Here is a 544,465-nt window from a genome sequence, read left to right as displayed (position 1 = left end):
GTTTCTGCAAAGGACTCTCTTATCTAATATACCCTATATTTTACCTGTCTCTTTGTCTAGCTCTTGTCTTCCTTCACTAGAAGGTAAGGTAACTTTTGTAACTATTGATTTGCTGGATATACCTGCTTAGATATCTATCAACGATCATTTACAAAAACTAACTACCATCTAGGCCTTGAAGCAAAGGTTGACAAATTTCAAACTGTTTTCAAAATATGTTTACTAGATATAACTTAACTAAATTAAAAGTCAACAATAAATGACCAGCAAAAAAAAATTCTTATATATATACTTGGAAAGGAGAAATTAAGATGTGTATTATAAGTATTTATAACTATAAATAATAAAAATATTCCACATCAAAACATAAAAGACCAATAAAAGTATTTTTTAGAGAAAAAAAATATAGCTTTTAAATGTTCACATTAAGAAATAACAAATAAAGCCTAAAAAGTTAGAAGAGGAACAGAAGAAAAACAAATATTTTAAGAAAGAATAAAGTCAGGAAAAGAATTAGTGGTTTAGAAAACAAGATATAATGAATAGGATCTGCGAAGTCAAAAAGTTGGATCGTTGAAAAGACTTAAAATAGACAAACCTCTAGAAAGGTTGATAAAGGAAACTAAAGTTGGCACAAATAAATAATGTCAACAATGGAAAAAGAAGACAACTTCATATCCAAGAAAAATTTTAAAAGATAAGAAAATGATACTTCAGTTGATTTATACTAATAAGTTTGAAAATTTAGAAAAATATGTGAACCTTAAGAAATAGTTCAATAACTATTTTTTTTTTTTTTTTAGATAGTCACAGAGAGAGAGAGAGAGAGAGAGAGAGAGAGAGGCAGAGACACAGGCAGAGGTAGAAGCAGGCTCCATGCACCGGGAGCCCGACGTGGGATTCGATCCAGGGTCTACCAGGATCGCGCCCTGGGCCAAAGGCAGGCGCCAAACCGCTGCGCCACCCAGGGATCCCTTCAATAACTATTAAAAACACTAACAAAGTAATTGTGTGTCTCCCTCAAGAAAACATCAATCTCAGATTATTTTACTGGAATATCATACCAAATTTTCAAGGCAAAGATTATTCTATCTTTTGCAAACTCTTTGAGAAAATAAAAAAAGAAGGAACATTCCATTCCCTACTGTATTGTGAGTTCAATATAACCTTGATAACAACCAGACAAGGATTGTATGAGAAAGGAAAATTACAGGTCAATTTAACTTATGAATGTAGATTTAAGAATTCTATGCAAAATCAGCAAACGAAAACTGGCAATGTACAATGTAAAAAATGATCATGATACATCATGTTCGAGTTAGATTATCTCAAGGATGCAAGGCTGATATAACCTTAGAAAAATTCTAGACTGTAATTCATCAGAAGAATTTATTAAGGTAGGTATATCCTATAAACTCTTTCTTGGAAATTTGAAATAATCCCAAGGAATATTTTGGGGGAAAAATGAATGGTTTGAATTTAAACCCGTGGTTTGCCGGGCTCTGGCTAAATGTTTCTTTATGACCTGGCAAAATGAAGCAGTTAAAAATTAAAGCAAATTAGGTTTTTCATATCCAAATTTTGTCCTTAAAACATCATATTTCTTTTTTTTAAAAGATTTTATTTATTTATTCATGAGAGACACACACACACACACAGAGAGAGAGAGAGAGGCAGAGACATATAGGCAGAGGGAGAAGCAGGCTCCATGCAGGGAGCCCGCCGCGGGACTGGATCCGGGGTCTCCAGGATCAGGTCCTGGGCCAAAGGCAGCGCTAAACCGATGAGCCACCCGGGCTGCCCAAAACATCATATTTTATATCATAAGCCTGCCACTGGATACAGCTTTCTTTTCTTTTATTGTGAACTTTTTTATTCAAATTCATGCAAACTTTACAAGAAAACCTTTTGAGAGGCATTATTTTTTTAAGATTTTTTACATTCATTCATTCATTCATTCATTCACAAGAGACACACAGAGAGAGGCAGAGACATAGGCAGAGGGAGAAGAAGGCTCCTTGCAGAGAGTGTGATGAACGACCAGACCCTGGGATCACGACTTGAGCCAAAGGCAGACGCTCAACCAGCCAGGTGTCCTGAGAGGCATTATTTTATTACTATGTTTGGTAATCAACATCTACTCCATTCTTTTATTTTGCAATTTGTAATTTTAAAGTTTAAAAAGAAATTGTTAATTGTGTAACATGACCTGTGTTTTTAAAAATCACTAGTCTATAATCAAGTTTCTTTTGCTAGCTTAATGTAGGAATTTAGTAAAATATTTATTGAACCTAACATAGGACAGGCATTGGGTAAAGTGCTCTACAAACTGAATTGTACACTCTTAGAAGATTACTCCTGCTTGGAGAATTAAAGAAACTGGCCCACGGTCACTGTTGCCAAAATATCTGACTTTAAAGATTAGCCTTTTTCTGCTAGATCTGGAAAAAGAAGTAGCTCACTGAGACATTTATCTTGATAGTTAAAGAAATTCTCTGCTTCTTTTTGTACACAGAGTTTTGCTTTTCTCAGGTATTTTTGTTTGGGGACCTTAGCCAGACGACTTCTTCAATTTCACTGGACACTCTATTGATATACCAAAGTTTTCATTGAATTTGATGTAAATAAATTCTCATTTTGATAAGCTCACTTAGCATTCTTTACAAATTATAGTAATTTGTGGTAGGCATTTGGTTGGTATCAAGAAGCATTGGTGTTTTTTTTTGTGTGTGTAAGAGGGAATTTATATGACCTCTATGTTTCAACTGCGGAAAGGATGAAAGGGAATAGAATTTGTGTTTGATTTCACAGAAACTTCCAGGTCTTTAAGACTACCCCTATTGTATTCTATTACCTCTTGACCTTTCATACTCAGCCTGGATTTTATTGTTAATTGTGTAAATAGTATTATCCTAATAGCTTATGCAACTCTTCTGCCTCTTTGCCAGGGACCCACCCTACCTGAGAAAGCCCCGACGCTGGAAACCCTAAAAAATACTTTTGCTGCTATTCTATCCAGACAGCTAAATTGTAACGGAAAAAAATTTCCCAATCATACAATTGTCTCCTCTGTAATTTTATTATTTTTTTTAGTTTGCTGGGCCCTCAACACTGTTTACCAAACTATTCCTTATTGGAGCTAAGGTTAGCTATATTTCTCTTAACTTCTTTAGAAACTGTCCAGTAGCTTCATTTTTTTTTTTTTTCTGCTCAAGCCATTAGTTTATGTCTTCTCTACTCACTAACAGAAAAGAATTTCTCTTTCTCCCTTGTGGAAAATATTGAAGCCATGAGACCATCATTAGAGCAGGGCTTTAAAAGATTTACGCTCTGGGTCACCTGGGTGGCTCAGTCAGTTAGCCATCTGCCTTCAGCTCAGGTCATGATCCTGGGGTCCTGGGATCAAGTCCTGTATGGAGCTGGGCTCCCTGCTCTGTGGGGAGTTTGTTCTCCCTCTTCCATTGCCCCCCTATATCTCTTTCAAATCAATAAATCAATCTTTAAGAACATGAAATAAAAGATGTACTTTCTTATGTTGTTCGTTTCCTTTCTCAGTTAGCTGCTTACATTTGTTGTTTTAAATGACATATCCCAAATACTATATCATCCATAGAAGAAAAGCAGTTACCAAAGATGTTTTCTTTCTTTTTTTAGGAAGCTATACTACTGTTTTTAGTCACCTGGATTATCCTCAGTTCCCAGTGAATCTTCAAAACTCATGTTAAATAGATTAGAAAATATGTACACAAGTCTTGTGCGGGGACCTACACTGGTCTTATTTCATGAACACCATTCAGATGGCCTTAGATAATCACAAAAATGGAATTTGGGGAGGGGATCAGAATAATTACACACACACACACATTTCAAATGTAGACTAAACCAGATAGTTTAATGTATAAGCTGGGGCAGAGAATACATCTTGTGCTTTTCTCTGTGCCTCAGAGAGCATAATGCAGACAAATGGATACGGTAGACACACTGTTCTTGGATGAATGACCAAGAGGGATTGTGGGCATCAGTAATGCACCTTGGACTCTGAAACCAGTTGCTTGAGGTGATAGCCTGGCTCCATTACTTCCTAGCTATGTGATTTGAGCAAATGATGCAAACTTCTGAGCCCCAGGTTCTTGGTCATTAACTGTGCATTGAGAGGCATTATATAGAGGCCTATAATAATTATATCCCCCTCATGGGATTTTTATGAGCATTAAATGAATTCATACATAGAAGTATTCAAAATAGTACCTAACACATAATATGCATTCAATTAGTCTTAGCTCTTATCATTCAGAATAGATATGCTAAAGCCAAGCACTTCCTTCTTAATACTTTGCATATACATATTTCCTAAAACTATTATTGCAGAATGATCTGCACAGAATGGCTGGTCAATGAGATCCTGCCTGCTGTGAGGGTTAGATGAATATTATGACTCTAGTTCAGTTCCAGACCCATAGTAGACATCAATAAATACCAGCTTGCTTTCTCTCTTTTCTCCCCTATCTCTTATGTCCTTTGCTTCATGGTTCTTTCTGATAGCTTCTCTTAGTATTATCATATTGTGAATAACTTTTCGGCATTGATAATGTGGCAACTTTGATCTCAGGATGTGTATTATTCTTTGGATCTTTCATCTTTATTTACAAGAAAACCTTGGCTCCGTAATCAGATAAGCATGAATTTAAATCTTGGCTCTGCCACTGAGTCTCAGTCTTTTTTTTTTTGTTGTTCATCTGCAACAAGAGGATAATTTAATCTATTTTACAGGGTTGTTGAGAGGGTTAGGGTGATTACATGTTGTGTTCCTGTTACGAAGCCTGGCACATAGTGGGTGATCAAAATCTAAAATCTAAATCTAAATTCCTTCCCTCCATGAACTGATTTCCCTTATTTTGTATTTTTCTGCATTCATTTATTTCTCTAAAGGAGGAAGATAAAATTCTTAATTGACTTTGACCCATCTTTTTCACAAGCATTTCAAATTTTCATTTTGCAAAAACAACCTTGAGTTTTGGAATAGTTTTGACTCCTCTATCCTCTTTTAAGGAGTGTGCAAGGCCCAAATGAAATACAGAACTTTGTAAAACATCACTTCTTCCTTCAAAATAAACCTGTAATTTATTGGTAGCTGTAATTTTCACTTAAATTATTATTTGGGTGCATTAACCATCAAATTCCTCCTACATATTGAGTACTGAGTGTGAAGTTTTCAGATCACAAATCTGAGAATTTAAGAAAATAATTTTATTTTCCTGTAACAACTTAGTTTCTATTGCAAAAATCCCCTCAGTAGGACCATCTTAGGCTGCAACTGTCTTCCTCCATTTATACAACCGCCCCTGCTAGATAGCCTGCCAAGAATTTGATGTCTTTATTTTCTGGTTGTGCTGCAACTCCTTCCCCTTGCCTTCTTCCTCGCTCTTCTTTTTGGGGGCAGTGGAACACTCCAATCTAGCAGCCTGGATAGAGGAGATGCAGAGTAAAGGTAATATGAGGGAAAACAATTAATACTCCACAATATGATCCCACTGCATAAGGATTTTATCTAAAGTTTTAAATATTTCAGTCTCCATTGGATTTAGGTTTTCTGCAAACCCAAAACATGTCTGAGACTGCAGTTTACATTGTTGTATTAAAAGATCTTCTACAAGGCTTTGTTTTCTGACAATAAACTTACCTACAAAATTTTTGTGTTCAGATAGTGCATACTGGGCAAGTATCCTCAGGGAAGTAACTTAAGCCTCTTCTGTCTTCCACAATCTGATTAAAGTGTAACATCTGATGTTTCTGATTATATGTTGTTTACTCCTAAAGCCTTCTTTAACCCATCAAGAGGGAACGTTGTACTCCCAGAGTTCCAAGTATTACTTCTATGGTGGCATTCTATTTGCCATATCCCTTATTAGAGTATACACTGAAGCCCTGATCAGTGTCTGTTTCACTGTTGCATCCCTAGGGCCTAGCCCAGTGCCTGGCTCATGGGAAGAGTGCAGAAAATGGTTAGATGAATAAATGAACAAATTCACTGGTATTATTTAAACCTTTTCTCACCTACCCTCAATATGCGAGAGGAAGGGAATAAGTATAAAAAGTGTTGTAGAGGTCTTTTAGCCCAATCATCGACTCAAAGTAAAAATCCTATATATAGAATCTCTACAGAGAGTCAGGCTTTTGCTAAAATATTTCCAGAAGAGGGAATATAATTAGCTTTTTCCATTTATGGGTAGTTCACATTTTTAGAAAGTGCTTTTTTTTTTATTGAATCAAAATCTGCCTCTGATTCTATCTGCCCTTTGGAGTTTTGTAGATTTGCAATTCTATAGTTTAATTCTCTAAATTTGTTCAAAAGACACATTATCAAAAAGATTCAAAAGGTGATAAAGACAGCTCATCTTCGATAGAAATCACCATCAGCTGGAAAATCTGCTTTTTTCCTCCGATAGAATATACAGGTCTTGCTTTTGAACTATTTAAAGAAATATCAGAAATGGAAAAGGACAGAAATATTGGTGCACAACTATCGTATTCAGGGAGGGGAAATTACTTTGAATTTTAGCCTTGTCTCACGATGTGAGAGAAGCATTGCTCAGGTGCTTTGTGATAGGTTATATAACGCAAGCTGTGGATTCCTCTCTGGTTGTTGTGTTATCTTAAACTAGAAAATGCTTACAAAAATCTCTCTACATGTCTGTCTTTGATCTGTCTCCAGATTGCTACTGCCTAGCTGTCATTCTCACTGCAAATTCTATGTTAGAAAGCCTAAAATTTCCTTCTCTTTTAACCAGCTACTTCCACCAACTACCACTGGCACCGTCATTTCCCTGGCCTTGTAAGATAGGACTTTAAGTTATCCTGCGTGTCCCCTCATCCTGTCAGCTGCCCAGGGGGCACGTTCCTCCCCTGCAGTGTTTCCCACATCTCCTTCCACCTCTCCAGCGAGACTGACAGGTGGCCCTCATCTTGGGAGTGATTCAACTTCCGCTTCCCTTCCTTACCCCAGCTTCTATCCCATTTTAATCCAAAAACCAGGGCGCAGCCATACTAAATGTTTCTTAAATTCTTTCTTCATCAGTCACCTCATTTAAACTCCACAACGTTTAGAGGTCTACTGCACAGAGGCTAACCTCCTTTGCCTCCATCTCCAAGTTCTCTCCTGTAGCCTTCTAACCCCCGACTCTCCCACCGCACAGCTTTATTTTAGTCACTGCATCTCCCAACCACCCCCGCCCCAGACTCCAGGTCCTCTCTGGTAGGTTCCCTCCCTCTCTGCAACCTACATGCACCCCACCCCCCCATGACCATGCTACACTTGCATTTGTATGATCTGCTCTCTCCTGTGGGCCAGTTCTAAAGCACACCCGAAGGCCTATTCTTCCACAGATTTTTGTCCCAGTGACCCCAGGCTCTATTCATCTCCTTCTCCTTCTCTCCTTTATCATTTTTATTGTGAATTATGAGCAAAAGTAAATAAAACTTATATGTACAGTTTAATAAATGATTGTAAAGAGAACACCCAGGTGACCACCACTGGGATGGGAACTAGACTATTACTGGAGCACTGAGAGCCTGCCCCCTGCTCCCACGTGTCTTTTCTCACCTAAATCGACAGTACTAATAATCTGTACCTCATAATTTAGCACTCATAGTAATTAAGTAGCATCTTGCTTTGCCTTGTGGCTTAAGTGTATTTGTTTAATTCCTCCCACTCAGTTGTAGGCTCTTGATGGGCAGGGCTTATATTGACTATTCTTTAGAATACCCAACCGTGTCTCAAGCAGTGCTAAGCAAATATGAGTATTAAAGAGACACTTGCTCATTGATTATAGATTAAGAAAAAGCAACAGTGAGAACAAACAATATGTATATTTATGTCCAAGAGCTAATATTGTTATATCTTTCAAACTCATGTGAACCTTTAGAAAATGTTCTAAAGTTCTACTTTGCTAGGTTCTTTTCCCTCATGTTATGCTCCCTGGTTTCAATTTGTTTTTTGTTTTTTTCTTGTTTTTTTTTTTTTCTCCTTTAGATAGCATTCAGCTTTCCTGGAGATTCCTCAGGGAATTTCCAGCTTTGTGAAGCCCAGTGTACCAGAATACCTTGCCAATGAATAGAAGTCCATGACAACACTATAAAACACCAGAGATTCTTCTCCTTATTTCAGTAAAAAGCAGAAACAAAAACAAAAATAATCCCTTCTCTAATCACAAAACAGCTTTTCTCCTACACTGCACAATTCTCTCATGAAACAACTTTGCATGGTATCCAAATGTCTTTAAAGTTAAATGCCTTAGCAAATGTTGGTAACATTCCATATGTGGAAGGTTTTATCACACAGGACTTCCAGCAAAGCTTCATGCCAGTAAAAAGAAGAAAAGATAAATGTATAATAAACAAATAAAGAAAATACATATTAACCAAAAAATCTCTGAAGATCTCTCTGTGTAAGCAAAAATGTGACTCTAGGAAATTATGCAGTATAAATTACATAAAAGATGCATAAAGTATGCCAATGATGGCACATCAGAAAATAGTATATATGTATTACAAGACCCTAATAATTCTAAAATTTGGTCACATCTCTGAACCACTGAGCTGTTGGGTTAAATAAGTCTTCTTTCATAAGAGACTCTGAGATTTAGCAGCAGAAGGGAGGAAATCCACATTGTTGTCTTATCCTGGAAACTTCAGTGACTATGGCAAAATTCATTGTACTGAAGAATTATTTCTGGCTTGGGCTAATTATAATGAAACAGCAGAGATAAGCAGGAAGAAAAATCACACTAATAGAAGTAGGTTTATTTACAACAACTTATTTCACACACAGGCCACTGAAACATCTATATTAGGGAGGATAGTAAGCTACTAAAAAAGAGCATCTGACAATCGGCATCCAATCAGTTAAACAACTAAACTTAACTGTCAAACTTCAGATAGGAAGAGAAGAATAGAAATGATTCAGAAGAGTCAGATTTTCCTTTGTTCAGCTAACAAATATTTGTTGAATTCCTACCATTTGCCAGGCCCTGTTGTGTCCACTTGTGATATATCAGTGAACAAAACAGATGAATGTCCTTGTTCTCACAGAGCCTACATTCTAGTGAGGCCATGGTGATAGCAATTAGTACAGTGCGATACGTCACTTTTATGAACTTCAAAAACAAAAAATTTTGTGTGAGTGTGTGTGTGTGAACCAAAGAAAGACTACAAGTAAACCCAAGCCTCAAGACAGTAGCTAACTCTATCTAGACAAGAAAGAGACAAGGCAATAGGATCAGGAAAGAAAAAAAGTATCTTCAATGATATTGGTAATATCAAAATCCTGAGGGTGGATAACAGATTAACAGCTGTTTATTTTACTTTATTATTTTTAAAAAATTTTTATTTATTTATTCACGAGAGACAGAGAGAGAGGCAGAGACACAGACAGAGGGAGAAGCAGGCTCCATGCAGGGATCCCGATGTGGAACTCAATCCCAGGACCACAGGATCACATTCTGAGCCAAAGGCAGATGTTCAACCACTGAGCCACCCAGGCATCCCAATAGTTATTTATATTATTATTTTGCTTTACAATTTAAATACATGTTACGTAGTTTATTTTGTACACGCAAAATATTACATCATAAGTTTTTTTTTAATAAAAGGGTATTTTTTTTTTTTAAAAAGAGCAAGAGGACAGGGTAGGGGACAAGAGGTTAACCCATGTTATTATAAAATGGCTAAGAAAGACTTCTTTGTTACTTTAAATTGATATTTTATGACATATAAGGTATAATTACTTTTTCTACTATTTTTAATAGTTTATTCTACTTAGAAGAGCCAAGATTTATGATATCAAGTGGGTATATCCTAGATAGTGCTGTCTGAAAACAGACCTATATTAGTCATCTCGGGCTGCCATACCGAAATACCATAGACTCGGTGGCCTAAACAACAGAAATTTATTTTCTCACAGTTCTGGAGGCTGGAGATTTGGGATTAGGGTGACAGCACAATTGGGTTCTGGTGAGAGCTTTCTTCCTGGCTTGCAGATGGCTGCCTTCCCACTATGTCTTTTCATAGGGAAAGAGAAGGAAAGAGAGAGAGAGAGAGAGAGCACCCTTTCTGGTGTCTCACCTTATAAGGACACTAATCCCAGCATGAGGATTCCTCCTTCATGACTGCATCTAGATCTAATTACCTCCCAAAGACCCAATCTCCAGATACCATCACATTGGGGTTAAGCCTTCAACATATGAATTTTGGAAAAACACAAACATTCAGTCCATAACAGATGCTTTTTTGGGTTTTGGGAGGGGTGTTCTTAGGAGATATACTTACAAGTCAGAGAAAAAAATCAAGACTCGGCAGAAGGAAAAATTAACTAGGAATGTGGTTGAGCTGAGGCCTCAGTCAATCTTATGAGGAGCTGTGGAGCTGGGTAGCCCTTCAGAGATGGAGTGGATTAAGGCAAGGAGGTAGTCATTGGTCCTTGGCCACTCCCCGAGGGGAAGAACCCTGGGCGAGACAGTACCCAGAGAAAGAGGCAATTATGAGTGATCAGTAGCTGATTGCTCTAGCAGCTGGAGGATGAGTGTGTAAACCCTGAAGAAATGATCTGGAAAATCATCACCATGTCTCCTAAATTTTTAGAAGCTAGAACATCATGATGGTTAAAATAGACTGCAGTTAATATCTGAGGTCTGGGTGGCCTTAAGAAAGTTAGTTGAAATCTATTAAAAAATTTCTCATCTGTAAAAAAGTGGCTGTAATGATACTAAAACAAGATTAATATTTTTTTTGTGGTTTTCTTTTTTTTTTAATTTTTTATTGGTGTTCAATTTACTAACATCCAGAATAACCCCCAGTGCCCGTCACCCATTCACTCCCACCCCCCACCCTCCTCCCCTTCTACCACCCCTAGTTCTAAAACAAGATTATTATAAAGATTATATAAATTTTAAAATATGTAAAGAAACTTATATAGTGCCTGATCCATAATTTTGATAAATGGGAGCTTTTATTACTACTATATTAATATTTTACATTTTTTCAATGAGATTGGGCATATGCAAATAAAAATCAGTTATCTCTGATATCACATAATTTGAGAAGTTTTTAGTACCTATTGACGCCAGTGCCTAAGAAATATTCTGAGTTGTAGTCACAATTATAAGACAAGTGTCTGAGATAGCAAATGGATTTTATTTAAAGATTTTATTTATTTATTTATTTATGAGAGGCACTCAGAGAGACACAAAAACATACCAGAGGGAGAAGCAGGCTCCTTGTGGGGAGCCTGATGCGGGACTCAATCCCAGGACCCCCAGATCACTACCTGAGCCAAAGGCAGATGCTCAACCACTGAGCCACCCAGATGCCCCCAATGGCAAATGGATTTAATTTCAAGTTCCAACTAAGAGACTTGGTAGTGCCTGCTGATGAGTGTGGTGTTAGGAAACTTTCTGAGGAGACATTCACTTGCAGTTAGGATGCAACTGGATGTGAAAGAATAAGTTAATAGAAATGATTTAAACCAAGGAAGACAGACAAAAGGGATTTTAGAAAATGAACAAAATATTAGGAATTGTGGTGTAATAGAGATGGTCTAACATGCATGCAATTGGAGACCCAGAAGGGGAGAAGAAAGAAAAGGGGACGCACACAAACATGTTTGAACCAAAAGTGGTCTAAGGGGGGGCACCTTGGTGGCTCAGTCGGTCAAGTGCCTGCCTTTGGCTCAGGTCATGATCTCCAAGTCCTGGGATGGAACCCCACATCGGGGTTCCTGCTCAGTGGAGAGTCTACTTCTCACTCTCTCTCTCTCTCTCTGCTCTCCACCTCCTACTCATTCTCTATCTCCCAAATAAATAAATAACATCTTTAAAAAAAAAAAAGAGTGGTCTAAGATTTTTCAAAAACAATGAATTAGGGATCCCTGGGTGGCGCAGGGGTTTAGCTCCTGCCTTTGGCCCAGGGCGCGATCCTGGAGACCCGGGATCGAATCCCATATCGGGCTCCTGGTGCATGGAGCCTGCTTCTCCCTCTGCTTATGTCTCCGCCTCTCTCTCTCTCTCTCTCTGTGTGACTATCATAAATAAATAAAAATTTAAAAAAAAAGTTTAAAAAAAAAAACAATGAATTAATGCATGTTTGTTTTTGGTGTTTGTTATATCAATCTATATTTTTGCTTAATTTTTGAACTTTCAATATTGACAAGATGAATGTTTAAGAGAACAGGTTTTGAAAACAGACTACTTGTGTTTGAGTCTCTGTTCCATAATTATTATTATATTATATTATATTATAATTATATTATTATATTATATAATTATTATTATCTCACCTTAAGTAGGTTTCTGCAGCTGTCTAAGCTTTGCCTCCTCATCTGTAAACTGGATATAAATAATCACATAGATGCCTTGTAGAGAACATCACAGAATAATAAATGTCACATTTTTAGCATAGTTTCTGATGCCTAAAAAGAGCACAATGAATATAAAATTTCTCCTCTTTCTCCTCAACTCCCTCCTCATCTTCCTCCTCAACCTCCTCCTTTCTCTTCCTTCTCTTTCACCATCTAGAAAATTCTCAGCAGTGACCATACCTATGCCCAAAAACCAAATTTATATTTGATACAGAAAACTATTCTTGAGCCACCATAAATCAATGAAAATATGCTTCAAATACATTATAAATTAGGTACCATATAGGCACCATCATCAAGAGAGGGTGAGCCAGCATGTACATGGGAGACTGGAATAATCAGATCTGACCACATCTGAGGATATATCCTCTGGTCAAGCATAAGTCTCTGGTTCTACATACCTGCTGAATGTACCACAAGGCACCAGAATAATGCCAAACAGACCACGACTCCATGACTAAGCTTTTGTTCCAAAGAGAAAGCAAAACAATTCAAGTAGCTTACCAACAACATTACGGTTTCCAACTTCCTTCCTAAGTTTAGCATTGGGTTTGCCTTTCTCATAGAACAGTATGCTAGAATAATACATTGTTCACTGAATCTATACCAACTTTTGTTCCCTCTTTAATGGCCAGTGAACCTTTATGTTTGCAATGTTTTTCTCTGTTGTACTATCTGGCATTTGTCCATATGGAAAAATCGTGCTGATTTTCTTGCATATGCAGCATTAAAACTTTCATATTATTCATTTCCATTGGTTTTCAATTTCTGAGGAAGAGTTACATGTCTTCTGAGAATCCAGAAAATTGCTCTCTGTTCTCTGTTTCCAGATTGCTTCTAAAAATGTTAAGGAGGAACAGTTCCAGTTTTCCCTTGGAGAACCTCTGTATATAGTTGACCCTTGAATAACATGGGTTTGAACTTATACATGAATTTTTTTTACAATACAGTTCTATAAATGTATTTTCTCTTCCTTATTATTTTCTTCATAACTATTTTCTCTAGTTTACTTTCTTGTAAGAATACATTATATAATACATAAAACAGAAAATATGTTAATCAGCTGTCTATGTTATCAGGAAGGCTCTGGTCAACAGTTGGCTATTAGTAGTTAAGTTTTGGGACAATCAAAAGTTTTGCATGGATTTTTGACTCGACCAGATCAGCATCCCTAACCCCTGCATTGTTCAGGGGTTGACTATATACCCTTTTTAAATTAGGGCATATTTCTGCCTCAAGTTGTGATCTTCAGACCAGTTTATCAATTCACACATTTTAAAGCATTTAGTTAACAAGTATTTATTTATCAGGCAGCTTTCTCAGTGGTGAAGATGCATTAATGAATATATCAAAAACATGGTGAAGATCTTGCCTTTGTTGAACTTACAGATTAATGAGGAAGAAAGACACAGTAAAATATTACCCCTGATAGGAGAATAACAGCCTTACAGCATCCATATGGTCAATTCCTTGTATAAGGTCAAATCCTTATAACAAATGGAAAAGTCTATAAAACTTCCTGATGGTTCTCCTCTGATTGAACCCTGACTGATAGAAGAATTGAGCAGGTTTCCATAGGTGTTCCTACCTGAAGTTGGCAGAGAAACAAGGCAGGTAGTGAGAGGCACACAGGGAGAAAGTTTGCTCCTGCACCGAACTGGCTGAAGCAGACCTTGGACAGGTGGCCATAGAGGTGGCTGGAATGAGAGGTGAGGCTGGAGGATCTGAAATAGTGCACAAAAGATGTCTGATACAGCATTCCATAAATAAGAGTGTTTATTGGATGCTCAGGAAATGCCAATGCAGTTAGGGGAGGAGAAAACAAGGGGGAAAATTTATGATTCTCTATCCCTACAGAACACTGTCCCCAAATAAATGGCATCACTCTTGCTATGGTAATTGTAACATTCCCTTTTTCTCATTAAAGCTTGTTTCTTACCTTGGTCTAGGATGATTTCAGCTTTCAATTGAATATCCACATTTGGTAAGGAGGCTGATGTTTCTGCTGCTGTAAAAAGTGCAACTTGCAGCCATAAAGTCAGAAAGAATTGTGAATGTTCTTCATTGGGTGGTGTGAAGCACTGAAGCCATAAAGTCAACATCATGTGTCCTTTGGGAGTCTCTAAAAATAGGACAGCATCTTCATGTTTGAACAGCTTCCTAGCACTTCTGTCCTAAATGCAAGTTTTGACATTGTTCTTATCTTACAACTTTTACCTCTTTCCCTTTCGTAACTCATCTTTATCAAGAGGAAGAAATTATTGCCACTGTAACAACAATGTGACAAAAAAAAAAAAAAGGTGGCCTAGGCTTAGTACATATTCACACCATATGTGCAATGTTTGCAAATTTCCTGCTACGTGTTGCCTGAATATAAATGTTTACAACATAAATCTATGCCTATTTTAAACAACTATTTTTTGTACTAATTAATAGAAACTAGGCAATTAGGGTTTTCATCAACTAACTTTGTGTCTTTGGGTAAATAATGTAAACTCTCTGGGCTTCAGCTTCTTTTTTTTTTTTTTTACACATAAGGCATTCTGGTTAAATAAATTTTCTTCTCTTTAAAAAAGTTCATTCTTTAGGCTTTCATTTTGCAATGAAACTTCCAATCAAGAAAGTAGTTCAAAAAGTGTCAGGAAAAGTAACATTATATCACTATTATTATTACTCAGTTTCAAATTCCATTGATATTAACAGTTTAATTGAATGGCAGTTTGTGAATGGAGTTGTTTATTCTCTTAAAACAGGAAAAAGTAACACCCAAATCCTTATTATACTGGAACAAATTGCTTTTAGATTTTTATCACTTAAAAGTGGCAGAAAAAATTCCCTTTTGGATTGTCTAAATGAAATGAAACAATTCACCTTAATAGTAATTAGTCAACGAAGTGAAGCTTCCACACATCAAATTCCTTAAAGGGTATGTTGAAAGAAAGATCAAAATCTTTTTAAAATCCTTGTAGCCTCAAAAGCTCCCATTTTTCTTGGGAAGTTCCCCTGATTCATGGAATTCAAAAAAATCTAAAGATTCAGATCTGATGAAAACTGAAAGAAAACGCCCTGATCTTGTGTTTATCAACATTTTAAAAGAACAAAGTTTAAAATCTTAGTGAGTGAGTTGGTCCGGATATGAGACATTCTGAGACCATCTTCTTTGACCTGATTCTTATCAGATATAAAAATAAATCCAACCTAGCAGCCAGGAAGAGCTACATTTTTCTGCAGAAAAATAAAATGAATCAAACTCCCTGACAATAATGAAACAAAAGAATGAGAAGTAAGGAAGGTAAGGAGGAGGAAAATGAGCTTCTAAATCTTGGAAATAAGAAAAAGAAATTTACTACCCAAGCTATATTACCTGTGACTGTCCGCACCACTGCCACATGGCCATTTCTTGTACGTCAATTCCTGGTGTTCCGATGGCTATTTTACACACATAACACTCTATGTGCGTGAGTGGATAGCTCAGCATGAAACTAAGAGCATCCACTTATGTAGTGCAGCTGTTCTGAATAGATTCAGGCAAATCTATTTTCATGAAGGTGCTGAAGATCCTCCTGGAAAACAACTTATCCTAAGGAAAGACAGAGCCAGATGTTATGTGCCGAACCCAACACCAGGCTTGGTTATCAAAAACAGGAGAGGGGAGAGATTCTGAGTTTACTCACACCTCAAAAGACTCCTGTGTCACTTAGATTTCTGTCTTGCCCGTGGACCCTTTCTGGGTCAGGGGAGAGAGCCAGGTGAGAGTACAGTAGAGTATGCACAGAAAGAGCATTTCCACTAAAGCTCAGCAAAATGTTGGTAGTCCTCTGTACAGGGTAATGTGAATTGGGAAAAGAGGCATGCCCCTACTTAGCATAATCCAACGAATAGTTTTAGCACATCGAGGGAGAAATGCACAGCAAGTGACAATAGCCCTCTGGTGACATGTAGTAGATGCTTTAGAAGTAGCAGAGGGATCTGTTGGATGTCCCATGATAACTGACTGGATATGTTCATTAGCACTCTTAGAAATTCACTATTACTTCCAGAAAGTTTGTAGGCAAAAAGATGAGAGTATTAGGAGAAGTTAGGTGGTCATATCAAACATGTCATTTCTGCTCACAAGCCAATGGTCAGAGGAAGTTTGATATCCTTGCCTAGATGCAAGTGAACCAGGGAAGATAGAGGAGCAGATGGCACCCCTGCCACCATAAAGAACAGAGGCTGTAAAGAGCAAGCAGGTGGGGGCAAGAGCTAGTGAAATACACTCCTAATTTGACCTCATTCATTCCTACATACCAATGAGACCAAAGAAAGTGGTCTATACACATACTTTTACAAAATTCTCATGATAACCAAAGGAAAATTCAGAGAAGGTAAGTAACATACCAGAAATTACACAGCTGTTCAGTTCTCTTCGACTCTAAATATGTTCTTTTATTATTCTCTGTTTGCCACAAAGTGATATGCTTTAAATAACTCTAAACCTTTACTGAGTTCTTATTCCATTTATTATCTCATTCAGTTTTTTTTCTCACAACAAACCAGTGAAGTAAGATTGATGTCATTCTCCACGGGCACAGAAAGTCTAAGCAACTTGATCTAAGTCACAAAGCCTGTACGTAGGAGGAAGAGATATGGCTGAGCTGCAACTCTGCCTTCAACTCTAGAGCTATTTCTAGTCACCATTTCAAACAGTTGTGCCCAGAAAGGTTAAGAATTTGCCCAAGGTCACACTAGGAAGCAGCAGACTGGAATTCCAAATCCAACTGCACAACTCCCAGTCTGGTGCTCTTCGCATTACAATGTTTCTCCTAGGGTGCCTGGGTAGCTCAGAGGGTTAGGCATCTGCCTTCTGCTCAAGCCATGATCTCGGGGTCCTGGGATGGAGTCCACATCAGGCTCTCTGCTCAGCAGGGAGTCTACTTCTCTCTCTCTCTCCCTCTCCCTCTGTGCTCTTCCTCTATCTCAAATACATAGATAAAATCTTTAAAACGAACAAACAAAATAAAACAATGTCTCTCCTAAATTGGTGACACACATACTTCAATTATACCCATTATCAATGTCATCAATTGCAAGCTGTATGCTTGGTTCCCTGCAAACCATTGGTTCATATGGTGACTGCTACTCTGGAGAATAATGGCTTCTCTCTAATTTACAACTTTATTTTTCACTTGAACAACTCTTTGAACATCTCTAAAGCATAGACTCCTTTGACCTTCACAAACTGAACACAAATAAGTTTTCAATGAATTGTTTTAGACATGAAGTATGTAGAACAGATGCTTAACTGTAATCCATAAGATGTTTTTAAGATGGAATCTATAAAGAAAAACACAAAAATGTCAATTGACAGAAGCTGAGAAAGAAGGCAGGTGAAAAACCTATCAGGAAAAAAGAGTTTAGGGAAAGTAAATATTGAATAATGGATAAAGATTGAACACAATAATTTTTTCTAATATAAAGGAAAATGTATGTCATGAAAAATGATAGGAAACAGAGCCTATGGTGAGAATTTATTAGGTATTGATAGAATCAAAGCAGGGAAGAGAAAACTAAGAAAGCCCAGAGTCATTTGAATATCAACTAATGTCCAGGTTACTTTTCATAGGCAAAATCTAGCCCATTTGCATATACGGTTTGAGACTTGTTGCAAAAAGATTAAACTTTGCTTATCTGCAAATAGACCGAGTTTCACAGACAGGCTCTATTTTAAAATAACCTTTATAACAGGACATGCTGGTAAGATGGGCCACAGTCTACATCTTCAAATTATTATGAAGAGAAGGCTGTCAGATTGAATTTTTACCATTTCCCCCAAAGGGCAAATGACTGGCTCCAATCACAGAGACCATCAAAATGACTGCCTTTAAATCCGAAGTCGATGCAGGGAGTCTACAGCATCATCTCAGACTCCTCATTAAACTCTGCCTTATGGGCCCACCCACAGTGATTCCAGCTAATTGGAGTAGAGGGATCCAAGCAATGATATTTTTAAAAATTCTTCCCATGTAATATGACATCTGTGGTATAGCTTTCCACGGTCACTCCTGTTCATGTGTACATTTCTTTGAATAATAGGCCAGCCCACTCAAGCAACCCAACAAACATCCTAACTCTTGGGAGATTAGCCTGTCAGGCTTTGGCCAGATGGAGCTATCAGTGTTATTTTTTTGTTTACTTTAGTTATTTAGTGTATTCTTAGCAAATGTGTATCACGAGTGGCTCTGCATCACATTTTTAATATGAGAAACAACATAAGAAGTTCGTGAAAAGCTTTTGACTTTAATGAACATGGTAAAAGCCTTTCCCACAACTTATTGTTAAATTTAAAACTTTATCCTTAGCAATTCTCTCTGTTCACTTCTGTACCCTTCCTTGCATGTGGTGTGATGCTCAGCGTGTCTTCTGTCTTTGTTCTTATAGTCATCTATTCTTTTGTAATGTGGTAATTAGTTTTAAGTTGGAAGCCAATCCCAACTGTGAGAGCTGAGCTATTATTACTGCTGGCTAATGTACCACTAGAAGATGAGGCACAGTAAGAAAAAAAGTTATTCTTATGTGCTTTCATTGGCTTGTTATTACCAATAATTAGGGAAATATTGTGCAAAATTTATCACTTAAGCATAAATGAGAATAGAGCTGGAAAAAAAGCAAAGATAATTAAAATGAGAAACAGTGAGTTTTCAGGGAGTAATCACTAAACCTAAGTCATTTTATGTCCCAGAAGAGCAGAAGTTCATTATCTAAACCCTGATCCACTGGTAGAAGGAGAGTCTCTGGAATTCTGGTTGTCCTCGAAATGACAAGCAAAATTGTGTGCGTGCATGTGTGTGTGTGTGTGTGTAGTTTTCTGGAGACAGATATATATCACTTTTACCAAAGGTTTATGAATGAGGTATCTACAAATTGGTTTGAAGGAGTATTACCTCCTCAAATCTTCTCTTTCTTAGCAGAACCAATACTGATTCTTCTGACTACAGTTGGCCTTTGAACAATACTGGTTTGAACTGTGCAGATCCCATTAAATGCAGATTTTTCGATCTGTTCCTTATGACTTTCTTTAGTAACAGTTTCTTTCTTCTAGCTTATTTTATTGTAAGAATAATAACATACAAAACATGTGTTAATCAACTATGTTATTGATAAGGCTTCTGGTCAACACAGGCTATTAGTAGTTAAGTTTTTGAGGATTCAAAAGCTATATTGATTGATACACAGAGCTTTGACTATGTGGGAGTCAGTGTTCTTAACTCCTACGTGGTTCAAGGGTCAACTAATAGTCTTCTTTTAGGATCTTTGCTGGTACAGGCCATAAGCACTTGATACATTTCTTCAGTGTATCCTTCCAAGGACTCCTAATTAACAGATGTTGGGATCAGGCTGGCTTCTTATGTACGAAGGCCACGAGGGTCGGGATCTTAATTTCCTAAACAATAATAGCCGCAACTTCTCTTCCTTTTCTGCTGATATTGCCTCTGATAATACCTTTTGCATCTTTTTTTCTCTTACTTTGACTTCCATGGCACCATCATCTTCTGATCTCTTCCTTTTCTTTTTTTTTATAAAGATTTTATTTATTTATTCATGAGAGACAGAGACAGAGAGAGAGAGAGAGAGAGAGAGGCAGAGACACAGGCAGAGGGAGAAGCAGACTCCTTGCAGGGAGCCCGACATGGGACTGGACCCAAGGTCTCCAGGATCAGGCCCTGGGCTGAAGGTGGCACTCAACCACTGAGCCACCTGGGCTGTCCCCTCTTCCTTTTCTGTTTACACATTTTCATCTTTTTTTTTTTTATAACTCCTTATCTTCCAAATATCACTAAAATGTTGATCTTTCCTCCACATTTTATGCTGGGTCTCATCTCTCACTACTCCACAGGTAAGGCACACCACAGGTGAGGTAAGGCACCTTGGCTGCCTTACCTCATGTATCACTCCTCTTCCATTCTCTCTTTCTCTGATTATGATGTCTTCTGAGCTCTAGCATTTTGTGATTTTTTGGCATTTCTATTGTAAGTAGCTCGTAAATGCCTTAGACTTGTATTTCTGGAAACATGTTCTTCCTTTGTTTTCTCCACTTTGGTCAATGATACTCTTCTGCACATTTGTGTCTAACTTAGGTATATGAAATTCATTGCTGATTTCATTTTTCTGGCAGTTTCTATGGACGTTTTGTCTTTTCAAAAACAATCATCTTGTTTCCCCTATTTTCCATTTGTCCCTCTGCAATAATACTGTAACTTCTTGGTTTGGGTCTTTTTTCCTCCTAAGTAGGCTTTTATCTGGTTACTCTGTCTTTGGCTTTCTCTCCAATCCATCCTTTACATTTCCTTCAGAAATATGTATCTGACCTTATTGTTCTACTGCTTAAAATTCTAGTGTTCTCTAAATGTATAGCATTCCCTTGCTGAACAGTTCTTTGAAGATTCTGTAGAAATGCAAGATGCCTTTTCCAATGTCAAAGTCTAAGGAAAAGGCTGGAACTGAGAAATATGGAAACATTCTTGGTTATTTGGCAAATTACTAAAAGATATCTCTTAAGCTTCATTATGTGCCCACCTATATCCATTTTATCTTAGGATCTGATATAAAAATTACCAAATGTCTCCTTACTTTTTTTTAAAAAAAAGTAATCTCTACACCCAGTGTGGGGCTTGAACTTAGGACCCTGAGGTCAAGAATCGCATGCTCACCTGACTGAGCCAGCCAGGTGCCTCTCCTTACTCTTTTATCCATAAACTATGTCTCCCATCTACCACCAGATTGCAAGCTTGATCTGTCATCAGTCATGATGAGCTACCAGGTGCTAACTTTTCCACTACTATTAATATTGTAATAATAACTCACTAATTTGAACATTCAATAATTTTTAAGTTTGCTTCTTTTTTCAGTGTGTGCCAGCCGCTATAGAAGATAGGAGGTAAAGACCTCATAGTTTTTCTTTCGCAAGTGAATGGCAAATTTTTTTGCCCTTGGAATATTTTCCAGAGACACCTGATAACCTAGTAAAATTCATTTCAGGAACTATGCTATTACTGACCAAAATAAAACATTTAGTTACCCAACATGCTTTACAATATCTAGAAAATCCTTATCTCTATTATCACTAATTGATAGAAAAGAGAAAAATGACTTTGAAGTCTAAGTGATATGAAAAGGTCATAAAGTAGTCTCTCAAGAAATCAAGGGGTTTGCCTTTCATATGAGTGACCTCGCTGATACATTAGTGCCCAACACCATTTCTTTGCTTGAAAAAAATCATGTTTTCTTCAAATATACAAATCCTATACATCTTTTTATGCTCTGTCCCATGCATAGGGAAATTAGAACAGAATCTCAGAGTCTTTGTAAAATAAGAAACTTCTTTTTATGTTGTGATTTTTAAGCTTTTCTATGTTCCTACTTTACTAGAAGAATCTTTTTTTTTTTTTTTTTTTTTTTAAGCTTACAATTCCTCTTCTCATTTCATCCTGTTAGAATCTTCCAGGAGCACTTAGGGATATCCTGACTATCCCACACAAACAGGGAGCCATCAGTACTGAATCGCTGGAATTCCATCAAATCGTACAAAACAACTCAGAAATTATCAGCCTAGAATAGAGCAATGGGTGCTCAGCCTTTTAGTGACAGACTGATTACTGCCTTCACATTTCAGGAATAGATTCACAGCCTATATTCCTACAAATACCCAACAATTTAAATAATTAAGCCTATGAGGGGTTTTTTGGTGAAAGTTTGCCCCATAAGGCTTTTTCATAAGCATCAGCAATCTGTTAAAAATCTATGATTTCTGCTCTTTGCTTTGTTGTTATAGCAACCATCAAACTAGACATATACCAAAAGAAAAAAGACCACCACCTAACCAGTAACATCAAATTGAAATGACAATTTCTATGTTAAATATAAAATGACAAATCAATTTCTAACTGCTGAAGCATAAATTCAAGATAAAACCAGACTTTTTAAATTTCTTTTAGCAAATTTGGTAATGCTGGTATTGGTGGTGGTGTTGGTAGGTGAAGAGATTGGAAAGGGGAGATTAGAAGAGAGAAAACAACATTAGACACTTATGAAACTGAGTTTAATTGTGCAAATATTAAAATTCAATGGTAAACCGACACTGTCCAAACATTGAAATATTGTTAATTGTAAAGTGGCTACATGCAAGTATAAAAGATCTTTGTTTTACTCATGAGCAGGGGAAATTGTATACCGTTCAGAAAAGAGCTCCAAGCATGTAACCAGGCATATTGAAGACAGAAGATCTGACCATGAGGTAATAGTAACAATGGGTCAGAGCTGCTCATCATAGGTTGCATTTTGTCAAACACATTAATTCATAAGATCAAGTGGGCCCAGCAACAATGCACTGTACAATAGAATATCTGGAAGCAGCCATGAAAATGGGCCAGAGGGCACAAATAAGTACATGACTAAGTGTCTCACACCCATATGTCACTAAACACTGTTGCATGGGTCTTAACCTTACCTTTTATCCACAGCCACAGTGGATAGAGAGATAAGATGCTGCCTTAATGGATACTTTGTCTCCAAGTGTGGACATGAGCTAAAAAAGGACTGCTCTAGCCCTACAGTCCTGTTGAGAGGGGGTCCCTAACATTTAGCAGCCAGGGGAAACCCTCCCACTGGGCAGACCTTTGTGGAGTGCACACCTTTCTTTGTGTAGAAGTGGCCCCAAATAAGAACACATATAGATGCGTGGATAATAATGACTAGCTTAGCTGAATACCTAAGGGCCTGGAAAAAGAAATACTTGAAAATGAGGAATAAGAAAGTCTAAAGGAGAGGCATGTGGATGACCTAAGGGAGTGAATATGAAATTTGAAGATCTTTTTATTACATATTAACACCTAACAGAGATCACCTGTCATAGAAGAGGCAGTAAACAACCAAAGAGACAGACCCAGCCAGTGGACATCATCTAGCCCCTGTCAACAGCCACTCCTGGGCTAGCACAGTGGAGTAGACATGTTGAAAGGGGAGAAGGCTTATATGTAGGGTTTAGGTGGCTCCCATTCAATAGCTGATCTAGTTAACTGCTGCTGGCAAATATGCAACCTGCCATAGTCAGCCCCGTGCCTTGAAGAGACCAATCAGCCACTTGGAATCAACTTGGAAGCAAAGGCTCAATTGGAAGATCATAAAGTCTCCTTTAGAAACTCATCATAAGATCAAGCTATTACACTGGGTTTATACTTGGAAGTTTTGATTTCCACTTGATAAGCAGATGTTGGAGACATTTATTTTAATCTTCCCTATTAAAAATTAATATTTAGTCTGATAGTCTTCACCAAATAAAATGTTGCTGAGTCCCACTCACTAAAATGGAAACTGTCCAAATTGAAATCAGTCATCAATCAGTCCTCAGCATGACTAACCCATTTTGGTTAGATCTAGGTATTAATGAGACCAAAGTTGGAAGTCATTAACCTTTTTAAAAATTTTATTTTAAGAAGGCATATTTTATTCTTAGAATATCTATGCAGCAGAAGCTATCTGGTACAGGCCATCCATCTGCTGCTTGCCATTCAGTCAAATTGATATAGTAGGTAAAATGCTGTTGTACTTCCCCCTTCTAGTCCTAGGTTTGGTGATCCATATTTCTAATATGACTTCAAACTAGGTCAGTGGCTACTACTCTTAAAAAGGTTAGTTAATGTAATATGACCATGCTATGATAGAGCCATACCTTAGACACATCAAGCATTGAAAAGGTTTTGTTGAATAAATTAATATGAATGAATACTTTTATAAAACATAATTCTTCATTTTATAGGAGCCTCAGAAAATATTTTTATATCATTCATATCCCCTGTCTTCCGCACCCAATCAATTATTCTTTTTTGAGATCCTCTAGTCTCATCCTGTGTCCATCTCTCCAGCAATGGTGTTTCTAGAGTTCTATTATGAACAGTGACCTGGAAAGTGAGGCCAGATGACTTTTCTAGAAGATGAGATAAAGCAGCAGACACATTGCCTTTTCTATCTGTTTAAGGTAGCTTGGGGAGCTAATGGCAACCCTCAGGATGCCATTGTTTTCCAGCTTCACTTCTTCCCATTCCTCCTTGTTCTGAATTCCTTTTTGGCTGGCTTTCGTTAATTCCTTAGAAAGTCTCAAGCCTGTTCCAAATAAAAGGGGCCTTTTTATTTGTTGCTTTTCCTACCTAGAGACATATTGTTCTAAATGCTACTCATCATTTAGTTCTCAGCTTGAATGTCATTTTTTCAGGGAAAACTTCCTTGGACTAGAACAGTTCACTTACCCCCACCATTCCCCATCATAGGCTCTATTCTTCAAACATGGAGTCCAGTTCCTCCCATTAGACCATAAGCTTTGGGGATGCAGGAACAATGTTTGTCTTGTTCACTGAACTATTCCTAGTGCCCAGCTCAGGGCCTGATTCACTCCACCCATGCTTTTTTTTTTTAATATTAAATATCCAATATGTAAACATTATACATTACTGCACAAGCAACAGGACAAATAAACAATCAAAAGGCAAATTAAATATGTCTCAAAACAAGAAAATACAATATTCTAAAATGTAGGGGTTGTAGCAAAAGCAGATGTTAGAGTAAGATATATGCTATAAATGCTTATGTTAAGAAAAAAATTATACCTCCAAGAACTAGAAAAAGGAGAAACTTAGCTGAAATTTAGTAAGAAGGAATTAACAAAGAAAAAAATCAGAAATAAATAAAATCAAGACCGAATAAACAACATAACATTAAAAGTAATGACTAGTTTTTACAAAAAAAAACAAAAACAAAAACAAACCCACAAAAAAAAAACCAAAATTGGCAATGCTTTAACTACATTAACTAAGAAAATAAAAGAGAAGGGGCACCTAGGTGACTCAGTCAGTTAGGCATACAACTCGATTTCAGCTCAGGTCATGACCTTAGGGTCATGAGAGGAAGCCTTGAGTTAGGCTCCATACTTGGTGTGGAGCATGTTTGGGATTCTCTCTCAACCTCTGCCCCTCCCTCCACCACTTGTGCACTCTCTCTCTAAAAAAAAATATATAAGGAAAAAGGAAAAAAAAAAACAAAGATAAAACTCAAAACCAAAATGGGAAATGGAAAACAATACAACAGATAACCATAGAAATACGTACTGTGATAATAGATTACTATAAACAATTGTATGCTAACAAATCAGATAACTTAGAAAAAAAAAAAAAACCAATAATTCCTAAAAAGCACAAGTTACTATGATTGAGTCACGAATCTTGATTCCAAAAAAATGGAAATCTTTTTAGACCAATAGCAAGAATGAAAGGTGAGTTGGGAATCACAAATCTCCCAACACAGAAAAACCCAAGACCACATGGTTTCATTGGTGAATTCTATCAAACATTCAAAAAAAAAAAAAATAATGACAATCTTTTTCAAAATCTTACAATGAAATAGAGGAAACACATTCAAAATCATTCCATGAAGTTAGTACTGCTCTGATACCAAAGCAGGATAAAAACAATACAAAAAAGCCTAGTTTGTCTGACATAAGGATTGGTACTCCAACTTTCTTTTGGCAACCATTTGCATGATAAATGTTTCTCCATCTCCTCACTTTCAATCTGCAGATGTCTTTAGGTCTAAAATGGATCATATAGATGGTCTTGTTCTTTTTATCCATTCTGACACCCTATGTCTTTTGATTAGAGTGTTTAGTCCATTTACATTCAAAGTAATGATTGATTGATATGTATTTATTGCCATTTTATTACTTATTTTGTTGTTTCTGGAGATTTTCTCTGATCCTTTCTTTTTGTCACTTTTGGTCTCCCCTCTGCATTCAAAGAATCCTCTTTAATATTTCCTGCAGGGCTGGTTTTGTGGTCACAAACTCCTCTAGTTTTTGTTTTTCTGGGAAATTCTTTATCTTTTCTTCAATCCTGAATGAGTAAAATATTCTTGGCTGCAGATTTTTCCTATTCAGCACTTTGAATCTATCATGCCACTCTGTTCTGGCTTGCCAAATTTCTGTTGAGAAATCTCCAGCTACCCTTATGGGTTTTCCCTTATAAGCTAAGGATTTTTTTTTCTTGCTCCTTTTAAGATTTTTCCTTTATGACTGTATTTTGCAAATTTAATTACAATATGTCTTAGAATTAGCCTGTTTTTGTTGATCTTGATGACAAGATCTCTATGCCTCTGGATTTGGATGCCTTTCCTTCCTCAGATTAAGGAACTTTTCCACTGTTATTTCTTGAAATACATTCTCAGCCCCCTTTTCTTTCTCTTCTTCTTCAGGGCCTCCTGTAATATGAATGTTATTACTTTGGATGGAGTCACTGAGTTGCCTGAGTCTATTCTCATGTTGCATAATTCTTTATTTCTTTTGTTCAGTTTCAATATTTTCCATTATTTTGTTTTCTGGATCACAAATTCATTCCTTTGCTTCTTCCAGCCTGCTCTTCAATGTATCAAGCCTATTTCTAATCTTGTTTATTGTATTCTTCTTCTCTGATTCTTTTTTTTTTATATTTTATTTACTTATTCATGAGAGACACAGAAAGAGAGGCAGAGACAGAGGCAGAGGGAGAAGCAGGCTCCATGCAGGGAGCCTGATGTGGGGCTCGATCCCAGGACCACGGAATCACACCCTGAGCCACAGGCAGATGCTCAACTGCTGAGCCACCCAGGCGTCCCACTCTGATTCTTTCTTAACTCTTATCTCTGTGGTGAAGGTCTCACTGATATCTTCTATTCTTTCCTCAAGCCCAGTGAATAATCTTATGATTGTTACTTCAAATTCTCCATCAGACGTATTACTTAACTTCTGTTTCACTTAGATCTCTGGCTGCAGGCAGGCGTATCTTGTTCCTACATGTGGGATAAATTCCTGTGTGTCTTGGCATTTTATCTGTCTCTGTGCCTTCTTCTGTGTATTAGAAAAGCCAGCTATGTCTCCTGCTCCTGAAAGTAATGGCCTAATAAAGCAGATGTCCTGTAGTGAACTGTGTTGGTCCCTGGCCAGAATGTGGCAAGTTTTAACTCCACAAATAAAGGAGAAAAGAAGCAACATTGAAGAAGGTAAGAAATATGGTGATATGGCTTGGGGGAGAAACCGATCACAGGTGCTGCAAAAAGGAGGGAGCCCTGGTAATGGAGAAAGGCGAGAGAAAGAAAAGCACACAGGGGAACACACAAGGAGAGTGTTTCCCCAAAACAAGAGGGACTGAGTTTCACGAGTTCTCACAGCTAAGGATGCTTAAAGCCTGGAGTTTCATAGGTCAGCGGGCTTGGTTGGGAAAGAGCCAGAGGGCACTGCACTGCTCCTGGAGAGAAGGCAGCCAACAACCTAGGAGGCAGATGGTATGGAAACAGTCACCTGAAAAATGCCTGGGACACACAGGGCAGAGATTATTTGCTGTCCTAGGAGTGCTTCCCTGAGAGGCAGTGTTCAGGGAGATACCTCTTCCAGAATAAAGGAGCTGGCAGGCACCATTTCCCAGCCACACTTATTGAATGAATGAGTTGCATTGCAGTTGGAAGAGACTTTATCAATCATGAAATTGCATCACAGGATGATTGCTTGTATTGCTCGTGGTCTTGTAACTAATTAACAGCAATATCAGAACTGGAACACTATAAAGAACACTGATTCTGGACCTAGGGCCCTTTCCAACCACTTCTTCATCAATGGGTCAGGCCAAAGTTGTTATTTCAAGGCCTCAAGCAATTTTTGAAGTTTCATCTTTGTTTTCACTTCCTGCCAGTCTTGGGGTTGTTAATTGTTTTTCTGCTGGTCTGAGGATAGTACTGTCTCCCTCCTTTTCAGAATGACTATTCATTTGGATTTTCTGGTTGACTCCAGAATCTGGATGTGCCCCGCACATGTCCTTTAATGTCTTTTATCATACATTCTGACTCTTGAAATAGTCTGCCTCACTCCTCAGCCCATGCCTAGTTCCAGGTCCTTGCACAGATTCTGCTCCATGTCCTATCATGTAGTGATGTCTTAGTCTTGCTCACTGAATCCTGGTTACATGAGTCTACATTTGAACAATTCTATCCTAGTGCACAGACTTACCGTAGTATTAAAATCCCTAACATCCCACATCCCTAAGTTGGGATGTAACAATGAGTATATACAGGGGTCTTGCTTCCTATGTGCTGAGAATTGTTTTATAGATTTACACATATTAATTCATTTAATCCCCCTATAGCTATATGAAATAGGTGCCACTAGGTAACTTGCCTGAAGTCACTCAGTGCTAAGTGTGGAGTCAGGGCTTGAACCCATGAGTTTTGGCTCCGGAGTTCGTACTCTCAACCACTATGCTATACTGCCTTTAAGTGGAAATGAGCATTCAAATACACTAGTAGAAATTGAGAAAACAGACAAAAAGTGGCCTCTTCATAGGCAGAGAGAAAAGAAGTAGATAAAACAAGAAAGGTTAAGGATAGTGGTAAGAATTCAGGTGCAAACGATGCTGAATAGATTTTTTTAAAGCTACATGCATCTCTTGTGAAGTGGCCTGTGTTCAAATGTGTCCTGTTAATTTAGTAAGTACCACCTCTGCCCCACGGGTAAGGATGGGTACATATCGTGGCTGAGGAAGTTGAGGTATAGTGGTATTTCAGACGTGACAAGGACGTGTTTCGTGAGAGCTGCTGACGTTGAATGGTAGAAAACATTTGTGTTTCAGAGGAAAAGGGCAAGAAGGAAAGAGTGAGGAGAATAGGACAAAAGAACAGAAATAAGAAAGTGAGTGCTGAGGAGAGGTGAGGAGAGACAGGAATGAAGAACAGAATGCTGGGATAAGGCAGCTTTTGTGGAATGGGGTTCGATGCTTGCTCAAAGGAACTTGCTCATAGGTTTTATTAATTTACAATGTGGATACTAGGATTAATGGGTTTTGTCTTCATTAATATTTCTATTGCTGTTTCTAAATACACCACTTTCTAAAAACAGTAGTGACATATTTATATCATCATTGTCACTCTGTCTCCTTTAAATATATTGGTGAAAGTATAATATTTATGAAACTTTTTTTAATATTTATGAAAGGATTAGCTCCTTTTCTCTTAAAGACCCTGCAAGCCTCCTTCTGCTCTATGTTTATGTTGCCCCAACCTGAGGCCTCTTGGGTATCTAGGCCTTTGATACTCTGTGATTGCATAAAGGGTAGGGCTGGGATCATCAAATGATCTCATTACCACTTCTAGAAAACCCAATACTTAGCCCATTATAGACTTTATTTTTGCTTACTGAGGCAGCATGTGCTTATAAAAATGAACACTTATTCGTGATTTTGAGTATAAACTATGAAATGATTAGATTTCTCGATAACTCAATTTGAATAGACTCACACCAGAGAGGGGTGAGATTCTGATTCTAATAGAGAGAATGTAATGTGGCATCCACTAAGAAGTGAGAGAAGAAAGTAATGCTCATGATTAGAGAGTTGGTCCTTGTGTCATATGTAAATTGGGAGTTGTGATGTCTTCTCCTAAATCTCTTCTGCTAATATAGATGCCATGTGCAGTACAGCTGGTGTACTTCACAGAAGAATATTGTAATCCTGTAAAAACATGTTGAGACTGTAGGATGTGAGTCATGACAAAAATCTCAAGGATTATTATCTTTTTACTTCTACCCAGGAGGGTTCAGTTTTTGCATCTCTTCTATAGAAATATATTTTATGAAGAAATAATAAGATGACATAAAACTAAATATTGAAATTTAAAATTATGCATAGACCATAAAATGCTAATTTCTTCATTTAAATTATATTGTTCATTTTTAATAGAATGGGTAAAAGATATAAACTCTTGAAATCAACTTGGCAGCCTCAAAATTTGAATACTTTCTTCTTGGATTCTAAATTTCCTTCATAATGAACTGCATATTTGAAATCTATTTGGTCTATTTTGCCAGTTTATTTTGTATTGTCTTGATTTACTTAGTAGATCATTATTTTTTTGTTTATTTAACTAGTTTTCAATGTTACAAGGCAGGATATCCCCCAAAACAGATTTTGCTACAAATATGGCTTTTGCTTCTGTTTTATACAGAGGCCAGGTTTTTACCAAATTTATTCAATCCATTCATTTAAAAAGTTCATCTAATAAATACCAGTTATTGACATTCTAAACTTATTTATATGTGTAAAAATAGCCTACTCCTATTTTTAGTATGTATTAGTAAGCTTCTATGAGTTGTTTTCTTCATGCCAATTATATGTGGCTTCAATCTTACATATAAGGGTCAAAATTTCTTATTTTTCTATTTAGCTTCTTATTTTTTATTTCTTATTTTCTATTTTTCTGTTTTCTATTTTCCATCACGTAACAATGGTAATTCCTTTCTTAGGCATATTTCCTTCCTTCTGTTTCTTTTCCCTCATTTTATCTTCCTGTGTGGTCTATTTTTAATTGTTTTCTCCTGTTCATTTGAACTTTACAGACCTTGAACTTGGTTATATTTACCTCTCATATATATACTTTCAATTTGGAAAAGGAGTCTAGTTTCTAAAGATTGCATATGTTGGCATCTTTGTTTTCAAGCCTGCTATAAGCATGAGATGATTTTAAACACAAATTAGCTGATTATCACAAGTAACATAATTCTCACTAGTAACTACTTGGTCTTTATGATACTCAGGGGCTAATGTGCTTGTTCAGGAAAAAAAATTAAATTAAATCCATAAATAAAAATATGTTTAGATAAAAATACAATCAGACAAAGTAATTCACAAGAAGTGTGTTGTACTAGTTCCTGCATGAGGATCTGTGTCACACAATTATAATGTGAAGGACCAACAAATAGTGAAACTCCATAGCCATTCTGGCTCTGCAGTTTCTTTTGCATCTCCAGCAATTCAGTGGTTATTCAAATCTTCATTAGTTGAAAGGTGGGAGATGGTACAACATCCTTTTCATCTTCAGGAGTTGACCCCAAGATTTGTGCACCTGTCCTGCTATGGCGTCAAGTATGTAAGGATGACCTAGCTTCAAAATCCAGTTCATTTCAGTGCTGTTGATTTGACAACCATATCTTCTAAATTTCAGAACTTCTGCTTCTCTGCCCCATCTGATCATTCTCAATGTGTGTGTGTTAATATTAATTACTTTGTTAGTCCTGACCTTCTTTTTTTTTTAAGATTTTATTTATTCATGACAGACACACACAGAGAAAGAGGCAGAGACACAGGTAGAGGGAGAAGCAGGCAGAGGGAGAAGCAGGCTCCATTCAGGGAGCCTGACATGGGACTTGATCCTGGGTCTCCGGGATCAGGCCCTGGGCTGAAGGCAGTGCTAAACCGCTAAGCCACCCAGGCTGCCCTAGTCCTGACCTTCTTAACAATCATTTCCTTTAGTTCTTCCCTTGGGCAACTCATCATCTGAATATTCTGATAACTGTACATTCTCAACTTGCTTGATTCTTTAGGACCTTAAAAATCTGACTTCTATTTCTGAAAAAGCCATGGCTCCGGTTTGATATATTTTTTTTAAACAAATCATGCAGATAGTGTAAGTCATTTGGGAGGGAGAGGTAAAACTGTGCTTTGCTACACATGCCCTTCTTCTGCATCCATCTACCCCCCACATCCCTACTATGACTGGCTTTGCATTGCATCTCTCCTCTGGTCTCCCAGTTGCCAGAGCTAGTTGACCACTTTGAGGCAAAAGAGCTGAGTTTTCGTATTTCTGCACTGAGCAGTTATTGGCTACGGGCTGCTGGGAACTTTTTGTTTTCAGGGGAGCTGGACAAGGGATCCCAGTAGCCTAAGTGTAGCTCTCTGGAGAAGGGTTCATATGCCAGCTTTTAAGAGTAGAGCATGTGGAAACTGGGGGATGGATACCCAAAATTCATACAAGGGATCTGAAGGCATCTGAGTCAAGTAACAGTCACCATTATGCTGTCACAGTAGTTATGCCTGACTTGTCCCTATGTGTTATCTTTTGCATGAAAGAATCTACTCTCCCCTAGAAAACGAAGAAAAAAGTAACTGGCATTTCCTTATGCATTTGAACTTGTTCATTCTTTTTTTTTTTTTTTTTTTAAGATTTATTTACTTATTTTTACAGAGAGAGAACATGAGCACACAGTGGAGAAGGGCAGAGGGAGAGAGAAGGAGAGACTCTCAAGCAGGCTCCCCATTGAATGAGGAGCCCCACTTAGGGCAGATCTCACAACCCTGAGATGATAACCCAAGCCAAAACCAAGAGTCAGATGCTCAACCACCTGAGCCATCCAGGCACCCTAAATTTGTTCATTCTTTAAAGAGATATTTATGTTGCCTACTATGTGGTATTTATGAAATTTGTTTTCCTTTGAAATTGCCACTCATACATTTGCAGACATGTACTAATTCAGAATATTTAAATTATTTATTCAATAAAATAAGGAAATATTTACTGAAAACAATTACTCTGTATATTGTAGAAAAGCCAAACTAATGTATATGATTGTCGAATGGTATGGTTGTTAATGATTGCCTGGGGCTGTTGGCCAATTTTGCATCAGTTTAACACCTTCATTTCAGCATTGTTGATTGCTTGTGTATGTGTCCACTCTGAATTCTTCAAACCATGTAACATCTCACTGGTTCGCTCACAAATCAATACAGGTGAATAAAATCTCTAATTAATTTTTCTACAACTTCCCTTATTAATAAAGCAAAGTATATAAAAGAATAAGTTTCCCAAATGGCCCAAATGATTAAAAGTACAAATTTATTCTAATTCTAACCTGAAAAAGAAAACAAATGGCAGGTAAATGTTTGGGCCATAGAAACTTTAATCACGCAACAGTAGCAGCTGAACCACATTTGACTAATTCTTTGGTCTCTGTTATTGGAACAAAACATGCTAACTGCAGCTGATTAGGCTTCATCATAATACATAGTTTGAGGTCAGAACACATATTAAAAATAACCGTAAAATAAGAGGAATGTTTTAAAGTTATATAACAGAATCAAGGCAGACTTTTTTAAAAAGTCCTGAATATCTGATACTTAAATAATATATAATATATATAAAATCATTATATATAACTTAGTAGCACATTTTGGTGAATTCTCTCTGTGTATGTGGTGACATACTCTTCACTGCCTCCCAACTCATCTGCTTTGCCCCCACCAAATCATGTGCTGTGTTGGTATAAAAAAATAAACAGTAGGGTCTAAGCACAGACATGGGTTTTTTAAAAAATTCACAAACACCACGATGAAAACATTGAACTTTGTCCCCTTTCAAAGGACAAAGGAGTTGCAAAGCATTCCATTCACAAATATTGCAGTTTGATATCACACACACACACACACACACACACTCAAGAGTCTATACTGGATTAAGTCACTTTCCTAAATCATTAAAATAATAAAAATAATGAAAATATTATCATAATTCTTTTAAAGCAGTAAAGGTCAGAGGCACTCAGAAAAAGATGTTCATGTGCAAGTATAATATGTTAGTGACACCAAATTATCTTACAAGAAAGTCACCAATACTCAGTAACAAGGGACACTCTCCTGACATTGACTTTGGTTTGGTATGTCTTCACTGGCCCACTTACATTTGAACTGAACTACTGACAAGAGCATAGATATGGGGCAGTTCAGTTGGGCCATCCTCCACCTCCATCCTACACTGAGAATGTTCCTAAGGCCACCAACTCTCTCTACAAATGGCTGTTTCAGAAAATTTTGACAAAACTCTCGAGACTACAGCTAATAGGCATCCCAATGGCAAATATTCTGTTTCTAGTCTGCACTAAGAGAAGAATGGGGAAATATAACCCAATTTCATTGTCTTTACAAAGCTGAGCTGCAAGCACAGAGTTCCCAATTTTGGCATTTCTTCACTTTCTAGTACTTTTTCTAAACACAGTCTTCCTCTTCCTAGTGGAATACCAGCTTGCCTCTATGGTGCTGCCCATTCTCTCATATTTCTGGTACCAATGTGTGTTTTGTTTTACTGCTCAGTTGTTTGGTAGTTCTAAGAGGATCTACTTAAAGAATCTTGATGTTCACAGATTAAGTATTTAGGAATATGAAAAGTGGTGGAAACTATTGATAAGTCAGTGTAGGTGGCAATGGAAGTATTTTGAATTATCAAAGAGGTGGGGGTTTTTAATTTTATTTATTTATTTATTTTAGTGCATCATATTCAGTGAATGCACAGCAGACAGTATTTTATTTCCAGGCTTGTTATCTGAAGAATTGTTCCTCAGGGAGCTATTGGCAATTCTCTGAAACATATCACCTTTAATGGAGCATTAGCAGAGCGTGGCCAAATAGTCCCTGCTCTGCTCATCTCAGGTGGCCCTCATTTCCCTCTGACTTACATTCAAAGTCTTTTGGAAATCTGTTCACTTAATCAATGTAAGGAATATATGGAACCATGCAAAGTAGTTTAAGAAACAGATTCTCAGAAGTGGCCAAACTCAGTTGTTCATTATTCCAAGGAAATTGATTCCATTTCAGGTTCAATGATAGTGACAGTCATTAATACTATTTACCAAATATTTCTGCTTTGGCCCCATTCTAAACGCATAGTAAGCTTACACTTCTATATTCTTTTATTAGCAGGTATGAAATCATGTGACCACTTTTACCCAGTGAATTATGACTAAAATGATATGTGTCATTATTAGAACACTTAGTTTCGGGAAGAGGAGGGGCAAGATGGCAGAAGAGTAGGGTCCCCAAATCACCTGTCCCCACCAAATTACCTAGAAAACCTTCCAATCATCCTGAAAATCTATGAATTCGGCCTGAGAATTAAAGAGTGAACACCTGGAATGCTACAGTGAGAAGAGTTCGCGCTTCTACCAAAGTAGGAAGACGGGGAAAAAGAAATAAAGAAACAAAGATCTCCAAGGGGGAGGGGCCCCGCGAGGAGCCGGGCTGAGGCCGGGGCGAGGGTCCCCAGGACAGGAGAGCCCCGTCCCGGAGGAGCAGGAGCTGCACCGACCTTCCCGGCGGAAAGGGGCTCGCGGGGAGGTGGATCAGGACCCAGGAGGGCGGGGATGCCCTCGGGCTCCCCGGGGACAGTAACAGACACCTGCGCCCCGGGAGATGCGCCGAGCTCCCTAAGGGCTGCAGCGCGCACGGCACCGGCGGGACCCGGAGCAGCTCGGGGGGCTCGGGGGCAGCTCCGCGGAGGGGGCTGCGGGGCGGGAGCAGCTCGGAGGGGCTCGGGCAGAGGAAGAGGCTCCGTGAGGAGGGGGCTGCGGGGCGGGAGCAGTTTGGAGGGGCTCGGGCGGCAGCTCCGCCGAGGGGGCTGCGGGGCGGGAGCGCGAATTCAACAGCGCAAGCCCCGGAGCACAGGGCGCCGGGACACAGCCCAGGATCCGGCCTCCCCCGGGACAGGCAGAGGCCGGGAGGGCCCAGGACAGCAAGGACGCTCCTGCCCCAGCTGAGCAGATCAGCGGCCCCGCCCGGAGCCTCCAGGCCCTGCAGACGGAGAGCTCCGGAGTCACTGCGGGGGCTGAATCCAGGGCTCCAGAGCTGGCCCCGCCACTGGGGCTGTTCCTCCTGCGGCCTCACGGGGTAAACAACCCCCACTGAGCCCTGCACCAGGCAGGGGCAGAGCAGCTCCCCCAAGTGCTAACACCTGAAAATCAGCACAGCAGGCCCCTCCCCCAGAACACCAGCTAGACTGACAAGTTCCAGGGGAAGTCAAGGGACTTAAAGTACACAGAATCAGAAGATACTCCCCCGTGATTCTTTTTTTCTTTCTTTTTCTTTTTCTTTTGTTTTTGTTTTGTTTTGTTTTGTTTTGCTTTTTGATTTGTTTCCTTCCCCCACCCCCTTTTTTTCCTTTCTTTTTCTTTCTCTTTTTCTTCTTTTTTTTCGTTTTTTTCTTCCTTTTTTTTCCTCTTTCTCTTTTCTTTCCTTCTTTCTCTCCTCTCTTTTTCTCTTTTTCCCAATACAACTTGCTTTTGGCCACTCTGCACTGAGCAAAATGACTAGAAGGAAAACCTCACCTCAAAAGAAAGAATCAGAAACAGTCCTCTCTCCCACAGAGTTACAAAATCTGGATTACAATTCAATGTCAGAAAGCCAATTCAGAAGCACTATTATACAGCTACTGGTGGCTCTAGAAAAAAGCATAAAGGACTCAAGAGACTTCATGACTGCAGAATTTAGAGCTAATCAGGCAGAAATTAAAAATCAATTGAATGAGATGCAATCCAAACTAGAAGTCCTAACGACGAGGGTTAACGAGGTGGAAGAACGAGTGAGTGACATAGAAGACAAGTTGATAGCAAAGAGGGAAACTGAGGAAAAAAGAGACAAACAATTAAAAGACCATGAAGATAGATTAAGGGAAATAAACGACAGCCTGAGGAAGAAAAACCTACGATTAATTGGTGTTCCCGAGGGCGCCGAAAGGGCCAGAGGGCCAGAATATGTATTTGAACAAATTCTAGCTGAAAACTTTCCTAATCTGGGAAGGGAAACAGGCATTCAGATCCAGGAAATAGAGAGATCCCCCCCTAAAATCAATAAAAACCATTCAACACCTCAACATTTAATAGTTAACCTTGCAAATTCCAAAGATAAAGAGAAGATCCTTAAAGCAGCAAGAGACAAGAAATCCCTGACTTTTATGGGGAGGAGTATTAGGGTAACAGCAGACCTCTCCACAGAGACCTGGCAGGCCAGAAAGGGCTGGCAGGATATACTCAGGGTCCTAAATGAGAAGAACATGCAACCAAGAATACTTTATCCAGCAAGGCTCTCATTCAAAATGGAAGGAGAGATAAAGAGCTTCCAAGACAGGCAGGAACTGAAAGAATATGTGACCTCCAAACCAGCTCTGCAAGAAATTTTAAGGGGTACTCTTAAAATTCCCCTTTAAGAAGAAGTTCAGTGGAACAATCCACAAAAACAAGGACTGAATAGATATCATGATGACACTAAACTCATATCTCTCAATAGTAACTCTGAACATGAACGGGCTTAATGACCCCATCAAAAGGCGCAGGGTTTCAGACTGGATAAAAAAGCAGGACCCATCTATTTGCTGTCTACAAGAGACTCATTTTAGACAGAAGGACACCTACAACCTGAAAATAAAAGGTTGGAGAACCATTTACCATTCAAATGGTCCTCAAAAGAAAGCAGGGTAGCCATCCTTATATCAGATAAACTAAAATTTACCCCGAAGACTATAGTGAGAGATGAAGAGGGACACTATATCATACTTAAGGGATCTATCCAACAAGAGGACTTAACAATCCTCAATATATATGCTTCGAATGTGGGAGCTGCCAAATATATAAATCAATTAATAACCAAAGTGAAGAAATACTTAGATAATAATACACTTATACTTGGTGACTTCAATCTAGCTCTTTCTATACTTGATAGGTCTTCTAAACACAACATCTCCAAAGAAACGAGAGCTTTAAATGATACACTGGACCAGATGGATTTCACAGATATCTACAGAACTTTACATCCAAACTCTACTGAATACACATTCTTCTCAAGTCACATGGAACTTTCTCCAGAATAGACCACATACTGGGTCACAAATCGGGTCTGAACCGATACCAAAAGATTGGGATCGTCCCCTGCATATTCTCAGACCATAATGCCTTGAAATTAGAACTAAATCACAACAAGAAGTTTGGAAGGACCTCAAACACGTGGAGGTTAAGGACCATCCTGCTAAAAGATGAAAGGGTCAACCAGGAAATTAAGGAAGAATTAAAAAGATTCATGGAAACTAATGAGAATGAAGATACAACCATTCAAAATCTTTGGGATGCAGCAAAAGCAGTCCTAAGGGGGAAATACATCGCAATACAAGCATCCATTCAAAAACTGGAAAGAACTCAAATACAAAAGCTAATTTACACATAAAGGAGCTAGAGAAAAAACAGCAAATAGATCCTACACCCAGGAGAAGAAGAGAGTTAATAAAGATTTGAGCAGAACTCAACGAAATCGAGACCAGAAGAACTGTGGAACAGATCAACAGAACCAGGAGTTGGTTCTTTGAAAGAATTAATAAGATACATAAACCATTAGCCAGCCTTATTAAAAAGAAGAGAGAGAAGACTCAAATTAATAAAATCATGAATGAGAAAGGAGAGATCACTACCAACACCAAGGAAATACAAACAATTTTAAAAAAAATATTATGAACAGCCATACACCAATAAATTAGGCAATCTAGAAGAAATGGACGCATTCCTGAAAAGCCACAAAATGCCAAAACTGGAACAGGAAGAAATAGAAAACTTGAACAGGCCAATAACCAGGGAGGAAATTGAAGCAGTCATCAAAAACTTCCCAAGACACAAGAGTCCAGGGCCAGATGGCTTCCCAGGGGAATTCTATCAAAAGTTTAAAGAAGAGACCATACCTATTCTCCTAAAGCTGTTTGGAAAGATAGAAAGAGATGGAGTACTTCCAAATTCGTCCTATGAGGCCAGCATCACCTTAATTCCAAAACCAGACAAAGACCCAACCAAAAAGGAGAATTACAGACCAATATCCCTGATGAACATGGATGCAAAAATTCTCAACAAGGTACTGGCCAATAGGATCCAACAGTACATTAAGAAAATTATTCACCATGACCAAGTAGGATTTATCCCCGGGACACAAGGCTGGTTCAACACCCATAAAACAATCAATGTGATTCATCATATCAGCAAGAGAAAAACCAAGAACCATATGATCCTCTCATTAGATGCAGAGAAAGCATTTGACAAAATACAGCATGCTTTCCTGATCAAAACTCTTCAGAGTGTAGGGATAGAGGGAACATTCCTCAACATCTTAAAAGCCATCTACGAAAAGCCCACAGCAAATATCATTCTCAATGGGGAAGCATTGGGAGCCTTTCCCCTAAGATCAGGAACAAGACAGGGATGTCCACTCTCACCACTGCTATTCAACATAGTACTGGAAGTCCTAGCCTCAGCAATCAGACAACAAAAAGACATTAAAGGCATTCAAATTGGCAAAGAAGAAGTCAAACTCTCCCTCTTCGCCGATGACATGATACTCTACATAGAAAACCCAAAAGTCTCCACCCCAAGATTGCTAGAACTCATACAGCAATTCGGTAGCGTGGCAGGATACAAAATCAATGCCCAGAAATCAGTGGCATTTCTATACACTAACAATGAGACTGAAGAAAGAGAAATTAAGGAGTCAATCCCATTTACAATTGCACCCAAAAGCATAAGATACCTAGGAATAAACCTAACCAAAGATGTAAAGGATCTATACCCTCAAACTATAGAACACTTCTGAAAGAAATTGAGGAAGACACAAAGAGATGGAAAAATATTCCATGCTCATGGATTGGCAGAATTAATATTGTGAAAATGTCAATGTTATCCAGGGCAATATACACATTTAATGCAATCCCTATCAAAATACCATGGACTTTCTTCAGAGACTTAAAACAAATTATTTTAAGATTTGTGTGGAATCAGAAAAGACCCGGAATAGCCAGGGGAATTTTAAAAAAGAAAACCATATCTGGGGGCATCACAATGCCAGATTTCAGGATGTACTACAAAGCTGTGGTCATCAAGACAGTGTGGTACTGGCACAAAAACAGACACATAGATCAGTGGAACAGAATAGAGAATCCAGAAGTGGACCCTGAACTTTATGGTCAACTAATATTTGATAAAGGAGGAAAGACTATCCATTGGAAGAAAGACAGTCTCTTCAATAAATGGTGCTGGGAAAATTGGACATCCACATGCAGAAGAATGAAACTAGACCACTCTCTTTCACCATACACAAAGATAAACTCAAAATGGATGAAAGATCTAAATGTGAGACAAGATTCCATCAAAATCCTAGAGAAGAACACAGGCAACACCCTTTTTGAACTCGGCCACAGTAACTTCTTGCAATATACATCCACGAAGGCAAAAGAAACAAAAGCAAAAATGAACTATTGGGACTTCATCAAGATAAGAAGCTTTTGCACAGCAAAGGATACAGTCAACAAAACTAAAAGAAAACCTACAGAATGGGAGAAGATATTTGCAAATGATGTATCAGATAAAGGGCTAGTTTCCAAGATCTATAAAGAACTTATTAAACTCAACACCAAAGAAACAAACAATCCAATCATGAAATGGGCAAAAGACATGAACAGAAATCTCACAGAGGAAGACATAGACATGGCCAACATGCACATGAGAAAATGCTCTGCATCACTTGCCATCAGGGAAATACAAATCAAAATCACAATGAGATACCACCTCACACCAGTGAGAATGGGGAAAATTAACAAGGCAGGAAACCACAAATGTTGGAGAGGATGCGGAGAAAAGGGAACCCTCTTACACTGTTGGTGGGAATGTGAACTGGTGCAGTCACTCTGGAGAACTGTGTGGAGGTTCCTCAAAGAGTTAAAAATAGACCTGCCCTACGACCCAGCAATTGCACTGTTGGGGATTTACCCCAAAGATACAGATGCAATGAAACGCAGGGACACCTGCACCCCGATGTTTATAGCAGCAATGGCCACGATAGCCAAGCTGTGGAAGGAGGCTCGGTGTCCATCGAAAGATGAATGGATAAAGAAGATGTGGTTTATGTATACAATGGAATATTACTCAGCTATTAGAAATGACAAATACCCACCATTTGCTTCAACGTGGCTGGAACTGGAGGGTATTATGCTGAGTGAAGTAAGTCAGTCGGAGAAGGACAAACATTATATGTTCTCATTCATTTGGGGAATATAAATAATAGTGAAAGGGAATATAAGGGAAGGGAGAAGAAATGTGTGGGAAATAACAGAAAGGGAGACAGAACATAAAGACTGCTAACTCTGGGAAACAAACTAGGGGTGGTAGAAGGGGAGGAGGGTGTGGGGTGGGAGTGAATGGGTGACAGGCACTGGGGGTTATTCTGTATGTTGGTAAATTGAACACCAATAAAAAATAAATTAAAAATAAATAAAAAATAAAATAAATGTAAAATGTTTATGAACCAAAAAAAAAAAAAAAAAAAAGAACACTTAGATTCCATAAGAAGACCCTCAGATCTTTCTTTCCCTGTGCATGACGATGTGTAATTCTAAGATAAAGATAATGGCTGTTCCATCAACCTAAGTCCCCAAATGACTAGGATGAACTGAATCCCGTCACCCTGATCCCACTGTCCCCAGATGGATATGAAACACAAACAAGGAATAAATCTTTGTTATTTTAAGCCACTGAGCTTTTGGGGTTGATTGTTAATCCAAGTCATTCTAATCTACCTTCCCTGATGTCTATACTCACAAAGAAGTAGAGTTATAAATTACTAGTTGGATGTAACAAGAGAAAGAAAACACCTTGGGATGGAGGGCATATCTGACCACAGAGATTGCTGGAGTTCTCTTTCATAATCTTTACTTGGCTTAGACTGGCATTAAGATTCCTTTAATAGTGGCATACCTCAGCACTAAGTGCCACTAATAATGTGCTTTTCAGATAGCTTCCCACTAGGGCTCTATGCAAAAGATAACATAGTAAGGCCCCAAAATAGTGTGGTTAAAATATGTTGATGCCTTGAAGTGAACTCTCTGAAATTCTAAATTTAATTCAGCTCAACACACTCAGCACAGTGGTGGAGAAAAACATCATGTAAGACGTGTCTTTAAATTCAGGAGTTCAAACTTGTAAGTAAAAAACAAAATGCACTTAATTTTTAAGTATACTGTGCTGTAGACTTAAATACCCTTCTCAATGAATCTTTAAAACCTTTTGGGAAAGGCATTGTGATCTTGAACTCATAATGTTGACAATTTACTGTGCTTGTGTGCTTTATATATAATGACTTATTCGTTTACTGCAGCAAGTCCACGAAGAGGAGGCCGAGACTCAGGGGGTTTAAGGAGAATTTCCAAATACACACACTAGTAAGTGGCAGATATGGGATTCATATCTAGGTCTAATTTCAAAGTCTGCAATTGCTCAGCATCGAGGTGGGTGCTATGGAGGGGTTAGCATTAGGAATTTGGCATCTGTGGGGAAGATGACTAACATTTTTTAGTATGAAACTGAGAAAAGCTCCCAGCAAAGCCAAGCACATGTAGCCAGTAAGTTCTTTCTGTGAGAAATTATTCCTCTGAGATTTTCCCCATTGACTTTTTATTCCAACCATAGCATCGGTTCAGTGGTCCCTCATGATTGTTGGGGATCTGTGTGATTTGGAACCTGGCTGGAATGTCTTCTCTTTGACTTTTCTATCTAGAAAACTTGTACTTACACTCCAAACTCAGTTCAAATATCAGCTCTCCGGAAAACCCTTTCCTAGCTACCCCAGGTAAGTTCATCAGTCTCTTCATGGGACCAGCAAAGCACGTTGCTCCGACTGATAGCATCAGCTTCGTTGTGTTATAACTTAGCTGTTCTCAGGTCTCTCTTTTCTACTAAACTGGGAGTGGACGCAAAATGTCTTCAGCCTGGTTCCTGGGACTTGCATAGTGCTTGGCACATGGCAAATGCTCCAAGATGTTTGCTGAGTAAAAGGAGAAAGTTTTGCTCCCTTTCACGCATAGATACTGCCGGTCGAAAACGATAACTCAATCATGAGACCCAGACACAGCAGGCCCATCAGAATGACTTGTGCCTTTGATAACTGAATTTTAGCAAGTGTTCCACAGAAACAAAACAGGCAGTCCTCCAGCAGGATTTTGACACAAATACCTAGGTAAGCAGCGCTTCTATTTTGAGCATCCTGTCATCTCCCACTTGTCTCCAGAGCGATGTAGAATGAGCTCCGTGCTGGCACTGAGGATGATTTAGGAATTTCAGCTCTGGGAGGAACCACTGCTCTTTGCCTCTCTGTCCCTGCGCCCTCAGAGCAGGCCCTCCACACTGTCAGAAGCGTCCTGATTCAGAGCAAATCGAGACAGATGGCAGAGTCCTCATGCCAGATTTTGATAAATAAGCTTCATAGCTCTGGGGTAGCAGGACACTTTTCTCCATTGGTGTATAAATATTCATGAAGAACTCTCTCTCTCTCACGCACACATACACACACACACACACAGAGTCTCTGCTCAGAAAAAGAAATATACAGCAAGAATAAGAAAAACACACACACACATCTACAGTCATTTGCTTTGGACACATTCCTAGAAAATTTTGCTTCCATTTACTACCCTTTTCCCATCCAGAAAGGCCTGATTTATTTATTTGTTTGTTTATTTATTAAGCGTTTATTTATTTATTCATGAGAGACACAGAAAGAGGTGCAGAGACACAGGCAGGGGGAGAACGAGACTCCCTGCGGGGAGCCCCTTGTGGGACTCGATCCCAGGACCCTGGGATCACGCCCTGAGCTGAAGGCAGATGCTCAACCGCTGAGCCACCCAGGTGCCCCCAGAAAGGCCCAATGCAAAATCTGTCTAGTCCAGAGAGCTTCCACTGCTCAACCACAGTTGCAGTATGAGGTAGACTCTGAGTCGCTCTTTCCAGGGGTTCCGTACTTAGCGTTGTCAATATTTTCCCCTGTGATTGCCAATTATGATAACATGACACTGCCAAAACTCATTTATCAGTCATCTGTGAGTTTTCCCCCTTGTAGACAAATCTGTTTATATATGCTCATATTCCAGGAACAGAGAACATATGGATTGTCTCATTCTGCTGTAGCAGTTCAGAATCAACAGTTTGCCTAAACTTAGCTAATTAAACCTTAAAATTAGATAGCTGATTATATTCTCTGAACACATGGCCAGAATATTTGGGAACAAAGTATTATCTCGATCCTAACAGCTATTATGGTTTATTTTTTGTTTATGGTTCTTCATTCCTACACTCGCAGCTTTGGATAGCAAGCATGATTCGGAGGTTATTTACCCAATTCAGCATTAAAAATGTGCCCCCAAACTGTGCTGACTTATCAGCATTTTAATGTTATGACACATATGTACATATTACCACAGCTCAAGTTCCCTCCTAACCCAAATTAGGAGAAGATGATATTTTGCACTTTTGACGAGTTGAGGTTTATATATTTGCAAATATATTTATGTGTTATATTTGTATACATAATGAAAAAGATGAAAGACATGGTTAGTGTCTTGTTGTCTACTAAAAACTCATACTAGATCTTACTATATACTTTGGATTATCAAAGCTGCATTGCTGAAACAACTTTTATATTAAAAATAAGACAGCAGCAGACTAGGTGTGAATATATATTACGGGTCCAGGGGAATTCGACTGTGAGATTTTGGAAACTTTACCTTTCCAGAATTCTGTCTTCATAGCTTTAAGATGAGAGGATCGAACTCAAAATGCTACTTAATAACTTCTCTTTTTCCTTCCTCTGCCCTCTTCTTCATTTTGCAGCTGAACCCTGTGAGAGACAGTAAAACTGTACACATCCACATGTAACTGGAGGAACAGAATTCTTCCCAATTCATTTCTGGGGGCATTGCATGTACAGAGCTCCTAAATGCATATTCCTTCAACTCACAGCATGTGAATATGCCTAGATATGTTATTTGGCCCAAAGTGGTAAAATCTGTTAACTGCAGTTCCTGCCAGGTCCTTGATAGGTGGATGGATTTGAAACAGGAGCTCATTTCTTTTTCAGATTCATCCCTGGACACAGCTTGGAAACCAGATGATGGCTAAAATGATGAGCAAATGGGTGTAGCTAACACCTTTGCTCATATGGTAAGGAGTATCCCATTCGTAGGCAGGGGTCTGCATGGATTCTGTTGCATGTAGGGGAAATATTTCTTTTTTAATGTATGGAACTAGTTTACCCTGTTTCCAAGAATAAATACATGTCTTTGGGAAGTTTTTTTGCCCCCATACATGTATTTGATTCATTGACTTGGACTGGATGACCAGTGTGGCTTGTTCTTTTCTGGATCTCACACTATGGGGAGATTTCAAAGTGGTTCACACTCTTAGAGCCAAAGCCCCTCTACACCATCTTGTTAAAGCTCCAACAATGGGTTGAGCTACACTGAATAAATTAGTGTTCAGAAATGGCATTGCAGGGAATCTTATATCCCACAAATTGTCTCATAGGGAAAGGAGATGATGAGTTCCAGTACGACTAAATTTCTGTCTCCGAATCTCCATATATTTCTAGTGGCAGACAACTTGATTTTAGTTATTTCTGTATGTCTTCCTTTTCAAATCCCATAATCTCAGTTTTGTGCAGTGCTATCATGCCCACAGAGTATATGGGGGGAGGAGCCTCTGTGGTGTCTGCTTCTTTGTCCTCTCAAGTGATCACTGAGAACCCACCATCCTTTACTGTGTGGTCCCCTCAGATCTAACCTGATTCCGTGTCTCGGTTCCAGGAAATAAAATATTTTGATGAACTGCCACCACTTCCATTTCCTTCAGTGGGATTTGCCACCTTCCCACTGCTCTCTTCTCAGTGCTCTGAGAAACCAGGCCTTAGGTCATCCTGCCCCGGGACACCTAAAGTTCCCTCACTTGGGGTTTCTCTTGCTCCCCTTTTCTCTTTTTCTTTTGCTTGCCTCTCTTTCTCTTCTCTTCTCCCCTTTCTCACTCATCCAGGGGAGTCCGCTGGGATTGAACCGACTAGAACACACTTGATAGCTTCACACAGGAATTTAACAGACATCTCAAACTTCAAACATACAAATCAAGGCTTCTGAGTTCAGTTCCTCAAACTGCTACTTCTTCAATGTTCCCCATCTCAGACAATGACACTTGCTCACATTCAGAAGTAAGAAACTTGGAATCCTCCATGATTCCTTGCTTGTCCTAATTCTCCTCACGCCAAGTCTTCACCTGTTTACTCTTAAATCCAATCCTTACCTATCCATTGCTTTGTCTTGTATCATGGATGGACTGACTCCAGAAGGCCGCACTTCCCAGGGTCCCCTAGCAGCCAGCTGTCAGCTGGACTTACCTGAGAGGCATTGTAGTAGATCATAGAACAGGAACAAGGAGAGAAGCCAGGGTCTCTCTCCATTCCCGCTGAGTGCGCTTCAGTAATGGCTGCTCCAGTCTCCCAGTGGAAAGACCCTCTACATTCCAGTCTCTGCTAGATGGCCGTGGCTTCTGGACTATGATAATACTTCATCCTTCCAGCAGAGAGACAATAGTGGCCTTCTGCTATACTAACCTATGGGATGCCTCATCACCCTATATTGGCTTCTTGGCTCTTCCATCCACTTGTGTAAATAACTTTCCTTAAATTTCCTCCCTTGCATCTTACTGGCCAGAGTTTATATCAAACACCCATTGCTTAAACATATTACTGGATAGGGGGATGGAATGGAACAATCTGCTTACATTAGTCCACTTTCATCTTCTGGCACCAGGAAAGCCATGAAACTCTTAGTAATTTCTCAATTTTGCTTATTTATTCCCAGCAGCTCTTTCTACTATTCCTTAATCAAGAGAGGAAAAAGATAAAGATATCCAACTCTATTTATTTCTCTAAATATTTGGAGGTATTAGTAAGTATTCTGAGATTAGAAACAGCTCTGCTTTTGTATTTGCTGAAGAATTTTATCTTCCCTTGGTTGTCATTTCCTGAAATACATTACATTAGGCTATGCCCTTATTTGTTGTGGGTGGAGGAAAAAAGCTATTTTTAAAACTACTTTCCTCATTTTGTTTTTTAAAAAAGATTTTATTTATTTATTTATTTATTTATTTATTTATTTATTTATTTAGAGACAGAGGGAGTAGGGAGAGGGGTAGAGGGGAAGGGAGAGAATTTCAAGCAGACTTCACACTGAGCACACGGAGTCCGATGTGGGGTCAATCTCACTGCCCTGAGATCATGATCTGAGATGAAATCAAGAGTTGGATGCTCAACTGACTGAACCTTCCAGGTACCCTAACTTTTCTCATTTTGTATAGGAAGAAGAAATACCTATGAGGAAATTTCTTTAAAAAAAATTTTTTTAAAAAGATTTTATTTTTTTAAAGTAATCTCTACATACAATGTCAGACTTGAACTCATAACGTGGAGATCAAGAGTTACATGCTCTACCAATTGAGCCAGATCAGCACCCCTCTGTGAAGAAGATTTTATTGACTTAATTCACAAGTGAAGTTATTTTATATAAAATTTAATGAGACACCATTAAACTACATTGCATAGGTAATTGCTTAGAGGTAAAACCATGAGGAAAATCAAGGAGATGGGGGCGCCTGGGTGGTTCAGTAGGTTAAGAATCTGCCTTTGGCTAAGGTCATGATCTCAGGTCTTGAGATCAAGCCCTACATCAGGCTCCCTGCTCAGCGAGGAGTCTGCTTCTCCATTTCCCTCTGCCACTCTCCTTGCTTGTTTTCTCCCTCACTCTCTCTCCCAAATAAATACAGAAACAAAATCAACAATAGCTGCAAACTGTAGAGCCTTGTTACTTAAAAGAAAATCAGATTACACTACTAACATGTTTAATAATCTCCCAATATTTCCAGAAGCAATTAGATTCTGATCCAAATGCCCCACTGTGGATGTCAAGGCTTTACAAAATCTGATGTTCACTCGCCTCTACAACTGCTCCCTTATCGCCCCTTCTTGTCTAAGCCCCACCCACACTAGCCTGAAATTCCTTGAATATGTCAAACGCACACCCACCTTAAGGTTTTTGTACTTGCTGTTTTCTCTGCTTAGACTATTCCTTGCCAAGCTCTTCACAAAGCTGGTGCTACCTGAAAGGTCATATTCAGCTCCCGGTTTATCATCGCTCAGATGCCTTCCCTCAATGCCTGACCTACATTAGTACCCCTGCCCTATCATCCACCCCATCCTCTTCCATCACTGCACTCCTTTCCATCACCTTGCTTTGTTTCTTTCAAATATTTGTCACTACATGAAATTATGAAATATATCATCTCCTATACTTTTACTTCTTGAAATTATTTTGTTAATGAGTCTACTTGTCTCTCACCATCACCTACTAGAATAGAAATTCCATAAAAGCAGGAAACATTTCTATCGTGTTCATTGTTTTTAATCTTCACATGAAAAATTGTTCGGCACATATGTGCTTACTTATTGAATATTTGCTGAATACATGATGTTTCACCATAACCATCTCTACCTCTGAATAAAAATGATCTTTTCTTAAGTTGTCTCTCTTCTAGAGTATCACCTTAAAGGATTTAAACCAGGAGGCAAGCAATGCTGATGGGGGCAAGACATACTGACATAAGAGAGAGAAGGACAGTGGGAAGAGCTCTGCAGAAATGGAAAGTATGGGACTTATGTAAGACTATAGCTCTACGAGGTTCTAAGTGATTGTGGCCACATGAAAATAGTAGCCCAGTGTGGCTAGATCATCCAATTTTCAAGAGAAGTCAGAAATTCATATTTCTATGTGAAATATGTCTAGTTATTGAGGCACCTGGGTGGCTCAATGGTTGAGCATCTGCCTTTGGCTTAGGTCATGATCCCGAGGTCCTGGGTTTGAGTCCAACATGAGGCTCCCGGCGAGGAGCCCATTTCTCCCTCCATCTATGTCTCTGCCTCTCTCTGTGTGTCTCTCATGAATAAATAAATAAGATCTTTAAAAAAAAGAAATATGTCTAGTTATTACATGTTACCCCAGGTTTTAAAAAGTCCTATATGAACTCAATAAAATATATCTGTGAACCAAATTTAATTTTGGGGTTTCTGGTTTGAAATTTGGCTTAGGAAGTAAGAAAGAAATTCCCAGTCAAAAACCTCCTCTGGGGCAAAGAATGGAATCTGTTATCAGATTGAACAAAGGTGAAAAAAAAATGAACAAAGGCAAAGAAAAGGGAAAAATAAAGGTTAAAAAAAGTCAGATTGGTATCTCAGTATTATCCTGCCACAGGGTTTCTCTGAGTGATAGTCTGTGTGAACCCTTGGCTACATCAAGGTGCTAAGATTGGTTTTAAAAGGAGCTACAATAGGGCAGTTTTGCTTAGGTTTAATGGATAAAATTTTTAAAAAAGGCAACTATGTTTTGAGGAAGAGAGGATAAATGGAAATAGAGGGACTCCTTCCTTATAAAACTCATCATGCAAAAGCTTCATATCTTGATGAAGTCCCAATAGTTCATTTTTGCTTTTGTTTCTTTTGCCTTCGTGGATGTATCTTGCAAGAAGTTACTATGGCCGAGTTCAAAAAGGGTGTTGCCTGTGTTCTTCTCTAGGATTTTGATGGAATCTTGTCTCACATTTAGATCTTTCATCCATTTTGAGTTTATCTTTGTGTATGGTGAAAGAGAGTGGTCTAGTTTCATTCTTCTGCATGTGGATGTCCAATTTTCCCAGCACCATTTATTGAAGAGACTGTCTTTCTTCCAATGGATAGTCTTTCCTCCTTTATCGTGCTCATGGATTGGCAGAATTAATATTGTGAAAATGTCAATGTTACCCAGGGCAATTTACACGTTTAATGCAATCCCTATCAAAATACCATGGACTTTCTTCAGAGAGTTAGAACAAATTATTTTAAGATTTGTGTGGAATCAGAAAAGACCCCGAATAGCCAGGGGAATTTTAAAAAAGAAAACCATATCTGGGGGCATCACAATGCCAGATTTCAGGTTGTACTACAAAGCTGTGGTCATCAAGACAGTGTGGTACTGGCACAAAAACAGACACATAGATCAGTGGAACAGAATAGAGAATCCAGAAGTGGACCCTGAACTTTATGGGCAACTAATATTCGATAAAGGAGGAAAGACTAGATAAGAAGCTTTTGCACAGCAAAGGATACAGTCAACAAAACTCAAAGACAACCTACAGAATGGGAGAAGATATTTGCAAATGACATATCAGATAAAGGGCTAGTTTCCAAGATCTATAAAGAACTTATTAAACTCAACACCAAAGAAACAAACAATCCAATCATGAAATGGGCAAAAGACATGAACAGAAATCTCACAGAGGAAGACATAGACATGGCCAACATGCACATGAGAAAATGCTCTGCATCACTTGCCATCAGGGAAATACAAATCAAAACTACAATGAGATACCACCTCACACCAGTGAGAATGGGGAAAATTAACAAGGCAGGAAACCACAAATGTTGGAGAGGATGCGGAGAAAAGGGAACCCTCTTACACTGTTGGTGGGCATGTGAACTGGTGCAGCCACTCTGGAAAACTGTGTGGAGGTTCCTCAAAGAGTTAAAAATAGACCTGCCCTACGACCCAGCAATTGCACTGTTGGGGATTTACCCCAAAGATACAAATGCAATGAAACGCCGGGACACCTGCACCCCGATGTTTATAGCAGCAATGGCCACGATAGCCAAACTGTGGAAGGAGGCTCGGTGTCCAACGAAAGATGAATGGATAAAGAAGATGTGGTTTATGTATACAATGGAATGTTACTCAGCTATTAGAAATGACAAATACCCACCATTTGCTTCAACGTGGATGGAACTGGAGGGTATTATGCTGAGTGAAGTAAGTCAGTCGGAGAAGGACAAACATTATATGTTCTCATTCATTTGGGGAATATAAATAATAGTGAAAGGGAAAATAAGGGAAGGGGGAAGAAATGTGTGGGAAATATCAGAAAGGGAGACAGAACGTAAAGACTGCTAACTCTGGGAAACGAACTAGGGGTGGTAGAAGGGGAGGGGGGCGGGGGGTGGGAGTGAATGGGTGACGGGCACTGGGTTTATTCTGTATGTTAGTAAATTGAACACCAATAAAAAAAAAAAACTCATCATGCTATATTTAAGGTAAAAGGAGCACCATGTGACGAGGAGCAAAAATCCATTAGAGACAATCTATCAAAGCTCTTAAAGCAGATAAGGCAAAGAAGGTAAGAATTGGGTTGACTTGGATGTGTATGCAAACATAGACTAGAGTAGCTATTATGGGAAAATCAGTCAAATAATGAAATCATTAAAGAACAAACTAGTTTTTTCAAACAAATGACTGTTTTGATTACTTAGGGAAGTCATGATGTATACCTTTAGGCACAAACTATGTCTATTTGATAATATCAAATATGATTCTACTTTTGTGTGTCATCAAACAGAACGAAACTAATCATCTGCTGGGGCTGTTGGTTCCCACGGGATGACCAGGCCTACTTCTCAGAACCAGAAGTTTCATAATTCTAAATAATCATCAGATCTTTCAGATGGTGAATGAAGGAAATTCAGCTCTGCCTATGGGACTGGCTCCTCAAATCGCTTTCCAGTTAATAGGAAAATGGTGAAAAATGCCTGCATCACCAAACCTACAATCCAACACAAACCTATGAGATTTGATTTTCGTGAGAGTTCAATCATATAAACACTGACAATAGAATTTGAATATTAGAGGAGGGAATTTATATGAAAAAAAGTGAGGATGATGGTGATGGGGACTTGATGGGTAAGAACCAGAATAAAAACAAGGCATGGAAAGAAAATCAGACAGAGAAGAATGACTTTGGGATAGAGGGCTAGAGAAAGAAGAAAAAGGAAGTTCCAATTTAAAAAACAAAACAAAGAAAAGTAGAGAGGAAGCTGTGGGAAGGGAAGGTAAAAGGCAAGAGAAGCAGGATACGAAGGGTTATAACAGTAACAGGAAAATGTTTGACCTCTGATCTGGGAAGTCTCATAAATTTTGCAATGAGGCATATGGTTGGAGAAACTGGAGGTCACTCTGCAGAATGTATAGTTGGCACAAGATTGTTTTTCTTATGTTCTAATGCTGACTTTCTGAGTTCTGTTTCCTCCTTTACTTTGATTTCTGCACTAGATAATAAACAGGTTGAGTTGGCAGGGGGCTTAGAAGCAATTAGACTTGGGTACCTTAATCCCAATTTCTTAAGTGTAGCTTGGGCAAAGGAGAAGACTTCTGCCAAGGAGGGTCTCCGTCTGTATGGCAAAGGACTCTCTGAGGTGCCTTTGAAACAATTGAAACCTTTCATTTCGGGAACACGGGCTCCCACAGTACTCTGGGGCCCTAAGGTCAACGGGAGCACCACCAACACGCATTAGTTACAATCACAAATGTCCATTTCTTGAAATCTTTTTCATTTTATCCTCTTTCCTAAAGAGCTTTTGAATACATTGCTTGACAGACCCCAGATGGTATTTTACTGCATTTTTTACCTTGCACCGGGCAGAAAGCAGCCCACATAAACGTAGATATACACTAACAATCTGATCAGTGGATAGGGAAAGCTTAAATACAAGGCAAGACATTGCAAAGAAAAATTTAAATACTGCATAAAAATCTTCTGTAAATAAAAAACAAGTTTAAAAAGACGACAAGAAGCTGGGGGAATACATTATTAAATTTACTATATACTTCTGAATTGACAAAGTAATAAATGCGTATTGTTGAAAAACATATTTGTATATATACATATATACAATGTATATATGTGCATATATATATATATATACATATATATATATATATACACACACACACAAGCAATGCAGAGATATCTATGGAAAAGTGAGAGTGACTTTCTCTTTGCCACCATGACCCACTTCTGTTAGTTTGCTAACAGTCCTGTGCACATGTAGAGGCTTTCTCTATCTGTATATGAACACACATGCCCCAAGTATCTCCACCAGCCCGCACTGCTCTCCCATCACTAAAAGTGACTTCTCACCAGCGTATGTAGGGAAAAGGGAGATATTCATCTTTTAAAAGATTTTATTTATTTATTTGTGTGTGAGGAAGAGCATAGAGGCAGAGGGAGGGGGAGAAGCAGACTCCCCACTGAGCAGAGGGCCCAATGCAAAGCTCCGTCCCAGGACTCTGGGATCATGACCTGAGCTGAGGCAGATGCTCAACCGACTGAGCCACCCAGGTGCCCCGAAGAGCTACTCATTAGTAAAGCTTTTTCTAGAGAAATATCTAGACAGCAAAATGTCTTAATGCCTGTGCTTCTCCTTGAGTCACATTCACGTTGCCACAGATCACTCTCTGACGCCCTTAAATAACCTTCAGCAGGATGCTACTTGCTTTTATAGGAGCAACAAAAGGACTAACCTGGAGTCTTGGAATCATGAAGTCAGCTGTATTTCCCTTTGCTGCCGCATCTCTTTGTCCTCCAAGGCACCCCCAGGGGGGGTATAGATTTTACTAAAGTGGTTAAGTTAAAAGGAAAGCCGATGGCTGTGTGCTAAATATAGCTCATCCCAGGTTTAGGGAAAACACACACAAGGAGTTGAAACCTTCAGAGGGACTCTATCCATGGGCAAGACTCAGTGTCCCTTAGCTTCATAGTTTAGATCTCTTGAAAATACCTTCTAACTTCCCAATGGGATTTTTTTTTTGCGGGGGTGGGGGGACATAAACTGATATCCTTATGATTGTTTTATAATTGAGTTCTCCTAGGAGGCCCCAGCAGGACAGTCAGTGATAGGAGTTGACACACAAAGTCCTACACAACAAGCCAGGTAGACACCCTGAATTGAGCCCCTTCAAAATTTTCCCTCCCAATATATTTATTTTCATGAATGTATACTAAATATCTATTTGGGAAAAATAGAAATATAGCCTTAACTGACTCAAAATTTGTGAGGTAGGGACACCTGGGTGGCTCAGTGGTTGAGCATCTGCCTTTGGCTCAGGGCATGATCCTGGAGTCCCAGGATCGAGTCCCGCATTGGGCTCCCTGCATGGGGCTTGCTTCTTCCCCCGTCTGCCTCTCTCTCTCTCTCTCTCATGAATAAGTAAATAAAATCTTTAAAAAAAGTTCAGTATTTAAAAAAAAATTGTGAGGTATGTATTTCTCTTTGAAGTTAGTATTTCACATTATTTTGCAGAATAGAGTTAAATTGCTTCTTTTCATTCTTAAGTCTCCCTCATCCTCAAACTCTTTCAAATTGGGCATCTTTGTATCTGTGTGGGAAAAGAAAGAGTTTCATTGAACAACAATGTCCCTGTTAATGGCTATACCCTTAGCTAACCAATTTAAAAATTAATCTGGCTTCTAATAACTCAGTTAAATTCTTTTCTTTCCTTCCTTCCTTCCTTTTTTTTTTTTTCAGAGAGAGAGAGAATGAGAGCAAGAGGAGAGACAGAGGAAGAGAGAGAATTCCAAGCAGGCTCCAAGCCCAGTGTGGAGCTTGAACCTGAGATCTTGACCTAAGCCAAAATCATGAGTCAGATGCTTAACTGACTGAGCCCTAAGGGACCTCTGTAGTTAAATTCTTTTTTTTTTTTTTAATTTTTATTTATTTGTGATAGTCACAGAGAGAGAGAGAGGCAGAGACATAGGCAGAGGGAGAAGCAGGCTCCATGCACCGGGAGCCCGACGTGGGATTCGATCCCGGCTCTTCAGGATCGCGCTAAAGGGCCAAAGGCAGGCGCTAAACCGCTGCGCCACCCAGGGATCCCTGTAGTTAAATTCTTAACTAAGAATTTTGCATATGGGTTGCTCAGGCAGTTAAGCATCTGCTCTGGCTTAGGTCCATGGTCTTAGTAAGGGAGCCCCACTTCTGGCTCCCTGCTCAGAGGAGAGTCTGCTTCTCCCTCTCCTCTGCTCCTCCCAGCCCCTCCCTCACTTGTGCTCTCTCTCTCTCAAATAAATAAATAAAATCTTTCAAAAAGAAGAATTTTGCATTTGAGAAGTATAAAGACTAACTTTATTTTTCGAATAACAACTATACTGACTAATACATAGCGTTCTATTTTACTAAAGGGAGTGATATTGACACAGCCTAAAATTTATTGGGAAATACTTTGCAGAAAAAAAATGTAAAAGTGTTAATATCCTTAATAAAAAGAATTCTTGGGCAGCCTGGGTGGCTCCACGATTTAGTGCCACATTTGGCCCAGGGCCTGATCCTGGACACCCGGTATCGAGTCCCATGTTGGGCTCCCTGTGTGGAGCCTGCTTCTCCCTCTGCCTGTGTCTCTGCCTCTCTCTCTGTGTGTGTCTCTCATGAATAAATAAATAAAAACTTTAAAAAAGATAAAAATAAAAATAAATAAAAAGAACTCTTATAAAATCCATAAGAAAAAAGTTTGTCATAACTAAACGGGCAAAAAAACAATACCATTTATAAATAATAAGAGTGTTTCTCTCTGTAAATATATAAATCAAAATATAGTTGCAATAAGACATTATTGCTGTCCATAACATTTACCAAAAAAGTATATTGAATGATAGTCCTGATGACAATGTGATGAGATGAGTTCACTCATCTAATCTTTATAAAATTACAATTTAGTAGAGCTTATCTGAAAAACAGTTTGGCAATAAGTATCAAGACATTTTCTCCTAGTACTTCTAATTTATTCATCTCTTTTATTTTTTTTTTTATTTTTTTTAAATTTATGATAGTCACAGAGAGAGAGAGAGGTAGAGACACAGGCAGAGGGAGAAGCAGGCACCATGCATCGGGAGCCCGACGTGGGATTCGATCCCGGGTCTCCAGGATCGCGCCCTGGGCCAAAGGCAGGCGCTCAATCACTGCGCCACCCAGGGATCCCTATTAATCTCTTTTAAATAAGTAGGAACTTTTGATGAAAAATTTTATGCATAAATATTTCTTCTGATGTTAATTAAAGTATTTATAATTTAGAAACAACCTAAGTGTCAAACATTAGGGGACAGTACAAGTATATTATGGTACACATATGCCACAGAATATTATATAACCTTTAAAAATGTTTACACAAAATGGGTGAAGAGGAGTGGGAGATACAGGCTTCCAGTTATGGAATGAATAAATCACAAGAATAAAAGATACGCACAGGAAATATAGTCAATGATCAGTGATATTGTAATAGTGTTGTATGGTGACAGATAGGAGCTCTACTTGGGGTAAATATAGCATCATGTATAAACTTGTCAAATCACTAAGTCATACACCTGAAACCAATGTAACATCGTGTGTCAACTACACTCAAAAAACCCTTTTTTTTATGTGTATAGAACTTGTTTTTACCAGCAGAGGAAAAGACATATGATATAATGTCTAATGAAAACTCAGGTTGTAAAATTATTTTAACATCAATATGATGCTATATGGATTGATGATTGAATAAATAGTGGCTAATTTTAGTTATTTGGGGGTTGACAATTTAATACATTCTTCATCCTTTGTTATTTTTCCCAATATTTTCCATAATGACTCTTATTTAAAAAAATAACACTTGGGATCCCTGGGTGGCGCAGCGGTTTGGCGCCTGCCTTTGGCCCAGGGCGCGATCCTGGAGACCCGGGATCGAATCCCACATCAGGCTCCCGGTGCATGGAGCCTGCTTCTCCCTCTGCCTATGTCTCTGCCTCTCTCTCTCTGTCTCTCTGTGACTATCATAAATAAATAAAAATTAAAAAAAAAAATTAAAAAAAAATAACACTTTGTATCTAAAAATCATGAACAGTTAACATGGTAACTATAGACAACATATCAATGACAGAAAAAAAGGTGGAAGTAGGATCTGACCCAAAGGCTTTCTGACTCAAGCCAGATAGTTTTCAAGACACACTCACATAAGCTTCAAAAGCTGCTGATCCATTGAAATATCCACCCATATTACTTTATAGTTTACTTAGAAAAGAGTATCATTTCCCCCAAATTTATAGTGGATTAGGCACTTATATTTAGAACGATATAACACTCCTACTACAAAAAACAAACAAACAAAAAAAAAAAACAAAAAACTCTAGTGCTTACCTTATAATGTTCATTAATACTGACAAAAAGTAACTCACATCTTAGGAAATGTTTAAATTAAATATAAAACTATGTCAATGAAGTAAAATATATCTTTCTGGAAAGAGCCATATAATTATTTAGATTTAGATAAATTGATTACAGGTTGCTTTGGGAAATTTTCACATGGAGTGAACTAGATAGCCCTATTTGATAAAATCTAGAAGTCTTGTAATAAATCCCCTGCTTAGGCAGTTAATCTACTAATGCTCAGTGAGCAGACTTCTGGATGAATTCAGCATTTCTGAAAACAGGAAGTCCAGTGTGAACTGAGGAAGCAAAAAATCCCTATATCCTTTCATTTGAAGGGCAAAAAGCCAAATAAGAAGTTCATGGAAGTTCTACTTGACATTAGCATTCTCTACAGTAACAAAAAGTTATTCACATAGTCATTCCTCAGCCTAAATGGGTTGCTTCTTCCAGATGTTTCCCAGTACTGTTTAGCAGTTGAAAATGTAAAATGTAACAAAACCCCATTTGGCAAAAGTGAAGAGAATTGAAAGTTCTTTTATTTTCTCATCTTAATTGTTCACTAGATATTTAAACCAAAAATGAAAGAACTATATTTAATATAGTCACATAATCAACAAATCTTTATTGAGCACTTGTTTTAGGGCCTGGAGATACAGCTGTAACACAAGACTGCACTCCTGTCCTCAAGGAGTGGACGATCTAGTGGCGGAACACGTAAGTAAATACACACTGTAATTTCAGGGAGTAGTAAGTGCTGTGAAGAAAAGATAAAACAGGATAAAAGGTAAGAGTCATAGTACATGGTTTTGTGAAGACCCCCTGTGTATAGAGAGCATTGGAAAGGCCTCTTGGAGGGGGTCCAATTTAAGCAGAGTTCAGAAGGAAGTGAGAAAACAAACCACAACATGATCCAAAGGAAGGGTATTCCAGGTAGTGGGAAGAAGTGCAAAGATCCAAGGTGGAAACAAGCCTGACGTACTTTAAGATGAGTAAGAATGGGTGAAATAGAGTGATCAGGGCAGGAAGAGATGGGTAAGCCCATATATCTCCCTGACTTCAAATACCATTTTGTGCAAATGACTTGCAGCTTATATTTTGAGCTCTGGTTTCTTTCCTAATTCTGCTCTATATATTCAATTGGGTATTGGATATCTTTATTTACATAATCCCTGTAATTAAATCCTGTTTAATTCCTATTTTAATGACTTGTCCCAATCTTTCCTTTGTCAAGCCCAAATCTGAGAACCTTGAATTTTCCTTTATTTTAACTTTTCTCTCATTTTTCACATTGAATCTATCACTATCTTCTATCAAATCTTCTTTCTAACGTTTCTTATATCCATCCTTCTGGCCCTGATAGGACACTGTACTAACTTCTGAATTTTATACCAAAATAACTTTTTAACTAGAATATCTGCTTTCAATCTTTTCTAAGATTCATCTTACTGATTCACTTATAATACCCTGAATGTGCCATTGAAATAGACATAAATGGAGATCCCTGCTCACGATTCCTTCAGAGACCAGAGACATTTCTCCCGGGAGTTGTGTATTGAATGAAAAGATTCTGCCTCTCTGTTTTAGGAGAGTAGTAAGGGAGGGCTGAATCTGGATTGATTAGGTTCCTTCCTAGGAATTTTCAAACTAACGGTAAAGGAAGACAGTGGGGGATTACTTGGTGGCTCAGAGGTTGGACATCTGCCTTGGGCACAGGGTGTGATCTTGGAGACCCGGGATCGAGTCCCACGTCGGGCTCCCTGCATGGAGCCTGCTTCTCTCACTGCCTGTGTCTCTGCCTCTCTCTGTGTCTCTCATGAATAAATAAATAAAATCTTAAAAAAAAAAAAAAAAAAGGAAGAGAGTGCCTCTCCTCTCGAATCAGAAGACAATAAGCCACTGAGTCCAGAGCTTCCATCAACCAGGCTTCGTATTTTATGGAGAATCTTATCTGAGAGCAGACATTTGGCCCATAAAGAGAAGCAGAGATGAAAGGTGGGGAAAAGAGTCCTGAGCTGGTGGTTCCAATGATTTAGCCCTAACCTTTCCATCCATTTCTTTTAACTTCAACTCCTTCTTGAAGGGCTCCTCCTAGCCTCTTTCATTTGGTAACATTCAGCCATCTTTTAAGACCCAACCTATATCTCACCATCTCTGGGACACTTTCTCTAGAGTCTCTGGTATGCTTTGAGTGACTTAAGAAAAAAGACTCTTTTATTTCTTAACATCACACACAATATGTTTAATACAAGAGGAAATGAATGAATGAGTCTCACACTGCATTTACTTACTTATTATTCACTTTATACTCATCCAAATACTCTCCAAAATCCTTCTGCTGTTAGGTCCATGGATATCTACTCAGATGTGTATCTTCTTGACCAACTTTCCTTCCCTGTTAAGGGAGTGTCTTTTACAGTGCTTAAAAATATCCTTCCTTTACTTCCTTTATTATATTCTAATCTTGGATTCCATCTGTCTAAATCTCAATAATGATTTTAGGACTTTATTTACCACCGTGGGTTAAAATGTTCACCTTATTTCCCATGATTTTAACATTAACAGATTAATTCATAGGCCCTGTGCCTTGATTTTAAATAATTGGCCATTTTTCAGTCCTTTATATTACCACTCTGTAGCACCTGAAACTGGATCACTCTTGAAAAAATCGCTCTTTCTTTAGCTTCTGTAGGAACTTCTTTTTTTTTTCCCTTACCTCTATTGTGGTTGGAACTTGATTGGCTCAGATTCAAGCAGAATTTTTAATTTAACTTTCTCTTTTATTTATTTTTTAATTTATTTATTTATGATAGAGAGAGAGAGGCAGAGACACAGGCAGAGGGAGAAGCAGGCTCCATGCACCGGGAGCCCAACGTGGGATTCGATCCCGGGTCTCCAGGATCGCGCCCTGGGCCAAAGGCAGGCGCCAAACCGCTGAGCCACCCAGGGATCCCCTAACTTTCTCTTTTAATACATTTGAATGAAGAAAGAAGCCATGGAAAGAACCAAAGCTTGTGTTTCAGGTGCTCGAGATTTCAGTCGTTAAAGAGTCTCCCTTGGCTCAAGATCAGCTGGAGTGAGTAGTATTCTGGGGTTGATTATTCTCAATCTGCTTTGTCATATCCAAAATAAGGGTAACTATGTCATTATATATCTTTTTATTGATCATGTTGACCCCATACACAGCCAGCTCTGTGATTCAATGAGGCAGTGTGCTTTTAGATTTCCATCTTAAGCTGTTTCTTATATACCCTATTTCCAAACCACCACTTTGTAGTTAAGGCCATCATTACTCCTTTTTTTATTTGTTTTGGAAAAGGCTTAACTAATGTCTCTGCCTCCTTTCTTATAAAACCCTTCTACTCTTTGTAATGTTGAGCAAGAAATAGTCCTAAAGCACTTGCCAGTTCAAATAACTTTGTGTTTCTTTTTGCCTGTAGAATAACATGCATATTCCTTAGGGTGACCTTCCATGGTCAGGTCCTAATTTAGCCTGTCTCCATCATTTTGAATATCTGATTCCAACTCAACTGATCAGGACAAAGTGTCATATGATAACATCTCATGTTTGTTGAGTGTTTACTCTGTGCCAAACACAAGTCATCCTTGTCATGGTGATCACAAGATTTGACCTGAGGTCATCATAGTCCTAACCTGACTCTTGCTCTGTCACTCTATCACTCCACCCAACCACCACCTCCATTATTTTACTTTCCTTCTTCTTCAGTCCTTGTGATTATGACATCCTGATTTTTTGGCTTCTCTAGTTGCCACTTGCCACTTTTTTTTTTTCCAGTTTTGTCTTCTCATCATCATCATATTTGCCCAGTCTTCCTGTTTGTTAACTAACCCTTTGGCTTGTCCTCTGGATGCCCTCATTAGAATTACCACTACAGGAAACCCTGCTGGCACTGACCCCAGCAATTTAGGCTCTACTCTATTCTTTGGCTTTGATATCAGAGGGGTGGGCCCAGGGTGTTCCGAACCTAGCCCTCCTAATTTATTATAAAATCTTACCTTAGATTTCCTAGAATCTAGGAGGTTTAAAAGGAATTCTAAAATCTTTAAGAGTATGACCCCTATCTGAGTTAAAAAGCCCTATATTCTTTCTATTATTTTGCCACTCTTTATAATAGGATTTCAAATCATTGATAGCAGATTTCATATCCCTAAATTTTTCTAATCTAAACATCTCAGTTCCTTTAGTCACTGTCTCCAGCCTGATTGATTTCCTTTTAATTAGCTGCATTTAGTTACTGCCTTTTTAAAATAAAGGATGATGGACAAAATTTTAAAACAATGTCCTAATTATGTTCTGACCAATTTGGACTAGAACCATGTTTTATATTATTTACGATCAGCTTTTACCTAGCCTTTTCCATGATGCAGATTGTGAATCAATGTACTAGCTACTTCCTGCTTCAATCACCCTGATCTCAGATCTGAGTCATGAGTGGGATCAGAGTGTTATGCCTCTTACCCTGAGGGCAGCAGCTTTAACTAGTCTCTCTGCCCCAATGTACAGATATACAGCAGATTGTTGGGGGTACATCCAGACATGTTCTTGAGGTTCAAGGGTTCAAGGATTATGCACACTGCTCTCCTGCTAATTTTAATGTTCATTCCTCTCCTGTCTGAGTGCCCACGAATGAGAGAGATTATTCGAGGGGAAACCTCAAATCCATATCAATTTACTTTTCAATCTAGTAGCAAATTCCTTTTCACACATACTGATTAAGATACCCCAGTGTGTCCATCACAGATCAGATTCCCCCAGATATGAAACTTTCTGTAGGTAACTGAACCATTCACCCAGTACATGTTTTCTATAGTCATTCAATCAGTTTTCTCTAACTGTTCCACATCTGCCCCCAAATTTAAAAAAACAAAAACAAAAACAAAAAACTGTCAAACCCTTGCCAAAATTCTGATTTCCTCATATCTATTGCATCCTTATTTAGAAGCATCATGAAAAATGAAAACTAATTTAGTTTGGCATAGCTTTCTTTCCCCTTTCAAATTCTAATTATTATTGGTCCATTTTTATTTTTAAAGCTTTAGGATCTTACCAACGTCCATGTCAAGCTCCCCATTCAATACTGTTTGACAATCTGCCTCCATTCACTAGAATTAGTCAAGAATTAGTGGCAATTAGTGATTTCGTTCTTTCTGTCTTTTTTTAGTAATTGGGATATGATTCTTTGCTCTATTTATCTTTGCTAACATTCCCCATCCCCAGAGCACACCCTGCCTTTTTTGCACAGCTCCCCGCCACTGCCTTTGCTTATGGGATCCTCTGTCTGAAATATTCTGTTTGGTGCTCTTGTGTAACTTATATGTCTATACGCCTTGGCGCTTCAGCTACAACCAGAGTTCTCTGATGGTGGAGGCCCTTTATTAAACTTCGTAGTGTCTAGTGCAGAAAAGAGTATGTAGCAGAACTTCAGTAAAGACACACTTTCTGAATGGATGAATGAGAATGTGCACAGGCATGTATATATATTGCTTTTTCCACCATGAATACAGTTGCAACAAATATCCAAACACATATGCCCTCATGGACCGATGCTTTTATTTTTGTGATAGCCCCAGAATGAAGTTAAATATTCTACTAAACATATCCTCTGTACTTATGAGTTTCTGTATTTGTATCTATTTCAACAAAATTATTTAATTCCTCTATGATTTTGTTCATTTTTTGTCTATTACAGATGACCAGTTCTGAGAGTGGTATATTCATGTCTTCCACTGTAATTGTATTTTTATCATATTCTCTTTGAATTTCTAATTTCTTCTTTTTAATTATTATATCATATCCCCTCTTGATGTTTTATAATTTTTCATCCCCAGTTGATGGTCATTCAGTTTATTTTCAGTGTTTTGTTGCTATGAACACTGCTGCAATAAAAGATCTTTATTCACATGACTATGTATCCAGAGACTTTTATTTCTGTGGAATAGATTCCCAAGAATGGAATTGTTTAATTGAAGAATACATGTTTTTAAAATTTTAATAGATATTTCTAGTTCTCCATCTGAAGAGTTGTATAATATTTTGATCAGCAAAGGAAGAGTGTTTGTGTTGCTCCAACATCCTTTCCAACAATACCTTTATAGCGATTTTCAACCATTACCATCCAGTAGAAATGTTTGCTATCTCACTGTTATTTAATTAGTATTTCTCTGACTACCAGAGTCGGAGCATCTTTTCAAAAATGTTTGTCATCTTGCTTTGCTCTTCTGTAAACTGCCCTTCACATCCCTACCCACTTACCTCTTTGTTTTCTACCTCTTTACATCTCTGTTTTAAATTTGTTTTCTATAAATGGTATATTGCTACATATAGTTCATTTGGCTTAAGCAGTCTGGAACGGTTAGAGTGATGAAAGATATAACTTTAACCCTTCCCTCTTATTTATGTTTATTTATTTTACAGAGCAATTTTTCATTCATTTTTTTTAATTTTTCCCCTTTTAACCTGGAATTCTATTGCATTTCACTCTTTCGTTAATGTTACATTTCTTTCCCTTATTCCCATTATCAGGCATGTGTTAATTCACAATTTATATGAAAAAAAGATTTCAATTTTTCTACCAAACAAGGATCCTTCTACCAGAGCACTATTTTCTATGTTACCACACTTTCTCCTTACCCATTAGGATGTTGGGATGACCAAGAAAGAGGAAAGCATTGCAGGCAGAGGTCAGAGTGTGAGCAGGCATGGAGGCAGAGTTAGTGGTGTCATAATGGGAAAGAGGGAGGGATAGAAGGTCTTGAGATGCCACTGTGAAGAGCTGGGGCCTTTTATCTATAGATAACATGGATCCAACCAAGTTGGGAAAAAGAACTTTATAAATGTTAGTCTGCTGATAGGTGTGGAGCACACTCCAATTACCCTAGAGGCAGTACGGGCAAGAATCAAGAAAACATTATCTGCAGTCCTTTGAGTATGAGGGATGGGGGTCAGCAGGGCTAGATGGTAAGGAGTAGTGCTCAGAAAGTGAGCAAGGGTGAGTGAGCTTTGGTGGTGGACTAGACAGGAGAGGTGATGCAGATGACTAAGGAGTTTGTAATCTTTTTCCCATTTTCCATTTCCTAAGAATTCTTTGAGTCATATACAGTAATTTCCTACTGGTACTGTACCAAATTATTATAAACTACATGGCTGAAAACTACAGACATTTGTTATTTTGTAGATCTGGAGGTGAGGAGTAGAAAACAGGTTTTACAGGCCTAAAATCAAGGCATCTGCTTGCTTCCAGGAGCTCCAGGGGCGGGGGGAAGTCATGTTCTTACCTTTTACAGCTTCTACAAGCCACCTGCATTCCTCAACTTGTGGCTCTTCCCTCCATGGCCCTCCCGTCTCCCTCTTATAAGGATCCTTATGACTGCATTGGATCCACTTCAGTAATCCAAAGTAATCTCCCTATCTCAAGATCCCTAATTTTATCAGAAAAATGCCTTTTACCACGTAAGGTAACATAGTCACAGGTCCCAGGGATTAAGACATGGACATTTTTTGGGAGTGGAGGTGCCATTCTTTAGCCTACCACACAAAAAATTTGAGTCAAGCATCTTCTCCAAAATGATGTCTCAGCTAAACACAGTTTTAACTAAATATTTTTACTATCTGTACCTTACTGCATTTTTTGTCTATTTGGTGCCATATCACCAATTTGGTATCAGGCTGGGTCTCTTTGGGCAGCTTTAATTCTTTCTCTCTTACTCTTACTAGTATAGAACACCATGAAGCTCTCATTTTGCTTTTTTAAAAAACATTATTTTTGCTTTTTCATTTTCTTTCCTGCTACCTTTTTACCTCCTTATTTAAAAGTTTCCAAATTCAAAAAGTACAAATAGACATAAAGATCAAACATGTGCTGTACTTTAGGTCCAAAGCAATTTCCTCAAGAATTTGCTTATGATGGCAGATGGCCGTTTAAACATAGTAACCCATATGTTTCTTTTAAATTCAACAGAAAGAAAGTAACTGTCCAGTGAACAAAGTTGGATATTTAGCATAAGTAATCCAGGATTCTTATGCTCTTCAGACTAACACGCAGTAAAAATTTATCTGGACAATATTATCAGCCCTTCTTCCTTCCCATAACAGAAAAACCAAGGACCTAAGATAAATTTCTCTTTTTGGATTGCTTGCCATGTGTCCTTCAAAGATGTCTAAGCCTCTGGAAGTCTATTTTATGTCCATGAATTAAAGGTAGCACAGCACAGAGAGTAACAGCGCAGGTTCTAGAATCAAACTGCAGTCAACCATAGCTTCATCTATTACTGACCTTGGGAAAATTACTTAAATTTTCTAGTTTGGTTTACCTGTTGGTCAGATAACAGTACTTAGCTGGACTGTTGTATTAAATAAAATAATTCATGGAAAATACTTAATTCAGGACAGGCATGTAGCAAATTCCCAACAAATATTATCCATCAGTTCTTTTTATAAGCTCCCATTAAAAAATGTCCCATAGACATCAACCAGATTTGTTCTCCTGCTTTGTTCAGCCTGAAAAAGCAGATGTGCCCTGGAGCAATGTAGTGGGATCATTGACCAGGGTCCTTATTCCCTAATGCATTTCAGTAATGTTGGCCTCAACTTCATTTATTGACTAAGAAGAAACAAGTTGGTTTATGCTACCATAATCCTTAGATCCTGAGGATATAGTTCTTTAAAAGGAAACAGTGAAAAAAAAACAAACCAAAACAAAAAACAAAAACCTAGTCCTTCAGATTTTCTGTTACTATTATTCATGCTTCTTTTTTTCTCTTCCCAGTAAAGCTATAAAAGCGCTTTTTTTTTTTTTTTTTTTTTTTTTTTTTTAAGACTCCTAAAGTTTCTCTACCTTGTTTGGAAAGCCTGAAAAATTAGAACTACATTTATTCAGATAAATCCTGGGGGAGTTTATGCTCCTTTGCATGCTAGAAAGAAGGGCCAAAAAGCAGACTGTGGTAGCAAGGGTGAACCCAGAAGAGACAAAGGATAATTTTCTTATGTCAGATATATAGATAAAATTCCAGAGCTATTTGGCTGGAAACTTCTAAGCAAATCAACTGAATTAATGACCTAATTGCTCAAACACAGTAATTTAAAATAATGACGTGACAGTTTTCCTCTTTTCTCCGGATTTCTGTAAGTCCTTCTTTTTCTGCTTATGCAAACTATCAGATGTCCACAGTAGTAAACTGGGCAAGACTGGGAAGAGCATGAACCAATGATTCTTGAGACAGAGAGGCAACATTTTCAGGAGGCCCCAGTGCCGGGTTGCAGAGCAAATCGTCCCCATACCTGGAGGTTTAAACCTCAATATTTCACTTCAGTGTGGCATTTTACCACACAGTCAAGGCCCGGTTCTTCCTGACTCCAGCCCCATGATAGTGTGGAGTGATGGTGTACAGGCTCTTCATGTCATTCTCCCTTCACCCAAGGTCTCAGGGCCTTATTTAGAAATTCCAGAGGCGCTTAGTGGTGAAAGGCTGCTCAAGTACTTTCCTCTCCTTTTATTCTCTTCAGAACAAATATTCACATGCTCAGAAGGCCAAAGCAGCTGCCTCACCCCATGTCTGGATTTCAAAGGCCTGAATATTTATAGGTCTTTAGGAATTCCAAGTCTCAAGTTCAGGTAGAAGGCTATTTTTACTTGGTTGCTGTTTGGAGACTTAATTGCTATGGTTAACACACTAGACAATAACTACTCTGACGATTACTGTGATACCTTCTAATTTGGAAAATGGAGAATGGTACAAACAAGAAAATAAGAACAGCCATCATGCCACTATCCATGCTAGAACTTTCATTTCCTTTCCTCTCTATATGCATACGTGCATAGGAACACATAACGTTCAGGTTTTTATGATGCATCTGAATTTTATATACAATTTTTATTCTGATTTTATTAATCGGTCATTTTATTATTTTGTAATGGAACATGATCTTTTATCCTCATGCTGATAAATATTTTTAAAAATAGCAGAAAGGGAGACAGAACGTAAAGTCTGCTAACTCTGGGAATCGAACTAGGGGTGGTAGAAGGGGAGGAGGGCGGGGGGTGGGAGTGAATGGGTGACGGGCACTGGGGGTTATTCTGTATGTTAGTAAATTGAACACCAATAAAAAATAAATTAAAATAAATAAAGAAAAAAGAAAAAAAAAGAAAAAAAATAAAAACAGAAATTATACAGTTAAAAAAAAGAAAATGTCATTTTACTAGCTAAATGATCTTTTTTGAAAATTTTATTTTAATAGCTAAATAATACTGCGTTGCATGCATGCGTGGCATAAGAAAGGGGGCTCTTCTATTTCTCACTAATGCGGCAGGCCTGGAACTAAATCAGAAAGGAAATTACTACTACAGGCAGGAAGTTGGGAAGATAGTCTCCGGGAATAGTCAGGAGATAAAGGCATAGAGAGAAAATACCAGACAAACGTGAGGTGCCAGCTTCCTGATCCCGTTAGTCCCTTTCATCGGCTCCTATCCTTGAACAAAGCTCAAACTCCCAAGTTTAGCATTCAAGGCCTTTCATGATTTATTACACCTCACTTCCCCAACCTTAGTGCTCACTGTGCTCTTTTCCCCTCCTCCATACTTCTGCAAAATGGACCAATTTACTCTTCTCTACATGGAAGTCTCAGGCTTTTGCTTTCTCCATACCTATGCTCATTCTTTCTCCTTGAACATCTGCTTCTCCTCATAGCAACTTGTCTACATCTTGTGCAATGATTCATGGCACGGCTCAAATAGCACCATGGGGCCATGCCTGAATCCTTCAGTTTCTCCTGGCCAGAGCTAGTGTTCTCTTCCTCTCAGTTCTCATCTCTACCTATGCATTAAATTAATTTGAATTATGACTATGTGAATATACATATTATCACTCATCTTAGGTGATGGGTCAAAGTTTTTGGAGATTATTGTGTCACAGAATCCTTTTGAGCATCATAATTTCTCTGGGCACACACTAAGGAATTAATAGTATCCACAGTTATACTATTCACTGTCACATTGCGTGTCCTTGTTAGAATAAAATTTCCCAGACTCATCTCACTCATTTTCCTCATAGAAATGTGGTTTTCTTGCAATAACTAGTCTCCAAAAAGATGGTCCGCAATATTTCCGCTTCACTCTATAGATACATATTCCCACACACATCACAAAATGGATCTCATCTCCAATCTCAGTAGCTGGGCTGGCTGGGCTCGCCCTGTGAATTGGTTTTGACAAATAGAATGCAGTGGAAATAATAGTCTGGGGCTTCCAAGTCCAGGTCATGTTGTGGGAAACCCATACTACAAAGGGAAGACCCAAAGTTCTGTGTTTGATAGTTACAGCTGAGCTTCCAGCTGACAGCGGCACTAACCACCAGCCATGTGGTGAATTAGTTTGAATATTCACATCTAGCTGAGCCCTTAGAAGACTGACCTGCTAGCAGAGGTGTCTCAAGCAGAAAAATCCAAATCCGTGAAACTTACCCAATCAGTCCAAGAATCAGAAGACATAACAAAACCATTATTGTTAAACCATAGAATTTTGCGGTATATTACCTAAAATATACTGAAATATATTCAGGTAATATATTACTTGAAATACTGAAATAAACCTAATAGCAATGTACAAGTTAAACCATATAAATTGCTCATATTGGACAGTTTTTGACTGACAAATTCATATAGTTCAACCTAATACAAATAATGCCTTGATATTACTCTATCCATCTTAGCTCTTACTCTGTGCAAGTTATAAACTTTCCTGTCTCAGGATCCACTCAGCAAAGAATGGTTGGAAGGCATCACCATAATAGTAAGTAATAATAAAAGTAAATAAAAATAAATAAATAAATAGAATATCTATTTATTTGATCAATAAATATTGATCAAAATCTAGTGGTCCAACAGAGAAGTGTGTGTTTTATATATTAGTGTTCCATATATAGTACTAAGGAAAATCATCCCCAAATTCAGTTTTTCCAAGCTAGTTCTTCACATACCATCTGCATGTCTTGTATGAAGATTACATCTTCATATTCAATGTATGATTATCATATTCATTTTAATAAAACATCATATCCCTCTCATAAGTGAAAAGCCACTATGCCTCCCCAAAGTAGAAGGTGAAAATAAGTCATGAACTATTTAAGCTTTTTAGAAATATTTTTTGTGTACCACATCCTGACTACAGACTTTGGAGAACCTAACTCAAGTTTTTAATTTTCTGAGTCCAGATTAGTGTCTGATTCAAGCTTTAATTCCCTATAGCACCTTAAATACAGCAGAATTACATATACAGATTATTAGAACTGATGAGATACTAGCTATTATCAGCAAGAACATATATTCAGGACTCTAACTCAGCACTGTGCACTTTCATCCACTCCACACCTTGTCATTTGCTAGCTATGTGATCTTGAGCAAGTTACTCAACTTATCTGTAAAATGAGAATAATAGTACTTATATAACAGTGTTCTGCTAATTAAATGAAGAAAATGCCTAAAACAGTGCTCAATAAGTGTTAGTTACTATTATTGTAAGGTATTGCTTTATTTTATTCATAGTATTAGCATTGCTAATGAGAAGTATGAGGTCAGTCTACTGTCCATCTGATTTTTCTTCCCTTTTATAGATAACCTATGTTTTATCTATGGCAACTCTGAGGATTTTCCCACTCTTGTAATGTCCTAATATTTTATTATAATCCATATAGATTTTTGGTTTTACACTTTTATCCTTATTGGCCTTGGTGTTTCCTTTCACCTTCTACAGCATAATTATAAGCACCCTAAATTATAGATCTTTCTCATAGATTTTTCTTTCAGAGGCCTCCCAAAATTTCCAATCTGCTAATCATTAACCTTCCTGTTTTTGATTAAGACTATGCATACATCTTCAAAAATATCCAGCTGTATGGGTACGGAAAATGTGGTATACACTGCAATATTACTCATATTAAAAATGAAGGAAATCCTTCAATAGGTGATGACATGGATGAGCCTTGACAACATTATACTAAGTGAAATAAGCCAATCACAGGAAAACATACTACATGGCTCCATTTATATGAGATATCTAAAATAGACTCATAGAAGCAGAGAACAGAACAGTTATTCTCGGGGGCAGGAGCAAGGGAAAAATGCTGAGTTGATAACCCATGGGTATAAAATGTGAATAATGAAAAATAAATAAGTTCTAGAGATCTGCTATACAACACTGTGCCTATAGTTAACAATATTGTATTGCGTACTTTACAGTCTGTTAAGAAGGCAGATTTGATGTTAAGAGTTCTTACTACAATAAAATTAAACTTAAAAAAACAGACAAGACACATCAAAAACAAAAGATAGAATGTTGGATTTAAAAGCATATCACTACACATATCACTAACAATAATACAAAGAGTCTCAACATTCCAATTAGAAGGAGATTGCCATGCTGGCAATAAAAGCAGAGCCAACCATATGCAATAAATGGACTCTAAATATAAATACACAAATAGGTTGACAGTAAATGGATAAAAAAAATTGATAGAAAAAGTATAACATGCTAATTAATACTAGTTAAAACACACATGGAATAGCTAGGTTCATAGAGACAATTAGATTTCAGAGCAAAAAACTATTACAAGGGGAGAGAGCTTATACATAATAATTAAAAGATCAAGTCACCAAAAGGACATACTAATTCTAAACAATTTTACACCTAATGAGAGAGCTTAAAAGTATATGAAGCAAAATGGGTAGAACTGAGAAAATAAATAGACAAATCCAAAATCATAGTTGGAAATTTCAATACCCCTCTCCCAATAATAGAATAGGAAGACAGAAATATAAAGAACTATAAATGAAGGTGCTCCTGAGATATCACTGAAGATGCCCAATGGACCTCAGGAAACCGATTGTCTTGGAATGTATACTTGAAATCATGACCATATAAACCACAAAAAGGTTGAGGTCACTGGGGGAAAGTATCTAAAATGAGAAGGAAGTCACTATGGAATCCCTAGTACAACAACATGCAAAGGCCATGAGAGAGAAGATTGTGCAGGAAAAAATGCAAAGGGAGAGCCAGAGAAATAGGAGGAAAAGCAATATAATGTGCTGTAATGGAATCCAAAAGGGAGAGAGGCTTAAGAATTTAAAAAATGGTTAACTATCAATGCTGAAAAGAGATTGAATTGTTCTTTGCACTTAGTACTATAAAAAAGCTGAGATTTTCATACTATAATTCCTATGTACAAAAAAAGTTAACTTTATTATCTAATATTGATTTACTTTTGCCCTTGAGTCACCATTTCTGCTGATATCAGAAAAAAAATGTTTAATAATTGAAAGCATTCCCATTTCATTTAAATAGTTTCATATTTACTCAGTCTTATATACTGCTCTTTGTTCTCTTCTCAGAAGTCATATGAAGACAGTAGGAGTCTTGTGGTGCCCAAGCTGTTGGCTGTTGGCTGGTTCTTTCTGGCCAGAGGTCTGCTGGATGCCCTTGTCCTGCTCAGTGTAGTTGGTGTAGCTTGTCCTGTCTGTCTTTTTTAGGCATCATGTTATTAACTACTGAGACCTGTAGATCTGCTGTTGTGTCTGGTCCTAATGACCCCACACCTTATGTTTCCCCCATTCCAGTTCTAGGCCACTTCTGGTTCACTGATCTCCTCAGCCCTCTCTTCCAATGCTAGTCCTCTGCTCACATACCTCATGAGAGATTGCTGAACCCAAGTCTTCTCTGAGAAGCTTCAACCTCTAGGAAAGGGAGCTCATAGCCCTTATGCTTTCCTGGTTCCCCCAACTTATTTGAGTGATTCTGCAGTAGTGACCCTCCTATAATATCTGATCCCAAAGCAGAGAATGGCAAGGACATTCGTGTCTAATATCTCACCATTCCTTTATCTTTCTTGGCTTCTCCTCTCAATTCTATGACAGCTTTCTCCACAACTATATGTCTGGGACTTACCTTACATCCTCTGTCTTCTCCACACTATAACCTCTTGCTGTGTTAGGGGAATTTTTGGAATCCAGGGAAGGGCTTTACTTTCTCTACTTAATCTTCCTTCTAAAACCATGGTCTTCCTTTGGCTTCAGATACACCTGGCTTGAAATTTGAAACTGAACCATGATTCTTTCTTTCTCACCTAGGTTCTCTCTGCCTTCACAGATAATGAATGAATGAGTGAGGAAGCCTTGAGACAATTAGGAATTAGAGATCATCAGAAATGAAAACATGCTGGTTTTATTTTTCAAAATTATGCCCATTTATATCAGTTAAGAGACTAGTACTGACTTTGATAGGGGCCTATTCAGAAGCTAGATAGGAGTTTGTTGCACAGGGACTGAGAAGCCATAAGCTCTATGATTATCCCTTCTAGAATTCTGCTGTGAAAGGAAAGATGAAATAAGGCTGTAACTACCAGGAAGTGCAGGAATTAAGAAAAAATTTTTGTTAGTTTTTTGGGTTTTGTTTGTTTGTTTGTTTTTTGTTTTTTGTTTTTTTAAGGTAGAAGAGAGTAGACTCTTATAAGAGCTAGTAAAGATAGGAGGCTGAAGACAGGAAAAGTATTTGAATAATAGAAGTTTCCAGAAAAGGTGAGAAGAGATGGTTTCAGACAACAGAAACCCTTCCAAAATTCAAGGCTCAGTCAATGCTTTCTGAGGATGAAAATCTACTGAATAGCTAAATAGTTTTATTGGGAAAATGTTTCCCAAATGCAGACCTAAGAATCACCACGGATATTTATTGAAATTTTAAATTTTTTCAATGAGAGATTCCTAACTATAGGAAACAAACTGAGGGTGGCCGGAGGAGAGGTGGGTGGAGGGATGGGGTAATTGGATGATGGACATTAAGGAGGGCACTTGATGTAATGAGCACTGGGTGTTGTATGCAATTAATGAATCACTAAATTCTAACTCTGAAACTAATAATACAGTATATATTAACTAAATTGAATTTAAATACATTTTTTTTAAATTGGATTTTTCGAGTCCCACCTCAGAGATTTTAGTTCAGTGGGCCTGGGCTAGAGTCCACAACTTTGTATTTTAAGAGTCCTTATGAAATTCCCATGATGAAGAGAGTTTGAGAAATGTGGCCAGGACACTGCCATGGGAAATCCAAGTGTGTATCATTAAGCGTTGACTCTAAGATAGCTAGACCACTTAAATAAGAGGAACTCAAACCAACAAGGAGAAGCAGGCCTTTATGAGATTGTCACAAGGGAAAATGAACTTGTTGGTTCAGTTTTTTGCCTGGGAAAATAATGTGATTTTCATGGCAATGTAGAAAATGTCCATAAACCTTGGCAAAGCACTGACAAAAGCTCCCATAAAAAGCCACTCCTTGAGTCTGCTGCTTTTTAAGTGGGTTTCATGTGACTATTCCTAAATTTCTAAGTAATAAATGTGAATTCCAGCAAATAATATTCATTTTTATTTCTTTTTTTAAATTTAAATTCAATTTGCCAACATGTAGTATAGCACCCAGTGCTCATCCCATCCAGGGGTTCGTTTTTCTAAGTTCTGTATTTAATACTACTTCTTTTGGGTTTTCAGCCTGATAGTATTCAACATCCTGGTAATTGAATAAATTTTAATTGCATGCAAGTTGTACTAAAGAAAGTAATGACATTCTTTTTTTTTTTTTTTTTTAAGATTTTATTTATTCATGAGAGACACAGAGAAAGACATAGAGACCCAGGCAGAGGGAGAAGCCCTGTGATGAGCCTGATGCGGGACTCGATCCCAGGACCCCGGGATCAAGACCCTAGCGGAAGGTAGATGCTCAACCACTGAGCAACCCAAGCGTCCCAGTAATAACATTCTTAATTGCAAACTGATTTTAAACCTCCTTTTCGCAGACTGAAACTTTCATTTAAGAAAGTTGAAATTCTTCACAACGCAACTCAACGTAGGAGTGATTCACCTCCACCTTTTGCCCCCACAAAGTCAGCGTCTTCTGCTCATTCGTCTTCAGTACTGAACCATTGCTTTTTCAATCGCTGAATCAACTCTTTCTTTTCTTCACAAAACCCCCAAGAGTCCCTGCCAAATGACGAAAGAACCAAAAACAATTAACATACTATCTCCAGATAGCATTGTCCTTCACTAAAAACCCAGGCATTTGATTCCATTCAATTCATTGTACTTTTCTCAAGTGAGTCTTACAGAGCAATCTTTTGAGAGAAACCATATTCCTCAATTGCAACAAAGCTTGAAAAGCCACTGCATACATTTTTTTTCCAGAAGTGAAATTTTCATCACCATTATGGCTAAAATAAAAGACATTTCAAAAGACATTGTAAATGCCCCTTTCCTCTGCAGGGAAGAGTGGCTATTATGAAATCTTTGCAGAAACTGCTCCCTGATGTTGGCATTAATTTAAACGTTTGATTTTTTGGTCTCCTGTTCTGTTAAAGTTGAGTAACCAAAAGATAGAAAATCCCTAGGTCTTTGTTTGGCTTAACACAAAAAGCTTCTCTAAAATAAGTGACAAAATTTTATCTATTGCACATGTGTAAATTTTCAAAGAATATTGTGCTTGAGAGCTAAAAAGGACCTCAGAGTTTACCGGTAGAAACTCTTCATTTGTGTGCAAGGAAACTAAAACTCTTTAGTTGCATAAGGTGATTGACCTAACTATTACCTTCCCCAGAAATTCTCACAGTCCCTTTGTAATTTCCCAATACCATTCACCCGGAGTGGGAAAGATGTTGGTATGGTTATAAGATGTGAGACTGTCCAGACTTTTTTTCAACCTGTCAATTAGTCTTGGTTTGACTATCACGGTATCAGAGAGAGATGGCAAACTTACCAGTCTCAGAAATTCAAAAAATGTTCTGATAGCTGAGAACCAATACTACCAAAGATCTGAACCTATTTCTAAGACAATTAGACTACGAAACATTATGAGGGAAATGAAAGTTCACTAACACCCTGCACGTGCTTATGTACCTCCCCAAATCAACTTTTTGCTTCCTTCCCACTGGAATATTAGGCAAATGAGTAAGTTAATTTCATGTTCAGATTTATAGACAATATGAAGGATATCTACTTGAGCGGGGAAAGCCCTGGTAGGTGCCTTCTATGCTTCACCAGTCAGCCAGAAAAAAAGTTGGCAGTGTAGTGTCTAATACAAATCACACTCACTTCAGAGACTAGGAGTCAGGTAAAAATTTCCCTTCTTCCCAAAGATCTGGCACCTACTGTCAAGGTAGAAGACTCTTTTCTTAACCTGTCTTCAATCTCATTTCTGTTACTTCCCTTTAAAAGTGCTTAAACAACATCAGGAAGACGAGGTGGGGACCTCTCTGCTTTCTAGGGGAGAAAGAATCACTATTTTTCCTCACATCATTATTGAACTGCTGGAGTAAAGAATTCAACGCTTGCTAAAGGAATTTTATAAGTGGCCTGGGCTACTTTGATGAGGCGAGGGCTAAGGCTCAGTGAGGTCACAGGTCATGGACAGGCATCCTTCTGGAAAATGAAAAAGGTTTACGGACAGCTGTCTATTAATTAGAGGGCCCTTTCTTGGCAGTGATGCAAACAGCTGACTTGACTTCTCTGCAAAGGTGATGAGATGAGTTCTGGTGGGAACAATAATGCTCTGTCTCCAAGTCCTACTGGGTATGTACATAGGTGTTTATTTGTTGCCCTCTGACATGTGCACATTCACCTGCATTCACTCTTTTTTGTGTATTCTATTTTTTTAATTTAATCGCAAAAAATTTAATTGCAGATTCCAAGGACACAAAACAAGATATCTAAATTCAATAGATTAGTATGGCCTAAAAAGTCTGAATTTTTATCAAGTTCTCAGGGTGATTCTGATAAAAGTACTCTGAGGATCGCACTTCAGGTATCTACTTGTTATTTCTATGGGTTTGACCTCTTTACTTTTGGAACTTGGAGTTTCAAACGCTGTGATGAAAGGAGGCAGTTTAAAATAAATAAACACACAATTCTTCTAATTCTGGATATTATCACTTTACTATACAAAAAGAACCCCTAAACATTTACAAAAGAAAATCAAAAGCAGTTGCATTTTAGACCACATTGGAAAAGTTACACAAAAGTCTGATAAACAACATCATAAAACATCTTCGTACCATGTAAGTACCATCCAGAGAAATCCAGTCAACCATTATACCATGGGTTGAAGTATTTAGTACCTGAAGGTGAACCTAGTGCCTTGTTGGTTTATCATTTACCCATAAAAAGATAAACCTTGGTATCTTCATAAAACATGAAATTATTGTCAATGAAATAAATTTTACCAAAATAAAATTTTGTTAAAGAAAACAAAATATTAAGAAGATGACATAGGTTAGCTGCCAGTCAATATTCATGTTAAATTTTCTTAAGATGCATTCCGTTACGACCAACCGAGGCAACACTGTTTAAATATTTTGAAGATCTAACTATAGAGTGCTGTTATTCCAAGTGATCCTCCTATGGCATAAATTTATTTTACATATGTACAGATCATGTTATTGTATATACACATCAAGGAGCTACTCCAGTCAATACATTTCAGTGGCAGTGCCTATTTTTCAGGCAGAAAGTTTTCTTTTAGCCTCTTGCTCACAGCATGGGGCACAGGAAGCCATTTCTTTCCAAGAATTCACTACATTCAGGGAAGTCTGGACTCTTAGTTTGTTTCCCTCATGGAATGATGAGCAGTATTAAGAATTTGGACTGATAAATAGTGTCTCTAGTTGACCATTGCAAACATTAGCTACACTTTTGATTTCTGTGCTTCTACAAGACTGTATGACCCCTTCATGTTGGCTCTTCTGGCAAAGTAAATGATCATCCCAATGGCTGGTATTATCAAGGAAGATGCACAATAAAGCACGAGTAGTTCTGGAGAAAAATAGTCCTTGTTATTTTCTCTTCCTGGAAAACAACAAAATGGATGCAGTCAACATCTATTACCAAAAAAATTTTTTGTAGTAATAGTTACATGTTTTATTTTAATAGTACAACTAGAGTTTCTAAGATTGGAATGAATCAAAGCCGTGATAAGGGCCAGCAGGACCTTAAATGTGTATTTCTCTGAATTATCCAAGTAATCAATTGGCAGTTGCTATGGTCATGATGAGTCTAAAGATGACAGCAGTTGACTTACGCAAAGTTGGATCCAAATGGAATTAGGTTCAATTGTAGAATGGAAGCAAGGGCACAACTTTCTAGAGCTCATTTAAAAAGTGAGAATTAAATAAGAGTGTTTGCTTTGGAATATATAAAAATCCACTACAGAACTAGGACTCTGATAACTGTGAATTGAAATGACTAATTTATTTTCCAAGAACATCCTTGTGAAGTATAACCATTATGGTCAAATGCCATATATGATAGATATAGGATAATAAGAAAAAGAATTCTTGCTGACAGCTTTTTCAGAGGTACATCGAAAACTTTACATTTTGTATCTCTGAAGTAGGGTTTCTTCCTATGTTATTCCTCTTCAGCATTTATATCATCTCTTGATAAGCTGAAGTTCTTTGGATAGTATCATATTTTATTTAGAATGTTCCTTACTCAAAGGCATTTTCTGACCCACATTTTCCCCAGCTTAAATTAGGAACCCTCATATATTTTCATAACTCACTATACTTTTTCTCGTAGATTTTTCACCACTTGTAATTAAACATTTGTTTGTATGTTTATCTATTAACCTTGGTCTCCTTTTCCAGACTATAAATTACATTAGGCCACCTATCAATTTTCTTTTTGGTTCACCACTGAATAGCCAGTACTTGACTCATTGCTTAGACTAGTTGACACCCAATAAATTTTTTTTTACTACATTCCCTCTAGAATTTTCTAATCACTGGAGATCAACCAAATAGAAAAGGATCATGATGGTCAGATGATGGGAAGTCAATTTTTTCAAATTATTGAAATCAAAAAGCACTTAACCCTAAACATAATAACTGTCTCATTTTTCTACTTCCCCTTGCTAGAGTAGAACTAGTCAAAGTATAAACATTATATTTTAATGAGATATCCATTGTCATAACTATGGTTAGGCATCAATATTGACAACAAGCTGGACAATGATATTTCTACTCCTATTGTTTTCTTTTCAATTTAATAAATAATAAATCTTTTGCCTTCAGTTTTTCCTTCAGGCATCTGCAGTCAAACACAAATTTGCTGCTGAGTCAGTTACCAGGGCAACCTTCAAATACTATTTTCTATTAGCTGTATAAACAATGAAAATCCAAAAGACTCTCAACCATTCCTATCATTGGAATACATTCAAGCCAAAACAAAGCAAAACAAAATTAGTTTTAAAACTCAGCTAAATAGAAAGGTAAGCTAGTTCAAAATACCAAGGAAAAATGTTAAATTTTTGTCTCCATTCATTCGCAGTTACTTTACACCATAGTTTGGGAGCCTGAATTTCTTAGCTGAGTGTCTAAAATGCTTTGATAGTTCATGTAAGTAATGAGTGAAAAATAGCAAATATGTGTGTTACTTATTTAATAAAGCTATTAGAAGAGACAGTGTGCAAGAGAGAATTTAAAAAGTAAGTAGAGAAGCTTCGATATGTCTTTAAAAGAGAATCATTAACTACAAACTTCTAACTACAGAAATGTTAGAAGTCCAATTTCCTGGGCCTACGCTGAATTAAAAGTGGATTAGAAGCATCAAAGATTAAAAGAAATAGGAATAAATTAATTTCAACCTAGTCATAACTGAGATCTCCATCCAAACAGAATTACCCCCAACTTCATTAGAAGCACTAATTGCACACCCCCTAGTGTCCTTTTGAGTGGCATGATAAAAGGTAAGTGTTCCATTCTTTGGACACAGTAATTTCATTGGCCAGATCAACTCTTTTCAGGAAAATCAGTGCAGGTGAATGACTAAAAGTTTTACATGTAATCATGATACTTTCCCCTTCTTTTATATTTCTAGGTAGATGTATTGATAATGCCATGTTTCAAGAAGATACTGTGAAGACACAACATATGGTAAGGCTTGCAATGTTGAGAAATTTGGCCAGATGAGTAAAACTTTTACTGGTTTTCTGACCTAAGTTCAAATTTTCTTTACCTGACAGGTGGTTGCAAATTCCAGTGGCCAAGGGCCACAGGTTCCAAGAGTTACATTTGTTTGCAGTCCTGTTTACTCCAAGTGTGACTTCCAACACACAGTGAGAGCTCATTAGCACCCAAGACATGGAGACTGGTTAGCAAAGGCTAACATATTCTGCTTACACCAATAAGATCAACAGATCCTACCGTATATTCACAAGAGGGGTCAGGAAGTTAAAGGGCCCCTGAATTTCTTTGCTGAGGCCACTGCTCACCCCACTCCCTACTCAGAATAGAGTAGGATGGACAAGGGGTTTGGATTTTTAAGAAGGCAATTTTGTAGTCTTATAGATCCTTTTATGTTGGTTGGCATCAAGATTGCCACTCCTAATTATTATCCCGAGAGGAATCAATCCAGAAAATAGGCAGTTATTCCATGTTTAGAGAATAGCATTCTCTTGTGATAGAAGGATAGAACCTTTCTTCTTCCATGTACCAATCCTACTTCTTTTTTTTTAATATTTTATTTATTTATTCATGAGAGACACAGAGAGAGACAGAGACACAGGCAGAGGGAGAAGCAGGCTCCACACAGGGAGCCTGATGTGGGACTTGATCCGGGGACTCTAGGATCACACCCTGGGCCAAAGGCAGTGCTAAACCGCTGAGCCATCTGGGCTGCCTGGCCAATCCTACTTCTTTAGTTTCCTTATAACCTCAAGGGAAAGGTTTTGAAAGTATGTTTAAATGCTTAGGAAATGCAAGACTTCAGAGACCAATGATGAATTGTCAATGTTGAAAAAAGCACATGGGAATCCTGAACTCACCAATGATTAATGTCAACTTCCTGGCTAACCTCCATAGGATAGGGCAGCTGTGCACAATTATTTTAGGAAACTTTGAGAAATAACCACAGTCAACGTGGAATTGAGCTCCATGTTGCCAACTTATTCACCTAATTCTAGAAACTCTTTACAATCCACCAAACCTCTGGCTATTGTAAAAATAATCAAAAACAAAACCAGAAAACTAACTAACCTTTAACATCGAGGGTTAAACTTCTTAATTGCAAGCCAGCCTCATTTTTAGATTCACATTCGTACACTCCCGCATCCTCTAACTGGACCTTGTGGATGGTATATGCACCATCTCTGGACTTTAGCACTGTGTCTCCCGTCTCTGCTTTTTTCTTCAGGATTATCCAAGTTTTTGGAACATTTCCACATGTACAGGAGATAATGACAGTGTCTCCTTCCTTGACACTTTCAGAAGGAAAAGCTATAAGCTGTATGTCTTTCGGAGCAACTGTAAAGAGAATTTAAAAGGCACCTCTGATTGGGTGAAATATAAACCAATTCCATATTAATTTAATGACAGCAACAGTCAGCTGTCAGGGAGCTATTTGTGCTTACTGTTTGCATCAAATTTTTACAGGGTTAAATACTGAAATCAAGGTTTGTTGTAAACGATCATGTTTTTAATGAGAGAAGACATGTCTATACTTCTCTCATGTCCCTTAATCTAAGTCTTTATCCAGACTAGCCCCCCAAAATGGTTTTTGACAAACAGCAATAGAATTCAAACATGGAAAAGAAAACATTTCTTTTTGTCGCAATGTTGTGCACAGTGTTTCTTTGAGGTACAAAGTTCTTTGTAGGCTTCTGAGTTTTGAGTTGGATTCCTGGATCAAGTGATGCATAGATGGTTTTCTTACTATTCTTAACAACCACAACTGCCATTGACTAAGTGGCAGGCACTGGGCTAAGTATTTAATGTGCAACATTTCTATTAATGCATAACCCATGAAAAAAAGTATCGTATTGCCATCATTCGTAAGTGAGATTCCCACTAAGTTCATCTATTTTTGTGACTCCATTTGAGATTCTTTCCCCAAACAGAGCTATAGAACCAGGACATCCATCCTAAAGGCTTTCTTTAAAGTCAAGCATTGCCCTTCTGAGGTTGTTTCTATGAAATACAAATTATCACTGAACTGGGGTAACAAGAAAGTCACTAATACCTTAGTGGAAATAATACCAAGGAGGTAAGAGAGGAAATGACAGCTCCAGTGGGAAAAAAAGGAACTTGAACCACCTCCCAAAGGGAAGGAGTGGGGAGAAACCCCAACTGATTACTGCAAGCTTTCGCCCAAAACAGTCTGTGAATTCAACCTGTCAACTAGGAATTGTTTTGTTCTTGGTCTTGGCTCTCCATCCTGGAGAGAGGGGGTCTGGATCTGATAACCAAAGCCATTTAGTGGTTCTATGGCATCAAGTTGATGACCCAGAAGCATGGTCACTTCTACTTTTAGCCTCAAAATTTACAAAAGGTGAAAGTGTCTTCTTAGGCTTCTAAGCAAATGCTAGCATGTGCCTTGTGAGAGTACCCCTCAGAGCCGGTTCAGCTGGATTAGGGGACTTTAATCCTAACTAATTTCCAGGTACATATATTTCACTTCCTATCCTTATTTCAATACCATAATCTTTGCCTCATAAGTACAACTGGAACTCTGGCACCATTCCTGCAGCTAGCATTCCACTCAAGGCTAAAGGAATTTTAGGATAAGAGACATGGAATGGTTTGTGAGGAAGTACCATTCCAGGAGCTTGCCAAGCATAGGAAATATCATGAGCTCTTCAAAACCCTCAATCGATGTTTTTGGCAAAAATTTTGGTTTCAGAGAGGATTTTGTTCAAAACCAGTAGCGACCAAAATAATACTAACAAATTATAACTCATTAATCACATTTTACTTACCTTGGATAATTAATTCTACTTCTTTTCTGCTTATTCCAGCCTGGTTAATCCCTTCACACACATAAATACCAGAATCTTCCATTTTTGCAGAAGTTAAGGTGAGAATTGGATCCTCAGAAAGAGACTGCAGGCGCCCATTACTTAGCCGCCTGCTCCACAGGATGTTCGGAGCTGGAAGGCCATCGCTAGAGCAGGTCATGTTCACAGGACTACCTTCCTCCACGATGGAGGAGGGGCTGACCACGACGGTTGTATCCCTGGGGGCAACTAAATAGGTAAGGACACTTGTTAGCTTGACCCTTTGTACCCTGAGTTCCAAAAAGTTTTAATAATGTTGCAAAATGGAGCTATGGATTCAATGGATCAGAATAGTTTACTAATGTTGATAACTTTACCAAAGGAAGGGCTTTTGTCCCCATTTACTTTAAGAGCAGATACAGAATGATAGAGAGTAGAGTAGGAATGCATCAAGGATGTTTTCTAATAGGAATAAGCTCCTATTAGCGAAGCATGGATGATTGTTGACCATGCCTATCAGCATTTATGGTATATTAGCTAGCACCAAAAAAGATTTGAATCCCCTATGAGAAGGTGGAGTTTATTTTTCTACCCCTCTCATCTTCGCTGGTCTGGTGACTTGCTTTGACCAGTATAACATGAAAGGAGTAATACTGTGGGACTCCCAAGCTTGAGCCTGCTTTCATTACCACCCCTTCGAAATGCCACACTCCAGTGCTCACTTCGGCAGCAAATACTTGAAGAGCTCCACTCTGGTGACTAAACCTATTCCACTTTCCTTCAAATCATAGCATGTGGAGAAAGAGAGCCTCAGACACTCCAGAGCTCCAGAGAAGGCTCTAGACATATGACTGAGCCCATCTGTGACAGCCATCCCCTACCTACCTGCCAATTGACTGAAAATGCATGAGTGAGTTCATTTGATACCACAGGCAGCAGAGAACTGCCCACCTGACCCCTTCTAGACTTGCCAACTCATACGATCATAACCTAATAAGTGATTATTGTTTCCTGTGTTGGGAGTGGGCTGTTATAATAATTACTTTAAAATTTCTTTCCCAGTTACTTTTTTTCCACAGAGGTTTTCTCTATTAACCCTGTGTTAACTATTGCCTGATAAACGTGAGAAGAAATCCATATTAAATTGTGGCTACATCACACGCGTACTTACCATTAACATAAAGTGTCTGTGTACTCTGCCTTTGTTTGGGTTCAAATTCCATTTCATCAATATGTAACTTAGCCAGACAAACAAGAACTTTTCCAGTATCTTCTGTGGTGGGGATGAAGGTCATTTCCAAACTCTTAGTTTCTAGAGATTTCTTGTCCATGTCCTCCAGAAAGCTTTTACTTTCTATGACAGTCTCCCCCTTAAATAATTCAATCTCCAGTCGGTCAGAAGGATACACATTAGGAACCTCGCAGCTCACAGTGACTGGGTTTCCATCCACTAGTAGACCACTCATCTCAACCTCTGGATCTCTAGGGAATGCTGCAAATATTATGTAAAAATGATGTTTATATGTGAACATCCAAAAGAAAAATGGAACTAATCTCTATTAAATACAAGGGTCTCAAAATGACAATTTTAACTCATTTGGGATAGAATCATCACCAACATATAAATCATGACATTAAGTATACATATTTATGATATTAAGTATAAATATGTATAAGTATAAATAATGTTATAAACAAAAAATACTTAATACATGAATCAATTAAGAAATAAATATACTTCCTACTTTTCTCTTCTTAGTGATGCAATCTTTCTGACAGCCATGGACTGGTCTTTTGAAAGGAACATGAGTTTCCACCATCTTATTTAGTAATTATATATTTTAAATGTTTTAAATATTTCCCCTGATGTATTGAATATTAACTGTCTGTTGGTCTCTTAGTATTCATTATCTCAGTCTTCAAAACAGTCTGATAAAATGGGTATCATTTAACCTAATTTACAAGTAGGAAAACTTATAAAGAACTTACAGTTAGGAAAACTTATAAACCTCATAGAAGCTCAGAGACTCTCCTTAGACATTGTATCTATTAAGCCACTGAGTTGAGATCAGAACCCATATTTCTCTGAGCTCAGAACTCAGGTCTGGTTTTACAGAGCTGTGAAGCCTTTAGGTATCAAAGAAGATCCACAGGGCAGTTCTCAATTTAGACATTTTAATTTCCAGGGGCCGGGTTTAGACAGTAAACTTTAAATATTTCTCAAACAATGCTTGTAGTTGACAAAAAAAAACTGTAGGATTTAGATTCTAAATAATTATAGGGTCTTAGGCAAACCAATAAAAATAAGACTAAAATAGATATCAAGAGTAAGAGTAATGCTAAAATTCCTTTTCCTTAGGCAAAATGTTGTTAAAGTGATACATTTTCAAATATTTCCATGTTGCAGTAAGAGTGTACCACTGGTTCTCATTTTTGTTGGGAATGTGCCTCCATCAGCAGATCCTGGACTCTGGGTAATATGATACCACAGTAAAATTTACCCTTATTTTGAGAGATTCAAATCCCTTTACAGACATACTCTAACTCATGCTGAACAAAATCCTGATGGGTAACACAAGTTTGGGCAGGTTTTCTGGTAGAAAATGTTCTATTTTTCTCTTGAGTTCTACTGAACAAAATAAGGCAGAGTAACCCTCTTAAAGGAATCCATTTTCAGGTCACTTTGCATATTTTGTCCTTCATTCATTTTAAACAGGAATTCCACCAATATCAAATTCATAGAGATTCCTAATGATTTTTATTAAGGTGACAGGAACAGCAAGAAAAAAGTGCAGTGGATGTATGCTGTGTATAATCAATTTAAGATCTAGTGCTAATTCCCGGTTCTGCTTTTCACCTGGGCAGCTCCCACTGGCCATCCCCGAGGGCCAATATAACTAGCTGTTTTCAGTTTTGGCTTTCTCCTGCTCCCCACTGCCTCGTTTTTTCCCATTCTGCCAACCAGCTTTCCAAATGTGCCTTCAAAACCATAGGCTCCAGCCTCCCCCGCTGTTCAAATACCTGAGCAGTAGTAACCCCTATCCAGTCACCTGAATGGGCATTGACCCCCACTCCTTTTTCATGACCACTTCTGAGCACCCTCTATGCACAGAGAGGGGATGGGAAGCAGTAAACATGTAATGCGTTCAAGTGCATGATGACAGAAGGATTAATGATCTACAAACCAAGGTCTGTGGACGCTGTGTGCATATGCAATATATACTTCAGACTTGGGCCAATTAAGTTTCATTAAAAATTCTGGTTCAGAGACTTAGGAACAGTTCACAGTGCTAAATTCCCTTTCTAAACACATGGATCTCATTGCATATCAGACCTGCATTCTGTTTCTTTCAATAAAATTGAGGGCACTAAAACAGCAAACAATTCTGAAAACCACTTACAGTAGAGGTCCACCTTAATTCCCTTTTCCAATTTCTTATGTCCACAGGTCACGGTGCACAGATAAGAATGTTCATTCTCCAAATTCACAGGGCTTAGGGTCAGCGTAGACTTGGCCCCTTCAACCTTCACCGTCCCACTCAGAGGACTATCTATCTGGGTTCTCCAAGAGAAAGATGGGGACTCGCAGTCTGTGACACCACATGTTAACACAACTGAATCACCGATCTGAGCGATAATCTGGGGTCCTGGGGAGATCTCAACAGTGAATGGTTTCTCTGGAGGAAAAAGAACAAGACAAAAAGAAGATAAGATTCTTTTCTTCCTTCCACATTCCAAACTGTGGTCTTTTTAGCTAACATTTGTGCCAAGAATAAATAATTCCTTTCCATCTTGGGACTATCCTGAAAGACATTTTTAAAGAATGAACGCACAAGAGTTCATTGTCTCATTCATTTAACAGAATGAACACGGATAAAAACTTGTCATGATAGAAGTTGGCATCTTTTTGTGACAATAAATCAGTCTCTCCTCAGCTGTAGTTTATCAAATCCCTGGTAATAGTGGACAACAGCTCAAATAATGTTAGAGGTTCCAGTGTAGAAGCATTGTGTAAAACACTTTGCATGTATTAATTATCTCATTTAATCCTCATGACTGAATTCTTCTCTTTTACTTTCTCCTGCTTCTTCTCTTTATCTTCCTCTTCCTCTTCCTTCTTCTCCCATCACCCTCCTTGTCCTATTTCTCCTTATGGAAATTTAGGCTCAGGAATACTAAATTAACTTTATCTAGTTTACAAGTAGTAAAATTAGGACTTGAAGCCAGGCAGATCTGATTCGAGATCCCAGCTTTTCAGTTGCTTGAAAAACTAAACCAAGTCATCTTCATGTGGAGATAAAGCAAGATCTAAGAGAGGTTGTGAAAAAAGCTACAAAACTATGTCTTCTGGTTAGATGCAATACCCATAGTGGACCTGCACTTAGAGTTTCTGTGCCAACAATATAAACTTATACCATTGAGAGCACACAGAATCAAATTGAAAGCAAAGTCAAAATCTAAACATGAAAATGATATGCAAGGCACCTTTAAAATTTGTTTGATGTAATACAAACATACTTTCAATTAATTTAAAGGTTGAAAACTGAGATAGGAGGGTAAACTGCTAAGTCTCAATATCCAGAGAAGCTTTTTGGCTGCTAGTGCTATGCCTGCTGGACACACAGGCTGCTTTGGGATGATTCCTGTCTTGAGGAAAAAGGGTATTTCAAATATCCATTCCTCATCCCCTGAAGAAACTGCCAGTGGTTGGGCAGCCCTGAAAGGGACAGATGAGACTCCAGAGAAAATCACTACAACTGTCCCCATAGATAGCATACTGAACAGAGGAAAGAAACCTCAACACCTAAGTAATCCAATTACACCACATTTTGCGGGTTTCTTCTCTGTGCCAGGAGAGGTTATTTTTCTTTTTGGTTTGTCTCGCTGTGACATTGTAGTATCTTCCAGAGAGGGCTTTCCTCAAATTACCTCAATGATCTGATACGCTATTAGACTTTGAAAAAGAGAGAGCATTCAGAACAATAACCAGAGTTTCCCAGTTCCTTATATGCTAGTGTGAGAATGGGGAACTTGAAAACAGACCCACTTCCTGCCTGGGAAGAGCTCTCAGATAATTTTTTCCAGTGGTTGCATATGTTACCAGGCAAATTTTGTGGCCCCTGTGGAGTAATTCTCAGGTAACTGGAGAGTTCTTTCAAGGTTCAATTCTCTCTTTAATACTTAAGGTTGTTAGTGTCCTATGATGCAAAATTCAAAACAGCCCTGCCTAAGCCCAGAGTGCATTTCCTTTTCACACTGAAATAGGATCTAGTCTATTATGGGGTAGACTTATTCCAGGATGGGTGATTAGTTTCCATGATTTTATTAGTCAAATAGTTTCCTGGTCTCTTGAGAATGGTAACCTAACACCCAACAGAGTTAATCTACTAATGCTGAGTTTCAATTTTATTGTTTTAACCAACCAAATTAAAACCGTATGTATTCATATTCTAAAATTTTGCGTTGCTCATGTTTACAATTTATGCAATCAATAATTACTGGGCACCTATTTTGGGGTAGCACCCAAATATTAAAACACACGCACAATTCCTAACTTTAAGGAGCTTGCAGTTTAATGAAAAGACATATTTAAATAGATATATATATATATTTTTTGGCTCTTACTAAAGTATATTTAAATTATTTACTTTCATGCTTGTCTTTTCTCCCTATAGGATAAGTTCTTCAAGGGTGGTTGCTAGCCATAGCTTTTTCGTGTCTGCCCCCTAGCACCAGGCACAATTCCTGGATTCTTGGACAAAAGCTCTTAATTAATATGTGTTGAAATAAACAGAAGTACATAAACTTTGGTAAGAAGTGTTGAGTGTAGACAAAGGGAGGAATGACCAGCTTTGCCTAACAACAAGCTGAAATTGGAAGGCTAATATGAGCTTTGTCTTGAAGGATGGCTAAGACTTTGCCTGGTAAAGGAAGGGCACTCCAGGCAGAAGGAACAACAAGGACAGAGGCACAGGGACACCAATGAAGCTACAAAAGTAGTTTCTGACCAGATTATGAAGAGTTTTATTTTAAGAAATGTGAATTTTAATTTACATGCAGTTAGGGTTTGGTTGAAGTAATATATAATGAGCCCCTTTTTTGTTTTAGGTATATACTCTGTTAGCATTACATAGGATTGACTATCTTGGGGACAGAATGATAGCAGGATGGCCATTTGGAGACAATTAGCTATTTATTTGAAAAGTCAGAGTTTTAGATTAAAATGTGCCTGTGTTAAAGTAATAGTAAGTGCCCTGGTGAGCAATTTGACTCAAAGCAAATTATGAACTGTGCTGAACTTGTGTTCTTATTCACTTCATAAGGTAGTGGTAAAGACTAACAAGACAACATATATAAAGTGGAAAGTAGAATTCCCAGCAAATATTAGGTATATTATCAATAGAAGCATTATTAATTTCCATGAGACAATATGCTGTCTTCTGTAAAATGAGTAAAAAATACTCTTATTAGTTTTTTCTTGAAGATTACAGCTAACATATATAAAGTGCCTGGCATATAGCTGGTGTTCAGTGAATGCTGTTATCTAAAAACATCTTGCAAGAGTGCAAGTCAGAGATGATAAACTAAGGCAATGGCAAGAGAGATGAAAAACTGAGGACAAATTCTGAGGATCATTGTGAGGAAGAAATGACAGGTTTTGGTGATATGGAATGGGAACATGAATTTGAGAGTAAACAGCATATAGTGACCCAAATACTGGGAGTCCAGAGTGAGCAGAGATGAGAACAGATGTGATAACTTGAGAATGTGAATATTCAGGGGGTGGAAGGAAAAGAGAAAGTCGAAGCATGAGGCGGGGAAGAAATGGTAAGAGATGGCGAAGAGCCATGTGAGCTCTGGGAGGAAAGACTGCTGAGAAGTAGGAGTTAGTTGAATACTCAATTTGCTAAAGGACATGACATCAGATGGGTCATCAATAAAACTCAAGGAAGCCATGTTGGCATTGAAGTTGTTGTGCTATTGGGCAAACCCCACTTATAACACCTTTATCATTCCTTTCTCACAGTCTACTTACCTTGAACGATTAATTCCACCTCTTTTCCATCCTTCCCGACTTCATTGACACCTTCACAGACATACGTTCCAGAATCTTCCAGCCTCATAGCAATTAAAGTGAGAGTTGCATTCCCAGAGAGGAGCTGTAGATTCCCATTATCTAATTTTTTGCTCCAGAAAATCTGTGGAGGTGGTAGGCCTTCACTGGCACATGTCATTGTCACAGAACCGCCTTCTTGCAGCCTCATAGAGGGAGTCACAGAGATAAATGTGTTCCTGGGTGAGACTAAAAAGGCAGGAGAGCACAAGATTAGTAACTACTAGGCATCACCTTGATCCAACAAGGATAACGTAGTTCTCTCACAGGCTATATTCGTATGTTTTCACAAATGTGACAAACTTACTCTGTCCAGTTAGGATCAAATCAGCATTGTGGGGTCATAAAACTCAGTCAATCCAATTTCTGACTAATCTGAGTGAGTTACTTTTTTGATGTTTGGTGTTTTCAGATGGCCACAGATACTCCGAAATTAAGAAAGACCCTTAGAATAATGTGGTTCAGTCTCCCAGATAAAGTAGAAGTCTTCTTGGTATCTTTGCCAAGTGCTCATTTAAGTTGGCTTCAACACTTCCGTTGAAGGAATTGCCGCTTTACAAAATAGTCCATTTGATTTGGGGACAGCTCTAATTATTAGAACGATTGAACTGAAACCTTCCTCTTTGTAAATAAATTTCACTCAATGGCCATAGTTCATCCTCTGCTGTTACAGAATAAATCAAATCCCTATTCCACATGGCTGTCTTTCAAATAGTAATGATAGCTCTCTCTTCCAAGTTTTATATTCTCTAGGAAAAATACCCCCTATCTTGACTGTGCTTTTCAAAATATTGATAAAAGCTTTTCCATCTCATTCTCTTTCAGCTAAACACACTATAGTTGGCAATACTCCTTTTAAATGTAGTGTCCAAACCAAAACACAGCGTTTCAGTCTAGAATGGAGTACAGTGAATCTACTCCTACATGATTCTGGGACTACAAGCCTGCCTCAAATCCCTGCCCTTCTCAGGAAATGTGGAGGCAATCAAACATCACCTCCACTTTCCCACCCAATGCACATGTGTACGTGTGAGCACATTCACATGCGTGCACATGCACGCATGCACACACAGAACAAATGCTCACCTTGTAAAATCTCTATAACTTGATATTTCAGGGCACAAGAGTTTGCAAAACACGATTAAAAACATTTTCTAATTTGAGCCTACTTCCTACTACCAAGTCAGTTTGGTATTAGCACTCCCCTCTGATAGGTCGGGAAATAGGGAAATTAAGCGACCAGAGTTCACACGGTTAATGGAACCAGTAGTCCTCTCAATCCGAATCCAGTACTCTTTTCACTGAATAATGCTGTTGACAAATATTATGTTCTTGAATAAAAACGGAGTAAAAACGATAAACAAGTGCCTTCCTGACTTTAGTTGCTAAGTTTACTGCCGTATTCGTCCAAGACTCGATTACCACAAAGACTAGACTACACCACACAGGTACTTACTGTAGACTTGTAGCTCTTTGGTAGTCTCCCTTTCTTTGGGCTCAAAGTCAATTTCATCCATGTGTAATTGTGCTCGGCAAACAAGACCTTTCCCAATATCCTCATTGGTAGGAGTGAAGGTTACCTCCAAACTCTTGGTCTCCAGGGACTTCTTCTCCATAGGCTCTAGAAAGTCCTTACTCTGTAGGAGATCATTGCCATTCAGCAAATTCATCTCCAGCCTGTCAAATGGGTAAACATCACGGACCAAACACGTGACTGTGACTGGCTTCCCAACTTCTAGGGGGCCACTCAGTTGGATCTCTGGGTCCTTAGGGAAAGCTGCAAAGGTCAAGCAAATACATGTGAGTGGGCTTTCTGTTCATGTAATATAATTCAGTGCAATGCAATGTTTCTGTTATTACAGTCGTAATTCATTATTTGAATAGCCTTTTGGGGATGCCTGAGTTGAGTGTCCGCCTTTGGCTCAAGCTGGCTCCCATGTGGAGCCTACTTCTCCCTCTGCCTATGTCTCTGCCTCTCTCTGTGTGTCCCTCATGAATAAATAAATAAAATCTTTTTAAAAATAAAATAAAAAAGATACATAAATAAATAAATAGCCTTTTATGGGTTTGGGTGGGTTCACAAACCGGAATCAATCACCTTTTAGAGAGTTCTTCAGCACTGATCCCAGATGTACTAAGGGTTGCATATTATTCAAGTAAAGGAAAGGAGAAGAAATGAATGTTTATTGAAAACTTACACGTGCCCACTACTGTGCTATTCATTTAACATTAATAATTTTATTTTAATTCTAAGACATAGAAAACACATTTCACAGATATGAAAACATAGCACATTTACATAACTGGCCAAAGCTCACACAACTAGTAAATGGCAAGTCTGGGATTTCACTCAGGATTTCTATTATTCTGTACTGCTATTGAAGATTTACATTACATCACATTCCCTTATCTTAGGACAGAGATATGACCACTTTACAAATAAGGAAACTGAGGCTCGGAATGTCATTGCAAAGAACAGCTACTGTGCACCATATGCTAAGAAATGAAGAGAGCGATATTAAATAATTGGTTCTGGAAAATGATGCCCCTGACAGGAATTCATCCACCAGGAAGGTACGCCTGTGCAATCTTCAAATTCTAGAAGGGAGATTTGCCTCCTGCAATGCCCAACTCAGCATCCTAACCAGCACTCCACTTGAACCTTCCAGTGCCAAGGTGACAGGGAACATGCTATTTCAGTCAGCCATCGCTTCCTTTGCAAGGGCTACCTTTTCATTACAAACTGTCATGAAGGTAACAATTGGCTGGATTCAGGACTCCGTGTAATAAGAACACAAAAGTCCCAGCTCTAAAGAATATTACAATCAAATGTGGAACGGAGACAGGATTGTTAAACATAATGAGAGACAGATATTCTTAAGCAAAAACTTCAGGAAAGACAATTAAAGCCAGAAGTGTCTTTATTCCTCTTTTTTAAATCTTCAACTATTTGATTCTTGAGAGCAAAGGCAAGGGAACTGGAAATGCTTTACTCTGTGAAAAAACAGTATTTTTCATTTTTATAGCAATAATTTCTCTCTCTCATATTCTGTAAGAAATGTGCCCATAGTCCACATAGTTTGCTGTCAAGTAATATAAGAACTTGCTACTTTTCCCTGTATTTACATAAGGGGGCCTTTCAAGGCGCTCAGGAGGCTGCGCAGACAAACTATGCATGTACAACGGGTATAATTGAAAGCAGCCGGCCAGGCACGGTTTCTTGGTACGCATTAGCAACACATGAGGCTTATTGAAGAATCAATTACAGATGCTGGGCAAAGCAGAGCTCCACCATAGCAGAAGGAAACCAAAATAATTATAAGATAATCAAATGAGGTCTTCGTGAAGAGATGGCCATAAAGAATTCCGGGGTTTTTTTTTTTTTTTTCAAATTTTTAAAATTTAATTTTATTTTGTTTTTCTAAAAAGAAGTCATCAGTAAGCAAAGGCAAGATTTTTATTACAGGTTGGTTCTTTATTCCTCTTGCTAACTTTGTAAGCTTGGATCAAGATGGATTGGCATGCATTTTAGTAGAATGGCAAACTAGGGATGTTTATTAACATTCGTGAGGCAAATCTAATTCATTGCACCAATAACCTTGAGGTTGAGCATTAAGGCTTAATGACACCAAAAACAAAAACAACCTTCCTAAATGTATCTGTGCCGAAGTCAAACGAATGAAATGTTTGCAGACACTTTCCTTATGTCTAAGGAAAAACTCTTGTACAGAGCCCTATTACTAAATTATAGATCCCCTACTTAGGCTGATTTTAAGCACAAAATTGCGTAAGAATAAGTAAGTGGAAAATCCCTGAAGAATGGAATTCATAAATCATTTAGGCGTAGATGACCAAGTAAACATGTAAGGATAGAATCAAATAGAAATGTTTGAAAAAGAAGATTTAAAACTTCAGAAATCTTCATTTTACAGCTAAGGAAAGAAAAGCCCAGAGACATTGAGTCTTACCCTTGGTCACTATGTTTATGGCAGAGTCAGAAGTAAAAGCCAAGGTTTAGATTCCTTTTCTAGTGCTAGACTCAGCGGTCTTAACTTTCTGGGGGCAGTATGTCCTCTAACCAAGAATCTGGACATGAATATCCTTTAATTTTTTTTCCTTTAAAAATACGTTTTCTAAAAAAAACTTATTTTAATGCAAAATTGAAAAACAAATCAGGGATCCCTGGGTGGCGCAGCGGTTTGGCGCCTGCCTTTGGCCCAGGGCGTGATCCTGGAGACCTAGGATCGAATCCCACGTCGGGCCCCGGTGCATGGAGCCTGCTTCTCCCTCCGCCTGTGTCTCTGCCTCTCTCTCGATCTCTATGTGTGACTATCATGAATAAAAAAAAAAAAAAAAAAAGGAATCAAAGAGCCTCTGCAGTACTCACAATAAATCTCCACTTGAATGCCTTTTTCCAGTTTCTTCGATCCACAAGTCGCTGTACACAAGTAAGCATGTTCATTGTTGAAGCTAACAGGGTCCATGGTCAACGTGGAATTGCTCCCCTCATTCTTCACTTTCCCATTCAGTGGACTGTCTATCTGGGTTCTCCAAGAGAAAGATGGGGTCTCACAGCCCGTCGTACTGCAAGTCAGAGAAATGACATCACCAATCTGAGCAGCGACTCTGGGTTCAAGGAAGATCTCCATTTTCGAAGCTTGAGCTGGAGAGGCAAAAAGAAGAGAGAACTTTGTTTAGCATTCCACTCCCTCTGCTCTATTCTAGTGTAATGTCCAAAATACAGTCTGGCTGATATTTCTTTCCTAAATTTTGAACTAACTGCAAGGCAGCCAAAAAGCACTGGAGTCACTGCCAGAGGTGTGGAATCATGGAGAACTCTGTCCTGACCCTCACGCCCCTTTATGAAAGTTGTTTCAGTATTTGCTCCATTTAAGCTCATTATCAAGTATAAGAAACTGAGGAGATAGACCTCCCTAGAGATAGAATCCAATTCTCTATTTGACACTGAAAAAAGATACCCAAAAATCATCAATTTGCAGCTCCAACTATGACAGCACAATGGTACATAGCAATACTCAATAGCCCATTACATGTTACTTTAAGTTTTCCCACGGCTTAAAAATCCAAGTGCCTGTCTTCACTACCATAGCACAACTGACTGCAGCCAAAATCAGCTGAAATGGAATGTGAGCATTTGGAACAGATCAAAGAGAACTTACAAACGGCAAACACCATCCAAAGTATATTTGAGGCTCCAAAGATCACGACCATCTTCCTAGGCATTTTTAGTTGCTGCCGTGATGAGAACATAGTGGTCCCCAAAACCCTTGTCCCACCTGAAAGTGCCCTGGAACAGGCTCTCGCCTGTAAAGCCAGTGAGGCTCGATGAGGAGTGAAATGGAAAGTCTGCTCTTTATAAAGGGTCTTGTTGCAGAGGCACAGGGCGGAGGGAAATCCCTTCAAGGGGAAACCCGGAGCAGAGCCAGAAAAAAAGCTTAACTGACACCCAGCCAAGTCCAGGATTAACCCCTTCATTTGCTCTCAGGACTCAAACTACTCTCTCTGCCCTGGAAAATGAAACACTTCTAAGGGATAAAAAGTTTTTCCTGATTTTAACTCCAAAAGGATATCTCTGCAAGAAAAAGTACAAGGTAATTCTCCTTTCAGAATAATGTTTATTTCAGGATAAATGAAAAGCGAGAGAGAGGGGAGAAAGAGACAAAGATAGAAAGGGGAAAGAGAGAGAGTGTGTGTGAGAGAATAATAAATTACACTCTGGATTTTGAAATGGCTAAATAGCCACTATGTAATATGAACTGGTTTTTCTCCATTAAGGCATATTTGTGAATTCTAAAATGGGGTCAAATTATTCACTTACAAAAAAAAAGAAAAGTTTTTATCTCTTGATGAGTTATTTTTTAAAAGGGAGATCATATAACTTCTTAGTTTTATTTTCTCTATTCATAAAGATACTAATAAAAATAACTCTTTTGACAACAAACATCAACTTGCTGAAATGATTTCTGGAGTGGAAAGTAAAAGAGTGTTAGTAAAACAAGAGAAATAATTTTTCCCTTTTGTTTCAGAAAAGTTACCAATCTTTTGGTTCAATTGCTTGGTAACTGAAAGTCTTTCGCAAACTTAAATATAAATGTATGGAATTCATCTGAAATGGTAAATCTCTTGGACTGGACCATAAACACAGCTGAAATATGAAAAATACTTTGGTATTGTTATATGAGAGGTGATGATAACCAATTTGATGCTGTTCCCACCCCACCCTGCCAAGTGAAAGTATTTTTTTAAAGCTGTTTTAAAAATGACTGGTGTAGCCTTGCACACACAGAACTCAAGTCTTTGTAAAATGCTTGCTAATCAGAAAGAAACCAAATAGCCACTTCCTTGTATTATACACGTGCTGGTCTACTTCCTTCATTGGATCATCAGGTTTTTTTTTTTAACAACTGGACCAGTTCTTGTACATCATTGTATCTACCTCTGCCTTCCCAGTACCTAATGTATGGTTTTACACTTGGCAGATACAATAAAGGTACAGTCATAAATCCTGTAAATTAAAATTTAGAAAAGAGACTTTCAAAATGCTAGCAGTCATATGTAAATACTGCATGAGAAAAAGTTGGAGTCTACAAGAAAATACCCAAGCTCACTGACTTGGGGGGATGTGTATAATAATAGCCAGTGCTGTGTAGCAAAGGCAGAACTAAGGTTTAGAAACTGCACCTGTCCTTACATGGCTGGAGAGATTTCTGGACATCCTCCTGGATACTGATGAAGATGGACTCATTAATGAACAAGGAAAGAAAAAGAAGTGCGAGAAGTGGGAGAAGGTATTCTCAGGCTCTGATATTGTGATTTCACCTACCAAATATGTAGAGATCAGAAAAGTGGCTTCAGGCAAAATTAGCTGGTAGGCCAGTAACCTAGTGGTCCTTACAAAGTTGGCATCATAGAAGATGATCTGAACCATTTATGTTGACTACTTAACTTCAGAAGAAATCTAAAGGGGATTAAGGAATTTTAATGCATTTTTCTAAAGTACAAAAACAAGTGACTAATAGGATCTAAAATGGGATCCCAAAGACCAAGTCATGGTAAATAAATTCAGTTCTCAGTTTGGATATGATTCCAAGTTTTGAACATTGAAGAAATACTTCATCTATTGAATTAGTTCATAGTGCTTCCAACAAAATATTCAATAAAGTCCCTCATTATATCGTCGAGTTGCACACCGTTTGAGGTCCCACCCACTTCTTTCAGGTTGAATTGATTGCTCTCTTCTATGGCCTCTCTACACTAATGTACACTGGTAGCAGAGCACTTGTCATGTTACATTTTTCTGTTAACATGCCTATCTTTCCCAACTTACAAACTGAAACAGTTTTTTTTTTTTTGTTTTTCATCTTTAGGCATTCATTAAATTTTGTGGAATGAATGAATAGAGTTGCAAGCGTAAGCATAACAGATTGGGACTAATCTGCCTGGATAGTGTTACTGTGTTTTGTCTTTGAAACTGTTCAGTTCAACATTTTTATCAGTAACACAGAAGACATGATTATCTAATTTATTCATGATAGAAGATTGGAAAAGATATTTAACCTTAGAAAAGACAGAATTAAGATACAAGAAGACCTGAAAGGATGGTGAAACGAACTTTAATAGGAATACATAAAATCTAGTATTTAAATTAAGACATCAAATACTTGAGTACAGGATGGAGGAAAGTTGACTTGACCATAACCTGGAGGAAAAACTGGTGATTTCAATGATCCATAAAGTGAACACAAGCCAACGTTGCGACAAGAAACCAAAATAGATACAATAAGCTCATAGCATTCAACCTTCTTATCACCTGAGGCCATCCAGGACCATACTGAGAGCTGAAGTGTCTGATTCAGGACGCCATTTCTTACACGAGAAACAAAAGTAGAGACTATCCAGAGTAAAGTGATGAGGATGGTAGATAGCTCCAAAATCCTTGATCTGGTAGGAAGCCATTGAAGGAATAGTATGTTTTGTTTGGATAAGAGACACCTATGAAGTTAGGTGATGACTAAATGACTGATATGCGAAGGAACCGAATATACTTGTTACTTTATATCAGGGGCTAAAAGTGGCACACATTGGTATGTGGTTACTAGATTATTAACTGTAGGAAGGCCAGGAATATGTGTGTACTTCCATCACGAGAGCTTCAGCACTTAACAGTGACCAGTAGATAGTAGGGGCTAAGTAAATCAATATTGAATGGATAATTACAATTTGAAAGAGAATTTGACTCACAGCCCAATGGTCCTGAGCTCAAATCCAGCTACTCTGCTCAGGAATTGTTAAACCTTACGCAAGTATAGATAGCCTCTCTGCACTTGTTTACACATGCTCAAATAGGAGTAATGGTACCATCTGAAGTGATTCATATGATATTTATGACTATCAAACCAAAAGGGATCATGTGAAAACTCTTTAAATAAATACATAAAGTACTTTAAATAAATACATATATATATGGCGTGTAATAACATTAAAATACAGCTCCATTGAGCTCACTGGAAAAAAAGGACTTTCCAGTTATCAAATCTTTTCAACAATGAAATGGGTCACCACACGAATTCACCAACTCCTAGTCATTGGAAGTAGTCAAGCAAGGTTGGATGATGTCTCCTAACAATGTGGTAGAGGTCAAGTTTTGCCTTATGTAAGATATTCAATCAGATGGCCACAAAGGTGCCCCCACTGTTAGGATTTTTTAATTGTGGGCAGAGCTATCCATCCTTTCTAGCCTAATTTCATCAATCCCTTCATTGTCCATATGAAAATTGTAAGCATCTTCTGATGCTTCTCTTGTTGGACTCTGTGATGCTTCAGGCATACTTCTTTCAGCCTATTTTAATAATTACTGAGTTTGTAGAAACTCCAACTCTTCACAACTTTCAAATAAGTAATTTATTATGGGCCTCCCTGGAGCAGTTTCTTAACTTCTTTTCTTAGGTGACTTAACACATCTAAGGGAAGTGATGTTCCCAGTAGTAACAGTGGCTCATTGTGACAGCAGTTCTCACCCAGGTGAGAGAAAGAGCAATTCACTTTCAGGAAGGCATATCAAAATGGGATTGGGAAAGTGACAAACCACTTCAGTACATCCTATCATGTCAACTTCTCCCCACATTAAGAATCAAAGTATCTATGTTTAAGATTTCGTTAGGTTCTATGTAACAGAAATCTTTGACAGTGGCAAAACTCATGTGAGGTTCAAGGCAAAGCAGTTCAAGTCCAAATCAGCTACTTGAAAATATCAAAGACCAAGATTGATTCTAGTTGGTTCTGATTATCGGCATGTGGATAATTGTCATGAGCCTAAGATGGCTGCTCCCTCTCCAAACATTACATCTCTATTTCAAGCAGGAAAATAAGAAAAAAATGAAGGCAAGAGGACAAAGTCAGTGGAGTTTATCCCCTTTTAAAGGGCTTTCAGTAAGTTCCAGGCGGTGACCTCTTACAGCTCAATGAAAAGGTGAGAGATTGAATATTTTAACTGAATACATTGTTGCCCCCAAATAAATCAGGATGCTGTTCATAAGAAACAGGGAAGAATGGATGATGAGTAGGTGATTATCAGTGCCTGTCACAATTTCCTACTTCAATTTACAAAAGTTTATTGAGGAACTACTGCACAGACACTGTGCTAACACTGGGAACATATAAATGAAGCCACAGACTCAGTTCCTACATGAAAATGAAGAACTACACAGTATCTGTAAAGAACTTTCACATAGTTCAACTAGTGACACAGAAGAGGGGCCGTTTATTTACCTCTTCTCTGTAATTAGGAAATAAATTGTATTTTAGCAAGCTAATGGAAGTTTGAAATTTTCTGGAAAGCAAAGTATAGGAAGAATCACTGGTTAAAAGCCTACTTCACCACGGATTTATTGTGGCTTTCTGGAATTTTGAGAAAAATACTACTCATCATTAGGAGTAAAAAATGTCTATTTAATAATACATATGTACCTGATAGAGCGACTTAACTGAATGTTCAACCTACCACTGAATTATTACATAAAATAATAGAAAAAAGTCTGCCACTATAGGAATTATTATTCTTCCCCTTTTGTAAATTTATTTAGTAGAATTCAGAATTTTAACCATTTATCTTTGAGTGTCACATGTTTTCAAGTTCAGCACTTCATATGGACAAGGGTACCTTCGTATCTTCCAGTTCTCCTGTTTGGCATGACCTCCCCTACGCTGCTAATCCCCGTTTCTGGCCTTCTTAAACACCTGGCCTTGAAATTGTTCCCTTACTTATGATTTCCAGCATCAGCTTTGTTTTCTAAGCAAATTTTAACACTTTGGATGTCGAAGTCTTGCCTATTTTTACATATTACCTGGTCTGATCCTCTGGCTGCCCCAAGTGCCTATAACGAGATAAGAATAAATAAGCACATGCTTTCTGGGCTGCTGGGTATTATCGTTTCCACAGATAATTAATTACCGAGGCAATAATTCAGGGCATTTCATTCCGATATATAATAGTACTTCCCATTCATGTAACTCTTTCCCTGAATAGTTTCCCTAAGTGTTTTGAGATTATTGTCTGTGAGCCTCCCAGCAACCCTATGAGAGGAGTGAGGTGGCTCTTTTGTCTTCACAGTGTTGATCAGAAAGCTGAGGCTCAGAGTTTAGTGACCAAGATCACATAGACAGTGGGCTGAGTCTTAAACCCGGCTCTCCTCACCCTCAGTGCTCTACTCGCTGCACCACACCAAGGCACCTCAGTCTTGCTGTTGGTTGAAAGACATACCTTCCCCTTGACATTGTCACTTAGAGGACCCAGAAGCTCCTGAGTTTAACTGCAGTTTGACACAATGAATATGACAGGAGATCCAGGAGACTGTGCCCACTTCTTCCCAAGCTGATGAGTATGAGTATAAGCTTCTCAATACTACTTTCAGAGCCATTTTTGAAGTTTAAACACACCTTCTGCTGCAAGTGTACAAGAAGGAGGGGAATGAGTAGACATTCAGGACATACAGGAACACTTTATCCAGATTCTCTCCTAGAGGCCCAAGATCTAATGTTAAAAGAGGAATTCTCTTTGATGCTTGTCAGAACTTAGAAAAAAAATTAGGGGCACCTGGGTAGCTCAGTCGTTTTAGCTTCTGCCTTCAGCTCAGGTCATAATCCCAGGATTCTGGGATGGAACTCTACATTGGTTTCCCTGCTCAATAGGGAGCCTGCTTATCCCTCTCTCTCTGCCCCTCCCCCCACACATGTGCGTGCTCAGTCCCTCAAATCAATAAATAAAACCTTTAAAAAAAATTAATGGAGCCCCTGAGCATCAAAACACAGTTCCCACCCATGTTCATATGACTGCTTCCAGTCAGCCCTAAAGGGGATTTCCTTGGCAGCCAGCCTGTGAGACCAGCCCACCACATCTCCTGGCCCCAAATGAATCCAACTCCATTCTTCACTTGCAACATGGCCAACACTAAGGAATGAGGAGATGAAAATATTCAGGGTTCCTCTCATTCTGGAATGATTGCAAAACATCTGTTTACATTGTGAGAGGAGACTTGGAGAGGACATTTTATGAGATTGTGGTAAATAGGGACAAATAAACACATGGGAAAGATAAAAGAGACAAATATAAGAGAGAAATAACTCTAAAATGTGTTAGATCTATTAACTATTTAATTTGGGGATGATCTCTTAACTTCCAATGATCAGAGTTTTGTATGGAAAACAAATAAAATTTTTTCTGCCATTTAACTAGAACATGAATACCTTTCCCCCAAAGCATAATACCTTTGGAAATCTCCCTTTGAAATATTTTAAATTTCTGTGCTAAATTAAAGTTCCAATATTCATAAATAACACATAAAATTTTCTTTTGGAACCCAGTGCCATTTCAAAAACTGTAGCACAGCACTGCACTGTTGAATTGTTTGAAAGACATTTGGACATTTACAGAGTACTGTGAAGAAAAAAGTAGTCAGGAGGAGAGACAACTGGATTCTTGCTTCTCTTCTGTAAATAAAAAGGTAATCTAGGACCACAGTCTTAACTTTTAAGGTCCAAGTTTTTTCACCTGCAAAGAAGAATGGGGCAGGACAGGTAGTCTCAAAGTCCTTCCCTTTCATCATTATGATTTCTCAGGTAAGAATAACTAACTAAGGAACCACCGATAAATTGGCCAAATATCTGGTGGCCAAATATTGGTCAGGCTCTAGGCAGAATGACTCACAGCAAACCAACACTGGTCATCTTGCAAAGCACATATTCCTTTGCAGAAACTTCATAGAAATGTTACTTCATGGTTTTAGGTCATTGCTATTGCTTTTTTATGCTTTGGATAGACTTTCTGCTTTCGGCTGAGGCTCCAGGCTCTAGGATTTACTCATTTCCCAATGTTTGTATTTGTATCCCTGGACATGGGCATGTCTATTTCCCCTCCACAGCTAAGGTTGGTGACAAAATGAATATTTTTTCTTTTTCTACAAAATGAATATTTATTGAGTGTCTTATGTGCCAAGCACGGTTCTAGGTGCCAGGAATACAGTGGTGATGAAGCCAATGATATCCCTACTTTCATGGAGTTTCCATTCTAGAGTAAGGAGACAAAGAAACGATCAGCAGGGAAGGAAAGCAAACACCAAGTAGAAGTACAAACCATTTGAATAACAGTGAATTTCTTTCAGAAGTTTCTCTTCTTCTTTCCCCTTTCTTCAGTATACATATACACATATTTTTAAATATTGTTAGTAGCCTTAAATGTGGAAAATAGTGTGAAATAAATATCTTAAGAAGTCACACACCTAAATAAATATCTTAAGAAGTCACTGCTTTTGCCCCAGCCAGCTAAGCTAGAGCAGTGCAGGTTCTACAAAAGTATAATGCTGGTTAAACCAGTTGGGAGTTTGCCAGACGAGGACAATGGTGCAAAAGAGGGGCACAGGAGGTGAGGGTGAGTCTGGAACATCCTACGTAGGAACAATAAGACAGAGTCATATTGAGAGTTAAAGAACTGTTAAGCAAGTGGGAAAGGGGAACAGAGGGAGAAGCATACTCTCTGCTGAGCAGGGAGCCTGACATGGGGCTCGATCCTAGGATCCCAAGATCATGACCTGAGCCAAAGGCAGCCACCTAACCGACTGAGCCACACAGGCACCCCCTATAATTTCTAAAATTCAATATACTTTGTCCCATGTGAGCCTCCTGACAATTCTAAACATGCAGGACAACTATTTTTTTTTCTCATTAGACGTAAAAGAAAACTGAGGGTCAGAGAAGTTAGCTGATCTGCTTGAAGGCACACAGCTAGGTAATAGGAAAACCAGGGCTGGCACTTAAGCTTCCTGATTTTATGTTTGGTGTTATTTTTACTCTAGCACAGTGCCTACTTTCAAAAGTTTCAATTCAACTCAACCCCAGCCCTTTTTTGGTCTTCCTGTACCAGTAGCTGTCCAGGGCAGCCTTGTAAATAACTTTGGCATCACCTTTTCCTGAGATTGGTATTGTCAGATGCACACTATTTTTACCACTTTTTCCTCTGATTTCATAAAACTTTCCATTTCCAAATCACACTGAAAATTCACAGCCCTGTTAAACAAATGTATCTGCAAAAAAGTAATGTGAAGTAAATCAGCTGAATTCAAAAATTCCCTGCTTTCAATTTCTCTATTTTTTTTGGCTCAGAACGTAAGCTGTGGAAATTCCAAGACTCCCATATAAAAAAATTAGAAAAGCTTGCTTGTGATTTGCCACATTATAGTTAAAATGGGACTTAAGGAGAATATCCTGTTTTTAAAGACTTTGTGCCAGGATAAATAGGGTAAATACTAAGTGATTAGAATGTTTAAAAGGGAAATTGTAACACAAATATTGCATTGTCCTTATGGAGATTAAAATGTTTTCTAAAAATTCCCTAGGCAGTCTTTAAGGAATCCCAAAGGGAAAATAAATGAATCCCAAAGCGCATAAATAAATAAGTGAGGAGAAACGCTGAATATAAAAGTAAAAGCAGACAGGTTGGACCTAAAAGATTTCCCATTGGGAGATTTGGGCACCTAAGGTCAGTGGGCTCCATTATTTCCTCTATTCCAGGGCTGAGGCCATGCGTCAGATGACAGGAATCTTCAGAAGCCAGCAGGCACCAGTCAACCTGACATTTTCCATGACTTTCAGGATTCTGCAGGAGAAGTGATTCAGGCAACAATTTTATTTTCCTCTCAGGGCTGTCTTTTCAAGGAACTGCTACAACACCTTTTTTTTTCTTTCAGCAAACTGGACACAACTTAGAAGTAATTGTGCCATGTAACTCATCTTCAAAGCAGTGAATCCGGAAAGACCACTGTGAAGGTCTATTGGATAAAAGTTCCAAGACTATAAATGACATGTTTGTTTTGGAAGAGGTCTGAAAATCATCTAATCCCATGGTTCTCAACCAAAGAGATAGTGATCAGGTGTGAATTCTATCACCAATAATTGATCATTAATAATAATGTGTTGCCATGTGGAAATGATTTATTCTTTAAAAAATAGATTAGATTTCAGGTAATACATCATGCTTGCATTCCGACGTGCTTTCCTGATTAGGAGTAAAGAGGTGTGATTACCGTCAGCTTGCCTTAGATTGCTCATAACTTTTGGTCTATCTTATCTATGACAGGGTGAGTAAGATAACCAACATGGGCTAATTATTCTAGTTGTTGCAATTAGAAAACGAGTGTCTGCAACCGCGTTTGGTTTGCATCCTTGTGAAGCATTAACAGGTTTCACTCAAACCTGGGTCTGTGAATGTGAAAATCCACCATCCTACACTATGGTGAGCAAAACTCGAGTCCCTCTGATCAAACCCAACCCCATCAGACGTAAATGCAGGATTCAAAGACTGTCAGAATCACGGTGAGTAGCAGCAGAGCCCGGGCTGGAACTCAAATCCTAAGAGAGTTCTCTTTACGCCAATTGCTGATGGCACCAAAACATCTGCCTTTAAGGTCACACATGAGAAATAAAATAATTTTTGAGTAGTTTCTTTGAATGTCAGCAAGAGAAAGGGAATGCATGACCATTTTTAAAAAGATTTCATTTATTTATTTATTTATTTATTTATTTATTTATTTATTTATGAGAAATCTTGTGTGCGAGTTGGAGGAAGGGCCGAGGGAAAGAATCTCCAAGCCAACTCCTGCTGAGCAGGAACTCTATGCGAGCTCAATCCCACCACCCATGACATAGATCATGACCCAAGCAGAAATCAAGAGTCGGACACCTCACCCATGATGCCACCCAAGTGCCCCAAAATGCATGACCATTTTGAAGGAAAGGGCATAAAACTAATTCTTTAAGGACCAGACATGCCAAAAGAGTAAAACAGATAATAATAAACTTACTCAACATAGCATTTGATTTGTGTGGAAAAAGAAAGTAACATCTAAAATATTTCAAAAGTTAATATTTGGTAACCACATCCTTTCTCTGTTGCACTTAGTAAGTCTATTATGTTATTCATCTCCCCATTACCCCTGGGAGATAGGCCCATTTTACAGGACGTAAACAGCAAAGAATGTGTGTCATGGTTTTCCAGGATTCTACAGTTGGAGGCAGTAGAGTACAGCACACTAATTCCACCGCTTCTTTTTTGAGCAACCTCGGGTGAATCACTTTGCTTCTCCAAATGGTAGCTTCCCCATCTATAAAATGGAGATAAAAATATCACCTACCCAGTGGGATTATCTCAAGGGTTACATGAGCCATTACAGGAGAGTGAATAACAAATTTCATGGTAATCAGAAAATACTGGATAAATATCAGCTACTCCAGAGAGAAAGGGAAATCATATCTGAACTCTGGTGCTCTTTCTCTATTGGATTCTGCTGAAAAGTGATGGTGTATCATTCAAAATATATCAATCTTTTTATTATTTTAGGCCAATTATGGGAACCAGACTGTCTACAGTTTGGGTCATGAAGTGAAGAAGAGAGAAATTGAGTGACCATATGTGTTTGCCCTGTTCTCCATTTTCTGTCTTGCTGGAGTGTGTGTGTGTGTGTCTGTGTGTGTGTGTGTGTGTGTGTGTGTGTGGTGATTATTGTTGGAAAACAGAATCTTCTAGAATCCAAAACAGAAGGTTGAGGCATCATCTCAACCCATAAAGGGTGAGGCTGACATGGAGAGATTCAGATCACTGCCTCAACACTGGGCAAATGATGTTCTATAACAGTGGTTCTTCAAAGGTGGTCCCTGACCAGCAACGTCAGCTTCACCTTGGCGAGCTCTTGTTGGAAATGCATATTTTCAGACTCCATCCCAGATTTACTGAATCAGCAACTCTACAGGATGGAGGGAATAGCAATCTGTATAATTCTGATCTCTAATGCATGAAAACCGTTATTCTCCAAAGAGTCTTTCTCAAGGAGATTCCCTTTTCTGCTTAGGCTATCCAACAACAGGGCCAGAAGTACATATCCGTGCCTAGCCTGCTTCTTAGTGTAGAGCTTCCATATGTGTTAATAGTTTTGTTCTGGAGAAGATTAACCAGAAGAAAAATGTGTTAAGATGAAAGGAAACAGTACTTTCTGTTCTTGATTCAAAAAATTAGAAAATTAAGGCAAAAAGAGTCATAATATTCTAAATTCCCATTGTAGTTTGCTTTTTCTGTAGGTTTAGTAGTTCAATAATTTATGAACTGGACAAGATCTTGCCATTTCTCTAGTCCAACTAAAGCCTCAAAGAGTGATCATATTACTAATAAGACTGTATACACCACAGAGCACAGTTAAAACCCAGGCCTCTGGCCTAAAATTAGTTCAGTTTTTCCAGTGGACTATGCTATGGTCCAATATATTTTGCTACTTTTTGAAAAACAAAAATGTAATGGCAATAGAGGGAACCTCAGAGAATTTTTCTTCAAAAATTCTAATATGGCTTATCACTTAATCCAGTGTCCTAATGCTCGTCTTACAGGCAAAGGGCATTTGCTCAAGTGAACGATAACACTGTTACTGTCTATAAGGGGCTGATTGTCCAAAAAGTCATGGAGGAAATTGCCCTGAATGTTATGGGGTCATGTGGTAATTGTATGGATCAAAAATAGTGGGAGAGGGGATGAGAATCTCCCAGGTAAAGGCTTACAGTGTTCAAATCTTCCCACTTCCCAAACATGCACCTGCCTCCCAGCAGACTGTAAGAGGGATCTCCCTCTCCCTCACCCCAAGTTGAGATTCAATCACTGCTCTTGGTGGAGTAAATTTCCACTGTGAATTATAGAATACATTCTCTCTTCTAAGAGGACACTGATTTAGCATCAAAGTTCAAAGCCCCTGTAAAAGACAGAAATGTCTGTGTAAGAATGTCTGGAATGACTGTATCAGGCTTTCTTGGTGACTGAGAACTTCGCATTGATAGGAGAGGTATTGCAATGTGGTCACTGGGGCTGCCACGTGACAGTAACAGAAGAATTTGTGGGCATTGGGTGAAACAACATTAAAAACAAACAAAATGATATACGTATAATTGAGTGAGTTGCAAAATACCATTGTGTTAACACTCAGATTGTTTATCATTAAGTATTTATAAAATATTCTTGAGAAAGCAATTGCAAGGTAGTTTTGCAATATTTTCTTTTCCCAGCAGACTTAAACCCAGTTTCTCTTTCCACAAACCCATGGTATCAAGCTTTCCATGTTTCACATACAAGGGGCACTAATTCAAAGCTTCTCCATCCTTTCCTTAACAGATCTTCAAAAGTCTGTCATCTTAGAAATTCACCTCTAAGACCTCTGCCAGCAAGTTGCATGCATTTGATTGTCCCTGATTTTAACACAGAGGCACTATTTCTAGTACACCAGAAAACAGTTAAAGAAGATCACTAGCATTGCCATTAGCCAACAGGGAATTTGTTTTTTTGTTTGGTTTTGTTTAAGATTTTTATTTATTTATTCATGAGAAACACAGAGAGGCAGAGACATAGGCAGAGGGAGAAGCAGGCTCCTTGTGGGACTCGATTCCAGATCTGAAATCACATCCTGAGCTGAAGGCAGATGCTCAACCACTGAGTCACCCAGGCATCCCCAACAGGGAACTTGTATATCCCATAGCACCACCCTAGCTCTGTGGCTAGGTTGCCCACAGGAAATCTAACCCACTCTCTAGTGTCAAGATAGGACAACTTTGTGGATGGAATGAGATGTGGTGCAAAGAATAGAGAAAATCCCTGAGATCAGAAGAGAAAGGTTTACTTATTAGTGACCTTGGGCATCTCCTTTAATGTTTGATCACCCCATTTATTCAACCTCACATGCAAGAAAAAGTTGTACCCCCCCCAAAAAAACAGGAGTGTTTCAAATATATTCTAACTTTAACACCAGCAATTCTACTGCTGGAATAGAATTATAGAATCTGAAAAGATTCTCACACAGGTCCTGTAGGGTCGTGACTTCAGTATCTCTGGGGTGACGTAACCAGAGGAAATCTGGTGCACATACCTGGGAGAGTGCATAGGGAAAATTATATATCATGAAGTAAATTTATCATAGGGAAAATGTACACATTGTGTGGTGGTTAGAATCTAGGCACTAATTTTTACAAAATGACATGGGTGAACCTTAAATATACAGCGCTGCATATAAAAAATAGAAATATAAAACATGATGTTATTTATTAACATACATTATTAAATGTACACAAAGCCATATCCATTTTGCAAGAACATATGGGGAAAAATACACATTCAATACACTAGAATGGTTACTGCGGGGAAGTGGAATGGGAATGAGGAATAGAAATAAAATGGAAAATTTTTTAAATAAAAGAGGCTTTTATTGCTTTAGCCAGTGATGATAATATGCTGTGAATTGAGGAAATCATCAACTCAATCTTCTGCATCCGATATCCAGAAAATGAAAAACAATGATTACACAAACAATATTTGTTAAGATAATTGCTGCCCTCCCGCTCCAAACTCATCTCTTTCTTTCAACTCTTCATTGAGGAATTTCCTTTCCTCCGATCCTCATTCATCAACAATAGCAGTTCTGCTCTTAGAAAACTGATATGAATAACTTTCGTACTATTTTTTTGTATTCCATTGTCTTATTCACCTTAGTACAATTATTTATCACTAGATAGAAATAATGCTTGAATAAAAGGCCTGTCCCTTTATGGTGGATTTAAGGACAGGCAAATGGGTGAACTATGTGGGAACATAGAGAATACTCCACTGTTGCCGGGTCACAGACATCAAAGGTCCTCAGAGATCTGTGACTGCAGACTGAAATTTTCAATCAGACCTCATGTGATTAAAAAAAAGAATATCACAAGTGACTGATTATTCTCTTCTCTCTTCAAATGTTAGTTCAGAGTAGTTTTCAGGTCCCCCATCATCCTTCCCCAACACATACATGGATCATTCAGTGAACATGTCTACTTTAATCCACTAATGCCTTTGAGACTTTGTGAGTAGAGCAATAAAGTTATCCCCAGGATTTGGGGATAACAAATAAAATACAGATTGCTGGATGCAAGGCCCAGACAGCTGCCCCCATAAGATCTTTTCCACCAGGTATGTCACGCTGCCTAGGCATCTGGATTCCCCCTACCAAGGAAGTGAAGGGGTTACAGCGAGAGGCTCTCTTTTATGTATTAACAAAAGGGCAGGTGTTTGTAGGTGTACTGCGGAGGAGTCTTCTGACGTTTCTTATTCTGTGGATTATGTTTAACTTGTCATCTTGTCATCTTTCTTTTGTGTTTCTTATATTCCCCCTTTAACATTTTCACCTTGTTTTACTGACTCCTTTGTTCCACAAGATGTTAAGGGTCATCAAGCTTTCATAGCCATTGTCAAGACACTGTCATTTTGTCAGGAAGATCAGTCACTGCATTTGTCCTCTCCTACCTGGCAACTTCTTGGTGAAGTTTAAGGTATTAAGATAGTTTTCTTGTTCTTTTCTCAATCTTGATTATTCAGTCTTCCAGGTGTCATAAGAGAATGAAGGAGCATAGTATCTGGCCTGCCCTCAATAGGTTTATCTTCCAAAAATAGTTCATAATAAGAGCATTTACAAATAAGAGTATTGACATCTCCTCTTCTCTCTCTCCTTTCTCTCTCTCTTTCTCCCCCTCTCGTTTTACTTGATTTAGGAGAATTTCTGTAATAATTATTTGACCAACATGCTCTGTGATTTCTGAGAAAGATCCAGATACTGAGTTGTCAGCTGCTCAAAAATTTAAAAAAAAAATTTAAGACACCATTAATCTTGGTATTCTGTGTTAAATAGTAGAATTTAATTTTGGTCATTTGTGGGAGTTTAAATTCTATTATGTCCAAATAAGAATAAAATTTCATCCATATTGTTTGTCTAAACTTCATGTGGCTTAGTAGTTCAGTGCACTGGAAAATCCATCTCAAAGACACACAGAAATGTGTTGGCCATACCAGATGCTGCCAGTTATTCTAACCAGTCATAAGACCAGATTAGAAACTAAAGATACAGGAAGGATTTATTTTTCTTTTGGCTTCTAAGGAAATACTGCTGCAATTTATGGACCCAAAGGGAACAACTGGATAGATGAATAATATTCCAGAATAATAAGAGCAGATGTTGGCCATGGTATAGCCTTCCCTTATTATCGTGTGGAGCAATTGAGACAAACACCTTTCCTTAAATACATTTCTACTCTGGAACCTGGGCCATAAATACACAGCTCTTTAAAACCCTAATAATTCAAAGCAAGATCTCATTTGCCTCTTTCTCTTCAGAAAGATTTGTCAGAAAAGAATTATGACAAACAAATCTCCAGTAAAACTAAGCAATATGACCAACAAAGTCGATGATTTCTTTTATCATTTCTTTATATTACTTCAATAATTTTTGTAAGGAACTTCAAAATCTACATTTCATATGTAATTCTAGCTGATATAGCAAATACATGGGTTGCTAGCTTTTCCCCCACCAGCCTTGATGTCACCACACATGTGACAATGAGGATGGAGCCAAACACTAGTGTGAGAACTGGGCAAAGGCCCAGCTGGGAGGCAATTGTGTTGCAGGTAACGAAGATGATGAAGGTGGAGAGGGGCATGGAGGGGAGGGTAGAAAAGCATTATTCAAGGCTTGAAGAGAGCTGGAAAACATGGCTAAGAGTAGAGCTGAGGACACAAATTGGAGTTGTCTTCTTTTCTCCCTTCCCTTGTTGCATTAGAAGGGCTACTTCAGTTTGCTGTATTGCCACTGCAGAGCAAAAAAATCAGCCAAATCATTGCATTACTGGCCAGAAACAATAGGGCAGTGCCAGAGCCCAGCTAGAGAAGAAGTGAGTAACAACAGATGCAGACAGAACAGAGACTCCTGAGAGTTCCCTCTACACTTTCCGTTCCTCCCTTTCCATATGCTGAGGTTGTGGTGACTTTGCAATGTGTCAGCTTGGCTAGAATGAACCACATCTCCAAGAACTAATTTTCCCACATTTCCAATTAGACCTCCTGGAATAATGTTCCCACCCAACCCCTATTCCTAAAACTTACCACAAAGATCAAAGTTAACCTAGAATTTAGCCTTTCTATGAAAACTAATTAATACTCCCAGGAGAATATGAGCTCATGGGTACACTTGTAGGACATCTAATACCCACATTAAGAAACAAATTGAGCCCTTTCACGAAGATGGCGCCAAAGGCGAAGAAGGAAGCCCCTGCCCCTCCCAAAGCTGAAGCCAAAGCAAAGGCTCTGAAAGCTAAGAAAGCGGTGCTGAAAGGTGTGCACAGTCACAAAAGAAAGAAGATCCCTACGTCACCTACATTCCCACGACCCCAAGACCATACGTCTCCAAAGGCAGCCCAAATATCCTTGAAAGAATGCCCCCAGGAGAAACGAGCTTGATCACTATGCCATCTTCAAGTTCCCCCTGACTACTGAGTCAGCCATGAAGAAATAGAAGACAACAACACACTCATGTTCATTGTGGATGTCAAGGCCAATAAGCACCAGATCAAACAGGCTGTGAAGAAGCTCTATGACATTGATATGGCCAAGGTCAACACCTTGATCAGGCCTGATGGGGAGAAGAAAGCATATGTTCGACTGGCTCCTGATTATGATGCTTTGGATGTTGCCAACAAAATTGGGATCACCTAAACTGAGTCCAACCCGCTATACATCTAAATATACATTTTTTGACCTTAAAAAAAAAAAGAAACAAATTGGAAGGTCTGTGTTTTGAAAATATAAGACCTGGGGCACCTGGGTGGCTCAGCGGTTTAGCACCACCTTCAGCCCAGGACCTGATCCTGGAGTCCCGGGATCAAGTCCCACATCAGGCTCCCTGCATGGAGCCTGCTTCTCCCCTCTGCCTGTGTCTCTGCCTCTGTGTGTGTGTGTGTGTGTGTGTGTGTGTCTCATGAATAAATAAATAAAATCTTTAAAATAAATAAATAAATAAATAACCTAAATAGAGATAAAAGATTTAAGGTAAGTATTAGAATAATCTTCAAAACGATGAGAGAGATTTAATAACACAAAGAACAAGCAGTTATATGTTATAGCCACATGGAAATAGTGTAGTAGAAACATAAAATTTTAAATACTATAATAGAGATATAAGGTTCGAAATAAAGGCCTCAATACATGGTAAAATAAAGAACAAGTTAGTGAGCTGGAAGATGAGAAGAAATCTATGAGAGCACTGAGAAGAAGTAAAGTTGTGGAAAATAATTTTTAAAAATTTAGTAAGAGACATGATAGAATTAGAAGAATCAACATTTACATGAGAGTCACAGAGTAAGAGAGAAAGACAACAAAAAGTAAAACATTTGAGGGAATAAAGACAAGAATTCCTCAGAATTAGAGAAAGGCCTGAAATCTTGAAATGAAAGGGCTCAAAAAGTATAAAATGATATAAATAAGAAAAAGCCTGTACTTACATCCTATGTGAAAAATGTGAAAAAAAAAAGTGAAAAAATGAAAGAACAAAAAAATTCTCCAATATTGCTGACACAAACTACAGGTCACCCATAAAGAAATAGGTATAAAATTAATGTCAGATTTTACAACAGTAACCTGGGTGCAAGAAAACAATAGATCCTTTTAAGAAGAAAAAGAATTTTAGGTTTATACTTTCACAACCAACCAAGATATTATTTATTTATTTATTTATTTTCTTTCTTTTTTTTTAAAAGATTTATTTATTTATTCATGATAGACACATAGAGAGAGAAGTGGAGACACAGGCAGAGGGAGAAGCAGGCTCCATGCAAGGAGCCCGACGTGGGACTCGATCCCGCGACTCCAGGATCGCGCCCTGGGCGGAAGGCAGGCGCCAAACTTCTGAGCCACCGAGGAATCCCTATTTATTTATTTTCAAAGATTTTATTTATTTACTTGAGAAAGAGAGAGAGGAAGAGCACGAGAAAGAGGAGGAGCAGAGGGAGAAGCAGATTTCCCCCTGAGCAGGAAGCCAGATGTGGTCCTGGGATCATGAGTTGAGCCCAAGGCAGTTGCTTAACCAACTGAGCCACCTAGGCACCCCTCAGGGTGTTATTTAAAAGACAGAAAACCAAATATCCTTTCTGGAATATAAGACCTCAGAAATTTACTACACAAGAACCTCTTTAAACATCTTTCGGAAAAGCACACTATCCAGAAGAGCAAGAAGGATGCTATAAACAGTGATTTAGTTAACCAGCCTTACACAATAAATATCCCAAAATTCAGTGGTTTAAAATAACAACAGCATTTCTTGGTCCACTAATTTGCAAATTAGCCAGGGCTATGGGCACAACTCTACCTGCCTCATTTAGCTGTATGTCTCAAAGGCTGGTATACAGAATGATCTGAAGCCCTAGTTGCTCATGTGACTGGTACCTAGGCTAAGAAGACTCAGTGAGCTGGAGATTGGAACAGCTGGAGCCCCTTCAGGAACTCAAATGTAATGTAGACACTCCAGGTGATCTTTCCAGCTGAGTGGCTTCAAGGTAGCCAAACACAGAACATATTGACTTAGGACTCCCAAGGCATTTGCCTCAAGGGAGAAAGCAAGACAGAAGTTGGATTGCTTTTTAACCTAGCCTGTTCTATCTTATCTGTCAAGAGCTGTGAAGGGTAGGAGACTCTACATTGCTTGCAAGCTAACAAGTTGGCCTGCTACAGTTCCATGGATGCTAACAGAGGCACCAAAATCCTGGGTCAGAGACAAAAGACAGTTCATTACTTGTAGCAACAGCAGTAGACAGAGAAAAAGCATTTTTCTTTCACTGATTCCTTGAATTCCAATTCCCACAGGTGTTGCAAAGAAGGCCAGTGGCAACTTTTTACACACTAGGTTGTATTTCAGAAGAGCACTGAGCTTAGAAAACCCCAAATAGATTTTACTGGACAGGAAGCATGCTCGTCGTTTGTTCTGGAGAGAGACGCTATCGCGCTATCTCTATTTTCCAAGACCTTAAGCATACCTGCCCTTTCCTTCAGAAGGAGATACTCTTCTATCTTCTAAGACAGTTCATTATTCAAATATCCTTCAAAAGTTCATCTGGGGGGTGCCTGAGTGGCACAGTCAGTTCAGCGTCCTTCTTTTGATTTTGGCTCGGGTCCTGATTTCAGGGTCATGGGATTGAGCCTAACATTGGGTTCCATGCTCAGCATGGTGTTGACTTGAGATTCTCTCTCTCTCCTTTTCCCTCTTCCCCTCCCCTCCATAATCTCTCTATCTAAATTTCAAAAAAAAGTTAATCTAGGACAAATGTGGTCAGTGCTTCTGCTTAGAAGAAATAATGAAATGCAAGAGTCCCATGGAAAATTGTCTCTCAGGAAGTTCATTTCTACTGCATTCTATTTGTCTGAAGGATCAATATTTACTATGGAAGATTGAGTCACAGGGACTTGTGGTGCTTCCAACAAAGATGGAGTAACAAGGAACAGATTTACTCTCCTATTTAAAATAAACAAATTGGATAAAATGTAAGAAATAATGGTTTTCAAGACACTGGAATAAGATAGTGAATGATAGTAATCTTTGAGAAATGGCAAACAAAAGAGGACAAAGGAGAATTTTTTTAAAAGGTAGTGTGTGTGAAAATGTATTAAGATGCATGTCTGATTGCATGGGGAGGAAATATAAAGGTCAGTAAATTGATAGGAAAAAATATCTGCTTTGCCAAACTCACCAGGTTGGTAAAATAATAAATAAATAAATAATAAAAAAATAAAATATACAATGGAATATTACTCGGCCATCAAAAATAATGAACTCTTGCCATTTGCAATGATGTGGATGGAACTAGAGGGTCTTATGCTAAGTGAAATAAGTCAGAGAAAAGCAAAAACCATATGATATCACTCATATGTGGAATTTAATAAATAAAACAGCTGAACATAGGGGAAGGGAAAGAAAAATGAAATAAGATAAAAACAGAAAGGGAGGCAAACCATAAGAGACTCTTAACTCTAGGAAACAAACTGAAGGTTGCTGGAGGTGAGGGGGGTGGGATGGTAACTGAGTGATGGACATTAAGGAGGGCACGTGATGTGATGAGCACTGGTATTATATGCAACTGATGAATCACTAAGTTCTACTCCAGAAACTAATAATAACTAAATTGAATTTTTAAAAATTTTCTAAGAAAATAATTTAATTTAATTTAATTTAAAAAGGATGTAAAGTGGCAAAATGTAATGTTGCATACCTTATTATTGTTGTCTTTCTTATCCTTAGGGCAGCCATTTACTCACCATTTAGCTGTAGCATTTTAAAAATTAGAACATTCAGTGAAATAATACTGTCATGTATGTACACTAAGTACGCATAGGTTCCCATTATTTTTCACCACCCAAAGAGTTAGGTATTGATGCTTCCATTGTAGAGACAATGGCACTCTAAGTCAGAGAGGCCATGAACTGGATGAGGGTCGTCCAGTTAAGAAATTACAGAAGCTACAGTTGAACTCGTATCTTCTGGACACCAACGTTAAGAAACAACACTACATTCACCCAACACCACCTAACCTAGAAAACCATTCACTATTCTAACCAAATAATGAATAACTCTGAAGTGAGTTAAAACTAGGAAAGGAAATGGTTCCTTAATCCTTGAAAAGGTGTGGAGGGCATAAGGAAGTAATTAGAGAAGCAGTCAGCTTTCATTGCACCTCAGGGCCTGAGAGAAACTGCAGTGGCCTAAAAGCAATGAGGCGTCCAGCTCCCTGAGTCCTTAGCCAATGGCAGCCAAGAATGGCCCAGAAAGCCGGCATGCTGTCAACCATTCCACACAATGCTCTATTTCAGAAGAAATGTATGGGATATTTTCCTGTCTTGGCTATGGAGTTTCCTCAGAAAGCAGAAAATGAACCTGCTGCTCAAAGGAATGGCCTTTCTGAGCAAAGGGTGGAACCAGCTGAATCACCCAGGCTCTGTTCTTTCCTGGTTTATCAAGAGCCTTCAGGAATCTGCTCCCTTTCTAGGCAGGAAAGAACAATCTGTATGCGATGGGGACAAGAAGATAACAAGAGGCTCAGTGTTGGAGTTGTTTGGAAGATACCCAAGGCATCTCCCTGCCAAGCGTCTTTTCTCGGCGTTAGTGAAAGACAAAACTGAGTGAACATAGTGAGGGAGCCGCAGAAGTTCTACCCCCACCCCGCCCCCCAGCCCCATCCCATCCGTATTCAGAATCTTCTTGCTGGGAAATCCCCATTTCCCCTTCTCCTCACTGGCCCACTTTCTCCTCATTGCTCTGCCTCCTGACTTCTTTTACACCTCAGAGTAAAAACAAAAGCTTTTATTCTGGGATCACTGGCTTCTCAAGCTTCATCTCTGATTATTTTTTTTCTTTTCTTTTTTTTTTTTTTTTATCTCTGATTGTTGACTGAGAAGCTCATCACCCTCATCAAAGCAACTGTAGTCAGATTTGGGCAGGAAGAGTGAAGGGCCCTCCCAGGCCTCTGAAATCTCAGAGCAGAGGCTCGCTGACTTCTACTTCCAGAACTGCAGGGCAAAAGACTGGACAAGTCCCTCTTCACTTGCCAGTTGTGCGCTCCAACTCACAACATTTACCAACTGAGGATTTTGAGGAAGGAAATTTTGTGGCTGCCTGTCAGTGTAAGTGTCAAGGGAAAAAAATCCCATTCGGGGCAGGTGGCCTATTTTACCAGCCACAAAGAGGAAATTTAAATCTTTTCCTACTGAAGCATGCAGCCCTACTATTTTTTTTTTTTTTTAAGACCAGGAGTAATTAAACCAGAATTGGGAGAAAAACAAACACAAATTATGAGACTTTATAATTTAACACATTTCAATCTCAGACCTTTCAGCAGAGAGGGTTAAGACTTGAGAATTTTAAAAAAGGGGTCTTAGCTTTTTTACCTTTCACCATAAAAGTAAAAGTTATCCACATTATATGGATTTCTCAAAAACAGGAAGTATGGGATGCCTGGGTGGCCCAGTGACTGAGCATCTGCCTTTGGCTCAAGTCGTGATCCCGGGGTCCTGGGATCAAGTCCCACATCGGGCTTCCCTCAGGGAGCCTGCTTCTGTCTCTGCCTCTCTTTCTGTATCTCTCATGAATAAACAAATAAAATCTTTAAAAACAACAACAACAACAACAAAATGCAGTACAGGTAGGATGGAGGTAAGGGGCTATTAAATTTATTTTATCCACCACAGTGTAGTGACCTCGAATGAGAAGATTATGTGCTCTTCTCCTTTGTATATTCAGTGACTGGCATGTAGCCAGGAGCATGGATAGCACAAGGGTCTTAATTTGTTTCTTAAAAAATAAACAAGGGTTTTACTAGTTTTACTACTAGTCTACTGGTAGTTCCTGGGCTTTGTGTTGAGGATTCAGGGCTCAGAGAAAAAGAGTGCTATGATCCACTCAGCGATTTTTCAAGGGTATGAGTTAGGGGGAAGAGTCCAGATACCCTGGTGTATTTCCCATTCCCGTGGTAAAAATGGTCAGTATGTTGGTGAATTAACTTGCTGATGGTAGGAAAAGAGGTGAAGGAGATTTTGCAAATATAAGATTTTTCCTGCGAGGTCCCAAGGACTTCTCTGTAGAAATAAAGAACCATTTGGGAGGAGTTCCAGTTTCCAGTTCTGCATATAAGGAGCTTGAAAGTTGCCATTGTAACCTAACGACAAGTTAAAAGCTGAACAGACTGAAAAAAAAAAAATCAACAAGTCTTCTTGGATCCATAAAAGAGGGGAGAACACAGGGCAAGCTATGGCCCTCACATTTGGAAGGACAGACCAGCAAACACAGGGGGTCCTGGCCCTCCAGATCAAACTCACCAGTGCCAGGGTTGGAAAACTGGGCTGGTAAGTGACAAAGTGCTGAAGGCTCAGTGCAGACAGTGCCCGGAGTGATAAATGCCAGAGGGTCCTAATCATGCCCCACCGCCACCACTACTGCCCTGCAATATTGTAAGATTTAGCTCTAGCAGCTCCATCACCTTCCAAGACTAAAGATCCCCTTCTGCTTCAGGCAGGGATGTGAGAAAAGGAACAATTTTGAAATATGCCACAGCACTCGGTTCTTCTTAACAAGGCCTACACCCAGGCGAAACTAATTAACCAGAGCCTAACCTGCTGGGGTATTATCAGAACCTACCTGGCCTGAAGAAAGGGACATATCTAACTCCAGCCGGCTCTAGCCTTCCATGTGGTTGAAGGAAGATACCCAACCCCAGCCCACTCTACCCATCCTGTCCCACCTAAGGGGGGAGAGAAAATACTGAGGATCACTTGTGAAGTTCACAGTCCAGAGGCATAAGGTCACTGAAAAACTGAGGCCTGATCACAGGACGATAGGCTTCCCCTCGTCTTGCACTTCACCACCACATTACTAAAAACCCGTTTATAGCAGCTCCTTTTCCCTGATACATCATGTCTGGCAATCGTGAAAAAACTACAAGGCATACTAAAAGGCAAAACCAAAATTTAAAGAGACAGCTTCTGAGCCAGATTCAGATATGCGGGGAGGCTGGAATTTAAAAACAACTATGAGTATAATACAACTATGAGTATAATATGCTAAGGGTCTCACAGATAAAGTAGACAGAATGCAAAAACAGATGGGTAATGTAAGTAGAGAGATGGAAACCCTAAGAACCTTCCTTCCAATTTTACCGTAAACCGAAAACTGCTATTAAAAGAAGAAAGTTGTTTCTTGTTTTTTGTTTTTTTAAAGAAGAATCATTTGGCCATGCTATCTGTACTGACCACTTCCACCAAAAACCTCCCAAAAAGCAAACAAATCAGAAACCCTCAACTCAAGCAAGAGAGTAAACATCTTTTTTCAGTAGTGGGCCACAGGACCAGATCTGCATGCAAGCTGCACAGTTGTTTGTTTAATAAGAAAGGAGTATGGCTAGAGGGCAAAGGTAGTGGTGGAACCCAAAGTAAGCAGAGACCATGCACAGGCGTTATTCTAGCTATCTTCTTTGGTGAGAAATCCTCAAAAAAGCCACAATTTTAGAAGGACTGTTTAGTGGAATTAAACTCAGGCAACTCAAAATGATGCTAATAGTTGCATTCACCTTCCATCTCCAGAGCTCCTAGATCCAGGCCTGCTGGCCTGACACTTATTAAACATTAGCAAAGGCAGCAGGTGGTGGGGGCACTTCAAGTGTTCTGGCCCAAACTATCTTTTAAGTAACCATTTTGGCTACAAACTTCAGACCAACCACTTTCAGATCAGATAAGTCATTGGGTCACATTTTTAATGGCAAAGAGATTTCCTGTACAAGAATGATCTTCCTCTATTTTGCTCCAATTGCAAGGTAAACTCACTGTAAGACATTTAATTTATTTTTCCTAACCAAAGGATGATTGATGGCACCCCAATGAAGAAGGGGATTCAGGAAGAGGAAAAGATAAATGGGCATTCCTCTGCCCAAAGGAGACATTCAAACTCTTGTGTTTAGCCCACCAGACAGGCCTGTTGCCCATCCTCCACACCCCAGGGTCTCAGGGTCCAGGGGCAGCAATTATGAACAATGTCTCTGCTGCGTAAGGCGTGGAGCACCGTGCAGCTGCCAAGCACCCTCAGTGTCCAGAACATATGGCTTCCTTTAAAATGCCGCTGTTACGGTAACTATTCTCACGCTGTCATGGGACCCTGGTTAAAGAGGGAGAAACTTCTACCTCCCAACTACTGCCTGAATTTGGAGAGGGAGAGAAGACAGGAAGGAACAGATAGTGCGGGGTGAGGGGCTTGTCAGGAAAGATTTCATAGAAAAGATAACCCTCGAGCTGAGACTAGCAAGATGAGTGCATATTCTTCTGGAATTCTGGAAGAAGGGACAGTCTGAGCAAAAAAAGACACAGAGATGAGCTACAGCTAGGCATATCCGATTCAGGTCTTCCACGATAGCCTCGTTCTCTGTTGTGAGCTCATGATTTGGAATGGTGACATCACCGCCTGCAATGAATGGTTAAGTGATTTTTCTCTCCTGCTCTCTTCTTGGTGGCTGGGGGGCCAGCTCCATTGTGAAAACATCTACCCTCGGCAATGAGCAGCCTCAGAGCTTTACAGCAAAGATAACATGACCAGAGTCGTGCTTCAGAAAGATCACTCCAGCAGCAGTGAGGAGGATAAATGGCAGAAGGAACATTTGGAATCAAATGTAATAGTCCAGAAATAGCAAGAAAAGTTGGTGGCCTGAACTCAGAGCCAGACTCAGACATGTGGGAAATCTGAGTAGGATAATTATTTCCCTCTCCTACAAACTGATATTTTCTCATATTTGCTCAACATTTGCTTAGAGAAGAGGCTCAGTGCTAATCGCCACTCGGCAAATGCAAGGCCCTGCATTACCCAGAGCCCACCTGCTTCCTAAGGCAGTTTAGTGACCGTCTGCTGTCAAGGTCTCAGCCCTCATTCCAAAGGCTTTTCAACGTACTCCTTTCAACCCATGCCGAATTCTCCTGAGAATGGACTTTAAGCACTGCTGATAGATTAGCATCCTAGGCTCTCAACTGGCTTAACCTACCCCTCGGTCTGTCTTTGCTCAAACTAAATCATAACAGAGTGTTTAGGAAGGAAAGTGTTGATAGAGACACCGTTCAAGAAGCAGAGTACATGTGACTCAGGAGCTGAAAAGCAGGGGCAAAGGCAGAGGAAATAATCAGCAACGGATAGTGAGAAAGAAGAATTGGAAAGGGGGGAGAATCTTGAGTGAGATGGGACTTAGAATCTCTATTAGATGGGGTGGACAAACAGCCCCTAAATCTCAGTGGATTAAATATAAAACTCTCACTCATGCAAAATCCAGTGTAATTCCTAGTAGGGAGACCCTCCTGAAAGGGGAGACTCTGGGACCCAGGCTATTTCCACTGTGTGGCTCAGCCACCCATACATAGTTTCAAAGTTGCCCTGGTGCCAGGCTGCCAGCAGGTATTTAGAAGATCATGCCCCTCAGTTCAGAAATGATGAGCCACATTTTCTCCTATATTGTTGGCAATACCTAAGTCAGTGAGCCCACCCGGACATAAAGGGGATGGGGAAGTTGTGTTCCTGTCTTGGCGCTGCGGTCCAGCAACTCTGTACCACGGGAAGGGGCCCCCAAACAGTCATGACCGGCCAGGTCTGCCACAGATGCCGAAGGAAGAAAAAGTTCAAACATGAGTAATTGATAAACTTAATTTTTTTATTCAGCAAATGAATGGATAAAATAAAATGCAGCCTACACATGATACGGAATATCATTCAGCCTTTAAAAAGGGAAATTCTGACATATACCAAGAATACCAAGACGCTGATGAACCTTGAAAACATTATGCTAAATGAAACATGCCAGTCCCATAAGGACCAATGCATGATTTCCCTTATACCTAGAGTAGTCAAATCATGAGAAAAAAAAGTAGACTGGGGGTTGCCAGGGCCGTGGAGAGAGAGAATGGGGAGTTGCTTTTTCTTGTACAGAGTTTGGGGGAAGATGAAAAGGTTCTAAAGATGGATAATGTTGATGTTTGTACAACAGTGTAAATATGCTTAATGCTACAGATTGTACACTTAAAATGGTTAATAAATTCTGTTTTATATATATTGTTACATATATAACTTATAAATATATTCATAATAAAAATACTTAAAATATTTCATGAAGATGCTTAATGATATGGATAATAATATTGAGTATCTAATATTTAACAAGCATAAACCTTTCCAAGATAAAGTTGCATATAAATAAAAAACACCAAACTTTTAAGTTTTTTAATATATGTTCTATTTATTTTAATTAAATAACTAGCCAATAGAATAAAATCCCACAGGTTTTTAGGTCTAGATAAACACCAACTGGGTATCTTTAAGGCTTTGTCTTGTTCCCTGCAGGCCTGGAAATGTACCCCAAATTCTTGGCAACTTAATCTAGAACCAAAAAAAAGTGGACCAGATTGTCAGTGGAAGAAAAGCATGATAGCAAACCATATGCACACAATATGACACTTCTTTTTCACATAAATATGACATATATATATGACTTTAAAAATTAACGGTTATCCACTCTAAACAGTGTGATCCTAAGAACAGGTAACTTTCTTCTGGATATTTCTTTTTTTTCCAAGATCTATTTAATAAGCATGAATTACCTTCGAAATCTACTAGTCTAAAGAGGCAGATAATTCTTAGGCTTCAAAACCCGAGACACTCAGTTTCATTGAGAAAAAAACATCCAAAGCGTACGCCTTAGTGGATCTGTGAGATCGATTTCTTCCTTCTCCTTAGTTCAAGAGGAACATTTGACACCTTCTAATCTGAGTAGGCTTAAATGTCAGCTGCAATTTAACACTTTTCAGAGGACCACAATATGAATCTCTTGCCCAAGGAACATGCCACATAAACAGCTTCTTCAGTGATTCTAACCTTCCTCACAAATGCTTCTGTGGCAAAGGGCACAGAGGAAGTGACAGGATGTCCAAGTAAAACATGTAACAATGGCAAGAAATACATTGGTGAAACTGCCCCCAAAGATCTGAAAACATAATATTTGTATTCTTTTTTCCCCTTTTTGCCCTCCATTTTTCATATCCTTTTGTTTTGATTTTCTTATTTGCTTTGTTCTTTGTCAGTAGTCCCTGCAGCTTCCTTTAGGACAGTGACTGGGCAAAAGGGAACAGGAACCCAATGTTCATCTTATAAGAAAAAAGTGTCAACTGGTACAAAGTAAGCAGTTAACCTCTCCTTCTTCTCCTTCTTCTCCTCGCCTTCTCTTTCCCCTTCTTCTTCTTCCTCTTTTTTTTTCATGGAGCCAAGATGGAAGACTGCAAAGGCAACCATTACACTTGCAAAGCAGGGTTTAGGTAGTGCTTCAATATGGTCCTGCTTTCAGTGAGGCTTCATGGGATCAAATTTGTAAACCCTTAGGAAGGAGCCAATAGAGCGATTCATTCTCATTGTCCTGAGAGTAAGAGAAAAAATATTAAGTTCCACAGCACTTTTTGCTTTACACACTTTTACAGACATTAAGGTGCATATAATTTGAATGTAAAACTTCCTGTGCCTCTTCTAAGATTTAGCCACACCTTTTTCTTTAAAATGTTTTTTATATATGAGTATAGCTTATATCCTCCCAAGTGACCCAGGTTCTTCGGATGTCAGAATCATGTTTTATGACTTCTCTTAAAGAGCTAAACACTTTGCCAGACCCGTGGTAGTTGCTTAAGTCAAAGCAATAGAGGTACTTCCCAAACAACAATGATACAAATATTCTAAATGTATGAAATACTTTGACTGAAGCAGCAACAATATAGTTCCCTGTACAAACGCCCTATCTCCCAACCTACCTTGACTTAGGTGACTACTTTGAATTCCTACAGCCATTTCTACTGGTACTTTTTCCATATTATTTTCTGATATGTATAGTAACTTCTTTATTTATCAAGGTTATATCTTCCTTTTTGACATTTTGCATTGAAAGAGGATTTAACACCCTTACACTACCAATGCCCACACACTCAGTTCTCCTCTCTTCTTGCTTCAATAAAGCCACATGACGATTTGTGGTAGAAGAAATAGTTAATGGCCATATTACAATGATGATGTAAATATTATTCACTACTGAGTCAAGGAGTACACAGAATTATATTTTCCTTTATCAACAACTTTCTATTTCACTTTCTTTTTTCATTTGCAAAGTTTTCTATGTGACTAATTGCTCCATCAAATCTGTCAAATGTTTGTCTATTTATTATTCAAGAGCTCTTTTTTTCTGTCTTTCCCCTAGAGCTCTCCCTTCTGGATTTCTGCATCCCTCAGCACAGAGTCATTGAAGGATTTCCTTTCTTGGCAGTTATTCCTTAGCTAGCTGTTTCCAAAGTCTTGTCTTCCTCTTTTTTTGTTTTACTCAACCCCAATAACTTTCTATGACAGGATGCATGGATTACATCTTTTGAGACCTTGTATGTATAAAAAGTGTCTTTCCACACTGATACCTGTGAATGAGCCAATAAAAGGGGACAGAAATAGCATGTGCAAAGGCCCAGAGGCAAGAAAGCATAGCACACTTATGGAGCTATTAAAGAGAAGAGTTCCAGGGTTGCACCAACAAGGTGAACAGTAAGAAGCCGGATTACAGCATTATTTTCCTAAGAAGGTAATTTCACATGAGAGCAAAAGAAATAACTTCAGCTGACTGTGGATTCACTGATTTATGAAAGCCAAGAATCATCCAGAAAAGCAACAGAAGAGCCTTATCTATACAAACAGAATTAGAGATAATACCATCGATGATTTCATATTCTCAACCAAAATTCTAACAGCAGCAAGATGTTATGAGGAAAGATGATTCAAAGAAACATTTGTCTTTTGCCTTTTGACAATATCTCCCACTTCCATGTGAGATCACTACTGCTGTTTATACATAGGGTGGTTCCCACACTTGACCATGTATGAGAATTATCAAGGAGAGCTTTTAAAAAAATCTAGTTCCAGTTCTCTCACTTTAGACCCACTGAATGAGAAACCCACTTGGCTAGAGTTTGAGAATAAGAACATGAGGTAAGGAGAAGAGAAACTGAGATTACTGTGGGATAGACAGTTAATGGAAACCCCCTTCCCTCCCCCCCCCCCCTTCTCTTCTATGCTCACAGAGTGTCCAATTTCCCTTCTACTCAGGGAGCAAAGGCTATGCCTTGTATCTCACTATATCCCAATGTCTAGAACTCTCTCTGGCTAAAGACACACACTCAATAAACTTACATTGGATGATAGTCATCACCTTAAACTATACAGATATATATGGAAAAAAAAAGGCAAAAGGAAAAATAGCTTTCAGGGTTTGTTCAGCAGAAAGTCCTCCTAGAGGCTGCATTCACTCCTGGTAGCAAGAGTGGCGCCATCAAGTTCTCCAGGAACTACACTCAACATCTCAGCATCCAGCCACCAGAGCTTTGAAAGACGTCAGTGAGCATTTGTGCTTTTTCTCAATATTCTTCGTTTGATCATTAACAACATGTGACCTAAAGTATCAGAAAAGCCCAAGAGAGGTTATTTTGGAGTGTGAGAAGGCTCAACATTTTCTCCATAAAGTTAATGGCAATTGCTTCTTCACCTCTTGGCTTCAAAAACATTTGATGGGAACACTACTTTCAGATGGTGAAGGAAATCTTTAAATACTGATAATATATCTACCCCACAAGCCCCACGAAGCCTAACTAGATACTTGAGGGCCTGATATCCATTATATCAGCACATCTAAATAAAATCCCCAAACTGTAAACACATCAAACCATAGATATAACAAGAAGGAAGTTAATAAAATATAGAAGAAATATCATATATAAATTAAGTATCAATTTTAACTGGTTGTTTTCATTCTGATATCAAAGGTATAAGCCAAGCCATGCTATATTTTGTTGCTGATATATAAAGAATATGTAAACAAAATTATAATTTCAAGATTAGAGATGAGGCCATAGTGGCAGGGAGGAAAAGAAAAAGCCAAAGTCCTCTGGGAGATGCAGTTCCATTCTCAGACAGTATTGAATTGGACATAGGAGTACTACTGAAAAGAAATCTTGCGATGTTCTTATTACATAACTTAATTTGCAGGATAGAGTCTCTGTTGGATTTTTGGATAAATAAATATTTACATGATGCTAACTGTATCCGACTATTATTTGGAAGAGATAATAAAAAGCTGACTAACACTGTCTTCAGCGAGGACATTGAAAACTTCCTTATCCAGGAAGACAATGCTTAACAGGGTAAGTTTAACCAATGAGGTGCCAGTGTTTTTCAAAAGGGTCGAATAATAAGAATAACAAACTCCAAAACAGTGTGCCCCAAAATTTAAAATTCAAAGATCAAGACTTTTATGTCATCTAAATCTACCAAATCTTAAAATATTTTATCTTGTGCACCATGCCACACAAATACATAAAAGACCCCCATACATAATTTTTGCTGTGTAAGTCTCCTACAAGGACAAACTTCATGGTAAGCAAATTTCCTTCTCTTCCTTTGGGAAGAAATAGAAATTCTGTCAGAATATCCTGTGGTCATTTTTTTTTTCCTTTTGCTTTTAAATCTTTTTCTGGTTATTAAAATAACACACATTTTCTTTGTAAAGTACATGCAAGTGTAAAGGAACAGGAATAAAATCACCAATTAACATCTTAAGATATTTTATTATAACCATTTTTTCCTGAATTCTGACAATAGTAAGAATTTATAGTCTGTAAATTTAGAATCTTGACTTTTTTCCACTTATTATCCTTCATGAAAACATTTTTACCTCTTTCTGATTACTGTCTTGTAAAACATGCCTAGAAGAATAAATAGGGTATGACCACTTTAAGAATTTTAATATATTCAGCCAAAATGCTTTTCAGAAATTTGTACCAATTTATCCATCAGCATTTGATGTGGGTACCCATTCTATCTCACTCAAAATAGATCTGGATTTTTAAGAATTTATTCTGTGCTAATCTGAAAGACAGAAATGTAGTTTCCATTGGCATTTATTTGAGTTCTGGTAAGGTTGTTTATATGTACTGGTTAGTAACATTTTTCTTAGGTGGATGGAAGATTCATGTCCTTTGCCCATTTATCTCTCAAGATTTTACTGTTTTTGTTATGTTATCATTTTTTATGAGTTCTTAATATGTTAAGATTATAAACCTGTCTGTCATGTTTCTTATAAATACCACATTTCCTTGATTCTAAGTTGCCATTGATGGGAAGACACACCATTATTTTAATAGCAGCTTTTAAGAAAAAAAATAGCTATACTTATCAGATGTTGCTTATAAAGACATCTTGATTTCAGAGATGTTAAAATGTAGGGAATGTTAAAATATTAAGATGTGGAGAATGTTAAAATGTAGAATTAGCTCTGAATCAATACAGTATGAACTTATTGTGGATTGTTAGAAATCGATCATATCAACTGATGAGTAATGCTACTAGATAGAGTGATATGTCCCAATATCTAACAGTGTAATCAGTTTGAAGAAATAGATGTATTTTTTTTGAAAGAGAGAGAGAGAGAGCACAAGTGAGGGGAGGGGCAGAAGAGAGGGAGAGAGAGAATCTTAAGCAAGTTCCACGCTCAGCATGGAACCCAATGAGGGGCTCAATCTCACGACCCCAAGATCATGACTTGAGACAAAACCAAGAGTCAATCCCTTAACTAACTGGGTCACTCAGGTGCTCTGAAGAAATGCGTGGATTTCAATATATGTCATTAAAATATTGAATCAGTGGCAGTTGCCTGAATTTGAGTCATAAATTACTCAAAGCCATTTAGCTGATAAGGGCTTCTTGATGATGTAGAAATTGATGGGCAAGAACTCTGCTGTGAATGCTAATGTCATGTGTTGAGTCATAAGACTCAGGAAACTTATACACATTTATAGTTATACCTTTATTTCTGTATTTACATGCATATCTATCTACTTATCCTGTATATGTATATATGTGTGCTTGTGTGTGCAAAATGATCCACTAATGTTGAGTATTTAATATTTACAAAAGCTGCCCTGGGACCTGTTTCCAGAACTCTTTTCATGTCCATTGTCTATCAAGAATCATAGAAAGTCCTAGAAAATGTGTGGCTTTGAAATATGAGAGTTTATTGAAGTGGAGTTATTATACATGCAAAACTTGTTATAATGGCATAATCTAAACTGGGCTTCTTTTATTGTAGGAGAAGCTTGAATGTGGTACTGTCATTATCCTTCCCTTTGGGGGCAATTTGTAACCCCGCAATAACAATAATTACGGTTGTCATGTATTAAGTGTATGTTCTGTGCTAATCACCGTGATAGAATTTCTTGAAGACAAAGGAGTCCAGGCAGAACCAATAGATTGGCTCTAATGTATTCTTTCCAGCATTTATTGAGCACCTGCTGTGTGCCAGGCACTTTTCTCTGTGTGAAAGTACTGGGACAAACAAGAAAGACAAGGTCCCTGGTCTCCTCGTACAGCTCCTCCTCGACCTATAATGGGGTTATGGCCCAATAAACTCACTGCAAGTTGAGAATATCATAAGGTGCAAATGCATTTCATACTCCTAACCTACTGAGCAGCATAGCTTAGCCTAATGTACCTCAAACAAGCTCAGAACACTTACATTAGCCTCCAGTTGGACAAAATCACCCCACACAGAGCCTATTGTTTAATAAACTGTTGACTGTCTCATGTAATTCGCTAAATACTGTCCTGAAAATGAAAAACAGAACGGTTACATGGGTACAGAACGGTTTTAAGTGTGTTGGCTATTTACCCTCAGGATCAGGGGGCTGACCGGGAGCTGTGGTCGCCCCTACCCGGCATCGTGCGAGAGTATTACACCACATATCACTAGCCAAGGAAAAAATCAACATTTAAAATTCCGAGTATAGTTTCTGCTGAGGGCACACCACTTAAGCACTATTATAACGTCAAAAACTCATTAAGTCCAACCCTAGTAAATCAGGGTCCATCTGTATTCACACGTGCTGGGTCTGCTGTGAGAACAGACGTAAAGGAGTTAACAACTAAGTAAGGAAATGTCAGAGTGTGAGAAGCAACATGAAGAAAATGAAATACAGTCACGTGGCCGTGGCTGGTGAGAGCACCTGTCTGGAGCAGCATACCCTCTCTTGAGGCCCACGCCCGCCGGCATATGCCACTTTACAACCAAGTTCTCTCTAGACCAGCAGACTGTGCTTCAAATGAATGGAAGTCTTTTGGTCCTGCATTAAAAGCCATTTGAGGCAACAGATCTGTAGTTTAAGAGTTTACATTTGGGTATAACTATTACCCGAAATGTAAGCTAATTATAGCAATATAATTTCAAATGGTTACTGAGTGATTTGTACATTGTCAGCCTCGTTGCTTTCCATGAAAAGAGTGACTACCTCACTTAGAGCCCTACACAGAAGGCTCTTTAGGGCTATTTTTTCAGGGCAGCCACCAACGGAGGCCAAGTAGAAGAGCTGTTGCTCCCAGTCTGAAGGGGCAAACCCAATTCCTTAGGATCTCAGGGCTGCAGAAGCTGAGCTCACTGCAGTCTATAACCTTATGTTCTATCTCCATCTCTTGCCTGGACTGATGAGAAAATGCAATGTTGGCCTGACCCCCACCCCCTCACCCCCAGCTAACTGCTCTAGGGACCCTCTTTTTCCTTTACTATGAGTCTAGGCACAATGCATCCTTCTGTTTTGCTCACACCTATGAATCTACATTTTCTGAGTAAAAGTCACTTTACCTTTAGTTGGATTTTCATCTTCAGTTAGCCTGTGTGACTCAGCTCAATCCCCTCACCCTCATCCCAGCTCCGTTGGATTCTGTCTTAACTTAAAATTTTGATACTTTATCATGCATTTTTGCATTATTTTTTTAATATTGCATTAAAATATTATTTACAGTGATTTCTACATTTTTTTGCACACCCTTAAATTTTGCACCTGAGGCAAGTGACCTCTTCACCTCACTCTAGTCCTGATCCTGCCTTGGATGGCTGTGTGGAGCAGAGCCTGCCCACTGACCACACTGCACCGAGAGGAATAAATGTTTGTTGTGCTAAGCCATTGAGATGTGGGAGCATTCGTTGTAACAGCTGAAGTCATCTATCATAACTAATACACTTCTTAATTGCTCCTGAATTAATTGCATCCTGTATCCTAGTAGATGTTTCTTAAGTTGATCCTTTATTTAGCAAAGACTTCTATTTCTCTATTATCCAAAATATCTCTTGTGACTAACTCAAGAGACATGCTGGAGATTAGCTTATTTTATCATTTTGGAATCCATTAAAAAATCTTACATCAGTGATTCTGCTCAAAACTGTCTCCCAGTTCTGATTGCATCCCACCTGGCTCTTAAGTGGGTATAGTATAGCGGTTATGTGCACAGACTATGGAGTCAGATATTCTAGATCTGAGCACCAATTTGGTACAAGGTGTAATCCTAGACTAGATACTAATTTCTCTGGGCCTCAATTTCTTCATTTATAAAATGGGGCATATAACAATATTGTGTGAGGAATTAAGACTTAGCATATGGTGAGCATATAATAACTCTTGGTAGTTATAATTCTACTTTTCTTTTGAGGTCACTTCTTACCTCTCCCATTCTGATATTTGATGTAAATCTAAATTGAGAAGATATTTCTCAACCAGTAGTACCTGATTCCACTTAGCAGAATGATTAATGTTAAACAGAAACTTGAACTGTACTACAAAGAAGTTCTGTGGCCGTCCTATTGCTGGGAAGGCAGTGGTACCTACAATGGTCCTGGTGCAGGCAGGGTCACAGGAGCCTTTGGGGCTGCCACATGCCAGAAGCTCAGGCACCAAGAGTGGCTCTAGAAAGTCTGGTTCCCACCCATAAGGGGAGCTGTCAGCACAAGAGTTATAAATAAGAATGGAATCTCCTCCGCCATTGGATTAAATTCAAAATATGCAATGGCAGTTAGAATCAAGATATCTTTGCCAAAAAGAATCCAGAAAAACAATGGACATTGGAATTTTCTTTTGAAGACAATTTCCCACAATGACTTCCCCCCCCATTCCTGTTACCTGTAAATGTCTCAATTCACAGAAAAGATTAGCCACAGAAAAAAAGAATATTAAAATATTTTCCAGTGTTTCAATGGCTATTTAAGAAGAGAAGATACTGAGTCACCTAAGAGAATTCACTTTCTGTTTCAATTTACTGAAAATATTTGCTTCCTAATTTATAGAATCCTAGAGCTTAAAGCCAAAGAGTGCCCTTGAAAGCACTCACCCAATTTCTTTTCCTACAAATGAAAAAACTAAGGCCTGGAAAGGAAATAGAAGCTAAGTTCTCTGTCTCCTGGTCTACTGCTTATACATTATGATCCTTCACCTGACTTAGGTTAGTGAGCCTTTCTTAAGAGTTCTGCGATCATACAAAAGCCCTGCAATGATTCATACTGTCCAAAGACTTCATAGCAGGACACAGATATCATGACAACATGTGTAAATTCCAAATTCTTCTTTTTTTTCAAATTCTTATATTTAAAATATTTAAAATGGAAAGGGTCAAGCAATGATTTCAAAATTAATATCAATATCTATTTCTAAGGGACCAGCCATACATGTTAGCTACTTAAAGCTGAGACCCCAGACACACATCGGCTCTTGTTATTTAAAGCCTTGGGCCCTCTCAGTTAAGATTTGTGTTTTGGAAGAATACAGAGAGGTTGAGAATCAGCGATAGAGGGGCTGATGGCCACGGAAGTTATCTTTGAAGTCACTTATGACACCCTAAGTGGCATAACACTCAGAGAAATTATGCTGTCATCATTCATTAATCATGCATTAATTCAGTGAATAAATGGGCCACACACTGTGTAGGAACCAGAGAATCAAACGCTCCGCCTACAGGAGGGCAGACAGGGAAGACTCTGTAATGCCATCTGATAAGCACGGTAACCAGCTTGGATCTGAGGGGTCAGGCGGGGCTACGGTGATGGGTACTGGTGACCCGAGTTCTGCAGGATGAGTAAGCATAGGTGGACAAGATAGGAAGGGTGTTCCTGGCAGAGGAAACACTTGATTGCAAGTGTTTTCCTCAGACGTGGTGACTTGTGGTTAAATTTTGAAGGATGATGAGTAAGAAGAGGTAGACGAGACAGGAAAGAGCAATCCTGGCAGAGAGAACAGAATAAATCCTGAAAGTTTACTTCCAGATTTAAGAGGCTTCTGAAGGTCAGAAGCCATGTGCTGCTCCACTTTACAACCCAAACTCTGGCACAGAGCCTGGTGGGATCGAGAATGTAGGATGAATGACGGTTGAGCAGATGAATGGATGCACGCAGAGAGCAGGTTGTCCTCACTGTTAGTCCTCAGAATTCAGCGCTCTATCTGTCCCAAAGGGGGCCTGGGAATCTACGTACTTTCGAAGATCCCCTAAACCTCTGTCATGAGACATGCATCAGACGGCTATGACCATGGGTCACATCTGGCAGCAGCTCTCTGGTAACCCAAGACACACCAATTTGAAGAGGAAGGCCCTGTTTTCTTAGCTTTGGGCTCTGCTGGGAAATGAAGTAAATCTTAATACAGAGATAAAAATCAGCTGCAGGAGAAATCAAGCTGTTCTTTAATACAAACATGGACTGGAGCTACGGGTGGAGGAGAGCAAACATATTAAATTCCCCCTTACAGAGCAGTCTTTGATGTTGCTTTTTAAATTGTGGATTGTCTTATAGCATCCAGATAAAGTTATCCATCCCTCTAGCTACACAGCTGAAAGAATTTAGGAGCAGACTGGCTAATGTTCCTTAGCCCAGGAAGCCTTCTCCTGGTTCTGGACTAAAGTTTGGACTAACAAGCCCGTGGTTGTGAGGGCACTGGGGCAAATCACTTTCATTATGTTAATTTTTTTAATGTAAAAATAATACATGCTAGTGGTAACTTTTTAAAAAATAGAACAAAGGGATAGCATAATCAAGTAACACTGCTAATTGTTGAACCTAGATGATCGGTAGATGGTGGGGGGGGGGATCCACTGTACCATTTTTTACTTGTATATGTTTGAAATTTTCCATAACAAAATATATTTTGTCTTTTTAAAATATTCTCTTTATTTATTCATGAGAGACAGAGAGAGAGAGGCAGAGACACAGGCAGAGGGAGAAGCAGGCTCCCTGCGGGGCCCCCGATGTGGGACTCGATCCCAGGAGCGGGATCACGACCTGAGCCGAAGGCAGAGGCTCAATCACTAAGCCACCGAGGTGCCCCTCTTGTTTCTTTTTAGCACCATCTTAGAGGAAGAACTTCAGGCTTAGGGCACTTCTGTAAACATCACGAGGCTAGAAGGTGCCTTGTACACACATGTATCACGATGCCTGGCACTTAGTGGGTGCTCAACACAAGTAGATACTGAATAAATTCATTCTAAACCACTAAATGGCTTGCCAAATTCTACATTACAACATTCAGAGCATTTTGTCCCAATGTCATGTTAATGTTCATAAACGCTCTGGAAGCTCACAACTACTGCTGACTGAAACATTTACCCACTAATCTTCACAACTAGCTGGTGCAAGGCGCCTTTCTTAGGAAGCAGTGAACAAGAGTGCACTTAAATTGTTGTGACACAGACCTCAGCCCCACATTCCTCCTGGGTCGCCATCCACCCGTCAAGCCTCAGGCTGGGACTTCTCCCCTAAAAGCACTGGCTTCCTGAATTTCCACAAGATGTTTTTTTTTCAGTCTTGTTTTTGAGTTGTGATTTTTCCATGACCACCGCTGAGATTCATTTGACCTTTTGTCATAGTTTCAAAACAGCAGCCAAGAAACTTGGTTTTGAAATTGAATCAGAGACAAGGGTTATGAACCTGAGTACTCTCCCAGCCATTTGGTTGCACTGTGGACTGTTAGAGAACAGCTGTCAATAAAGTTTTATCCAGCAAAACTAGTGCCCCAAAGAAACGATATTCATTTGAGAATGAAATTGTTCCCAACTGATTTTACTTCTTGGATTTTTTCAGCAATCAGACTAATGTCTAGGGCATCTTAGTGGGGCCTGCCTAGCAATGGCTTCCTCGGCGCTTTCTGTTGTTCCACTATGTATTGATTCCTTAAATGAGTTCAAAACTCCTAAATGGAAGAGAGCTTCTCCTCCTAGAAATGGAACCATGTGCTTCCTGTAGACATAAAAACAGTTAATTTGAACATCAGGAAAAATTAACCAAAGTAATGTAAAGGACTTGGAAAAGTCCATTGATTGTAAATTTGTTCTTTTTTTTTTTTAATTATGTCTAATACTAAGTCTTGATTACCCCTGAAGATTAACTAGAATCAGAGGAGCAATTCTAACAGATAGAATGCACCATAAAATTGTGCACCACAAATGTGTTCGCAGAGAATTATTGGATACAGCCATCATTGCATCAACAGTGAGGAGCGAGTGTGTTAAGGATAAGCATAAATTTTGGATCTCTAAATATAAACTTTTGAAAAGGGCCTTTTTTTCTTTATTTTTTAATGTTTTAAATGGGGGTATAATATACATATAGTAAAGTGTTTAAATCTTAAATACAGCTCAATTACTTTTTACATGTGTGTGCATCCCTTGTGCATCCCTGGAAGTACCACACAAACAGGGTGCCTGGGTGGCTCCTGGTTGAGCGTCTGCCTTGGGCCCAGGGCATGATCCTGGAGTCCCGGGATCGAGTCCCATTTTGGGCTCCCTGCATGGAGCCTGCTTCTCCCTCTGCCTGTGTCTCTGCCTCTCTCACTCTAGGTGTTTCTCATGAATAAATAAATAAATGATCAAAAAAAAAAAAAAAAAGAGGAAGTATCACACAAACAAGACATAAAACATTCCTGGCCTTCGAGTCTTTCTGGTGTCCACTCCAAAGATAACCACTATTCTTCTATTCTTCTATTACCATAAGTTAGTTTTATTTGTCCTTGAACTGTATATAAATGGAATCATAATTGTTTTCTTTTGTGCCTAGCTTCTTTCACACAACATTATGTCTGTGAGATTCATCCATGTTGTTGCTTATAATAATAGCTTGTTCTTTTTCATTATTTTATACTATTCTGCTATTGATGGACATTTGGATTTGAGTCTTTGGTTATTATGAATACGGTAACTATGAACATTCTTGTATATCTTTGAGGTAGACATATTTCTCTTGGGTATATACCTAGGTGGAAATTCTAGAATATAGAAGAGACTATGGAAGCTTTGTCTTTAATAATTTTTTTAAAAAGTGGCAGTAAGGGGGGAAATTACCTTCTATTGGTATCTATTGTGTTAGCTGACATTCTTAGAGAATATTTTACAGCTGTAGTTGATCAAATTGAACATATGTACTTCTGGTTAAAACCTCATAGAGTGAGTGGGTAAAGCCAGAAGACACTTGAACTACCCCACTAGTACATTGTAGATGGGCCAATGAGAATTATTTACGCGACTTATTTGATCCTTTGGGAAATGCCAAAGTTTGAAATATTTTGTCATTAAAAATTTTTGGAAGTATGAGAGTGCTCCAATTAGACTCAGCGATAAGATCTTTGATATAACGCAAAGCTGTCTATGGACCCCAAGCAATCACAGAAGGAGATTTATTCACAAAGAAATAAACAATGCTCTCATTTACCTTTTCTATTGGCTACTGTGGGAGTTGGAACTTCCACTTGGAAGTCATCAGTGTGAATAAAAATATTTTCCTTCTTAATTCAACCACAGCACCCAACTTCAAATAAAATGTCTCCACTCTCTTAGGGTTTTTCCTAGGTTTGAGTTAAAGTCTTTGTGTGGGGAATAAATCTGGTGCCAAGTACAAGTTAATAATTAAATTATACTTATCCTCTGGGGAAGCCGAAGTCTGATCAACTTCCTCCACATTGTAGAACTGTTTCTTCTTCCCCTTAAAAGCGTCCCTGCCCTCCCCAGCTCTCCTCGCAACTCTTACACAAATAATTTGTGTTTATCTTTTACATCCTAGTCTGCTTTTGCGAATCACTTTATTTTCTGTAAAACCTCTTTGTTACAGTAGATCTCTTAACTACCTTCCTATACCCCATTGGCATTAGATTAATTGTAGAAAATTTATCTTGGGGTTTTGTCTGGACTTAAAAAAAAAAAAAAAAAAAAAAAAAAAAAAAGGAAAGAAAAAAGGCATCCCGGGAATAGTTCCAGGGTTTTTGATTAACTGGGCAGTTCTGGAAATTAAGTCTGCTTTTGCCATTCTTCATTTGAATTACGGTATTTGTCACTGGCCTTTATATCTGGGTGTGCTGGTAAGAACTTCTGCTAATACAGGATGTAACAGCTTGGATTCTCATGAAAGTGTTCATTCTAAAGTCACTTCACCTCCGTATATAAATCTTTATTTATATTTCTTAATAAAAGAGGGGGTCAATATTAGACCTTTTCTTTAAAAAATGCTACCAAGTCCTTATCATAGAGATTGGTGTGGCCTTCAAATCTTTTCCTTTGGATGGCATTAACATCTGTTGGTCCAATTTAACTTTGTTTCAAAAGAACTTGGATCAGCATGGATTATATTATTCACAATAGGCAACCACTCTTCAAGATTGTCAAATTTGTTCCTCTGTTGGAACCTATATGCACAATTCAGAAAACTATGATGACTATAATTTTATTCCAATTGATCAGTAGCATGTAGCTGCCTGAAAGACACCATTAAACTGAGAATAGTCAACATGTTGATTACAAAGCCAGATCATCTCTGGGGCTCCTGGATGGCTCAGTTGGTTGAGAGTTGGATTCTTGATTCCAGCTCAGGTCCTGATCTCAGGGTTGTGGGACTGAGCCCCAGGTCAGTCTGCTTAAGATTCTCTCTCCTTCTCCCTCTCCTCCACCCCACTAATGTGCTCTCTCTCAAAACAAACAAACAAACAAAAAATAAAGCCAGATTAGTTTCTCTAAAAATGGAGAATTTCTTTTTTTTTTTTTTTTAAGATTTTATTTATTCATGAGAGACACAGAGACAGAGAGAGGCAGAGGGAGAAGCAGGCTCCATGCAGGGAGCCTGACGTAGGACTCGGTCCCGGGTATCCAGGATCCCTCCCCGGGCTGAAGACGGTGCTGAACCGCCGAGCCACCCCGGCTGCCCAAAATGGAGAAGTTCTTAACCATAGATCTTACAGATTTTATGGATTCTTGTCTAATCTGAAAGTTTCTTTGCAGATGAGTGGAAGGAGTTGAGCAGCTGAGCCTAAAGACTTTCCTGTCTTGAAATATTATTGGTTCAACTCATTAATGTATTTTCTCAATTGTACATCTAGCCATACCCTGTCTCTCTTACTAGGTTTTTAAAGCAACTGTTAATAATTTACTTATCTGCTTCTATATTGCTGTTTACCTACTACCCTGGAATGGACTTTCTCCTGGATTGCTGCTCAGTTCTTATGTTGGCTCTTGTCCTGCTTGGGCTGCTTGCTCTTCTCACTTTTCCAGAAACTCCTGGCACTGCTCCTGGTTGGCTCCCGGTGCTATACCTGCCAACTCTTGCTGATTCCTCCCACTTATCATTTCATGTCCCAATCTGTTCTGGACTTGTTCCACCTCAAACTGGTGCCACCTCATTTGTTTTCCTTTTCTCTGTAGCTCGATTCTAGATCTGTTGCATAGGACAGGACTGACCAAGGCACACACAATTTATCTACAATACCTCCTCACTGTTAAATTGAATGGATCACATTGACCAAAAGTTATGACCAGGATGATTCTGGAAATTATTCTTTGCACTGGTCTGTATATCTAGTCTTACAGGTACAATTAAGGAGTACTCAAATGATTGATCTTGAAAACCTAACAGAGTTGCAGGAGATTCCAAATCTACTTATCCATTTTTTAAAGATTTTATGTATTTATTCATGAGAGACCCAGAGAGAGAGAGAGGCAGAGACATAGGCAGAGGGAGAAGCAGGCTCCCCACAAGGAGCCTGATGTGGGACTCAATCCCAGGATCCCGGGATCATGACCTGACCCAAAGCCAGATGCTCAACCACTGAGCCACCCAGGTGTCCCTGCTTGTCTTTTTTTTTTTTGAAGAGTAGCATCTAATGATTTGATAATATCTCTAAAGTCAGGAACTTTATGTGAGAATGATTTTCTGATGTTGGATAAATTTTATAAGATAGAAAATAATTGAAAATCTCTGATTTTCTTTCTTTCTTTCTTTCTTTCTTTCTTTCTTTCTTTCTTTCTTTCTTTCTTTCTCTTAGATTTTATTTATTTATTGAGAGAGAGAGCAGGGGGAGGAGCAGAGAGAGAGAATCCCAAGCAGATTCCATGCCCAGCATGGAGCCCAACGTGAGGCTTCTCCTGACCATGAAAGCATGACTCAAGCTGAAATCAAGAGTCAGGCATTTAACCTACGGAGCTATCCAAGTACCCCTGGAAACCTCTAATTTTCTAACTATAGAATGGACTTAATATAGTACTAGTTACCAGATATTTCGTTTAGATTTATTTCCTGATCTACTTTTTTAAATAGTCTTTTATAAAAGGCTTGATAATTCCTCTGTGAGAGGAGAATGGTTACAAGCTGATTAAATGCTGAATAAATGTAGTTCGGCTCTTAAATTGATGTCATCAGTTCTTTCTCTCCTATGTGAATGCCACATCTCTATCTGAAAATGGAGTCTATTCCTCTGCCACCAGGAATCTGGGCTGACCTCTGAGAGCTTCAACCAATAGAATATGGTGGAAATAGCAAGGTGTCCATTTTGGGCGTGATCTTTGTGAGAGCCAAAAGCTTCTACTTTCTGCCTCTTAGAGCTCCGAGCTTCCATAACAGAAATCCAAGTTACTTTGCTAGAAAGAAAGACTACTCTAAGGATCACAGAAATAAATGCTGTTAATGTAAATAAGAAGCAATCCTGGATACTTCCCCCAGTTGAGCCTTCACATGGCTCCAGTGTCAGCAACTGTATGACTGCAACTGTGTGAGAGATCCCAAGGGAAGTCTGCCCAGATGAACTCATTCAACTAACAAAACTAGAAGAGATAATAATAAGCTGTTGTTTAAGCCACTAAGCTTTGGTGTGGTTGATTATATAGCAGTAGATAACTGAGACAAATGAGTCCCAAGTTTCAGGATAAAGCAAGAATCCAAACCAAGTACTTTCCATCAAAAAATCCTCTCTGGATTTCTCTCTCCACATTCAATCTAGTTGGCTTTTCTCCAGTTGTTTTATCCATAATGTTAGTAATGAATGTGAATGATTACTGTTAAGCCTAAGCCTTCTATGTGTGGGTATGTATATATAAATCTTAAAGTTTGTTTGCAAATTTGTTATATAAATACAATTCACAAAAGCCATTGGCACATCACAAAATCGGGCATGTATAATTAATGGTGGGGAATCCCAATGGAGATCACCAAATTTTACATATCAGTGACTTATTGGGCAACAAGAATATACCATCTGATATGTGCTCTTATTCTTTTTTCCATAAGTGGGTACTAATAGAAGCCATTCTCTGGTCACTAAAAATATTCAACCTGATAATTTTCTCTCTGGCTTCCTGGAGAAAATATCCTGCATGATAATTTGTTATCTGGCTTCCAGAGGAAATTAATCCTCTCCCATTACCAAGAGGCAATTCCAGCCCCTAGAATCTAGAAATATAAAACTTCTAGAGCCACAGCTTGGCTTCTGAATAGCAAATCAGTCTCCTGCTTAAACTCTCTGACTCTATATCCTGATTTCAGCAACTGGACCTTTGATTTGCTCTTTGTGTCCAAAAATAGAGAGGAGATGGTAACTACGAAAAAGAAGAGCCAAAAATATATTTCACATTTACAACATATGAGGCATTTTTCTATGTGCTTCTAGGTTATCTTCTAATCCAGTGATACAGAGACTTCTCCTCTCCCTGGTTCTCTACATTTCAGCAAATGTTCCCCATCCCGTGTATACACAGTCACTTAATCCCCAATCCAAGACATGTCCTTGATGTCTCTCTTCATTTCATACTTTGAATCAACTCCATTATTACACTTTGGATACAAGTAAATGAAATTTTATGGTATGTGAATTAAATTTCAATAAAGCTATAATTGAAAAAATTAAAAATATGTCTAGAATCTTTCCTCTCCTCATCACCACCACTATCATCTTTGTTCAAATCTGCACATTTTCCTGCCTGGTTTTCTGGTCACCTTGCTTCAAATCTTCCCCACTTATGGTCTATTTCCACATTGCACTCAGAATGATCCTCCAAAACCCAAATCCCTGACATGTTACTTTCTTGATCAAACCTCTTCAGTGATTTCCCATCACCCTGAGAATATAAAGGTTCATCAAGGTCCCCCATGATCTGGCCTTTCTTTTAAACATCAACTCTTACTCTCCACTTGCTCCTTTCCTCCACCATACTGGCCTTCTTGCTCTACCTGAAATGTGCTAAGTTCACTCCCGTCTAAGAATGAATAGTCTTAGCATTGGTATTCTCTCCATCTGGGACATGCTTCCTTCAGATCTTACAGATCTCTGTTTAGTTCTTCTTATCAGAGACCTTCCAACGCCCTTCCCTATGATATCCTTTCCAAACCTCCCCATTATTAGCTCCTTAAACTGCTTTACCTTTTCTTTATAGCACTCATCATTATGACATCATATAACATTGCCATTGGTTCATAGCAATGTAGTCTCATGAATAGAGAGGCCTTATCTGTCTCCAGCGCTCAAAATAGTATCTGGCACATAGCAAGTGCTCAGTAAATACTGTGGAATGTTGAATGAATGTGATTGGCGAATTAAGAATGAAGGTATAAATATTACTAAACATCTATCTTTGCCTGGTTTACCACTTTTTCTGTTCAAGGACACTCTCTTCTTATCACAAACAGCAACTTTGCATAACATAATTGTGCTCTGGTTGGGTCTTACTCCCACCCACTCCCCAGAGCTTTGAGGGTTGCAAATATCCTAGCCACTTTGAAGAGATACTGGCAATCTCAAATGGTAGGAAGAAAAGATCTCTAATACACCGCCACAAAAGGCCTCCAGTGCTCTCCTCCCACCAGAAGGACTAGGGACCCATGAGCTCCATCAAAATCAGGAAAACATTTTCCTAAAATTATCAGTACTGAAGCCCAATTATATATTCTCCAATAACTGTTTATTATATGTGAATTTATGATGGGTCCTGCGCTGGACACTGAATATTTGAAACTAAGTACAGTAGAGTCACTTAGAAGATCCCTTCAGTTTCCCTTGACGAAAACACATTGTTTAAAGAAGACACTAACCTAATTTTTCAATAACACATCATTGCTTTTTCAGTTCAAAGCATGAACATATTTCTTATTTTCTATGCTGGTAAGAGCGAGCTTAATATCACTCCTTCCCATGGACAATGTCTCTCTTAGTCCCCTTCCTTCTGCTCTCCTCTCACAGAATATGTCCATCTTCTCTTTAGATGTTAGCCCACTCACCATACTCTTGATTTCACCACTTCCAACTACCCCACCATCGTTCCATCTCTGTAATTTTTATCACCAAATATGTCAAAAGAACATCTTCATCCTATACTGAAGTTGTTTAGTATCACCAACGATCTCCTCTGAGCTCAGTGCACTTTCCACACTCTCTTCCTCCTGCCACTCTCTAAAGTGTTTGACCCTGTTGACCTTTCCCTCCTCCTCAGACTGTCCTCTGCCTCATTTGAGTTGATCCTACACTATTCTGTTCTTCCCTCCTCTCCTTCTATCAGTGATCCTCGGTCTCCCCCACAGGCTTATCTTCTTCCCGTACTCTGCAAATGTAGAGTCCCCAAGGCTCTGTCTTTCAGTCACTCTTCCCCTATGAGATTTGCATCTGCATTCATTACTTCAGCAGTCACCTCTTTAGGGGGCCCCACAGTCTACATCTTCAATTACATCCACAAGCCTAAATTCTATTCCCATGGATCCATATGTTTAATAACATTTCCATCTGAAATTCCTCAAATTCAGCATAACTAAAATAAAACATCATATTCCCATTCTAAAAGTCAATTCTCTTTCTTATTTTTCTAATTTCATTTGAATAATACCAATATCATGGTATGATACCACCACTGTCTAATCATCTTCAGCTTCTTGCTCTGTGTGTCCCCTCTGTTCTCCAAACAGATGAGCTTTCCAGTTTTGTTGATGTCCTTTGTAGATTGCCTATTCATTTTCTGTCATGTTCATCACTGCTCTGGTTCTCCCTTTAGTATCTCCTCCCTGGACTCTTCAAGTAGCCCCATAAATGTCTTTAGCTTCTCTTCAATCCTTTCCTCAATTAGCTTCCAAAACCTCCTATGGCTTATCATTTCCTGCTAAACAGACTCTAAATTCCTTAGTCTGGAATTGAAGACACTATTATTTCTCTGTGTTGCACCTTACCCTTTACCAGAAGTGGACTTTTCACTTTTTTCCTGAGTACATCTTTTTTAATACTCTTATGTGCACCCAGATCACTTTCACCCCATTTCCTTCTCATAAAATCTTACTTTATTTATGCCCATACCAAAGGATACATCCTCTGTTAAGTTTTTTATGACTAAACCCAGTCAAAAGAAATCTCTCTATTTTAAACTTCCTGAGACCCAGCAATTACACTACTAGGTATTTACCCCAAAGATACAGATGTAGTGATCCAAAGGGGCACCTCACCCCAATGTTCATAGCAGCAATGTCCACAATAGCCAAGCTGTGGAAAGAGCCAGATGCCTATTGACAGATAAATGGATAAAGAAGATGTGGTTTATATATACAATGGACTACTACTCAGCCATCAGAAAGGATGAATAACCACCGCTTACATCGACATGGGTAGAACTAGAGGGTATTATGCTGAGCAAAATAAGTCAGTCAGAGAAAGACAATTACCATATGGTTTCACTTATATGTGGAATATAAGAAAGAGTGCAGAGGATCTGAGGGAAGGGAAGGAAAACGGAATAGGAAGTCATCAGAGAGAGAAACACCATAAGACTTAAAAAAAAAAAAAGACTTTACTTATTTATTTGAGAGAGAGAGAGAGAGGAAACACACAAGCAGAGGGAGAACCAGGGGCAGACTCTCCTGCTGATCGAGCCCAACACAAAGCTTGATCCCAGGACCCAGGGATCAAGCCTGAGCAGAAGGCAGACGCTTAACCAACTGAGCTACTCAGGCGCCCAGCCATGAGAGACTCTTTACTATAGGAAACAAACAGAGGGTTGCTGGAAGGGAGATGGCGGGGACGGGAAGATGGGGGTGGGGGAGTGGGGTAAGTGGGCGATGGGCATTAAAGAAGGCATGTGATGTGATGAGCACTGGATGTTATATGCAACTGATAAATTATTGAACTCTATATCTGAAATTAATGATGTACTGTATGTTGGCTAATTGAATTTAAATTTTTTAAAAACAGGAATCTCTCCTCTATCTTTACAACATACTGATTGCACCTCATTTAAAAAAATTATAGATATTTGTGTGTAGCTTCCTTTGGAACTGTATTTTAAACACCTTAAAAATAAGGATTTCTCTGGTAGATTATATTATTATTCCCAAGTATTCATTGCCTTCCTGGGGGAAGAATTATATGTGTCTGCCCTTCGTGGGAGGTTTCCCTGCATGACTAGCTTTGGCCAATTAAATTTGAGCACTTTAAATATGCTAATTCTGGTCCCTGGCATGTTTCTGCCATTTCTCTTGTCCCCCTGCACAAGATAGGCTTATCCCAATTAGTGGCTGCTCCTCCTGCCCGGATCCCAGAATGAAAAAGATGGGAAACTGAGCTATAACTAACTCATGGTGAACTTTAACATAGATGAGAAATAATCTATTGTGTTGTAAATTACTGAATTCTGGGGGTTGTTTTTTAAGGCAGCATAACTTAACCTAAACTGCATCAAACTCCTACCCAATTCAACAAATATTTAGTCATTCATTCCACAACACTGCGAATATATTCTACTCCAAGACTTCTTTAAGTGCCAAGGAACATACAAAAAATTTGTAGAGCATTGTCAGTCTTCCATTGCCTTAGTTCTGAATAGTAAGATAAGACATGTTCTCAAGTTGCTATAATACAATGCAAAATGTCATAAATCTATTTGGAGACTTGCAAACAAAGAGCTACTAGGTTTCGGAAAAGAAGAAAGTAACACTACACTGTAGGAATCAGAAAGAGTTGCATGAAAAAAACATTATTTGTCTCTTGCAGGACACCTGGCACACAGTAGGTTTTAAAGATGTGTTGAATTGAGAAATAAATGGACAGTTGTCATCAATAAAAGATGATATTTCTGTGTTAATGAAACCCCATCGGGGCAAATGAAATGTTCCAGGGTAAAAGATAATGGCACTTAAGAACTTGTGAGTGGGTGAATTTGCTTTAACTAGATCCTCTGATGAAAGAAATCTTACTCATCGACGCTGGCATCTTTTAAGCTCCAATTATTTCTAGTTAGTCATGTGGCTTTTCATATGATCTGCTGCTTTTGGCAGGCTGCTTAAGCAAGATTATCTCACAGTCAGCAACCAAAGGCTTCCTATTTTCAGTTTTATCCTTGATGGGAACCATCAAGCAGACCCTTCGGGGCTGGTACTTCTGAGTTCATCACAGCTGGGAGAATTCAGGGCAGGATCAGCAAGGCATGTACAGTATCCAAGGTAAACAAGGATGCTTACCTTAAATAGTCTAGAGTGGAGCTTCTGGAAGAAATCTTTCCCTCTCTAAGTCTCACACATGTTTCTAAAATGATTCAAATGATAAATGCCCTTTTCCTGGATTAATAAATTAAAAATTCAGGAATTGGCTAAATAGCTTAATCATGCACCCAGTGCCACAGACAAGAAAATGTTGCATGCAGGAGGACAGAGGGCGGGGTAGGGGGTGGGGGGATAAATGAACTCTTGTCCTATCTTTCCCCTTGCCCGACTGAGCTATAGGCAAAATCCCTAAATTCTTTTCAGCTCTGAAATTCTGTGAGTCTATGAGGCTCCATATTTGCCTCTGAGAAGTGGGTAGCCTACTCTCACTGAACATTTTTCCAAATGATATGGGAATGAGGATCCTTACCCCCAACTCCCATGGTTTTCCTAACTGGGCAGATTTTGTGGAATGCCAGCTCCAGCCACATTTACCCCCGGGACGACAATGAAAACTTCACACATCTACACCTGAAGGCAAGTGCCCCATAATATCTTTGGATAATACTAACACCATGTCAGATATATGAAAGTGGACTCTCCCCTTTCCATGTAGAAATCATTCTGGAAAGATAAAATGATATAGCAAGGTGCTCAGTCTATGACAAAGTTTTTGAGAGAAAAATAACTCCATACCCTCCACAGTTGGTTACTCTCTCCGTGCCTCAGTTTTCAGATCTACACAACGGCGACCTTGTATGGCTACAGTGAGGTTATTTTGTAGATATGGAAGTCACCAGGGCCCAGCAGACATTCATATGAATGCAATGAGTATTAATGTTCTTCCTCTCAGGACTACCCCTTAGCCCATTTCAGTTTCCACATTGAATATTTTATTGATTTTCCTTTTCTTTAACTTTTAGTTAAATATTCTTTTCACTTCTGTTTAATGTGTTTTGCAATAAGCTGAGAAACCACATACACACAAAAATGTAGACAATCCAGGATGAAAAAAATGTGGCGAATCATCCAGTGTAGAATCATGACCTACTTTTAGGCTTACCAACAAAATTTAGTTTTAAAGTTCCTAATTCTAAGGGCACCCAGGTGCCTCAGTTGGTTGAGCATCTACTTTGGCTCAGATCATGATCTCAGAGTTCTGGGATTGAGCCTCATGTCTGGCTCCCCGCTTAGCACAGGGCCTGCTTGTTTCTCTCTTTCTCTCTTTCTCTCCATCCCTCTCCCCTCAAAAAATAAGTAAATCTTTTAAAAAATAAAAATAAAATAAAATTTTCTAAAATCTAGAGCAGAGTATCTCTCTGGTCTCATCAATAAACTGTTCTTCCCACTGCTGACTCCTAACTCCCAAGAGTGACACCCACCATCCTTTTTACACCTAAATGGAAAGGAGTTTCATACCCTTCCTTTTTTGGCTTTGTCTCTTTATTTCAGTATTTCCAGGCATCATAATAGCTGTGTACTTTGCAACTTAACCAACCTTCAGTTTACAGAGGAGGAAATTAAGGACAGGAAGATGAATGATTTACTCAATGCCAAGAAGTTACCAGCAAAGGTCAGTGTTAGAACTGAGCTCCCCCCCGCCTTTTCTTGATCTCATCCTTTCAGTGTCCCTGGTGCAGGAAAAGCTCTTCACAGATTATTTTTATTATTGAGTAAGTGCTACATGAATGAATATTCAGCATCCTCCACTGTAGATTGAGAGTGACACTAACTTTTTCCTGAATAGGTACAACCTATTGTTACCTTCAGCATAAAGTGTTAGACTACTTCTTAGGAGTCCAGATGTCTGTGTTGAGTTCTACTGTTTCAGCTTGTTGCCAGTTGATTGTGCACACACGATACATACACACAGTGACAGAACCTCCAGCTATTTCATAAGCAAAGATAGGAAACACACAAAATAGAAAGTTTGTTAGAGCCTCACTTAACAAGAAAACAGAGGAAGGAAAATGATTACATCATGGATCTCTGCAGTAGGATTATAATTTATTATGTGCTTTTATAAAATAGTTCGTTTAAGCCTTACGTCAACCTTATGGGAATGGTAGGGGAGATATCATCTCTGGCCTTTCAAACATTGAAGATTCAAAGAATTTATGGGAATTTTCCCAGGTTACAAACTTAGTAAGAAAACTAATAGCCAAAGCTAGAGTTCAAGTCTTCTTTTTCTGGGTAGAATTAGTTAGTCATTCTTGGGCTATCAGATATTAAACCCTAGATGTCTAGTATAGCTTTTGTTAAATGAGTGTATTCCGTCTTCCTGCTTAACACTCTCAAAGTCAAGGCTAACTCATATTCATATTTGATTCCCTATATCTAAGCGCAGTTTCCTTCACAAAGTAGAACCTCAAAGATATTTAATAACAATATTATTCTGATGGCTGAAAAATAACATTTTTAAGAAACAGGAGCTACTTTTAGCAAGTCTGCTTTTCCAGGATATTGACTGATTCTCTGTTGCATGACCCCAAGCAAAATGAAAAGTTTATTTCTTAATATATGTCCCGTGAACTTGGTCTGAGCAAAAATTTTTATGAAGGACATTTGTTCACTTTGAGAGAAACTGTTGTAAATCTTTCTGAATGTGCCTCCCTCTGGCATCTCTGAAAGATCTGTGATTTGTTTGCCAAATGATGAAGAATGAATTTTCTCCTAAACTCTAAGATTAGAAACATTGTTCTTTCCTCTTGTATGTTTTTTTTTCCTTATGTCCGTTTCCCTGTTATCATTCAAGAATTGGTTTTAACCAAAAAGCTGCTTCTCATGTTTAGAATGCAGGGCATATTTAAATAAGAATCTTCATCATTGATACAGATAATATCTATGGAGTGTTCAATGTGTGCCATGCTTCTTAGGCGTTGTCTCATAAACTCTCAAATGATTTGACTCCTTGAAAATCTCATTAACTCATGGGATTATCCCTCTTATCACATAAGGAATACTATTATCCTGATTATGTAGGTAAGGAGACTGAATCTTAGAGTTCACACAGCTAATAAGCAGCAGAGGTGAGATTTGATCCTAGGTCTCCCTTAATTTGGAATTTAACACTATATTGTACAGTTTCTGCCACTATTGATGGTAGCAGATGGACCTCATATTAGTGGACGACAGTCTCAACTTTTTTAAAGATTCTATTTATTTATTTATTTATTTGAGAAAGAGAGGGAGAGAAAATGAGAACAAGTAGCAGGCGGGGTAGAAGAAGAGGGAAACTCCCCACCTAGCAGGAAGCCCGATAGGTGGAGGGGAGGGGGAGCTCCACACCAGGACCCTGGGATCATGACCTAAGCTGAAGGCAGATACCTAACCAACTGAGCCACCCAGGTGCCCCTCAATTTCTTTTTGAATATCTGATAGACCACGATTTTGACCTTGGTAATAAAAAGGCTAAATCCTCCACACACTTAATATGAGATTATGTAAATAAAGGCATTTCACTTCAATATTCTTTGTAAGAGCACACAAAACTACAATGAGATTCCACCCTCCAGCCATCAGGATGACTATTGTAAAACACAGAACAAAATACAGCTTTAGTGTTGGTGAGGACGCAGAGTAATTGGAAACCTTGTGCCCTATTGGTGGGAATGTAAATGGTACAGACACTGTGGAAAACAGTGTGGTGGTTCCTCAAAAAATTATAAATAGGATTACCGTATGGTCCAGTAATTCTACTTCTGAATTCATACCCAAGAGAATTGAAAGCAGCATCTCAAAGTACTATTTTTACACAATGTTTACAGCAGCATTATTCACAGTAGCTAAAATGTGGAAGCAACCCAAATGTCTATTGACAGATAAACAAAATATACATAAAACTGAATACTATTCAGCCTTAAAAAGGATGGAAATTCTCCACAGTTAAGAATTTCTCTTACTCCTGAAACCAATATTATACTGTATATTAACTAAAATGTAAATAAAATTTTATAAAAAAAAGAGTGTTTCTTGGTTTGTCTGTCTCTCTCTTTTCTTTGTTTTGTTTCTTAAATTCCACATATGGCTGAAATGATATGGTATTTTTCTTTCTCTGGCTTATCTCACTTAGTATAATACTCACTATGTCCATCCACGTTGTTGCAAATGACAAATTTCATTCTTTTTAATGGCTGAATATTATTCCATTGTCCATATATACTGGAATTAAGTTAAAAACTTAATTTAAAAAGGAAAGAAAGAAGAAAGAAAGAAGAAAGAAAGAAAGAAAGAAAGAAAGAAAGAAAGAAAGAAAGAAGAAAGAAAGAAGAAAGAAGAAAGAAAGAAAGAAAGAAAGAAAGAAAGAAAGAAAGAAAGAAAAAGAAAGAAAGAAAGAAAAAATGCTTTTTAGTGCCTAAATGCTAAGGTTAATTTTTTTTGTAGAAATATCATTTTTCTCTTCTATTGATGTACTTGCTATTAAATCTGTGTTCTCACAGCTTGAATAAAAAAGAGGGAAATTCTGACACAGGCTTCAACATAGATGAATCTTGAGGATATTATGCTAAATGAAATAAGCCAGTCACAAAAAGATAGAAACTGTCTGATCCCACTTATATGAAATACTCAGAGTAGTCAAAATCCTAGAGACAGAAAGTAGAATGGTAGTTGCCAGGGACTAGGGGGACAGGAAAACACAGTGATTGTTAATGGGTATACAGTTTCAGTTTTACAAAACAAGAGTGTTCGGAAGACGGTGATGATTGCACAATATTATAAATGCATTTAATACCATTGAACTGTACACTTAAAAACAGTTAAGACGGAAAAAAAAACCAGTTAAGATGGTAACTTTTATATCATGCATCTTTTACTACAATAAAAACATTTGACAAAAATTACACCCAAGTTGAGTAATTGCCAACTTATGGTCAATTTGAACAACCAGTTCAAACGTGTTAGGTTAAAAAGGAGAGTCTTTTTCACACCATAAAAAATAATCGAGAACCACAAGAGAGTCATATTCACAGAGGGGTGGCTTGTTTCTTATTTACCTGCAACAAACAATATGGTTTGTAATTAAAAGGTAATCCAGAAGCATGGGGCCTCTGAGAAAACAATTGCTGTGTGGTGAGGCAGGGGGAGGTCTGAGAGTCCGGATGGCTCATTCATCACCTTACGGAAGGCACCTCTCAGGAACATGTAAACGAGGTGAAGAGCTTTCTGGGAAGGTTACAGCAAACGTGTGCCAACCTTCTGAGTTCTCTGTCTGGGGTCATTTCACTTAAAATGATTCATCTTAATCTTTTAAGATTCAGATTAAGTGTAAGATACAGCAGGCAGTACCACGTCTCTAAGCGGCCAGTCTTTATTACAGAGCAGAAATCCTTTCTGGATGACCACACTCGAAGGTAGAAAACATGCAGTCCAGAGCTCTGCATGGATTGCTTACTCAAAAAATTCCTAATAATTTACAAGTCTTTAATTTATAAATCCACAAGAATTGTATAAATAATAAAATCCCAGAGCAAAAACTGGATTTAGGAAGCTAAATTCAAAACTTATTTTGGTGACCTTCAGAAAGGACATTTCGGCACAAAAATTTATCATAAATATTGCCCTGCTTTGCCCTTTGAAATGAAATTCATTTACTTCAAATTGAACATCGCTGGTTATTTTATCCACTTCTGCTGCATTTCTGGAATATATTCCCTATCCTTTCCACAGATTTTGGTCTTTCTTTCTTTTTTCCAGTGGGAAAGGAATTTGTCGGGTCATATGTTTCTAGAATTCTTTCCGTAGTTTGTTCTAAGTCATTCATATCCTCTCTCCTAGTCTGTCACTCACTTCTGAACCATTTGCCCACCATAATGGATGAACACGGCTAATCGAGATGCAGCTCACTTTAGGGCAGAGAGCTCCAGATGCAAAGCCAGGGATCAAGCCTATGATTTTCCTATCAGTAGCACCAAACCCTTCGGACTGCGACAAGCACTAAGTCTTACAAGTGAGGCATTTAATAAACACTGTATCTATGGAACAACTTTATAAGCCCATAGAAGTGAAAATCCATAAAATACCTAGAAAGTCATTGCACAAAGCAATTGAACAACAGATGATTTTACTCCGATGCTGCTTTTGCCATTCATTTATTCATTCATACATTCATGCATTCAGCAACTGTTTATTGAGGGGCTACTATTTGTAGCCACTAGAAATATGATGGTGAACAAGACAGATATGGTTCCAACAATCACGGAACTTACATTCTAGTGGGAGGAGGTATGGAGTGAAGTTGAGAGGAAACCACAAGTCCTTGTAATAAATGCTACTACGATGGGAGAACTGTAGTGTGCTATTGGGACCACAGAGGAGGGGCAACTAGCACAACTGTGTATGTGTATGTGCATGTGTTTATGTGTATAGAGGCTGATCACCAAGGGCCCCCATGATTAAATCCCAGTTGATATTTAAAATATGAATTTAGGGACTCCTGGGTGGCTCAGCGGTTGAGCATCCGCCTTCGGCTCAGGGTGTGATCCCAGGATCCGGGATCAAGTCCCACTTCGGGCTCCCTGCGTGGAGCCTGCTTCTCCCTCTGCCTGTGTCTCTGCCTGTGTGTGTGTGTGTGTGTGTCATGAATAAATAAATAAAATCTTAAAAAATAAATAAATAAAATATGAGTTTAAGGGGCACCGGGGTGGCTCAGTTAGTGAAGTGTCTGACTTCAGCTCAGGTCATGATCTCCAGGTCCCAGGGTTGAGCCTCAAGCCGGGATCCCGACTGAGCGGGGAATCTTCTCCCTCTCCCTCTCCCTCTGCCCTTCCTCCCACTCATCCTTTCTCTTTCTCTCTCAAATAAAGTCTTTTTTAAATAAATAAAATAAGTTTAAGTTAGATAAACAGAAGAGTGGGGTGGGGAGATAAGGAAGAACCAGTATGTACAAAGGCCCAGAGGCTAAAAAGAAGATACCATTAATGCCATAATGTTTCGACAATCATCCCACATCCTCCTTCTCTTCTCTGTGACAAAAGGCAGTGTCATAGCCAAATACTTGGGCAAGACGGTGTCTGGAGTTGCAAGCTGTTGCCCATAAAAGTTATTTTCTCTGTTTATAATGGTTAAGCTGTTTGAATATGCCATTTATGGCATTCCCACTTAAAATATGACCAGCTTACAGACAGGGAGCGTAGCTCAGTGTATTTCCCAGAACCCAGCGCAGTATTCTGTAGACAACGGAGGCTTAAGAAATGCTAGGGCTAAACAAATAGATAAACAGCAGAGTGAGGTCAGCAACCAAGCTGGAACTTCCAGAATTTTCAAGGGAGCGGCAATGTTTATCCAACCAGATCTTTAAGCCAGCATTACTTGCTTAAGTTCCAACTGCAGGAGCTTAGCCACAAAGATCCCCACTACATAGCATCACGGCAACCCAAATAGTCACTGGCCCTCTGACGGGAGTTGGTCGACTCAGTTGATAACTGGAGGCCAAAATCAGGAGTTGTGAGTCCTAGGAGAGGATAATTAGCTTCAGGGAAGGAAAGAGGACGGGCTCCGGATCCCCACACCTCGCCACACGCTGCTCAGGCCAGGCTGAGGGAAAGAGCGTCTCGTTCAGCCTGCGGCCTGCAGTGAGCCAGGCCCTGTACCAGGTGCTGCAGACATACACGTAGAGAAGTAATTTCTACCAGTGAGGTACACCTGGCACACTCACTAAGCGCTCGAAAAATGTTTGCTGAGAGACAGAGTGAACACAGCCCCACGTATTTCAACAAAACACATCACAAAATATGTTACAGCTTTGTTTTGATAGTGGGACTTTCTCCTAGGCTGTGGAAATTCTTCTATCCCATGGACTCTTTGTAGTCCCTACAAAGGGACCTCCCCTGCGGTTCTGAAGGAACCCCTGCCATTGCTTTTGAAGATGGTAAGAGCTGCAGCTGCTGAGGGGGGCCCTGGTCCCCCCTTCATGGACACTGCAGCATGCCTCTGCTCCGGGGTCACCCTACCCCATGTGCAGCTGTTGGGCCTAAAGAGCTGCTCTGAGAGTCACAGCATGAGCAGAAGCCCTAAGTGCACTGGAGTCATCCTGAGGGAATGTTCTACAAAGAACGCACCGGGGACACCTGGGTGGCTCAGCGGGTGAGCGTCTGCCTTTGGCTCAGGGTGTGATCCCAGGGTCCTGGGATCAAGTCCCACATCAGGCTCCCTGTGAAGAGCCCCTCCCTCTGCCTGTGTCTCTACCTCTGTGTCTCTCATGAATGAATGAATGAATAAATAAATAAATAAATAAATAAATAAATAAATAAATAAAATATTTTATTTTTTTAATAAAATATTTTAAAAAAAGAATGCACCATTTATAAGTAAGCAGCATTCCACTCTGCTCTGGGATCCCCTGACACCAGGGCTCCTGGCCACCAAGACCAGAGGGTCCTGACAGAAGGAATCAGTAACTTTATTTCCTGATGCAGAGGACAAACATACTCCTTTCCTCGAAGAGCTGGAAGATCATATTCATCAGTGTCATATTTATTCATAAACCTCCTCAAAATGAGGATGCTGTCTGCTAAGGTAAGGACAGTCTTAAATCTCGGAGTCAAGTTGTTCCCTTTTCCAGCCCCAGTAATCCTAGGCAGAAGCTCTGGGGTTTGAGTTCCTTGAGCCATATGAACAAGTCACTTCGCTTCCAGGGCACGTTCCTCAGGCTTCTTTGGCACAAATTGCCACCGGTCTTAGCTATTTCCTGGGTGAAGAAAGCTGCATGGTGTCCCATACTTTGGGATTAATGAGGATCATTGGGCATGCTGAGAAAATGAAGCAGGCCCTGTGACCCCTCGGTGAGGGTTGCCCTTTCCAGTGATGGGGCGGGCAGGCAAGATTAGCCAAATGGCCCAGGATGCAATTTTCATTAGTGTCTGTATAACTCGCACTGATTTGGGGAGGAAGGAAAATAATAATGAGCTGCGATATCTCACAATGGAGCCTCACGGACACAAAAACGTTCTTCATCAAACCCCAACCTCTTTCATTTGTTTCTTTCCCTAATTCTCATCTCCCGAAGCTAGCTGGGAATATTCTCTGCCCTGGTTTCTCTCATTGGGTCCTTTGATCATCCATCACTCACTCAGCAAGTCTGCGTTAAGTCCCTGTCGTGTATCAGGCACTGGGAGTAAGTTCCAGAGCTCCTGTCTAGTAATTAAGCATCTGAGGTATAGAGTGGTAAGTATGATAAAAAGGCATCTACAAGGCATGGGGCCTCCTCATAAGAGTTTCTGAGCAGATCGGTGCAGGAGGAGGAGCAGGTGGCCAGAGACAGAATTCCAGGGAAGGAAGGAATACTAGCCCCAGCCAAAGCTTACTGATGTGTGAGTCACTGGTGTGTTTACAGCGTGCCAGGCACTGTTCTATGTTCTTTACAGGCATTAACCTTTTCAATCCTCACAAAACCTGCATGGGATAATCTCCACTAGTAGTGGGCGCCTGGGTGGCTCAGTGGTTGAGCATCTGCCTTTGGCTCAGGTTGTGATCCCAGGGTCCTGGGATCAAGTCCTGCATCGAGCTCCCCACAGGGAGCCTGCTTCTCCCTCTGCCTGTGTCTCTGCCTCTCTCTGTGTGTCTCTCATGAATAGATAAATAAAATCTTGAAGAAAAAAAGAATCTCCACTAGTAGTTCTGCTGTGGCAACTGCTATACAGAAAGACAAGTAAGTTGGCCAAAATCACACAACTAGAGAGTGATGAGTCTACAATAAGAATCAGAGCCTGAGCTCTTCACCAGAAGGATAGTGTACAGAAAGATACATGCACAGTTCCAGAAATTAGAAAACACGGCCAGTCAGGGGAAATGGGAGTCAATGTGAGGGGACTCAGTGGTCACAAGAGAGCATCAGAAGCAAATGAGAGTGAAGAGATAATGGTCAGGTTAGAGAAGGTCTGTGTAGCCTGCTGAAGTTTGTATTTAATCCTCAGAGCAACTGGCACCATGGAAGTTTCTGTGCCCAAGGTCACATCTACGTTTCAGGAAGATGACTGACAACAGAGTAGAGAGTGGATTGCAGAGGATCCCGGGAGCAGGGGCCAGTTGAGACAGTAATGTCACTGTACAGGTGATAACGGGTAAGGGGCCCGGGCAATGGGGAGGGGAAGGGAGAGCCACAGGGGCTATTTCAATGCTAGAGTTTCTAGAAGTAGGAGGCAAGCTGTTTGGAGTGGAAGTTGATCCAGAAGGAAAGGAGAGAAGGATGATTTCTAGGTTCAGGCTTGTGTAGAAGCAATGCCATTAACCAGAACAGGGAATGCAAGAGAAGTACTTGGTTCAAGAGAGAGACACTTTGTTCCGTTTGGGAATACTGCATTTAAGATGCCTGTTCCAGTCATTATTGCTATGTCACCAACCGTCTTAACACTTAATAGTTTAAAATAATAATTTATGATTGTTGCTCATGGTTCTATGAGTCAAGTGGGTTCAGCTGGGTAATTCTTGCTTGGAATCTCTCAGATAATTACTGTCAGATGTTGGCTGGGCTGCAACTTTCTGAAGGCTCAGTTGGGCTGGTTGTCCAAAATGGCTCACTTGCATGGGTGGCAGCTGATGAGGGCTTTTGGATAGGAGTTCAGCTGGGCTTTTCCACCTACACATGGCCTCTCTGTGTGACTTGAGCTTCTCACAGCAGGATCGCTGGGTTACAAGAGATAGAGTCCAAAGAGAAAGCATTTGTAGATGCTTAGGCAGAAGCTGTAAGACTTCTAATAACCTAGCCTTGGAAATCATTTAGTAGTTAGGGGTGGATCACAGGGTCAGACCAGATTCAGAGAGGGAACTTCCTCGGGCTTGAAGACTGAGAAACGTATCTAATTGGGGCCCATCTTTGGAGACTAACACAGTGCCTTTGGGACATGCAATTAGAGAAGTTTAATAGGCAATTAAGTTATGGGTCTCCAGTTCAGAAAGAAATCTGGGCTGGGGAATCTCGCTGAGAAGATAATCAGTATGTAGGCAGTGATGGAAGCCGTGGATGTAGATGAGGTCGCCCAGAAGCATACGCAGAGCACAACAAAAATAACTCCAGAGGAAGAACTTTGAAATGCCAAGATCTAAACAGTAAGCAATGGAACAACGAGCTCTTAACAGAGACCAAGAGCTACAGAAGAGAAAACCATGCAAGAATATGCTTATACAAGCCAAACGTAACATGTCAAGAGTGTCAGATGCTGCAGAGAGGCAAAGTCAGGTGGGACCTGCAAACTATTCTTACCAGCTTTGACAATTAGGTGTTCATGGGTGACTTTAGTAGGAAGAGTTTCGGAATGGGAAAAGCAAAGAGAAAAATAAAACAGACTGAAGTGAAACAGACGATGACTGGTAGCTGAGAGAACAGGCAAGAAGCTATCACAAGACATAATTGAAGGCGGGCTTGTATTTTAAGATGGTTAGCGCAAGGGCTCTGGGGTCGGGTTGCCTATTTGCATAGATTTGCATATTGGCTCTGCAGGCTGTGTGTTATTGATTGCTCTCCTAACTTAACCTTTCCAACCGTCACTTTTCTCCAAGGAAAGTGACATTTAAGCTGGCACTTGAAGGATGAACAAGAATCAGCCAGGCAATGGGTTAGGAGAATAAAGTTTTTGGCTGGGGTAACAGCAAGGATGTGAATTTGGAGCACACTTGGCTTATGCAAGAAAAAGACTGGAGTGGGACAGGCTGGCAGGAGAGACAGGTGGATGATATGGTTCCTGGAGTAGCAGGAGACTGGGGGAGGAAGGAGACAGGAATCTGATCTTTCTGGTTGTTATAGATGGGGGGAGAGGGGCATGGATTTTATTTTATTTTTTTTCTAAGTGCAATGGGAAGTCACTGGGAAATTATAAACAAATAAATGACATTATTTGACACATTTTAAAAAGATCACTCTGAGGCACCTGGGTGGCTCAGTCAGTTAAGCATCTGACTTCAACTCTAGTCATGATCCCAGGGTCCTAGGATCAAGCCCCAAATCGGGCTTCCCGCTTAGCACGAGAGCCTGCTTCTTCCGGCTTGGGCACTCTCTCTTTCACTCTCTTCTCAAATAAATAAATCGCTGTTTTTAAACATATTTTAAAAATAAACATACACCTACCCACCAATTCTACTTCTAGGTATTCACTCAAAACAAAGGAAAACGTGTTCACAAAAAGACTCATGCAAGATTACTCATAGCCATTTCATTCATAGTAGCCAAAAACTGGAAAAAGTCCACATATCCATCAATTTGAAAATTATAAACACACTGCAATATATTCACAAGTGGACTATTACTCAACAATAAAACAATGAATTACTGATACAGCTAATGCATGTTACATGATTCCATTCCCATGACACTACAACAGGCAAAGCCCATCTATCATGGAAAAAACTTAGAACAGTGGTTTCTTCTGGGGTGGGAATGGGAGCAAGGATTGCCTGCGAAAGGTATTAGGGGACTTTCTGAAGGCATAGTTAGTGTTCTGTACTTGGTAAGAGTTAGGTTTAACAGTTGCCCTAACTCAGCAAATGTAATTTAGGAGTTAAATTTTACATTAAAACAAGCACAAAACCATCCAGTTGTTGAACTCTCATTAGTTGTATTTATGCTGAAGGGTTTTTACAGGGAAGGGTACTAATATCCGCCATTTCTTTGAAATATACCCAAATTAAGGTGGATTCATGATGAATAGGGGGATAGATGGATGGACAGAAAGGTAGTAAGTATACGTGTTATGGGCTGAAGTGTGTCATCTCAAAATTCGTATGTTGAAGTACTAAGCCCCAGTACTTGGGATGGAATGCTATTTGGTGATAGGAGCTTTAAGAGGTGATTAAGGGAATATAAGGTCATTTGGGTGGGTCCTAATCCAGTGAGTGGTGTCCTCACAGGAAAAAGAGGTGAGGATACAGATAACACAGACTGAGGAACAACCATGTGAGGACCCACAGAGAAAATGACCACCTGCAAGACAAGGACAGAGGTATCAGAAGAAACCAAACTGGGTGACATCTTGGTCTTCGGTCTCCAAAACTGTGAGAAAATAAATTTTTGTTATTTGAGCCAGCCACTCTGTGGTATTTTGTTATGGCAGCCCTAGCATACTAATACGTATGAGTAAAATGTTGATGGTAGAAATTAGGTAACAGGTATGAATATTCATTCACTACCAGATTATTTCAACTTTGCTGTATATTTCAAAGTTTTCATAGTAAAACACTGGGGAGGGAATCGCCTGATCTCTATGTTTAATGGATTTAAGGAACAACTGTGAAAATTGGGAGGAGGGGATCACAGTGACCAAAGTGAAGAGTGGCGGGAGCTCGTTCTAGGATGGTGAGAGTGGGTTTGGAGAGAAATGGGCAGATTCTACATTTATGTTAGAGATAGAAGTAACAGGACTGCCTGAGAGATTGGATACAGAATACAAGTGAAATGACAAAAATCAAAGATGACTGCTAATGTATTTCCACAACTGGGTGGCCAGTGGTATTTACTAAGATGGAAAATATAAGAGTCACTGGAGCAAATCCTAAGTCTTGTTTGGTCCTGCTAAGTTTGAAATGCCCTCGGGATATCCAACTGGCATCGTCAAGGAGTAAGTTAAATATAAAACGCAGAGCTTAGATGATGCAAAACATTCGAACAGCTTAGCACCATGCCTGATACATAGTAAACATAATAAATATGTAGTATTACTTCTAATTATTTTCATAATTATAGGAGACGTGAACAAAGGTAGATCTATTAACACTGAATATCGGCTTATTGGTAAATCCTGCCTGAGAAAGGAGATAAGATGAAAAATATATAGTTAAATCTGAGAGCCTATTTGAAACGGCTAATAAAAAGCATTCGAACGTGAACCTGCACCGAATGACATCAGGCTGAATGAGCTCAGGCTGGCCTGCTATCCACCCCTCAGGCTCAGGCAACGTCACTTCCAAATCAGAGAAACGAGAATTTATTCTCCATTAAATAACTCATCCTAATGTTTAATAACTACTACAGTCACTTGTGATTTTTTTGCAATTTGAATTTGTCTAAATATAGCGAGAGCTCAAATTATTGGCCCCAGAATGCTGCTTCTTAAAGTCCTAATATATGATATGATTTTGTTTCTGTTTATCTGCTAGGTCAGAGTCCCTGGATGGATTTGCAATGCAATATCCTTGCATGCAAAAATTTAATACGTTTTAGACATCTTTGTTAGAATCTTACATTCTTCATCAGATACGGCGCACAGATAGCACCCCTAGATTAACCATGTAGGCAGGAAAATTGGGGGGGAAATGAAAACCTGTCATCCATGTCATTATTTCGGCATTAAGCCTTTAGGGAGTAGGAGAAGTGTCACTCAGAGCATCTCTGCAATTGCCTGAGCTGCATCAGTGTCACCAGCTGCCTGACACAATCATGTCGAGCTTGCTGAAACTCTCCTGTTTTCTCCCCCACCTATGCATCCCCACCCTCTTCTCAGTGGAAACAGGACCAGTATTTGTTCATACTGAATGGAAAATAGTAGCACACACAGCCTTGATGTGGCTTCTCTTTTTAAAAGAACAGCCACCAGCTCACTTGAGTGCTTGACAACCTGCTAGGCACCGTGCTCATTTCATTCACCCTTCGTAGCAAAGGTCCTACGAGGTGGTGTCTATTGTTACCGCGTTTCACAGATGAGGGAGCTTATGCTCCAGGAGGTTAAGTAATCTCCCCAACTCGCAAGTAAGAGAATCGGAGTTCAAAATGAAGTCAGGCAATCAACAGAGAAAGATCTCCTACCTGCTGTATCCTCAGCATCACTGATGAGCATGACATCAGGAGGCCAGGGGCTTAGGGTTGGTTCATCCCCTGACTCTTCTGCAGCCATGAAGCTGCCAGCTTTCTGCTCTGCCTCTGCGGGAACAGCTGAATGTGCAGCTCCTACTCTGTATGAAGGTGAAGCTTCCCTGGCAGGCCATCCACCACCCCCCCCACCCTACACAGGTCCCCAGGCCCTCTTATCTCCTACCCCATGCCTATAGTGTTTTTTCCAGGGCATAAACCTTCACATTTCCCAATGAAGATGAAGCCAAATGCAAATATCCCTTCGGAAAGTAGAGGTGGCTTAAACTCCCACTACACGAGACGTGACCTGTGTTCAGATCCATCTGGATTGAGGTTTAGCTACTAAAGATTGGGCGGAAAAGGAGAAAGGGCAGCTAGCTATAAAAGGACATAGAAAGACCAGGAAACTATTCAGAAACAAGTAGGTAGGCTCAAACTTCACCTACCAGGCTGCTGATTGCCAATCAGCGCATCCCAAAAAGAATTCAAGGGTAACGTCCACTTGCCCCCATCTACTCTTTCCACTTCGGAGCCCATACAGCCAGTGTACAGGACTTCACAGGGACCACAACCAAGCTCCCACCCTGCCTCTTGTCCCTCTTGCTGCAGTGTGTAGGCATTTATATTTAAAAAGCTGGTTATAAAAATAAATAAATAAATAAATAAATAAATAAATAAATAAATAAAATAAAATAAAAAGCTGGTTATTTGGAGAAATGAGTTCCTTTCTCTACACAAATCTGCAGCTGGTATAAATCAGTGCTTCATAGGGCTTTCGCCCCTGCTGCTCTGCTGTGCCCTAGAGAATGGTGATCACAGGTGGGCTACTCCACGCCACTAGCCTCATCCAGGCTGTGTCTAAGGGGTCTCACCACGGCATAAGCTGTTTATTCCCCCAGAGGCTTCAGGGATGGTCTGGGAGAAAAATGGTAAAGAGATTTGCCCGGAGTGCTGGCGGTAATTCTATTATTTAAGTCACAAAGCCAAGTTAATTCCAATGAAATATTTATGAGGTTTATTTACTATCTATCTTGCACATTAGACTAGGGCTGGATTAAGAAGCAACCCAGCAAAAGGAGAGAAAATGAGTGGGAAATATCAGAGAGGGAGACAGAACATGAGAGACTCCTAACTCTGGGAAACGAGCAAGGGGTGGTGGAAAGGGAGGTGAGCGGGGGGTTGGGGTAACTGGGTGACGGGCACTGAGGGGGGCACTTGATGGGATGAGCACTGGGTGTTATGTTGTATGTTGGCAAATTGAACACCAATAAAAAGAAATTAAAAACAAAACAAAACAAAACCAAAAAAAAAAAAAAAAAAAAAGAAGCAACCCAGCCAGCCAACTGTCCCAAACACCAATCTGAAAGGGGAGCCAAAACCACTTACTGGCCAGGATGTAATAGGGAGGAAGTATGTATTGGCCTCATCAGTCTCAGAGCACTAAATAGGAAGGGAAGAAACACTAAGTGCCTCCCTGCAGAAGGAAAATATCAAAGGGACAAGTTAAACTTCCTTGTAAGGAGCTGGAAGGAATTAGCCTCGGGGCTTTGTCTTTGCTGCATGAGATTTACAAATTTGGGGACAGCTAAATGGCTCAGGACTAGAGAAAAGAGGCAGACCGCTCCCACTAAAAGGCACTCCAGTCCCTCTCCCTCAGTCCAAGGGATGCGAAATGATTCCCCTGCCCAGTCTTTCTCTAGGTGGGGCAGCCACTGTATACAGCCTCCCAGGTGGTGCACAACTGTTTGGGCTGCACCCAGAGAGCCCAAGATGTGTAGGTTGGCCTACTGAATGAGTAAGTAACATGTGTTGGAGAAAGATTTACTTTTTTTCCCCCACATCCGTGTCATTGCCTTTAGTCTCCTGCTGTCCTAAGTTGTCTTGAGCAGGGCAGGAGGGCTCTTTCTGCTTCTAACCTTCCTGTCCTAATTCATTCTCCTTCTTTGGCATGAGTCAGCCTCTAGAACAAGACCAGATCATGCCACTTCCATTCTTAAAAGCCTCCCATGGCCTCGCACTGCCATTATAAAGGACAAACTTCTTAGCGTGGAAATAAGACCCTCCGTGATTAGCCCCAAACTGACTTGTCCAGAATCATCTCTCACTACTCCCCATGTTTTTGCTCTGTGCTCCAGCCCTGCCCAGTGTCAAATTTACCACAGGCTTTCTCACTTGAGGCCACTGCCCATTCTATATCCTCTACCAGGGATAACCTTTTTTCCCTTTTTCAATAGTGTCATGGGTTTTCTACATTGAATATATCTTTAAAAACAAATATTTTGTCAAATCATGTATTTTTTAAAAGATTTTATACATTTATTTGAGAGAGGGAGGGGGACAAACAGGGAGAGAGAGGGAGAGAATCTCAATCAGACTCCACACTGAGCATGGAGCCCCACCAGGGGCTTGATCCCACGACCCTGAGATCATCACCTGAGCTGAAACCAAGAGTTGGAGCTCAACCAAATAAGCCACCCAGGCACCCCTGTCAAATTATATTTTTTAATAATTTTTAAATTTTAGAATAGTTCTAGATTTATAGAAAGGCTGCAAAGATAGTACAGAGAGCTCCCATAGATCACACACCTAGTTTCTCCTATTGTTAACATCTCGAATCGGCAATGATGCATTTGCCATAACTAATCAACCAATATTGATACCTTATTATTAACTGAAGTCCACACTTAACTCAGCGTATGAGCTAGAGTTCATACTTTATTTCCTTAGTTCTTATTTGATTTTTCTGTGGCAGGATCCTATCAGGATATCACTTTACATTTAATTTTGATGTCTCCTGAGGCTTCTCTTGATTATGGCAGTTTCATAAACTTCCCTTGCTTTTTGATGGCTCTGTTTTGAGGTCTACTGGCCAGATATTTTGTAGGATGCCCACCTACTAGAATTCTGGTGGTTTTTTTCATGATTACACTGGGGTTATAGGCTCTGGGGAGGAAGACCACAAAGTGCCATTCTCATCACATGATATCAAGGATAAATGCTATCAACATGTCTTATCGCTATTAATGTCAACACTGCTCACCTGGCTGGGGTAGTGTTTCCCAGGTGCCTTCTTCCAGGTGTGGGTTACTCCCCACACCCTCTTTCTTCAGAAGGAAGTCACTGATGCAGCTCATACTTCAGGACTGGGAAGTCATGCTCCATTTCCCTGAGGAGGGAGCATCTACACAAATTATCAAACCAGATTTCTAAAAACATTTTGTTCTCTTGAATGTCTATTTTTACCCACAAGCTTCTAGTAACCAGTGTGGCTTATTCTGAATGGATTGTTTTGACTTTGGGTAGGCACAGAATTAGGGTAAAAGGTAGATATGTGGCTCAGTTTTCTAATTTCCTTTTAAGGCCTAGCTGCTAAACCAAAATTACTTGTTACATCTTAAATGTATAATTTATAGTCTTTATTTAAACTTTACAAATAATAGAGAATGCCATTTATTCTTTGGGAAGAGGATAAATAGAAGACTTGAAATGTTAATAATTCAGATTAGCAGAAAGTGAAAATTATTAAGCCGCTAGACAGCTATTGTTTTATATATACCTGCCTAGAAAGAAATGGCAGAGGAATTCTGATCTGTAAAGGAAAAAAAAAATCATTTATTCTTAAAGTTGCACAAGTGTTTTCTGACCATCTGAGGACAATTCAGTGACCTTCAAGAGTCTGTCCTTACGCTCTCCCTGGCTCCACACCACTGTGTTAGTACTCGAGTGCCGTGATGCAGAACACAGGGAGGTGACTTTCCTTCATGGTTCCAGCACCATACGTTCTCCGGTTAATATACTTCCCCAAAATAAAGAATCCGCCACTTCCTATTATCCGATTCAGACCGATTGTCTTCTTTTTGAAATGGCAAGTAAACATCTCTTGGTAAAGCATACTGTGTTTGTAAAGCTTTTCTGTTTAAAAGGCAGAAAAACCCACCACCAAAAAAGAAATATCTTATTTTAGCTCTCCATAAAAATCAGCTTGAAAAAAGGCAGCATAGTGCTCCCTGCTAGCAACTAGCTCATCAATACCTGTTTCACTGAATTCCAATTATCTTTTTTCCCAAGCCAATTTATGTGTGGATAAAACCTAGATCTAGATCCTTTAAGATTTACGGTAAAGTTCTTATCCTTAAGTATTCCCAATAAGTAAACAGTTAAGACATGGTCCAAATGGCCTGAATTTGATCCCTGGAATCCCCCTAAAAGTGTTTTCCCTGGGGCAGAATTTCCCTGAGGAAAAAAAAAAAAAAAGAACAAAAGAAATCAGACTTTATTTTGGAATATCTGCTTTGGTAAGGGAAGGGAGCTATTAATCACAGAAATGTGTCTTAAAGTTGAACTTTCTAAAGCAACATTGCATAGTACTTAGTAAAGGTAAAAATTTTAGTAAAGGTAAAATTTATTGAAATTAATAAGAAAGCAAGCAAGCCATGGGCAAAAGAATGAGTGATTCAGGACTTCCACATTAGTCATTTTATCTGAAGTGATCAACTATATGAGGCCTATCATGTCCACCCAATTTTTTCCCTGTATTCTGAATAGGTGACACTGGAGAATGTCTCGGGAGACACAACATGGAAGCCAACATTAGACTTATGCAAGTGACTCTTCCAGCTGGAAAGCTACACACATCTATATATATGTTGCTATGAAGTGAGATCCACTACGTTTACCAACCACTACACTTACCAAAGAGTGTACAAAGTAATGGACACCTGGGTGGCTCAGTGGTTGAGCATCTGCCCTGGGCTCAGGGTGTGATCCCGGGATTGAGTTCCCCATTGGGCTCCCTGTGAGGAGCCTGCTTCTCTCTCTGCCTCTCCCTCTGTGTCTCTCATGAATAAATAAATAAAATCTTTTCTTTAAAAAAAAAGAGTGTACAAAGTAGGATCTAATTTTTGGCAAAATACAGATCTCTAATATGAATGTCCATATATGCAAAAAGGAAGTCTAAAAAGATATATGTACTAAAATGCTAACAGTGCTGAGTCATGAGAATATGAGTGATCTTTATTTTTCTCTTGTACTTCGTTATACTTTCTGATTGTTTCTAATAGTACTTTCTAGAAATTTAAATATATATATACATAAATATACTTTATCTCTTTCCTGCCAGAACTTTCTTTCTTTTCCTCAGTCAGATTTCTCTTAACACTCTGCAAGTGCAAAACTTACACTCATACCCTTCACTATTTGCAACTAACTGGGAGGAATTCAGACTTTCTGAAAAAAAAAAAATGTATTGACAGTATGGTATTTGATGATGACTTGGATCAATTGAAGGCTACATAGAAAAAAACTAAAATTCCATATTTTTTCCTAGAAGAATTTTTAAAGCCTTTTAAAGGCTCATAAACAATCTGACAACATATATCCAATTTTTGTATGTACAGCATCTGTTATCCTTGGTAGTCATAAACATAACTTGACTTTTTTCCAAGAGGAAGAGAAGTATGCAGTTTCTCTGGCTAATTCACATACCTAAAAGCCTCAAAATCTCCCAGAACTGATAAAGTCTTTCAGAGTCCCTTTGGTAGGAATGAGGGTAAGTTTATGCATTAAACAGGACCAAGTTCTCATAGTCAAATGAATTTCCAATAGTTTGTGTGCAGTTTTTTAAAGTGTAAAATAGGAAGGTTTCTGGAAGCAAAACTCACATACATTCGCTTTGATAGTGCATAAGCCTCAAGAAGGATACTGCAGCCACAACAGAGGAATATACTTTTCATGTGTCCTTGACCACTTCTTCTCTAGGCAAGGGCGCTTCTCTGGGGAAGGCGCCCAGCTGCAGGAGGGATGGGCGTACACAGAGCTGTGGGGGAGGAATGAGACAAGCACATAACCAACCAGAGTTAATTGAGCAATGTTCCAGACACTCTGAAACATTCACTGAATGCAGAAAATCATAATATAGGGATTGAAAATTCAGGTCCTAGGATAGTGTTTAAACTTTTAAGGCATACCAGAATCACCTGAAGAGATTGTCAAAATAGGTTCTTGGGCCTCACATCTAAAGGTTCAGGTTCATTCGGTCTGGAGTATGCCCAAAAACTTGCATTTTTGACAAATTCCCAGATATTGTTGATACCACTGGTCTACAGATCACATTTTGAGGATAAATAGACTCTATCTGGCCTTAGATGCTCACCACTCACTGGCTACATGATGTTAAAAAAGTGAATGACCCCATCCCTCCCTAGCTCAGTCAACCCCTCTGTGAAATGAGGTAATAATAGCTCCTGCCTCCTAGTGCTATCGTGAGGATTACATGAAAGGAGCCATTTAAGGCTTTTGGAAAACACTCAATAAATGTCAGCTATTATTATTAATATTAATATCATTTTGATATTGTATTGACTCTTCCTGATTTTGGTAGAGGAAAGTGAAGCCCCAGAGACTGAGTGACTGTCACATGGTCCCAAAGCTAATGAGCATGTGAACCTTGGCCTTCTAGACAGTCTCAAGACACCAGACAGAGAGTGCGCCCTGGGACATCTCGTGGAGACGGAACATTGTCAGCTGGTCTCAAACCCATGGTCTTTATATAGGAGATAAATACTGAAACAAGCCTCCAAAGGATGCAAGCATCTAACAAAGCTGACAGACAACAGCCATGTGCTGCTTCTGCCAAATTGAAAGAGAACATACTATCCTGGGTTAACAATGGGAAACCAAGGTCATGCTGAAGAAGGAAGCTAATAAGTGAGATGTCAATATTCCTCCTCTTTCTGGAGAAAACGAGGCAGCTGGTTGACCTGAAACATATCCCTTGGGGACACCTGGGTGGGTCAGTCATTGAGCATCTACCTTTGGCTCAGATTGTGATCCTGAGGTAGCTGGAATCAGGTCCCGTATCAGGCTCCCCACCGGGACCCTGCTTCTCCCTCTGCCTGTGTCTCTGCCTCTCTTTCTCTCTGTGTCTCTCATGAATAAATAAATAAATAAAATCTTAAAAAAAAAAATACAACCCTTGACCCCAGGAACATCAGGGCAATGATTCACAGTCACAATCTAAACTTCCAACAGGACACTTGGTATAACAGAAAGTTACCCCCTGACAGTTGCTTACCTTTGGCCTGCTGAAAAGGAATTCTTTAACTATGACTTTAATAAAATGCACAATGATGCATTTTTTAGAAGAACAGAACACACATACACACACACACACACACACACACACAAAGAACAGAACAAACATCCTTTCCCAGCCAATACAATGTAATGTGCTTTTCAATAAAGCTGCTGAGAAAAGCAGTAAATCCCAACCTTGCCATATTAATATGTCTGACCTAGAAATCAAGAAATAAGATGCTCTTCTCAAATCTCTGATCAGCTTTCTGCTTTGGGAAATTGGAACAGTAAGGAGAAACAGAGATCCCTGGAACATTATCTTCAAAGAAGAACTGAAAGGAATACTTCAGATTAAGAATAACTTCACAATATTTCAGAAGATTCCAGCAATCCTTACATGATATCTGAAAACGGTTTTGAATTTTCTTTTTAAAGATATTTTATTTATTTATTCATGAGAGACAGAGAGAGAAGCAGAGACACAGGCAGAGGGAGAAGCAGGCTCCATGCAGGGAGCCTGACATGGGACTCGATCCTGGGACTCCAGGATCATGCCCTGGACCAAAAGCAGGCACTAAACCGCTGAGCCACCCAGGGATCCCCCAGCTTTGAGTTCTTTTTTTAAACTTTCATTATTTATTTACGATAGTCACAGAGAGAGAGAGAGAGAGAGAGAGAGAGAGAGAGGCAGAGACATAGGCAGAGGGAGAAGCAGGCTCCATGCACCGGGAGCCCGACGTGGGACTCGATCCCAGGTCTCCAGGATCGCGCCCTGAGCCAAAGGCAGGCGCCAAACCCCTGCGCCACCCAGGGATCCCCCAGCTTTGAATTTTTAATGAATCATCGCTTCTCAGCCTTTTGGCTAAGATCAAGTGTGAATTTTTAATGAATTGATAATTTACTTAACACAACAATGATGATGACTAATTTGATTAATGTATGTAAAGAGCCTAATACGGACCCTAGCACAGAGTAAATGCTCTGCAAGTGTCTGTCTGCTACTACAATGATGAGCTATGATGATGGGGGGCTGAGGTAGAGCCACAGTGTTTACAGGCTGGGTGGGATCTCTGTGACTTTCATGATTACATGAAGTAGATATTTGCTCCCTCAGTAGGATTCAATAGAGTGTAACTGAGGGAAAGAGAAATATTTTAACAATAAAAGCTAGTAAATGAGGAAACAAGTCATTTGGTTGAGAGCTGAATTTGAGTTTGGTTCGTTTTTTAAAAAAGAGCTGAATTTGAGTTTGGTTCGTTTTTTAAAAATCAAATTGGTTTACATACTCTGTGAAGAAATATTTAAGACTTTGCAAAACCACAACTAGTCAATTTTAACCTAAATTAAACAGAGTATGCACACAGACACATGATGGGGAACATGCTATGTCTTTTATTCTGACTTTCCAGTTCATCACAGTCGGGTTCTTAAAAACCTGGTATCTCAATTTTTCTCCTTTCCCCTTTATTCTCTTTCACTATTTTTTATATTCCCCAAATGAATGAGACCATATAATGTTTGTCCTTCTCCGATTGAGTGGGAAATATCAGAAAGGGAGACAGAACATGAGAGACTCCTAACTCTGGAAAATGAACAAGGGATGGTAGAAGGGGAGGTGGGCAGGGGGTGGGGGTGACTGGGTGGCGGGCACTGAGGGGGGCACTTGATGGGATGAGCACTGGGTGTTATTCTATATGTTGGCAAATTGAACACCAATAAAATATAAAAATAAATAAATAAATAAAAAATAAAACTACACCTGGATGAACACATTAAAAAAAAACAAAAAAACCCTGGTGGTATCTCACAGGATATTTGCCTACCATGTTTATTTCACTAACTGTAATTTTTTAATTTAAATTCAATTACCCAACATATAGTACATCAGTAGTTTCAGATGGACTTTTCAATAATTCATCAGTTGTGTGTAACACCCAGTGTTTATCCCATCACATGCCCCCTTAATGCCCGTCACCCAGTTACCCCTCCCCTCACCCACTTCCCCTCCAGCAACCCTCAGTTTGTTTCCCAGAGTTAAGAGTTTCTCATAGTTTGTCTCTCTGATTTTTCCCATTCAGTTTTCCCTCCCTTCCCTAATGGTGCTCCGCACTATTTCTTATATACCACATATGAGTGAAACCATGTAATGATTGTCTTTCTCCAATTGACTTATTACACTAACTGTAATTCCTTTTAAAGATTTTATTTATTTATTCATGAGAGACACAGAGAGAGAGGCAGAGACATAGGCCGAGGGAGAAGCAGACTCCCTGCGGGGAACCAGATGCGGGACTCAAGCTCAGAGCCTGGGGATTATGACCAGAGCCAAAGGCAGACGCTCAACCACTGAACCACCCAAGCGCCCCCTATCTGTAATTTTTTAGTGGTTTCTGACATTCCACTGAGTTCTGAATGGTCATTTTTATCATTATTTTTGAACAGGACAGTCCCACCTACTCCTAGTACTAGGGCCCAAATGCATGTGTTTTAATACAACCTTGGAAATACAACCTATGCAATTATTTATGAGGGTGGTAAAACTATGATTCAGGGCAAGTCAAAAAGTATGCTGATTGCAATCATTTTTTTCACCTCTTTTAAGAAGAGAGTTTAGGTTCATTAACAGGGATTTAATTCCAGCTGTGTAAAAAAATACACCAGTATGTGACCAGCAAGGCAAAGAAAACAGAACACGGTTTTCCCAGTCAATCCTGTACCTTTCAGAGTCTCTACGCCTCACAGGCTCTCCTCTCTTGTCCTGTCTGGTTCCTACCTCAGTCCATGAGCACCCCCAGACTCTGGGCTCTATCTGTTACAAACCTATCCTGCCCTGTGAACTAGGATGGCTTCCCATCTCCTGAGCTCCCCCACTTTCTGCTGCACTTCAAATCTTAGCTGAAAGTTAGTTGAATGCCCAGCCTCTCCACGATGTATGGTCTTGGGGAGTTCCTATCTCACCCCAGCTTGCTCCTACTGACCCCAAACAAACTCCTCTGTGGCCAATTGTCCATGCGGTGCCTTGAGTTTCTGCAAGAGGTGACTCTAAATCGATGCATTCGGAAGGAATATGCTTAAATGTTCTGTTCAAACTTACTAACTTAGGCAACATGCATAATTTCATACAATAATAAGTGGAAGTCAAGTGAAAAATGGGGACGGGGGTCAAAGTCCTTGCAAAGGAAGTTCACTTTAGATAAACTTGCTTTATGTTCTGCACTGTATCCTTTGATAGCACATTTGTGTCCTAGACCAATGTGTTCTATTCGTGGAGGATGTCTAGACACCTTTCTAGTTTCACTCTGCCGCAAAGGCAAGCACCTTATTTTTTGCAGCCGGCTGACTGGCTACATCATCTATAAAGGGTTATTAAATTAATCTAGCTCATAGTGCTCCTTTCTCCAGAAAGGAAAACTTTGAGGAAATTAAAGCAGCAGCAGGTTATGCAGGCAAACACTCATTTAGCTGTCATTAGCCCTCGGTGAGGGATTCTAATTCGGCCATTAATGGCAAAAGAAGGCAGCTTTATTCCTCATCTTCGTCCGTTGAATTCTAAGGAACCAACAGGACATTTGTTTTCTCTTTAAAGCTTAGAAAGAGATAGTGGTATCTAGCTTTGATCACTTCCATGCTTTACTTGCAGGATATAATAAAGAATTTCTCAAATAGCAAAATACAGTGTGAGCTCCATCTGCAAAAAGAATTATGTCCCGCAGAGCAGAATTCAGGCATATCAGCTAGCTAATTCTGAGCCAAATAACAGTGATTCGTTACATAAAAAAAAAAAAATTAACAAAAGAACAATTTTTCTTTCTCTATAAGGCTTCCAGGCCATCTATCTCAAAGCTCCACTAAATAGTTTTGCGTTCATCAGAACTTATTTAAAACTAAGGGTGCCCTCGGCTCTGAGAGATCAGTGGCTGGGCAGTAATCTAGTGCCACCTAGCTTCCCTCCTGGGGGATATTTGTCCATCACTGGACGTTGTCAAATGAAGAAATTAGGCTGGGTTCAACAATGGGCAAAGGCTTGATGAAACAGAAGCAAACAAAGAGAAAATGCCTCCGTTCATTTTCATGCAGACAACTGAACACGAGAGGTGGAATCTGGAGCTCCTGGGCAATCGCGGCCCACCACCCTAGCCAGCCTTTCCCCACCTCATCGCCTGCGACTCTGCAGGAAGAGAACGCGGTTTGTAACACTCGGGTGCTTGTGGTGGGGGCTACCCACATCGTGCATTTCTCCTGATGGCCTCAACACAGCCTCCAGTATTCCCATCTCGGTCACAGATGCTCTTCCCAGCCTAAAGACTCCCCCCACCCCCATGTTCCCCCACTCAGATCCTTCCAAATTCCAGCCCCACTTCCCATGGCAGCCTTCCCTGACCACACCAAACTCCACCAAGGGCCTCATCTCTGAGTTACATTGTGTTCGCAGTTCTTCATGGTGGTTTTCCTTACTCTGCATGTGCCCGCCTGCCTGCTCCATCCAGTCCTGGGCCTGGGGGCTCCTACTGGTCCTTCCATCCTTCCATCCTTCCAGGCTCAGCAGATCCCCACCCACACTCCCTCCTCCTATAAGACAAAAGGATGCATTGCCTCCTAGTGTGGATACCTCTAGGAGACAACTCATTCTTTCTCACCATATTAGACTCTAAGCAGGGGCTGTGTTTTTAGCCTTCCACTTTGCTCATCAGTAAGTTGTTGTTGAGTAAATGGTTGAAAGAATGAAACATAGCCTTTGAATTATTTAACATTTCTTAGTGTTTCTCCAGCTAGTCTGTGTTTCTTGCAAACAGATTGTATCTCTTAATCCTCCCATTGCCGTAATCTTAAACACAGGGACTGATCCCAGCTTAATTCCCTCTGAACTTATTTTAAAAAACAAAAACAAGGACACCTGGGCAGCTCAGTGGTTGAGCATCTGCCTTTGGCTCAGGGCGTGACCCTGGAGTCCTGGGATCGAGTCCCACATTGGGCTCCCTGCAGGGAGCCTGCTTCTCCCTCTGCCTGTGTCTCTGCCTCTCCCTCTCTCTTTCTGTGTCTCTCATGAATAAATAAATAAAATCTTAAAAATAAATAAATAAATAAATAATAAAAGACAAAGCAAATAAAACAAAAGCCCTACATTTCCCTAGAGGATTTACTCTCCACTCTAAAATAAGCAGTCTCATTTCTCCTCCCCTTCACACTCTCACTCTCATTTCCAACTGAAGGCTTTGCTTCTTATTTCACTGAAAAATAGATAGAATCTGGGTCCTGGCTGTTAAGTTGACCAGAAACTGAGATCTTCCTTCCACATCAAGTTGAAAAATGCTTAATAAAATATTTTTTAAAAAATGTTGGCAAATAGTGGGATGAAATGGCAAGAAAATTAGGAAAACGAGATGGCATCCAAAATGAGACCAGGAGACAAGGGAAGCACTGAAGCCTCCCACACACGCTGCTGACACATCCACCTTTGGCTTCATTGTTCAGAAGGGACTGGAGATAAAGCCTATGCTGGGTCCCGGGCCTGGAGCCAGGTAGGGGTCGGCCCACATCCAATACACACACTGTTCTCAACACATCATCCAGAGTGATCATTTTCGAATGTGTCTCAACTGCTCCCAATCGCCCAGTAACTCCTTATTTCCACAAATGAATCTCCCAGGCCTTTCAAGGCTCTCCATGATCGGAGGCTCCTTCCCACCTCCTTGAACTCCTTCTTGCCTCTCTCCCACTCATTCACTCCACTCCCGCCATACTGGCCTCCTCGCTCTTCCTCATGTTGTTGCAATCCCTGATAGAGGCAGCCACACTACTTCCCACATCAGGTCCTTCACTTCCCATTCTCCTTTCTAGAATCCTCAACTTCATGTGGCTTATCCCACATCCCACCCAGCTCAGGACTCAGTATAACATCCTCAAAAGGCCTTCCCTGATTACATCATAAAATGGACCCCTCCCCTTCATTCTTCATTCCATCCCCCAGATTCATCTTGCTTCACAGCACTATCACGGCCTGAAATTACACTTCAAGTTTTTGTTAAATATTTATTATCTGTCTTCCCAACTTGAATGTGAACTTTATGATAGGAGAAATTGTCTCTTTCCTATTTAGATCAATAAACCAAACCTAGCCTGGGCCTGAAGATAGGTGCTTTATTCACACTTAACTTTTTCCAAATGGTAGGGTCTTTGGAGAAAAGGGGGCATAAAAGGAGGTATATTATTTGCTGTGGGATAATGGCAATAACAACCCACAAGCTTTAGGGACTTCACAAAATAAAGGTTTCTTCCTTGCTCAGACTGGAGTCTTCACGGGTTTTCCTAGTCAGATGGTCTGACTGGTGAAAGGCTTGCTCAATCTCGTGGCTCCACTATCCCCAAGGACCTTGGATTCCTCCACTGAATCTTTTGCATCTCTCTGGAGATTAGAGACTCGTGAGACAATAGGGTATTATCCAGGAGATTTTAGGGGTCCAATTTCATCAGAACACAGTCATGATGCCATACCTAACTTTGGGGGAACCTGGGAAAGCATTTTAACCAATTCCAGAGGGAAAAGGAAGTAAGGTGTGGTGAGTCCACAGCATAGTAGGATCTGTCATGAGAGGTAACCAGCAGGCAGCTGGAAAAGTGTTTTAGGGGAAGGGAATAGCATATGCAAAGGCCAAGAAGTATAAAAAATAACAACATTATTTTAGGAACTTCAGGTTACAGATGTGGCTATATCTTTGTGAATGTATAGTGTGAAACAAAAGGCATAAGGTCGGAGAAACAGGCAGATTCCAGATGATGAAGGATGCTGTATGCCATGGCAAAGGGTTCAGACTTATTCTGAAGGTAATGGGGTGCTTTTGAAGGATATTAAGGGCATAGGCTGGAGAATAACATAATCAAATGTGTGTTAGTAAAAGATCACTCCAATGATCTGTATGGAAGACGAATTTGGAATAGAGGGAATGGAGGTAAGATAATTAGATAGGAAGCTATTGAAGAAGTATAACAAAAAATGTTGGGGGGGGGCACCTGGGTGGCTCAGTGGTTGAGCATTTGCCTTTGGCTCAGGTCATGATCCCGGGGTCCTGGGATGGAGTCCAATATCAGGTTCCTTGCATGGAGCCTGCTTCTCCCTTTGCCTGTGTCTCTGCCTCTCTCTGTGTCTCTCATGAATAAATAAATAAAATCTTTTAAAAAAATAAAAAAGAAAAAAACGTTGAAGGATTGAAGTCAAACTAAGACAGTAGTTTATAGTAATTGTTAAATTATTTTTTCTTCTGGAAAGTCTTATGAGCATACTTATTGTCTTTGATGAGCTGAAGAGTCTAATATTATTCCTGAGGTTTAGAAATTCATCTCACAGAGGTTAGTAAAGTCACATTTTAATTAAATATCTAATTAGGTTTTGAATGTCTATCATTTAAAACTAAAGGTCAGTCTAAGTGGATAGTTATTTTTCAGTCAATGCTAAGGAGTTTTGTAGAGAAAAAGGCAAGGCGTAGAGTTATGGATATGAGTAAACTCTCACGTTGATAGTGTATATGGGGGGGAATTGATAAATATCTCCCCCAATATCCATTGTGACAAGGTATTCTAATCAGAAAACAAATAGAAAGGATAGATTGTTCATCATAACACTATTTATCTCCACCAGATAAATTAACATCATACTTCAATTAAGTTAAACTCTTAAGTGTTCCATAACCACCACTACCAACATGCTTACACTTTTCTCCATATAATGACAAACCTTTCCATTCATAACAATTCTCTTTTTTATCATCTTTTTATTTTTAAGTTTTTACAGCTTTACTGAAGTATAATTGACAAATAAAAATTATGTATGTAAGGTGTACTGTGTATTGTGTATTCATTGTAAAATGATTACCACAGTAAATTAACACATTCATAGCTACCATCTTTATTTATTTATTTTGACTTGGTGAAAGCACTTAAGATCTACCCTCAGCAAATTTCAAGTACACATAATAATATTTTTATCTATCTATCTATTTATTTTTGCGGGGGGAGAGAGAGAGAGCACATACATACACAGTGAGGCAGGGAGGAGCAGAGGGAGACCGAGAGAGAGAATCCCAAGCGGGCTCCATGCCCAGCACAGACTGACGGGGGCTCAATCTCACGACACTGAGATCATGACCTGAGCCACAACCAAGAGTTCTATGCTTAACTGACTGTTCCCCTACATTACAATATTTTTAACAAGAGTCACCATGCTGTATTTTAGATCCTCAGAATTTATTCCTCTTATAATTAAAAGTTTGTGCCTTTTTTTTTACATATTTAGGGTAATTTTATTTTTTTAATGTTTCAAGTTTTATTTAAATTCTAGCTAGTTTATATACAGTATGATATTGGTTTCAGGAGTAGAATTTAGTAGAATTTAAATTTAGAATTTAGTTATATATAACACCCAGTGCTCATCACAAGTGCTCTCCTTAATACCCATCACCCAGTTAGTCCATCCCCCCACATACTGCCCCTCCAGGAACCCTCAGTTTGTTCTATATGGTTAACTATCTCTTTTATGGTTTGCCTCCCTCCTTTTTCCCCCACTTCCCCCATGTTCATCTGTTTTGTTTCTTAAATTCCACATATGAGTGAAATCATACGGTATTTGTCTTTCTCTGACTTATTTCACTTAGCATAGTACAATTTAGCTCCAACTACTTCATTGCAAATGGCAAGATTTCATTCCTTTTGATGGCTGAGTAACATCCCATTGCATATATATGTACTACATCTTCTTTATCCATTCATCAGTTGATGGACTTTTGAGCTCTTGCCATAATTTGGCTATTGTTGATAATGCTGCTATAAGCCTTGGGTGTATGTGCCCTTTCAAATCAGTATTTTCATATCCTTTGGTTAAATACCTAGTATTGAAAAATCACTGAGTCACAGGGTAGTTCTACTTTTAACTTTTTGAGGAATCTCTATACAGTTTTCCAGAGTGGATGCACCAGTTTGCATTCCCACCAACAGTGCAAGAGGTTTGCCCTTTCTTCTACATCTTCACTAACATCTGTTGTTTATTGTGTTAATTTTAGCCATCCTGACAGGTGTGAGGTGGTATCTCATTGTAGTTTTGATTTGTATTTCCCTGATGATGAATAATATTGAATATCTTTTCATGGCTGACAGTAGCCATCTGTACATCTTTTTTGGAAAAATGTCTATTCATGTCTTCTCCCCATTTCTTAACTGGATTATTTGGTTTTTGGGTGAAAGTGTGTACCCTTTGACCAATGTGTACCAGTTTCTCCATCTGCTAGCCCCTGGTAACCACTATTCTACTCTCTAGTTCCATGACTTTCACATTTTTACATTCCACAGGTAAGTGAGATCATACAATTTTTTTCTTTCTCTGACTTATTACATTTAACATAATGTCTTTGAGTTTATCCACATTGTCACAAATGATAGGGTTTCCATCTTTTTGTGGTTGAATATTCCATTGAGTAAACATATACTACATTTTCTTCTTTGTTCATGAGCAGACACGTAGGTTGTAGGTTGTTTCCATACCTTGGCCATTGTATATAATACTGAAATGAACATGAAAGTGCAAGTATCTCTTTGAGATATACATGCACTTTCAATTGTTTGGATACATACACAGTAGTGGGATTGCTGGATTGTATAGCAGTTCCACTTTTAATTTTTTTAAGAATCTCCATACTGTTTTCCATAATGGCTGTATCAATTTACATTCCCACCAATAGTGTAGAAGGGTTCCTTTTTCTCCACCTCCTCACCGACATTTGCTATTCTCTTGTCCTTTTGATAATAGTCATCCTAACAGGTGTGAGGTGATATCTCATTGTGGTTTTGACTTCCATTTCTCTGATGATTAGTGATTTCAAACATCTTTTCATATATATGTTTGGAAAAATCTCTATATTCTTTGCCCATCTTTTAATGAAGTTATTTGGTTTTGATTATTGAGAAAGATGCATACACTAAAAACTATAAGACATGAATGAAGAGTGCCTGAATGGCTTAGTCAGTTAAGTGTCTAACTCTTGATTTCAGCTCAAGTCATGATCTTAGGGTCATGGGATCAAGCCCCATATCAGGCTCTGTGTTCAGCAGGAAGTCTGCTTCTATCTCTCTCCCTCTACCCCTACCCCATGCACCCACATGCTCTCTCACTCTCTCTCAAATAAATGAATGAATCTTTAAGAAAAAAGAGACACGAATGAAAGAAATTGAAGTAGACACAAAGAAATGGAATGATACCTCAAACGGGTGAATTGGAAGAATTAATATTGTTAAAATGTCTATACTACTGAAACTGGTCTACAGATTTAATGTGATCCTTATCAAAATTCTGATAGCATTTTTCACAAAAACAGGACAAAAATACTAAAATTTGCATGAAATCACAAAATACCTCCATAGTCAAAGCAATCTGTAGAAAGAAGAAAGCATCACACTTCCTAATTTCAAACTATATTATAAAGTTATAGTAATCAAAACAATGCAGTATTGGCATAAAACTAGACTCATAGATCAGTGGAACAGATTGAGCCCAGAAATAAACCCGCACATATATAGTCAACCAATTCATGACAAGGGAACCAAGAATACATAATGGGTAAAGGATATTCTTTTCTATAAATTTTGTTGGGAAATTGGATATCCACACGCAAAAGAATGCAGTTGCACTTTTATCTTACATCATACACGAAAGAATCAACTTAAAATGGATTAAAGATTTAAACATAAGGCTTGAAACCATAAAATTCCTAGAAAAAGACATAAGGGGAAACCTCCTTGACATTATCTTGGCAATGGCTTTTTGGAGTTGACTCTAAAAGCTCAAGCAACAACAAAAAAAAACAAATGGGACTATTTCAAACTAAAAAGCTTCTGCACAGCAAAGAAAACAATCAACAAATCAAAAGGCAACTTATAGGATGGGAAAAAATATTTGCAAACCATGTATTTGATAAAGGGTTGATATAAAATAATTCTTATTTAGAATGTTTAGATCTACAATCTAGATATTTTTAAGTTATTGCAAGAAGTGGGAAAAAACTGTTTTTTTCAAACTCAGTAGAAGGGTTCTAAAAAAGGGCAAATTAAAGCATCAGCAATACTTTTTAAAGCAACCTTTACAAATCTAAAATCATTTTGTGTGATAATACCTATTATATTGAAATAGTAGAATTATGGGTGAGTGACTTATTTTGCTCTATCAAATTCTCTGTGTAAGTACATTACTTGTATAACAGAAAATGAATAAAGACAGACTCATTTTGACAAGTTAATTTGCTCACAAAATTATCAGGGATTCCTGAGTTCAAATCCCACCACTTATGTGACATTGAGCAAATTGATATTATTATCATTATTATTATTAATAATATTATTATTACTATTAATATTATTAAGTAACATTCAGCATGTATTATGTGCCAGCCTTCTGTTAGGCACTTTATATACATTATCTCATGTTAGGAAATCTTTCAAAATACACTTCCTCAGCTTTTAAAAACATTGATAATAACACCTACTTTGTTATAAAGATTAGATGAGATTATAAATGAAAAGCATGTTGCAAACTGTATAATATGTGTTGATTTCAATCTCTCTAAATTTTAATTATAAAGAATATTCAGGTAACAAATCCAAATTCACAAATACTTTGTTTTTTAAAAAACAATGGTAAAATTGTCCTACTCATGAACTTCAAGGAATTAGCTTCTTTTAACTGGGACTAGTTTCTGAGAAGCAGAGATGATGTTAAGAACTGAAGCAAAAATCCAGTTATGGAATGAATAAGTCATGGGAACAAAAGGCATAGCATAGAGAACATAGTCAGTGATACTGTCATAGTGTTGTATGGTGAGAGATGGGAGCTACACTTGTGAGCACAGCCTGATGTATGGAGATGTTGAATCACTATGTTGTATGTTGCCTGATCACAGGGTCCTGGGCTCGAGTCCCGCGTTGGGCTCCCCCGCAGAGAGGCTGCTTCTCCCTTTGCCTATGTCTCTGCTTCTCTCTGTGTGTCTCTCATGAATAAATAAATAAATAAAATATTTTTTAAAAATTAATGAAGAAGTAAAAAACAAAACAAAAAGATGCAGGAAGCACTTATTTCCAGAAAGTGCTAGGGAGGAGAGTGGGGGAAGGGAGAAAATTCTCAAAGTCCTTGAAATACAGACTAATGGGAATCATGTTTGAACTCTCCCCATTATCAGTCACTGTTGTTTCTGATGCTTCATTTTTATGCTCTTTACAGACTTACTAGAACAACTGTATTCACAGTGAGACAATCTTCTTTCCCTTTTCTTTGCTAGTTTAATCTACAAATATGCAAATTCTTTTTCAGACTGCAATAAACGAAGATTAGAAGAAAAGTTGCCTATGTCCAGCAACGGCTTTACCATGTGGTGCTGGAAGGATTGGCTTAGCAGAATATTAGACTATATTTGTGACTCAAATTTTGAGCTGTGTTCTATGTCGTATTCCATCCAAACAAGAACCTTTTGGTCATCAAATTGCTCAAGTCCAAAACTAAGAACTATGCCTCAGCCTTCCTCTTCTTGATCTTCCATATCGAACCTGCCAGCAAACCCCATGCTTCAAGCCCAAAGGCCTCCTGGGTCCTCCTCAGTACCTCCATTTCCATTGTTGCCTCACTGCTGAAGTCTCATCTTCTCTCACCTGAACTTCTACCATCACCTCTAACTCACCCTATCTCTTCTTCATTCCTAAGAGAATATGTATATCCCTTTTGGAGCATAACTTTTCTCTCATACTTCTTTTACTGTGTTCAGAGATAATGCTTTCAATTCAGCCTCCTGGATCTATTATTGTCCAATATGGTAACCACTAGTCACAAGTGGCTACCAAACACTTGAGATGTGGCTGGTCTGGATTGAGATGTGCTGTAAGTACAAAAGACACACCCGGTATTCAAACAATTAGAGGGAAAATGAAAGTTCTCTTACAGTAATCTGTAATTATTTCATTAATACCTCACAAATAATAAATATGTAAATATCTCATTAATGACTGTTTTCATTGATTACATGTGAATATGGTAATATTTTTAATGTATTGGGCTAAATAAAATATAATGTTATGTAATTATGTAAATTAATTCCCATTTGTTTCATTTTACTTTTGTGGATACCAGAAAATCAAATTATATACATAGCTTGAATGCCATTTCTTATTCTATCTTTTCTTTAAGTAAGCTCTATGATCAACATGGAGCTTGAACTCACAACCCCAAGAGCAAAAGTCACATCCCCTACCAACTGAGCCTGCTGGGCACCCCTTGCATGATATTTCTATTGGATAGACCTGTTTTCCATTGCTAATTCAGTTGTCAGCTGTTCCATTCAATCTTTTTACTGAGGGGAATGCTTTGGAAATCAAGTTTTAAATTTCCTAAAGCTCTTTATTGTTCTCTAATTGCTTCCTTTGCAACTACTCTAACTTTATGAGTTTAAAATCTTCTCAAATCTTTCTGGAGACACATAAATTGAATTTTATTAAATTCCTATTTCCTGTACTAATTTGAATTCCTCAGGATTTAGTTTCTCCATTTTTGTTTCTATTTTGGAGCCTCTCTTTTGTGCTGCTGGTTTCTCCTCCAATGGTTTTGATTCTTGGCTACCCATATCTAAAATGGGTATCTGGGCAGATCTGTTATTGGTGACTAAATTCTGTTTCCTCAGCCCAAGTGAATCCTTTAACAATGAATAAGGATATTAATTGATATAGTCCCAGATGTGAAGAGTGTGCAAAAATATGTGGCCTGGCTGGCTTCTTTATGGCACATGAAGAGCTTGTCTTTTTGGTACAGAGATGCTTGATAATACCTGGGCACTGCTCTAATTATCTCTCTAGGCCCAGTATTTACTTTGGAGCTCCTCAAAATACATCATCTGTCCTATTTAAAATGTTCACCCTCTCACAAGAAATCATTTTAACATAAGAAATGGAAACTTTATAGAACCATGTGGTAGCATAGTCAATAGAAGAAAAGAGAAAAGCGGAAAAGATAAAATATCATTATGGAAATAGCTTTCAGACTACTCAGGTAGTTAGAACCAGTTGCCTTCTTCATACCAACCCAAACCTTGCAAGAAGGCAAGATGAAGTAGAGATAAGGGGCATCAACTATTCAGACATCTGATGACCAACATCTAAATGAGCTTATACAAAATTGAGCTTTCTTGGAGTTCTCACTGGAAAAACTTTGCACTCAGTAAAGAGAAGAAGAAATTAAAGTGTCTAAAAGGTTTAAAACTAATGATCTTTAAGGTTTAGTCTAGGGAATGTATCAAGAAGAAAATTCTGGGATGTATCATAAATAACATTGAACTGTTTTGTCATAAAGTTGCACTGTGAGTAACTGGCTGTATAACTCAGGAAATATTTTGCTGGACAAGAAGAAAAGGGTATAAAGCTTCAGGTTAAAGACATATGTGTACATAAGCGTGTGTGTGCACATATATTCTATAGAAACAACAACAAAAAAAAAAGGACAGGAAAAAAGTTTTGCTTTCTGACAAGGTACAGTGAGCCTGACTCCAGGGAGCATGCGGTAGTCAACAAATAATAGTTGAATGGATGAATTCCCATCTATTTAAAATATTCTCAAAGAGACTCTGTGAAGCACCTGTTGATGATTCTTAGATTCTCCGAAAGCACAAGCATGTGATTTATCTCTTCCACAAAAAAATGAAATGGTATATTGATTTTATCTTCTCTGCATAGAAAATGTGGCAATCAAAACAGAATGTTTGTGCTTGAAGGAAAATAAAGGGTTGTTTATTCCAGTTACTCTCATTCTCCAATAGGATAGTGTGTTTTGAGATGTTCAGAGCCTGTTCAAGGTCACAGAGCTGCCTAGCATCAGATCCTGGACCAAACCAGGGCTTCTAGTTCTGTGCCTAGGACCCTTTCTCCTTCACTAGCTGACAATTCTCCACTGTATTGCTAATTTCACTGAATGACAAAGCTGGTCAAGTTGCTAGTACCTGTTGGCATATTATCCAATCTATCCTGCAGAACTTGAATTCTGGCTTACACTTGAGTTCTACTGAAAGTCAAGGTTGGCTTAACAGTTGTTCATTTCATTTATTCAGTAAACGGGGAACACTTCCTATACGCCAGGTATTATTTTAAGCACTATTAATCCAACAATGAATATAACAGTCATGGTCCTGCCTTCACAGGGTTTCCATTTTGGTAGGGGTGGCAGGAACCAACAACAAATAAAATTACTAAATATTGTGCTAAGTGATACAAAGGAAGCAAACAAGATACCTGTGGCAGAGAATAAAAAGGGACTACTTTAAATAGGGTGGCCAGAAGAGATTGCTCAAAAGCGTGTCATTTAGGCTGAGTCTGAAGTACATAAAGGAGGCAAGCATTGCAAGAGCTTCTAGGCAGAGGGAACAGCAAATGAAAGTTTCTTGAGGCAACAAGGAGCTTGGCACGCCTGAGAACCTGAGAGAAGACCTGTGCGTCTGGATCACAGTGAGGGAAGGAGAGAGTAAACTAAAGTGAGGTCAGAATAGAAGATTGGGCCAGGCTACACTGGACATAGAGGCCCTGGTTTGGAGCTTGGATTTTATGTCAAGTACATAGGAAACCATTGAAGGATTGCAAGCATGGAGTGACATGATTTTATTACATACTAATAAGATCTCTCAAAAAAAAAAAAAAGATCTCTCTATGGTAGACACTGTTTTACTCACTTCAAGAAGAAAAAAAACTCATTTAATTATCATAGCCCTATAAGATAGGTGCTATTACAATTTATAAACTGAAGCAATTGCAACAAGGAAAGCTGAAATAAATTGCCTAAATTCATATTGTGAGTAAGTGGCAGAGTCACAACTCAAATCCAGGTCATATCACTCTAAAGTATGCATTCTTTTTTTTTTTTTTTTTTTTTGAGAAAGAGAGATAGGGGGAGGGAGAGAGCACGAGCTAGGGGGAGAGGCAGGAGGAAAGGGAGAAGCAGACTCCCAACGGAGCAAGGAGCTGACAATGGGGAGGGGGCGCTTCATCCAAGAACCCTGTGATTATGACCTGAGCCAAAGGCAGACACTTAACTGACTGAGCCACCCAGGCGCCCCAGAGTGTGAACTCTTAACCACTACACTTGTGCTTTTAGATTAAGAATTTGGTGAAAGGGGACAAGGGAGGAGACAAAGGTCTGAGTTAGAGAGCTATCGCAGGCCTTAGAGAAGAGAGAATGGTGGCTTAAGTTAGAATGGTGGCCATGAAGATAGATAGGAGCTAGTGGACTTCAGATATATCCAGGTAGTAGAATTGACAGGATTTCATGATGCAATGGTTATGGGAGAAGAGAAAAAGAGAGAAATTACAGATGGCTCTTAGGTTTCAGGCATAAGCAATAAACCAGGCATCTGGTGGTGCCGTTTACTGAGATAAGAAAGACTGGTAGAGAAGCAAAACAAGTTTTAGAGAGAAAAGGCAAGCGTTTTGAGTTAGCTATCGTAAATTGGACATGTTCACTAGATATTTGAATGAATCTAGAACTCAGGGAGCTGGATATTAAAATGTACAGGTCATCCGCACAAAAGCCATGAGAATGGACAAGGTAACTTGGAGGGAGAGTTTAGAGAAAGAATGAAGGTCTGAGACTGACCTCTGCCAGGAGGCTGATTAAAGATGGATCCAGCAAAGGAATCTGAAATGCTTTGGACGGTGAATTGGGGGAGCCATAAAGTATGATAACAGAAAATCCAAGGTGGGAGAGAGTTTTATAAAAAGGGGAGTTGTCAATATGTCAGATGCTGCTGAGAAGTCAAACAACAAGGGTGAGTCAGCTGACCTATGCTACTTGATTTCATGGATTCAAGGAAGCTCTCATCCCTTGTAGACCCTCCCACTCAATTCTCAGATGCATGAAAATCTGCATTTAAGTCTTTATTCTTTTTTTCCTTCTTTTTAGTACATTCCAGTCCCATGAGTGAAAAGTCAAATTGAGTCATTTCTACCCCCTGGAGGGAGTAGGTTTGGGGTCATTTCTGGATATTGGATATTTGACATAAAAGAGGAGAGAAAGAGAGATGAGTACAGGGTGGTGTGGGAAGAGAGGGTAAAGTGGGGGAGAGAGAAAAACAGAAATGATGGAAGACACCAGATAGCACCTTCAGCTACTTCACACTTCTGCCTGGGGCCTGTTCACTGCACTGAGTCACTTCTACTTCAAAATGGCATTCTGGCTGACATTTGATTTGATAAATGAATATAAAATCTCCCTTTCATCCCTCCAGGGTATAAGCAAATGCTCTCTTTATATATGATGCACCATAGATAATGAAGCTCTTCACCTACTCTCTTAAGAGTCTCTTTAACAACACCTTCCCTGAGGATGCATTAGGGACAGAATTAAGGAAAAATCTCTTAACATACAAACAGTACATGATGCTACTCTTCGAATAATGAAGATGTGGAGAATGAGAAAGTCACACCCACATTAGACCCTTGCATCTTCAGACCAACGCACACCCAAACTAGACCCACCCACAACCCTCAGGAGTGTGAATTTGCCAGGAAGAGGGCTCCCTTCTTAATTGGGTGCTGGGTGGACTTGGCACACTTGAGCCTGAAACTGTTAGTTGTCTGCTTTATGCCCTCTTCATTTTTCTTTGATCTTTCACAGATCCTAAGGGAGGAGCAAAACTGGAAAACCGACCAGTTCAGACTTAGTGGTAAATGTTTCCAGTTAAATGGGTCCCAACTACCTTATAAGGGAGGGGGAGCAGAGAGTAAAAATATCATTCATCAAAGTACTTAATTCTTTAAAAACCCTGCTTCCACATGTCTTTAGAGGAACAAAACAAAGGAAGTCAGCATCCTCTCCATGACTTGTGGTTAGAAAAACAATGATGTTATGTAACAGATGTTTCTTAATAATATAAAAATCTACTCGAATGAATGAATGAACGAACAAATGAATGAATGAATGAAAGAAAAAGACACACCATATGCTGATCCTTGATAGATTATTCCAGGCATACTTCCAATGGCTTTGATTACCTTCCAGACACAGAACAGGGCATGAGATTGAGACAGATAGAATAAGAATGCAGGAAAAGCTACCAGGGGTAAAAACAGAAAGACCTTGGCCCCTGTAATGGAGGTGACTGTGTTCTGGACATTTGTCCTCGTGGAGTCTCTTAGGTAATCACAGCCAACTATTCTCAAATCCCTTATCTGAGGATGAAATTTCCCTGACTGAGCAAAAATGAGGCAGCTGATAGCCTCTCAACAGAGGTTTTTCTGAAAAGCAAGCATTTCCCCTCTTCAGAGCAACCCCCTTCGGAGAAGGTTAGCATTCCTGGAGTGACTCCAAACTGTCCAGGGAGACTTTCTGTTCCTGGAGTCTAAATAGGAACAATAAGGAGGAGAAAAGTCAATGAGATTCCTTAAAAAACAAAACATAACAAAACAAACAAACAAAAACTACTTTCATTTGGAGCCTAAAAGATTGCAAAGAAGTGGTGGCTGAGGCAGATGAGAACGAAAGTGGTTTCTGGGGCCATGGAGCCCCGGTAAGTCCATGTCAGAGCCAGATTGTGATTTGGCTCTCAGGTGACTACGGCAAGCAGAAGAGCTCTCATTTCTCTTTGTTGTTGTTGTTGTTGTTGTTGTTGTTTTTTATTAACTAGTGGCATTTCCTATAAAAGCCCTAGGTTGTTTCTAGATTGTCCAAACATCCAGTTTGTTGATGGGGCTGCCTCATGGAGAGGGGAACTTGACAGGATTCCCTGACCAGAAGTGAGAATACATTGTCCTGTCCACAACTTTCTCCTTGCTCTTCTGTCACCTGCAAGAAAGGGAACCCTCTACTTTTCTACCTATGAAACATGGGCACTTTGTCTGGAATTATCATTTGTCCCTAATGCCTTAAAACAGAGTAGGGTATAGAAAAGAGCGAAAGTGCTAGGGTTTTATGCGGTGGGGTTTATACTTTCGGATTTTATTTATTTCTCACACCAAACCTTTTTTAGACCCAATTAACAGAAAGGAAACTGATTCAGAAAGGTAAATAATTGCCCAGAGTTTCACAGATTATAATGGCATTCTAATTACCTAAATGAAACATCACTTCACAGTTAAAAGTGACTGAGAAAGAGATATGAGGTTGGGTTCTCTGCACTATGAGATAGTGTCTCTCTGCAGACACTCTCTGCAGTGACAATAAAAACTGAGAATCTGCAACAAATTGGTCAACTTATAAAAATTATCCATTTCTTTCCTAAAAAAATTTTTTTTAACTGAAAAAGCAACTCCTTGGCACCCACAAGCCTTCCCCATTTGCTAAGTTCAAAATCCCAGGGTTACCTTTTGTCTCATTCCAATATGCAAGGCCCTGCGCCCAGCCCAGAGATCCTTGTCCAGAGAGATGTTATTTTAAAGGCTGAGCTTTGCAGTCTCAGCAGTCTAACCCTAGAATTGGGAACAGTCTGTTCAGCAGAAGTCCCTGGAGCTTCATCATCCAAACAAACACGGGGCTCGGGATCACCTCCCCCATCTCAGAGGAATGGGTCCAGAGAACGACAGAAACACAGCAGTCTTCCTACTGTCTTTCTTTAACACAGGATTTCCTTCCAATGTTTCTGCACTTCACGTCTCTGATTCACTTAAAGGGAAACCTTACTTGGGCCCCATTTGTCTTTAGCATCTTGTCCACCCTGCTGGACAAGGGCGAACCTAGGTTCCATGAGACATGAGGCAGCAGTGGTAGCCAGAGCCCAGGAAGGGGTGGAGGTGAGGATGCAGGGGTGAGCTGAGAAGAGTGAAATATCAGGGAGTGAACATCTGAGATCATTGTGAAACACAGATCTAAAAGCCACAAACTGAGGTTCTCGGGTTACAAAGTCATGCTGTGTAGAAACCTTACACAGAGCTCAAGCCCTGTGCTTGATGGCAGAGCCACCCAGATTTCAGAATATTTACTTTCCATGATCTTCCATTCTCTCCTATGACCTGGACTTGTGGCCTGGTCCCCAGCTCTTCATATCCCTATAATCTTGGCCTATCTTCTGGGGACCCCCAGAACTCTCTCTCCTCTTCTCTTTCCCTTTCCCTTTTGGTGACTTTATTCAACACCATCCTTTTTTGGGAGAGAGAGAGAGAAAGCATGGGAGCAGGGGGTGGGGGATGATAGGTTGAGGCAGGGCAGACGGAGAGACTCTTAAGCAGGACTCAGCACCCAGCACAGAGTTTGACACAAGCCTTGATCTCATGACCCCAAGATCATGACCTGAGCCAAAATCAAGAGTTGGACACTTAACCAATTGAGCCATCCAGGCACCCCTATTCAACACCATCCTTATGTTTCTACCTCATGCCCCCTTTATTTGAGGTCCCTATTATACTATACCACTTGATCCTACCTGTGAGCCACATAAAAGTCACCCTACATCATTATACTCTCACTTTTGTATACATATTTGAATTTCAAACAAATATGTGATTTTACAAACTCAGCATTTCACACCTTGTCATTTCCCAGACCAGGAAAATCTGCCTAAAACATCAACTAAGTTTTTAAGGAGATGGTCCATATTTCTACAGATCACCTCTAAATTTGACCTCTGGGTCAATTAGCTGGTTTTCTAGATTAGAAAGTCTTCCATGAGAAAGTCTAACATGGAAAGATGATCCTAGCTTGGTATACTCAGGGAAGTAAAAGCCTAAGACTAGGGCAGGCCACCACCCTTTCATCTGTATTGTTGAGATGAGTTTTATAATTGTACAATGGAAGCCACGCAGTAATTAGGTTCGGAAAGAGTGCAAATTAATTAACAAATAATAAATCCATAAAAGGGTATTCAGTGAGACTCAGGGACATCCAGAATCATTGTTCAATGGCCAAGGGCAATTTCTGTGAACTGATGCCAAATATCCCTTGATGCTATTAGAAAAGACCTGTTCTTATAAAAGGATAAAAGGCTAAAGGGATAAGTGTGGTATCTCTCATTTCATATGAGATGAGAGGGTCCAAGGAAGGGGCAGATCAACTTGTCCCCACAGGAGTGACCAGGGTCACTAGAAAATGTTAGGGCTTCTTGCAAGAAACAGCAAAGAGGACCCATTTTTAAACACTTTTGTTTTCTCTGTTTGTAAAAGATGAGTGGTATTTTTCACTAATGCTTAGGTCCAGGAATTAAAACCATGGAACAAACTTGAAAGAGAGTTGGGTTGGAGACACAACCTCAACCTTTTAAGGGTGAGATGCCAAGAGCTTCCCGGAGCATAGTTGATTTTCAGAAGAGACAGGGCCTCTTAGGAACGGCCTTGGCTAAAGTCACATAGACACTCTGCTCCTGTCCTGGGAAAATTTGTGCAGGGTTAAAAAACAAACAAACAAACATAAAAAGACAGGAGCCCAGTAGCTTCAAGAAGCCCAAAACAGTGTGATACCGGTGCGGGAAGGATTTTCTCCAGACTTCTGGAGAGAAACTTCCTCACTAGGGATCACTGGTTGATTACGGTGGCCACGAGGGGTTGCAAGAGCAGCTTCCCAGGCCCAGGTGGTAGCACATGGCCAGTCAAGGCCATGAGGTAGGAGGAGCCGCAGTCAGAGCCGGTTAACCTCTAGGTGAAGCAAACTGCGTTAGGTCCAAATCATCTGCTTTTGTCCTCCCACAACCCCTGATTCCAGTTTTTAATAGATGTTATTTTTTAGTGAAGTTTTAGGTTTACAGAAAAATTGATTAGAGTGCACACAGAGTTCTCATATACCACGTCAATGCCCACCTCTAACTACACACTCACACACACACACACACACACACACGAAGTGTTCCCTATTATTAGCCTCTTGCCTGAGTACTGAGTATGGTAAATGTATTCCAACTGAACCAATATTAAGACATTATTATCAACTGAAGTCCATAATTCACAGTAGGGTTGACAGCTCTATAGTGTTTTGACAAGTGCATAATGACACGTGTCCATCATGACTATACCCTGCAAGATAGTTTCAGTGCCCTAAAATGTGCACTACTCCACCCACTCATTCCTTCCTTCCTTCTACAAACCCCTGGCAAACACTGCTCTTTTTATTGCCTCCATAGTTTTGCCTTTTCCGGCCTGCCTTAGAGTTTAAATCACAAGGTATGTAGCCTTTTCAGATGGACCTGTTTCACTTAGCAAAATGTATGTAAGATGCCTCCGGGTCTTTGCAGGGTTCGACAGCTCATTTCTATTTAGTGCTGAATAATGTTCCACTGTATGGACGTACCACCCTTTCTTTCTCCATCGAGGGACATGTTGGTTGCTTCCAGGTTTTGGCAATTATGAACAAGGCTGCTATATATATTCATATGCAAGTTTCTTAATGGATATAATTTTCCATGTTATTTGAGTAAATACCAAGGAGCACAACTGCTGGACCGTCTGGTAAGAATATGTTTAGTTTTGTAAGAAATAGCCCAATTATCTTCCAAAGCGGCTGTACCACTTTGTATTCTCACCAGCAAGAAATCAGAGTTCCATTTGCTCCACATCCTCACCAGCATTTGGTATTATCAGTGTTTCAGATTATGGACATGCAATTAGATATGTAGTGGTATTTCATTATTTTAATTTGTAATTTCTGAATGACATATGCTATTGAGCAGCTTTTCAGATGCTTATTTGTCATCTGCATATCTTCTGGTGAGGCATCTATTTGTATCTGTTTGTTTTTAAACTGGGTTGTTTGTTTTGTTTTCATTGAGTTTTAAGGGTTCTTCATATATTTGGGACGCAAGTTCTTTGTCAGATATCTATTTTGCAAATATTGTCTCCCAGTCTGTGGCTTGTCTTCTCATTTTCTTCACAGTGTCTTTTGCAAAACAGTTTTTTCATTTTAATGAAGTCCCACTCAACAATTTTTTTTTCTTTCATGGCTTGTGATGTTCGTATTTATCTAAAAACTCATTGCCAAACCTAGGGTCACATAGAGTTTCTTCTATGTGATCTTCTGGAAGTTTTATAGTTTTATGCTTTACATTTAGGTGTATGATCCATTTTGAGTTAATTTTTGTGAAAGGAATAAGTCTTCTAATTTTTTTTTGCATATAGATGTCCAGTTATTTCAGCACAATTTGTTGAAAATGCTATCCTATCAAAAAAAAAAAAAAAGAAGAAGAAAAGAAAAGAAAAGAAAATGCTATCCTATCTCCATTGAATTGCCTTTGCTATTTTGTCAAGATCAGTTGACTATATTTGTATGGATCTATTCCTAGACTCTCTTTTCTGTTCTATTGATGTGTTTGTCTATTCTTTCACCAACATGAATTTTATCATAATTCTATAGCTTTATAGAAAGACTTGCATAGCGTCAGTCCTCCAACTTTGTTCTTCAATGCATTAGCTGTTCTTGGTCTTTCACCTTCCCATCTGAACTTCACAACCAGTTTGCCAATGTTCACAAAATAAATTGCTGGGATTTGGGGGTGTAGGGAGGTTGTACTGAATCTATAGAGCAAGCTGGAAAGAACTGACATCTTGACAATGGTGAGTCTTCCTACCCATGTATACGGAATATTTCTTTAGTTATTTAGATCTTTGATTTCCTTCAGTTTTGTTAGATTTATACCTAAGAATCTCATATTTTTAGTGCTAATATATATGGTCCTATGTTTTAATTTCAAATTTCAATGGTTTATTTTTACTTTATAGGAGAGCAGTTGGGTTTTTTTTTTTAAAGCTTTTATTTACTTATTCATTTGAGAGAGACAGAGAGAGAGAGCAGGGGAAGGGACAGTAGAAGTGGGAGAGAAAGAATCTCAAGCAGACCCCACACTCAGCATGGAGCCTAATACAGGGCTCAATCTCACAAGCCTGAGATCATGACCTGAGCCAGAACCAAGAGTTGGATGCTTAACTGACTGAGGCCCTGACATTTTGTATTTTAACCTTGTATCCTGTAACCTTGCTATAACCACTTGCTAGTTCCAGGAGTTTCTGGTTTTTGTTTTGTCAATTCTTTGGAAATTTGTTCAGATTTCTTGATACTTTTTGCTATTAGTTTTATGTAATATTTATTGAGCATCTTGACAAATATTTATTTTGTAAGTCTAAAAGTTATTCTTTGAAAGTTTAAAGAAACTTGACCAGAAGACAATACAAAAATACTGGTGCTTGAATGTCAAATATTACCATATGCATAAAATTACATATTTCAGGGTAGTATGAGTTTTCAATGTTAAGTCATACTAAACTCTTTGGTCAAAATAAGCACACCTGGCATTAGCAGTGTAGCCATAGCTTTCTGATGTCAATAAAAACAAAATTGGCAATTTGGGAGTAAATCATGACAAGGTTTTGATGCCTTCGTTTTAAAATATTAATGAAACACTTCAAAACATTGAAGTGTCCAGATTCTCAGATATTTGATGCATTTGTGCTTCGTGTGAGTTTTGTTTAATTGTGTGTGGGTTTTTTCAATGAATGTTTGGTGGCATATTGCAATCCTCGAACACATGGTCATCTTTATTGTATTGGTGATTTGTACATTTAGCACTAGCATTAGAACAAGTTCTATCAGCAAGCAATATTTTCAATTAGTAAATAAGATTTCAAAAATCATGTAAGAATGGGTTGAAGCTTGCTGAATATAAAAATTGAAATTCAAGTCACTGTAGTTCTTTTTGTGTGAGCCTAGATGCTAGCATTTTATTAAATGATTTTATTAATCAAATAAATGATTTTATTAAAATGTTAAATTGCAAAACAAATCATGTCATCTGCAAATAAAGATAGTTTTTTCTTTCCCAATCTGTATATATTTTATTTCCTTTTCTTGTCTTATTGCATATCATATTCATGCATGTTCATTTCCTTCTGAACATCTTTTTACTAGTCATAATCCTTTTTCTTTTAATGGCCACATCTTTATTATTATTTATTAGTTACTGTGAACAATTTGACTTAATTCACTATAATTTGATTTAATGTGTTTCATTTGTTTTAAGGTGTTTATAAAGCTACACTTACACTTCAATCACTGAGTTCCAGCAATTGTAGCAAACCAGCATCTCTGGGGTGAGTGATCCATCAGGGAAATGACAAACTGAAATGCTCATATTACTGTGGGATCTAATTGGTCTAAACAATGGCTGGGGAGGCACATTTGCAAGAGGGGTCCAGTTCTATAAGAAACATTTCAGGGATCCCTGGGTGGCGCAGCGGTTTAGCACCTGCCTTTGGCCCAGGGCGCGATCCTGGAGACCTGGGATCGAATCCCACGTCAGGGTCCCGGTGCATGGAGCCTGCTTCTCCCTCTGCCTGTGTCTCTGCCTCCCTCTCTCTGTGTGTGTGACTATCGTAGATTAAAAAAAAAAAAAAAAAAAAAGAAACATTTCATATTCTATCAAGATAAATAATTACTTATTTATTCTAAATGGATATCTGATAATATTCACCTCCACTGATCTTGCAGACGAAAATCCCAAAACACAATGTTTCTGCTTTAAGAACAATTGGAAAAAAAACTTTCACTTATATGATAAATTTTGCCTAAATTGTATTCATTTGAATAAAATGTTACATGTCCACAGGAAACAATCAAAAGTCAGTATTTTTATAGTAGAGGAAGTGAGTGTTCTTGAGGTCTAACAAGGTATAGTATAGGCAATTTCTTAATTTGCTTTAACCTAGGACTGCCTCTGTGTGTGGGGGTGTGGGTGTGGGTGTGGGTGTGGCCATTTTATAACCTTCCCTATGAGGCTCTATCTTTACACAGAGAACTTGACTTTCTGCATCCTTCAACACTATAAGTTAATGCTTATTTTTATACACTAGTAAAATGCACAAACTCTCTTTTTCTGAAGTGTAATACTAATGAAGTTACTTTGCTGCTTAAGGTGATACACAAGACAGAACTTGTGATAAACAACACAGTTGGAAAAAATACATATAATTGTTAAGGAGAGTGTAGCTACTCTTGAATTCAGGAAAAGGGAAGTAAATTATGTTTCTTTCTCAAGGGGACAGATCTGGAAAGTCCTACTACCATCTCAAATAATCTGCTTGCAAATTTCAAAACAAAAGACAGGAGGAAATTACAGGCTGTCACTTTTATTTACAACTTTCTTCCAACCAGAGCCTGCTTTTACAGTGCTACATCTGAAACTAATCTGTGTGGGAAGGTCTCAGAGGGATGGCCAGCCAACTGGCACATTGTTGCCAGAGCTGCGGATGCCATAGCCACTATCAGGTATGGACTCCAATCAAGTAACCCAAAGCATCTACCTTAAAAAAAATCATTGTGCAGAAGACAAGCAGCAATGAGGGGAAGAGGGGGTGGGAGAAGGAGGAAATTATGAAAATACATTTTTACAATCCAAAATGCAATTGAAATTCCAGTCTTAATCAAAAACAGTAACAGGCTCTGCTAAATACCCACAAAAGCCTGCTAAAAATATGTGAAGTTCATCCAGAGTTCAAATCTCAAAATTATTTTTATTTCCCAGCTTAAGCCTATCAAAACTGCCATGAAGCCTTTAGTTGTTTTAGTGAGAAGATTGTACAAATGGACTAATATATTATATCACAAAATGAAGCCAGAAGCTAAAGAAACTTGACAAACCTTTCCTTGCCTTTCTACTGAAGGTCCAGAGCACTGAGTTTGGAGTCACCAATCACTAATTTAAGCTTACTGGCTTCCTGACAACTTCACAGAACTTTCCTTTCTGAACCTTTAAAATGAATTGTGCTCAGGCCACCACACTGCCTTGAATAGAATAAACGGAATAATTGCTTTCTTCTCACTGTTTTATGGCTGGTCTGGATCCTGCATAAGCCCTCTCCATGGTCAGACTTACACTTTTTGTATTTACCCTAAGGAGATGGAAATGTATGTCCACAAAAACCTGCACACAGGTGTTTATAAGCAGTTTGACTCATAATTGCCAAAACCTGGAAGCAGCTAAGATGTCCTTCAGTGGTGAATGGATAAACTGAATAAACAACAGAATATTATTCAGCACTAAAAAGAAACGAGCTATTGAACTATAAAAACACCCAGAGGGGTCTTAAATGCATATTGCTAAGTGACAAACACCAATCTGAAAAGACTAAATGTTGCATGATTCCAATCATATGACGTTCTGGAAAAGGCAAAACAATGAAGACAGTAACAAAATCAGTGGTTGCCAGGGATTTGGGGACGGATTAGAGGGTTAAATAGGACGAGTACAGAGGATTTTTAGATATTTGTCCAAACTCGTAGAACACTCAACACCACAGTGAACTACATGTAATGTAGGGTATACGGGAAATCTCTGTACTTTCCCCTCAATTTTGCTGGGAACAAATGGAAGTACTAGTTTCAATTCTTTCAGACAATACTTATGGCTAAATTTGGCTAACCTGAAACTGAGAGGAATTGTCAAGCCTGAGGCTGGGATCCATTGTTGAATTATCCTTGAACGTGCATGCCATTTCATTTTGATATAGTAAATGTCTCATGATATTGTTACTAAGTATCTATCTTTCTAGTTTATAATAGCTACCCTTTATTTAGTGCTTATTATATGTCAGGTATTGGGCAAAATTATTATTCAGACACTACAAAAATCCTATGAATTACTGTTTTTATGCATTAGACAATGAAGCTCTGACATGTTATCTAACTTGCCCAAGGTCACACAGCTAATAAGTGGTGAAGCCAGTGACTATTGGACTTATAAGCCAGTGCTTTTAACCACTGTCCCACCTGTCTTTTTTTTATTTTTATTTTTTCAGGTATCAACTCATAGAAGAAAGAATAATGGCTTTCTCAAATCGTGTTTTAGTTTGCCTGCAATATGAAAACCAGTCTGTTAATTAGCTTCATTGTCAGAAATGTTATCTTTATGTGCTGAGGTAGTTTGTGCTAATTTGCTTCAAAGGGAATAAATAATAGCACCTTTACTCAATGAAATATTATTCTCTGGTCACCGGTGTTCAGAAGAACCCCTAGAGATTAGCAACCAAACACATGTACAGGAGTCATAAAGCTTCAGAAGAATTAGTAGACAAAGAGATTATGTTTGAAATTTAACCCACTGTCTCAGGTTTGGAAAGTATATAAGACATTAACTCCACATTAATTCAAACTACAAATAAAGCACACCAAATCAGAATTTTGAATTCAATAATAGATATGAATGATAAATAAATGGGAGTAACTATAACTAAAGAAAGCCCTCCCATTTGGACTCCACTATGTAGTACTTGCTTATAATAGCCAGATGCCTCCAATCATCCTCATATTTAATTTTTAAGAAAAATTTATGCTGTACCATAAATAAGTGACTGTAATGTTTGCTTACTGAAGTGTGACCGGCTTGCTTACTCTCTTGGCACTCATTTTCCTGCTTCTCGGTCATTATTTTGCAGAGATGTTCTGGGAAAGGTGCAGAAAGTCAAGTATGGTCTCTGAGGATCATAGTCTACAGTGCCAAACACTGACCACGGACCAATGAAGATAAAGACAGTCAAGAGTCTATTTGATTAAAAAAAAAAAAAGAGAGTCTATTTGATTATGTGTCAAGGAGGCCATTGGAAACTTTGACAAAGGGAATTCACAGAAATAGCGGAGGCCAGATTGGAAAGTGTTGGGAGTGGGGGAGGACTGAGAAAGCAGATTCAGGGAGTACAGACTACTCATTTAATAATTTTGGCTGTTAGGACAAAGATTTGAGCGTGTTAAAATTCTGTGGAACAGAAGCCAGTGAAGAAGAATCAAAGGTAAAGGAGGAAGAGAAAAAGAGCTGACAGTTCCTGGTGTCCAAGGTGATAGGAAGGACTGTTGCTTTTGGGGCTCTGGTAAAAATCCATTGCAGCTGGGGAAGATTATAGGAAAAACTCTCTACTCCAGGGCAGAGGGCAGGAAACCTGATGGAGCTAGAACTACAACTGGGAAAGAGGTAGGAGCACTGGAAAGGTGACACCCCCAAGACCCAGCAACAGAGTACCTGCTGAAAACTGAAGCTTCATCAGAACAGAAAACCCGCCTTACCTCCCACTCAAGATTAGCAAACACTGAGTAAAAAAACAGTGGAATACCATTGGGAGATTTGCAAGAGCATGGAGACAGGCCCACTGTGGGTTCAGTGCAAAAGGAGGACCTAAAGCTGAGGATGGAGCAAATATTGTGGATACCCACTGACAAAGCAGCACCACCCCCTTGCCCCGCAGAAACACGAGGTAGCACCGCAGAGGCATTTGAGGCCTGCGGGTGCAGAGGGCAACTATAGGAACAGTAAGCCTCAACCTTACTTATTTAGTTAGGTCCTAACTAAATTAATTCAAATCCCCATGCCAAAGGCCTAGCAGAAGGAAAGAGATGCCCCTTTCCAAGTATAAAACAATCTGCTTCAGAATCTCCTGTCTTATAGCTTTTAACAAAATATTAGGAAGCAGGGATGAGCTCAGTGGTTGAGCATCTGCCTTTGGCTCAGGGTGTGATCCCAGGGTTCTGGGGTCGAGTCCTGCATCGGGCTCCCCACAGGGAGCCTGCTTCTCCCTCTGCCTCTGTCTCTGCCTCTCTCTCTCTGTGTGTCTCTCATGAATAAATACAAATCTTAAAAAATATATTACAAAGCATAGGAAAACCACACACTGCCAAGAGACAAAGCAATGCTGAAACTGAAAGCTCAGTGGTTAAACTCTCTACTAGAAAAGATGGACAACATGCAAGAGCAGATGGATGATTTCACTGGAGATGGAAACCACAGGAAAGAAAAGAGATGATTCTGGGGTGAAAATACACAAATCTTGGGGATTGTTGGTGAGAAGGGGAGAAAGGACAGAGAATGAGGAGTTAAATAACTGCAATGCAATTTACCAAAGTAGAAAATGCACAAAATATAGTTTGGGAAGGAATTTTCATTATTTCAGATTTAGACAATTTGAATTTAAAGGTTGGTGGAACACCTAAGTGTATATATTCAATACCAGTGGTAAACAGAGGTTTTAAATTCCGGAGAGACATCTGGGCTAAGACCAGCAGGATATGGATGGTTGCTTGAATCACTGGTAGGGATAATATCGCTCAAAGACATAGAGGGCACTGAGAATATAAAAGTGCCAAGACTGAAAACACTGAGAGAACCAGCATTTAAGGGGTGGGTAGGTGAAGCGAAGTCACCAAGGAGACAAAAGAGGAGCAGAAAGAATGACAACAGGGTAAAATGCTTCCAAGAATTTAAGTGAGATAAGTGATCGCTATATTTGGCAACAAAGATGTCACTGGTAAGCAAGAGTCTGGTGAATCGAGAAAGTGGGTTGGGTGAACAAAAGAAAATTTTCTCTTCTTAGAGAAAATACCTCTTTCAGGAAGCTTGGCTACCAAGGTAAAAAGAGAAATAAAGCAGGAGCTAAATGGAGATACCTTACCAAGAAAGAATTTGTTTGCTGTAGAATCAGCTTGAACATATTGAAGTGCTGGTGTGAAGGATCCAGGCTGAAGACACAGGAGGGGGGGGGAGGGGACTGACAAGATGGCTTCAGTGAAGAGATCAGTGTCCCAGTATCAACTGACTCTTTCATGCTTCCAGCATTTATCTAGTGTCTAGTATGTAGTAGGTGATGAGTCATTGGACAAGGCATTGCCCTTGCCTTCAAGGAATTTATGGCCTATAGCAGCATATGGAATGGTAAACAACGAAAAATAATGCTAAGTAGCAAGATAAAAGCTATAGCTTAATCCCAGGGAGCTAGGAGAGCATTTAGGGAGGGTGTCTGATTCAGTTTAAGGACGAAACAATTTCCTGAAGCCAGAAAATGTAGAGAAAGAGGAGCAATTGCCTGATTTCTAAATGAATGCTATAATTTGTGATGTTCAAGAGGCTAAGAAAAGCATCGATCATCCTAGGAATGAGTTCCATGGGACTGAGCCATGGTGAATAAGACGTGCGTTGAGGGGTGAGAAGATGATGTTGGAGAAAGGACCAGATCATGAAGAGCTATGTAAGCCATGCCAAGGTCAAGTAGCTAGTCATCAAAGTGTTTTGCCTGAGAAATGCAATGATCAGTGTTAAGTTTAGAAAACTCACTCTAGCTGCACAAGGAGAATTTGACAGAGAGCAAGAGTCCCCTTAAGATGACTTAGAATGAACAGGGAGGTGATGAGGTGGGAGCTCTGAAATAAGGCTGACACTGGAAAAATAAATTCCAAATCAGTTTGATAGTTGACTCAAACCTGAAGATGGTAGATTCACAATAGCATTCATCCTTGTGATTGTGTGATTCCCTTCATGAACATTTGTCAGCCTACATACAGGAAAGCCAACATTTGGATGGCATGACTGGGTTCAAGCCAGTGAGCACAAAGGAATACAATGGGTCAAGCTGAGATGAGGGCTTGTCAAGGGGGTTTGAAGTGACAGACCAGGTTGTCTAAGCCAGATCAGAAAGAAAGTGAAGGCAGAAGAGAGGGCTCTTGGGAAAATATGGAGAGTTTCAGGAATGGAGGAAAGTTTTCATAAAATCAAAGAACGTGTATAGACATAGTATTCAAGGAGAGATCTGGAAAGACATAAGATTGTGGCCAAAGACAAGCTTCTTTGAATGTTAAGATTTTGTTGCAGGTGATAACAAGTTTCAGGACACGGCCATTGGGCTGAGTGTAGTGTAGTATTGCAGGGTGAGCAATCACACCAGAGACTGGCCTGAAAATAAAAACAAAAAAAATATTTTAAATGTGACATGTTTATTGTAATAGAACACTTGATTTGAAACCTTAACTCTGTACTTCTCATCTCTTCAATTTTTTTTTTGTTTGTTTATTTATGATAGTCACAGAGAGAGAGAGAGAGGCAGAGACACAGGCAGAGGGAGAAGCAGGCTCCATGCACCGGGAGCCCGATGTGGGATTCGATCCCGGGTCTCCAGGATAGCGCCCTGGGCCAAAGGCAGGCGCCAAGCCGCTGCGCCACCCAGGGATCCCTCATCTCTTCAAAGTGAAAACTATTCTTTGAAAAAATGGTGATGATGTAAGCAATCTTTTTAATGGTAATGTGTCTTCCTTTCTTTCTTTCTTTCTTTCTTTCTTTCTTTCTTTCTTTCTTTCTTTCTTTCTTTCAAGATTTATTTAGTTATTGAAAGAGAGAGAGAGTGGGAAGGGGTAGAGGGAGAGACTATCCAAGCAGACTTCTGCTGAACATGGAGCCTAACATGGGGCTGGATCTCAGGAGCCATGAGATCAGGACCTGAGCCAAATCCAAGTTTCCAACACTCAACTGACTGAGCCATTCAGGTGCCCCTTGATGTAACCAATTTCACAGAGTGGCACAAGGGGTTGCTTGCTGCTTCTCCCAGGAAGCTTTCTGTGGAGGCAAGTGTGTTTTCACCTAGAACGACTCTTTGGAAGCTTCTGGGCCTCCCGTTTCCACGTCAAGGATAGAAGTAAAGTGAAAAGTGGAAATATGGCCATCAGCTCGGAGTTTGCAGACTGCTGCCTGGATGGCACCTGGAGTTCACTTCTCTCTCCTCCAGCTCCCCGCCCAGCATCGCTCGATTAACTTCTACTTATTATGCAGGACTTTTAAATGTCACTTTCTTAGGCCTTTACTGACACCCAAACCAATTTAGTTCTTCCATTAATGAATGTTCATGGCACTTCCCATTTTGTTTCTTGGCCCTTTTCCCAACTGTAACGAGAGAATGTGTAGTTATTTATCTCGTGTTTCTCTTCCCTTCCTGGACCTAAGTCCCCTGGAGGTAGGGACTGTGGCTGTATAGTTTGCATAGGTATACGTCGTCTCATAATAAATTACTGGAACCAAAAATGGAATAATTATGCCTCCCCTTATGTCTGTGGGGAGAGTCTAAAGAAGAAATCACTACAATGTGTTCCACTTGGAAGCAAAGCACATTAAAACCAACTGAAACTGATTCTTGACTGCTGGCTCTGACATCATCTCTGCAGATGAAGCCTGGACAGCCCTGCTAACAACCCACGTGACATAAATGCATCAAGGTGGGGTCTATTTTTAGCTACAGCAAATTACCATTCCTTTATGCTTTCAGGTTTTCATCTTTGCAAATGAGTTCTCTTGTTCTTAACATTTTTCAGAGTAAAGTAAGCCTGATTGCTTTTACGAAGAAAGAAAACAGTCTTTAAGGCAGAGAGCATTTCTCCTTTAATCTCCGCCCCAGCTCAGAGGTTCAAAGAGCCTTTACTGGGCTGCTTGATGCTATTCCTGAGAATAGGGATGGTCTTTCAGACTTTTTGTAAAGACACTGCAAACTCACACTCACAGGGGAAACTCGGCCCAAAGAGAACAAAACAAAAATTTGGCTCTGAGTCTGGGACATGATGTTCCACAATGACACAATTGATTAATAAGAAATTGGCATCATAGAACTATGGATTTTTAAACCATATTTGTAAATATGCTTGTATCATATAAAAATGAGCTATAGGCTCCCACCAAAGATGCGGTTTACCTAACGTCTTGAAAATGAGGGTGTGCTTTGTACAAGTCAGGTCACTTCCTGCTTTAACAAGTGATGTAGACAAGGTCAAAGTTACTGGCTACAACATGGCATCAGCACAAATGAGCTGTCGCACAGAGAGAATCCTATTTCCTGGTGTTGGGGAGTAGAAAGACAACGGAGGGCCTGTAGATCAAGTAGAGCGATGCAGGGAGGGCATGTGTAGCTTTTTAAGCATATTGAAACATTTGAAGTATAATTCTCTATTTTTAAAAATATCATTTTCTAACACACACACTAAAAATTGAAACCTGGTATACAGTTTTTGGTTTACAAGGATATGAAGAAAAAGTTTCAGAATCACTAAGGAGGCCCAAAATATTTATGTTCAGTCAAGGAAGGCATAGGCCTAAAAAGGCCAGTCATAAAGTTGGCCCAAAAGTAGGATAGGTAGAAGGAGTATGATCAGCTCAGTTCAATTTCACCTTTTACCTCTTTCTCCCTATTTTAGCTTTACTCTTTTCAATCAAACACACCGTGTACAGTCCTGTTTCCATGTATTTGGTGGGCAGAACTCCCCCCAAAGATGCCGCGTCCTAATTCCTGGAATACGTGAATATGTTCATTAACAAGACAAAGGTTACTCTGTATTAAGATTAAAGTTAAAGAATTTGAGGTGAGATTATCCTGGATTACCTGGTTGGGCCCAATCTAATCTCATGAGTCCTGAAAAAAGTGCCATGAAGGCAGAAAGATGGGTCAGAGATAGACAAAAGGATGAAACTCACCATCGATGGCTCTGAAGATGGAGGAAGGAGACCAGGAGCCAGGGAAAATGACAGCCTCTGGGAGCTGAAAATGGTCCTCAGTTTACAGCCAGCAACAAAACACAGACCTCATTCCTACAACTGCAAGGAGCTATATTCTGCCAACAACACAAATGAGCAGGAAATGGATTCTCCCTACAGTCTCCAGGAAGGAACGCAGCGTGCCAACACTTTGATTGTAAGTAACCTGGTGAGGCCGTACTGAACTTCTGAACTGCAGAACTGTAAAATAAGAAGCTTGAGTTATTGCAAGCCACAAAGCTTCTGGTAATTCTTATAGCAACAATAGAACACCAATACAATGCCTCTGCCACCTTTCTCCGTGTTTGCGATACCATTCCCTCACCCGCATTCTTCTAAATCCCACATTGTCAGTGAAGGAATCCTGACCTCGTGGATCGCTCCCTGCTCTGTTCTACTTTGTCGGCACATATTCTTAAGGGAGCTAGTTATTTGTTCATACCTATGTTCTAGCTCCATAGGGAGATTTTTGAGACCCTTAAGAACAGGATGATGTATTAACTGTGGTCCATTGCAATAAAGGCCACAAATCCTTTCCCTGCTAGTATCTACACTCTTGCAATGTGGCTTGGAAGATAGTCCCACCAAAAGATGGATTATATTCCTCTACCCCTTGCATCTGGGTTGGTCCTATAACTTGCTTGGTCAGTGTACATTAGCAAATATAGCAGTAGCAGTCACATGACTCTGAGATCACCATCAGGTGAACAAGCTTGGGCTAGCCCAGCCAACCGTTAGCTAGTCGAATGTCAGACAGGTGTGTGGACCATGGACCGCCAGCTCATGGCAGACTCAAGAGTGGGTTGAGCTGACCAGAAGAAGAACCAGTCAAATGACCCCATCCAGTTTTCTAACCCACAGAATCATGAGCCAATGAGTCACTGTTGTTTTAAGTCACTGGGGGTAGTCTGTTAAACAGAAAAAGCTAATTTATAGGTAATTCAATGTTCTGCATTGAGCTGTTGGTAAATAATTTTGCATGGTGCTCATGATGATGAGGATAGTGACAGCCATGACAACAATGACAATAACAATGACAAAGATAATAAAGAAAGCCATATTGGCTCCGAGTAAAACAGGAAGGTAAGTTGCATCATTTCCATATTCTCATACCAGGAAATGCCAGTGCTTATAAATTGAGAAGTTTCAAATTTTTTGTTCAAATAAGTTGGAAAGCACAGTGTCTAAAGATTTTAGGTTATATACACTACAGTCTATTATTAGTTTCCAACAATTCCAAAATAGCTCTGTACTAAGCTTTTGTATTGGCAACTTTTAGTATTTCAGTCTTTCTCTCTCATTGTGTCAAAACATTAAAAGGAGCCAGATTGTCAGTCTGCTGTGCCAGTTCTAAACATACAAGTAGACTTTGGTTAAAGTCTCTTGGGACTTTGTCACATGAGAAACTCAGCCAGGAATTTTCATCAAAGGTAGCTCTTTTTTATTAAGATTTTATTTATTTATTCATGAGAGACACACAGAGAGAGAAATGGGCAGAGGGAGAAGCAGGCTTCCTACAGGGAGCCCGATGCAGGACTTAATCCCAGGACCCTGGGATCACAACCTGACCCAAAGGCAGACATTCAACCACTGAGCCACGCCGGTGCCCAGTAAAGGTACCTTTTACATAGGAGCCAATAGTAGTTCATCTCTCATCCAAATAATCTCTATCGCTCAACTCACAAAAACAGTCTTCGAGTGTCATACATAGTCATAAGTGAACTGAGTAGCACATAAAGCCCTGATATGTAGCTTGAGTAGTTTCCAGTACAATGTACTTCTTCAGCCTACAGCCCATCAAAATGTTTGAGAATGAAGTAGGAACAAAGAGGAGACCAACAGAGAACAACAGGGCACAGTCACCCAAAATGTGGCATAGTCACATTCCAGTGCCCAAGGAGGGACATCCCTGGTCACCTAACCTTGCTTCTCTAGGGCTGTTGTGGGTAAAGTTTTTGCCAAACACATTCTTTCTGATTATCATTCGAAATATTGTAAGCCCAGGGCAACAAAGGTTTTGTCACCTCCAAGCAGAAGAAATATTATGTAATCCTAGAAAGTCTATTTGAAAGGCATCTCAGATTTGATCTGATAGAACTTCCCACATAATACAGACATCCTTTCCAGAGTTAGTCCTCCACACCCTACTTGAATTCCTCAAGTGTTAGGAAAATCACAATTTCCTGAGACAGCCCATACTATTTTGAGCACCTATAATTGAGATGAAGTTTTTTTTCTCATATTAAACTGAAATCTATCTCCCTCCCACTGAGCCAAATTTTACTTCTCGAACTGCACACCATACCACCATACATGTTTTCTCCCTCCCCTGCCACCGGGTGCTGTGTTTACAAGCCCAGGCTTTGGAGTCAGCCGCCAGATTGGTGGTCAATTGTCAGCTCTTTCCCTCGCCAGCTGGGCCAACCTGAGCCAGTCTTCCTCTCAAACAATCGGCATTTTCAACTATAAAACTGGAGTCGTAATACCCGCTTTGTAGGATTATTGTGAAAATCAGATAAGGTAACACATATAAAGTACATAGCACAGTTATCAGTATGGTATCAGTAAGTGGAAGCCGGCATGATTACTCTGAGAACCTTCCACATATTTAAAAAGAAACTTATTTTTCCATAATGTCTTCTCTTCTCCAAACTGAGCATCTCCTTCTTCAAGTATACTTTGGAACATGGCAAAAAATATTCTTTCCCTGATCTAGATACTGCACTTGTTTACAGCTTAGGTTCGCATTTAGTGTCCAACTTAAATGATACCTGGTTAACACTCCCTGCTGCAACTGGCCGTTTACCTATTGCCAGAAACCAGGGTGGATTTCCTCTAGTTGATAAAACTGGACAGAAAGCAGGTCCATGGTGCATCTGGGCAACTCCACCGTAAGTCTGCTTGTCCCTCCTGACGGCAGCCTGTTTCCATATCGTAAGGTATATGCTTTTGGAGGAGAATGCCTTCTTGTCGTTGTCTGGTCTCCAAGAGAAAACAGTTTTGCTGGTCCTGCTGCATCTTCTAGTCCACCTCTTGGGGGTAAAGTGAAGTAACTGATGAATAGGCAATAGCCATTAGCCGGGTTTCTCAATGGGGAGGAGCTAATTTAACGTCATGAGCCCAAGAAATGTGATCTGCTTGGCCTTCCCTCTCCACAGGGACCAGTGAGAGCTAGTTAGCCTGCTTATTCCAAAGACTAGGTGGGCAAGGAGGAAGTCAGCGAGCTCATTGTGGCACTCACACGAACTTGCATTCTCCTACCTGGACTTTATATTATAGGGATGACGTTGCCCTTCATCATTTGTACATTTCATGTTCTTATTTATTTCATGGTCAGTGAGTGAAGAGGGTGCTATTTGCTGGCCACCTGCAGGCCCCAGTATGTTCTGACCATAATCTGGAACAATCCCACTGAATGAATGCTGACGGCTGAGGAGGTCGGGAGGTGGAGGGGGCTGCGCTAGCCTCCTGGCCTGCTCCTCCCCAGCAGCAGTTCTCTTTTCTACAGTCAGAAAACCACCACGAGAGGGATAGAAACAGAAAGAGGCCTGGGAGATTGCAGTTTTTAACATGCTCCATCTGTTCACTGTCTAAAAGCTAAGTAATAAGGGTCACAGAAGATCCTATTTCAGCCCAACAGACTTAAAATAAATGACTTCTAGACACTGGAAGTTGTTACTGACTTTAACCCGCAGTCAGCCAGAAGTTCTGAAAAAGAGGTAAGATCCACCAAGTGGGTAGAGAGCAGCATAAATGGCAAACCGTCAATCACGTACATCAACGAGCACTGGATAGACTTCTCCTGATGAATTTTTTTTAATGCCAGATATTCACAGCTCAGCTTCCTTTAGGGGTGCCCATGTGACTACTTCTAGCCTCTTGAGGGAGAAGTCCCTTGTGGGAGCTTCTTGGAGTTTCCTTTCTAAAGAAAAAGAGAGACAAGCAAGAAGAGTCTTTTTCCCTCTCTTCTGTGCTATTATGTGATTACAACAGCCATGTTGGAGCCATAAAGCAACAAAGACTGAGGTCGACGGAGTAGAAGGATGCAGAGAACCCAGGCCCTTGAAGACTTCAGGTTGCTACTTAACAAATTATGGAGTTACCTACCTGTAGACGTCTCGTTTATGATGATGAGATGCAATCATTGTTTAAGCCATTTTTAGCTAAGTAGTCTGTTACTTGTAGTGAAGATATTTTCTCCCCCCATCTTTTCTTTGGAGAGAGAGAGACCCTGGAGGCCGGGGGGAGAGACAGAGGGAGAGGGAGAGATAGAATGTCAAGCAGAATCTCAAGCAGACTCCACCCCCAGTGTGGAGCCCAATATGGGGCTTGATCTCATGACCCTGAGGTCATGACCTGAGCTGAATCTAAGAGTCATATGCTTAACCAACTGAGCCATCCAGGCACCCCATAGTGAAGATATTCTAATTGCTACAGGCATGAGTGGCAAATGTTATCTATCAATAGGCCCCTCTTTAAAACATCTTTCTCCTGCTTACACTTTTTAAATATAGTATATATACCACACACATAGATATATGTCAGTATGTATTTCTGGCTGTAATTATGCACAATTAAGTGTGCATAGGAAAAGAAATTTTAAAAAGAGTAGATAAGCACAATAAAATGTTAGGGTGGTAATCTTTGGTAAGTGAAACTTTGGAGAATATAATCTCTTCTATGTTTCTATATCTTACAAATTTTCTATGAATATAGACCTTTATCTTCATACAGAAAAAACTTATTTTCATAAAGTAAAACTTTCATAAGGGCAAATTTTTTAATTCAATCATGTTGGTTTTTCATAGAACTTTCATGTGGCTAAAAGAAGAATATCTGTACAAAGGAGGCGATGTAGTTTCCTACTACCTGAGAAGAGAAAAATGAGAAATGGGTCTAATTTATACAAGAAAAGATAAAAAATTAAACACTTGCTGTTTAATAAAAATAGCACAGAGCTAGACTGGATAATCTCCAGGTCTACCATCCAGTGAACTGACAAAGAAAAGTAAAAACATTCCCACAGTTATTTCTCCAGGGATTCTAGCAAAATAGCATAGTCACTGATTAGCAATGTCTAAGGATTTTAGAAATCAAAAATACATAGTTTTTCTATGCAAGGCCCTGCAAAATAATTGTATGTATAATTACTGAGTATTTGTTCAGAATACCAAAAGAACTTGGATAACAAGAGTGTAAATCTCCCCCGAATGACAGCACTGACAGCTTGTGATTTATGCACATGGTTCACCCCTACATTGCTACTCTGGGATATCCTTTTGCAAGGGTATGTAATTTATGCTTGGGTCTGTTTCATTAAGGGAAAAATACACGTGTGAGGGAAAGAACCAGATCTTTTTTTTTTTCTTTCAAAATTACTCTTTTTTAACTATAAACATATATTAATTTTCTAACATATTTCAGGTAACTGCTTAGTAATAGATAAAAGGCAGTATATGTTCTAACAAAAAATCAAAGGAATGAAAAATAAACCAAAACCTAGTTTTGGGGGGGGGGGTTAAAGATTTTATTTATTTATTTATTCATGAGAGAGGCAGAGACACAGGCAAAAGGAGAAGCAGGCTCCATGCAGGGAGCCCGACGTGGGACTCAATCTCGGGTCTCCAAGATCACGCCCTGAGCTGAAGGAGGCACTAAACCGCTGAGCCACCCGAGCTGCCCTAAAACCTAGTTTTGAAGACGACACACATCTTATGACGAAGAGAAGAGACAAGAACAAAGCAGCCCAGGAATTCTGTGGAGGCAGAGCTTATGGCTGGGGAATGGGGGTGGGCAGGGCTTTCATGAGGACCTAGAAACTAAGTGAACCTCTGGGAAGGAAGGATGAGGATTGGGTAAGTGAGGAGACTCCAAGACACTCCAGGAAGCGCTCTGAATGAACAAGGCTCAGACACAGACCATGGGGCACCTTTGATGTCAATGTATGGACCAACCAGGCTACGGCGAAGGATGCCAGGAGGAGCGAAAGTAATCGGGGAGATTAGGGAATAGTCACACCGTGGAGGGAATTGCACACCCCAATGAAAACTCCTGATTTCATCCTATAGCACAGTGCTGACTTCCCACGCTCTGGAGTCAGACAAAAGGTTTAAGCTCCAGCTTTTCTGTTTAATTGTTACATGACCTTAGGCACATTAGCTACTTTTCTTTCCTTACTTTTTCATTCCCTTCCTTCTTTTCAGCTTGCTTTCTTTTTTTCAGAATTTGGCTTTACTTTTTTCAACTTTCACTGCGAAAGTTTGCAAATATGCACACGAGTCACGACACCCGTGTAACACGCCCCACGTATGCATCATTGTTTCACCTCCACAGTTTCCACTCCCTCCTCAGCATCCCCCCAGGCCTGATAGGATTCCTGGGATAGGTCCCTGGGAGCACCTGGTTAAGGAATTCCTGCAGGTGGGAGAAGCTAGGAAAGGCTACCTGAGGAGGACCCCCGTGAAAGCAGTATCCACCTTCGACTTGAGACACGTGGGTCCCAACCTGGGTTTCACGCTTTAAAGGGCCTGCTCCCACCCACCTCTGGTCATTCTCCTTTCCGGAGGGAAAGAAATCCCAAGGAAAGGTCCTTGCCTGCAGCCTGTGCCTCCTCAACAAGTCCTGGTATGGTACCTGGAACCCTGGAATTTCCTGTCTAAATGTCTTGGGGCCATCTCTAGGACATGCTCTAGCAGGTGGCTGGTTGACAGGTGGATGCAGGCAGAGCTTAGACCTGTGGGGCTGAGGCTGCTCACATAGGTGTGAGGCCCCTAAGGTACCAAAGGAGAGAGTAGAGGAAGAGAGAAAGGGTCCCCCCACCCCCACCTTTGTTCCTACAGACCAAGAACTCCCATCTGGAGCTCCATTCTTGCCCCACAACCTACAAACGCCTCTGAAAGTAAGTGCCATCTACAATTGTTCTCAAACTTATGCAACTGATGTCTTTTGTCAAGTCAGCTCCCAGGACCGCCAAAGAGCCAGATGAGCATCGTCTGAGTGCCTGGAGGAATGGAATAAAGTTGACACGTGAAAGAGCGAAGTTGATCGATATGGTTGTCATCAGAAGGACAGGGATGCATTGGACCAGGAGGCCCAAGCAGACCAACATTCTCTTGGTGAGCAGATCTTTTCCAGGGCTTTCTCTATCAGAAAGTTAGAGCCTTATAGTGTTTAAAACAAAAACCACCTGTGGATGCCTTTGTGTGACAGAGTTAATGTTTATGAACGTACTTCATTTTGGAGGGAAGAAGTGCTAGGAGTAACTAACACCTGTTACATCCTAGAATTTAACCATTAAAGTGCAAGGGGGAGGGAAGTGGGGGGGGTTAGACTGCGGGTGCTATATGTATTAACAGGCATATACCTAAAGCAGAAAAGTAGAAAAGGCAAAGTAGGGCAGCCCACAACAGCAATTAGGATATTTTATTCCTGAGTGGATAATATGTGGTTTCATTTAAATAAGAACACAATCTCCATTAACTTAATTCGTAAAAGCAATAACTCCAACACTCCAGCTATTGCCCTGGTAAGGCATTTTTAGACACATCATTGCTACTTCGAAATTAAAAGTGAATCAGTCCTGTGGAGTTAATTACCAGTAAATATAACCTAAAGGAGGTCTCCCAAATGGCACCGAGCCAGCCTAAGGTGGTTCTCAGTGTTCACCAGAAACGCTGGAAGATACCGGGTATTTGAAAAGCTAAGTTCATATGTGTCGCAAGTGCTTTGGGGAACAGCAGGAGCAATCATTTGCCACATCCACAGTGAGAAACAAAAATAAAGGGCTGATTAAAAGAAGACCACTTCAATAGAGATTTAGAAAAAGTGCCCCCCCCCACCCCGCCCCACCGCCCCAAAGCAAGCTCTCTGTTGCTGTTGCAACCTATTCCCTAATTCAGTTATGTTTACAGAAAGCAAATCATATCCATTTCCTTTTAATGCTGGCATCCGACCCTATTTGATTATATAAGGTAGAAATAATTTGAGAAACTAAAAATAAAATTAAGCCAGAACGAAGAAGTTACCCTCATCACTACTGCTGTGGAATACAGTGTCCTCTGCTACAGTGTTCTCGAGGAGATATACAAGAAGACCAGAGACAGAAGAAAAACACTCAGAGAGATAGTTGTCTGAACTTTAATTAAATATTTGAATCATAATTAAATCTTTGAATCAAGGAAAATGGGAATAGATGAAACCTTAGTGAGAGAAAAACGGTACATGCACAAAGGGGATAGATTAATAAAATGACTGCTGACCTGTTATTGGTAATGAACATAATCTGTTTCGTTTTACTACAAACATGTCTAAGTTTCCTGCACCTCCCATAATTATTCAAGTGCCCTAGTAAGTGCAATTATTCAAATGCACGCATGTTCCCGCTGTCCTAACTTACACAATGTTCAAGAGTGCAACAGAGCAAGCTGTTCTTTGTTCTGAACCACACAGGCAGGTAATTGAGGTTGCTCGGCCCCAGATTTGATGTAGTTAGCAGTCATGATGCTAATAGATGATTATCTTAAATTACTTTTTTCCCCACCTTAATTTTATGAAGTGACTTCACATGATTTTGCATCTCAGCTATTTCTAAATAAATTCGGTAAACCAAAGACCAGCCTTGAACCGTACATTTTAAGACAGATTCCCACTGGAACTGTTTGCTATATATAACGGAGTCTATTACACCTCTTTCAACAGACACAATATTAACGTCGAGTGTCGTGGTCATATGTATATGAACTACATAGAAAACAGTGTTGCTTTCTAATGTGTGGCTTGTCTAAACCCTAAAAGAGCACAGACCGCTTTACAGAGCCAAAACCATGATTATTGATCCATCTTGACTGTGGTTCCACTTGCAAGATAAAGTCCCAACTGGGAGTTTCTCATAAATTGGGTCAAGACAAGAAAGGTAGGTAGCCAGGGTGTCTCTGTGTCTCTTTTCCAAGAATTGAAGGCCACTTCTCCTGGTGTCTGGAAGAAGTAAAATGTCCTTGTCTAATGGGTATTGCTTTAGTAAACCACATGCCCAGTAAGTTCTAGCATCTAGGAGCATGCAATAGCAGCTAACGTTAGCTCTGCAGTCATGGCATTATTAGTGTTTAATTATAGCATGTGCATTGAGATATTTTAAATGTTAAAGAGAAAACAGAAGGATTCATTCTCCTTAGCAACCATTATAGTACAGAATGTTCAAAGCTGCGATCACACTCATAAGGCAAGTAAACTGATTACAAATGAAGGTAGCCACACGTGTGCATGCTATAGGAAACATGAAACTGGCACCTAAAACACCCCTTCTGTGTCTTCACAATTCCATGGCTGGCTCAGACCGTCAATGGGCACAATGGGAAATCCCCGCTTTAACCCGCTGTGCCCGTGTGGAGTCTTAGACGTGCGAACACGGGGCTCAAGTAATCGATCTGTTTTCTCTTTTCTCACTGGCTAACGGCCCGACTTTATAAAAACCCTTTTAAGAATAAAGGGCTTGAGGTCTTGGCGGCGGCTCCTGCTGGCGGGCACATCTGCGGCTTCGCTCCCCAGGGTAGTGCGGGCTGCGGAGGACGGAGGCTTCGTCCACGACCAGCTACTTCCCCAGCGGCTCCCGGAAGGCCGCTCGCTGCGGCGGTACCGGCCGCTCTGGCCCGCGCGCTGGTGCTGGTGCGGGAGGCGAGGGGCGCAATCCAGGCCTCGCAGGGGGCGCAATCCAGGCCTCGGAGGGGCGCAATCCAGGCCTCGCAGGGGGCGCAATCCAGGCCTCGGAGGGGGCGCAATCCAGGCCTCGCAGGGGGCGCAATCCAGGCCTCGGAGGGGGCGGCAATCCAGGCCTTATCGCGGCGGGGGGGACCCCGCAATATAGGCCTCGGAGGGGGCGCAATCCAGGCCTTATCGCGGCGGGGGGGCCCCGCAGTCCAGGCCTTATCACAGCTCCCTTCGCAGGACAGCGCGGAGATAAATGAACCTGTCCTTTTTTAAAAAATGTCAGTGTAGCAAGTCCTTGAAGTTTCCGGTGTTTCGACTTCAGGATTTCTCTAAAACACAGAAACAGAGGCTAAAACTCGGGTGTCTGCGCACAGGGGCCTCGGGGAGCCCCTCGGGGGAGGCCTGGGGTCCCGGGCGCCGCCGTCGCCGCGGCTCAGGGCGGGGCCTGCCGGGGTCCTGGCGGGGTCCTGGCGGGCGGGGGCGGGGGCGGGGGGCGCCCTCCGGGGCCCGGCCGGGTCACCAGTGCTGGCCGGCGGCGCGGGTGCCCAGCTGCGCCTGGGACACCGCGGGCACCGCCGTGGCGGCGGCGGCGGCGGCGGCCGCGTCCCCGACGCCGGGCAGGACGGAGCGCACGGAGCGGCGGAACTCCTCGTTCCTCCAGGTGTAGAGCAGCGGGTTGAGCGCCGACAGGGCGCAGCACAGCAGCCAGCTGGCCGCCTGCACGCCCCAGGGCACGGGCAGCGAGAAGCCGCTGGCCAGGCTCACCCAGGCCAGCGGCTGCGTGGCCAGCAGGAAGACGCAGCAGAGCAGCAGCACCGACAGGCCGCTGAGACGCCGCTGCGCCCGGCGGGGCTGCAGCGCGGGCGGCAGGGGCTGGGCCTGCGCCGGGTGCGCCGTGCCGCCGGGGCCCGGGGCGTGCGGGGCGCCCGGGAAGGCGGCGGCGGCGGCGGCGCAGCCGGGCAGCTGGTGCAGCAGGTGGAAGTTGAGGACGCTGACCCGCTTGACGCTGACGCGCACGCGGCGCACGATGCCCAGGTAGCAGTGCAGCAGCAGCGCCGTCTGCGCCAGCAGCGCGGCGGCCGCCAGCAGCGCGGGGTAGTGCAGGCGCGGGGGCGCGGCGCCGGGCCGCGGGGCCCAGGGCGGCAGCAGCAGCACGAGCGCCAGCGCCAGCGCCCAGGACAGCGCCAGCATGCCCGCCGTGTGGCGCCGCTGGTACAGCGCCTGGTAGGTGGCGGGCGCCCGGGTGATGAGCAGGTAGCGGTTCAGGGCCACCAGGCAGTGGGACAGGAGGGACACGGTGAGCCCCAGGCCCAGCAGCCCGCCCCGCAGCAGGCGGTAGCTGCCGCCCGCGCCGTCCCAGCCCGCGGGGGGCTCCGCCGCGCCGGCGGGCAGCAGCCCGAGCACCGCCTCCTGCGGCATCCAGAGGGCGCACACGCTCAGGTCGGCGGCGCAGCCGTTCACGATGAAGGCGTTGCTGGTGGTCTGCAGCTTTCGGAAGGACGACACGAGGTAGATGACCATGCCGTTGGCCAGCGTGCCCCCGATGGCCAGCCCCGAGTACAGGAGGGACACGGGGATGCGCCGGCCCGCCCACGACTCCTCTTCCTCGCAGAGCAGCAGCAGCGAGCCCCCGGTGGTGGAGGACGTGGACGCGGAGGAGGAGTTGGTCATGCTGGCCGGCTCTTCGCACCTCGCCGCCAGCCTCAGCTCCGCCCGGCGCGGCCCATCCCGACAGCCGCCCGCACGGAGGGCGCGCACGGCCCCCGGGCCCTGCGCCGGCGACGCGGGGGGCGGACTAGCGGCCTGCGGGGGCGGGGGCGGGGGGCGGGGGCCGCGTGGCCGAGGACGGGTGCCCCCTCGGGAGTGGCTCCGGCGCGCGGGGACAGGCCCCCCCGGGCGGGGCGGGCGGCGGGGGGCCCCGGGACGGGGCGCCGGCAGCAGGCTCCTGTCGTCCCCGAAGCACGCGCACACGCACGGAGTGGCGGCCGGACGGCGCCCGCGGTGTCCAGAAGGCAGACGCCGCCCAGCCGGGGGCAGCGCCGGGGCGCAGGGGGCGGGGGTACCTGACTCTGGGGCTGGTCCTCGGCGGGCGGTGGCGGAGGCAGGGGCGCCCGGAGACACCTCCTCACGGCCGCGTCCGTGGTCCCCGCATCGGCAGGAGACGCTGCGCCGGCGTCAGGGCCGGGAGCCGGGGCCCGCGCCTCCCCGGCGGCGGCCGCACGCTCGGCCCCGGGCAGAGGGCAGCAGCCCGCGGGCGCGGGGAGGCCTCCGGGCGGGCGGCGCGGCAGGAGCGCGGGCGGGCGCCGGGCTCGGGCGCGGCGGGAGCGGAGCTGCGGGGAGCGCCGGCGGCGCGCGGAGCCAGGGTGCTGGCCGCGGTGCTGAACCCACACGGAGCGCTCTGGTGCTCAGCTCTGCATCACCCAGGGAAAAAGGCAGCCTTGCCACGCTTGGCATGAATTATTCAATAGCTTCTATCTTGTGAAAGGGAAAAAAAAATACCTTGTTCAGAAAGTGCTGTAATTAACAAGTTTCTCTGCCTTGTCTTTTCTCTCTCTCGCCCAATCACCTTATTTTTCACCCTGCTTCATTTTTCTTCCCTTCATCCTCTTCCTCTCATCAGTGTTGGAATAAAACGTAATACGCTCCTGATCTATTTCGTCCTAGCCTCATGCGTTCCGTGGGCAAGATTTTTCTGAGGGATGACTATACTCCCATTCCCAGGGCTGATCTCTTCCATCCCACACTTGCAGAGAGAATTACTTTATATTCCAAATGAAATTCTTTTTTTTTTCCCCTCCCTTTGGTAAGGTGGGACATGGGTAATTATCCACAGAAAATCCCCGAGCCTCCACTTAAATCATAACTTTGATTTTATTCTCATCACCAAACTCCTTTTCAGAGTTTGGCTTGTGTTCAGGAATGAAATGGTTAGAGGGTAAAAATGAAATGGTCAGGTGAAAAGTAGGTGTCAGGGAGAAAAAAGAAAACCTGAATAATCCAGTGTCGATGACACAATGACTCTTTACTTGAGAACTTTTTTATTTTATGGCCTTAGATGGAGATTTGCAGTCAGATGTTGGCAACTTCTTTGATGCAACCACTTACTTAACCATTCCGCATGGGAAATTTTCCATAAAAGCCACCCTTCCCTCCCCTTGCCCCCCAGTAAATCCATTTTTGCTGTGAAAATCGTTTATTTGAAAACTTAAGTCAGTATGGAATATGGTAAGAGCGCATAATGGAAAAAATGAGCCGTGGAGTTTCGGGACACCTGAGTTCTAAGCTGAGCCTCCACCAACTGGCCTTGTGATGGATCGTTTTGTCATCTTGTCAAATAAGTTTTCACTCAGTGACTTCCAAGGCCCTTCCTTTTCAGACTTTCTGTGAATCCTCACACATAAATTTAACATTTCTCCTCCCTAGGTCTGACACTAGAAACGTTCCTCTCTATCTAACATGTGCCATAGCCCTGGATCCTATGGTAGGAGTCCTCTCCCGGCTGTCTGTAAGGTGACATTTCAGAATGGAGAGCAAGACGCACTTCCTCTGCTGTCCTCTCTCCCTTTCCATGAAATGGTATTAGTTAGTGACTGTTAACAACTCTAATGGGGTTAGAGCTAAGCATGACTTGATGGGTTTAGTCCTTTTAGGCAGTAATTAAGTGGAATTAGTTGAGTTGGAGGATTAAAGAGATGAACCAGGGATTTGCTTTTCGAAGGACTGAAGGTTCAGATGTCAAGTTCATTGATGTTGAAGAGAATTTGCTATTGTCCTTCGCCTGGAGTCATTTGTCTTTCTTGTGTCTCTGAGTACATCAAGCACAGCACGCCTGCAAGAGATTCCTCTAATTATTTATAGTTAAAATCTGTGCTTGAAATAAAAATTTCCTCTCACATCAGGGGGGTATCTGATTTCCAGGTCCCTGGCCCCCTGCTGCTGCCTTACCTGTTGCCTGTGGGAACAAGCAAAATCCCTGCTGAGAGGCTCTGGTGCCTTTTAATCACTCACATTTCTGTCAAGTCTATGCCTTTCTTCTTTAGCCCATGCCTGGCAGGGGGCAAGTTTTTGTTTGTATTTGGTGTGGGTTTTGTTTTAATCTATAGAACAATAGTACAATCTATAGTACAATAGGGTGAAGGGTTTTTTCCTCTCATTCCCAAAACCAGGGCAATGCGTGGCATGTGGAAGGTTCTCAATAAATAAATAATCAGTGAGTGGATGGCTGTATAAATGATTTCTTTTTTCTTTTTCCTTTTTATTCCATGGTGAAACGGTGAGTGATTTTCACAACCCCCTCTTTCCTCCTACCCCTGGCAGGAACTTGGCAAGGGTCAACCACCCTTCTTATGTGTGTCCAGTCTCTCTCTACCCACCACTGGTGGCTTTCCTTTGGCTTCAAAAGTGCCAGCTTCACCACAACCTAATAAACACTTCCCCTGCGCTTCATCTCCTCAAGCTGCCTACACGAGCTCACTCCCTCTCCTGGCAGACACGCTCTGCTTTGACCTCCTTTTCTCCCACCGAATGCCCAGCCCACACCACTTGTGCTCTCACCCTGAGACACTTTCCACCTGGCTGAAGTTCTACTCATACACAAAATTGCCTACCGGACACTGCTACTTGGGTGCTCTGTGGGCATCTCAAAACCTCAAATGTCCAAAACAGGTCCCTTCATCTTCTTTCCAAACCAATCCCTACTTTTCCCGTATTCCAGTCCCTGTGCCCAGCATCACCATTATCCTGATGCCTAAGTCAGAATCCTAGCTATCATTTTTTATTACTTCTTTCCTCTCTTCCTCCCTATATCCATCAATCACCCAAGTGTCCTCATTCTACCATATTCATGTTTTGTAATCTGTTCACTGATCTCTATCCACTCTGCCACTACCTAATATCAGACAACCACAACTACCATCTCTTCTCTAGAATATCCCAACAAGCTCCTAACTGATGTCTACCTACCATCTTACCTCCCTCCAGGCAAAGTGATCTTTCTAAGACTAAAAGACACCGCTTCTCAAGTGTTAAATTTTTTTGTGTGTCCCTACCTTCCACTCCAATGTACATTCTTTGAAAATAGAGCTTTGCATTGATTACTAGTGTTATTGGATGCTCCCAGAACAATGCCAGACACATAGGATACTCTTAATCAATATTTGTTGGAAGAAATAGTGAGAAAGTGTCACTTTTGTGCTTAAGTTCTTTCACTAAGACCCTATTATCCTCAGGAGAATCATGAGCATCATCATTGCTAATGTTACTGAATACACACCACATGCACCAGGCATTCCTTTGGGGATTTTTCATCTATGGTTTCATTTGGCCCTCATGTCAGGCCTACAAGGCTTACCTCTAAACTTACAGGCTGGGGCAAGAGTCCTGGTCCAGGGCAGCCCAGGTGGCTCAGCGGTTTAGCGCCGCCTTCAGCGCAGGGTGTGATCCTGAGACCTGGGATCAAGTCCCACGTCGGGCTCCCTGCATGGAGCCGGCTTCTCCCTCTGCTGTGTCTCTGTCTCTGTCTCTCTCTCTCTGTCTCTCAAGAATAGATAGATATATGATAGATAGATAGTTAGATAGATAGATAGATAGATAGATAGATAGATAGATAGATAGTCCTGGTCCACAGGCTATATATCTAAATATTTTAAATTCATGAATCAAGCCATCAAATTGTCAAATAATATTGTGTTCTCCTACCTTGACAAACATACTTTCATGACAACTGAAAGCTGGGCTCAAATTTAGATCCTCAGATTCATAGATTATTGCATGCTACTGGAATGTGACAACTTGGCCACCTTACCTCTGTCCCACAGTCCATCCCCTTCTCTCCCTGTCCTCAGCTCTGTCATCGCCTGCCTGTTACATATAGGATGCTCCAACCTGCTCATCCAAGTCCCATCCGTACTCCTGTCACACAGCTCTCCCTTAGCACCATTTCAGACCTGTAATGATGCCTGGAAGGCAGAGTCAGCCAGCAGAAGGACAAAGTCAGAGCAGAGGTCCACACAGATCATGAAGGTGTGTTCATGGCCACTGGGCAAGGAATTCTGGGGTCCTTGCCAACGAACGTGGTCTCGAAAGGGCATGTGAGCTTTACATGAACTTGTTCCCCTTGGATCCACTTAATAGATGAGAAAGCTGAGTCACAAAAATAATTTGGTAAGTGAATTTCGTTAAGTAGGTAAATTAAACAACTTGCCCAAGATCACACAGTTAGAAAGTAGAATAACTGGGATTCAAACCCGTTGCTCCATACTTAACCCCCACCACACCATACTGCCGCCTTTGGTAAAGTTTAAATTCTTTAACATGGGTTAGCTGCTGTAAATAAAGCTGACACAACAAGGAGACCCAAAATTATGGAGGTTCAAAAAAGAAATAATTCATTTATCTCTCACAAAGGTGAATGAACAGTCCAGGTGGAAGGCAGATCAACTACACCAGGTCATCCAGAAACCCAGAGATCTCCTTATGGCTCCCCCACCCCTTAGGACAGGAGTATTCAAAGTGTGGTCCCTGACCAGAGACATCAACATCCCCTGGAAACATGTTAGAAATGACTGAGACCCACTGGATCAGATTTTCTGGTGATGGTGTCCAGCGATCTGTTTTAACGAGCCCTCCAAGTGACTCTGATGCTTGCTAAAGATCGACCACCACTGCCTCAGGATGCTATCCTTGTCTACTTGGATGACATCATTTCACCACTGTCACATCCACATGCCAGCTGGCAGAGATGAGGAAAGAAGAGAGAGGGGCAGCCAGCTTCCTTTTCAAGGATGTGAACTGAAAAGTTCACATATCACTTCTGCAAATACATACCCCAAACAGTGAAAACTTTAGTCACATGGCTGCTGCTTGCTGCAAGAGAAGCTGGGGCCACGCTAGCTGAGCGTTCACAGGCCCTGCGCAACTCCGGGAGGGTGGAGAAAGGAGAGGGCAGACAGTGGGCAGTAGAGGGAAGCCGGTTACCAGGTTTACCCAGGTTTAAACCTGCAAGTTTAGAATCAGGCCATTATCAGTTGGGCCCTTTAAGCATGGTGCCTTGGGCATACCAGCTTTTCAAGATCCTTTGACAATACTTAATATCTGAAAAAAAAAAAAAAAAAGAATTCCTGGCTCTGAAATATAAAAAAGAAAAGTTTGAAACAGAAATTAATATGCGGGGTGCCTGGGTGGCTCAGTCAGTTGAGTATCTGCCCTTGGCTCAGGTCATGATACTGGGGTCCTGGCATCGAGCCCTGCATTGGGCTCCCTGATCACTGGGGAATCTGCTTCTCCTGCCCCTCCGGCCCTCTCCTGCCTCTCTCCCTGCTTGTGTGCTCTCTCTCTCTCTCTCTCTCTCACTCAAATAAATAAATAAAATCTTTTTTTTAATAAAATCTTAAAAAAAGAAATTAATATGCTATTAGTCAACTGCACATTATCAACAATAGCCAAACCATGGAGCGAGCCAAGTGGATAAAGAAGAGGTGGTACATACACACAATGGAACATTACCCAGCCATCAAAAAGAATGAAATCTTGCCATTTGCAATGACATGGATGGAGCTAGAGGGTATTATGCCAAGCAAAATAAGTCAGTCAGAGAAAGACAAATACCATATGATTTTACTCATATGTGGAATTTAAGAAACAAAACGGATGAACATAATAGGAAAGGGGGGGGAAGGAAAGAGGGAAACAAACCGTAAGAGACTCTTTTTTTAAGGTTTTTTATTTATTTATGAGAAAGAGAGTGGAGGGAGAAGCAAAGAGAAGCAAAGAAAGAAGGAAAAGCAGACCCCTTGCAGAGCCCGATGCCCACCCTATCCCAGGACCCTGAGCTCATGACCTGAGCCAAAACCAAGCGTCAGACCCTAAACCAACTGTGCCACCCAGGCACCTCCATAACAACTCTTAACAATAGAGATCAAACTGAAGGTTGATGGAGGGAGGTGGGTAGGGGTGGGCTACATGGGTGATGGGGATTAGGTACTTGTTATGATGAGCACTGGGTGTTGTATGCAAGTGATGAATCACTTAATTCTACTCTGGAAACCAATATTGTAGTGTATGTTAACTAAAATTTAAATAAAAATGGTGAAAAAATAGTCAACTGCAAATCAATTCATTATTTATAAACTATTTTAGGTGGAAATCGGGATACATTGTCATATGTTTGATATGATGTGTGATGGGGCCTCCACAAGTGCTGAGGTCTGCACAGGTCTTAAAACTGCCCAGCGTAAGTCCCTCCTACAACCTCTTCCATCCTCACCTCTGCACCCCTTCTCTCCCCACCCCAGCCCTGCTCCAGCCAGACTGTGGACCTGCCTTCCTTGAGTGTGCCTCAGTTTCTCCTCTTGCTTCCAGCTAGCCATGTCTGTGTGTTCAGGGCATGCCATTCTCCTGGCTGCCTCTTTGCAATCCACTCCCATTTTGCCGTGCTAAGTCCTACTTATCTTCCAGGCCTGAGCTCAGACTTCCCCCTCCTGCAAGGAGTCTTTCTTGACCTCCACGATAGCTTGTCCAGCCTGTGTGCCCCCAAAGCACACGTGTGTGTTGCTGCCACAGCCGGGCTCCCCAAGGATTGGCTACTCCCTCTCCACCTGATAAACTACTCAAGGCCAAGGCTCTCTTTTTGGTCAGAGTGCCTGACACGCTGTAAATACTTAAACATTTGGTGACTGAATAGGTCCCTGGGGAACCTCTAGTAGGCAAGGTCAAGATTTCTAGCTCAGTTACTTTCTCAAGAGGTCAACTGGCAGTCAGAGTCACGCAGCAAGGCGTTGCTGTTACTGATCTTCCCAAACTGCTTTATAAGCTTCATGTAACCACATCCTCACGCTCGATGCCACCAAATTATTTTTAAATAGAGCTTTTGTTGATAACAAGGACCCGCTCATACCACTGCATAGCCACCCCTGACAGGGCCCAGGGTGTACTTTGCCCAGTACTCAATTTCAAAATCCACCAAAGCACATCTAGCACCTGGCTCCCCATGCTTTGGAAAGATCTGAGAAATTGCTCGTTTCCTGGGCCTTCCCTGGCTGCCAGGGGCCAGGCCACAGAGCAACCCCACCAAGCACAATGCCAAGACTGTGTAAAATCCTATTTCAAACCCCAGCTGCATTTCTTCAGATCTGGATCTTCTCAGAATGAACACAACTGAGAACCATGTTGGGATGAGCTTCTTCGGACCAGAAGAGAGGTTTTGCAAAGGAAGGGCAGCTCCATGCTGCTTTACAGAAGCCCAGCGTAGGAGTAATTCAACTGCAGGAGCCCATTTACCATTAGGAGAAAGCAAAACCCCCATAGAGTTTTTAGAAATCACGCATTTGCAGAACCATGGGGCTGGAAATGACCCGCGGTCTGCTCCTTGCCGAGCTCTCACCTGGGGTGCCTGAGACCTTCCGCGCTGGCCTCCCACTTGCCTTCTGCTCTGTCAGACCCCAGAGCACCAACCCGAGCAACCGCAGCTCATGCAGGGGTAGACTCCCATCAGGCAAGTACCCCAGAGCCCGGCTCACAGTGGGGGGCCATTTGGCAAAGTCTGGGAGTACTTTTGGTTGTCACACATGGGGGCAGAGGGTGTCACTCTATCTAATGGGTAGAAAGCAGGGACACTAACCATTTCACAGGAGTCCCACAACGAAGAAGGATTATCCAGCTCAAAACGTCAGCAATGCCCACACTGAGAAACCCTGCCAAGGAGGTTAGGAGCTCAGGGTGGAAGCCAGAGCCTGTTTGTAGTTGCTGGCAAATTATTTCACCTTTACTGATCTCAGTTTTCTCCTTTGTAAAATGCAAATAATGTCACTTCCCTGTAAGGTGGGGAGGGTCTAAGATGATTAAATGTTTGCAAACAGCTTCAGGAAGTGGCCAGTGAGTGTGACAATGGTGATTCCCAACTAGGGAGTGGAGGGTGTAAAGGGACACATCTTCCCAAAGAAAAAACCTGGAGGAAATGTGGGATGGCTTATGAAACATAGATTTAGATAAACCAATTTTCAGCTCTGAGTCACTGCCCCAGGAAGTCCCTGTAAGCATTTTAAGAAAACTGTGATCCTCTCCATGTTTGTGTGCAAACATGGATGTGTGTATCTATGTGTTTTTCTGGAGATTAAATAATTATTTCAGCTTCTCAAAGGGGTCTGTAGTCTTAAAGGGTTAGGAATCATTGATGTCATTCAATCGCCTCACTTTACAAAAAACTCAACCCAAAACAGTATGTATGACTTATCCCAAATCACACACATGGTGACGGGTCTACACCTCAAACCAGGTTGTCCCTGTGACACTCGTACAGGTGTCCCCACAGAAGTAGGCTATGAAATCAAGGCAATTTATAAACACACAACAAGATAACATAATAAACACAAACACAACTCCTCATTCTAGCACAATATACAAAGCTCTAAATTTGTCTTTTCAGAGTTAATTGAACTGTGATCCTCAAATCTCCAGTACCAAAATCACCTGGGTCTGGATCAGAGCCTCGGCCCAGGCCCAGGAATCTGATTTTAACAAGCTCCCCAGGCAACTGTCTTCTACATTAGTATTTGAGAATCACCGAAGCAGAGGATATGTAAACTGATCATGTTAGTTTTTGAGTGTTGATTTGTAAAGTTGCCAAAGCATTTCTTTTCTGAACTACATTTTCAGCTTTTTCCAGGAAAACCAATTTAAACTAAAATTGCTTTGGCTTGGTATTTGTCCAGAAGTGGCTTTTTTTCCAGTAAGGGTTTAATATAGTTTATTTTTTTAAATGTGCTTAAAAAATATTTCTGTCTAGTAGAGATAGGAACTGGATCGAGACCATTCAGTTTCATGTTTTCAAGTATTTAAGAATTATTTTAGGTAATTGAAGTGAGAAGATCAAATTACTTTTAAGGAACACTGTGTGTGTGTGTGTGTGTGTGTGTGTGTGTGTGTGTGTGTTTTCTCCCATTATCACTGATGGGGGAAAAAATCACATACTTTTCGGTACTTGGCCACAATTATTATCATCCCTAATTGGAGTTAAGCAGGATTGACAGATAACAAATGAAATAAGCAGCGACACCAGGTGGTTCAGTGGTTGAGCATCTGCCTTCGGCCCAGGACATGATCCCAGGGTCCTGGGATCGAGTCCCACGTTGGCCTCCCTCTGCCTGGGCCTCTGCCACTCTCTCTGTGTCTCGTGAATAAATAAAGTCTTTAAAACAAAAACAAACCAAACAAACGAAATAAGCAAAATCTGAGAAACTGTTCGTGTAATTTTAAAGTCTAAATCAGATTGATCAGGAAACAGGACAACCAGGAGCTACTATCCTGTTTCTACTTGAGACAATCACTGGTTAGAAATACTAATATATTCTATTTTCTTCATCTCAGAAATAAGGAGCCTGCTCCTAGCACTATCACTATCCAGCAGCTTTTTTTCAGCATATTTCTTTATTCTATAATCCTTTGAAAAACTTCCCTGGATAGAGACAGCCTTTGGAGCCTCTGTGAAAGCACCTGCCAAATATGTGTTTGAAGCCTCTCTGTCATGGAATTTAAGAGTTAAGGATATCACAACATTTGGGGACTGCAGAGCCACACATCCACTTGGATGTCCTTCAAACACCATAGATAAAGCCCAAACTCTCCATGCTTGCCTCACATTGGGGTATGGGTAGGGGGTGACTGTGTGCTAAGCACCCAGTGAGCACTGCCTCATTTCTTCCTAACCACCCAACCCTGGGTGGGAACCACCCAACAACTGGTGGGAAAACTAAATGGGTGCACAGCCCCAGTCTGCAAACAGGCTGCTCCAAAGGTCCAGCTTTCTTCGAGTGGATACAGCAATACTCTCCACTGTCTTTTGGTTATTGTTGCTGGACCACATTGCTCTCCAGTGCTATCCTATAGCGTCTTTGTCTTGCTATAAAAGTGTAGTGGACATTTGTTTTGTGTTTATTTATTTAGAGAGAGAATGCAAGCAGGGGAGGAGAAGAGGGAGAGGGAAAGAGAGAATCTTAAACAGGCTCCATGCTGAGCTTGGAGCCCAAGATGGGGCTCTCAAGATCTCATGACCCTGAGATCATGACCTGAGCCAAAATCAAGAGTTAGACACGTAACTGATGTAGCTACCCAGATGCCCATAAAATTTTATTTTTTTTAAAGATTTTATTTATTTATTCATGAGAGACACAGAGAGAGAGGCAGAAACATAGGCAGAAGGAGAAGCAGGCTCCCTGTGGGGATCACGACCTGGGATCACGACCTGAGCCAAAGGCAGATGCTCAACCACTGAGCCACCCTGGTGTCCCTAAAATCTTATTTTAAAAAGGCAAGGTAAATGACTGGAAAGCTTGGCTTTCTTCTCCCAATTTCCTAACCCTGGTGTATACAAGGAATTACTGGAGAAGCTTTTAAAAAGGAAGGGAGGAGGGAAGGAAGGAAGGAAGGAAGGAAGGAAGGAAGGAAGGAAGGAAGGAAAGGAAGGAAGGGAGGGAGGGAGGGAAGAAGGAAGGGAGGGAGGGAGGGAGGGAGGGAGGGAGGGAGGAAGGAAGGAAGGAAGGAAGGAAGGGAAGGAAGGGAAGGAGGGAGGGAGGGAGGGAAGGAAGGAAGGAAGGAAGGAAGGAAGGAAGGAAGGAAGGAAGGAAGGAAGGAAGGAAGGAAGGAAGGAAGGAAGGACCACCAGCTGAACCACCGAGCTGGTCTGGGGTAGGGCCTTGGTGCCACTATTTTTAATATGCTCCCTAAGTGATTTTAATGCAGTCAGAATTAAGAATCATAGTTCCATAAGAAACTCACTTTACAACCGTTTTAGTGTTAAATTTATATACATCCTTTAAACAAAACCAGTTGAGGAAATTGACAGTCTGGGAAGTTACACTCCAATAAAGTTAAAAGTTTTTCATCTCTTGATCAATGTGGTCAGTTTGTGGCAAAGCAGCATGGGTTCAGGAGGTAGTTCATTTTATCCTACAAACCATCTCTTCTCTTCGCACCACCTCAAAGTTTAGATGGCACAGACCATGCCAGGGTGGAGAGCTGGTGGGAGCCGCAACACCAGATGGCCAAACTGGTCTGGAGATTCCTGTTTCTTCTAATTCTTTGCCAGATGAACACATTCAGGTTTTTAATTAGAAAAAAAGATGCCAATATTTACTCCTACACCTCCTGCTGCCTTCAAAACCATCTCAACACACGCTCCTCCTCTCTAAAGTCTCCTCTGACCACACTTTCTTTTCAAGTTTTGTCCACACTCCCTCTCCTCCCTCAAGAACATCAGCATTTCCCAGGGAAAGGGTGTCATCAAAATGGATGGCCACCGTTCGGGTGTCTGTGTTCCTCAGAAGAACTGTGAATTGAGCCCAGCGGTTTTGACTTTGTATCTGTAGCTCCTCGGTAGCTGCTCAATAGATTTGGTTGGATGAGTGAATGAATAAAATCGCACAGTCAACGCTCCGATCTCTCTGGGTCAGTGTGACTCCTGTTCTTTGATTCCTCTCTCACTGTCTCAATTCTTTCTAGACCATCAAAGACACCAGAGGCAGCAGCCCATTAAACTTGCCCAAATCCTTTTTGATAAAGCCCCTTCAAAGGGTCGCACCTTATGGGAAGCTGTCTCAAGCAAGGCTTCACTCAAGATTTCTGCATCTAATGGCTTAGAGTCTACCCAAGAAAATGAGATCTACGTAGCGCTTATTTCTGAAGCCCTCAGAGAAAATATGAAAAAGGTACAAGTGAAATAAAAGGGTCCAATCTAAACCTATTATGAGTCAGGTACCTGGGATAGAGCAACAGAGGACAGATGTTAGTAGGGGAGGGGGATCACACTTCACCAAACACAACACATGACAAGGCTTCTTTCTGAAGGAGGAGGAAAGTAAGCCGACCTCTTAAAGGACTGACACTATGGGGCGAGGGAAATATGTAAGAAGAAGCCCAAAAAATGTAATTTGCAAGAGAGGACAGCGCCTATTTTTGTCCAGCACATCATTTGGAGCACTGGGCAAGTTTGTGTAGGAACAAGAAAACATCCCAGGTATTCAGACAGAGTCATTATTTGAGTACATAACATGCTTTCGGAAAAAAAAATCTGGAAATACAATCTGTTATCGTCATTCAGGTTAGCCAATTTGAGGGAGTGGAGGATTTAAATCTTTTACTCTTCTTAATCTCTGATTTAAAAAAAAAAGATTATTTACTTATTTATTCATGAGACACAGAGGGAGAGAGAGACACAGGTAGAGGGAGAAGCAGGCTCCATGCAGGGAGCCTGACATGGGACTTGATCCCAGGTCTCCAGGGTCACGCCCTGGGCCGAAGGCGGCGCTAAACCGCTGAGCCACCCGGGCTGCCCAATTTCTGATTTTTTTTACAAGAATCATATTACATCTTAAAATAAAAGTAATATATCGAGTAAAACCGGAATACATGCTTTCAATAAAATGTTATAAAATAGAAATTCAGTTATAAGATAGTTGGGTATATCAGTGCATAGTGTTTAATAAACACCTATTTAACACCTATTAAAACCAAAAGAATGATACAACTTGGAAAAGAATTGCCCAGGGCTTATCATCATTAGGACAATGTTAAAAGTCATCTTAAGAATCCCTTAATGTCTTCAACCTGTTTATCAGATGTTGCTCATTGTTGTGTGAGCGCAGAAAGCAGCTTTCTGTTGTGTGAGCATTTCAAAAAGGTGCACAGGCAGGTTGCTGTGGAAACCTCACACCTGAACTTTCTGCCCTTTGGCCAACTAATCCTTTCCATTCTACCCTAAAACAACCTTTTTTTTTTTTTTTTTTTTTACAATTTTAAGAATTTCATTTTCTTACATTAGGTCCCAGTGTTTGAATTCTTGTACTTTTTTAGACTCTTCAGGCTAGCTGAGAATCAGCAAGAGATTATTACTTTATATTTTCAAAGCCATAGCACGTTCTAACCAAACTCTCCCTGGGCCTCACCATGTGTACACCAGCCTGAAGCCTTAACATGCTGAGAACTGTCTTGCTGGAGATGTTTCTGCTTATTTTGTTTTGATGTGCCCTCTCAACACCAGTCAGACTGGCTACATGTAACACAGCAAAAAGGCCAGCAGTGAGGCTCTGCTCTTGAGGCCGAGCTTAAATCCGGGCTGGCCCACTTGCTGGCCATAGGTCCTAGGGCAAGTCATTCACTTCTTTACATCCCCTTCCTCCACCTGAAGCCTCTTGGTGCTGCTGTCTAGCAACGTAACTTACGGATTGACTTACAGACCTATGGCAGCTAGTGCATTGTCTGGCTTACATTAATCACTCCAAAAAATAACCGGTTACCGTTTCCCCCGGGCCTCCCTGCTTCTGCAGGGCTGCAGGTGCCAGGCTGGAAACGTAACTGGAATCATTGGAGCCGACAAAATATTTGCATCATAGGTCTTTTCCTAAGAATATTCTTGGGAATTTTGACTCGTACAAGGCCCGTCCAGGTGGTTCAACCTGGGGGTCAAGAGACATGGGAAGCCTGTGGGCACCTGTAACTTCCTCTGCACAGGCAGCCTGCTGCTTTACTGAAAGGGGTTTAAACCTCTTTGTGATCGCGGTTTTCTCTATTTTGAAAAATCCAGGCCTTTTTTATTTATTCTTACTTTATTTTAGATTATTCTAGCTCATCCTTTTAAATTTTCAATTCCTAAGTGTTTTATTTTTCAGTCTCCTTCTTTAGATTTGCCGTTTACCTCATTTTAAGCAGTTTCTCAATTTATATCACTATTTTATCATTTTAATTTCTATTTTTACTGTTTAAAGTGTACCTTTCTTAGAGCTTCAGTATTGTCTATTTTTTTTGTGGTCACTATTTTTTAGCTTTAACCTTTTTCAATTATTCTTTTACTCCAATATTTTTGAAATTGTCATATTGTTAAAGCTGTCTTCACCTATATTTTTTATTTTCTTTCACTTATTAAATAACAGGTAAATACTAGAAGCAAAATCTTGAGACTAGTTTACTTCTTAAAACAAAGATGATTTAGGGCATTTTTCCTACTCTAGTTTATCCCAAAATAAAACCACTTCTGAATGTATCCGTTTAAAAGCAAAACAGAGGAGAGCCTGGGTGGCTCAGCTGGTTAAGCACTGGATTCTTGATTTCTGCTCAGGTCATGATCTCAGGGTTGTGAGGTGGAGCCCAAGAGGCAGGCCCCACACTCAGCCAGGAGCTTACTTAAAATTCTCTCCCTCTCCCTCCCCCCCCCCCACTCTCTTTCTCTCTCTCTCAAAACAAAAACAAAAACAAAAACAAAAACAAAAACAAAAACAAAAACCAGAAAAGAGAACTGTGGCCCATATGGAGCACTAGAGACCCAAAAGGGTAGCATTCCTTTCTACTAGACCACAACTCTCCCCTCCACAAAGAAGTCTCCGGAAATAGGGACTGTGGGGCAACCTCATAAAGTAAAATTACATATCCATTTCAATGGGCTTTGGTTACTACAAAATTAGCTAAAAAAAAATAGGGTGCAAAATACATTTCCAGGGCACCTGGGTGGCTCTGTCAGTTGGGCATCTGCTTTCAGCCCCGGTCATGACCTCAGGGTCCTACTCAGCAGGGAGTCTGCTTCTCCCTCTCTCTGCCTCTCTCTCTCAAATAAATGAATAAAATCTAAAACAAGATAAAACAAAAATATGTTTACATAGCAAAAATGAGACTGATGTCTTTTCAAGGTTGGCTTTGGCTTCCATCTGGAAACAGCTTCCTGCACGGACATCAGACTTCCCCTAATGATAATGGTGGTTCGCTTTGCCCAGATCGTGCAAACGCTAAGGTTTATGCGCAACACCTGCTATCCTTCTAGAAGTCTGGAATTTTGGTTCATGCTAATCAGAGGGTACTTACATGACCAGTTCCCAATAAAAACCTTTGGTGCTTGGTCTCTAATGAGCTTCCCTGGTAGACAACACTTCACTTGTGCAGTCACCACTGGTTGCTGAAGAATGAAGCACATCCTATGTGGTCCCACTGGGAGGGGACCCTTGGACGCTTGCACCTGGTGTCCTCCAGACCTTACTCCACGCGTGTCTTCCCTCTGCCAATTTTGCTATTTCCTTTCACTGTAGTAAGTCTTAGCTGTGAGTACAACCATATGCTGAGTCATGTGAGTCCTTCAACAAATCATAGAACCCGAGGGGTGACCTGGGGGGTGCCGACAAACAGGGCTTCTCCTAGCTCCAGAATGGCTGCTAATTAGTTTCTGACTTAGTCATTGATGGTTAGCTCTCTTCCAGACCAAATGAGTGAAATTTTCCTCTTTTGGATTACCCTAGAAATTAACAGCCCCAACCACTTGTCTCTTCATTAGGAATCCTTAATGAAGGATCATTTCCCCCAACAGATTGAACTTTAAAATAGATCAAACCATTGTAAAGTCTCAGTTTGCTTGGTGGAGTGTCAGGGTCTCTCTTGGCATTCTCACCTCTTGTCACACAGGACAGCCATCTCGGTACCAGGTCCCCTCACTCAGCCTTTGGTGCAGTGTCTGAGGAGAACCCCAAGGCTGGTGCTCCGTGCTGATGGGACTGGAGATTCTCTGAGGCAAGGGTCTCTGCTCTGTTTTGTGTTTCCTGCATTGACATGGCCTCTGGCCATTACTCCATTATCCTTGAAGGCACGTGATCTAAGTGATAAAGTAAGGTACTAACTCGGCCTCAAGCAGCAGGAAAATCTCAGGCTACCTGGTGTACTTGTGAAGGAAATTGGTGTAAAGAATGGCCAAGGGAGAGAAGTGAATAGTATATCTTCTTAAATCAGGAAAAACTTGCCCTATCCATCCCCGCTGGTCACAGTCAACAGATGTCATGTTATTTACAACCCAAGCTATAGGAGAAGCTAATTGATTACATCTTTCTAGAATTGACAAAACTGCCTGGACCTTGCCTCCTAGGACATGGTATCTCTCTCAGAATGTGTAGTGTGAAGTCTCTCTGCTGGCAAGAAACCTAGATTTTTAAAAATGATGTCATTTCCTCCAGTCTTTTAATGGATTGGTTTCTTTAATCAATCTCAAATCTTTCGGACCCCCATATCTTCCAAGGTTTTCTCAGTACAAAAAGGCATATATTTCACAGTTTCATCTCCATTAGCTCTCTGCAAAGGCCAGATGTACACTAGATAAATGATAGGTAGGTAGGTAGATAGATAGATAGATAGATAGATAGATAAATGGATAGATGATAGATACTTATATAGACTATCATTACACTATTCTGATCTCTGATTTCAATTTGTTTTTCCAATTTTCTATTCTATGTACCTGACAATCATTTTTGGAGATCTGGGTGTCAAGATTGACAATCTCACTTGGAGAAAATCTCTTCTTTAAAAACATTTTAAACCACTTTATTGGGGCATGATTGACATCCAAAAAGCTGTGCATATTTAATGTATATAACCTGATGGGTTTGGAGGTAAGCACACATACATGAAACCACTACCATGATCTATGCCATTATCCATCACCTCCAAAAGTTTCCTCTCATCCTCTTATAATAATTGTCATTATTATTATTTTGTGGCAAAAGCACTTAAGCTAAGATCTACCCTCTTAGCAAATTAGAGTTCAAAGTCTCAGTTATGTAAGATGAAAAAGTCCTAGAGATCTACTGTACAGCATAGAGCTTATAGTTAATAGTCACGCATTATACTATTCTTAAAATTTTGAGGGAAATAAATCCCAATAAGAAGTCCTGGAGCTGACTGAAGGTGAGCATTTAGCATAAATTTGCCCAGCCTAGGAAGAGAGGACAATATCCTGTAACATCTGAGAGGGCTATTCATCTCAGCTTCAGCCCAGCATCAGTTGCCTCAAAATTTAGTGTCAGAAGAAGCCCCTTCTTGCTCCTTTGTGGTACACTTGGTCCATTCTTTGAAGCCAGCTTAAATCCTTTTGTTAGAGAGTCATAATGTAAAAAAACAAAATACATTTGATAGATCAGTACCCTTGAAACTGAAGTTTCATGTCAATGTAAACATTTGCAGATGGAGTCATTTCTACAGTTACTACCTTGACTCCTAATTTTCACTTGCAGACCAACCTCTCAAAACAGCTTTGGTCAACTTGATTTGAACCAAAGGAGAAAAAGCAAGTGGTGATGTGAATCACATCTATTTCGGTGATATGCCAGCTAAAGGAAGGTGTGGTGACTGCAAAGGTCAGTTAACTTATGTTTGTCCATTTAAAACCATTTCCAAATAACCGTATGTTGCATCAGAAGTAGTCTTCCAATAGAAGTTTCTACTTGCACTCACTCAAAAAGTTTAAAATTCCCTAGAAAAGCTGTTTTTCTCTTTCTTGATATGATTATCATAATTCAATCCATAGAGAAGGAACTGGGTGGGAATATATTAACATTTCAATCCAGCTCAAAATAACTTAATACAATTATTTTCTACTTTCCATTCCAGGGGTGCCACTACTGTGCAACCTATGTGTAAATAAAAGCGTTTTATCTTAGGATATAAATTACGTCTTGTTGTAATTGGAAATTTCCCTAATTAATCTTCAGAGGAGACTGAATTCTTGCTTTGCTGTGTGTTATAGAGAGGACTGCAAGGCTTTTGCAGAACCATGAACTCTGCCTTACAAGGGCACTTGGGGAAAGATCACAGGCTTTGTAGAGAACCCGAAACACCAGAGTGCTGTTCAGCTTGCATTCTAACATTGGTTTAAGCAGAAACTTTTAACATATTGATGGCTTAACAAATGTCACAAAGGAGAGCTTACAAAAGTGCGAACGATTTTGAAAATACATTTCTGTGAAAAAAAAAATACATTTCTGTGGCTCAGTGTTGGTAAACTCACGTTCCTGCCTTAGGTGCACCCCAGCTGAATATATATATATTGGGTAGCCTCTCAGGTGTGTCTTGAGATTTATAAATTATTTGGCATCCACAGATGTTCACAAAACCATGTGAACTCAACGACGGCTAGGTGAGATATTTGTGGGACTAATTAACTGATTAGTTTTACTATTTTTTTCATAAGAACTGAATCCGAAGAAAAAGATTTTCTGTCCTTCTACACAGGTTCATGAATTCGTAAGAACTCTCCTTCTCTAAGATGTGGTCCCATGACAACCTCCGTATCCCAACTGTCTCATGCAGTGTTGTGAGAACTGCTAATTGGCAGATTCTCAACTCAAGAAGTGAAACCTTCCCACTCACACCCTTTCCTCTGTGTTCTGAAAAAAAAAAAAAAAAACTTTAAAGACAAAAGAGAAGGGCACAACCTCAGAAACATCACAACCCGGAGAGATCCAGTTTAATGCAAAGGACATCTTCAACAAATAGTGCAGTTCTTCCTCTCGAGCTGGCTCTTCTGGACATAGATCCAAGTGGGAGGTTTGTTCCATCTGATTTATTTCTGTAATTTCTCCTTTAAGAAAAATGGCCATTCTTCTCCAAAGCCACCGATCACCAGTCTATCATCCAGTAGTCGTAAATAACCAAGCAGGACCCAAAACTCTGATCACAATCAGTGTTTTATTAACAGAAAGGAAAATTATATAGAGAAAGACAGCAAGAGCCTGACATCATCTGCCTTTTGTGAAAAGCGAAGTATAAGATTTCTTTGTGCTCACTGTCATATACTTCAAAAAATGGCCACAACCTGGAGAGTTAATAAAAGATAAACTAAAAATCCAGAAGGAAGAGCCTGTGAAACTTGAAAGGCACCAACCAGATTGGATCAAGTATAAAATTATAAAGAGACTTCAGTACATTGATAACTCAAAATCCAAATTATAAAAGTCAGGGAAAACAGATTGCATAAAACTTTTATTATTTATTAGCAGTGCATTCTTCTACACTTTAAGATAGAACAAAATATCTTTTGGAAGGTAAACTATTTGTAACAAAATACATGTCAACAATTTTTATTTCTGGAGTAGAATTACTTTGCTATATACTTTCTATATTATATACATATGCTTCTTGGTTTGTCTAAGTATCTCCATGTGTACAAATAACTTTAAGACATACACATGTAGATACATGACTAATATACCACACATAATTATGGAAAATTTATAGTAGTCAATTTTACAATCATTTTAATAGCTGCACACAAGTTAGTGTTCACAGAACAAAAACTGTCAATATGATTCCCTTTTCCCCACTTCAAGCATCATCTGAATTACTTTTCACTGATAATTTTTTAAAAATACTATCATCTTTCTATACAACTAACCAATCTATTTTTTACAGGAACTCATAATAAAATATTTTACTATTTCAGCTTTAGAAAAGGTAGACAATTTAATTCCACTTCCTTTAATTTTTGACTCCTAAGACCTACAATTCATTTTTTTCCGTCAGCTTAGTGCAATTACTTGGTACTGCAGTTACTGAAGTTTAAGTAATGAACCTGAGCCAAACAGTCATTCAAATGCCTTTTTGAAATGTAAAACACGAACGAGATGTTTTGCTGAAGCATGTATAACAGCCTCAAGGTACCCTCTCCTAATAAATAGATTATAAATAACTCAGTGGTTGAGAGTGAAGCACTTCATACGGATCCATTGACTGTGTGAGTAGTCCACTCTGACAATCAGGCACTGAAGCCTCCAGGCTTCTCAGGGCTACACTAAGATTACACTTCTCGCAAAAGGGCTGTGAGTACCTGCAAGGAGTCCCTTCGTTTTCACTGTCAGGTTTCTGATATGCTGGCTTGTGTGTTAGGTATTTATAATCTGTTTCAAACACATCTCCTTTGATCCAGAGAACTACTTAGCAGCATCTTTTTTCGGTTTTCTCTCTTCATTGATTTAAAAAACTGGTGCCAGACCATATGTGGTTACAGACAACAACCTCGTACCAAAAGCAGAATGTCCTAACTGTGTTAAGGGCTCTTGTGAGAGGAGGAAAGAAATAAAAGCATGTGGAATGTTGAGTCATTGCATAGAGCAAAACCGTGTTTTCAGCGCATCAGGAGAAAGATTCAATGAATTCGGATCTCCAACTGGATGTTAAATTTTGTGAAAGCCCCACAAGGATGCAAAACTAAATGGCTCAGTGACAAAAACAAAGGGAAAGGAAATGGTCTAACAAAGCCATATCAAATGATCGATCGTCCTCCTCTTGCCACAGATCAGCTTGGAAAAACTCATTATATTAGATTGACTTCTCAAAGGAATGAACTGATCTGCCATATTTATAGTGGGAACATAAAAATCACTTTCCAAAAACTTTCTCCCTTACTTTCTGTTAATAAAGAGGAATTATATATTCATTGTAGACAAAGCCATACTAAACAAATTCAAAATACAAATTTTTGGTAGCAAACAACAAGAAATCTAAGTCAAAATATAGTCTAGTTTTTACATAATTTTATATATTTATAAATTTATCAAAATAGTCTTTTAAAGTTCACCATACATACATAATAATGTAACACTGTACATGTAAGTGTAATAACAAATGTATTACCGAAATACATTAAAAATAGTCTTTCAAAATACCAAATTCAACATTACAACTGTCTTAAAAAGTGTGGACATCGCCATACACATAGTTTCAGTGCATTTGTAGTAGTCATTAGCCAGAGTTTTCTGGTTTCAAGTCTCTTGAAGGTCTTATGTTAGCGCTCTCCTGAATTTAAGGTGAGAAGGCAGAAAGACTCCTCCGACAAGCAGCTGCTTTCTCTCTACATTGCTCGTCCAGGTGAAGACACTGTGTGTAAGAGAGGGACGGCTTTCACCGGAGTGGCGGGGCCTTAGTAATGAACATATTCAGACTGAAGGGACTGTGTGGGGAGAGACATAAACCCGGGTTAAAGTCCATCACATACAAAACTGGTAACACATCCTGCTGCTTCCTCCTTCCACACACAAGGCAGTTTGGGTCTATTATATAAAAGATAAATGAAATAAACTAAGAAGACAATAGAAAGGGATGAAGACAATAGAAAGGGATGAAAAGAAGCATTTGCTAAAAATAAGATACTCAATTATGTGACATGATTGCAAGAAAACTGTATTTTAAAAGGCTGACGGTTTATTCAAAGCAGTTAAAAATTAAGTATTATTTGCAAATTGGTAGGTGGCACCAAACTCACTTCTAAGCTTTATGCAATAATCTTGAGTTTGATTTCAAAAATATGAAATGACATTTGTAACTAAATTGAAGTTTATTAGAATATGCTTTAAAATTATACACTTTTTAATTGAATCCAATGCATATCAAATGTTAATGTTTCTAATGCAGTAGAATTAGCAGTCAGTTAAATAAATTCCTTATGAAGGCTTGAACTTAATAAATGGCTTACAAATTCTTTCCATTTAGGGGGAGAGCATTACTAGCTTTGCAATTGAAGCTTAAGACCCAAAAGCATTTGTGCAGAAGAATCTTGCAGTCATAACATAAGAAATAGTGGACAGCTTTCAAGAAAAGTAAACACTGCAAATCCCTCCCACGTCATATTAAATATCACATGTAAAAGGAACATGATTGGGATATGTAATCAAGAATGCATTAATAATAGATATTAACCAAGAAAAGATAAAGAAAGGTCAAAAAATTCCCAAATACTTCTTTTTGAGCAAACAGCAGTAAAAAGAAGAAACACAAATTAGTCTGAACATTACCAAATTCTTTTGCACAATTCTTCTAATCAAATACCTTCCAACAACAGTTACTCTATTTGCTGCTACATGTCCTTTTCTCCTCCCCCAATATTTCTTTTTCAAATTGACCTGCAGCATGGTATTAATAGGTCTTCTCGATTCTGAGACTAGTCCTTTTTGTTGATGGTAGACATTTCAGTAAAAACAATCTCTCTGTTGTGCAAATAATCTACAAAAGGATTCAAACTATCTTTGTTCAGCTTCCAATCCCAATCCCAGTGAATTTTATATCCTACGGACAGCCATTTTCTAAGTATCTATCAACATTGTGAGTCAAAAAGTTACCAGCTTGCCCTCAAAGGGTAAAAGCCCACGCTGTCATACAAACATAAAATGAAAAGACAAAGGTGTCAGCATTCAATAATGTGCATAGGGTGAGAGTAGCACTGTAGAGAAGCAAAGCATGAGGCAAAGAGTGGGAAGGGAAGGCTTGGGGAGGGGAGTGGTTCCTGATGCTGCAAGTTTCAAGGAAGAATAAAAATCTTAAGAAGGAGAATAGTATTAGGAGGAATGAGAAAAGTTGTCAAGTTGACTTTGTCACTACAGAATGTGGTTTATGCCACAGCTTCAGAACAGGGGAGATGATCAAGAAGGAACGCACTAGAATACAAGCATACCGGAGCTCACAGAGAGCCTAAGGGGTAAGACTGAGAAAGTCCAGCAAAACTGGTCTAATGCCTCGAAGCCCACATACATATAATGTGTAGGACCATCAGTTGCCATCCTAACGACAGAACTTAGAAGTGGCCTATCATTTTTCCAGCTGCTTTTTCCCAGTTTCTAAGTCTAGCAAGTAGACAGAGAGTGCAGGGTCATTATGATCTCCTCCGCTGAAAGACTGCCAAGCCTGTATGCTACACATTGGCCAATGCTTTCCTAGGAATATTTAAATGTTGCTTTTGTTCCAATTAGAAAAGTTATCTGTGTTACCACTAACAGAAATTATGTAGTTCCTCAGACTGCCGTAAATTTAGAACAAAGTTGCTTTTGCAAGCATCCCTAAAGTTCCATTCAATTCTCAATAGATATAGCAAAAGAAAAGATACTAGGCAAGTGACTTTTGTTAAACTAACCTTCTCCCAGGATATTTTACATATGCAGCAATATATAGGGGGTAAATATGTATGTACCTATCTTTATTTATTTTATAGAATTACAATGTCCACTGAACTGGAAAACAGAAATAGTCTAGAATGATTTTAAGGATTTTTATCATTCATATGAAGTATATACTCATATTTGCCCTCTGGCAGAAGCCTTTCCCTACTCACAGCAGAGGTCATAAACTCTGGCTGCTATATAATCCAACCTACAGATACAGTTTAGCACGATCCCCACTGTTTCCCACCCAGTGTGCTCACTTAATGTTGCCTAACTGGCTCTGAGTCCTCCACAAACAAATAGACATGATTTGGCTGAGGAATGGACCTTCTGTCATGCTGATTAATTCATTCAACAAGTAATTATTAAACATCAATAACGCATCTGGCAGTAGGGGATGATTAAAAATAAGATACCAAAGCCCTTCCATGGTTTCTTTAATGTGGTGTAAAGAAAGTGAAAAGAAATAATAGATCAGTAAAAAAGGGCTTAACAAATTATTCTGACATTAGCATTTCGTAGCAAATTAACTTCTTTTCAATTTCAATCTAAAACAAAAATCTTAATGGAAGTGGAGTTAGGGAAGAAAGAATTGTTAAAGTCTAGGAAACATATTCACTTGAAAAAAACCATAACTAGTATTGCAAGGCCTTTTCACCTGAGAAGCAATCATGCGGGAGGACAGTAACATTTAGATTTCACATGCTTCCATGATGCAGTTGTACAAGGGCCTCTGGCTCATCTGTTACCTGTATCCTACAGTTACTAACAAATACCCCAGAAAACACAATAAACAGTTATTAGCACTGCTAATTTTTATAGCAAAGATGCAAATGTATTTTGTACTCCATAAACAGTATCATTACTGCTACTGATTTCATTATTCAGAAAATAGGTTAAGGTACAACTGTCTGAATTCTTAACAAACCGGATAGATTACTGAAGAGGTCGATTATTCTGGGAAGATACTTCTTGAGTATGTCCTATATCCAGGCACAGTTCTAAACTTTTTGTATGTATTAATTCATTAAACACTCCAGACAATGCATTTTACAGATGAGGACAGGGAGGCCCAGAGTGGTGAAGTACTCTGCCCACGGTCACACAAGGAGCAGTAGAGTTTGAATCTGAGCCCCCACAGCCCAGTCTAGTTTAAAGCCCGAACACGTAGCTGCCACAGCGTAACACCACAAGACACTTCTAGCTTTTGTCCTGTGATCATGTGCATAGTCAAGTGGACATTCTCTACCTCCCTAACACGGACAAGTAATGACCAGAAGCAGGGTATGATCCTAAGTGAGGAAAGAAATATGAAATTACAAAAAGAGAAAGCAAGCAATATTCATGATACTGTAAAGGAGATATAGGCATTTTAAAATGAAAAATCCTTTAAGGACCAAATCCAAAGTAAATTTCAGGAATATTCTAAAAATAAGTTTTCTTTATAAAAACACCCATGCTTAAGTATTCAGTTTAAAGTTTTAATTCTAAAAAAAAAAAAAAAATTAAAGTTTTAATTCTACTTGACCAATGCTTATTTATCATTGTCATCAGAATTAATACCTAATACCTAATGCATCTTAAATTTAAAAAATTTTAAAATTCAGGAATGACAATGGATATGGTTATGAAGGAAGTGGCACCTGAGGTGTAAATATTATTTTACAAGGTAGTGCTTATTTATATAATTCAGAGATTTTAATTTCTCAAGAAGAATATCCAAGTTCCTGAGCCAGTAAGTTTAACGGGTTATAGTGAGTTAAGACCAGATGAAGTTCATCATGAATATATGGTGTTTTTATAGTGTGAATACCATAAAACTAATAATACAGCAATATTCAGCCTGCAAAATAAGGATAAAATTACCTTACACTTGCAGCCCCCAAAATTTTTATGTCAAAATATAAGCTTCCATCAAGAAGTCTTGTTCCCTGAAAGCAGTTAGATTTGACATAAAACAAAGTGTTAGGTAAGGAGATCAAGACAATTTGTTCTGTTCTGGAAATTTGCTACTAATCTGTTTTGGCAGATGTAGGTAGTGACTTTAAAAATTTAGCTATTCTGGAGGTGTTTCTTTTTTAAACAGCCCAGTTACCTAATCATGGTAGAAAAATGTCTAATAATTATAGATATAAATACTGTGAGATGATTAATAAATACAACTATTGGACTATCCAAAACAGGAAACGGTAAAGAATAATGAAAAATTTAGGTCTTTGCCCAGCAAATGAATGAAATGACGTCTTAATGTTCAAATAACTTAGACCAAAGGCCCCATGACCTGGAATGTTAGTTTCCTACTAGGTCAAAATCCTGATTCACAATCGCCATGCGCTTTTAATTTTTCTCCCCTGCATTTCTCCATCTTGCCTAGTCCCTTAAGGAAGAAAAAGTAGTTTATGTAACTACCATGGGTTTGAGTCATAACTACAGAAGCAAGAAGCACCTTAAAAAGTGGTTTGTTTTCATGGCAAAGATAATTAAAAGAAAAAATATATTTGGTAATGTGGTATCTTATTTTATATATAACTCCAGTGTTGAATTTTAATGAACAAATGGGGAAAAATAAACACTGAGGAATAATAAGTTGATCTATAACTGCCTCTGTACTCTGGGGTCTTTTATGTCTTTGCAATGAAGAGTTTCCAGTTTTTGTATTGCTCGTAAGTTACCAACACACAATGTGTGTGCATCAGTACCCATTTCCACAAATGTGGTTTCAAAATACTGAAAGTTTTTGTCTTTGCTAACATAATAATACTTTTCAAATAACACTAGTAGAGAAACATAGCTAGATAAGGTTTCACTGGCATCATATTAAGACAAAAAGGCTAAAGTTTTTTATAAAGTCAGCTCTGAAAGAGGTGCAAATGTTTTTCTATAGCGTTCTCTAAGCATTTCAGGGACTCCCAAGATTTAACAAGCCAATTTTGGTTAATTAAAATGCTACATAAAATACTCTTTCACCTTCTTACCTAACTTTTAATAGATTCTTTTTTTTTTTTGAGTGAACTTAATCTCTGCTTTTCAACAATCATTTAAAAAGCTCAATTGTTGGATGACAGATTGTTGTTGACACTCTACTTGACTCAGCCAACCATTCTTGAGTTTTTTCAGTTCATTTGAACATCAAAATTATATCAATGCAAGCCCAGTTAAAAATGCATTGTCTCTTATTTTAGTAAAGCCACATTGCTAGAAGAAAAAAAAACACCTCTCAGATGACTCTATATTAAAGCTAAATCTGAAAATCTGCTTTCTGTTTTGTTACTGCTTCCTGTGCTAACGGTAATAAGGGGCTCCTAAGCACCCTAGCTCTTTGCTTCCCATTCATAGTCCTAGATATAGGATCCAATTTTTAGTTCAAATAAATATTTATTAGGCACTCACTACACTTTGGAACCTGAGACAACAAAGATGCCTCCAAGAAGCTTAAAAACCAGCAGAGGGAAGAGAGAATTACATACAGCTTAACTAGAATATGAGAGCAACAAGAAGGTGGGGGCAGGAGGGGGCAGTGAACAAAGTCCCACAGGAGTCAAGAAGGATGGGTCAAAAGTGCTTTATCCAAAAGATAACTGTGGAGCCAGGCCAAGAATTATAAAACCAAGCAGAGATAAGGAAAAGCAGAGTGAACCACGTGTGCTAGGGTTTGGGTACGAGGCAGGATGTGGCGCTCTTGCACAGTGCCAGTCAGTATGCCGGACAGAGAGACAGTTGGAGCTATATACAGCTGGAAAGAGATACAGCTGGAGAGACATGGGTGGGGAGGCACACGGTCAGAGAAGGGCCCCGAGCGGCAAGCCAAGGGATCCTGACTGGACCCCACGGGCAAAGTAGAGCCAACAATTCAGAACACAGCAATGGTTTAATCGGCTATGTCTTAGAAATCTAGCACTGGTAGCAGTACAGAGAAAATATTAAAGATGAGAGATACTTAAGGCAAGAAGAAAATTTAACGGGCTATTCCAATAGTCCACAAAGACCTCAATTAGGGCAACAGTGATGAGAACAGAAGAACAAACAACAACAACAACAAAAAATCAGATATCTCTGAGGGATGGCTAATAGGACTAAGTGGCTGGATGTGCAGAGGGAAAAGTAGTGGCAGTGTCACAGAAGATTCCAGATTTGTAGCTTGAATGATAATTACTAAGCCAGGAAACAAAAGGAAGAATAGGCAATTGAAGGAATGTGTTTTCTGTCCCAGGTAATGTCCATAGGAAGTCAGAAATGTAGATCCGACACCAAGGAGGTGATTACCCAGAGAAGTAGGCCAAGGTCAGAGCCTTGGGAAAAATCACAGAGGGGTGGGCAGAAGAAGACAAACAGGTAATGATTTAAGGGGAAGGGAGGAAAAGAAATGGGAAAATAGCATTCTAAAACTCAAAAGAGATGAAAAATAATAGACAAAAAAGGTGGTTGACGTTGTCAAGTACTACAGAAAGACTAAGAAGGAGGAGACCATCTGACCTGGCCTTACAGAAGTCAAAGGCAGCCTCTGGGAGAGACTCTAACCAGAATGGGAGGCCACCTCGCTTGCCCCAAGTTTGGCCACAAAGGAAACATTGTGAGAGGTGACAGGATGGAGGGAAGTGATTGGCGAGACCACTCTGACCAATTCGGATGCACCTGTTTGCAGGTGAGCAGTCAAATGGACGGTAAGAGACTGAAGACATAAAGGAGGAAGGACGTGGATGGAGCAACTCTCTAGAACAGTCCAGAAAGAATAGTACAGGTGGGTAGTGTTATCATGGGAAAATAGTAAAGATTCTTGTCACCTAAAAGAGAAGGAATAAAGCAGATACACTTTGTGGTAGAGAAGAGGACAGTTAAGGGAAATCACTCCTGATAAATTCTATGTTCTTGGTAGGACTCAAGGCAAAGTCAACAAAGGGTGGCTGTGTTGACAGAGAATGTTAAGAAGTTTTGGAATAGCCGGTGTGAGGAAGAGCAAGGGAGCCAAAATGAGATAATTAATTAAAGTACTATGATGAACACTGAAAGGCCAGGCAAATGAGAAATTCATTTGAAATGGAGTCAACTGGCAGCAAGGTAATGGCATTTTCGCCAAAAGTGCTTAGAAAGAGAGAGACTTGAAACAGACATGAAATGGTTGGATTGATCTTATTTTAGAGGCTGGCAGTGAAGTGGCTACAGAAAGAAGACCCAAGTGTAATGGAGAATGTCAGAAAGAGAAAGCAGAAAGGACTATGTGGGTCAGAGAGGACTGGGGAAGCAGGCAGGGAGCATGGGGAACGGTTAGTATGTGGAGTAAATGTCTAAGAGGAACCTTACCAGATTAAGGATACCAGAAGCAATGCTCTGAGCAATAAAAAGGTCAATGAGATGGATTTCCAAATAAAGAAAAATAAAGATCACTGGAGGAGTTAAGGAAGTTTAAAAGAGTAGCTGTGAGACTTTGACCAAGTCACTGCCTCTCTGAATCTTGATATTTTCATCTGTAAATTGTGGACTAAATAAATAAGGTAATGTATATATGAAGCACCTAGTCCAATGCCCAGCACATTGGAGCTGCTCACTAAGTCACTGATGATGAATGATGACAATAACGATTAGAAAAGTAGCACAGTCATTGAGAATGTTGGCAATAGCCTGGTAGCTACAAAGGAAAGCCAAAGCCCTCAAGGAATGAAGATGAGTAAATGGTAGTGATGAGGACACCAAAGGAGTAGCAGATCACTGGGTGGGGTTTTCAAAGGAAAGGAGAGTCTAAAAACTGTCTAAGTCATCAGAACACAGCATTTTTTACCTCTTACCCATAAAGATTTGGGAGTCACCAGAGAGAAAGCAATTTGCACTTAAGTGGTGAATAAGGGGAATTAGGTTGGAATAGGTCAACCTTATTTTGCTCACTTTCGGACGGACATGTTTTAATTTTCTCTTTTAGTTTAGTTTACTGCTTGCAGTGGTCTTAATGTCTGTGTTCCCCACTACCTCCAAATTCATGTGTTGAAATTCTAACCTTCAGTATGATGATATTAGGAGGGAGCCTTTGGGAAGCAATGAGGTCATAAGAGTGGGGACTCTACAAATAGGATTAGTTTTCCTATAAATGTGGTCCAGAGAGCTCTCTCATCCTCACAGAGCCATGCAAGGATTAAATGTCCATATATAGGTATATTATGGTGGAATTGTAGAACTTCGAGGAAAGAGAGACAAAGCTTATAGTGATTGGTTTTGCTCTTCAACCACAGAAGCTTCTTAAGCAAAGGATGACATCAGGAAACTAGTATCTTAAGATGATTCTGGCAGCAGCACAAAGACAGAGGGAAGGGACCAGAAAAATTAGGGCAGGTAGGTGATCAATTAAGCTGGAAGATGCCCTCATGGAGCTTTCAGTCTAGTGGGAGACAATGGCCTACCTTCTTCCACTAAAACAATACTGTGCTCATAGTAAATGCTCATATACATATTAGATCATTTTTTTAATTGGACAAATCTTTACACATATATAAAAAGCTCTCTCTTTTGCTCCTGGCCAAATAAATAAATAAAGCAAGATTACAATAAGACTGTTTTCTATTGACTTAGCAGTATTATTGGTATCATGTGAAAAAGAAGGTATCAAACTAAGTTGAACAACCAAGGTAATTAGTAACTCTGATGTCATTGAGATTAAGGCAAGTTCTGTATTTGAAAGAGTCCTTTCAAATGGAGAGTCAAATACAGCTGATAGGCTTGTACAGTAAATTAATGTAAACCACTATTTAACCCTGGAAACTGAAATTACCGTTAGCTCTATCTGCAAACACTGTGCGTACCTAACAGCTGACACGTAAATTTAAAGGCACCATCCAAACCACGCTGACCTCAAAACAATCTGATGCTTTGTCAAGAAACATTCTCTAGTCCCCTTGGAAAGGAGACAAAATACCAATGCTGAATAAATATCAAAGACGCGGTTCAAAGACGGAGCTCACGTTCTTGATATTATTAACATCTCTTAGCTGAAAATTCCATCAAATTTAAAGGAGTGCAACAACAAAGAGAGGAGAGGGGGGAAACCACAGCAACTTAAACATACAGGGTTACACAGATAGTACTAATCCTTGGTATTAAATAGAATACTTGATTAATCTTTGTGATTCAATATATTTAAAATCAGGACAGGATGACAGTTTTTAAAATGGAGAACAGGCAGAGGGGAAAGATATCAAGTTTAAATCAAGAAAAGCTATTAACATCCCATTGGAAATGGAAGCATTTTATTGGGAATGGATGTTCAAACAATCAATAAGTAGATCATCACTGTCACACAAACATTACTCCAAGGTAAAAATGTAGCAAGTTTAATGCACATGCCAATGACTCAGATTTTCACCTCACTAGGGATTTTACCAAGCTGGATCTAATATTTTGATCTTATTCCAAATCATACTTTAAGAATCAGTAATTCCATAAATAGATAAATACACACACACACACAGAGACATATATATATATATATATATTTTTTTTTTTTTTTTTCCCCTAATGCCAGAACACAGAACTTAACTTATTCATTAGGCTACCAAGGTTGTTCTGGCTGGCACTGGTCAAATTTGAGATAAAGAAAGAGAACAAACTGGTGTTTGCCAGAGTACATGGAGTGGGGGGTGGGCAAAATGGGTAAAGCTGAGTGGGAGATACAGGCTTCCAGTTATAGAATGAGTAAGTCACAGGGATGAAAAGGACAGCATAGAAGGCACCCGGGTGCCTCAGTGGTTGAGCATCTGCCTTCGGCTCAGGGTGATTCCGGGGTCCTGGGATCAAGTCCTGCATTGGGCTCCCCTCGGAAGTCTTGCCTCTCCCTATGCCTGCGTCTCTGCCTCTCTCTGTGTCTCTCATGAATAAATAAATAAAATCTTTTTTTTTTTTTTAAAGCACAGCATAGGAATAGAGTTGATGGTGCTGTAATAGCATCGTATGGTGACAGATGGTAGCTACACTTGTGGCGAACACAGAAGAACACAGTAGAACGTATAGAGATGTTGAATCACTGTTGTATAACTGAAACTAATATAACATTGTATGTCAACTACACTTCGGTAAAGAACTAGAGCCAACAATAATGTAAGTGTAAAGGGACAGAAATAATATTGGAGACAAAAATAAAACTGCCTTATGATTACCAAAAAAATAAATAAATTTACAATGAAGAACTCATCTACAGTCTTCACAACCAAAGAGCACACTAACCAGCTGAGTGTAAACACGGCTGCACCCCATCACACAGGGAACTGCATTCAAGGCAGTTTCAACTGTGGCATAAGAACGCTAGGGTAAAACAGCACATATACACACTACTTCATTTCAATTTTCCTCTCAACTGTAAACCAAAGGAACATTTTAAATTCCTTTCTGTCAGGCAGCCCCGGTGACTCAGTGGTTTAGCACCGCCTTCAGCCCAGGGTGTGATCCCGGAGTCCCCATATCGAGTCCCACATCGGGCTCCCTGCACGGAGCCTGCTTCTCCCTCTGCCTGTGTCTCTCCCTTTCTCTCCCTCTCTGTGTCTGTCATGAATGAATGAATGAATGAATGAATGAATGAATGAATGAATAAATAAATAAATAAATAAATAAATAAATAAATAAAATTCCTTTCTGTCTAGTACTATGTTAGAAACCATAAAATAGGGCAGCCTGGGTGGCTCAGTGGTTGAGCATCTGCCTTTGGCCCAGGGCATGATCCTGCGGTCCTGGGATTGAGTCCCACATGGGGCTCCCTGCATGGAGCCTGCTTCTCCCTCTGCCTGTGTCTCTGCCTCTCCCTCTCTGTGTCTCTCATGAATAAATAAATACAATGTTAAAAAAAAATAGAAAGAAACCTAGAACTCTATGAAACTTTGTAGGCTGACACACAAAGAAAGTTTAAAAGTTGGAGACCAGTCTCATATATATAGACAACATGTAAGTAACAAATACAGATGCTCGGGTATATAATAGTAACAGTACATAAAGTGCTAACTATGCATCATGCCTAGGAATAGAGGTTAAAAAGGAAAACATTCCATGGGTTCAATTTCTTGAGGAAAGCTTCAGAGAGTAGATGGAAGGTAGCATATCTCTTTTAAAATGAGATATTGGTGAAGAGGGCAGGGGGCTTTCAAGAAAGGGCTTTCCAGGGGTGCCTGGGTGGCTCAGTCGATTTCTGCCTTTGGCTCAAGTCATGATCCCACAGTCCTGGGATCGAGTCCCACATTGGACTCCCCTGCTCAAGGGAGTCTGTTTCTCCCTTTCCAAAGGCCAAGAGGTGGGCTGTAATGAGAACAATCTGGGGAAAGAGGACAAGGGAATGGAAGTCCAGGAGCAAGCAAGGTCAATGAGGTACAAAGATACAATAAGGGGACCGCTGATAGACAGCTGAAAGCTCAACAGAGGCATTCAGGATTAACGTTCTAGCACTAGGGGATCCTGGTCACTTTTGAACAGGTGAGTAACATGCTGAGATTGGTATATCTTAGCTGGCCAGGCTTTTTTTTTTTTTTTTTTTTTTGCTGGCCAGGCTTTAAAGTGGACTTAGCAAACCACAGCCCAGGGGTCAAATCCAGCCCACCACCTGCTTCTGTCAATAAAGTTTCACTGAAACACAACCACACCATTTGTTTATGTATCGAGTTGAAGAATTCGGACTACAAAGCCAAAAGATTAACTATGAGGCCCTTTACAGATAGACCTTGTGCCCCTACTTACAGTATGAATTAATTAAGAGACTGAGTTATAGGAAGATCAATGAGGCTACAACAATAACAAATATGAGAAAGCAGCAGAATAGAGGGAAATGGGAAAATTCTAAGAGACAATGAATGGCCTCACCAACATAACCGGCAACATCACCGTGAGAATATCTCTGGAAATGTCTGGAGACCAATACGTAAGAGTGAGTAACAAAGCTTAACAGAAGTTACTGCTTAGTAGCATAGTAATAAAATCACCAAAAAGATTTTAATAGGTGATGCCCAAAGCAGCTTTCAGAAGAACCTCATTATAGAGCAGCTTATTTATTTGTATATACCCTACAGATCAATACAACAAAAGCTTATTCTAAAAGGCTACTCCATATAGCAAAGATTAATGTGACCTGTGACACTGAAGTGACAAAAAATTATTTGTAACCAATCTGACTCTCTATATACATATATAATATATATGTATATATATTTTAGATATATATATTATATATATTAATATATTTATTTTATGGCAAAGCACATTATTTTTACAACTCCTCAAAAAGCTCAATTGTTGTAAAAAAAGATGTTTACTAAGGACTATAATTTTTCTTTGGGTAGTTAAGTTTCCATTTGCAAAAATAAATACATCATTTAAAAATTAATAATAGGGCGCCTGGGTGGCTCAGTGGTCGAGCATCTGCCTTTGGCTCGGGTAGTGATCCTAGAGTCCCAGGACTGAATCACACATCAGGCTCCCCTCAGGGAGCCTGCTTCTAGAACTCTCTAAGGAGCCTGCTTCTAGAACCCTCTAACTCTCTCTGTGTGTCTCTCATGAATAAGTAAATAAAATTTTTAAAAATAAAAATTAATAAATATATAGTGGATCTGTTGGTCATTCATGATTACTTAATAGCATCAATACTACTATGGGTAGTAAAACATGAAATAATTGATAAAATAAGCATAGCGTTTAACCAAGGACACCTGCTGAGAGGTAGAGACGGAGGACGCAGATAGGGCTCAGACTAGTCTCCATGCCTTCAGGGTTTTTACCAAGAGCTGTCATGCACAGACTGCTAGGATTATCTTCATCAAAACAGATCTGATCAAGTCACTCTGCTGACAAGATTCCGAGTTTGGAATCTGAACTGCACCTCCCAGTTTGGCTTCAGCTTAACTTTATAGCCTCATCTACAGTAACCTCCCCTGTCTTTAGCTACACTGGGACACTCACTGCTCTTAAAAACAATAATAGCTAACAATTATTCAGCACCATCTGTATGCAACTGTGTAAACTACTTCATCTGATCTCAGTTAATCATCACAACCACCCTATTACAAAGATATTGGGATCATTACCACATAAGCTCCAAGGCCCCAGAGTAACACTAACTCCTTTCAAAGTACACAGCTCTATATCAAATTTATATAAAATGTAATATTTTGCATTATTTATCTCTCATGGGCCCCATCAAATTGTATTAAGCTGCAGAGTGCACATAACCTAGATCTGCCCCCTAATTATTATTATTATTCTCATTTTACTGAGGCTCAGAGAGATTAAATAATTTTCCAAAGTAGTCACTACAAGGAATTAGATAAAATTTGAACCTAGGTCTATCTGTCTTCAGTACATAAAAGTTTGCCTATAGCACAAGGCTGCGCTTCTGTTCTTATGGTTCCCATTGCCTGCAATGACTATTTCTCCACTTCCTACTATTTTCATCACTAGACTCCCAGCAGGCTCCCATTCACCCTCCAAAGCCCGACTAAAGTGTTACCCCTTCCTCACATCCTTCCTTGACCCCTTCTGCAAAGATGAGATATACCTTAGCTATCCTGGTATTTTAAACACCTACCACAATATATGAATGACATAATATAATCAAAAGCGTATGTTTTTTTGGAGTCAAATGGACGCAGGTGCAAATTATGCCTCTGCTACTTATTTGTGGTACAATCTAGGCCTAGGCCAAAATATTTAACCACTCAAACCCTTAAGTTCTTCATCTTTAAAATAGGGGCAATAGCTCTTATCCCATCCAGTCATTTAAACACCCAACCATTCATGTACCCATTCAAGAGATACTTAATGAGTGCCTACTGTATGCTAGTCACAGAGTATATGACTGTGGCGCAGAAAACAGGTATAGTCCCTACCTTTAGGGAGATGACAATCTGGTGAGGGATACAGGTAAGTGAACAGATGATTAAAGTGCAGAGTGAGAAGACTACTGATTAAGACCACGGCAGGGCATAGAAGAGTTTATGGGAAAGGCATCACGACCAACCCCAGACTTCAGAGGTCAGGTAAGGACAGTGGAGATGAATAGCAATTCAATGGTAAGTCTCTTAAAAATAAAACAGAGCAAATATTCAAGACAGATACCTCAGGTAATTTGAACTTAATAAAATACTTCCACCCCACCCACACCATAATCACACGTCCCTCATTTCTTAAGCATTTGAAAACTCCTCTAGAATGTCAGGGAGGGAAAACTGACTTTTTTTTCTAACAATAAGTGGGTTAATAAAAATGAAACCCTATGCGCTGGCCTGGGCAATAGAAACCCCGAGACTCACAGAAGTGGCCATATAAATAAAAATAAAATCTGATTCTTTCTCCGCATTCTGTCACAACCCTAAGAACTCCTTAACATTTGCTCTTGTTTTCTGTGTTAAAGCGTTTAATGACAGAACAAGGAAATCATTTTTACATTTTTCTGGGGGCTGAACTGCTGCATAAAGTGAGAGAGCAATTGCAGCTTTCAAAAGAGATGCTAATTGCAGCTTCTAAAATATTAGACTCCCTCTAAACACACGTCACCCTCAGTCCCTAGGAGTTTCTGGGTCTTTCTTAAAGGTGCTGGGAGGATATTGCCACACAGACTTCATTTCCTACCCAAGGATTTGAAACCATTTCTGTTGAGCGATTTATTCCTAGTTCTTGAGGGGCCTTCCCCCTCACATCTTAGGAAGCTCTGGAAAGACCACCACCATTATTTAGACCAGAGACCCACAGTTAGAAAAGCTGTATTGGACCCACCAAGGAAAACAATTCCCCACCTCCTGCTTTCTTCCACATAAAATGGGAATCTCCATCTTAATTTAGACTTTCTACCAGCAAGCTAGCAGGGGCAGGACTTGGGAGCCATCCTTCCCACAGAGGTTTTCTAGGTAAAGACAAAGGAGCGAGAGTCAGCTCTAAGAGACCTGCTACTTCTTACTTCCCGGGAGGGTGAGAAGGAGGAAAATGTTGTCGTGCTGGCAATTCTATTTATAAATGCTCCTCTTTACAATAAGATGACAAATTTAAGAGACAGAAGAGGGGAACAGCAGCAGCTGCCCACATAGACTATTACTTTAAATTTAATTATTGGAAAATCACTCCATTCAGGCCAGGAGAGGGATGAGGAGAAGGAGGAGATTTGAAGACAAATAACAAAATATGGAATGACACCAAAAACTAAGTTATATAAATATGGGGAGATCAACAATCACCTAACGAATACCCCCATATTTGAACCAGCCAAGAGGAAAACTGAGATCCAGAAAAAGTAGAATGTTATTCTCTATTAAGTTCCTAACACCTCTGGTACTCAGCTGCAAGTGTAGATTATACTAACTCTTTAGCCATGAAATCAGCGAGATATTTATATAATTATCTATATACCTATATGTGTAACACTTTTTTTGAAAACGAAGAGATTTCATACTCTGGTCTAAAAATGGGCTGACCCACGATGTGACAATTCAACTCCTGGTAGGAAGCACAGGACTTTAAACCTTGTTATGAAAAGGTAAATTCTATTATTTTCCATCTAACCCCCTGGTTACTGAGATTTAAGTTTACTGATACACCTATACCCATAATATAGTGGGATCAGAGGCACTAAGGGGTGGAGTGCACTGGCCATTGCTTGGGGCCCTGATCTATACAGGAATCTAAAATAATGTAGAAAAACATCAAGGGCAATAAAATCTTATGGGGAAAATTATACAAGTGAGCCTTGAACAATGCATGGGTTGGGGGTGCCCATAAGATTTAACTGCGTGGGGCCACGCAGTTAAAAATCTGCATATAACTTTTGACTCCCCCCAAAACTTAACTACTAATAGCCCACTGGTGGCCTTAGCAAGGACATCAACAGTCAATTAACATGTTATACGTATTATATACTGTATTCTTACAATAAAGTAAAGTAGAAAAAATGAAATATTATTTGGAAAATCATTTGGAAGAGGAAACACACTGTACTGCATTTATTGAAAGAAATCAGTGTATAAGTGGACTCATGCGGTTCAAATCTGCGTTGCTCAAGGGCCAACTACATGTGCCAGAAAGGACACTGTGTGGATAGAAGAGCGGGGAAAAAAAACTTTGAAAAGAGTCTGGGGTAGGGATGGGTATGGTGATGAGTCCTATCAACACACACACAGGGGCATGCGCACACACAGGCACTGCATCCTCCCATTAGAAGAGGTGGTCCCTAACTACCATCTAAGGAAAGTGGGTCTCCTTAACTATTTCCATGGGGCTATTGTTCCCCAAGAAAGGCACACTGCCACCAGCAGTTCTCCTCCCCTTTCTCCCCTGCAGAAATCAGACTCTTCCTGGACATCAGCTGAGATGTTTGAAGAGTATCAGGCATGAAGAAGTCCCAGGTCCCAGCCTTCCCAGGACACTGGAGCTGGCTTGCACCCTGACTGGAATCACTCCAATTCACGTTTCTTTGACCTATGAGATTGATTTCTCCTTCCTATTTTGTCCCTGTTCTCTCACATCAAGACTCACATTCTCAGAGATCTCAGTTCCCTTTGAGGCAATCAAAATATGTGATTAAAGTGATTCATAGCAGGGGGTGAACCAACAGATTTTACCTAACAGGGATTTCTGTTTAAAAGTGGGGCTTGGCAACACTAAATACTGAGCTCAAGGGTAAAATGTGTTTTGCGCTCTTTCATCCTGTCTCTAGAAGAGTGATGGCTAATTCTAAACATCTTCCTGATACTCTGCCTTCCTCTGCCCCTCCAGCCCAGACCCCACCCTAGAAGCCTTCCTTATCAACACCTTCGGTTTGCCATTTTGTTAATTCTGGGGCAGTTCCCTGCAGGGGTGACGTACCCAGGGGCCTAATGGTTACTTCTAAGAAGATCCTGTTCATTCAGCACCTTCCACATTTAAATACTCCAAATTTTGTTCAATCCTGTATGAAGTGGAAGAGCGGTGGTTCCTCACACCACCACAACCAAGCATAGACTGTCTCTCGTATGAATCAGCTCCTGGCTTTGCACCAGATATTCAAAGGGATTTGAAAACTTAACTGAAAAGTAACTGGAGTCAACAGTGTCCGTGATGAAGGGAATGAAAGCTGTTTCCCTTCGAAGAGAAATCACCTAAAAAGGAGTGGGAGGAGGAGGAGAAAAGAAGGAAGGAAGAAACCCCCAAGTTGAAACTTGGCATTTACTTGAAGAGGAGCCCGCAGAATGTACGTGCATAGACAGTTTCACAGCACAGAGGGAAGGCATCGCTCAGAAGGCTTCCTTGGCGCTATTAAATTTCTTTGGTGGCAGCCTTGGCTGGGAAGGCAAGGCACAGAAGTTGCGTTCAGGGTTCTGAGGACCAAGAGGTGGTGTCTGCGAACTTACGGGGATTGAACGGCTCAGGAATCTCGCTGAGGAAGAAGAGAGGCCGGTGTAGGAGGGTCGGAGGATGGTGGGGTGCTCCTCCGTCTTGATGCTCTGGGGGTTCGGCTGGCTGCTCAGGGAGCTCCCACTGCTGCTGTTGCTTCTGCTGTACTGGTTGTTGTTGAGCTCAGGGTAATTTCTGGCAGGTGTTTGGGAGCTGCCGTTCAAGAGGTTGGTGAACGGGCTGGCTATGAAACCCGTCTTAGAGGACGAGGAGGCCTTTTTGTTCTCTGGCTCCTCTGTTGCAGCGTTCAAGTTCCCTAGAGAACTGGCTAGCCGGGAGTTTATGGAAAAGCTGAATGGAAAACACAGGTTGGGGGGAGGGGGACATAGACAACAATGTATATTCATGCAGAGTTCATGTTTCGAAAACACATAATTAGGACATGAGGGGAATGGGATGCAGACAATCTGATCAATGCAAATGGCGACAGAATGGTTTCTTTATCGCTCTTGGTGATATAATATGTGGCCTTGAGTTACACATGTTAACCTCCTAAGCAGTTAATTAAGACCCAAGAAGCTAGCTTAACCACTCTGACCAGAGATGCTGAGATAGAACATCTGGGGGCTCTATGTGCCCTGAGGTAGAGAGTAAATGAAAATGGGAGAGTAAAAAGTAGACCTGTGTGTAAGATTTAACTTACACATACTCATTCAAACATCCTTACCCATCTTAGTTCTGCCCATACGCATCCAAGGAGAAATGATAATACCACCTGTCATCAGCGTGTGCCATGGAACTCCAATTTCTTGATCATGTTAGGCAAGCTGGACCTTTGCTATAGAAAGGGATGCCATACAGCATTCCCTCCACGACCTTGCCCCCCACAATGTGAGACAGTAACAAAAGCTCCAGAGGGTCACAGAGCCCTCTGTGATTTCTCCTCCTCTCCCTAACCCCCTCCTCTGACAAACTTCAGCCAAACTCATCGTCTGCTCCAGATGCCCTTTACACCCCCTGCCCCAGTATCTGAGAAGTAGGGTAAAAATTACCTTCTGACACTGGCACCTGAGGACAAAGAGCTTCTGTTTATCCTCTTGGCCGTTGCTGAAGGAGACAAAGCCACTTTTGAGGTCTTCAAAGTAGATACAGATCCTTGAGGGGACGAAGTCACTCTTTGTGGAGAAAAAGGAGCAAAATGTCACACGAAAGCTCTGTCATCTTAACATTCAGCAGTCTGCTAACATGGTGAAATAAGTAAAGAGATCATAGCAGGTCATGATAACAGTGATGGTAGCAGCGGTCAACACTGACAGAGCACTTGCTCGGTACCAGACGCTCTTCTAAGAACCTCATCGATGGTCATTCAGCTCATCCTCACAGCAACCCTATGAGGTAGCTAGGACTGCAATCCCCACTTTGCAAGTAATGAAATGAAGCCACGAGGGGGAAACTCCCCATCCAAAGTCACTCAGGGAGCTGGTGACAGAGCTGGGATTCAAATCCAGGCTCCAGAGTCCTGTCTTAACCATGATCTTGCCATGCTCGGTCACTTCCCTTCTTGATGGCATCATTCATTCTTTGCAAGACCTAAGATTCCACTTCTTTATATTTTAAATCTGTCCTCTTCTTCCCACTCTGAAACTGCCCTGGGTGAGGCCATCACTACTCCCTACTCTTGATTACTAGCAACATCTTTTCATCTTATTCCTTAATATTCAAATTCTGAATAGTCTCTGCTGGAATCTAAAATATTTAATTATGTCGCTCCACTGTTTAATCCATTTAATCTTTCCTCAGTGCCCAGAAAGCCTAAGTTCCTTGGCTTTATTTATGAAACTCTCCAAAGTCTGGCATTCGCCTTTGTGAGCAGGTCCTTTCTATCCATGCCTTCCCACTAGACACCTCTACATGAAATGTTCTGAATTCCTTGAATGGACTGCGTTCACACCTATGTCCAGCTTGCATATGCCGTTTTTCCTGCCAGGGCATCTTCTCTCTCTACTTCTCTTCCACCTCCATCTGCCTCATTCCTATTGTTTATCCTTTGATGATCCAACCAGCTGGTCCCCTATACAGCAAGCCTTTACTGAATTCCCAGGCAGGGTAAGCATCCTGTTCTATCACACATTCTCATAGTCCTTACGCATCATATTTCATTGTCTGGTATTTGTCTATTTCCCTTGATATAAGCTCCACTGGGGGCAAAGAACTATCTCTCATTTCAATTCCTGATGGTTAGTCCAGTGCCAGACTCAGACAGGATGTTCAATAAATGTCTGCTGAGTGGACAGAGAAAACTGACTCAAATCTGGACAGCCAGGGCCCAGGCATGCTTTTAATATCAAACCTATTTTAACTTGAACAAACCATTTAATGTACTAGGACCTTGTTTTCTTTCTTTTCCCCCTTTTCAAAAAAAGATTTTATTTATTTGAGAGATAAAGAAAGAGAGAAAGCATGAGTGGGGGAAGGGGCATAGGGAGAGGGAGAAGAAGACTCCCTGCTGAGTAGGGAACCCGATGCAGGACTTGATCCTGGGACCCCCAGATCATGACCTGAGCTGAAGGCAGCTGCTTAACCGACTGAACCACCCAGGTGCATGGACCTTGTTTTCCTATCTGCTCTAGAAAAGCTTATTTACCTGTAGACTTTTTCCTTCACCTTCCTCCCCTCAAACAACATCTTAAATACATGGTTTACCTCTAAAACAAGAATGGGAAAAATAGTACAAGGAAACAGCAAGTTTCTGGAGTTCTGTCAAAACCACCCACACCAAACAACCCTAGATTCTTGGGCTGAATGAGAACCAGAGGTGAGGGGTGAATCAGCTTTTCACCTTTATCTCATCAACAGTCTTTTTATTTTTAAAGATTTTTTTGAAATTTATTTATTCATGATAGACACACAAAGAGAGAGAGAGAGGCAGAGACACAGGCAGAGGAAGAAGCAGGCTCCACGCAGGGAGCCCGACATGGGATTCGATCCCAGGTGTCCAGGATCAGGCCCTGGGTTGAAGGCAGTGCTAAACCACTGAACCACCCGGGCTGCCTCCCTCTCATCAACAGTCTTGGCAAACATGTCCAAGGCTCTCACCAAGCCCTACAATGCACTCTGGTACCACTGGTACCTTGAAACCACCCTGGGACTATGTGGGGGACATTTTTCCTCTTCAAATGTTTCCTCTTCAAATGGAGGATGTGGGGGGGGGGGGGAAGGAAATAAAACTCAAAAGTAAAGAAGTAGTACATGTAAACCTAGGGGAAAAGAGGACTAACAGAAATGTTAAAAACTCAAAGCAAAATCTGTCACTGGATTGAAAGACATGTTGCAGGGCAAGTTGCTTAGAGACCCTGCACCATGCTGAAAGCACAGACTACATTGACATCCCTACTGCAGCCAAACCTATGGGTGCCTCAAGAAAACAAAAATCCCCTTCATGGTGAGCATTAAAAATACAGTGTTTTGGATGAGCACTGGGTATTATACTATATGGTGGCAAACTGAATTTAAATTTAAAAAAATACAGTGCATTGTAACAAGCAGACAGACAGACAAAAACAAGCAGACAGAAAACAAGCAGACAAACAGAAAGGAAGGGACTTTTTAAAAGGGAAAAGTTATGTGCAATTTGTCTTCACTAGTAAAGGTTGGGAAATATATCTAAAGGGTAGCATTTATTTACTAGCTACTGGAAATTCACCACATTAACAGTACCTGAAAGGCTGGGACACTGCTCTTGGGTGCCCTTTCATATCATCCAACCTAAGGAAATCAAAGACAAATGCTCAGGCATCACCAGGTTCACACATTTAAGCAAAGACCAAAAGTGGCTCTTACGGAATCAGTAAAAATATTAAATTGGCAAAAGAGAGAACCCTCCCAAATGCGTATTAGTACTCATTTAGTTTCTAAAATAAATCCTAGAACCAACAAGAAACCCATGTTAGTCATTTTGTTTCATCTTGAATTTCATTTACAGCAAATTGCTTTAAATCAGAAGGTGGTGCTACATCCACTCAGGGTCAAAAAATGTTTGATGATGATACCATGATGCCATTAGGGGAAACTGAATTCCATATTTCTAAGCATTAAAAAAAAACCCCACAAAAATCATATTGGAATAGCCTTCTAAAATGTGTAATGGAGATTCTCTCACTTTTTTTGCCTATTTATGTGCAAAATATATGCCAACTTATTCCTCCTGCCCCTTATGATTTCTTAAGAATCATATATAAATCTGTTTGAAATTAATTTTAAGCAATATAAAGCCATTTCTTAAGAGTTTCAAGGGAAACAATAGTGAATAAAAGATTAGAAATCTTGAAGAATCTTCCACTGAGTTATTAGAGGATATCCACAGTAAGCAGAGCACAGACTGAATAGCACTGGTTGTATCAGCTCTGTTCTAACTCATCCCCCTGGGGAGAGATTTAACCTCTCTAACCTCAAGCAACCAACCCAAACATGGGTAAAGATGCACACTTTTTGTGTTAATTCCATTAATCATCATATCCAAACTAAGCACCTAACAAGGCTCCTGACCATAGTAGCTGCTCAGTGAATGATATGCCTCTTCAATTTTGGTAGTTGGTGGTTACTACCAAGCACCAGACCTGCTATCCCATCTTCTCATGTTACTACCACTGTGAATTGGAGCTACATAAACCTTCATTCCTCAGGCCAGGGACCCATACTCAAAGCATAGGTAACGATGTGCTCAGACCTAATCTGACTTGTGTTATAATCCCCCTAAATAACACATGAAAACTAAACTCTCTGTGAATCTGTTTGACATGTATCATGCTGGCAAAACACCCCTCTTACTGTGCATGTCTCTCACTTAAAAGGCAAAGAAAAGTAGCCATTTCCCATTATAATCATTTGTGAACTTGTCATCCCATACATCACAGTAAAGAATCTGGAAAATATTCACAGATTGTTGCACCTACGTTGATCCTGAAGACTTTCTAACTCATCTGAACCATTAGCAGGTTCTAAATGTTGTGATCACAAGTTAGGTTCCATCAATTGATTCTGATTAGTAATTTTAGACTTCAAGCTTGGGATGGTTATAACTTTACAGACACAGGTAAGAATTGTTTATTCAATTCTCAAATATAGAACATAAATCTAAGGAGTTAGGATATACTCAAGCTTGGCATTCAATACTTTTCTGCACACTCTAGATTCAAAACAAAAGCCTTAGCACACATGTGAGGATTTGCCACAAGATAGGACACCCACTCATGGGGGAAGAATACAATTCCAAAAGGAATTTTGAGCACAGTCCCAGAGATACCTAACTGCATAGCAGTTTAAGGTGGCATTCAGAGACTGAGATTATAGGAGATGCTTTCTGTAAGCTTCTAGAATTTATCTGCTCCCTATAGTGACAAAATAATAAACAACACAAAATAGTAATAAACCAAAAAATAAGAGGTAAACATGGCACTTGTAGAGTGATATTCAAGAGAAATTAAATATTCTATCCACAAATGGAGGCACGATGTAAATTTAAAAGTTTAAAAAGGATCTACCTAAATGCACAGGATGGTGAGGAGCGTGGCGGCTGTCTCTGACTTTTTAAGGCACGTAGTTTGTCTCCTTGGGTTATACTATTTTTCATTTCCACATCTTCATCCTCTTCTAAGTTATTCTGGAAAAAAATGCATGTTTCATAGAAAAGTTATTATGAAGAATTTTGCTTTCTATAGATTTAATAGACTAAACTATATATTTCATATAGATTGACTTAACATAGATCACCTTAAGTAGCTTTAATGCACTACAAATTCTAAATACTAAATACATAATTCTATACACTAAAGAACGTTCAACTGTTCATCAGTTAAATATATGGGTCAAATTCCACGTCAGAGAAGCACGGGAATGGATGTAGTAAAGGGTAAAAGGAGCACTTTGTTACAATGGACCCCAACCAAAAAGTCTCTTATGCAAACAAAAATCATGCTTTGGAATATAGCTCAGATACAGACCGTCTCAATAGATACATTACAAATATGTTTCCAGGGACTACTAGGATCCATCACTACAAATTTTCTGTCTGTTTACAAAAATGAAAGATAAAACAATTTAGGATATCTACACGATAACTTACTAAGGTCAATTAACACTAGTAAAAGCACTCAAGACCTTTCCAGGAGTTAAAGCTTACTAATTGGGAAAGTGTATTTCCTTCTGAAATAAGTCTTATTTCAGAAGTAACACACAAGGTCTTTTCACATGCCAGTTCACATTTAATTCTTATAACTCAGGGCAGGGAGGACACTGTTGTCCATAAAGATGGAAAAAAAGAAGTGCTCATAGAAGTTAAGAATATTGCCCAAGCTCCCCTAAGCTCTTTCTGATAGCTATGATTCTGAAAGCAGATTTCTTGACCCCACATACAACATTCTTTCTAAAATATATGCCACAGCACACTAACACTGCACCAGCAAAGATTTTATTTTGCCATTTCCTCCCCTGAATATTTCTTATGCCTTGAATTTGCTAAGATTCTTTGCAGCCATAAAAGTCTCCTCCCCTCTTTAAAGACAGAACTCTTATTTGATGAAGGATGTATGATAATATACTTCCCTCAGTCACAGTCTAGTCATATCTGATAGCCATTCTTGGCTCAAAACACTTCTTTGCTCCCTGCCACCTAGGTTGGGTTGCATCGATATACCTGGGATCAGTAGGCACATCCTGGGTAAAAAGACCATACCTTATTACTATAACTCCGAGTGTAAAAAAGAAAATAGAAATACAAAGCACATAGCCAGTGGGAAAGAGGAAATGCAGATGAAAGCTTCCTAGAGGAAGCTTTAATTCTTTAACTGAGTCTTAAAGAATGAGTATAGAGTGAAATGGTCCTAGATCACAGGAAGGGTCATCCTGGCAAAGAATACCATCAGTTCAACAGTTACAGGATCATGGAACCTTAAAGTCAGACTTTCTCTTAAAGTCTTAAGTTGCCCATCTATAAAGTCTCCAGGAATCAGTTATATCATTCATCTCTGTCCATACAACCCCAGTTGCAGGAATCCATTACCACCCAAGGAAGCCTACAGAAATAGAAATAAGGCAGGCCTGAAGCGTAGGTTTGTGTGTGGGATGGTACACCTGAGGTGGGCTTAGCTTCACCCAGTAATCAACATGGGTGTTGTGACCAGTTACTTGTACCTAACAGAAGGACGAGCACACAGCCAGTCTCTAGAATATGAGTGGGGTCCAGAAATATATTAAACCTTCATTGGACTGGCTTCTGGAAGGACCTGACAGGATCTTCACCTTCATCAGTCGGGTTCATTGTCTATTGGGCACCTTTGTGGGAAAGCCAAGAAAGCTTGTCTGTCCTTCCAACCAGGAGGATCAGAGTTATGTTCCCAAGTCTGAAACACCTTCAAAATTCTAAGGAAAAGCGAGTCTTCACCTGGCATTCCAAAATTCAACCTATCACTCTAATGTTAAAGATAGAACAAATTTACAAAATTTCACCTTCCACACAATCTTTCTGAGAAAACTTACAGGATGTATGTACATCAGGGAATAGTTAAGACAACAGGAAATCCAGGAAAATTAGGAATCCAATTGAAAAGTATGAAAAGAAGGCCTCAGGTCACAAGTGTATAGTACAGCTAGAGAAAACTAGTCCAGGGTAGGAAGGAGAAGTGTCTTCGGAAAAAGAATGAACTTGGTAAAACTTTTTTGCTGTGTTAAGACTGAAAAAAATGTGGGTGCCTAGGTAGCTCAGTTGGTTAAGTGTCTGCCTTCAGCTCAGGTCATGATCCCGGGTCCTGGGATCGGGTTTCTGTAGGGAGCCCACTTCTCCCTCTGCCTCTGCTTCTCTGTCTCTCATGAATGAATAAATAAAATCATAAATTAAATTCATTCATGAGAGACACAGAGAGAGAGAGTTGAGAGAGAGAGAGAGAGAGAGAGAGAGAGACTCAGAGACACAGGCAGAAGGAGAAGCAGGCTCCACACAGGGAGCCCAACGTGGGACTCAATCCTGGGTCTCCAGGATCACACCCTGAGCCGAAGACAGCACTAAACCGCTGAGCCACCCAGGCTGCCCAATAAAAAGATTTTTACAAAATTTTAAATTAGCTTGGCACAATTTTGGCAGGGGGAGGGAGTAGCCTTGTTTTTTCCCAAGTACACAGAAACTATGCAAATAAAAAGACAATTAACTTACATCTGAACTCATGTAACATCGTGTCAACTGTACTTCAATAAAAAAAAATAAATAGGAAGCACTAAAAAAAAATAGGTAACTAACTCTGGGAAAAACAAAGAAAGGTTCAACAAAGAAAACAGAGTATTCTACTGATACAGGAGAGCTTGGTTCTTGTCTCATGGAGTCAGAAGGATGAATCTCGTGGACACAGGAGAGTGAGTAAAGGGATAGAAATTTATTAAGTAAAGATACAGAGAAAGCACTCAGGAGTGAGAGGGGTTCCGGCAGGGTTGCCACTGAGGGCTTGTCCAGTTGGTCTTTTATTGAGAACCTAATCAAGGAACCTAAATCCTTTTAACATTATTTACTGATATCACCATTGAGTAAGGACTAGTGATAACATCTTTAATGGCTTACTTCTTCTTTGGGGTCTGGTTATTCTTTGGTGGTCACAGATGATGGTCATAAAAAAGACACCCTCCCACCCACACCTAGGGCAGGGTGGTCTGGCTTGTCCTTTATCTCTGGTTTCCTTACACCTCAGCATTTTTGGGATTTTTGTGAGCCTGCTTCCGTGGCCCTCTACCTCGTCCTCCCTAGCCCTGTTTGTCCCTAACTCACTACACCAAGCTCAGGAGTGAACAATCCTTACATGGTAATAATTTACATATTATAGTGGTTTTTTAAAGATTTTATTTATTCACTCACGAAAGGCATAGAGAAAGAAAGAGGCAAAGACACAGGCAGAGGGAGAAGCAGGCTCCATGCCGGGAGCCCGATATGGGACTCGATCCTGACACTCTGGGATTATGCCCTGAGCTGAAGGCAGATGCTCAACCGCTGAGCCACCCAGGCATCCCCATATTATTGGGTTCAACCAAAAATGATGATATAGCCATATTGGGAAGAACAGTGGAGTGGGAATAATACTGTTCTAAAATTCTGTCTACCACAACCAGGAGGCAATCAAAAAGTGTCCAAAACTCAAATTATTTTAAATAGCATTATAAGCAAGACATATGTGTTTAGAATATGGTAGTGAAAATGCTGATGTAATTTGCTTAGAGGATCGCTGTTTTGGGAGTTGGTGTAGGAGTGGGGGTAGGAGTACAGAAAGGTGGGAGAGGGAACGGATATTTTTTATTAGAATTCAGTACTTTTTAACACCTAAAAGTGAGGTCACATATTACTTGAAAAAATAAACACTAATTTAAAAAGATGCACAGTTAACCAAAAAAAATTAAGTGTTTTACATTATAGTTATGTCACATGTGTTTTCTCTCCCACTTTATTATGTATCTTAAAGGTGAAATCTTTTTTTAAATAATTTCAAATGTAGAAAACAACAAAAACACTGCAACAGACAGCCATGCACCTAACGAGCCAGATTCAATATATTTTCTACTTTAGCTCCTTTTCTTAAGGAGTTTACTTAAATACCCTAGCTCTCAAAGAAAAAGAAACCATTGCATATAAACTCCCAGCTCTCAATCTCTGGAGAAGGAAATCATGTCTCTTCTAAAGAAAAATATATATAATATTATTTTACCCTATGATATGTGTTTATGATAAAATACAGATGAGAGTGAAAAAAATATTAAAGTCACCTACATATTTACCATCAGAAGCAAAACACATTAGCACTCTGGCATATAGTCTTCCAGATTTTTCCCTGTGCTATACATACCATCTCCCAACATACTTCCTCCTACAAAAAGAGGTTGAGTTACATATATGCTGCTCTGTAATTTACTTTTTCGCCTAAAAGATAAACTGCCAGAAGTATTTCAGGATAAATTTTAAAGAGCAAAACCAAAAAAAAAAACCTCTGCCATATTATTCTATAAATAAAATTCCATAAAATTCCGTCATCTAAGATATACCAAATTTTATTGATTTCACCCTGGTTCAGGCAGTTTTCTATCTTTCATCACTATAAACAGCTCCAACAAACACCCTCCTTTATACATACGGCTTTTAAACACTGTTCTTTTATTGCCTTAAGATAGATTCATAGAAGTGGAATTGCTAAATACATTGTAAAGTCTTTTGCCATGTATCATCAAATTGCCCTCCATTTGACACTCCAACTGGCAATCTTTAGGGGTTTTTATTCTCCAAATCCTTGCTAATACTGCATACATTCTTTAATCTCACACAACTTGAGAGGCAGAAATAGCATCTTGTCATTTAAATTTGTGTTTCTTTCATTTCTAGGGAAGTAAAATGTTTTTAATGTTTACCAGCCATGAGGATTCCCATTTTGTTTTACTTGTGTATGTGGCATTTTCACATTGATTTTTAAGAGTTCTTTACATTAAAAAAAAAAAAAAACCCTAATTTGAATATGTTGCAAACATTTCCTCCTAGAGGATGACTGTGAGGAGAATGAACTGAAGAAGGTGAAGTCTGCAGGGGGGCGGGAAGGAGGGGGATGGAGGTAAGTGGCTCCTGCAGGGTTCTGGTGAGAGGTGACAGACTGGATTAGGGCATGAGAAAAACGTGTGTGTTGTTCCCCCCACCCCCACCCCGACCTGGGGACGGGGGAAGCAAGAGGGAGGGGAAGAGACCCAGACATGCAGTACAGGTCTGAAGAACTCTGCTGAAATACAAATCATATTACTTTTTATCTCACCGTATCATCCCTATTTTATTTCTGTGGCTACTGTACAAAGCTTCAGGCATTTTTAGGACTAAGGAGTTGCAAAGCATATAAGCCATAAAATTCTCAGCAAGTGTTTAAAAGCCTTCAAACTCTTAACAAAAAGTTAATGTTGTTCAAAACACATTTAAATTAAATTACAGAATTAAGAAACTAGAAAGCTGTAAGAAAGAGGACTCTGGCTTTCTAGAATCCTGAGTAGGCCACAAGGACATGAACATAACTAAGCTCTGTATCTATCAGAGCACCTAGAACACAAACACCTGTGAGGGGAAAATATACTAGAAAACACAGTTCCTTTTATCATGAGGCATAAATCAATCCCAAGAATTGGTGGACCTGGGGCAATCTGAAGGTTTTTCTCAGCAGATGCTGGTAAGTCTCATTCTTTCTACCAAATTCATTCCTTATAATAACTATGAATAGTCACAACTGATGAATGCAGAGAACCTAACCTGGGCCTCAGTTGTGCTCTTGGGCTCCAGACCCTCTCCCCATAGAGCCCTAGTGCAGACTCTCCCTGGCCCTGAGCTACTTAGATCCCCTAGACTCTGCTGAAAAGAAACAAAGTCACATGGTTGCTGCTGACCAAAGTGAGGAAGCCTAGTCCAGGGAAGACCCTCATATTGTTGCTCAAGGAGAAGGGTCACTTCCCATTGACTCTGGAGGGTCTGAGCACCAGCTCTTTCTTTTGGATACCAGTCTGCCCTATATAAAGGCAGGAAAATGAGAGTAAACTAAAATACATAAAGAAGGATCATTTTGAAAAATGTACTTATTTACAGATGATGATCTAGCTAAAGAACAAATAATAGTGCAAAGTATAAAGATTTATTTTATGCCATCAGTTGTTCTCTAAATATAGACAAGATGAAAATGAAAATAAAACACATTCATAGGTTTCAGTTGGATAAAGTAATCACTGACCAACACATTAATTAAATAGTGACAGAGTAAGCTACCGGGGAGGCCGTGGTGTGTGCCATTAAGGAAAAAAATCTATTAGATAAAATATAGCACACTAGGGAAAAAAGACGGAAGAGTTAAAACAGAAAAATGACATAAAAAGAGAGTTTGAAATAGAAATGAGTAAAAATAGAAGTGAAAGGACTGGAAGAGAAAGAGGATAATGGATTTTTAGCAGGTTTAAGTGATTTGCCTAGGAAAGGTGGCTGGGTCATCTCCAAAATTCTTTCAGCTCTCAGATGTTGAAATTGTTAAGATGTAAAAGCTGGGGAAATGCAAAGATGTCATCTTCATAAGTTGCTTCTGATTATAAAAAGTTTGGGTTTATCAGAGCCCCCTAATCTGTCTTCTCACCTTCCTCGCTGCCACTGGTTGAGACCTTTATCATCTGGGACCACTCCCCTATCACCCGGCCTTTCATCCCTAGCCACACACAGACCCCAACACCCCTTCCACCTCACAGCCAGAGCAGTCTCCCCGTGGCTCTGTGGTGTACTGTCACTCTCCTGTCCAAGAGCTTCTCCTGGATCCCTGTGGCATTCAGACTGGAACTGAAATGCCATAGTGGTCCTAAGAGTGGAAAGAACAGTGCTTTGAAAGTAAGGTCTTAATTTTTCACTTAATGGATTTTTTTCTAAGATGTACCCTGTAATGAGCGTTTGATGTAAAAGAGCAAAGGATTTTATAAATCACAGTATCTCAATAATGTAATTAATTTTTTTTAAATTTTTATTTATTTATGATAGTCACAGAGAGAGAGAGAGAGAGGCAGAGACACAGGCAGAGGGAGAAGCAGGCTCCATGCACCGGGAGCCCAACGTGGGATTCGATCCCGGGTCTCCAGGATCGCGCCCTGGGCCAAAGGCAGGCGCCAAACCGCTGCGCCACCCAGGGATCCCTCAATAATGTAATTAAAACACTACATTCTTGGGGCACCTAGCTGGCTCAGTTGGTGGAGTGTGTGACTCTTGATCTCTGGGTTGTGGGTTCAAACCCCACGTTGGGTGTGGAGATTGCTTAAAAATAAAGTCTTTAAAAATAAATAAAACACTACATTCTTATTTACCAGATGTCAATTATGTGAACTTGGCTGAACAAGAGCAGCACCTGCACCTAATTAACATCTCCAAGTCAAGAGCATCTGATTGATTAGTGTGCTAATTTTGGATTATGACCTCGGAGCAGGAAAAGTTAAGAACAATCACAATGCCAGGAGAAATTATTAGGACAGGCTGGCTACGGTTATGTTCAAAATTACTGATGTAATATGCTAAAGCCACACTCAGGACCTCATGGAGAGAGGCCTCAAGGTGAGTGGCTGAGTACAGCCTCAGCCAGAGTGTCTGTGTTTAAATGTTAGCTCCACTGCATACTTTGTGATCTTGGGCAGACAGTTCAACTTTCTCTACCTCAGTTAATGTCATCTGTTCAAAAGGACCTAGTTACAGTGCCTATTTCACACAACTATTATAGGAATTAAGAGTTCATCCATGGGGATCCCTGGTGGCGCAGCGGTTTGGCGCCTGCCTTTGGCCCAGGGCGTGATCCTGGAGACCCGGGATCGAATCCCACATCGGGCTCCCGGTGCATGGAGCCTGCTTCTCCCTCTGCCTGTGTCTCTGCCTCTCTCTCTCTCTCTCTGTAACTATCATAAATAAATAAAAAATTTAAAAAAAAAAAAAAAAGAGTTCATCCATGTAAAGTGCCTAGAACAGAGCCTGGCACATAGTAAGTGCTATTTAGGTGGTTGTTACATTCTAAGCTCCTCACTTCACTCCTTACTGATCTGCCCCTTAAAGTGTTTTCAATTCCATCTTCTTAAAATTCTTTATGACCTCAGTGCACGATGGACCCTTAGGCTCTGGCATGTCTAAATGAGCACGTACTGCTGGTACTACTTTGTATGTGAGCACAGATTACCCTTGGATGGCTTGGATTATTACCAATTTCATGTACTCTTGTTTGTTTTCTAAGAAACTGTAAGCCTTCTTCATTCTTTCAAGCAATATTTACCAAGGCCCTTGGGCTGGGAACAGGCTCACAAAGAGGGCAGACGGAAGCCTCAATCTCCACAGTGTCTATTGCCAGGCAGGGAAGAAAAAAGGAAGAAAAGTACAGTGCAAGACAGAAGCACCAAGCCGGGAACCTTTGCCAGACCCACAGGATGGGCCATGTGTATTTCATAATCCCTAGCCCTACACTGAGGACCAGGTTCAGTCAAGGTAAAGCCTCTATTTTTAAAAGATTTCTCATAACTCGAAGTAGGCGAAGAGAATTCATCACAGCTGCAGCCTAGTCCCCTTACTGTGGCCTGAATCATTCTGGTTGATCTTTTTGCCTATTCACCTGCCTCTTGAGCACTGAAAAACTGTATATTCAAACCTTCCCAATCAGGTAATCACAGAGCTCCCTAATAATAACCAACCACAGAAAAAATCCCTGTAGGCCTAGAAATCAGAAAAATAATTTAGTATCTCATTTTCAATCTGACATTACTTTTAAAAAGGAAAAAAAGAAGCAACTTCTAGAAGAATAGTGCCTTTTTGTACTTTGTTTATGTACAAACTAAATAAATCCAGAATTTCCATGGGTTTCTATCTCGAACATTGGTATGGAACTTGAAACTTAAAATCCTTGCAGCATTCTCAACTTATTTTCCCACTTGGAATTCACAAGAACGACAAAGATATCACCAACTCTATAACATTCACTTCTGAGTAAACTAACTCCTCATATTCATGCAATGTTCTGGAGCCAGGACCATAAGCATGGCAAGGAAAGCACTTTAAAGTGTTATTTACACAAGACATCACCTAACTGCAAAGTGATTCAAAACGTATATGCATATCACTGTCTGAAATCTTAACCACACCATCATTCTGTGGCATTTCTGAATTATTTTCATTTCTGTGCTCTGACTTCAAAAATAATACCACTTCTGAATGGCTAGAGCTAAAATAATTAATTTAGAGGTACAGGGAATAAGAAACAGAGAAATAGCCCAATACCTGAATACACACTCATATATAAAACTTATTTTAAATTTCATATTTCATTCTTCACCCTTTCAGTGATAAATAAATGTTAATTATTCTTAAGTTCAACAAACTGAGATCTAAAAAAGTATGAGAACAAAATGCTCCACCAGATGTTAGTTTAATATGGATTATGATATAGAAAACATTATATTCCTACAAGATAAATTATGTTTCCCAGATAGATGGATAAATTGTATGTGTCTCTTTTCAGAGGTCATCATGCAAAGCTCTATTTACTTTAACAAAACCTGAGAAGGAAATGCTGACCAGAGCAAGAAAAGTATTCTTGCTTAGCTATATTATAACATTAAAATGCCAGTTCAGATCCTTTTGTTTGCTTTGAATAGGACAGACTACAACACAGAGACAAGAAAATATCAACAAAGGCTCTGAACATCAACATGACCTTGGCTAACATTTACATTTTGTCAGGACAGATGATTCATACAAGTAAACATAGCCACTTCATCAGTGGCTTCCTGGAGACCACAGGGTTGAAAAATTGGTTCTCCTGGCAGTCTCCATCCTGTGTTGTTGAAGGAAGCCCATTCTTCTGATTGCCAAGCACTCTGGTTATGTTCCTTGGTGAACATAACTGGTTCTATATGACATTTGTTGACTTAAAATAGCTATGATGCATTCCTTCCACTTGGGGTTCCCTGAGGGCCAAACTTGAACCACAGCATTTTGCATAAGACCCTCATCCAGGTCCAACGGGTCACTGGCTAGTAGAATGTAAATCCACACTTGCTGCCTAAATATATTTTTTTAAGATTTATTATTTATTTGAGGGGGAGAGGGTAAAGGGAGAGGAAGAGAATCTTAAGCAAACTCCCCACTGAGCAAGGAGCACGACATGGGGCTTGATCCCATGACCCCTAGATCATGATGAGCCAAAACCAGGAGTTGGACACTTAACCAACTGAGCTACCCAGGCGCTCCACTGTTTAAATATTTTTAACAGCTTTTTTTTTTTTTTTGCTCCTTCAGAGCTATAAAAATATAACTACAACCAAGTGCTTAGCTTCACCTCAGGCATACTGTGGTAGAAAGAACTAAACCAGGAGGAAGACTCTCAGTCTCAAGGCAGTCCCACCACTAAACACCATGACCCTCAAGTCATGGGATTTGGTGGGACCTCAGCTTCTGATCTGCACAAGAGGGTAAGTAGAACAAATGATTTCCAGGTTGCTTCTAACTCCAAAAATGCCCATGATCCTACCTGTTTTAAGTCATTTCCATTTTTAGGTAGCAGGGTATAACACAAACACACAGATTCAGAATCAGATAGATGTGGATGGGAATCACTAAGGTTAGAACTTCTCTGACATTCCATTTCCTAACTGTAGAGATAATACTGCTGATATTACCTATCACCAGCTAGTTGTAAAGATTAAATGAGTCCACCAATGTCAACTGTTGAAAAATGGTTTGTTTATAACAGAGCCTCAATTAAAGAAAAAAGTTATCTCTAATTGTGTTTTCAACTCTGCATTTTAGAAATCAATATGAATTTGAGACTTTCACAAAAAACCACTTGTGGCATATACTGTTTTTTCAATTGTCACATTAATTCTTTCTTCTTTATATCCACTTCCATACAAATAGAAAGTTTCCTTTTTATTCCCTTTTTGTGCATAGTCTCCACCCCAGAGTAGCCTCCTTTATAATTGTGCTCCTTAAATTACAGCTTTTTTTTTTTTAATTTATTTATTTATTCATGAGAGACAGAGAGAGAGAGAGAGGCAGAGACACAGGCAGAGGGAGAAGCAGGCTCCATTCAGGGAGCTGGATGTGGGACTCAGTCCCCGGTCTCCAGGATCACACCCTGGGCGGAAGGTGGTGCTAAACCACTGAGCCACCCGGGCTGCCCAAATTACAGCTTTTTCATTTCTCAGGATAATTGCTGTCTTTGCTTTGATTCTTGTTTTACAAGTAGATGATTCTACATTCTACATCTAAGAAATATTGGTACTTTCAGCACCTCAGAAAAGAGATATTGCTATGTTATATATGTTCAGCTGGAAAACAAAGAAATGCAGAACGTTAGTCTTAAGGAGACACGAAAACCTTCCTAAGGAACACTCACCTCTCCAAATCTTTCCACATTTTGTATTTTAGATAAGTTTCCACCAATAGACATATCATCCAAGCCAGAAAGAATTTTATTAATACTTCCTTCACTGGACGGTCTATTTTTCAGTTTGGATCGGAAAATGTCTCCTTGGACCCATAACGATGCCTGTTTTCTGTAAAAAGGAGAGAAAACAGAATAATTTATCTGTAAAATAAGTTACTATCATCTCCTCAGAAGTATAATGTCTTACAGATAAAAAGATTAGCAGATAAACCCTTATAATTCAAACTAGAAAGATTATGAAATCTTAGAAATTTTTAAGTCATTTTCTGAAAGTCAGAATTGTTATATGAAATAAATTAATTATATTGAAGTTCCATATGAGACACAAATACCTATCTTCCAATATATGTCTACATAACCATACATGAGTTGCCCTATTAAGGTTCTCAGATGCTTACAACAACAACAAAGACTATAAAGCCCATTTGCCTTTTACATATAAATTTGAAATCTGTATGACATTTCTCAAATAGCAATTTGATATGTCTATTAAAACAGCTGGAGTGAACTGGACTCAAAAATACAGGTGAAGAAACTTGAATCAAACAGATAGTACTAAAAGACTACTAAATCCCTAATTGTATGTGGCACCCTGAAAAGCCCTGAACACACAACTTTAGAAACCCACTCTTACTACCTAAAAGCAAGGTAGTAGAGTATCAATTAGATCATCCTTTAAGAAAATATAATTCATCTGTAAGGTTTTTTTATTCAATAAGGCACAATTGTAACTGTTCTCCAGGTTACAAGAAAAAAAAACTTAAAACATGTAAACAAAATGACACTCTGGGTTTTAAATTTTTATTGATAGAGTCACCTTTCTGCATTTCTTTTAAAATAAATTATCCATCAGATAGCTTTCATTCTACTCTATGTCATACTCTACAGAATAGAATTAAACTGAAATTGTGGTTCATTACAAGGAATATTAACATCCAGGGAAATAACAGCATTATCAAGGAGATGCTACCCATAAGAACATAGATTTATTTTTTGAGGCAACAGAAAAGACCAAGCAGTACTTTCTCCCAAAGATTCCAAATAAAATTCAGGTTAAAACATGAGGAGAAAAACAATGACAAAAAAATCCTCCCTGAGGATTTGGAATCCACCTTTCCTTTTTAAAAGAGTTTACTTTCGGGGTGCCTGGGTGGTTCAATGGGTTAAGCGTCTGCCTTAGGCTCTAGTCATGGCCCCAGGGTCCTGAAATCGAGGCCCACGGTTGGCTCCCTGTTCAGCAGGGAGTCTGCTTCTCCCTCTCTGCCTCTCCCCCTTACTCCTACTCTCTCTCGCATACAAATAAATAAAATCTTTAAAAAATAAAGAGTTTACTCTCAAATCAGAACTTTTGTTTATGATTAAATACTGTTGAAAGTCTTGAAGAAAAGATTAACTTTTAAATTATACAGCAAAATTTTACATGAGTAATGCCTCCAACCCAACATATCCACATGCAGGTATCACCCTACAGAGATACATACTTGTATACAAGATGTGAAAATGCTTAGCGCAGCATTATTGTAACTTAAAAAAATACTGGAGCTATCTAATGGACAACCAGCTTATTAACAGTAGATCCATTCTGGAAATAGTATACAGCCAGTAAAAAGCCTGGGATGGACCTCCATGTAGTAATGAAGAAGAGCAGCTATGAAATAAAATGTTAGTGAATGAAAAATGTGACAGAGTAGAAAGTGTGATCTCATTTTTTGTATTAAAAAAAGTTATAATTTAACCAAAAGTTCAGTTATCTAGAAGAACATATAGCTACATATTGACTAGTAACTCTCAAAAACAAAATAAAACTTTCACTTTCTATTGCATGCCTACTGTTTGACTTTTTTAAAACAATGTGCCTCATGTTCTTTTGTAAAAAAATAAGTGATAAGCAGAACAAAGCTAGAGTTAGAATGGAAAGGAATCTTCAAAGCTACTATCATAAAAGCAGACAGCACATCACTACGTTGTATCCAAAGGTTAACAGCATGGGATAGGACTGGATAATTGGGAAGCTTTATTTTTTTTAAGTATAACATCTTACTCCACTTTCAAATAAAAAGGTGTTTTTTTCTTTTAATTTTTGCTCACTTTTCAGCATTTTCCAAATAAAGCAAAGGAGAAAGGAACACCTTTAGATTCTATTTTTGAGACAGGCACTATAGAGGCTCTAGATATAAAATACTTTATCCACATACAAGACTAACAACATTTCTAGCATTGTTCTAAATTGGAATTCATTTAATTATCTTAAGAAATTCCCAGCACGTTTTTAAACAGATTAAATTTTAAAACAAAACCCTAGTGAAGTTTTAAGTATATGAATAAAATAAAAACTCCAGAAATCTACACACAACAGTTTACTAAGGAGTTTGGCAGTGTGTCTGCCTTCTATTATGACAGAAGGCAGCTTTTGGAAGCAAACTACTGAGGAATACTTTCTGAGCTTAAAATATATAAATTGATGGGGTTACCCTAATGACTGAGTCACATTCAATTTTTTCTATACCAACTGTAAAAATATGTATATTAAAAAAAACCTTAAAGTTTGCTTCCTTTGTGAAAATCATCATAAAACCATGGTACAGCCTCCTTTCTAATTTGCACTTTAAGAAATCCTTGCTTTAATTTTTTATGCCTCCAGATTTTTTCCACTTAATGCTATGTCTAGTATAACTCTTTATCTGATGGTTGACTCTTATATCTTTCCAAAGTAGTAGTAAACAAACAGCATAGTACCTGAAACAGTATGAACAATTCAAAAGATAACTGTTAAATTCATAAATGAGTACCTTGAGTCTCTGGTCAAAACTCTCAAGATTAAAGAACTACTATTTCAAAGAGAGAAGATTCAGCTCTGCCACAGATAGTGAGAAATTCAGATAAATGAAACATACAGAGAGGTTAGGAATATACAAAGAAGAGACAGAATTCCTGTCTCTCAAATGCTTCCAGTTAAGTATAAGAAAAACAACTGAAATTCAGTATTAAAGCCCTATGACCAAGATTTGCCCTTAACTCAGTCTGAAAGAATCAGAGAGAAGATCCCTGAGAATTCAGAAGTATCTAGAGAGATTAGCAGAACTTAACCAACAAAGAGTTTTCCCAAAGCAAAGAAACAATATGGCTTTGAAGAAATAGTGATATTAAATAACCCAGCACATTTGGTAAACTGGGCTGTTTGATTTGGCTGAAATAGAGGTTATGACGGAAGTAAGCAGCAACCAGTCCATGATGGACCCTGCACGCCACTCTAAGGAATTTAGGTTTGAAAATTGAAAAAATTCCAATTCCAAAATGTTACAAAATGAAAACTCTGATGCTGCTGCCAACCTAAAGATGGAAATTATAAAGTGACACCTTTCACTTGCTTGGTTTCAAAGATTTTATCTGTCCCATCACTGGAAAGACTTGATTTGAACCTGAATATTAAAGATGAATAAGGTGTCAAAGCTGATTTGCGTGTTGCTAAGTGATGCTCTACGCAAGTGCTTCTTATGAAAAAGCAGCACTTCACGCAAATCCCTTTTTTATTGACAAGAGGAACCGTGCTGGCTTTTATTGTGGTGTCTATTACTCCTTAAAAGCCTCATCTCAAACAGAAGAAGTAAAACGTGTATTTTTAAGTATTTAGCATTTAAAAATCAAATCCTATGAAGCTAACACATCAGCTTAAAGTAAATCCTCCAGCAACGTAATGGATTTTGTAAGACAGCATGAGATTACTACCCCTTCTGCAAAAAGAACATGTGCTTTGAAATAACAGGAAGAGAGCTGTCATGATTTAAACAGAGCCTTTTGAGAGAGGTAGCCAGTGCTGGGGGTCAAGTGCTTTTGGCCAAGTCCTGGACCTGGGTTAGTCAGTCCTGAGACATAAGAAAATAATTAATTTGGCTTCATTACAAGCTAAGTCATGCCTTCACAAGTCTTTTTAAAAATCTGCTTTTAGGGGCACCTGGGTGGCTAAGCACCCAACTCTTGATTTGGGCTCAGGTCACAGTTTCAGGATTGGGAGATGGAGCCCTGGTATGGGCTCTGTGCTCAGCAGGGAGTCAACTTGAGATTCTCTCTCCCTCTCCCTCTGCTCCTCCCCCTGCTCAGTTGCATCTTTACAGGTGTTTCTGGGTTTGGAATCAGAACACAATGATAGTCATGTGCAGCTTCTTCTGTTTGTAGCCAACCTCTTCTCCCTCACACCCTTGAGTCCAAACTATGCTGATCTCCCCACCATCTTAACTCTTCATTTCTTCTATCGTGGACACATATTTGTCCAGTACCCTGACCTCAGAGTCCATCCAAAGCCACCATTTGGCGATTCTATATAGAAACCCAGCTCATGTTCTAACTCAAGTTAGGCCTAATCTAGCTGTATCTGAGGCACCAGTCTGCCGTACATGCCTCCTACTCCACTGGCCCAGGGCTATTATAGTAACAGAGGTAGTTCCTGCTTTAAAGAACTGGACTAACAAAATGGATCAAACTTGACATTAAAGGAAGACAGACCAGAAAGCAATACCCAAGACTCAGAAGGTGGGAAGGAGACAGGTATTCAAGTTCTACTCATACTTCAGTATAAACAGATTTACTAGCAAGATGTTTAGACAGAGAATCTGAGGGTAGAGGGAAAGGTTCTTGAGTCTGAAACACACAAGAAAATGTAGCTGAAAGAGAAAAATATTAATTAGAGAACTCCCAAAGCTAATTCTAATTTAGGTAGAGACCCCCACAGTCAAAAGCTGGTTCAGTGGTATCATGCCAAAATACAAAGTTTACAACTAAACTTAATGCATTATTGCTTACAAGACCTTCTTTTTCCACCTCTCTTTTCATGCAAGAAACAAAACAAAAACCATTCAATCTCCTATCTTTAGTAATTGACATGAGCATTTCAGGACAAATTTCTGATGTCGCCACTGCCCACAATTCTTATATATATCTTATCCTTAATACTGGAATCCACATTAGGATTTCATTTTTACTTAGCCAATAGATCTGATATAATTGATGGTTAATAAATGAATAAAATGATGCAATAGTAAATACTGAAGAGCAATTCAGAGGTTTATAAATGGGTGTTACTGCAAAACTGTGACTGTCAAATAGCGCAAACCCAAACCTATACAATGTGCTTGTAATCCTTAAAAGTAAATCATGATATTGTCCATGGTTATTTTAAATTCTAGCTTATAATAATTCAGGTTTTAAGTTTATATTTCAGGAAAGATAAATTATTAAATCTTTAAAATAGTTTATAAAAAATGTTAATATGTATTCCCTGAACTACTTACTACATGTATCTAAAAAAATTTCAAAAAGAAATAGTAGGAATCAATTATAATTAAAAATCCGCATAAGATACCTAGGAATAAACCTAACCAAAGATGTAAAGGATCTATACCCTCAAAACTATAGAACACTTCTGAAAGAAATTGAGGAAGACACAAAGAGATGGAAAAATATTCCATGCTCATGGATTGGCAGAATTAATATTGTGAAAATGTCAATGTTACCCAGGGCGATTTACACGTTTAATGAAATCCCTATCAAAATACCATGGACTTTCTTCAGGGAGTTAGAACAAATTATTTTAAGATTTGTGTGGAATCAGAAAAGACCCCGAATAGCCAGGGGAATTTTGAAAAAGAAAACCATATCTGGGGGCATCACAATGCCAGATTTCAGGTTGTACTACAAAGCTGTGGTCATCAAGACAGTATGGTACTGGCACAAAAACAGACACATAGATCAATGGAACAGAATAGAGAACCCAGAAGTGGACCCTGAACTTTATGGTCAACTAATATTCGATAAAGGAGGAAAGACTATCCACTGGAAGAAAGACAGTCTCTTCAATAAATGGTGCTGGGAAAATTGGACATCGACATGCAGAAGAATGAAACTAGACCACTCTCACCATACACAAAGATAAACTCAAAATGGATGAAAGATCTAAATGTGAGACAAGATTCCATCAAAATCCTAGAGGAGAACACAGGCAACACCCTTTTTGAACTCAGCCACAGTAACTTCTTGCAAGATACATCCACGAAGGCAAAAGAAACAAAAGCAAAAATGAACTATTGGGACTTCATCAAGATAAGAAGCTTTTGCACAGCAAAGGATACAGTCAACAAAACTAAAAGAAAACCTACAGAATGGAAGAAGATATTTGCAAATGACATATCAGATAAAGGGCTAGTTTCCAAGATCTATAAAGAACTTATTAAACTCAACACCAAAGAAACAAACAATCCAATCATGAAATGGGCAAAAGACATGAAGAGAAATCTCTTAGAGGAAGACATAGACATGGCCAACATGCACATGAGAAAATGCTCTGCATCACTTGCCATCAGGGAAATACAAATCAAAACCACAATGAGATACCACCTCACACCATGAGAATGGGGAAAATTAACAAGGCAGGAAGCCACAAATGTTGGAGAGGATGCAGAGAAAAGGGAACCCTCTTACACTGTTGGTGGGAATGTGAACTGGTGCAGCCCCTCTGGAAAACTGTGTGGAGGTTCCTCAAAGAGTTAAAAATAGACCTGCCCTACGACCCAGCAATTGCTCTGTTGGGGATTTACCCCAAAGATTCAGATGCAATGAAACGCCGAGACACCTGCACCCCGATGTTTATAGCAGCAATGTCCACAATAGCCAAACTGTGGAAGGAGCCTCGGTGTCCATCAAAAGATGAATGGATAAAGAAGATGTGGTTTATGTATACAATGGAATATTACTCAGCCATTAGAAATGACAAATACCCACCATTTGCTTCAACGTGGAAGGAACTGGAGGGTATTATGCTGAGTGAAGTCAGTCAATCGGAGAAGGACAAACATTGTATGTTCTCATTCATTTGGGGAATATAAATAATAGTGAAAGGGAATATAAGGGAAGGGAGAAGAAATGTGTGGGAAATATCAGAAAGGGAGACAGAACATAAAGACTCCTAACTCTGGGAAACGAACTAGGGGTGGTGGAAGGGGAGGAGGGCGGGGGGTGGGGGTGAATGGGTGACGGGCACTGAGGGGGGCACTTGACGGGATGAGCACTGGGTGTTATTCTGTATGTTGGCAAATTGAACACCAATAAAAAATAAATTTATTATAAAAAAATTATAATTAAAAATCCAAGCCATTATTGTTAGACATTTTCAAGAATTCTTCCATTTCCTTGAACAAGTTTTATCTTACTTTTGTAATTTCCTAAAATAAAAAGTGATGTTTTAACTACTAATTTTTTTTAATAGTATTTTTTTTAATAGTATTTTTTATTTATTCATGAGAGACACAGAGAAAGAGGAAGAGTCATGGGCAGAGGGAGAAGCAGGCTCCCTGCAAGGAGTCAGATGCAGAACTCGATCCCAGGACTCTGGGACCATAACCTGAACCAAAAGCCAACACTCAACCACCGAGCCATCCAGGTGCCCCTAACTACTAATTTCTGATGTTGCTCATTCTAGTTGTGAAACTTACCAAATACTATAAGCACCAAATTGAACGTAGCATAAGTGACATTTAGAGAGTAAGAAACACCTAACGACCCTTGTTATACAATGTGGTTGGGGGACCAGCAACATTATATCACCCGGGAGCTTATGAGAAATGTAGAATCTCAAGTCCCACCCCAGACCTAGTAAACCAGAAACTGCATTTAATAAGACCCCCAAGTGATTCTTACACATTTTAGTATTTAAGAAGCACTACAGACAACTGGAAGAGTTACAACTAAATTAAAATGTTGACAGATATCCAACTGACTGGATGTTGATGAAAATATCTATGATAATAAAGCAGAAAGGGGGAGCTTCTGATTTATGGATTTAGAAATAGAGAGAATCCAACCACAAAATTGTTGCTCCCTTAAAGATAACTTTACTCAAAATGGAAGCTCTACTTTGCAAAGACAAAACTTGCTGTCGGGTCCAGATGTAGACTTTATGTGAATTATCTCTGTGTTAGGAGGAAACTTAAAAGTAAAAAACTTCCATGTTCCTGAATTGGAAGAATTACTATTGTAATATCAATATGACCCAAAGCAATCTACAAATTCAGGGCAATCCCCATCAAGATTCCAATGACATCTTTCACAGAAATAAAACAAACAATATTAACATTTGCATAGAACCCACAAAAGAGGGCAGCCCTGGTGGCCCAGCAATTTAGTGCCACCTTCAGCCCAGGGTGTGATCCTGGAGACCCGGGATTGAGTCCCACGTCAGGCTCCCTGCATGGAGCCTGCTTCTCCCTCTGCCTGGGTCTCTGCCTCTGTGTGTGTGTGTGTCTGTCATGAATAAATAAATATTTTTTTTAAAAAAAAGGAACCCACAAAAGACCCCAAATAGCCAGAGCAATTCTGAGAAAGAACAAATCTGGAAGTATCACACTTTCTGATATCAAACTATATCATAAAGCTAAAATAATCATGACAGTATAGTAAGGGCATAAAAGCAGACATAGATCAGTGAAACAAAATAGCCCAGAAATAAACCCACATATATAAGACAAATTAATTTATGACAAAGGAGCCAAGAATACACAATGGGGAAAGGACAGTATCTTCAATAAATGGTGTTAGGAACACTGGGCAGCCATATGCAAAAGAATAAAACTGGACCACTATCTTATACCATACACACAAAAGTCAACTCAAAATGAATTAAGGAATTAAACATAAAACCTACAACCATAAACACTTAGAAGAAAACATAGGCAATAAGCTCCTTGACCTGAGCCTTGGCAGTGAGTTTTTGGATCTGATGTCCAAACCAAAGGCAACAAAAAAGTAAACAGGTGGAACTTTATCAAACTTAAAAAGCTTCTGCATTGGGACTCGTGGGTGGCTCAGTGGTTGAGCGTCTGCCTTTGGCTGAGGTTGTGATCCCAGGGTTCTGGGATCAAGTTCCACATCGGGCTCCCCACAGGGAGTCTGCTTCTCCCTCTGCCTATGTCTCTGCTTCTCTCTCTGTGTCTCTCATGAATAAATAAAATCTTTAAAAAAAATTTTTTTAGGGGATCCCTGGGTGGTGCAGCGGTTTGGCGCCTGCTTTTGGCCCAGGGCGCGATCCTGGAGACCCGGGATCGAATCCCACATCGGGCTCCCGGTGCATGGAGCCTGCTTCTCCCTCTGCCTGTGTCTCTACCTCTCTCTCTCTCTCTCTGTGACTATCATAATTAAAAAAAAAAATTTTTTTTAAACCCTTCAGCATAGCAAAGTAAGCTTTCCACAAAATGAAAAGGTAGCCTACCAAATGGGAGAAAATATTTGCAAATCATAGGTCTGAAAGAGGTTAATATCCATAATATATAAAGAATTCACACAACTCAATAGCAAAAAAAACAATCAGTTTAAAAAACAGGCAGAGGATCTGAATAGACATTTTCCCAAAGACATACAGATGGCTAACAAGTACATGAAAAGGTGCTCACCATCACTAATTATCAGGGAAATAAATGTAAATCAAAACCACAATAAGATATGACTTCACACCTGTCAGAACGGCTATTCTCAAAACAAACAAATAAACAAGAAATAACACATGTTGGAGAGATTGCAGAGAAAAGGAAACATTCAACCTGGAGGTAGGAATGTAAATTGGTGCAGCCATTATGGAAAACAGTACTGAAGTTTCTCAAAGAATTTTATTTTATTTTATTTTTTTATTTTTAAAGATTTTATTTATTCATTCATGAGAGACAGAGACACAGACAGAGAGAGAAGCAGCCCGATGCAGGACACAATCCCGGGACTCCAGGATTATGCCCCAGGCCGAAGGCAGGCTCTCAACCACTGAGCCACCCAGGCGTCCCACTCAAAGAATTTTAAAAAGGATTACCATATGATCTAGCAATTCCACTTCTGCATGGAATGAAAACACTAATTTGAAAAGATATATACACTGCTGTATTCACTGCAGCATTATTCACAGCAGCAGACATGTTAGCAACCCAAGTGTCCATTAATAGATGAAGAAATGTGAAGACATAAAGACTTACATAGACACATTCTGATATCAGAATATTACTCAGCCATAAAAAAAAAAAAGAAGGAAATCTTGCCATTAGCAACAACACGGATAGACCTTGAGGACACTGTGCTAAGTGAAGTAAGCCAGAAAGAGAAAGACAAACACCCTGGGATCTCACTTATATGTGAATTCTAAAGAAAAAGAATTTGTAAAAAAAAAAAAAAAAAAAAAAAAAGAATTTGTAGATGCAGAGGACAGATTGGTGGTTAACAGAAATGAGGGATAAGAGGCAGGCAAAGTGGTGAAGGGGATCAAAAAGTAAAAACTTCCAATTATAAGTAAGTCCTAGGGATGTAATGTATAGCATGGTGACAGACTATAGTTAATAATACCATACTGTATAACTAGAAGTTGTTAAGAGAATAAATCTTATAAGTTCTCATCATAAGAAAAAGAAATTCATAACTACATTGTGATGGATATTAACTAGACTCATGGTGGTGATTATTATTTCAACGTAATATCAAATATTACGTTGTATACCTGAAACTAATATAATGTAATATGTCAGCTACATCTCAATAAAAAATTTTAAATTAAGGACAGCCCAGGTGGCTCAGCGGTTTAGCACTTGCCTTCAGCCCAGGGCATGATCCTGGAGTCCCGGGATCGAGTCCCACATCAGGCTCCATGCAGGGAGCCTGCTTCTCTTTCTGCCTGTGTCTCTGCGCCTCTCTCTCTCTCTCTCTCTCTCTGTCTCATGAATAGATAAATAAAATCTTTTAAAAAAATTTTAATTAAAAATAAATACATAAGATAAAACAACATCATTATATCACACTTCATTGTAAAGAATCTCCTAGGGCTGAAGTTCCCCTTGGGAACCCAATACTGGCCCCTAAAGGCTTCCTTTCTAATGAATGAAAGTTTTAACAGATCATGATCCAGAGGTTAGCATAGTGCCACAAACTGAACATTCAATAAACGGAGTCAAACAAGCCATAAAAGCAGCCTGATCCCACTTCTGTACTTCCTTCTACACGCCGTCCCTGAGAAGAATGAGTTGGCTCAAAAATAAGAGAGACATGTTTGTGCCTCATTTTAAAAACTTAAAAGATGTTTGGTAGAACACATATTATGGGTTCAGAATGGAATTTTTAGTTTAAGAACAACAGTTTAACAGTTTTAGTTTAAGAAACACCTGATGGTTGTTTTGCGAACAATTTTATTCGTAGCCTAGAAAAAAATTTAAACATAATATTTCAGACCATAACAAAGAAGTCTTGATCTGCCCATACATAAATTCATCAACTCACAAGGATGCTAGTAAACATCCCTCTTACTGCTGGTGAGACAAGAGGAAGTGTTCTTCAAGATGCAGAACTCAGACACCTGGACATATTTCAGGCTTCAAGGACTAGCAGGATGTGCTTCCCTAAAGTCACAGTTAGAATTAATATTACCTAAAAGGCAATGATTGGATTTTTCACCTCTGAAAGAATACAACCCCTCTAATTTGTGCAGTCATTTTTGACAGATGAAAACCTGTCAGAAAACTTTTTAATCCTCTCACCTCCCTCCTAATGAATGTGTTACTTATTCATGCTTTTGCGTCATTGATGGTGTCATTCTCTTCATCCCTCATACCATTACTCAGGCTTCAAAGCCTGAGACCGACTTCCCTGAGATGTCCCTGGTACCCATCTGTCTCTAACTCCTCAATCTAACTTCTGGCCTCTTCAACAAGAGCCATCCCCTTTAGATGACAATAGGCTCTCTTCAATCTCCCTCCACTTTGTTGCAAACCAGTATTCCTTAAATAACATGTGCATCTCAGGACTCTCCTACTTAAACCAGCCTAAAGTAGACATTTAAGGAATAAGAGAAGTTCAGAATGCCCATGTTCATAGGGGATCTGTATATCTGACTGTACCTAGTTACTGACTATCCACACCAGGCTACACTATCTACACAGATATATGAGTTTCCTATCTACACAAAGCTGCTATAACAAATTACCACACACCTAGTGGCTCAGGAGAATACATATTTACTCCCCCCGATTCTGGAAGTCAGAAGGCCAACATCAGTTTCACTGAGCTAAAGTCAAGATGTTGGCAGGGTTGCTTCTTTCTGGAGGCTCTACAGGGAGAATCTGTTTTCTTGCTTTCTTAGCTGCCAGTGGCTGCCCATATTTCTGGGTTTACAGCCCCTTCCTCAGCTTCAAAGTGCACCAATTCAATCTGTTTCTATCATCACATTTCTTCTAAATAACCCCTCCTGTGTCCCTGGGATTAGATTGAACCTACCAGAATAATCCAGGACAATCATTCCACTTCAAGATCCTTAACTTGACCACATTTGCAAGATCCCCATTTATAATATATTGAGTGGAGTTTATTTCTGGGATGCAAGGCTTATTCAATATGTTTTTTCTTAAATCAATGAAATCCACCATATTAACAAGCTAATGAAGAAAATGGCATGATCCTATCAATCAATGCAGAAAAAGCATGACAAAATTCCATACTCATTCATCATAAACCTCTCTGGAAAAGAGAGAGGAATTTCTTCCACTTGATAAAGTATATCTACAGCAAACCTCTAATTGACATTATACTTAATGGGGAATGCTTCCCCCTAACCCCAAGATTAGGAACAAATGAAGAATATCTGCTCTCACCACTCTTACTCATCAATGTGCTAGAAGTTCAGACTAGGCACCAAGGGAAGAAAAGAAAAGACATGTAGGTTGGAAAGGAAATAAAACTATCTCTATTTGTAGATGACACAATTATCTTTGCAGAAATCCCCAGGAATTTATGTGAGTACGTGCACACACACCCCTAAGTTTCAGGATATAAAATAAACATACATAGAAAGACAACTGCAGGGATGCCTAGATGGCTCGGTGGTTGAGCATCTGCCTTTGGTTCAGGTCGTGATCCCAGGGTCCTAGGATCAAGTCCCGCATCAGGCTCCCCACAGGGAGCCTGCTTCTCCCTTTGCCTGTGTCTCTTATGAATAAATAAATAAAATCTTTAAAAAAATCAATTGTATTCCTACATACTAGTGATGAACATATAGACTCGGAAATTTAAAATACAATACTATTTATAATCATTCAGAAAAAGTAAAATGCTTAGGTGTAAATCTAACAAAACAGGACTTATCAGCTAAAAGCTGATACTGAGGAAAGAAGTCAAAGGAGATCTAAATAAATGAAGAGACATTGAAGACAGTACCAAAGATGTCAATTCACCCCAAATCAATATAGAGGTTTAACACATCCTACCAAAATGGCAGCATGATTTTTTGTAGATATGGACAAGATTACCCTAAAATTCACATAGAAAAGAAAAGGATCTGGCATTGATAAGACAATTTTGCTAAAGAAGGAGAAAGTAGGAGGAACCACTCTTCCAACGTTAAGGCTCATAATACAGGTAGAGTATCAAGACAGTATGGTATTAGAAGAAGGACATACACATCAATGGAACAAACAGAATAAAGAACAAAGAAGCAGATCCATACATATGCCCATCTAATTTTTAACAAAGCTGTCAAAGCAATTCAATGGAGAAAAGATAACCTTTTTCTACAAATACTGCTAAAGCAAGTGGACATCGATGGGCCCAAAAGGAAAAAAAAAAAAAAAGAATCTTAACTAAGTCTCACGCCTCATCTAAAAATCAACTCAAAATGAATCACTGACTTAAATGAAAACACATAACTATAAACCTTTTAGAAAAAAACATGAGAAATTATGGAGGTCTAGAGCTAAGCAGAGAGATCTTAGATCTGATACTAAAGGATGATCTAAAAAAGGGGGAAAATGATAAATGGGACTTCATCAAAATTTAAAATTTTTCCTCTGTGAAAGATCCTATTAAGAGAATGAAAGACAAGTAAAAGACTCAGAGAAAATATTTATCAGACAAAAAACTAGTACCTAGAACATATAAAGAACTCTCAAGGGGCGCCTGGGTGGCTCAGTTGTTTAGGTGTCTGCCTTCAGCTCAGTCATGATCTCAGGGTCTTGGGATCGAGCCCCACATCAGGCCTCCTGCTCAGCGGGGAGCCTGCTTCTCCCTCTCCCTTTGCCTCTCCCCACCACTCATGCTCTCTCTCTCACTCTGCTCTCTGTCTCTCAAATAAATAAACAAAATCCTTAAAAAAAAGAACTACCAAAACTCAGTAATAAGAAAACAAACAGCTCAATAAAGAATAGCCAAAAGATTTAAACAGACACTTTACCAAAAAGATACATGGATGGCAAATAAGTACATAAGAAGCTGCTTATTGTTACTTACTAGGGAAGTAAAATTAAAGCCATAATGATATATCATTACACTCCTATCAAAGTGGCTAAAACAAAAACAGTAACACCACCAAATGCTGACAAATATAAAGAAAAATTCAATCATTCATGCTTTGCTAGTGAGAATGTAAAATGAAACAGCCACTCTAGAAAACAGTTTGACAGTTTCTTAAAAAACTAAACATGTACCATACAACTCACCAACTGCAGTCTTGGGCATTTATCCCAGAGAAATGAAAATTTATGTTCACACAAAAACCTATACACAAACATTTATAGCATCTTTATTCATAATAGCCAAAAACTGTAAACAGCCCAGCTATCCTTCATGGTTAAAAAGCAATATGCTGAACATGCACACCCTGGAATATTACTCAGCCATAAAAAGGAACAAGTGAGGGGTGCCTGGGTAACTCAATCGGTTGAGTGCCTAATTCTTGATTTCAGCTCAGGTCATGATCTCAGTGTTGTGAGATCGAGTCCAATGCCGGCTCCATGCTCAGTGTGAAGTCTGGGATTCTCTCTCTCTCTCTTTCTCTCTCTCTCTCTCTGCCCCTCCTCCCACTCATGGGTACGCTCTCTCTCTCAAATCAATCAACCAATCTTTAAAGAAAAAAAGAACAAGTTACTGCCATGTGCAACAGCCTGGATGAATCTCCAGAGAATTACACTGAATGAAAAATTCCAAGCCTAAAAGGTTGCTGCATAATCTATGATTCCATATGTAACATTCTCAAAATGACAAAATATATAAATGGAAAATGGATCAGCAGTTGTCAGAAGGTAACAAGGGGATAAGGGTAGGAAAAATGAGTGCGGCTATACAAAGGCAATGTGAGAAACTCTTTGCAATGACAGAGAGATACTTGTATCTTAACTCTATCAATGTCAATATCTTGATTGTGATATTATATATATATAATATATATTATATTTTGCAAGATGTTAGCATTCGGGGAAAGCGGGTAAATACAAAGGAGTCCTCTCTATTATTTCTTACAAATGTATATTAACCTAATTACCTCAAAATACAAATTTTAATCAACAGTGTATGTGTTTGAGTGTGTGTGTGAGATAGATAGGCAGATAGATAGTAGCTTAGGAGAAGGGTTGAGGTTTAGAATGGTTAGAGAAAGGCATGTAAAATGTGAAATAAACTTTCCAGACAGGATGCTTAAAAATAGTCAGGGGGCACCTGGGTGGCTCAGTCGGTTAAGCCTCTGACTCTTGGTTTCCGCTCTAGTCATGATCTCACAGAGTCATTGGACCAAGCCCTGAGATGGGCCCCATGCTCAGCACAGAGTCTGTTTGATATTCTGTCTCTCTCCCTCTCCCCTCCCCCTACTTGTTCACATTCACTCTAAATAAATAAATATATATATATTTTAAAAAGTCAAGGAAGGAAGTGAACAAAAGTGTGTAAGCACCATGACACCTCAGGCTCCCTATGACACAGCACCTGCCCCCAGTGAGCCATAGTGCCACCCTGCAGTGTAGCAGAGATGATGTGGGTACCCCACACCCCACACTCCCCTTGTAGACAACTAAGTAAGCGGTCCCAGTGGGGATCTTCACTCATCCCCATCCCCTTGGCCACCATATCCCTAGGAACTGTTAAATAGAAAGTTATCTAATGCTGCATACCTTATGGCCTGTACTAATGACCCATGGGTTTCTCAAAGACTTTCAAAACCAAACCTATCATGGCACATGCCCTGGTTTACCGTCATATAACAAGACCAACCCTTCCAGATCATCTAACATCAACTAGATCCTTATCTCCAAATGATACTTGCATCTCCTAATTTCCCATCCCACCCCTCAAATCCAATACTATCTTAAAATATTCTTTTCTGAAAATAAAGATGGAAATGCTTCACAACTCATGAAGTCCACATAACCCTGATACTGACAGAAGTATTACAAGAAAAGAAAATCACACATCATTACCTTTCACGAACATGGACACAAAAATCCCTAAGAAAATATTAGCATATCAAATCCAGTCATATGAAAACATAAAAGCACATCATGACCATTATGGCTCCACATTCAAAAAGCAATATAATTCACATTACCAGAATAAAGGAGAAAATATTATATGATTATCTTGATAGATGTAGAAAAAACTGACAAAATTCAATACCTATTATTAATAGAAACTCTCAATAAACTAGAAACGGAAGGAAATTTCCTCATTCATATAAAAGTCATCTGTGAAAACCCCACAGCTAACATCACATTTAGTGGTGAAAGGCTGAATGCTGCCCTTTAATATCAAGAGCAAGACAAGGATGTGCATTTTTACCACCTCTAACTAACATTGTACTGGAAATCTCAGCAATAAGAAAAAAAAAAGAAACTATCAAAATTAATAAGTGAAATTTCTATGGTTGCAAGATATCTGGTTAATTTTCAAAAATCAGCTTCAGCAAAACTTTAAATTCTGTTCATTAGAAGACATACAGCACAATTATATCTGACAAATGACTTGTATCTAAAATATATATACAAATATCAAATCATTATTTTGTAAACCTGAAATTAATATAATGTTATATGACAATTACATCTCAATTAAGAAAAAAATCTCACTGGGCACCTAGATGGCTCAATTGGTTAAGCATCTGCCTTTAGCTCAGGTCATGATCTCAGGACCCTGGGACAGAGTGCCAAGTCCAGCTCCCTGTTCATTGGATAGTCTGCTTCTCCCTCTCTCTCTACTCCTAAACCCCACCCCCTGTCCCCTGCTCTCTTCTCTCTCTCTCTCTCTCCAATAAATAAATACAATAGTTTTTTTTAAAATCTCACTGAAAAGCAGAAATGCCTGTTGTAAAGCTGCAACACACAACTTTAACTGCTCTTCCTAATGTTAAATCATCCGTAGAAAACCAATATATTTTCCATCAACTCTGTATATAGTACTGTGAAAAATAATGGTTTAATAGGATCTTCAACAAATATTTTAAAAATAAAATAATATCTTGGAAATTCTGCAAAAAATATATAGGAAAGAAAATATATTTTGAAAATAAAAATAAAATAGTAACAAAAAATATATAAAGAACTATTACAATCAATAAAAAGAAAAAAATTAAATAGGCAAAGACCTGGCCAAACATCTCTCAAAAGATATATATATGAAAAAATGTTCAACATCATTAGTCATCAGGAAATTGAGACACTATTTCACACCAAACAAAATGACTCCACTCCTGCCCAAAAAACAAGTTTACAAAACAAAATGTTAGCAAAGATGTGAAGTAGTTAGAACTCATATTCATACAAGTAGTATATAAAATGATTTAACCACCTTGGAAAATCTTTCCTCATAAAGTTAAAATATATCTAATCCTATGACCCAGTGACCTTCATTCCTGGGTATTTAAATAAAGGAAATGAAGAAAGATGTCCACAAAAAGACTTGTAGAGAAATATTCACAGCAGTTTCATTCATAACAACCAAAAACTAAACATCCATCATCAGTTGTATGGGTCAATACATCATGATATATTCATTCAACGGAATACTAAGTAATAAAAAGAAACAAACTACTGACATACTTAACATGAATGTATCTCAAAAACAACATTCTGAGAAGAAAATAAAGTCCAAGAACACTCCCAGCTATAAGACTCATTTTAAAACTACAGAAATTATGATACTAGTGTCAAGACAGACAAACATAGAATGGAATATAAGGTCAAGAAACAAACTCACACATGTACAGACCCTTGGTTTATAATAAAGGTGACACTTTAGAGCAATGTGACCAGGGTCGTCTTTTTGATAAATTACGCCAGGTTAATTAGGTATCCATTTGGGAGGGAGGGGAAGAGCCTTGGCTCCTATCTCATTTTTTTAAAAGCAATTCCTGATCAATTGTCAATCTAAATATGGTAGAGAAATCAACAGAACTTGTAGGAAACAACATAAAAGAATATGCTATGCTCTATATTGACAAAAACGTCTTAAAAGGAATATAAAAAGCATTACCTATAAAGAAAATGATTAATGACACTGGACTGCACTGAAATTAAAACATTCCATTCAAAAGACACTATGGTATAAAAAAGCAAACCCCAAGAGAAGCAGAACATATCTTTATATTACGTAGAAGGGACAGTGTGCATGCAGCCAGAATATTGAGACTTCTACAAATCGACAAGAAAAAGACAATCTGATAGAAAGACGGGTAAGAGACATGAATATACATTTCATAAAAGGGAATATACAAATGGCCGACAGATACATGAAACGTTCAACCACATTTGTTATCAGTGAACAGCAAATTCAAACTACAAAGCAAATTATCACTACAAGCAGAGTATAATGACTTAAAAGACTGACAATATCAGGGCACCTGGGTGGCTCAGTGGTTGAGCATCTGCCTTTGGCTCAGGTTGTGATCCCAGGGTCCAAGGATCGAGTCCAGTATCAGACTCCCTACAGGGAGCCTGCTTCTCCCTCTGCCTGTGTCTCTGCCTGTATATCTGTGTCTCGAATGAATGAAAAGAAAGAAAGAAAGAAAGAAAGAAAGAAAGAAAGAAAGAAAGAAAGAAAGAAAGAAAGAAAGAAAGAAAGACTGGTAATATCCAGTATTAATAAGTATGTAAAGAGTGGAACTCCCACCCACTATTGATAGGAATATAAGGTGGCATATCTACTTTGGAAAAGTCTTTAGTGATACCTGCTAGGACTGAATGTTCCAATCATAGGTATTCATCCAACAGACAAATGTACCAAAGATATTAATGAAATAGCCCCAATCTGGATACAACTTAAATATCCACTAACAGAACAGCTAAAATATGATATATTCAAACAATGGAATTTCATCCAGCAATGAAAATGAACACACTATTTTTACACATAATAAAAAAAAATGCTGACTGAAAGAAGCCAGACATACATACTGATTCCATCTGTATAAGGTTAAAATCAGGTAAAACACATCTACGGTGTTAGAAGTAAGCAAACGGTTGCACAGGTAGTGAATGGAAGGAGCACAAGGTGGGCTTCCAGATGCTGGTAATTGTTCTGTTTCCTGATCTAAGAGTGGTTACGTGAGTATGTTCACTTTGTGAAAATTTACTGAGCCAACCTCTCAAACTGCCCACTCCTAGCTCCTTGCATTCTACCCACACTAGCCTTCTTTCAAAAATGGTACACTTGTTCCCCTCTCAGGACCTCTGCATGCCTGCTGCCCAGGACAAATTCAGGAGCACTGGCTCCTTCTCACCCTCCAGGTTCTGGCTCTTTCAAGAAGCCTTCCTTGACCAAAGGCCTCAGCCGTCCCCTATAATCACTCCCCTCCCCTACTGCTAGTCTCAACTGTCATACTGCTGTCAGAAATTAATCTCGTATATAAACTTACACACCTGTTTATTATATGCTCCTTCCCCTAGAGATTTTTGCACCTGGGAGTTACACACCTTGTCTGTTATGTTCAGTGCTGCAACCCCAGGCCTGAGAGCACTGCCTGACGGACAGTGCACATCTAACAACTATCTGTTGGGTGAGTGAACGTCATGAATGCACTAAGCAATATTTTCTGCTGTGGGATACCTCAAGACACAGGCTTGGAAAGGAAAAAAATGAGAGGGGAAGAGAACAAGAAAAATATACAGATTCAAGCAAACAAAGCATAATACTACCTCTGGTGCCACTCAAAGCATAAAGCAGATTAGACTCCTACCTTGATGGAGGTGATCTAATAAAGCCTGGGAAAGCCTGGGAGCGATCCAGGCATTTCCCCATGCCAGTTCTATAAGAAACACTGCAAAACATGGAAGGTCTAGTGCCTCAAACAAAGAACCTGCCTTCAGGAAGGTACTGACCTAAGCATTAATGACTTATTTTAGGACTGATTTTAATTTAATGACTTCAATTAATGACTGATTTTTTTTAAAAAGATTGTATTTATTTATTCATGAGAGACAAAGAGAGAGAGAGAGGGAGGCAGAGACACAGGCAGAGGGAGAAGCAGGCTCCATGCAGGAGCTAACGCGGAACTCAATCCGGGGACTGCAGGATCACAGCCCTGGGCCGAAGGCAGACACTTAACCACTGAGCCACCCAGGTGTCCCAATTAATGACTGATTTTAATGCTTCAGTTATATAAGGAAGTCATTCTTACACCTCAGTTCTTACAGAAAAATACTTAAAAAATTATAATATGGACTCATATTCAAAGAAATATCCTGAATTTTCTAGCTTAAGTATCTATAAATGAAAAAAAAAAAGAGGCACTTTTCTTCAATCTAGAGTACCTTTGCCTCATAACCTAATTTCTTCTGTTATTTTGAGATGTGGCAGAGAGAGGAGGCATAGTAGAGAAGGAGGAGGGAGGAGTGTGCAGGCATGTTGTGGGAGGGCTGTGGTAACTGACCCCCTTGGAAAATGAGGTGCAATTCTCAGCTACTTCTCCTCACCTTGTGAGCTGCACCTAGCAGAGTGCCCAGTGCAAGGTGAGTATTCAATAGGTACCTAATAGATGAACATTCTTCCCAATAATGGTTTTAAGAGATTGATGGAACATATTAAAGAACTAGGCTTAGTAGTGTCTTGGTTTCTGTTTCCTAATCCTTAAGGCCATTTATTTAACTTTAGTGAGCAATTAGTACAAGTGGCTGGCATATACACTGCACCAAGCTCCATGCTATAGGCACACATAAAGCAAAACAGAAGAAACCACTGACTGAGAATCTGACAAAGAATAAATCTCTAAAGGAACAGAATTACTTTATTTGTATCTCATAGGCCAACCCTAGGAACCTCTGTCTTCTTAATGATCCTGTTCTTGGGTATTTTTTTCCTGTGAATTCATTACACTTGTGTTTCAGTCTTTGAAGTGAAGGTATAAATTCACATTTCCAGCACTGTTTTCTTATTTCCTCCCCCACCAAAGTTCCCCCCAGGCCGGGAACTAAAGTAATTCCTCAGCAGGATTCCTCAAATCCTTTTAACCATTTCAGATGCTTACGGCTTACTTAAAGTTCCTTTCTGTGGAAGTCACAATCATTTGTTTCTCACCAACAGAAAATTATTTCAATGGGAAAAGAATTATATATAAAAGAATGCTATTCAAAATACAGCCATTGCAGGCAGCCCGGGTGGCTCAGCGGTTTAGCGCCGCCTTCAGCCCAGGGCGTGATCCTGGAGACTCGGGATCGAGTCCCACGTCGGGCTCCCTGCATGGAGCCTGCTTCTCCCTCTGCCTGTGTCTCTGCCTCTCTCTCTCTGTCTCATGAATAAATCATGAATAAATAATAAAAATATTAAAACAAAACAAAAAAAATACTGCCATTGCAGCATAAAAGGAAAAGAAAGAAAATTTCTGAGTAAGATATAATTGATAACATTTTAGAGCTGGACCTAAATCAGCTAGTGTTAATTTCGTCTCCTCATTTTATTAATGGATAAACCAATTGTAATTTCTAAAATTTTATAGGGAAATCAGAAAGGTTTGTTCTCTTATGATTTTAATCTCCACCTTATGGGCTTGGAAGGAAGGAAGGAAGGAAGGAAGGAAGGAAGGAAGGAAGGAAGGAAGGAATTAATTTATAAGTAGTCTTCCAAATAAAGGTCATAAAGCCATTCAGTGGCATGGCCAGGACTAAAACCCAGTTCTTTTTTTCTTCCTTGGTAACTCATAAGCTGCAGCTACTTGAGCAGTTTAGTTAGTTGTCAGGAAAGCAGCAATGTCCCCAAAATCACTGACTGACCTTAGTTGTGGTTTCTTTTCATTCTGCTTTTAGACACGCAAACAAAAGAAAAGAATGAAAAGTGTCAAGTAGGATGACATAAGAAAATTGCACTGTAGCCAGATCACACATAGAAGATGACAGAAAAAAGGTAGGCAGAGATGGCTCTGTGATTTTCTTCTCTCACCTGATCTAAGAGATAAAAAAGGTACAAAGTTAGAATGCATTAGCTGTCAAATCAACAATATTCCATTAGAGGCACAGACTTCTCTCACAATGCAGCCATTTTATAACCACAGGCCTGACACAGTCCACAACCAGAGAACAAGAGGTAGAAATGATCAGAAGGCGGATGTAATACAGTAACGGAGACCATATACTTACTCTTCCAAGAAGTGCTGCTGGGGTCCTATAATGGAGCCTGGTCGGCATATTCTGATCCAAGCAATTATTTCAGCATGTGTAAACCTGTAGTGTTTCATGACATAACAGGCAATCAACGTCCCTGTTCTTCCAAGACCAGCTGCAAGAAAAGGAAATAGACCAAGAAATACAAAATATAGCAAATGCACCCACAAAAATAGTGAAATCCAACCCTGCCCAGAAACTGCAATGGTTTCAAGTATAATGCAAATGTTTTAAACCCAGAAAATAGGGACCCCTGGGGGGCTCAGCAGTTGAGCATCTGCTTTGGCTCAGGTCATGATCCCGGGGTCTTGGGATGGAGTTCCACATCAGGCTCCCCACAGGGAGCCTGCTTCTCCCTCTGCCTATGGCTCTGCCTCTCTCTCTCTCTGTGTGCTCATGAATAAATAAATATTTTGTAAAATAAACAAACAAACAAACAAACCCAGGCAATAATGCAATGCTTTTTACATAATGTGGGATTAAAAGATGATTCTAACTCAATAAATCTTCTAAAAACAGATCATAAAATTAAAATAAGACTATATAAGAAAATATAAAAATCACAGCAAGGGTCTTGAAAAATTACTAAGTTCAACCCGTGGGGGCCTTTGGGAATGCCTGTCATTATAAATGTTGTCAGGACAATGCGGGTTCCATGACAATCACTTACAAAAATATCACCTGTCAGGTGTCTCCACCCTCTCCATCCTTGACCCCAGCCGAGGCTGAGATGAATCCACAGTTAACAGTTTGTCTGTGTGACCCCTAAGAAGTCAGCAGTATAACTGGCCAATTTTTTAGTTTATTTAAATGGTTCAGGTTTTTTTCCTTATTTTAGAATAAGGAATCATAGAATCAAAGTTTGAAGATGCCATAGATGTCATCAAGCCTCATCAACTACCTCAAGTGTGTCAATACTATCTGTGTCAGATGGTCATCCCAACCTCCATTTCACTCCCTCAGAGACCAGGATTTCAGGATTTCCTCAGTTAGGAGGTATTGATGGAGCACCTACGACCTGCCAGGTACTGTGCTAGGAGGTGGAGGCACAGTGACAAATAAAAGAAACATTGTCCCTGCCCTTGGGAGAGCACACAGTCCACTGAGAAAGAACAAAGCAAACAGAAGTGCTCAAATTTCAATTCTCTGGGCTCCTGCATTTTCTAATAACTTCTGTGTTAGCTTATTTTCCTTCTGTTGAATGCACTGTGTGTTGCATAAGATTAAGTAATACAATTAGAAATGACTTTCAAAACAAATGACTTTCAATGAAATACTGGTTATTATTGTGAACTCTGATTTCTTCAAAGTGCTTTTTACCAGTTGCTGTATTTTTTCCTCTCTCCAAAGAAATAAAAGTGATAGAACTTGATTTACATTTTAGCTAATCTTTTTTAAAAAATACATGCTGACTTCCTCCTTTTGCAAAAATATTCAAACACTTCATCAAGCTACAGGCTCTCAACAATAGTGGTTGTTCATACATCAGAACAACTGAGGCCCAAAGATACCAGCCAATTGACTCATATAACAAGAGAGTAGGGAATTCAGGACTAAAACTCCCCTATGATCTTGATTCTCATCCCAGAATTCTTTCCACTCTTGGCTCACATCCTGTCACTCATAGGTACCGACTTGTGTAAAAGGCACCATGAAAGATCTGGAAACAGAAACATGAAGACAAGCAGGATGCCTGCCCTCATGATATATATAAGACTGACTGAAACAATAGTGCTCATTTACAAGCATTTTCTAAGTCTTTCCATATCTAGCTTCTTGGAATTATATTCAATACTGTAAATTTTTATTTAAGTATCATCCACAACCAAGGCAGTATGCAGAGTTATTTTTCCACTACTAAAAATCTGTTTGTATCATATACACTTTTTCTAATAGAAGAATAAAGTGGCTCTGGGGATGCCTGGATGGCTCAGTCAGTTGAGTGTACAAGCTTTTGGTTTCAGCTCAGGTCGTGATCTCATGTGTCATGGGACTGAGCCCCATCTTAGGCTCTGTGCTCAGCAGGAGTCTGCTTGAAGATTCTCTCCCTCTGCCCCTCTGCCCACTCACACTCACTCTCTCTCAAGTAAATAAATAAATCTTAAAAAAAAAAAAAGAAATAAAAAGAAAGCTCTAATTGTTTTTAAACATTAAATTTAGGCAGTCAAATGTTTATTCAAGATGCCCAGGACAAGGTTCTGCTCATAGAATAAGGATATAAGCAAGTATAGGATATAATTTTTGACCAGGATGAGTATCAGAGTAGTTGCTGACTATCAAGCAAGAAACAATAAGAAAGAAATGAAGTTTGAACTGAAACCGGGTTTTCAGATAAAGGGGGAGGGGAGTACTCTGTGAGCTGCTAGTGTCTTCAAAGAATAGGTCATTGTTGACACAGACTTTAACAGACTCTAAAGAATAGGAAGGTCACAATATTTTCAGCATAGGGTGTGATGGGTAAAAGCCTGGCTGGAGAATGTATCAGTGTGTGTCAAGTGCCCTGTGTATATAATATGAATTACTATCTCCTATGTATATAATATGTATTATTACTCCTCAAATATTTGTAGATGATGCTTTGATGAACAAAATTCAACTCATGTTAAAAGTATTACAGAATTCAAGGGGCGCCTGGGTGGTTCAGGGCTTGAGCGTCTGCCTTCGGGTCAGGGCATGATCCCAGGGTCCTCTACCTGCCTGGTTCTCCCTCTGCCTATGTCTCTGCCTCTATGTCTCTCTTGAATAAATAAATAAATAAAATCTTTAAAAAAATAGTATTACAGAATTCATGATATTATCAACAGCTAATAAAAATACAACTGCTATCATGTAAAAAAAAAAAATCTGTATTTTTGCCTTTAACCAATGGAAAGGACAAAATAAAGCTGCCATGTATTTGGGGGCAAGAAAGTGCAGTGATAAAAGCAGATGGATCTAGCAGCAGCACATGGACTATGCTGGAAAGCACAGAGGCAGGAGCTAGGAAGCTGCTGGGAGGCTGGGGCCAGAGGGTGAGGCGGGCTGGATGGATGGTGGTGATAAAAAGGAGGAGCTGAGTAAGAAAGACATTTGGACTGGGTCACCGAGAGAGTCAAAGATGACTGATATTTCTGGCTGGGAAAACTGGTACAAGGTCAATTTCATCTGTGAAAACATTTAGTTAGAAAAGGAAACGGGAAAGTTGACAGTACTGTTTTTAATATGTTTAAGAATCTTTCCCCCAAAAGGCGGAGCCCCTTTGTCAACTTTCCCTGGTCAAATAATAAGGAGTATCTGCTCCAATCTCTCCAGTACTTTGAAATACAGTGCCTCAGCAAATCTAAGATACCATCAAGTCACCTAACGGTGTGAAATGCACCATTATTTAAGCTCCACCTAAGTAAGAAAAAATTAAACTATGACATTCTACCAATTTTCAGATCCACCCTAGATCCATAAATGTGAAAGTGTGAAAAAGCTGTCTCTAAATCAGTATTTCTCAATCTTTTTTTCATTATTGCCTCCTCCAAGAGTCTAAGACATTTTTCCTGATCGTCTCCCATGTAATTTTACTGCCACAGTATACTGCATACCTCTACATACTGTATGTAAATCTGTGCTTTATACAGAAAAAGAATGGTTCCTCCTCCTCCTCCCTCCCAAAAAACAATTCTTCCTCCTTGGAGGCAATAATGCCAGATTGAAAATACATATCAAAAATGCAAGTGAGGGGCACCTGGCTGGCTCCATCAGAGGAATATGTGACTCTTGATGTCGGGATTATGAGTTCGAGCCCCACACTAGGTATACCTCTATAGATTAGTATAGAAGTATACCACTACCTCTATAGAGATTACTTAAAACCTTTGTTTAAAAAAAAATGCAAATAAAATTACAAACAAGCTCATGTTTACAGATGCTTTATATTCCCTTCCCATTGAGCCTTCTTTTTAAAAAATTATATTTATAATGTTTTATTAAATGAGGGGTATGTGTATGTGTGTATGTAGCCTGATTTCATCTGAAGTACCTTTTGTCCCAAACCAAACGTCAACATTCCCTAGAAAAGAGTAAATTTTAATTATGGTCTCAATGGGGCTCTTCCTTTAATATTAGAGTTTAAGAGTAATTAGCCTTTCTGTTACTGTCCAGAGCAGATATTCTCTGCCTCTGCAGAGTTGTTAACTCTCAGACATCTGACAAGACTACAGGTAATCATATGGATAAAACACAGCGGGAAAGCGGGAAATGGGAATCCTTCTAGGAACCAGGGCACGGTGAGTTTCCAAAGTCCCTCCAAGAAGTCACCAATGTGGGTGTCTGTCTGGAGAGGAGATAGTCTTTCTGGAGGCAACATTACCTATCACTGTTCCCTCCCTGTGCAAGGAAGGGGCTGTCCCATTCCCTCGGTTGGGCACCTACTCACACACACTCACAACCAAAAAAGGTGGTGCAGAAAATTTTCAAATTTCTCTGAAACTAAAGTTGCTTCCCCCTTTTATAAAGAGTCTATAATTTAGATCTATAAAAAGAACGTACTTAGCACTCAATAGTTAGGAGCTCTTACCACAATTCAACAGAATAAGAACATTTCACTAAGTTTCTATAAAAACTTTAACAAATTTCTTAAAGCATTCATAATTAAAGGGCTCCCTGACACAGCAAGACAAGATGTTGAAAAGTATTCTATTTATACCAAGTTAAATGCTGATTCCCTTATAGTTCGGGGCATTTTCTGAAATTCTATAGAATATCAACGGTCACATACCAGAACATCATAGTGCTCCCATTTTTTAAAAATTATTATTTGTGCTAGGAAATTTTCAAAAGCTCATAGCCATCCATTTTATCAACCAGAAGGTGGACTATAGGTACTGGATCATTGGTAAGATTTCACACATTCCCAGTAAATCAATTTCTAGTTTGTCTCTCTATATAGCACTTTATGTGGAGGCATGACATATTCATTCCCTTTCTAGCAGCTACTGAAGTTCATGTGACATAGAATAAGATTCTCTCTCCCTCCTCCTTCTACTTCAGTTAAAATGCTCAGTGCTGCTTCAATTCCCAGAAAACTAAACTGACTTAATTAGGGCAGATGTCAAAATAATTAACAGGCCTATAGTAGATAAGTATGCTATTAAAAGCAATACAGCTGTAATTAAACCAAAGGTGTAATCTTTAGAAAGGAGTCCTACATGTGTGTACAAGTGGAAGCAAATGAAATAACATTATCCAAAAGATGTCACCACATGTAAATGTGACCTTCCCATACAAGAACGCACCTCAGTGCTAAGAGTTCTGATTTTAAATTAAAATATATAAACCTCTGCAGCATAAAATACACACACATACACAACACACACATATACACAACTTACACACCCATACTGTATTTTTTTAAATGTTAACATTCACAAATCTAGGATATAATACAGAGAATACCTGTAATAAGAATGTTGAACATCAAAGAGTTTCATTTTTATAATTTTAGATGAGAAATGTTATCAAGAGAGATGCTGATACCCAAAGGAAAATGAAAACACTAATTCAAAAAGTATATGCACTTCTGTTTCTTGTAGCATTATTTACAATAGCCAAGACATGGAAGCAGCCTAAACATCATCGATAGGTGAATGGATAAGGAAGATGTCTCTCTCTCTAGATATATATATATGATATATATATATGTATCATATATATGATATATATATATGTATCATATATATACATATATATCTACATATATACACACAGGCAATGTAATATTACTCAGCCATTAAAAAGAATGAGGTTTTGCCATTTGCAACAGTATGGATGGACCTGGAGAGTATTATGCTAAGTGAAATAAGTCAGATGGAAAGACAAATAACGTACAATTTCAATTATATGTGGAATCCAAATACAAAACAAACAAAAAAGCAGAAACAGATCTGCAAATGCAGAAGCAAAGGGGAATGAAGGGAGGGGCAAAGTGGGTGAAGGGGAGTGGGAGGCACAAGCTTCCAGTTATGGAATGAATAAGTCACAGGGATGAAAGGTCCAGCACATGGAATATAGTCAATGGTATTGTAATAGTGTTGTGTGGTAAGAGATGGTAGCTACACGTATGGTGAGCACAGCATAATGTATAAACTGTCCAATCACTATATTGTATGCCTGAAACTAATATAACACTGAATCAACTATACTTCAATTTAAAAAGTAGAGAAAGATACTGAGTTTTAAAGACAGTTTTGCATTTTTTCTTCCATGACTTTGTCAGTCCAAGACATGGCACACAGATAAAAAGCTCTATGACTTGGTAATCATAAAATTAATTGACTAGGAAATAAGGCCAAATTCATCCGAGGAAAAGTGCTAAATTTTATGACACAAAAATAAACTTTGAGAAAGAACACATAAATATCTCCTACTAAATGTTGGTAGCTGCTCTATTCCCATTAGCTCTCAAGTTCCACTGATATTTGAAACGTGTGAAATGCAGGCTTTTTCTCGGGCCTGGGCAATCTTTAACAGAATGAGCTGGAAAGGCAAAGTTAGAGTGCAAGTGGACCACATCCAGGGCGAGCGGGCTCTCCACTCCCCCACTGTGACCCGATTAGAACTGAAAGCACTCTGCCATGATGAGTGAACAAGACACCTTCCTAGCAGACCCCCCATCCCCACCCATCGGAGAGATGGGACGTCCTGCAGGTCAGCGCCCCATCCTGCTAAGAAGTGGGAAGAGGAGGGGCAGAGGCTCTGTGGATGTGGGTGAGAAGCCCTCAAGGAGCCCTCATCCAAAAGGGGGCCGCATGCACATTTCCATCTCTCCGGGTCTCTGGCAAAACACAGCTTCCCGTTGCCGCTCACATGTCAGCCAAGTACCTCCACCTACTCAAATCTTAAACATAGAAACAAAGGCCTACAAAATGGTATTTTAATTTCTGTCAGAACCAAAGCCATGCTTGTCTGAATAAGTCAGTTACAGCAGCACTAGGCACTTGAAAAGAACAGCACAATCCCCAACACCTACTAGACAATTAGCATAAACGCCACACAAACTGGTTCTCAGGCTCACAGTCGTGAGAGCAGCACCACCCAGCGGCCTTCTGAACCGCTGCATGTGAGGAACTAGACTCTATCCCAGGGTGGCCAAAGCGCTGTCCCCTGTCACTGGAATCAGAGACCCCGGTATAATACCTCCCACCACGCTGGAAAATCTAAAATGCAGTATGATCCTCCTCAAGTCTAACAACCAGGCTCCGAGAAAATGTTATTTCACATTTTCTGAGTAGCCAACACAAGGCTGCCGGATAAAATGCAGGATGTATGTTCTGTGACATCTCTAAAACGTACTCAGAAAGTATTCATCGTTTCTCAAAAATTCAAATTTAACTAGGCATCCTGTATTTTCGTTTGCTGAATCTGGCAACCTTAGTGCTCCTATAACCTGAAAGAACCCTGCCCCAGAAAGTACCCACCCCTAGAGAGCAGAGATTTATTTACATAACCAAATCTTTACATAACCAAGATCCCTCAAAAGAAGCAGTAACAGCATCTGCAGTGAGCTAGCTACTAGCCGATGACCCAAAGATGCTGCTGTCCACTGGCAATGGGCAGGGAAGACACTGGTTCATCATGCAAAAGACTAGGAAGGGGAAAGGGGGAGCAGAGAGCAAAATGGGACTCCAGACAGCTGGGTCGTATAATGGGAGCATCAAATATGAGAAGGGTGGAGGAGGGTAGAAAGGAGGTAGGCAATTCTAGAAGAAAAAGAAAGAAAAAACAATCAATCAAACACTAACAACCCTTGCCTCTTGTCAAGGGCACGTAGGCACTGTGACTTCCCTCACCGTGGGGCCTGCTGGTGGTGAGCAGGAGCGTGGTCACATAAGGCCAGGAAAACCATACCTCCACCAATTATCCATATCTAAGCAAACTTTTCCTTAGGAAAGGGGTTATTTAAATGGGTTTGTGTTCTGGTTTTCCCAAGCAAACAAAAACAAAAACAAAAACAAAAACAAACAAACAAAAAACCACTGGTATTCTTCTGAAAACACTAACTGGTTTTGTCTTGCATGCCTGACTGCTTGCAGCCCCCACCTCCCCTTGTGGAGGCGCAGGGGCCACCAGGCCAGACGCACCTTTGCAGTGGACAGCGATCGCCCCGTCCGTGTTCTCACAGATGTTCAGGAACCTGCGCACGATGTTGTCGCTGGGCGTGCTGCCGTCTATGAAGAAGAGGTCATAGTGCTCAAAGCCGGCATCTATGAAGCGCTTGGCCTCGTAAATCTTTTTGTTCAGTCTCACAACTGCAGTCACGTTATGCTTTTTGAAATAAGGAAAGTAGGCTTCAGGGGCGTGAAGAGGATAGCCTGTAGGGAAAACAGAGCTGTGAGCCAAAGGAACGCATTCCACCTTACACACCCAGAAACACGAAAACCTGTCACTCTGAAGTTTATGAATCTCAGCAGAGCTTAGGAGGAAAGTGCATCTGCTGAGAGAGTAAGAGGAGGAAGCACATTTCTAAAGCAGCGGTCTGTAGAACTGTGACACACACGCACACGCACACACACACCCCACAGGAGGGGTAAAAAAACCTTCTCCGAGTATTGGAAATTGCTAAGGAAAATTCGAAACCTTGGGGGCACCTGGGTGGCTCTGCAGTTGAGCATCTGCCTTTGGCTCAGGGCGTGATCGTGGAGTCCTGAGATCAAGTCCCACATCGGGCTCCCTGCAGGGAGGCTGCTTCTCCCTCTGCCTGTGTCTCTGCCTCTCTCTGTCTCTCATGAATAAATGAGAGAAAGAAAGAAAGAAAGAAAGAAAGAAAGAAAGAAAGAAAGAAAGAAAGAAAGAAAGAAAGAAAGAAAGAAAGAAAGAAAGAAAGAAAGAAAGAAAGAAAGAAAGAAAGAAAGAGAAAGAAAGAAAGAGGGAGGGAGGGAGGGAGGGAGGGAGGAAGAAAAGAAAAGAAAAGAAAAGAAAAGAAAAGAAAAGAAAAGAAAAGAAAAGAAAAGAAAGAAAAGAAAAGAAAAGAAAAGAAAAAAGAAAAGGAAAGAAAAGAAAAGGAAAGGAAAGGAAAGGAAGGAGAAAAGATAGAAAGGAAAAGAAAAGAAAAAAAAGAAGAAAGGGAAGGGAAGGGAAGGGAAGGGAAGGGAAGGGAAGGGAAAAGAAAGAGAGAGAGAGAAACTTCAACCCATAGGATTCAAATTCCGGAAGAAACTCCTCCCAAGCCAAAACAAAGGCACTCAGGAGGCACTCAAAAAGGTGCCCAGGAGGCCTGGCATGACTCTTTGTGCTTTTTCTTCCACTTGACAAATAACTTTTCAACTACAGTTAAAGCCTTTTTGCCAGGTGATTAGTTTCAATCTATAGTGCAATCCCCCATGAAACAGAGTAAGAATTTTTAAGCACCTACCATGTGAAGTCACCATTGTTTATCATTTAATTCCCAACACAGCCTGTGAAGGTAATAATAGCAAACCCCATTTAACAGATCGAGAAACTAAAAAAAGTTGAATAATTTTTTAGACCTTTCTTTTTTGTGGGGGGCAGGGGTACAGGTGGTCAGCCCCTAAAATCCCTTCTCTTTCAGGTGGATCCAGCACCCTGTGAGCATTCCCTGGATGCCACAGGGTCAGCTGGGTTACAGACATGTGACCTGGACTTTGCCAATCAACAGAAGTGACCACCAGAGGCTTTGACCACTGTAGACCTTGTCCACAGCCCCGGGGATTAAGAGGGGACCCTGACTGCCACATCTGTACCTTGTGCAGGGTTCATGGACTCTGGCATCCCACATGAGACAATCTCATTCACAACTCTTTCGTGATGGTGGGTCCTATGCGTATGGGCGGTGGTGGCCAGCAAAGTAAACCAGCAAGTTCTGCACTGTGTCTTTGGCTGTATTTCCTGCTGCCTCAGACCCTGCACATGCGAGTCATTTCCTACTTTCTCTCTGCAGCAAGTCAACCCTCTCGTGCTGGGGCCAGGGTCTGCAGAGGACATTTGCAGCTGGTGCTCGCTGTCCGTTCAAAACATAGGAGGCACAGAACACAACCAGAGTGACCAGAGGAGGCCAGAGGAAGGAAAAGGGGCTTCTGTGTGGGGGCCAGCAAAGCTTCAGCAGCAGAAGACAGGAGCCGCCCAGCCGCCTGGTCTTGACTCCACAGCCCCCAAGTGCACACACCAGCTGGGCAGCATTCCCTTCAGATCCAATACCAGCCTGGCTCCCTGTGTTCCAGGCCCCAGATTCTGATAACCTCACTTTCTACCTTTCCTAAAGGCAGGCGCTTGTTTCCTCCATAATATTCTGGTTTCTTCAGTGTTGCTGTCTTCCTTTTTGGCCATCTCTGTAACAAATCCCTTGTATTGAATTCCCTCTGTTGGAAGTGGTGTGGCTGCATTTCACTGCCTGGACTCTGCCAAGATATCATCTCCTCTGGATCCTGTTCATTTTTTAGGCCTCCTTCTCCAGACTTCTCTAGGAGGCTGAGATTCCCAGCATAATTCCAATCAATGCCTTTTTGGTTTAATCTCCCTGAGCTGGTTCTGCTGCCTGCAACCAAGAGCCCTAACTGGTATACTGGGCCACGGCCACACAATGAATGGAAGAAGAAGTGGACGGCAGATCAAAATGCCCCACAGCCCAGACAAGATCTTCACGGACCATGCTGCTTCCAGGCAAACAGGTAACACAGAGCCTATTTTCAATCTTCTGTGGAGACACAGTAACTTATACACACAGACACACACACACAGACATACACACGCATTTAGAGAAAATGGATGCTTTTCTACTTGGAAAAAACAAATGTGTTTTCCCTTTTAGCTCATATTATTTTCCAGCAACAGATTTACAATCTAAAGGAGAAAAGAGTTATGGTTGGTGATATGGGGAACAATGGAAGAAAGAAATGTAGGTAAAATCAAGTTTATTTATAACCTGAAGCCCATAGACTCAGATACCTGAGACCGACAGAGTAAGACAGTCCTCCAGGAACTCCCAACTGTCTCAGTACTTTGCTAGAAGGAAAAACAACCTGAGCTCCACAATAACTAGGCCTCTAGCATCCTATAAGTCTTTAGCATATAAAAAATCCTCTTGGAAACTTCCTTTAGAGAAAAAATGAGTGGGAAATATCAGAAAGGGAGAGAGAACATGAAAGACTCCTAACTCTGGGAAATGAACAAGGGGTGGTGGAAGGGGAGGTGGGCGGGGGGTGGCGGTGACTGGGTGACAGGCACTGAGATGGGCACTTGACGGGATGAGCACTGGGTGTTATTCTATATGTTGGCAAATTGAACACCGATAAAAAATAAATTTATTTTAAAAAAAGAGAGACTTCCTTTATCTTTATCTCTCCCAATTCCAAAGTATCTAATCAATCAATCATTCCTCAGGGGGTGGGGAGGGGGGTGGAGGGGGTGGGCAGATCTTTCTGCCCAGGGGTCCTGTTCTCATGCTATAATAAAAACACTTTTTGCACTGAAAATGTCTCAAGAATTCCTTCTTGACTGGTGGCTTATGGACTCTGCTCCAAACCACATCAGTTGGCATAAGGAAACAGAGTTTTTCTATCATGTAAGAATGGGAAAGAGAGGACTCCTAAATACATGGGAAGTCTTCCCCTGGTGTGGCAGGCTGATGAGCACCTTCTGACCCTGGGTTCCTAGCATACCTGGCACCTCTGTGATGGCTCCTGTTTTCAGATGTGCTAATGGTTGGTGTGGCATCTATCCCTCCCACCCCCTCTCTACCAAGAAGAGGAGGAGGAAGAAACTTTCTTCTTATATATTAATTTCTATCAGGAGTAAATGGCATTATAGATAATATACCTAATTTAACTATTAAAAGAAACTATGTGTATATCTAGATTTTAAAAACCAATAACAACACTGGACAGTTATCCAAATATGACAATAGGACACCGAAATAATAACAAGAATAATAATGATCCTGGCTAACATTGACTAAGCACTTACCATGTGCCAAGGCACTAAACTAAATGCTTCATATGGATCATCTCGTTAAACCTTGCAATTACCCAGTTATTGCTGTCTAGAAAAGTAAACTAGCCCAGGCGTACACAGCTAGTGAGAGATGGAGGCAGCATGTGAACCCTAGTAATCAGATTCCAGAGCCTGTGCTGGGGTGGATTTCAGTAAGATCCAGCTTGACTCCATCTGTTAGGTCTCCAAATAAAGGAACATTATGTGAACATTATGGGCTACACTTCCAAGAGATAGTGAGAATTCTTTAAAATCCTCAAAACTGTCTCAAGTGAGTTATAACCAACGAGAATAACAATATCCTATGACCTCTGAATAACTGGATGTTATCAATGCATTTGGGACTGGTTTTAGCAACGTACAGAGCTTAGCATTCATCAGCCCCTTCCTCCATTTGGCCACTAGAATGCGCCCTAGCATCAGTAATCCCGGGCGGAGCCCAAGACCTGACCTAACCAGAGACAGAATTTCAGAGCCCAGAGATTTAAAATTCCTCTCTTCCCAACCCTTCATTTAAAGTTAGGACACTGAAAAAAAATAATAACAATGTTATTATTTAGGACACTGAAAAACACCAGTGAAATGACTAGTCACCCAGTCATTATTAAGAGTAAAAACTTGGGGCGCCTGGGTAGCTCCCTCGGTTAAGCATCTGCCTTCAGCTCAGCTCACCGTCCCAGAGTCCTAGGAGAGAGCCCCAAGTTGGCATCCCTACTCAGTGGGGAGTCCCTTCTGCCCTTCCCGCCTCATTCCTGCTAGCTCCAGCTGGCTGGCTCTCTCTCTCTCTCTCAAATAAATAAACACAATCTTTCTAAAAAGAAAAGTAAAAACTTCAAAATGGGCAGGTAAATGTAGGAAGCAAGAAAATATATTTAGGCTCATTAATGAGAAAAATGTTATCAGGTTATCTGCTATCTAAGAAGCACCTATTATTATGTGCCTGACACTGTGCAAGACACTTCATAGCATCTCTAATCTTCACTAGATGCCTGCATTGTACATCCTACTTCCCCAGCTCCCATCCCTGTTGACATACAAAGAAACTCATGCTCAGAGAAGTTGTGGAGCCCTAGGAAGTTCACAGGACCAATAAGGGGCGGAGTCAGGTTCCACTGCCCAAGCTCAGCACACCAGCTTCTCTTAACAGGCTTCAAACTGTTGCCATTCCTTATCTCCAGCCATCTTTTTGGTGTTTTCTTTCTCTCTTTCTTTCTTATTTTTTTTTTAAAGAGAGAAGGACATTGCCATCTCTGAGTTTGTGGGATTTTTTGGAAAACTGGAAATCCAAAATATGTTTCATTCTACTATTTTATTATGTATGTATCAATTCAAACTTATTTAACCAAAAAAAAAAAGTGGGGTTCTTCTCTTCTCCACCATCAAAACAATGTGAACCAAGATAATTGTAACAAGCAACTTGCTCGGTGTTGATATATCACACACCTAAGACTCTTAAAATGCATTCTGCCTAAGATTTCACGACTTCTTTTGCTACATCCTTGCAACAGCTTTTTGAGTGTTAATTTCTGTAAAATCTACCTTTTCTATTAACAAACCCCTAACACAATTTTCGGCCTCCTCAGAAAACAGTTTCTCAATTTAAAAAAAAAAAAAAGCACCTAGATTTCACTGTAATTGGATCAAGTTTATTAATTCCATCACACAATTATTTTCTTAAGCTCAAAAAAGATGTACAAAGTTAAAGCCCTTTTACAAAAAATATGATGAAGCTTCTAGTGACTATCAGATCTTAAAACAGGGAGTCCAATAAAAGATCAATATTTACTAATGACAGCCTTAAGTGAGATTGTTCTAGACATCATAAAAACCAACAAATACTAGATAAGTAGCCCTTTCAGACTTTTTTTTCCCTCAATGTAAGAAGGCACAATAGATGCATAGGGACCAAAAAAAAAAAAAAAAAAGATGCACTTGGAGCAGTATCTTAAGTGTTTATTTCTAGATTATGTAATTATAGGGTGGCTTTTTCTCTATATTGCTTAAGTTTTCTATAGTGAACATGTACTTCCTCTGTATTAAGATGAAAAGTAATACAGAATTTGGAATCAGAGAGACCTGTGTTTGAATCCATGTACTGCCATTTTCTAGCCGTGTAAATCTGGGCAAGTGAGGTAATTCCTCTGAACCTCTTACCTTGTCTTCCATAAAATAACTATCACCTCCCCTAGAGAGTGGTTCTGATTCTTAAAGAAATGATATGTGCACAAAAGGCTTATTATTATTAGCCCCATTCCTGGCATATAGGCAAATGTAGCTATAGTTATTTCCCAATATTGTAATTTTTAAAGATTTTTGACAATTAAGAAGTTACAATCTTCCCACTATAAAATAAACAAGACACTGATATGTAATTATACAATATAGGGAATAAGTCAATAATATTGAAATAACTACACATGACAGATGGTAACTAGATTGAATGTGGTGACCATGTTCTAATGTACAGAAATATCCAATCACTATGTTGTACACCTAAAATTAATACAATATTAAAGGCAACTGTTCTTCAATTAAAAAAAAAGAATTGTCACACAAAATATTCGAGCCTTTTATCCAATGATTCTACTACTTAAGAATTTAGAGAAGAAAGGAGAACTACAAAAAAATGTGAACATTTGCCAACCATGAAAAATGAAAAACTAAACAATGTAGATCTCATTCAGAAAGTAACAGCATTATAGCACATCACAGAATAATATATAATGCAGTCATGGAAAAGTATAATGAAAACCTACATTTACTACCATGGAAAGAAGTCTGTGACATGTTAGGTGAAAAAAGCTGATATAAGACAGTAATCATGGGGTGCCTGGTGGCTCAGTCAATTAAGCGGTCAACTCTTGATTTGGGGTCAGGTCATGATCTCAGGGACCTGGGAGCAAGCCTCACATCAGGATCTGTGCTCAGCAGAGAGTCTGCATGAGATTCTCTCCCTCCCTCTCCTTCTGTCCCTCTCCTTGCTCGCCCTCTCTCTCTCTCTCTCTAAAATAAAGAAGTAAATAAATCTTTTTAAAATAAAAAGATAGGGCAGCCCCGGTGGCACAGCGGTTTAGCGCCACCTGCAGCCCAGGGCGTGATCCTGGAGACCCTGGATCGAGTCACACGTCAGGCTCTCTGCATGGAGCCTGTTTCTCCCTCTGCCTGTGTCTCTGCCTTTCTCTCTCTCTGCATCTCTATGAATAAATAAATAAAAAATCTTTAAAAAAATAAAATAAAATAAAATAAAATAAAATAAAATAAAATAAAATAAAATAAAATAAAATAAAATAAAATAAAATAGATAGTAATCATGATGCTATGCTTATAAAAAAAGAAAGGTTTGTTTGTATGTGTGTGTATGTGTGTGTGTGTTCACTGGAAAAGGAAAAAAAAAAAAACGTGTACACACAAATACAAAGAAGCGGATGGAAAGAAAATTAAATCCCCCTATAATCCCACCACCAACCACTACCTAGAAAACTTGGGTAGAATTATAGGTAATTTTTATGTGCTTTGTATTAATTCATCTGTATTTTTAATATAATCATGTATTACCTCTCTAAAAATACTTTAAATGATTCTTTAAATTACACCTCTCATCTTCTCTTTAAGAAAATGTCATAAAACACAGGAACCCTAAATGGCAAAATTCTTTCAACTTCATCAAATGAACACCCACCAACAAAGCCACTACTGAAACTACACACCCACTGAGATTTCCTAGGTCTGAGTCAGATCACTTTGCATAGAAGGCCAAAGGTAAATTTAATCAATCCTGTCTTGAAAGACCAACTGCCAGAAAGCAGTTTCCTTGGGCACTTAACATGGTACTCCTGACAACCCAACGTGGGAGAGGTTAATCAATGGAGCAAAAGAGATTCATTAACAATTTCATGAATGAGAAGATGTAATTCTGGCTTCAGTACAGAGGACTCCTATTTGGTAGCTTAACTCTCTAGACTTGCATTACCCATTACAGGGAAACCATGCTTGAAGCAGAGTTCCCTGGAACATATGCTATACGCATGAACTGACACACACATTTGTGGAAGCTCAAATAAATCAGTAAATCTGAATGCATGATTAACAATATACAATGAAACTAGATTTTCAAACTAATACTTAGGATGATGATGGTGATAAAAGGAGAATAACCCTAAACTCTGGGTTTCAGATGTTTCCTCAAAAGACTGATGTTCCAGTTCTATGACTAGATAAAGAGCAATAAAAAGAAACTATTGGGATCCCTGGGTGGCGCAGCGGTTTGGCGCCTGCCTTTGGCCCAGGGCGTGATCCTGGAGACCCGGGATCGAATCCCACATCGGGCTCCCGGTGCATGGAGCCTGCTTCTCCCTCTGCCTGTGTCTCTGCCTCTCTCTCTGTGTCATAAATAAATAAAAAAAAATATTAAAAAAAGAAACTATTATATTCATAGGTAAAATTTTTTAATTTTATGTGCTGCTCCCATAAATTATACTTAAATCTTGGTGCCTATCATTACTTGTCTTCTAGGAATGTTGGCAGGTGAAAATAAATAAATAGAGAAAATAAATATTACTGTGAAAACTCACATAGCTGATTATGTTTCATTCAAGAGGCTTTTTTTGTTTTGTTTTGTTTTGTTTTGTTTTGTTTTTTTTTGTCTTCCTGAGTACGTATGCCCCTGGCTATACACATACTGCAAATGAGTAATTTAATCACTGTCAGCTAGAAAGGTATTCTAGTCATAATGGAACTAAATAGGTCAGTATGGTAGCAATGTGTAGGAGCTCAGGTCTGGGATGGAGTACCAGTTCCCCCTATTACTCTGGGTAAATTTCCTACTCATAAAAGCCTCAGTTTCTTCTTCTGCAAAATGGAGATAACTATGTCTAAATCTCATAGAGGTGCATATTAAATGAGATACTGTAGTGCTTAGGTAGTAACTATGTCATCACCATCATCATTGTTATTGTTCCACATGATGTTCCCCAAAGAATACTCTGATACAGCACTTTGCCACCAAATAAATCTCAGAACCACTGACAGAATTCAACAATCTGCTTATGAGGTTGACCAGTTGCTTCTCAGATTCTTCTTTGATAACTGGGTCAGGTAAAGTGCCTATTTATGCATTTTAAAATTTAAATTTTTTCTAGTTTTAAAACAGGATTATAACTTCACCTACTAAACTATATTTAACACTCTAATTACTACTGTTCAATTTTTTAATTAATAAATATTCTCTGGAGACTATTACCAAAAGAAAGGATTATCTGAGGAAATTAAGAAATTAAAGAAGATGAACTGAAATAAATTTTTGGATGGTAAAGTAAAGAAAAACCTACCATTTTCAATTTTGCTTTTTGGATGTGGTCCACTAAATGCTAAAAATTTTCCTGGAACAATCCAGTTGAAGTCACCATTTTCAACTCGCTGGTAGAATTTTGTGAGAAAAGAGAAGAAAAATATTTTATAATTCTTATACAATTTCGGAAACCCTTACAAATAAAACTGCTTTTCACTCTGTTAGTACTATTGAATGTATGTGACGACAAAGTAATATAGCTTAAAATAAAAACATGCATCTGATTCTCAAACTGATATTTCAATCTGTTTCAGAAAATGTTTTATTATCTATGAAAAGTTTAGAAAACTTTATTTAAAGTAGAGGTACTTTGCTTAAAATAATTTTGTCTCCTGGCTACTCTGCAATGCAATGAAATGAAAACAAATATTACTTGTCTCTGCAATAAATAAAGGGAGAGAAGATAAAAGAAAATATAAGCACTTTTCATGAACATGGTAAACATATTTTAAAGGATGAAAAAAATCTATAAATGTCAGGGTCTTAATGAACACACTTCCATTTTTTTTTCCTGTTTGTATAGGTTACTACTATTGTCAGTGTTGATTTTAGACTGGGTATGAAGGAGGCAGGAGTGAGGAACAAAGTCATCAAACCCTCGAGGTACCCCACAAACTTGAGTCAGCCAAAGTCTCCCACAGGGGTTGCAAACCCAAACAGCTACACTAGTCAGAAGAGAGACATAAACGCAGGCAGGTGACTCTTCAGCTCTGGTTAGAGTCACCCTGCAGGAAAGGATAACTGAATGTGGCTGACCTTCTGAATGGGTTTTCACATGAATCTCTCTATATTTGATGTTGACTAGTTTTTAAATAAGATGAAACCAAATAAAACACACCAGTTGTCAGCCTCTGGTCTACAGTCCCTAAAGGATCCTCAGAAAACCTCTGAAGACCAGGGAAGGGGCCTAGCATCCTCCTACTGCTCCATTAGCCTCTTCCTTGCTTTCCTTCCTTATGTGCCTCTAAACCCATGGAACACTGGGGCAGGGCTGAAGGTACCCAAGATTTGCAGAGAGTTGGAACACATCTGTGCAATGCATCATAAAATATGTGTCACTTCTTCACATAAGCATTCTTTAGCCCACTCACAACCCACCCCTACCCTACCATGAGGCCCAGCTTCTAGAATCTATTTCTACCCTCAAGGCTCTCTAGCACTGTACAGATACCTCCTCAAGCTGGGAAGAAAGGCAGTTCTCTACTGGATCAAGAATATCCATTAAAAAGGCTTTCTTCTCCACCACTACATGGCACAGACCCCAAAGGTAGGAATATGTATCAAATACAGATTGCATCCTACTGTTAAGAGCACTAAAGTAGTTGTTAAATTAATTGGAGTAACGCCATCAAGGAAATTAGAGCCTTTAATTACTTATACAATTATCATTTCTAATTTTCATGAAAATCAAAACTTAGCTGTACAATTTCTATGTTTAAAATGAGATGTTTCTTTCCACTTATAATAAGTTATAAGTGAAACCTTACATGACACATTATAAATGCCTGAATTGCATTAATCTAACTATAATAAATATAATATCCCCATAATGCCAGAAATAAAATCTTAGAGCTACTGAATGTTATGATTACACATGCCAAATTATATCTCAGGCATAACTATTCATAACAATCTGATTAAAGAATCTAATATATAACTCTTTGTGACACTTAAGCTTTTTCTTGTTGAAAGAAAGCAGTCTCTAATGGTCCAATGTCCCTCTTAAGTAATTAATAAGCTTAAAACATCATTTAAAAATTCAAAAATAAAGGTATCCTCTCATCAGCAAAAGGCTAAAGGCAATTCTTTCTGAACAATAAAAGAAAGCAGGTTTCTATGTTCACTCTTTCTGTATCCTTGACCACTAAGTAAGCCTAGATAAATTTATCGTACTATGTCTGTTTATTTGGATTACTGACATCCATTTGGTTAAATAGTAACCTTTTATAATCAATCATATGGAGAAAGGCAGTGAATTCACTAAGATACATTCACTCACAAAACCAAAAAGAATATGTTTGCAAATCTGTCTACACAAAAAGATAAACAGCAGATCACACTGGACTATATTCAGTAGCTTAGATAAGCTTGATGGAGTAAACAATGACATTTGGGTCTTAAATCTAAACCTGAAAAAAATTAGTAAGAAAGCTATAGCTTTCAACTGACTAATATAACATAAGCTTACTTCAGTTAAGTTTCCCAAATTAATGTGTGCCTTCTTTCACAGTGAATTAAACAAACATCAATATTTATCAATAATAAAATATTTAAGATGATACAAATTGGTTTTCTAATTAAATACACAAACACACTTCACAGAAATCTAGATAGGACAGAAACCAAAGGTACTCCCCAACCCTACCACACTTTACAAACAAATGTCTCAGCAAACATGAGGCAAGAAGATGGTTTTACCCCTTACATTCCAAAGCCTACTGTACTGCCTATCAAATGCTACGTAGGAAAACTGTACATGTTCTTCACTGTAAGAAAAAAATAATAAAACCTGAATCCTTGGGTGCCTAGATGGCTCAGCTGGTTAAGCATCTGCCTTCAGCTCAGGTCATGGTCCCAGGGTCCTGGGATCAAGCCCAGTGTCAGGCTCTCACTCAGCAGGGAGTCTGCTTCTCCCTCTCCACCATTTGTGTTCCCTCTCCCTATCTCTGTCACTCTCTCTCTCAGATAAATAAGCTTTAAAAATCTTTAAAACTTTTTTGAATTCCTGAAACGAATATATTTAAGTGTTAATACTCACTTTACTATAGAATTCTTCAGTCTAGAGAGACTCCTAACTCTGGGAAACAAACAAAGGGCTGCGGAAGGGGAGGAGATTAGGGGGATTGGGGAACTGAGTGATGGGCACTAAGGAGGGCACGGGAAGGGATGGGCACTGGATGTTATACTACATGTTGGCAAATTGAATTTAAATACAATATTTTTTAAAAAAAGAATTCTTTAGTCTACAAAAGATTCACCAGATTTCTTTGAAATAGCTAAAGAAATCAAAGTTGCTTACAAAGTAAATAACAGTATTAAAACTGAAAAAAAAAGTAAACACAATCTGACTTGAAAACAAATTTTTACAACTTCTAAGAGAAACATCTATGCCAATGAAGTATGCTTGTGTTGTAATGGTCACAAATGGTCACAAATGCCTGTGATGTAATGGGACTGTAATGGTTTTTCAGTTCCAATACTGAAAAACATTTGGCTTTTTTACCATTGTAATAAACAGACAGTAACACAGAAAAGACAGACCTTGAGGTTAACAATTACAGGACTGATTCCCTTTATCAAGAGATACGTTTTCTAAGACAATACAGACAGTGTTTAAATACAATTCGACATTCCTTTAAAACATTTGCTGAGCCTTTATTATAAATCAAGGACTATAACTTAGGTGTCACACAAAAAATAATTAAAAATATTTTCTCTGTGCTCTTAAGGAATATGAAAGCAAGTCGGAGTGATGACTAACAGTAATAATAATAGATGCAAATACATATAGAACACTGACTCTATGCGAGGCACTACTCTGTTACACGCAACTCATTTCATGCTTATGGCAACCCTATGAGGTGGGTCCTATTAGCTCCATTTTATACCCATTGCTATAGACAGAATTTGTGTCCTCTCAAAATTCATATGTCAAAACCTAATCCCCAGTATGATCATATTTGGAGGTCGCCTTTGGGAGGCGACAAGGTCATAAGGATGGAACCCTCATAAAGGGATAGTATCCTTAAAAAAAGACCCCCAGAGCTCCTTGCCCTTCTACAATATGAAGACAAGGGAAGTATACGGCTATGGAACAGGGCTACCAACGACCAAATCTGCTGGTTCCTTGACCTTGGATTTCTCAGTCTCCAGAACTATGAGAAATAAATGTTTGTTGTTTAAGCCACACAGTCTCTGGTATTGTTACAGCAGCCCAAACTAAGATATCCATTTAAAGAAAAAAAAAAAGTTGCATTACACTTTGAAAAGGGCTATAATAGGGCAGCCCTGGTGGCTCAGCGGTTTAGCGCCACCTTTAGTCCAGGGCCTGATCCTGGAGATGGGGGATCAAGTCCCACATCAGGCTCCCTGCATAGAGCCTGCTTCTCCCTCTGCCTGTGTCTCTGCCTCTCTCTCTCTCTCTCTGTGTCTCTCATGAGTAAATAAAATCTTGAAAGAAAGAAAGAAAGAAAGAAAGAAAGAAAGAAAGAAAGAAAGAAAGAAAGAAAGAAAGAAAGAAAGAAAGAAAGAAAGAAAGAACTACAATAGAAGTATATAAGAGGTTTAACTATTTGAGAAATCAAAATGAATCACAAAATCTTTTTATTCATTAAAAAGTATCTTCCCTTTATTCCCCTCATTTCTAAAACAATAAAATAGTGTTGATGGTATAATTGTATTATATAAATGCAAATATGCTGCAGTGATTGGCACTTTGTGTATTTAAAGCAGAGTAAATATTTGAGTTACTTGGCTTAAATTAAAATGCCATGTCATCTGGCTTTAAATAATCAAACTCTAGATTATTAATTCAGATTTGCTTTTGAGAGCAAGTGTGGTGGAGGGAGAAAGGAGGTCCCCATGTGGATGATTGGTTTGCCTCTGCTAGCTCCAGCTGGGGTGGGGATATTTGGGTGGTAGAAAACACTTAGGAGACTGCTCCAGCAGCTCAGAGCAGCGCAGCCTCTGCTAATGCAACTCCAGGGACCCAGGGTATGTTTGCAGGTGCCACTGCTCAAGATATGACAATTTGAGACCACAAACACATGTATAATTGTTGAAACTTGGAAGCAGATGCCCTCACTCATGGAGAGTGGCCACAAACCAGAGCCCTAGAGAAGAGCGGGCTTCAGGTGCACAAAAGAGAGAAAATGCTCGCAAAGGAGACTGAGAAAGAAGGCCAGAGAGCAAGGAAGAGAAAAGCATGAGATAGAACCTTAGGAATTAGGGAAAGAAAGCAAGCATCCAGAACTAGAGTGGCCACAGAACAAATCAAGTAAGAAGAGGGTCAAACACAACCATGTGGTTTGCTGGCTCTTCTGTAAGCACAGAGAGTTTCATAAAACTTACAGAGGTAAAGGCCAGCCCAGAACCAACTGACTGTAACAGAGTCTAGACTGCTCTCTTAAGAAGCTTGGAGGTAGGGTATCTGGGTGGCTCAGAGGTTGAGTGTCTGCCTTTTGCTCAGGTCGTGATCCCAGGGTCCTGGGATCAAGTCCCACATCAGTCTCCCCACAGGGAGCCTGCTTCTCCCTCTGCCTGTGACTCTGCCTCTCTCTCTTTGTGTGTCTTTCATGAATAAATAAATTCTTAAAAAAAAAAAAAAAAAAAGCTTCAAGGTAAAAGAGAACACAGAAAGCAAACTAAAGAGGAAGAAAAAACCATGGGAAATTTCTTAGGACAAGGTAGACCTCAAAACATTTTATAGGGGATCCCTGGGTGGCTCAACGGTTTGGCGCCTGCCTTTGGCCCAGAGCACGATCCTGGAGTCCCGGGATCAAGTCCCGTGTCGGGATCCCGGCATGGAGCCTGCTTCTCCCTCTGCCTGTGTCTCTGTCTCTCTCTCTCTCTCTCTCTCTCTCTCTATCATGAATAAATAAATAAAAATCTTTAAAAAAAAACATTTTTTAGATTTAAGCAACATGACCTTTGAACCAGCAATGGGTATAGTGGATTAGCAGATATGGCAATGCTGGGTCATTCCACCTTATTAGTCACAGTGTCCAGGAAGGAATTTTGCTTCCTTAAACTTTTAAGTGGTATACTCAGGACTATAGGAGAGCTCCAGGGAAATGCTTCTAATAGTTAGTTCTTTGAGTAGTCAAATCCCTGTGGGAGGCATACCTCCATAGTTCCTCCAGGTGGTAAGGGTGTGCTCTCCTACCTGCATTCTGGAGCTTGCTTGACTCTAGTCTTACAGCAAGAATTCACATTTTTCTAGTTCCATAATCCATGAACAAGAGGGCAGAGCAAGCAAGCAGCACCCAGATTACTTACATTCTAGTTTGGTATACAAACTGTAATCCAAAGCAAAGCTCTGAAACATCATACCTTGGGTGTTCAATAGCAATAACTCCTGCTGTTGACCTAAGGTAGTATATTGAGCAATAGGAGACCTAACAAACACTATTCATTCTCAAGGTACATACATATGGGCACCCTCAGGAATGCACACTACCTAGTCAGGTGACAATTTACTTATTATCTGCAATGAAGGATGAGATAGTCAACCTGGACACTATCTCTGCTCATATATTAAGCTAAATTGAGGTTACATGGACAGCCTGGTTGAAGAAGACACCTCGCAATTTGTGTTGGACATAACTGGTTTTAAAAAAAAACTCACAGAGCGCCGGAGTGGCTCAGTCAGTTAAGCATCTGCTTTTGGCTCAGGTCATGCTCCTGGGGTCCTAGGATCAAGTCATGCATCAGGCTCTCCGCTCAGCGCAGAGTCAGCTTCTCCCTTTCCCTTTGCCTCTCCACCCCACTTGTGCTCACTCTCTCTCAAATAAATAAATAAAATCTTTTTTAAAAACTCACTTCTGAAACATAGATTGGTTGGTAATGAAAGAAAGAAACATCATTTAAAGATGTTGACTACCACAGTCAATATATTTTGCCCCTGGAGTGTTACTACAAAATCAGAATTCTTAATTAATAAGTCCTGGTCAAAAAAAATAATAATAATAATAAGTCCTGGTCACTTTCTAAGGTGCTACATCCCTGATTTTAGTATTCAATCATTTATTTATTCTTTCATCTGACCAATATGTAATGAGTGCCCACTATGAGTATACTATCCTGCTGGGTTACTTACTCATACAAAGATGAACAAGGCACGGTTCCTGACCTCGAGCAGCCAGAGTGCAGGGATGTGTACAGAGTACCATACAGCACCACGTGAGAAGAGCTCCCACGGAGCTGAGAATGACTTAGTCAGACATACTGACGTACATGTGATGGGCAGGAAAGAAGAGATCACAGGAAGAGGGGGAACAAGAGTGTGTTGCAAGACACAAAAACATCAAGAAGCACTGCCGTCCAGGAAGCTATGTGGATTTGGGTCTGAGAGGGAAGAGGAAGAGACAAAAGTGGAGAGGAAGGAAAACCCGTGTCAAGAGGGCCTTTTGTGCCACAGTAAGGAGTCCGTATTTCCTCCATACTTTTAGTCAGTGTGGAGCCATGAAGGACTTAATGCAGAAGACTGGTATAATCAGACTCAATTTCTAAAACACACACTCTGATAGAAATATGGAAAAGGCCTAAGAGTCAAGACATCCAAAATTGAGCAACACTTTCTTGCAAACAGTTCCCACATAGGCTAGCTACACTGTAATGTGGCTAAGATCATGTGCAATCACATTCTACGACGACAGCAGTGCTCTTTTCCCAAATGAATACCCTGTAAGTGAAGATAGTAATAATAATGACTTACACAATGCTAGAACATCTCAGGAGCAAAATTTTCCACATTCAGCCTGTCATGGATGAAGGCAAAATTCTGTGTAAACAATTAATCTAATAAGCTTGAAGATGGGGTTTGTGACAAAGGTTGGACATGATAACTTCTGCAAGAATATAAGGATTCTATGGTAGCAGATGATAAGAATAAAGGCTCTAACCCCACACATGGAGAGGAAATTGCAGGCAGCCTCTTGAGGGGGAAAAAAAAAAAGTACCAGACCTAGCAAATATACTGAGAAAACAGGAGGTACTTAAATAAACATCTGTTCAATAAACGAACTGAAAAGTTATCAGCTCAAGGCCATAAAGAGTGTAATGCAGCTTCTTGACTCTCACAGAACCAGGGTTTATCTGTACACCATTATTTCTGTTGAACAAAGCTTCCTAATCAGTGAAACAGAATGGAGTTGCCTTGGCAGGGACCAGGCCAGCCAGAGTGCCCAGGCCAGTTGCCAACAGCTATGAGCTATAATCACAGGGTACTGAGCAAATATTATCCTTTTCCACATGTGCCTTGATGAGAGAAGCAAAAGAAGGCCCTATGCAGTGACTCCACACTCAAGTGGGCAGTAACCAGTCAGTCTGTCACCAGGCCTGCAGGAGCCAGGTGCGACTCTAACCACGCCCATCAAGTAACCTCTGGTAAAGTGGCCCTGGTTTGGCAGCATGTAAAAGCAAAGGGTCACCGTCAGTAATTCTGGGAAATATCCTCACACTGACCACGTTACTTCACCCACCAAAAGCACGTTGTTGTTGTTGTTTTCCTCAAAAAAGGAATGATTTATGGGAGGGAAAAAAAGATAGTGGAAGATATAAAATAACTCAAAGAATGAAGACAAATTAATTTCTTAGTTTTTGAAGTAGGCTTTATGTAAACTTTAAGCTCCATTTAATCCCAAAAGAAGTATTTAAGGAAACTCCTAGCAATTGCATAGGCCAAATTCTGGATGGGGTAATAAACACAAGCCACGCCAATGAGGCATCTCCACAAGCTTCCCCAGGGTTTGTTTCTTTGCCCTTCTCTTCTCCTCCCCTCTCCTGGGGAAATGATGCTGCTCTGAGAGTTTATCTGTGTATGGCCAACACAGAGACATCATCAAAAATGGCAAGCCTTCTGGTAAACAGTAGAAAGCCCCTTGGAGACAACCAAATGACAAACAAAAGACACAACTTCAAGTTCTCTTTGATGAATAATGACTTAAGATAATGCCTAAAAGCACCACCATCAATTTTAGGCGGGGCCCTATTTAGTAAGGATGGTTCCCCAAAGAAGAACTTTTAAAAGGCTGACTGAAGGCAGACTCTATGTATGGGTGCTCCTTCAGGGTTTCACAAGCAGAATACTATCCTACGTGAGCAGTAACCATACAGAGGTACGTGAGGGTACAGCTCCTCACATACCCAAAGGAACATAATTTGAATACTCAAGCTCTTTCATCTTCACCACTATTCCCGAGGGGAAAAGGTCTCTTTTCATTTTTCAAGTGAAACCATGAATGGCTACGTTTCAAAGGAGTGGCTGCTCTCTTAGTTCTTTGAAAATACCTTAAGAAACCTGTTGGAAAAGTATGAACATTTGGATACTGATTCTTAGGAGAAGTTTTGGGACCATTTTCTTGCAGTTACTTTCTGGGATCTTCATGGCATAGCTGCCAGGATTATACCTGTATGATCAGTGCAAAAGTGAAGAATGCACGGTTCAACAGCTTGGTAAAGGACCTGAGAGACCACATTCTGGAAGATACTTTTGTTCACCAATAATTAATGGGCCATTTTGGAAGTCACATGGAAATAAAGCAAGAGCCTGAGATACCTTATCCCAAGCCTTTTAAATCTGACAGGGCTTAACTCTTATGTGAATAATTAGATCACCTGAAGCAAGGCAGCATAACCTGTTCTGCTAATCTCAGGCTTCACATCATTCCAAGGGACCTCAACAGTTCATGGCCAAGCCTGACCCTACAGAATCTGCCCTCTACCTACATGCATCTATGGAGCACTTGAAATGTGACCAGTCCAGGGGCACCTGGGGGCTCAGTCGGTTAAAGCATCTAACTCTGATTTCAAGTCAGGTCTTCATTTCAGCGTCAAGAGTTCAAGCCCCACACTGGGCTCCATGCTGGATATGAAGCCTACTTAAAAAAAAAAAAAAAAAGTGACTAGTCCAAACTGAGATGTGCCATAGAGCAAACTACATGCTGAGATTTGAAGACTTAGTTCAAAAATAGGAATGTAAAATACTTCAATAATAATTTTTGTATTTTTTTAAATATTTATTTATTTTTTATTTATGATAGACATAGAGAGAGAGAGAGAGAGGCAGAGACACAGGCAGAGGGAGAAGCAGGCTCCATGCCAGGAGCCCGACGCAGGACTCGATCACAGGACTCCAGGATCGCACCCTGGGCCAATGGCAGGCACCAAACCGCTGAGCCACCTAGGGATCCCCAATAATTTTTGTATTGATTACATGATGAAATGATAGTTTGGGTATATTGGATTAGGTAAAATATATTAAAATTAATCTCATCATTTCTTTTTACTTTTTCTAAATGTGGCTACTAGAATGTTTAAAATATATAATTCTCATTATATATATTTCTATGGACAGCAACGCTCTAGACCCATGAATTACAGAAGGAAAATAGGTATAACCTTTTTCAGAATGAGCAAAAGTTTATCTGAAGATTTTGTAAAATGAGTATTTTCCATGTTCTGCTGGCCTTGTCACTAACAACATTTATAAGTGGCATTCTATCATAAAATTGCCCTTCAATCTCACACAGAGATGCGATCTCATTAATTTAGGCTTTTTCTTGATCAAATTATGTATTAAATGTAGTTCACTCAAGAAGTTCCTTTGAGGGGCAGCCCGGGTGGCTCAGTTTAGCACCCCCAGGGCATGATCCTGGAGACCCGGGATGGAGTCCCACGTCGGGCTCCCTGCATGGAGCCTGCTTCTCCCTCTGCCTGCGTCTGTGCCCCTCTTTCTGTATCTCTCATGAGTAAATAAAATCTTTAAAAAAAAAAAAAAAGAAGTGCCTTTGAAAAGCTTCATCCTGAATATCCCCCACTAATCTAAGACTTACATTCTCCTAATTTGCTATCAATGATAAAATCTTACTAGGAAAACCACGTCTTCATTGGAATGCCTACTTTGTTGGAACACACTAAATATGTGTATCTAGCTATCCTACGAGATCATCCAATGTCCAAACTCACTAAAGCAGGTGAGAGAATGAAAAGTGAGAGAAATTATGGCAAGAAAGGATCAGGTCCACAGAGTGTCGGGAGGAGAGTTCCTTCATATATTCATTGAGCAGCTGCATTTATGAAAAGCTCATTCCTTGAAAAGCATCCTTTGTGATTTTCTTTTCCTGGGCTTTATGACAGAATGTGTGTGTGTGTGTGTTTGTGTGTGTGTGTGTGTGTGTGTCACTCCCAGAAAGGAAGTAATTTGACAGAAAACTTTTAAAATGTTCACCAACTGCCTCCTGCCTCCCATTATTATCTGTGTTGTTATTGTTATTGTTGTTGTTGTTTATTCAGGTGACGGTATGATCACATTCTTAACAGACTTTTTTGTTTGGCTGGCTGGCTGGTTGGTTTGCAAGAACGATACTGTACTGTCTATTTCAGGTTTTGCAACAGCTTTTCCAACTACCTCTCAACATAAACATTAAAGTTTTCAAAAAAATATGAAGGAATGAGTAAAATGTCAAATAGTTTTTTTCTAGTTATTGTGGTATTTGTTCCTTCCTCTTCCTGAGTCCCCACACCATCTCCTTTAATGGAAATGGCATTAGCATTTTGACATATAATTTTCTCCATGCTAATACACATGGAGTGTGAAGCTTATCTGATTTGGAAGCCCACTTGAAGAAAAGAATACAGGGGGCACCTGCATGGCTCAGTGGTTAAGCATCTGCCTTTGGTCATGATCCCAAGGTCCTAGAATCGAATCCCATATGGGGCCCGCCAGAGGGAGCCTGCTTCTCCCTCTGCCTATGCTTCTGCCTCTCTCTCTCGTCTCTCATGAATAAACAAATAAAATCTTAAAAAAAAAATACAGAATTATAAATATACAATTAGGTATATAGGACCTTAAAGGGTACCCATGGAAGTGGAGGTCTCTAAATTTTAAGCTTTATTAGCTCCACAGGAAATCAGCTCTGCTCTTCTAATACAGATATACATATATAGGTGAAATGGGATCTCATTATTGTTTATTAAAGGAGGGGATTACATTATGAGCGCTTATCTGTATCTTTTCTTCCAAAGAATATGTTAGAGAAATCATTCGAAGACAAGCAATATAGCTCAAATTCCCTTTTTCACATCACTACAACCATTCCATGGTGTCTGTGTGTACTACAAGGATTCAATCTTCCCTTCTTATAAGTGGACAGTCTCTTTGTTTCTAGTTGGGGAACGGGGTTTGCGGGGATGAATTTTTTTTTTTTGCCACTAATAAAAATGCCATGAGAACAATGCTTTTTTGGCAAGAAAGAAAGTAAGCTAGCTCAAGATTTTTAATAAATTACACTAAATTTATTAATTTGAGGAGAAATAGCAGTTTTATGATGCTAAATCCTTCTATCCAAGAACTAGGTATAAATTTTTCCATTTAGCCATGTCCTACCTCACAAGGAATTTGTGATCCAATAAGAAAAATAAAGCTGTACACAATCAGCCATGATAGAGAAATGGAAAGTGCAAATTGTAACATATGAAACTGAAGGGAGAAAGTACCCAAGAGAGTAATGATCTGTGTAGATCTGACACACACGAAATGGAGGAGGGGAAATGTTAAAGAGGGTGGGCACGGGGCAGAAAGGAAGGCTGAGCAGTTTGGGGTCAAGAATGATGAGAGCTCTGTTTTACGATCACTCAGTCACGTGGATGAAAGACCAACAAGAGAAGAAGGGCCAGGGCTCATTAGAGAGTGCTTATAATAGTCCACAAGGAAAGGCACGGCACCTGAGCCAAAGGGAAGGAAGGGAGAACAGAAAGGACAGGAAAGATGAAACACATCCCCAGAGTTCAAATGCTGCTTAGATTAGGGAGGGAAAGAGAAGTGCTTCTGTTCTTGACCTGGGAACTGCAGGATGGTGGTGCCATTGATACAAAGGAATGAAGCTTCAGAAGACCATGTTTGAGTGACAAGATGGCCAGTTTCTTTTCAGACATGTTAAGTTTAACATGCAAGCAGGATTTCCAAACAGAAATCCTGAACTAGAGCCCAAAGTGGGAGGGCTGCCCTCTGTTGCTAAGGATAGTGATACATTTCACAGGTCCTCTGGAGAACCCCAACAGATGAGCTCACTTGCATAGAATGTTGGGGTTTCTCATCTTCCAGAAAAGCTAACTGCTTCTAGACTCCTCCTCCTCCTATTCAGAAAGTGCTCTTCTTCACTGCCTCCTTAAACCACAACCTGGCTGGGACAGCCCTTGCCTAAACTGCATCGTTGAGCAGGCAAGATATTATTCGAAAGCTTCATGATGACAAGGGGAAAAAAACTCAGCCAACTCGTAGAACTTGGCAAATTCAGCCACATTTCAAAATAAAATTTATCCAGTCAAAAATATTATAAAATGCAAGTCTAGTTTTGTTTTAAACAGAAACTGAATTTTAAAATAGTAACTCAGAATCACTAGCAAACTATACTTTGAAATTATTTTTTCTTATAAACTAAACATGTAAAACAACTGTCAACAGAGGTTTGGTGGAAGAACATTATAGATATGATGTTTTTCCCAAACTAAAATTTTGGTGATTCCTGGTTCAAAGGCAATAAGCAAGCTGAAAGGACAAAACTGACAACTACAGAAAACTCCAGGATGCTTTTATTTTAGCAGCCATTCAATTTGCAATACCTGAGTGTTGGAGGGTGAGGAAGAGTGAGGAGGTAGGGGATTTTAATTAACATGAAATTATATCTTGCAAAATATTAAAATGTACAAACCTCATAATGTTCATATTCATCCACATCAAATGTCTCAAAGTCAAAAAATCCATGTTGTAATCCCTAGAAGCAGAATTTGAGTTAGTTTTTTCACGAAAAATTGGTAAGTCCTCTAGTCATTCCTAGAATGCCTGTTCACAGATGATCCTCATTAACCTGAAGGAAAAAGCTTGAAATCTTTCATTTATAATGCATATCTAGAAATCACCTTCTAACATTAGTAATTTTGCACTGAAATTTTCTCACAAGTGGGACTTAACACTTAGAAAAGCATGAAAATATGTCCCACAAAATGTATCTAGAGCCCTAATTTACATTAGTTTTGTATAAAAATCAATTATGTATATAAAATGGAATATGCTAGCAAAAGTAGAGTTAAAACCTGTTGGGGGGATGTCTGGGTGGCTAAGTGGTTGAGGTCTGCCTTGGGCTCAGGACCTGATTCTGGAGTTCCAGGATCGAGTCCCACATCGGGCTCTCAGGAAGCCTGCTTCTCCCTCTGCCTGTGTCTCTGCCTCTTTCTCGGTGTCTCTCATAAATAAATAAATAAATAAATAAATAAATAAATAAATAAATAAATAAATAAATAAAATCTTAAAAAAAACCTATTGGGAACTATGCAATTAATTCACATCTAACAGTGATTAACTTTTCAGATAGGAGAAGAAAAATCAATTATTCCTGAGGCTTTGTTTCTCTTTTATCACTAATGAGCCACTTAGCAAAAGGGGCATTTTTACTTAATAGGCCCTTAATTGTTCCTAAAACTCTTTGAGAGAATTTGTTTTATGGTAATAGCTACTGACAGAGTAAAAGCGTACTTGACTGCTCTTACAATTTAGAGGAAGAGCTGATATTTTTAACAACACAAAGAAAACATTCATTACTCCTTTTTATAACTAATGACTTAGAACTTTGAAAACTATCCAGCTTGCTAAGATACAAAATTTTGAAGAGGACAGTCTTTTATAAGTCATGAAGCTATTCAGATTATAATAGAATACAAAACCACTGTTACTTTTAAAAGTTACATATTCAAGTCTTTAAAAATAGAAGAAACTATTAAGTCAAGTTCTCGTACATCTATCTTTGAAAATACTTTAGAGACCAATGTTTTCCAAAATGCAGAAAACGGATCACCTACAACAGAAGCACTTTAAAATACAAATTCCTAAACCCCATCCCAGAACTATTAAATGTGATTCTTTGGGGGTAGGATCAGCATTTTAACATGCCTTCTAGGTGTTTCTTACAAATGATAAATTCTGACAACACTGGTTTAGTCAACACTTGTTTTACAAGCAAAACAAATTTTTTAAATCCTTTCACCTTTAAACAAAGCAATTTAGTGGATCCAGATGCACCAATCCAGTGAAAGCAGTGAGAAAAATATACTAAGGACCTACAACCTTCCTTCCTTTCTCTTCATTCAAAGTGTGTGTTTGTACATGTTTCTGTGTGTAGTTCACACACATGTGAACTATGCTTATGATGATGCCAATACAACAAAATCAGAAAGCTATGCTTCCTAAAAAGGTAAAAATGCAGCCACACTCTGTCTACATTCTTAGGAGTATGATACTCTTTGTCACAGCAATTGCCCAGAACACAGTGGCTTATTATGTAAGAGAGAGTATGGGGAAGGGTAATGTGTCTCAAAGACCTGCTGAACACTGCCAAATCTTCTAAAATCTCATCTACATTTGGGTAAAATAAACCCCAGCACTTGATGGAACAAGAAATTCACAGAAGACTTTATCCATGAACAAAGTCACACCTTTCCTCTATAGCAGGAAGGATGTCATAAATTTCTATATCAAGTTACCAAGTTACCACAACAGGCGGGGATATTCCAGTGTGAACTCTTTCTGAACTTCATAAATTTATAAAGAAACAGCCTGTACCAGACGTTAGAACAGGCAAAACAATAACAACAATAACAATAAGTAAGTTACTTTTTTCCCCTCGGGCATACTTTTTAAATGCTATCACAGTGAATTACATATTGAATAATATCTCCATAAGGGTTCTTAACTTGTGTTACTAGAAGTCTGGGTTTGTGACATTATTTGCGGGATGTTCTAGAGCATTTTGACAGTTTTTAAGTGAAAAGAAAAATATTTGAAACTATTTTAAACTTTTACAGAGCTTAAATTCATTTATAAACGATATATTAAAGTCAAAAATAAACCCACAAGACTAGTATACATAACCAATTTTCTCAACTCAAAATGTAACAAAATCAGTTTTGTATTACATCAGAGAAAAACTGGAACAAGAGTCACTGCTGATAGTGTGTGTATAATCCGTAATGACCCTTGCCAATGGGTTATGCAATATGTACATTCCTGACTGATGATAAATCATGGCTATACATTCAAGATGGAATCATGTACTCTGAACCTTCATTAGAATTCACAGTATAGCATGCACTGTGCATGACTTCCCAGTAGATCGATGCTTCTAGAACAACCTTTGATTTATAAGACACCCTGATATATTAGAAAGCTCCAAATTGATAAGGAAATGTGAGTTAGAATTAGCCCTCCTAATAACTCCCTATGGCCCTAAGAATAACTTACCTTCTCTAGGATTGTTTCCTCATCTATAAAAATGAAATAATAATATCTGGCCTACTTACTCCTTCATAGGCATGTAATAATATCCAGATAGGAAACCAACATGGAAATATTCTCCCCCACAGTAAAAGAGGTGTGCAGTGGCTTCCTATCTCTCCCACACTAAACTCTAGCTTGATAAGGAAGCCGCATCAGTGACAAAGCAATGTCACAGGCAGAGCAGCAGATAGAAATGATACATCTGCCCCAGAACAGGATTAATTTAAATAAGAAAGAGAAAGCCCTTCTACTGCAATAAGGAGTTAGAGTTACTCCCAGACACTCCTCAATTTGCCCGACAGTCTATATTTTACAGATCATTCCATCAAGAAGTGAAAGCCTTCTGCTCACTGCCTGTCCTTTCTTCTCTGCAATGACAAACAAGGATGTTGACATTATTCTTTTTTCATATTTTGAAACTTCTATGTCAACTACAGCAAGGAGAATTATTATTACCTTTCTGATTCCCTGCAAACAGTCGAGGATGGTGAGATTATAAGTGCAATTTCCAAAGGAAGCATCCCTATAAATACAAAAAACAAAACAAAACACTAAAAACGCACATTCAGAACATTCAAATAATAAAATACCAAAGTCAACGGACAATATGCTTGTTTGGCTTCACAGCTATCAACACGATAAATTAATGTAACCCATCAGATCCTATTAGTTAACTACTATTAGAGCTTTACTGAATCATTTCTGAAACTGCTTTAATGAAATAGGCAGAATTAACCAGAAAAGCAGATCTAAGAGCCTGAGTTCTGAAGTCAGACTGCCTTCATTCAAATTCCAGCTCTGCCACATATGGCTGGGACCATGAGCAAGTTATTTTACCTCTATAAGTCTTGGTTTCCCATCTCTGAAATGATGTTACTGATAGTATCTGCCATGCACAGGATTGTTGTCTGATTACATCTAATAAATATAAAGTCCTTCATATAAGACCCTAGGATATAGGAAGCACCTAATAAATACTATGACTATTCTTTATATTATTAACAGTGAACTAGACTGTTTCATTAAGTAAAAGATTCATAATCACTAAATGTATTCTGACAGAGGAACAACCACCCGTCAGGAATATGATAAATACAAGCATAAAAATGTAAGGAGGACAATGTAGGCAAGTCATCAGAAGCTAGCTGTTATTATCATGGATTAAATGCGGCCCCATCCATCTACCCACCCTCCTCAGCGCCACCAAAAAAAAAAAAAAGAAAGAAAGAAAAACTATGGAAGAGGCAGTCACACTTCCGAATAATCTCCTGTCGGATCCATGAGAGCTTCTAATGCACCATGAAGTGTTGTTATCAAAAGGAGTGGGAATCTACTGCACCGAAAATTGAGTACTTCATACTTTATTTAAATTTTTAGAGTAACTTAGCAGACTTGCTTCAGGCAACATAAAACTGAAGTATCAAGTTCAGGTGAAGCAAGAACTGGCACTAGAGTTTTAACACTAGCAGTGTTCCAAGGTGTCCAAGGCAAGAAACTTGACCTCAAAGTTCTCAGTCTCTCTCCCTAGGCCCCACGGCTGACCCAAAGGAACAGAGCTGTCCGGCACCTGCCAATAACAAAAGTCAAATGCAGCACAGAAAGTCAGTCCAAGGGCAGCAGTGGGGAAGGTGCCAGATGATGCTCCATGGGGAGAAAATTACCTGTAAGGGCTTTAACATATAATTAACATATCACAACCATCCAAGGCAACTTGAACCTATGGCTGCCACGCCATAAGTTAAAATGGAACTTTAACGTCACTGGGTTTCAGCACCCTGATAACCTAATATAAAAACAGTAAGTCAGGGCAGCCCGGGTGGCTAAGTGGTTGAGCGCCGCCTTCAGCCCAGGGTGTGATCCTGGGGACCCGGGATCGAGTCCCACGTCAGGCTCCCTGCATGGAGCCTGCTTCTCCCTCTGCCTGTGTCTCTCATGAATAAACAAATAAAATCTTAAAAAAAAAAAAAAACCCAGTAAGTTAGCCAAGCAACTTAACAGAAATGTTTAAGTCCTAAAACTTCAAAGTTAACCTATGTAAATAGGAAGGGATATTCTAGATATGTAAGTCTGATTTCAAGACTTCTTTTTTAGTGCCATCTGAATTCATGGGTCAGTGAAAACCAAAATAGCTCCTCTTCCAAATATCTTGTAAAGACATAGGCCATACATTAAAAAACATATTTTAATGGATTAAGCCAGAGAAAGGTGTAGCTGGGGATCCAAGATAAAATAGTGGTTTATATCACATATTCTTTTGTAGGCACTTGTCTCTTTGGGACAAGATTTCAGAATTTATTGTGTGTCATGGACCTCTTAGCAATCTGATGAAACTTGTGAACTCCTTTTCTCGGTTCAGAATCTCTTGTGTGTCATGAACCTCTCAGCAATCAGATGAAGCTTGTGAACGCCTTTTCTCAGAATGCTTTTAAATGTATAAAATATAAATGAATAACAAAAGAATAATTCAAATTTATCAAAATACAAAAAACTATGGGATCAATACCATAATATTTACCAAACTTACTGTTTATTAGTATGTGACAAGATCTAGTAGGTTTAACAATAACTATAATTTTGAAGAAGGAATGAACATAAATAATAAGATATATGAAATATATAAGATGCATGCCAAAACTATAATGGGATACAAAAATGTCTGTAATTTCTATTGTGACATTCATATTGCTAATACTACTAGAGTTTATTTCCAACATTTATAATTGAAGGTAATCTTATCAGTTACATGATTAGTGAAAACAAAGACATTTTTCTTGTCATTCAGATTCAACAACTCTTGAACTATCTCCACAGACCCTAGATTAAAAATTACTGATTAAGTGAAGAAAAGGGAAAAAGAAAACTTTATTTATTTTTTTTTAAATTTTTTTTAATTTTTATTTATTTATGATAGTCACAGAGAGAGAGAGAGGCGCAGAGACACAGGCAGAGGGAGAAGCAGGCTCCATGCACCGGGAGCCCGATGTGGGATTCGATCCCGGGTCTCCAGGATCGCGCCCTGGGCCAAAGGCAGGCGCCAAACCGCTGCGCCACCCAGGGATCCCAGAAAACTTTATTTAAAAGAGTAAAATAATTTTAAGAAATTGGAAGTACTCCTTATTCTCTGAAGTATGTCTTCCCATGGCTAGAGTCACCTAAACAAATTCACACAGGTAAGTCATCAGAAAAGCTCCAGACCCCATCTTTCTGGCTGTCTGCAAAGTTTGATGAGACGATCATGTTATCTCTTGTCCTATCATAGCCACAGGTTTTCCTGGTGCCTGAAAGAGAGCTCTGGTGACCTGATGATCAAATCTGCAGACCTGAGAGAGGAGGGCGAGTTAACATGCTATGGGACAGAATTAGGATACAAAGCAGTCACAGCAGGCTAGAAAGACAAGAAGTTTACAGCTAGAAAAATAATAAGGGATGCAATAAAATTAGGTCCCATCCTCAGAACTGGGGAAAGGAGATGACATACCCACCAAGGAGACTATACCCATCACTCCGGGGGTAATTAATCCTCATGACAGCTGCACAGAGACGATAGGTTCCCAAAACCTGCCCCCATACCAACTGAGAAAAATGGCTTAATAGTGGAACCCGGCTCCTACTTTGTCAAAGAGAATAACCATAAAAGTGAAGGGATACAAAAATGTATTACATATTCTCTCACGGGAAAAAGAGAGAAAGAAAAGGAAGAGGTGGCAGATTGGACACACAGTCTGCCAAAACCACACTAAAAAGAGAATTTTGAAATGAAATCCATTTTAAAATGGATTCCAACAACTTCAGGGAGAATAAGAGAGCAGAAAATAGCAATAAAATCCCGAAAGCTGGAAATCAGACAGATGAGGGGTAGTAAATTACAAAACCAAGAAAACTGAACATTAATTAAGATGCCAGTGAGAAAGTTAGAGAATCGGGCGCCTGGTTGGCTCAGTGGTTGTGGGTCTGCCTTTGGCTGAGGTCATGATCCTGGAGTCCTGGGATCAAGCTCCATATCAGGCTTCCTGAAGGGAGCCAGCTTCTCCCTCTGCCTTTGTCTCTGCCTCTCTGTGTGTCTCTCATGAATATGTAAATAAAATCTTAAAAAAAAAAAAAAAAGAATCAACCCAACTAATACTAGAAATTTCCCCAAAGGTTCAGGATTTGGCAGCACTGGGCCCTTTGGGAAGTGAGAATGAAGGAAATGACTGAAATAAGATTGAAAGTCCATTCAAGAAGCAGAGAGATTTTATTCTATAAAAGAAATATTATTTCCCATATTATAAATCAGTCTTCCCTGATGATTTCCCTCAACCCCTCAGGGCAGTCAGAACCATCTGAAAATAGAATGGTTGGCCCTGGAAGACATCAAGATACCTGCCCCATGAAACATTCAAGATTGAATCAGAGGATTGCTTCAGGATGATTTTTCACCTACTTTGTTGTAAAAAATGGAGATCCAGGTTAGGAAAACACAGTTAACCATGGAAGTCCCTTCAACTCTGAAACTGTATCATTATTCAACACTACTGATGATCACTTTCTTCTCCAGATCTCTACCTGGGGTCCTTCCCAACAGAATTTAAACATTTTCAGGTCTCTACCATCTTCAAAAGAAGAAAAACCATTCCAAACTTTCTTGACTGAGTATCTCCCCTCAACCACCACCCCTCTCCTTACAGCCTCCCCTTTAAAAGGAATCACAAGACTTCTCTGAAGAATTGTGAATTTAGCCTTTTTGAAGTGGATAGTTCAGTGATTTATTTTAGCATAATCACAATGCCGTGGCTTTTGGTATATCACAACTCATATCACCACTAATTCCAAACAGTTGTGCGCCCCCCAAAAAAGAAACTCTTCACCCATTTACAGTAAACTGCTCACTCTCCCTCCCCACCCTTGGCAATCAATAACCTACTTTGTATTTCTCTGTATCTACTTCTTCTATGCCCAGGGAATATTTCCCAAGTACCATTTTATTGAATTTGTCAGCAAAAGCATCGCACTCCTTTGAATACTCTCTTCACTAGCTTCCTGGATTTTTCTTCTACCTCTCCAAATATCACTCCTGCCCAATCTTCTTGGCAAAGCCATCCTTTGCCTCCCAATCCTTAACAATTAGAGATTCTCAAGGTTCAATACCAGACTCAAATTCTTGTCATTTACTGCTCTCTCCCTAGCCTAGGACTAGTTGGGAAAACATCTGCATCACCTGGATGGTTCCTTAAATACAAAATGCTGGGCCCCATCCAAGGTCCTAATCTAATAGGTCTGGGGCAGAGCCTGAGAATCTGCATTTCTAACAGGTTTCCAGGGGGTATTAATGCACTGGTAGAAAGGAGCACATTTTGAAAACTGCCCTACACTATTTCATCCATATAAATTGCTCTAACACAAACTCCTTAAGACTGCACAAGAGTATAGCCAACCATATACCATTTGGGTGACTTAAGGCTTCTCACATTCACTGCGTAAGAAGACCTTCTTGCAGCTGCCCCACCCCAAAACAACAATAATAATCCAGTCCTCTAGCACTGCCTATCTCCTAAAAGACTTGGCTTCCACAATCATTCGTTAGAACTCAGATGTCCCTCCAGCTTTCATTCCCCTCATCCTGTCGACCACCATGTCCCATTGCTTTTTCTGTCTTAACTGCCCCTGGGCTACATGGACTTCTCTCCAACTCCCCCACTACCTCTCAGATGGACTCTTGCAACAGCCTTCCCACACCCATGCCTCACCTTCCTGATCAGTCTTCTCACAGCAGCCAGAGTGATATTTTTTTTAAAGGTAATCCAATCTAGTCACTCTTTGACTAACACCCTTCACTGAATTCTGTTGCTTTCACGGGAAATTTCAAATCAACGAACATAAGGCCTGGTGGTATCTGACTCTGCCTGCCTAGGCCTCCTCATATCATGCTCCCTTATGATCTGCCCATCACAAGGCCTTGCCTAAGCCCGTTGGATAGGGCCCTCTGCTCTCACCACAGGATCTTTGCTCCTGCTGGTCACATTTTCTCCCACTCCCTTTTGACTAGGTTACCCTTCGGATCACAGCTCATAGGTCAAAGTCACCAGGGAAAAAAGCCTCAAGGCCACCCTGGCTGTAGTGGGTCCCCAACTTTTTTTTATTGGACTTAACTGTAGTTTGACATGATATTGTGGCATGCTTATTTGGCTCGGCCTCTCTCTCTATAACAGTCTCAAAGAAGGTAGGATCTATATATTTTTTACTCACCCTTCTCTCCCTAGTACCTAATATACTACCTGGCACAAAATAGATATTGAATAAACATTTAAATTAAGTAAAGGAATTTGTCAAGTGGTATTAAACACACACTTTTATTTTCACCCACATACTTTAGAAAGACTATACAGAGCTTTTAGAACTTAAGTTGCAATACTAATGTGATAGAAAGTTTTAAAAGTCCCACAGTTTTTTATTGCAATTACAATTCCCAACTGTTTACTTAATTCCTGGTTTGCTTTTTCACTCATATTTATCCATGTATTCATTACTCACTCACTCATACTTACTGAGACAGATATTTTCTAGATTAAATAAGAGGACATGTTGTATTGCTACCTCCCCCATAAAGGACAAATGAAATCCACAGACTTCAGCTGCAGGAGAAAGTACGCACACTCCATGCTGCCTGGGGAAACCAAAGCAGTTACCATTATCTGTCATGATAGTTTTGCCATGCATTGATTTAACTCTCTTAAACAGATAAATGTAAGGCTACTCTTCATTCAGAGATAAGTTAATACCCCAAACACCCAGGGTTTCTAATCATTCACCTCTGCTGAAGAATAAATCATACATCTCTAGCCCCAATATAGAAGACTAACGTTACAGCCAACAGCTGTCTACACATATCCAGACACAAATTTCCCAACCTCATGCCTGACCATCTAAACTCCATCTATCCTGACAACTCATTTTATATGTGACATCTAGCATAATAGTCACCTGAACCATAAAGCTATTATAAAGTGATTATAAAAATCTAGTAACCATGACCTTGGGAGCAGCTGGCAATCAATATGAATTTGTTGAATGAAAAACTAAATGAATGAATATTTGAACAGATGAAGCAATTGGGGTTTTTTTTTTTTATGTTTTTGCATTTATTTTGCAAAGAAACAATAGAAGAAAAAATCTTTTAAGGTTTTATTTATTTGAGATAGAGCATGAGCGTGGAGGAGAGAGGGAGAGAGATGGGGAGAAGCAGCCTCTCCACTGAGCAGGGAGCTCAATACAAGGTTCGATCCCAGGACCCTGAGATCATGACCTGAGCCAAAAGCAGACACTTAACAGACTGAGCACCCACATACCCAGAGAATAATTGAAGAAAATAAGAACTACCATGCACAATTAGATTCAAAGAGAAAGGGCTTAATCCACTTTTGTCAGAGAACTGTTTCCTAGAAGCTCCCAAGGAGTGATTATTGAATATTCAGGAAATTTGAGAAGCCAAATCAGCATTAGTGGGTGTATTTATATCACAGAAATCAACAAAGGTTTTTTTACTTACAGAGCCAGTTTACCAACAGACGACTGCTTGTAACTTAAGAATCTAGACATCACAAAAAAAAAAAAAAAAAAAAAAAAAAAAAAAAAGAATCTAGACATCACTCAGAAAGAAGCAACCTTGTAAATGTTAACAATGAGAAGACGAAACCGGAGATGAAAGAATATATTCACACAAAGCAATACGAAGACATTTCTGGTAATGTAGTTATTTGAAATGAAAGAATCAAGAACAGAGGCACAGCGTTTAAAATATACAGACTACAATGAAGAATAAAATAGAGCTGACAGTAAATGGATGAAGAAATACTGGGGGACAGCTCTGCTCTACGTATGTTTTGATCTCATGATTCTCTGTAAGTTCTCTGTATAACAAGTAGTTAGGAGGTATGCAGATATCTGCAGAGCAATGGGTTGGAAAAGATCTCAAAGGTCACATAAACATCCTCCCAAGCACTGACCTGAATCCCATCTACACAACTGCCACAAGATCATTAGCTCCTTAAGGACCGAGAATGTGTTCTTTATGTCTGCATGCCCAGAGTCCAGCACAGGGCTACATACATTAATATGTTGCAGATGTTGAATGAATGGATAAATGATCATTACCAGGAGATCACTCAACCGAGATCAACCGAACAACTCAAGTGGTGGGGAACTACTGACCTTTCAAAGCAAAAACTATATAAAACAATCTTTAATGAACGTAATTATAAAGACGATACTTTACTCTTTGTATACTAAATCTTTAAAATCCAATATATATCTTTAACTTACAGTCTATCTCAGTTTGGACTAAACAAATTTCAAGTGCTCAAAAGCACACGTAGCTAGTAGTTACTATACTGGATAGTTCAGTTCTACACTATATTGTAAGGATACCTGGCAAGTAGACAATGACCCAAAATATTTCACATAATTATCCAAATTATACTTGACTTCCAATCTCTGGACAAATCCATGACACATATATTTCAGGTCCAGGGAAAAAAAAGAGCTGATTTTCATCTAGGCCTACAAGATGAAAAGGTATTTGATGAGAACTTGTCGAAAGAACAAAGGCATCTCCCATTCAAAAAGCAAAAGCAAATGGCTTCACAGGGCGTGCCCAAAAGCTGAGCATGACTAGTAACTAACAAAAACAGAACACAGAATCTCCCACTTTTCAGATTTAACATAAGGCTGGCTACACATCACTTTGTTCATCCAAATATACAGATATGTAAAAACTCATCTCTAAATCATGGCTTAAAAGGTCACATAAGTCAACAGAAATGAATTGGTCAAGAATTAGCAATAACAGGCACCAAAAAAAAAAAAAAAAAAAAAACAGACTAAAAACTATGTTACGAGCCTTTTAGCAAGAAGTGAGTGCCATTCATTTAACTATGCTAATTTTGCTTTACAGATAAAAACAATAGTAAATTGGGGATGTCTGGATGGCTCAGTCATTTAAGAAGCTGTCTCTTGATTTTGGCTCAGGTCATGACTTCAGGGTTCTGGGATCAAGCCCTGCATCAGGCTCTGCACGCAGAGGGGAATCTGCTTGAGGATTCTTTTTCTCTTCCTCTCCCTCTACCCTTCCCCATGTTCATGCTCTTTCTCATATAAATAAATAAACCTTTTTAAAAAATAATAAATAATAGTAAATAGTCTTTAGTTTGAGTATTGAAAAGATATTCAACAAGACATTCAACAAAATAACTATATTCATCAATGGAAATGATTGCAATCTTTTTCTAAACTATACTTATCAACTAAGACTGGCCATGGGAAGCATACTATAAATAGGACAAAAAGTTTCACACTAAAAAAAAAAAGTTTCACACTGACTTCTGTAGAAACTTGGTAACAGAGATCCCTGGGTGGCGCAGCAGTTTGGCGCCTGCCTTTGGCCCAGGGCACGATCCTGGAGACCCGGAATCGAATCCCACGTCGGGATCCCGGTGCATGGAGCCTGCTTCTCCCTCTGCCTATGTCTCTGCCTCTCTCTCTCTCTCTCTCTCTCTCTCTCTGTATGACTATCACAAATAAATAAAAAATAAAATAAAAAATAAAAAAAAAGAAACTTGGTAACACAGATACCTGACCATCAAATAGAAATAACAAAAAAAAGTAATCTGAACCAACTTTCACAACTCAAACCACCGAAGTATCGCACCATGTTTCAAAAAAATAGAATAGATGTAATTTACCTCCTTACACGTATTTAGTGAGTCATAGAGACCCTGACAGTTGTTTCTGTTCTCTGATGCTGTCTATGGCACTTATTTACTAAATTAACAAGAAAAATCTGATAAAGAGTCTGCTTTTCATGGTAGCCAAAGTTACTCAAAGTTACTGTTGAGAATGGACTGAACAGTTTGTAATGCATAAGCCATCTACCCCCATCTATTTTCAACACTCAGGAAACTAGCACATCCTCACTATTCAAAACTAATGCAGATCTTTCTCATTATGCCAAGCATTGAAAGCAAAGGTTTATTAAAGATCTAAGGGGTTATTAAAGATCTAAAGAAAGAACCCCAAAGATCAACACTGAGAAGCAAAAGGGTAGCCATCATAAGGATACATTGAAAATGAAAGTAAAGCATAAAATAAATTTTGTTTCTACATTTTTGGTACTTAAAAGAAAACCATAATAAGGAAAACTTTCCTTTGTAATACAAAGCTAATTGCTAAATAAACTTTGACAAAAATCACAGTATCATCACATTTAAGCTAACAAATATCTGGTTCAACATTTTCTTTTTATTTTTTTTTTTTAAATTTTTTTTTTCATTTATTTATGATAGTCACACAGAGAGAGAGAGAGGCAGAGACATAGGCAGAGGGAGAAGCAGGCTCCATGCACCGGGAGCCTGACGTGGGATTCGATCCCGGGTCTCCAGGATCGTGCCCTGGGCCAAAGGCAGGCGCTAAACCGCTGCGCCACCCAGGGATCCCTGGTTCAACATTTTCTGTGAAGAGATAAATTTTATAAATACATCTAACATATACAAGCACATGTTCACTTTGCTTTAGAAGAAGGCAGTCTAACGCCAAGTTCTAAGTGGCTGACCCCTTTGAGCCTTTGTTAAGAGACCTACAAGTTCCAGCATGCCCAGATGATCTAGAGTAATTGCTTCAGAGATTTCCCACTAAGACTCAGCTACATTAATACATAGCTCAGCAACAGGGATATCACTAGGGGTCATCCCCAAAACACAACAAACCTCTCCCTTAATACAAACAGTACGGATTCATTTTAATGAAAAATGTCTTTAAAGGGTTGCCAGTGCGAAGTTTGTGGGTCCTCTGGTAAGGAAGTTTTCTGGCCTCACAACAGTTCTAAGAGAAAAGTCCTGTGTTCTTGCTCATATTAGATAAAATACCATTATTTGATAAGCCATCTATTTTCAAGACTCTCAGGAAATAGTACAAAAACAGTTCCATAAATGGTAGCATATTATTCTAATCTCAAGAGATTTTGTTCCACACAGGTGTGGATCAGGAAATGTGTCCTAAGTGGTTCAGAACACTGGTGCTGCCAGATATTAAGAGAAACTGGGGGCAGTGGAAACGGATTCAGGATGAAGTACTTTGGAAAAGTCTGAGTTAAATGAAGTTAAATAGGTTTCTTTATTACTCAGAAGCATTCAGAATCTTTAAAATGAGAATATGTTTTTAAATCTGCAAGATGGAGAATTCTAAACTTAATTGTTTTTTTAATCTTTTTACCTGTTTATTTTGATTTTGCCATGGTAGATCATACTTGCCAGCATACTGGAAGTTTTTGAAAATCCCAATACCTAAACCCAATACTCCAAAACAATTATGTCAACATTTCCAGGAGTAGAACCCAGGCACCAGTATTTTTTGAAGCCTCTCAGACTTTTAAAAACCAAATATGAGAACCAACATAACTTTGGGAAATACTACCTATAAGTTCTGGCCTCTTCTCCAACCTAAGATAAAATAGCCACACAAAAATGCATTCCTGGACCTATCCAGAAAGAGATCTGCAAAAAAACAAAACCAAAAAGAAAAACAAAACTAACAGCTGGAGACAGAACATTTAACATCCATCCAGCTTTATTTCACTGGTGTCAGCACAGCACCCTACCTCAATCTCTCCTCTGCACCTAGTCAATGTTTCTCATATCATGCTTTCTATATTTGTCTTCAAAACTGGGAGCCTAGGGGCGCCTGGGTGGCTCAGGTGGCTGGGTGTCTGCCTTCGGCTCAGGTCATTATCTCAGGGTCCTAGGATGGAGCCCTGCATCCAGCTCCCTGCTCAGTGGGGAGTCTGCTTCTTCCTCTCCCCCTGACCCTTCCCACTGCTTATGCTTTCTCTCATTCTCCCTCTCTCTGAGAGAGAAAGATAGTACAAGTCTCTCTCTCTCTCTCTCTCTCTCTCAAGTAAATAAAATCTTGAAAAAAAAAAAAAACTGGGATCCTGGATGTTATGGTCTGTATAGTTTTATTCTCCCTTTCATATTATGTCATAAAAAAGCTGACTTCAGCAGATTTATGAATCATCAATACCAAAAAAAACTTAACAAGTTGACATATATGGGCCAATAAACAAAGAAGTTTCATAAAATGAACTTAAAAGCACAAAAGAAATCAAAAAGAAGAGTTGTGCAATTTTCCATATTTTACGAGGCTGAGAGTTTCTACAAACGCTGTTTTATGAACATCAGAGAATGTAGATCTGAACACCATGGCCACTGACCTGCCAAGAAAACAATCTAAGAATTCCACTAAGAGTTGGTAGTCTCATGAGACCTTAGACAAATACAAGTAATATGAGTTCACAGAACGGCTGGTCAATAGTACAGACTATAAATTTTGTAATACACTGAAAGGAAAAATACCTAAAAAGATTCACGTCAGGCTTGCCAATTCAAACTCTGCTGACTCTGACCCCAGAACTGAAAGCCCCTTGTTCCCTTGAAGGCCAACTGCCAAGACAACACTAAAGATGGAAGGACTCAATCAATTGAATTAGGTGAAAAATACCTTTTTCCTCTAGTTTTCAGCTAACATCACTCTTGACAAACACATTGGCTATCCTTAATACAAGCAAAAGTACATTTTTAGACACAGCTATTTTACAAGTAAATGGGACTTAATTCCATTAACTTAATGGAACTTATATTGACTTGCAAACAGTAGTATCACAACAAACACTCCTTGAGGGTCACATCAAGCCAGAAGCTGAACTATCTCTAGTGTCTAATATAATTAATGTAATCAATAACATGCAATACATTGGGGGATTGGGTGAAAGCAGTCAAAAGGTTCAAACCTTCAGTTGTAAAATAAGTCCTGAAGATGTAATGCACAACATGATGACTAAAGTTAACACTGCTGTATGGCAGATTTGAAAATTGCTAAGAGAACAGATCCTAAAAGTTGTCATCAAAAGGGCAAAAAAAAAATTTTGTGACTATACAAGGTGATAAATGTTAACTAAATTTGTCATGATAATCATTTCACAATATATGTATGCCAAGCACTAGGCTGTACACATTAAACTTATAAAGTGTGGATGTCAATTACATCTCAATAAAGTTGGAAGAAAAAAAGAATAAGGAGTAAAGTTATCCAACTCTTTATTTCCTTCATTTTTAGAGAATTTTTACCTAGGTTAATATAAATCTCTAAATTTTTTAGGATAAAATCCAAATAAAAAACTCAGATAGCCCTTTCAGTTATGATAATGTACCTACACTGAAAACATCATACTGCACAGTATCCTACCTTAACCTTAGAAAAGACAACCTATGCCATCCGAATGAAAAAATCAGCACCTGGATTGTTATTTTCCAGCTTCATCCTAGCATGAAAGGCAATCATGAGGCCTATCCCTAACACCCCCTCCAATCCCCAGTTCCAGGGTTAAACCTCCTCCATCAGTATTACTATAGCACCCATCTCCTGACTCTAATAAAGCACAATTGTTTTACAGACCTACACATTTACAAATTATGCACTGAGTTCCCTAGAACAAGTACCTAGCTGTCCTAATCATCCTACAATCCACAAGACTATCTCAGTGACTAGTACAGAGAAAGCAGTAAATAAATTAATGTACGTATTCCCTGGCAAGCAAGTAAGAGCCCAAAAAAAGAGTCAGCCATATTTGGTAGAGAGTCAGCCATGCAAGTAAATAAATACAAGACATTTGCTTTAATCATGTATGTGGCAAATGTAAGGGGGCGTGAACAAAATGCCATACACAAAACATGATAGAGAATTACTGGCAAAGGATCTGCCAAGCCTCTCTAGGAAAATGAGGAAGGGCTCTACAGAAGAGACTATTCAAACCTCCATTAAGTGAACAAATCTGGAAGAACAATGTTATTTACACTCACAGTAGCCTTAAAACTCCTTTATCAGAAAGACGTTAAAAATCTAGAGAACAGGAAACAGGCACTTTGGTGAAAAGGCCACATAAAGACACGAACCACACTTTGACAAGCCTTCAAACTGATCTTCGTTCTTAAAAAATGTTCAACAATAAAATAATTACATTTAAATGGAAGTCCCTTTAAGGCTTCTTGTTTTTTAAACAAAAGTATTAATGCAAAAGCATAATGAAAAAAAAAATACAGGGGGCCTGGGTGGTTCATTCGGTCAAGTGTCTGCCTTCAGCTGGGTCATGATCTCGAGGTCCTGGGATCGAGCCCCCATCAGGCTCTGTGCTCAGCAGGGAGTCTGCTTCCCCCCTCCCTCTGCTTCTACCCCTGCTTGTACTTTCTCTCCCTCTCTCTCTCAAATAAATAAATAAAATCTTGAAAAAAAAAATCCAGACAATGTAGATAAACGTATAACTTAAATGGTGTAAAAAACCTAGTGGATGACACAATCCAGATTACAAATAAAGGCCAAGGCAAGGATGGCTGACCAGAATTGTCAGATGATTCTTGTTACTATTATATTAGCCTTAGCTGGTCTGGGCTGGAGACTAAAATCAGCTCATACCTTAGCATTAGGGAAAAAGCTTCTTTAGTCAAATTCCAGGAAACCAGGAATATTCTTTCAACTAAATTTTTTTTACTAAATTATAAATGCACTACTTTCTGGTATTTTCTGCTTCAAATGTATGGTTTATGAAGAGTCTGGATTCAGAAATGCAGCTTAATGTAAACACAACTCTCGATGTCTTGGGTTATCAGAAAGACAAACTTAGAACTACATTAAAGTTACATTCAAACTTCTAGTAGGACATAGGGGCCTAAACCAAGGAACAAATGCCTCATCTTTGCATTATACATTTTTTTTCCACATTAATGAGTCCCTTTATGCAAACAGATTACTAAAATCCTTGTCTGTCTAACCATACCATTATAATTGTCTCCATAGTACTATCTCAGTTTCTTTCTTCTAAAATACATTTCAGGGATCCCTGGGTGGCGCAGCGGTTTGGCGCCTGCCTTTGGCCCAGGGCGTGATCCTGGAGACCCTGGATCGAATCCCACGTCGGGCTCCCGGCATGGAGCCTGCTTCTCCCTCTGCCTGTGTCTCTGCCCCTCTCTCTCTCTCTCTGTGTGACTATCATAAATAAATAAAAATTTAAAAAAATAAAAAATAAAAAAAATAAAAAATAAAATAAAATACATTTCAGACTACATGAGTTGAAAAGCTACAGCTGAAATGACTGGAAGCAAACTAAATGTCTAAGGTCAGACTGGTTACATGCATTCTTGTACATTACACAGAAATAATACAGAATAGAGAAGGAAGTTCTCTGTGCGTTGATATAAAAAGATATCCAAAGCAAGTTAGGTGAAAAAAAAAATCAAGGTATAGAATAGTATATGCAATGTGCTATATTTTGTGATAAAAATGAAAAATAAGAATATATATCTAAACTATTAAAAAAAGAATGCAATCTTGCCTTTTGCAACAAATGGATGCATATGGAGGGTATAATGCTAAGTGAAGTAAAGTCAGTCAAGGAAAAACAAGTATCACATGATTTCACTCATGTGGAATTTAGGAAACAAAGAATTGAGAGACAAAAAAGCATACTTTAGGGAACAAACTGATGATTACCAGAGGGGAGGTAGGTGAGAGGATGAGTGAAAGAGATGAAAGGGGTTAAGAGTACATGTAGGGTGATGAGCACTGAGTAATGTACAGAATTATTAATCACTATATTGTACACCTGAAACTAATATAACACCATATGTTAATTATACCAGAATTTTTTAAAATATACATGTATCTTTATTTGCTTACATATGCATAAAGAAATAGGATATTAAATAAACAAATACCAGAAGTTATCCAGAAAAGAACTAGAGACATAAGATCAAGAATGGGAGAGAGTCTTCACTATAATATTCTTCAAACTTTTTAAATTTCTGAACCCTATTAATGTATTTCTATTTTCAAATATTTAACTAAAAACAATTTGGAAAAATAGCTACAATTGTAATAATTAATACTTTATTTTATGTCAAGGAGTAATAATTTTTTTCCTATCCTTTCTTCCATTCTGATCTTAATTAGTCAAAAATTCTAGTTCTCGGGAAACAAATTAATTACCTAGCACATGTAAGCTAAACATATAATTATGCTTCAAAGAAGACTTTATTCTTTCCTCCCCACCCATCTAAATTGACAATTAAGGATAGCAAGGGTCATCCAGCTAGTGAAACAAATACATTACCCTTGACTTCTGATGGATAATATCATCAGCATAAATGTTAATTTCCATTTTCCACTTAAATTTTTATTTTTATTTTATTTTTTTAAAGGAAACTCAGGGGCACTTTCCCAAGCCTCCTGGGCCACAGGCAGTATGGGGTGTGTGGTCTCCAGCTAGACTTGCCTGGTTTTGCCCATTTCTTTATTTTAAGATTTTATTTATTTATTCATGAGAGACACAGAAAGAGAGAGGCAGAGACATAGACAAAAAGAGAAGCAAGCTCCCTTCGGGGAGCCTGATGCAGGAGTCAATCCCAGATCCCAGGATCATGCCCTGAGCCGAAGGCAGACACTCCACTGCTGAGCTACCCAAACGTCCCTCCACTTAAAAATTTTAAATTGCTACATTGTCCAGCAGGCCTACTGACTGGCATTACAATTTTACAAATATTACAGCATTATAATTTCCAAATGTGTGAATTATTTTTTTAAGCCTTTATTTATTTGACAGAGAGAGAGAGCGTGCACACAGGCAGGGGGAGTGGCAGGCAGAGGAAGAAAGAGAAACAAGCTCTCTGCAGAGCAGGGAGCCCGATGCAGGACTCAATCCCAGGATCCTGGGATTATGACCAGAACCGTAGGCAGACACTTAACCTACTGAATCACCCAGATGGCTGAGTTATTTTTCAAAATAACAACCAAAAAATTACAAACATTTTTCTGATTTAGCAAACAAACTGAATGGGCCCTCACTGTCCCCAAGAAAAGAACCTCAGTAATCTCTGCACAGACCTGGCCCCTCACCAAAGACACTGTGTTCTTCCCACAGAGAACTTCTGAAGTCAACTCAGAAACCTATCTCTAGGGTTTTTCCACAGGGTACATTTGTGCCTAATTTGGCCCCTTCCACTCTCCAAACCCTTATCGATGTTTAAAAGCTCAGCTTAGAGGTGCCTGGGTGGCTCAGTCTGTTATGCATCTGCCTTTGGCTCTGGTCACAATCTCAGGGTCCTGGGATCGAACCCTGCGTTGGGTTCCCTGCTTAGTGGAGCACCTGCTTCTCCCTCTGTCCCTGCTCATGCTCATTCTCTCAAATAAATAAAATCTTTAAAATAGAAAATAATAAGTAAAAGCTCAGCTTAAATGGTCTGATACTTTCCCAAATCTCTGTCAGAATTAATCTTATTGCGAGGCCTGGGTGGCTCAGCAGTTGAGCGTCTGCCTTCGATTCACAGTGTGATCCCAAGGTCTGGGATCAAGTCCTGTATCAGGCTCCTTGCCGGAGCCTGCTTCTCCCTCTGCCTATGTATGTGTCTCTCATGAATCAATAAAAAAAATCTTTTTAAAAAAATCTTATCTTCTATTTTTATACAACCTATTTTACAGTTAATTATGTGTCTAGACATCTCCCTGTCCCAACGAGAAGGTGGAATCATTAGAAGAAATAGTTCCTATTCATATTTATATCCTTATGGAAATCTTTATTTCTTATTAATAACAGTAACAGTACTAACAACAAGGAGAAAATCAAAAGCCAGGTATTGTGCCAGGCATAATGACAAACGCATTACTTCATTTAATTCCCATGATAGCCCTGAAGCCATTTTACAGAAAAGGAAACTGAAGCTCAGAGAGGAGAAGTAACTTGCTCAAGTTGCTTATACCCAGTACAGGTAGTAAAAAGCAGAATGAGCCTTCAAGCCCAGTGTCTCTGCCTCCAAGGCATTTATTCTTAACCACTATGCTTAGAACTTAGTAGACTGATTAATATTATCATCATTACTACAATGGACTGAGTGTTGGTGTCCCCTCCAAAAGCACATGTTGAAATTTGAACACCTAAGGTGATGGCACTAGGAGGTGAGACCTTTGGGAGGTGATTAGGTCATGAGGATGAAGCCCTCATGAATGGGATTAGTGCCCTTTTAAAGGCACCCAAGAGAGCTTTCTTGCCTTCATTCTACCATGTGAGGATACAAGTTAGCAGTCTGCGTCCCTGAAGAGACCCCCTCACCAGAACTGACCTCCCTGATCTGGTCTCCAGAACTGAGAAATACATTTCTGTTGTTTATAAGCCACCCAGTCTATGGTACTTTGCTACAGTGCCCCAAACTGACTAAAATAATTACCCTTTTCCAAAACTTAGAATTGCATTTTACAAAGGGCTTTCATATCACAGAAGCCGTTAGAAGGAAAAAACAAGCTTTGTCTCCATGTTAAAACACTCCTATACCTAATCTGTCATTTTTATCTGCCCTTCAACAACTGATGTGTTCATACCTTAGACTGCTGGATGGTATTTTCATCTCACTACTTTCCTCTGACTTCACTGAGACTATCAAGATGATCAAGCATAGTAGGCATATTTGCCCCATTCCTCCTCCCCACCTTGACACCCACCCTGTGCCTGAGTAACACCCCCTTCCACGGCCTGAGAAACAGAAATGGGAACCCCTTGGATCTGAAGGAATTTAGTCTCGATTTATTCATTCAAATATTTACTAAAAGCACTTTACGTGTCAGGCACCAGGACCTGCCTCTATGAGTTTACAGGAGGGTAGGGAAGGCAGACAAAGAGGCCTCCTCAATCTTTGCTCTTCCTTTCTTTCATTATTGTCAGTGATTATGAGATCAGCAACAACAAAAAGAAATACATATGCTGGGACACTTGGCTGGCTCAGTCAGGTAAGTTTCTGCCTTCAGCTCAAGTCATGATCTCAGAGTCCTGAGACAGAGCCCCACATTGGACTCGCTGCTCAGCGGGAGCCTACTACTCCCTTTCCCTCTGCCCCTCCCCACTCTTGTGCTCTCTCTCACTCACTCTCTCTCTTAATAAATAAATAAAATCTTTAAAAAAAATACATATGCTTGTAGATCTGGACATACAAATAAGCAAAAAGGTAAAACTGTCAGAATCATTTACAATTCCACCAGAAATGACAAATGTAGGAGTTTGGCTATATGTTCCCTTCCATTTTTTCCAAGTTTACCTGAAATTTTCAAAAGATCTTCTTCAGCTGATACTTAAAAAATATTTTCCAAAACTGTAATGGGAGACAGCCTCCCTCATGATATAAGCTAGATTACTGTGGTAAACAGGTAATTTTGGGTCCCCACTGAACATGTGGCTTCTGGGAAGGTACTTTGAGGGTCTTACTCTCCATCCCCAGGCCCTGACATTCAGTTGGAGCTCACTCATGCTCATGAAACAAAAGACTAAATGGATGAATCAATGATGTAGAGTACTGAAATGTAACAAATCAAATCTTGACATAGTTAAGTTCGTAAATCAGGCACTCTTTGTGCTGAACGGTCCAGATACAGAAAGGATTCAAGGAGAAAATTAATCCCTAAAAGGAAAAAATATATTTTATTCTTACTAGATAGGGGAAAAAGAACTCTACAAAAATAGAATAATAAAAACTACCATCTCATTTCATTCTGTATGACATCATGGTTACAGTCTTAAAACAATTAAAAACACAATAATCCAGTTTTATGGTGGCAGCTGTATAAGCCCCGTGCTATCCACCCAAGTCTCACAAGTTATACCTGAACGGAAGATAGGGGGGGTTTGAGCCAGATAGGAGTGCTCTGTAGGCTTCTTCTGGTGTCTTCTTTAAATAGATTACCTAAGACAGATAAATAGCAACATTTAGAACACCACCAAAGAATGACACAAAACTAACTTAATTACCCACCAAATTTGCATTTCCCTTTTTCCACTCTGACAACTGTCAGTATCGGTGATAACGCTAACCTTTAAGAGACAGCAACCAAGCTGCCAAAATTTCCTTTCAGCTTGAAGCTGGGCTGCAGCCTTTGGCTTAGAAATGGGTAAGAGCTTAGAGACAGAGGGCAGATCCACAAAGAGGCCATCCAAGGCTGTTTACAAGGCACACTGAACAGATACAATGGCAGAATTTTCCCTTTGGAGAGAACAATTCTACTTCCATTATTATACTGTCCACTCGTAATACAATAAAGCACAATAAAATCACAATGAAATGGGTGAAAATGAATGCAGGTAAGAGCACTAGAGGGGCACCTGAATGGCTCAGTTGGTTAAGCATTTGACTCTTGGTTTCAGCTGGGGTCGTGGTCTTGGGGTCATGAGATCGAGCCCCACATCAAGGCTCCATTCTCAATGTGGAGTCTGCTTGGGTTTCTCCTCTCTCTCTCAAATAAATAAATAAAAATATTCAAAAATAATTTTTTTTTAAAAAAAAAAAGGGCACTAGAAAACACACTGGCTTGACTGTTGATATCAAGGATACTTAAATGCCTCTGGCCCAGCAATGATAAACTAATCTTAAAGAAACATAAAGGCAAAAAAGAAAAAAGAAAAAGAAAAAAGAAACATAAAGGAGCTCTTAAAATCAGCAAACACTTTAATCAACATATTGACTATATCATATGTGCCAGGCACTGTATCAGGTACTGATACCTCTCTTAAGAGAATTTACATTCTTATGGGGTAAAGACAATAGTTAACAAAAATAAACACAGTCTGAGATAGGTGCTAAAAAGAAAGTAAACAAATTCTGGAAAGAGAACAAAAAGAGGCTGCTTGAGGAAAGGCACAGAGAGGGCTCCCTGGGAGACATGTAGGGTAAAATCTGCAGGGTACAAGCCACGGGAAAACTAGGGAAAGGAGAAAGGGCTTCCCAGGCAGTAGGAATAACACAGGCACCATCCTTGCCAAAGGAAAGAGCTTGGTGATTGGACAGAGAGATCACTGGTATGGCTGGAACATGGGAAGGAGAACCAAGCAGTGGTTCAGAGCAATACAAACCACAGGCAGATTCTAATTTTATTATTCTAAGTATAATTTAATATCTTAATTTTGAGCTGAGGATATTGGTCCTTTCCCTCTATAGTTTGAATCAAATCTTATTCCTAAAAATCCTCTCTACCTAGAATTAATGGCATTATTTCAAAATCCTGTGCATTTCAGCAAGAGTGGCAGAGTCTCAGTTCCTAAAAAGCAGGGCTTTCCTCTTTACTTACAAATTTCCTTTGAGTTTTAAGCTATCCCACTGGCAATACATTACATGTATTTAATTATTAATATTTTCAGCACTAGAAGACACCTTAATTCTGTCTTCTCTAAAGAAAAGAAAACTGAAATAAATAAATAAATAAAAGATACTTCCAGCTTTTAAAAGAAAGCTCTATACTCATTTGACAAGTAAACCTGAAGGTCTGTAGGGCACACACCAACCAAACCAAGTTGAACATGAAACAAAAACAACACAGAAAATGAAACCACCGTAAAAGAATGTTCTAGACATGAGTCACTGATTCTAAAGGGAGAATCACAACTCCAGTTGCAGCTCAAATAATTATAAAAATCCACTTAAACCAACCCTAGCTTTAAAGGCTGTTTTCAGTAACCAACATTAAAAAACAGGATTTTGCTGTTGCCTAATGGGTAGGTTATACCCTATAAACAGAGTCGATTATTATGCAGTGATTTCACAAGCCTAAAGATGCAGCAGTCCTGGAAAGTTGACTACCTCTGCTAAAAGGGAAAGCTGCTGCAAAGGGCTTCTGTGTTCTGATTACATAATTAAAGCTCATACAACAACCTCTGAAAAGCAAAAATGTATTTCCCTCCTCAGGAACAATTACGTTAATTCCCTTTAATTTTGAGGCAGCCATCCTGCAGGCGAGGCATCAGCGCACATGAAATACTTCTTTAGACTGGATACCCCCACAGGGTTTGCTACTCATCTCACCTGCATGACTTAGCACACATGACCCATGTTCTCACACTGTAAGATGAGAGTCTGTTTTTATTTTTATCCCAGTGCTAAATTATTAATAAGTGTAAAGTGAAACCCAGCAGAGGCCATCTAAATTCCAGGAAGAGTCTAGGGGCAGGTAAATACAATGACCTTTTACAACCTAATGATAGGTAAAATGTAACAAATGAGTCCTTTACTGAATGCATGCATGCTAGGGTCATTAAAATACCCAATTTATTTTTAAAAAGACTATGTCATGGATTCTTAATGCCAGATCTTCTGAGATAGGTCTCCTATTAAAAGAGAAAAACAGAGAGACAAACGAGGCCTGATTAAAGCCTGGAATAAAGGCAACATTAATTAAGCCTTCTGCTGAAAAATCTGACGCACACAAAGGCAAGGAACTTTCCAAACTCTCACTGCTGCTCTGCGACAGAGTTAGAACACAGATACAACTCCAAAGCCCACAGTAATTCCATACACTTCATCTACTTGAAAATATACACACAAGCAATAGCACCACAAATTGGGGAAAAAAGATTCCTACTCTTCCAAATTCCTAAATGCCGTAACACTTGACTTCTTAAAGCTGGGTGACTTCAAACTGGTAAACAGTAGTTGTGCCTGAGGAACAGAGCAGGGAGCTGGACTAGAAGGAGAAAGGAATACTTTCTACTTGACATTTTCTGCTATCTCCACATCTTATATTTTGTACAGACATGGACTGATTCATTTTTCAAATGTAGAGTAACTAAATCAGTTAAATAATAAACATCTACTCTTTTTAAAATAAAACCAGAGGCGCCTGGGTGGCTCAGCTGGTTAAGCATCTGTCTTTGGCTCAGGTCATGATCCCAGGGTCCTGGGATCAAGTCCTGCATCGGGTTCCCTCCTCAGCAGGGAACCTGCTTCTCCTTCTCCCTCTGCTGCTCCCCCAATGCTCATGCTCTCTGGCTCATGTGGTCTCTCTCTCAAATGAGTAAATTCAAAGACCCTTAAAAATAAAATAAAAATAAAACCAAATTTAATACCAAGAATTGGTTGCAAGATATTCTAATATTTCTTAAGATATTTTCTGAAAAAATTAATCTCAAAGCATCTTCTAAATGTTTTTATTTTCCTTTTCTGCTTCCCAGGGATAAATATAATAGGCTATCTATTCTCCTCAAAAGATATTAGCATATATAAACACAAACTGACAGGATCTTCCCAAACTTTTGATTGATAAAACTTAACAAAAGCCCTCTGCATAGTGCTTGGCACACCATGCTAAGTTACCCTTGGAAGAGCGAGGACATACATTACTTTTATCAAAGTGGACTGCTCTTGCCAGGAAGTCCTAGAAGCCTCTCAATAGAATAACACTGGACATACGCTTTCTTATTTTTGACTTACTAAAAGTCAACCAATTAAAGTGATTATGTTTTTGCTTAATAACTTTGATACCAGGTGTCAAGGGCCCAAATAACTCTCTCGATTTCTTTACTAAGAGATTCTTAAAGAGCAGGATCCTTAAATAAATAAATAAATAAATAAATAAATAAATAAATAACCAGCTGTGAGGTTTTTATTTAACACCATCACTAAAATTATGGTATTATAAGACAGCATAATTTTATATGGTTTACCAATAAGCCAATGTTTCCCACACTTTAATCATGCAACAACTTCCCCAATTTCTGCCACCACACATAGCACCACGTATTACTATCTCTCTAAACAGACACACTTTTTTAAATCCATTTACTTGAAAGTGTTTTATATCACTGTTATTAATGAAAAAACAGTATCATTGGCCATAGAGAGTCTAGACGTAAATGAATATTAAAATACATAACAAAATTTTGAAAGGTTTGTGCACACCACACATTGAGAAACAATGCTTCAAAATACCAAGTTTAGGGGATCCCTGGGTGGCTCAGCAGTTTAGCACCTGCCTTCAGCCCAGGGCGTGATCCTGGAGTCCTGGGATCGAGTCCCACATCAGGCTCCCTGCATGGAGCCTGCCTCTCCCTCTGCCTGTATCTCTGCCTCTCTCCCTCTCTCTCTCTCTCTGTGTCTCTCATGAGTAAATAAATAAAATCTTGAAAAAAAAATACCGCCCTCAGTCAGAAAAAAAAAGAAAAAAACATACCAAGTTTGGGCTAATTTTATAGAAGAACAGCAAACCAACCTGGGATATTAAATAAAATCCTCTTTAAATTAATCCAAAAATACTTCTAACTCATTTCTCTTTATTAAATCCTATGATCATTAAATCTTTAAAGCTTGTTAAAAATAATATACATGAATTTCAGAGGCATTTTGGAATTTACAATGATATTTCTCTACTCGGATCATTTCATCTCTCTGATACGTAAAGTGATTCTTCAAACAACAAATGGCTTAATATAGAAGAGCTAAACCAGAATTTAATCACAAATTGGCTAGTGGTCTTTCTCTAGGGACATTTACCTCGGTTCTTACTATGTTTTTAGCTTTAAGTGCTATTATTTCCCCCAAAAAGACTTACTATAAACTGCAACACACACATATATCCCTTATATATTTTTAAATGATACGATTTAATAAAGAGAAATGAGTTAGAAGTATTTTGGGATTAAAGAGGATTTTCTTTAATATCCCAGGTTGGTCTGCTGTTCTATAAATTATACTTATATTCTGTGATCTGTAAAGTGGAAATACTCTTGATGATTTGATTTGGCCATCTGAGAGAGTATTCTTTAATTCTGGCATTTGATTTCCTGTTATTAGTTTAATATTTTACTTGTTTATAAAAGAGGAAACAAATACTGAGAACAGCCTTACCAGTTAGGTACTGCCACCAGAACACTGACAGGATAGCTGTGAAATTAGCATTCTGACCATTTCTGAGTCAATTAAATTTCTTCAATTGAGAAGTTTCCAGAAAACAGATGTGTGTGACAACTTGAACAGTCTAGAAGTCCTAAAATTTACCAAATATGAAAGCCCTAAACCAAAGTAGAAATTCTCTTTAAATGTTTCAGACAACCAGGTTTAGCCTATACAGAGTGCTAAATGAGGACATGTCCCTATGTAGGATATGTGTTTTGGGTTCTAGTCCACTAATTAAGTCATGCTTGGGCCCCTTCCCAATCCCCATATAACTTAAAATTATCACACTTGCAAGACAACAACTGAGGAGGGGGATGGGCAGAGTTAAAAAGACAACGTCTCTGTTCTTGTGAAGCAGGTAGAGCACCTGCTTGGTTTGAAAGCACTGCTCCCTCACTGGCTTCTCCCATCATCTCCCTGTGTCTGTCATCTGGGGTTCCTCCCTGTCAGCCAAACTCAACCTCAAAAGTCACCTTTGACTCTGGCCTCTCCTTCATGGTATCTACCACCCTCATCCAATCAATACCCAAACTGATTCTCTATAGCCTCTACAGCTGGGGGCACTGAAATTTGGGGAGAGACAGAAAAGTATACAAATGTTGTTTAAAAAAAAAAAAATGTTGTTTCAAATTTTATAAAACCACCAGTAGGGTCCCCCCAACAACCTCGAGAGAGAGGCCCAAGCATGTTAAGGATCCTGAATCTTAAACCTCATTAGTTTTCCAGTGAATCTGCATTTGACCTTTCTTCCATAACTATTCATCACCACACTCTATCTAGGGCTAACATAGTTTCTCTCTGCCTCCACTCCTGCTGACTCTAGCAATTCTGGAACAGGACTCTGAGAGTCTCAAAACTGCTCAGAAACCCTGACCAAACTGCCCACCCTACACCAAGATAAAGTACTAACTGATCTTTCCAGGTGAACTTCTCATTGTTGCTTAAATGAACCGCATCTGCTAGTCTGGATCCTCATCATTCGCTAAGCATACTTGACACTTTCATCTGAGGTTTCTTCTGGAAGACTCTCCATGCCATCTCTGCCTATTAAAATTCTATTTTGGGGTGCCTGGGTGGCTCAGTCGATTAAGTGTCTGCCTTCAGCTCAGGTCATGATCCCAGGGTCCTATATCAGGCTCCCTGCTCAGTGGAGAGTCTGCTTTTCCCTCTCTTCCTTGCTTGTGCTCTATCTCTCTCACTCTCAAATAAGTAAATAAAATTCTTCCTATTTCCTTGGACTTAACTTGAATACCACCTCCACCATGCATTTTTTTTTCTTAAGCTCAGAAACCCTTCCTCTACTCCTTAGACTCAACTATAAGAATGATAATGACCATGATAATAATAATAAAAACAAAAAAGCTAAAGGGTGCATACTTTGTGCTAGGTGCTATTCTAAGCACTTTATATAATTTCGCTCATTAATCCTCATAATCACCCTGAGGTAGGTTCCATTATTAACTCATTTGCACTTATACACGAAACACTGAACATCAGTTGCTCAAGGTCACCCAGCAAGGGTGTGGTGGAGTCAGGCAGTCTGGCTCCCCATAGCACTCCTAACCACTTCCTGATGGGCTCCTGACAGCTGTGTTGTAATTATTTTCCTTTATACTTAAGTATAAAGCTCCTTAAATGCAGTAAACATGTTTTTATACCTTTATAAGCCTTACAATGCCTCTTATCAGATAGATGCTCTGTAAATATATGTTTAATGGATAACTGATTTCAACTTGTAAGGTACTACAAGTGCATTCACCCTAGAGAGTTAATTTAGCTTAAATAATAATTAAGTGAATAAGACTTTCTAAATGTGTCAGTACAATTTTAGTGATAATGCTCAGGGGAGCTAGTGAAATTAACTTTCAGAGCCCAGTTATTTGAAAGCATCAAACATGGTGTAGTCAATTCTTCAGTGATGTGCTAAAAGAAAAAGTAAGATAGAGACTGATTTTACAAATGACAGCTCTAGCTCAGATGACTTCTGTTATTAGCTTATACAGAGTAGTTCAAGAGTCAAGGCATATTACCTGACCCAGACATTGACTGTCCCACTTCCTCTGTGTCTGTTCAGAACCTAGACTCTGCATTCCCAACACCTGATAAAAGGCAGGAAAAGCAGGAGGTGACAAGAACACAAGTCACCAAAGATCAATGTGTATGTATTTAACACAGTTTTTGTGTGGGAACCTGCATACACACCAGGACACAGGGAAAGTCCACAACCTCGTTAAGGAGCATAAATTGGCAACAATAAGTGCTCTAAAGAGGGCTGGGGAGCAGACCATGAAGGAACCAGACCCAACTCAAGTCTTCCTTGCATCATGGTCCCGTTTAGATGGCTACCTCCTCCCTTCCTGGGACCACAACTCTAAACCACTTTGGTAGGGCAGCCTTCTTAGCAACTTGATGAGATCAGGCCCCTTCCTATGTTCTCAAAGCTCCCTCCCTGGCTAGATTGTAAGTCTGAGCAGGATTTTTGCCTCTTCTCTATCTGCAGGACTCCACACTTCCTGGCACATGGCACATACTCAAAAAATGCTTGATGGGTACAAACACTGGATCTGCAGCCAAGCTGCCTGGATTCAAATCCAGGCTCTTTCATTTATGAGCCGTATTACCTTAACTCTTTGTGCTTCCATTTCCTTACCTGGGGAATAGGGATAAGAACTGTAACTGCCTCAGGCAGCCCAGGTGGCTCAGCGGTTGAGCACTGCCTTCGGCCCAGGGCGTGGTCCTGGAGACCCGAGATCCAGTCCGGCATCAGGCTCCCTGCATGGAGCCTGCCTCTCCCTCTCCCTCTCCCTCTGAGGCCTTTCTCTCTCTCTCTCTCATAAATAAAATCTTTAAAAAAAAAAAAAAAAACTGTAACTGCCTCATAAGACTGTTGGGAAGATTTAATGATTGAATATTGTATGTAAAGTGCTCAGATTTCTATCAAGCACACAGCTCTTCTATAGCAAGGGACCACAGAAAGGAGATAAACTTTGGTCCCCAAATATTTTTCTCCTTTTTTACCACCTGTATCCCTGTGAATCAAGATCCACAATGGTTATTTCTGACACCTGAATCCTAAAGCCAGTCTGTGTATAGACATCAACACATGAGATTGTAAACCCTCACGACTGCTATATACCAAAACTGTAACATACTATCATTTAATTCAACCCTCTCACTGGCAAGTACAGATGTTGATCCTACCCATTTCTGCATCTTCAAATGGCCTCCTGAGTCTCCTGGTGCCTTAGAATCAACAACCATAAAATAAATGCTGTGGCCGGTTTTATCAAATTCATTGTCAAAACAGCAGAAGATCCGTGAAGTGGCCCATATCTTTCCCCAACAAAGTACATGTAACCAAGAGAAAATTGATGCTGTACTCACTTTTCCTTACATGAACTTCTCATGAACAAAAGAATAAGAATACCAGGCTAGGTTTGTTTTTAGGAAAGTAATTACCAGTTACCAGCAAAGAATGAGCCACCAAAGTCCATGGAATGATAATCTACAAAAACACACTAAGAAGTGAGAAACTCTGCAACAAGTTGAAGGATAAAATTTCTAAAGTCTCTTCCTTGGCTCCCAAGACTTTGGTTCTCAGACTTCTTAAGTGTCCAGGCACTTAATTTATAAACTGCTTCTTCCTGAAGACAGCATTGAGTCTTAATTGTCATATGTAAGCACAAACAAATGTTTAATTTTACTCTTCATAGCAACACTTCTTATTCATTTCCTTTTATTATAACCAGTGACTGAGAAAACAATATCTACATTCAACGTTAAAACTAAAAAAAAAAAAAAAAAAAAAAAAGGGAAAAAAAGGCAAACATGTCTCAAATCCACACTGATTCTACTTTTCTTTTATAGAAATATTCAGTGTTGAACAATCACTTACAAATTAGATAGTTAAGTCTGACTGCAAACCAGAAATACAACTGAATATTTAAAACAGTTGTATTTTATTCAATCTATTTTAAATCTGTTGTACTGAATAGTCTAATTAAAAGAATGAATGCACCTTGTCTTTAACACATCACAAAGTAAGTCGTTCTCCCTGTTTTTCCAGTTCTGAGTCTATTATAAACCACAGATTATGAGGCCTGCAAAGACAATGCATCTGAACAAATACAGAGGCCAAACTAAGTGGAGAAGTAAGATAGAACCTGATGCCAGGCTCTATCCTCATAGCTTACTTCCATCCTAACAATACTTGACACTCATCTGGTATCCTTCTGAGAACAAGGTCTAGGAATGACTGTGCTCCCGGCTGTGGTGATGTTTGCTCTGAAATACTCTCAAGTGACATCTCTTTACATTTTAATTTGAATTTGAGATTTGATACACAGTGGATTTATTTATGTGAGAACTCATTTAGAATAGAAATACTATCTCTGCCTCTCATGGGCGTGAAGAGAATAAAACCAGGGGCAGCTCTCCGAGGGGCAGTTAAGGAAAACTGCAGACATCATTAGCCCTGTGTGTCTTCCCGTCTTAATTTGACGGGAACCAGAATTTTAGCAGCCTGAAAAGATAGTTCTTCTAGAACTGACAGCTATAGCCGGAACGAATACACATCTCTTGGTAGCTGCATCTCAGTAACACTTCAGGCTTTTCGTGCCTGAAGAGAGCTCATGTTCCAACACAGACACTGCTGAGCTGCTTGTATCTCACTGAACTAGCACAGCCCCCTATGAAAGCAAACCAAGGAAACACTAAGCCAATGTTCTCAGCACACAGAAGTCCAAAGAGACCCTTTTAAGGAGGAAAAAGAAAAACTATTTGGTCCCAAGAAAACCTGAGTCCCTAGTCTCACATAAGCTGAGTACAAGGCTATTATGCTACGGCACACAGGTAAACACAACTCTGTACCTCAACCATCATTCAATGTCAGAAGGCAATCTATATGAAATATAAAAACAGACTCCAGAACATTACTTGAATAATTCATACTCTCAAATGGAATGGTTTCATGTCAAAAATTCACTGCTTACTTATGAGTTTCACTGCTTACTTATGGATATAGTATGAATTTTATTTTATAAAACCTTCAAATTAAAAAAAAAAAAAGCTTAAAAAAGTGGAGTACGCTCTTTAAATCAAGGACTGAATTTGACCAAGCTTAGAAGGCAAAGAACCATAACTTCATTTATGATAAAGATGCAGATTACAGACCCACAACACACCAAGCATCAGTGTTTGAATTCTCTTAACACCTATAACCAATTACAGAATGTCTTTAACTTGCAGATAAATTCTATTCTAAAAGCATATTTGTAAAGGCTAATATTTAGATCTCTGGAAATAATTACCCAAAGATAAAAATCTTATGGTTGTCAGTCTCTTAGGCTAGTCCAAAAATGATTCATATAGTCCATGTTATCATTAAAATCGTATTTCTAAAATAAAATGTGGTGGAAAACATTTCAAAAACATAAAACTAAAACAAAATAATTAGGTTAAAGAGGCACGTTTGCTTTTTAAATTCTCTTCCCTCAGTGCTAATACTTGAGGAAAGCCTAGATTAGAAAAATAAAACATGAGGAAACCAATACCCATGTTTAGAATGACTTTAAAAGTGAACTTTGAATTATTTCAAATGGTGGGATTGGTACTTTAATATATCTAACTCTACTTCAAAATGCAAAGCTTTCCTCAATATTTGGCATTGTGATTAAGACTGCTTCCGGGATGCCTGGGTGGCTCAGCAGTTGAGCATCTGCCTTTGGCTCAGGTCGTGGTCCCGGGGTTCAGGATCGAGTCCCGCATCAGGCTCTCTACAAGGAGCCTGCTTCTCCCTCTGCCTGTGTCTCTGCCTCTCTCTGTGTCTCTCATGAATAAATAAATAAAATCTTGAAAAAAAAAAAAAAAGACTGCTACCAAATCTGAGGCAACAGGAGGTGTAGCAAATAAATACAAGAGGAGAAAGATTTTCCTGCTATAAACAGAGGCAGATAATTGGGAAGAAAAGTGGACAAGAAAGGTAAAAAAATTGCTGGACAAACACAGGGGGATGACTGCCAAACTCACCAGGAATGGAACACAAATGGGGTGGAAAAGCAATAGGACCAAAGTATGGCTTACTTCCTCTGAACTTATGGCAATTTACAGCAGCGTAAGCAGAGGGAAGGAGGTTGACCAGACAAACAAATGTATTCATTTTCTTAACTAGAGCGAGCACCTGAAGGGCAAAAAAAAAAAGAAGCTTTCTCAAATATAGTCACTTATCCTTTTCCAAATTGAAGAAGTTTGCAGGTGAGATGTTATCCAAACTTCTAAGACAGAATCCACATAGGATGTGAACTAAATCTCAGTTCTAGAATCTCATAGTAACTTGTAAGCTACTGTTCTTTGAATTGACTCAAGAATAGAAAATCAACAATGAACACAAACAAGGAACTGGTTGTTCTCTTCCAGTATTTACAAAGATTTGTTGCTTAGAGAAAGCAGGAGAAACAAGAGCTTTGCCCATCAGGCAGGTGTTTGCAGAAAGGATTCCAGAGCCATTTTATTGTGTATTAGCCCAAACTGCTCAAATATATGCCACATGACAGAACTGTCTTTCAAGAAAATAACAGAATTTATCACTCTGAAATGTGTGTAGACTTTTTAAAGAAGTAACCATGTTCCCTACAAGTTTATTAATTCCACAAACAGTAAAACTGAAACAAGTGAAGACAATTCCAAATTAAATAAAAGTAACTTAAATCCAACCAACAAATCTACTTCCAAATTAAATAAAAGTAACTTAAATCCAACCAACAGATCTACTGCATGCATAGCCAGTATATACAAGATACAGGAAGTCCGTCCATCCTTCCTGGAGCTACTAGAAATTTCCTTCCCCCTCCAGCTCAGCGCTGGAGGTAAACCTCACTACTTCCAGAAAGCACTCCCCCTTCACCCTGGTCACCGTTTTCTCACCCTGTCTTTTGATCAGCAGCAAGACTCGAGGACAGATTTACTCATAGTAAGAAAAATAAGGAAAGAGAAGAAAGAAAAAGAGAATTTGCCACAGTTTTACACACAGGTGATTCATTTCTTCAGTAAAGAATTACTGGTACCAGGCACCAGTAATAGATAACACCAAGAATGAGGCAAATGCATTCCTAACCTCAATGAGTATCCCTTGTACGTTACTTCAAACCTTCCAATAAAAGCCAGGGGATCCCCAACTTCGAACATGCCTCAGAAAAACCTTCAAAGCCATTTTAAGATCTAGATATCCTGATTTCTACCCCCTGAGATTCTGATTCACCAGATATGAGAGGTCTGGCCAGTGAATATTTCTGAAACAAAGTTATAGTTGAGAACCCTTGTTATAATAAGCATTACAGGGGCACCCAGGTGGCTCAGTGTTTGAACATCTGCCTTTGGCTCAGGGTGTGATCTCAGGATCCTGGGATCGAGTCCTGCATCAGGCTCCCCACAGGAAGCCTGCTTCTCTCTCTGCCTGTGTCTCTGCATCTCTCATAATAAATAAAATCTTTAAAAATAATAACAATCATTACAGAAGTCAGAAGGCTAAACACCTGAATTATATCACAGAACTACAAATATGTATTATTTCATTAGCTTTAAGTAATAATGATAAGGGGGCCATGGAAGTCCATAAAATTCCAAGGGCACAACAAAAGGCTTTGTCTGTGTCCTTGACAACCCATCGGTCAAATCTACCTCTTCATGTGTCTAGTAGGGACTGAGTTATATCTTAGGATACAAAAATGAAGACGGTAGGGAAAGCAGACAAATAATCAGACCATATTGCATGGTAGCATCAGAGAAATCTGAAACACAGGGATAATGGCACCATGGAGAGCTTTAAGTAGATACCTAAAAGTAGAGTTCTTTTTCAGGGCAAAACAGATCATTTCAACTTTATAACAACTTCCTAAAATGTTCTTCCTCATTATCAGCTTAACGGTCATCACCTCAGAGAAGGTTTCTCTCAACTTCTAATCTGAAGCAGCCAGCCAGTCACTATCGTATTACCACACAGTCATTGTCACTGACCTTTGGTTTGTGCCCCACAGCAGAATACAAGCTCTATGAGGACAGGGAGTTTATCCCTCTTGACCACTGCTATCTCCTTCAGAGCCTAGAAGAGCATCTGGCACAGCTGCTCAATAATTACTTGTTCAAACAACAGAAAGAAAGAAAGGAGCCAGACAGAAGAGGAGAGGGAAAGACCTTCCCATTAGATGAATAAAGAATTTTTATTAAACAATGAAGACTACAAGGAACCCTGTACTTTCCTCTTTTGACTAAGTTACCAGGAAATTTATAAAAATTCAAGTTTTAAGCTTGAGCAAGTTGGAGTCTGTGACATGTGACCAAAAAACTCAAAAAACAATATTGCTATTCTACATAGGAGCCAATTAAGAAAGGAGCAGGGAAAGAAAGAAAACAAAGCAACAGGAGAGAAGTGATCAGGAACGGAGGGAAAAGAAAGAGGTGGGAGTAGCAGGGAAAGAACAAAGATGAAGGAGAGCCACAGAGAGATAACAAGGAGTGGTAGGTGACTAACAGCCATAAATGAAAGCCAAGGGCAAAGTATGAGAAAACGGGTGAAAACAGGTAACTGGTTATTTCACACAGTGGCGTTAACTGAGCCTCTGGTACCTAAATAAGCTGGGGGCTGCTAACCAACAGGGGAAGGACTAGAATGCCAAAAGTAGAGGGTTTCTTGTCCCTCCCTGCTCTGCCTCTTGGGCCAAGTTCCTTAATTTCTCTGGGTTTCCTAGCGCAGTAAGGAGGAGGAGGAGTGAAGGGTCCTCAAGGCAGGGCAAAGAGAGGACCTCTTTCTAGAATCTGTCTGTTTCTGCAACTTAGGGAAGAATCACTCTCCCGGATCAATTCTTCAGAGGAGAAATTATTCTCTGAATTGCTATAGTAGGTAAAGTAAAAGCCAGAATCCTGGAGTCTTTGTATTTAACTTCAGATCTAGGTCAACCAATATGCCTTTAAAAAAGTAAAATAGGGTTTATAGAAAGAGTCTAGTGGCCCACATTCTGGGTAAAACCCAAAATTCTTTATTGTAATAAGAGGATTTTAATCAACAACTTAAATCTGACTTCCTCTTCCATGAATTCAGAAGTAAAATATTGTCATCAGTGAGTACACATGTATAAAATGTAATATCTAACATTTTTTTTTTAACTCTGTGCTAATAATGGCATAGCCCAATGCCAGGATATCCTAAAAATGGCCCTGGTTGTTTTTTAATTCATTATCCTAACTTGGAAACAAGAAAACAAAATGATTTTAGAAACTGTTTTAAAATGTTAATCCTGTTTTGTCACTCTTTCCATTATTTCACAGATGTGTTTCCAGAAAAAGAGTAAAACTTAAAATGTGGCTCCAGGTAAAAGATGTAGGTTGCTGCCAAAAGTTCTACCCAAATGCAGACAACTGAGAATTTTCTCAAAATTTCAGACACTTCTGAAGGGAACATAAATATTTTATCACACAACAAGTAGGATTTAAAGTGTCCCAATTCCAAGACAGACAATACCCTGCAATGCTGTTAGAAGAGTTACAGCATACCCAACAATTCTTTGTAGAGAATGGATCCATTCCCATAGCTTTTAACAAGCAGTTGATTTCAAATTAAAACATTGCAGCCGAGGGACATCTGAGTGGCTCAGTGGTTGAGCATCTGCCTTTGGCTCAGGTCATAATCCTGGTGCCTGGTCTCTGCCTCTCTCTGTGTCTCTCAAGAATAAATAAATTAAATCTTAAAAAAAAAAAAAAAAAAAAGCATTGCAGCCAAGACCCTGGTGACAGAAATCAAGGCCAGGACCTGGGGGTAGGAGTGGCGTGATGTAGACCTCACCTATGGAGTTCATCTGCATCATTTCATACAAGCTATTAACATGAGATCAGTCATCTTGGAAATTTGAAGCCCCTCCAGGGCTGTCTCATACCTCATTCATTCCTCTATTCCTTAAAACAAGAGGTAGGCTCTATGCTAGACACTGGAGATACAAACATGAGGAAGGGTCATCCTTTCCCTCAAGGAACTCACCCTAGGGGCACCTGGGTGGCTCAGTCGGTTAAGCGTTGCCTTCAGCTTGGGTCATGATCTCAGGGTCCTGGGATCGAGTGCCAGGAAGCCTGCTTCTCCCTCTCCCTCTGCCTACCACTCCTCCTGCTTGTTCTTTCTCTCTCTCTCTCCCTCTCTCTCTGTCAAATAAACAAAATCTTAAAAAAGGAGCTCACTCTAGTAGGAGAGAGATGGCAAAGCAAGTGATTGCAAGGAGCTTACTCTAGTAGCTGCTATTGCACATAATCAATTATAAGACAAGGTAAGGAGAGCTATAATTAAGCCATGGTCTGGGTCAGATAATAAGAAATGACAAAATAAACAAATGGGGGGTAGGGGAAGAGTAGGCAAACAAATTATGGAGAAAACATCAGGCAAGGTTTCCCTGAGAAGGGAATTATGGCTTTATTACTTAGAAATTTCTCAAAGCAAGCCCCACTAAATGACTCACACACCACCTTTCAACAAAGTGTAAAGTCTGATTCACCCACAGTATCTTCACATGGAAAAGCTTGTCTGTCTACTCATTAATTTGAAACTATGAACCACAAATGTTAACTCCCCTACTCAGTAATTCTCTAAAGTACTACGGCAGCTCCAAATAGTTCTTTCAGGCTGAGGTAACGCTTTCCTAGTCCCACTATTCACCCCGATTAACTGTGAATTTGCTAACTACACCCCTGGCTTTGGGTCCTCATCATAAAAGCTTGGTTTCCCATAATAAAAACTCAGGAACCCTATAAGCATTTGTCATGGGGTGGGGGCGGTGAGAGGAGGTGGGTACAGGGGACCCAGGGCTGAGGCAGAGAAGCAATAAAGAGAACAAAGAAAGACACACGGGTCAGGATGGCGCTGACATAGGAACCTAATAGCTGACATGTGCGCGGCTAAATTTACCCATGCGGTCGCCAGGATTTGGGCCTTAGAATCACTCCACACACCGCAACCCCAACAGGAGCTCCTCCTTTATTTAAAACTTCAAAAAAATAAAATAAAATAAAACTTCAGAAAATACATGTGGAGAGGGCTTTTTAATTTCATTTCACTGTCCATTATGGGGGAAAGGCTACTGTTTTACTCACTAGGTCAAGTAGAAGAGATTTCTTGAAATGAAACTTACATAGATTAAAATTATGCATTCCAAAACTTTTATAAACCTAAGGTTTAGATTAGATATCACCAAGTGCCTAAGGCATCACATACCATCAACACAAATATAGAAACTATGCGGGATGAGACACTTCATAACAGGCCCGGAGACCGGCTAGGCGCTGGCTCCTTGGGACCCCCAGGGCTGACCCAAATTCAGGCTTCTCTCACTCAAGGTTGTCACAAGTGAATAAACACACATTTTGGCTGCCAGGAAGAAAGGGATGCGTAGGAGCTTGAGGGAAACATAGTGATTCAAATGAAAGTGAGATAAGAAAAGACAGATTGCATTATTCGAGGTCTTAAAACAAACTCCGCTCTTCCCAACCATCAAGTATCAACTGAATCAGCAGCATGTGAAAGCCAGCTGGACATCTTGATATTTAGACAGTGGAGGCTTCTGAGAAGTTCAGAACACTTTCCATTTTCCCGAGGCTGTTCATGCTTAATCGTGGGCTAACCCACACAGTCACCTGTGTACTCAGTGCCAAAAACTAATATTCTAAAAAACATGCAAATACATTTCAGATCTCAGCCTAGTAAGCAGATTCTGCAATGGCTGTGTTTTGCAAACTGCAGGTAACAGCAACATCAATTTAATGGGGTAAAGATTTTTTTTAAGATTTTTTTTTTTAAATAAAACAGGACAGAATATGAAATGTCAGTATAACTCACTCATTGTAAAGGAAGAATTGCTTCCTGAACATTTTGTCACAGTTATACATGTGAATGGTGTGTGTATACTAAGAAGCAGTATAAAATATGATTCTTACTCTGGTTTATAGTGAAAAAAGCTTTGGAAAGCCCTGTCCTGAGATCCAGTCTCAACTACTTCATGTCACTCCTTGGTTCTCCTATTCTCCTGTCACTCCTGACATTCAGACGTAACCTAAGCTACCCATGGGCATCACCAAAAAAAGTGGGTGAAGAACTGCCACTGAATCTGGCTGGTACCCAAAGGTATTTGGGGTGTTAGCCCCATTAGCCAGAATAAAGCTCAGATGCCACCTGGAAGAGAAACTGCATAGCCGAAGGCTTTGTAACTGGAAATTTCTGCCCTTCCATACCACATGCTATTCTGAATCTTCTGCAGAGTATTATGGTTTTGACGTAGCATTATTCTCAGACTAGCCCTGCTCAATTACATGCTGTGGATCAATAAAACTCCAACTAGAAACTTGAGGATCTGGGTTCCAGTCTCTCACTTACTAGATTTGACCTTGGGCAGATACTGGATCACTCTGGGCTCAGATTCTCCAAATGAAACCTGAGAAAGCACGACTGGAGCAGAGAGACTTACCTCTAAGGTTCTGCAAAAGTGAGTCTACTTTTCCAGATTCACATACATTTACTTTAAACTCGAGAAAACCATAAACACAATCAAATGGATTCAGTATCTACGGTGGTTGTTTAGTAGCCAGCTAACGTCATCTGGTATAGAATTTGGAAGCACAATCTCCGGTTTCTATATGCATGTTCCAGTAAATGTTTCATTGCGTAGGAAGCCTACAGCGCCGCGCCTCACCGGGGACACGGTCCATGAGCTCACCGCCCTGCGCAGGGTGGGGGCTCAATGTCCCCCGAGCAGCTGCGGAGGCGGTGCTCGCGGCTCCAGCGCCGGCACAAGGTCAAGAAGGAGGCGCCCAGAAGGAGCGGGGCCCCCAACAGAGCGCACCTGGATGGAGCGCCGCCCCCCCCCGACAGAGCGCACCTGGACGGAGCAGGTCCCCCCCCACCCTCCGACGGAGCGCACCTGGAGCGCACCTGGACAGAGCAGGTCCCCCCGATGGAGCGGGCCCCGGACATAGCGGGCCCCCCAGACGGAGGGCACCTGGACAGAGCAGGTGCCCCCCCCCCATGGAGTGGGCCTCGGACGGAGCAGGCCCCCCAGACGGAGGACACCTGGATGGAGCGGGTCCCCCCGGACGGAGCGCACCTGGACAGAGCAGGTCCCCCCGATGGAGCGGGCCCCCCCGACGGAGCGCACCTGGACGGAGCAGGTCCCCCCCCACCCTCCGACGGAGCGCACCTGGAGCGCACCTGGACAGAGCAGGTCCCCCCGATGGAGCGGGCCCCGGACATAGCGGGCCCCCCAGACGGAGGGCACCTGGACAGAGCAGGTGCCCCCCCCCCCATGGAGTGGGCCTCGGACGGAGCAGGCCCCCCAGACGGAGGACACCTGGATGGAGCGGGTCCCCCCGGACGGAGCGCACCTGGACAGAGCAGGTCCCCCCGATGGAGCGGGCCCCCCAGACGGAGGGCACCTGGATGAAGCGGGTCCCCCCGACGGAGCAGGCCCCCCGATGGAGTGGGTTCCAGACGGAGCAGGCCCCCGGACCGAGCACACCCGTGGACAGAGCGGCCCGAGGCGGTGAAGACGCACCTGCGGGGAATCATCCTGCCCGACAGGTTGGAAAACGGCAAGACCTTCACCCAGGTGGAAATCAAGCCCGAGATGATGGGCCACGACCTGGCGACCTCTCCATCACGTGCGAGCCCGTGAGGCTCGGCAGCCCCGGCGTCCCGGCCACGCGCTCCTCCCACTTCGCCCCCTCAAGTAGCCGGTCCGGCCAATAAAGGCACCGACTTGTGCAAAAAAAAAAAAAAAAAAAAGTAAGTGACTCTGTTCTGTCCAGATGTTTGTATAAAATTGAACGGCGATGGCTCCGACTCCTGTGACTGCCAGGTGAGGCCCAGGCAGACATGCATAGGACACGCGGATAGTAGACGCCCGGGAGGGGCCCATCACGGCCCTCGCATCACACAGCGCAGACACATTTCACGTGACACTCTGATAAGTCTCTTCGAGGCTTCAGGTACCTCTTTTCAAAATTTTTCCATAAAAAATACATACAGTTGAAATTTTTAAAGATTCAACTCTTGGGGCAGCCCAAGTGGCTCAGCAGTTTAGCGCTGCCTTCGGCCCAGGGCCTGATCGTGGGGTCCTGGGATCGAGTCCCACGTCGGGCTCCCTGCATGGGGCCTGCTTCTCCCTCTGCCTGTGTCTCTGCCTCTCTCTCTCTCTCTCTCTCTCTCTCTCGGTCTCTCTGTCTCTCATGAATAAATAAATAAAATCTTAAAAAAAAAAAAAGGATTTTCCTCTATGGGAAAAAACTAAAACTCTGAGGCTAAAATTAAGACTCTCATTCATGATACTAATTTCAAATGGTTGTACATGTGAACAAAGCCCATTTCAGTTCTAAAATTCGAGAAAGTTATATAAAACATTTTGCCTTACTCAGTAACTTTAAAAGTATAAATTAATACCTGAAGACACTATGATTCTTGCTATTATTTTTATAATTAATCCTGAGTTCATAATTTAAGTACTACAGCTTTTAAATTACTCCATATTAAACTTTGAAGAATTGTGGAAGATTAACTTTCATTTATCAATGTTTTTATCAACATTATACATTCAGCCATTCACGCCACAAGTTTTTACTGAGCGCTTTTTATATGTCCTACACTGTTTTAGATGCTGAGGCTGTTGTGAGGAACAAAACACAATCCCTTCCCTTTAAAGGAAAAATAATAAACAAGTAAACACACAATTCCAAGCAGTGAAAAAGTACATCCCCTTAATTCAGTATATAAATGAAACAGACATAAGCTTTGGCATAGAGAACGTGTATACATGTCTTTTCAAGGTTCCTAAAATTCAAAAATTTGTGGGTAAACTGCAAGCATAGTGTATCAGCACTTAAATACAGTGTGTGCATGTGTGTGTATGCATGTTGTGTACATACATATGTAGGTGTATATAAATTTGTGAGCTTATTTACAGCATAGGAGAAGTTTGTTATCAGGATGCCAAAAGGAGAATAGAAAAAAAAACTGAAAAGATTTATTCAGTTAAACTTGAGAAACATACCTTTCACAAATGAAAAGCAAGCAGCTGATTTTCCTAACCCACAGCTAAACATCACATGCAAGGAGGGTCAAATGAAAAATAGTATTGTTCCTCCTTTATGCTGAGGACTGGGACCCCTGGGTGGCGCAGCGGTTTAGCGCCTGCCTTTGGCCCAGGGCGCGATCCTGGAGACCCGGGATCGAATCCCACATCGGGCTCCCGGTGCATGGAGCCTGCTTCTCCCTCTGCCTGTGTCTCTGCCTCTCTCTCTCTCTCTGTAACTATCATAAATAAATAAATAAAAAAAAAAAAAAAAAAAAAAAAGATATGCTGAGGACTAACAGAATTTCCAAATTCAAAGAGTTTAAAATTGAAAGTGCTCTATTATCTTAGGAAGCCTCACCTGCTTTTGAAACCACCAAAAATATAAGCCTACGAGGATAAAAGCCTGTCTGGCCCATTTACAGGCAATATCACAAAAGTGTTCTTGCCTATCAAGCTATAAAAGGAAGGAACTTGAAAACAGGAAATTGCCCTGCCTCAGCCTGATGCCACACCTCCCTTCCTCTCCACAATTTCCATAAGCAGAAGAAGCAAATGCTATCTGTGAGATGTAATGAGAAGCCACAGAGGTTGACAGTACACTAGTAGCTAACATCAACTTTATTACTGTTTTAATAAATATTTAAGGTAAACGCTTTTATTATTTTGAACCAATATTTTTCTTGATGATTTCACCTATGTTTTTTAGATAACATGTGCTTAACCTATAGCTTTTTTTTTTAAGATTTTATTTATTTACTCATAAGAGACACAAGAGAGAGAGGCAGAAACATAGGCAGAGGGAAAAGCAGGATCCATGCAGGGAGCCCGATGTGGAACTAGATCCCAGGACCCCAGGATCACAACCTGAGCCGAAAGCAGGCACTCAGCCACTGAGCCACCCAGGTGCCCCTAACCTATAGATTTCCCCCCCACACCCTTCTCAGGGATCTCCCAGGAGGACTCAGCTCTCCCCTAACCTATAGATTTTTAATGATAAACATTTCTGAAATTGCAATTTACAGATGAACTGTGAATTAGAGATTAAGGAAACTAACATACTTGTCCCAACCAATAAAAACAAAAACAAATTCAGAGTTAGTTTGCCTAGATTACCATTTTTCAATGGTTTAAGAGCATATTCATGAGCCATTTTTAAATAATACTATCCTGAATATATTTTTTTATATATTCGGTAGACCACTAGGTGTTGAATAATCATTAGATCCGTTATCAGCACTTCCTACGTATTCAGACATATGCTAGTACTTACTAACGTAGTACTTTGAAAAGTAACAGAATTTAAGGTATATGGACTTCCTAATTTCTCACAGAAACTTGGACTGATGGGTGTGATTTCTAGGGGTCTACATCTATTGATACAAATTGATTCACGGAAAGGACTTCTTTTTTATTTTTAAAGATGTATTTATTTAAGAGAGAGCGTACATGGGATAGGAGGGGCAGTGAGAGAGGGAAGGAATCTCAAGCAGACTCCCTGCTGAGCACAAAGGCCAACCCAGGGTTGGATCTCACTACCCTGAGATCATGACCTGAGCCAAAATCAAGGGTTAGATGCTTAACTGACTGAGTCACTCAGGAGCCCCAAAATGACTTCTTCTCTTAAAGGAAAGAAGAGACTGATACTTTTCAACTTTTAATGGCCCAAAAACAAGAAACAGGTTTTCAAAACACCAACTATTCAAAAGTTAATAAACCTACAAATAAATACAGTAAAAATAAATCTCATTAGTCAAAAAATGATTAGTAAAACAATGAGGTATCATTTTCACCAATTAGATTTCTATATCTTTAATGTCTATACCCAATATGCAAAGACACTGGAGACATCGTATAGTGCCAAATTTAGTACAGACTTACTTTAATATGGTAATATGCTCCAAGAACCTAAAAAATGGTTAGGGGCACCTGGGAGGCTCAATGGGCTCAATCCACAAAAAGAAACACTCATAATACCAAACGATATTCGTCACATTATAAGAAAATACTGCAAAGGAATCTAAAATGTTAAAAAAAATTAAAAAAACAATGGTATGCCCTCTAAATGGAATATTATTTGGTCATCTAAGTAGCAAAAAAGGCAAAACATATGCAGGCCAAATGAAAAAAGGTTCACAAAACTACACTGCAATTTATACTTAAGTGAATATTCAGGTTTAGAATGATGTTATTGCAGGAGAATTTTTCTACTTCTACAATGTGGTTATGCCACTTTTTAAATAAAAAAAAAACTAGTTTCAAATAAATTCACTGAATTACCCCCTTTTCAAACTAGATATTTAAAATATATTAATCATTTCCCAACCCCTCCACCCCCCCCCCCCCAAGAAAACATCTTCTCCTCCATGCACCTCCACTTACCCTCTCAATATCCCTTCACCAAATTAGCCTACTGGGGTTGGCCATCACTGATTCCTCCCTCTCCTCAGGTTTGACCCTGGTCCCCAAACACCCTCCCCAGAAGAATAACAAGAGTTATTCACCTTAGCATCCTCAACTCCCAGAACAAGGCCTCATGTATAAGGGCTAGAAAAACACTTGTTGATTTATATATTTATCCAATTTGGCTCCTATTGCACATTTTTCTCAATTATTTATTACTCATCTGTCCCCCATTTTAAGCCAGGCATTCATTCTTTTCTCTATGTTTCATTTTTTTTGTATTCCCCAGAGCCCACTACAGTGCTGGGTCAAGCTCATCTGAGCTAAATAAATATTTACTGAACTAAAGAATGCCTGAATACACAACTCAAAAATGAGAAATTTGCTTAGTTCAGACAGTTTCTACCTTTAAAATGCAAATAACATCCTAAAAGAAAATCTCACACCACACCTTCCAGTGATTTAAGCAATCAAAAGATTAACAACCATCTGAGTATCACTGAGCCAAGGAAGGATGTAAATGTAAAATAGGGTGGAAAGAAAGGCACAGGCTTCAGCTCTTGGGGAAGTCAGACAATAGCTCAGAAAACTTTCTGGAAGGACACACAACTTTTCTGCCTAGACCCACCAGCCATTCCTAAATGCTTAAAATGCCAAGGCACTGCCCCGGGACACCTTCATGATCATGACCTCCCCTTCAGTCCTCACCACAACTATGTTAGGTGGGGTGTTATTATCTCTATTTTAAAAATGGAAAAAACAGGAATTTGTATGAGTTAAATAGCTTGCTCAAGACATAAAACTAACAAGTGAATTCGAGGGTGAACCCGTGGCTCTGCTCAAGCCGCTGCTCTCAACCACTGTGCCAGGTGGAGAATGGCTTCTTTGCAATTAGTAGTAGACTTAGAGATAGAATATAACTACTAAGGCGTTAAGTGTAGTCTACAGAATAAATAGCAGACACAGACATGATTACAAAGTCTACAAACCCTCGCCTTGTCATCTCTAATTCAGACATGACATCTGGCTCAGCCCAGTTCCAGTTAATCCATAATTAGACCCCTTATTAGCAATGTGAGGACTTAACAAGTGGGTTAAAGAAAACACATTGCAGTTACAGCCTCTGCTTAAGCACCCTCTGCATATCTGGGGGCGGGGGGAGAAATCTTAATTCTTTAACTCTGCACTTCATTTTCTAAGCTAAACCATCATACGTACTGTAACGTCTCACACATATTATTTTTCCAATCCTCCAGTCATCATGGGCCTGATACAAATCCTCCTTGACCTCTTTATCATAGTTCTGTGAACTGAAAGCAAGATAGTAACTTGTGAGGATTTGGTCTTTAAGCATGTAGCAAGAAGCTAATTAATTCATGCTTATAATATCTTAGGGCCTATTTTCTTCGAACTCACATGAGAGTACTGTAGTTGCCACTAAGATCCCAGCATCCTGACCCCTAACGCCAACAATGCACTGAGTATTATCCTAGAAGGGAAACACCTTCCCAACAAAGTTAATCACTTCTTAAAATCTGTGCCCTTCATCTCAAGAAGTATAATGTCACAGCTTAGGTATAAAGTGATACTTCATCAGTAGGGACTTCCCTGAAATGGTGCCTGTCATCTATCTGTTCAGTGTCACGGTGATCTCCAGTGGCCACATCATTCTAGCAACCCCAGCTTTAGAATCACCCACAGAGAAGGGTTTGTGGATTTCCTACTGAACATGATGTTCTATATTTTATCACCTTCTTAATACTCATGACAGTTCTATGAGATAAAATGTATAAAGGCTCTTCCCTACTTAGAGATAAGAAAATAGAAACACAAGCTTGTGTGACATACTTAAAGTCCTGATCTAATGGAGAAAACACAGGCAAAGCCCTGACTCTGTAAGTGCATGTTTGGCACAAGATGTCAAACTCAAAAGCAAAATATGATAGCTGCAGAATAATATGAATGTACCTAATACTACTGAGCTGTACACTTAAAAAAGTTAAGACTCATCCCAAGAAAAAAAAATGTTTTTGCCACTATATACGGTGACAAATGTTAACTGAACTTATCATGGTGATCATTTTTCAATACATACACATATTAAATCATTACATTGTACACCTGAAAATAATGTTATATCAGTTAAACTTCAATTTAAAAAAATAATTAAAAAGAAAGAAGTGGCTAAGACAGTAAATTTTATATGCGTGTATTTTACCACAATTTTTTTAATTGGGAGGGAAAAAGGTTTATCCAAAAAAAAAAAAAAAGGCAAAGTAATGATGTGACTTTGGGTAGCAGGTACCGCCCTTGGACTCTGATCCCTGCTTTAATTCTGCATCTTTAAAGGCCATAGTTGGCTTGGTCAAAATTACAACATTCTGGTAATGAGGAAGAAACCATGTTACAGTTTATGTCCAATTTGATCACTTTCAGTTTCCCTCTAAAGTTACCTAAAGGAAGTCACCTTCCTTCCTTCTGCATTCATTGCGTAGATACTTATGGAGCACCTACTATGTGCAGGGCATGGTTCAAAGCTGATGTTCAGCATCCAAAAACCAAAATAGTTGCATTATCAGTTGCTAAGTAGCTATGGCCTGCAGCATCCCATGCCCCTCCACGCTGGCCACCTCATCTCTTCCCTGGGACACCCCCGTCCCTGGACTTCCCCATGACTCAGCATAACAGGAAGGCTCCATGGTGGCGAGCTTCCAATTCAACTGGTGAATGCCTGGGCCTAACCCCTTGTTAAGTGTTTTATCACCTCCCAGACACAGCAACGAACAGAATAGACAGGGTTCCTACCCTCTAGTCTAGAAAAGAGATAATAAACAACTAAATACATAAACAAATCAGATCATTTCAAAGAGTAGAGTGCTGTAAAGAAAACAAAATGACAATGGACTAGAGGGTGACTGGGCTGAGGGGAGCAGAGCAAAACTTGAGAGGAAGTCTCTCTGAGGAAGTGACATTACAAGGAATCAGGAATGCAAAGGTCTCAGGTAAAAACACTCCAGGGAGAACAGAAATGTCAAGGCCTTCTGGTGGGAATAAGCTTGAGATTCTCACGGTTAGAAGGCCAGTGTGATAGGGGCATCTTGAGCAAGGAGAATACAGAGGTAGACAGGGCCAGATCAGGGAGGATCTTACTGGCATTGGTAAGGAGGTTGAATTCAATGCCAAGAACAGTGAGCAAGCACTAGACAAATTTGAAACAGGGCCATGAATGATCTAATTTATATTTTTAAAAGATCACTCTGACAATTGTGTGGCAACTCTGATTAAACAAAAGCAAGAGTGAAAAAGGAAACAAGTGTACGATGCTCCGGTGGTAACCCAGGTGGACAGCCACAGTGGCTGGAGCTATTGGACAACAAGAGATGGAAAGAAGTATTCTGACTCAATATATGTTTTAGAGGCAGAGCTGACCACACCTACTGAGAAGTCTAATGTGGGATGGCGAAACAGGAAGAATGAAAATGACTGCTATCCTTGTTTGTTTCAGCAAGCCACTGATGGTGGTCCACTTACTAAACAGGCAATGACTGTGGCAATAAACAGGTTCAAGGAGAGAAGGAATAAAAGCCTGTATTGTCACAATAAGCATGAGATACCATTTAGATTATATAATGTGGAGATACAAACATGTAGTTGGATATTTGACCTTAATAACAGGAAGTTTCCCCCAGAAAATTATGGCTTATCCAAACAGCAACATTTAATACATGTATAACTTCAAATGCAAATGACTGACTCTCTTCTTACAAAACTTGTGCCGACAATTAAGTGCATATACACAACACGAAGTAAGACACACAATTCTCTTTAAGGAAAGAATACAATTCTTGGCTTTCATTTTTATTAAGTATTATGTCAAAAAGCCTCCTGGGGAATGCATTTCCAAAATTGGGAAAAAAATCAATTTGGAAATGAATAATACAAGAATAATTACTTTACATCGCTTCTCTGGACTGTAATGAGCGTGTAAGGCAAGCTCGTGCTGCCCTCAGCACTTCTTCAACCCTGCTGAGACTGCTTTCCCGTCATTTGGTTGCATTAAAGTGGTGGAAACTTCCGTACTAGATGTATTTTATCCCAAGCTCAATGCGTCTATTGTGACCTAACTTCGTTTTAAAACTCTAGAGGTGTCATGATGAAATTAAGGATGAAACCAGAAATGGAAAGAACAAGCATTAAGAAGGAAAGAAGAGAGGGGAGGCAAGAGGGCAGGGAAGGAGGGAAGGAGAGGCGAGAGCAGCAGATGACCTCTTCCTGACGGCAATGCCTCATGACCGAGGACTCCCGGAGACGATGCTCATGCAACATCACAAAACCCCTCAGGAAAGACACGCCTGGTAAATGGCTGGAATCCAGAGGTTATTACCAGCTCTCCATATTCTAAATAGTGTCAATTATCAGTTTCAAATGAGTAATAATTAGTGCAAAGTGAAAACTAAGCACTTCAGCTTACCAGCGCTTCACCGAACCTTCCTGCCAACAGCCAGCTTTTCGTGGATGCTTTTCAAATACAAGCAACAGTCTGGCTGGCACTACAAATAATCCTCGTGTCCTCCGGATTGGAAGGAAACTTAGAGGTCATTATATCCAACCCTATCGTTTTACAGATAAGGAAACTAAATAAAGCAAAGAGAGATAAAGTGGCTTACCCATCATCCCAGAGCCACTTCGGGATGAAAAAATGTTTTTCTGATTCTTAGGATCCTTGATCATGATCATACCATGCTGCTTACAGAGTGAGAAAGACAAGTGCCACCAGGGATGGCCCCAGGCTTTACCAGAGCTACATCAGAGGGGGAAAAGACGGGCAGAGCTGGACATTTCAGCCCTGGAAACAAGGCCCCAGCCTGCAGGGAGGCTGTCCACCACCTGCCACCATGCTCAGCCTACACCCTACAACAGCTGACAGTCTTTCCAATGCCACCCCTGGGCTTTTTCTCCCAGAGCTATTGGTTTTATGTGGCAGACTGGGATGTACAGTCAAGATCTTCAGAGGAAGGCCCTTGAAAGGTCACACAGCAGTGTGCTGCCAAGCCTCAGAGCAGCATAGACCCTCCCCAAGGACGACGAGAAAGGACACCTCTCTCCCCTGCCTTCAGACCGGCATATTCCTAAGTAGATCCCACACGTCCCTAAAAAGCTATTAGAGGTTACAAATGAGTTTGAGTCCTGATGGCTTCTGCCTTCCAAGTTTTTGCCCAATCCCAGTATATATAGAAAATTCTAAAAATAGTCACACCAAAACTCTGTACCACATTCACATGGAACTCACACTTACATCTTAGTACTTACAGAGAACAAAAGTTCCAATCAAGATTATTTTAGGAAAGTCTTGTCCATCATTAGGAAGTTGTAATATATGCAGCATTTATATTTGGTTTGCCTACTGCAAACACATGTATACATTAATAAATGGGTTGATAAAAAAATAATAATAACCCTCCCTCCATGCAATCTATGATTTCCTCTTTTGCAAAAAAGAAACACCTTAACAGTCTTTAAAAGTCTTACACTAGGGGCACCTGGGTGGCTCAATGGTTGAGCATCTGCCTTTGGCTCAGGGTATGATCCTGGGGTCCTGGGATGGAATCCCACATCAGGCTCCCCACAGGGAGCCTACTACTCCCTCTGCTTATGTCTCTGCCTTTCTCTCTGTCTCTCTCATAAATAAATAAATATAAACTTAAAAAATTTTTTTTCCACTCTACTGGGGCACCTGGGTGGTTCAGTGGGTTAAGTATCCATCTCTTGATTTTGGCTCAGGTCATGATCATAGGGTTGTGGGGCTGGGCCTAGCATGGAACCTGCTTAAGATTCTCTCTCTCCTCATCCCTCTGCCCTCCTTTCACCCCTCTCTCTTGAAAAAAAAATGAATCTTCCCCTATAGAGGTGACCTGGTGGCTCAGTCCATTATGTGTCCAACTCTTGATCTCAGCTTAAGTCTTGATCTCAGGGTTGTAAATTCAAGCTCCATGCTGGGCATGGAGCCTACTTAACAACTAAATAAATAAAAATAAAAATATTCCACTATGTATCTTTTCTCTAGAAATATTCTTTCTGGATAGTCTCTTTTAAAAAAACATCTATACAGGGATGCCTGGGTGGCTCAGCAGTTAAGCATCTACCTTCAGCTCAGGTCATGATCCCAAAGTCCCAGGATTGAGTCCCACAATGGGCTCCCTGCATGGAACCTGCTTCTCCCTCTGCCTATGCCTCTGCCTCTGTGTGTGTGTGTGTCTCTCATGAATAAATGAGTAAAATCTTTTTAAAATATTAATTAATTAATTAATTAATTAATTAAACACCCATACAACTGTGGAATCCAAGCTACCCATTGCAGTTCTAAGATTCTCTCATAACCTGGGGGTTAAACAGCCCATGGATAGTAGTTCACACTTTCGGTCCCACATCCATTCCCAGGGTGCTAGGAATTTTCCCAGTCTCTCAAATCCCCTAAAAGAGTGGCCTGGATTTTATTTGACAGTGTTAGTACTCCATTGGCCTGATTATAGAAAATAATCATGAAAAAGTACTTACGGCATAAGCACCTATCAAAAATGCTGCATTTGCCCTTTTCCGTTGATCAAAACAGGTGTAGTGCACTATTTTCTTTCTTGATAAACTGTATGACTAAAAAGAGGGAATAAAAAGAGTGTAACCATAGAGACAATGCTAAAACATGCAGAAGATAAACATCATCAACTTCCAAGATGTGTCACAATCAGTGGAATCTACCAAATTTCATTTCTACAGCATTTGTTCATGAGCTTGTAAAGGGTGGAGGGTTCCTTTTCACAGCCCAATCATGATGCAGATTTGACAATAGAACAAATATTTCTCTCCAAGAAGGGAGACATACAATGGGAAATAGTTAAATTATTGCCATCTTTATTAGTGGGAACATTTTTGAAGATTTACTCTAAATCTTTTATGTAAAGTCTATTCATCTTTTTTCTTTTTAATTTTTATTATAAAGTATAGTTGACATACGATGTTTTATTAGTTTCAGGTGTACAACATAATATTCCACAATACTATAGATTAGTCATTGTTCACCATGGTAAGTATAGTCACCATACAACATTATTACAACTTCATTGATTATGTTTCCTATGCTATACTTTTCATCTCCGTGACTTATTTTATAACTGAAAGTCTGCACCTCTTTATCCACTTCATCTATTTCACTCATCCTCCCACATCCCTCCTCCCTGGCAGTCACCAGTTTATTCTCTGTATTTGTAAGTCTGAGGGCTTTTTGTTATTTGTTTGTTCATTTGTTTTGTTTTTTAGATTCCACATGTAAGTGAAATCATATGGTATTTGTCTTTCTCTAACTTATTTTACTTAGCACAATACTCTCTAAGTTTATCCATGTTGACACAAATGGCAAGTCCTTTTTTAAAGACTGAGTAATAATTTATCCTTGCTCTTTTCCTATGCTATATCCACTCCCAGAATAGTCATCTGTACTTTTGATATTTTAGTTTATTTTTAAGTGTGTCAATCAATCTATTGATCATATTATACTAATATTAACAGAGCATCAATACTTAATATTTTCTTTCTAGAATGTTCTATTAAAAAAATTCCTTTCACTTATCTGAAAATAAATAGTTAATGGGAAAAGATGAATCATCAAAAGGCCAGAAACAGCAAACATCTTAATACAATAACCATATATTACATTCATGGATTCAAACAGTTATTAAGCACCTGCTATATGCCATGCAATATGCTGCATGCTCAAGTATTAACTAAATCCAAAAATTAGCAACTTGGTATGCTGTATACATGCTGAACATGAAAAAAAATACATAAGTAAAAAGATCTAAGATGAAATCAAAGTATCAATCAAACTCAAATATACATAAAACAATGAGAACACTGATGCAACTATATGAAATCTGCTCAACTTCCTCATATTTCAAAAGTTACAGCATTTTGACAAATGTTTTTCAAAATACAGAAACATAGCTACCTTTTAACATTTGTCTATAAATTCAAACAGACTGTAAAAGTAGTTTTTATGCCTTACACATTGAGACCACAACCCACAGGACACCTGCTTTTATAGCACATTTACAAATGTAAGAAACCTCAACTACCTACCCTTCTTCATTAACTCTATTTTCTACAAGGAAAAGAAACTCTTTCAACTCTGATGGCTATTCTACATGAAACTGCAACACTCTGGCTTTAATGTAACCACAGAAAAGTAGCTATAGGTATTCCAGCAATGAACCTGGAAACTCTCACCATCCCTTTAGGCATTTCCTTCCTAAGCAAGAATCACATATTCTGGAGTGCCTGGGTAGCTCAGTTGGTTAAGCATCTGCCTTCAGCTTGGTCATGATCCCAAGGTCCTGGGATAGAGCCCCAATATCAGGCTCCTTGCTCAGCAGGGAGTCTGCTTCTTCTTCTCCCTCTCCTTCTGCCCCTCTCCCCACCCCCACTCCTGCTCTCTTTTTCTCTCTCAAATAGATCTTTATTTTTCTTCAAGATTTATTTATTTATTTATACATGAGAGACACAGAGAGAGAGGCAGAGAGACAGGGAGAGGGAGAAACAGGCTCTCACAGGGAGCCCGATATGGGATTCGATTCCGGATCCTGAGATCACACCCTGAGTCAAAGGCAGACGCTCAACCGCTGAGCCACCCAGACATCCCTAAATAAAATATTAATTTTAAAAAAAATCACGTGTTCTGAAAATGGCATTGCTCTCTTAAACTGAATTTTATTTGTTTTTTAAAGATTTTATTTATTCATGAGAGACACAGAGGCAGAGACCCAGGCAGAGGGAGAAGCAGGCTCCATGCAGGGAGCCCGATATGGGACTCGATCTGGGGTCCCCAGGATCACACCCTGGGCTGAAGGCGGTGCTAAACCGTTGGGCCACCGGGGCTGCCCTAAACTGAACTTAAAGAGTTTGCCTCAAAGTGGGTCTCATTACCAAAGTCCTTATTTCCAGACTGACTTATGAAAATATCCCTATGAAATAAAGCTTTAAAAATACATTTTATTCTGGAAAGCTCCTGGGTAGCTCAGCGGTTGAGCTGCTGCCTTCGGTTTAGGGCATGGTCCAAGTCCTGGAATCAAGTCCCACATCAAAAATAAAGAGCCTGATTCTCCCTCTGCCTATGTCTCTGCCTCTCTCTGTGAAGGATAAATAAATAAAATCTTTTAAAAAAAATACATTTTATTCAATTCAGTTCAGTCAATGCACTAAAGTTATCTAAAGACTTCAGGATCACTATCAATGGTACTGTCAACTGTCTCCTTTTTTTCTCAATTTGTTGTTTGTTTTTTTAAGATTGATTGATTGATTGATTGATTTTTGAGAGAAAGAGCACACAAGCACAGGTGGGAGGGAGAAAAGAAGAGAGGCAGACTCCCCATTGAGCATGGAGCCCCCTGTGGGGCTCCACCTCATGACCCTGAGATGCTCAGTGGAGAATTGGCTTGAGATTCTCTTCCTCTGCCCCTCCCCTGCTCATTCCCTTTCTCTAATAAATAAATAAATAAGTCTTAAAAAAAAAAAAATAGAGTCGGATGTAAAACTGACTGAGCCACCCAGATGCCCCGGCTTCTTCAATTTGAAACCATTGTCTCCTAGACATTTCCTTTTGTTATTTTATTATTTGTTTGTTGGTCTGTTAGTTTATTTTTGTCACTTATTGTTCTCCATCAATAAGTTAGGCTTGATTTACTGAAAGGAGAGTCAAGGCCTTTAAAGCCTAAGCATATTTTGTGGTATAAGACTGCCTTACACAGGCCAGCCCCCACAAACATGAGTCATGCTGAGCATAAGGACCCAGCTCTTCTGGCTCCCAGCCTCTCAATAATTACATTTCCCTGCTCCCTAAAACACCTATGGAGAAGAAAATATCCACAACTGATTCAGAAGTTTGGATTGTCTGTTTTGATGCCCTTTTCCACTAAGAATTTAGATTTCACAACAAACTGTTGCTATCATTTAATGATGTGGAATTAAACTTATTTTATAAATCCACTGGGACAAACTCATAATGCTGTGCTTTTGTCACCAAGAGTCTTTTGGGTTGTTTTCAAACATTTTGCATTTGCTTGGTTTTTGTTTTTCTTACTCTTATTCTAAAGTATATGGAGGGGATCCCTGGGTGGCTCAGTGGTTTGGCACCTGCCTTTGGCCCAGGGCGTGATCCTGGAGCCCCCGGATCGAGTCCCGCATCGGACTTCCTGCGTGGAGCCTGCTTCTCCCTTTGCCTGTGTCTGTGCCTCTCTCTCTCTCTCTCTCTCTCTCTCTCTCTCTGTCTATCATGAATAAATAAAATCTTTAAAAAATATATTTAAAAAAATAAAGTATATGGAATATTCTTTAGTATATGTTGCAGAGACCATCCTGCAACAGAAACTGTGAAGCTACAGGATGAAATTCTAAAGGAAACTTTCTTTTCACTATAAATCTACAAATTTGGGGGGATCCCAGGGTGGCTCAGCGGTTGGTTTAACACCGCCTTCAGCCCAGGGCCTGATCCTGGAGACCCAGGATCGAGTCCCATGTCAAGCTCCCTATGTGGAGCCTGCTTCTCTCTCTGCCTGTGTCTCTGCCTCTCTCTCTCTGTCTCTCATGAATAAATAAAACCTTTTAAAAATAAATAAATTTTAAGTAAATATAGTACAAATTAAACTTTTAAGGACTTTAGAAGAATTTTTAAACCTTACAAGCTTTCAGAATGACATCAGATAAAGAATATTCTCACAAAATACACCTACAAATCTTAACTATTTTAGAATATCTATTAGAAGCTGCCTATAGGATAGAAACCATTTTTTTTAACATTCATCACCATGTATAATTATAAAATCTTTTTCTTGTGACGAGAACCTTTAAGCAACTTTCTCTTAGCAACTTTCAGATATACAATGTAGTATTATTAACTATGACCATAATGCTGTACATTATAATAACTGGCTTTTTAACTACAGCTTTCTGATTTTTAGGAAATTTTTAAGCTCCTAGTATTTACCTCACTTAGATGTTTTGGGACTTCAATTGTTTTTCTCAATTACATCTCAAAAACATTACAGTAAAGCAACGATCTGCTTAGTGAAGCTTGGCCAATATCTCCCAGGTCAGAACACATAGGTTAAGTTATCACTCAAGTAATCAACACTAATTCACAATAAACGATCATAGAGAAAAATCTTATGTCTCACTGGCCTTTGTCCTAATTTCCTTCCTGGCCACAGCCAAGCTTCCCTCTTATAGATCATCTTGCCCCAGTCTTATACCAGCAATGCTTTTGGAACATAGCAGATATTCTGATACTGGAATGAAAACTTTCAAGAAGGGGCACTTGGGTGGCTCAGTGGTTGAGCAGCTGCCTTTGGCTCAAGTAGTGATCCCAGGGTCCTGGGATCAAGTCCCGCATCAGACTCCCTGCAGGGTGCCTGCTTTTCCCTCTGCTTATGTCTCTGCCTCTCTCTGTGTGTCTCTCATCAATAAATAAATAAAATCTCAAAAAAAAAAAAAAATCCCAAGGATGGGGTGTGTGGCTGCCTCAGTCGGTAAAGCATGAAACTCTCGATCTCAGGATTGTGAGTTTAAACCCCACGTTGGGTGTAGAGATTACTTACAAATAAAAAAAATGTTTTAAAAAATGACCTACTACATATTAAAGCACTCCAAGAGAAACAATACTATCCATTGGCTAGTATTGTTGACTCAAGTACCTTTAGAGAAACATCCTTGAAGAAAGATCTTCAAGATCTTTCCCGGAGGAACTTCCACAGAGGAAGAAAAAAGCACAGTTGTCTACAGACAAGAGGACTCTATTTTATGAAGAAGCCCAGTAGATATTTTCTCAGATTTGCCCTAACACCAAGAGCCTCCAAACTGAACTGCATCTTCCTTACTTTGGCCCAATTCCTCTGTGGTTGGGTGTGCTGACTAGACCCTTCAAGGAGACCACTTGCAGAGGCACCTGGGTGGCTAAGTCAGTGAAGTGTCAGCCTTCACTCCAGTCATGATCTCAGGGTTCTCAGGGTTCTGGGATTGAGCCCTGAATCCAGCTCCTTGCTGATACAGGCCTTGCCTCTGCCTCTCTCCCTGCTTGTTCTCTCTCTCTCTAATAAATAAATAAAATTGTTTAAATTAAAAAAAAAAAAAAGGAGAGCAAAAAAAAAAAAAAAAAGGAGAGCACTTGCAAAGTTAGACCATCAACTCTGGCTTCAGTGAGCTATCTGCTCTATTCCAGATACTTTTTGCTATACATGAGAAGTTCAGAGATTACAAAAACACTGTGTACAATAGCAAAGTAAAGTTAGAAACTGGTAAAACAAATTAACATAGACTTAAATATAAAGCGGAGGATATCACAGAAGGAATACTAAGACCTCTGGACTACTTGCATGCTCTGCAGCACGCTTGCATATGACCAATTACAAATGATAACCTGTAGCCCCTATCCACATATATTTTAGATTTCTATCTAGAAACTAGTCATAGCCTTCAGAACCTTCTAAGCCTAAGTGGACATAGCCAGCCCTCTATAATAACCACAGCTAACATTTATTACTACATTCCATCATTTCCTAAAGCATAGAAACATACCAGAGGGGTCCAATTTGACCTGACACAGTGTGACTCCCAAACCAGAAGTCCTGGGCAAGGCTTAAGTACCATGAGAATTCTGTGTCTCTCTTTTACCAACAGAACAAGAGCCAGGACCCAGAGAGGGCCTGGCTTATCACATTAGGCCAATATTTCCTATATCAGATCACAGAGTTGAGTTCTTTCAGCAAGTATGGTAGATGGAAGAAATCCAGAACTCTCTCACTGAGTTTGATAGTTTGTGTAAATCGCAATTATAAGGACACAAGTTTCATGGTTCAAAATTTAAATAATTCTCAGGCCAATACGGGTGCCTGGCTGGCTCAGTCAGTGGAGCATGTGACTCTTGGTATCGGGGTTGTGGGTTTATGCCCTGTGGTGGGTATAAAGATTACTTAAAAATAGAAATCTTCCTTAAAAAAAAAAGAAAGAAATGAACATGAATTTTAAAAAATAATTGGCCGAATTAGTTAATACTACTAAAACTTTTCAGAAATAAAAAACAATTATCAATCTAAATTATATTGTTATTCTATTTCATCCTGTTAATAGAGTGGTTGAGCGTAACCTAGAGGGCTTATTAAAATACAGATTGCTGGGCCTGAGATTTTTATTTCTAACAAGTTCCTCAATGATGTTCATGTTGCTGGTCCAGGGACAGAACACTGTTACCTGCTATGCCACTGCACAAAAATGTAACTGGGTCACCCCTGGAAATGTTTTATATGGCTCCTAAAACACGTCCATTTGGTTAGGTAGCCCCCAAAGACATATTTAAATTATCTTAGGAACTCCAAATCATGCCATATGCCTTTTAAAAGCATGTTATAAAAAACACATTTCCCCAGATTCCTCAGAAAACTGTTATCACAATTCGGAAATTCTTGCATTCCACCTTAGGAAAAGTTCCTTTAATGATTCAGTAACTAAACTCCCTTAAATGGCATTATTCCAGAGGTTCCAAGTTCAGATGCCTTCAGGGGCCAAGAATTTGAAGTGGGTCAGTTGGTAAACTAGAGAAGCATGCTGCATGCCGCATCTCAAGCAGATTTAGCTCCAACCTCCTACTCCCATGTAGGAATCTGGGCCCATAAACAGGTATTTTAATATTTAAGATAAGTCAAAAATCCAGAATTAAACGAAAATTTTCATGAATTACAGATGCAAACCGTAAACTCAAAATCTTTGAACAGCATTTATCCCTAAGAAAACAATACTGAACTAAATCCAACCCACAGGCAACCAGTTTGCCGGAATACTGTGGCTGAAGAAACTTCTATTGGTTCTATCGGCATGAATTGAGCAGCTGCTGTGTGTCAAACACAGTGCTGAACAATGTAGTAACAAGGGGAGCAGAAACTCAGTCTCTAGCCTCATAAACATTCACAGTCTAATGAATATTTGATGCTAACCAAGGGAGAAATATTGGCCAAGGCTTATTACAAACAAAAGAGAACAGCTACCTAGGGATGCATTCATAACAGAGCAAGGACCAATGGAATGATCTTAATTACAGGTACAGTAATTATTTCCTTTAACAAGGTAAAAAATAGTAGATAAAAGGTAAAATGTATTAAATATCTACCAATTAATATAATCAAATCTATAGAAATTTCCAAATCTGGACTGCTTACCTGAGAGTCAGAGTTTTACCACTGTTATGTAAATCATGACAAGTGTGCAATCTAGCATATAAACGTTTAACGGTACTTGTAATAAACCAAAGTACGACGACCACTATGAGAGAGCAATATAAATTAAGATGAGGGTATTGACCCCAGTGAGACATTTCCTATCTCATAAAAGAAAGCTATGTGAAAGGTTGCATTCTGGAGGGCTCACTCCTGGAGAAAAACAAGCCAGCAACTCAGAGAAAATGTTGACATGCTACACGAATCACAAATAGCCCAGGCTATCCTTGAATGGTGGTGACATATACAAATCATGCACTTCTTCAGCTTAGGACAGGAGACCACCAACTACTCAACCATTCAAAAACAAAAGGTGGTGCAAGGTGGTGTAATTAAGCTCAAAGACAAAACACATACACACACAAAAGAGTTAAGCATAATTTAGAAAAATGGGTTTTTAAGCAGCCTTTTGGTAAAGTTGTTTGCCATGCTTAAGAGTAAAATCTTCAAGTCATTTGGCTAGAACACCATGTTTAGTTAACCTGTGTGAACCAGCCTGATAGAGCTAAGGAAGACATTAGTGCAGCCCGGACAATATGCTCTTTAATAAAATATAGAGCCCATGCACTGCCCTAAACAAGCAAGCTCTGCCAGTGATGGCACTCAGATTAAGTAGATTATAGCATGGGGGCCATGGTGACCAAGGCATCATTCTCTTACAGGTGACTAGGCTAGCCCAGTAAGGGCCGCAGCAATCAGCGTCTCCAAAGCAATCAGTTGTCATCTCATTGCAAAAGCGATAAAATGAACAGGTCTTCCTGTCAGCAGCCATGACCTCTACATGTTTTACCTCCAACTTTCCCAGGAAAGGGATATTCTTGAAAATTTTCTTTGGCTGTACAAAACAAAATATGGTTTTTATTTTATTTTATTTTATTTTTTAGCTAAAACAAAATAGGCTGAGCAGTTTCTTAAAAAAGAAAAAGGTATCTCTGTACGGTCTGTACAAACCCATACGTTTAAAAAAAAAAAAAAAACAAACCCATACGTTTCATTAATGAAATGGCACACTTGATCAGAGTAGAAGTCAAATTATCAAAGAAAAGTTGCTCATAAAGATTATTTGACCACGATGATAATTTAGTGGATGGCATTCGGGGATTCTCCATTAAACGAGGTCTTCTTGCCTGTGGATTTCTGAATGGGCATCGAGAAAGACTCCATGCTTGGCAAACTCTAAGTATGCTCACTCTCATGTGGATTAACAGTCTTAGAACCCCTGATGCCTCTTTAAACTACCTGAACTGTCTCCAGAACGTAACTAGCTTTTCTTCCCCCAAAAGCCCATGAACCTGAAACAGAAGATAACTTCATGAAGAAATCTCAACAGGTTTTTATAGTTAGAATTAGAGGGTGGTCCGATCATTATATCAAAAGAGTTCTTGTGTACAACCACCTGATACCATGGCAGGTGCCTGGTTAGCGGATAGGATTACTGCACTGATTCATTCAGCAACAAGGACATTCCCTGAGCCCCCACCATCTGCCAGGTACTTTCAGCACTTTAGTACAATCGTCCATTTCACCAGGCCCATGGCCCCCCCTTCTCCTTTTACCCTGAAAGGGTTGTATGGGATGTTTTGTACATTTAAAATTACACTTCTGTCAATATTCTTTTAAACCTTTTAAAAGCAGTCCTCAAGATTACTGTAATTGTCCTGTTGATTCGAAAGAGCAGTATTAAAAAAAAAAAATCACTGCCCTAGAAAATGCCCCTTTTTTCCAGTGATGCTCTTAGATTTTTTTTTCATGGACTGAGGTTTTAGTTTTCTCAGAGGAAAAATGAAATCAACAGTTAAAACTGTATTGACCATTTTAGGAAAAGCTAGCTCAATCATATGTTTATAAAACCTTCCTATTATTGTTTCAGTCACTGAAAGATTTGCTTATACGACTAAGTTTGAAGGCATTATTTTTTAAAATATCACTATGTTGCTAGAACGGTCTTCCCTTTTAGAAGCCTGTATATGCTAGCCAAGTGTTGCTACCATTGTCTGTGCAAAGAATCCCTTTAAGAACTCGTTAAAAAATTATGAATCTTCTTAGAGGAAAATGTAAATACATAAAATTTTATATATAATTTCATGGGTTAATGGACCTCTTAAAATACCAAATTAATAAGTTCTGGTCTAGCCTATCAATCACTGATGGTATTTTACATCAAATAATACATACAGTTTTATCAATTGTTCTCACTTCAATAAATCTTCCTTCTTTGGATTGCTTCCCTCATTATAGTAACTATTGACCAGAAATTGCAAACTACAACCTACCACTGCACAACTCTTAGTGTTTACACTTCTTTTTTAAAATTTTATTTATTTGAGAAAGCATGAAAGAGAGGAAGCACAAGGAGAGGGGAGGGGTAGAGGGTGAGGGAGAAGCAGACCCCTGCTGAACAGGGAGCCCTTGATCCCAAGACCCCAGGATCATGATCTGATCTGAAGGCAGATGCTTAACATACTGAGCCACACAGGTGCCTCATACACTTTTTAAAATATAGTTTAAAACTTAAAAAACAGGGCTTTTTTTGTTGATGGTAGTGATGTCTGCTTTTGGTTTTTGAATCTCAGTAGATATTTGATGGGTAATTTTCCATTCTATTCAACATAATTAAAATGAAAGTCACTAGGAATAGAACCCATACCGACACACACACAAAAAAAGCAATAAATCATCACTTCAAATCATCAACTTGAAAAAATACCTTTTGATAATATAAAAATTAAAAATATAGGTTTGGAATAAAATGCATTGCAAAATATTACCTATCTATATAGGTTATCAAATAAAGGAGAAAAAAATTAGAGCTTTGTTGGAAGAAATAAAAATTGTCCAAGTAGCTAATAAGACATGCATAAAAGAGCTAGGAAACCACACAGGAGAAATATTCTAAGAAGTTGTAATCAGTTAAAATAGTGCCAAAATATTCAGAGAAGTAGAGTTTGAGGACCAAGTAAACATCATTGTATCTGGTGTTTAAGATGTCACCAGAGCAGGGCGCTTGGGTGGCTCAGTCAGTTAAGCATCTACCTCGGCTCAGGTTGTGGTCTTGGGGTCTTGGGACCGAGCCCCATGGGCTCCCTGATCAGTGGGGGGTCTGCTTCTCCCTCTCCCTCTGTCCTTCCCCCTGCCTCATGCACTCTCCCTCTCTCAAATAAATAAAATCTTTAAAAAAAAATGTCACCAGAGCAGTTTTACCAGGGTGAGGAAGGCAAGTGAGACAGCAAAGGATGATTTCTTAATCGGTGGATAGTGAAGATGTAAACAGTGAGGGCACAATATTCTGAAACCTCCGGAGGCAAAAAGATAAAAGAGGACCTGTAAGTCAAGTGGATCGTGATAACATTGACAGAAGTTTCTTTGTGTCTGGTGACCCTGTGCGAGGCACTGTAGACACAGAATTATATGTCATGTCTCCATCTCCTAGGTGCATATAGTCTAGTGAGAGCAAGCAATGCTAACAGGTAATTATAACTCTTTAGTAATAGAGATCTGCACAGAGAATTCTGGGAAAACAGGAGGCACCTCCAACCTTGTTGAGAAGGACATGGAGATGCCTCCTAGAAGCCGTGGTGCCTGAACAAGGTCATAAAGAACAAAGAGCGATTCAACTAAGGAAAAGGGGCATTCAACTAAGAGAGGACTTCACAAGCCATTGAGTGGAGCGAATGGTGTGGTTTGGGGTAAAGTGCACAGCTGGGAGTGGCGGGGGTACCGCATTCTTCAGTAAATCAGTAAGTTAGTGCAGGAAATCATCCACTGGGAAAGATGCCAAGGGTGGGAGCTGCCAAGGCAAGCAAGACAAAAGGCATGGAAGCAAGGTGCCCCGAGGTCTTAGCAAAATGAGCAAACAAGGGGCTGCAGGTGAGAAACACCGACAGGGAGCGATAGACTGAGAAAACAGGGAGCCCGAGGGCCTGGAGATTACATGAAGGTGAGAGAGACAGAATGTGAGAGGTACCTACTGAGCAGGGCACATTCAAAGCAGGAAAGCCTGGAGTCTGGGTTTCTGGAAGAAAAGCAGCTGGGGTGGCAGTCAGTCGGTGGAGCAAAGGGGGCAGAAGAGCCTTGAGACCACTACGGGACAACAAGGTGAAGTCAGCTGCGGCAGCGCTGTGAGCCAGCACAGAGAGATCACAAACCACAGAGGCTCGGCCACCAAGGAAGGTGGCGAGGAGCACGAGTAAGTCGTGAGCCTTGAGATCGAGCTCCCACTTTACTTTGCAGCCTTGGGCAAGTCACCTGCCTCTCCTGTGCCTCCCTTCCTGCACCTACAAAATTAATTGGCTGGACTAAATGGTTATTTCAGTTCCTAAAATTATATCGGACATGATGGAAATGATAGCTAGGGGGCTGAGGGAGTGTTATTGTTATATCTTACCCAAAGTCATAAATGTTCCATTAGTAACTTTCTTAAGCATGAGGCATCAAAATGTGCAAAGCCTTTTTACATATATTCCTAATATAATCCTAACCTAACCCCTCTGTGGGAGATCCATAATCCCTATCTTATAGCCAAAGAAACAGATTCTATAAGGCTGAAGCGACTGTAGTGTTGGATTGGTAAAGTCAGTCTTTTTCTTCTAATATAGAGATTCTACATGGATGCTTCAGGATAACTCGGGACTTATTAACATTTGGGTTTTGAAAACTCATCCCTTCAGCAAGTAACAGGGTGCCCACTAGCTGCACTAAAGCTAAAAATGTCCTCATAGGCATTCATCAGATTACCTGATTGCTGAAATGAACCAAGGGACTGTTGAACTCTATTAAACTTTCATGTAATGGTGAAAGAAAAGAAAGCTTTGTAAATGAAAACAAATCGAAACAAGTCCATGTATACACTTACCTATACTATTTGGTATCAAACATGGTAGAAAAATTGCCTTATTCAAGCCATCTACTCTTAAGTAGAACACTGAGTCAGACCAAAAAATTTTATTTTCAAAACAATGATTCTTTCTCTTCAATCTTTCAAATAATATCAGATCCCAAACCTTTCATTATAATACCCAGTTCATACCAACTACATACTAACAGGACTAATCAAGAACGCCAAAAAATTCCTAGGTCCTCAAAAGGAAGAATTAAGCTTCAATTATTTATGAACTATCCTTTCCTTGTTAATTCACCCACTAACAGTCCATTTTATATTTTTATATCCAATCCTTTTTAGGATATTTGCTTCCTTGGTGAATACAAAAGTTTTGACTTTATTTTCTAAACTACTGGCAGTAACTTCTTTTCTGAAAAATGTAGATCAGTTTAGTCAAAGGAATTTACATACATCTTTTCAAGTCAGATAATACTTTACAAGTTAATTCTTTAAACAGTCGATTGCAACAGATCTTATGTTATACGATGATTGACAAAAAAAATTTCTCTCTGGTAGTCATTCCACCACCATTTAGCTTTTTCAGATCAATGGCAAAAATCTGCGAATTCATAAATACACATTTTACAGTAAATTATTCACCAGAGACTGACTTTTATATGTAAGTTCAATAAAAATCAATTAAATCAAAAGATGATCACCAAGCAGCTAATATGTATAAGGCACTGTACTATGTCATACCAGTAACATTCTAACCAACAGAAATAAACGACCTGAGCATTATAATTTAGCAGTCATCTTTAACAGCATGCTGTACAGTAGCTGACTTTTCAAATGGAAACATTACATTTAAGAACCTCATTTAGAAAACTGGAAGAAAAAGATAAATATTTCATTCTATGTGATGAAATAAATTTACCAAAACCAGGAGTATACATATCACTTTTCATTATTATATATGTGTAGAGTTTAAGAGAAAAAAAAAACATGTAAAATCAAAAATACAGATGAATGCTAAATGTATGACCCACATTCTACTCTAACAGGTAAAGTCCTTGCTGTATCACAACTAATTCATCAATCTCACTTGGTGGTTAACTCCACAAAGATGACCCTCAAGACATTATGTCAAAATTGCAATGCTGACCAGACAAAAAAAGCTCCAGAGCTCCTGCCATGCACTGATGAGCCCCTTCATTGCCTGGTTTCAGAAAAATCATCCTGGGAAGGAATTTGATAGACTCATTAAACAACGACCTGAAAGGATTTTTGCTTTCTTTCTTAGGTCCCTATTCCAATGACTTCATTCAGCTCACATTTCAATTCATCCTGAAAAATGAAAGAGGTTAACATGTCCTTTATGGAAGACTCAGGTGGATCAATTTCAATTTCTGGGTGAACCACACATATAAATATCCAAAGATCAAGATTACCTAACTAAGTGGTGTGTGCACAGCAATCCCAGTCAGTGGTCAGATTTCAAAGTTCCAATTTTTAATACCACAATATAAACATCACCATAATACTCACTTTCAGTTTCTTGTTTAGTTTACAGCAGTATCTGTACACCATTGCCAAGTTCAGAGGTCCAAAATCTGCATAAAAACTGAGATTAAAAAAAACAAGTAGTATTTAGTAGAAATATAATTTTCAGTAACATCAATCCTCATTTTTTATTTTCATTAAAATGGCAATCAAATTTCAGTTATTATCGGGAATAAGGATAAATATGTAATTGATTCATATCAACCAAATGAGAGAATCCCTGGGTGGCTTGGCAATTTAGCACCTGCCTTTGGCCCAAGGCATGATCCTGGAGTCCCAGGATCAAGTCCCACATCAGGCTCCCTACATGGAGCCTGCTTCTCCCTTTGCCTGTGTCTCTGCCTCTCTCTCTCTCTCCTCTGTGTCTTTCATAAATAAATAAATCAAATCTTAAAAAAAATATATCATGCAAATGACTAATGGTTTTACTCTACTGTTGATCACCAATTATTGTAAGCAGTCTTTTAACAGGGAACTATTTGGACAGTTTTGAGTACTACCCCCTTTTATCTCCCTGCCAGGACATTCAGTAAAAGGACAGAAGAGCAGGCGACAAAAGAAGCAACATGAACGTGACATGTATGTTTACTTCTTAGTTTTATTTACCACCTATTCAGTCACCAATTTTAACCATTCCACTCAAACACTGCTCTCAATTCTCAAGTATCTTCAATCTAGTGGTCTTTTTTCGGTTTTCTGCTCCTTGAACTTTCTGCCTTATATGACACACTGGCCATCTATTTCCCTTTCCCCACCTCAGACATCTCCAGGCTCCAATCTTCAGTCCACAGCTCTCTCGCACTCACTATCATGAATTTCTGATGATCCTAAGAAAGAGAGATAGATGGCTTCTACACTTGAGACCCAGCATCAGTCTTTTCATCTTCAACTACCTCTGAACCTCTTATCTACAGGCTCTTCCATCACCTGGAACTCAGAACATCTCAAACTCAACCCACCCTTCCTTCAAATCAGCTCACCAGACTCAAACATCTGCTTCTCCTAGTTACTCAGGCATGAAACCTTTCAATCGCAACAAGGCAACAAATAAATATCAATTTAAGTGTCATATGACACTTATGATACCAGAATGATACCAGAAAAGCTACTACTCTTAAGGCATCCCTTGCTTTTCCATTCCTTTTTTTTTAATTTAAATTCAATTTGCCAAGTGCTTTTCCATTCCTATGTTAGCAACAAAAGGGCAGAGCCTCTTCATCTTACATCCTTACTGTTTAAATTTTCCTTCTCCTATGCCCAGTCATCCTGTATTCCATTCCAAAAATTAATCTTCATAATATCTCACTTCTCACATATCTTCCGACCATTCAAAAATGTTTAACAGCCCCTTACTTCCTTCAGCATAATTCCTTGGCCCAGCAACCAAAGCCCTACACATTGCGCCCCTAGCTTCCAGAATGACCTTATCCCCTAAAGGTCCCTTATGGAATCTGCATTCCTACAATGTCCATTCCTTATTCCCAAATATTCCATGCATATTCTTAATCTAAGCCTCAGCTCACACTGGTCTCCTTGGCTGGAATGCCCTCCTTTTTCTATTTCTACTCCTCTTTAGCTTCCTCAAAATCCAGTTCGAATCCTACCCTACCAGTCACCCTTAGGAAACACTACCTGTATTCTCTCAAAGTTCCCAAAACTTACTATCGAGGCACTATCACATACGGTGAAGCATCTTCTTTTTAAGTATAGATCCTACTTGCCCAACTACAGAGTAAGCCTCTCACTCTGGAGCTGATCTTTTGTTTTGTTTTGTTTTGTTTTTTAATATTTATTTATTCATGAGAGACCCACAGAGAGAGGCAGAGACATAGGCAGAGGAAGAAACAGGTTCCCTGCGGGGAGCTTGATGGCAGACTCGTTCCCCAGACCCCAGGATCACGACCTGAGCCAAAAGCAGGCACTCAACCACTGAGCCACCCAGGCACGCCTCTAGGGGTGATCTTATACCTTATATGCTTAGAATAATATTCTACTCATAGGATAAAACTTCAACGAATGAAAAAAAAAAACACTTCAATGAATGAGTCCTCATTATGAATATTTTACTCATTAATGCTCAGATTCAATTTAGCGTAGAACATAAAATTACTAAATATCAGCAAGTTAAAAAAACCAAACCATCCCCAAAAGACCTTTATTTTAAGAGAGTCATTTACTTTTTTTCTGCTACCTAAATTACAGTATGATAGATATATCATTACACTACACCAAATCTTTCAGGAGCCACTTGCCCTACGTAGGAACACCAAACTTGTATATTTTATCTCCATTAAGCAAGTTGGTAATATGTTGGAATTAATATTCTAGGTAACACCAAAATTAGCTGTCTCTATATACAGGCTTCATGAAAGTAAAAACATAAAGTTGCCTAAAAGGAAACTTGCAACAATTTGAAATAAAAAGTTTGATGAAAAAGTTATTGATATATCTCTATAAAGCTCCCAGTGTGATGCTGTGTTGTAAATATAAACAAAATACTCATGAATCCAAAGTGAACTATGTTTACTATACCTAATTACTGGCTAGTCTTGGATGGTCAACAGGAATACAGTCAAAAGAATCAAAATGGAAAGAATATAAGAATAAGCACCTACCAGGATGATTAAGAGAATCCTGTTTGTCACAGAGATATCCTTGTCCTTGAGTTATTGGAAGTAACATTCTTAGCTAATATACCTTGTTTTTTCCTACTTGAACATGAATGCTGACCTCTGTAGAATGTTATAGTAAATCCAGAATTTTTAGTTACGGTTTTGTCAGCTTTTCAGATTCACTTTGAACAAATTTCAGGAAAGCACAAAGAATTCTAAGCATCTTATTCCAGTTTTGTACTAACCATCAGAAGCCAACTTCAGTTTCAAATTCAAAGCTGTGTAGTTTCTAACTCTACAGCCAGCTTAGCCATGTGTACTTTTGGAAGCAACATGGTTAACAAACACAGTTGTTTCACCAAACATCAGATAAGTAAATTGGTATACTCCAATAACACAGAACAAAGTAAATCAAATAGAGACCACATCATAAGGTTGATCTGTACTCTCCAACACAGTAGTTATTAGGCACCTGAGGCTATTAAATTTAAATTAATTGAAATTAAGTACCCTATTTCTATTGCAGCATTATTTACAATAGCTAAGACATGGGAGCCATCCCAGTGTACACACATAGGTGAATGACTAAAGAAGGCGTGGAGTATTTGTACATACACACACACACAGTGGATTACTCAGCCATAAGAAAGGATGAGATCAGGTCATTTGTGACAACATGGATGGACCTGGGGGGTATAACGGAAAGTAGAGTAAGTCAGCCTGAGAAAGACAAATACCATATGATTTCACTCATTTGTGGAATCTAAAATAACAAATGAATAAACAAATAAAAAGCAGAACCAGATCTATAAATACAAAAACCAAACTGCTGGTTGTCAGAGGGGAGACAAGTGAGGGAGAGACAAAATGGGTGAAGAAGAGTAGGAGATACAGGCTTCCAGTTATGGAATGAATAAGTCATGGGGATATAAGATACAGCATAGGGAATATGGTCACTAGTATTGTAAAAGTGTTGTTTGGTGACAGACAGTAGCAAGTTTGTGGTGAATGTAGCATCATAATGCATAGCGACACTTAATCACTATATTATACACCTAAAACTAATGTAACATTGTGTCAACTATATTCAAACTAAAAAAAAATTAATCAACTAATATTAAAGTTAAATAAATTAAAAATTCAGTTCTCCCATCATATTAATTAGCCCATTTCAAGCACTCAAAAGCTATATGTAGCTAATGGCTACTGATTTGGACAATGAAAATATAGAACATTTTCATCATTGAAGAAAATGTTCTGCACTGATAGAAAACACTGATCAAGATGAAAAGACAGGATGTGCAAAAATAACTATAAAACACTACAGAAATTGACCAGTAACCTGAGTGAGGTACAGATTAAATGCTTGAGGGCAATTGATGTCCTTCCCCTTCAGAGGCCCACATAGTTCCCAATAGTGAAATTAGGCTTTGGGAATTCCTATCCACTTTTGTTCAAGAGGGTCGTATTTCCAAAAAAGACAATTTGAAACCTAGAGCAGGGGAAGATAGAAAAATAGAAGAGGATCCTGTCTCCACTCTCCTCTACTGTCTCTCAAACAAACAGGTTGCTGTAAGAGCATTAGACAGCTACAATAAAGAAGGCATACCTCTATCTTGGCCACAGCACCAGCTTAAGGGTCAATAAAAAGCAATCTGAACCCAGAGTTTCCCACCTCACAAAATCTTGAAGCTCAATGCACCAGCTTTCATATTTCACAAAAGGAGGGATGAACTTTAAGTCATACTAAGAAATGAAATCAAAACCTTTGCACAGGGGCACCTGGGTGGCTCAGTGGTTGAGCGTCTGCCTTTGGCTCAGGTCATGATCCCGGGGTCCTGGGATTGAGTCTTGCATCAGTTTCCCCATGGGGAGGCTGCTTCTCCCTCTGCCTATGTCTCTGACTCTTTGTGTGAATAAATACCTCATGAATAAATAAAATCTTTAAAACAAACAAAGAAAGAAACAAATCTTTGCACAGCCAAGAGCAATTTAGAACGGGTCTTCAAAATCAGAAGTGTCACAGGCAAATACAAAACCAACAAACTCTATCTTAAAGCCATTTTATATATTGTTTCCTCATAATGTTCACATTTCTAAGAACATATATGTATTTATAATAATGTAGTTTTATATTTTTATATTGTTTTCTAACTAGTTAAATCCATTCTGAAAATGTCAAGATTACTGGGCAAAAAATGGTCCTAGTTGCTCACAGTGTTCTGGGTTATCTCCAACTCTGATATAATAATAAAATGCCACGAGTAAAGAAGACACCTACCAACAACAGGTTTTTTTTTTCCTTAGGCTTTTATTTAAATTCCAGTTAGTTAACATACAGTGTAATATTAGTTTGAGGTATGCAATATAGTGATTCAACACTTCCATACAACACCCACAGCTCATCACAAGTGCCTTCCTTAATCCCCATCACCTATTTCACCCATGCCCCCTGGACCCTGACCTACCTCCCCTCTGGTAACCATCAGTTTGTTCTCTATAGTTAAGAGTCTGTTTCTTGTTTTGCCTTTCTCTCTTTTTTCCCTTTGCTCACTTGTTTTGTTTCTTAAATTCTACATATGAGTGAAATTATATGGTATTTGTCTTTCTCTGATTGACTCATTTCACTTAGCTTTATACTCTCTAGCTCCATCCATGCCATTGCAAATGGTATGATTTCATTCTTTTTTATTGCTGAGTAATATTCCACTTTTGTATTTTGGCAATAAATACTTAGCAACAATATGCTTCTTTATAAGAATCCACCCTCATCAGAGATGGAGGAAAATGGAAACACATTTATAAGCCAGACCATTACTAGAGAGAAATATTAAAATACAAAAATCACCTGGGTGGCTCAGTTGGTTAAGCACCTGCCTTCAGCTCAGGTCATGCTCTCAGGATCCTGAGATTGAGCCCTGCATCAGACTCCCTGCTCAGCTAGGAGTCTGCTTCTCCCTCTTCCTCGGCTCCTCCCCCCCGCCTATGCACTCGCTCTCTCCCAAATAAATAAATAAAATCTTTTAAAAATATATTTTAAAAAAATATAAAAAACCAACTGGTATCAGCTGAAATAAGTCAAGTGTGCTAGAAAGTATAAAATATGTACTTGGGCAACTTGCAACCAAGGCAGGAGAATGAAAGAGTTGGGCTCCGGTTAAAAGAGATAAAATGGAAGTCATCAACCCGGGGACAGTGAAAGAGGAGGAGAAATGGCAGAGATAAACCCTGCAGAGACACAAGAAAGAAACCTGAGGGCTGAGTGTGTTCCTAAGCCTGAAGTTAATGACACCAGATAAAGTCTTCTCCATTCTGGCAATTCCCAGGAAGAGCCCTCCAGAGTCACAGCCAAGCAACAGTCACCAACTTTTCTTGGTGGGGGGGAGGGGTAATCTGGGCTCATTTGGGCATGGAAAACCATGGATATATTATTTGATATTTCAGAGTACCTTTAGCTTTCCCTCCAAATGAATAATGAATGAATGAACAAACAAATGTATCTCTCATCTCTTTGTAAACTCCCCCTTGCAGGTTGGCAAATTATGGGTCACTAACCAGAATGAAATTCATGAATTATTCAGTAAAAATCAGTTAATCTGTCTTTTATTCAGGAAGTATAATTAATCAGCTAAAATCAAACTCTTTCTTGTTTTGAAAGGAAAGAAGTTAAAAGAATTGGAGTCTGCAAGTGGGGAGAGGAGAGAAAGGAGAGTCATCTCCTTCCAGGGAGGACAAAAAAATGGGAGCCCAAAGATCAGAGCAAACATTTACCAGGGTCATCCACTACCCACAGGGTCACCCACTACCCACAGGGTCACCTAATACCCACAGTGCTGGTCCGACAGATTTGAAGTGAAATATAAATTGGGCCTAGAAGCCTTTTTGTTATATCCAAGATGTCTAATTCTTCTCATAAGATTTATGAAGTTTATGACATATTATTTTATGTTTGGTTTTGAAACAAACTCTTTTTTTTTAAACAAACTCTAATTTAAGTGAATTCATTCTCAGAGAAATCATTGCCTAAAGCACTAGGGTACCTTATTCTACATATCAGAAGTTTCATCTAAAAATATTCAACTCCTCAGCAAAAAGAGAAGCTATATTCCAAGCAGTACTCATTCATTCAACAAAATTTATGACCACCTACTCTGGGCAAAGCACTATAAGTTAGTATATTTAATCAGAGTGCTGACAATACAAAAAAAAATTTTTTTATTTATTTGGGAGAAAGGCGAAAAGGGAAGAAGAAGGAGAGAATCTTGAGCAGACTCTGCACTATACACAGAGCCCGACACAGGGCTCGATCTCACAACCCTGAGATCATGACCTGAGCTGAAACCAAGAATGGGATGCTAACTGAGCCACCCAGTCACCTCTAAAAAAATATTTTTAACTGCTTTATAAATACGATGGAAAAATTCTGTAAGATTATCATAAGGCATACCAACTCTTCAATTTTTTTACCAGCACCACTGACAGTTTTTGTCTATTCATTCACTCACTCACTCAAATATTTACGGAAAGGCTGCTGACTGCTCTTCCCTACTCAAAAGGAGCTTACCACCTAATGAGAAGACAAGTAAACATTATCACAATGTGATAATGCTGAGTAGCAAATACCCTCCAAAGCATAGTGAGATTATATATATGTGTGTGCAAACATAGAATTTTTATGAAATTAATCAGTGCAGCCCTCTGGGCTCCATACACCACTTAATATTTTCCCTATCACTGGAGTATTATCCACACCACTCCAGTCAGATGATAAAGTTCTTGTACGTGGCTGAAACTCATAATTATCAAATTTCAAAAAGGCTTCAATTGCTCAGGAAACACTAATCAAAGATCAAAGTACAGTATGAAGCCCCTACAGCTCAAGGCTTATGCTCCAGCCTTTGTGGCACAACAAACCACAGTCACATTGATGTTGACTTCCAGGAAAGAGAGATAACACATCAAAGAAGCATCCCAGCTCCATGTCAGTCACATACAGTCTGATGGAAAACTAAAGACCACTGGAAAGCAAGGGGTTCTAGTCCCAACTTGATCACTCAGTGTCCCTGGGCCAGCACCTTAGCCTCTCTGGGCCTCCATATCCTCATCTATCAGATGAAGCTGCTGAATTAAGGTTCTAGAGTTCTTTCCAGATATTATATCAAATATCGCATTTCTAGCCATTATTTACACTTTAGACTGTTATATATAATATATACTATGCGTATACATACACATGTATACTTAATAGAGTCTAAAAAGTCTAGGACTCTAGTTATCTAGAAAAGTCTAGGACTCTAGTTATCTAGTTATCTAGAAAAGTCTAGGACTTTTTATCTAGTTATCTAGAAAAGTCTAGGACTCTAGTTATCTAGTTATAGACAAACCCATTCAATAGTTCCCATGTTTCCAAGGGCAACTGGCCCTGTTTGATGCATTCTGCTCTCTCAACGTTTCGAGTCTGGGTATGAAGGCATTTCCCTCAGATCTCCTCCAGGAAGGGAAAGAACCTCACACCATTCTCCCTGAATTCACTATGCTTTCTGCATAGCTGGAGAACAAACTCACAGACCAAAAAGTGGCTTCATAAGGCAGGAAGCTTGATCTCATTACCATCTACTTACCTGCATGAAGTCTGACATTGGTTGAGATCACAAAGGAAGGAGAAAACCCCAATATCAACTTTGACTCCTGGTCTTTGGGACATTATTCTACGTTTTTAGGGAAGTCCAAGTACACAATACCAGAAGTATGAGGAAGCTTTCTCCACTTAGTATGTTTTTAACCTGGGGCAAATAGCAAGGTTCTGCTGCTGCTGTAAAATGGGTTAGTGTTGCCACTTTACCTTAAAGCAAAACAACAGACTAGATGATATCAAGGAACCTTTCAGCATCACAGTCTGACATTCTATGACTTCTCTCTTTGGAGCAAGTCAATTAATAAAAACCCCCTTTGAGACTCACAGTAATGAAAACAATAGGAGATTTCTTCAGGAATGCACTGGTAAGATTAAAATTCACTCCCACAGAAACATTCTCAAGCAGTATAAGTTAACCCCTTTATTCAATGGCAGATATTGAAAACAAGAGGACTATGCAGACAGTAGACTCATGGCTTTGATAGAAAACAGAATGATGACTGATGCCCTGTACATAAAAGACTAACCCTCCTCACATTTCCTTGGAAAGGAAAATAATGACTCTAAAACCCAGTGATGATCATATTACCTCTCTAAGCTCCTGGAATTAAAAGCAAAACCCTCATACTTGTGAGGGCCAGCTCCTACCCATATCTCTTTGGGGCTTCATTTCCCTGTTTTGTTTTGTTTTTTTTAAGATTTTATTTATTCATGAGAGACGGGGGGGGGGGGGGACAGAAACACAGGCAGGGGGAGAAGCAGGCTCCATGCAGGGAACCTGACATGGGACTCGATCCCAGGTCTCCAGGATCAGGCCCTGGGCTGAAGGCGGCACTAAACCGCTGAGCCACCCGGGCTGCCCCATTTCCCTGTTTTTAATACTAGGAAGCTCCAGCCAAGCTATTCCTTTTAGTTCCTGCCTCAGTTCCTTAGTACATCACCCTCCCAGGCCTAGTTAACTCCTATCTACCCTTTAGATCTCAGCTGTAGTCATACTTCCTCAGGGACTTCTTCCCGGATCCCTCTCCAATGCTGGCCTCTGCCTTCACCCCACTTCACACATACCCCCCACACTCCCAACCCCACCCCTACAGGCCAGGCTCCATTATTATGTGTTTTTAGTAGATCTTTCCTTCTGAGTACTTACAAATAATCCTATGTTTGAATATTTGATTAATAACTTCCCTTCTGCCCACCAGACTATATAAGTTCCATGAACATAGGGTTGGGTTCAAATGTGCTCACTGTAATAGCCCTAGTACCTGGCACAGAGAAGACTGCGTAATGAGTGAAGATTAAGATATGGTTGGTTCATCCGGAAAAATATTGCCTGTTTCCATTTAATCCTTCTAAACTATATACCAGATTAATGTGGGAGAAATACCAGATATCACATTTTATTAGCTTTGGGCACATAATTAGACAAAATTCACAAAATGACCTAAGAAGTAAAGGCAGTAAAGGGGATAGAAAATAGCAGGATTAACCCACCTCTGTATTGCAAGGAAAGGTCTAGAGGGCAGCCTCATCAGCCACCCTTTAGCCTGACCGGTTTGCTCCCAGAAGTAACCCCTACTCTAAAAAGACTCATCCAGACTATACATCACCCCAAATCTTTTTGTCCTAGGAGCCCCTTCAGTTCTGAGAGTTTTGCCACATTAAAATCATCCTAAGCCTTTACTTTTGGGTTTTGTAGAGCTGCAGGCAATCTGTTGCAGGGCTTATAAAACAAAGCACAATGTCTGACCCTAGTGAGGGTCAATCAGAACAGGGGGTGCCTGGGTGGCTCAGTCTGTTAAGCGTCTGCCTTCAGCTCAAGTCCTGATTTCAGGGTCCTGGGATCAAGCCTCACATCAAGCCCCACATCGAGCCCCACATCCAGTTCCCTGCTCAGCGGGGAGTCTGCTTCTCCCTCTTCCTGCCACTCTCCCTGCTTGTACTCTCTGGCTCGCTCTGTCAAATAAATAAAATCTTAAAAAAAAAGAAGAAAAGAAAAGAAAAAAAAAGAAAGAAAAGAAAGAAAAAAAAAGAAAAGAACTATTTTACAAGCCCACCACTCACAGCTTCCTAAAAAAGACCTTTTTATCTCACATTTAGAAAAAAAAAATGTTTTTTTAAGATTTCAGATTAATTCAGCTGCAGAGAATCAATAATTGATACTAGGACTAATGTAAATGCTGTATTAATACTGTACCCTCTTAAAAGAAAAATATGTATAAAATAAGAAATTAGTTATTTGGGGTGCCTGGGTGGCACTCAATTAAACAATTGAGCTCAATTAAACATCCGATTCTTGATTTTGGCTCAGGTCATGATCTCAGGATTGTGAGACCAAGCCCCATGCATAGAGCCTGCTTAAGATGCTCTCATTCCCTCTCCCTCTGCCCCTAACCCTCTCTCTCCCTCTGAAAGAAATAAGAGAATGAAAGAAAAGAAGGAAGTAGGAAGGAAGAAAAAAGAAAGAAAGAGCAGTTATTCAAGGATCCCCAATTCAGAAATCTCAATCTCAATCTCAATCTGGAATAAAAATAAGAATTACAAGTAAACCAAAAAACAAAATCATAAGTTTCTTCTAAAGCCTGCTACAAACTCATGCCCTTTAGCTATGTTTGTGAGAGAGTCCCACTCTCTCAGGGCAGAGTCTATTTAGTCTTATTTTGTACCAAAGGCTAATAAGGTATGATGTCTGGTTTCTAAACCCATAGTATAAAAAATAATAATAATAAAATAATTAATAAATAAATAAATAAATAAATAAATAAATAAAATAAACCCATAGTATGTTAGACCTATCAGACAGACTGTAGGGAGGAGGCAGCTATTAGGGGCTGCTTTACCAAAAGAAATGTAAAAAACTAACCCAACAGCAAGCAGCACCTAAAACATACTCAACTCCTAGTAGATAGCCACTGACAAAAACTGACTAAATCACCACCACTAAAAGTTGACAACAAGATGTTTAACTAACAGGAACCATCTGCTACATAAGCAGAGAGCCCCTCATTCCTTAGGAGCAGCTAAAACCATCCCTGAATTACAGTGAAACTGTACAACCAATGAACTTATAATAATAGAGTCTGAGTATTACAGAAAAAAAAAAAGCAAATCGTAAGCAGTAAACTCTTCAAGGAGGCAGAAATGTAGATTCCTCCTAGAAAGGTTCCACAAATTCTAAAACTGCTTTCATATTTCAAGATGTGACGTCCCAACTCTTTGTAAGAGCTGCCCCACTGGAATGCCACATTCCCAGTCACAACCAGATAAATGTATTACAAGAGTGTATCCATCAAGAACAAACGTAAAATAAACCATCTTTTCTGGTTCTCTAAAAGAAAATTCAATTTTATAGCAAAAGAACAAGTCCAAACTAGAAAATTCTTCAATTCATCAATAGGATGTGAACACCTTTAAGACCAAAATGTTAAATGTATAAATTAATAAGTGAAACATTTTATTCAGGGGTGACTGGGTGGCTCAGTTGGTTAAGCGTCTGCCTTCAGCTCAGGTCACGATCTCAGGGTCCTGGGATGGAGGCCCACATCCCTGCTGAGCAGGGAGTCTGCTTCTTCCTCTCCCTCTCCCTCTGCCCCTGCCCACTGCTCTTTGTCTCTCTCTCTCTCTCTCAAATAACTATAATCTTTAAGAAAAATTTATTCAAAAACCTATAGTTCACACAACTATTTCCTATTAAGGAATTCACTGTTGATTACAAATAAACTATAATCATTTACTCAATGTTTCCAAGTTGTGAGGACTGGGAATAATACATACTTTCTATAAATAAGGTGATTTTTTGATGGTTCTCATTCAACATCTGATTCTTTGGTAGTCCTGAAAGTATTTAGATGCTTAACAAAACCAAAGGATTTTTTTAGGTAAGTTAAAACTAAAGCTCAAAAAAAAAGGTTTTTAAAGAAACAATGAATTTGACACTTAAGCTTAGAAAGTCCAGTTCAAATCAGGGAGTCAGAAAGGAACTTAAGATCAACACCCCAGCCACCTTCAAAGATTTAAACAAGTAAATATCTAAAAATCCTGGGCAGGGGCAGCCCCAGTGGCTCAGCAGTTTAGCGCTACCTTTGGTCCGGGGCAGATCCTGGAGATGGGGGGGATCGAGTCCCACGTCGGGCTCCCTGCATGGAGTCTGCTTCTCCCTCTGCCTGTGTGTGTCTCTGCCTCTCTCTCTCTCTCTTTCTCTCTGTCTGTCTCTCATGAATAAATAAATAAAATCTTTAAAAAATAAAAATAAATAAAAAAATAAGTAAAAAATAAAAATCCTAGGCAGGCACTCTGTTTTCTCCTCAAAGATCACAAAAGACAAAGACTCCTCTTTTACTTTCATTATAAACCTCCCTTTTTACTTCCTTTCCCCATCCCCAAAATAAAACCAGGCAATAGAAAGGCAAGCCCTCCTGATTTACACACATTGCCCACTTTACATTGTCACTTTGTCCCAGTCACCCAGGCCGAAAACCTTGAATTTACCTTCAATTCCTCACCCCCCTCTCCCCAATCTGATCAATCCCAAATACAATCAATCCATCCCTTCTAGCTTCTCTGCCCCACCCCCACCCCATCTAGCCTTTCTGTTCCCACTGCTACAACCCTAGTCCAGTCCTGCACAGCCCAGACCCCCACCTCCCAGCCTAACCCAGAGCTCTGACCAGCCTCTATGCCCTTCTAAACCAGCTCAACCTGGGTCGAAACAACTTGCCACAATCCAGTGCCCAACTGTATATCCACACTCCCCTGGGACCTCTCTGCATTCAAATATTTTGCCTCACCTAACAGAATCCTGCCAAACCCAAACACTGAAATCTCTATTTTCTTTCCTTCCTCTTTCATTCACTCACTCAATTCATTCACTCAGCTAAAATTTCTTGAGCACCAGCTCTACATCAGGTAGCACGCTGGGTTAGAGGGATACAATGGCAAGCAAAAACAGGTAGTACTTGTCCTCACAGAGATGATAAAATACACTTTGCTCTTCCACCACCTTTCAAAAGTTAGTTCAAACATCACTCTATGAAGTCTTTATCACCTTGGGCAGGAATAACCTCTGTGTTTCTTGGATTCCTAACACATACCTTTGCAACTTTTGTCACATATTGCCCTTCACTGTATTGTATCCACTGCCATCTTTATGTATCTGTGCACACCCCACCCCTACCCCCCCGGCAAGGCTTTAGCACAGAGCTGCACACCAAAATCTATCCCACCTAAATGGTAGTTTCTTCTCCAGCAATTTTCAACCACTTCTAAGGTTTAAGTTTTGCTCTTTTCACTTCCTATGAACATGTGTCAAGGGTCTTTTTTTTTTTTTTTTTTTAAGTACAAAGGTGTATTAAGCTGTGGGTAAGCAAAAGTCATTTGCTTTGGCCTTTGGAATGTGTTTATGAACTTACAAATGAGAACATCTGATGTCTTAGGAATCTACTTCAAACAAAATAACGAAGCCGCCCCATGGTGACTTGGCACAGAAAGACTTGGACGGCAGACAGCTCCCCACTGGACACTCCTACAACCCATTTGGATCTGTCTGTCAGGCTGCCTGATTAAGACCAGCACAGTTAGTTTTAACTGAGTCCTTAGCACCTTGGTTAAATTTTATGTTTTTGTGAGGCTCATCTCAAGCAAACTGAAAGAACTGAATAATAATTTGTCCTTATGATGGTTAGAGACAGACTACCCACTATGAATGCCTAAATAGGTCAATATAGTTTTGTTTTGTTTTTTAGATTTTATTTATTTATTCATGAGAGAAGACAGAGAGAGAGAGAGGCAGAGACACAGGCAGAAGGAGAAGCAGGCTCCATGCAGGGAGCCCAAAGTGGGACTCGATCCCGGGACTCCAGTATCACACCCTGGGCCAAAGGCAGGCGCTAAACCGCTGAGCCACCCAGGCGTCCCCAAAATAGTATTTTTTTAATGATTTATTTATTTATTCTAGAGAGAGAGAAAGCAATGAGGAGGAGCACAGGGAAAAAGACGACTCAAGCAGACTCCACATTGAGTATGGATCGCAACATAGGGCTCGATCCTACGACCCTGAGATCACAACCTGAGCTGAAACCAAAAGTCAGCCACCCAACTAACTATGCCACCGAGGTGCCTTAAAACAGCAAGGATTTAAATAAATCAATACCTAGAAAGTAAAATTTGACTCTAGTAGGTCACTGAATTTAGAATTGGCTGGTTAGTATATACACAGAAATCTGTATTTCCTCATCACATATAATATGCAGTACTGTTAGTTACATATACATACATATTTACACCTAAAACTCATGTATTCAAAACAGAGGATAAAAAAAAAAGTGGCCCTGAATAATGCTGGGTTATTTTTGCAAGGTTAGGATGGAAGAAAGAAAGGGAGAAGTGTAAACATATCATCTTTTAAAGCTAAAAAGGTTTCTGAGTTTTTAGAAGAATTCTATGCAGAAACTATCATATATTAAGTTATACCAGTTAAGAAGCAAGAACATTTCCCTAGACAGCCTGCAAAAGTTTTCCCAAGCTGGGCTTCTTTTGTTTTCAACCATCCTATTAATATATAATGAGAATTAATTCAATATCTTTTCTTTTTCTTTCTTTTTTCAGTAGTCCACTGAAAAGATTAAAAAAAAAAAAATTACACCCACAAAGTGGAAAAAAACATTTTCATTCCCATATAGGGCCTAGATATAAAGTTGGTGCACACACCATCAGAGGCACATTTCTTACCAAAGCCATCACCATCCAACTTAGAGAAGAGCCAAGCATGCCAGGGAGGGATGAAGCTGTTGTGCACCCTCCCCACCAGCCTCCAGCTCAAAACAATGGGAACTTGCTGGAAGCATAAAAGCATGAACTCTAGGACCAATACCCATGACTTGAATCCCAGCTCAACAACTTAACTCCTAGCTCAATGACCTTGGGTTCTGCTTTCCCTCTGAGCCTTAGCTTCCTCATCTGTAAAGTGGTAATGATAATGGCACCTAACTCCTAAGGTTGTTCTGAAGACTTGAGCTAATGTGTACAAAGCTATAAATGTACACTGTTTTTATGATTTGACTTTTATTCCCATGGGGAAGTTTTTCTCCAAATTCAACTATATCTCCTCTTATGTCATTATCATTGCAATTTATGGGAGCTGGAATACCAAATGATAGCCCTAAGACTCTCTAAGATCATATATTTGTCTATGTGTCCACGTCCATAAATGGCATTAGGCTTTCCATTAAATAAACCTACTTGCCAGATATTAAAAATTTTTGAAAAAAAAAAAAAAAAAATTTTTGAGAGAGAGAGAGAGAGCAAGCTGGAGGGGCAGAGGAAGAGGAGAGAAACTCAAACTGAGTCCCTGCTGAGCCCGGAGCCTGATTCGGGGCTCCATCTCATGACCCTGAGATCACAACATGAGCTGAAATCAAGAGTCAGCCGCCCAACAGACTGTACCACCCAGGCGGCCCTACCAAATATTAACTTGAAAACAAAAAATTGAATAAAAAGGCTTTCTTCTCACTCAAATACTCCATTCCCACAAATATTTCCAGGCAAGGGAAGTTTTTTTCTGTATTTCTCTCAAAGATGTCCTAGGTTCACATTCTGACTCACATCTATTCTATAGACTATAAAGGAAATCATCCTTTTATATACTATTTTCCAAGAATTTCTGTTTGTATTGATGTCAGGGTGCTTTAATAAAGTTTAAGTGAAAATTGAACATTTGTTTAAATTATTTAAATCTTTAATTTAGCTAATTAGTCCTCATTAAGGCTGCTCCTTCTTTTATGCTAAAACATTTGGTGAAATGCTTTGAGTCACTTCAGAAACTGCTTAATATTCAGTCCCCAGAGTATGTCCGTGAAAAGTTCTCTCCTGCATTCTCAATACCTTCCCTTTGCAAACATAAGGAGAGGAGCGATGAATATGGACAAGGCTGAAAATGAAGACCCTCTACACTCTTCACAGCAAACTGCCTCTCCATGCATTAATGTCCAACCCTATTCCCATCATCATAGTCAAGAGGAGCACACAAAGGTTATAACAAATAACATATTTCATTTTGCTAACTTTTGAGCCAAAAAACTTGAGCCAAGTTATAAAAAAAAGTAAGCCTCTATTTGAATTACAGGGCCCAATTCCAAAACCAAAGAATTAGCCTTTCTGGAGAGTTGCGCGTAATTTGTAGCTTAATCAAATACAGATAAATCTTTGAAAGGCTCTCTTTCTATGGGGCTGTTTTTGTCCTACCAGTGTGTTAGCCTATACTCTGATTTTAATTCTGGTCTGTGAAATCATAACCCAAAGACAAATGTATGGCTTTCTTATCAACCACATTTTACTAAAACTGTTCAGCCCTTTATATTAATGTGACAAATTCTGTTTGAAAATCAAACAGAAAATTCAGACTTTCATTTCTAATAAATAGCCTCACCTCATGGGGCCATGTTGCTAAGTTTTCTCCACTGGCTTCTCAGAAGGTTGCCATTTCAATCATGGTACACGCTATCATCCTCTTAGAACTAACTAAACAACTGCACAAAACAGCTGCGTCCAGAGTACCCACAGCCTAATATTTAAAGAGTCTACTTCCTGATTCAAAAATAATAGTTGCATTTCCAAGGTGATAATTTAGCCAGACAGGCAGCATTTCATTTATATGTTTAGCGAGTAAGTACACAGTCACAAGGCTGTACAAGGCCTGTGTGATAATACATGTAAACATACTCCTTTCCTTAGAGATGTGTACATTATGATTTGACAGTCAAGATTTTTCTCGCCACAAGACACCCTTCAAAGGTTGAACACAGGGGCTTCCAGGGGCTCTGCAGAACCTCTCATCCTACACTGCCCAAAGAAGTAGGGCTGACAAGATGGATTCCTCCCCCTTTCTTCTCTCTCTCCACCCATTTGTCCACCTCTCTGTTTCTTCCTCCTTCTCTTGTTCCTCTCTTCCTAGCCCTGCCTGTGAAATACAGACCTTTATAGCTTCTCTTTCTTCCCCCAATCACATCATTCTCACAGCTTTCTCAACCCTTTGTTGAAAACCCTCCAAATTTAAGAACTTCAAGTCTAAGTGGTGTCCCTTAAATTCCCTAAACTCAACCTGACCAAAATAGAATGGCTGATGTCTCTACTAATGCCACTTCTTCCACCCAACCTACTTCTTGTTCAATTAACGGGCCCAGCAGGCTCACTAGGACCCAGGCAGGCTGTCTTAAGGACTTCTTTGTGTCCTCTTTTTCCTCATCACCCCCCAACCCACCCACCTGATCTGCTGCCAATCACATGGATCCATATCTCTTCTTTCCACCACCATTGCCACCAAGCCTAATCTAGGTACCTATTTCTTCCCCTTGAATATTCCAGAATTTTTCTAAGTGGGAGGCTATTTCCACCATAACCCATCTTAAACAATGCTATCGTATTAACTTTTTAAGCGAAGGTGTACGTACTCCAGAACTAGCGGGCCCGGTTTCAAATTCCAGCTCTGCTATGTCTTCATTGTGTGACCTTGGGCAAGTTACCTAACCTCTCTGTACCCTAACTCTCATCATCTCTGTACACTAAGGATGGTAAGAGTACTGGCCTCATAGAATTGTTGCAAAAAATAAAATGAATTAATGATTAATAGTAGTGGGGCACCTAGAACAGAACCTAGCTTACATTTAAACACTCAACAGGGATCCCTGGGTGGTGCAGCGGTTTGGCGCCTGCCTTTGGCCTAGGGCGCGATCCTGGAGACCTAGGATCGATTCCCACGTCGGGCTCCCGGTGCATGGGGCCTGCTTCTCTCTGCCTGTGTCTCTGCCTCTCTTTCTCTCTCTGTGACTATCATAAATAAATAAAAATTTATTAAAAAATAAAAAATAAACACTCAACAAATGTTTCGCATTACTTCCAGTTAGCCCAAATTCAGCCATACCATGGACTGCCCCAAAACCCACAGAAGAGGGGATCCCTGGGTGGCTCAGCAGTTGAGCACCTGCCTTTGGCCCAGGGCATGATCCTGGAGACCCAGGATTGAGTCCCGCGTTGGGCTCCCTGCTTGGAGCCTGCTTCTCCCTATACCTGTGTCTCTGCCTCTCTTTGTCTCTCTGTGTGTGTCTCTCATGAATAAATAAATAAAATCTTTAAAAAAAAAAAAAAAACCCGCAGAAGAGTCCAACAGCAGACAATGAAACTGCGGATCCCCACCCTAGCATTCAATCTGCATCCCAACTGACATTTCAACTTCATATTGCACATCCCTCAGAGACCTGCAAACATACCAGGCAAACTGGGGGACGTACTATTATTCCCTGAAGCCACTCTGGAGCCTCTTTCCTCTTCCTTGCTGTTCTTGCTTCTGGGATTTCTCCTCTCATCTCTCTGCCTAAAAACGTTAACCATCCTTCAAACCAACTATAACTCCTCTATGAAGCCTTTTCTGAACACTTCAACCAAATGTGCTCCCAACTGCCTGGGACTCCTCTTAGCACAGGAGCTCTGTTAACCTGAAGACAGTTCTCCTTCTGTACCTCTCTGTGCCCTGCTGTCATTCTCCCTACAGGTTTGCAGCTTCTTGAAGGTATTACGTGCATTCATTGTCATCGTATTCTCCAGCACCTAGCCATGTGGAATATGCTGGTGTCACAAAAAAGATGGAATGATGGCTAATCAGAAGCACAGCCACTGCTGTGGGATGGTAGCTGGGCAAGTCCTAACCAAAAGAAGCATATGTTCTGCCCAGACTGGAGTCCTCTCCATAGTTTCAAATGATGTCAAAACTCACAGTAGAAATGGGATGGTCTCTCCAGCAAGTCTCTCTTTATAAGACACCAGAAATACAGTAGAGTCAATATAAGAGGAATGTGATTTTTTTTTAATATTTTTTTTCTTTATTTATTTATGATAGTCACAGAGAGAGAGAGAGAGAGGCAGAGACACAGGCAGAGAGAGAAGCAGGCTCCATGCACCGGGAGCCCGACATGGGATTCGATCCCGGGTCTCCAGGATCGCGCCCTGGGCCAAAGGCAGGCGCCAAACCGCTGCGCCACCCAGGGATCCCGAGGAATGTGATTTTTGTCACGTTTGGTCACCCTATCCTAAAACATCAACATTAAAATACACAGAAACTGTTGCTCACATATCAATACTACAATCAGAAAACCATTGAGCAACTGTATTTAGTGGCTAAATGTAATTTCCTGCTAGATCTACCATTTAGCCAACCCTGAAGAAGCAACTTAGACTTCAATGACGGAAGCTTGTTCCGTGACATATTAACAGCCTCTGGCATGTCCGTCACTGCCGAATGGGACATAATGACACATACACAGTCCCTCCCCTCAGACTCACAAGAGGTCCCCAAGCCCTAACCTCACAAAAAGAGAGCCACAACAATGCCCATTGCCAACAAGAGAGTGAACACTCAATAAACACTGCTAGCAGTGACATCATCCAGGTACAGGGGGGTCAGGGAGCAGGCCTCCCATTCTTCCATTCGGTCTAGGGGCAGAGCTGTAATCTGACACCAGGGATTTAGACCTCAGTGCCACAGCAACTCTGGGCATTCATAAGCAGCAGCAAAGGGTTCTTTCATTCCCACTTTGACTTTAGCCATTCAAGAAGCATCCTGCCTCCAGTACCACTAAGAGAAACGTCCTGAAGACATCAGTTTCAAGAATCCCTATGATGAAGTGACAGTTAAAGATGATTTGCCCTCAAAAGATACACTCTTAAAAATCGAGAATACTCTCACTCTTTAAATGCCTTGGTGGTACCCACAAATCCTTAGGCAGATCGGCCAAAATCCCTTTTAATGGGACAAGTCCTAGGAAGCTTACTAGAGTCACTACGGTTCACTTAACTATGTTCATTTAATTGCATGTTTGGTTAAACAACAAGAAAGTCAAATTAAATGTTTGAGTTAAAATATACTGGACTACTCTGAAACACCAGGTCTTTTAACAAGAACACAATCAAGTCAATTCAGCCTTCTTATTCCTTATTATCTGCCCCTTTTATTGAGTAGATTTATCTCTCTTTAATTAAATTTTTATTGCCCTTAAAGTATTAAGATATCTTTTTCCTGTAAACTAATTGCCTTTCACAGAAAGCAGTTCCCTATTCTTGATTTGACACTCTCAAATCCTAATCCCACAGAGGTAAAGTAACCAAAGGCCATCAGCACTCCCATACCACTTCCTCCAAGACAAAGAAAGTAAGTCTCTAAAGCCTGGGGCACCCAAATGGAACAACTCAATTTCTCACACAGGTAAAACCTTACTCATACATATGACTTGGGTACAGCTACCTCCAGCTAAGCATGTCCCACTTTCCAAAAACGAGCTGCAGACACAAAAACATCCTGTGAGACAACAGAAGCCTTGTGAACTGTAAAGCTGAAGCACCTGTAACACGCACACTTCCCTGTACTCTGTGGGTGCTCCGTAAATACTCGCAGGCTGATTCACAGGCCAATTACAGAGTCTAGCAAGGAGTCTCCCTGGTCCTACTCTGGGGAGTGTTGGGTATCTACGGTTGCATCTGGTGGTGGAGGCAGGAAGAGCTAATAGAGACAAAGGTCTAAAAGGACTGGGATGCTGACAGGTTCACATTATGTTGACTTCCCCCCAACCCTCCCCAGGTATCTAAATCTTCTAAAAAAAAAAAGAGTAGCTGAAGGGGAGGGGGGGGTGGTTAACTGGGTGACAGCCACTGAGGGGAGCACTTGATGGGATGAGCACGGGGTGTTATACTATATGTTGGCAAATCCAACTTCAATAAAAACAAATGGATAAAGGGCAGCCTGGGTGGCTCAGCGGTGTAGCGCCGCCTTGGGCCCAGGGCGTGACCCTGGAGACCCGGGATAGAGTCCCACGGCGGGCTCCTGATATGGAGCCTGCTTCTCCCTCTGCCTGTGTCTCTGTCTCTGCCTCTCTCTCTGTGTGTGTGTGTGTGTGTGTGTGTGTGTGTGTGTGTCTCAAATAAATAAAATCTTAAAAACAAAAAAAAAGGTATTGTTACTTGCACCAATGGGGGGAAGTGAATAAAACTGCCATAAAGGTGCACAGAGTTCCCTCACCAGAGAGCCAACAAACTGAAAGGTCGAGAAAAAAAAATAGAAACTTACTTTTCATAGACCAGCTCCTCATCGATGGAGAAATAGTGGGTATTTACTGTGCTTTTTGGTCTATTCCTTAAAGTAGCAAAATATAACCGATCTGAAAGAGAAGTTTAAAAGACGGGAGAAACATATGAGACGCAGGGAAGCTGAACGGGGAGAGTGGTGAGAACACACGAAAGGTCAAAATAATGACTGCTTCCCCATTATTTAAAGCCCCCCATTAGCACGTGGAATTCCTGCGGAGACCTGGTCGCTCGCAGAGACCAGGGACCCAAGAGCAGGACAGGGAGGCAAGATCGGGACTAGGCGAGGCGCCCGGCGGGGCGGGGGCGGGGGCGGGGGCGAGGGGGGGGGCGCCGGGCTCCCACCTCTCCGGGCCCAGGCCAGCCGGACCCGCCGGAGCTGGGGGCACCCGGGGAACTGGGGGTGCAAGTCCGGCTCGGAAATCTCCAGACCTCAGCAGCTACAAAAGGGGAAGAGAGAGGGGAGCCTGCAGCTCCGAAGACCTCAAGAAGAGGAAGGGGCGGGGGGGGGGGGGGGAGGGAGAGACAGGGCGGGGGACTGGGGGGGGAGGGCGCCCCGAAAGGCGAGGCGAGAGCTGGCCCAAGAAGACCGAAAAAGCGAGCGGGAGCAGGACCCCAGCGGCTGCGGGCGACTGAGCCCGGGACGGCGCCGTCCCACCCCCGGCGGGAGCCCCCTGCGGAGCCGCGGCGGGAGCCGGGCGCGCGGGCAGCGCGGCAGGGAGGCGGGGGTCCCGGGGCGGGACCGGGGCGGCGGGGCCGGGCGGCGCGGCGGGGCTCACCTTTCATGAACTCGCAAGCCCCGATTAGTTCCCCTGAGTCCGCTGCCATCTTAAGCGAGATGCGCGCGGCAGGGCTGGGTCGCGGCCGGCTGCGCTCCCCCGCCCCCGGGGGCTCCCCCGCTGCCCGGGCGCCGGGGGGCTCGCAGTGCCGAGCGCCGAGCCCGCCCGCCCGAGGCGGCGGAGGCGGCCGGGGGCTCAGCGCGCCGGGCGCCCCGGGGACATTCCGCGGGGAGCCCGCGCCCGCTCGGCTCCGGGCGCACACGCCCCGGGCTGTGGCCGCTCCGCCGCGGCCCCGGCTGCTGAGGCTGCTCCGCCGCCGCCGCCGCCGCCGCGCCAGGGGAACGCAGACCGGCTCTTCCCCGCGCTGCCAGCGCGCTCATGGAGGAGGAGACGGCCGGCCCCGAGCGCGCCCGCGGCGACCCGTGCGGCAGCGGGCAGGACCCGGCGCCCGCGGGCCGGCAGCAGCGGCTCGGGCTCCTCCTCCTCCGCCGCCTCCGCGCGGCAGCGACTCTTCCTCCTCCTCCTCCTCCTCCTGCCCCCCAGGTCCGCCCTCAGACCTTCCTCCCCGCCCTCCCTCGGCCCCCTCCACTTTCACGGCTCCGCGGCCATCCCTTAAAGGGACAGCCCCGCTCGGTCCGCCAGCGGGCCCCGCGCCCCGGTTACCAGGCGCCCGGCGGGTCACCGGGAGCCGGTTGCTAAGGCTTTGTTGCCGTCCACCAATTGCCGTGCAGGAGACGGGGCCCTGGGCCCAGGGGGGCCGGGCGGGGCCTCCGGGCCAGAAACTTATGAATGAGCCCGCGGAGCTGCGAGTGGAGGTGCGCCGGCGCCCCCGCCTGGGCCGCGGTCCGCTCCCCCTGCCTCTCTTTGGGCCCCTCACCCGCCTTCTCCCAAACTCTTGCGCGTGCACCCGCGCACACCCGCGCACACCCGCGCACACGCGCGCACACTTGCAGACCGCCGACCCCCGGGCCCTGCCTCCCGCAGCAGATCTTTCAAGCACCCCCACCCCGCCACCGCCGGCACGTCCCCGGCTTTCTGAAAACGAAGAGTAAAGAAAGAAGCGCCACCTCCGAGCCCAAACGAACATGCACCGGTTTCCTCTACACGTACTGGACTTTGGTATAACTTGTGCTTTGTTCTCTTGGGGCGAAAGGTTCCCATCCGGCCCCTCGCGTCCTCTCGGGGGACCGCCACTCTGGGCGCAAAATCATCACAAATGGGCCGCCCGGGGGGGCCCGCGGCTGAGCGCCGCCTTCGGCCCAGGGCGCGATCGCGGAGCCCCGGGATCGAGTCCCGCATCGGGCTGCCCGCAGGGAGCAGGGAGCCTGCTTCCCCCTCTCTCTGCTCCTCTCTCTGGGTCTCTCTGGGTCTCAGGAATAAATAAAATCTTTTTTAAAAAACCATCACAAATGCCTGACCTTTATTTATATCGCTGGGCGCAGGAGGGGGGCGGGGGAGCGAGGCCCGGTGGGGAGGGGAGGGGAGGGGAGGGGAGGGGAGGGGCAGGGACCCGGCGACACCGGGAAATCCCTCGGCGGAATCGCCCTGCGTGGTCTGAGCTCCAGCGCCGCAGGGAGCGGCTCGTCTCCAAAGAAAGGGCCCCGTCTCGTTTCGGTGAAGCCCCCCGCTCTGTTGGAACAACTTTAACGCCGGGCGCCCCGCGGCCGTGCCCAGCTGCAGGACAGTCCCTCCGATATGAAAATGGCGCTACGGCTCCAGCAGCCGAAGAGCATGCGCTGCGAGGGTGTCTCCAGACCCGGACGGGGATTGGCGCCCGCCCTGGGGAGGAAGGGGGCGCCGCGGAGGGCCGCGGGGGGGGGGGGGGGGCGGCCGAGGTCGGCGCGGCCCTGCCAGGGGCTCCCGGCAGCACACAACAAAGGCAAAGGTGCTTTGGGAAACCTGAGTGGCCGGGGGCTGTTTAGGTCTCCCGTAAGAAAAAAAAATATATGTGTATTCTTTTAGATACTCGGGGAAAAAAACAGTACATCTCCATTCTAATCAAACATGTCCCTGTTAAGAGTCAAAAGTAAAACCTAACATCCAAATCTTTAGGCCATATAAATTTAAAGCTGGAAGAATCATTAAGGAGCACTTCCTAGACCCTGTGCTCGCACAGCACCGTCTATACTCTATCTTCACATGAAACAAAAAAAAATCTGGAGATACGTAGATATAGGTATATAGATAAATATATCCAGAGTTTTTAAAACTGTAAACGTCTTAAAGAATAAAAAAATAAAAATAAAACTGTAAAAGTCTTGAAAGATGAATGGTAACGAGTGTCCTGTGTTGAGATGCAGTCCATGTTTAACAGGCCACTGGCCATGGCTATGGAATTCTAAAGGAGGAAACATCTCAGATATGTTGTCCACATTCACACAACTTCTTGAATTTTGCCTGGTATTCCCCCGGTCTGGGGTCAACCGTCATGTTGGCCAAATCAAATTACTTTATTGAAAATTTCTAACAGATTTTACACGTGAAAGATGGAAAAGCAAAGTGAAAGAATGTCTCAACAAAGTTAACCCCTTTGTTTAGAAGCCTGCATTCATTGAGGGTAATGTTTCCAAATTTGCAGATTTAACATTCGTGTAGAATCTAAATTCATTTGCAAATTTCCTAACAACTTTCATCCCGGTACTGTATTAGAAAAATTGCGTGAAAAAAGAAGTCCTGGTTCTCATTCAACACTTAAACTTTTAATTTTACAAAGTAAATAATTAATGAAATTAACTCTAAATCTGCATTTTCAGAAAAAGCAGCTTTAATTGAACACCCTCTTGTTATTTTCTAAAACAGATTTACAAAAAGATTTCTTTCATATAATTCTCTGGCTTAGAAATTTTGATCATGAAGAGTGAACTGTGACCTGAACAAATAGAAATTCTTAAAAAAAAAATTTAAGATTTTATTTATTTATTCATGAGAGACACAGAGAAAGGCAGAGACATGGAGGAAGAAGCAGGCCCCCTGCAGGGAGCCCAATGCGGGGACTCATCCCTGGATCCCAGAATCACCACCTGAGTCTAAGGCAAATGCTCAACCACTGAGCCACTGAGGTGTCCCAAAATTCTTAGAATTAAGAACTCAAAATTTTTTTAAAAGTTTATTTTTCTTAACATATTTACAATATGGATATTATAATGAAATTTTAAAGACTCTAATTTTTTAATGTTGCATGAAAGAAAAATAAGTGATTATCAGTATGATCAAATCTAACCCAAAATCTGCACAATCTAAATGATATGGAAAATTCTACAAGAAAAATTGTAAACAAGCTAGTGCACACACAGCACATATCCATGTCAAGGTTCTAATGAGATCATAAAACACTTTATTCTCTCAATTATCATGAAGTCAGTGTTCCTATTGGCTGTAGTTTCATAATAAAGGCATGATTTCAGTCTATGGAGGAAGGTAACAGAAGATACTTCTTTCCAATCATCCAACTTAATAGAAGTGTTAGGAAATGACTTTTACTTTAAACAATTATAAGGAAAGATGTTTCACACATAAAGAAAATACAAAGAGAATGAAGGAAGGTAATATTATACATAGAAATTTAACAGTTACATGTAAAAGTGTCTTAACTAAAGCAGTAACTCCTTGAATATTACTTGAATCCTGTCTCTGATGCAGGAAGAGGCAGTCTGCAGACTGAGTGTGCACCTGCAGAGCCGGAAGCTCACTGCAGGAGGCAGCTCCAAAATGTGTCACCAAAATATATCTGGTTTTAATTCAGCCCCTGGAGGCTGCACTGGACACCCTTAGTCATTCTTGAACATGACACCTCTTCAAAACTGCAAAGGCAACTCCCCTGGACCACTTCTTCCTCTCAGTCTTCCCTAGGTCAAAATCCTCACTTCTTTCAACTTTTTCATAAACTACATGGCTTCAAGTCCAGTCACTTTCTTCTCCAATTTGTCTATAAAGTGTGTCCCAGAACTGAGTGCCTGATGACCTAGTATGACTAGTTCTGAGATTGGGAAACAGCACTGATAGAAGATTCAGATGAGAACAAAGGCGATGAAAAACATAAAAGAATTAAATTCTATCATTTAGCTGCAAAAAGAAGGAAAATAGTCTCTCCTGTTGGAGAAGGGCAAGGAAAAAGTTGCTTAGGCTAATCAAAGACCTTATAACTGTGATATTTATATATTCCATTCAAAGTTCCAGTTGTTAAAATATATGATTAGAACATGCTCTTTCAGTTGCTTGTTCAGTCATGATGATGTAAAATGGGCAAATAAAAAATATGTATAATACATACTTTGAATTCTTTCTAAAAATTAATTTTCAGTTTAACTGTGAAACAAGGAGCCATAGAAACCTGTCCTTCTGAGTAATTTGAAATTTAAAGTAATTCGAATTGTATAAATATTTTGGTAATTCCTTGCCTGGTGCCAAAAATAATTTAAAGCAATATATATGAATATCAAAAATATGGAGATAATGTGACTCATGACATAGCTGCCCACAGATGCTAAAATCTTGGCCTAACCCAGCGATATTCTGCATCACAGTGATCACCAATGCCTGTTTAAGAACTCTAAACCAGAATGAAAGATGATAAGAACCAGGAAGGACCTGGGAGGTCAGCTAGTTCCAGTTTTCAAACAGGCTCCACAGAGCCTAAGGTAATAGAGGCCCCACCTGGGGGATGGAAGTGAAGAGTGATAGTTGAGGACGCAGGGCTCCTACAAAATATTTCACTTGTAAAAATGCTGTGGCAGATAGAGGGGGAAAAAAGAGAAGAAGAAACTGTGGTCCACAGTGACTTTCTGAAGTCACATAGCTGATTGGTGGTAGAAACAAAACCAGTATTCATTATTTGCTCTAACACCAATAATCTTTTCTCAATTTTCTCCTAACTTAGTTCATCTCACATTGTTCAGCTCATGGGTTCTTAAACTTTTAAGCTGATAAAATGTCAAGCAATGATAATGTATATGCCTAATATCTTTTCTTCAAATTTTTAGAGACAATATTGAAATAATTTAAGCTCAGAATGGGAAAATAAATGTTGCATTAGGAGACACCTGGGTGACTCAATGGTTGAGCATCTGCCTTTGGCTCAGGTCATGATCCCAGGATCCTGGGATCAGGTCCTGGGATTGAGTCCTGGGATCAGGTCCCGCATCGAGCTCCCTGCATGGAGACTACTTCTCCCTCTGCCTGTGTCTCTGCGTCTCTCTGTGTCTCTCATGAATAAATAAATAAAATCTTAAAAAGAGAGAGAGCTGTTGCATTATCTGCCATTGCTCTTGTTATCTTATTGTCATATGGCTTCTATAAAAATCTGAATTATTTTTCCACTATTTATTAATAGTATAACCAATATTCTACAGAGCATAGTTTGAGAAATTTAGCGAACACTAAATATAAGAATTCAATAATAATCTTATCCTTGACTGATGCAGCCAGTAAAAACTGACATAGTTTTAGAAAGTGAAAGTTCCACGGCTAGGTCAATATACTTAACATGCTCAATTTATTGTCCAATTTGTTACATTTTTCAAATAGGCTAACAACTCAATACAGTTTTAAAACTTACTGTGCTTGGGGCATCTGGGCAGCACAGTTGGTTAAAGGCTTGACTCTTGGCTGGTTAAAGGTCTGACTCAGCTCAGGTCCTGATCTCAGAATCTTGATCTCAGGGTCTTAAGATCAAGCCCCATGTGGGGTTCTACACTCAGCACAGGGTCTGCTTGGACCCTGTCTTCATCTAAATTCACACACACACACACACACACACACACACTCACTCTCTCTCTCTCTCATAAGTAAATAAATCTTTTTATTTTTTTTTATTATTTTTTTTTTATGGGGCTCGATCCTGGACTCCAGGATCACACCTTTTTTTTTTTTTTTTTTTTTTTTTATTTATTATAGTCACGAGAGAGAGAGAGGCAGAGACACAGGCAGAGGGAGAAGCAGGCTCCATGCACCGGGAGCCCGATGTGGGATTCGATCCCGGGTCTCTAAGATCGCGCCCTGGGCCAAAGGCAGGCGCCAAACCGCTGCACCACCCAGGGATCCCCAATAAATCTCTTTTTAAAATGTACATAATTTATTCATCTCATTTATTTGTCATTTCTACTCTTTTTGGAGAGGAAATAAAGAAGTGAATGTTTTTTCTCCAAAAATATATAAAATAATATTCCATGTACCACTTCTCACCCCCCTCACCACCATCTCAACTAGTACCACCCTCATCACCATCACTTTAGTGACACGTTTTGAGCTCAAGTTTACAATATTCCCTCACATGTCCATTTAATATATGTCCCTACTATACTCCGTACATGTTTCTATCAGGAAAATAATAAAAGTTAATAGTTAAGTTTCATTGAAAAATGCTGCACAGCAATTTATACCTCAGTTCTCACATCAATTGCCTGTAAGATATTATCATTATTATTCCCATTTTATGGATGAGGAAACTGCCAAAAATAGATGCTCAACAAATCTGTGAAACATGAATAGATAAATGAATAATTAAAATGTTGGGAAATGAACTCACCTGAATCACTTGAAAATGTAAAGCAGTTCCTTTGCAGCCTGGAGTCATGGAAAAAATACTGAGTTTATCATCAGAAGCTGGGTTTCAGGCTTCACTCTGTCACCAACTGTGCGTATTATCTTAGACTGTTTCCTCTAGCATTAAAAAGGGATTATAATAATTTCTAACTCATAGGAATAATAGTAGAATTAAATAAGAGTGCCATGCTGTGATGCTATTGTATAAATATTTGTTATTAATGCTAAAGCTTATTTTAAATACAAAATTATTTCCCAAATTGGATATTCACAAGCCTCAAACTATTATATTTCTTTGGATCTACATATTTTTACTTAATTTACTCCTAGCTAATAACATAAGCAAAATAGACACTCACAGAGAAGTTCTTTTTATCAACTGAGGACATCCCTACAAGGTACAACTTAACTTTGTCTTTCATTTCTGACTGCCTGTAGACATGATATTATTTCTCGAATGTGATGGGGGCCGAGGACCCCATTCAGGCATCATCAGTGAATTCCTGAATTATCCTTGCTCTGGCTCACATTCTTTTAATCATTCTGTTCCAGAAGCCTGGAACACAAATGTTATTCCCTGCGGTTCCCATGGGGACTCTAGAGGCCCTTTTGGAACTCTAGGTTTCTAGTGCCCACTCCTGGGCAGAAACTCCAGGAGAAAATAATCATTTCAGGGATCCCTGGGTGGCTCAGCGCTTTGGCGCCTGCCTTTGGCCCAGGGCGCGATCCTGGAGACCTGGGATCGAATCCCACATCGGGCTCCCAGTGCATGGAGCCTGCTTCTCCCTCTGCCTGTGTCTCTGCGCCTCTCTCTCTCTCTGTGACTATCATAAATAAATAAAAATTAAAAAAAAGAAAATAATCATTTCAAAAAATGAACAGACGACCCTTGGTTTCCATTTTTCTAATCACAAAATGCTGTATAATTACTGAACTGATGGTTATTTTGCTGTTGTTGTTCACACCTATACTTGTATTGATTCCCATGAGGAAAAAAACACCCTATGTATCGTCTAGGGACCAAAACTTCTACATTAGGATCTACGTCAGAGTATAGCTGAAGTATAATTCCGATTTACAAATGTGGGATAATCACAATATAAGTAATCTGACACGCACACAAACAAAAATAATTTTTGCTTATCCTAAAATATATTAGCATATTTTTATTATATTTCTCTTCATAACTATGTTTTCTTTCTCATGGCATCAAAAACATTTTTATATTTATGCATCCATTAACTTAGCAAATATTAACTGTGTACCATGTGCCTGGCATTGTGTCAAGTGCTAGGATCGACTTCTTGTTCTTAAGGAAGCAACATTCTAGAGAGGGATATAGGTAAGCAAAGAGGCTCCATAAGCAGGATACATGACAGGTTGAAATATGTGCAGAGCACTAGGAAACCTTTGAAGAGGGTCCAAGCTGAGAAGCAAGGGAAGAGTTCCCTAAAGAATCCTAGACTTGGGATGCCTGGCTGGCTCAGTCAGTGGAGCATGCAATTCCTTTTTTTTTTTTTAAGATTTATTTATTTATCAGAGAGGGAGAGGGAGAGAGCAAGCAAGCAGGGGGAGAGGCAAAGGGGGAGAATCTTTAAGTAGACTCCCCATGAAGCCAGAAGGCCAGCACAGGGCTCTATCCCATGACCCATGAAATCATGACCTGATCCAAACCAAGAGTCTGATGCCCAACCAACTGAGCCACCCAGGCACCCCAAGTGTGCAACTCTTGACCTCAGGACTGGATGTTCAGCCTCCAAGGTCAGCATAAAGCTTACTTAAAAAAACAAACCACCTGAAAATCCTAGACTTGAAGGCTGAATAGGAGCTAGCCAGGTGGGAGAAGCCAGACTATAAAGGGAACAACTTGGCAGGGAGGTGGAAAGGAGAAAGACACAAGGAGAAAATCTCAGACTGAAGGAACTATATGTGCCAAGGCTGGGTTACAATAGAGAAAAGACTAGTTCAAAATTCCATTTGGCTCTAGCATAGAGAATGAAGTGAGAGGAAAGAGAAAAGAATCTTGGTAGAAAAGGTTAAAAATCTGTACTTTATCCAGAGGGTAATGAGGCCCCAAAATAATCCTATTAAGTAGGCTTTGCCTACTTAATAGGCAAAGCCTAGTCAGGTAGGGATTTTTAAAATGCCAGAAATAATTTGCAAAATATTTAAACTAATTGTAAATAGATTGGAGCTTATTCCATTAAACCCCAAAGAAACAAAATTATAACAAGAATATAGACTTAGGCTCAATTAATAGGATCTTCCATTGTTTCCTTCCTTCTTTTTTTTTTTTCTCTCACTATTAAAAAGATAAACTAGAACTTGCCCATTGTTTTATAGAACATAATTAGGTACATAAAGGGAAGAGTTGTCTGAGATTCCTGAAATTTAATTTGCATATATTGGCTATAAATGTGGATAAGACAATATATATATTTTTTCTATACTGTGAGTATGGACGATCCTAAGCAAATGTAAAAAATAGAATATACAAGAATTACACTGGATCAAAATATTTTAATTTAATAAAAGTAACAGTAATAAAAGTAATCAATTTGTAAGAACTTGATTTCTAAAAAAATTTTTAAAAAAACTTCTAGAAATAAGAATTAACATAAATGATTTGATTACTTGACTTCTTAGATGGCATGTTAATTGTCCCTAACTACTTTGACTATAAAATAATGTGTACTTCGGATTCTAGGTTGAATAACCTTCTAAAGTGTTCCAAAAGGAAAATCTCATAAAAGCACTGAGTGTTATTATCTAATTAATAATTTCCTAGATTTTACATGATTAGAAACCACAGATACACAACGAATATGTCTGGTATGAAATCAGATCTTTGCTTTTATCCCTGTAGCAGGCAATGCTCATAGTGTGCAAATGCCTTTAAAATGCAGGAAACATACCCTTTAAAAAGAATTTAGATTTTGGTAGTTCTCTACTGTTTCTACCCACCATACTTCTCACACCAAATATGTGGTTGCTTTCCAAACCAACCAATTCTCCAATTCTCCACAGACACCAGCTAAATGTCCTACAATTCACTTCAGTTCTGACACTTCCTACCTGGAGTTGGCCCAGACCCCACAGGTGAAGGGCTCAGTTCCACAAGGCTGCCCTACTTCAGATGCCAATCACTAGTTCAAGACTATCACCTGCACTGACCAACTGGCTATAAGTCAGGGGTCCCCACGACCCATTCCTCAAGTTCAATAGTTTGCTAGAATAGCTGACAGGCCTTAGGAAAATATTCTACTTCCTATTACCAGTTTATTACAAATGATACAAATCAGGAACAGCCAAATGGTGCATAAGGGAAAGTATAGGGAGAGAGGATCAAAGCTTTCATGCCCTTTCTGGGCATGTCACCTTGCCAGCACCTCGATGTGTTCACCAATTCAGAAGCTCTGTGATTCCCACCTTTAATCATTGGCTGTTAGTGACCGAACTCCAGCCTCTATCCCCTCCCCTGATGTCTAGGGGAGAGACCTCCCCCTGGTTCCTCTGGTAACCAGTCCCATCCTGAAGCAATCTAGGAGCTCACCAGGAATCACCTCAGAGTATAAACCCAGGTATGACTTGTTAGGAATAACCAAAGATGCTCCTGTCATCCCCATCATTCAGGAAATTCCAAGGTCTTAGAAACTCTGTATCAGAAATGGAAAGAAGGGGGGCACCTGGATTGACCATCTGCCTTCGGCTGAGTTCGTGATCCCGGGGTCCTGGGATAGAGTCCCCGCAGGGAGCCTGCTTCTTTCTCTGCCTATGTCTTTGCCTCTCTCTCTCTGTGTCTCTCGTGAATAAATAAATAAAATCTTAAAAAAAAAAAGAAAAGAAAAGAAAAAGAAATGGGAAGAAGACCAGAAGACCCTGGTGCCTCATTGGTTAAGTCTTGATCTTGATTTCACCTCAGGTCATGATCTCAGGGTTGTGAGATCGAGCCCTGGTACAGCTTCTGCGCTCTGCTCGGAGTCTGCTTGAGATTCTATCCATTTCCCTCTGTCCCTCCTCCAACTCACATGCGCTCTCTCTATCTCAATCAATCAATCAATCAATAAAATATTTAAAATAAAAAAGAAATGGGAAGAAGACCAAACATATATTTCTTATTTTCATACGTAGAAAAAGAAAAGCCTATGGATTATTTGGGAAAGGAAGCTTCCTCGATCTTTCCATTTTATAATTGCCCAAAACTATTTAGTAAGAGAGGGCTTTTAACTGCAAATATGTGAACTATAAACAGAAAGTCAGTATTCATTGGGTAACACGGGTCCATTGAAGCTTTATTAAGTTTTAGATTATTTCTGACTATGCAGTGTCTTAGGTCTCCTAAGAAGCAGATTCTGAAACAAGATTCCAAATGCAAGTCATCTATTTGGGAGGTGCAGAGAATACCAAATGAGGAGTGAGGAAATGGGGCAGGAAAGGAAGGCAATCAGTGGAAGGTGTGCCTTCAGGCCCAGCTGCCACTGCAGGCAACTGGAGCTGATTCCCCAGGGTGTACTGGGTCATGGTGTAAAGCTACCTGCCTCCCAATTCACCCAAGGGCAAAGGAGCTCTGATATTTATCTACCACCTACCAGTCATTGGTTGAGCACTTCTCCTGGGGAGGTTATTTCTCTCATAGCCAGAGGAGGTGTGAGTACATAGTGTCAAAAACAACAGATACACAAAATTAGAAGTGACATGTCTTTGTATTTGCCTATTAGAGGTTATTTCACTGCTGCCTCTCATGGCAAAACTCCTCAAAATATTTCTGTCCTCTCTGTCTCCAATTCTCTCATTCTCTCCTGAGCACACTCCAGTCAGGCTTCTGTACCCACCATTCCACTAAAACTACTCTTTTCAAGGTCAACAGTGACCCACAGAATGTTAAATTCAACAGTCAATTCTAGCATCCTCCTTAACTTATTAGCAACACTGAACCCCATTGTTTGCTTCCTTCTCCTTGAATCACCTTCCTCACTTGGATCCCATGGCACCATATTCCTGGTGTCCCCGCTGTCGCACCCACTGCTGCTTCTTTAGACTCTCTTCCTCCTCATTTTCTCAAGCTCTTGAAACCAAAGGATCCCAAGTCTATTATGCTTCTTGTCTCTATCTTAGCCTTTCCTGCTATGATTTCATCTCGTCGTGTGGCTTTAACTCTGATCTGGATGCTGACTTCACATTTTTATCTCCAACCCTGACCTCTCCACTGGTCTCCTGACTCGTATATATATATCCAACTGCGCACTAGACGTTTTCACTTGAATATTTAAAAGGAACCTCAAACGGTGTGCCCCCAAACAAACTCTTCATCTTTCCCCTAAATTTTGCTCCAAATACAAACTTTCTCATCTCAGGCAATTCTACCTTTCTCAGTGGCTCAGGTCAAAAACTTAGGATTTATCCTTGGTTCCCCTCTTTATTTCATATACCACATCTAATCTGTAGCACCTCTACTTTCAAAATATATTCAGAACTGGAATAGTTCTTCACTATCAAACCACATCCAAGCCATCGTCATCTAAGAATAACTGCAATGATCTCCTAACTAGCTTCCCTCATTCTGCCCTTGTCAACTATGGCCTAGTCTCAACAGAGCAGCCAAACGATCCTTTCAAAATGCTAAGTCAGGGGCTCTTGGGTGGTTCAGTCAGTTAAGCATCCAACTCTTGATTTCAGTTCAGGTCATGATTTCAGGGTCTTGAGATCAAGCCCGTGTGGGGCTCCATGCTCTGCATGGAGCCTGCTTAAAATTCTCTCTCCCTCTCCTTTTGCCTCACCCCTTCCCCACCACACTCTCTCAATTAATGAATTAATGAATTAATGAATAATAAACAAACAAACAAATAAATAAATAAATAAAAATAGTAAGATACTAACTGAGCCAGCCAGGCACCCTCAATAAAAATAGTAAAATACTAAGTCAGATCCTATCACTTCTTGGCTCAAAATCTCTAATGTAGTCCCAAACCATTTAGAGTAAAAGCCAAACCCTTAAAACAAAATGAGAAAGTCTCTAAGGGACACAGCCCCTTATTACTCCTCCAACTGCACCTTCTATCATTTTGCCCCTTATTCCTATTCACTCCAGCCACACTGGTCCTTGCCATTTCTTGAACATCCCATACACATTCCCACTTCAGGGCTCTTGCCTTTGTTGTTCCCTCTGCAAGGGACTTACTCTCATCTCCCTTCGGTCTTTGCTCAAATATCATTTTCTCAGTGAATCCTTTCATAACCACTTTTAAAATCTGAACCTCTCATCTTCCACCAGCACTCCCTGTCTCCTTCCTTGATTGATTTGTCTCCACAGCACTTACTACTTTCTAACATACTGGATTTTTTTTTTTAAGATTTTATTCATTTATTCATGAGAGACACACACAGAGAGCAGAGACACAGGCAGCAGGAGAAGGAGGCTCCATGCAGGGAGCCCAATGCAGGACTGCATCCTGGTACTCCAGGATCACACCCTGGGCTGAAGGCAGGCACCAAACCACTGAGCCACCCAGGGATCCCCTAACATACTGATATTTTACTTATTTTGTTCCATGTCTATGACCCCCACTCTAGATTATAAGTCTCATGTGGCAAGAATTTCTGCCAGTTGGGTTCACCACTGTGTCCTCAGAGTCTCAGAGTCTAGTAGAAAACCTGGCACATGGTGGTACCCCAACCAATATTTTAATTAATTCACTAAATGTGTAATTAATTAAATTGATTAATTAACTAACAACTGGTGAGAACAAAAGTTTAAGACTGAAGTGGTTTGAAAAGTGACTAAAAGATTCAGAGTATGAGACTGATCATTAAAGCAACACTTTTAAGAAGCTTAGGTCAGAAGGAAGATGAGAGATAAGGCAGGGATGTGAGAGCATTGAAGGACAAAGGGAATGTTTTGTTCTGTTTTATTGTTTTAAGGCTGGTATCTTTGAGCACACTGACAGATCGAGGGAAACAGGACAGTGAAGTTGGAAAGACCAAGGCCAGAGGGAAAGTCTAACTCATCTGAAGAAATGGAAAGGACAAGATTAAGAATGAGCAAGATTAGCCCTGATTGTGTGAGGATCACCCCCTCTTCCAGGACAGGGAACAGCTAACTTTTTAAAGGGCCAGGTAACAAGTATTTTAGGCTTTTTAGTCCTTTAGGTCTCTTACAAGTACTCAACTCTGCCTTTGGATTGCAAAGGGAGCCATAGACAATTCATAAAGAAATGAGCATAGCTGTCTTCCAATACAATTTTATTTACAAATCATATGGCAGGCCCCCAGACTGTAGGTTGCCAACCCCAACTCTAAGATTATAAGGAAGGCAGTATGAATGAGAGCAAATGTACTTACATTTATGAATTGGATGGGCAAGGGATGGAAATAGTATACTTGCCTCTTATGACCTCTATTTTCTTTATGAATTAGAAGCTGGGGAGAGGATTTTGACTAGGTTGGGGTTTTGTGGAGGATGGTGAGTATCTAAAATATTTGAAATACAGAAAGGAAGGGGGGGTGAATATTGCCAAACAGAGACTAGAAACCAACCCACACCATTCTGTGTGTGTGGTTTTTTTTAAAGATTGATTTACTTATTCATGGGAGACACAGACTGAGAGAGAGAGGGGCAGAGACACAGGCAGAGGGAGAAGCAGGCACCTCGCAGGGAGCCTGATGCGGGACTCCATCCTGGATCACGGGATCATGGCCTGAGCCAAAGGCAGGCGCCCAACCGCTGAGCTACCCAGGTGTCCCCCCACACCATTGTGTTTTATCAAAACCAGTCTTGGGAACAGTGAAGGTCAATTATCTGACAGAGAAAGACTTCATGAAGCTAGTCTTACGTTGGCTGCCTTCCTTCCCCTTCTTCCTCCAACAGCACTCTCATTTGCTTTTGAAACATTTACCCCTCAGTCTCTGCCAAATATATGGTTGTGGCAGCATTAACCTCAGACTTCCCCCTCAGCTCTAGACCTGGGTTGTGGCTACCTCCCATGATGGTCACAATGACTATGTTGGGGATGAAGAAAGAACATAGTTTGGGCCTGTGTGAACCAGTCTAACACAATTTTGGACAAATCTGCCATGATGATCATTCTGTGACCTGAAGCCTTCTTGAGCATAGCACCCTCCACATTCTTTTTGTTTAACCACACCCTTAAGCATACCCTTGGGGCATAACATCCTTGATCTGCTCTTGAGATAAGACTATGATTCTCAAGCATTTGCTTCCAAGTGATCTCCTAGCACATAATACCCAGTCTCTAGGGGTATAAAAGCAGGTCTTTCAGAGTGGGGTGATAGAGACCTACTCATCTTGCAGCTAGCTACCCAAGACATGCTTCTGTCCCAAAGTCCCTTTAATAGGGCAGCTCGGGTGGCCCAGCAGTTTAGCGCTGCCTTCGGCCTGGGGCGTGATCCTAGAAATCCGGGATTGAGTCCCACGCCGGGCTCCCTGCATGGAGCCTGCTTCTCCCTCTGCCTCTCTCCCTCTGCCTGTGTCTCTGCCTCTCTCTCTCTCTGTGTCTCTCATGAATAAATAAATAAAATCTTTTTTAAAAAAAAGTCCCCTTAATAAACCATTTATCAAGCTGGACTTGTCGGCCCCCTTCTTCCTCCTTATGGCTCCTTAGGCCTTTGAAGGTTGTTTTGTATATATCTTCCTTTTGAAGAACAGGGCCAAAGAGAGAAAATGAATTCCAAATTCTGTCCAGAGAAACTTCCAAAAAGCTGAGTGATGAATGATGTGGGGAGAAAAGTTAACATCTAGAACGGTAGCCACCTTTTTGCCACCAAGTAGAATCCAAGAATAAAGGCAGCCCATGGAAGGCAGGCCAGAGAGAATAGAAACAGGACTTGATGACATCATTAGATTACCCATGACAGAAGAAACTACACATGATATTTTTTATTTTGGAGCCACTAAAATCTCCTTTTGAGTTTGAGTTTTATTGTCTGTGACTAGCTACATGAGAGTCTGAAATAACACAGACCTTACTTTTTAAACATGTGATTTGGGATTATTAGCATGGTTATAAATGGGGTTAAGTACAAGGAATCTGCATTTTTAAATAATTATTCCAGGTGATGCTTTGACACATCGCCTTAAAATAAAAGAAAAAGTTGAAAAAAATAAAAGGTTAAAAAAAAGATAAAAGGTGAGCACTCTAAGAAGCTTCAGAGGCTGAAAACTCACATTTTAACTAATCTGTTAATTGAATAAATACATATTGAGCATCTTCTTTGTACTAGGCATTGTTCTTGATGCTGGAGATAGAACAGTGAACAGAAGACCAAAAAAATCCTCCTTTTAAAGAGGTTACATTTTAGGTGGGGGGAGATAAGTAGAGGAGAGAAGAACAGTAAAAAAATAATATGTCACGGATGCCTAGGTGGCTCAGTGGTTGAGCATCTGCCTTTGGCTCAGGGCGCGATCCCAGGATTCTGGGATGGAGGAGCCTGTTTCTCCCTCTGCCTATGTCTCTGCCTCTCTCTGTGTGTCTCTCATGAATAAATAAATAAAATCTTTTTAAAAATATGTCAGATGGTGATGAGGATTATAAAAAAGAATAAAACTGGGTTCAGGGATACATGGTAAGGGGATGCTATTTTACATAGGTTGTGCAAAATGGAATAAAAGAAGCCTCATTTAAAATGGAGTTGGGAGGCGAGAAGGGGGACCGCTCACACACTACTGCTCATTGTCAATTGCAGACCCCAATGGGAAGAGATTTACTTACATTCCCAACAGAAAGAAGTCTACTTTACTACTCCAGCAGGAGGAAGAATTTCTTTTTGTGTGGCAACAAGCTCAGCCAATAAGAAAATACCACAACTTGGGGCACTTGGGTGGCTCAGTTGGATAAACATCCTGACTCTTGATTTCAGCTCAGGACATGATCTCAGGGTGGTGAGATGGAGCTCTGCATTGGGCTCCACACTCAGGGCAGAGTCTGCTTAAGATTCTTTCCTTCTCCCTCTGCCCCTCCTCCCCGCCCTGTGTGCACAAGCTCTCTTGATTCCTCACTCTCTCTGAAAGAGGAAGGAAGGAAGGAAGGAAGGAAGGAAGGAAGGAAGGAAGGAAGGAAGGAAGGGAGGGAGGGAGGGAGGGAGGGAGGGAGGGAGGGAGGGAGGGAGGGAGGAGAGGAGGGGAGGAGGGAGGGGAAGAGAAGAGAAGAGAGCAAAATAAAACACAACTCAGCCAATGAGAAACTGTCACCACCCTGAACTCTTGCTTTCCTTCAATGGACTGTCATTCAAAGCAGCAACCTTCCAATGTTCTTTTCTCTGTAAAATTTCTCTACTTTGATCTCCAGACATGACTATGCTTTGCCATAGCATACAGGTCCTGAACTGCAATTCCTCTGCTATTCATGAATAAACCCATTTGGATGGTAAAATAATCATCTGTTTTACTTTTTTTATGATTATTTATTTTAGAGAGACTCAACATGTATGCATGAGCGAGGGAAGGGACAGAGGGGAAAGGAGAGAGAAAGAGAACCTGAAGGAGACTCAGCCCCGAGTGTGGAGCCCCGCCTGGGGCTCTCTCCTGTGATTGTGAGATCGCCACCTGAACCAACACCAAGAGTCTGAGCCACCCAGGCACCCCTGGCTGTTTTACTTTTTAAGGTCAACAGTAGTCAGAGGAATCTCTCTGATGAAGTGTTATTTGAGCAAAGACCTAAAAGAAAAAAAGAGGAGTGTGCTATGCAAATATTTAGGGAATAATTTTACTGCGTAGAGAAAACATCAAGTGCTAACCAGTGAGCCCTGGGCATTTTGGAAGCAGTCAAGGAAAATCAGGTTGATGGAGCTGAGTGAATGAAAGGGAGAGGGGTAGGGAATGAGAGCAGAAGGGAAGTAGGGAGGTTGGGTGCAGCACATCTGTAGATCTTGAGAAGCTCCTTGGATTTTTTTTAAGATTATTTATTTATTCATTCATTCATTCATTCATTCATTCATTCATGAGAGAGAGAGAGAGAGGCAGGGACACAGGAAGAGGGAGAAGCAGGCTCCATACAGGGAGCCCAATGTGGGACTTGATCCCGGGACCCCAGGACCACACCCTGAGCTGAAGGTGGCACTAAACCACTGAGCCACCCCCACCCCCCCGCCCCGGGCTGCCCAGCTCCTTGGATTTTAATGATGTCTATGCCTATAGAACTAAATCCCCATTCATTATCAGGACCTTGAGGCCCTTGGCCCTCTGTCCCCCTGCACTTTGCAAGCTTGTCTTTAGCCATGTCTGATTTCATACTTGTCCTCTTCCAGGCCATGAAGGTGTCTCTTCCCTAGACGTGCCATGCCCCGTATAGTTGGTGCCCTCCATGATACCCTTTCTACCATCTCTGTCTGCCAAAAGCCTGTTGGCCAAAAACCAGCTCCAATGCTACTTAGAAGACTTAGAAGCGGAGGACTTAGACTTAGTTATTCCGTCTCCTGTGCTCCCACAGAAATATATCTGTACCTCTTTTGGGGATGCTTATCATTTGAAAATCTACAATAAAGGCATCTCGCTGGATGACTACTATTCCCACCAGATTGTGGACTGTTTATTCTCCTTTAAATTTCCCCAAATTTAAGGGGTGCCTCGTATCTATTAAATCTTCAATAAATTTGTTACATAAAAAGGTGAAGTGTGTCTGGGTATGATTAGCGATCCAGTGTGACCAGAGCAAAGGGCCCATGAAAGAAAGTTCAGGGATATAAAACTAAGGAACTAATGGAGAGTCGGGTCCCAGCAGCAGCTGCAGCAGCTCTCCTCTCTTCTGACCCTTTTTGCTATCTCCCTTTCGCTTCTGGAAACATAGCCTCTGGAGTGGCGGTTTCTGACTGTGTCATCAAAATGTTCAATGACATGAAGGTGCGTAAATCCTCAACACCAGAGGAGGTGAAGAAGCGCAAGAAGTCAGTACTTCTCTGCCTGGGCGAGGACAAGAAGAACATCATCCTCGAGGAGGCCAAGGAGATCCTGGTAGGTGATGTGGGCCAGACTGTGCACGACCCACACGCCACCTTTGTCAAGATGCTACCAGACAAGGACTGCCACTATGCCCTCTGTGACACAACCTATGAGAGCAAGAAGGAGGACCTGGTGTTTACCTTCTGGGCACCTGAGTCTGCACCCCTTAAGAGCAAAATGATTTATGCCAGTTCCAAGGATGCCATCAAGAAGAAGCTGACCGGGATCAAGCATGAATTACAAGCAAACTGCTACAAGGAGGTCAAGAAATTGGGGGGCAGTGCCGTCATCTCTCTGGAGGGCAAGCCTTTATGAGCCCCCTCCAGCCCCCTGCCTGGAGCATCTGGCAGCTCCAGACCTGCCCATGGGGGTTGCAGGCTGCCCCCTTCCAGCCAGACCAGAGGGGCTGGGGGGATCCCAACTGGGGGAGGGCAATCCCTTCACCTCAGTTGCCAAACAGCCCTCTCACCCCCTGGACATTCCTCCTCCCTGTATCCCTGACGGTTCTGGCTTTCCCAAACCGCTTTTGATCTTCTGATTCCTCTTGGGCTGAAGCAGACCAAGTTCCCCCCAGGCACCCCAGTTTGGGGGGGCCTGTATTTTTTAACGACACCCCAGTTTCCCCACCTGTTCCTCCCTTTTCCCATGCTGCCAACTTCTAACCACAATAGTGACTCTGTGCTTGTCTGTTTAGTTCTGTGTATCAATGGAATGTTGTGGAGATGACCCTTCCTTGTGCCACCTGGTTACCCTCCCCTATTCCCCCTGGTCTTGGCACTCATGGAAAAATGACCAGTAAGGGACCTTCAATTAATCACACACAAACACACACAACAATTTAAAAGAAAAAAAAAAAAAAAAAAAGAACTAATGGAGACTTTCTAACACCAGACTGAGCATTTGAACTGTTGCATCACACCTCTGCCTCTTGATTCCCCAATCTTCCATTTGCAGTAAAGAAGGCTGATGGTGTTTTGGTTTTTTTGTTTTGTTTTGTTTTGTTTTGTTTTAAGCTGTAAGTCTGTGTCAGGGTTAAAAAAGCATTCAGATTTTTAGAAGAGACTAAAGGAAAAAATGCTGTCATACATTTCACCCTCATTAGTCTGAAGCCCAGACACTACTGAGACAAATTTGAACATACTTACTTTGGAGACTGACCCATGATAGAGTCTAAACTGTCATTGTGTGATTTGAGCTAGCTTCCAAATCTTTCTATGCATCCCTTTTATCATCTGTAAAGTGGGGATGGAACCTACATACTACGTTGTGAGGATGAATGACGTAATGCGATGTAAGCCACCTAGCCTTCACACAGGCCGAGATACTTGAGTGTTCAACAAACATTAGCTGGTATTATAAATTAAAGTAAATCACCAACTTATTGACCTACCAACTCTACAACCTCCTTTGTAGACAAATCAGGTAAAAACTCTGCAGGTTTAACAGCTGAGTCAAAAGCGGGTAAGAGTCAAGAAGTATGAGGAGAACATTCAAGAATCTACATTTCCTATTTCTTCCTAACATTTTATGGTCTATGTAAAGACCACAAAGCCTAAGTATCATGAAATGTCCTTCTAAAGGCATACAGAATTTTGCATGGAAATCATAACTCGATATATTACATACAACTCAATATATCTCTGATCAAATGACCACTTCACTAGGAGTAATTAAGCCTCTTAATTAAGAGTCTTCATTAAGTTTCTATTTGCCTCTTAGTGGGAAAAGGACAGGGTAGGAAATTCTATCTGAAGTAAATCTGAGAACTGTAACACTAGGAAAATGTTTTAAGTGTCTGCTTTTAAAAATGAAGTTCATGAGATGTCTGGGTGGCTCAGTGGTTGAGCATCTGCCTTCGGCTCAGGGAGTGATCCTGGAGTCCTGGGATTGAGTCCTGCACTGGGCTCCCCTCAAGGAGCCTGCTTCTGTCTCTGCCTCTCTCTGTGTGTCCCTCATGAATAAATAAATAAAATCTTTAAAAATAATGAGATCCACAAATACTGTATTATCTATCTGGAAAGTGACATCCATGTTCCTGGAGCAATTTGCCACTTTTAGAATTGTTGTGAAATATAGAAGCAGAACCTGGCTGAGAAAAATTAGAAACAAATTGATATCCAGTCAGTCTTCTAGAAGAAAGTTCCACTTCTTTACTGTGATTCTATTCTTTCACTTCTTATTCCATTGTCTCCATGTTCCACATTCCTTCAGCTAAGCCCCAAGCCTAAGAAGGGAGTCCAGTGTAGGAGAGGGGTTGGTTAATCAACATGAACCCTGCAGTCGGCCTGCGTTCAGATCACAGTCTAGTTGCTTTCTAACCAGCTATGTGACTTCATCCAACCTGGTATTACTTAATACAACTTCACTTTTCTCTTCTGTAAAAGAAGAATAAACAGGGGCACCTGGGTGGCTCAGTTGATTAAGTGCCTGCGTTTGGCTCAGGTCATGATCCCTGGTTCCTGGAATCAAGCTCGGTATTGGGCTCCCTACTCAGTGGGGAGCCTGCTTCTCCCTCTCCCTCCCCCTCCCATTTGTGTTCTCTCTCTCTCAAATAAATAAATAAAATATTTTATAAAAAAGGAGAATAAAGGGGATCCCTGGGCGGCTCAGGGGTTTGGTGCCTGCCTTTGGCCCAGGGCGTGATCCTGGAGTCCTGGGCTCAAGTCCCACATCAGACTCCTGCATGGAGCCTACTTCTCCCTCTGCTTGTGTCTCTCTCTGCCTCTGTGTGTGTGTGTGTGTCTTTCATGAATAAATAAATAAAAATAAATAAAAATAAATAGGTAAGTAAATATATAAGTAAATAGATAAATAAATGAATACATACATACATACATACTTCGCCTGTCCTGCAGGTGAAGTGAAAAGGCACATGTAAGGCAGTCGGTACCAAGCCTGGTACACTACAGTCTATAAATGGTGGCCACTGGTATCACTATGTTATTGTTCAGTCTAACATATTTAACCTCTCTGTAACTTTTTTTTTTTAAAGATTTTATTTACTTATTCATGAGAGACAGAGAGAGGCAGAGACATAGGCAGAGGCAGAAGCAGGATCACACCCGGAGCCAAAGGCAGACGCTTGACCACTGAGCCACTCAGGTCCTCTCTATAATTTTTAAAGGACAAAAGAAAAATCAAAACGAACAAAAAAACACCAGGCAGCCACACCCCAGAAATTCAAAGGTGATCAGTGCAATTGGGTCAATTAGGTCTAATGCAATTAGGTCTAATAGAGACCTATTGAATTATATGGGACAAAGATAATACACCAGTCTTGATAACAAGCAAGGAAAAAGGCCCCTCCCCACAAAAACTCTTCACCTGCCAACCTCCCTCTTACATAACAGTTCATACTACAGAGATAATTAATAATAATAATAATAATAATAATAATAATAATAAAAGAAAATCCAATGTTCTTGACATATAATCCCCTACTGGCCCTGAGTACAAGGATGTTTTCACGGTCAGCTCACCAGAGACCAATTCTAGGGAAGTGACTCTTTCTAAAAACACCTAGGATGCGTTAAAGACACCCATGCCCATACACAGCTTCAGGACCTCAAGGTGAAACAGCCAGATCCATGGGTCCCCACATACACACTTCTCAGAGCAAGTCATTTCAGAAACCTACTGGGACCAAGACCGCACTCACTCACACTGACCTGCAATTTGTGGGGCCCATCCTCCCTCTTCTTCATAAGGATATCCGCTTGGGCTATAAGGACCCCACATATTCCGAGTTACCTTTTCATTCTTCTGGGTGGCACAAGCCAGTTGTACTCAGGTGAGAAGACAGAAGAACCCTGCCCTATCACGTGGGCAGACACAGTGTTCGATTACATTCTATCAGTTAGATTCTAGGGTCGAGGAACTAGATCAGATTACAGTGTAGGAGTCATCCCGCCCTGTAATGCAAGTAAAGGTATGGGAGACGCTGCTTTGCCTTCAGAAAACACCGACTGACAAAAACAGTGTGATCTGATCCTAAAATTTTACTAAACACTGCCCAGAGGCTTTTGGTAAAGCAGAAGTGTAAAAATAATGAAAAGTAAAGCCAAAGTGTAAGATGATGAGAGCTGACGGCATCAAAGCCTGTTAGCTCCATTCTGCTATTTATAGCATTGTGGTTTATTCTGTATCAACACAATCATAGTTGAATTTGATATTACTCACAGTCTTGGTTGATGCTCTTTAATTGGATCAGATTCATGTGCCAGCTGCACGCCCATGTGGGAGGACCATCAATCATAAACTAAATGTTGATGTTTAAAGGTAATGTTAAATTCTCTTTTCCAAATTGGTTGAATTATACGCTGTCATGTCAACTTCTCTTTTTCCTCTGGCTTCCAGTAGGAGCCTATAAACAACAGAGGGCTGAGCCAGCTCAGTCTGTCACTAAAGCAATTTCTAATGAGCTAGGAAACAGCTGAAGGGACGGCTTGACCTCTAAGTTAGGGACGCTAACTATTTGTGGTAGTGAAGAGTGAAGAGCCAGACTTCATGGGTTCACAGCTCCGTGCTCTGGCCCTTGTTAGCAATGCGATCTTGGGCAAGTTTCTTAGTTTCTTAGCCCCACTAAACCTGTCTCTCCATTTGTAAAATAGAGCTATTAATAATTAATAATTAAGAGTTTTTGATGATTAAATGAGATCATCCATTGAAAGCGTTTACCATAATACCTGGCATGTAGTAAGGGCTTAATAAATGTCAGCCGTTCGTAATGATAACAAATACCAGGCTAAATGAAGCTTTCCTAGTAGTTACTCTCTCAAAGACATTCCAATTGACACATACCCTAGCCAGGGATTCTCAATTTCAGGACTGTTGACAGTTTGGACTAGATAATTCTCTGTTATGGGTGACTGTCTGATATGCATTGTAGGATGTTTAGCAGCATTCCTGGCTTCTAACCACCAGGTAACACCATCCTAATAGTGACATCCGAAGGGGTCTCCACACGTCGCCAAAGGTCTCTGGGGCGTGGCGGGGGGAGCAGGGTGAGGCAAAATCAGCCCAGTCTGAAGACCACTGTGCTAGATCAATTTTTGTGCTAGTGAGATTATAAATTTTTATGAATTAACAGAAAATTTATGAAAGGTTTAGCTATAAACTAGCAACGATATTACTTGCTTTTCTTTTTTAAAGATTTTTTTTTTTTTTTTAATTTGAGAGAGAGAGAGCAGGCAGGGAGCTAGCTGCTATTAAGGACACAGCATCTTTGTCAGATCACTCTCGACTAAATCAACTATGTCCACCAGGTAACTAAATAGTAAATAAACCACAACACGCAAAAAGCCTGCCTTGTCATGATCCCCAACCTTGCCATTCATTCAAGTCTGTGAAGACAGACAGCGGTGGTCATCCTTACCTCCGTGTTCTCAGTGCCCAGCACACAGTGGACGATGAACGAATGAACGGTGAATGAATGAATATACGTGTGCGCTTCGTGGCTGTGCTCAACGAGTCTGGGTGGCATTTAGGTTTCCTCATTCTTTAGCTCAGTCGGCACACAGAGGACACGACCCCGGATCGCACCCCACTCGCCCGCACACCGTGGGGAACCCGGCGGGCCCGGAGCCCAGGGAGGGAGCACCTTCCCCGCAGAGCCTCGGGGCCCGGGGCCCAGGGCTGGAGGCCGAACAGCGGATCATCTGCAGGAAAGAGCACCAGGGGCGAAGCTGGAGAAGTGGATCCAAACAGGTCAGTCAGCAAGCAGACCTGCAGCGGACTGCGGGGAGGACAGGGCCTGGGCGGCCGGCTGGAGGCAGAAGCTCCCAACAGGGAGTGCCGTAGAAGGATCCCCCGGGCAGGCAGAGATGCCTTTGGCTGGATTTGAATTTGTCTCAGACAACATGTGACATGGTCCAGGCCCAGGGCGGAGCGAGCCCTGGCCTGTGTCCTCCACGGTTTGAGTGCACCAGCTTGGTGCCCATGACCGTTTGGGTCAACACCGCTCTGTCTTCACCCAGATCCATGATACACACGCTGAGCGAAACTTTCCCTTAGAAACTGGGATTGTAAAAAAAAAAAAGAAAGAAAGAAACTGGGATTGTTTCCCCAGTGGCCCATTAAATGAAGGCGTTTAATTATGCAGAGGACAACTTAAATATGCTATAAAATGACACATAAATCACAAAGTTCAGCAAGCAGGATTTTCAGGTGAACATCACTTCACCTATTTTCATGTGAACCCCCGCCCCCAAAATGATGCAACTGTAATGGGTGATTGCAGGATGTTTCCGAAGCACGCAAATGAGGATTCTTAAATCCCTGGTTATTTGCTACTGAGATGTAAATGGGTAAACAAATACACAGCTCTCTCAAGTCAGCTCAGCGACGTCTACTGTTTGCTGCATTGCCCAATGCACAAGTTAACCATGTGCACAATTTTAGTTGAGTTAAAATGTATTTTTTTTCTTATCTTTTCACCCTTTATTATTATGCAGAGGTAGGAACTCAGAGGTGATCATGAAACCTTACAACCCTCATGTGAGAAGTTTCTTCTTGGGTGGTGTGTTAGGAAAAGCTACATACTTCCTTTAAGGAAAAAGTGGGCTTTGGAAGAATGACAGAGGAAGGGAAAGCAAATAACTAACAAGCTATCATGCCTCCCTTTTTTCTTTTGCCAGGAATCCTAGACCAAGCCTGAAACTCAATTCTAGTGGTTCACTTGTGTTCTACTTTTATGCCTAGACGTGACTTTCTCTTCTAGTTTCTATTTCTCTGGGCCTGATTTTTAATTCCTTACTTGAAACTCACCATTTGGGGCACCTGGGTGGCTCAGCTGGTTGGGCGTCTGCCTTTGGCTCAGGCCATAATCCCAGGGTCCTGGGATGGAGCCCCACATCAGGCTCCCTGCTCAGCAGAGTCTGCCTCTCCCTCCATCTGCCACCCACCCCTGCTCATGCTTTCTCTCTCTCTTGCTCTCTCTTCTCTCTCTCTCAGGTAGATAAATATAACATTTTTAAAAACAAAACTCACCTTTTTATGGTATGAGCATATCATAAGTCACTTCAATATTTTGTGAAATGAGGTGAGGTATAAATAAAAATTAAAACAATGATAAAAATGTTTGTTATGTAAATTACATTGTAAAGTGAGAGGTGAGATCAGCCTTAGTAATTAGTCAAGTAGTACAATGGAAAAGACATAAATGTTAGAAAACTCACAATAACATTTAGATTTTTTTTTAGTTTTGTGGGGTTTTTATGACAGGATTTTTGACCACACTTGGAGTATTAATTCCTTGGAGGGTTAATACCTTAAGGCTTTATCAGTCAGCAGGTTACTGAGGACTAGGTAACAGGCATGTAGGATTACATGTAGGAGGGGATCCTGATAGGAAAAACACAGAAAGGGCAGGGAAGATAACATCAAGGACCAGCCTAACAGCCTGTACTCCTAATCTTTAAATGGTGCCGTTGCAGCCACAAGGAATGCCTTGGGGGTACTATACAGTTTCTCTGTGATGCTAAACCAGACATGTCAATCATGGTGACTGCCCCACCCATAGCCCTACTGAAGGGGCAACCCTGGCACCCAAGTTTTACCTCAGCAAGATTCAGCCCTTGGCCAGAGAGTGGTCAGCTCTCACTCCTATCCTGACCTAAGGTACATACAAAAGATTTGCTATTTACCCTAATTCCGCAGTGGGTCACAGAACACCGGTGGGGTTATTTCCATAATCATACTGCTACTACCGAACAAGCAATACATGAATGTGTTTTAGAATTCAAGAGAGACAGTTAAAGTACATTTCCCTCCCTCCCCACCTGGAACCATTCACTTTTCCAATGAAATTAAGATTGTTATTGGGGCGCCTGGGTGGCTCAGCAGTTGAGCGTCTACCTTTGACTCAGGTCGTGATCCTGGAGTCCCGGGATCAAGTCCTGCATTGGGCTTCCTGCATGGAGCCTGCTTCTCCCTCTGCCTGTGTCTCTGCCTCTCTCTCTGTGTCTCTCGTGAATAAATAAATAAATCTTAAAAAAAAAAAAAAAAAAAAGACCTGAAATGAGTTTAAGAGTCAGACAGTTGAGGCATCTGGGTAGCTCAGTTGGTTAAGCATCTGCCTTCAGCTCAGGTCATGATCCCAGGGTCCTGGGATTGAGGATTGAGCCCCGCGTTGAGCTCCCTGCTCCCTCTCCTCCCCATTTGTGCTCTCTCTCGCTATCTCTGTCTCTCTCTCAAATAAATAAATAAAAGCTTTAAAAAAAAAAAAGTGAGACACTTAACTGACAGAGCCACCCAGGTGCCCCCTCCCATAAACATTCTTGTATATATACTCTGATGCACATGATATAAGAGTACATCAGTTATATATCTAAGAGAGAACTGTGGGTTGTAGGATGTGTGTATCTTCAAGTTTACTGAGTAATATCAACATCTATTCCAAAGCAGTGAACTAATTATACTCCCACCAGCAGCAAATGAGAGATCTATTGTTACACATCCTTGCTAATACTTCAGATTTTAAAATTTTGCCAACTTCTCGAGTGTGCTATATGGTACCTCATTATTTTCACTTGCATTCCTATGAAGATAATGCAACCAAGCATTTTCTTGTCTCTTTCAACTAGTGCTCTGGGTGCCTCCTACAAGTGTTTACTTATACAATCTTTATTATTATTCAGTTATCAGTATTTTCTAATTATTGCTATGATTTCTCTTTAACTCATGGATTAATTTCCAAACACATATGATTTATAAGTTTTGTTACTGATTTCTGACTTAAATGCATTGATGTCCATGAATGTATTATATTTGATATTCGTTCTTTGCAAACTTTTAAGAATTTGTTCTATGGACAAGTACATGATCAATTTTCATATTTACTCATGTTTCCTTGAAAAAAAATGTGTATTCTCCAGTAATTGGGTGAAATCAGTTGAATAAACATATATCAGGGATATCTGAGTGGCTCAGTGTTTGAGCGTCTGCCTTTGGCTCAGGGCGTGATCACAGGGTCCTGGGGTCGAGTCCCACATCGGGCTCCCTATGAGGAACCTGCTTCTCCCTCTGCCTATGTCTCTGCCTCTCATGAATAAATAAATAAAATCTCTAAAATAAACAAAACAAACAAACAAACAAACATATCTCAAGTTTCACCATCATGTAGGTCATTCCTAGAGTCAATCAGGCAGTTTGAACCTCAGAAACACAAAGATGAGGGTTGCTGCTAAACTTACCATTTTGACTGACATCTACCTTCAAGTAAAATCTCTGGGGAAAAGCATCAAAAGTCACTTCTGAAGAAAAAAGTAAAGTGGGGTTAAGGAAAATTCAACATACAATAAGGGTGTTGAATGAGGAAATGAGAAGAGGAAGAAAATTAACTTCTATTTCACAATTTTGTCTAGGGACAGCCTCTAGCCTTCCTGTTTTCTTATGCTTTCTAAGGTGGTGGCTAATTATTCTGAAAACTGATCAATGCCAGAGCGCCTTGGTAGCTCAGTCGGTTGGGTGTCTGCTTTCAGCTCAGGTCATGTATGATCTCAGGGAGTCCTGGGATCAAGCCCCATGTTGGGCTTCTTGCACAGCAGCCCAGAAGTCTGCTTCTCCCTCTTCCTCTTCCCACTGCTTGTGGTCTCTATATCTCAAATAAATAAATAAATAAAATCTCTAAAAAAATTGATCGATGTCAAAATGACCAGTGATTATCTATGCTAATTGGCCAATATGACTCCCCTCCAAGGCAGTATTTGTATTTTAAGCAATCTTTCTGAAGACTCAATGCCAGAATCCAAATGTCGTGACTTTTTTTTTCTTTTTTTGAGAGTGTAAGCACATAAGTGTGCATGTGCATGGGAGGGGGGACAGATGTTGTGCAGAGGGAAAGGGAGAGAGAGAAAGAATCTTAAGCAAACTCCGTGTCCAATATGGTGCCCATCGCGGGGCTGACCTCACAACCCAGAGATCATGACCTGGGCTGAAATCAAGAGTGAGTCACTTAACCAACTGAACCACTCAAGTGCCCCTGTTGTCATTAATTTTTGTCCAGTGACCTCAATGTTTCCCTGTATCTCTAACTACCATTTATTTATTCCCACAAATTTGAGAGAAAGAAATATCCCTCCTTTATCCAAAGGCTTTGTTCCTTGATTCGATCATCTCCCTCTGCTAGTGTAAGACCCTGCATGCACTGAATCCAACATTCCAAGAAAGGTCTCCCTTGATGATTCTAATCCATGGGAGCTATCTCACAGAAACTCTCCAGTGATTCCAAAGTAAACCCCCACCCCCACCTCCTAACCTTCTAGTAGTGGGGGTGGGGGTAGAGGATATTTCTTCTCAGTTCCAAGGCATTTCTACTGTAACTTTTCTACTTAACTTTAATTTTCTACTTAACTTTTGACAGAGCCTCCTGACAATCCTCCACCAGCTTTTTGGTATTTCGTGGAATTGTGAAATAACAAAGAAGAATCGAAATCACTAGAATGTTAGAAATATACTTGATGACATCTCTGTTGTAAAGGCAAAAATTACTGAAATACTCTTTCTCACTAGAAGATCAGTTCTGATATATGAAAGGAATCAAGTGCTGAGAAGTCCCATGACCACCTTCCTACTGCTCCAGCTTGGCTCTTTCTTGAACCCAGAGCATTTCGCCATGCTTACCACGTTTATCCCTACACTGGACCCAGGCTGCAGACATTCTGTCTACTGTTTCTTGGGATCATATCACATGGCATAAAATTTGGAGTTAATTGTGGTCTATCCACCTACCCCTATCTTCCTGCCCTCAAAGAAAAACATAAAAACTCTCTACTTATAAGGATTTTACTCTTAACAGTAAAGAAATGAAAGGAATGGGATGCCTAGGTGGCTCAGTGGTTGGGTGTTTGCCTTCGGCTCAGGGAGTGGTCCCAGGATCCGGGATCGAGTCCCACATCAGGCTCCCTGTGAAGAGCCTGCTTCTTCTCCCTCTGCCTGTGTCTCTGCTACTCTTTCTCTGTGTCTCTCGTAAATGAATAAATAAATACTTAAAAAAAAAAAAGAAAAATGCCAAAAAACAAAAACAAACCCCAAGAAATCCAAAAAGTCCTCAAACCCATGGTCCTCTCATATTACTTCTAGGATGGAAACTAGGACAGAACTTCGTGAGATAACCTGCTGTTTGTTCTTTTCTTTAGAGTTGAATCTATCAAACTTCTCGACTCCTTTGTGTTCCCACCTAAGGAGAAAGGTGTGCTGATCCTTACCACAAATTGCTCTTTTTCAAAATATTCTTGTCAAGGCAGAATAATAGGTGGCACTACCTTATACTGAGACTTCATACCATTCAAGAATAATTGTCAGGAGCACCTGGCTGGCTCAGTCGGTGGAGCATGGGACTCCTGATTTCAGGCTCATGAGTTCAAGCCCATGTTGGGTGTAAGAGCTTACATTTAAAATAAAAAGAATTGTCTGACACTAGTGTCCCATAGCCTGGCACTGATTTGGGAGCAAAGGTCATGGGTCTGCTAAACTTACCATTTTGACTGACATCTACCTTCAAGTAAAATCTCTGGGGAAAAGCATCAAAAGTCACTTCTGAAGAAAAAGTAAAGTGGGGTTAAGGAAAATTCAACATACAATAAGGGTGTTGAATGAGGAAATGAGAAGAGGAAGAAAATTAACTTCTATTTCACAATTTTGTCTAGGGACAGCCTCTAGCCTTCCTGTTTTCTTATGCTTTCTAAGGTGGTGGCTAATTATTCTGAAAACTGATCAATGCCAGAGCGCCTTGGTAGCTTGTCACTGACATTGTCGAAAGCTGTGTCCAAGACTAGTTGGCAGTGGTGCTAGGTTAGATTGAGGAGAAGAAGGAGGGGAGCATCTAAGCAAAATCTCTTTTTACAACGTTGCCTAAGTCAGCCCCATAAGTCACTTCTGTTCAGTTTTTCCATGGGCTCTTGGCCAACTTCTTTCAACTCTATCCAAGGTAGTAGTTAGTCATGCAAAACAATAAAAAAGCTCTAAATGTACACCTGAGCATGAAAAGCTTAGGGAGCTTGAACTTGCTCCTGAAATCCTAGGGCTTCATTGACCAAGAACACTATGATTAATATATAGGCCATGCCTTGAGAGGATCAAAGAAATATGGGGAGGTGAATTGAATCTTAGCAGTATAGTGAAGTCTTCAAGAGCCTTGCCTATGGAGCCATATGGATCATGGCCTGTGGTATGGATCATGGCTACTTACTAGCTGTATGGCCTTGGACAAGTTAATTTGTTTCTTCATTTCTTACAATGGCTTATTGTGTGAATTAAACAAGTTAATATATGTAAAACACTAAGAAAGTTTCCTGGCATACAGTAAGCACTATTTCAGTATTTATTTGTTCATTTGTTTGTTTATAAATAATCTCTACACCCAATGTGAGATTTGAATTCACAATTCCAAGATCGAGAGTCACATGCTCTACTGACCACGCCAGCCAGGCACTCCTAAGTGTTTTATAGTTTTTATTACTGACATTAGTATTAACTTTATCTTATAGCTACATTTTCTGAAAGCCATTTTTAATCACAAGAAGTTTGGCCCCAAATTGGGTATATTATATGTGATAAGAAGAAGAGAAACGTTTTCATTTAAAAGGTCCTCTGAGTTTTGTACTGAATATAGTGTTCATTATCAATTAGGGTAGATTTTCTTTACCTGCAAAAATACACTCATCACCATGTACAATGAGTAGAATCAAATATGCAACTTCTGGCATTGGTTACCTAAAGCGTCAATAAATCTACATTAGGAATGACCACAACACTTAACAACTTTCCTCCTTATTTCACAGTAAAAATTCCTAGTACAGTTTACTACATGTGCATCTCTTTCTTGAGCTATCACTGTTCTTAAACACTTGTTTAATGGCTTTTGGTCCAATCATTATAAAGATATTTTACTTTGGGAAGTTACCAATCATTTCCTAGCTGCAAAATCCAATGGCTTCATCTCAATTGTCATTCTTCTTGGTAAATCTTCAGTATCATTTTCTAAGGGCATAGACAATATCACACCAAAAAGACAGAAAGTCCTGGGCTGGCCTTGATGAAGCTAAGTCACAAGGCTCTCAAGCGGGGGGCACCTGGGTGGCAGACTGGTTAAGCATCTGTCTTCAGCTCAGGTGGTCCTGGTATCGAGTCATGCATCAGCCTCCCTTCATGAAGCCTGCTTTTCCCCTCTGCCTATGTCTCTGCCTCTCTCTCTTTATCTCTCATGAATAAATAAATAAAATCAGGAAGTCTGGGTGGCTCAGTGGTTGAGCCCCTGCCTTCGGCCTAGGGCGTAATCCTGGAGTTCTGGGATAGAGTCCCACATGAGGCTCCCTGCGTGGAGCCTGCTTCTCCCTCTGACTGTGTCTCTGCCTCTCTCTCTGTGTGTGTCTCTCATGAATAAATAAATAAAATCTTTAAAAAAATTAAACATTAAAAAATAATAATAAATAAAATTTTTAACAACAACAAGGCTTTCAAGCAAGAGCTTGTCACTGACATTGTCGAAAGCTGTGTCCGAGACTAGTTGGCAGTGGTGCTAGGTTAGATTGAGGAGAAAACTCAGAAAGAGAGACACCATCATAAAAGTCATGTTGTTATCCAGGCCTAAGTGTCCAGGGCTCAGATCAGGCCATGAGTGAGAAATGGAGAAGGAGTTAATTAGTTGATTATATTTGGAATTTAAGGATAATTTCTGGTCCCACAGCATAATTACACTTCAGTGGATGGACTTGTAAGGTGTCTCCCCAGTCACCCTCCATGCCCTCACCAACTGGCTATAAATCCTGAGCCCAGAGAGGCTTCTCCTTAGCCTGTACCTAACATAGCATCTTAGCCACAGCATAGATACATAATACATGTCTTATTAAGTGAAAAAAATATTAAATGTAAAAAATAGGGAAAATAAACTTGAGACAATGACAGAGGTAGGGCAATGAGTTTGATTTTATTCAAATTGAATTAGAGGTAAAATAGTAAAATGAAAATAGAGAGTTAATGACTGAAAAGATAGGGTTGTTGTTTTTTTTTTTTTTTTTTAAGATTTTATTTATTCATGAGAGACACAGAGAGAGGCAGAGACACAGGCAGAGGGAGAAGCAGGCTCCATGCAGGAGCCCCATGTGGGACCTGATCCCGGGACCCAGGATCACGCCCTGGGCCAAAGGCAGACACTCAACCACTGAGCCACCCAGGCATCCCAAGATAGGGTTGTTCCTGTAGAAAGGAGGCAGAGTTGGATATGAGAATCATTAGTTGACATTATCACTCAATGACCTTATGTGCCTCCCATTTACAAGAAGTAAAGCTGACTTTTATTGTTCAAGTTTCTAGGAGAGACTCTTAACAAAGTCAGAACTAGCAAAATCACCTAGTTTTCCAGTGGTCATGAAGATTCTCATTGTCACCTGTTTTTCTTACAACAAACAAGAAAATAAGCAAAAATTATGCAGGGGAGGCTTCACTGTCTCTTTGAAGTTTGTTCTTTCCTTACTTCTCTTTCTCTTACATTCTTTTCCTCATTTATCAGATTCCTTGTTTTTTCTTTCCTTACTTGAAAAGCTGTGTCTTTGTCTCAGGTCTAGGACTTTCTTTCAGGGAAGAGTAAATCCGGAGCACAGACAAGGGCACAAAGTCTTCTTTCAAGGAGTGGCTGCATTTTCTCACAGCATCTTGGGGTGGGGCCTGGGAAGACTCCATGTCCACTGGAGAACAATACAGCCTTCATCCCTGCTACTCTGGTATCTTTTCTCATCTTGCTTGCCCTGAGGGAATTAGACTCTTCCGTGGCCTAGATGTCACATTGGTCTTGCTTGGTGAACTCTGCTTTTGTTCTGGATTTTTGGATTTGAATATAACATTTTTTTAAAAGATTTTATTTATTTATTCATGAGAGATACAGAAAGAGGCAGAGACACAGGCAGAGGGAGAAGCAGCCTTGCTGCAGGGATCCTGATGTGGGACTTGATCTTGGGACTCCGAGATCACGCCCTGAGCCAAAGGCAGCCGCTCAACCACTGAGCCACCCAGGCGCCCCTAATACAACATTTTTATTTGTTTGTTTATTTAATACAACATTTTTAAATAATGTATACTTACGTGAGAAAATGTTTAAGTTTATATAAATGGGGGAAGCTAGACACAACTTTTTTTTTTTTTTTAAAGATTCTATTTATTCATGAGAGACACAGAAAGAGAGAGAGGCAGAGACACAGGCAGAGGGAGAGGCAGGCTTCCTGCAGGGAGCCTGATGAGGGACTCATCCTGGGACTCCAGGAACAAGCCCTTTGCCTCTCCCTCTGTCTCTCATGAATAAATAAATAAAATCTTAAAATAAATAGATTAATTAATTAAAAGTGTTTACTTTAATCCCTACTTTAATGCTCGTATAAAAATGTAAGTCACAGTGGTGGTTGGATGACTTTATTTTTGTATTTTTTTATACTTTGCTGTGTTCCCCAAATTTAATGTTTTACAAAAAAGTAAGCATCCTCACTGTTTTCTTTCTCCCCATCTTTACCACAACTCAGAGTTGCTTTCCAGCTATGCTTCCCCGCTTCTCTTTACCTGCCTCTTCCTGGCTGATACAGGCAGCCCCTCAATTGGTACAGTCACAGCACTGGAGTCCTGCTTAATGGGGAGAAGATACCTTTATAAGTCAAAATATTCACTTAGCCTATGAAAGGCTAGAGGCTCAGGCTCTGCTTCAGCAGCCACCTGGGAATAAAGAAAACAGAAACATCAATAAACCATATCTTTAAGACTTTGGTCCCTATTTATAAAGACTTCTGGGGCATTGGAGTAGTTCAGTTGGTTAAGCATCTGACTCCTGATTTCAGCTCAGGTCATAATTGCAGAGTTGTGAGATGGAGCCTTGGCTGGACTCTGAGCTCAGTGTAGAGTCTGTTTGAGATTCTCTCACTTTCTCTCTCCGCCCCTGCCCCCAACCCATGTGCATGTGTGCACGTTCTCTCTCTCTCTCAAAATAAATAAAAAATAATAATAATAAATAAATAAATAAATAAATAAATAAATATTAGGCTCTGCTTCTCTTTGATGGGGAATGTGTTTGTTATTCCTGCTGTTAGTTTGCCTTCACAACATCAAAGAGACTTTGCAGAGTCAGAACTTACAGTCTTGGAGAATCTTAATTATTAAAGAACCTCTTTGGCTACAAGTTCATGACCATTCATGATCTCCATCTTGGTAGATGTGAGCAATGAAAACAATTGTCTACATTGATGGAGTCTTATGACAGAAGTCTTGAATTCTTTATTATTCATATTATAGCCAGATTCCTTCATGCTAATCCTCTTTTTCAACAGATAATTGCTTAAAACATAATGGTAAGAAAGATTAGGAAGGAGAAACTTCCAAGACTTACAGACAATAGAAGACACTAAACAATCTACAGACACATTATCAGAACTAGTAATGGCATAGATCTGTATCACAAACAGGATGGAATAAATTCTCTCAGAGGAGGCAAGGTAAATTTTTCAGCTTTGCATTGGATCAACCTGTCTGGGAAAGTGTATGAACCGGGCCCCTCCTTCAATTAGAATTCTACAAGGTAACAAAAAGAAAACACTATATGGTGCTGTCTTCCTGCAGTGGACTTTGGCTCTGTTGCCAGGTCTTCTTGTCTGTGCCCTCTGTACTGAGTATCTTTGTATCTGCTGAGTGCTCTCCTGGTTTAACCCATAACTGCTCCATGACCCCTGACTCTCACAAACTTTTTCCCACCCTGTGACTTGAGCGTAGCTCTTCCATTTTCTACTGTGCTTCCTTCCTGGTCTTTTCTTGAACCTGGCTTTCTTAACTCCTCTCTGTTTCTCCTTAATTCAATGATTCGATCTCTGCTACCTCTCAGGGTGAGAAGTCCTCCCCTGACCGAAAGGCCCATAATATGGAAAAGGGGAAAGGGTCATCAGCATAACTATACTCTCAAGGGTGGGGTCCTTGTAGAGACCACTCCCGCTAAGTAGAATGCCAAAAGGACTATCTGTTTAATACTTTAAACCTGCAGGTCTGTTTGGGCAAGCATGCATAACTGGGAGATTTAGTAAGTATACAAAGCCAACTGAATGATATGAAGTGCACTTGAGAAAAAAATCTCAACTATGGAGTGTTTGTGCCTCAGAATCCCTACTATGCAATAAATATCAGCTGTCTACGTAAACCAAAACAATGTATGTTGGAGTGGACAGGGCAGGTGCCAGAAAAGTAAGGGAAAGTGGGAAAAGGCAGGATTCCAGGTCCCTGCTCTTGGATAGGAAAATCTTTCCCCTTTGTATTCTCTGGTGGTGACTGCAACAAGGGGAAATCTGAGACATATCAGGAGTGAGATGAGATGCCATGCCCTATTTTAGCTCAAAGGCTCCTTAGGAATTTAGCGTCACCTACTCTTCATACACCCCACTTCGGAGCCGTTCACTTCAGGGTCACTGTGACAGAACTCTAGTCTCTCATCACTGGACACTCTTTTTCCACGACAGAAAGTCCACTGAGGACGCTCACAGGATTATCTGATAGGCAGCCCTCAAGGGGCAGGCCCGAAATATTGCCTTCAGTGCAGGGAAACCCTGCGTCTTTACCATGAAGTCTCATTTCACCTGAAGTAATCATCGCCTTATCCATCATTATTCAATTAAGGAATACACCGGTTATTTTAAATTTTTCTGCCCAAGGAAACAATTATTTTCATGACTTTTATCTCAACATTGTGATTTTATGTTTTCTGCAAGTATTATCTAAATGTTTTCACTTAGTTTATAATAGAAACAGGATCCTAGTAAAATATACAAAGAATTTTATTTTATTTTATTTTTTATATATATATACAAAGAATTTTAAAGCTGAAGAGAATATTGGAGATTCTAGTCTTCTTTATTCTATTAAAATAACCTAGGTCTAGAATGATTACATATTTCAACTTAAGTCCTACTTCTGTAAAGGCTCAAAAATATTTCTCCCATGAAAAAGCCAAGGCTCTGAGGGCTTAGTCATTTCACCTAAAACGGACAACTAATAATGATGAAGCTAGTGCTCTAGCTCAGATCCATTTGTCTCCACAGGTTTTGGAGGGAGCTGTGATATGGTCGTGAAAGAGCAATTGATACCAGCACCCATTCTGTTGTGTAGCTTTTCTCATGCAGATAGAGACCTGTTCTGTATACCTAGATTGGTAATGTGAGTGCAGTGACGTGCTACATTTTGAATCAATCCTAAAGAAAGGCAAAAAGGATTTTGGGTTGTCTTTCTATTTGTGTTTCTGGAATCTGATCCTATTGACAACAGAATAACAACTTGCACCTGTGTTTCCCCTCAGTCTTACTTGAATTCTTCCTAGATTTTCCTCTGCCTTGGAGCCTCCCATAGAGGGGAAGGGAGAAGAAATGGGTAGGAAATATCAGAAAGGGAGATGACTGGGTGGCGGGCACTGAGGGGGGCACTTGACGGGATGAGCCCTGGGTGTTATTCTGTATGTTGGCAAATTGAACACCAATAAAAAATAAATTTATTATTAAAAAAATTCAAAGCAGTGTTCTTTAAACCATGTCATGTGGACCACCTAAACAAGGATCACTCACTTGGGGGCGCTTTTAAAACTACAGTTAACGGGCTGCCCGCGGGGCTCAGAAGTCTAGCACCACCTTTGGCCCAGGGTGTGATCCTGGAGACCCAGGATCGAGTTCCGCATCGGGCTCCCTGCATAGAGCCTGCTTGTGTCTCTGCCTCTCTCTCTCTCTCTCTCTGTGTCTCTCGTGGATAAATAAATAAAATCTTTATAAAGAAAAAAAAACTACAGTCAACTTTTGGGGCACCTGGATGGCACAGTTGGTTGAGTATCTGACTCTTGGATTAGGCTCAGGTCATGATCTTGCAGTCATGGGATCGAGCCCCAAGTCAGGGTAGAGTCTGCTTCAGACTCTTTCTTTCCCTCTCCTTCCTGCTCATTCTTTCTCTCAAATAAATAAAATCTTTTTTTTTTTTTTTTTTAAAGTTAGCTTTTGAACTGTTAACATGGCGGGGGTGAGGTTACGGACACCGGCTCCCTGCTATGCAAAGATCCATATAGAACTTTGACTCCCCTCAAATTTTTTTTCAAGATTTTATTTATTTATTCATGAGAGACATAGAGAGAGGCAGAGACATAGGCAGAGGGAGAAGCAGGCTCCACACAGGGAGCCCAATGTGGGACTCGATCCCGGATCTCCAGGCTCACACCCTGGGCCAAAGGCAGATGCTCAACCGCTGAGCTCCCAGGCGTCCAAGACTCTCCCAAAATTTAACTAATAGCCTACCGTTGACTAGAAGCCTTACTGATAACAGAAACAGTCAATCAACAAATATTCTGTACGTTTTATGTATTATATGTTTTATTCTTACAATAAAGCGAGAGAAAAGAAAATGGTATTAAGAAAGTAACAAGGAGGGACACCTGGGGGCTCAGTGGTTGAGTGTCTGCCTTCGGCTCAGGGTCATGATCCCAGGGTTCTAGGATCAAGTCCCGCATCAGGCTCCCCTCGAGGAACCTGCTTCTCCCTCTGCCTATGTCTCTGCCTTTCTCTGTGTGTCTCTCATGAATAAATAAAATCTTTAAAAAAAAACTAATAAGGAAAACAAAATACATTTACAGTACTGTATTTATTGAAAAATATCTGAGTATAAGTGGACCTGTGCAGTTCAAACCCAAATTGTTCAAGGGTCAACGTATACAGATTCCTAGGTCCCTCCCAGAATTACCCAGTCAGAATTTCCAGGGTGGAGGCATGGACTGGGAGTTTGCATTTTATGTCTCCCTGAAGATGCTTATGTTCACAAAAGTTTGAGAATCACTCAGATTATAGAGAAATATCATTGGCTGAGACTGCAGCAGTCTGTGCCTAAGTGGTTTGAAAATAGAAGAACTGAAATCATGATTAAAATAGAGTAGCCTCAGGGGGATCCCTGGCTGGCTCAGCGGTTTAGTGCCTGCCTTTGGCCCAGGGCATGATGCTGGAGACCCGGGATCGAGTCCCACATCAGGCTCCTGCATGGAGCCTGCTTCTCCCTCTGCCTGTGTCTCTGCCCCTCTCTCTCTCCATGTGTGTCTGTCATGATAAATAAATAAAATCTTTAAATAAATAAATAAAATAGAGTAGCCTCCAATCAATCCTCTTAGCAAACTACAATCTTTCAGGAATACAGTTTAAGAACTATCTTCAATGGCCTTTTTTATTTTTTTAAGATTTTATTTATTTATTCATGAGAGACACAGAGAGAGAGAGAGAGAGGCAGAGACACAGGCAGAGGGAGAAGCAGTCTCCATGCAGGGAGCCCGACTTGGGATTCCATCCTGGGTCTCCATGATAACACCCTGGTCTGAAGGTGGCACTAAACCGCTGAGCCACCTGGGCTGCCCTTCAATGGCCTTTATGTTATATTTCAATATATTAGTCCAGATACATAACTTGGAAAATAAAAAGCTGAAACAAACTGCAATATATATACATATTCCCATTAGTGACTTATTACATTCTGACATATTACTTTCCTAGGTGTTTTTTTTTCTTCCTTCCTTCCTTCCTTCCTTCCTTCCTTCCTTCCTTCCTTCCTTCCATCCTTCCTTCTTTAAAGAAACTGCCAGGATGCCTGGGTGGCTCAGTGGTTGAGTATCTGCCTTCAGCTCAGGGTATGAGCCCGGGAACCCTGGGACACAGGAGCCTGCTTTTCTCTCTGCCTATGTCTCTGCCTCACTCTCTCTGTGTCTGTCATGGATAAATAAAATCTTTAAAAGAAAAAAAAAGGAAAGAGAAAAGAAAAAGAAAGAAAGCTGCCTTTTCCTAACATAAGGATGACTTAGAAATGAGCTTCTTGATCAGAAGCAATATTGTATCAGACTTCCATTAGTATAAGGATAGTTATATTGGCAGAGCATTGTGGTCAGGGAAGGCAAATCCATACCCTTAAGTTCTTTCCGGTGAGAACAAATTGCTGCCTTCATTGTGATCAACCTGCCATGAGGTGGTTTTCTGGTCTTTCTTGGGGAAAGGTGCTGTATAGAGGGCTCAGTGTCAGTTGCTGCTACTGGCAAGTTAAGCTCTTAGCAGTGAGGACAGCCAGCCCACCCCTGACGAGGGAAGCTCATGATGTCGGGCCCACGTGTAACCTCAGCCCCACCATTGTGGCTGCTGGGCAAGCACTAAGTAACTGCAGAAAAAGGCTGTCATACACAGACCAGTTTATTCTGTCCACCTGGTTATTGAGTCTCCTCTCTGGATGCTCTCTTGCTTAGTATTCAGTTGGGGCACATATTTTCACACCTTAAGCTCATTGTGGAAGTTTCATCCACATGCCTCTTCTCCTCTGTTCTTTGTTACCATTTGTCAAATCTTTGTTTTCTGAGTTCCCAACATTTCAGCCAAACTGTCAATCACTGTCCACAAACGGCCAGAAGTTTATTTATACTTCTGGCCATCTCTCAATTCAGACAGAGTAGCCAATTGAATGTATTGCTCAGGGGGAATCCCTGGGTGGCTCAGCAGTTTAGCGCCTGCCTTTGGCCCAGGGTGTGATCCTGGAGTCCCGGGATCGAGTCCCACATCGGGATCCCGGCACGGAGCCTGCTTCTCCCTCTGTCTCTGCCTCTTCTCTCTCTCTCTGTCTATCATGAATGAATAAATAAATAAAATCTTTTAAAAAAAATTTTTTAAAAAGAATGTATTGCTCAGTTCTGTGCACGGGGAAGGTCTCCCATCACTACTGCCTCACTGGACCACTCCAGAATGGGGCTGCAATGCTGCTTCAAGTTGATGTCAACACATTGTCCAAAACTACCTGTAAACTAGGCCTTAGCTTTTTCTTCCTCAGTAAACTGTCATCCCCCATAAGGTCATAGGTTGGTAAAGAGGCAGCAATGTAGCAGGAATAGCTGGCTACCATGAGCCATCTCTTATGCAACATGCTTAGATCTTCAGGAGCTTACTTCACTCTGCATCTAATCTCATTTATACCATCTCCACTTGATGTTGGATTGCGGATGCCTTTAACCAACCTTGTATCTTGGTGGGTCAGAAAACATCGAATTCAGCTCAGGTCATGATCTCAGGATCTTGGGATGGAGCCCCACATCAAGCTCTCTGCTCAGCAGGGAACTGGCTTCTCCCTCTTCCTGCTGCTCCCCCTGCTTGTGCTTTCTATCAAATAAATAAAATCTTTATTTAAAAAAAAAAGAAAGAAAGAAAACATCCAATTCATCTTGGGAAGCTCGGGTCATATGGTCTCCAAATGTCCCAGATCAGAAATTCGGTCTCTACCATGGCCTAGTAGCAAACCAAGAGCAGTTTCTGAAAAAATAGTTTTCTATTCCAAAACGCTAAAGGCCTGTGTTCTACTAGTATGACTTTTGTCATGGCCATACCAAAATAGCATCCAATGATCCCTGTCTCCTTGAGTAATCCCATCCACTTCAGTAGAAGCTGGACTAGTGGGTTGCTTCTAATAGAATATGGCAGAAATGAACTATCACTTCTAAGACTATGTTATAAAGACTTTGGTTTCCATTTTGGGGGCTTTCTCCTGCTTTCTCTCCCTCACTTCCCCTCTCTCTCCACTCACATTGAGAAAACAAGCTGCCTTGTGAGAAGTCCTGTGGGAAGTCCTGTGTGGCATGGCAAGGAACTGAAGCCCTGTTTATCTGCCTGGGAGGAACTGAAGCCTGCCCACAATCATGAGTGAGGTTGAAAGTGGATACTTAACTCCGTTCAAGTCTTGAGATGACTGTAGCTCCACCCAGTGGTTGGCGTGATTGCAAACTCAAGACACCAGGAGCCAGAACCACACACCTAAGCTGGTCCCATATTCCTGACTGACAAAAAATTATGAAATAATGTTTATTGTTTTAAGCTGCTAAGGTTTGAAGCAATCTGTTATGCAGCAACAGATAAATATAATGACTATCTGTGGACTTACGGATGTTTTACACAATATTCTCTTCTGATCAGGGAACTCATTTCTCAGCTAAAAAAGTATACCAATAAGGTCATTCCCATTGAGTGTGCTGGTCTTGCCATATGACATCCCTCAGAAGCAGCAGAGCTGAAAACAGCCTAGTGGAGATTCAGTTACAGTGCCAGTTGGGAAACAACACTCTGAAAGGTTAGAGCACTTAATCCTACAGGATGTGGGCTATTCTTGGGACCAGAGACTAATACAGGGCATCCTTTCTCCCATAGCAAGAATACATGGAGCAAAGGGTAGAAGTGAGAGTGGCTCTTCCACTACTACAGTTCGTTACAGTCTCCCAAATTTCGTTTCCCATCCCCAAAACTCTGTTGCTGGCTTAGAGGTTTTAATTCCCAAAGGAGAAATACTTTCTGTCAGAGGTCATGACAATGGCTCCAAAGAACTGGAAGATGAGACTTCCACTGGCCATGGAGAGCTTCAAGTGTTATGGAAATAACAAAGGAGGGAGCACTGTTTTTGCTGGGGCGATTGCTCCCAACTAAGGGTAAACTGAGTGACTGCTCTAACACTGGAGACAGAGAAGGACTATGTCTGGAGCCCAAGACCTTCTCTGAGGCACCTCTGAGTACTCTCAAATCCAGTAGTGAAACTTATGGCAAAGCTATAGCAACACTTTAGACCACAAAGGTTTAGAGCTTTTGGGAATGGGGGGTTGGATTACCTCCAACAGGAAAAGAACCCCGACTGGCTGCAGTGCCTGATGAGGGTAAAGGGAACATAATGTGTATAGCAGATATGACCGTAGTAGTTATGAAAATGTTCTTCCGGGTACCCCTGGGTGGCTCAGCGGTTTGGCGCCTGCCTTCAGCCCGAGGCACGGTCCTGGAGACCCAGGATCGGGTCCCGCCTCAGGCTCCTGCATGGAGCCTGCTTCTCCCTCTGCCTGTGTCTCTGCCTTTCTCTCTACGTCTATCATGAATAAATAAATACAATCTTTTAAAAAAAATGTTCTTCCTTGCTTGTTGTGTATATATTGACATATATTTACTTCCTTTTCTCTACCCCCTCATCATCCTGCTTCATTTTGAATGAGGACCATTATTGGTGATTAACTTTACGATTTACTCTGTATGTTATAGAATATCCAGATGGGATTCAATAAAAGAGACCCAGAGATGGCAATGGGGACTGGTGGGACTTTGGGCCTTTTTTTTGAGGAAGATGATAGAAATATCATTGTAAAAGGGATGGTTATATCCTGCTAGGCAAAAGCAAAGAGACATTAGTGTTGTTGTAAGACATGTAAATGGATAATGAATGACCAAAATGATAGGTCCTGCTATTTAGGGTCTCTCAGCTCCAACTGCACCTTTCAAAACTCTGTCCAACTGTTTCCATATGTAAATTATGATTTCCAGACTGCCATGCCCAGTGGCTTCTGGTTAGGTTCTGCAAAAGGAAAACCAGGTGGACTGTGGAAGACAGGACAAAGAAAAAAGACTCTCCTAATTCCCATCAGGATTGCTCCAGCAACAGCGGCAGCAAACCATGGCCTCAGGCCTCATTCCACTTGCCCTGCCACATGCTCTGTGGTGCTTTCTTGGCAATAGCAACATTAGCCCCACTGTACTCCCTCACCTGCGGCGCCAAGCCGTGTGCACCTGTCTGGATGCACCCCTCTCCCGAGAGTCTAAGTACCAGCTGCAATGCTCCTGCAGTCTCATCACCAGCTAAAATGTACCCCTTCTTGAGAGATCTGATCATCAGTCCCAAGAGAACACCTCCTTCAAATTCACAGGCTTTGGTGACTCCAGTTATAATTGTCAGGGTTCTCCAGAGAAACACATACATGAACAAAGGAGAGAACAAGAGACAGAGATTTACAGGGGCGCAGAAGTCCCACAATCTGCCATCTGCACGCTGGGGACCCAGGAAAGCCAGTGGCGTAGTGTTTTGTTTTGTTTTGTTTTGTTTTTTTAATATTTACTCATGAGAGACACAGAGAGAGAGGCAGAGACACAGGCAGAGGGAGAAGCAGGCTCCATGCAGGGAGCCCAATGCAGGACTCGATCCCAGGTCTCCAGGATCACGCCCTGGGCTGAAGGCCGGTGCTAAACCGCTGAGCCACCCGGGCTGCCCCAGTGGCGTTGTTTAAAGGCCTGAGAGCTGAAGAGCCAGAGGTGTAGATTCCAGTGAGAAGAGCTAAGAACTGAGAACACTCAGACTGATGCCTTGGGACCAACATTTAGGCACGGAGGGAATTCAACCTTCCTTTGCCTTGTTGTTCTACTCAGGTGTTCAGCAGATTGGACAAGGCCTACCACATTGGAAGGACCAGACTCAGTTCACAAATTCAGATGCTAATTTCTTCTGGAAATCCCCTCACAGATATACAGAGAAATGCTCTCTTACCAGTTATCTGGCATCAAAATTTTTCATCACAAGTTTCTTTTTAAAAAAACAAAAGATTTTGCTTATTCACAAGAGACAGAGAAGAGAGAGAGGCAGACACAGAGGGAGAAGTAGGCTCCCTGCAACCCAATATGGGATGGACTCTATCCCGGACCCTGGGATCACGACCTGAGCTAAAGGCAGATGCTCAACCGCTGAGCCACCCAGGTTCCTAAGTTTCAATTGTTAGAGCAAAGAATCTCATTTCATTTTATAAATATGGCCATTTTCAAATAAAAATATTCCACCACTCTCAAATTTGTCCACTGGACTCTAAATGCTATAACTATTTGATATCCACTATCTCCATGAAAAGAAATACATTCCACTTCCCTCATAATTTTATGTTTTTATGCTTAAAAGTCTACTTTGTTCTATTTTTCTGTAATGAAAATATACATATTAATTTGCATTGTTTTAAAACATTCAGGAAACACAAGACTCTTAAAAATGTTAAAAATTTCAGGACACCTGGATGGCTCAGTAGTTGAACATCTGCCTTCATTTGGCTCAGGGCATGCTCCCGGAGTCTTGGGATCGAGTCCCACATCGGGTTCCTTGCAGGGAGCCTGCTTCTCCCTCTGCCTATGTCTCTGCCTCTCTGTCTCTCATGAATAAATAAAATCTTAAGAAAAAAATGTTTTAAATTTCTCTTGGCCTAATTACAATTAGTATTACTATAGAGTTGAGCATAACAAATACATGTTTTCATGAGAGACTCCTAACTCTGAGAAACGAACAAGGGGAGGTGGGGGGGGTATGGGGGGACTGGGAGACGGGCACTGAGGGGGGCACTTGACAGGATGAGCACTGGGTGTTATACTGTATGTTGGAGAATTGAACTCCAATTAAAAATATTAAAAAAACAAAAAAAAATACATGTTTTGAAATATTAAATATAAAAGTAAAATCTTATGGATATAGATCTCTTAATGATAATGCTTTTTTTTTTTTTTTTTTTTTTTTTTTTTTGAGACAAGAAAGAAAGAGAAAGAGAGGAGAGGGGGCAGAGGGAGAGAGAATCCCAAGCAGGTTTGACACTCAGCGCAGAGTCCAACTCAGGGATCGATCTCACAATGCTGAGATTATGACCTGAGCTGAAATCCAGAGTCAGATGCTCAATCAACTGAGTCACCCAAGTGCCTCACATTGATGATCTGCTTTTAAAAATTAGATCATGGGGATGTGAGGGCGATCTGGCTGCGACATCTGTCACCCCATTGATCGCCAGGGTTGATTCGGCTGATCTGGCTGGCTAGGCGGGTGTCCCCTTCCTCCCTCACCGCTCCATGTGCGTCCCTCCCGAAGCTGCGCGCTCGGTCGAAGAGGACGACCATCCCCGATAGAGGAGGACCGTTCTTCGGTCAAGGGTATACGAGTAGCTGCGCTCCCCTGCTAGAACCTCCAAACAAGCTCTCTAAAAATTAGATCATGGGAGCACCTGAGTGGCTCAGCAGTTAAGCGTCTGCCTTTGGCTCAGGTCTGATCCCAGGGTCCTGGGATCTATTCCCACATCAAGCTTTCCATGAGGAGACTCTTCTCCCTCTGCTTAGGTCTCTACCTCTCTGTAAATATATAAATAAAATCTTTAAAAATAAAAAGATAAAAAATTAGATCATGTATATCTATGGTACTGGGACGACGTAGAGCTCACTGGAAATCAATTGCAAAAAAAGGTTATCAAGCAAATATGAGGCTTAAAATATACATATTAATAATTATGTGCATATTTATAGAATATTAAAAATACATAGATGCTAAAACACACACCATCTGGTAGGAATGAATAGAAAGTGAAGAATTCACAAATCCTAAGCAACAAACTCTCAAAGTTTAGAAAACAGATTTAAACTTTCTGTAGCCTTTGGCAAAGCTAATGAAAATATTTCTCCTAATAATCAGAAAAATGTTTAATTTAAAGATATAAGATTGACCTGTGGAAAGTAAACACTGATGTTTTCATTTCCTTACTTATAATCATGCAAATATATAAAATAAGATGCAAGTTTGTATCTTTTTAGAGACTAATATTTCAAGTTGTCCCTTTATATACTCTGGGGAAGGCACTGCTGTAAAAAATAGGATGGATAAAAAATACACTTTCCTTTTGTAAAGAGGAAGAACAGCAGTTGTGAGAAAGAAGCTAAAAAGGAGAACCTGCAAAGAACTACCTTGACAGCAGGCAACACAGTTTTAGGAGAAAGTACATATTTTAGCAGAGAAATTTAGAAACAAATTTCCAAAAAAAAATGTATTTTTTTTTACAGTAAAAAAATTACAGTAAAAAACTACTGTAATGTGCAAACTTGGAATTCATGGAAAGGCTTTGTGAAACTCAAGTGCTATGAATACCCATTTGAAGGCTACTGGTTTAAAGAATATTCTTAACAACTACTGTACATATAGCATCAAATCAACAGAATTATTTGTATTCAGAAGTCTTATACAGATGAACTTATAAAATGTATCTACTTAGTGAGAACATAAATAGCAAGCCAATACTATTATCACATCTTTAGAACAAATGGAACCCAACTGTCTGAGGCCACAAAAAAAATCACTGATAACATAATGATGATCATGTACATGGGACTTAATTTCATTCTATACAGACTAATTCAGCACTTTCTGAATGTATTATAATACCATCCCCTAGATCTAGATCTTAGATTATGTTTTAATCATCACTGGATAAAGTCCAAAACAAAACCAAGTTTCAAAAACTTCTTCACTGTATGTATATTACAGGACAGCATATTTAGCTGATACACCAAACCAGTTTCATTTGAGTCACAACCTCAGCTGCCTACAGGGACCAGGAAGTAATCTAAATGTGGAAGTAGACTAGGTATAAGATAATAGAGACTGATGAAAAGCACATTCTGTTCTAAAGGTGCTCAATTATTTTTTAATTAGATTTTTAATCTGTTCAATGTTTTGAAAGCCAAACAAAAACATACGGCTGAATTTAGACAAATATACTAGGGTGCAAATTTTGCAATCCTCATTGTTTGGATTTCAAAACATTCCACAGATTCAAAATCAATATTTACCAAGTCCCCACAAGAAAGAAGGTACATATAATTGGAATGAGAAAATGCTTATTAAGTGTTATTGTTCCAAGTACCTGTGCAAAAAGTTGTTTCATTATACTTTACATGAAGCTTCAGTAAAGTGATTAGAACCAGACACAAATTACAGACCAAATCTACATCCTTGACTTAATTTATTATATAAAAAAGAAAAACACACTTAGGGTGGAAAGAACACTCCATCTCAATACTTTAATATTGAAATCAGCCATCATACATACTCATCAACTCTTATATTTCATTGTCCTTATCTTAGGAGATAGTCAAAGTGAGATTAATTTGATGAAGCATTCTCCGCAAATCTACAACACTCTATACTTCATCTCCATATTTATGTCAGGTCCTTTAATAAGTTACTTCTTCTTCGTTGTTTTCTAGTATTTATGAAATGAATTAGTGCAATACATCATTGAAGTATTATTTAAAAGGCAAATATCCTATAGATAGGGATTTGTCATCCCAATTCCTTGGCACTCAATAATATAAGCATCTTTAGCTGCATCTTCTTCATCTTCTGATTTCTTCACAGAGAATTTAGCCTGAAACCAGAAAAGTACTTAGTACATAAACAATATGAGGAGAGATGGAGGGAGAGCCCATAAATCCAACTTAAAAAGGCAGATAATTAATATCAAACTCATTTTTTTCTTTCTTTTTTTTTTTTAAAGATTTCATTTATTTATTCATGAGAGACACAGAGAGAGAGAGAGATGCAGAGACATAGGCAGAGGGAGAAGCAAGCTCCATGCAGGGAGCCTGACATGGGACTCAATCCCAGGTCTCCAGGATCAGGCCCAGGGTTGAAGGCAGCGCTAAACCGCTGAGCCACCCTGGCTGCCCAAACTCATTTTTCTGAAGCAGCTAGAGGCACAAAGATCAAATGATTCATGAGAAATTCAGTAGCCTGGATATAAAATATTTTCCTCCAGAACCAGGATTCTCGTTCAGAAATAATATGTACTTGTGCAGTTCTGTCAGAATATACAGCCTCAGCCCCACTCCATATCCACTGAATCAAAATCCCCAGGACATTTACAAGCTAGGCAATTATCATCTTTAAAATCTTAACTGTTGGGGACACCTGGGTGGCTCAGCGGTTGAGGGCTTCCCTTCTGCCCAGGGCATGATCTTGGAGTACCGAGATCAACTCCCACGTTGGGCTCCCTGCATGGAGCCTGCCTCTCTCTCTCTGTGTCTCTCATGAATGAATGAATGAATGAATGAATGAATGAACAAATGAATAAATTAATTAATTAATTAATTAATTAAAATAAAATCTTAACTGTTAACTGTAACATACCTTCACTACCTTCTTCCTAAATTTTTTTCTAAAACATGGCACTAAAGCGTTTATACTTCTACTTTGTCAAGTATCAAGTTTTTAATTTCCCTCAAATTTTTCTTGCCAATTGAATTCCCTAAATATGCTATTAAAAAAAAAATCTAGTTCAAATAGAAAGGTGAGGGGAGGCCCTTCATCTTTATTGGGCTTAACACTGTATTTTTTACTGGTTAACTAATTCAAGTTTGGCTTTGAAATATATGATCTCTGGGGATCCCTGGGTGCCTCAGCGGTTTAGAGCCTGCCTTTGGCCCAGGGAATGATCCTGGAGTCCCAGGATAGAGACCTGCATAGGGCTCCCTGCATGGAGCCTGCTTCTCTCTCTGCCTGTGTCTCTTCCTCTCTCTCTCTCTGTGTCCCTATATGATCTCTATCATTATATTCTGGAAACATGATTTGTCTTAAAAAGCTACTATGTTCATTCTAACAAAACAATTAAAATAAAAACAACTGAGTATGTTGAATTTGTAGCAAAGGGAATTCAAATATGCCTAAAACCTTAGGATTCTATGAAACACAGTTTGAAAACCATTGTTCTGGGGCCCTGTTGAATAGTAATATTCACAAATTACTCCAGTTTCAGTATTATGTGGCAGTGTACTGATATACACTAGACACTGAAAATTATCGTTGAATGAATAAACATTGAATCCTAAGCTATATATTCAAATTATTTATGTAATTATATATGTGCATATATATATATATTTCACATTGTAAGCATTACATAAATAGCCAAGGAAATCATTTCTAACCTATATATAAACATACTGTAAACTACAAAAATTTAAAGTTGGAAGGAGGGGATTCCTGGGTGGCGCAGCGGTTTGGCACCTGCCTTCGGCCCAGGGTGCGATCCTGGAGACCCAGGATCGAATCCCACGTCGGGCTCCCTGCATGGAGCCTGCTTCTCCCTCTGCCTGTGTCTCTGCCCTTCTCTCTCTCTCTCTCTCTCTCTCTGTGACTATCATAAATAAATAAAAATTAAAAAAAAAAAGATTTTAAAGTTGGAAGGAGTTTTAAGGGACTATGTATCAGTCTCTGATTTTATAGATCAGTTATCTGCAGAGGCACAGAAAGATCAAGCAGCTTGCTCCGAGTCACTCAGTTAAAATACAACAAAGCTGAACAAGAAACCAGAACTATAAATGCCAATTCACAGCACTTTTCACTGTGTATTCATTTCAAATAACATGTGTCTACTATATGCGAAGTACTGTAAAAAGACTATATGAATACAACTTGGTCCCTACTATCGAGGAGATCATAGTCTACAAAGACAGACAACAGTTACAAATACAGCACTAATGGAAAAATAAAAAATACAGTCAACTATCTCTCGACATCAAATATAATTTGCCTTTAATTCCTATTAGCCTTTTCCTACAATTGAGCCAAAATTTACCTATGCTTTTTTTGTTTTAGACTTATTTATTTTATTTTAATTTTTTTAAAAGATTTTATTTACCCATTCATAGAGACAGAGAGAGGCAGAGACACAGGCAGGGGGAGAAACAGGCTCCATGCAGGGAGCCCGATATGGGACTCAATCCCAGGTCTCCAGGATCATGCCAAGGGCTGCAAGCGGCACTAAACTGCTGCGCCACCAGGGCTGCCCTTACTTATTTATTTTAGAAAGAGAGAGAGGAGAAGCAGGAGGGGGAGAAAAAGAGGGAAAGAGAATTTCAAGTAGACTCTGCAATAAGCTCAGAGCCTCATGTAGGACTTGATCTCATGACCATGAAATCATGACCTGAGCCAAAACCAAGAGTTGGACACCACAGTGCTTTCTAATAATATGAAAAAAGATACATATTCTTAAAAATCATACAAATAAACTGCTGGGAGTAAGGCAAAGTGACTTTGTGCTTAGTACACTTCTATAATTTTTTTTTTAATTTTAGAATTTTAGATTTTCTTTAATAGTATTACTTTTAGAATTTAAAAAATACTTAAGGTCAGCACCTTCATAAAATTCTGAGTTGTAAATTTTATATCACTTTATGAAATTACAAAGATTACAGCAAATTGGAAATATGCAGCGTTACTGAAAAAGGCAAGAAGTGAAGCTGTATGCATTCAGTAAAAAAAAAATTATAAAGAGAAACACTTTTAAGAGGATAATACCTAAATGTCAACAGTGCTTTTATTGGCAAAAGGGAATTATGACAAGTTTTTTCCCCTTGTTTTCCAAATTTTCTCTAAGGAAACTGTATTAGTTACAGATGAAATATACATATTAGTCATTTTTAAAAATTGAAATGCTATAGAAAGGGTACAAATATGAGCTTATACAATACTAAACCCTATTTCACTAAAAATTGTCAATCTACTCATAAAAGTTAAGAGGGCTGGTGTTAAAATTTCAGCAAATATTCCATTCTACCATAGAATCACAAGAAAATAAAACATTTAAATGTTATATTAATATTTAAGTTTATGGGCAACTACAAATTCCTTATGATTTAATTTCATAGTTCTCATCAAAACTTATCTTTATCTTTTTGTTTTTTTATATTTTTAAAGATTTTATTTATTTATTCATGAGAGACACAGAGAGAGAGAGAGCCAGAGACATAGGCAGAGGGAGAAGCAGGCTCCCTGAAGGGAGCAGACATGGAACTCAATCCCAGGTCTTCAGGATCAGGCCCTGGGCTGAAGGCGGCGCTAAACCGCTGAGCCACCCGAGCTGCCCAAAGCATCTTTATCCTGCAGGCAGTACCACACGTGAGCTCTGATGTATGCTTTCCTGAATTTGCTCGAAGTCCAACTCTGCCCCTAAGAAACTATATGGTCTTGAGTAATTAATTTAATTCCTCTACCTCATTTTATTCACATGCAAAATGAGAATAATAAAGAACTATCTAGGCAGCCCAGGTGGCTCATCAGTTTAGTGCCGCCTTCAGCCCAGGGGCCTGATCCTGGAGACCAGGGATCGAGTCTCACGTCAGGCTCCCTGCATGGAGCTTGCATCTCCTTCTGCCTATGTCACTGCCTCTCTCTCTGTGTCTCATGAATAAAAAACAATAAAAAAAAAAGGTTATGCAGAAGGGCACCTGGTGGCTCCATCAGTAAAGCATCTGATTCTTAGTTTTGGCTCAGGTTGTGATCTTGGGGTCATAGGACTGAGCTCCTTATTAGGCTCCATGCTCAGCAGGGAGTCTGTTTGAGTTCCTCCCTCTCCTTCTGCCCATCTCCTAGCTCTTGTGCTTTCTCTCAAATAAATGAATCTTTAAAAATAAATAAACAAATAATAAAATGGTAATGCAGAATAAGATGATGCAGGTAACTTGCTGAATTAGCTCAATGTCAGCCACACAGGAATTACTAGGCGAGGGATAGCAATTATGATTAAGTTTTTTGTTTATTACAATCTGACCCAAAATTGGCTACAATAAAAATCAATTACTCTTTCTAATGGAATACTCACCTTTGCTAATTGTTCAGCAAAATGTATAGCTGTTTGTGTATGGAGTGTAACTGGTCCTGTTTTTATTCTGGAAACTCCACAAGCTAATGCCATGAAAATGATCAACTATTAAAAAAAAAAGAACAAAGAAGAAAAATTTCATACATTTACTAACATTTGGAGTTAAACTCTACTGCTTACCACATGAAAATACCATTAGAAATCAAAACAGCTAAGAGAATTTCTACTTTAGGTTTCCAGAAGTCCTAAGATAATAGAAAATCTGTGTCAGCCAAAGTCTGTGGTGTGGTACAGAAATGCTTAGTAGCAGTTGTCAACATAGATTTTCTAAAATCGGGACGCCTGGGTGGCTTAGTGGTTGAGCATCTGCCTTCAGCTCAGGGCATGATCCCGGAGTCCCAGGATCAAGTCCTGCATTGGGTTCCCTGCAGGGAGCCTGCTTCTCCCTCTGCCTATATCTCTGCCTCTCTGTCTCTCTCATGAATAAATAAAATCTTTAAAAAAAAAATCAATGTTTAAGAAAAAAATATAGAGTTAAAAGTTAATATATTTAATCAGACTGCCTCAGCAAGCTGGAATATATGACAAACTTTTTCCAGTCTCTAAAATTACAACATTTTAACAGGTAAATAAATACACTAATACAGAATTACTTGGAGTATAGAGTACACCTAAGAAGGAAGAGACTAGAAATAAGGAACTAGTTAAGGGGTCGATGGGAGGAAGGGTGCCTAGTTAGCTCAGACAGAGGAGCACATAACTCTTTATCTTAGGGTTGTGAATTCAAGCCCCACATTGGGCTGTAGAGATTACTTAAAAATAAAATCTTAAAAAAAAAAGAAAAGAAAGAAACTGGTTAAGAAATCCTGGAGAGAGGGGATCCCTGAGTAGCTCAGCAGTTTAGCACCTGTCTTAGGCCCAGGGCATGGTCCTGGGGTTCCGGGATCAAGTCCCACATCGGGCTCCCTGCGTGGAGCCTACTTCTCCCTCTGCCTATGTCTCTGCCTCTCTCTCTCTCTGTGTCTCTCATGAATAAATAAATAAAATCTTTAAAAAAAAATCCTGGAGAGAATATTTCTTAATGTAGATTGCTGGTCTGAGATTAAGGAGAGAAAAGTGTGGTAGAAAAAACAGGAAATCTATCAAGACAGTGGACCATAAGAAGATCTCACTTGGAAATATTCACTAGCATGTGGTAGATGTGTTAAGTTTGAGAGGTCTACGACATGTCCAAGTGGAAATGCTTACAGTCACGAGAGATATGAATATGGAGTTAAGGAGAAAGGCCTGAGCTAGTGATATAAATTTGAGTTGTTTGTACAACAATGCTTCTATTTTTACAGATGGTATGTAAGCTGTGAGACTGGACAAAACAACTGAGGGAGTGAACACAGATAAAGAGGCATGAGACTCAGCCTACGGATTCTCCAAAATTTAGAAGTTGATGAGTTGAAAACAATAGTAATATCAAACTAGCAAAGAGACTAGAATACACGCCCAAGGGAAAAGAAAGATAATAATGTTTCAGAAAGCAAGTGAGAGGGGTGCCTGGGTGGCTCAGTGGGTTAAGCATACAATTCTTGATTTCTGCTCATGTCATGATCTCAGGGTTATGACACTGAACCCCATATCAGGCTCCATCTTGGGCATATGGTCTGCTTAAGGTTCTCTCTCCTTTTCCCTCTGTATCCTCCCCACTCCACAAAATTTAAAAATTAAAAAAAGAAAGCAAGTGAGGAAAGTATTTCAAGAAAAAAGAGTGATCACGTGGGCCAAATGCTGTAGCCAGGTCAAGATGAACACTGAAATCTGAGAAATGTAATTCCAAAATATTTAAAAACTGGCTGAACTAAGCCAATCAATGATTAAAATTTATATTCGTTCATTCTCCTAGCTGGCTCAGCTGGAGAAGCATGTGACTCTGGATTGCAGGGTCTTGAGTTCAAGCCCCACATGGGGTAGAGAGATTACTTAAATAAATAAAAAAACTTAAGATAAAATTTATAGTCAATCTAATTACCAAATATTCAAATCTAATGTTCAAAGGTTTTTATACCAAAAGTGTCATTACCTGGTCTTGCAAATACTCATCGACAGCACCACCATGTCTAAGATTTGCTAATAGCATTTCAGCAGCTTCAATTCCAACCTTGTCTGCATTTACACCTATAACAGACATAATGCAAAAAAACTAAGTTAATTATGAAGAGACAAAAAGTTGAAATAATATGTCCCAGTTAGCACCAGTATAACATTTTTTAGGCCTCTGAACTCACCCAACAGAACAGAACTTTTAGATCTTAAAGTATATTCAATCTTCGAGAGTTTAGCACATACAAATAATTTATATCTTTAAATGAACCTAGTAGAGGAAAAAACAGGCTGCTTTGGCCCTGTTTTAAAAATACCAGTTATGAGGGGCACCTGGGTGGGTACAGTTGGTTAAGTGTCTGACTTCTAGTTTTGCTCAGGTCCTGGGATTGAGCCCTGCATGGGGCTCTGCACTCAGCATGGAGTCTGCTTGAGATTCTCATTCTCTCTCTCTCTCTCTCTCTCTCTCTCCCTCTGCCCTTTCTGCTTGTGTGCTCTCTCACTTTCAAAACAAATAAATCTTAAAAAAATAAAAGTACTAATTATGAAACCAATTTATAACTAAGTGATGACCCCATAATACTATGCCTCAACTTCAAAATTTTAAATTTGCAATTTATACTTGTTATAATTAGTCTGTAGGTAATTCCATTAGAATTGATTTTTTTTTTTTTTTTTTTTTTTTTTTTTTTAAATTTTTATTTATTTATGATAGTCACAGAGAGAGAGAGAGAGAGAGAGGCAGAGACACAGGCAGAGGGAGAAGCAGGCTCCATGCACCGGGAGCCCGATGTGGGACTCAATCCCGGGTCTCCAGGATCGCGCCCTAGGCCAAAGGCAGGCGCCAAACCGCTGCGCCACCCAGGGATCCCTGATTTTTTTTTTAAAGATTTATTTATTCATGACAGACAGAGAGGGAGAGAGAGAGACAGAGACACAGGCAGAGGGAGAAGCAGGCTCCATGCAGGGAACCTGACGTGAGACTCAATGCCGGGTCTCCAGGATCACGCCCGGGCTGAAGGTGGCACTAAACCACTGGGCCACTGGGGCTGCCCTAAAGGATTTTTTTTTTTAAGTTAAAGAATTAAGTTTCATCTAAGAGCAGATAAAATTCTCATATCAGGGGTGCCTGGGTGGCTCAGTGGTTGAGTGTCTGCCTTCGGCTCAGGTCATGATTCCTGAGTCCTGGGACTGAACCCCACATCAGGCTCCCTAAGCTTTTCCCTCTGCCTGCAGCTCCCCTTGTGTTCTCTGTCAAATAAATAATAAAAAAAAATCTAAAAAAAATCCTCACATCAAATATTATATATATTTTTTAATTCATTCATGACAGAGAGAGAGAGAGAGAGAGAGAAAGAGGCAGAGACACAGGCAGGCAGAGGGAGAAGCAGGCTCCATGCAGGGAGCCCGACGCAGGATTCGATCCCGGGTCTCCAGGATCACACCATGGGCGGAAGGCGGCGCCAAATCGCTGGGCCACTGGGGCTGCCCAAAATTTTATTTCTTTAGATTTAAACAGGCATTATCTTATTTTGAAAATAAGAATATTAATCCCCATGCCTACTCCTTGCCTCTCCACACATACACCCCAAATCTTCATATAATACTGATTACAAAAGAAGTCTGTCAAAAGTAGTGGAATGTCAAATGTTTGTTTTTTTTTTTCCTTTTAAAGATTTTATTTATCTATTCATGAGAGACACAGAGAGAAAGAAAGGCAGAAACATAGGCAGAGGGAGAAGCAGGATCCATGCTGGGAGCCCGATGTGGGAATTGATCCCAGGACCCCAGGACCCCACCCTGGGCCGAAGGGAGATGCTAAACTGCTGAGCCATCCAAGGATCCCCCAAATGCTTCTATTTTTTAAAGATTTATTTATTTGTGAGAGGGTGAAGGAGGAGGGGCGGAGGGACAGGAGAGGGAGAGAGAATCCTCAAGCAGGCTCCCTACTAAGCACAGACCCTGACATGGGCTGGATCCCAGAACCCTGATATCATGACCTGACCTGAAATCAAGAGTCAGCCACTTAATCGACTGAGCCACCCAGGCGCCCCTCAAATGATTCTTTTGAATTATTTACTTTAAACTAAAAGAAGTTCCCTGGCTACAAATAAAAATGTCTTTTAAGGTATGAGACTGTGGTTAGTTTTTATTTCTATTTTATATGTGGAAATCCATTTGATTATATATATGCCTTGGTAAGATTTCCTAGAAAAGGGGGATTTTCAAAATTTTAATGGTTTTTCCTTACAGCAGTTATTATAATTATCTTTACAACATCAGTCAGTCAAGTACATGACTAAATGAGGCGGTTTGGAACATGTGGTATGAATCTCAACTACTCAGCCTCTTCTGTTTCCTCTTCCAAGTGGAGATGGAAATGGAGATAATACATAAGCTGCAAAGTTGTTAAAGAAATTAGAGATAATATTTATAAAACATATATTACCATGACTGGTTCATAATAAGCTAGTAATAATAGTTAATACTGAGTATCTAGTATGTGTGTCTCACACTAAGTAACAGGAACTGGTTCCTTGGGATGCCTGGGTGGCTCAGTGGTTGAGTGTCTGTCGTCGGCTCAGGTTGTGATCCCAGGGTCCTGGGATCGAATCCTGCATCAGGCACCCCATAGGGAGCCTGTTTCTCCCTCTGTCTATGTCTCTGCCTCTCTCTCTGTGTCTCTTCATGAATAAATAAATAAAATCTTAAAAAAAAAGGAACTGGTTTCTTTGCTAAGATGATATAAAGAAATACTCATAAAAAAAAAAAAAAAGAAATACTCATATATTGGAGAATCAAAGGATAAGCAGGTAAGCTCTATGGTATAAATTATATCACCAGTGAAAGTTCACAAAGAAAAACATTATAGGGATCCCTGGGTGGTGCAGCGGTTTAGCACCTGCTTTTGGCCCAGGGCGGGATCCTGGAGACCCGGGATCGAATCCCACATCGGGCTCCTGGTGCATGGAGCCTGCTTCTCCCTCTGCCTCTGTCTCTGCCTCTCTCTCTCTCTCTCTGTGCCTATCATAAATAAATAAAAATTTAAAAAAAAAAAAAAAAAAGGAAAAACATTATAGGTCCTAGAACAATGAAGGTCCCATGAACAAGAAGGTTTCATGGAGCATAAAGGACTCAAGTGAGTGCTAGAAAATGGCTAAAATTTGATGCAGTATGAGGTAGAAGGAAAGAATTCCTGGCTTGGCAGTATTAGAGAAGAGGAAATGTACTAAGGTTTCTCTGCCAAATGACAAAGTGTTTTCCAGAGCCACTCACATTCCCTCTGACCCAGTGGCCCTGATAGTGAATAATGGTATGAATGGATCTATATCATTACCAGTTATTAGTAAAGGTCTGTGGCAACTGAACAAAATGAAGTATATATGAGAAATCTGCTTATTGGTACTATGTTCTAAACAAAAGAGCAAAATCCTAACTTCCTCTGAAATTTTCATGCTTTTCTAACGGACAAATAATCTTCTGGTATTTTGGATATTTCTTAAAAAGATCTCAATACTGATGGTTTATAATCCAGCAAATTAAAATGAATATTCAATGATTTGGGTACCTTCTAGCTTATTGAAAGGACAATACTATAAAAAAGGTTATTAGATTAAGAAGAGAAGGCCAAAGGATTGACTCTAGGACATCAGAGAGATGCCATGAATTAGCGCATATATATATATATATATATATATGGTATATATGCATATACATATATGTATACACATACCATAGATGCTATATATGTAGCATATACCTACATATACCGAAGGAGGGAAGTAAAGTGCTTGTTCTAACCTAGGCAATTTCCACACACTGATAACAGGGACTGATTAATCAGAGTGTACCTTAGCTGACTGTTTTGCTACCACAGTAAAGAAACTAACTAACTGAGGGGCCTCTGGTGGGCTCAGTTGGTAGACAAGTCTTAATTTCAGTTCAGGTTATGATCTCAGAGTCTTGAGATAGGAGCCTCATGTTGGAGCCCAGCATGGAGCCTGCTTAAGATTCTCTCTCTCCCTCTCCCCCCATGCTTAAACAGTCTATTAAAAAAAAAAAAAAAGTTAAAAAAATGTTTAAAGAACACAACTAACTGAAAGACAAGAGTGGGCAAAGAATACATAACAATGTAAAGACAAAATATATCCTGTCCATACTGCAATCATATAAAGTTGGAAGGGATCTTTATACACAGACAGTGGTCTGATCTCATGTATCAGAAAAGGAAAGCCCCCAGCTGCCATGCAGGATACTGGCAGACATGGGACTATACTGCCTCCATCTAAAGTCCCAGGACTCTCAAACAGAACAAAACCTCGCCTTTGTTACAAGATCAAAAAATGTTATAGCTGGAAGGACTTGAGAGATTCTCTAGGCTAATTCTCTTACTCAACAGATAAAGAAACTAAGATCAAAATGGTTTTAGTGACTGTGACAGTGACAAACATGACTAGTTCCAGGTTATTGCTTCCACCACAAATGACGGCATGAACAAACAGCTAATGTTGCTTCTTGTAGTAACTCTTAGACATTAGGATTCAGGGTCTGGTAATTTTCCAGTTAATTTCAATCAGAAATGAAAGGGGACCTCTTCCCCAGCAGAAATGAAGGGGGACAATGGAAGCTACAACATTCTCTCTGATATCCTTAATATATTCTAACTAGATGGAGAGATAAGACCCCATGCTGCCTTGACATTTGCTAATGACATCTCATTTGACATCTGTGCCAACAGGAAACAAGGGAGAGCACCAGCAGGAGCCACTCTGAGTAAGAATGTTGCCCTAGGGATCCCTGGGTAGCGCAGCGGTTTGGCGCCTGCCTTTGGCCTGGGGCGTGATCCTGGAGACCCGGGATCGAATCCCACGTCGGGCTCCCGGTGCATGGAGCCTGCTTCTCCCTCTGCCTGTGTCTCTGCCTCTCTCTCTCTCTCTGTGTGACTATCATAAAAAAAAAAAAAAAAAAAAAAAAAGAATGTTGCCCTATCATCTATTCCCTCCTACTATACTAACTCTAAAGATAAGTTTTATGTACCCTGAAACCATGTTATCCAAAGGCAACTTCAAAGTAAAAATGGTCTCACATGACAAAGTAAGAAAAAAAGTGTTGATGGAATACTAGAAATTTTTTCAGAGCTGGCCAGCAACGTAAATCCTAGGTATTGCTAGCAGTAACAGAGTACTGGTTGCTTTATACAATCTCAATGCAACATATCTAAAACTATCATCTACTCTGGCAAATGAGTTCAACCTCCTATATCACAAGTTGTTAATGTTTCTAGTTACCAGAACTAGAAATCTAGGTCATTCTTCCCATTGCCATTCTAACTTTCTATATGCAACTGGTCACCACATACTTGCTCTCCCTCCTAATATCCTTGCTATTGGTACTCTCCACTCTAACTCGAGTCACTGCTTTCGTTTGTATAGGCCCTTACCACTTCTGACCTGAACAGCTACAAAAGTCTTGTCCTCCTGCCTCCAATACGGTTTTCCTCTAATCCTCCATTTATCTATCAGAATTACCTTTCGAAAGATCTGACATGATATTCCTCCTTAAAATCTTTATTTTCGTGATGAAACCCTTTACATGGCCTATGAAGTCTTTCAAAATCTCGCATCTGTCTACCTCTCTAACTTCATCTGCACTTTCCCACTCCAGATCCTACACACATCACAGAGTTGTAGCTGCCCAAAGAACACACTACTCTTTTTTTTTTTTTTTTTAAGATTTTATTTATTTATTCATGACAGACACAGAGGGAGAGAGAGAGAGGCAGAGACACAGGCAGGGGGAGAAGCAGGCTCCATGTAGGGAGCCCGACATGGGACTCAATTCCAGATCTCCAGGATCACACCCTGGGCTGAAGGCAACGCTAAATCGCTGAGCCACCTGGGCTGCCCCACACTACTCTGTTATGTCAGCACTATCCTGTGTCCTTCCTCCTTAGCTCACTGTGACATCTGGCTAATTTCTACCTTTTTTTTTTTTTTTTTTTTTTTAAGATTTTATTTATTCATGAGAGACACAGAGAGGAAGAGAAAGAAGCAGGCTCCCTTTAGGGAGCCTGATTCAGGACTCAATGCCAGGACCCTGGGATCATGACCTGAGCCAAAGGCAGATGCTCAGCCGCTGAGCCACCCAGGTGTCCCTGGCTAATTTGTACTAATCTACAGAACCCACTGGAGGATTGCTGAATGGCAGAAGCCAGATTTGGGGTCAACTGGCCCCCAAAGGAGAATTAGTTGTTCTTCCCCTGTGTTCCTATGATACCCTGGGAATACCAAAATCATTGCCTCTTCTGTCTCCTCTGCCAGACTAAACCAGGAAACACAAGTGGCTCTCACATCTGTGACCCTAGTATATACTACCTGGCACATGGTGGTACCCAATAAACTCATTCTACTCAATGTCTGCATGTCTGCCCAGCACTCATTACTTACATGGGCTCCTGGTCTCTATTTTATATTTTGCATTACCTTTGCTTTCTCTAGACTGTTAGGCTCACTATCACTATCCACATTGATGCTTCACTAGACCTAACAAGTAATCAGTGTACTCTAAATGTTTATTTTTGGTCATTACTTCTTGAACTTCATTATACCTCACAAGTATCCAGTGAGCTTATTAAAACAGATCTTTGGGTCCACTTCCAGAGATTCTAATTTGGGAGGTATGAAATGAACCCCCAAACTTGTATTTAAAACAAACTCCCTGATGATGCTGATACGTTGGCTATCCAAACAAGAAGTCCAACTAGAAGTCACCTCAATGGCAAAAGTAACTTCAAATATTAACAATCAGATGTACACACATACCTCCTCTCCTAAATATATTAAATCTTAACTACATTTCCCTTTCATATCTGGGACACTTAGGTGGCTCAGCAGCTGAGTATCTGCCTTTGGCTCAAGCATGATCCCGGGATCCAGGATTGAGTCCCACATTGGGCTCCTTGCAGGGAGCCTGCTTCTCTTCTGCCTGTGTCTCTGCCTCTCTCTGTGTGTGTCTCTCATGAATAAATAAAACCTTTAAAAAAATTCAGTTTTCTGAAACCACCAATATAATGACTGATGCAGGGAAGAGTCACCAAGAGACGCTAAAACCATTGGATGAAAGTTGTATAGGAATAAGATAATCAAAAAAAAAAAAAAAAAAAAGGAATAAGATAATCAGATGGTCTCAAAGTACTAACCCAGATGACTTATTACTTATACAAAAGGAAAGGATTTATAGGGGACAGACCTGGAGGACACTACTTTAACCAAGTGATCACAGTTAGCTTTACCAATAAAGGACAAACTGACATTATCATCAACCCTGCTGTGGTAAAATGGAATGTACACAGTCACCTATTCCTACTAAAAATGTTTCACCAGAAGATATCTAATCATGAGACAACCAGACAAATCCAAATTGTAGGAAATCCTATGAGAAAATGACTGGACTTTTCAAAATGTCAGTATCATGAGAGAAAAAGAATGGTGAAACTATTCTGTAGCAGGAAAGAAACTGAACAGACATGACCAACTTCTGTCAGTGCTCAAAAAACAACAACAACCCACAAACAAGCCCCACTGCTCTAAAAAATATTTTAGAGGGAATTGGTTATATCAGAATATAAGAGACAAATTCTTTGGGTGTAAAATGGTACTGTGATTACATAGGTATTGCTCTTTGGACATCCATGCTGCAGTATTCAGGGGTGAGATGTCCTATCTGCAACTTATATTGAAATAGTTCAGAAACACACAAACTTGTAGCTAAAAGTTCACTACTGGTAAACCTTAGAGAACAGTATATGGATGTTCATTGGTCATTCAACTTTTTCATAAGTTTGAGATTTTTTCAAAGTATAAAGTCAGGAGAAAGGCTGAAATTTTAACTGACTATATTTTTTTACTTTTAATTTTTTATTTATTTTTTAATTAATTCATTAACTGACTATAAAACAGAATCAGTTAATCATATTCTTTTACACTTGCTACACTCTACACCTGACAGATAATTAAAAAATTTTACGTTACCACTAGAAATTGTGGACCCCCTTCATTTATCTGTACCTCGTTTACCAAGCGATGATCCAGCAAACAAACAGCCAGTGGATGTCTCAGCAATAATGCTATATAAGAAAAAAAGAAGTATTACTATCTATGCTATAAATATTCTAAAATTATATGCAAATGCAAGACAGTGGAATAGTGACTATTAAGTACATAGGATTAGATCTAGTATATTGCAAAAGTGAAATTCTTTATACAAAGAACAGCATGATTAGCATTCTCCAGCTTCATGAGGGCATTAGTATTCTTCAGCACTTCCAACAAGAAGTCACACTAGATTCTAATCCATTCACAGGTAAGGGAATGGCTCTTCTAGAAGTTTTGTCATCCACACTAAATGATACCATTTCTACTTTACCATAAATATTCTATGAGGGGCACTTGAATGGCTCAGCCGGTTGAGTATCCAACTCTTGATTTTGGCTCAGGTCATAATCTCAGGGTTGTGAGATAGAGCCCCGCATGGGGCTCTGCCCTCAGGTCAGAGTCTGCTTGGGATCTCTCTCTCCCTCCGCCCCTCCCTCCACTCACACTCTCTCTCCCTCTTCCTCTCTCTCTAAAATAAATAATTTTTAAAAATCTTTAATAAAAATTAAAAATATGAAGGGTTTTATAATTATCTAAAATGAAAAGATCTTTTTATGTGTTCAAACTTAAGTGACCAACTTAATATAGACTGCTATATACTTAGGATGTTATCCACAAACCTCAAGGAAACCACAAAACTAAAACTTTGACACACAGAAAATAAAACACCAAGAGAAAGAACATTACCAAAAGTCATCAATCACAAGGGGAGCAAAAAAAAAAAAAAAAAAAAAAAAAAAATCACAAGGGGAGCAAGAGAAGAAGAAACAGAGGACTACAAAAACACCCAGAAAACAATTAACAAAATGGTACTAAGTACATATCTATCAATAATTGCAATAGCCAATAGCAACTCAAGTGTCCATAACAGATGAATGGGTAAAGATGTGGTACATATACACACAATAGAGTATTTCTCAGCCATAAAAAAGAATGAGGTTTTACCATTTGTGATAACATGGGTGGACCTAGAAAGCAACAGACTAAGTGCCAGACAGAGAAAGACAAATACCACACAATTCTACTTATACATGAAATCTAAAAAACAAAACAAACACACAAACAGACACACAGATATAGAACAAAATGATGGTTGCCAGAGGGGAAGGGATGGGAGATGGGCAAGATAAGTGAAGAAAATGGGAGATTCAGTTAAGAACACTTAACTGGAGATTCAGGCTTCCAGTTTTGTAGAGTAAGTCTACAAGGATGAAAGGTACAGATAGGGAATATAGTCAGTGGTATTGTAATGGCATTGTAAGGTGACAGATGGAAAATACACTTGTGATAAGCAAAACATAACATTGTCAATTCACTATACCACACACCTGAAATTAATCTAACAGTGTATGTCAACTATACTTCAATAAAAAAAGAAAAAAATCTTTCTACAGAAATGTTTGGTTTTGTTTTACAGTTTTTAGATAGTATTAGCAAATGAACATGCATTTAAACCCTTTAATAGAAACTCTGAAAACGAGGCTTTTTATCCATAAGAGATACTCTCATCCTTCAAAAGATCAATTGAAGCATTTTATATTTTTTTAGCTTTTTTTCTTTTTAATTTATTTATTTGAGAGAGAGAGAGCATGGGTGAAGAGCATGAGCAGGAGGAGAGGCAGAGGGAGAAAGAGAAGCAGACTCCCCATTGAGCATGGAGCTTGACATGGGATTCAATTTCAGGACCTCAAGATCAAGACCTGAGCTGAAGGCAGATGCTTAACTGATTGAGCCACCCAGGCACCCCAAGCATTTTTATATTTAAATCAGTAATTCCTAATTAAATTAATGTAATTCTTTTCTAAATAGACCTTTGCCTATCTAATATTTATATGTAAATGGACTTCACAGTTGAGGTATAGAAAAACAACTGGAAATATTTCTCTCAGGATCAGTTTCAAAGGCTAACTTCTGATTAGCTTAAGACTGAAAAGACTCTTACAATGTAAGAAAAAGCAAACCATCCTTAGGAAAAAAATTCAGAATAAAATAATCATTTTAATTCATCATACTGTTGTTTTTTAGGTAGGAATGTCCTTAAAAATATGCATTTTTAGAACTGTAATACTTAAAAAAACCACAAATCTTTAATTCAAACAGAATAATTATTTCAGAGCTCTCAATCAGTATCCAGGAAAAAGTGTATTGTCTCACATTATTCCATTCCCATTGCCAAAGGCTTGGTCTTTAGGTTCCTGAACAGGCTGGATGTTAACATACAGATCCCTAATCTCCTTTCTGATGCATCTTACAGCTGCCGCTGCCATATCTTTTGCTACCTATTTTGACAAGACAGAAAAATAAGAATAAAATAAGTTAATAATTATTTTGAAAAAAAAAAAAAATTAATTATTTTGACAATTGTTTTCAAGCCTTCAAAGAAACATAATTAGTAACTTTTACATGCATTATATAAAAACTAGATTTTCAAGAGTAAAGAGCATAAATGTTTACAAAAAAAATTTTTAATGAAAATATTAAAAATTTAAGTGCTTTAGGAGTACCTAGCTGGCTCAGTTGGTAGAGCATGCAACTCTTTTTTTTTCTTTTTAAGATTTTATTTATTTACTTGAGAGAGAAAGAACAGATGGAGAAGGAGAAGCAGATTTCCCTCTGAGCAGAGAACCTGATGCTACAGGGCTTAATCCCAAGATGCTGAGATCAAGACCTGAGCCAAAGGCAGATGTTTAACCAATTGAGTCACCCAGGCATCCCATGGAGTGGAGCATGCAACTCTTGATCTCGGGGTTTTAAGTTCTAGCTCCATATTGAGCACAGAGCAAACTTAAAAATAAGATCTTAAAAAAATTAAGTGCTTTTAATAATTTCAAAATTTTGATGACATAATACCAAGACCCACATAAACTTCTAGACAACTTACTTTAAATGGTAAAACACCAGCAACAAAAGCTCTTCCATATATCTTAGTCACAGAACCACGGTCAGTTAAATTGATTGGGTTCAACTGTTTAACTGGTGACATTCGGACAATCACTTCACCACCCCCTTTTGGGTAGTAGCCTCTATAAAAAGTATGACAAATACTCACATAAACTGATTGTAACAAAAATAAAGCTAAACATTTACAATAAAATAACCTGTGAATGATATCCAAACATATAATTCACGTTCCAAATTTCTAAGTAATAGTGTCCAATATAGTAATCACAAACTACATGTGACTATTTAAATTTAAATTTAATTTAAAACTCAGCTCCCCAGTCACACTGGCCACATTTCAAATGCTCAGTAGTCATGTGTGGCTAGTGACTACTATATTGGACAGACAGAGAGCATTTCCCTCAATGCAGAAAGTTCTTTTTGACAGTGCTGTTTTTGAATTTAAGCTCCTTGATAGCAGAACTTTGTCTATTTTGTTCCTGCTATTGCAGTGCCCTAAAACAATGTCTGGTAAGTAGGAGGTACTCAGTAAATATATGATGAATATTTAAGTAACTGGACACTAACAAAAAATTTTTTTTCTAACAAAATTTTAACTCCAATATTGTCATTTGTTTTATGGAAGATGCTGGGAACATAAAGATGAGAGTAACAGTGCTCCTATCCACAAGGAGCTCCCTATCCAATCAAGAGATGGCTCTATAAGTAACCTACTAGAAGACATCAGACTGTAAAAAGACTACAAGAGAGATGCAAATATGAATTCCAATTGAGATATACCCATGGACAATTCACACAAGAAATTATAAGTCACAAAAAAAATTTTTTTAATTAAAAAATAAATTTAAAATTTAATTAAAAAATAAAATAAAAATTAAAAATCTTTCTTAAAAAAAATTAAAAAATAAAATTACTAGTTACATTTTGAAAAAAATATAGGATTTCCAGTTTTTAAGAAAGCAGGGGAGGAAAAACATAAAGAAATGAAAGCCCAGAGGCACAAAGTACAGTTAAAGAGCAAGTAAACACGTTAGAATGCATGGGGGCAAGGGCAGGGACTGATGCTAGAAAGGTAAACTGGAACAGGATTGCAGCACACTTAAATGCCACACCAAGAAATCTGGCCTTGTTATCATGTGACAGAAGGGAAGGCTTGAAGAGAAATCATCTGAATGTCCAATGTGTTTCTTAGGAAAATAATTCTGCATGCACTGTAGAGGAGAATCCCTTTTATGACACTGTAGTGCCTAGTCCAGTTGTTTGCACAGAGAAAGTACTCCATCTGTGCTGAGCATGGATAACACTCGATATGAAGGTCCCCTCAGTGTAGCAATTCCCTTAAAAATATTTCTCCCTAAAAACAAGCAAATAGCATATCTATCTGCTTTTAAGATCCCATGCCCCTGCCACTTACTGTTTTTAAGCACAAAGCATAATTATTTCCTATAAATTGTATTTCCTACAATTATTTTCTAATTATTACAAGAAGTAGTAGGTTCCAGAATAATTCTCTAAGGTCTAATTCCCCACTATTTTAAGTACAAATAGTGGGCCAAAGGGTTAACAAATAAGTAACTTACCTCATCTTAATGTCACAATTAAATTGGAAACCAAATTTTTCCACAATTGGCTTGAAAACCTGAAACATCAGTTTATTGTTACTTTAACCATAAATATTCAGTGATTCAACAAGCATATTTATTAAACAAAAGTGCTCTGCACTGAGCTAGTACGTAAAAATGTGTAGGCTAGTTCTGTTTTTCAAATAAAATAACTGATATGTAAACTAAAAGTTTAACATTTAATTAATCAGGGCTGTCTAATAAAAAAAAATGTCAGAACTCAGGATACTTGATCTTAGTGGTTATTTTACTCCACACAATAATATATCCTAACCTTTCAGTAATATAACGCATAAGAAATTAGAGGATATTAGTGAACAGCATTCCATTCTGCCTTCTCAATTTTTTAAAGTTTTATTTACTTATTTGAGAGAGAGAAAAAGAGAGAGAGAGAGAGAGAGATAGAGAGAGAGAACATCAGTAGGGAAAGGACAGAAGGAGAGGGAGAGAGAGAATCCCAAGCAGGCTCCATGCACAGCATGGAGCCTAACATGGGGCTCAATCCCATGATCCTGAAATCATGATCTGAGCCAAAATCAAGATTTAGACTTTCAACTAACTGAGCCAACTAGGCATCTCTGCCTTCTCAATTCTTTTATACATTGAACTCTCACTGCACATACAATGTTTACCCTCATTTTTTCCATCTAATGTTATAAACAGAAGCATTTTTCCTGACATCCTAAAAGTCTTTCTAAACTATATTTAAATAACTGCATGACATTCTAGCATAATAACTTATTCAACCATTCTCTAAGTTTTCATTTTTATGTAATTATATATTATGTAATGATTACTATATAAATGCTCTGCTCAAATACCTTTAACATTTATCTTTTGCTGCAGTCTGTAATATTTAATTAGGTTCATTTCCTGAAACTAAGTTTCATTACAAATCCTATCAAAGTAGATTTTAAAAGACTGTACCATCCAGGGGCGCCTGGGTGGCTCAGTTGTTTGAGCATCCAACTCTTGATTTTGGATCAGGTCACATTCTCAAGGTTGTGAGATCAAGCCATCTGTTAAGCTCCATGCTGGGTGTGAGGTGTGAACATGCTTAAGATTCTCTCTCCCTCTCCTTCTGCCCCTCCCCACCCCCACCAAGCTCTCCCTCTAAAAAAAATTTTTTTTAAAGATTATACTATGTATTAAAATGGTAAAAAATTAAATATCAAGTGCTGGAGAGATGCAGAATAGCTAAAACTATATACAGTGCTAGTGAAAATGCAAAACAATGCAGCCACATTGGATACCAAAACAATCTGGCAGTATGCCATAATGTTAGATATATACTTACTATTACCAGCAATCCCTCTCCTTGAACTTATCCAAAAGAAATGAAAACTTATGTTCACGTAAAAAACCTGTAAATAAATGTTAATAGTGACATTTCCATATTGCCAAAAACTGGAAACAGCCCAAATGTCCTTCAAACAGATGAATGGCTTAACACACTGGGACATCCATATAATAGAATACTACTTAGCTTTTATTGCTAAAACAAGTCACAAAGATGAATCTCAAACATATTATGGTAAGTGGAAAAAAAAAAGACACAGAAAGCTGCATACAATATTATTCCTTTATGTGGCATTCAGAGAAAAAAGGCAAGAACTATTATACAAGACAGAGCAGTAGTTGCCGAGGGCCAGGGCATGGGACTGACTACACAGAGTACAAGGGGAATTTTTTTACAGTAATTCTGTATCTTGATGGTGGTGGCTGGCTTGCAACTATGTGTCAAAAATCATGGGACTGTACACTAAAAAGATGAATTTTGCTATAATTAAACCATAAAAAACTTGGGAGGAAAAAAAAAGACACCATTTTTCTCTCCTACTAACTGTATAAGCACACTTAATCATTTTCAAAATTTACAGTCAAAATATGGTACTTAAATTTTTTAAATTTTATCTCTGTTGAGAAAAGAACACTTGGGTAGCCCCAGTGGCGCAGCGGTTTAGCGCCGCCTACAGCCCCAGGGCGTGATCCTGGAGACCTGGGATCGAGTCCCACATCGGGCTCCCTGCATGGAGCCTGCTTCTCCCTCTGCCTGTGTCTTTGCCTCTCCCTCTCTCTCTGTGTTGCTCATGAATAAATAAATAAAATCTTTAAAAAAAAAAAAAAGAACACTTAACATGAGCTCTACCTTTTTAACAAAATTTTAAGTGCATAATATACTGTTGACTATATGTAAATGTTGTACAGACCTCTACAGCTTACTCATCTTGCCTAACTGAAATTTTATGCCTGTTGATTAATAACTCTTTATTCTCCCTTCCCTCTACCCCATCCTACTCTTTGAGTCTATGGATTTGATTACTTTAAATATCTCATAAAAGTGGAATTACACTAGTACTTGTCTTCATGTGACTGGTTATTTCACTTAGCATAATGTCCTCAAGGTTCATTCATATTGTCAAATATTCTAGAATGTCTTTTTTTTAAGTATGTATTTATGTATGTATGTATGATGTATGTATGTATTTATTTATGACATAGGCAGAGGGAGAAGCAGGACCCCAGGATCACGACCTGAGTCTAACGCAGACGCTTAATCAGAGACACTCTGGCACCCTACAATGTCTTTTTTAAGGCTGAATAGTATTCCACTGTATGTATATGCTCCATTTTCTTTATCCATTCATCAACAGACATTTAGATTGTTTTCCCACCTTGATTATTATGAATAGTACTGCAATGAACATGGGAATGCTAATATCTCTTCAAGACCCTGATTTCAATCCTTTTGGGTAAATACTCAAAAGAGGATTTCTGGATTATATGGTAGTTTTATTTTTAATTTTTTGAGGAATCTTCAGTCTTCCTTAGTGGCTGCACCATTTTGCATTTCTACTAACAGTATACAAGGGTTCCAATTTCTTAACATCCTCACCAACTCTTATCAAACACAGTGTTTAATTCTCTAATTTTTTCTTCCAAGTCATAATTCTGATATTTATAAATTACTGATTTATGGAAGTAATATAATTTCTGTAACAATTATACTTGAGGTTTTAAAATAATTCACTATAAACACTGTTCAAAATATAACACAAAATCTAAAAGTAAACACAATCCCTTACCCTCTCCCACAACAGAACTAGACACCAAAAAGAAATAAACAGGTATGTACACAAACAACTCAGGGTATATTAAATAAAGAATGGAGATTCAGAAGAATATATGAGGTCATCTTAGTTCATCAACAACAACAAAAGCCCTTACCATGGCTGTGTAATCAATTTGTGGTGCCATTTCAGCATTCGTTCCACCTTTTAAACGTAGTTCTGATGGAGAAGCAGCAAAGAGAACACAGGGCATTGAGACCTGCATCAAGAGGCACACACTCCTAAGGAGAAGGCAAAACAGGGTTAGCTGCATTTTCTTTTTAAAGTCTCAAGAACATGGTATTACTACACATCACCATCAGCTGAGGCATAGACAACTGGGAAAACAGGTATATATCCTAAAGTTTATATAACAGGTATATAAGTCTAAAGTTTAAAAACACCCCATTAAAAAGGGGGGCCACACCTGACTAGCTCTGTTAGTAGAGCATGCAACTCTTGATCTGGGGGTCATGAGGTTGAGCCCCACACTGGAAGAAGTGCTTACTTTAAGAAAAAAAAAAAACCCACCCCACCTAATTAAGAAAATCCAGAAACTTAAAGACAGAATTTCCATAATAGAAGGAACTAGCCTTAAATGATCAGCAAATCTAAGTTTGAATTCAATACATTAGTTCTGTGATCTTTAACTTACAAAGAAGTAAAAAAAAAGAATTTTTTAAAAATAAAATTATTCTTAAGTTTTTATAAAAGGATTTCTGAGAGTGCAATTTATGAAAATGTATTTAATACTGTCAAAGTCTAAAAATATAGCATAGGAAATAGAATCAATTAAACTGTATTAACTTTTTGTACAATAACAGATAGTTATACACACAGAAGTCAAAGTCTAGAAATACTTAAATAATTACATCTGAATCTTTACCAGGCACAGGCATTGTTCAAGGCATTGTATCAAGTTAAGATACAGTGCTTACTATCATGGAGTTTATGATCTGATAAAATAGTATTTTACAAAGACTGATAGCTGAATATTTTACTTGGAAATAATCTGTAACTTATCTCTGTTTGGTCATTAGAGTAAAATAATGTGAGAAACTATGAGAAATAATTCTAGAATATGAAGTATTTTATAAAATGAAACACTTGGTCAGATTTTCTAAGTAAGCTGTCGCATTCATATACAGATTGTAATACAGATTTGACATAGCCTATAATACCAAGACAGACCTTCACTTAACATTCTCATGGTAGCAATGTATATGTGTTGAAATAAACAGTCTATCACTGATAATGCATTTCATTAATTTACTAAACATTTACAGACTGCATAAAGTGTTAGGTAGTATAAGAGAAAACATACAATATAATCCCTGTTCTTAAGGAATCAAGCAAGTGAGGAGCAAGTGAAAAAACTCGGAAATGTTCAGTTTACAGTAAACCATAAAGTAAAAACTACTAAACTTCTCAGTGTTTATTTCCTCTGAGGAACCCAACATTTAAAGTGTTCTCCCACTGCCCCAAATAAAATCAGACTGTAAGAACAGTAAAAAAGACCTTAGGGGCACCTGGATGGTTCAACTGGTTAAGCATCTACCTTTGGCTCAGATCATGATCCCAGGGTCCTGGGATGGAGCCCTGAGTTGGGCTCCCTGCTCACTGGGGAGCCTGCCTCTCCCTCTCTCCCTGCCCCTCCCCACTGCTCACTTGTGTGCTCTCTCTGAATCTCTCATAAATTAAATAAATAAACAAACAAACAAACTTTAAAAAAAAAAAAAAAAAGAAAAGAGGGGTGCTTGGGTGGCTCAGTCAGTCTGTCTTCAGCTCAGGTCATGATCCCAGGGTTCTGGGATCGAGCCCCATGTTGTGCTCTGTGCTCAGAGGGGAGCCTGCCTCTCCCTCCCTCTGCCTGCCACTTCCCTGTTTGTGCTCTCTCTTTCTGTCAAATAAATTAAATCTTAAAAAAAAAAAAAAAAGAAAATCTTAATTTTAGTAGAGTAAGAAATTGCAAAAACAAAGGTAGACATCTAAGAAAACACATGGTACTATAATCATAGTTAAGGATACAAATGTTAGAATGTGAATAAGTAAGGTATGTTCTCTTGCTGGGAAAAAGCTTGGCTTAGTCTCCTGAATAGAGCTGCATTCTTAATTTTAAATTCATTTCCCATACAGTCTAGTGGATTAGAAGCTATAAACCCTACATTCTAATCTAATTCTGTCCTTGACTCCATTATGTTAGGCAAATCACTTGACCCAGGATGTTAGGTCTTTATTCTCTCATTCACAAAGTGGAGGAAGGATTGGAAATACATGGTTTCTATTTTCTCTCTTGCAACTTCAAAATTCTATTGTTTCAATTTTTAGATAGTTGGTTAATTATAACCTCCCCCCTTTTAGTACAGAAGAATACTCCAAATAATGTACTGACTACAAAGATACCTCAAAATTCTTTAATCCCCTCGAAAGTTCTCACTTGGCAAACCTCACTTTAGGCCTAGTAGCAAGCCCCTTTTCAGAGGTCTACTCACAGCATCACTCAAGTCTCAATTACCACTAAACATTACCTTTAAAAAAAAAAAAAAAAGATTTTATTTATTTGAGAGAGAGAGCAAGAGAGCAAGAGCAGGGGGGAGGGGCAGAGGGAGAAGGTGAATCAGACTCCCTGCTGAGCAGGCTGGATCCCAGGACCCCAGGACCATGACCTGAGGGAACGGCAGACACTTAACCAACTGAGACATCCAGCACCCCACTCAACATTTTCATAAACTAAAATAATCAAAATCTATTTTAAAAGTTTCTGAAACAAACTGGCACCAGATTTACATTACTAGGTTATTTTATCAAATTTCCTAGTAAATGGATAAGATTTTGGTAAAAACAATATGGTTTACAATAGCAATCAGCCAAATAACCCAGAAAACACAAAAAGTACTCACATGTGTTATCAACAAAAGGAAGAATTCTTGGAAAAGGATAAAGTTTCAATTTAATTGTTAAATATCCATTTTCCAAAGGGAGGAAAAGCCCCAAGATCATATCTAACCATTTCTAAACAGGATAGCATAATCATCTATTAAAAGACAACAAAATACCTAGACTAAAAGTAGAATATGGCCCACAATCAGCTGCAAGCTAAGAATTAAATATGCTACATACAATGCAAAAACTACCTACTCTTACTAGAGTGTAGATTTCATCATTTCCAATACTGTTTTCATATAATAAAAAGAAACAAATGCACTGTACTATACACAAAATTCTAGATAGCTATAATTGATAAGCAATTAGATCCCCAAAACTACATAATCTCTATCCCAGAAAGATTAGTGTTTCATTTCCATTTTAAAAGTGAGGAAACTAAAGCCCAAAGAGGTTAAGCAACTTGTCTAGTAATGACAGTACCAGTACCCGAACCCTTAGTCTAAAGCCCATACTTACATGGAACATAAGTGATACATACCCTGCTGTCTTGGTATCTGCTGTGTGGATTCCACCTTTAATCTTCTCTGGTGTAAATATTATTTCCGTTGAGCCGATTTCTGCCCCCTCCAGTTGCCCATCACACAAATCTCGAATCATTTCCAGTCCAGATAAATGTTGAGGCCTTCAGGTCATAATACTGCATCAAAACGTGTGCATTCAGACTGCCTATATCCCCATTACTTTATGACCCATTTATAAAACTGCAATGGCAAGAAAAGAGCAAGGTCCAACCACAACAAGTGCTATATCTTCAGTATCAGAGCTTCTTTTGGGTTTTTATGTACCTTGACTACCTGCTTAGAGGTACTACTTTGAGGGTTCTTTCCAAACCACTTACTTTAGCTAAAAACACCTACAATGATGCATTGTTGCAAATGAGAAGTATGCAAAGAGGAAAACTGAAAAAACTATCCCAATGCTACCAATCTCACTTACATGTCATTGAATGATGTATAGTACCTGTTATGGGCTGATTGCATTCCTCTAAAATTCTTATGTTGAAGCCCTAACCCCTAGTACCTCAGAATGTGACTGTATTTAGAGTTAGGGCTTTTAAAGAGGTGATTAAGTTAAAAAGAGACAGGGGACAGCTGGCTGCCTCTACCAGTAGAACTTGGGACTCATGATCTTGGGGTTGTAAATTCAATCCCCATGGTGGGTATAGATTCCTTAAAAATAGAATATTAAAAAAAAAAAAAGAGAGAGAGAGAGAGGCAGTTAGAGTAAGCCCTAATCCATTCTCTGTGGTGTCTTTACAAAAAGCGGAAATTCGGACATACAGAGACATCAGGGGTACACATGCACAGAAGGATGACCATGTGAAGTGGCAGCAAGAGAGAGGCCATCTCCAAGCCAAGGAGAAACCCGGAAAGAATTTTCCCGAATGGCACTAAGAGGAAACCAACCCTGCTAGCACCTTGATCTTGGACCTGCAGGCTTCAGAACAATGAGAAAATAAATTTGTTGCTTAGGCCACCCAGTCTATGGCATTTTGTTATGGCAGCTCTGGCAAACTACTGAAGTACCTAAAACAGCCTTAATGAACTGGATTTTCCTATTGGTGAAACTGCTGCAAAAAACTGCTGTGACTAAGGTAATTAATGTTCACAAACATCAATAATTGCCTTTTAATGACTCAAAAATGGGATGTGGATAAAATAAAAGATGAAGAGATTGCTGATCTATTACAATGTCCAAAGGAATCAGTTTGGCTTCAACCTGGGTCCCCTGATAACAGGCACAGATACCTGGACCTTAGCCAGTGACACACCTAGCTTCCCAGACAGAAGAAACAAGGTCAAGTGTCAACGTCTTTACCCGTCCACAACTGGTAATTCTGATTGTACTCCTAACATCTTAGAGGTCTGAATGAAAGCTAGAATAACACCTCTCAGGATCCCTTCTTTTTTTTTTTTTTTTTTTTTTTTTTTTTTTCAGGATCCCTCTTGAGCTATGATTCTAAAAGGCGCAGCGGCAGAGAATACACTGGTTAAAAAAGCGGCGTTTTGCCCGGATCCATCTCACTCGCTGCCGCAACCTCTCCAGGTACTTGGAATGCCCAATGACGTGAGAAAACATTTTAGGTAACAGCTCCTCAGGAAGCTAGAGAACTCTAAGAAACTCTAGAAAAAACGTGGGTCTTGGCAGCACAGGTAGCTCAGCGGTTTAGCGCCGCCTTTGGCCCAAGGCGTGATCCTGGAGACGCAGGATCGAGTCCCACGTCGGGCTCCCTGCATGGAGCCTGCTTCTCCCTCTGCCTGTGTCTCTGCCTCTCTCTGTGTGTCTCTCATGAATAAATAAATGAAATCTTAAAAAAAAAAAAAAAACACGTAGGTCTGTTTTCTCAACTTGCCCCTCGAGGCCTTCAAGGCCGCACAGCCCCGACTACCTCTAACGGCCAGGGCAGGAGCTTGGTCCCCCGGGGCCCTGGGCCCGGCTTCAGATCCCTCAACCTTGGGGCCGAGATCCTGCAAGCATCACCACCCCGGCTCTCAATGCCCCCGCCACACAGCGCGACCCCAACCGCAGGCCCCAAGCACGCAGCCGGTCCCCGCCTTCAGTGAGCCCCACCCCCGTCCCCCACCCCCAGCGCCCCGATTCACCTCAGGCCCGGCGTGCTGCGGCCGGCTCGGATCTTCTGCACCCTCAAGGGGAGGCCCAGGAGGCAGCTCAGGGCTGTAGACACCCTCAGGATCTGGCCGCCCTGCCAAGGGTGCGGGTGCGAGAAGAGGGAGAAGACAGCGTCAGACAGGGACGCACGCCTCCCTAGCAGAGTCCTGCAGCGCCACCGGGGCACTCACTCACCCCTTCCATGATCCCGCCGTCCACCTCCACCCGCTGCCCCGCCATCGGGGGCGCCCTGGGGCCCGGCCCGCAGCGACAAGGCCTCGGCCGGAGTGGAAGGAAGAGACGCTCGCCGCGGCCCCACAGCTCCGACGCGTCCGTCCCCGCTGGGGGCCGCCGGATGCGGCGGAAACTCAGAGGCCGCGCCGGCGCCCGGAAAACCGGAAGCAGCGGAAACCAACCCGGACGCTCAGCGCTGGGAACCGGGATCGCCCGGGCCGGCGGCAGTGCGCGTGCGCGGGCGGACCCAGCTGTGCTTAAAGACGTGGTGCCCGGAAAATTGCGTCCAATCCGACGCTCGCGGGAGATGGGGGGAGGCCTGGGGAAGGGGGCTCGCCGGGGCACGTAAGGGAACGTGTCGCTGGAAAACATGCGGCGTGGAGAAACCCTACGTTCCAACTCTAAGTGGATTCTCCAGCTGTCTCGCAGGCTTCTGCAAACGTGTGTTTCTGTTTTCTCAAGGATCCTGCCGTGTCCAGAGCTGCAGGTGCAAGAAAGGTCTGGATCCTGCAATAAACCGACCACCATCTCTCTGGTCGGGCTTGCTTTCTCTGCAGGCTGCCCCTCCGTACCCGTGAGCCTCTCATTGCTCACAAGGGTGTGTGTGTGTATAGTAATAGTAGCAGTAGAACTAATAGTATTCTTTTTCTCTTGTGAAACACAATTTATTTGGGGATGGGTGGGAAAGGGCAGATCAGAATCAGTAATATAATGTTCTAAAAAGCCAAAAACCGGGACATCTGGGGGATTCAGCGGTTGAGCGTCTGCCTTTGGCCCAGGGCTGATCCTGGAGTCCCGGGATCGAGTCCCACGTCGGACTACTTGCATGGAGCCTACTTCTCCCTCTGCCTGTGTCTCTGCCTCTCTCTGTGTGTCTCTGTCTAATGGATGAATAAATAAAATCTTTTTTAAAAAATCAAAGTTATTTTACCTTGTCCAAAGTGAGGGCGAGTTCATGATAATGCGACCACCATCTTTCACCTAAGACCATGGCAGGCTTCTGGATTCTGCTTGCGGTTCAATTGCTACCATAATGGAGTATCGCATAACATGCAAGCCTCTAGGTAAGCAAAGAAGAGTAAGGCAGCTTCTACCATGAACTTACTGAAGGGGTATTTGAGACACTGAGAAGTAATCAATTACAATGTTATCCTGAATAGCAATACAAACAATATTTAACATATACTAATCTAAGTCGAAGGGCACAGAAATAGCATATGATAAACCACAACAGTAACAGACCATATCTATTGAGCATCTACTTGGGTACCATGCACTGCATGCATTCACAACCTGTTGAAGTGCTTAACAATTTTTACCTCCATTTACAGCTGCATATGTTAAACAATTTGCTACAAATCCACACAGTTAACTAGAAGACCAGGACATGAACCTGGATGATCTGATGTAAATACCATTGTTTCCTAATCCTAAGTGGTGTTTTACCACAACTAATACTAAGAGACTGTTCTACCACTTTTGTGACAAGATACATTCTGGGAACACATACTCTATATATTTAACCAAATCTGGGACATTGCAATATGAAGGATGAGCTGCGAGATTAATTAATCAAGTAAGTGGTCATATTTGCATTTTAGGATGTTGGCTTTGACAATATGTGGAGGGTAAATAGGGCTAAAAGCCTGAAGAGAAAAATGGAAATGGTGCAATAATCTATGCTAGAGATAACCAAAAAAAATTTTTTTTAAGATTTGAGAGTGTGTGTGCTTGCATGCACATGAGCAGGGGAAGTGAGAGAATCCCAAGCAGACTCCCTGCTGAGTGCGAACCCTGTTATGGGGTCTCAACTGATAGATCACTCAACCCTGAGATCATGACCCGAGCCAAATCAAGGGTCGGACGCTTAACAACGGAGACACCTCAGCACCCCAAAAGATAATAAGAATTTGAAGGAAGGAAGCGGCAGTGGGGATGGAATAGTAAAGCTCTACTTCTGTTTTACATCTTAGTCCTATTGTAGAAACTTAACCTTCTCAGGAAACTTGGCTTTCATTTCTAAATTTGCTATGAAATCCTGCCTCTGATCAGTTCACCTAATTCTAACTACTTCCAGTGGGAGGGGGAAGTGAGCAAAATGGTAAGATAATGGAGAGATTAGCTATGCAAGAGTAAATAATAAGCACTTATATAATGCTTTCATAGACATTTTCTGTGTTAATGTTCACCACAAAGCTGTGAGGTCGGGGTTATTGTATCCATTTAACCAATGAGGAGGAATTGAGACCTAGGGAATCAAAGTGACATGCTAAGGTGACATAATAAGTGGTAGAGTTGGGTTAGATGCTAGGTCTTTGCAATTATCTACAAAGAAAAGACATTTAGGCTGACAACAAATTCTTCAACAGAACAATGGAAGTAAAGACAATGGATTGGGATGCCTGGCTGGCTCAATGGGTAAAGCATGGGACTCTTGATCTCAGGGTCATGAGTTCAAGCCCCATGTTGGGCATAGAACTTACATTTAAAAAAAGGACAACAGGGGCACCTGGGTGGCTCAGTGGTTGAGTGTCTGTCTGCCTTTGGCTCAGGGCCTGATCCCAGGGTACTGACTCCCTCCCCACAGGGAGCCTGCTTCTCCCTCTGCCTAAGTCTCTACCTCTTTCTGTGTGTCTCTCATGAATAAAAAAGTAAAATCTTTTTCTTTTTTAAAAAGGGGGGTCCTGAGTGGCTCATTGGTTGAGGATGTGCCTTCCACCTAGCTGGTGATTGCGGAGTTCCAGGATGGAGTCATGCATCCAGCTCCCTGTTTGGTGGGAAGCCTGCTTCTCCCTCTCCCTCTGCCTGCCACTCCCCCTGCTTGTGCTCTCCTCTCTCTGCCAAATAAATAAATAAAATCTTAGAAAAAAAAAAAAAGATTCAAAGATTCAGAATGCTGATAGAAAATAACCATCAATACAGAATTAGGTCCCCAGCAAAATTATCTTTAAAAAATGAGAATGAAATAAAGATACACAGAAACTGAGTTTAAGATACTTTGTAGAGGGGCAGTCCAGTGGCTCAGTGGTTTAGAGCCACCTTCAGCCCAGGATGTGATCCTGGATGAATAAATATAAAAAATCTTTTTTTTTTTTAAAGATACTCTGTAGAGGATGTACTTCAGAAAGAAAAATTACCTCAGAGGGAAAGTCTAATATGTAAGAAGAAAAAAGAAACAAATAAATTGTAAACATGTCAGTTTATCTAAAATAACATTCTGTAAAATAACACTAGACAACAAAAGAGTGTAAATCAAGAGGTGGATGACTAAAGTTAAAGAATTCTCAGGTCTCCTTTGGGCATAGGGTTAAAACATAAATTGATTTAAGACTTTAAAATAAGTATGCAAGTGGGGTGCCTGGGTGCCTCAGTCAATTAAGCATCTTGCCTTAGGTTCAAGTCATGATCTCAGGGTCCTGGGACTGGCTCCCTGCCTGCTTGGTGAGGAGTTTGCTTGTCCCTCTCCCTCTGTCCTTCTCCCATTCTCCCCCTCGTGCACTCCAGTGCTCTCTCTCTCAAATAAATAAATAAAATCTTAAAAAAAAAAGATAAGCATGCAAGCTAAAATCTCAAGAGTAACCAATAAAGTAACAATTGTGTATAACTTCTAAACCAGCTGAAAGGGAAAATGAACTAAGGGGAAAATATACTTCAATTTTTAAAAAAGAGGGATCCCTGGGTCGCGCAGCGGTTTAGCGCCTGCCTTTGGCCCAGGGCGCGATCCTGGAGACCCGGGATCGAATCCCACGTCTGGCTCCCGGTGCATGGAGCCTGCTTCTCCCTCTGCCTGTGTCTCTGCCTCTCTCTCTCTGTGTGACTATCATAAATAAATAAAAATTTTTTAAAAATTTTTTAAAAAGAAAAATTGGGTTGGCATAAAAAAGCAGGATAAAGAACGCACTAAAGCAAGAAAGTAGAGATAAGCTCACAAATACAACTGATAAAAGTGAAACTATAAAGTAATTTTCTGGTTGAAAGCCAGAGATTGGTTCTTTTAAAGAATATTCTATTTACAAGAGCTGCACTTAGGGATCCCTGGGTGGCGCAGTGGTTTGGCACCTGCCTTTGGCCCAGGGCGCGATCCTGGAGATCCGGGATCAAATCCCACATCAGGCTCCCGGTGCATGGAGCCTGCTTCTCCCTCTGCCTGTGCCTCTGCCTCTCTCTCTCTCTCTCTCTGTGACTATCATAAATAAATAAAAATTTAAAAAAAAAGCTGCACTTAAAATATGAAAGATCATGAGAAGCTGAAAATAAAACGATGGAAAAGAGGCACCAATTAAACACCAACTTTCAAAAGAAAGCTGATATAGCTATCTCAACGATAAATTATACTTTAATACAAAAAGCATTATCGGGGAATCCCTGGGTGGCGCAGCGGTTTAGCGCCTGCCTTTGACCCAGGGCGCGATCCTGGAGACCCGGGATCGAGTCCCACATCGGGCTCCCGGTGCATGGAGCCTGTTTCTCCCTCTGCCTGTGTCTCTGCCTCTCTCTCTCTCTCTCTGACTACCATAAATCAATAAATTAATTAAAAAAACAAACAAACAAAAAAAACAAAAAGCATTATCATTGTCAAAAACAGTCACTATAAAAAGTTGAATTCACCAGGAAAATCTAACTATTCAAAACTTTGTATGCCCTAGATTCAGCAGGAGAAAATTTAGTTAAGATAAGGATGATTTTTAAAAAATTGTACTTACTTATTTATTCATGAGAGAGAGAGAGAGAGGCAGAGACACAGGCAGAGGGATAAGCAGGCTCCACGCAGGGAGCCCCACATGGGATTCGATCCCGGGTCTCCAGAATCAGCCCTGGGCTGCAGGCAGGCACTAAACCACTGAGCCACCCATGCTGCCCAATAGGATGATTTGCACAAAACAACAAATAAGATTGATTTAATGGCAATGATATATTATGTACATATTATTTCCATATATAGATATTCTTCAACCAGTTGTTATAGATTACATATTTTCTTAAAGGACTCATGAAACATTTATAAAAAATGACTAAGTTATAAAGCAAATCTAAACAATGTCCAAAGAATATGTATCATACAGGTGGCATTCTCTAACCAAAATGGTTTGGGGGCAGCCCGGGTGGCTTAGCGGTTTAGCTCCGCCTTCAGCCCGGGATGTGGTCCTGGGGACCTGGGATCGAGTCCCACATCGGGCTCCCTGCATGGAGCCTGCTTCTCCCTCTGCCTGTGTTTCTGCCTCTCTCTCTGTGTCTCTCATGAATAAATAAATAAAATCTTTTTTAAAAATGCAATTTTGTTAGAAATTCATTCCAAAAAGAGAAGCAAAACAAGCAGAAAACATATGTATTTGGAAATTTACAAACACCTGTAAATAAACCATAGGTAAAAGAAGAAATGCTAATAGAAAATTGTTTAAGTACCCAAAATGAAAGCTCTACTTATCAGAATCTAGGGAATGCAATGAAACCAGTACTTCAAAAGAAGTTGTTTTCATTGAATATCACTATTGGAGGCTGGCGCCTGAGTGGCTAAGTCAGTTAAGAGCCCGCCTTGGCCTCGGGGGTCCTGGGACTGAGCTCCTGCACTGCACTCCCTGCTCCGGGGGGAGCCTGCTTTCCCCTCTCCCTCCGCCCTTTCCCCTGCTTGGGCTCACTCCCTCTCTGAAATAAATAAATAAAATCTTTAAATGAAAAAAATAATAATACTATTAAAAAAGAATAAAGGCTGATTTTTTTAAGAGTTATTTATTTATTCATGAGAGACACAGAGAGAGAGAGAGGCAGAGGGAGAAAGAAGCAGGCTCCATGCAGGGACCCTGATGTGGGACTCGATCCCGGGTCTCCAGGATCAGGCCCTAGGCCAAACGCGGGGCTAAACCCCTGAGCCACCCAGGGATCCCTAATTCTTTAGACATCTGTTCAGATTTTAATTCCCATGTAGAAGGCAAGAACCAGGCAAATGTCATCCTGGAAGTTTCTAGAAATTGGTGTCCTAGTTGCTCTGAGAAAGATTAACTATTAAAGCTCTGATCTTTTATTCCCCCTTATCAGCTTGACCTCAATTTGACGTTCTGCAACAGCCAAGTCAAGGTATACCAATCAAGGGTATAGATCTGTAACACATATTGTATGTGTGGGCAGCTGCATCTGACAACATTCTTTAAGAAGGAAGATAATGTTGGTATCCTTATTTCAGACATTAGGTAACCTTCTTTATCTTCTGTGAAAAAAATTTTTTTTGTAAAGGCAATTTTGGTCACCAAGAAACTCAATGGGAGTAAGAAATACCCGCCATTGGGTGGTATTCCAGCGCAGACTTTTTTTTTTTTTTTAATTTATTCACGAGAGATACACAGAGACAGGCAGAGACACAGGCAGAGGGAGAAGCAGGCCTCATGCAGGGAGCCCGACGTGGGACTTGATCCAAGGTCTCCAGGGTCACGCCCTGGGCTGCAGGCGGCGCTAAACTCCAGCGCAGACTTGTAACTCACTTGGTGCTCAGCCTTGCTACAAAGCATAGAAATGTCGCGTTTTCTGTGACCAAGGCGGTTACCAGACCAGCAGAAAGGGGATATTTTCCCAGTCATCCCTCAGGTCTTCACCATCACTCTCCAGGTAGGGGCCCTTCCTTTGTGTTCCCTTAACAGTGTCCTGAACAGTGTCCGTTTCCACTTCCCGGAGGAGAACGAAGAGGCTTGGCTGTAAGCAAGTCCGGCCCGACCTCGTCCGCGATGTCACCTTGGAGCCGCCTCCGGCCCCGCCCCTCCGGCCCCGCCCCCGGCCCCGCCCCTCCGGCCCCGCCCCTCCAGCCCCAGCTAGCTCTTTCACCTCCGCGAGCGCGGCTCAGGCCCCGCCCCTCCCCCTGATTGGCTGTCGAGGGGGGAGGCTCGTTCCTGTCCTCGCCATTGGCCGCTCGGGGGGCGGCGCGTTCCCCGGCTCCCGGTTGGTGGTCCGCGCGCTTGTCATTTCCGGGTAAGATGGCCGCAGTGCGTGTGCTCGGGACGTGGAGCCGGAATGCTGGGCGGCTGGTGAGTGGTTGGGGGCTTACTTGAGGCTTGAGGTCGGGGGGTGGGGGGGGAGTGAGTAGTCGCCGGGGTTCCCGGGGAGGCGTGCGACGTTGTCTGCGAGTATCGGGCGGACGGGGCACGTGGAAGGATGCATGCTAGGCGAAGGGCGGCGAGGCTGGCGAGCCCTCCGTACCTGTCGCGACTCCGTCGTCTTCCAGCTCGACCTGCACCCAGGCCCGTCTATTTAGCCTTTCACCCGGTAGCCCTTTATCGGGCACCCTTGGGTGCTGGGCATTGTGATGGGCGCTCGGGATACGGAGATACACATTCATTCAGCATTTATTGAGCACCCACTGTGTGCCGAACACCGACAACACGACCCCTGTCTCGGGGAACTTAGTCTAGAGGAAGAGACCGGTAAAGCAAGGAAGAGCGCCACGGGCCCTTGCCCCCGAGGAGCAGAGAGACTCGCGCTTCGTCCTGAGGACCTGTACTCCTCTCCTGTGTCTGCGCCACGTATCCTTCCGACCCTTTTATCCCCAGAGCTACGACCTACCACCATCTCCTCTGAAGTTCCTTCCTCTGAACCACCTTTTAAACATCCCAGTAATCTTAGTGTTTCATCCTATTTGTATAACGTTTTTCTTTCTGGGATCCCTCCTCCCTAAGCTATGACGGTGGTCGGCCCCTGATCTGCCAAGAGCCTGTGTGTACCAGGTACTGTGCGAGGCTAGGCATTGGGGATGCAAATATGAGCAAGACTCCTGCTGTCTCAAGTGAAGACACCACCTTGTGGTGGCGGGCAGGGGAGAAAGAGCTGGAGGAGTGCTATAATGGGACATTACAAAGGTACAGGAACACATAGGAGGAGTCTCGGGGGCCAGGGAGGAGTTCTCAGCAGACACTGTGTACTTGAGATGTGCACCCTTGTAGGTGTTGGCTTCTCTTTTGAAACTTCTCCTTCCTTAGCTTCTGTGACACTAGCTTCTCAATATTCTTCTTCCTACATCTTTGGCCACTCCATCCCAATCTCCTATTTTCCTGCCCTACTTTTAAATATATATTGGTGTTTATAAGGGCTCTGACTTTGGCCCTCCGCGCTCCCTGGACTACTCCACTTCTTTGAATTTAGTTTCATCTATATGCTGATGATTCCTAAAGTTCCCCAGTCTTCAAGCCAGTTCTACTCCAGACCCATATATATCCTACTGTCCTGGAAATCTCCAATTGCATGCATATTAGGTATTTTTCAGCTGCAGCTAATTAAAACCGAACCAATAAATGGGAAATTTATCTATGCATCCCAAAGCTAGATGGCAGCTGGTTAGGATTGTCATTTCAACAATTCATCTGGCCTTTGCCTCCTTGTTAGGAGAGGGCTGCTACAACCTCATATTCAAGGCAGTGAAGGAAGAAGAGGTGGGACCAGTCAGACTCATTGGCCAGAACTGTTACATGGCACAGCTAGCACAAGGGGTCTTGAAGGAGCTAGCATTTATCCATCATGTCTGCCCCCAATGCCCCCGAGGCACATCAGATTCTGGGTTCCACAACTAAACCTTCCGACTTGTTTCTCTTTTGATTCTAGTCTATAAATACCCCCAATTTTTTAAAAAGATTTTATTTATTTATTCATGAGAGACACAGGGAGAGAGAGAGAGATGCAGAGACACAGACAGAGGAAGAAGCAGGCTCCATGCAGGGAGCCCCATGTGGGACTCAGTCCCGGGTCTCCAGGATCTGAAGGGCTGAAGGCAGTGCTAAACCGCTGAGCCACCCCGGGATCCCCAAATCCCCCAAATTTAGTCATTATTCTCCACCTTGCCCCCCAACTGCCGCTATCCTGGTCCTTTCTAATTGGACTTTCTGCCTCCAGTCTGGTGCCTCTCCAACCCATTCTCTAACCAGCGTGCTCTTATAAAGTAAGACAAATTTGAGAATGTCATTCCTCGCTTAATACTGCCATAAGCAAAATGTCTAAAATTAAAAGAATTATGAGGCAACTTATGATTTGGACCTTTCCACATTCTCTCAGGCTTCATTTCTTGCTGAAACCTACCCACCCAACCCCCACTCTGACATGTCCCTCACTCTTACCCCACATTGATCTACAGTGAAAGTGTATTGAGCTTCAGTTAATTGAACACACTGCTCTCTTTGGATTCCAGGCTCCAGACCTTTGCACATGTATTTCCTCTGCTTTAAAGACTCTTGCCTTCTTTCCCTCTGGCCTCATCTGCAATATACCTTATCCTCTGGATTACTCCTACTCATCCCTTAGACCTTCCTTCCAAGTTTACTTTCTTGAAGTAGGTTGGTTCCCTCTTGTATGTTTGTTTATAATACTCTGTTTCTCCCATTACAACACTATGTACTCACCTCTTTAGTTGTCTTTCTTTGAAGGTATGGACTGTACATTGCATGAGAGAAGGAATTCATCTATTTTGTTCTCTAATTCCACGTGCCTGACTAAACATTTGCTGAACAACTCAGTAAAAAGTCTATTTTTTCCATCTGTTAGAAAGTCATAAACAACAACAGGTCTTAATACTTATAATAAATTATTAAAAGCCCTTACTGTGTTGTGTTTTATACTCTATTGCATCAAGCTTTTGACTCTGGATTAACTTACCATATTGAACTGACAGTGAATTTCTGTTTTGTCTGTCTTCCTGTAATGAAGTGTAAGCAACTTGATTTTAAGGACTATATTCTGTAGCTTCTTTAGCTTTGAATTCCCAAGCCCAGCACAATCCCTGTCTTCAGGAGCGCTCAACAACTGCCTGTTTAATTATTATTTATTTCCTTATTTGAATCTGCTAAACCTTTTTTTCTTTTTCTTTTCTTTTTTTTTTTTTTTTTTTTTTTTTTTTTACCTTTGTTTCATCTCTCCTTTTTTTGGTATTCTGTTTCTAGAAAAAAATGTCTTTTTGAGCTTGACAGATTATTTTTCCTCATTCTCCCTTCTGTTGCTTTATCATCTTTCCATTCAGCAGTATCACTGTTTTTTAGCCTTCTCTTAATCCATTTAGTCACATAATGCCTGTTGTATTTAATGTTGCTTTCTCCTTTTCCACTGTAAATCACTTCAGGAACCTGTTGTTTCATGCCTTAAATACTATAAGTTTCTTAACATTTTCCTCTCTTACTTGGCTTTACCTGTTATAATCTAGTCAATAAACTGCAACTAGATTAATTTCTTAGTCCTTTTCTTCAATTATCTATAGTGTAGTAGTTCAAACTTTTTATCCTGAGATTTATAGTCATCAATATAATTTGGTCCTTGAGTCACTTACGCTGCTTCCTTTTATAAATTTGATCAAGTCAAATTAAGCAACTCACTGCCTGAGGAGACATGTTCTGGCAGCAATTCTTTATGCTGTTCCCTCCACCTTAAAAGTGCATTTCTGTTCTTTAATTATTAATACTTTTTATGCAAGGCCCACCTCAATTCTTCCTCCTGGAAGCCTTTTCAGGTCAAGCCAACCTGAAAAAACAAAACACAAAAAACTCTACTTAAACTCCTTTAACACAATACTTTTTTTTTCCTACTGCGTATACTTACTACAAGAAACTAGAGCGTACATTCCATGCATGAGTGTGTGTTTGTGAGTGTGTGTATATTTATTGTCTCAACTAGGTTATGTTGAAAGCAGGGATTATTTCTCCTACATATAACAATGTGATGTGAAAGAGCCTCAGGTTTACTTGGTTTCAGAGCTGAATTTTGCCATTTGTTTGCTTTGTGACCTTGGACAAAGCACTTCTCTGATCATTTGTTTCTCCTGTGTTAAAGAGTGCTAATGTGCCTATTATTCCGGAGGGTAATTGTGAGATAAAAAGATGATGCATTTCAAGACCTTTATAGTACCCAGAACATAGGGATTCAATAAATGTTTGGTAAGTTCATGCCTCTCTTGCCAGTTTAGTAGTTCTTTCATAAAAGCTGCTGTTAAAGATAAGACCTTATAGTAGTTTAATTTTCTTTCAAATGTTTTTTAAAAACTATTTTTTAAAAAGATTTTATTTATTTATTCATGAGACAGAGAGAGAGGCAGAGACACAGGCAGAGGGAGCCTGACCCAGGACTCGATCCTGGGTCTCCAGGATCATGGCCTGGACTGCAGGCGGTGCTAAACCGCTGAGCCACTCGGGCTCCCCAAAAACTAATTTTTTAAAATAAAAATGAATCCATATAATTCCACTTACTGCTCTCGAAATTAAAATTTATGAATGTCTGATAAAGTGGAGGTTGATTTATGCCTTTGATTCTATTGTTGACTAAGAACCAGGGCTGTGGGAGTTGAAGGAGAAAGAAAGGACACAGAAAATGGGAGTTTGAGAAAGAGCATTCTTTCACTATCTGTTAAATTTTAAGCTATCAACTTTAGTTAGGTTTTATGTTTCTTGAATATTAATAAGATATATATTGTAAAGATTAGTTACTTTAGAATTATCTCTTAAAGTAAAACTAAGATGCATAATTTAAAAATTTGTGTTTTAGGGAAGGGATATTTGGTTTTTCTTTGCCTTTATTTATTTTTATTTTATTTTATTTATTTATTTATGAGAGACAGAGACACAGGCAGAGGGAGAAGCAGGCTCCATGCCCGGAGCCTGATGTGGGACTCGATCCCTGGTCTCCAGAATCAGGCCCCAGGCTGAAGGCGGTGCTAAACCACTGAGCCACCAGGGCTGCCCAACTTTTAAATTTTAAGGGCTAATCACTAAATGATAATGTACATGATAATAAAATAGCTTTTTAAATTAAAAGTAACTCTTACATTAATAAAAAAATTTTAAATACCACTATTCTCAAATACATTCAGGGAGCTAGAATTTTTTTTTTTTTTTAGTTTTTTTTATTATTTATTTATTCATAGAGACACAGAGAGAGAGAGAGAGAGAGGCAGAGAGAGAAGCGGGCTCCATGCAGGGAGCCTGACGTGGGACTCGATCCCCGGTCTCCAGGATCATGCCCCAGGCTGCAGGTGGCGCTAAACCACTGCGCCACTGGGGCTGCCCTAGAATTTTTTATATGTTACATTTAAAAGGGTGATATAGGTAACCAGGTATTAATAACATTGAAATATTAATTTTAGGGACGCCTGTGTGGCTCAGTGGTTGAGCGCCTGCCTTTGGCTCAGAGCATGATCTCGTGATCCCGAGGTCCAGGGATTGAGTCCCACATCGGGCTACCTGCATGGAGGTTGCTTCTCCCTCTGCCTATGTCTCTGCCTCTTTCTCTTTCATGAAAAAAAAATAAAAGAATCTTTTAAAAAAATGTAATATTAATTTTCAAAATAAAATAGTCTACCTTTCAGACACATAGGTTTTAATATATCAAGTTGAATATATTTAGGCCTACTTATTTCTATTACATATTGTCTTGCATTACACTAAGATATTATACAAAACAGTTACATCTAAAGAGTCATCTGTAAATTATAGTAAGAAAACCTTTCCCTACAGCACTACATATATTTTTCAGTTTTTAGATGCCAACAGTCAGTTTTGAATTCTTTAGTAATAGTTTTGTCTTAGGAAGCCTTTAACGATTTGACTGCATCTGTAAAGTGTTGTGTTTGTACAGAATACATCGTTAAAATTTCTTCACTTTCGTAAGAAATTTTAGGCAAGACTCATAAGCATATAAACAAATCTGACTCCAAGGATATAGTTTTACTAAATAAAAGAACAAAATAATGTTTTCTGGATGCTAAGGTTTAAGTTCCTTTAATTTCTTTAACAGAAATACTTAAGAAATAACCAATCTTCATAAACTTGAGTGTCACTGATGCCAGGTTTTGACCAGTTCAGATTTTGACCTGGCTAATTTCATATTGTTTGTATGGTGATAATGACTGTTCTACTTTTAGAATAGACTTGAAATTCAATATGTACTTACAGAGATAAGCCATCAAGAATATTCACAAAAGCTTTTACTTTTTTGTTTTCTCATCTTTAGATTTGTGTTCGCTACTTTCAAACATGTAATAATGTTCATATTTTGAAGCCAAAGTATGTGTGTTTCTTTGGTTATCCTTCATTCAAATATAGTCATCCACATCAGTTGCTGCAAACAAGTGCTGGTAAGTATGATCTCAAAATAGCCTTTATAAAAAAAATATTTTGTATTGTATTCAGAACTTTTTAAAAAGTAATTGAAGAGTTATCAAAGTAAAAAAAGTTAACCGTTTCTTTCTAGCCCAGCCCTCCTTGCTCTCCTTGATCTATCCTTTTCTTATTTTGTTTTCTGTGCCTACTTCCCATCCCCCCCACCCCCATCCCTTTCACATCTTCCCATAAATGCTTGTGTCTTCTTAATGTTGGGAATGAGTTGTCTTGGGTCATGTGTTCTTTATCATCTGACTCATCTAAGTGCAATAGTTAGATAAATTATTGACTTAGATTGTATCCTTGTACTGTCACTGTATTGTTGGTTGGATGAAACACTTACCTCAGTCTATTGTGTTAAGATTGTGTGATGAAATCATCCAAAGGTGTTCCTAAACAGAAAGTTTTCTGACTTTACCATTTAATTACCTTTCTCCCATCTTTTTCTACCCTTAGTAAAGAACTTGAAGCCTCAAGTTAAGTGTTAGCTTTGGCAAGGGCACTAAATTATTTTTTTTCTGATGGTCCATTTAGAACTCTGATACAGAACCCTAGACTTTTGTTACATCACTAAGTTTTTGATAGTTATCTGGTGCCTTACTCTGTGCTAGCAAAGAAAAATGGGAGAATTCCAGGCAGATCCAACCCCTGACATCAGTCTTTCCCACCCCCCCTTTTTCCCCCTTTTTATATAGGCCATCTTCCACAACACCCCAAGATATGTAAACTCTACCTTCACCATTTTTAAGATTATTATTTTTAAAAGTGGATATTTTCCTTTTACTTCTCAGAAAAAATAGAGGCCATTCAAGCAGGAACTCCAACTTCCTGTTCTAGTCTCTAAACACTTACCTTGAGCTTTGGGTTCTTGGTCTATCAACTACTAGCTGTGTAACTTTAAGCAGGTTAATTAATTCCTTTCTATTTCATAATCTATAAAACAGGAGTAATGATAGAATCTAACTCATTGTATTGTTGTGAGAATTCATTTAGTACAAATATTTATTGATCACCTGCTATCTGCCAAGGCACTGTTCTAGGTGCTTGGGATCCATTCTCTTCCTATACTCTCTAACTCAGTGAATATGTAAGCTAGAAACCTTGGGGCTTCCTGATTCCTGTTTCACATCAAATTGGTTACTGAGATCTATTAATTTGACATCTTACATGATTCTTAAATCTGTCTTCTCTTTTTCAGACAGCTTTGAAAATATATAAATATATTAAGTTCCATACTTCAGTTTTGTACCTGTAGTAGCCTCTTAACTGCTTTCTCTGTCATCTATTCCCCAACCCCATTCACCACATTCCTGCCAGGGAGATTTCTTTCTAAAATTATGGACCCAAAGTTACAGCTCTGAAATTGCAGATGGTACTCCCTACTGGTTAATTAATACTGAATAACAATCCTGCCCACAACTTAGTGGCATAAAACAACAATGATTTATTATTTCTCAGGATTCTGGGGGTTCCCTGGATCAGCAGTTCCCTCTGCTGGTTTCATTTGCATATGACTATTCAGCTAGAGGATCTTCTGGGCTGGAAGGTCAAAAACAGTCTCACACACATGTCTAATCATTGATGCTGGGTTTTGGGTGAGGCATCTCATTTCCCCTCCACCTGGTCTTTCATCTTACAGTAGACTAAATCAGCTTTTTAACTTGGGGATCTAAGGCAATATTCCAAGAGGGAGAAGATAGAAGAAGCTGCAAGGCCCTTTGAGGTCTGGGGTCCAGAATTTGTACAACTTCTCTTCTATTATATTCTCTTGTCCAAGCAAGTGATAGGCCACTATAGATTTAAGTAGTGGCAAATTAGACTCTATGTCTATGAGAGCAGCTGCAAAAAAAAAAAAATATGACCATATTTACTTACCACTGGCTCCTGATTACCTTCAGGATAAATTCCAAACACTTCACCTTGGCACAGGTGAAGCAGAATTGCTTTTGAGTCAAAGTTACAGACTTTTGGTTTAAGGCTTTTGATATTTAATACTAGATTATTTTTCAGAAATGTTCCAGTTTTACTATGAGCAGCAGGCTATAAGAAGACCCAACTTACTAGAGAGGAAATAAGAGGTGCCTATACCTCCATATCAAAAATGCAATTGTATTTTTTTTTAAGATTTTATTTATTTATTTGACAGAGAGAGTGAGCAAGCAAGCAGGGGCAGAGGTGGGCAGAGGGAGAGAGAAGCAGGCTCCCCCTGAACAGGGAGCCTGATGTGGGGCTCAATTCCAGGACCCTGGGATCATTGACCCGAGCCAAAGGAAGATGCTTAAGCAACTGAATTACCCAGGCGCCCCCCAAAAATGCAACTGTATTTCTTTTCTTTTCTTTTTTTTTTTTTTAAGATTTTATTTATTCATAGAGACAGAGAGAGAGAGAGAGGTAGAGACACAGGCAGAGGGAGAAGCAGGCTCCATACAGGATGCCTGACTTGGGACTCAATCCCGGGTCTCCAGGATCACATCCCAGGGTGCAGGCTGTGCTAAACCGCTGTACCGCCAGGGCTGCCCGCAATTGTATTTCTTAACCATTAACTTAACTCCTTGTATTTATTTAAAAAATCTTACAACCTAAATCCACTTGTTGTGTGTTTTGTAACCAATTTTGATGAACAGCAGTCTGAAGATAGAGGAGCACTCTTGAATCAGTTCAGAGTGGCTTGTTACCCTGGAAAAGAGAGGATCCATACCTACTTTCTGTTGACCAGAAGTACTTTCTCTTGGGAAAAATTACCATAAAGTATCACTTGCATCTAATTGTTATAAGAGTGGGGTAGAAATTCCAAAAGGGATGAAAACTGGAAAGAGGAAAGAGAGGGACTAAGATTTAATGGTAAGTCAACAGAACATGGTTTGGACAGATGAAAATTTTTCATCAGGTTTTCTAGATATGGACCTGTCCAATCATTAGCCACTAAGAATGAGAACAGTTACATGAAGTCAAAAGAGAACTAAGAGCAGGTCACTAATGGTTATTACAGAGTAATAACAGAAAACAAGGAGATCCAGCTAACTGGGCCTTCAGTACCCTTGTAAAGAACATTATTTGGAAGTTGGAAAATAGAAGTGCTGTGGCAGTATCAGTAGGTCCGTAACACTAAATGGTTTATTTAAATCTTTGATGTTTATGAATAATGGTTATGCTTTTAAAATTATAAAATACTTTTTTATCTGTAAAATAAATAGTTTCTGTCTCTGCTTGGGAATGTTTTCTAATTTTAGCTGTGAAAGCATCTATTAGGAATACATTACATAATTAATGAGATCATTTCTCATTTGTCTTTGAAGCTCTGCAGGGACAGATTGTTCAATTCAAACTATCAGACATCGGAGAAGGGATTAGAGAAGTAACTATTAAAGAATGGTAAGTTGGGGCACTTAGCTGGCTTAGTCAGTAGAGTATGTAATCTTGATCTTGGGATTGTAAGTTTGAGCCCCCATGCTGGGTGTTGAGATTACTTAAAAATAAAATCTTAAAAAAAAAAGGCATGGTAAATTATTCTGAAAAAGATTTTAAGTCAGTGTAAAAATAATTTGTAAAAATAAGTTGAGAAACTTCTTTCTATAACAGTGCTTTTTTTAAAACAATAAAGTAGCTTGTGTTGCTGATGTGTTAATACAATTCATCATATATCATAACATTTTATTTGATGGAATTTATTAAGGATTATATTTTCTTAAAATTTTTTTTTCACTGCCCACCCCTCACTTCAGCTAAAAAAGAGAAATCAGCCTGTAAAAGTTAACTTGATATGACCATGTGTTTGATGGCATTTGTATATGAACTTACTGTTTATTTCCAAATTATATTAAAATCATGTTACAGTCTAAGCTTTCTTTACTGTACTGAAAATGACCTCAGGAGGAATACCAGTACATTTGACTCACCATTCCCTGACAGTTTGCCTATATTTTTAGGATGGGTTAAAATATAATACCAAAAGGTATTAATCAAAAAGAATTTTTGGAAAGGTTAAAAAAATATCTTAAAAATCTTGAAACAGAAATAAAAAACCTCATACTACCTTCATCATCCTTCTACCTCTTTTCCTTTTCCTTTTTGGAAAAAAAATACCTCTGGGTAGTGAATGAATTTTTAAAGGTGTCTAGAAGTAGCAGTGAAGATGAATAAATGGATTCTCTTTCACCATAGTTTTATGCTGTTGAAGATCCTTTTAAGAATCTGATTCAGGGGGACGCCTGGGTGGCTCTGCAGTTAAGTGTCTGCCTTCAGTTCAGGGCGTGATCCTGGAGTCCCAGGATCGAGTCCCACATTGGGCTCCCAGGATGGAGCCTGCTTCTTCTCCCTCTGCCTGTGTCTCTGCCTCTGTCTCTGTGTCTTTCATGAATAAATAGATAAAATCTTAAAAAAAAAGAAAAATATATATGCAATATTATATTGTGTGTGTATATATAGTGCATATGTGTATGTTTATATGCACTATATATACAGTAATGCAGTTGGTAAAATGTTAAAAAGCAGAATTATGTGCTACACACTGAGAATAGAAATATGTAAGGATACATGATTTAACAGAAGGTGATGTGTTTATGTAAGTGGCAGTAAAAACTTATTTATCCTTAGAATTAATAAGAGCAAATATATGTATAAAGAAGAAAAATACTTCAATTTCAAAAAACCTTTGACAGACTTCTAAAACAAAAGTTTGCATTATATATGTGCTTTTGTCTTAAAGTCAGCTTCATCTGATGTTAATATAGCCACTTCCGCTCTTTTTTGTTAATGTTTGCATGATTCTTTTGGTGTGTGTGTTGTATATGTGTTCTGTGTGTGTTATGAATATATGCTGTTATTGTGTGGTGTGTATGTGCTAAATGTGTGATTTTTATGTGACAATATGGTATATGTCTTGAGTTTGTGATACATGTGTTTTGTGAATGTTGTGTGTGGAATATATGTTAGTGTGTGTTTGGTATGTGTGATGTGTGTTTGGGTATATGCTGTTTCTTTTTTTTAATATTTAAAAATTTTAATCCAAGTTAACATTCAGTTTTTGTTTTTTTTTTAAGATTTATTTATTTATTTATGATAGACATAGAGAGAGAGAGAAAGAGAGAGGCAGAGAAACAGGAGGGGGGAGAAGCAGGCTCCACACCAGGAGCCTGATGCGGGACTCAATCCTGGGACTCCAGGATTGCGCCCTGGGCCAAAGGCAGGCGCTAAACCCCTGAGCCACCCAGGGATCCCAACATTCAGTGTTATATTAGTTTCACATATACAAAATAGTGATTCAACAATTATATATATTACCTGGTGCTCAGTATTACAAGCGCACTCCTTATTCCCTATTCCCTATTTAACCCATCCTCCCACCTACCTCCCCTTTGGTATCTATCAGATTATTCTCTGTAATTAAGAGTCTCTTGGTTTTATATCTCTCTTTCTCCTCCCACCTTTGCTCATTTGCTTTGTTTCTTAAATTCCATATAGGAGTGAAATCATGTGGTATTTGACTTTCTCTGACTGACTGACTTCACTGAGCATCACATTCTGTAGCTCCATCCATGTTTCAAGTGGCAAGATTTCATTCTTTTTTATGGCTGAATAATATTTCATTGTATGTATATACCACCCATTTTCAGTGGACACTTGGGCTGCTTCTGTATCTTGATTATTGTAAATAACTGCTATAAACAGAAGGGTGTATGTATCCCTTTGAATTAGTGTTTTTGTATTCTTTGGGTAAGTACCTAGTAGTATGATTGCTGGATTATAGGGTAGGTCTATTTTTGACGTTTTGAGGCACCTCCATTCTGTTTTCCACATTGGCTGAACCAGTTTGCACTCCCACCAATAGTGCATGAAGGTTCCTTTTTCTCCAGATTTTCACCAAGGCATGTTTTTCTTACATTGTTGATTTTAGCCATTCTGACAGGTGTGGGGTGATATTGCATTATAGTTTTGATTTGTGTGTCCCTGATGGTAAGTGATGATAAGCCTCTTTTCATGAGTCTGGTGGCTGTCTAGATGTCTTTGGAGAAATGTCTGTTCATGTTTTCTGCCCATATTTTAATTGTATTATTTGTTTTTTGGATGTTGAGGTTTTTTTTTTTTTTTAAGATTTTATTTATTAATTAGAGTGAGCCAGAGTGAGAGAGAGTATGAGCTGAAGGAGGGGCAAGAAAAGAGGGAGAAGCAGGTCCTTCGCTGAGCAGGAAGCCCTATACAGGGCTTGAACCTGGGACTCCAGGATCATGACGTGAGCTGAAGGCAGACGCTGAACCGACTGAGCCACCCAGGTGCCCCTGGGTGTTGAGTTTTTTTATTTTTTTCTCAAAGATTTTATTTATTTATGAGAGACAGAGAGAGAGAGGCAGAGACACAGGCAGAGGGAGAAGCAGGCTCCATGCAGGGAGCCTGATGTGGGACTCGATCCTGGGACTCTAGGATCATGCCCTGGGCCGAAGGCAGGCGCTAAACTACTGAGCCACCCAGGGATCCCAACTTCTTTATGTATTTTGGTTACTAACCCTTTATCACATATGTCATTTGCAAATATCTTCTTTTTTAAAAAAAAAAAAAGATTTTATTTATTTATTCAGGAAAGACACAGAGGAGAGAGAGAGGCACAGACACAGGCAGAGGGAGAAGCAGGCTCCATGCAGAGAGCCCGATATGGGATTCGATCCTGGGATTCCAGGATCACACCCTGGGCCAAAGGCAGGCGCTAAACCGCTGAGCCACCCAGGGATTCCCTGCAAATATCTTCTATTCACAAGGTTGTCTTTTAGTATTGTTGGTTGTTTCCTTTCTGTACAGAGCTTTTTATTTTGATGTAATCCCAATAGTTTATTTTTGCTTTTATTTCCCTTGCCTCAGAAGACATCAGAAAGACATTGCTATGGCCTATGTTAAAGAAGTTACCACCTGTATTCTCGTCCAGGATTTTTATGGTTTCAGGTCTCACATTTAGGTCTTTAATCCATTTTGAGTTTATTTTTGTGTATGGTGTAAGAAAGTGATTTAGGTTCCTTCTCTTGCATGTACCTGTCCAGTGTTCCCATCACCACTTGTTGAAGAAACTCTTTTTCCCATTGGATGTTCTTTCCTGCTTTGTTAGAGATTAATTAACCAATGAATTGTGAGTTCATTTCTGGGTTTTCTATTCTGTTCTCTTGATCTGTGTGTTTATTTTTGTGCCAATACCATACTTTTTTGATCATTACAGCTTTGTAATGTAACTTGAAGTCTGGAATTTTGATACCTCCAGCTTTACTTTTCTTTCTCAAGATTGCTTTTGCTATTTGGGGTCTTGTGGTTCCATACAAATTTTAGAATTGTTTGTTTTAGTTCTGTGAAAAATGCTGTTGGTATTTTGATAGATAATTGCATTAAGTGTGTAGATTAGGGGCACCTGGGTAGCTCAGGTCCTGAACATGGGGTCCTGGGATCGAGCCCCACATTGGACTCCCTGCCCATTAGGGAGTCTGATTCTCTTTCCCCTCTCCTCCTGCCCCTCTCCCTGCTTGTGCTCTCTCTCTCTCAAATAAATAAATAAATTCTTAAAAAAAAATAAATGTGTAGGTTGCTTTGAGTAGTATAGACATTTTAATCATATTTGTTCTTCCATTCCATGAGCATGGAATGTCTATTTCTTTGTATCATCTTCAATTTCTTTCATCAGTGTTTTATAGTTTTCTTTCTTTCTTTTTTTTTTTAATTCATGAGAGACACAGAGACAGAGAGAGAGAGGGAGGCAGAGACACAGAGACCCAGGCAGAGGGAGAAGCAGACTACATGCAGGGAGCCTGATGTGGGACTCGATCCCAGGCCCCCAGGATCATATCCTGGGCCCAAGACAGGCTCTAAACCGCTGAGCCATCCAGATGTCCCAAGTTTTATAGTTTTCAGAGTACAGGTCTTTCACCTGTTTGGTTCGATTTATTCCTAGATATCTTCTTATTTGTGGTGCAATTGCAAATGAGATTGTTTGCTTAATTTCTCTTTCTGCTTCTTCTTTAGTGGTGTATAGAAATGCAACAGGTTTCTGTACATTGATTTTGTATCCACAACTTAATTGAATTCGTTTATCAGTTTTAGTAGTTTTTGGTAGAGTCTTTCGGGTTTCCTGGATATACTATCATGTCATCTACAAATAGTGAAAATTTTATATATCCCTTACCAATTTGGATGCCTTTTATTTTAGTTGTTGTTTATTTGCTGTGGCTAGTACTTCTAGTATTATGTTGAATAAAAGTGAAGGAAGTGGACATCCATATCTTGTTCCTGACCTGAGGGGAGAGGCTCTCAGTTTTTCCCCATTCAGGATGATGTTAGTTGTGGGTTTTTCATATATGGCCTTTATTATGTTGCCTTAATGTTCTCTCTAAACCACTCTGTTGAGGGTTTTTTTTATCATGAATAGATTTGTATTTTGTAAAATGCCTTTTCTGTGTCTGTTGAAATGATCAGATAATTTGGATCCTTTCTCTTATTGATGTATCGCATTGATTGATTTGTGAATATTGAACCACCCTTGCAACCCAGAGATAAATCCTCTTGATCATAGTGAATGATTTTTCTTAATGTATTGTTGGATTTTGTTTGCTAGTATCTTGTTGAGGATTTTTGCATCTATATTCATCAGGGATATTGGCCTATACTTTTGCTTTTTAGTGATGTGTTTATCTGGTTTTGGTATCAGGGTAATAATACTGGCCTCCTAGAATGAATTTGGAAGTTTACGTTCCTTTCCATTTCTTGGAACAATTTAAGAAAGAGAGGCATAAACTCTTCTTTAAATGTTTGGGGATCCCTGGGTGGCGCAGCGGTTTGGTGCCTGCCTTTGGCCCAGGGTGCGATCCTGGAGACCCGGGATCGAATCCCACGTCGGGCTTCCAGTGCATGGAGCCTGCTTCTCCCTCTGCCTGTGTCTCTGCCCCTCTCTCTCTCTGTGTGACTATCATAAATAAATAAAAATTAAATGTTTGGTAGAATTGTGTGAAGCCATTTGATCCTGGACTTTTGTTTGTTGGGAGTTTTTTCACTACTGATTTAATTTCTTTGCTAGTTGTCTATTTCAAATTTTCTTTTTTTTCCTGATTCAATCTTGGTAGTTCACACGTTTCTAGGAATTTATCCATTACTTCCAGGTTGTCCAATTTGTTGGCAAATAGTTTTTTATAACATTCTCTTAAAATTGTTTGTATTTTTGTGATAGTGTTTTTTTTCCTCTTTCATTTGTGATTTTATCTATTTGAGTCCTTTCTCTTTTTTTCTTGTTAAGTCTGACTAGAGGTTTATCAATTTTATTGATATTTTCCAAAGAACCAGGTCCTTGTTTCATTGATTTTTTTTCTATTTTTAAAAATTTCTATATTTATTTTGCCCTAATCTTTTTTTTATTTCATTCCTGCTGGTTTTAGGTTTTGTTTGTTCTTATTGTTCTAGCTCCTTTGGATGTAAGATTAGGTGGTTTACTTGAGATTTTTCTTGCTTCTTGAGGTAGGCCTATATGGCTATAAACTTACCTCTTAGAACTGCTTTTGTTGCATCCCAAAGGCTTTGGACCTTGTATTTTCATTTTCCTTTGTTTCTATATACTTTTAAAATTTCTTCTTTGATTTCCTGTTTGATCTAGTCATTGCTTAGTAGCATGTTATTTAACCTCCATGTATTTGTGATCCTTCCAGATTTTTTCTTGTGGTTGACTTCTAGTTTAATAGTGTTGTGATTAGGAAAGATGAATTGTATGACTTAAGCCTTAAATTTGTCAAGGATTGTTTTGTGGCTGAATATGTGATCTATTCTGTAGATGCCTGGGTGGTTCAGTCAGTTAAGCATCTGCCTCCAGCTCAGGTCTTGATCCTGGAGTCCGGAGATTGAGCCCTGTGTCAGGCTCCCTGCTGAGCTTCTCCCTTTCCCTGTGCTCCTCCCTGCTTGTGTTCTCTCACTTGCTCACTCTTGCTTTCAAATAAATAAATACAAAATTTAAAACTATGTGATCTGTTCGGGAGGATGTTCCATATGTACCTGAAAAGAATGTGTATTCTCCTGTTTTAGGCTGGAATGTTCTGCATATAGCTGTTAAATTCATCTGATCCAGAGTGTTGTTCAAAGTCATTGTTTCCTTATTGATTTTCTCTAGATGAAATGTCTATTGATGTAAGTGGGGTGGTAAAGTCCCGTACTATTACTGTATTACTATTGATTAGTTCCTTTATTTTTGTTATTAACTGTTTTATGTATTTGGGTCCTCCCATGTTGGGTGCATAAATATTTACAATTACATCTTGTTGGATTGTCCCCTTATTATATAATGTCTCTTATTATAGCCTTTGTTTTAAAGACTATCTCTTCTGATGGAAGTATTGCTACTCTGGGTTTTTCTTTTCTTTCTTTAAAGATTTTATTTATTTATTTATTTATTTATTTATTTATTTGAGAGAGAGAGAGAAAGTGCGAGCATAGGCAAAGGGAGGAATAGAGGTGGTGGGAGAAAGAATCTCAAACAGACTCTACACTGAGCATGGAGCCTGATGCAGGACTGAATCTCATGACCTTGAGATTATAACCCAAGCTGAAATCAAGAGTCAGATGCTCGGCAGACTGAACCACCCAGGAGCCCCATACTCCAGCTTTCTTTTGACATCTATTTGCGTGATAGATGTTTCTCCATCGCCAATTTCAATCTGCAGGTGTCCTTAGGTCTAAAATGAGTCTCTTGTAGGCAGCATATAGATGGATCTTGTTTTGTTTTGTTATTTACCCATTCTGTCACCCTATGTCTTTTGATTGGCATGTTTAGTCCATTTATATTCCAAGTAATTATTGATAGATACATATTTTTCATCATTTTATTACTTGTTTTGTGGTTGTTTCTAAAGATTTTTTTTCTGAACTTGTCATTCTCTCTTTCATGGTTTACTGGTTTACCTTAGTGATATATTTGGGTTTCTTTCTCTTTATTTTTGGTGTATTTATTAGTGGTATTAATTAGTATATTTGTTGTTACCATTAGGTTTGTATATAACATTCTGCACATAACAGTGTAGATTAAGTTGGTGGTCACTTAAGTTTAAACACATTCTTCTTTCCTCTCCATGTTTTAGGTACATGGTGTCATATTTTACATCCTTCTATTTTGTGAGTTCCTTGACTGATTTTTTTACAGAAATATTCATTTTTTAAAAAAGATTTTATTTACTTATTCATGAGAGACACAGATTGAGAGAGGCAGAGACATAGGCAGAGGGAGAAGCAGGCTTCCCACAGGGAGCCTGATGCGGAACTCGATCCCAGAACTCAAGGATCACACCCTGAGCCGAAGGCAGATGCCCAACTGCTGAGCCATCCAGGCGTCCCAGAAATATTCATTTTTACTGCTTTTGTGTTTCTTACCTCTGTACTCTCACTCTCAGTCTCTCCTAGAAAGATTCAGAGTCTTTATTTTTTTATTTTTTATTTTTATTTTTTTAAGATTTTATTTATTTATTAGAGACAGAGAGAGAGAGAGGCAGAGACACAGGGACACAGAGGGAGAAGCAGGCTCCATGCAGGGACCCCGACGTGGGACTCAATCCCGGGTCTTCAGGATTCTGCCCTGGGCCAAAGGCAGTGCCAAACCGCTGAGCCACCCGGGCTGCCCCCAGAGTCTTTAATAGAAAAACTAATAAAAGAGACTCAGAGTCTCTTCTAATATTTCTTGCAAGGCTGGTTTAGTGGTCATGAACTCCTTTAGTTCCTGTTTGGGAAACTCCTAATCTCTCCTTCTAATCTGAATGATAGACTTGATGGCTAGGGTATTCTTGGCTGCAAATTTTTTTCATTCAGTACTTTGAATATATCATGCCAATCTCTTCTGACTTAGGAAGATTCTGCTGAAAAACCCCTGATATCCATATGTGGTTTCCCTTGTATGTCTTGTTTTGTCTTTCTGCTATGTCTTGTGTGGATCTGCTTTTGTCAATTTTGGTGGGGATTCTCTGTGGCTCCTGGATCTGGATATCTGTTTCCTTCTCTGGTTCAGAGAAGTTTTCGAGTATTCTTCAAATTTTCTGCCCCCTTTTTTCTCTTTCTTTTGGGACTCTTATAATATAAATGTTATTATGTTTGATGGAGTCACTGAGTTCCTTTAAGTCTATTCTCATTTTGCATAATTCTTTTTTTCTCTTTTGTTCAACTTGATTACTTTCCATTACTGTGTCTTCTAGGTCATTAATTTGTTCCACTACTTCTCCCAACTGCTGTTCATTGCATCAAGTGTGTTTCTAATCTTGTTTATTGTACTCCTCATCTCTGATTGGTTCTTTTTTATCTCTGTGTTAAGGGACTTAGTGATGTCTTCCACTCTCTTCTCAAGTCCAAGGAGTATTTTTTTTAGTTTGTTTGTTTGTTTGTTTATTTATTTATTTATTTATTTATTTATGACAGACACAGAGAGAGAAAGAGGCAGAGACACAGGCAGAGAGAGAAGCAGGCTCCATGCAGGGAGTCTGACGTGGGACTCGATCCCGGATCTCCAAGATCACACCCTGGGCTGAAGGCGGCGCTAAACCGCTGGGCCACCAGGGCTGGCCCCAAAGAGTTTTTTTTTTTTTTTTAATTTTTATTTATTTATGATAGTCACAGAGAGAGAGAGAGAGGCAGAGACACAGGCAGAGGGAGAAGCAGGCTCCATGCACCGGGAGCCCGATGTGGGATTCGATCCCAGGTCTCCAGGATCGCGCCCTGGGCCAAAGGCAGGCGCCAAACCACTGCGCCACCCAGGGATCCCCCCAAAGAGTATTTTTATGATTATTGCTTGAAATACTCCACCAGGCATGTTACTGTTATCTCTTTTGCTTAGATCTCCAGTCATGGCCTTCTCCTGTTCTTTCATTTGGGTAAAATTTCTCTGTCTTCTCCTTTTATTTAAGTTCCATTTCTTTGTGTTAGGAAAGTCAGCTACCTGTCCTGTTCTTGAGGGTAATGGCCTTATGAAGAAGAGGTCCTCTAGTGTTCTGCAGTGTAGTGTCCCCTGTTCTCCAGGGCCTGGTGCTTCTGAGACTGTCTCCAATGTGTGTTGCATGTGCTCTACTGTTTTATCTTGAACAGTTTATCCCTTAGGCCAGTTGTCTACAGAGGCTGCCTTTGCCTGTTGTGGGCAGTATTTGGTCCCTGGTCTGTGGTGCATTTTAATTGGATCTGCTCATGAAATGAGACCTGTTGCCACCACTGTCAGTACCAAGGCTCTGCAAAACTCCCAAAGGAGTTTGGGCCAGTGTTCTGGGGGAGGGAGCTCACCATGCTGGGACTGAGGCCAGTGTGACCAGGAAGGGTGGTTCTGGAGCATGAGTGGAGGGGGTAGTGGGACTTGGTGTAAACATGCTAAGTTTCGAGTGTCAGCATTGTGTTGACTCCCGCAGGTAGTCCTGTAGTTTTGCTGAGGGTTGGGGAGGAAAATGGAACCTGCCAGTTCCTTTGTTCCTGGAGATTTCTCTCTGTGAATGCTGGTTCTCTGGGATGTGCTCTGAGATGAGCAAATAGCCTCCCCACCTTATGATAGGTGTTCTTGAGGTCACTGTTTCCATGCTATACATGGAAGGCTGTTTGCTCTGCCTTCTCTCCCAAGAGCAGCCTCAATGCCTTCAGACTCTATCTGAGCTAAGCCCACTGACCTTTACAATTCCAGGCTTTAAGCCATGCTGGTTGCAAGAACTCCCAAAATTTGGCCCCTTGCTTTCCAAGGCAACTGCTATGGGAATTGGTTTTCCCCATGCACTCCCCTGTGTGCTACTCTGACTCTCACCCTTCTCTGCCACTGCAGCTACTTCCCAACTACAGCAGCCAATCTGTTTCTCTCCCAAACGAGATCTCTGTACATCCTACCTTCATTGATGTGGCCTCTTCTCTACCTTTAGTTGTGAAGTTTGTTCTGCCAGTCTTAAGATTGATTTCTGGAGTATGTAGGATGATTTTAGAGTTATCTAGTTGTATTTGTGGGATAAGGTGAGCCTCAGGTCCTCCTTCTCTGCCACCATGTTCCCTAGCTGCATGATACATATTTTTTGCATCCTTTTACTTTCAACCTATTTGTGTCTCTTGTAGATAGCATATAGTAGGATTGTTTTTTGAAGTCCCATTTTTGGAATCATTTTTTGAAGTCCATTTTTCCATTGTATGCCTTTTATCGGCCTGTTTAAGCCATTTACATTTAATGTAATTATGGATAAGGTAAGATTCATCTCTGCCATTTTGCTATTTGTTCTGTATATGCTTTATGTGGTTTTTGTTCATGTATTTCTCCATTAGTGCCTCCTCTTGTCTACTGTACTATTTTAATTTCCTTGTTTCTTTTACTCTCTATATATTTTTAGTTACTTTCTTAGTAGCTGCCATGTGGTTTAAAACACAATGTAAAAAAAAAAAAAAAACACACACAATGTAGTTTAGATTAATACCAACTTAGTTTCAGTAGTATGTTAAAAATGTTGCTCCAATGGATCCCTGGGTGGCGCAGTGGTTTGGCGCCTGCCTTTGGCCCAGGGCACGATCCTGGAGACCCGGGATCGAATCCCACATCAGGCTCCCGGTGCATGGAGCCTGTTTCTCCCTCTGCCTGTGTCTCTGCCTCTCTCTCTCTCTCTGTGACTATCATAAATAAATAAAATAAAATAAAATAAATAAAAAAAAATGTTGCTCCAAGGTAGGTCCTTCTCTTCTCCCTCTTTTTTTGCTATTAGTGTCATATGTATTGCATGTTTATTTTTTTTAAGATTTTATTTATTTATTCATGAGAGACACAGAGAGAGAGAGGCAGAGACATAGGCAGAGGGAGAAGCAGGCTCCATGCAGGAAGCCTGATGTGAGACTCGATCCTGGGACTCCAGGATCACGCCTTGAGCCAAAGGCAGACGTTCAACCTCTGAGCTACCCAGGCGTCCCTGTATTACATGTTTAAACATTATAAGCCCATCAACAGTTTTAAAGTATTGCTTTATGCTTTTGTCTTATAAACCAGATAGAAGTAAAAAGGGGTACAAACAAAATATAGTGTTTTGTATATTTACTTATGTGGTTCTCTTTATTAGTATTCTTTATTTCTTCATGTGAATTTGGGTTGCTGTCTATTGTCTTTTTATTGCAGCCTGAAGGACTCCTTTTAGTATTTCTTATAAGGCAGATTGCTAGCAAAAATTGTTTTAATTTATTTAGGAATGTATTCATCTCTCCTTCATTTTTGAAGCGTAGTTTTGCTAGATATAAGATCTTTGACTTTTTTTCTTTCAGCACATTGAATGTATCATTCAATTGCCTTTTGGCTTCCTTACTTCCTGACAAAAACCATCTGTTAGTGTTATAAGGGTTCCTGAGCTTATCCTACTTGGACTTTGTTGAGCTTCTTATATATGTACATTAATGTTTGCATCAAGTTTAGAAAGTTTTTAGCCATTATTTTTTCAAAGATTCTATCTCTTTATTGGTATTCTTTATTTGGTGAGACATCATTTTCTCCTCTAATTGTTTAGATATGGTTTCCTTTAGTTCTTTGAATATTTAATTGTTGATTTAATTTAACTTTTATTAAAGTTAATTAACAACATTAATTATTAATTAACATCTGGGCATCCTCAGGGATTGTTTTTTTTTCTTTTTTTTTCTTTTTTCAGGGATTGTTTCTATCGATTGCTTTTTTTCTCTGTACATGGGCCATACTTTTCTATTTCTTTACATGTCTTGTAATCTTTTGTTGAAAACTAGATATGTGGTAAGATGTATGAACGTCTCATTACCCAGATCTTCCTTTTAGGAACCTCTTGGTCGCCCTGACTTTTATCATTGCCTCAGGCAGCCATGATTTTAAACAATTCCAGAGTTTCTGTGGACTGTTTTCAGCAAACACCCTGAGGGAGCAAGTCAGGCGAAATATGAATAAACTCTGTGACTGGTATTTTTCCAGAGAATGGAACATGTCAAATAGTGACAGTTCTCTGGGAGTGTAGGTTTTTTGTGGAACTTCAAACTGGGGTCTGCCCTTACTTACTATGGCTGTAAAGCTGCCGATTTTCAAGACCAATACTGACCTGAGGAAAGGAGAATGAGAATAAAACAAGTTAAAATAATAAAACTAGCTGTTTTTAATGAGGTTCAGCCAGTTTTCCTGAATAAGTCTTTCATGATTGTTGCAAGCCTTATTGTAATTTCTAGAATTCTGTAAAAGTCCGTTTTTTGTTTTTTTTTAAAGATCACGGCATTTATTTTCTTTTTTTAAAAGTTTATTTATTTATTCATGAGAGACACAGAGAGAGAGGCAGAGACATAGGCAGAGGGAGAAGCAGGCTCCATGGAGGGAGTCCCATGTGGGGCTCGATCCCAGGTCTCCAGGATCATGCCCTGGGCCAAAGGCAGGCACTAAACCGCTGAGCCACTCAGGAATCCCCTAAAAGTCCGTTTTTAACAACTTTTGCCAGTATACTTGCATTTATAGAGGAGCAGAATTCCAGAGGTCCTTAGTCCACAATTCTAAAAGTGTAAGTCTTCTATCTGTGCTTTTAAATCTAGTTTCTATGTCATGGTGATGTTTTATTATACACTGAGAACTAATTAAGACATGAAGACAAGGAATAAGAATGACTGAACAAATATTTTGATGAAGAATTGGTGGTAATAAGAGATGTGCCAGATACATCAAGCATGGTGTTAGAATCAAAATTGTATGTTTTATTTCAGATTTCATCCTATTCCTCCTGTTCTGTTTGCTAAGAATATCTAGAAGAACCTTATAAAGCTTACCTATGATGATTAAGGAGAGAGAAACTCATATACAAGGATACATTAGAGGGCAGCCTGGGTGGCTTAGTGGTTTAAGTGCCTGCCTTCCACCCAGGGTGTGATCCTGGAGTCCCAGGATCGAGTCCCATGTCAGACTCCCTACATGGAGCCTGCTCCTCCCTCTGCCTGTGTCGCTGCCTCTCTCTCTCTCTCTTTCTGTGTCTATCATGAATAAATAAATAAAATAAAATAAAAAAAACCAAGGATACATTAGAATAATTCTAGAAGGAAAGACTGAGAGAATTCAATCAAAAATTCATAAAATTACAAAGAATATGCTTTAGGAATATTAACTTTTGGACTAATTATAGAATAATAGGCATCCCTTAAAGTTTGATGAAGCCTAATAAAAAACAATAAAGGGAAATAACATTTTAAAAACATATTTTTAGAATTTCTTCCAAGAAATGGATGAGGCTTAACACCTGAAAGTGTAATTAAATTATTGGGTTATAGATCTATGAATGGTTTTTAAAGTTTTAGTATTTCTTGGGGATACATCAAAGAAACTTTGGAAGCCTTTATAATCTTTTCTGAAACATTCTTTGGTGCACCATCTGGAACTAAGTGATGTACTAGATGGATATTGATCTAATTCAGTGTAGCATGTGCATTGTTAGAATGATTACTATTATATACTTATTATTCATGTAAAGGTGTTTTGTGTCTTTTTCTTTTAGGTATGTAAAAGAAGGAGATACAGTGTCTCAGTTTGATAGCATCTGTGAAGTTCAAAGTGATAAAGCTTCTGTTACTATCACTAGTCGTTATGATGGAGTCATTAAAAAACTGTATTATAATCTAGACGATATTGCCTATGTGGGAAAGCCATTAGTAGACATAGAAACGGAAGCTTTAAAAGGTATTGTAAATGTGTTCATCTATTTTGCCAAATTGATTACTGCTGTCCTTTTGTTATTAGGTACTAATTAAAAGAGATATTTATTTTTAATAATATACAGGATTTAATTTGGTAATTATCTTTTGACCAGTTACCATGTTAGAAACATATATTAGCACTTAATTTATCTGGAGACCTGCCTTCTGGAAACCTTAGTGTTCAAAAAATCAACAGGCTTTCTCAGGAATTAAAGATTCAGGCCCTGAACCCTAGTCACTAATAACAAAAACTGAAGTATGTAAAAGATTAAATCTAACAGTGGGATCATTCTTTTTGCCACTGATTCAAAAACAAAAACAGTTCCTTGGGGTGCCTGGCTAAGTCAGTCAGTAGGGCATGTAACTCTTGATCTTGGGATCATGAGTTGGAGCCCCACATTGGGGGTAGAAATTACTTTTAAAAGTTTTTAAATTAAATATTTAAAAATCACACACTTTCATTGATAATAGTTATGAAAGCAAACTTCTTGAAGAGAACTGGAAGAGAAAAGAAGGAAAGTCATAATGAAAAGTGAAGAGAGTAGCATTCAGAAGAAGCAGCCACCATGCAACTTATAAGCAGTAGATGTCCTGACAAAAGTGAATCCCTTGTAAAAATGTTGCAGAGGAAAACTAAAACATTGGGCTCTCCCAGTGGCAGCAAACAGCTAACCGTCTACCTCAGAAGTTCCTTAATGCATTGTTATGATACACTAAAGTTATGCATGTAGGAAACAGCTTTGACATCAGGGATGGAGGGGTGTGTGTTTTAATAAGTTTTGTGATGCAACCCTAAGCCAGCAATCTCCCTGGGCTGAAATAGACATTTTAGTAGTGTAATTCAGAAGTCCAGAAGAAGTCTGCATTACAGTGGCTGGTTGACTCATAGTTCTGCAGACTATATCATTAATAACAATAATAACTAGTATCACAGTCACACTTCACAGTCGTAAAAAGTTTTGTATTATTTTATTTATCCTTACTTGTGAAATATTTCAGCTTAACAGATGAAGAAATTAAATAACCTTTAAAGGTTGGGCGATTTGCCCCATGGTCAATGACAGAGCTAAATTTGGAACTTGATGGCCTGTGTTTGTCCAGAATATTTTACACTATGGCATGTTGCCTCCAAAAGTTGGAAGATGGCTTATTGAAGCCTTCTTACTATTTATTTAATTTCTACTATAAAAGCAGGATATGTGCATTGTAGCAAGTTATAAAATACAGAAAACCAAAATAAAATGAAAACATTCCTGCTACTCAGAAATCACTACTCTTAACACATTAGTATATATCATTCCAGACATTTTTCTAAGCGCACACATATGGATTAAGTAGCGTTTACCAAAGTAATATATTGTGCTTGCTGTATTCTAATCTGTTTGCTTAATTAAGTACATGTATTTGTGACAGTACATTTCCGTTTTATCTGATAATCAGACTGTATTTAAATTTTCTCAGTTGCCCCAAAATGTCCTTGAAATTTCAATTTATTTGTTCAAACTAGAGTGAATATGGGACTATACATTGCCCATGGTCTCTTTTCATTTGACTCCTACTCTTTCACATTTTGTTTCATGACATTGATTTGTGGACAGGACTGTGCCATTTGTTTTGCAAAATGTCAACATCTTTGGGATTTATCTTGTTGCTCCTTCATAGTAGTGTTGGCTTGTTCCTACCATTCCTATGGTTCCTACAAACTGGAAGCAAGTTTTTTTATTTAAAGATTTTATTTATTTATTATTTTTTTAAAAGATTTTATTTATTTATTCATTCCTACCATTCCTATGGTTCCTACAAACTGGAAGCAAGTTTTTTTATTTAAAGATTTTATTTATTTATTATTTTTTTAAAAGATTTTATTTATTTATTCATGAGAGACAGAGAGAGAGAGAGAGAGGCAGAGACACAGGCAGAGGGAGAAGCAGGCTCCATGCAAGGAGCCCGACATGGGACTTGATCCCCGGACTCCAGGATCACGCCCTGGGCTAAAGGCATACACTAAACCGCTGAGCCACCCAGGGATCCCCTATTTATTAATTATTTATTAATGAGAAACAGAGAGAGAGACAGAGACAGAGACAGAGAGAGGCAGAGACACAGGCAGAGGGAGAAGCAGGCTCCATGCAGGGAGCCTGATGTGGGATTCGATCCCGGGTGTCCAGGATCAGGCCCTGGGCTGAAGGCGGTGCTAAACCGCTGAGCCACCCGGGCCTACCCTGGAAGCAAGTTTTAAAGGCAGTTCAAGTCAAATATTTGGCTAGAATACATCATGGATAATATGGTGTACTTCAAATCTGCTTCACATCAAGACACACATGACATCTGGATGACCTGCTGTAGTGACACTAAGTTTAAACAGTGAATTAGGATGATAACCTTGCCCCTCCATTGTAGTTATGTTTTACGTTCTGTAACCTGAAAATTATCTATGTGGTGTTACTTTGGCACTATATAAATCATTTATAATCATTTGAGAATCCTTGCCTAAATCAATAAGGGTTGTGGAATGATGATTTTTTGATTCTGTCATTCCTTATACATTATTATTAACTGGCATCATTCTGTAAAGTGGAGCTTTGCTCTCATCAGTTGGGTCTCATACAGTTCATACTGGAAAGGGTAAATAAATGCTTACTTCTTTTCCCTTACCAAAGAGTTGCCTTTTTTTTTTTTTTCTCAAGGAGTTGCTTTTAATAGTGATATTAAATTTCCAACTTTCTCTTTGTGTGTATTCAGTTGACTTGCTGTTTTTAATCTATTATTATTGTTCTGTTGAATGCTGAAATTGTTAATAGGAGTGACCCTTTCAGGGTGGCTCCTGTGTTTTCTTTTAACGTGACCCTATTAATTTTCAAAAACTTCCTTGCTTTTGGCACAAGAACATGATTGGGACTCACCTTGTATATTCCAGCCCCAGGTCTGGAATTATCCATTTCTTTAGGGTTCTTGTTCCTTTTAATGTGGAATGGACAAGTGACCATAATCTAGATTTTAGGGGTGCTTCCTATTACCTTGATTCCAAATTTCTATTGAAAGGCATAATTTGAGATCCCTGGGTGGCTCAGCGGTTTAGCGCCTGCCTTTGGCCCAGGGTGTGATCCTGGAGTCCTAGGATCAAATCCCACATCAGGCTCCCTGCATGGAGCCTGCTTTTCTCTCTGCCTGTGTCTCTGCCTCTCTCTCTCTGTGTCTCTCGTGAATAAATAAATAAAATCTTAAAAAAAAAAAAAAAAAGAAAGGCATAATTTAGGAATATTAAAAACAAAAAAAGAATTCACCTTTTATTTTTTTTAAGAATTCACCTTTTAAAATTACCTGAAACTTAAAATTATTTTGATATATCAATGTCCATTATTGTTATTATTATTATTATTATTATTATTATTATTATTATTCAATTAGGACCTAAAAGGGAAAAGAGGGTTATATTCTTGGCACAAACTGAGAGTGCTGAATCCTAATCACTGGACCACCAGGGAGCATCAGTCTGGGCACAAACTGAGACAGGCAAAGATGCTAAACACTATTATGGATGTCAGTAAATTAGAATATTTAGTCAGGTGCTGTAGACCAGATTAGATACTAATATAGGGCATCCAAAAAAAATGAATTATTTATATGAACAAGTAAACAATTGAGAATTATGGGATTTTTATTGTTTGATTTTATTTTAGAGTTTATTTTGGCATTTCCAATGAGAGTCAATAAGTCTTGATGTATAGCAAAATACGAAATCACAGAACTATTTCAGAATGGGGTGTTATTTCTGGAGAATAGTTTCACAAAAATGAATCTCTTATATAGCATGAATGAATCTCAAAAAATTATGCTGAGCGAAAGAAACCAGACAAGAAAGAGAACATTCTATATTATCTATGTATATAAAATTTTAGGGGATCCCTGGGTGGCGCAGCGGTTTAGCGCCTGCCTTTGGCCCAGGGCGCGATCCTGGAGACCTGGGATCGAATCCCACGTCGGGCTCCCGGTGCATGGAGCCTGCTTCTCCCTCTGCCTATGTCTCTGCCTCTCTCTCTCTCTCTGTGTGTGACTATCATAAATAAATAAAAATTAAAAAAAGAATTTAGGACATGCAAACTAATCTATAAAGACAGAAAACTGATTAGTGGTTGCCTGGGTACAAGAAATTGTTTGGGAGGGGTGGATATGTTCCTTATCTTGATTATGGTGATGGTTTATGGGTATATATATATATTTCAAGTTTATCAAATTTTATATTTTGTGCAGTTTACTGTATGTTAAAAAGTGAGATTGCATAGGTTATGTTCAGACAAAAAAAAAGTCTGATAATATTCCTCATTGAGAACTGATCATTCGCTAGCTATTCTGTTTTGTTTGCCAATCAGAATATAATCTCAACAGTTACTTTGCATTGTCATTCTATTTTGCATGTATACCTTTTTGCTTTTATATTGTTTTATTGTATTTTTTTCCTGTAAGAGTAAACTATGAATCCTAGTCTATATATAAGCAAACCTATAGAATAGTAGATTCAATTTAATGAGGCGTTTACAGATGCCTCTTTAATTTTAGAAATGGGAAGCGTTTCTAAATATTTTGTGTACCTTTTCTTAAGGAAGAATTTGTAATAATACTGAATTGTTTATGTTGCTTTTTGCTTTAATGCTAGTAAAACCAATTATACTGTAAATAGAAAATTACCAAACAAAAAGTCTTTTAGAACTATAAAATAGTCCTATTTCCATTTTACAGATGGAAAATAATTATAGTATAGAAGTATTATGGGTATAAGAGATCAAAACTAGACATCTTAATAGTAGTATTAGAAGTTAATCCTGTCTTCTAATGCTTGTTTAAAGGATATTCTATGGTATTGTCTTTTGTTATATGGTGGTGGTTGTTTTTCAAGGCCAGAGTGTCAGGATAATTTTGAGAAGGAAAACTCTATTTGTGATGTTCAAGTTCTATCTATGAGTGCTTTGACTGTAGGCAGACCTCTATTTGAAAAGAGCTTACTGGTCTCACTTATGCTACCTTGTATGTGTGACATTTAGAAGGCATATACTGTTGCACTTGTTTGAGTGGCACATACACTGTTCAAAAATATGTATTACAAGTTGAAATCCAGTTAATTAATATTATCAAGATTATATCAAAGCTGTTCCATGTCTCAGTGCATTGTACACTGTAAACTCAGTTTTAAGTATATTGCCATGTGTTCTTTTTACAGCTAACCTGGCTTTCTATAGTTTCTATTTAACAAAGTAAGATGGCTCCTCACTTTTTTAAATAACTGAAGTTTTTGGTACCAAACTTCTCAAAATCATTTATTTGAGGGGAATTGTTAGTTTTATTTCTTTTAACTTTATATATTTTACTCCTTAAAGTGAGGGTATTGAATAGAGCTTAGAATCATTTTTTATTATGCAAAAATATGTTAATGAACATTTATTATTTTGGAAACTGTACAATTCTGCATCTGGCTATTGGATTTTCAGCCTACTTTTTAGCATTGTCATTGTCCCTGGCCATAATTCTCCTTCCTAACTTTCTGGGAACACCAATAACTAAGTTTAAGAAGTAGGTACTGAGAAGAGAAAATAAGATCTGGTTGAGAGTCTAAATTCCTTTTTTTCTGGAGCAAGGGCATGGTTTTATTTTTTTTTATTTATTTACTTACTTATTTAAAAACGATTTTATTTATTTATTCATGAGACACACAGAGAGAGAGAGAGGCAGAGACACAGGCAGAGCAGAGGGAGAAGCAGGCTCCATGCAGGGAACCTGAGTGGGACTCGACCCTGGGTCTTCAGGATCACGCCCTGAAGGCGGTACTAAACCGCTGAGCCACCCACGCTGCCCAAGGGCATGGTTTTTTTTTTTTTTTTTTTTTAATTTTATTTATTTATGATAGTCACACACAGAGAGAGAGAGAGAGAGAGAGAGGCAGAGACACAGGCAGAGGGAGAAGCAGGCTCCATGCAGGGAGCCCGACGTGGGATTCGATCCCGAGTCTCCAGGATCGCGCCCTGGGCCAAAGGCAGGCGCCAAACCGCTGCGCCACCCAGAGATCCCAAGGGCATGGTTTTAATGCTGAGGCTGTGTGGCAGCTCTTTTAGGTATTCTGATACTAAAGCTATGTGCAGAATTAAGTTGCCAGAACGTCTGACCACCACCACTATCCCTAATTAATCCTAAATCAGGGGTCTTACCATGGTAGAGAAGTATTAAGGAAAGAGACGGAGGAACATAAGCTATAGCAGATTTCTTTATAAAACTAATGTTATTCTTCTGTTATATTGTATTTATCTTTTAACATCACTGCCTGTCATTGAATGCTTTCTCTGTGCTAATGCTATATATACATTATTTCATATAATCACATAGATTAAATTATCTAGATTATTTTTTTTAAAGATTTATTTATTTATTTATTCAGAGATAACGAAAGAGAGGCAGAGACACAGGCAGAGAGAGAAGCAGGCTCCATGCAGGGAGCCTGACGTGGGACTCTATCCCGGGTCTCCAGGATCACACCCCGGGCTGCAGGCAGCGCTAAACCGCTGCGCCACTGGGGCTGCCCAATTATCTAAATTATTATTTGCATTGGACACATGCATCATTGAGACCCAGAGGTTTAATATCTTGCCTGTGGTCACATATCTAGTAACTAGTGGTACTGTGATTTGACCCCAGCTCTGTTTAATTCTAAAGCTTGTATTCCTAATCACTTTGCTACACTGAAAATTCTATTCAGAGTCTATGAGTATCAGCTCATTCTGTATCTAGAGCAGTGGGACTGAATTTCTAGCACTGTTCATATGCATATTTATGAAATTCTATAATGACAAATTAGGTGTCCCACAGAGTTTATAATATTTTTATTTTTATTTTTTAAAAATATTTTATTTATTCATGAGAGACACAGAGAGAGGCAGAGACATAGGCAGAGGGAGAAGCAGGATCCCCGTGAGGAGCCCGATGTGGGACTACTGGATCCTAGAACCCTAGGATCAAGACCTGAGCCAAAGGCAGATGTTCAACTACTGAGTCACCCAGGTGCCCTATAATATTTATTTTTAAAGAATTACTTATTTAGCTAGAAAGAGCATGAGCAGGAAGGGCAAAGGAGAGAGAGAGAAAATCTGAAGTAGACTGTGTTGAGCCCAACATGGGGCTTGGTTTCACTCAGTTCATGACCTAAGTCAAAACCAAGAGTCAGACGTCTAACTAACTGGACCAAGTAGACACCACCCCCCAAAGAGTTTATAATAGTAAAATGTTTACTGGGGGATCCCTGGGTGGCGCAGCGGTTTGGCGCCTGCCTTTGGCCCAGGGCGCGATCCTGGAGATCCGGGATCGAATCCCACGTCGGGCTCCCAGTACATGGAGCCTGCTTCTCCCTCTGCCTGTGTCTCTGCCTCTCTCTCTCTCTGTGTGTGACTATCATAAATAATAAATAGAAAAATTAAAAAAAAAATGTTTACTGGGATTAATACAGTGTTCTGAGTTAAGAAAGCTCTTTGAGGGGTGCCTGAGTGGCTCAGTCAGTTGAGTGTCTGACTCATGATTTTGGCTCAGGTCATGATCTCAGGGTCGTGAGACTGAGCCCCACATAGGGCTCTGTGCTCAGCATGGAGTGTGCTTGTCCCTCTCCCTCTGCTCCCCCCACCCCTCTGCTCACACTCTCCCTCTCTCTCAAATAAATAAATAAAATCTTAAACTCCCAAAACTCTGACATAAAACCATTCCAAGAATATAGCATGTCATTTAATTAAATTATGCTCAATGACGTAAATTGCAGAATATAATGCTGGGGCATAATGAATGGTAGCTATAACTTAGTTTTGTTCAGCCAGTTATAGATTGGTTGAATGAGTTGTTTTCAATAATTTGATGTGAAAAAGAAAATGCAATGGGATCTCACTGGTTTGAGTATCATCAATTCTCAATTTATGATCATTTATATAGGAAATAAACTAAAGTTTACATTTGTTGTTCGAGGAAAGGTCTTTCTAAGCAGTTTTGCAGAGAGAAAAGTTTAAAACTTTTTATGAAAACATAGTTTCAAACACCCTTGAGTGCTTTAGTATTTCAAAGCACTTTCTTCTAAAAGAATTAACCCAATTAAGTGAATTAACTACTTAATGTAGTTTTTAGAAATAGTTCTTAAAATATCTAAGAATATTGCAATTTCAGTTTTAGTATTTTTACTTATTCGAATTACCTTTTTATTTTATTTATTTTTTTTTTTTATTTTTATTTATTTATGATAGTCACAGAGAGAGAGAGAGAGGCAGAGACACAGGCAGAGGGAGAAGCAGGCTCCATGCACTGGGAGCCTGACGTGGGATTCGATCCCGGGTCTCCAGGATCGCGCCCTGGGCCAAAGGCAGGCGCCAAACCGCTGCGCCACCCAGGGATCCCCGAATTACCTTTTTATTTAATCTGAAATAGTTCAGTTACAAATTTGCATCACATGAGGAATTCTGACAACACTCAATTGAAATTCTTCATGACAAAAAGTGCTTATTTACCAGAGTTCTTTTGTTGTTCTTTTTAAAAATTTAAGTAAGGCTTTTAAAACTGTGTATTCTAAACCTGCTACTGAAAAAATAAAATCCCACATATTATAGTGCTAGAACCATGAAAATCACATCACTTGGGGGAGAGTTAGGACATTTTAGTTTAGGCTTAACTCTGTCGCCCCTGAGAGTCTTTTTCCACTTTGATAAAATTAAGAAATATGCCCTGTATTTCTGTAACAGTGTTGTGATCCTAAAAGGAGAAAATGTGTATAAAAAAGTTAGAAATAGATTTAAAGTCCTAGGTAGGAAGATGGTGCTGAAGAGAGCTTTCTTCCAACAACTACCTGACTACTACAAATATATATAATGTGATTGACTTCTCACCAATGAATTTGTTTTGTTACTCCTATTTATACCCAAATTATTCTAAAAGGTGGTACTACTTGGTCATATATCAGAATGTTTTCCAGAAAGGTGAGTAGCAATAAATTCAGTGACCCTTTGGAAGTATATAACTTTTATATATATATATCTGGGCATTTATACATTTCTCCTACTCTAGCAAATACACATTAATGCAGGTTATATTTGGAATTCCTACAATTGAATCTCCTTGGTTTCCCTTTGCCTCTTAATCCCTAATGCTCATTTCTTACTAGTTTCTCCAATAACTTTAACAGATATGGACAATACTACAGGATTTCTCAGATTGCAACACAACTATGTCGTTAGCAATAGGAGCTGTATTCTGGCTTCTTTGACCACACAGAAAATTTACTAGGGTCATGAACTAACGGAAAGAGTATAGGGTGAGGCCGTCCTAAGAATGAATCCCAGCCCTTCAGTTTCTTGGCTGTGTGAACTTAAGCCAGTTCCTTTGTCTTTCAAGTATCAATTTCTTTTTTCTCTCTAGAATGGGATAATAATCTGTTTTACACAGTTGAAGTGAAGATTAAATTATGATATTGCATATGTAGTGCAACATTTGACATATAAGAGGTGCTTGTCGAGGAGGAAAAAGTAATTCTCCCACTAACCTGAGTTCTTAGCTGAGGCTGCCTGTAATAAAAGAATACCAAGAGAAAAAAACAAGTATATTACCATTTATACCTCATCTATTTTCCCTGGAGACACCCAGGGAAAGATGAGTAACTCAAAGATGTGGCTTTAGAGTTTAGGCTTAAATGTCACTCTGATAGGGAAAGAGGAAGTGGAATGTTGGCCTCTTAGGGGAGAGTAAGTTTTTGGGAAGGTGAATGGGCCCTTAGAGAACAGATGAGAAGTGGGAGGTACAACAATTTGGGCCAAAGTTTGAGAGTGGTGCTGACTTCTAATCTCTCCTATGATGAGAGTCAATCTTCCCTGGTGGATGAAACTCCTGGGGTGGAGATTTATGACAGTTGAGTTCCTCCTGGAAGATCTGTCTTTAGGCACATGAGAGTTTAGGGAATGCCTTTTCCTGCATTTGCTGTGAAATGCTTTGCATTTCAAGTGCCACAGCGCAAAATAATCAGTATACAAAAGTGGTGTATTTGAGGTGGCATATTCCGCTATCCTTCATGCTCAATACAAGTTGTGTTTTGCCTTCCTTACCTTTAGGGGAACTTTGAGAGCTCCACTGGGCCAGTTCCTAGACCAGTGAGGAGGAATGAAGAGATTGTCTTTCCATAGGTACAGCAGTGGAGAATTATTTGCTTTGAATGGAATGTCAGAGCAAATTCAGTTGCCTGCTTTCCGAGGCCTAGTCTCTAATTCACTCATCCCCACAGAGACTTCTGCTATACAGCATTGATTTCAAGCTTCAGACTTTGACAATTAAATGCTCTCAAAAACTTGCTCATTTTTGGTTGCAGAAATATATGCTAATATCCTGGGGTAGTTTTTTATCTGTCAGTACTCTAGATTTAGAGACTAGACCAACCAAATTAGCATCAGCCATGAAAATAAAATCTTCTGCAGAATTCCTTAAGCCATATTCAAAGCGGAGACAAATTTTAAATGCTTTGTTATTTTAGGAAAGATTTTATATATTTAAGATTTTATATGATTCTTTCATGTAATTTGCCTCACATTTTATTCTTATTTTATACTACTTGTAAATATAAATGAGAAATTTATGAAGAAAGTATTTAAAATAGAGAACATTTAAAAATTTATTGAAGAAGCTCTCATTTTTTAACTTATAGCTGCTGCATGATTCTAACAGAAATGAAGTAAACACCAGGTAATAACAAACATTAAACAGTACTAGGTGCCAGTACACCCTCCTCCCTCCCCCACTGTTTGTTTCCCATTGTGAAGTTGTGTTTTCCCACTCTGAAGTAGCCTGAATAGTATGCTTTTGATTATACATTTTAAGTTGAATTTATTTATATAAGTCACTAAGCTTGTTTTTGTTTTGTAGTATTTTCAACTAAAGAGCAAATTTTACCTTGTTACCAGATTCAGAAGAAGATGTTGTTGAAACTCCTGCTGTGTCCCATGATGAACACACACACCAAGAGATAAAGGGCCAGAAAACACTGGCAACTCCTGCAGTTCGCCGCCTAGCAATGGAAAACAATGTAAGTTTTCTTAATATTTAAATGTGAGATTACATAGAAAATAGACATTTGTATTGATGAGAGATTAGCCAACTATTCCACGAAGAGATAGGTCAAGTTGAGATTAAAGGAAAATGATAGCATGTATTACTGAAAAGTGATTGTTGCAGAAAAGCACCAGTGAGAAAGGAGAGATTGCAAGCTTATTTACTTATAATAATTGAGCTGAGTGGTTTTATTATTTTTCCTTAGAGTCTAATAATAAGTCTACCATCTATTGAACACTTGTAAATACTAGTGTCTTAGATCCCTAGAAGCCAGCTTGAGACAGGGATTTGGATGTGTGTGATGGATTGATTGAGGGAGGGAACACCTTTTCTGGGAATGAGGGAAGCAGATAGGGAAGGGAAGAGAAGAAAAATGGGTCACGCAAGGGTGTGGTCTTAAGGATCTGATCCAGTGGGGTTGAGGAAAACCATTGAATTATCCTGATTTGAGACAAAGAGCAGCGTTTTGTATTCCCTCTTATCAGCCAGTCATTGGTGCTTACCCCCAGGGCAAAGTGGCTTCCAGGTTTTGGAATCAGTCTGTATGCATCATCTCAAGTAATCTTTAAAATAACTCTGTTGGGGCAGCCCCGGTGGCGGTGGCTCAGCGGTTTAGTGCCGCCTTCGGCCCAGGGCTTGATCCTGGAGACCGGGCTCCCTGCATGGAGCCTGCTTCTGTCTCTGCCTGTGTCTCTCCCTCTCTCTCAATCTCTGTCTCTCATGAATAAATAAATAAAATTTTTAAAAAATAAATAAATAACACTGTTAAGATATGGGGGCTATTTAGAAACTTGGACAGGTAAAGTAAGGTCCAGGGTCACACAGCTAAAGCAGTGGTAAAGCCAGGATTCTGAAGGAGGTCTCTGTGACTCCAAATCCAGTACCCTTAATCATTATATACTGCCTCAACAATTATTGCCTCCATTATGTGAGCTCTTATGAGTCAGACACTGTGTGCACACATATTCTCTCCAATCCTCACAACCATCCTGCAGGGTAGTTTGGATTACCGGTTTTCAGCTGAGAAAGGGCAGAGAGGTTGTTTAAATTGCCTAAAATCAAGTAAGTAGCTGAACTGGAGATTTGAATGCATCTTCGTTTTCCAAACTTGGGTTCTTTGCACTATGCCCCATAATGCAGGGTTTTTATCTGTTTTTGAGAAAGGTAGTTAAGTTACAGTGAGAAAAAACAAAAGTTTATATTTTAGAAATATGTAGTATGTCATTAAAATGTTCATATCCTTTCAGACAATTATCCTATCATTGTGAGATTATCCCAAAGAAATAATCTAGGATACATTCTTCCAAGTGTTTTATATAACCAAAAGTGAGGGGATCCCTGGGTGGCTCAGTGGTTTAGGGCCTGCCTTTGGCCCAGGGCGTGATCTTGGAGTCCCGGGATCGAGTCCCACGTCGGGCTCCCTCCATGGAGCTTACTTCTCCCTCTGCCTGTGTCTCTGCCTCTCTCTCTCTCTGTGTCTCTCATGAATAAGTAAATAAAATCTTTAAAAAAAAAAAAAAGTGAGAAGGCACATGTGTTCAAAATGAGGGATATGCTTGAGTAAATTATGTTATTTTTATGAATTGAGTTTGTTTTAAAATTAAAAACCAAAAAAATAAAAAATAAAATTGAAAACCAATGGCATTCAAAAAATAAAAACCAATGGCATTTACAGTTATTTGAAATTACCTAAAAATTATTTAAATTGGGCAGCCTGGGTGACTCAGAGGTTTAGCGCCGCCTTCCGCCTGGAGTGTGATCCTGGAGACCCGGTCGGGACCTCTGCGTGGAGCCTGCTTTTCCCTCTGCCTGTGTCTCTGCCTCTCTCTCTCTATGTGGGTCTCTCATGAATAAATAAATAAATCTTAAAAAAAAAATTTATTTAGATTCCCAGAATTCTTTGTTATTTTTAGTATATGTGCTGCCGGAGCAAGCACCCAGAATTCTTTGTTATAAACTAAATGTTTGACATGAGAAAGTCCTTTATTCTTCTGAAGTCATCCTTAGAGAAGCAATAATACAAATGATGCAGGACTTAAATTGAGAAATTAATTAATACACAGTAAGTATGAGGTTATCACCTAAGCTTATGTCTTTTTATATAACAGAATTAAATTTAACGAAGATATTTTATCTCTGTAACTAAACATAGAAGGGGATTAAACAAAGTCAGATCACAGTGTTTACAGAGAGAGCCCTTTTAAGGTTCCTGGACCCAATTCCAATATATATATTGGGGGTAGGGAAGGTTCCCACAAAAACAAGCAATTTTCTGGATAACCAACTGGGTATCCTACACTTCAGGTCCATTCTGACAGTGTCTGTTGATAGTGTCAGAGTTGACGGGTTAATGATTCCATCCTGCAAGACTGCCCACCCTACCCCCAACACTCCTGATGCCCTCAAGCCATGTTATCAGGTATGCTTCTGACCTATTGGCTATGCATGAGAGGTCCCCACAATCCCCTCTTTGGGTTTGATTAATTTGCTAGAGCAGCTCACAGAATTTAGGAAACACATTTACTCACTAGGTTATCGGTTTATTTTAAAAGAATACAACTCCAGAACTGCCAGATGGAGGGACACAAAGCAAGGTATGTTGAAAGAGGTGAAGAGTTTCCATGCCCTCTTGAGGGTGTGCCACTCTTTCCAAATCTCCATATGCTCAGCAACCTGGAGATTCTCTAAACCCAGTCCTTTTTTTTGGGTTTTCTTTGAAGGCTTCATTACATAGGCATCAGTTGTCCATTTGCAACTGATTCAGCCTCCTGCCCAGCTCTCTTCCCCTGACTTTGGAGTAGGGATAGTGAAAGTTTTAAACCTCTAATCACAGGATTGGTTCCCCTGGCAACCAGCCTCCATTTTTAGGTTCCCAAAGGGCTTTCCCAAAGTTCATTAATATAGCAAAAGACACCTCTTATCACAGGTCCTTTAATGTATTTTAACAGTTCTATGCCAGAAATGGGGAGGAAGACCAAAACCATACTTTTTTTTTTTAAAGATTGTATTTCTTTCTTTATTCATGAGAGAGAGAGAGAGAGGCAGACATAGGCAGGGGAGAAGCAGGTTCCCTGTGGGGACCCCAGGGATCACGCCCTAAGCTGAAGGCAGACTTTCAACCACTGGGCCACCCAGGCGTTCCAAACATACTTACTATAAATCACAGTCTCACAATGAGTGTCTAGGGGAAAATGGAATTATGTCATTTCTGTAAAAAGCAACAATAAAACATATTTGACACTTAACTTGAAACTCATACTCTAAATATGGCTCAGTAAAGTGAATTTCAGTGTTTTTACAACTATAAGAAAAAAAACTAAGAGAGCTTTTATATGATGATTATTTTAACTGTTACTAGTTTACCAATGGCCAAGTTGTCTGGAATATGCTATAAGGGCGACTTTCCAAAGTGTCAGCTTTATACAGTCATAACGCAAAGTTAACAATTCTAAAGCAGGTTCAAGATTCCAAACTCAATGACATTTTCACTAATTTAACTTGGCTTCATACATGTCACACAGCAAACAAGATAAAGGGTAAGAAGTTAACAAATCACACTCCAAGTCAGTCCCTGAGTGCACAGTTGAGGTGAAAGGTTCTCTCTGTCTGGTCTGGGTCAGCTCTTGGCACATGCTGGTTACTGTGTTCAGCCAGTGGAGGATCTCTCATGTTTAGAAATCAGTCGCGTGAACCTTCGGTGGCAGTTGCGGTTTTAATGCAGTCAGATGTGAAAGGGTCAGCATCTGGAGAGTCAGTTTGCCCTAGGGGTCTAACCTTTTTAAAGTTTAATTAGTCTTAGGTCTTGGCAGGCCTCTTCCGCTTCTAACGACTGTTAGTTCCTGGTTCTTCCAGGTTCACATGACCTTACTGATTATTCGTCCTTAGTATTTTGCTGTTTTTGGTGATGTCTGGTCTTAGCTGCAATGCCTTTGGCTGCTTATGTCACTGCTTGACATGAGCGAATCCATCTTGCTCTCTACAAAAGGTCAGAAACATTGCTCTACATTTGCAATAGTGTTTGACTCTTATATAGTCTCAAAAAAAACTAATAAGAACTATGCAAGAGGGCAGCCCAGGTGGCTCAGCGGTTTAGCACCACGTTCAGCCCAGGGCCTGATCCTGGGGTCCCAGGATCGAGTCCTGCGTCAGGCTCCCTGCATGGAGCCTGCTTCTCCCTCTGCTTGTGTCTCTACGCCTCTCTCTCTCTGTCTCTCATGAATAAATAAATAAAATCTTTAAAAAATACTATGCAAGAAGTTTAAAAGTAGTTGACTGTTTATAAAATGTAACAAATGATTACTTTTGGAGGGTAGCTGTATAGTTTACAGCATTCTGTTAAGATAAAATGTTATTTCCTTATACAAATTCATATCGGGCAGAGATTACTTTTACCTTCAATTGATTAAATTCCATTTAGAGACCTTAATGATAGATATGTTTCTAGATAGTTTTTGATGTAGGAAAGTGTTGGGGTTGGGAATAAACAGTCAAGAAAGAATTCTTGAGATGGCTTTGGTGCAAAAAGGTGGTTTTATTAGAGCATAGGGACAGGACCCATGGGCAGAAGGAGCTGCTTTGGGGTCACGAGGAGTGGCTCATTTATATATTTTCAAGTTCAGAGGTTAGGGATCAAGTAAATCTTTGAGGGATTTGGGAAGGAAGTTTTCCAGGACCTTGAGGGAGCTAGCTATTGTTGGGAAAAGGTGACTTATTACTTACTGCCTAATAAAACCCTAGTCATGGGACCCTTCAGATGTGTATCAGTGGGCCATATGCTTGGGGGATGATTGCCAAAATATATCTTGAGGGGTAGAAATAAAGGAAGTTTCCAAAGGAATTTTTATACATTAAAGAAGACTTACAGGATCTGGGGAGTCAGGATAGTGTGAAGTAATTTAGCCTTTTGCCCTTAGCAAAGTATTAACATTGAGGCAGCTGAGTTCTTAGAGGAAGGTCACTCTGCTTTCAAGGACTTGTCAATGGGCTGTAAGTAGTGAGGATATTTGCGAGGCCTGGGTGACTCTGGGGTTGGGCGTCTGCCTTTGGCTCAGGGCGTGATTTGTCCCACGTGGGGCTGGAGCCTGCTTCTCCCTCTGGAGCCTGCTTTTCCCCCCGCCTGTGTCTCTGCCTCTCTCTCTGTGTGTCTCATGAATAAATACATAAAATCTTTAAAAAGAAAAGTAGTAAAGACACTTAATTTTTCTTTTGCCGTCATTTCCTACATTGGTTTTATTTTTACCATTAAAATGTGCTCTCCCCACCCTTTTATTAGATTAAGCTGAGTGAAGTTGTCGGCTCAGGAAAAGACGGCCGAATACTCAAAGAAGACATCCTCAACTATTTGGAAAAGCAGACTGGAGCTATATTACCTCCTTCGCCCAAAGCTGAACTAGTGCCACCTCCACCAACACCGAAAGGCAAAGTTACTCCTATGCCAGCATCAAAACCTCCAGCATTCACAGGCAGAGACAGAACGGAGCCCATAAAAGGTAACGGCGGTAATAGAAGACCGTGCTGAAAGTTACTGGGGAAATTTGCATCAGTACATCTGGGCACCTGACATGTGTGTTCAGTTCTTGCTGAGTGGAAAATTCCAAGTCATCATACGTTTTTTTGTTGGTGACATAATTTTCCCAGGAAGAGTTTCAGTCTCCACTGTTAGTTTCTGAAGAGTAATATGTTAGCGGGTTTCTTTCCTGGAATGTAAACTTGTAAGTTCTGATAATTGTTCTGAATTGTCCTGAAGACTCAGGATGTTTGTTGTAAACATAATTTTTAGTTAGCTTCAAAATGACTAGATCTGATTTGTCATTTATAAACTCGGGATGTGTGTTTGCAGGAAAGCCAGTAGGTAAATATATGGTTTGCATCCTTTTATTTTATTTTATTTTTTTGTTTGTTTGGTTGTTTGCATCCTTTTATTTATTTGTTTGTTTATTAAAGATTTTATTTATTCATGAAAGACCGAGAGAGGCAGGGACACAGACAGAGGGAGAAGCAGACTCCATGCAGGGAGTCTGACGTGGGACTTGATCCCCGGACTCCAGGATCAGGCCCTGGGCCAAAGGCAGGTGTTAAACCACTGAGCCACCCAGGGTTTCCCTGTTTGCATCCTTTTAGGAGATTTTTTTTATATACCACAGCCTTAAAGGCAGTTACTTCTTAATATTATTATACCTGACACTGGGTACTCTGCTACAGTCCGTAGCTTCAGTGTTGGAATGAGTGAGTGTCTTTCAATTACGTAATGAAGACGGTAGCCTCAAGAGGGAGAGTTTAGTTGAAAAAGTAAATGACATTAGAAAACCCTCAATTTTAGTAAAAAGGTTTAAAGGATTTAAGAATTTAAAAATAAAGGGACACCTGGGTGGCTCAGTCGGTTAAGCTTCTGACTCTTGGTTTCAGCTTAGGTCATGATCTCAGGGTCATGAGATTGAGAGCTCCTTGGGCTCTGTGCTCAGCACTGAGTCTGCTCAGAGTTTCTCCCTCCCTCCCTGACCATGCACACACTTGTGCTCTCTCTTTCTAAAATATTTAAATATATATTTATTATTATTGTGTATATTATTAAATATATATATATGTGTATGTATTTTATGTTTTCTAGGCTTTCACAAAGCAATGGTCAAGACCATGTCTGCAGCTCTGAAGATACCTCATTTTGGATATTGTGATGAGGTTGACCTTACTGAATTGGTTAAGTTAAGAGAAGAATTAAAACCCATTGCTTTTGCTCGTGGAATTAAACTCTCCTTTATGCCCTTCTTCTTAAAGGTAAGATTTCATTAATTTCAAACAGGGTTTGAAGAGGACAATAAAATTTTGTTTTGCAAATATGCAGTATGTTAACTATCTATTCAGATAAAAATATTACTTCTCACCATATCATATAGTTTTTAAAATGTACAAGTGCACTATTTCTTTCTTAGGAATTTATAAAATTGAAATGTGTGTCATATTTTTATCAGCTCATCTCTTTGAGCTAGATAATAGATAGTCTTGCCAGTTAAGTAAAGCCTTTAATTCTGAAAGGATCACTCCAGCAAAATCCTGATTTGAACAAAAACAAGACTTGGTATTGATCTTGTTTATCACTGACACATACTCATTTTCATTTATTCAACAAACTTATATTGAGAGTCCTGGGAATCATTTCTAGTCCTAGGCCTTGGGACCAGCGTAAAACAAGACCATCAGCTGACTGTAAGCAGCTCAGTGTCTAGTTCATATTAACAACCATGTATGAAGCAGGTACTGTGTGGCAGGCTATATGAGCATACAATGTGCATTATCTCTTTTAATTCTCAGAATAACCGACATGCAGCTATTGCTAATTTCACTTTCCATTTAAGGAAATGAGGGCTTAGGGACACCTGTGTGGCTCAGTCGGTTAAGCGTCTGCCTTTGGCTTGGGTTGTGATCCTGGGGTCCTGGGATTGAGCCCCACATCGGGCTCCCTGCTGAGTAGGGAGCCTGCTTTTCCCTCCCCTCCCTACTTGTGAAATCTCTGTTGCTGTCTCTTTCTCTCAAATAAATAAAATATTAAAAAAAAAATAGGGCTTAGAGAAATTGAGAAATCTGTCAAGGGTATTTAGCTAATAAGTGGAGAAGCTAAGTTTTAGCTTCTGGTCTACTTTACTCAAAATGCATATTGGTGTCTCTAACTCCAGTGTGTCTTCCCTCCATCCCTTTCTCCATACCACACCAAGACGAATCTTCTGTAAATAAAATTACCATATTATTCCCTGATTCTTTCCAGTGGTCTCTTTCACTGTCTTCAGGTTTGTTTCTAAACTCCTTAATTTGGGATATAAATATGATTACAAGTCTCTGCTTCCTATCTTTCCAGCTTTATCTCTCAGGCACTCCTTCTGGTCAGAGTAATAAGCCTGCATAGTTGGTGGAATATGTGACTTCACATGAAATGCCCCCTCTTCATTTGATCAAATACGTGCACATCTGAAAAGCCAAATTCTGTCCAGGAATAGCCTCCTCCAGAAGCCTTCTGTGGCTGTTCACAGTTTTGAGTTAAATACTTCTGTTCCCTGTTGCAGTTTATCTCAGTGCAATACAAGTGTTTGCTCAGTTTTCTCTTCACTGCGTGCTGAGCCTTGAGGAACAGAAACTGTTCTTTACCTTCATTATTTTAGCAGCTACCCAAACAACCAACTGAATGGTCTGCGAACATGAGATGTAATAGTTGTCTCTATAAATGAGTCCTATGGGCTATATGTTAGCTATAGAGTCATTTTTTAAGAGATATAGTAATTGAATCAGGTGGATGAAATCACCCAAATTGTGTGCAAATGAGAAAAGAAGGCTAAGGATTTTACAATAGTATTTAAGGGATAGATAGAAGTTGAGTTGAAAAAGAGAGTGAGTGAGGTCAGCAGTATGACAACTGAAAAACCAGGAAAGTGTCTCTTAGAAGCCAAAGCGTACACTCTTGCTGTATAACAGACCAGTCCTAAATTCACTGGTTTAAAACAACAGTCATTTATTATTTCTCATGAGTCCACAGGTAAGCAAGGCCAGTCTGCAGATGTTGGCAGAGCTTACTTCTGTGTCCACAAACAGCTAGTAGGTTGGCTAGGGGTGGGCTAGGGTAAGACAGCCTGGGTAGGGATGACTCGTTTCTCTCCTTTATGTTTTTCTTAAAAGATTTTTATTTATTTATTTGACAGAGAGAGAGAGAGAGCATAAGCACAGGGAGCCAGGGGGAGCAGCAGAGGGAGAGGGAGAAGCAGGCTCCCCGCTGAGTAGGAAGCCTGATGTGGGGCTCCATGCCAGGACTCTGGGATCATGACTTGAGCCAAAGGCAGCCGCTTAACCAACTGAGCCACCCAGGTGCCCCTCCCTTATGTTTTTCTCAGCTACCCAGCATGCTAGCCTGCATGTAGTCTTGTAGTACTGGCAGGGATGAAGGAGAAATGCTCAAGCACTTTTTCCAAGCTCTGCTGTATCAAGTTTGTTCTTATCTCATTGACCTAAGCAGCTCACATGACTGAGCTCGGTCTGGTGGAAAGCACCACCAAAGGGCTTGTATACAAGGAGGCATGAACCACTGGGGCCATTTATTCACCCTCTCACACCAAGAGAGAAGAAAAAAGTTGTGATGGGGGACACCTGGCTGGCTCAGTCAATTGAGCATGTGACTCTCTTGATCTCAGGGTACTGACTTTGAGCCCAATGTTGGGTGTGGAGATGACTTAAAAATGAATTACAAAGCCCTTTAAGAAAAGAGATAGGATGGGAACAGGCTTTTGGATTGCTAATTAAGAGGTCACAAGTGTTGGACAGCCCTGTGGCTCAGTGGTTTAGGGCTGCCTTCAGCCTAGAGCATGATCCTGGAGTCCCAGGATGGGTCCCAAATCGGGCTCCCTGCATGGAGCCTGATTCTCCCTCTGCCTGTGTCTCTGCCTCTCTTTCTCTCTCTGTGTGTCTCTCATGAATAAATAAATAAAATCTTAAAAAATAATAATAATAATAAAATATATCTGGTAGAAAGCAGATAGACCATAGGCACAGAAGGCAGGTATGGTGGTGGTTCTGGGTAGATTAAGGAAAGTTCCACCTGCCCTCCTCTCCTTCTGGGAAAACTGGAGCAGGTTTTTAGGCTGAGAGAAAGAGCTGGAAAATTGAGAATTAAAAATATGTGGGTGACAAGTGACAAAAACATGTGAGTGACACTGGTGATGTCTGTTTTGAAACAAGGAGAGACCAGCTTTTTAATATACTGAATTTATTTTATTATTGTTTGTCTTCATTCTTCCAGTCTAAGTGAAATACCTGATCTTTATTTTGAAAATAAAATTTAGTACGCTTCATTTTAAAATGACACTTTTTTCCTGCCTATATAAGTTTCAGAACTTTTGGAAAATACTACAATGTATTGTATAGGGGCAAAAATGACCTTTTATCTAGGAACATACACCTTATTTTTTCTTTTACAAAATTTGGATTGCACTCAAAATATTGTTTTTATGTGTAACATTTTAACCTTAATTATGGATTTTTATATAAAGAAGATTAAAGTTGCAGTTGTCAAATGCTTTGTAAAACTTGCCTTAACTCTCTAGTACAAGGAAAAAAATGTGTTTTTTTTTTTTTGACCACTGGCCAACAGACAAAAATAACACTTTAACACAGTGCATATAGAGAACTCTTAAGTGGACTAAATGAAGGCCAGGGTCAGGGGTAGATTTTAAGTACAATCTTAAGTATTTTTATTTACCTATTTTGTAAGTGTAATTAATCCAAGGCATGACAATCAAATGCAATGTGTAAACTTTGATTAGATCCTGCATGGGCAGGGATCCCTGGGTGGCTCAGCAGTTTAGTGCCTGCCTTCGGCCCAGGGCATAATCCTGAAGACCCGGGATCGAGTCCCACATCGGGCTCCCCATGGGGAGCCTGCTTCTCCCTCTGCCGGTGTCTCTGCCTCTCTCTTTGGGTCACTCATGAATGAATGAATAAAATCTTTAAAAAAAAAAAAAAGATCCTGGATGGGCAGAAAAACAGGTATAAAGAACATTCAGGGGACAGTAAGGAGACTCTGAATATGGACAGAAGAGGAATGGTACTAAGTAAGAAGGAAAAAAGACGAAGGGGGAAGAAAGCAGAGAAATGTCATGCCATCAATTCAGGGAGGTGGACAATAAGTAGAGATGTTCACACCAGCTCTGCCCTTCACTTGGCCAAGGTCACCAAGTGGAACACTAACCTCTAATGGTCAGTGCCCTTGGAAACCCTTATTGCTTGTTCTTTTCTACATAGGGAAACAGCTAACTACCTTTTTGTTTTAATTCAGTGTGTCTTTGAACTTCCAAGTTTGCCTCTCATGTAAGATTCTATGTGGAAAATTCTTCTCATGTAGAATTTACACATTTTGTTTGGTACTTTGGTCAGTCTCTACAGTTGCTTGGAAAAATCTCTTTGATGCTTACAAGCTGCCTGACAACTTTATCTTTTATTAATAAGTGATTAGGATGACCTAGTTCCACATTGTTTGAAGGTGACATTGGAAGTAATATGCCTAGGTACATAAAGACTAGAAATTAAGCTCAGTGTAAATAAGGTTCTCTCTCTCCCTCCTTCAACACCTGTTACTGCTTCCAATTCCCTTTCTGAATTAAGAGTGCTAATGTTGCGTTCTCTTTCTGTTAAACAGGCTGCATCCTTGGGACTGCTACAGTTTCCCATCCTTAATGCTTCTGTGGATGAAAACTGCCAGCACATAACTTATAAGGTTGGCTCTGTGTTGTAGAACAGTTCTTGTTATAAATAGAAAATGGTGCAATGTGCTTATAGGTTAGAAAAGCTTCTTTTCTCACTTGAATAGTGAGTTAAGACTAGAATTAAAGGTATGGGATAAAATAATAAACTATAATTTGTTACTGTTATTGGTTTTACTGGTTAGTAATGATACTGTTCAGATATATTGAGTACCATTTTTAAACCTCTTTGGTTTATTGCTTAAAATGGCTGTCAGGCAATGGATTATGGTTAATGGATATTAACCATCCTACATATCCTCCCCTGAAAGATAACCTTTCCCAAAATGGAGTTCCTGCAGTTTTTAAAACAAGAATAATTTAAATGGAAATAGGAAAAGTAGTGAAAGTACTTTGGATTTATCTCTTGAACACAAAGTTTTATAAATGTTGGTACATACTGATAAATATTGCCCAGAAAGTCTTATATATCCACTAATAGTGAATGGAAATAGCCTGTTGCCCAGTATGCTTACCAAAAAAAAATTATCTCTTTCCAAAAATTTTTTTAAAAATTATTTAAATCATCACCAGTCTGGTAGAAATAGTTTTTGGTGATTTTTTTATAAGACAGTGAGGATTGATCCTTTCTTTTCTGTTAACCTTTGAAAAGGCCTACTGTATAATCTTTTTTTTTAGGCTTCTCACAACATTGGGGTAGCAATGGATACTGAGCAGGGGCTAATTGTCCCTAATGTGAAAAATGTTCAGATCTGCTCCATATTTGAGATCGCCACTGAGTTGAACCGCCTTCAGAAATTGGGCTCTATAGGCCAGCTCAGTACCACTGATCTGGCCGGAGGAACATTTACTCTTTCCAACATTGGATCAGTGAGTAACAGAAATGTTCAAATTCATAAACCATAACTTAAAGTTTCTAATCACATGTTCAATTAAAAATATAATATGTCAAAAATATATATATAATATTTCATTTGCCATTTATTCCTCAAAAGCTTAATTTTTCTATTCTTCCTTTTTACTTTCATTTATTTTTTTTTTAGATTGGTGGTACCTATACCAAACCAGTGATACTGCCACCTGAAGTAGCAATTGGGGCTCTCGGATCAATTAAGGTGTGTTTATTAAATAATTGACAAAAGAGTTTTAGCTAATTGGGAGAGTAAACACAAAAGAGTGACCATTTCTGGGGATCCCTGGGTGGCTCAGCGGTTTGGCGCCTGCCTTTGGCCCAGGGCACGATCCTGGAGTCCCGGGATCGAGTCCCACCGGGCTCCCAGCATGGAGCCTGCTTCTCCCCTCTGTGTCTCTGCCTCTCTCTCTCTCTCTGTTTATCATAAATAAATAAATAAATCTTTAAAAAAGAAAAAAAGAGTGACCATTTCTGAGGTTTTGCCCTTGCTTTGTAGGTTTGACTGTAATATTTGGCTCTGTAAGCCAATTTTTTATTCCTAAAAGGTAGGCCTGCAATTCCAGTGACTGCCTTTACGTATAATAAATGATAGTGATCTGGATTGTTCTGTATGGATTTACTACTGTGGTTCATGCCAGGCACAGATGTGAGTCTTTATGGATAATCACAAATACAGCCAATCTGCTCCTATCAAAATATCTTTATTTCTGAATACCAAAGATAATGGTAAGCTAGTCCAAATTATTATTTGTAACAAAGGGAGACACCATTTAGAGCATTTTTCTCAAACTTCACTCTGTTCAAGACTCATTGGGAGTACTAGTTAAAAATGTAGTATTCTTGGGATGCCTGGATGGCTCAGTTGGTTAAGTGTTCAACTCTTAATTTTGGCTCAGGTCACGATCTCAGGGTTGTGAGATGGAGCCCTCTGCATTGGGCTCCATGCTGGGCATAGAGCCTCCTTAAGATTCTCCCTCTCCCTCTGTCCTTCTCCCCCTCTCTCTTTTTAAAAAAAAGAAAAGAAAAAAAGCTGCATCCTTGCCCTTGGGGACAGAGCCCCCAGAACTTTTTTATTTTATTTTATTTTATTTTATTTTATTTTATTTTATTTTATTTATTTTATTTTTATTTATTTATTTTATTTATTTATTTTATTTTTTATTATTTTTTTACAATTTTTAAAAAAGATTTTATTTATTTATTCATGAGAGAGAGAGAGAGGCAGAGGGAGAAGCAGGCTCCATGCAGGGAGCCCACCTGGGACTCTACCCCGAGTCTCCTGGATCACAACCCGGGCCAAAGGTGGTATTAAACCGCTGGGCCACAGGGGCTGCCCCAGAACTTATATTTTAAACAAGAACCCAGGACATCTGGATGGCTCAATGGTTGAACTCTGCTTTTGGCTCAGGGCATGATCCTGGAGTTCAGAGATTGAGTCCCACATCGGGTTTCCTGCATGGAGCCTGCTTCTCCCTCTGCCTATGTCTCTGCCTCTCTCTTTGTGTCTGTCATGAATAAATAAATAAAAATATTTTTTAAAAATTTTAAAAAATAAATAAACAAGAACCCAGGTGGTTCCAACATGAGTGATCTGTGGCCATGTTTTAGGAGACACTGACTTAGAATAGGGGTTGCAATGATTCTTAATCTTGGCTACACATTAGACTCATCCAGGGAGCTTGAAAAAAATGCCTGAGCTCACCCTATACCAACTGAGTCAGAACTGGGGGGTTGTGGATAGGGCTTGGACATCTCTATTAACTCAAGACTGAGAACCACCAGAATCAAAGAGATAAGCTCTTGAATTACATTTCAGTACTGCCATTATTAAATGTCATCACCATATTGACTTTGGTTTTGGTCTTCATGTTTTCAGAAGAATCTTTCTTTTTTGTATTTATGATGCTTCCACACTGAGCATCTGAGACTGTCTTTCATGAGCTTTTGCTTTTGTATTGGCATCCAAAACTTCCACAGATACCTTCATTCAGCCTTTTTTTTTTTTTTAAAGTATTTTATTTATTTATTCATGAGACACAGAGAGATGCAGAGACATAGGCAGAGGGAGAAGCAGACTCCATGCAGGGAGCCTGATGCGGGACTCAATTACAGGATCCCGAATTCAGGACCTGAGCCAAAGGCAGAAGCTCAACCACTGAGTCACCCAGGTGCCCCTCATTCAGCCTTTGATTTGCTTTCTTCCTGATAGTACTTTAACTGTTATGTTAGATGCTCCTTTGTAGCATCTACTTTCCCTTCTGGCACATAGAGGAGATAGGGATAAAAACCCAAAAACATATAGTGGGCTCTGTTCTTTGCAAATCAGGAGTTTCTCTGAATATAACTTCCCTGTCACCCATTTTCCACCCAGCAGGAATTCAGCGTTTGAATCTCAGAATTCTGACTTTCTGTAGATGCTAAGCTTTCATACCTATTTGACAATGTTTTGTTTTTTCTTTTCCTTAAAGAGATATATTTTCCTCTGGATTTTATATATATATAAGTGTGGTAAAATATACATAACATAAATTGCCATTTTAATATGTACAGTTCAGTAGCATTAACTACATTCACATGTTTATAACCATCACCACCATCCCCCACCGGAACTTTGTCACTGTCCCAACCTGAAACTCTGTGTGTATATACCACATTTTGTCTGTTCAGCTGGGTTTCCTTTCTTTGGTACTTGTGCATAGTGCTGCTATGAACAGTGGTATGCAGATATCTTCAATAAACGTGTTTTTACCAAATCATTTTACCCATGATTTCATCAAGCTATGAAGAATAGTTCTTGAAGTATAAATCTTCTCATATTTATTGGGTAGGAACAAATAGTGCATATTTAATTATTTTCTCTCATTTTATCATCTCTCCTTTGCTATTTTCTGCTTTCACTGTAAATTTTGAACTTGTTGATAAATGGTCTAAGTCACTAACATCTCCACACAACTCAGTTCTCAGTCCTTATCTTCCTTGACCTATTAGCTGCACTGGAGTCAGTTGACCAACACCACTTGCTTGGAAAACATTTCGCCGTGACTTGCAGAATACCTTACTGTTATGGCTTCCTTCCTGTCTACCGCTTGTTCCCTCTGAGGCTCCTTTGCCCAGATCTCTTTATCTCCTAATCACTAAGTATTGGAGTACCCCAGGACTCAGTTCTGGCCCTTTTCTTTATTTGATCCCATCTTAGGATGGTAAGTGCCATTTTTATGCTGTTAACACCCAAGTTTGTATCTCCAGACCTGACCTCTGCTTTGATCTACAAATTCATATTATCCTGGTTGGATATCTAATGAGGCATCTTGAATTTTCCATTCCTTTCCTTACCACCACCACCCTCAAACTTGCTCTGTCTGGAGTTTTCCCCTTTTGGTAAATGGCTCAGAAACCTCCAGTAGCTTCTCATCTCACTCAGATTCAAAGCCAAAGTAGCTGCAGTGGCCTACATGGCCCTGCACTGGTGCTACTCATTGTAATTGGGGACCTATGTAGGCCATGACTGTTGTATCCAGACTGTGAGATCAGTACAGAAACGGGTCTTAGATACTTTCACAGCAATTTGACAGGTGACATAGGTCTATTGAATTTAATAGGAAGTTAGGGCTTGTGGTTTTATATCTTTTTAATTTTTTTTTTAAGATTTATTTATTTGAGAGAGGGAGAATGTGTGCAAGTGGGAGAGGAGCAGAGGGAGAGAATCTTCAAACAGACTCCTCTCTGAGCATGGAGTCCCATGCAGGGCTCAATCCCAGGATCCTGAAGTCATGACCTGAGCTGAAATCGAGAGTTGCTTAACCAACTGAGCCACCCATGCACCCCTTTAATAATTTACTTTTAATGTTATTTAAAAGTAGCCTGCAATGGAATAGAAATTTTTAAAAAATAACAATAGTTCCTTTACCAAAGACAGATTGAGAAGCATTGCTCTTGACAGTATGCCCTGCCTTCCCCCCTTGCTCTATGACCATGTCTCGTACCTCTGACCTCCCCTCCACTGCAGCCATCCTGTCTACCTTGCTGTTCCTCCAACTGTCCAGTCACGCTTCCCCTCTGTATCTCTCGGAGTATCCATCTGACTTTTTTCCTCACTGCCTTCAGTGAGGAAACCTTGGTGAGGCTTTCCCTGCCCACCCTATCAAACAAAAAATGCCACTTGTATTTAGCCCCTGCCTACTCTCTCTCCCCTTTCCACATTGGCTTTATTTTTTCCTTCGTACTTTTCACTACCTAACATGCTACGTATTTTATTTATTTATCTTGTCTCCCTCTACATTATAATGTTAGCTCCAAGAAGGCAAGGGTTGTTATTTGTTTTGTCACTGGTTTAGCCCTACAGATGAGACGAGTGAGTACCTGGTACATAGTAGGTGCTCAATAAATACATGTTAAATAATTGAAATCTGAGATGAGATTTACTGTATCTATGGTAATTGTACAGGGGACAGGAAGTACTTTGGAAAAACTGAAAGCTCGGGGCAAATATAAAAATGAGGAAAATTTTCAAGTCATTTGGGATGCCCATTTCTTCCCTGTTACAGGGAGGGGGGCGGTTATTTAATCTTTCACCATTGCTGTTGCTATAGCTTGCACTTCAAGCAAGTGAAGGCTGACTCTGTTCTTTGCCTTATTTCTAGGCCCTTCCCCGATTTAACCACAAAGGAGAAGTATATAAAGCACAGATAATGAATGTGAGCTGGTCAGCTGATCACAGAATTATTGATGGTGCTACAATGTCACGCTTCTCTAATTTGTGGAAATCCTACTTAGAAAACCCAGCTTTTATGCTACTAGATCTGAAATGAAGATTGATGGGACGTCAATGAACTTTCTGATCTTCCAAAGAATATGTAGCGCCTAACTGTGCAGCACATGTTCTTCATCACAATTTGTATTATAAATGATTTGTATTGTATGATTAAGGTTCCAAGGCACAATATTTACACTGTTCTGTTAGACTTTTTACTGAAAGTGAATAATGATGTAAGAGTTCTCCTAGGGCTGTCACATTGTATAGGTCATGGTGTGACTTCTTAATATGGTGCTGAGGTCTTTGTGTCCATGAATTGAAAACTAGCAAGAAAAACAAAATTAATGTTACTAAAAGACAGACTGCCATATCCAGTGTGGATATCTATTTTTTTCCTTTCATTTTTTATTTTAGACTGACCTTAATGAAACATGTCAGTTACACTTAGTTGGGAAAAGGAATTTACATACAGAAGTATCTTCCATTTCCCCACAATAACGCTAACTATTGTATAAAATAAGTGCAATTACTTAACCTTTTAAGATACCCACGATTATGTTGCTCTGTAGAAATTAACTGTAAATGTCTTGTTTATATGAATTAATATCTTTTAAAAGGGAAAATTATAAGCTGATCTTAAAAATGCCCAATTATAGGGATGCGTGGCTGGCCCAGTCTGAAAAGCATGTGACTCTTGATCTCAGGGTCATGAGTTCAAGCCCCATATTGGGTATAGAGCCTACTTAAAAAAAAAGGTAGGGGGGATGCCTGGGTGGCTCAGTGGTTTGGGCATCTGCCTTCGGTTCAGGCCGTGATCCCTGAATGCCTGGATCGAGTCCCACATCAGGCTTCCTGCATGGAGCCTGCTTCTCCCTCTGCCTATGTTTCTGCCTCTCTTTCTGTGTGTCTCTTAGAATAAATAAATAAAATCTTAAAAAAAAAAAAAAGCCCAATTATAGTTTTATGACTAGTAAGGATATTAAAAGTGTTTGTTTAAAATGAATATACTTTTAGAATTTTGTTAATGTTTTCGTGTTAGGAAAAAACTGCACTTTTGCAAACTTGCCTCATATCAAGAAAGTGCTTTAAATGTAACAGCTGCTGACATTGTCTTACACTTAGAAGTCCATTGCCTTTTAACTATTTTTTACCTTTCTCGTCTTCAGCTTAAACATAGGAGAGGATAATGTATTCCATTCTCCATATCCTGAGAAGGAATGTGAATAAGAGAGGAGAGAAGAGTCTAATGGGTAATTATAGACATTAAAACAATATATATTATACAGAAGTGAAGGTATCATAATGATTTTGTAAGAGGCCCACTTTAATCAGAAATAGCATCAAGGTGAATGTAATCCAATGTTTTGATTTGCCTTCAGAAATCCAGGTTGCTTCTAATTTTGTCTGACTGCTGTACCTTCAAGTGAAATTTTGTAACAAAAAAGAAAAGATTGTTTTAAATCTACTTGATTTTTTTTTTCAAAATGAGAATCGTATGTAAATTAGAAAATAATGAATTAAATTAATGTTGTTTTTAAAATTTAGGTAGTACAAAGAGTTACAAAGAAAATAAAATCATCCATAATCATACCACTATTAACATTTTGATCAAGGTATCCATATACATAGCTATTCTTTTTATAAAAATGAAATCCTGCTTTATCTACTATTTTATAATTTGATTTTTTTAAATTTAACATTATATTATGAGTAACTTTACATGTCAATAAACAGTTCTACATTATCGTATTTTAAATGGCTGCATAATAGTCTATTGTGTATGTTTGTTATACATTTGATATTAAACTTTTGCTGTATACCAAGCATGATGCAAAGCACTGGGCACCTAATGCCCACCCTAACTATCCCTGTTGTCTTTTTTTTTTTTTTTTTTAAGATATTATTTATTCATGAGAGATACACACACAGAAAGAGAGAGGCAGAGACACAGGCAGAGGGAGAAGCAGGCTCCATGCAGGGAACCTGATGCGGGACTCGATCCCAGGTCCAGGATCACGCCCTGGGCTGAAGGCGGCGGTAAACGTCTGAGCCACCCAGGCTGCCCTGTCCCTGTCTTCATTGGGTTTACAGTCTAGTGGAGGAGGCAGATACTAAGTAACCATAAAAAGTAAAATATCATTACATGTGTACCTAAGAAAAAACAGGGTGTGCTGTGAGAGCATCTAATAAAGGTTGCTACTCCTGTCTGAACGGGTTAAGAAAGTACCATATTATAATTTAACCTATTCCCTATTGATGGCATTTGCAGAATTTTAAATGAAGAATGATATGATCAGTTGTGTGTGTCTCTCTTTTTTTTTAATAAAGGAAATAGAAGTTTGTTGAATACACTGCAAGAGAGTGGCGGGCAAGACAGCAGAGCCTGTCTGCCTGATTAGTTGTCTCCTAAGGAAGAGTCCCCAAAGCCACTCTGGATACAGCCCCTTACATCCCACTGACTATAACTGTAATTTAGTCATAACAGCCACACCTAGCTGCAAAGGAGGCTGGGAAATGAGAGGGCATGTGCTCAGCTAAATATTTTGTTACTATGGGTAAAGGAGAGAATGGCTATTGGAATAACTGCCATCTCTGCCATAGAAAATATTTTATCCATTTAGGTTAGAAAAGACTATAATGTATGAAGCAATTTCTTCATGTCACATAGCCACCACCAGCCTCAGTTTGCACTTGAGGATCAGTCCAAGTAAAATCACTTTCTACTCTATCGCATTACATCTTAAATAACACAACTCTGAGCAACTTCTTTAACTTAAGCTAATAAGCAATAGGGAGTATTAATAGATGGAGGTACTATCAAGTGAAATGCCTAATGAAGCCCAGAATTTACTTCATCCTTTTTTTAGGTTCTCCCTAAGACCTCTCAGCAATTCGGAAGGCTGAGTTTCATTTCTGTTTTTTTCTTTTCTACTCTTGTTCCCTGGGACATATCATGAGTACCACTATCAGGTCAAAATTTTGAGGGAGATAAAAATGCAGGGACTACCTGTTGCATTCCATTGTTCAAATTTCTCTCCTCTTCAGCCTGAACCTGTACTTTTAAAGTGTAACAGTCAGAGCTTTTTCCATTCCAAGTGACAAAAGCCTAATTCTTCCTGGGTTATATTACAAAGGATACCTGATTCATATTAA

General features: G+C 39.8%; 5 protein-coding genes, 3 long non-coding RNA genes and 1 pseudogene across 31 annotated transcripts; 4 read left to right on the top strand and 5 right to left on the bottom strand.

Moving 5' to 3' along the window:
- Positions 1–13,882: 13,882 nt before the first annotated feature.
- Positions 13,883–44,739, bottom strand: LOC144318559 (uncharacterized). The gene is made up of 4 exons (XR_013384560.1): positions 44,624–44,739; positions 15,774–15,989; positions 14,349–14,531; positions 13,883–14,133 (listed from the first exon to the last, which is right to left on the bottom strand). It is a non-coding gene; the product is annotated as an uncharacterized LOC144318559 (long non-coding RNA).
- Positions 41,959–78,974, top strand: LOC144318558 (uncharacterized). The gene is made up of 4 exons (XR_013384559.1): positions 41,959–42,046; positions 44,977–45,059; positions 73,616–73,737; positions 78,890–78,974. It is a non-coding gene; the product is annotated as an uncharacterized LOC144318558 (long non-coding RNA).
- VCAM1 (vascular cell adhesion molecule 1) lies at positions 75,922–99,695 on the bottom strand. 3 transcript variants are annotated; one of them, XM_077905606.1, is made up of 9 exons: positions 99,677–99,695; positions 93,284–93,559; positions 90,353–90,673; positions 88,819–89,085; positions 85,184–85,459; positions 82,954–83,274; positions 81,765–82,031; positions 80,047–80,313; positions 75,922–76,858 (listed from the first exon to the last, which is right to left on the bottom strand). In XM_077905606.1, exons 2-9 carry the CDS (start codon positions 93,543–93,545, stop codon positions 76,698–76,700), a joined length of 2,142 nt encoding a protein of 713 aa, XP_077761732.1. In that variant the 5' UTR covers positions 93,546–93,559; positions 99,677–99,695; the 3' UTR covers positions 75,922–76,697. The 3 variants fall into 3 exon arrangements, with proteins under 3 accessions (XP_077761732.1, XP_077761729.1, XP_077761731.1); XM_077905603.1 differs by lacking the exon at positions 99,677–99,695 and adding an exon at positions 94,077–94,284; XM_077905605.1 differs by lacking the exons at positions 80,047–80,313; positions 99,677–99,695 and adding an exon at positions 94,077–94,286.
- LOC144318557 (uncharacterized) lies at positions 94,887–103,376 on the top strand. The gene is made up of 2 exons (XR_013384558.1): positions 94,887–98,386; positions 103,155–103,376. It is a non-coding gene; the product is annotated as an uncharacterized LOC144318557 (long non-coding RNA).
- Positions 103,377–163,907: 60,531 nt separating this feature from the next.
- On the bottom strand, positions 163,908–414,193 carry CDC14A (cell division cycle 14A). 12 transcript variants are annotated; one of them, XR_013384557.1, is made up of 17 exons: positions 408,212–408,458; positions 406,349–406,439; positions 384,985–385,060; positions 370,867–370,959; positions 341,769–341,848; positions 322,509–322,575; positions 319,435–319,497; positions 305,985–306,072; positions 296,793–297,023; positions 288,661–288,799; positions 266,225–266,384; positions 254,825–254,943; positions 253,002–253,049; positions 250,337–250,459; positions 249,302–249,635; positions 214,604–214,782; positions 212,466–213,082 (listed from the first exon to the last, which is right to left on the bottom strand). XR_013384557.1 is itself a non-coding variant. In XM_077905608.1 (16 exons), the coding sequence occupies exons 1-16, from the start codon at positions 408,441–408,443 to the stop codon at positions 163,923–163,925; spliced, it is 2,031 nt and encodes a 676-aa protein (XP_077761734.1). In that variant the 5' UTR covers positions 408,444–408,458; the 3' UTR covers positions 163,908–163,922. The 12 variants fall into 12 exon arrangements, 11 of the variants coding, with proteins under 11 accessions (XP_077761734.1, XP_077761738.1, XP_077761737.1 ...); XM_077905608.1 differs by lacking the exons at positions 212,466–213,082; positions 214,604–214,782 and adding an exon at positions 163,908–164,009; XM_077905612.1 differs by lacking the exon at positions 214,604–214,782 and having other exon boundaries at positions 212,468–213,082.
- GPR88 (G protein-coupled receptor 88) lies at positions 207,674–211,043 on the bottom strand. The gene has a single exon (XM_077905618.1). The coding sequence runs from the start codon at positions 210,922–210,924 to the stop codon at positions 209,770–209,772; it is 1,155 nt and encodes a 384-aa protein (XP_077761744.1). The 5' UTR covers positions 210,925–211,043; the 3' UTR covers positions 207,674–209,769.
- Positions 414,194–425,406: 11,213 nt separating the features above from the next.
- Positions 425,407–426,393, top strand: LOC144318052 (cofilin-1 pseudogene; annotated as a pseudogene).
- A 14,624-nt stretch (positions 426,394–441,017) lies between these two features.
- Positions 441,018–496,163, bottom strand: RTCA (RNA 3'-terminal phosphate cyclase). Of its 7 annotated transcripts, XR_013384554.1 has the most exons (15): positions 495,992–496,163; positions 492,978–493,018; positions 483,474–483,602; positions 482,302–482,402; positions 480,177–480,320; positions 476,871–476,994; positions 473,601–473,659; positions 472,001–472,142; positions 471,274–471,398; positions 469,033–469,091; positions 460,947–461,041; positions 458,876–458,980; positions 448,354–448,462; positions 447,650–447,791; positions 441,018–441,327 (listed from the first exon to the last, which is right to left on the bottom strand). XR_013384554.1 is itself a non-coding variant. In XM_077905591.1 (11 exons), the coding sequence occupies exons 1-11, from the start codon at positions 482,546–482,548 to the stop codon at positions 448,349–448,351; spliced, it is 1,113 nt and encodes a 370-aa protein (XP_077761717.1). In that variant the 5' UTR covers positions 482,549–482,692. The 7 variants fall into 7 exon arrangements, 3 of the variants coding, with proteins under 3 accessions (XP_077761717.1, XP_077761718.1, XP_077761719.1); XR_013384552.1 differs by lacking the exons at positions 483,474–483,602; positions 492,978–493,018; positions 495,992–496,163 and adding an exon at positions 482,504–482,693; XR_013384553.1 differs by lacking the exons at positions 483,474–483,602; positions 492,978–493,018; positions 495,992–496,163 and adding an exon at positions 482,504–482,693 and having other exon boundaries at positions 441,018–441,237.
- DBT (dihydrolipoamide branched chain transacylase E2) lies at positions 489,404–543,608 on the top strand. Of its 5 annotated transcripts, none has more exons than XM_077905596.1 (11): positions 489,404–489,552; positions 495,500–495,623; positions 498,945–499,020; positions 513,111–513,292; positions 524,265–524,386; positions 529,685–529,901; positions 531,020–531,186; positions 535,583–535,660; positions 536,325–536,516; positions 536,690–536,761; positions 541,200–543,608. In XM_077905596.1, exons 1-11 carry the CDS (start codon positions 489,502–489,504, stop codon positions 541,365–541,367), a joined length of 1,449 nt encoding a protein of 482 aa, XP_077761722.1. In that variant the 5' UTR covers positions 489,404–489,501; the 3' UTR covers positions 541,368–543,608. The 5 variants fall into 5 exon arrangements, with proteins under 5 accessions (XP_077761722.1, XP_077761720.1, XP_077761723.1 ...); XM_077905594.1 differs by having other exon boundaries at positions 513,087–513,292; XM_077905597.1 differs by lacking the exons at positions 489,404–489,552; positions 498,945–499,020.
- Positions 543,609–544,465: the final 857 nt, after the last annotated feature.

The sequence above is a fragment of the Canis aureus genome, chromosome 8 (genome assembly GCF_053574225.1).
Source record: "Canis aureus isolate CA01 chromosome 8, VMU_Caureus_v.1.0, whole genome shotgun sequence".
Taxonomy (NCBI): domain Eukaryota; kingdom Metazoa; phylum Chordata; class Mammalia; order Carnivora; family Canidae; genus Canis; species Canis aureus.
Note: the sequence above shows the minus strand (reverse complement) of the source record. Positions and strands in the feature narration are given on the sequence as shown.

Coding starts and splice junctions, on each gene's coding strand:
- GPR88 (XM_077905618.1), bottom strand. CDS start 210,924: ATGACCAACTCCTCCTCCGCGTCCACGTCCTCCACCACCGGGGGCTCG.
- RTCA (XM_077905591.1), bottom strand. CDS start 482,548: ATGGCGGGGCAGCGGGTGGAGGTGGACGGCGGGATCATGGAAGGG. Junction 482,403..482,503: donor ACGGCGGGATCATGGAAGGG/GTGAGTGAGTGC, acceptor CACCCTTGGCAG/GGCGGCCAGATCCTGAGGGT. Junction 473,660..476,870: donor AAATTGATTACACAGCCATG/GTAAGGGCTTTT, acceptor CTGATGTTTCAG/GTTTTCAAGCCAATTGTGGA.
- DBT (XM_077905594.1), top strand. CDS start 489,502: ATGGCCGCAGTGCGTGTGCTCGGGACGTGGAGCCGGAATGCTGGGCGG. Junction 513,293..524,264: donor AGAAACGGAAGCTTTAAAAG/GTATTGTAAATG, acceptor CCTTGTTACCAG/ATTCAGAAGAAGATGTTGTT. Junction 536,517..536,689: donor CTCTTTCCAACATTGGATCA/GTGAGTAACAGA, acceptor TTTTTTTTTTAG/ATTGGTGGTACCTATACCAA.
- CDC14A (XM_077905607.1), bottom strand. CDS start 408,443: ATGCGGGACTCGATCCCGGGGCTCCGCGATCGCGCCCTGGGCCGAAGG. Junction 306,073..319,434: donor ATGAATATGAACATTATGAG/GTTTGTACATTT, acceptor AAATTCTACCAG/CGAGTTGAAAATGGTGACTT. Junction 297,024..305,984: donor AAAAAGCAAAATTGAAAATG/GTAGGTTTTTCT, acceptor TTTTCCCTACAG/GCTATCCTCTTCACGCCCCT.
- VCAM1 (XM_077905603.1), bottom strand. CDS start 94,167: ATGTTCTCATCACGGCAGCAACTAAAAATGCCTAGGAAGATGGTCGTG. Junction 82,032..82,953: donor ACAGACACTTTATGTTAATG/GTAAGTACGCGT, acceptor TTACCTATTTAG/TTGCCCCCAGGGATACAACC. Junction 76,859..80,046: donor TTTAACCCTCGATGTTAAAG/GTTAGTTAGTTT, acceptor GTTGTTTTCCAG/GAAGAGAAAATAACAAGGAC.